Genomic DNA, 452,352 nt, shown 5'->3' on the forward strand with positions numbered 1-452,352 from the left:
TAGTGTTACCTAACTTAACAGCCAATACCGAAGGTCACATTAGCATTACCACTCACTAGATGGCGCCAGATCCCCTTTTCTCCAATGATTCTATTTTCCAATGACTCCTTCTTGTCACCAAGTTGATTTTCCAAAGCTAATAGTGTGGATGCTTATTTCTGGTGTGAAAAGTAAAGCAAACTGAGTTAACTTTTCATTTTGATAGAACGTTATGTGCCAGAAAGCTTTATTTCGCTGTAAAATCAAAACTGCAAAATAGTGCTATTTATTTTTTCATTTTGAAAAATTTTTATTAGCCTTCTATAAATACATGTTACTTATATGAGTAAATTAATTTTGTGTGCTAAAAGAAATAAAAAGGCGTGTATTGAGGTTTTAAAGATGCACAACCAAACTGTAGCACTGACTGATGTCCCTGATCTCAGTGTGTTCAGAGCGTCGGCCCTGTGCCCTGGCTTAGTTAGCAGTCATTCATCACAGTCCCCCAACTTCAGTGTGAGTCCCCCTTGTTCAAACTCGGCTAGAGTCCATGGGCATCTCTTTCCTTTTTAGGAACACCTGGATTGTTTAGTTCTTGTGCTCTGTAATTCTCTTAGAAGAAAAAAGTTCAATCCCTACTTGTTGACTAGAACCAACTTAGTAAATTATGCCTCTGCGCATTTCACGTAGGAAGATGTTTAATTTATCACGACAGCCTCCATATGTGTTCTAAGTACCAATGTGGAATACCATAGTCCAGTGTTTTGGATTAGATATGAATATCACGGAAGCATGAGATTTTAAACAGCTTTTTGAAAAACGTGACTTAAGTATAAGCATAGACTATAGCTTTGATATCTTTTAAGTGTTCCAGGTTCCCAGGAGCTCTTGGTCAAAGCCCTTCATTCTTTATATGATGGTATCTCCAAATACTGATTTTTATTTTAGCAGTAGTTTCCCTGCTGGGAATATGTTCATTGGATTGCCAATAGTTCATAGTCAGGGGTTTGTTTCTTAATATAAGACTATCTCCTTCACTGTACATCTTAGGAGAAAGCACTTACCTGAAAGGTAAGCAGTTTTTGTTGCCCGTGCTTCAGAAATGCTCGTGTTCCGTGCAGCTCAGCTGTGTAAGTGCTCGATATTGGACTGTGCGGGGATGCCCAGCTATCTTGAGCCACACGCAGTGCCCTTGGGGACTCCCTGGTCCCGGGCCTCTGTGGCCCTGTGCTTCTGGCTGCACTCCGGGGGTCCAACCTTCAGTGCATCCTCTCCCTTTATTCTTGTTTGAGTTCAACAACTGAAGGTACGACTGAGGTTTCTGGGAACCTTGATTCTTAGGAGAGTTCTCTGGGCAGTGGACATTCTAGTCACTCACGGAAGGCTGCATCTTACCGTTGCACACCAGTAAGTTGGCGTTCTATACGTCGGTATTTTGCAGGTTTGGTTCTGTGATTCAGAAGCAGGAACCCATTACCCAGGGGACTGCTAGGCTGAGGCTGCGCAGTTCAAACTCCTTTGCAGATCTTCCTGGCTGAACGCTCAGCTCACCTGCAGCTCCAGCATTCCTGCCATGCCTCTGACTTCAAAATGCTCTTCGGGAGCAAGAAGATCTCTGAAGCCATCAGCACTGTTTAGAAGCCATGTCACCTCAGCTGGTGGGAATCGTGCCAGGACTGGGATGGGTCACGACTGGAATACAGTAGCTCGTAGTGACGAGTGTGAGCCTCAGAGGGCTACTGCCTGGCTCCAGTGTGCCCTCTGTACTGCCTCGGCTTCCTTTTTCTTTCCTCCTTTTTACAATAAGGGAATTCTTCATCAGATATTGTGAAGAATAACACATGCGAAGCCCTTATATAAGAACCATTCAGTAAACGCTGGCTTTCATTCCCAAACTCGGCCCTCATTAGAATATCCTGTGGTGGTTACTTCAGGGCTCGGCTGCTCTCATGCCTCTCCCAAATACTCATGTCTTCTTGAACCCCCACCTTGGCTTCCCCTTTATTTCTGTTAAGGGAATTTCAGTTTCTTTATTCAAAGAGGGCAGGTCCTTGCCCACAAGCAAAGCAGTAACAGGGCTTTAAGCAGAGTTGCTCATAACTTTAAATTCTTGTCTTGCAATTGGGACAAGCATCCACTCACTCGCTATTTTAAAACCTGTCCTCATGTGCAGTCGGGGTGAGGGAAATCAGCCTGTCCCAGTCTGTTCTCCTCTTTATACTCTTCCCTCCCGCCTGCTTATAAATCAGTCTAGCGTTTCTGCTGCTCAACTTCTGCTGTAGACAGTGTTTGAAAGTTGCCACCCCTGGACTGATGAATTACATTCATAGAATCTAGGATTATCCTTAGCATTTCTGACATTGCTGATTGACAGGTGACCTCGATCCAAAAAGCCCTTCCTGGATCAGCCACGGCACTGTTACTTCCAAACCCCTCCCAAGCACTCCCTTCCTCAGCCTCAGGCTTACCTAGGGGCAGCCTCTGCTTGCTCAGGATTGAGGAAAATGGGACCACCACAGAAAGTGGGGTGGCTCTGCCAGTCTGGCCTAATGAGGTCATGTAGCAGCCCTTCAGACATGACCCTGGTCGCTCAAGGAGGGAGACGGGTGGAGTCGGAGCTGGGCTTGGACGCCCGCTTTCGGGCAGACGCACCCTGAGATCTGCACAGCAGCGCCGTCCTGCCCGGATCAGTGAGTGGCCCCGTCATCACAAAGTGGCCCTGGAGGGACTGGTAGCTTTGAAATCAGGCCAAGTTCAAATACTGCCTTAGCCAGTTACCAGTTTTGTGCACTTGGGCAACTAAACTTGTCAGAGTCCCGTGGTTTAGAGGTGGTCCGCAGCCCTGTGTCCCTAGGGCACTGTCCTGTGCCTCAGCATCACACGTGGGTTAGCGGTTTGCGTCTGCCCTCCCCCGTGGCCACGCGCCCCTCGGCCTCCCAGGCTCCAGCATCATTCCTGGCTGTCAAACTGATAAGAACAAAATGGTGGTCACTGGAGGCTTGGCAGTAACAAACCTTATCAGGTGCCTTCTATGATTGATATATCTTCTTGTGAGTGTGCCATCTTTGAGAGCAAATTGAATAGATACACAAGAACAGTCGCCAAGGATTAGGTGTATTAAATACTTGAGTCCAAAAGAGCTAAAAAACAATACCTGTGATCCAGTGACTCTCCATGGAGTGACTTCTAACAGCTTCCCAGCCATTGCATAACCTGTTCTCACGGGAAAAGCCTAGTGAGAACCGTGCTCCACCACACTTACATCAGTGTGACATAAAAATGCATACGGTTTGATTTTCTGCCTAAAATCCACATCTAACGTTCGACACTATTGTCCAAAAACTGGATAAGACCTGTGGGTCCCTACAAAGTGTTGCTCTTAGATGGTTGTAGCTTTGCTGACCGTGGAAGAGCGCCACTTCCTCACTGCAGGTCATCCTTCCCTGTGGAGGCAGCTTCCACAGCAGCCCTGGCCTCGCTCCGCCTCGTCGTTACTCTCCCCGGGTGCGGAAGACAATTACAGGGCGCCTTCTCCTGGAGGTGAATGGCCTGCTCCGTCCTTCCGTGCCATCAGCTCCTGAGAACGGGCCCCACAGGAGAGGCTGACGTGTGTCCAGCTGAGCCAGTGGGTGGCAGTCTCTCTCTGGGGTGCAGTGTTAGAAACCAGTTCTTGCCACACACTTCAGTTCTCTCAATTCCGTTTTACCAGTAATAACGACGTCTTTATCTCCATCTGCCTGCGTGCCCGGGCCTGTTTCTAAGGCATTTAGAAACTTAGTGGGGAGCGGTGATGCCTACTGGGCTTCTGGGACGCCAGCGAGACGGCGCTTGCACGGGAAGACCTTAGTGCCGCAGCTTGCTGGAATTCCAGTCGAAAAGGAGGGCGTTCTGTGACCACTCTGAAAAGGCCCACAACCTCTCTTCTCTTTACACAGTCTGCTTTTCTGCTACGCAGCATAGACATTTTAAAACTTTTTTAAAGATTTGTTTTGCTTGTAAGTGCTTTCCTTGGGTGTCAGACCAGTGTTTTGTTTTTACCTGGCACCGTGCTGAGAAGAGAGGCAACACAGCATCGTAGTAGATTTCCCATACAAGCAACAACCAGGTATAAAATGCAATGCCTCACTTGTAATAGCATAGCTTTGCCCCAAAAAGGTACCTGTGAATAAACTAAATGGAAACTACCACCTATACTTTAAAGGAGTGGGAACCAGTGGGTTAATATAGAAGTTTCCCTGTCCCTCAGCAGCCGGTTCTTGCCAATTCCTCAGACTGGAATAGACCACGGCATTTATCTTCTCTTCAAGATCCCCTTTACTGACTTTTCTGCCTTATCTCATTTTCTCCACTCCCTCACTCCCTCTATCATCTCCCAAATAAACTACTTGCATCTAAATCCTTGCCTCGAGGTCTGTTTTCTTTGGAGGGGAGCGGGGACAAAACAAAGATAGATGGTATCAGAGATGGCCATAGAAAGTTAACTCTCAAGAATTTTCTCACTGCCCAGTCAGGGGCAATGTGAACATCATTGCTGGTCTAAGTGGGGGCAGTGATAACCATGGCGTTTACTAAGATTGTCACCTCTGAGAGTTTCGGTGAGGTGCAGGGACTGGGCTAGGGAATAGTCATAGCTCTCAGAAGACATGGGGTTATAGTAATGATAAGGATTGTAGAGGTGGCTGACTTTGGACTCTCCTGGAAGCCTTGAAGGAAGAGTATGGGACATAGGTCAGCCAACTCTCAACTCAAGGCTTATTACGAAAACCAGAAAGAGTTCATGGCCAACTTTATTTAGACTCTCTCCTCTTGCAGCAGGAGGGAAGACTATGCTGAATATTAGCCTCAGAATACAAAAACAGAAATGCCCGAGCTATGGAAACCAAATGCATAGGCAGAGCTGGTGTTCTGTGTTAATGTCAGGATTGTGAAACCTGAGCTGGTTACATCTGGGCAGATGCACTGCGCGATCGTAACCCCACGTATCTGGCTCTTCCAGGCAGGCACGCTTACTTCTGAAAAGGCCTTCCCTTTTCTTCTGGGTTTTCCAATAGTGTTGTTCTTCCTTTCCCTTAAGTTAAATTCAACTTTATTATGTGTTAAGGAGTGACTCGGGAATCCAACTTAATTTTTTTGAGAATGCTCTCTAGATCTTCCGCATCATTGGTTGTATAATTCATCTGTCTCCACTGCTTTAAAACGCCACCCTGATTTATAGGTTAAATTCCAGTATGAATTTGGGTCTCGTGGGAGAAAATCCTAGGTATTCACTAACCCGTTCCCTCTTCTTTCGGGGCTCACACACCAGGGTAGTTTCCCAGCTTCCGTTCCCGGGTGGAAGGGCGCTGCCTCCAGAGAGACTGGGAAGACTCACACTGCAGGCGGCGGAGCTGAAGCGGCAGGGAGCACGAGCCCCAGACTCCTTGTGTGGAGGGGCCCGACGAGCAGGGACTTGTTTTGTTGGACTTTACGAAAATGAGAAGTAATCGTTCATTTCATATGAGCCATTAGTTTTTTATGTTTTTCTCTTAAACCAGATGCCCTTACTCCAACAGATGTAGGTCTATTTCTGGACACGATTATGTTTCATTTATCGATCTGCCTGCTCACATGCCAGTAATGCACTGTTTTAATTGATGTAATTTTATCATGTATTTTGCTACCTAATAGGGATAATCCCTTAACTTGTATTTTACAGGGGTTTTTTTGTTTTCCCTCGTATAAACATTTTTCTATGTAAACTTTAGAACCAGTGTCACAAGTTAAAATAAAATTTCCTTGAAATGTTTGCTGAAATTGCATTATAAGTACTTTAATACCTTCATTTACATTTCTTCAATAACTGTAATATTCCCACTCCTTTTTGGTCAAGAGTTGCATCTGAGAGCCTGATATCCTGTTACTTCCCAGCCCCCCGGGAAGCCCACCCTTGCCTGGGCAGAGCAAGTTCCATGACACCTCAGAACGACTCAGGAGGAGAAGCAGAACGAGCCGGACACCGGTTGGAGGTGGGCAGAATGTGCGGGCACTGGCCTCTGGGGCTGCCGGTAAGGTGAGTGGGTAGGACGCCAAAGGCATCTGTTAGAGCAGGAATTAAGATGTCAGTTCCATCGATACTCCTTTCAAGCAATTTTAAACAGCATATGTTGTGTTGCTGAAGGCGTGGAGAAGCAGCAGGCTGATGGACGTGTCAAGAATGTGCATTAGTACAGCCTCTGTGGAGGGCAATTTGGTGGTAGCTGTCAATAGTGGAGATGCATCTGCTTTTTGATGTTCACTAAGACAGTAGCCAGTAGCCACATGTGGCCATTTAAATTAATTTTAATTTAATTTTATTTCAACTTCAGTCTCTCAGTCTCACCAGGCACAGGTGCTCAGTAGCCACGCGTGGTCTACGGCTACCCTGCTGAACAGCACAGGTACAGAACAGTTCCCTTATTGCAGAAGGTTCTACTGAATGCTGTCTAGAGTTAGCATCTATAACCTTCTTTATCAAAGCGAGCTCTCTAAACCAGCAGATTAGCATCACCTGGGAGCTTTTTAGAGCTGCAGAATTTTGGGCTCCTTCCCAGAATTATGGAACCAAAATCTGCATTTCAGCAAGAGCCTTGAGTTATTTGTACACACAGAATTGAAAAGCCCTGCACTACTCTACAATAACATTAGCATCCTTATCGCCAGTGTGGATAAGCTCCTGTAGCTATTCTTCTCTATGTACCTGGTGAAGACTTCCCTCGAACAAAGCTCAGCCATGACTCACTGATTATTAAGCAGTAACAGCTTGGTTTGAATTTCCTTAATTACATGAGTTTGAACAATTTTGGGTGCTTAGAGGGTAGAATTGACTTTTAAAAAACATAAAGAAATTTATACAGGTTTACTAATTATTCCTAAATGCCTTTATGGTTGCAAGATATTATAAATAAGACATTCAAAACTGAATACAGTTAAGTAGTTATGTTGAGTAGATAACAAAGAGTGTATGGTACTTGGCTCAGAATAAAATTTCCAGTAACAGCATCGCATACAAAATCCAAACTGTGCTCTCTTGAAAACTGAGATAGAATTGAAAATGATGTCCTCTTCAAATGTGTTAGAAGACTCACAAAGCAATGATGAAACCACTGACTCAGGCATTTCTGCTACTAAACCTTATCTTTTGCAAACTTGCACAGTACAAACTACAGGGCTTGTGCGGGGAAAGGGTTGAAGCTGGCCACTCAAAGCCTGTGCAGTTCTGTGCCGACACAGGTTTCTAAAAGGCACAGTCCAGTAGGAAATACTGGCCTAGGAACACGTGAGAAATTAAACTCTTAGAAAAGAAATACTACAGTAGGATTACAATCTTACCCTTTACAAAATGCTGAAAGTAGCTTAATGGAAGGAAGTATAGGAACTGGTTGGGGCTTCTGGGGTACGGCAACACAACACAACGCACCGAGATGGGGAAACGTGAGCACTAAGTACATCAAGACACAGCGCGCAACCAAACTAAGCCAAGAGGAAGAAGGGAGTGTGGTGGGGAAAAGCAACGTACAAAAGATTATCTTTAGTGTGTTACCCTTCACTTAAACAAGGATATATGAGAAAATACTCGTTTATCTAATCTGTGCTAAAGATATACAGGGAAGATAAAACAGAAACTAAAGGGATTGGTTACCTACAGTGTGTGAGTAGCAAAGGGGTGAAGGAAGGGGAAAATTAGGAGGGAGGGATGGAGAGAAGGAAGGAGGGACACTTTTCTGAGTATCTCTCCTGTGTAGCTTCTTTTCCCCTTTATTTTTATTGTTGTCACTATTATAGATGTCCCCATTTTCCCCCACCTTTGCCCCCATCCTCTCAGCCCCCGCTCCCCCTTCCCTCTGGCCATCACCACTGTTGTCTGTATCAGTGAGTTATATATATATAAACAAAGAATATATATATTCTTTGGCTGATCCCTTCACCTTCTTTCATCCAGTACCCTCCAGCCGCCTCCCCTCTGACAACTGTCAGTCCGCTCCGTGTTTCCAGGCCTCTCTTTCTATTTCGTTCGTCAGTTTATTTTGTTCATTAGATCCCACATATAAGTGAGATCATGTGGTATTTGACTTTCTCTGATTGACTTATTTCAGTTAGCATGATAACCCCCAGGTCCATCCATGCTGTCGAAAAGGTAAGATTTCTTTCTCTTTTACAGCTGTGTAGTGCTCCGTTGTGTGAGTGCACCACGGCTTTTTTATCCACTCATCCACTGATGGACACTTGGGCTGTTTGCAGACCTTGGCGATTGTAAATAACACTGCTACGTACTCCTATGTTCTCCCATGCAGCTTTGACTCTGAGATTCGTAGAAATGTCTCACATATCCAGACAAATACATTATTAAAATCCGTCAGAGGGGAGGAGAACCCCGAATGGATACAAACAGTAACAGATCTATCATCCCAAACAGAAACCCCGTGCTCATTAAACAACTCCCTGTCACCCCCCACTTCTAGCCTCTGGTCACCTCTATCGTATTTTCTGTCTCTATGAATTTGCCTGTTCTAGGCCCTCATATAAGTAGAACCATGCAATATTGGTCCACTTGTGTCTGGCTTATTTCCCTTAGCATGATGTTTTCAAGGTGCATCCGTGTTGTAGCGTGTCAGAGTTTCACCCCTTCTTATGGTTGATCCCTATCCCATTGTGTCTATATACCCCATTTTGTTCATCCTTCATTTGTTGATGGACACCGGGTGGTGTGACTATTGTGGCTAATGCTGCTGTGAACATCGGTGGACCAGTATGTGTTCGAATCCCTGCTCTCATTCCTTTGGGTGTATACATAGGGATGGAATGGCTGGGTCATAGGGTAATTTCATGCTTAAGTTTTGAGGAACTGCCAAGCTGCTCTTTGCCACACTGGAGAAACTCGAGGTTTCTCCGAAGCCTTGCCAACATTTGTTATTTTCTATTTTGGGGGGGAGTGTTTTTTGTTTTTTAAATAATAGCCATGCTAATGGGCTTATAAGTGGGATGTCACTGTGGTTTTTATTTGCATTTTCCTACTCACAAAATGATGTCCAGCATCTTCATGTGCTTACTGGCTAGCTGTATGTTTTCTCTGGAGAAATGCCTTTTCATGGCCTTTCCCCATTTTTGAATTTTTTTTTTGTGTGTGTAAGGGTTTTTTTTGGTTTTTTGGTTTTTTTACTATTGTGTTGTAGGAATTATTTACATATTCTGAGTATTAACCCTTTATCGATATATGATTCATGGGCTATCTCCATTCCAGGGGCTGTCATTTCACTCTCTTGAAAATGTCCTTTAATGCACAAAAGATTTTCATTTTGAGGGTCCAATTTTTTAATTTTTTCTTTGTTGCCTATGCTTTTGGTGTTGTTTCCAAGAAATGATTGCCAAATCCAAAGCCATGAAGATTTTCCCCTCTGTTTTCATCTAAGAGTTTCATAATTTTAGCTCTTAAGCTTAGGCCTTTGATCGATACTGAGTTAATCTTTGTATAAGGTGTTCAAGGTGATGCTCCAACTTCATTCTTTTGCATGTGGACATCCAGTTTTCTCAGTACCGTTTGTTACACGACGGTCCTTTTCCCATTTAGTGGTCTTGGCGCTCTTGTTGGAAATCAACTGACCATGTGTGTTTGGGTTTATTTTCAGCTCTCCATTCTGTTCCTTTGGTCTTTATGTCTGCCCTTATACCCCTACACTGTTTTCATTAGCCTTGTAGTCAGTTTTGAAATCAGAAACTGTGAGTCTTCAAAATCTGTTGTTTTTCAAGATTGCTCTGGCAATTGCAGTCCTATATGGAAATTTAAATACTGACTTTTTCTCCTCTTATACTTCATGATTCCATTTTAATTAAACATTTCACATGCAAGTTCAATATCATCTATTCTGCTGTAATTCTTTAGGATGGGTTAGCTCATGTGAGGTTGGAAAGTAGGGAAATGAGGCCAGTATACCATGGAAACTATATTGGTTCATCTGCGAAACCTCCCAGCATGTAATATTTTGTGCCAAGTAGAATAGTGAGATGCAGGCACATTAGCAGGACTGAAGGCAACAAATACAAACTAGAGTGTTGAAAACGAGGCCCTTTTTCTCCATGATCTTTTTTTCTTTTTTGTTTGAAGGAGGCTGTGGTGGAGGCACTTTAATGTGTTGATGGAGCCTTTCTGAAAAGATTTGCATTACTATTACTCAGTCCTGCTAACAGCTGGTAAAAATGTTCTAACAAAAAAATAAATCTGCAATTATCTTTTTCCTCATGCTGCCGGCATTCTATGGATGTACCTGTCAAATGCCCAAACCTGTAGAGAATTTTTATGAGTTTATTTGAGTCAAACTGGTGACAATTGCCTGGAAGCAAAATCACAATGGATTGAGAAAATGCTCCGGGAAATGGCAGTTTTGCCACTTACTTTATACATCAGAATCAAAGGGGAGGATGTAAGGGGTTACATGAAATCCATTGGTGATAGAGGAGGGAGGCAGGAGGAAGCCAAGCGAGGAAATCTCTGGGATTGGATAGAAAGTGAAGCGGATTGACAGATGCTTCCTTTACGTGGGCAGGTACAGGGTAGTTAACAATGAACATTTACAGCGCGCAGAGATGGCCTGTGGGAGAACAGATCACAACGAGGGGTGCTGTGGTCTCCCGTCTGGTGGGAGACTGTGCCCTGAGGGGTCTGCAAAAGAGAATGACGTGGGCATGCCAAAGGTACATTATGGAAGATGCAAAAAAGACGACAGGTTCAGTTGCGGGAGAGACTGACCTCGGTCAGAGACGATACCGGCCTAGGACGGGACTATCCACCCTGGCGTGGTTTTCGTGAGGGAGTTTCCATTTCAGACCATCCCGGGTGGTCACTTTAGTCTCTGGGTTTGGAAGGCCCACTGTGCAGTCCTCCCCTGAGCTTGTCAGGCTCAGTACGTGGCCCCTTTTCATCCACACACCCCTCCCCCAGCACATGACACGGGATGTTCCAAAGAAGGCAGGGGAAGCCCTGTTGCAACCCAAGCACTTCTTATCTTGCAAATTTTTCTCTGACGCTTGCTTTGCATGTACCACCCACACTTAGAGGAAAGGGAAGGACACATTTACCTGAAAGCCACTCCAGGAACAGTCCATGAAATCCAGTGGACGCTGGACCTGGAGAGCAGATGACCAATCAAAAATGCTCATCTGCTCCTCAAACAGAGGAAGGCACCATTAAGAACCAAAAAAAAAAAAGGAACTACTATAAAGGACACATGGACAAAACCAAGGGGGTGGTTGGAGGCAGGGGAGGGAGGTGGGTTTGTCTGGGGTGGGATGGTGGGGAGGGGAGAAAATGCAGACAACTGTAATTGAACAGCAATAAAAAAAATGTTTAATAAAAAAAGAAAAAAAGACAACCTACTTGTGTATTTTGCCTATTATTAAGCAATATTTGGGCTTTATCAACTTGAAAAAATTTAAGATTAGTTTAACAATACTTGTATGTGTAGTCTGTGTTTTTCTAGCTAAGGTTAGTAAAGCATAAGTGAAAATTCACTGGGAGAATTTTGAAACATTTGGTGTTTTTTTACAGACACTTGGCAAAAGAGACTTTTTTTCTGTTCATCAATTCCAAGTTACATATGAGGTCAGAGGAACAGTTTAATGTCTTCACCACTTGATTGAAACATAGAAAGTATCAGATTTGCCCCAGTAACAGACCAATAGACCCTATGGCAAGCAGGATGCCCCTCCCAAAGATGCCTTCAACCTAATCTCCAAAACCTGTGACCGTGCTGTGGCACGGAGAGGGAGAATTCAGGGCACAGCTGGAATTAAGTTGGTTGACTTTGAGACAGGGACAGCATCCTGGATTATCCAGGTGGCCCCCATATGACCACATGGTCCTTATAAGTGAGAGAGGACAGATCGTGTCTGAGCCGCATCATGAGGAGACTCAGGGGCCATTGCTGGCTCTGGAGGTGGGAAGCGGCCGCCCGCTCAGGAATCCAGGCAGCCTCAAGCAGGTGTAAGAGGTAAGAAAACAGATTCTTCTGTAGGGCCTTGAAGGAACACAGCCCTGGCAACACCTTCATTTCAGCTCACTCAGATTCATAACTAACGTATAACCTCTGGGATTATAAAATAATAATTCTGGGTTGTTTTTAAGTCACTAAATGTGTAGTAATTTGTTGCAGCTGCAATGGGAAACTAGTACGGAATCTTTGCTGTTAAATCACGTAATTAAGTACTTTGGGCACAAGGGGGCATTAGACTGCCAGATTTATCAAAAATTAAAAAAGCTCTTTCAATTTTGACACTAAAGGCAATGATGCAATTTCTTCTGATAAATTTCTTACAATCATCTCATCACATTTGCATTTAAGTTTTCACCCTTATTGTCGGTAAGTCCCTTAAATTGGCCTTGATGAATTTTTAATTTGATTTCTGGCAATGATTTTTTAAAAAATCCAGAATGGTGGCCCTGGCTGGGTAGCTCAGTTGGTTGGAGCGACGTCCTGTGCACCAAAAGGTTGCGGGTTATATTCCTGGCCAGGGCACGCACCGAGGTTGTGAGTCCAATCCGTCCCTGGTAGGGACGCGTGCGGGGGACAACCCAATTGTTGTTTATCTCTCTCACGTCAGTGTTTCTCTCTCTCTCTCTCCCGCTTCCTCTCTTTCTAAAATCAATAAATATATGCTCAAGTGAGGGGTTTCTTAAAAATCCGGAATGACGAGCCATAAATAAAAAGAAGCCACAGAATGCATGTCATGAGCATGAGAACTCCTTTTGTTCCCAGGGTCCATCACAGGGACAGCAGCCCATGGCAGCACCTAAGAACGAATCCTTAAATAAATGAGCATCTCGTGTCCAATCTGCATATAAAAATTGTTTGTCCAGTCTTTTCTCACATTAACCTAAATAATTGGGAACTTGAAGAAAACCCTTTTGTCTAAGAGTTTTAAATTTAGCACTATTCACAGAGCACACATTTGTTTGAATGTGCTTACAATGCATTCTGCTTTGTGCTAGAGACGAAACAGCCATTCCTTGTTCTTTACGGCCCGCCCTGCCCTCCACCCAGATGTGCCCAGTTCTAATGCCACACCCCAGGCTTCCTATTCTCCTCCCAGTGAGTAGGGTGACTTTGGGAGAGTGGGCGTGTGCTCAGGTGACCAGGGACGAGAGGCGAACTGCCTCGGGAGGCAGGGTTTCTAGGTACTCCGTGTATCTCACTGTCGCTGCTGTTCCCCCTGCCCTGGGGCATTAGCCGCCCTCTCTCAGCTCGTCCAGCTCTCCAAGTCAAAGGAGAAAGTGGCCCCTTTAGAGAGGTTTTCCCAGTTTTCTCCGTCCACAGACGCCCCGTAAATTCTAATTCCTCTCTGTTCTTGTCAAGCTGCGTTCTCTCCCTTTTCTCGTCATTTTATAGTTAGTTGTGTAAAGAGACACGAGATTATAATTTCCCGGCAGCCAATACTGGGAGCAAAGTAAGTGCTTCTGGAGGCGGGAGGCGTGTGGATAAAATAACTGGTGCCTATTTCTTCATATTTACATACGGGTGTGTGCACAATTGTTCAAGCCAGAAGCAAGAAGGAATCAGGCTTAACTTTATCATTCGGGTATAATTTCCTTTTACAAACTCTTAGGATAGTAAATATAATGAGGCCTAAAATCAATGCTATTTTCCTTAAAAAAGATAAGGAAGGAATTTGAATGCAAATTGTAATGTTTTTCTTCAAAGAGGAATAATTGGCCAATTTTTAATTTGATAAAGGTCTTTTTGCTTCAAATATGGACTCAGGCTTTAAATATTAATAAACCTCAACCCTTCATGAATTAATTATCACAACTTTCAAACTTCAATTTTACAAAGCAAATCATAAAAAGCAAAATGGGTTTCCCAAATGATGTCTTCTTCTGGTATTAATTCATATGATTAAATAAAATATTAAGTATATTAAACTGAGTATTAATACTATAACTTAAAGCTCCATATTTCTTGTTACTGTGTCATTTCAACTACACATTTTTGCATTTAACATAATGGCTATAATGATTATTTTCTTAATATTTTATTTATTTATTTATAGAGAGGGAAGGGGGAGAGAAAGAGAAAGAGACAAACATTGATGTGTGAGAGATACATCCATTGGTTACCTCTTGCTGCCCCCAACTGGGGACCTGGCCTGCAACTCAGGCATGTGCTGACTGGGAATCGAACTGGCAACCTTTCGGTTCGCAGGCCAGCACTCAGTCCACTGAGCCACACCAGCCAGGGCTATAATGATTATTTTTAATCAACTTTCATTTTTATCAAACTGCTATATTTGAATAGCATAAATGATCAAATATTGCTAAAAGTAATTTTACAAAATGGCAGCACCTTCTATTCACCTTCTTACCCTCATTATCCATCAAGCAACCAATTTCAACTTTGTTAGGTATTTTCTCTGATTGTACTTTCTTTTGGTGGGGGGGGGTATAGTGAACTTTATTGATGGTGCATGACAAGGCAGGGCTCCCTAAGCCCCTCCCCTCTTCAGGGGGTCTAGGATGGAAACTGGAGGTTAGGAGATATATTTTACACCATAAAACATATTTTATACGCCATAAAATCCATGCATTTCAAGTGTCCAGTTCTCTGTGTTTAGTATATTTATTGAGTCATTCAACCACCACTGCAATCAGTTCTAGAGTATTCCCAGCCCCCAAAAAGACCTCTTGTGCCCATTTGCAGGTCAACTCCCCATTCCCAACGCTGGCCCCAATCTGGCCATAATCTGCTTTCTGTCTCTACACATTTGCCTTTCCTAGACATTTTATGTGAATAGAATCCTATAAGACATGTTCTCCTGTGTCTGGTCCCTTCCTCCTCCCGTGATGATTTCGAAGGTCATCCCGTTGCTCTACATGTCAGTAGCTCTTTCCTTTTCGTTGTTGAAGAGCATTCCATTGTGTCAATGTTGCTTTGTCACTTACCAGTTGACTAGACATGTGGGTTGTTTACACCTCAGAGAAATTATCAACATATTTCTGTTTTTTTAATATCTTATTTTGAATGAGGTGTCTCACATGAGACCTCTCAAATGTTTTCCCCAAATGTATGACGTTCTCTGGCAGTCTGCTCATGTTTAGAAAGGAAGGCCGAAAGATTTATCGGAAGATGTCCGTGTGGGGGGGTGGGGGAAGTAGTAAAGAGGGGGCTTTATTTTAATTCTCTTGGGACATCCTCATGTCAGGGTTTTTCATCCTTTTCTTTTGGGCTGGTGGAAATTTCCAGAGAACACTCTTCAGTGTTTTCAATAGAGGGTATAATCCTAGCTTCCAGTGTCCCACAGTCAAGAGGAAGGAGAAGGCTGAGATGTCACAGATTTTAGGACATAAACTTTTACTTCATCCTCGTTGTCAGTGGGAGACCCCCATCTCCTTCAACTGTGCCTGTGTCCTCAAGGCGAGAGACCCTATGTCTTATCCTCTGCTACTGGGGTGGCTGCAGAGAACAAAACAAGTGCTCTGGAGATGCTTCTTCAATAGAAATTCAAACACCCTCTCTAATTTTAGCCCTACCATTATCTGCTCCCTCTCCCCGATTTCCACAGCTACCTGGTGCCAGTTTCTGTGACGTTGGGGTTCCACAGTATAAAGAAGGTTACCTCTCTGCTTTGCCCACTGCCACTGTGGGATTAGCTTTCTTGGACCCACTACTCCATCTACCACTATTCCAACTACTTCACAGTGTCCAAAATCTTACTGCTATTGTCTTCTTCCCTGGTCTCACTGTGGACCTATGCTTCTGCAAAAATCCTTTACTCTCCTTTTCCTCAGGCACAGAGCATTTATTCAACCAGCCATTTCAATGACAATCTCGATTTAATTCTTAATGAGAAAGGAAGCTTTCAATTCCAAATAATTTACGTAAATACCTCGCCCTCACGGAAGCGCATCATGACTTCAGCATGGGCAGCACGCAGTGACTTTCTTACACGACGCAGAGTGGAAAGGTGCGGGCAAGAGGAGGAGCTTGGCAGTGAGAACCCGACAAACAGAATCTCAGCCAGGTGGTCAAGGTCAGCAGCAGCAGTGACAGCATGTACCTCTGTGACCTGTTCCCACACACCTATACCCTCAGTCCAGTCGTGAGAAAAATATCCCAGGGGGGTCCAACCTTCTGGCATGTCTGGGCCACACTGGACGAAGAGTTGTCTTGGGCCACACGTTAAATATACTGTGACACGTAATCACAAAAAAATCTCATCATGTTTTAAGTGAATTTACAATTTTGTGTTGGGACAAATTCACAAGCCATCCTGGGCCACGTGCAGCCCATGGGCCACAGGTTGGATGCCCCTGCTTAGACAAGTCCCAGCTGAGGAAGAACCTACTAAGTACCTGACTAGTACTTCTCAAAACTTCCAAGGTCATTTCTGAAGGAAAGTCTAGAGAACCGTCATAGCCAGAAGGAGCCTAGGGGAGATGATGAGTAAAAGAATGGGGTTACACAGATGAGACCCTGGAGCCAAAATAGAACATCAGGCAAACACTAAGAAAACCTGAACACTGTATAGACTGCCCTCAGTAGTCCTGTGTCAGTACGTTTCGTGAATTGTAACAAATGTATCACACTGGTGGGGAAACTGGGTATGGGAACTCTATCTTCACAACTTTTTGTAACTCCTTTAAAGTGTTTATTAAAAAATAAAAATAAATAAACCCCTCTCACTTATCCTTTGGCTATTTACTGACACCTTTATGTCAATAGAAATGTGTCAGAAATTATCATTTCACAAATTGGCTCATTTCTACCTCATGCCAAAACTATCAGCGATCTGTTCTAATTCGCATATTAGAATAGGCTATTCGTTCTCTTTTCCAAATGTTTATTGGGCAAGTGCCATGTCGCAGGACCATACCTGGGGCCGGGGCTCCAGAGATGGATAAAACATGACTCCTGGCTGTACAAGGGGCTTGCGTGCTGGGAGCACCGGCTGCCGCGAACCCTTCTCGTAGTCCACTCCTCTAGAAAAGCGTCAGCTTCAATGAGCATGTTTTGCTCTTCATATTTTGAATACAAAGAAAGAAACTAACAACGGAGATTCTTCTCTAACTTTTAAAAGCTTTTGTTCAGGTGAGACATAAACCCCCTAGAATTGCACTATCAGTTATGAAACGTGGAGGAACGGTTGAGATCCTGGTGGAAAAGGGCGTGTTGACCACAGAGAAACAGAACTTCCTGCTGTTTGACATGACGACGCACCCCCTCACCAACAACAACATTAAGCAGCGCCTCATCAAGAAGGTGCAGGAAGCTGTCCTTGACAAGTGGGTGAACGACCCCCACCGCATGGACAAGCGCCTGCTGGCCCTCCTTTACCTGGCGCATGCCTCGGATGTGCTGGAGAATGCTTTCGCTCCCCTTCTGGATGAGCAGTACGACTTGGCCACCAAGAGAGTGCGGCAGCTGCTGGACCTGGACCCCGAAGTGGAGTGTCTGAAGGCCAGCACCAGCGAGGTCCTGTGGGCGGTGGTGGCCGCGTTCACCAAGTAGCTCCGCTCAGCGATGCGTCCTCCTCTCTCTCTCAGCCGACCGCTTCTATGCCATGGACTTCTCGTTTTCTCCGTTTGTACTTCCCTACACTAACATCGGCTTTGGTTTTATAAAATAACAGGAGGTTATTATTGTTTTTAATGTATGCAGGATTCTGCTGGTACGAGAGGTTCAGAAAAAAGTTTTACTGCTTACGGGCATTTCATTCCTTCCTGAGTTCAAGAGATTGCCATTCTCACTGCAACAGGTTTCGGAATTCTACAATGTTCAGTTTCAAACTACGTTCAGTTCCAAATACACATCATGAGTATGTACTCAGTTTCGAATTTTCCTCAAGCACAAATTCTTCTATAGTCTTCAAAAATGGAGACAGAAATCAGACACACACATAAAGGTTTTAACTTCTAAAAGCAAAAAGCTGTATCTAAGGGCATTTTATGATAGCGCTCAACAGAGATGCATACTCTAACATTTTTTTCCTGGCAATATTCTAAGTGACTTAAGTCAGGCAGAGAAAGACAAATACTACAATACATGATATCCCTTATATGTGAAATCTAAAGGAGTCAAGGTCATAGAAACAGAAGCTAGAATGGTGCTTGCCGGGGACTGGGGAATGGGGGAAATGGGGAGATGGATGTTGGCTAAAGAGCACAAACTTCCAGGTATAAGGTGAATAAGTTTTGGGGACCTAATGTTAGTACAGCGTGGTGATTACAGTTAATAACACTGTACTATATACTTTAAAGTTACTGAGAGAGTAGATCTTACATGTTCTCACCACAAAAAAGAAATGGCAATTATGTGACAGAATGAATGTGTTAGCCAAAGCTACAGTGGTAATCCTTGCGCAATATACAAAGATATACAGGGTCCGGCCCAGATAATGCCCCTTTTTATTACAAAATCTTTCATAGACATGCAATTCTGTAACATAACAATATCACACTCAAGCACACCAGATGACATTCTAGGGGAAATGTTCAAATTAAAATTTAAATTATTGCACCCATGTTATCACCCTAGCAACCGCACTCAAGCAGGTGTTACTTCTGCTGGACCCCGTATCTTGACATATATGCTACGTATTATGTATGTCAATTATATCTCAATAAAGCTGGACAAATTGCTTTCCACATCTTAGATTTGTGTATTTTCACTTCATTAAATCATAAAGGTAAACGGCTCCATAAAGCCGCTTGGGTTGTGATACATCTCATTTCTGCGGTGTATAGTGTTGACTTCACGTGAATTGCCCCTCGAATTGCTGTTTCCATAGCCTTGTGATAAATCTCGATGACTGCGAGGACCGGTCCTTTCTTGGAAATTGCGCCGGTGAGTCTGAGCCCTTGCTCTGCCATGCGAGGTCTGAGAACACGTTACCAAGCTCCCCGGAACACCCGGTTAGGGCTTGAATTGGTGGGACACTGACTGCACAGACTTATTCGAAGGAGCTGACATCGTTATGACACTGAGTCTTTTCATCTAGGACCACAGCATAACTTTCTGTGGTACATTAAATATGGCCAGAGTCTTGCCCCTCTGTCAAGAGGTGGAGCCTGTTTTCAGACTTCTGGAATCTGAGTTAGCTTTGCTCTTTGCATTATCCAATAGAATGTGGCCACGGTAAGGTCTTGCAAGTCCCAGAGTTTGGGACACATAACGCGGTGTCATTTCTGCCTTCATTCTCTTGGAACGTTGCCTTGAGACCACCACAGCATAAAGAAGCCTGGGATGAAAGAGCACACGGGGAGGGGAGGGAAACACGGCTGTCCCAGCCCGGTTCAGCACCAGACAGCTGATGGCTGGCAGACGCACAGGAAAGCAGCAGAGAACTGCTCCGCCGACCCAGAATTTTGGGAAATGATGTATTCTTGTTGATGTAAGCCGTTAAACTTTGGGGCGTTTTATTCCACAACAAAGACTAGTTGAAAGAGAAAATGGTGCCTAAAAATGATGTGCTCTGTAATAAGAACCTAATACCGGTGACGTGGCCTTTGGACTGACTAGTAGATCGAGGATCCCAGGGCAGCGAGGAGGCTGCCAGCAGAAGTTGAAAAAGCAGTGTGGGAACTCATACTGAAGTCTGGGAGGATAGTCAATCGTGTTTTGTGCTGGCGAGAAAATTGTCAAAACTGTTCCAACACCACATGAACTAGAGGAACCACCTGGCCAACCCATAGAATCGTGAGAAATATTGGATTGTTTTTACATTAAGAGAATAAGTTTTGGGGTGGTTTTATACAATAGATAATGAACTTGTGAATCTGACCGTTAAGGACTGAATTGTGCCCCCCCAAAAGTGCATATATTGAAGTCCTGTCCCCTAATATGTCTTCATTTAGAGGTAAAGCTATTAGGGAGGTAATTAAGATTAAATGAGGTCATAAGAGAGGGGCCCTAATCTGATAGGACTGGTGTCCGTATAAAAGAAAGAGAGCAAAGAACCTGTCTGTCGATATTCTTGGGTTTTTATGTAGATGAAGTTGTCAGGAAAGGGTGGTGTGCATTCTGAGTTATTACACTCAACTTCTCCTGAGCTAAGTTGGCAGTGCTCATTTTTGATGCTTTTACTTAACTTTGGAATAGGCGTGACATCGGCTTGCTGCAGGGAACAACACGAGGGGCATGGCGACCTTTTCCCCTGTCATCCTTGCTTCGTCTTCTCACAACGGTGAACACAGTATCGACCCGCACAGATTTCACAGATGTCTCTGCTTTTTGGCTGCCTTTAATGAAAATGTATCTAAATGTTGTCATTAAAATTGTGATGTTTTAGCCCTGGCTGGTGTGGCTCAGTGGATTGAGTGCTGGCCTGCGAACCCAAGGGTCACCAGTTCGATTCCCAGGCAGGGCACATGCCTGGGTTGCGGGCTAGGTCCCCAGTTGGGGGCGCATGAGAGGCAACCACACATTGACGTTTCCTTCTTCACTTTCTCCCTCCCCTTCCCTCTATCTAAAAATAAATTTTAAAAAATTGTAATGTTTTATATAGGTTTTTGGGAGAGATACTTAATTCATCAGATTAAGGAAGTTATCTTCTATCTTTAAATTGCTGAGAGCTTATCATGATTGAGAATGGAATTTTATCTCTCTCTTTTCTTTTTTTTGCCTTTTAATTTGCAGGCATACCTTACATATTATGGAAAGTTCAGATCATAAGTGGTTACTTTAGTGAGCCTTGACACACATATGCCATGTCACCCACACCCCTCTCACACTCCAGAACATTCGCATAACCCTAGAAAATTCACTCATGTCCCTTCCAAGCAATACTCCTGAGCTGACCAAACTTTTGATTTTTCACATTAGATTAAGTAATCAATAGTTTGTTTCTTTCTTTTTCTGTTCTCTCTCTCTTTTTTCTGAGTAGTGTCCCATTATCTGAACATATTGCAATTTACTGAAGGCTTGTCTTGTGGGACCTTTGGGGTTGTTTCCAGTTTTGAGTCACCTAAAAGCTGCTGTAAACTTACTATGAAATTCCTGTGCAAGTCTTTTCTGCAGGGCCATTGCATTTCTCCAGGGGAGAGACCTCTGCTTTCTTGCCTGCACGGTAGATACCTTGCCACACATGTTCTCAGAGAGAGAATGTGAGCTGGGCTGGGGGCAGGAGGAAAAATAGCCATTTTCCTTCTTGATCATTCTGCATAAATTAGACAAAATTATAAACCCTGATAATAGACCCAGACTTCCCAATCATCTTTCCAGTGCGTCATTTTAAAATATAAACATCATACTCTGGTTTCTCTTCAGATTGTATAAATCTTTCACCTTTTTAAAGTATAAACATCATCAAGAATCACAGATACCCATTTTTTTCCATCAGCTCTGTTTCAGCCCTATTTCTCATTCTTGCCCCCCCAGTGTACATCCAATCTTTGGTTCCAAAGTTCTCTAGGGTTCTGTCTGTCAAATATCTTCCTTCCTGACCAAGTTTTCCTCTGGGAGCCCTTTAAGCTGTGCCTTTCTCTGCCTTTCTAATGAATTAGCATTCATCTTTCTGGTTTTCGTTAACTGAGGGCATCATTTGGGCTTACCTATTTTACATTCATTAACTATAAATATAGAGAAGTCTCAAGAGAAGCAAAAAAAAATTAACAAGTGCAGATCAACTGTTTTTAATGAAAACTATGTAGGCCTAATAAGCTCTTTTTGCAGAGGATCAAAATCATCTTAAGATTGTAGTCAAATCAAAGTAAAATACTTTGCAATACTGTAAGAAAGCAATATTCCATATGAAATCTTATACTAAATTATTGATTCTGGCTGTCCCACCTGCTAGCTATGATTTGGGGGGAATTATTCGATCTCTCAGAGCCTCAGTACTCTCTTGTCTGAAATGGAATTAATAAAACCTTAAGAATTAAGAGTTACAAACACACACAATAAATATAAAGTTCAATGAACGTAAGTTCTGTTTTTTATTTGAAATGAATAAATAAAAGACGGAAATTAGTGAAATGTTCATCAAAACTGGGCTTTGTTAAAAGCTAAGCTGAAAAGTAGGTTAGTGACATCTCGGTAGAGGATCCATTGCAAAGAGAAGAGCATTTCTGATGGATTTTAGTCTATTATCTGGCTAAATCTTGTCTTTGAAAACCATACTGGTTCTTTCTCTTCTCTAAGCATTTTCTCCTCTTTTCTTTCTGCCTTGTAAGCCCTACCTATTTGAAAAGAAGACAGGTGAAGTGTGTCAGCCACAGTCTCATCAGGAAGCTGGCTGATTTCACTCCAGGTAGTTCCAAAGATAAGACTCTAATAAGGGAATTCCTTCAGAGCTGTAGATAAGGGAATGAACAACCGATATCGAGGCCTGTAGAGGCAAGCAGTGGAAGGCAGCCATTACCACACCAAGGGCAGGAGGGACAAAGAAGAGGAATAGAATTCCTGGAGCTGAGAAAATTGTGATGGGGAGGAGTGGCCATCCAGCAAAATCTCTAATTGTGGTGGGGTGCCATGACTGCCTGAGACTCAGCAACACGGGAAGGAAGAGAGGAAGCAGTTTCCGGCTGTTCCTTTCTCCTCCCACCGTCAGGTCCCCTGAGCTGCTGGAAGCCAGTTGGCAAGGGCGTCTGGGAGAGGCAGTCCTCCCAGGGGCCCAGAGTAAGGTAGAGAGAGCGTATGCAGCAGCAAACGGAGACAGATCAGCACAGGAAGATTTTAAGGAATACCTGTTGCATGACTTGGAGGGAAATCAAGATGTGTGAAAAGTCCAAACATCCTCAATGACAGAAAGCAGCTGAAACAGGAAACTGCAAGTCACCTTGTGGGGAAACCAAACTTCTCCACTTGATCTTTCATACCTGTGATATGCAGAAATAAATGCCGGCATTTCCAGTCAGGAAGGAAGATCATTTCATGTTGTGTATTTCATGCCTTCAGGTGACTCCAATTTCATTACCTCAATAATGGCACCAACTGCCACTCGGGAAAACACAGGAGCAAAAGTGTGTGCCCCGAATTAGTGGAAAAGACCGGCGAGGGCACCAAGGACTCTGCAATGTGTGTGTGCGTGCAATTCTAGGAAGTGTCTCAGTTCTCCAAGGATTTGTTTAAAAATTCAAATTCCACAGATTTATTCATTTATTGTGTCCTGAGAAATCCACTAAGTTCTAGGTGGCACTTATTTTAACATGACCCTGGGAGTGAGACTGTGTATTCCTGGCCTTTCACTTACAGCCCAATGGTGTGCCTTTTGATAATGAAGCCTAACCATAGTATTTGATTCCAAACTGTGTCCCACTGCGGCTGACATTTTGGTGCTTTGTATCCAGTAATGTATTTATCAAGTAGTATGTCTTATTTCAAGTTGATGACTTCTTCTACTAGGAATCAGTGGATGGGATTCAGGGGCCCGTGAAATCCCTAAAATTGATTGCAAGATGTTTGGCATGCGTGTGTTTTTCTGGGAAGATCTATTGTTTCCACAAATATTCCAAAGTTCTTCTTTCCTCTGCCTTTCTAAATCAATTAGCGCTCCTCTGTCTGGTTTTCATCAGCTAACTGATAGTCTGTCTACATTGTATCTCATCATGTGGGCTGACATATTTTCATTCCTTACCTACACTATAGAGGGTTCTCAAAAGAAAGAAAGGTACACTCGTAAGATCAACTGTTTTTCACACTGGGAGCCATGGCTGAGTACAAATGTATTGGAAGGGAAACTGGGTAAAAGATGAGAGAGCTATAAAAAATTCTTTTAAAATAGAGCTGGAATTTATAACAGAGATACCCTCCCCGGCAGTCTTGTTCGCTGGCCTTATGGTGCTTTAAGTGAGAGAGTTCGGGGTACAAAAAATAAAAAGACAATCTTTCGCCTGAATTTAATGGTTTGTCCCTGAATGTAATGGTTTGTCCGTGGAGGACTGGTCTCATGGTCCCGGGTAGGGACCCATTCTCTTATTGAATCTCCCACCATATTTATTCAGGGGGGTTCCTTGATGGAAGCAGAATATTCCTGAGCCTGCCAAGATGATTGCAGAACGGCCCATGGATGAAATAGCTGGGGCTGCGTCCTGGGCACCATGCACTGATATAACGGAATCGCTGCCTGTTTGGGCAAGTATCACATAGATACGGGATACAGAAGGGGTCCCACACTCAGTGCCTATTGGGAGCTGGCCTGGTAGGAAGTGGGTAGGTAGTGTTGAACCACAGACATTATGCTTCGTATCCAAAGGGGGCAGCCTTTACTCCACGTTTTTAGATTAAAAATTCTAATTTGTAGAAGTCGGCAACAGATTCAAAACATTTTAAAATACTGTGTGGGATGAACATATGTTTTGAGGGTGTATTTGGCCCAAGGGCTGCCAGTTTGGGATCTCTGGTGTAAAGCCGTCGTTCCTGAGCCTGGCTGCAGCTCTGAATCATCTGTGGAGCTTAAGAAACACAGATGCCCAGTCTCCTCCAAACTTGCTGAATCTCATCTCTGGGGGTGATGCTGGTGCACAGCCAAGTTTAAGAACCATGAGAGCAAAGAATTGGCTGATGGAATAGCATTTACCATCCTTAAAACTACAAAATTCAAAAATGATCACGCCGAAGGAAGTCAGAAGAGAAATGAACAAGTGGTCCTCCCGGGAGAGCGAGCATGGCAAAGGCTTGTAGGAAGGCCTTTGCACGTGCTCTCCCGTGTCTCGAATGCTGTTTTTATGATCGTCTTACAGAGCTGCGCCTAGCCACATGTGGCTACTTAACTTTAAATTAATTAAAATCAAATGAAATTTAAAATTCAGTGGCTTGGTTGCACTAGCTGCATTTCAAGTGCTAAGCTGCCACATGTGGCTTGTGGCTCCCATCTTGGACAGAGCAGATACAGAGCATTCCCAGCATTGCAGAGAGTTCTGTTAGACAGCCCAGCGTATGTGAGAATCAAGAGGAATTTGTAGGCCTCTTAAGCCATTCATGTGGGATTCTGATATCTCAAAGGGGTGGTAATTATTAGTACAGAATAAAATATTTCTGATTGGGCCACATGGGCCTATACTCTTACAAAGAGTGATGTTCACCTGAATGCAAATTAGTTAGTAGATACAAAGTTTTTTAAAGTGCAAAAGTATTCATGCAATCATTGGACAAATATCTATCTGTTCTTTTCTATATGCCAAACCCTTTGCTTTGTTTTTAAATTATCCATGAAATTGAGTGGAGTTAAAAAATTGGCTCAGGCAGCTTTCAAGAGCTATCCTGCCTTAGCTTGCAGTCTACTTTCCCCTTTTAATTACAAGGAATTCCCCTTAATGCAATAGTTATCATTAGGTTGAAACATGTTCCTTGGCGTATGTAATGTATCTTCATGGTTAAAAGAAGAAGAATGCAGCAATGACTAAGAGCAGAGAAGTCTCCTCTTTGCTGAAAGGTATAGATGCCTGGTGACAAGTTCCGATCTCACAATGACTAATTGTAGACATGACACTCTGCCCAACAGCATGACACTATCTAACCGGAGCAGCATCTACACAGCCGTTCAGCCCAGTCAGTGACTGCTTCGTACTGTTATTCAAAGGATGCACAGGGGGATAAAAACCAGAGAGACAAACGAGACAGAAAGAGCCCCAAGGTTATGGGCTTTCGGCCTTGGAGTTGAGTGAACATTTAAAAATTTGCACAAACATCTGAATTCTTGGGAATCAAAACATTGTAAATTTAAAAAAACAGACTTTCAGGTACAAAAATCATAAAATACTTTGGGAGAAAGCAGTGTTGGATGATGTTAAGGATCGTTCACCATGCAGCAGCTTTATGGAGTCCCTGATTAAGGTGAGACCAAGCTGAGCGATAAATAATCTCTGGGGACAAGACGCAGGTAAAGGTAGCCCTGCAGAAGGAGTGGCTTCATGCCCAGAAGTCTCTTCCCTCGTCATGAATGGTTCATGGATTCCTTGGGGACACGTGGATTGGATTTTAAAATAGTCTAACAAGTTAACTTAATTTTTCTCTGCAGCATAAACCTGATTGGGTATTTTATGGTCCTCACGTGGCTCTCAGGATGATAAATAAAGGCTGGGGCTGCTTCTGGACCGCGGTAAATACCTGAGTCCTTACCTTTGCTGTGTTCCCACATCTCTCACAGTTTAAGAAGTCATCACTGAGGGACTTCATCCTGGGAGTTTTGCTGTTAGTTTCCTTTCAGGGTCAGAAACCCTGGTTATCTCATCTTATCTCCTAGCATGAGCTTCCTCCTTCCTGAAAATGGCAGCCAGGACCCTTGGCTCGCCACCAATTAATGACTTGTAGAAAGAGAGTATCTCAGTGACTCGAGTCTCTTGCTTTCTTACACACACACATACACACACCTGTATTTATGATTCACATAATATGCCAGGCCCTGTGTTAGGTGATGGGGGCACAAAATCAGTAAAATACAGGAACTCATTCTAGAAGCTGGACAAATAATGTGAGGTAATACTTGCCATAACAGAGACACCGAATTGAGAGAATGACATAAATACATATGAAAGGAGATCATTTAGGGGTCATGTATACATCCTTTTTTTACCTGATGTCCTCACAACAAAGATAAAGACCAATGGGGATAAAGAGCATTTTGTTGCTAGATCCAAAGCTTCAAGATGATTGTTTTCAGACTGAAACCAGCTGAAGGAAGAACCTGAAATGAAGCCAAAAAAAGAACAAAGTAGTGGATGGGAAATAGATTCTTAAAACTCAGAAATGTCCAGGATGTGAAACGCCAAAGAGTCTCTTATTTTGTCTGGGCAATAGATGGCGCTATGGTACCAAGTGAAGCGTCCCGAGGCAAAGGAGAGTCCCCAGCTCAAGGTGCGGAGGACAACAGCCTGTAGACTTTCTTTCAAAGGAGCAGGCGTGGGGCTGACTGGTTAATTGTGAGGAGCGGTGATCTGGAAGAGCACAAAATGCACCTAGATCCATTAAATGAAGTTTACACAGAAGTAATTACTTAGAGAAATAGAAGCAAAACCTTGGGTTTTAGCTAAATTGCTTAAGGACTTTATTTATGCTAGGTAGAGGTGGCCACGAGTGAGCAGCCATCTTTGCATTGACATTGTGAAAAGCAGGGCCATCTGCTACTGTGGCAAAATATTATTATGAGTGGGGTAAGAAATTCAAATAAATCTTTAATATCTGAAAAGCTCCTAAGCCATCGGATTGCTTTTTCGAGGGGTGGCAGGCAAGAACTCTTGCTGGAACTGTTTGTCCCCTGAATGATCTTGTTCCTCCCCCAGTGCCTCTGAGTGTGCCACTTAGTCTAAGATCAAGAGTTCTCGAAGGTAGAATGTGTCCTCCATCTATCGTACTAGGGTTTTAACGTCCCGGGCTTCTCAACCTATGGATCCGTTTTTTCTATTCCACTGCCCAAGAGTCAGCCAGCGTGCCCTGACGCCACATCCTGGCCAGGTATCTTCTGCTTGGTGAGGATACTAACTGTACCAGTTGTTGAATATTTAAAATATTAACCCTGCTATATTAACAAGATACACACATGATGTGTGAGAATAAAATAAGGCCACTGATTTTCATAGACACATTCAAATTTGTCCTTTCAGAATGACAAACTTAAGTCTTCTTGGATGAGTCCCCTTTTGAACATGCTAAAAACAACATTAACATTTTTCCCTTTGGATATTTCTGGAAGACAAATATTCATTTGGATGTATACTTATAAGTTATGGCCTGATTGTGAAGAAATTATTCATGGCATTCAAAGCCGTGCTTGTGTGTTAAGTCTCATATTAGATCGTGGCCGGGTCATAATGTTTAACAATGCAAATACCTTTCTTTTGAGCTGAGGCCCCCCACTAACCCACCCCATAGAGATAAAAATAGATTGCACACTATGACAATGCTAAGTTGCCCCTAAATACAAGCAGTAAAACAAAACAAAATAAAAACACCAGAATAGCTGAAAGCATGTAATTTTATATCTTTGTGCCCAGGGGCAGACATATTTGTGGCTGAGGAAAAAAATGTAAGAAGCTGCACTAATTCGCTCCCTAAGGTCTGGTCTCCACTCTCGTCAGAGAAAAATGTACCATGGGTATCCGCCTCCTCTTACTATCTGGGGAAGCAAGCAGGGGCCCCGTTTAGGCTAAGAGAGAGGCAAGAAGGGGGATATTCTAAACCCTGGTAATGAGTCTCCCTAACCTTCTGCCCTTGGTATTCACCTTTGTGGGAATGTTATGGAAAGTGCTTGTGCAGAGACCAGACGTGTGTAAAATGACAGGATGTATTCGAGTGATGGGTCCAGACGTGTGCAAGGCTGTATCGCCATGCGGTGCTGGCAGCTACTAAGGACACTCTTCCACACCCTACCCCAGGATATTTTTTACCCTCTTTTTATAGACGAAGAACTGATGACTCAAGCAGGTTGAGGGATTTTGCTCATGTGTAGCTGAGGATACACCCAGGTCTCTCAGCTCTCAGTAGTTCGACGTTGCTCTACAGCAGTGAGCACAGACTTTAAGGATGGAGAGGCCAGCCTCAGGACCCATTGGGTAGTGTGGCTGGTTCTATACTTGGTCTGGGGCCACCATGACAACCAGCTGTGCCAGCCCTGGGAAAGGAAGAGTCCCACTTGAGCATGAGCCCATTACCCACCCTGTTGTGCCCTCTGGGTGTGCACCCTCATTACTGGCTCAGTGCCTGGCACATTCAGGGCACCCTGCAGATGTTGGAATGAAGGCCATCAGGACATAACAAAGAGGGCTGGCCCAGCTACTCAGCTCACCCCCTGGTGTAGGCGACAGTACAGTCTCCAGCCGGAAACGCTCCAGCTGTAGACCTAATTTTTTCAACTGACGAGGTCTCACTTCTTGCGCACAGGGCCAGGAACAAGAGTTGTTTTCCTGTGTAACCATAGGAGAGTCATTCTGACTTGTCTAACCATGGTCCAAGTACCACTGGCCACATGGAAAATGAAGGACATCCATCAAGTAGGTTTTCATTCATTCAGAAATTGGGTTTTGTTTGGTCAGTCCCAAGGGTCTTATTGTAAATATGAGATGAGTCTGTGAGGCCTCGTCAGGAAGTCACTTGATTTTATGGGAGAACCTGCACGGGGTGGGGTGGGGTGTGCTGTGGGAGCCTCCACAGTGTCTGCTTCTGCCAACCTAACTCAGCAGGAAATGCCTCCTCCATAGAGAGAGCTCACAGCCTCCGGGAGAACCCTCCTCCTCTCCAACACCAGACTTCTCTCTTTACCTTGCTGCCATGCATAGCATCTTGTCCGATACCATTAACTGCCAAGCCTCTATCACCCACCCCGCTTCACCCTGTGTAAGCAGAAAACCACACAGGCCAAGCTCCAAGTTGCTGAGAATGCTTTGACGGTCTCTGTCCCCCTTCAAGATGGTACCCCTGCTCCACCTTTTATGTAGCGGAGATAATGCTTTTAAAATTTATTTTAGTTATTGATGCGTTATATTTGTATCTTCAAGTTGCGACATTCTTAGCAATTACTACACAATTACTTAGCACACAATTACTGATTTTCGTCTTCCCTCATAGGTTATTTGCTTCTCCTTTAAAAAAAAAAATTCAAGCAATGGGACGCCTATACAGATACAATGGGCATGAAAAACACTCGAAAGAATTGTTAGAAAATGGATAAGAGGAGGGGAAACTGTGCTTTAAAAAAAAAAATCCCACTGTGCTGGGCTTCATTTTTGGGTCAGTGGTTTTCCTTTAGGGAGCCTTGATTTTTTAATTACTAGAAAATGCACGAGCCTCAGCCGTGGCCCTCGGTGCATATGTGACCCACCGTGGGAATACTCCTGAACATCCGGGTCACTTGAACAGCGTACAGCACATTGCCACCAAGACAAAACACGACCCCCAGTGCATCGTAAAGCCAGGCACCCCCGCCCTCCGACGTGGGCAGAGTGGGCCGGGGCGCCGCGCGTGCCCCTGGGTCACACAGCCCACTGCGACTTCAGCTCCAGCAGACGTTCGTGTCTGTATTTATAACTGCATCAGAGGGCCGCAAGCCTAGGCAATGTCCTACATTTCCTTCTCTCTCTAGGAAGCTAACCCGAAGCTCAGGAGCAACGAAAGGCAAGAATTTTATCTTGAGAGGACCAAGAACCAACTACAGCTGAGTGGTGCTGCGCTCCTCGGTCCTGGTGGGGAGGGGTGGGGAGGGGTGAGGAGTGGGGGAGGGGTGGGGTGGGGAGACACCAGTGGCACAGCAGTGCCGTGTGTAGGCATGGGCTGCCAAGGGGCTGGGCTGGGCTGGGCTGGGCTTTTTATCTCTCACAGGAAAAGTACACAGGACCGCCTAGTCCCCCCAAGGAGTGTGCGATGGCCCTCCGTTTCCAGCAGCGAGAACTGAGCGTCAGGGCTGAGCACCACCGTGCCAGACTATTGATACTTCTCACAATCGGGGGCCATGAGAGGTTGACACCTTGGCTGAGGCTGTTTGTAACAAGCACCTTGTTTTGAGTTTGGAAGGTCTGTGAAGCTCTTTGTTTTCAGAGTACCTCTGAGGAATTGCCCACACCTGGCAGAATTCCTCAGAGGCTAAAAAAAAAAAAAAAAAAAAGGAAAGAAAAAAAAAAGAAAGAAAAGAAAAGAAACCCTGTTTTGTGCCCAGGGTTTGTGGCTTCGGTTTCCTGAACGATCCAACCTGGCCTACGTCTTATCTTTCTCCCCCTTTCTAGTCACTGTCCCCCTGGATCTTCCACCTACAGCTTCATGGCCGCCCTCACCTGCCCTCTCTGCTCAGCGTCAACCTAGCCTCTTTTGGTTTTTGAGCTCGGTTCTCCTCCCGGGAATGCAGTCTTTTTGACTCAAAGTTTTCACACCCTGGGAAGACCCTGGCGCACCCTCTCTCTGGCCCTGCTTGCTCTCTCTTCCTCCCAACACAGTCGATCCTCAGGGAGGCAGCACAGTTGCCCTTCAGCTCGTCTCTGCTGCCTCTCCAGGCAGCTGTTACCTGCAGGCAAGAACAAAGGACTCGTGGCTCTTGACTTGCTCACCTGACCTGCTGCCCAGGTGGATAAGAAAGCACCCTGGCCAAAGATAGGCTGTGGAAAGAGCCTATGACTGAACGTGACCTTTGGCTCAGGGATGATTCAAATTAGGACATCCCACCTCCTGGTAAGCTGGCATTTCTGGGATGGCTTGAGTCACTAGAAAGCTAAAGGCTTACACTAGCATTTTCCCTCCCAGAGCCCACCTGACTCCCACAGTCCTCTGGGAAGCTGCAGGTGGAGGTGGGATGGACATGTATGGAGACTGCAGGCTGAATTTGTGTTCCCTGTGGCAGAATGAGGTAAATATTTGTGCACAGAGGGGTGGGGACCTTTCCCTGGGCATTGGAGACCAAAGTGACTGAGGACCCAGGGTCAGTTAGGCTGGGGGGTCAGAGAGGCTGGGAAGTCAGTGTAGAGAAGAAATGCCAAGAGGGGCTGAAGGTCCATTGGCAAGAGCCATTGTAGCAGGCGGTGGAAGATAGTAAAGGGGAGGAGAGAGCCTGCCTGGGCCCTCCAGGAAGCGGACGCTGAGATGGAGGTAGGCTGTGGTGAGTCCATCGGGGAGTGTTGCTGGGGTCCCCACCTGCGGAAGGAAGCCAAGCTGGGCAGGTGGAGGAGGTGGTCCGTGCTGCAGCCTCAGCGGAGGCCTCAGCCAACCTGGAGGGGGTGGGGCCTGGAACTCAGAAGCCTGGACGACTCCAGATTTGTGTGAATTGGGGCAAGGGACCTGGATCTTTATTCTGACTCAAGAAGCAGGTGTGCCCTTCGGGGAGGTGCTTCTTTTTAGCTAATGCAATTCCCCAAGGGGGCTGGCAGCCCAGCACTCTCCCTGAAAGGTGGCGGTGGGGGAGAGGGGGGAACGTAGCAGGCACTGCAGCGTCGTGTCCACTGAACGTGCAATGTGAGGGATCACAGCCAGGACTCTCAGGAAGAGGCAGTCTTCAGAAGGTCTGTGAGGAACTGACAAAGGGCTACAAGAATGGGGGCGGGAGTAGACCAAGAAGGGTTCCCAGGTCTCCCTCGGCCCCACCTTGTCCCCACCCATTCCTTCTTCTCCTTGGTAACTCTGGCAGTAGCGCTGTGGTTGGAATGAGAGGGGCCCTGCTTGGAGTTTAGCCCACCTGGGGCCAACAGAAAAGGACCCAGCTCTTCTTGCAACTGTCAGGAAAAAGAACAGATGGAACCACAAAGAAGTTTTTGACTTGACCATATGCTGATACAGGAAGCCATTCCCCGGTGCCCAGTTTCCTGACACTGGCTTGGCTTAGAGATGAACTACTTTTCACTGGTTTTGAGGGTCTTTTCAGGATAAAGATGAACCCATGGGCCAGCCCGTGTGCTCAGAGTAGATAGTCATACGCTGCTTCATTCCCGTGACTGAGAGCTTCTCTCCAAAGCAAACCTCCCAACCTCGGGGCCAGGGAGAGACTGGTAACGTACCATAATGACCCACTGACAGCCCCTAAGTTTCCATCGTGAGGGTGTGTGTATCACTCCCAAGCAGTGCTTGCTCCTGGATCTTTAAGGCCCATTTGAGAATGTTCTCTCACCTGGCTTCTGTAAGCGTCTTCCACACATTCTGTACCTACCCTCTCACCCCTCACTGTACCTTACTAGTCTTCTGTGCGTGTATCATTTGCTACTGAGTTTCAAAGGCAGGAAAATCTCTTCTCATGCTATGTAGCTCCTTTCTTTAGTCTCCTAGCCTCTTCAAGTCTCATTTCTAATAGCACAGGCCATTATTTTGACACTATAGGCATTTTGAATGATTTCATTGGCTATAGGTTTTGATTCGGAGTTAGGATTCGGTGAGTTTATTTAAAAGTGAATGTCATCTGCAGGATCAATGGATCTCAGTGACAAAGGCCACACAAACGTGGCTGATGAAGTTCATGTGCTCACTCTCACCCACTCTCTTCCTTGCCTTCCATTGATTTATAGAGTTGCCCATCCTCAACAAGTTCCTAGAGTGTAATAAAAAAGAAAACATTCTAGAGAGATATTTTCCCCTTCACAAAGGACATGAAACTTGTTGGGGATGACTTTGATCCGATAATGGGGACAAAGAGGCGCCCCCCTTTGGAACATGAGCACAGTGCAGGGTGCAAGGCGCAGTGTCCCCTGCATGGGGCAGGGCCTGGAGCACAGAGAGGAGACAAAGGGTCAGATTACGTGGGTTTAGGTCCTGCGTCTCCTCCTAACTGATGGGAAGTGCACATGATTCAAGGAGAATTGAGGCTGGAATAATCAAGAGTCACACCATTTAAGATGATTAAAATTTTACTTAAAATTGTGAAAAGTCAAGCTACAAATTATAAAAATAAACTTTGATCTTCTCGGATCGAACATAAATTGTAATTGCAAGTGTATGTTCATTCTTAGAATGAGCACAAGTAGATCTCGCAGCTGAAATGATCCGCGGCATGCTGCAGCCGCCTTCACTCTGTGAATGGTTTTATAGCGGGACTTCTTTTTGGCAAGCACACTAGAAAGCTTCATTCATTTTCCCAAAGATCTCTCAAAATTCCTTGACATTTAAGTCATTGTTTTTCGAAACCCACATCCTGTTACCATCCTTGTTGATTTCTCTTCTCCAAATGCTGTTTTACCTAGTTTGTCCCTGGGTTTTGGTGCATTTTTAGCAATACTTCAATATTGTCATCGACTTCATAGACTCCTGCATCTTCTGAAATAATTGCAAAGATACTTTGTAAGCAATTTCATTTTTATTTTCATTGCACTGTGTTCTTTTATTTTTTACTTGGAGACAGTTTCAGACTTCCAGAAATACCGCACGACTAGTACAGAGTTCCCATACACCCTTTCCCCAGATCCCTCAACATCAACAACGTACAGAACTAGGGCAAATGACATTAACCAGGAAATCAATGTTGGCATGTGGGGGGTTTTTTTGTGTTTTTTGGGGGGTTTTTTTTGGTATTTGGGTTTTTAACTAAACTATAGACGTATTCAAATTGCACCAGTGTGGGGAAGCCATGGACTTTGGTGTAGATACAGCCAAGTCCAAGAACCACACCGTGCACAACCAGTCCCGAACGAGACACAGAAATGGCATCAAGAAACCCCAGTCACAAAGATATGAACCTCTTAAGGGGGTAGACCCCAAGTTCCTGAGGAACACGTGCTTTGCCAAGAAGCACAACAAGAAGGGCCTGAAGAAGATGCAGGCCGACGACGCCAAGACCTTGAGCACACATGTGGATGCTACCAAGGCCCTCGTAAAGCCCAAGGAGGTCAAGCCCAAGATCCCCAAGGGCAGTAGCTGCAAGCTCAGTTGACTTCCCTGCATTGCTCACCCAAGCTTGGGAAATGTGCTTGTGCAAGCATCGCCAAGGGTCTTGGTCTCTGCTGGCCAAAGGCCAAGTCCAAAGTTCAAAACAAACCCCAGGCTATAGCTGCAGCTCCTCCTCAGGCCCCAGCTCAGGCTCAGGCTCTGGCTCAGACTTCCAAAGGTGCCCAGGCCCCCACAAAGGCTCCAGAGTAGAGGCTTCTGCCAATAGGAAGACGGAAGGGCTGGCGAGACCCCTGGGATCCAGTCTGCACGGGGCTGGTGTCCTCCTGTGCTGTTTGTACAAATAAACCTGAGGCAGGGGAAAAAAACTGCACCAGTTTTTCCACTAACATCCTTTTTCTGCTTCAGGATCGAATCTAGGACCCCTCACTGTATTTAGGTGTTACAGCTCCTCAATCTCTCCCAACCACAAGGGTCCCTCATGAAGGAGTTCTGGCCAGTTACTTGTATACTGTCTCTCACTTTGGGGTCTTTCTGATGTTTTCTCATATTTAGACTGAGGTTACAGATTCTTGGGAAGATCTCAGAAGTGATGTAGCCTTCTCTATGCACCCTGTTTGGGTGTATATGATGTCAATCTGTCCCGTTACCAGTGATGTTAATTCTGCTCACTTTGTTAAGATGGTCCCTGCTGGTTTCTCCACTGTGAAGTTACTGTTTCTCCCTTTGATGTTAATAAATACCTTGAGAGATATTTTCAGAGTAGGAAAATAATCTGCTTTTCCTTAAATTCTCATTTCTGATGTTAGCATTCATAGAAGGATCTTGCATGCAACCATTATTACTGTAGCGTTTGACAAAGAGTAATTTTCTCCTTCCCTCATTCCTTCTACATTTATTGAATGGAATTAAGGTTTTGAAGATTTAGTACAAAAAATGTAATCAATCTCATTAATAACTTTTATATTGATTACATACTGAAATGTCAATTTAAGATATATTGGGTTAAACAAAACATGCTATTAAAATAATCTTTCCTTGTTTCTTTTGACTTTTTATAATGTGGCTACTAGGAAATTCAAATGGCATGTGTGATCACATTGGCGGCTGGAACTGCATTTCTGCAGGAGGCCTCCGCTCTGTGCACTCGGAGAAGGAACTCCGTCCTGTCTCACCAGATGCTTGTGAGGGTTCAATGAGAATGTTATATAACGTGTTGGCATCGTGCCTAGCATAGAGTGAGCACTCAATAAAAAACCAGCCATTATCGCTGAGTTAGACAAGGACAGTCACTGTCGTGAACTCTTGACTTCTCGGGGGAGCTGCGGTGTTTTTCTTCCGGGCATCATCAGTCCTGACTTCCCAAGAGGAGGGTGGGCTGCTGGAGGCTGTGTGGCTCCTCAGACCTGGGGCTTTGTGCGGGGGGTGGGGGAGGCGGTTTAAACAAAGTTTATTATTATTATTTTTTAATCATCACTGGATAATATGGTTTTTTAATTGGTTTTAGAGAGAGAGGAAGGAAGAGAAAGAGAGAGGGAGAAACATTGATATGAGAGAAATATTGATGTGAGAGAAAAACATTGACTAGTTGACTCCCACATGCACCCCAACCAGGGATTGAACCTGCAACCTTTTTGGTGTATGCTCCAGCCAACTGAACCACCCAGCCAGGGCTGGAGGACTTGTGTTTTAGTTGAAAGCCAGAGGAGGAAGCTGAAGCCAAAGCCAGGCAGGTCACTGATTTCCAACAGGAAACTGAAGAAGACGAGAGGGAAGGGAAGAACGCACACTCATCCAGCCTCTGAGAAGTACTAAGACACGTCTGCCTTGTGGGACAGGTGCCTAAATAGAACGACTTGTGTGAGTGATGGATGGGGGCTTGTGCCTACGCCTTCAGTTATCAGTGATGGATGGGCCACTTAAAAAGCGTCTCATCGTTCTGAATCAGTCCTACAGGTAAGGCACCTGGTGCTCCCCCTTCTTCTTGGGCATAACTGATGAGTTTGTCAGGCCGAATCCATGTGCTAGAATGTGCCTTTCCAAATATTAGCATTCCAGGCTCAGTCTCTTCCTGAGGACAGTCGGGGCCCAGCTGGATCCCCGTGACCTGAGGGTTGCCAGGGTTAGCCACGCTGCCCTGGGGTCTGCTATTTCACCCTGGAAGTGATTTGGGCTCCAGAGAAAAGAAATGATGAAAAATTATGGAATGACCAACATTCCATATGTGTCTATCTAAAGATAATAGACAATTAGTGAACTAATTTTACTCAACTACCTTCTACAGGTAGTCTTTATCACATACGAGGCATTGTTCCAAGTGCTTTCCTTATGATAACTTATTTCATTTCACCCCTATGAAGTACATACTATCATTATCCCTACTTCATAGGTAAGCAAACAGGGACACAGAGAGGCTACTAAGTTACTTTCCCAATATCACACAGTTAGTGGCAGAAAGGGGGTTCAAACCCAGGTAGTTTGGCTCCAGAGCCTATACTTTTCACTGTGACTCACACCACCTCATTATGGGAGCTGCCTGCCACCCAAACAGAAGGAGATACCCACACAAAAGGAGATAAATCAGTAATTGTTTTGTATTTGGGGATTTTTAAATTAAGACCTATAGACATTTTTGCTCACCTTAATGAATAATTGTTCCCCTTTATATCAATAGGCAAAACCCCACTTTCTAAAGGAGTAAATTAAAAAAATGGAATGAGGGCTTGTCTGTGATTCATTCAAATTCCCGTGTAGTTGTTTTGAAAAAGGACAATTGATTCATAAAGAGGATCGAGAATCTTCTACACTGGCCGTCCCTTGGCTCTAAAGACGGAATTATTTTAGCTGGGTGGATATGTATGCCTCCAGTCCCTGGCTTTCTGCGTTTGTGTGCTATCATTTGCTAAAGATATGACACTGTGCTCTTTGCTTGGGTTTGCAGCTAGGAGACCTACGTGTGTTTTCTCACCTCCCCCAGGAATACAGCCAGAAAAAGCCATGGCGTTCAGGAGCCATCTGGGAATGCTTCCCAGACCTGCTCCGAGTGGGGGCACAGGGCCAGCTGCAGATCCCCCAGCTTCAGTGTGCACCTGAGCAGACTCACCGCAGGCAGGTTTGGCACCACGAATGATTTATCTGGGATCCTAACTGTCCATATTCTGGCAGGAAGTCCTCCAGGAGGGACATGGCCAGTTTACGGCGCTGAGTGCAATGTGTAAGGTTCAGAGTTGAGGTGTGCAGCTTTGGCTCTGCCGAGCCCTGGAAGTGGGATGCAACCCTTCCTTCGATTGCTTTCACACTTGTGTTGTCTGCCCAAGAAATGGGGATAATGGCACCTGAGCTCCTATCATCCAGGCTTGCAGACTTCCTTAGAGGTAGCTGAGAGACCTGGACAAGCATGTGAGAACTCTTGACATGTTTTCATTAATTTACTTCGGTAGTGGAATGGAATGAGTCAGGATCCTGTCAGAACTCACAGCACACACAGATGGGAATAATTGAAGAGATTTTAATCGATGAAGGTGTGGACGAATTAAGGGAAACCAAGAGGGATGATGACACATGCTAAGGCTAGCAGCAGCAGGAGCTCTAACCATGGTAGGCCAGAAGGAGCAAGAGGAGGGAGCACCTACAGAGAGAGCCAGGTGAGAGTGGCAGGTCGGAGAAGTCCCCTAATAGGGGCCGCATATGACCTTGGGCAGAGAAACAGAGTCACTGCCACCCGGTAGCCCAAAGGAGGAGCCAGGGGAATACCTTTTTCTTGCTGTCCTGCCTTTAGTCTTTGGTCGGCGGTGCCCATTGGTCAGACCCATCCAGGAAGCAGGGTGGAGGGCGGTGGAAAGGAGACCCACGGGGCAACAGGGACCACAGAGCCTACGGTGCACACGTGACTGTGGTTCTGGGCTTCTCGGATTGGATACAGTGGCGTTTCAGAAGTCTCACACTACGAAAAGTCAGACTATGCTTGCTATAGGCAACCAAACAGAAGAAATCAATAAAAACGATTCATGCTGCCTGCTGCAAGAATGAAATGCCTTTTAGGTACCTTCTTTTTTGCTGAATCAAGAAGTCTAGAAGCATTTCAGAGTGAGAAGAAAGTAATACTAAAACATAAATATAATCTAACTTTGGCCAGTACCAGGCAATTAACTAAGTGGTGTGTGTATATTACCCCTAAGCATCATTAGCACAACCTTATTGTGTTTTCTATTCATCCACTTATTTTAAAAAATATTTTCGGAGTACCTACCTTGTGCCAGGCGCTGTGTTAAATCCTGAAGATAACATTTCTGAGCCAGGTAGACAAAGATTTTCTATCACCACGCTTCCAGCCTATCTAAAAAAGCAAACATTAAATGAACAGTTTCACAAAGGATTAAGAGCTGCTGCAATAAACTCTTCAAAAACAGAGTGCCTCGTTCTGTGAAATGGGGAGCCCAGCCTCACCTGGGAGAAAGGGAAGGCTTCCTGGACAAAGCGAGGCCTAAGCAGAGTCCTGAAGATTAAGCAGGAATTGGATGAGGGGCGAATCCAGGGAGAAAAAGAGCCTCCAAGGCAGAGAAAAGAAACTTTTCCAAATTCTGAGGCATGAAAGAGCGGGCGTGTTGGCGGAAGCGGGAGGCGGAGAGCGCTGCTGGCTGTGTGAGCAGGGTGGAGTGCTGCAAGGTGAGGGTGAGAGGGGATGCGGCTGACCACACAGACCCAGGCAGCCAGGCTGGGGACAGTGCGCTGTACCCCAAGCATGACGTTCACGGTGGGAAGGCTCCCGAGCATGGATTTTTAAAAGATGACCTGCTGTGCTAGGGGGCATGAGCCTGCGAACAGAGTACCAGGCTTGGTGCAGGGTGCATTTAGGAGGTTCTCGTGATGGTGGAGATCAAGGATGGGATTGGCCAACTTCCTCTATAAAGGACCAGAAAGGAAATCTTTCCTGCTTTGTGGGCCCTACGGTCTCTGCGGCAACAACTCAACCCTGCCCTTGTAGTGCACACAGCCACTGGCAATCAATAAATGAAGGAGTGTGCTGTGTTCCAATAGCACTTGTTTGCCAGCCCCTCACGTAGACAAAAGAGGAAGGTAGCTGGGCCCGCAGTGGTAGAGCCTACAGGTACTTGAGAAAGTGTTGAAGAGATGTGCTTTTTGGAGATGAAGAGGGAGGGGCATGGCCACTTTAACTGGAAGCAATGGAGCACTATTTACTGGGATGGAGCTCTGTTTACTGGGATGGTTAACAATAGAGAAGTTTGGGGGGCAAAGAACCGAAACTCAGTTTGTACTTACACAGGTTGTAAGTGGAGAGATGTAACCTCCAAGAAGGAAGAGGAAGGTGGGTGCTGATTTAGGAAAAATCTGTTACTCTGGAGGTAGAAAATGAAAGGAGCTCCTATCTCGTAACTTCACATTTTTATCTGAGGATTAGAAAGCAAGGTCAGCTTCAGATGGTAAGACAAAGATAGGACTGGAAGAGTCTGAAATCCGAACACAGAGGAGAGGGTGTGATACTTACTGTGTAAGTGGGAGAGTAGGTCGGCCAGAGAAACAGGGACTGGACATCATTTATAGCCGGTTGAGATGGGCAACCAGGAGTTCACCACCGACTGGCTTTGTATTTGGTTTTGTTTTTTCCATCAGTGCTTCAGCTGACAGGCATTGGCTCAGGGGAGGGCGAGTTTCAATTCACCTTGGGTCGGATTTTCCAGGCAGGTACAGCCAAGGCACAAGACAGTTTAGACAAGACAGTGATGAAAATCATGGGCCATAAGATAAAAGCACGGGGCCCTCACACCCTACCTGACCTTGAGTTGTAAGTTAATGTTTGTTGTGACCAAATAGACTCCACCAGGCAGGGCTGCCGGGAAGCTACCTCCTTGGTGGAGAGTGGTGGTCTGGGGGAAAGGATGTGTAGAGAAGAGGTTGAGGGGACCCCTGGCTGATGATAAAGTGGGAGTCGGTGGTTAGGGAGGGGGTGCGGAGGGGAAAACTGCATTGGAGCGGAGGCAGAATATCGTAGGTCTGAGTGCATAGCAGATGGCGAATAACCAAAGGGGGCTTCCGGTGGGGCGGGACTAGTGAAAAGTAAAGAAATCAGTATCCTTTTTGTCTCCAATGTCTCTGAGAGGTTGCTGAGGACTCGCCCACCAGAACTCAGGTGAGGTGTAGAAAATGGAAAGCAGGTGTATGAGTGCCAGATCTGCCCCCGCTAATTGCCTGTGAGGTGTTGACAGTTCCGTGCAGCAGCAGAGCCCGTGTGTGGTCATCCTGGAGGTGGGGCTGGGGGCAGGGAGCGCAGCATTGCGTCAGGGAGTGTGCTGTCTGGGCCCAGCTTGCCCTAGGTCACCCCTGTGGTCATGGGCAAAGCTAGACTGGTCTTCGACAGATGTGCTGTTAATCACCGTTGCTCCACTTCCCCCGCTGAATCAGCATCCAAAACTTTCAGGTGTCTTCTGCGTTTTGTCAGAGAACCGGGACCAGCACTAGGATGAGGCAAGAGAGGCACCTAGGACATAAAATTAAGGAGGCCGTCAGTCTGAGGGTCAGGCACAGGCCGGAGAGTGAGCGTGCAACCTTTACATTTCATACCTGAGGCACCTCCCATACTTCACCCTGGTCTGGGCCTAGCAGCAAACTCTACTATGCAATGGTATCTACGGGACCGTTCACTATGATTTTAGAGAAAGGATTGCCATTAGAAATGCCAGGAAAAAAATCAGCTTTGGAATCGATCGTGAGTCCTTGTTAGAAAAAAAATATGTGTGCCCCAGAGCTTGGAGAAACTCTGCTGGGGGACGCTCGCATTAGTACATTTTCTGTGAACTATGTTGATCTCCAAACGCGCTTTCTCGCGGATACAACATTGACAAGCCCCATGCCCTTCTGACAGATGACGCACATCGCAAAAGACTTTAATAAGAAAAATATCATTCTTTTAGGAGCGTTCGGGATTTATTATAAGGAATTAATTTATGAGTCTGCTGCCTTGGTTGGAAAATATTTCTTCTACTCTGGCATGAGACAGAGATGTGGGTGCACCCCTCAATGACAAGGGAACGTGAAGGCTGTCAATCTTGGAAGTCAGTCTTTCTATCCTGGAGCCCATAGTTCTGAGACGGTGCACCCTGACTGAAAACCAGGCATTCTGTATTATGCAGGAGACAGAGTTAGCTCTCCCAAATGAGGGGCAGAAGGAGAGGCCACCTGATCCTACGGGATCTTCCTCCACTGCTTTCCAAAGTGCCTCCCTTCCAGGAGGACTTCTCGGACAGTCACAGAACCGGGGGGACGTGATGACTCCTAAGGAGCCTCTAGAATTCTGAGACCTTGTCATTTGTTGTTGACCTTCATTCTTCTGTTTCTTCCCTCTTCATTTCCATAGGTGGACTGAGTGTCTAAGTTAAAAAGGCAAATTATTTAAAAACACCTTAGGTTATCTGCTTTGTTGATAAGTACACAGTAAAGCAGAAAAGATGATTCACTTCTCCCTGGATTCATGATAAAATTTAAGACGTGGAAAAAATGGGCATTTAAATGTTTTTAAATGGTGTCCTTTTAACCAGAAATGCGAAGGACCCTGTGACTTATGCAGAAGCTGTCCGAGGAAGAGCATGCGGCCCGGAATGTTTCTTTGCTTGTTTGTTTGTTTCCAAGAAGCAGCTCTATGAGGCGCCCACTCAGCTGGGCAATCAGAAGGTCACTACTAGCACTTGCTAAAACCAAACAAAAATAAGATGCTTTAACATATTTTCCAATAGACCATGACTGCTTTTACCAAATCTGGCGTTTTAAGTGCACCTTATTGTTTATTCAAAGGTTCTGCTTTCTGTGAACTTCGACCCATGCATTGCTCTTGAACACAGCAGAGACGCAAAGTGCACGTATGATGCCTGGCCCACAAATTCATACGTCATGCCAATAAGTCGTTCATGACAAGTTCATCGACTACCTTATCAACCACCATGGTGATTCTTGCTGTACATTGAGATGAAATGTAAGTCATCTTATTCATATACATTCTCTGACAACCTGAAATCACCATTTAAAGAGCTATCACTTGTCCTCACCTAGTGGCTCATTTGGTTAGAGCGTTGTCTCGATACGCCACAGTTGCAGGTTTGATCCCTGGTCAGGGTACTTACAACAATCACCCAGTGAATGCATAAATAAGTGGAACAACAAAAATCGATGTTTCTCTGTCTCCCTTCCTCTCTAAAATCAATCAATCCGAACTAAATGAAGAGCCATTGCTCTCACCCCTCTCACTGAAGTACTTGCACACCTTGATCTCACTGGGGACTCAGAATCCTAATGAGACCTTTAAAGGCAGGTGTTATTATCCCCATTTCAGAGAAGCTTGCCTGAGGTTACTCTGCACATTATTGGACTGCAGTGATTGGCTGGCTCTCTGTTACTCTCTGGGGCTGGGTATCATTGCCTGACTTTTATTTCCATGTCCATTTTAGCTGTGCTGGTAAAGAAGGTGCTAAGATTAGCAGGAGACAATGAGAAGTGAAGCTGTAAAATTAGAGAAAGAAAACAGAAGAGATAGACTATCGATGTTTATTTTTATAATTGCTTTTTTCAAGGTTATTAAATAAAGATATCTGGAAGTGGAAGTATCTGATGAAGGAGTAAAAATAGCATATGACTGGCTTAGCATGGTGCCTTTTTGTAAGTAAGTAGAGCAGAACAGAACCAGAATAACCAGCAGGGGAGCTAGGAGTCAGGGATGCGAATGTGTTGTGCACAGAATGAGGCGCTGGGAAATGTCTCACCTGCAGAGTCTGCAAATCCAGAACCCCGGTGATCGCACTGAACTGCAACAAGGCGGGAACAGGGAATTGGGGAGGACACGGGCTTCCCAACTTCTGGCGGGGGTGGGGGGGGTTCTTTTATGACTATGCCAGTCTGACAGAAGATCTAAACCCCAAGACGACTCCCAAGTCCTGTCTCTTGTGTAAATTCAAAACAAAGACGCTGGCCAACTATAAAACAAAACCTGTGTGTTTGTGGAACTAAAATAGTTTCTCTTTAGATGTGCTGATGGCAAAGTACTGGTTAGGTTAGTCAAAGTTGGATCTCTCTTTATCTCTTTCTTTTAGTAGCCTTGTTTTTTGGGTGCCCAAAGCATGTGGGGTAGTCAGCACTGGACAGAATTACTGAATCATCTATATAAATTGTGAAAGTAAGAAATATCTGGTCTTTACGTGCTGGCATGTAATTTATTTTCTGCCAAAAATTGTATTAAAAATTACCCTGGAAACCAATGCTCAGATAATATAAATGGAAGCTGAGTCAAAGATATAAAATAATGGATGTTTTGGCCACCTAGATGAATAGGAGAGATTGTATACTCTGGGCAGGGGACCTGCCTGGGAGAAAACTGTAAGTTCTGCATGTGTGGCAATATTACACAACACTGAAAACAGCAGAGCACAATTACGTAAGTTCCAATGTCATACTCATGAATACACCGAAAGGCATCATTTTCAATATACATCAGATGAAACGCACTGAAACCTCTCCGCTAAACAAGTATTTTAAGGCAGGATACATCAAGTGTAGGTTCTTTTCGTGTATTGGCTAATAAAAGATTTTGGTCTGAGACAGGATAAATATTATAAGATTTTCATCAAGGTTTAAAATAAAATCTATCATTTCTATGGCCAAATACCAGAATGCGATCTAACTCAGGCTCCCTCTCATTTTAAAGTCGTCCTGTCCTGGTGTTTCTGCAGGTGTGCTCTGGAGGCCACCCAAGTCACAATCATGGGCAGGGGCAGGGGGCGGTGTTGGTGGGAAACATAGTATCAGAGCCTGGAAAGACTCCGTGGGATGGCCTGTGGAGGGCGGGGTGTGGTGCTACAGGGTAGACACCAGGGAGTCTGAATGCTCCAATGTCCAGGGGATCCTTAAACACATTCGGGGTGAGGACCCACAGAATGAATGTTTTACTGTCCCTGTTCCTTATTTGTTCTTTTTAAGCCCTCCCTTGACCGGGGGACGGCTCATTCCAACATGAGTTCATGAATGGAAATTTTAGTGGCAGGGAATTCGCAGAAGAAAGAAAGGAGGGTAAGTAGCTGGGTAAACAGGAAGCTAGTGTCTATTTTGGAGAGAAAATAAAGCCACAAAGGCTGGGATAAGACAGGGAATTGACCCTGTTGTTGACTAAGCCTTCTCCCCCAGCCCCCTAAAACACTTGGAAGAGCAGCTGAGCAGAAAGATGGAAAGCAGTCTTTAAGATTTCATTTGAGTTGGTGATGAGACTTCCCATTTAGGTCCAGCTACCTGGTGGGTAGACTCTTCTTTGGAGAGGGGACATCTCATAGGTGAACCAAATGCCACCACAGTGCCTGACAATCGACCTGGATTCACTTAAAGTATGCTGCGTTCCTTTACTTATCACGGACGTAGTGTCTCCCAGGATAATACACTTTTTTCTTGGTTCATTATTTTCATCTTCTCTTGTCCCTAACTAAGCCCTAGATTTTCTGTATCTAATATCCTCCTCCACATCATGTATTTATGAGCAAACAAATTAATATGGCAACTTGGACAGAAATACTAATCTGTGACTAAATATTATATTTAACAATGAGGCAGAAAGAATTTACATTTTGAACTTCAAACAGTGAGAGACAAATGCCCTCAGTGATGATCTTTCCAAATTGGCAAGACTGCAAGAGCAAACAAAATGTTCACGTATTTGATTGACCCTCCGAGAGGTGAGCCAGTATCAGCAGGCCAGAACTCTGGAAAATATTGGATGAAAAGTGATGGAAGCTAGAGGTGCTTTAAGCTGGTAAGCAGAGCCAAGTCCAAAGGAGACAGAAGATAAAGTATTACATATGCATATATAATATTTATTTATATAACATACCAATTTATATATTTAACAATTCACTTTAATTCAGCAAATATTTATCACGTGTCTATCGGGTTAGACAGACACTACGTCATGCTAGGTTTTGGGAACACACATAATAGTATCTAGGTTCTCCTACCTCCAGGAACTCACAAGCTGGAAGTGTGTGAGAAGTAACACTATTGTTAGCAGCGAAATGGCACCAGGTGTTACCGGCGATTGGACCTTGGCTCAGCAACCTTGGTACTTGAGTTCAGCAGAGAAAATATTCAGAACCAATGAACTTAAATCGAAGGAGAAAGTTTATGTAGAAAGTCAGAGAGGCAGAAAGAAGTGAGTCAGCTGCGCTGTGTGGGCTCAGGAAACAAGTTACAGAGGAAAAAAAGAGGGGGGCTCTTGGAATTTAGGAGAAGGAAAGGCAAAGGTAACACACCTGGGGAAAGGAGAGGAGAGGTGGGAAAGGAGCAGGTGTGCTCCAGGGAGAGAAAGGGACCTCAGTATGGGTCTTCCATTTTGAGGGGTTTTATCTGCTTTCCAAAGGCAGGAATTTCAGGGAAGGTACCAGGGGACATCTCAACACAAAATTCATTAACTTCCCAGGTGTGGCCTTTCAGGGCAGCAGTCCCCTCTGATTGGTCAGTGCTAGGGCACAGGGTTATTATTCATCACAGCTGGTCCTGACCTTCAACCCTGGTATCACCCCTCCCACGAGCCCCCCACACACTGGCCTTACCGCTTTTCTGGGCCTGGAACTGAAACACAACTGAGGCCTAGCTGTTTTTTCTAGTGTGACCAAAACTCTGTCTCTGTGGTCAGCAGACCCAAGATTCTGCTCCCAAGATCATTTGATGCAGGTCAGAGCCTCATTGTTTTGAGGGTTTACTGCTTAAGGGAGCAGTCGTTCAAGGGCATCACATGAGGCTATTCTCAGGCCCCCTTACTCCTCCTCTAAGGGGATCTATCTCGTGACTGGTGACATGCCAGGGGAGGAAAGGTCAGGGGAGAGTGGGAACCACACAACCAGCAATACAAAAGGTGAAGGGGTCTAAACCACATGACCAGCGATATGCTAGTGGAGGAAAGGTTACCCTGAGGGTGAGGTCCTTGTTTTCCCAGTTTTGCCCATTGTTAGGCCCCCAGGGCTTTCCAGCCTGGGGACCTTCTGTACCTGGCCTATGGTTATGGTCCCACTCAGCTCATGTCTGTCTAACTGCCTAGTGTATCACTGTGATTCCTACAACCTAATACAACCTGACGAGGGTTATATTAGCGACCCGTAGAAAGTGCTACCGTTGCAAAGACTAATGGGAAAGTAGAAACTTGATGTTGGTGCCAGTGATCTGAGAAGCCTTCCCAGATGAGGTGACATTTAACTCCTTGGAATTCTGGTGGACATAGGAGGGTGAGCATGTCCTGGCTGAGGGAACAGAAGTTACAGGCTCGGAGCGCATGGCTGGAGTAAAGAGGTTGGGATGGGTTGGCTAGGAAATCACAAAGCTTTGTGGTTTCAGTGGTCAATTCATTTACATATTCACTTATTCAGCAGACTTTTAGTGGATGTTGAAGGAGGTAGGTGCTGGGTACAGAAGCTCAGGAGACATTCAGGGCTTCTTCATGTCTCCTGTGATTGGGCAAGACTAGTGGAAAGTGGGACTGGGACTCGAAAAAACAGAAACCACTGTTATTCTAGAAGGATTTTTTGTGGTGTCCCAATGACACCTTTCCAAAGAACGTGTGCCTTTTCACTGCGTACATTCTACATGCTGTGCTGAGTAGCTGTGCCAGCACAACCCTGCGTGGCAGGGGTCACCTCTACTTACAGATCAGAAGAGAAGGTCTGGGTGCCCGAGACTGCACAGCTTGTAGAACAGGAAGCTTGATCTGGGGCATTGATCTCGGTGGCCTGGTCATTATGAAAGCTGATGAACAGCTGAATTCAAGTGCTCTTCCACCCCAACCCCTGCCAAAAATGCCATCTTGAAATGCCTGGGGACCGCCCTGCCCTCTGATGATGTAGGCCAGCTCTGCAGAGCCTGTGCAGGTGATTTAGGCCTCTCTGCTCTTCCAAGAGACCAGAGCTTATTGCCTTGCTGGGCACAGCGGCAGCAGATCCCTGCCCCACCCTATTCCCCCCAAAGCAAAGATTTCCAATTACTGCTCTGCAGAAAATGTCAAAAGCATTATTCAACTATTCATTATCCCAGGTTTTGTAATTTTTCATATGTTTTTACTCTTATCTGCTAGCACTTGAAAAAGACCAGCTTTTTCCTCTTAAGAGAGCTTCAATTTGCAGAGCTGTGCAGTCTCCCTATTATGTTCTTATCATCTTCTCCGGGTGGTAGGCAGAATGACAAGGATGACAAAAAAAAAAAAAAAAGAAAGAAAGAACCAAAAATATTTGAAGGTCTTCCTGAAAATCCATGGGAATGAAGGATCCGAAAAGCCTGAGGCTTCTGTTCCTCGAGTGACCTGGAACAAGGCCAAGGGCGAAAGGCCTTAGCTCTCGAAAACCACTCAGCAGGAGCTCTTGGCTCCTTCTCACAAGGTCCCAACCCACCACCCAGGGCCGAGGAAACTTGGCCTTTGAGGATTTCCCTCAGGGTCTTAAACGGGGGACTAAGGAGCTCTGAGGTGCCGAGAGGTTCCCCCTGAATTCTCTTACTGTTTCATATGCTTTGGCACCCCAAGGGGCACTTGGAGCGAGCGGTTAGCGCTTCCCCCATCTTCTTTGGCCTCCGCCCCATTCTTTCACAAAGCAATTGACATTTTTCTCCATGCTATGTGAAGTGCTCTGCAAAGGCAACTTCAGGTTCCCTAGCTCCCTCTCTTCCACCTAGATGGCGCCCAGAGCCCCTCCATTTGGAAATTCTGAGCTGCCATCTCCCTGGATCCTTTCCTCCCAAGATACTCAGGTGTGTGGAACCAGCGCACCGGGACTCCGGGTTTACCCCGGGGACGCGCAGTCTGCGGTGTGCGGTGCTCGGGGGAATCCCCGCCCACCTGGTGGCTGGGGTGGGGGAATCCCCGCCCCCCGTCGCTGTCACTCCGGGAAGGGAGTTCCCGCCCCTCGACTCTACCAGTGGGAGGGAATCCCCGCCCATCCGGAGGCTCCGTGAATCCCCAGCGCCGTGCAGCCGGGAGAGCGGAGCACGAGCGGACTCGCAGCCCTGGCGTACCGGCCCCAGGCGGCCCCAGGCACGGAGGCGCGGTGGGGTGGCGGCTGCGGGGACCCGCCGAGCCGTGGGCGCCCGGGACTGCGCCTCCCGCGGCTGCGGGAGAAGCGCGGCGCTGCAGCTCCCGGCAGGCGCGGCGGCAGCACCCGCTGTGGCGGCGGCGGCCGCAGCGGCGCAGGGTCCCGCCGGGCGGCGCCTGGGTCTGAAGAAGCGAGAAGCAGCAGGAACCTCCGACGAGCCGCGCGCAGGTGAAATGACCGTGAGGCCACTGCCGGGACCTGGGGCTCCAGATTGTGGGGTACGGGGTCGGGTTGCCATCTCCAAGACTGCGTGCGCCCGGGAAAGTTTAGTGACAAATCCCGGCGTGAGAACCCCAGCCGCGGCAAGGCGGTGAGTGGGGAGCCAAAGCCGGGTCCCAAGCTGCCGGCGCAAACTCCCCTCGTACCCGCCTGGGGGCGGGGAGGACTCGGCCGCGGTTAGAGGGGCGGAGGGTGGGGGCCGAGGACAGCGTGACAGCCCGAGACGCACTGCTGGACACGCTTGGGCAAGGACCCGGAGCCCTTGCAGTTCTTGTCCCCGTCCTGGGGCCATACCTTGTCCTCTCGTCCAGGGCGGAGGCGCTCAGGTGCGCCGGCCTCAGGGATTGCATTGGGGTCCATCTCCCGCGCGTCCTCATACCTCGCCTGCCGTTGCCTGGGGAAGAGACGAGCGCCGCGAGGGAGTGGAAGGGGTTGGCAAAGAGCACCGGCATCTTTGGAGCGGTTATTGGCATCTGCCAGGAAGATAGGAAATGTACCGATGGGGAAACCCTGTTCTCCCCCTTAAGTATGGAGTTCCTCCTAAAATCTGGCCTTCTCCCTTTCTCTCTCTCTTTAGATTTGCATGGATATTTTAGGTCTTTGGGCTGCTTGCCTTCCCGCAATGCTGAATCAAGTAGGGGGAGGGTCCAGGGCTCCTCGCTGGGGTTTGCCAGAAGCCTGACCTCAGCAGCCCTGATGGGTTCAGAGACCTTGATAAGGGACGTTGGAGTGTGAAGAGGACACGGTCTGGCAGGAACTGGTCGCAGAAGACTGGAATAGCAGGCACGAGGGCATTCCAGAGCTGCAGACCTGCACTGGGACAGGAGGTGGAGTGTTGGGGGCAGGAAGGCTCCCTCTCTGGCACCTGGCTGCCCTCTTAGCTCCCACAGAGGTTGGGTGCCTTGGGTGGATGTGTTTCCCTTAAGGAATCATGATGAAGCTGTTGGAGGTGGTCGCTGAATGGCTGCAGAAAGTGTTAGTTGGATCTGCTTTTACCAAGAGTCCTCCTGGACCTTCAGTGCTGCTGGTCCTTCCCCAGTGGGGCTTCCCTCCCTCAGCCTGCCTTGCACTTGGACTCTAGGGCCCTGGTACTTCTACAGGGCCAGCTTTTCTGGTCTGACTTCCGAGTGGGTGTCAAGTCGGTACAGGTGTGGTTTGTGAGGGCAGAATAGAATGTCTCAGAACACACTCGTGGCTGTAGGTGGTTTGTTCTAGCTTCATTAATTCCCTCTTCCTTTAGAATGGGCCAAGAACTGCTGTGAGTGTGTGTATGTAGGGAGGGGGAGATGCAGGAGTAAGGGGAATGGCAGGTGCCGGGAGAGGAAGAATCAGAACCTTGTAAAGTGTATAAATGCACCTCCCTTGACATTGTTAATATGCTTCTGGAAAAATATTGAATTATACTTGAAATCTCTATCATTGAAATTGATTTTGCATACAGTTAAGGCAGCTTACTATTTAAGGAAATTTATGATGATTTCTCTATTCATTTCAACGAATTTTTTTTTTTTTTTTGAGAACCTGTGGTTTGCTGTGCACAGGGGCTTAAAGTCTCCTGGGGACACACATAGATGACAGAGGCTCCCTCCTTGCTCTCAGACTTTCAGTCTATCAGGAGAAAGTGAGGTAACGATACTGAGAGCTCAGATCCAAGCCTGTGCGTGTGTGGCATAAAATATGCATCTTATATTTATTGGGTGAAGGAATAAGGGACGATGCACCGACTAAAGCACCTGAAGGGTGGTCTACATGAAACATTTTTGGAGGAGGGAGGAGGTCTGAAAGGCCCTGTGGAGAGCCCAGAGCCTGTGTAGATCAGACACACGCTGAGAGGTTGACCCTCAGGTAGGATGTGGCCCTTAGGAGTATGGTGGGAGAAGAGGCTGAGCTAAGGACTCAGAGGCCCTTAGCTCTGCAGCTGGTGGAGAACTATTTGAGATCATTGAGCAAGGGCCTGTCATGATCAGCCAGGTGCTTTAGGGAAACTAATCTGATCTCCCACAGAAAAAAACTGGGATTGGGGAGAGATGGTAGGTGAGGAGCCTCGTGAGAAGGTCATTGTAGCAAGATGGAGGATGGAGGTTGAGCAGGGTGGGGATGGCAGCAGGCTCCGGAGAAAGGAAAGGCTTGTTGGACGTGGACTTGAAGTGTGGGTGCTGCTTGGATTTGGGGTGAAGAAGAAACAAAGATCACCCACAGGTGAGCAGTGTGAATAAACAGTTGACTGGAAGAGGGAGTTTGGGGTTTTAACACTCAGCATACCAGAAACTTGGAGAAATGCTGTCGGACTTTTTCTTCTCACTCCTCCCATGTCTGATGAGTTGCCAAGGTCTATTGATTACTTCTCCTTATAAAACCTATCAATGGGCCTGGGACCTTGTGTGGAATAAATTCCAAACCTATGTGCTTCCTCAAACTCCCTTCCTGTTATGTCTCCCAACACCCACTCCCCCAACCCCCCACTGTCCTGCCCCATCTTACCCTCTGCCACTACAATACTGCTTTTCTGGGATGAGGCCCTGGAGTATCCTTTCTCCCCTGGTTCTTTCCCAGCCAGCTCAAGGGTCTCCTGCTCCATGAGTTCTCTACCTTTCTCCCAAGGGACATTGAGCAGTTTTACCTCCAGACCATCGCTCTACGGAGCCCTATTTGCACCCTCATTGTGTTGCTCTGGGCCTCTTCCTTTAGGACCTTAACTTATTCATGCTCCGTAGCCCACCAACCTGATCAGGTTAGGCAGGAAGGGGGACAGAGACCACATTCCAGACCCCCAATGCCCAGCTGATTGTACTCTAGGGTGTAGTCCCAACCCTGACTTGGAGGTGCCAGGCCTGGTGGGCTAGACAGGATAGCACAGAGCTGTGGGTGCTCCCTTGTCCTAGATCATGTGGGCCTGAGGGACTCAGACCATGGTGGGAGGGAGGTGTCCCTGTTGAAAGGTGGCCTCAGATCCCTCTTACTACACCATCCACAGGAGGAAACAGCCAGACCTTTTTGTCAAACCCATAAAAGGTCAGGACCAAACCCAAAGAGAGGCTGATTCTCCTTAACAGGGCTGACTTGGAGCCTGAAGAGTTTTAACCTCTTCTTTTCTGACCTCAGGTGTCTCCACAGTACCAAGTAGGATGCGAGGGAGGCAGCCCCTGAGGGAGGCAGGTTGACAGGTGCAGGCAGGAACGTCTGAGAAGGGCCAGCACCCCAGGAGGAGGATGGGGAGAGGCCACAGACAGACACTGAGAGCAGTGTCTGTAAAGGATGGTCATGGAAGCTGGGTTACAAGAGACAAAGGAGAGAGTGAGGCCAAGACAGTGGGGGGGCGGGGGGGGGCAGTGTAGACACTGGATCCAGAAGTGTGCCAGTTAAAACGAATCAGAGAGTAGTTGGAGGAGGTGGTAGCGTTGTGGGGAGGTTTATTCAGGAGAGCCCCCTAGTTCCCCCTGCCAGGCATGTGTGATAAACAAAGGAGAGGTGGGAAAGTGGGAGAGAATGGAGACAAGGTAAGGGGCATTTGGGAGGGAAGAGGCCAGAGCAGGTGCAGGGGAAGAAAAGCTGGCATCTGCCGTCCCTGGAAAGCAGGAGGGAATCCAGAGTTGGGTGAGGTCTGGAGGGAACCTGCAATGCAGCAGATGGAGGAATTGGTCTTGGTGGAACAGGAGGAGCACCTGCCAGGAGCGGGGGGGGGGGGGGGGGGGTCATTGCATGAGCCTGGGGACCTGGGAGGACAGGTGGATGTGCAGCTGCCAGCTAGGGGAGGTGAACCGGGCACGTGGAACCGGCTGAGGCAGCCCGGAGGGAAAGGTAGGATTCTGGAATTGGGGCCAGATACTTGGGCTGGAATCTGGCAGCACAGAGACCTTCTCATTGGCCAGATCACTCGAAATTTTGGAGCCTCAGTTTCCTCACATGCAAAATCAGTACAACAGCTGCTAACTGGGGTTGTACTTAGGAGGAATAAAAAAATGTACTGAGGTGTGTATGCAGACCCCAGAATAACAGTGTCCGTTACGTAGTGCGTCCCTCTGACAGTGTGTTGAGAAATGAATTAGCCTCTCGCCCAAGTCTTTGACAGCCCAGTTGAATGTAGACTGCAGGACTCTGTAGTGGACCCGACCGGAGCTTTCTTTCAGCTTTAGATGAAGAACTCTGGACTGTTTGGAGAAGCCTGGCCTCCCTGTTCCCCTTTAAGGAATCTTTCAGGATGTGTGCCCTTTTATCTACTGGCTTGTTGCACTGGATGTATCTGCATTTCACTTCCCCCTCTTATGCAAAGGTCAGTTTGCCAGGGCTCAGAGCTGGGAGATCGTGCCTAGTCTTGCTCCTCTGTGGTTTGGAAGGGAGTGATGCTTTCCCACTTGCTAATTCCTGTACTTAGGAAGCTGGGGAGCAGAAAGCTGAGAACCTGCCTCATTCCAGTACAAGTGGAACTAAAGCACAATGTGCAGACGCTTGAGCTGGGAAGCTGTTGTTTTTTAGTGATGGTTTTTCAAGATGCAGATGGGTAGGGAAGGGTTAGAAATCTGTGCGCCCCATTGGTTTTATTAATGGGTCTGTGATGAAACCTCGAGAGATGAAATAAATACCCTTGCTTATTAGTGAAGAGGGAAAGGAAAGGAGCACTTAGCTAGATTCAGTAAACACTCAATAGATGTCACGTTAAATGATTTGGGGGAATATGTGCAGGATTTTTTTTTTAAGAAAAAGAATTTTTAGGTGGAAGAGGGTATGGGGGGATAAATGATGATGAAAAAATTTTTAAAATTTAAAAACAAAACCACCCCCCCCAAGCAATTAAAATAAACTTATGCTCCATGTAACACTAAAAAAGGAGGAGGAGGAGGAGGAGGAGGAGGAAAGATTTTCAAGGAAAAAGTGTGTTCTCAGATTACTTTCCACCTGGGTGGTCTACGTCTAGATTATGTTGGTGTTGGGTTTAGGCATAGGTTGCACATAAAATGATAGATCCTCTTACGGCACTTACAAATTTTAAATTCTTGATCTTGTAACAGCCATATCCCAGAACTGAAGAAACCAAGAAGGAATCAGGAAAGTGTGTATTTCCCAGGGGTTCTGCAGTTCTGGGCAGAGGCAGGACTTGAAGCCAGGCAGGTCGGCTGAGCCAGACTCGAATTGCCTGTGATCTAAACAGCTCTGCATTCTATTTACAAATGTGTTCAAGAAAACACTGGGAGCATTTACGTTTTAAAAATTCAATAGTTGAAGAGGTCCTTTGTGGTCTGATAAGGTGGCAGAGCTGAGAGATGGCTTGTTAAGGCACTAAGTGTGCAGAGAAGACACATTTGTCTGTTGTCTCAGCAGCTCCGGGAAGAGGCCTTGCCCCTGGCTGGGCCCCTTGCCCGTGCCAAGCACCTTCTCCCCCTACTTTCTCAACTCCGCCAGAAAGCAATCCCCGTCCTCTGAGCTCCTGGCTTCTGGATGCACGCCTTGCCTACAGAACACATGGAGCGAACAGAAAATCAGAAACTTTATCAAAGCTATCCAGATAGCACTGAACATCTGGCTGATTAAGTTATTCTCAGATTATTTGTTTTTAGGTTTTAAAGTGTTTCTGTGGCTCATAGAGCACTTTAGGACACATGAGGAGTTTGGGAGAAGTGGGGCTTGGGGGAACTGATTTTACGGCAAACAGGGCTAATTTTGCCCACACTATTGTTGTAAGCTTTAGATGAAATCATAGCAAGGAGGTAGGGGAAGTTTTGTTGTCTGAAGTAGCCTGAAATACCTAGCTATCCACCTGAGGACAAAAAATCTGCAAACTTATTAGGATTTGCAAGTCCCTGAAGGATCCAATTCCTTCTCTGCTTTGAGGTTGAAGTAAACTTAGTTCTTTCCAGATAGGATCTGCGGTGTTTGAACAGCCTCCTGAGGAGGGGCTTCCCTGGGATATGAGCCCTTAACAGAGTAATGCCCCAGACCCGGGAGGTTTTAGCAGGGGTGGAGTTGGATTTGACCTGAACACTCATGGCCTCCTTTTCATCAACCCCTGGACACCTCTAGTACTTGCCTTTTCATGTGCCAGACTTTAACTAATGCTGCTATCTCAGTGCAGTCATCTGAGTTAAGATACATATATGCCCGGTTGCCCTGGCCTCTGAAGAGTATCATCTTGCTTTGCAAAAAGTAAAAACGCAGTGATCCAATGCAGAATGGGATTCCTACCCCGAGCAGGGCCATACTTAGTGCAGGGCAACCCAGTCAGGGCCCTGGCTGAGACCTGCCTGCTGAGGGAACAGCAGCATGCTGCAAGCGGGGTGTGAGAGCAGTGATTTGGGGTCATGGTGGATGCAGTGGGGGGTCGGGGGACTGGGCTCCCTCATGGGGTGGCCTCTAGGCATCCAGAGGAAGGTGGCGGGAGAAGACACGTGCCTTGGACCGTCAGTCTTTTGGGATCCCTTGGGGACATGTCTAGCTATGGTCACTCCTAACGAGACAGTGCCATACCTAGAGGGAAACAGAATAAACACCACTCTCTTGTCCTTTTCTCCTAATGCCGGCGCTTTGCAGACACCCATCTAATGGGAATGTGTTTGTTCTGCTTCCTCGGCCTCAGATATACTGTAACTCCCACATTCCAGAATCTGTTTATGGAGAGTAGAGCGGAGCGTGTGTCTCAGGGTAGCAGTGGGTTGGTGTGTACAAGTGTGAGCACCTAGAAACACCCTCCATCCCTGAGGAACGTTAGCTGGTTCGCAACACTACTTCTGTCTGCAGGCAGGTGATCAAATACAATAATATCAACGTCTCTTCAAGTGTTTGAACAATTGTGGTTTTTTTTTTTCACACCTCCAAAGGCGAGAATGGAGCCAAGTTTAGTAAAGCAAGATGTCAATAAACTATACATTTTTGCATGGTAGCCAATAGACACTTGTAAAATGTCTGATTTCAGCTGTGTTTCAGTTGGATTCTACTCCATCCCCCACTGTTGGCAAAGTGTATTTTATAGAGATTTAGGTAAAGCTAGATTGTGCTATATGGGTCTCTCGGTGAAGAATATTAACGTCCAGGACTAAAGCAGCCATGCAAATACTATTACAAAGTCACCCACCGTGCAAAATCAGCGTTGCCCTTCTCCACAGTCTTCCGCCGCCCAGGCTCCGCCCCTACCCTGCCCTGCTCATCACTATTCCCAACATCATTAGGCTGAGAGTAGAGACAGCTGTCCCCGGAAAATGTGCTCCAGTGTCCGCAGCAGCATGGATTCTCATGAAGGCAGGCGGTGAGGCGGTGGGAGGAGGACAGGGTGCCAGGAAGCATTGCGCTAGCCCCTCTCTGGACCAACTGCTCGGCTTTAAAAACCCGAGCGGATGTAAGGCTTACGAGTTTCTTTACTGGTACTGTTGGGGAGCAGCAGTCAGCAATTTTCAGCACCTGAGCACCCCTTCCACCTGCTGGTCCCTCACCTGCTCTGTTGCCTGGACACCTTCTTTATCCTGAGGGTCGCTGAAGATGACCTGCCTTTTCCCCAAACTCTTCAGGGTCAGCACAATGTCCTGCACATGGGAAAAATTAACATTGTTTTCATGCTCCTTATTTGGCAGGAACTATTCTCAACACTTCGCATATATATATTAACTCATTTAATTCTCATAACCACTTGATGAGGAGCATACTATTATTACCCCCGTATTCATTGCCTATGACAAATTATCACAAACGTAGTGGCTTAAAGCAACAGAAATTTGTTCTGTCATAGTTCTGGAGGTCAGAAGTGCGAAACGGAGGTGTTGGCTGGGCCACGCTCCCCCTGGAGGTTCTTGGGGACAACCTTTCCTGGCCCCTTCTAGCTTCTGGTAACTGTGGACACTCCCGGGGCTGCTCCTCTCTGTCTCTGTCTTCTCTTTTGTGTATTTGTGCCCTCTATCACTTCCGTGTGTCACTATTTTGTGTGTATTTTATAAGGACACTTGTCATTGAATTTAGTGCCAAGCAAGTCATCTAGAATGATCTCACCTCAAGGTTTGGTGTTTTAATTTTTTAAAAAATTTTATTGATTGATTTTAGAGAGAGGAAGGAAGAAAGAGAGAAACATTGATTTGTTGTTTCAGTCATTTATGCATTCATCGGCTGATTCTCGTGTTTGCCTTAACCAGAGATTGAACCTGCAGTCTTGGCATATTGGGATGACCTCTAACCAACAGAGCTACCCAGCCAGGGCTCACCTCAAGATTCTTAACTTAATTACATACGCAAAGACCCCTTTGCCAAATAAGGGCGTATTCAGAGGCACCAGGATGTGAACCGTATCTTTCTGGGGGGCTGGGGGGCCACCATTCAACCTACTACATAGCCTTTTGCAGATGGAGAAATGGTGCGATGTAGCTGAGCAAATTCTCCAAGGTTACAGCAGTTGGTGGAGCCGGGATTTAAACAGAGCTTGCATTCTTGACCACTACTTTTTACTGCCTCTCAATAAATGTGCTCAATGATTGTTATGGTATTAGTGATGGCAGGATGGGTAGGTAGGTGGGTGGATTAAAAGGTACTGATAACAATAATCAACAAACATTGTCCTTCCCAGTGTGCTGGACACAGCAACAACAAGAACAATAATATTCATTGTTTTATGCTGGTACCCCAGGACTTGACCTTGGGTCTTCTTCTCTAGCTATTCTCCCTCCTATGGAAATCCCATCTGCTTCAAGGCTTTACCTACCATCTTTGTGCCGTTGCCTCCCAAATTTATGTCTCTAGCCTTGACCTCTCCACTGAGCTCCAGATTTATATGCACCACTGCCAACTTGGCATATTCACATGGTTGTATAATAGGCATTTCAGGCCACTCATAATCAAAATGGAATCCTTACTTTTTCTCCATCAGGCTTGTTCTTTCCTTGTCTCAGTGAAGAGAACTGCCATCTACCCAAAGGTTCATTTCAAAAACCTAGAAACCACACTTCATTCTTCCCTTTCCCCACTCCCAAAAACTAAATCTGTAAGTCATGTGGGCCTTTCTCCAGCATCCACCTCCTCCCCCTCACTTCTCTGGCAGCCACCCTGTAGAAGTCAGCACTCTTGTCTCTGGACCCCTAAGGTTGTAGTCTAACCAGGTCTCCAGAGAGCCCTCCTGATCACTAGTCCTTTCTCCTCAGAAAACCTAGAGGTGACTTTTAAAAACACAAATCAAGTCCTGTCCCTCCCAAGCTTAAAACTGGGGATTCGTCTTTGCCGTTTGAACGTGACCCAGGCCCTTTGCCCTAAACCATCCCTCCAGGGATTTCCTGTCGCCACTCATTGCACTCACGCTCTGTACCCAGGCACATGTCCCTCTCTCCGCCCTGGAACATACCAGGCTCTGCCCTACAGTAGGGCCATACCTCTGCCTAGAAGCTTCTTCCCCAAGACCTTCTCAGGGGAAGACCTTCTTCTCTACAGCAGCATAATCTGAAATGGCCACCCCAGGTACTCTATCACATTACTCCTATAATGTTAAAAATAAAGTTTTCATTTGTTTGTTGGAATATAAGCTCTGTCAAAGCAGGGCCCTTGCGTTCACTGTTTCTCCAGTGCCTAGAATACAGTAGGCACTCAATAAATAGCTGTGGAACAAATTGAGCACTTACTACATTCCAGGGACTGACCCAGTTATTCTTACTTTTCAGATGATGGAAAGTAGGCTCAAATGGTTTAAATTACTTGCCTGAGGTTACAGATCTATTAAGAGTTGGAGCAAGAATTTGAGCCCAATTTCTCTGACTCATAAGCCTGTGTTCTTAACCATTATTCCATACAGAATTTCTGAGAAGCAGGAACTGCCCAAGATCCTGAAAGTCCCTACAGAGTTTTGAGTTTTCTAATTCATTTTCCTGCTCATAAACCCAGGACACAGATTGTTAAAACACAGTGAAGGAGTGTACTTACTGAGATTCTAAATGCACTGCACTATTTCTCTGAGAAGTTGACCCTGGGGCTTAAGCTTGAGAAGCTAAGAAGTTCATTTCTTTTTTTTTTTTCCTCCACTTGTTCATATATGCTCAAGACTTTTTCTAATCCAGCTGGAGACCTAATGGTTTAAACTTCTTCCTTGAACCCTTAAAGGAAAGGAACCCTTTATACGCAAAGGTGGAATTTATTTGCATTCATAACAAGCCCTAAGGTCGTCTTCCTCCTTGTTTTCCTTACACACCAACATTTTTCTGTAGTTTGGTCTTTCCTGCCTCCACATCTCTAACCTAGTTGAAGGAAACCTTGGGTGAACACACGGATACCATTTTTAGATCAGTTGGTAGCAAGGTGCTCTCCATTGGGTCTTGCTCCAAGATTGGCCCATTTCTCTATCATCACTCATAGAAGACACCAGTCGTGGAAGACGCCAAAGTACAGGTTCTTGCCAGGTATGAGGTTCAGAGGTATGAGGTATGACGTTGGCCAAGATTGTGGGCTGGGGAGAACGAGACAGTGGCTATTTGTTTCCTTCCCTGTCGTGGGCCCCTTTATAAAAATTAAAGTTCCATCTTGAGAATTACATCAGCATCCTGAGAAATAAACATCAGACAAAAGACTACTATTTCAGGCAAATAGTAATTGTGAGAATGGCCAAGACCCACACATATAAGTTGGACTTTTATTCATAGAAAGGGCTATAGTGGCAGATTTGCGTATCTGGCAAACATTGCTGCTCTCCTGCAGGAAGACAGGACTCTGGCCATTTGACACATCATGTGCTTTGCCTCGGCTGTTGTGAGTGGGGTTTGCCATGGTAACCAGAACTTTACCTGGAGGGCTGTGCATGTAAAGTGTCATTCATTGGCAGTCTCCTTTATTTTTAGCATACACCGAAGAGGAGCTGCTCATTGTTCCTGCTAACAATCAGGTGGGTAGTCACAATGGAGCCCAGGTGGAATTGTATGTGCTGCTCCATGTGGAACGTCACCACCCACCACCAAGAAGTGTTTCTGGATTGCCATTGGTTAAAATCCATGCTGGAACCTGCACACTAGGATAGTTGGACTGATTATTTTTTATAACTCTTTCCCAAGTGTTCTTCCCCATCCTCATTTCAACATGGCATGTCGGCTTTGCCAAGGATAGTGGTCCTGCAAATAGGAGGTAGGCAGCTTCACATGAAACTGTTGAAAACTATGAAAGCTGAGCAAATGTTTGAAAGAGGTAGTCTTATCAGTTATGCTCAGCTCTCTTAGAGCTTTTATTTTGTCCTCATTGCCCCTTTTTTGGTCTTTTTTCATTCAAATAATATTTGTTTAGCATATGGCACATAGGGAAAATAAATATACATGTACAGCCCTGACTTGTGTGGCTCAGTGGATTGAGCACTGGCCTGCAAACCAAAGGGAAAATAAATATACACATACATATATGTATATATAGATTTCATATTTTGTGCATGGAGAATAAAAATAAAATTCTGATTTCTTGGATTATCAGTTGTATCAAATTGTTTACCTGTCTTTGGGGACGGGGAAGAAACAAAGGAAAAAACATTCCTTCCAGAACATTGTGAGCCCACTTTTGTCGGAAACGTGGAACTGGCCAAGCATCCCCTTGGCAGAGTGGCTGATGGATATACATCTAGGCCTGAGCGAATCTGGGCGATGCAGCGCTGTGCCGTGGATTTGGCTGGAGGTGTGAACTGTAGTCCAGGGTAACGCCAGAGCCGCTCCTTGAGTCGGTATCAGCTGTGGGTCAGAAACGCTAGACTGGAAGGTCCTTCTAGGCAACGACCATATCCTGTTTGACCCTGTCACTCAAGCTCCTATGGTGCCTGGACCGTGGTAGATCCTTTATGAAGATTTTTTTTTAATGAGTGAAACTAGTGTCAGACAGGCATATCTGGGGGGAGAGAACTTGAACTATAGTTCTGGTGATAATATCCTACTGAATATCTAATGGTCAGACTTGAATGTCTAAACCCAAGTCCCTGATTCCCACCCCTGCCCCTTCCAGATGCTTTGTCTCTGGTTCGTTCTTTAAAATATACCCCGAATCTGACCATTGCTCATCACCACTCTGCTCATCCAAGCTATCCTCGTCTCTCAATTGGACTATTTTAGGAATCACTCAATTTCTATTGCTTCCCTTCTCCCCTCATAGTCTGTTCTCAGCAGAGCAGCCAGAATGATTCTAGTAAAGTGGAAATTATATCATGTCACTTATCTGCTCAAACCTTCCCAGTAGCTTCCCATGTCACTCAGCATGAAGCCACAGTCAGGCCCTGGTGCTCTCTCCCTGCCCCATGCCCCTCCCTCTCTGACTTCATCTCTCTTCTTTCCCTCTCAGCTCAAGCCACACTGACATGATTCTGCCTCGGGGCCTTTGCACCTACTGTTCCCTCTGCCTGGCATGTTCTTGCATGTAGCTGAGGTGCTCCCTCACTTCCCTCAGGTCTTAATTCAAATGTCACCTTCAGTAATGTCTTCTATGTCACCCTACGCCAGCCTGAGACTTCATATCCCCCTTCTCAGCTTGATTTTTCTCCTTGACACATTGTCAGTTCTCTTAAAATATATTTTACTGAAGGAATTTGCTTTTCTGCCTGTTCTTTCCCACTATAATGTAAAATATGAAGGTATTTTTTTAAGGGGGGAGGTTCTTTTTGACTCACTCTTGTATCTTCAACACTTAGAACGATGGACAGCATATAGTAGGCACTCAGATAATATTTGATGAGAGAATGAATTAGAATCACTGGTATTTTTTAATTTAAATGCTGGTGCCTCAGGGATTGTGATGTAATTGGTCGAGGGCCAGCCCAAGCTTTGGTGTTTTTTGAGTGCTCCCAGGTGGTTCTCATGCAGAGCCACGGTCGCAAACCCCTACTTGTTTTTCCTTTGGATGTTACCTCTGTGCTGTATGTTGTTGCATTCTTAGAAAAATCCTTTGGTCTCAAGACTTAAATTGCAGAGGATGATCTTAATGAAATTTGTGCTGCAAATTTCATTAAGTAACAAATTTCATTAAATATGCAAATGGCAGCATCTTAGGGTTCTCACTGGAGCATCTTGTTAGAATGAATGTAGTGGGCATTCATTCCTGCGTGACCGTGGCTGAACTTCGCTGGGGAGGCACAGACCCGGTCCTGCAGAGTCAAGTGTTTTCTTTGTTAAATTCCTGGTTGAGCACAAGGCTTTTCTCTTTATATTTGAAAAGTAAAAGGGGCTTTGGATCCAGCTTAACTCCTCTCATCTACCTGGGTAGTATTTATTCCATACCCTTCACCCAGAATGTCCACCTACCCATTGCCTAAATTCTGTCTGTCCCTTAAGGCCCCGGAGAAGTCTTATTCCCTTTGAAAAGCGACCCCCTCCCTCTCCACCCCCTGATGGGCAGCCTCTTGGAACGTCTGGTGTGCTCACTTCCTGGCACGTTCACGTGGCATCCAGCACATGCCGCTGTGGTTGCTCAACCTCTTGCGGATGCGTCTTCTTTTTTTTTTTTGATGCCCACCCAGACTAGACTGTCAGCTCTCCCAGGGCTCTTGGCCACACTTGCACCTCTTCCTGCCCCCAGCAGCAGGCAGTGAGCAGGTGTGGATGAATTGCTTAAACTGTTCTTGTGGAATGCATTGGAAGCATCCAAGGAGCGGTGCCCACAGAGGGGGGTGTCACCCTCAGCATAATTAGGGATTATACGCGTCGTAAACACCCTGGCATTTTCCACTCCACCTCATGGTTGATCTGTATCTTTCTCATTTTAAGATTTTTTTAAAAAGTGACTGAATGCACAGCTTGTAAGACGTAAAATCCTAAGATTTCAGCATCCTGTTTGAAAATGACGTAGTCAAGAAAGCTGAGGTATAATCACATTTGGCTTTTTTTTTTCCTTCAGAATCAGATTCAGAGAAATAAAATCTAAACTGCCTTTTAGGGCTGCAGGGAAGAAGCTCTGAGGTAGGGCAAAGCAGGTCCACCTATAGGGCCCTTTTCCTCTCTATCTGAGGTAGGGGCTTGTCTATTTAGTCTCGTTATCAGGCTAGCATTCTCCATTTCAGCAGCCTGGGAGATCCAGTAACCTAATACACTGGAGTCAGAGGAAGGTTTAGAAACGAAGTTCTTAACACCTTTGTGGCCTTTTGAAGCCCTGGGCTTGGGGGAAAGTGATGTCATGGTGAGACAGGAAATGTTATAAAGCTGTAAAATGTCATAAACCGATTTCCATCTGGCCGTAGGTGTACAAGACACAAGCAAAGAAAAGCTCATTGTGTTTTTATCCAATGGGGATAAGGTTACAGACCAGTACATCATGGGAAAGCTGTTGACACAGCGTATCTGGACTTTTCAGCAAGGTGTTTGGATGGTCCCTTGGGATATCTTTGTGGGCAAGATGGAGAAATGAGGACTGGACGGTAGCAGCACCCGGCAATTTGTAGCTGACTGGCCAAATGCCTGTGCAAAGGGGTTGATGGATTGGTGTCCAACCAGAGAGAAGGTTCTGGTAGTGAGAATCAAATACAGTGCTGCTGTTGGATTTGTTCTGCTCCTGTTCAATGTTTGTATCGACTTGAATAAAAAGGTGGATGACATGTTTATCCCATTCGCTCATGACCCAGATCTGGGAAGCACAGTGACCTCATTTCACACCAGACTCAGAATCAAAATAGGTTTATGGGATAGGCCAAGACTCGCAAGAGTCAGCCAAGGGGCTCAAGCGAAAGTCCTGCACTTCTGTCTGAATAAACCAATCTCACTCATTGCTGGATCTCCCGGGTCCCATTTATGCTTTAACCGCGATCTTTGTGTAAACTTTGTAGGAAGTCACTTGAGTCTAAGGCCAGTATGCATCAACGCTGTGATGTGATTGATTAATTTTTTACCATTCTGTGACTTTTTAAAAAATTTAATCTTTATTGTATTTTTCCCATTACCATTTAGTCCCCTTATACTCACCTCCCCCCAGCAATCCCAGGTAAATCCCAGAGGTCAGAGGCCCCAAAACAGGGTGCTGACCCTCTGCGCTAGTCCCACACATCTACGTATTGTGTGTTGCCTTGGGCAACATGTGGTCTACAGTAGCACACCCAAGACGAGGCTCCCGGATGGAGGAGGTCGCGGGAGAGATTGCTGGAAGGATCATAGCTTGCAAGGCCATCCCCTTCCAGCCCATCATTTTATCGGCTCCTTTGTCGACATTCTAAACTCCCTAATCTTTTTTCCTTTTGCTCTCCCCACCACGCAAAAATCCCTACACCACTAAGTTCGTCTACCTGCATTTTCCTCTCCTTTGTCCTGTCTGCCAAGCATTTCCGTGAACAGGGAAAACCATCCATCTATTTGGATCCATGCACTTGTCCAGCGATGGCCTCTAAACACATCGGTCCCAAGACTGGCAAACAGGTGCACAGCCTCTTCACAGGATCCCAGTCACCTTCCCCTGCCAGCCTCCAGTGTCTATTCTAACTCTTGTCTCTCCCTCCCTCTGAGCAAGAGACCTTAATGTTTTCTTCGCAGAGAGAATCAGTGGACAACCCTTAGTTCCACTTCCTCCCTTACCAACTCCACACCCAGCCTGCCCTCTTTCTTTCCCGCCTCTGAGAAAATGTGCCTCTTTTTATCAAACGTTTTCTTCCCAGGCTCAGTTGAACAATCATACTTGATCTGTACATTTTACCTTCCTTCTGGCTGTAAGTGGTGCACACCTCCCCATCTCTAAGACCCCTTGACCTTTGTGTCCTTAACAACCCAATTACCTGAAAACTTGGTCTGTATTGGCTGTTTTCACTAACCTCTCATTCATTTCTCAGTGGACTGCGGTCTGATTTCCACTTCCAATCCCTCATTAAAATACCCTTGCCGTGATCGTGAACAGGCCCCTAGATCCAAATCCAGTGGGGACTTTGCGGCATTTCATTCACTTGACACTGCTGCCCAGGTCCTCCTCAATGAGACACTGTTCTCTGGCTTCTCTGACGCCACCTCTCTTCTGGTTTTTTTCCTACACCTTTAACTAGTGCTTAGTCTTAATCTTCTCTCTGTGCTCCCTTCCATGGGGCCCTTTAATTCATTTATTTTTAAAGATTTTAGAGAGTGGGAAAGAGAGGGGGAACGAAAGGGAGAGAAACATTGATGTAAGAGAGAAACATCGATCAGTTGCCTCTCATATCTGCCCCAACTCTCAAACCCGCAACCCAGGTATGTGCCCTGATGGGGATCGAACCTGCAGGACGATGCCCAACCAACTGAGCCACACCGGTCAGAGTTCCTTTAACTTAATTTTGAGACAACTTTTGTCTCCCTCTATTCTTTTTGATTGGGTTTTATACTTTGCCTCTTACACATTGATGTACTCATTTCCCCCCTTGGCAATTGCAGCCACTTTCCAACTTCAGCCCCCTCCTACGTACCTATCACTCCAAAACCTGTACTTGTAGCCCCAGCCCCCGTCCTGAGTGCTGGACTCCCGTGTCTGGTGTCTACCTGCCATCTCCATCGGGGCAGCCCTCTGCTGCTCCAAAGCAACACATCCCAGGCTGAGGTCATCACCTCTCCCATACAAACCTGCCCCTTCTCCTCTGTTCTCTGTCTTGGCCAATGGCACCCCTTCTGAACCAGCCCCCCCACACAAGAAATCTGGACGCATCCCTCACCTCTCTGTGGTTCTGCATAGTGCACACGGGAGGTTTGCCACTAACATCCATTAGACGACCCAATAAAGTGTTCCAATGGCTTCCTTGTGCAGGACTGCTAAGAGTTATTTGCGTTTCTGGTCCGGAAGCCAGAACTAGAGCCAAAGCATTGAAATTAAGGGAAGAAGGTACGGCTCCTTGCTGGGAAACTTTTTCTAACCACCCTTGTCTTGCAGTGGTGTGGACGGCTTTGAGAAGCAGTCAATCTCCCTTCTCTGCAGGCGTCAAGCAGAGGCTTGCCGACGGATTTTGCATGTCTGGCTGGGTGACTCCGAATGCCTCTGCCAACTCTGAGATTTACTTCAACGGCTAATGAGTCCCCCTTGTATACTTTGTCCACATCATCTCATTTACGCTTCACAGTAGATTATTAGTCCAATTTTATGGATGAGGAACCAGAAGCTCAGAGAGGGTCAAGTAATTTTTCTGAGGCGATGCAGTTGGGTAGTGAATGTTAGGGCCAGGCTTCAAAAGCCGATCCAATGTCCCCAAAGCCCACTGTTTGTGTGAAGCTTCTCCCTTCTAGTTGGCGTTGGTAACAGACTTCAGTTCAGTAGAGTGTCGTCAGCTCTGTACCCTCATGGGCACAGGGGACCTTTAAGGATAATAGAAAGGAGCAATTCTTTGATTCAGAGCTTAACTAAATTTGGAGCTTCAGTTCTTAACTATGTCCCTATGTTTATTGGTCTATTACCCTTCCCCGTTATTATTATAACCAGCAATCCTAATTACCAAATACTGTTTTCTTTATAGGCCACCACTTCCATTTCCTAGAGGCTTGGAAAGGAACATGTGAGAAAGGGTTAACTCTTCCATTTCCTCAGAACCTCTTTTAATGAAATGCAGGTCCCAGCTCCAGAGGCCCTGGCTTGCTGCTCAAACAGAGTCCTGCTGTGTGACAGATGCTGAAGGGGGCGATCTCCAGTTTTCTTTCACAGGCTGGAAATAAAGGGGGAGGATTGGCTGAGGCATAGAAAGAATATGTGAGCAAATATTTACCTCATTTCCATTTTTGCCCTTAATACATCGTCCTGGAAGGAATCAGAGATCTCATTAAAACTGCAAACAGGCATCACAATGGAAAGCAATCAGTCCAGACCATATCTGGGCGGGAGAAAAGGGTCTAAGGGGACAGGTGAGTCAGAGACCTGAAATCTAACCTATAGAGATACTGGACTGGCAGATAACCTGTGAGGATTTTTTCCTAGCCCTCAGTGGCTGCCATTCCCAGAACTCTAAGGAGCACTTACCCTCTTACTCTGAGGGATGTGATTACTTTTCCATCTTTCACCTGATCCCCCCCTTATTGTTGGAATCCTCAGAAAGCATTCTTAGCCTGTGGGCAAGGCTTCAGGAATTAAAATCCAGCAATCATTCTCAAGCTTCAAGTTAGATAGCTCCTGTATGGGTCCTTTTTTCAGGGAGATGTTTTCTGAGTGGCACAAACGTGAATGTTGTCACTGTGCAAGGACCCAAGCAGGATTGGGAGGGAGGACGGTGGTAGAGAGAAAAGAGCAACAAGCCAGCGCCCAGCACCCCGTGCTACCACCGCTGTCCAGGTTTGTTAGCAGCATCTTTAGGTCCTCCTTTCTCCACCCTTAGAAGGAAGCCATTGTGCTTAATGATTCTTGATGTCTCTTTTATCTCTGAACAAAGACAATGCCCTGACACACAGTCTCAGCTCAATGGTCCACATCTCACCTGTTCCTTGAGAACAGAGCATCTTATTTCTGCCTCTCGCCACGGCAGACCCTGCAGACCCTTTAGGACTTCGTGTTCTGCCTAAATGAATAGATTCCTCTATATTAAGCTACCCCTGAAAAATATGCTGTTTCTGTTGGGACTAAGTTCTATGAATATTAAAACACTTACAAGGCATGAAAAATTCAGTTTCCCTTCCACAGACAATTATTTCTGTAGACTGCTAGAGATCATCGATTTTCATCTCATATTTTATAAGTGAACAGATCTAGGCCCAGAGAGTGAGGCAGCCTTCTGAATGTCACACAGCAAACACTTCTGTAGGACTTCTCCCTGCTTCCCGAAACAGCAAGGTGCAGGTACTGGGCAATCAGGTTTTTGTTGTTGTTTTTTTTTTTTAATTATAGTATAATTTCCAAGAAAGTTATTTTTAAACAGGAGGCTGCTTCACCTTGGGATTTTTTTTTTCCTGAAGGAAAAAGAAATACACACGTGCGCTAGATTTGTCCTTTTAAGTCAATGTAAAAAGTGGGCCTTCTCTGGGCTGTTGCAGTTGGCAGGCCCACATCTTGCAGACAGACTGTTCCAGTCTCCTTGGTTAGTTGTTATCCCAAACGCAAATCTGACTCACGGGTGAGATCATGAGAAATCTGGCCTATTTTTCTTGATGACTTTTTCTTTCCTATTCCAGTTTTCTGTTGCGGTATTTGGCTCTGGGAACAGACTCTTGCCAGGGCTGTTCCTAGGATGGTCTCCATTGTCATGTGAGTCACGAGGCAGCGCGAGCGGGTTGGGCCATGAACTGTGTGTGGCTTCGGTGCGGAGACAGGGTGTGTGTGCAGGTGTGTGTGAGTGCTGACTTTCTGAAAAGTAAGGAGACGTCTATTTTGGGGGACTTCAGGGATTCTGGGGAGGCCCTCCTTCTCATCAAATGGACTATTTTCATTCAACACATGTTTATTTAACATTCACCTTCTGCGAGGTGCTGGTAATATAATGGGGACTCCTACAATCTAGAGGAGGTTACCTATAATTAAATAAGTGAATATGACCTGGTATGTGTATTAGGATAATGTTAGCTGCTGTAACAATTAAACACCCAGGTTTTCATGGCTTAATATCCCACAGAATTACTTCTCTTTCACCTAAAAACCTAGTGCAAAAATCCTTGGTCAGCAGGTAGCTTTCCTCCACACGGTGATTCGGGGCTCTGGGCTTCTTCCGTCTTGCAACCCCACAATTTCCTAGGGCTGCCTATGTGCTCTGCGTCCAAAGGGGAAAAGGTACATTTGCTTCTGAAATGCTTTGGTTTGAAAGTGGTACATGTCACTTCTCACATTTCCTTGGCAAGAACTAACCACACAGCCCCACTCAGAAGCCAAGAGGACTGGGACGTGTAGCCCAGGGTGAGTCCACACTGTGGACAGGGAGTATGTGGAATTGTGGTGTTTATCTGGATATCTCTGCTCTTGTCTGATTAGTACTTTTTGGGGGGTGGGGGGTGGGGGGAGGGCTGTCAGGACACTACACAGGCCCAGGAGAGAGGTACCTAATCTAGATTTGGGGGTGGGGGAGTCATCACCTTGTATTCTTTCCTTCCCCTCTCTTCCTCCTGAGCTTGATTTCAGCTTGCCACCGTGTCTCTCTCTCTCTCTTTGTCTCTCACACCATCACACACGCTCTTTCCTCCCCACCCACCCCCAACTTTCCTCCCACCTCACCTTGCCCTTCCCCTGTCCAAGTCAATATTCCACCAGGTACAGACTTGCAAGGCACTTCTCCCAAGAAACCTTTTCTGGACCCAAAGATCCAGTTTGCACAGATGCGTAACGGCCTTATATGAAGGCAAAGCAAGAAGATTTTAATTTATTGGATTTGATTACCCACAGGGAGGCCCTCCTGCTAATGGAATGGTTGTTTTACATGGGAGACGAGGGTGGTAAGGAAGGCACAGGGTGATGGCAGAGTGAGGCAGGGACCTTTACAACCTTCCGACGGCTTATTGGGGAGAGATCCAGCCCTTTGGAAGTGGAGCGGCTGCGTGGGGCGTCCAAGCTCAGGAAACTGCGCTTCCGACGGTGCGTTTCAGTAGTTGTTTCTCAGGGTTCGTTTCTAGAGAACAAATGAAAAAATGTTCCAGGTGCTGGTTAAGGATGAGACACCTACACGAGAGCAGAGGCTGGCTCTGGGACGCATTGTCTCTGACCGGAGCAGAAGAAGAGGTTATCCAGCCAGCCTCCGTGTCCAGGTGGAGGCCGTAGGGAACGGAGAACCTTCCAGAGTGGAAGCCATCATGGAATGCATCTTCCTGTTCCAACAGGCCCAGTACCTTATAAAGGAACACAGGGTTTTGATTTTTATGGAAATAAGAAATGAGCATGTTTCTCCTGCAGCAGAACTCACCTCCTCATTCAAAAAAAAAAAAACATTTCCTTACTAATTATTTTTAATGATCTCAAGGAAAAGTGCCTTTTGTGATTATCCTAACAAGTTCATACATGCAAGGGGCCTGCTGATCCTGCATTTATGAGGCAACGGCTGCATTTACTGTTTAGGTTACTAATAGAGGGAACTAAAAATAGACCAGTGAGCTGGGTGCTCAGAAAAAAAAAAACTTGGCAGGATGGTTTAGGAAGGATTAACCCCACCAGCTCTCCACAGAACGCTGTCAATTTCCCTGTTCTTCCCCACACTGGCCTGGAGGCTTGGCTTTGGGAAGCTGGGGGCTGGACAAGGCATGGAATCCAGAGGATGGGGGAGTCTTTGAGGTGTACCTGATGAGCAGCCCTCCAGCAACCCTCAGACTCTGCCTTCCAGGTGGTCTACTCTGTTTCTTGAGGTTTGTCAGCCAAAGTGCAGACATTCACTCACGCATCAACTATTTTTTTTAAAGATTTTTATTTATTTATTTTTAGAGAAAGGGGAAGGCAGGGACAAGGGGAGAGAAACACACACCCCCACCTAGGGACTTGGCCCATGGCCCAGGCATACCCCTTGACTGGGATTCGAACCAGTGACCTTTCAGTTCGCACACCAGTGCTCAATCCACTAAGCCACTCCAGCCAGGGCAATGTACCAACTATTTATAGAGCACCTATCACACACCCTTCTAGGCTCCCAGGACACAGGGCTGAGGAAGGCATTTGAAGCCCTGGTGCCAACAGCACTCGCATTTTAGGAGCGGGGAGGACAGACATGAAACAAGTAAATGAATGGATGCACAACATAACTTCAGGACCCAAATGCTGCTAGAAGAGAAATAAAGCAGGTCCCGGGCTACCAAGGCTGGAGGTGCTTGGTTACTTTGGGCAGGGAAGGTTGCTCTGACAAAGGGACATTTGAGTGGAGGCCTGAGAAATGAGGAGTCAGCCAGGCACTGATCTGAGGGACAAGGGATCTGGGAAGAAGGAACAGCGCATGCGAGGACCCCGAGAGGGGAAACCCACAGGGCCAGTAACATGGAGTGGGGAGCGTACGTAGTGGAACTGGCTGCTGGCTCAGCCAGGGAAAGGCCATGACAAGTCACTGGAAGGCAGGAGACTATTTAGAGAAGCTTGGCCTGCTCAAAGAGGGGCAGGGAAGTTTGTGGACAGATCGGAGTTCTCTGCTGAATCAACTTCTGTTCATCTCTGTGGTCTAATACATGCACGTATATAGTCTGGTTTCTAGTCTTTAGAGGAATTTGCTTTTGGTGAAAAGGAAGGAGTTCCTGAATGCAGACAACTTCGTTGTTTGGAGACAGCCATTTGGAAGTTGGAGTGTTACACGCCATCTGTTGCTCAGAACCCTGGTACTGCCCACCGCTGGGCAAGCGCTCTGCCTTGAGAGAGGGTTCTGACTTTGAGCAGAGAACTTTGGGTCTAATTGGCCCATTATCGAGCAACTTTGACCATTGCCTGGAAAACTGCTCAGATCTGTCTAGTTAACAGCAGCTCTGTTGCTAATAAATCCTTTGAAATCTTCTGCCGTGGCTGGGTTTTTATGACACATTTGCATGTGACGATCATTTGGGTTTTGGAGTTTGGGTCTCCTGCTGTTCCTAATGTCATAAATGGATAGTAATAACCTGGAAGGGGATTATGCTCCCGGGTTGCAAGTAGATGAGCTTTAAAAACATCAATCTTATTTGCAGGCAAATAAGGCTAATGATAGACTAGGGAAAACAAAATAATTCAAAATCTGAAGTGAGTGCTTAGTTATTTCCAAAGGGCCGGCTTCTTAATGGAGCACAGTAGAAAATGAAGGATAAGAAGGAAACAGGTAGAAATAGCATTCTAGGAGTTTTTATTTTTCTTTTTTTAATAAAAGTTTTAAAAAACAGCTCTGGATGGTGTGGCTCAGTGGATCCAGCACCGGACTGCGAAGCAGAGGGCCGCCGGTTCGATTCCCAGTCTGGGCACCCATGCCTGGGTTGTGGGCCAGGTCCCCAGTAGGGGGCACGTGAGAGGCAACCACACATTGATGTTTCTCTCCCTCTCTTTCTATCTCCCTTCCCCTTTCTCTAAAAATAAATAAATAAAATCTTTTTTAAAAAAAGTTTTAAAAAACAGGCCAAGGCAAGAAAACAGTGTTGCCCCTTCTCCCAGAACCATGAAGCAGGTCTGTGGGTCACTGAAGGAAGCAAAGCTCCACCACCAGGGTCTCTATCAAGGGCAATTTTGTCCCAATGGATATTGGCAACGTCTGCAGACATTTTGGTTGGCGCTGGTGATGCTGGGGGCATCTAGTGAGTAGAGGCCAAGGAAGCTGCTAAACACGAGACAATGCATGGGACACCCCCACAGCCAAGGTTTGCCTGCCCTGAATGTCAGTTGTGCCCAGGCTGAGCACTTCTGCCTACCTGTGTCTCCCTGTTCTGTGGAGTGGCCCCTGCCCTCCTTTCCTAGGACTTAGTTCATTTCCAGCGAAGGCCCAGAAGGGGCCTTACAAAGGGTCTAATGCTGACCTAAGTTTCACAGGTAGTGCCTGGAGGACTTCAGACTGAGTGACTGAGTGACTGACAGTCCTACGTTCACAGAGTTTTTAGTGACAGAAGTAGGACTAATGAGCAGGAAAACATTGGGGAGCTATTGCAAAAGGAGTGGTTGCAGGCTTTTTACATTCCGCTCTGGATTATCACTTCATTCATTCACACAGTAACTGCTGAGTGTTATGTGCCTGGCACTCCGCTACCATCTCTCACCTGGGGAAACACGAAGACTGCCTAAAATGGCCAACGTAATTATATAATGATAGGAATATAATGTTCAGAACATGTATTGACACTTTAGGCTGGGCCAGGACTGTACTAAATCCTTTCATAAATTCTTCATCTCTTTAAATCCTCCCTACCACCCTGCAAGCAGGTACTACTATGATTTCCCTTTCACAGGTGACAAAGCTGAGGCTCAGGTCACTTAGCAGGTATCAGAGCTAGGCATTTGAGCCTCATCCTACCGGATTCCAAGCTAGAACCCCGGCCACAGAGCTTTTCTCTTTTTCTCTAATATATGGTGAGGACAAACTAAGTTGTTACCGTACTTAGGAGACTCTAGAATCTTGGCCAAAACTCAAGGAGAACTGTAGATACATTCTTGTGGATCATATCACCCATGTGATCAATGGGGTTTTTGCTAACTTTTTGGTTGCTGTTGTTATTGGATTTTTCAAGCATGTCAGAACTTTTTTTTTTTAACTTCCACAGATACTTATTTTTGTGGTCATTTACTGTGTTAGCGAGGTGGCTAAATACCAGGGATTCAGCAGTGAGCAGAGCACCGGTCTCGGTTTGGATTCCCACTGACGCAGACCTAGAGACAAGGATCTGGGTGCGGAAAGTCCACGTGGGTGCAGAGAGCCCGGTGAGGACTGGGAAGGTGAGGGGGAGGGAGGAAGCTGATAGAGGCTGTGCTGCTGAAGCTGCTGCCGTGATGAGGGTGCTCAGCCCCTCTGTGGGGCTCTAGGAGACTATATGAGGTTACACTTCAGGATTGCCCCCCCAAGACCACGGGCTGCTGGGTTATTCATCTACATCCCCCTGCTCTGCTCCTTCATGTGTGCAGGTTGCTTCTGGGGGCTTGAACTCCCAGGCATTTTCCTCAGGCACAAAGAGAAGAAGTCTAGAGCAAGCTTGGGAACTGTGTAGTGATCTCCAGGAGGATGGGCCAGTGACTGTGCCCACAACATCTGCTATAACAGGGAAATTAGCAGAATTCACAGTGCAGTGGGACAATGGGAGCATGAGCACAATGAATGCGCAAACAGCAGAAACAAGATGACTCCATCGGGAAATCAGGGAAGGCTCTCCAGAGGAGGTGACGCCCGAAGGGCTGAGAGCATATTTAATGTAGATCTCTATCACCAGCATCTCCTTATTTGCATCACTAGGACATAGTGCAGTAACACTGGGCTGAGTGTTGTCTGGCCTTTCATTCCGAGAGCTTTGAATCCCCTTTTGCTCACGAGCAGGCCTGCCAGCATCCCCTTGTGATCAGCACCAGAATCATGAGCCTGGCACACGTGCTTGCAGCGGGAGGACCCTTTCACCCATTGTCCTTGAGGTTGTGTCGTAGAGGGGCTGGCGCCAGCTGCACTGCCCTCCACATCCACTAGAGCCAGCCTGTCTTCCCATTCAGAGAGCTGTTGTTGCTGATGTGAAATCTTGGACGAATGGCCACCCCGAGGGCAGGGACCTGTGGTCTGCACTGATGCAAAGTTCAAGAAGCAAAAAGCATGCAGGCCATTCACGTGGAGAGCTCCTCCAAACACAGATTCCTGGGCCCTGCCCCCCCCCCCAGGCTGTGGCTCTGAAGTGGTGGGGTCTGGTCAGAGACCTCCTCCTTTGCTCATGCCGCTGGCCTGCAGTCCACACTTGGAGCAGTGAGGCCCTAGGACCTTCCATTCAACTCTCACCTAGTGTTTCCAGCTAGATCAGAGTTTCAGAGCCTTTGCACTATTGACATTTAGGGCCAGATAATTCTTTGTTGTGGGCATGCCCCTGTGCTTTGTAGGATGTTTAGCAGTATCCTGGGTCTCTACCCACTAGAAGCCAGTAGTACCTCCCGGTAGTGACAACCCAAATGTCTTCAAACGTTGCCAAACATTGTCTTCAAAAAATGACCCCTGGGAGGCGAATTATTCCAGCTTGAGATGGGCTGCCGTAGATGATCTAGAACACGGCTTCTCGGGCTTTACTACACGCACGAATCACCAGGGAGAGAGCTTGCTGTATTGCAAACTCTACTTTAGTAGGTCTGCACTGGCTCTTCCTTTCTTTCTGTCATTCTTTCTTTCTTGAGAGAGGGGAAGAGAGGGAGAGAAACATCCGTCTGTTGCCTCCTACTTGCCTTGACCAGGAACTGAACCCGCAACCGAGGCATGTGCCCTGACTGGTAATCGAACTGGCGACCTTCCACTTTGCACAACAACACCCAACCCACCGAGCCACACTGGTTAGAGCTGTGTTGGGTATTTCTGTTGAGCCCCTAGGCCATTCTAATACCGCTGGCTGGGCAGCCACACTTGGAGTAGCAGTTGTCCTGCTCTCTGGTGAGTGGAGAGCTTTGGCTGCACCCAAAGGTGTCCCCTGCGATCGCTGGTAACTTTGGATGATCCCTCTAGTTCCCCCTTATTCCCCCAGGTTGATGAAACTGTGGATGCTGCTTTCCCCTCCCCCACCAGCCCATCCACCAGCCCTGCGACCTCTGTCCTGCTTGTCCAGGGAGGAGTCAGCCTCCCTCGTTGAGTGACAGCAGATCTGAGTGTACCTTTGGTACCTACACGGATTTCACGAGGGCCTCCTCAGTCCCCGAAGAGCCCACTTTGCCCTTCTCAGACTCTTTTACTTTTTTTGATTTTGAGTTTTGAAAGGAGAAAAGAGGAGCAGGGAACCTGCTTTATGAAATGTGAGAAGCCCAGGCGTGCCAACCTGAAACTCTAGGAGGCCTGTGGGAGGCCGTCTCTGGCCGCCAGGGTTCAGGGGATGGTGCTCAGAGCCAAAGAAGCAGCTGCAGTTACGCAGCAGGAAGGCCTAAGGCAGATGTGGCCCCTTCACATAGCATGGAATCCAGGAGTTATTCTGGTAATGAACTCTTTGTGGGCTTCTAGAAATGCTGTCACCTTGCCCACGGTTATTTTTAGCCATTGTCTGTTTCCTATTGTACCAATAGTAGAAATTCCCAGACCTTCTCCCCATGCTTTTGTGAGAAGGTTTGAGATAGTGAGGGGAAGGAGGGCTGGGTGCTATACTGGGAAGTCACCCAAAGGAGCTGTTCCAGCGTAGGGAAGGGAGGCTGGGGTGCCTGGGACCCCCCAGGACATCTCAGATGGGAACGCCTGCTCTCATCCACGCAGCTCTCTTCTCTGTGGCCACGGGTTCTGTGGCTGTGAGGACAGCACTGTGCCCCTTACAGCACGGACAGTGGGGGCAGTGGCGGGGGGCTCCTGCAGGAGACCGCGTTCTGAGCTCTACTGTGCAAGCCGCTCAGTCGCTGTCTCCCTCCAGTTGGCTTTGGGGTGTTATGTTGGGTGAGCTCTACCTAGAACAGCAGGACTTGACCCTTGGGTGTCCAGCAGGAAGGTGCGTTGTAGGTGGATTTGTGTGGGAGGGAAAAGAGGGAGATCAGTCCTCATGTGTGAATGTTGGTGCCCCGCCCCCAGTCATCTGTTCAATCCCTGATCCTTAATGCCACAGTATCAGGAGGTGGCGCTTGGGGAGGTAATTGGGTCATGGGGGTGGAGCCCTCAGGATGGGAGTGGTGCCCTCATAAGAAGAGACTGGACAGAGAATGCCCCTCCTCTCTCTGCTATGGGAGGACATTACCGTGAAGAGACCCTTTACCAGGAGCTACATGTGCCGCCACTTTGATCTTGGATTTCCCAGCCTTCAGAACTGTGAAAAATAAAGCTCTTGTGGTTTTAGGCTCTCAGTCTGTGGTATCTTTGTTCTAGCAGCCTGGGCTAAGACAGTGGGGAAGATGCCCTAGACCCACGGCATTCCGAGTGCAGTCTGTGAAATGACAGGTGTGGTCTGCACTGGCATTTCTCCCATCCTGGTGATAAGTGAGGACGGTAGGCGAATACAAAGACCTGTACTTAAAGCTAGATGTGCTCATTTTAAAAACAGATCGATGCTATACCCACGGCCTTCCTCCTTTGCAGAGGTTAAACTGTGTTGTTGTTCATTAAACTATGGTGTTTCTCAATGATATTTATTTACTCAGTATCTTTATGGGCAAAAAAAGTTAGAAATACTTTAGTTCCAAAAATAATTTGTAAGATGTCTCTTGTCCCTTGATATCCACATGTCTAGAAACCACTGAATTGGACAATTATAAAAGTGAAGGCCAGCAATGACAGCAGTCTGGATTAGGGTAGCAGCTGCAGGTGGGGGAGGGAATGAAAGAAAGGAAGACGAGGCAGAACTTAGTGGCTCACCTGATGTCTTTGAATAGGGGGGACTTAGAGAGTGACGATGGGACCTTTTAGAGAAATGCAGAAGCTGGAGAGGGAAGGATTCTAGGGGCAGATGAAACATTTGGGAGCCATAATCATAAAACATTAACAGCTGTAATTTGTTGAGGGCACAGTGCTGGGAGCTTCATTTCCATTATTTCATTTAATCAATGCAACAGCCCTTTGAAGTTGATGCTATTGTTGCCTTAGTAGGACAGAGAGAGGTCAAGTGACACTGTCTTCTCTCAGAGAGGAAAGGCACGGAGGGTTCATGCTTGGGAGCCTACAGCCCAAGAAAGCACCAAATCGCTGTTCTGTGTTGTGCCGCCATCTATGGAAGACCCGCCTTCCGTGTGAGACCCGCCGTCTCTGTGAGAATCAGCTTAATTGTCATGATGGCTTCATGAATATATACATAATGGTAAAAGTTATCAAATTGTGTGCTTTAAATATGTGCAGTTTATTGTAAGTCGGGCATACCTTGTGTGCAGGTTGGATTCCAGGGACGCTCCTGGGGCACATCACATGATCCCACCCCCTGGGGGAAGGGGTGGGGCCGCAGGGACCTAGCAACCCCTTCCATGGGGGCTTCAGCCTTGCGCCACAGCACCCCCTATAGCCTGGGTGTTTTAAATGGTCTTTCTTGCATTTGCTCTTCAATTATGTCAAAGGGAAGGCTAACTAGGGTCGTGCTTCATTAGGTAACTCTTCTTTTTTTTTTAAGACACTGGGTTATGTCAAAAAAATTGTCCCCTGCCAGACTGTTGGAGGAGAAGAGGGGTGGGCAGGATGGTGGTCTCTGGTTACAAAGCTCCTGTCACTGAACTAACCAAGGAGAAGGGCTCTCTGTCTTGTGTGGGAGACATACTTATCAGAGCCAATCTTCCTATTGAAGTGACTTTACAGGTGCTTCTTGTTTTCATTGCACTAAACCAAAAGATCTGTGTCAGTCTGGCACAGATTCCAAGGTTTCTTCTGGAAAGCAAAATGTTTTTGCACTTTTGCAGAGCAGCTTATGCTTAAAGACCATTCTGGTAGCTTATGCCTTCAAAAGGTTCCCTCTGGAAAACTGAGGGTTTTAAAAAGCAGGTTGAAGCAGCTGCTCTTTCATCTCAAGAGATGTTGTGTCTGAGGAGGACACTGCGATTCACCACATATATCTCAAAGGGTGTGGTGGCCTGGTGAGACACCTGTCATTGTACCGTGTGGTAGTATATTGTGTTGCACTGAACTGTAGATTTTGTAACAAGCACTTAGGCGGTGCTTACTCCGTGCCAGGCATTGTTCCCATGCTTTATAAATACAGCATTAGCTCATTTAATTTACTCTCTCTAACATGCCTATGAAACAGTATCTTTTTACATATGAGGAAACAGGTATTTTGGACCTCCAGCTCGTGGGGCTGTAAACTGGGAGACTCAAGTACTTATGTCTACTTGGTCGTTATTAATCTATTTCCTCTCAGAAATGAATATCAAACATTCAAAGTTGCATCTTTTTATTAAGTCTCTTAGATCCCATAGTACTGAGACACTATCAACCAAAGATTGTTAAAACTCACCTTCAAGGACTCTGTGGAATGCCTAAACTTGTGTAAGCACACAAGGTCTGCAAAACTTTATCAAATCCTCAAATGTCATCTTGTCTCCAAATGTTCAGCTCTAAGGGTTTTAAATATAGTTTGCACAGCATCTTTCTTAGATAACTGACATAGAATTATTGTATGCTTTGGATGTGCTTTGCATTCATGAAATGATTGAGAAGACTTGCCAAGTCCCCATTCATTCATTCATTCATTCAGAGTTGGAGTAGGTATCGTGGAAAAGCTGCGTGGAGGGTGGGCCTGGAGAGGAAAAGACCCTCCACTGGCCGCCCATCAGCAGACTTTGCCTGGATCCTAGGGCACAAGTCTGACGGTGACTCCAGCTCCCCTTCACAGCCAAGGTTTTGTCAGCTGGAAGGGCTAGAACAGATATTGGGAATCTGCTTTATTATATATATCATATGTATAATTATATATTGCAAACCTTTGCTTTGCAGACGATACAAGAGAAAGGCTTCCACCCATTCATGCTGTCAGAGAGCAAATCAGAATAGTGCTGTGTCCAGGTAAAACATCCCAGGCCAACTGATGGCAGGAGGCAGAGAGCTGGCTGTGGATTCAGCCCCCTGAGGATTGGGAGGAACTTTGTACTTTGAAAACCTATTTTTAAAAATATTTCTCATGCATGTCAGCCTCGGGAAGACAGGTCGCCCTGTGCTGCATGGACTTGACCTGCAGGTCGTCCATTTCTGTGGCCAGACCTGGTGGCACGCACACACAGACAGACAGGGGCAAGCCTGTGGCTCGGCAGCCTGGGCCTGCCGGCTTCTCATCTGGACGTGCGAGCTTAATTACTCTGCTGCTCTCTGGAAACACACGCTGCCGGCTTGTCCTTGAAATCCCTGACCAGGCGCCAGGCCCTGCTGGGTTTGTAAATACCTGCTGTTGTGGGCGCAGGCAGCCTGTGCCCAGGCTGGCAGTTTCTCTCCTGCAGTTTGGAGAGTGCATGGTAGCGACCAGTCCAGCTCGTGCTTCGCCAGCCAGTCTTGGCTTCTTCGGCCGTAGTTGATGTCAGATTGAGGGATTGGCCAACTCTGAACTCTTTCCCAGGATTTCCCCAGTGTTCTTGCCCTCAAGGTTGAAACCCGCAAAATAATTACCACCATGCGTGTAAATGATTTTGCCTTTTCCGTAAATGGATACCATTGCCGATTGTCACTAACTGCTTCTGAATATGGAGACACCAGTTGGTGGAAAATGACTGGTTTCCTTTCTCTGACATGTGATAAACGTTGAAGGTTTAAGACTGATGTTTTATCGTTACTTAACAACATCTATTTAATGAACTTCTAATTCGGGAATAGTTTTAGGCCAACAGAAAACCGCCGAGGTGGTGAGAGTTCCCGTATACCCTTCACCGTTTTCCTTGTTGTTAACACCTTACGTAATCGTACCATGGTGCACACTCCTATTAACTGAACTCCACGCTCATTCAGAGTTCACTAATGTCCTTTGTCTGTGGCAGGATCCGATCCAGGATGCCACAGTGCATTTAGTTACATCTCCGTTTAATTCCAGAGTATCTTCGCTCAGGGCATTAAAAAAGCAAGACAGACTGAATTGCGTTGCTTGTGGGCTTCTCTTACAGAGAGTGCATTTTTCCTCTCTAATAACAGCTAAAACTTGACTGTCATCCGTCATCTTGGGTTGCGAACAGCAGATGGTGTTGACTCATGTGATACATGGAATTTTCACAGGACTCGTTGTCCAGCTTGCGTGGGAGCCCAGGGACTTCCGTTTCTAGGCACGCCTGGGCGATGTCTCGGTCCCATTCCAGACCATTGCCGTAGAGAGGGTCATAATCTTTTCTCCGTGGTGGGTCCTGCTTTCAGTCTGTACGGATTGTAAAAACACAACATCTGTGACGTTCAGGAAGGTGGGTGCAATAACACAAGGTATGCCTGGGTTCATTTTATGTCTGTGGGAAAAAAATTGCGGGGCCGGGTGAAAAAGGTGAAGGAATTAAAGGAAAACAAACACACAAATGCATAGACACAGACAACAGCATGGTGGTGACCAGAGGGCAAGGGGGTGGGGGGAGGTAGGAGATGGGAAGGGGGGCAGAAGTGGTGATGGAAGGAGACTTGACTTGGGGTGATGAACACACAGTACAATATACAGATGATGTTATTACAGAAATGTACACCTGAAACCTATGTAATTTTATTAACCAATGTCACCCCAATAAATTCAGTAAAAAAGTAAAAAAAAAAGGAACTAAAACTCTCTGAGCTTCATGTTCCTCATGTAGTGTATATAGATTCTCTCTATACATCTGGATAAAGTGTATGTATAGCATATCCAATATGTGTATATAACATATGTGTGTGTCTCTATCTGTCCGCTAACACTTGCCTTTCCTACCTTGTTGGACCACAAAGTGCTATGTGAAAAATGTTCAAAACTATAAAACTGTTTTCCAAAGTTGGTCCTTATAATAAAAACTTTAAATTAAAATATGTCTGATTAGACATTTTAAAAAGATATTGATAAGCTGATTTTAGCAACTGTTTGAATCAAGGAGTATGTATTTGGGTTTTGGTTTTTTTGTTGGTTTTTTTTTAGCTTTTGTTTTGTTTTGTTCTCCTTCCCTGATCATTTTGACTTCCCTAAACCTTGACTCCTTGTTTTCTGGCCCTGGGACAATGCGGACGAGCTTGAGTTATTTGGCATTTGGACAACCCTGTCTCCCTGTGACCTCAGCCTGGGGTGCCTTATCTCATGCCCATTTGATAACTGGTCACATCGCAGCCCAGTGCCCTTCTTGTGACTCTCTGCTGCTCTCAAAGCATCTAGTGCTCTGGGTGAATATAGAAACTCTATTTAAAAAACTCATCCCCCCTGAGCTACAGTTTCTCCCAAGAAGGCAGCAGTAAATTTAAAAGAAAGACTGCGGGAGAGGCGCTTACTGCACGTAAATATGCTGTAGTAGCATAGTTTGGACTCCTTTACCGGGGCAGAAAATACCGAGTAGAGGACCAAAGGAAGGGTGTAATTTTTTTCTGGAACACCACATTCTTTCTTCTCCCTAAGACCCACAGGGGTAATTGTACGATTGGAGCACTAGACCCCAGGGGACAGTTTAAAGGAACTGGGACAGGTGAAAGCAGAGGAGGTGAGAGAGAGGGGTAGAACCGATGGGTGGCAGCAGCCATGGCATGCGGGCATTTCCTGTAGGATGGGAGAGGGGGGGAGCGCCTCTCAAGCTCCATCGGACGCCTGGCGTTACAATTGGCAGTGAGATGGGTGAGCATTTGAACGGGTGCTCCCATGTACATTGTCACTTTTAAGTTAGAGTATGTGAGGCCACTGCTGGTAAGTGTATTTCTGTCACGGTGCTCTGTCCACAGTCAGGGCTGACTGCCCCTTGGGAGGGACTCCGTGCCTCAGTGACCTGCAGTCTGCCTTCCCATAAAGGTATTTAATGGGGAGAGGTGGAATTCCTATTAAAAATAAGGCGGTATTGTAACAAATAAGACTTAGCATTAACTGATACTCTTAACTTTGTATTTAAATAAGGTGTGTGATTTTAAAGGTTGAGAAATGTAAAAACAAGGGCTCATTGGGTACTTTCCTTCTCCATGTAAAATTGTTAACAACCATTTCATTGAATTCTGGTTTTTTTCCCTCCTCCGTGATTGCATAGAACCAGCACATTGTCGGTCTTTAGGCATGTGAGTGTGTGTGGAACACATTTATGTGGTTTGGACATTTGGGGATTTCAGGGCAGCTAAGCCTCAAAAGCCCCAAAGGTGAATTTCATACCGGCCAAGACATTCCATTTCCACCACAAGCTGCCGTGTTCCTTGGAGTCCTCGCTCCTGCCTTTCCACGGGCTTCCCACCCGTGAGCCGGAGGAGAAAGCCCCCTTGTCCTGCTCTTGTGTGGGTGTGCACACACCAGCTGGGGGGGTCCCCTGAGACTCTCCCTCCAGACTAGATGGGGGTCCTTTCTCTTTCTCCAGACTTGATCAGGGCCCACACTTTGTCTCTGGGACGTGGTCTCCTGCCTGAGCCCAGCCCTCTGGTGTTTGTGAGCACTTTGCCTGGCTCTTCAGCTTGCTCACCATACACCCTCTTCGGCAGCTCGCGCTCCTGCAACTTCTACAGCTTTGCTTTGAGTGCAGGCTGCTTCCCACAGAGCCTGAAGATGCAGAATCTGAGAACAGAACATCGAGGGGGGAAAATAATTAGAAAATAGGGTCATATGATCTTCATGCTGATGTAAAGTGATTCGTCTACAGTCGTAAGAGGGTAGGATGTGGGACCATATTCTTTGAAGTTTTTTTTTCCCCCCTAATAACACTTATTAGGTTACTTTAAAAATATATACACAGAAGTATAAAGAAAATAACTTCACTGTTCAGATAATCTTTTTGGTGTTTTCTTAATGGAAAATGTGCGCATGCTTATAAAATTCAAACTGAAAATGAACCTTAAAACAATGAACCTGAAAACTTTTATACACTGCTTCCCCAGAAGGATAAAAAAACACAAGAGGTTCTATGCTTTGCTGTTTTTCACTCCGTGCGTCTTGTAGATAGTTTGATATCAGCTCATAAAGGTTTCCTTCACCTTTTGTATCCTCTGCGTAGTAGCCCATCAAATGGACATCAATCAGTTAGTTAGCCAGTCCTCTGTTGAGATACACTGCTTGTTTTTAATCTGTTACTGCTGTGAGTCTGCGGTGGACATCCTTGTACATACAGTTTCTTCCATGTGTATCTATTGGGTAAATTAAAACAGATAGTAGGATTATTGGAACAAAGTAAACGCGCATTGTAAATATGATAAACATATTGTCCCGAAGAAAGGCTGCGCAAATACACAGTCAGTCACAGCAAGAGTGCGGAAGGGCCGTTTTCTTATTTTTTTCTTTCTTTTTTTTTAAATCCTTACCTGTGGACATTTTTTCATTGTTTTTATTTATTTTTATTAAAGATTTTATTTATATATTTTTAGAGAAAGGGGAACAGAGAGAGAAAGAAATGGAGAGAAATGTCAATGTGTGGTTGCCTCTCGCACGCCCCTTACTGGGGACCTGGCCCGCTACCCAGGCATGTGCCCTAACTGGGAATCGAACCAGTGACCCTTCATTTTGCAGTCCAGTGCTCAACCCACTGAGCCACACCAGCCAGGGCTTCATTGCATTTAAAGAGAGAGGAAGGGAAAGAGAGAGAGAGAAACATCAATGTGAAAGTGAAGCATCAATTGGTTACCTCCCGTTCATGCCTGGACTGGGATTGAACTCACAACCAAGGTATATACCCTGCCCAGGAATTGAACCCTCAACCTTTCAGTTATGTATGATGCTCCAACCAGCTAAGCCACACTGGCCAGGGCCAGAATAGCCATCTTCTATGTTCATGTACCAGTACTGAAGAAAAATTTTTATTACCCTTTTGGAAATTATTTTGCTCTGAGCTGGAATTTGAAATTCAGTTAGTTTTTTATTTCCCTTTAAATGCAAAGTTAATTGTCCCAGCAGCGGTTATCAAACACACATTTCCCCGATCGAAATCCATCCTCATGTGGCAGCCACCTGCCTACTGCCAGCTCTTCTTGATGTCTGATAGGTATCTGCATGATAGGTAGATATGCTAATAGAGTCCTTGGTTTCTTGCAATCACTGCCAAAGCTGCTCCTGCTCATTCTCTTTCTCAGCTAATGGCACCACGGTCTGCCCGGTGACTCAGACCAAAACACTAGGCGTAATCCTTGATTCCTTCCTGTTTCCTTCTTCACTTCTAACCCACCAGCAGCATGGCTCTGTGTCAAAACTGTGTCCAAGTCAGACCACTGAGGAACATTGCCACCGCTTCCACCTATTTTTCACCAACATTACCTCTGAGGTAGACCATTGCTGGGGAAAACCGGAATTGTATTTCCATTCTTTTATCTGTGGAGTAGGCAGAGTAAATGGTTTAAAATGCTAATCAGATCGTATCTGCAGACAAAACCCCTCTAATGGCTTTCCATGTCAATGAGATCAAGATGCAGGTCCCTCACCAGCTCCTGTGAGGTTTACGTAATCTGGCCCGTGCTTCGCTCTGGCCTCCTTTGCTGTCACCCACGATCTTCGTCCTGTCTCTTGTGCAGCTGGAGCTCATTCCGACCTCAGGGTTTTTGCTTTTCCTTGTCATGGCCAGTTCCTCAGGACCCAGATCAGATGCTAACCCCACGACTCTTGATCTCCCTGTCTGGCTTGATTTTCTCTGCAATACTTCTCACTTTATCAGCTTTCCTATGCATTTACTTATTTCAAGTGTACAGTTTGTGTTCTGTTGGGTGCTGAGTTTTTAGCATCTTGAGTAGTACCTGGTGCATAATAGGCACTTGAGCCTGTTCCTGGAATTTTATTTTGTACCATTGCCCCGTCTTGTGTTCTTATTTATTACTAAATTGTTTTAATTACTGTAGCTTCATAAGTTTTATTGTTTGTCAGACCAGGCTTTTTCTGCCCTAACTCCTCTCATCCTCTTCTTTTTCCATAATTTTCCCTGCCATTATATGTTTATTTTTTCAGAAGAACCTTCTAAAACTGCTCCTTGTTGGTATTATAATTGGGTTCATGTTGAATTTATAGATCAATTTGGAAGAAAAAAAATCATTGAACCTTTTTGTCTAAAAGCAATTGAGGCCTTTCCCTTAACTTAAACTATTCTTCTAGTCCTTCATTAGTTTTTTTTTAAACTTTCATATGTAGAATTTAGAACATACACAAAAGTAAAGATACTCTTTTTAAAAATATAGACATAATACCATTATTATATCAAAAAAGCTAACAATATTTCTTTATCAATACTTCTAAAGTTATCCTCTAATAGGTCAGGTATGTTTCTTATTGACCAAGATATGTTTTATATATTTCTTATTGAATATCAATATATCAAAGTTGAGAATTTGTTTTAGTTTCTATTGAAAATGGATACATTATTTCCACTGTATTTTTCAAACAGTTATTTTTATATATTGATGTCTGTCCAGTAAAAGTTCAGCCATTGTTAATATTTCGAGAACGCTTTGTGCGACACGGATGTAACCTGACAGCCAAGGCGACTGGACTGGAATGTGCATGAACGAACAGTGACAACTTCACTGTACCAGTCAGTGGGGGGAGGTAAAAGCCATCGAGTGAGCATGTGCACTGTGTGGCCATTGCATTCAAAATGACTGAGCAAGTAGAGCATTTAATTTGTATCAAATTTTGCATTAACTTAGAATATTCCTCCGTGGAAACTATTTGGATGATTCAGAAGACCACAGCCATGGGCAAATGGTGATTGGCAGCTTCGTCAGGACAATATGCCCACTCATGCATCACGTCTCATGCAGAGATTTTTGGCAAAACATTAAGTCACCCGGGTGACTCAGCCCCCCTATAGCCCAGATTTGGTGCCCTGTGACTTCTGGATTTTCCCAAAACTACAATCACCCTTGAAAGGGAAGAGATTTTAGGCCATAGATGAGATTCAAGAAAATAAAATAGGGCAGCTGATGGTGACTGGGAGAACTGCATGAGCTCCCAAGTTGCCTACTTTAAAGGGGACTGAGACATCAGTGTCCTATGTACAATGTTTCTTGTATCTTACGTATTCTTCAATAAATGTCTCTATTTTTTATATTACATGGCTGGATACCTTCTGGATAGACCTCATATATTAAAACTAACAATTTTCTTATGTTAATTTTGTAATTTGCCACCTTGTTGAATTTCCCACCTGTTTCTAAACTTTCCCAGTCTTCTGAGGCCTGCAGTTGGAGGGTTCTGAGTGCAGTGAGGGCGTAAGCACCCAGTCCTTGCACACCAGCTATATGCAGGCCTGTGGGCTTGGCGCACTGAGGCTAAAGGGACCCACCAGGTTATTAGATCCCAGAGGGTCATCTGCGAATTCACTTGAGACATATAAATAGACAAACTCATATATTCACACTCACAGTGCATGAGTTCATCGGCAAGTCACCACTAAGTCACCAAGTTTCAAGAGATCACAGGAGATCACAGCAGGATCAGATGAATCAGTAAAGGCTCCCAGTAGGTGAGGGGTCAAGTCTGGCAGAGAAACACTGAACGCACTCAGCCTGGAGCTGCACATCCAGATTCCTTACTGGAATCCTCAGGGCCAGAGGGGTTTCAGAACTCAGCCTCGTTTTGGATCTGTAGAAAGGCCACATGATGCATACCCTCTGTTGTATGCCCTTTCCATCAGGGTTAGGCGTAGCCCCTCCAAATCGAATTGCAATTTTGGCAGAAACACATAGGAATATTACAAGAGTAGGATGAAGAAAAACTCCAAAAGGCCTCAGGACAGTTCAGATCAGGCGAAGTTGTGCTGCCTTACAAAACAGATCCGTGTCAAAGCTGTTTGGAATCGGTAGTTGCGAATGGGAACTGTGGACCCCTGTAAACAAAGGCACTGCTGAGACTAAACAAGTTCCCTTGGGAGGCAGTAGAGAGATTGGCAGGACTGGCCCCCTCTCGTGGGGTTGGCTGCCACTGAATTAGCTGACTTCCAACTACTTCTGAGAGTCTCCAGTTTTACACAGAACATGCCCAAACCTTCCTTAGGCTTGCTAACAACCTGTGTTTCTTAATGCCCCTTATTCTCCTTGCTCCTCCCCTCCCCCAGCCTGGTGGCAAAACCCAAGTGATTGGGGTGCTGAGCCTCTGGCCCACTTTTCCCAACTAGGTGATGAGGGTGGATGGGTGCTGGAGGGTGGATGGTTGCTGGATGAACTGAGCAGGCCACACGCTAAGTGCTAGGAAACCTGGGTATTGACTACCAGGCTGTCTTCTCACTCCTGGAACACGATGGGAACCACTCCGAGGAAGGAGGTAGTGATTACCTCTCAGGGCTCCTCCCTTTCTTTTCTGCTCAATGAAGATTGAATGAATATACTGCAAAGGTGGCTTAGCATTTGCTCTACTTGAGGGAATGAGGTTTCCTCTGAGCAGAGCAGGGCATCGTTAGCCTGGTCACAGCCATGCAAAGCTACTGTCTCAGCAGTTTCTTTTGAGTTTACAGGCCTCCCTGGGGCAATTAGCAATTCTGGCTACCCAGGCTGCTGCTCTGTATTCATGGACTGGCCAGGGCCTGGGAGCTGCATGGCCCAGCGTCTGTGGGATTCAGGATGGACTTGTCTAGACCCATTTCTAGATGCCACCACATCCTGCATTAGGTGTATTGCTGTACAAGCGAAAACTGTGGGTCAGGCCAGCCAGCCCTTCCCATTTGTGTGGCGCGTCTAATGAAACAAGTTAAAGGCAATGGTGTGACATATAGTCCCACAGCCCCACCCCGCTGACAGGATTCTGCTGAGCCCTGCACGGCCAACTATATTCCTGAGCGGAGCGCCTCCGAAATGTTCCTCCCTGTACCTAGGAAAGGTTCAGGAATCTTCTCTGGCACACTGCTCTCGGGGCCAGGCTGGAAGGTTATGATCTTCTCTCTTTATTTGTCCAGTTTATCTTCATCTCTTCCAGAAGAGGACAAAAGTTCCCTTCTGTGTTTCTGCTCCCATAGTCAATGCTGAGGCCTCTCTTGGTGGGGCCGTGGCTTCACAGTCCATCCTTACGGAAGAGAACAGGAAATCCCCGCAGGCCCACCCGAGCTCCTTAGGTGCTGGCAAACTCATCAGAGCTCCACTCGGGTCATTTGAAACATTGCCCCGCAGCCCCACACTTAGTCAGCCCCTGACTCCTGGAAAGAGCCTGGCGCTAGAGATAACTCTGGTAAAAATATTGTTTGGGCTCAAAAATTAGTTAGACCCCTCGAGTGCAGTGGCAGTGCAGTAAGGCGCTGTAGGAGCCTCAGTGTCCCGGCGGGAAAGAGCAGGCCGGGCAGGGTTGGGTTTTGGTGGGGTCCCAGACGGCCCTGGCAAGTTCTTCACTGTCAGGACGCTTCAGTTCACTCCTCTGTTGAGTTGGAATGACTCATGGCCTGTTGACCACCCAGCACACTGCCCAGGGGGCCTGGACGGTAGTGGTACGTGCTCCACGGGCTCAGTACGGTGCCACCTGGGACGGGCAGTGGTATGGCATGTTCCTGACCTGGGGCTGCCTTAACAAAGTACCATAAACTAGATGCCTTAAAACAACAGTATTTCTTTTCTCCCAGCTCTGGAGAACGCATATGCACACTCCAAGTGTTGGCAGGGCTGGGCTGCCTCAGCAGGCCCTGGGGGAGAATCTTCCTTTGCATTTGCTTCTTGTAGCCCTGGCCGCTTTACGGGTTCTTGACTGGGCGTCATCCCTCCAGTCTCCGCCTCCACAGTCACACTGCTTCCTGCTTTCCTCCCTGTGCCCAGGTCTGCCCTCCCTCTGGCTCTCCATCCCTGAAAGAATACATGGGATCGCATTTTAGGGCCCGCCTGGATATCCCAGGCTAGTGCCTTTTCTCAAGATCCTTAATCACATCTGCAAAGGCCTAGTGTTGTTACCAAATAAGGTAACACTCACAGGTTTCTGGGGCTAGGATGTGGATATGTCAGTGAATGCTACCTGTGGGGTGGTGATGATGATGGTGATGATGGTGATGACAATGACAATACAAATCAGTGAAGAAGTGCAGGCTAGTCTAGGGCTTTGGGGGAAGTGGTTGGGATGGCACCAAAGAGGGGCTGGGCTCTGGCCTGACTTGGTTTCTGACCCTTCACTACATTCTGGACAGCCCCCTGGGTCCATAGCTCTGACACCTTTGAGGCCTTCTGCCCAGCTTCATCGGGTTCCTGGGCCAGCTCACATCAGCCTGGACACCAAGGCCTGGGGCCCTTCCTCAGCTCAGTTTTGCCTCCCTGGTGAGGGGTGTGCACCGGCTGTGAGGGCTCAGCAGGATGGCGTTCCCAGTGGGCCGTCTTCTACACCCAGGCCCGGCTGGAGGAGCTGCGATACCATGCACGATGCCGTGATTGCATCCAAAGGGTTGCCGGCCGCCCCCAGGCCTCGGGGGATATGCCGCCCATGCCCAGGCTGAGGGGAGGCAGCGTTGCCCCCAGGCCTTTACCCCAGCCACCGCCGGGAGGGCACCCCTTCTGGTGGGGAATGCTGCTGTCCTTCAGACCCTGCTTGGCTTAAATTTGACAGCACGTTTGTTTCTTAATGTCAGAATAGAAAGAGGCAGCTTTTGGATCCAGCAGGGACCTTGGTGTGCAAGTGGAATCCCTGGTTGGGAGGATGCACACAACAGGGGCCCGCTGTGGAGTTAACAGCTGGGTGTGAGGTTTCTAGGCCCCTGGCTGCTCCAGCTGGGGATTGATTCTGGAGGTCACAGTAGGCATGGAGAAGAGTGCAGAGGAGCATTTTCTCTCTCTTTTTTTTTTCTGTCTCCTTCATGGATGAAGCTTGGGGCCTGGCCATTCTTCTCACCCCCAACACCTCTCACCCCCAACACCCCTCACCCCCACCAGCAGAGCGCTCAGAAGCCAGGAGTTGCTTTCTTAGCCAAGTTCTTATGGAACTGGAGAGAAATTGCTCTCCAAGTTGCTTGCTCATTCCCCCTGCACAAATCAATGAAGGGCAGGAGTGTAGGGGGCCTGGATGCTAGACCCACTTTTGCCCTATGGTCAGGAAACTTTCAGGGGGTTGCTTAAATGCTCTGTCTCAGATTCTTCTTGGACAATGAGAGATGAGAAAGCTCACTCCCACCTGCTGCCCAGGTTCATTAGAGGAGCAAGCAGGATCTCGCCTGTGAGGGCCCTTTTTGAAATGGAATCGAAACTATCGGACTGAATGCTGTTTCTAAGGAGTATGTGGGCAACTCCTAAATAATGCCTTTGTAATGAGGGTAACATTTAGAATGTCAGAAACAAAAGCAATGCTTGTAGGTGAAAAGCCGGAAGTGACCCAGGTGTCTCGGCGGACATGAGCTCCTAAAGGGCAGGGGTTGTACCTTCTGCATTTTCTCATCTTTTTCAGTCTACAGTATTCAGCATGTCGTATCTGCTCCCTAAATGCCAAATGCCTCAGTGGTCACCTGGTTCAACCTGATGTTTTACCTGTAAGATAAAATGAGACCAGCACTCCAGTTACCTGCTGCTGGTGGCCTTTCTCCTCAAGCACCCCTCGCTCTTCCATGTTCCTGCACAGGCTGCGTCCTCAAGCTAGAGTGCCTGTGTTTTGTTTTGTTTTGTTTTATTTTATTTAGTTTAGTTTTAGCATATGTTAGATTTCATTCAGAATCCGCCTTGAGTGCTGGGCTCTCAGAGAGGCGTGTCCGGCCTTTCAGGCCACGTGGGTCCCTCCTTCCCAGGTGCTTCCTCGGGGCGAAGGTGAGGAGAGTGAGGCGCACCTTAGGCTCAGAGTGACAGAGTGCCAAAATATGCAGCAAGCAAGAGATGCAACATTTCAGTGCAGTATTTTAAAATTAACGTAATGCCAAAAGTTCTACCCTGAACTAAAAATCAACATTGGGAAATAAAGATGAAGTCCAACCACTTCTTCGTGTTCTTTTCCAGACTTTCTTCTGTTTCTCTTTGCAGAAAATGGTGATTTTCCAAGTGGGGAAGATGGGGAAGAGCCCACTGTCTGTCCTGTTTCCTGAACTATACTTTGGGCACCAACCCTGTTGGGCAGGGTGGGGAGGTCGTTGGCATGAAACCCCTGTGAGCTGCCTCTGGGGTGATGGGAGGCCTCGGAGGTTTCTGTGTTCCACAGAAGTCAAGAAGCCTGAAGACCTTTGAACCCTGCTGTGGTGCTCAGGGCCATGCCTTGCACCTCCAGGTTCACAGTCCAGAAGCAAGGCTCTGTCTTCTTCCTCGTTTCCTTAGATTGTGTTTCACCAGCAGGAGCCGTCTGTGTGTGTCGGGAACACAAGATTTTACTCGGTTCAGACTCTGTTTGGGTAGCACTGAAAGGAAGGGACCAGGTCAGCACTCTTGCATCTGCCAAGTGCTAACCATTTTACATATGCAATTTCATTGACTCCTCACAGCACCACGAGCCAGGTGGGTTATTTATATCCCTGGATAATCAAGGAGGGACCCAAGGCTCAGGAGGCTAAGCAGGTGGCCCAGGGTCACACAAAGACCACCTGCAGAGACAGCAGCCCTGGGTCCTCTGCCTCCAATGCCCAAGCTGCTTGCTGTCCCATTCTTCCTCCCCACCCTGCTTTGTGGCAGGGCTGGGGTGATGGATAGATGATTTATCTGAGCTTGGAGAATTTTCTATTTCCTCAGTGGAAGAGACCTGCTCCCAAACATCCACCGGCTTTGAGCTTTGGTATCGTGTTGTATGCACAAGGCTGCTGTTTTCATTATTAATTCACTGATATTTATAACTGCCTAGTGTGCTCCAAGCACTGACCCGCCATTAGGGGTGGGAAGTAAAATCATATGAGGTCCCTGCCTTTCGTGGGGTCATATTCCGGTAGGGGAGACAGACAAGTCAATACCCCGCACTGTGGTAGGAGCAATGGTAGAGAGGGCGGGGGCAGAGAGAGAAGAGTCTAAATGCAAAGCAGCCTAGGAGGTGAGGTGGTGGTCAGGGATGCTTCCCAGAGGGCACCATTTTTGAGCTGCATTTTGAAGGCATCGAGGCATAACACAGCAGGAAGTGTCCAGGAAACCTCGTGTGGTTCATTATGGGTGAAGAGTGAGGGGCAAAGGACATAATCTGGAGGCCTAAGAACTGCCAGATTAGAAAAGTTCATGACACATGAAGTCTGGATGTAATCCCTGAAACTTAGGTACCATGGAAAGACTTTGAGAATCTGCTTTGTGCTTTGGCAAGACCACACTGTGGCTTCTGAGTAGAGGCCAGTCAGAGGGGAACAGCCTGGAGAGAGGCGTCTGTTGCAGCAGGGAGGTATCTGGCCCAAAGGACGGTGGGGCAGAGGTAGTGGGTTGCATTGGAGGTGATGAGATGTGAGGCAGACACGGAGAAAGACTCCACACAAAGAGGTGGTGAACTAGCTCCTCTCAGGTGAGGAGAGGGAGAAAGCCAAGATCTGCCTGATTTCAGCCTTGGGCCAGGGAGGTGGCGGGGCCTTTCAGGAGACAGGAGGAAACAGAAAGAGGCGGAGGCCAGGTTTGGAAAGCAAAGGGCTGGTAGACAGTCAGAGGAGGATGAGTTTGTGAGGCCCATGAGTTAAACAGATGGTTTCCAATGGTAGAAAGTCTCGGGTTTCAGGACCTTGCTTTGATCCCCCTCCCCTTGTTCCCTTCCTATGTTCCCACTCCTTTTTACCTCCACCCCCACCTCCAGCTGTCAGTTGTTTTATTTAGATGGCCCCTGGCCTCTTTCCTCTGTGCACTTCATTTAAGTCAGGGTAGCTGCATTCCCTGACAATATACCAGCTCCCAGTGAGGTAAGGGTGAACCAATCGTCCAACCAAGGAGAGAAGAAGGGGAAGAGGAGGGTACATGAGCACAGTGATCAGCTTGTCCTAGCTTGCCAGCCTTGGAGGTCCCGCACCCCAGCATTGGAGGTCTCGCACCTCAGGAAACACTTTAGACCTTAGTAAACCTGGAAGGTTGGTCAGCTTGGGTTGGGTGGGGAAAAGGGAAGGAATCTTCCCATGGTGTTAGGAGCAAGACATGTTCTCAAGTTGGGCTCCCTCCTCCCAGGGTAGTCACAGGCCCACAGGCTCCCTATCCCTCTGGACCTGGGACACGGTAACCAGGCCACACACAGGCTGCCTCTGAGATTGGTATGCTTCTTATGCCAGAGTGACCTGCCATCTGAGCCCGGAGTCCCTGACCCCAGGGGTGCGTGGTACAGACCTAATGCTGAGCACACAGTAGGTCCTCTGTAAATATTTGTCCGGTAACGGAAGCCCAAAGCCTCAGAGGTGAAAGCCTTCTTCCTGTCTACTTACAAAAACCAGTACCTGTGCTAATCCCCCATGCTGGACCAGCAGTGCCTGGCATAGCTTTGATGTCCCACATTGGCACCGGGGAATGCAAGGCCAGGCCCTCTCTCACATTTGGAATAACGAGCAGATGTTTTTCTCATCACAAGAACATGTGCAGGCGCTGACACATGAGAATGGTTTCCAGTCCTAAGTTAATTAGCAAGCTGGGGAGCCCAGATAAATAAAACTTTCTGTTTCCTTTCCTGGAGTCTAAAATCTCTGACAGGGAGGTGCCCTCCCTTTTCTCCCCTCTTCCCTAGCATCAGGGTTTGGGGAAGCGATTAAGTGCCTGGTAATCCGTGCGCGTGGAACTGCACAGAAACTTCTTCCTCCTACAGAAACTCCAGCTCCCACATGCAGTCGATGCTCAGCGACTTGCTGGCTGATTATCCATCTCTCCCGCCCCCCCCCCCACCTTGGCTCGTGTTTTTCACATCGACTTTCTCGTGGGCTTTATCACAGCAGTGCTGGAAGTGGCAGGCGGGGAGGAGGTGTGGAGTACTACATGCTAAGCCCTGCCTTCGAGGCCTTTTTGTGTCTCATTAATTTTCAAGCAATCCCATGAAGGAGGTGTCCTCCTTACCCGTACTGGACAGTTGGGAAAAGTGAGTCTTAGATAAGGTAAGCTGTCAAGTGGGGAAACGGGTTTGAAGCCAAGTTCATCTAACAGCGAGGTCGAAGGCCTTCACCGATGAATGAACCTTAGAGTGCAGCAAATCCAAATCTCCCCTTGTTGTAAAGGTGTCTGTCTTAGCTCAGGCTGCCGTAACAAAATGCCATAAACTGGGCAGATTAAACAGCGTTCATTTCTCGTCGTTCTGGAGGCTGGGAAGTCTGGGTTCAAAGTGCCTAGTGAGGGCCCCCCTCCTGGTCTGCAGATGGCCGTCTTCTCCTGATGTCCTCACATGGCCTTTCCCTGGTGTGTGAGGGGAGAAAGAGACAGATCCCTGGTCTCTTCCTCCTTTTATAAGGACATTAATTCTGTCCTGAGTGTCCTTCCTCATGACCTCATCTAACCCTCATTACCTCTCACAGGCCCCACCTCCAAATACTAGCACAGTGGGGGTTAGGGCTTCAACATGTGAACGGGCCGGGGACACGAACATTCAGTCCATGCAGTGTCTAAGCAAAACCCTTCCTCCAATGGGAACTGTCCGTTGACACATGTTGCCTGGCAATAAAGCTGGGAGCTGACCTAGCCTCCCAACTCTCAGATTCCACCTTTCCACCCCAGTTCCTTGGCCCTCTTTTCTCCCCGTCCCCCACTCTTCAAAATTCTGCCCTACTGATCTTCTGTCTTCTCTTTGAGAAATGTTGTTTTCAAGCAGACTGGACAGTCTTCTGAGGGAGGCCCAAAAGATTATCTGAAAATTTATTCCAACCAGAAGAGCCCGTGTTCCTTTGTAAAAATATAATGCTCAGAATTGAGACTTGCAGGCCAATGAGCATGTTCCGCTGGTTGATGGAGTGTTTACGGAATGTCAGTGGCTGTCCCTAACCATGCTTTGAAACAAGACACATGTGTTTTTAATAGAATCGCAAGTTTTATGCCTTGTTAAAAATACCAACACGGATGCTGGCTGGGGGAACGAGGCAGGATGTCAAAGCGCAGCTAGGAATTCTCTTCTCAGCCTACTGGGGCAGGGACAGGCGCGAGGAAAGACGGCCCTCGCCCTCGCCTTTGCTTTATTTCAGATGGGTGGCCCTCCCCGTCCTCCTTTGGACATGACCACTGCCACCAGCTGGCCTCCTCAGCCCCACCCGTCCATGGGGGAGCAATGGGCCTCATCCTTTCTGAGAGGAAGTGTTTATTTCCAGAGAAGCTTTTCCCTTCATGGTGAAGAGCATCGATTGGACTTTTTGGAAAGCCTAAATTACAGGGTGCTTTAAAAGAAATGCAGCCCTAATTACTTAAAGAAATGCTCTCTGAATGCTAGGACCAGGGGCAATGGCCTGACCCCACACACACAGGCAGCTGGCAAGCCTCATGCTCCCTTGAAGGGAGGATGCCTTAAAGTCCTTCTTTAACTTCAGGCTTCAACACAATATGCGTTCTCTTTATTCTGATTGTAAAAGAGGTGTCATATAAAAATGAAGTGCATTTTCATCAATAATTTCACCACCCATGGATACTGTTATTTCTGAGACATTTCTTTTCCATTTTCCCCTGTGTGTGTTTGTAGATACATATGTAGAATATTTACGAAATTGAGCACACACTCTCGAGTTGGAACACTGCCCCTCCCCCACCCAATCGCACGCTGTGTGCTTCCTCCCGTTTCATTGAAGAGCCTTCAAATATGTTTTTTTTTTTTTAAGTGAATGCGTAATACTCCTTCCACTGGGCACACTACGATTGATTTAACCAGTGCTCTTTTTCTCAAATGTTTTCACTGCAGATTTTTCCTATTATAGACAACACTGTGACATTCTTGTCCTTGACTCTTAATTACATGAAATGTTTCTTTGTTTGAAGTGTCATTGCTTCCCCCCCCCCCCCCCCCCCCCGTTAAATGATGGATGTGTTTTACCAGTGTGAATCAAATTACCTCTTAAATGCAGAAGAACCCCCTCACCCCAATTAAGGAAGCATGTACTATTTTGTAAAGAGGGCCAGATTTTAAAAATAAAGTAGTGAGTGAGAATGCAAGAGAGAATGTTCGAGAGAAATATTCATATGTTACTTCGTTTCTTATGTAAACCCAGATTGTATTGGGTGGGTTAAAAATATACTTTAATGAGTTTACAACTTACTCCCAAGGAAGCCTGTTTTGTACACAGCAAAGAACTAGAAAATAACATATGAAAGAATATAACAAAGTATCAAACTATGCAGTGGATGAATATGTACTAAAGGGAGATAGTAAAAGAAGAGAAAACCCTGACATTTTTTGGTACCCTTAAAGACTTTTGGAGAGAGGAAAATTGAGGTTGATCTTAAAAGAGCATCTGGGATTTAAAAGAACAGAAAGCTACCTTGTATTGAGTCTTTACAATGTGCTTGGGACTTTATACGTATCATCTACTTTTTTCCAAAAAATGGGCCTCCCAATTTTTTGTTAAAAGCAATTGAGCCCTTGCAAAAAAAATATACAGTATAGTAAGATTATAGATTTATACAGTATAAGATTGGAAATATTTGCAGGTACAATATGATTGAAATAGGCACAAGGTGATAAATGCTTTAAAAACAGACAAAATCAGGGCAAAGGGAAAATGCGAACAGGAGGAATGTAAGCTCCATGAAGGAAGGCTCCTCACCGGTTTTCTTCACTGATGGATCCCACACAACGGGGTGAATGACTGCATGTAGTAGATGTTCAATAACTATCTGTTGAATGAATGAAAAGGTGGGGAAGATGTTTGCCACATGGTCCTGCAATACATTACTTGTGACTCTGAGCTTCCCTGTAGACAGAGCCTGCAGGTAGCGGGGCCGGATTTGCCCAGGTGCGTCTGGCAAAGTGGGCGTCTATTCCAAGGAGCAGGACTGGCACAGGCAGCCATTAGAAGGGCTGGCCTGTGAGGGGAGTGGCAGAGAAGCATATCTGTCAGGTAGATGTGGGGGGTCGGGGGAGAAGGAGCCTCCTGACTTGGGCAGAGGGCACAGGAGAGAGCCTGTAAGAGAACCAGGGTGGAAGGCAGATTTACTTAAAACCAAAATAATCCCATCATTTGCTTCCCAGATGTAGACCCTCTATAATGGACTGAATCACATCCCCTCAAATTCATACGTTGGAGCCCTCACCCCTGATGCGACTCCTCGGAGACAGTCTTGAGAAAGGTGAGTAAGATGCAATGAGGTAATAAGGGTGGGAACCTAATCTGACAGGACCAGTGTCCCTGTAAGCAGAGGAAGCCGGCACCAGAGGTCCTCTCTCTTCCTGGGAGTCCACAGAGAAATGGCCATGTCGAGGACACAGTGCGAAGGCGGCTTCTACAAGCCAGGTGTCTTCCTTATCTCAGACTTCCAGCCTCCACAGCTGCAGGAAAATACATCTCTGTTGTTCAGGTCACCAGTCTGGTGTTCTGTCACGATAGCCTGAGCTGGCTAATACACCCTCCGAACATCACAGCAGCATTTGTTTTTAGAAGAGTATTGAAACATCATCAGTTTGCCCTAGCTGCTGTGGCTCAGTTGGTCAGAGTGTCTTCTCATAAACCAAAGGTCGCAGGTTCGATTCCTGGTCAGGGCACATGCCTGGGTGGTGGACTTCCTCCCCAGTCGGGATGGATGCCAGAGGCAACCAATCAATGTTTCTCTCTCACACTGATGTTCCTCTCCCTCTCTCTCCTTCCCTTCCCCTCTTTCTAAATCAATAGGCACGTCCTTGAGTAAGACTGAAACATCAGTTTCACGTATCTGGGAGTGATGGCGGCTCGCAGTGGCCCTTGTTCTCAGAGGGATATAATGATAGCAAGGAAGGGCACACTCAGACAGTTTGAACAGACTGAGCTCAGTCTCTTCAATTTTGGTCTGGCATTTTTCACTGTATCTTTTGCAACCTATTTATCTAAGTTCCTGACCCCCCGTGGCCCCTCCCTGCCCTACTCTGAGCACAGATATAACTCACCCACAATTATAAATTAAAATTGCCCATCATGGGGTAGATAGTAGGGGGACAGCGGTAGTGACTGTCTACCCCTCATTTACAGCATCTGGCCCAAACCATAAACGGCCCATGGGAAACTGGTGTCCTAGGGGAGGGGCCACGTGGCAGGACCACGGGCTTCTATTTTTCTTTGGCTGTTCTGGGCTTGGATTATGTTTATTGTTTCTCAACTAACTGCTGCAGCCCCCAAACCTATTTTTAAGACAAAATTGTTGCTTCTGTGTTGTCGTAAGAGGAAATACTATCTCCGAACATCACTGTTTGTAGAGCTGGGCTGCCGTGTACAGGATGTACGCTGATCAGTCAGGACAGCGAGAGTCGCTCCTCAGGAACTGCGCACCAGGGTGTGTGCCCGAGACTGGGCTCACTCCCCGACAGCAGGTCAAGGTCATTTGGGGGTCACCTACAGGTCAAGCCTTAACCTCTTGTCTCTTTGATGAGACATTCAGGAGAGACTTCAGCCTGGATCTTCTTCCAGCCTTCATTTGCTAAACTCCGGACTGGATGGCCTTAGTAATTTTTACTCGAAATTAATTATTTCTAAATGATTATGGTAAAATGGTAACAGGCATTCCATGATGTTTTCTAAGCTATAGGGATGACTGTACTAATTCCATTCCATCATCTAAAATCATGAGCATTGAGGCAGTAAGAAGACCTGGGGAAATTTAACTCTTTTGCTCTCCCCCTTTTACTGAGATACAATTCACATACAGCACTGTGTACATTTGAGGTGTACCACGTAATGATTTGACATAGACATGTCGATTGTGAAGTGATGACCACAGTAAGTTCAGTTTACATCTATCATCTCACATAGATACAAAAAAGAAAACAAAAATGTGTTTTTCTTGTGATAAGAACTCTTAGGGTTTACTCTCTTAACAACTTTTATATAAACCAACTCTTGCTTTTAAAGAAAGTATTTAATGATTGGAAGAAATAAGTCTTGCAATGGAAAACCACTTCTTAGCTTGCAGGGCTATTGAATGGACACCAGTTTTTCCCCAGATGTTTTTGTCTTCCCTTTTAAAGAAGCCAGTGCACAAAACTTTACGCCAAGCTACTGTGGGTTTAAACACTCCCGAACTCTCCACAGAGTTCTCACTGTAGCCTCTGCATTTGAAAAAACCAGCCAGTCAATCAGTCCGTTAGCTAAACAAACCCAGGACATAAACATGGCAGAACAGAAATCACTAATAGTTACGTCCCTGTGTCCCCAGCCTTTGTCCCATTTGCCCTCCGTCCCTACCTACGAGCGTTTCAGCTCAGTTTCTTCTCCTGCCGCCAACTGTGAGGAGGACCCTGCCCTTCCTGAATGGTCCCTTTCGGTCTTTGGAAGGGTCAGGGCCAGGTTGGTGGTGAACAGGCTTTCTCTTCAGAGCATGCGAGCCTGGGGCAGGGCAGCACACCTGGAATGGGTGAGAAACGGGCATTTAGGAAGAGCACCCCCTCCACGCCTCCACCCCGTCAAGCTTCCTCCAGTACCTTTCCCAGAGCCATCCAGAAAGTCACATCAAAACATTCCCTTAAAAACTGGTTGACAGCGAGCCCCTCTGGGAGAGCGTGCACAAGGAAACAGCTGCTCTCCTAGAGTTCTGCCTCTATCTGTGGAAGGAGATTTGGGGCAGATCTTGAACACAGAGGTGCAGTAGCAACACGTGAAGGAGACAGTTAGAGGTGAATGGGAGACTTGGGGAAACCTAGCTATGGTCTATAAACTTCCTCTGTCATGTTTGGAAAATGCATATAAGGAACATGAACTTTATTTCACAATGTATACAAATATTGAATCATTACGTTGTACCCCTGAAACTAATACAATGTTATATAGCAATTACATCTCAATTTTTTAAAAATGGGAACGATTTGACTTCCCCTTTGGTTGCTGGACTGTATTTCTATGATCCCAGTACCACCCTGAGACCATCATATGGGCGATGGTTTTATATGTTTGACATAAATTACACTAATGAACGATATGGAGATAATTTTATATAAATCAATATAGTATAGTGTTCGGAACATGGATTTGGAATTGGCTGGACTTATGCCCAAATTCCAGCTCTGCCCCTTACTTGCCAGTCACCTTGAGCTTCTTTCTAAACGTTGGGCCTCATTTGCTTTACACATAAAGAACGGAGATATCAGCACCTACCTCACCAGCTTGTTGTGGGGATTAAAGGAAGTAACCCATCTGCAAAGCCCCTGGGAGCCTCTCTGGCAGGTAGGACACCATTGCTGGAAATCAAAGTACACAGTGCAATGATTTCCATCCTTGCCTTGTGAAAATAACTACTGTGTGAGGAGATCTCCCATGGGCTGAGTCTCCCTGGGATGCTTCCAAGCCTTGGTATTCAAGCTGAGGGCAGGCAGCAAAGGGCATTTGCAGGTGCCAGGGTCCATGCAGGGTGTTCATCAGGAGGTGAATATGGGTAGAGGGATCTGGATTTGCACTTTTTGCTAAAACAGGAATCAGAATATGGCTTTGTGGCTTTGCACCAGAATATGCAATCCAACTTAATTAAAGGGCAGAGGGTGTACGTGCATACTACAAAACCAGAAAATGCACTGTACCCAGAGGTGCTGTGTGACCATGTGTGAGTGTGTGTGTTGGGGGCTGGGAAGGGGAGTCAGAAGTAGAGAGGGTCTTTTTGCTCTTGCCTGGGGTGCAGTTTTCCTTGAGACCTTGGGGAGAGACCCAAAAGCAGAAGCACGCTGTGCTCGACTGTTCTGACGTACACCTTACACCGAGAGCAGTGCAAAGGGTGGTGCAGAAGCCGCACACAAACCAGAGGGTGTGCCAGGAAAGCTTTCCCCGGGGGCTATCAGCCTCTTCCCTGACACCGTAGGTGCAGGAAAGGAGAGGGCCACTCCTGGACTGGGACCTGGGGGCCCAGTGTCTGGCTACTGTCTGTGCTGAAACATTCTTTGACCCCACACATCTCACCTTCAAACCTCCGCATCGTCCTCTGCCAAACGAGCTGGCTGGACACTGGGAGCCTTCGGGCCCCACCGAGCTCCAGCAGGCCAGGTGCTTCCCCAATCTGTGATCACCCGTGGCTGGAGCAGGTGAGAGTTATCTACAGCTGACTCACAGGCTTTCCTTAGTGGGTCTGAACCGACTCTCCAGTCCGCAGCCCGAGCAGCTCTCCAAGGCACCAGGCTCCAAAGGAGGAGAGGGTTGCCCTTTGTATCCTTTAGAAATAGAATAACAAGTAGACAACACTTGGAACCTTTGAGTCTTGAAGTCAGTGATTAACTTGGGCTCTTCAGAAATTGTGCGTGGTGACTTGGAGGAGACAAGTGGACGGTGAACAGAGGCCAAGGCTGTGAGTGATCAGGAGTGTGGCATCTTGCTCCAGACTGCAGGTCCCTGACTCGTCTTAGACATGGTAAGGCCCAGGGGCTGCAGGGATCAGCATGGAACCAGGAGAGGTGAGAAGCGCTTGCAGTTGCCTGTGAAGTGGGTGGGACCTATGTGCAAATAATCCTGGTTATCTAAGGCTGTACTCCCATCCGTTCCACAATCAGTCTATGATTCTTTAGGCCAGGAATTGGGTAGACTTTAGCCAGGCAGTGTTCTGCTCCACAGAGCCTGGATCGCTTGAGTGAGGTTCAGTGGCTGGGCTGGTCCAGAGGGCCCGGGAAGGCTTTACTCTCGAGTCAGAAACCTTGGCAGTGCAGAGCTGGAAGGCTAAGTTCAGCTGGAGCACTGGGCTGGATGGCTGGGCCTCTGATTCTCTTTCTCCGCTAGAGTCCCTGGGCTTCTTCCTCTCCATCTGCTCTCTCCATGTGTCTCTTTTGCCAGGTTGCCAGATTTCTTACCTGACGGTTCCAGCTCCCGGCCCCCCAAGAGAGAGGAAGCAGAAAGTGCTAATCCTCTTAAAGGCTGGGACCAGACCTGGCAGCACCCTGTTCCGCCTGTCTCACTGATTGAGTGGTCACAGCATCACTTATATTCAAAGGGATGGAGGAGGGGACTTCACTCTCCTAGGGGAGTGTGTGTGTGCCAGGAAGAGTAGGCCCGGAAGTGCTGATCTTTGGGAATAAGCTACTTCAAATGCCCTCTGGCAGAATTTGGAAGGAGTTGGAGTCTGGGGGCACAGCAGCAGTGATGGTGCCCAGCGGGCCTTTGTGGTTGCAGGGGAGCCAGCCTAACTGTCCGTCAAGATGGAATCCGCTTTGGGTCCCAGGAGGGAGATGTAACCAGCATGGTGAACTGATGCTTGTTGCTTCTTACATCCAGGAAACCACCCTGACTGGGGTCTGGACACGCCCAGCCCCAGGATTCCTTGCCCAGCCTGTTCCCCTCAGGCTCTCTCAGGGAGAGAGGATGGTTTCATCACAAGTGCTGACTCCCATCAACTCTTAGCGGCTCCCTGGAGTGGCAATTTTCAACCTTTTTCATCTCATGGCGCACATATACTAATTATTAAAATTCTGCGACACACCAAAAAATGTATTATATTTTTTCCGATCTGACAAAAAAAAGTTATAATTTTGATTGATATACAAAAGAAATAATACTAGTAATTACCTGCCCCTTTTGCTCCAAAATGAGTTTAAAAAAATCAAGTGCCTATACTTGTATATAAGGATTTCTGGTACCAAGAATTAACCAATCGGATGCAACCTTATCATGCAGTGTGACCAATAAGATGCAACTCTGTTACATGGCCTATGTATTTATGGTTCAGGACAGAGCATTCACACTGCACAGCTATTGTTGTGTTGTCTGCTGTCAGTTTTTTATTTGTCAGTCTAAGGGAAAAGAAGTCAGTGCCCCGGATGAACAGTCAGGCATTGCATGTTTTAAACATTCCTGTGGTACACTAGGTGAAAATCACTGTCCTACAGCACAGGGTCGAGGAGGACTCTGAAGCCATGTCGAGGCTCAGGGCTATGGTGTGTTGGTTGCGTCTGTCTTGGACAGAGGTGTGGCATCACTTGTGCCACTTAGATTTATTCTAAATAAAATAGATTTATTCTAAACGTGGGTCTGACCATGCCATGCTCCTTCCAGAAGGGAGACAGGCTTATTAATTAGTCTCTAAATTTGCCATGTGTTTTCCCACCTGCCCCCATTTGCAGGGCTCATTGCATTCTCAGTGGTTGCCTGCAACTTGCCGGCCTTCAAGGCCTGCCTCCTCCTCCAAGCTTTGCTGGACCACCCTAGTTTCTGGATTTCTATAAACCTAGGGTGGGGGAGCTTCCACCATTAGAGAGATACTGCTATGCTTTGTTCCACCATTAGATACTCCAATGCATTGTTAATTATCTTTACGTCTACAGACTAGTTATTTCTAATTTGGCTATTAGATATCTGAAGTCAAGGTCCGGTTCTTATACACCTTGGTATCCTTCCTTCCAGTTGGTGTTTCTCCTGATGGTAGTGACTTAAGACGAGCATCAGAAGAGGATTTGAATATCTTATCGCATCTATGTTGCCCAGTAAACAGGCATTGGTGGCAGAAATGGGTCAATGCCCCCAGGTTTGGCTAAGTGGGCTTTGCCAGGGGAGTCTGCCCGAGTCAAGGGAGGCCAGCCTGGACCACAGCAGAGCTGCTGGCCAGGTAGCCTCAGGTGCCAGTTCTGGCTGAGGTTGTCGGGAGGGCTGTGCTGCAGCCCAGATAATTCCTGATGACATGTCCCTGGGTTCCACCTGTGTCGCGGCTCCCACAGTCCTCGTTGTTGCCTGTTGCTTGAATTATCAGTCTGGATACGCTGAAGTTAATATTCCAGTAGAGGGAGGAGAGCTGTCTAAAGATCTCGGAGAGGGAAGCAGTGTGAGAGCAGAGGATGGAGAAGCTCTCGGAGGTCTTCTGGGAGTGGAAATGGGTGATTGAGCATCCCTTTTTCCCAACCTCACCCCTCCCAAGGAAAGAGTTTGCTCCTCCCGGCCTCTGGGAGGCTCATGTTTACTGGCACTTCGCTCCAAGATCTGGAGCCCAAAACTGAGAAAGTGGATTTGGCAGAATTCCTTTGCTTTGCTGTGTCTGGATTCGCCTATCTAGGCTTATAAAATCCCTGGAGATCAACGTGAGGAAGCGGACGCCATAATTTATGTTACTTTATTTCTAATACACACACCTGCCATACCTGGGAAGGCTATAGCTTTGCAGACATGCCCCATAGGTGAGTCACCCTTCGCCCTGGTCTAGTGAGTGTGATCCCCAGCACCCCTGCTGAATTACCTCATGTACATCCAACTACAGTCAGGATATGTTTTATGATCATTAAGGTACAGAGGCAATTAATGTTATTCATAATATATTAGAAGCTGGATGAGATCTTAAAGTGTACTCAGCGTCCTGAAGGCATCGAAGGAGGAGGAAATAATGTGCAGCCCACACACAATGTTGAATTTCATTTTCTTGTCTTTGTGATCATTGCTCATCTAAATATTGTTGACTAGAAAAGCCATTTAGAGGATTCGTTTTCGCAATGGCTAAGAATAACTGCAGTAACAACTAATTTTTCGAGGTCTCACCTGATACCAGGTGTGGTACGGTATGCTTTATGTATGCATGACCTCACGTCCTCTTTCTGGATTAATGGGAGTTTCTGATGCCACCATTAAGACATAAGCATCATAAAAGGGGTGCCTGCTACACCTCTGTGCTTTGTGGGTTCGCACGGCTTTGATAAAGTCGTCCCTGGACGGGAAGAGTCTTGCCTATGATGCCGCTGGTGTTAATGGAGCGTCTGGGTGCTGTTGTCCCGGCCTGTGCGAGGCTCCACAGGGCAAGCGGTGGAGGCCATTCTTCCCATCTTTCTTCGCTCTTCACCCTTGCCCGGCACCCATGACCCCCATTCGATGGGGGTCAGCCTGTACATGAATGTGGTCCATCTCCCCAAACTAGCAGCCTCTCTCACTTCCGTTCATTTTGGACATAATGATCGAGAGAACAAACACCTCTCTTCCGTCTTTTGAAGAAAATGTACTTTGCACTGCTTGGAAAGGATCGGTTGTTAATTTATAGTTACTGAATGCTGATTCACATTCAACCATCTGTTTAAAAATGTACCAGGGATTTGTTTTAATTATGTGTGATAAGAGATGCAGACATAGAAATGACTGTCATGACGGAAGTTTATGTGCACAGACACCAGGGGACAGGAGGCACCACACCGCACAGAGCCACACGGGGTGCACAGTGGGGTGCACCACTCAAGGAAGGAGAGCAAAGGGAAAGTGTGGGCAAAAGCCTTTATGTGACTTTTCGCATGAAGGAATGGGTAAGGCACAGGGTAACAAGTCTTAGCGCTGAATAATTTGAATAATTTCAAGGGCTCCAAGGTGGAAGGAGCATCCCAAGTTGTCTGGTACACCTGCAGTGACTAGGTCGTGGGGTGACTGGGGCAGGGGCCACATGTGAGAGCTGCTCAAGGAGATAGCTGGGGTGTGGACTCTGGATTGGTTGGTTGGTGGATGAAAGAGGTGGTGTGCAAGCCGGTGGTTTAGTTCTCTCCAATCTGTAGCTCTGGGAGGGGTAGTCTCTCTCAGGTCACCAAGTCCCAGACGCCAGAGCACCAAGAAGAGAACATTCGGAAATATAGTTAATGCGCCATCCTTTAAAGCATTTACCCAACAGATAAGAAGAGCATGTACTGAGCGCTAGCTCTGGATCTGGCCTTCGTGGTTCTAGAGCTAGTGCTACACTTGAGACAGTCCCGGGCACGTGGTGGCCCTCCGATGATGTTTGTTACACGAGTGCTCCAGACTTGTGCCTGGAGTCTGTATTAGAAGTTCCTAAAAGGCCAACTGTGCTCTCAAGGAGTATGCAGTCTAGCTGGAGAAAGAAACACATAAATATATTTGTTATAACATGATAATTGCCATCCTGAAAGCTACAATCATCTCTAAACCTACTCCTCCCACAGTCCCTGTTGCCGAGAATGACCTCATGGTGTGCCCGGCCATTGAAGCCGGAACGTGAGTGATCCCTGCTCTCCCTGTCCCCACCTTCTTACTCCTTAACCCTCAGCATTCTCATCCTGCTCACTCTACCTTGCAAACCTATCATCAGGTTTGTCCCTTCTTTTCTACTCACTGCAAGGAGAGACGCCATGTGGTTCCACTGAAGGAAAACCACTGCCTCCCAGCTTTCCCACATGCCCCTCCTTGAGGCCTGGTTAGAGTTGGAGCCAGCGGCCCATCTCCCTGCTCCCCCCATTCCCGTCTGTCCTGTTATACAGCAGAGCTCTGAGCTCTAATTCAGAGCAGCTGTGCACCAGCCGCTGGTGGGCATCTGGGAGGGGCGCCTGTCAGGGTAAGGCGGAGCCCCTCCACACATGGGGGGCTTAACCCCCAGAGTCCCTTTTAAAATGCTGTCATATCCCTAGAAACTGTTGTCTCTGGCAGGGGCCTGGAGCCAGCACAAGAGGTAATGTCGAGGTCGACAGTTTGTCCCAGGCCATTCCCATCTCCTTCTTGCGGGTCTCTTCCCCTCCTGATTCGCCTCTGGGCCTCCCCGAGGGGCCAGTGCTGTCTGACTGAGCTGTCAGCCCCTCTGTAAAACTCAGTCACATTAGTGGAATTTAAAGGTCACTCCTTCTGATGGTATTTGTGCTATGAAAGAGCATGGGAAGGAGGATGCATTGCGGAGTATAAAGAGTGACTTCTGATGGGGACCACAAGTTGGGGTCTATTGATTCGTAGAGAACATCTGTGTGTGTCCCAGAGCACAGTTGTGATTTGTCCCTCTACCTTCCCAGCCTGGGATGCAGAGAACAAATTGAGGTAGGAGAAGGGCCTCAGGGAAGAAGGGTTGGCAGCCGGAAGCTCCAGTACAGGTTGCAATAGGGGGCAGCAAGCACTGATTTGAGGCTAGGAAGGTGTATTAGTTCACCAGGCCTTCCCTAATAAGATACCTACCACAGACTGGGTGGCCTAAGCAACAGAAATTTATTTTCTTGCCATTGTGGAGGCTAAGGGTTCAAGATCAATGCCAGTGGGTTCTGTTTCTCCTGACGCCTCTCTTCTTGGCAGCAGATGACTGTCTTCTGTCTGAGTCCTGTTCACGTGGTCTTTTCTCTGGGTGTGCATGCCCTTGGCGTGTGTTGGTGTGTCCAGACTCCTTCTTATAAGGATGCCAGGCATATTGGAGGAGGGCCCACTCTAATGGCCTTGTGTTAACTATAATCAATCCCCTCTTTAAAGGGCATATCTCCGAATACAGTCACATTCTGAGTACTGGGGCGGGGGAGGGCAGGAGGATGTCAGCACTGAATTAGGGGAGGACACAGCTCAGCCGTAGCAGGATTGCATGGTGGTGGGAACCACAATTCTCAAAAGCGCTCAGGCGGCCACGATTTTGTAAGTCAGTGGTGTCCAGGCAATAAAGCGTTCAATTTCTGGATTCCATCACACGAACTAAGAACCACTTCAGTAGTGGGAAACAGGATGCTGTTTAAGAGTGGAGTCTAAAATCCCAGTGAATAAAATGGGCGTGGTGAGGGGGACATCGCTGAACTAAGCAGATGAGCACTTTCAAGTTTTTGCTATATTTGCTTACTTGCTCAATTATTTTTTTCATCTGTACTTGCTGATTAAACAGCAGCAGGTGCCAGAGCTTTAAAAGCTTTGAGAAAAATCTTGAAACTAACAAAATTCCATATACTAAACAAATCTTCTTTGTGGATTGGGGAAAAAACTCACTGTTATTTGGTTTTCACAAAGGAAACATCACCCATATTCCAAAGGAACCTTGAGAGGCACTGTGGGAAGCAGCATCCCTGTGTGCCTTGTCTCATTAGAAGACTTAGAGGGCAGCTAACACCTTTTAATGATTGCTGAAAGAAAGGTGATTCAAGAGGCTCATTGTTTGCAGTATTCATACCTTCAGTAATGCCTGAGTCAGTATTCTTGATTAAATTCAACATGGCAGGTGAATGGGGGATGCGCATAACACTTTGCTAGACAATGGTAAAGAAACGGATGAGATTCTATCCCTACTTTGAGGACCTCAGTGATCAGTGAAGAATTTTGGTTGCAACCCACAGGATACACTCCAGCTGGCATAAGCAGAGAGGCAATTCATTAAATCAGCTCTAGCACAGGCAGAACTGGCTCGGAAGCACAGCCCAGTCTGGGCGATGCACTGCTCCAGGGGAGGCCCACAGGCACCAATGCACAGGACACTGCTTTCAGGTTTTCTGCTTCTGATGTCATTGACAGTTGGGTTTCTGCAGCCACCAAGGCAACCACTGCTTCATGCCCCTTATGCCTTATTGGCAGAGCCCAAGTCACATGCCTGGCTGAGAAGGGAAGCTGGGAAAGCAAGTTTCTGCCTTCTGCCTTAAAGGTGTGGGATCATGTGATGGGAAGTTCTGCAAACATAGGAAAGGTGTCAAAAGGTATTGCATAGACAAAAAGTATGGCAGGTGTCCACTCTAAGCTCCCAGTCTAATGGAGGAAACAAAAGTATATTTAAAAATTAGTAGGACAAGTGCTGTAATCAAGACGTGCTTATGGCATGATAGAGATCAGAGAACGTATTGTTGACAGCCTAGGGTGGTCAGGGAAGGCTTCCTGGTGGAGATGATCAATGACTGAGCTCATCTTGATAGATGAGGTAAAAGAGGAGCAGCCTGATCAGAGATAAATAAGGACAGGAACCCTCTCTCTCTGAATTTAAACATGCCTCCACAGTGGGTGTGCCAGATTTAATAGACGGAAGCTATGAAACAAAAAAGGTAGATTGGAGGCTGAATGCATTGTTGGTGGACACACGTGGGAGCAGCTGCAAAGTGCTCGGGGCATCGTGCATGGGGCCGTCTGCAGAACTGACTCAGCTTTGTCCTTCCCTACCCCTCCTCTGCTCCCCTCAGTTGTCCTGAGAGCTCTGGCTCCCGGCAGGAGGCGTGCCGTGCAATTTCAGAGGTCTTTGGGAACTACAAAGCCTGGCTCCAAAGGGGTGACTCTTTCTTTTCCTTAACAAAAGTTATAATGAAATTAATAAGGAAAGTATGAAGTGAAAAGTCCAAGACCCTTGATAACTATCACTTATATTTATATATATTTTTTAAATCTCAAATGCAATACAATTACACTTGCTTTGCAAATTTGTTCCCATTTTTCATGCCTTAGATTTCTTAGAAAGTGAATTTTAGTAGCAATTCCTAATGTTACATTTGATCAATTAATATTTATTAATAATAATGAGGCTAAGAATGAGGATGCTTTTAAGACACATTGGTCTAGAGAGTTGGAATACGGAGCCCTACTTACCCCTGAATTTGTTTCTCTTCTGCATTTCCCCATCTCGGTAAACTAGATATCACTTGGTCACTGCCTGATGCAGAAACCTGGCCATCAGCCTTTGCTCCGCCTTCTCTCACCCCGCAGCCTGCATTCAGTGTTACCTCGCATTTGTCTCCTCCCCTCCGGGTGCACCGTGCCATTCCCAAGCAAGGCACCTTCATATCACGCCTGGACCAAGACTTGCTGACCAGCACTCTGCTTCCAGGATTGGTCTCCTCTAGGCCCTCTTCGCCCTGTGGCCAACTGATATTTCAGAACAGGAGTATCTCTCTGTTGCATAGAACTCTCCAGTGCCGACTTCCCACTGCTCTTAGATCAACTCAAGGCCCTAACTGCACTGCCTGCTGTTTCCCTCCCTCCAGTCACGGGCCAGCCGCAGTGGTCAGTCCCCCTTACTTAGGGTCCTGACTCGGGGCCCTTGCCCGATGCCTGGACAGAGAGGATGTCCCCTGCCCACATGTCCTCCCACTCTCTCCTCTCTAGGGAGCTGGTTTCTTCTTAAAGGTCTTAGACTTAAATGGCACTTTCTCCATGTGCATTTCCATGATCTTTGGTCTAACTATTGCTCTCCCCAAATAGTATTTTCCTATTACAGCTTCCTGTTTACTTCCCTTCCGGCACTGAATATGTTTGGTTCGCTAATCATCTATCTCTCCTGGAGTCTAAATTCTGAGGAGGCAGAGATCTTACCTGCCTAGTTCACCCTGTATCCACAGCACCTGGCCCAGAAGTGTTCAGTAAATGTTTCATGAAGGAATAAAGCAGTCTGGAACCTCTGAGCCCTCCGCCAGACCTCTTCCTGCTCCACCTTTGAGGAGCAAGCTCTCTTCTCCTGGGAGATTACCACCTGTCTCAGACCTGGTACAGGCTGTTCCCCCACCTCCCACCCCCCACCCACCTGCAGCCCACACTGAGGCTGTGATTTCCAGGCTCTGTGCCTGTCCTGTGATTCCCTGAATACAGATGACCACATTTCCTCCTCCCTCCAGTGCTGTCTCCCACTGCAAATTGCAACCCTCACTCCATGGAGCTGAACTCTTGCTATAGCGTCAACCAGGAAAAGTCACCAGCTACCCATGGGCAGGTGCAGAAGTCAGAAGGAAATCTGAGATTCTCTCTCTGCCCCTGAGTCAGGATTTCTCAACCCCAGTGCTACTGAGGTTTGGGGCCAGATAAGTCTTTGTGGGGGTGGGGGCAGTCCTGGGTGTTGTGGGGTGCCTAGCAGCCAGTAGCGTAACAACCCCTCCACCCCACACACACACTTAGGACAACCAAACATGTCTCCAGATATTGCCAAATGACCCCCAAAGGCAAAATCCCACCCCCTCTTTGAGATCCACCACCCTGAGGGAAGTGATCAACCAGTACCTGGGAGGCAGGCACGTGAAGAATTCTGAGGAGTGCGCTTTAAGCTCAGTGTACGTGTACAGAACACAAATGCGTAGGTCCCCTTGCAGCCCGGTGTGCTGCAAGGGCTCTCCGGGAGTTTGGACACTCCTTGGAAAGTGCTGGTGGTCAGGAGGTGGATATGATGGTTGACCACACCTGACATGATGCTTCTTTGTAGTGTCTGTCAAGCCTAGAAAAACTCGGAGAGTTACATACTTCTTGGTTGAAAGATTAGTTTGCCTTAACAAATGCCATGTCCATGAAGTTACACTTCGTTTATAAAGTGGAGTTTACGGATAGCAGGATTGTTGGGAAGAGTGAGTGAAATGTTCATGTAGCATACTCAGCTTCCGGTCCGTAGCTATTTTTAGGAATTATTATCGACGAATTTCCCTGCCGTGTGGTACTTAAAATACAGCTATTATACAATGCACAGCTTTTGTGGTCTGTTAACTTCATACCTCGTCTGATGCTCACAACCACCTTGCACAGCAGGTGGCGTGATGCCCATTTTATAGATGGAAAACGTGAGGTTTGGGAAGGTTTAGTATCTTGTTAGGGTCGTGAGGCCTGTCGAGGGTGAGGACTGCATTCATATACAGGTCGTTCTGCCCTGGCCAGGTGGCTCAGGTGGGTGGGGCGTCTTCCTGTACACCAAAAGGTTGTGGGTTTGATCCTCAGTCAGAGGGCATATGGAAGGCAACTAATCGATCTCTCTCTCTCTCTCTCTCTCTCTAGCAAATCAATGAACATACGGGTAAAGATTGAACAAATGTTTACAGACATACTTAGAGTGTGGAGAAACTGGTATCTGTAAATAGATTGTCTCCTCAACACAGTCCCTAAATGATCTCTCTTAAAAACACAAAAACAAAAACAATTCAGATTGTTTTCAGAGACAGCCTTTTCATGTGAAATTAGGAGTTCGAGGTCTGTCCCTAGTTTTTTCATCCACCCATCAACTTAGAAAGAACCTTTTCTTTCTAAGGTGATGAATACAATCACCTCAGGTTGTTTTTACACAATGTGTATGTCTGTTCTCAATATATGTGGCTTCTCCACCCAAAGCGATTCTACATTCTGAGAGGACCAAGAGTGTGTCTTGTAACTCTTCCCACTTCAAGTATCATACACAAGAGCTGGGGCTTAATCCATACTTGCTCTTTGATTTTTCTTAACTCCTAGGTACTTCCAGCAGGATGGGATTGAGGGCAAGAAAAAACTCTTCATGTCTCTTAAGGAGTGGAAATTTCTATGTTACAAGGTAGCTCTGGAGATGCCTTATTTCCCATTGCCCCTGGTTTTAGGCACCATGAAGAGCAGCTTTGACAAGAGTACTTGAGTAGTGTTTGCACACCCATCACTCCCTTTTCCTGTAGGACCTAATTACCTGTGAGTGGTGCACCTGATTCTAACACGAAGTCATCTCTGTTCAGCTGGGTCTCAGGAGAGGGTCCCAACCTCCTCTCTGTCATCAGGAGGACAGTTTAGCCAAGGAAGATGTAACTATTCCAGGAAGCCAAGCCGTTATTAGGGTGTGTGTGTGAAAATGGGTTGGGGTGGGATAGAATTCTCTATCTCACAGGTGGTAAGCACACGGCTCACAGGCCGAATCCGGCCCTCTACCTTGTTTTACCCGGCCTGGCACCTTGTTTCTTGCCAAGTTCTTTGCCCCTAGTGAAGGAATAGTTACATTTATACAGTCCTAAAATTACATTCGTCCCTTTGGAGGCAACCACGAGGCTGATGTGGCCCCAGGTGAAAATGAGTTTGATACCCCTGGTCTAGCTAGTAAATGGCTGAGGGGCACTCCCATACAACAGACCTCAAGGATCTGTGTTTTCAGGGGTACCCTGGAATGAGTCCCAAATGGGAAGGTTGCCAGCTTTGTAGTGGAATAGACCATGAAATTATTTACACTTTATAGAACATTGTGAAGTCTGAGAATGGCTTGGCTCTCTGGGTTCCATTGATGCATCCTAGCTCTCAAGGGGAAAAGAAGCTTAAAGAACCAAGGGGGCAGGTATTCGGGCAACGATTCTCATGGCCAGGCCAGTTGCTGGATCTGCCTAGAGGAAATGCAGTAGATGATTTTGAGGCCTTCAAACACTGTTGTGTTTTCTCAAGGCTGTGTGTATCAGAACAGGTCTAGAGGGAATTCCTTCGCTCTGTTTTAAGTTTAGGGGGAAAACACTACTCCAGCCTCTGTTTGAGTTCCCAAGGTATTTTCAAGCTGAAAACCCTTGGCCTTTTGACTAGCAGGTAGGTTATTTACATCTACCTCTCTAGTTTCCAGCCTGAAGGTTGGGTATTCAGAGACTAAAAAACCTTTTCAGAGTATCTAGGGTTTTTGTTGATGTTGTTGTCGTTATTTAGCTTTGTTCTAAATTTCAAGATCCAGGAAATGACTATGGGTTGGGCATGCCTGATTAAGAGACCCAGAATAAGGGACCCATATCTGCCTGGCAAACTGGGTGCTCACTCAACTTTGGTTTTATTTATTAATTTTTCATTTAGGTAAAATTCACAAAGCATAAAATTCAGTGGCATTTAGCACATTTGCAATATTGTGTAACCATCATCTCTGTCTAGTTTCCAAACATTTTCATCATCCCTCTGAAGGGTTCTGTATCCATTAAGGAGTCACTCCTCATTTGCCCCTCTCCCCAGCCCCTGGTAAATCTGTGTGTGGATTCATCTATTCTAGGTATTTCATATCAATGGAATCATCCAATATGTGGCCTCTTGTACCTGACGTCTTCCACTTAGCATAATGTTTTTGAGGTTCATTCCTATTACAGCATCTCTGAGAACTTCATTCCTTTTCAAAGCTGAGTAATATTCCCTGACATGGACATGCCACAGTTGTTTACCCATTCATCTACTGATGGACATTTGGATTGTTTCTATTTTTTGGCTGTTGTGAATAGTGCAGCCGTGAACATTCATGCACACGCATTTGGCTGGGTGCCTGTTTTGGTTATATGCTCAGGCGCGGAATTCCTCAGTTATGTGATGATACCGTGTTTATCTTTTTGAGGAATACCAGCATTAGTTTTGATGGTTTAGCTCCTGGTCTCCTGTTCAAGCGGCTTTGCTAGAATCATGAAATCAGCATTAAAAAGAGCCTTAGTGTTGCATTTTGTCAAGTGCTTTATCTGCATCTATTAATATGATTGTGATTTTTCTTGTTTAGTAATTGGTTACATCAAGCATTTACCGAATACCTATATTATGTGAAACAGTATTCAAAGACACCAGGAAGTGTGCCCAGTGGACTCAACAGAGAAAGAAATCTCAGATGGAAAGAGATCCTTGTGGTCTACTCATTTTATTAGGTTTGTGTCTGGGTTTTAATGCCTTTTCTAACTTAGATTTAAATCCCCAGGATGAATACTCTGTTCTTTGCTAGCGTACCCAGTGTATACTCAGTAATAAAAGTTAGTAAAACAAAAATAAATTCAAAAACAAAAAATAAAATAAAAAGAGCCTTGAAGATCATTTAATCCATCTTCCCACCTATCCCAGGAGTCTGCAGTAAATCTTGTAGGAGCTCCTCCCTCCCTCTCCTGCATGCCCAATTCTAGAGCGGAGGGCCGCCCTACCTCCCGGGGACAGCCAGTCCCTTTGTGACCAGCGCCACATGTTTGTCGGCCTGCCCTGCTTCTGCCCCGTAGAGAAGTTTTCCACCTGGAATCCACAGACTCTTGGAGTTTATCCACAGATGAGCTTCAGTGTGGAGGGGCAGAGGAAGAGTTTGTAACTGTCCTTCCGCTTTAAGGGGCTCCTGAACCACTGTTCAGAGTGGCCCAATAATGCCATCTCTCTCTCCTACCCAAGAGTCTTCAAAGGTTCGTGGGCAGATGTCTCATGACTGACAGCTGGACCTCTGCCATCCAGGTGCAGAGACCAGCAATGGCTGCTGTCTTTCTAAACACCCACCCGTGAGAGGACAGGACCCAGGCTGGAAGGCTGTGCCCTTGAGGTGGAGGCTAAAGAGCGAGGCAAGTCCCTCCCATGGGCCCCACTGTCTGTGACCTTAGCCAGCTGTGGTTTACTGCAGATACTGGAAGAATGCGCTATCTAAGAGATTGTTTTGTTTGGACAGAGGGCCATTTCTGAAAAGACTGAGAAAGTCCTTGAAAGTCACACTGATTATGATGTTAATAGGGTGGAGGAAATATCACAAGCAGCTTTTTCTTTAACTGAACTTTTTATTGAAGTATAATATACAATTAGAAAATTGGACAATCATAAAACAGTGCATTCTATACAGTTCTGTTTGCATGAAGTATAACAACAGGCAAACGTATGTCTGGTGTTAGAAGTCGGGATATTGGTTAAAGCCATGTGGTTAGGGCTGGGAAGGGAGCACAGGGGTGCCCCAAGGTGCAGATTCCATTCCCACTCTCAGTTAGGAACAACTCTTAGTAATTTAACAGAACCTCACATCGTATTTAGCGTGCACCACACTGGGAATAGAAAAACACCCTGGGGTTAGTAGGGTCCCGACGGCTAAGCCTCCTGGCTGTAGAAAGTTTTGCGGGATCTCCCTGTTTCTGTCCTTTCTCATTCTCAGCTCCTGTGCCGCAGGGGGTCTGCCCCACCCTCAGGCTCCAGGAGCCTGCATCACTCTGGGGCTTGGGAGGCGATGGGCGCTTGATATAAGTCAGACAATGAGAATCCTTTTGCCAGAGCCACTGAGAAAGCTGCTTGTGTTGTTAGCTGGTGTCTCTAAACCGGTGGGACAGGAGCTTCAACTACTGGTGGCTGGTTTTGCTACCATATGCAGAGTGCCGCCTGGAAACAAAGACAGCACCGAAGACAGAGAAGGCAAGATTCCTGGTGACAGGAGCTACGGGTCCAGCCATACGGAGAACTATCTCCATTCCCCGTGGATTTCTCATTGATATGTGTCGCTAAATTCCCCTTTCTGCTCTGTTCTTCAGGGTGAATTTTGATACCTTGCCTCCAAGGGTTGTACTGATGGGAACAGATTTATTTCTTAGTCAAGCAGAACAACGAGGTATACTTGTCCAGGTCTGACTCCTTCCAGTGGCACGTTCAGTCTCTCCGCCAGCCACTTGGGTACAGTGGCAGCTCCAGACTGTGGGGCGTGGAAGTGGAGAGACAGGGGACTTTAGAAGCAGCATTTGGGTTGGAGGAATGGGACTGATTCTGAAGTTGTATTGGCATAGCTCACCGTTTTCAGCCCGTGTGCTATGTGGGATGGTGTGGGGCGCTTCATGGAGTCACTGGCTCACTGCTTCCTGCCACCCCTTGGGACTTGGCTCTTGACGCCTTTTTCTATCTGTAAAACAGAGCCAGAAGAGGTGAGAGCACAGAGCTTGATGGGAGCTGACCAGCCTAATGGACATAACCAGGAAGGGTCCAGTGCTGACCTTCCATTACCAGTTTGTGAAGAGATCTGAAATAGCAGTTTCAGGAACACAGTTGTTAAAGTGGTTCTACCTGGGCTGCAGAGGAACTCGCTAAATCAGAATCATCTAAAGTGGAGGCGACTCCAACAGTGTCTAGAGCAGGGGTGTCCAACTCATTTTCACCGGGGGCCACATCAGCCTCGCGATTGCCTTCAAAGGGCTGAATGTAATTTTAGGACTGTACAAATGTAACTACTTCTTAACAGTTAAGTGAGAGCTTGGCTCTGCCACCGGGTAGAAACAAGGTGCCAGGCCGGATAAAACAAGGTGCCAGGCCGGATAAAACAAGGTAGAGGGCCGGATTCGGCCCGCGGGCCTTGTGTTTGCCACCTGTGGTCTAGTGTTTTGCTCTAGGGATGGATTTTCATCTAGTCACTGGATGGAAAATATTCTTCAATAAAGCATTTAATGATTTATGATAACTTTATAAGTAAACAAAAGAATATCATTAAAATAATCTATAGGCTTCCTTGCTTTTGGCTTCTCTTCCTATCACGGCTCATGCCTGTACCGAGCTAGTGGATACCTTGGTATCGAACGGGAGTTTGTTGCAGTGTGACTGTGAGTAGCTGTTCTGTAAATATTGACTTGACCTAATTCCATGCAGGTTTTCTGCACTGAGTCCCACAAGCCTACCAGCAGCTGTATAACCTTGTTTCAACTTGATCTTCAAACCCTTTTGGACTCATTTGCTCACACTGATGTGAACAACTCTGCTACAAAAAAGAGACTTTTGTAAAATCCACAGGAAAAGACAGTTTCAAGCTTAAAATTGCTTAGGGGAATAAAACCACATACTCTCATATCACTGAATAAGAGTTTAGAAATGACCCTTAGTTCAATCACCTTTTTTTTTTTTTTTTTTTTTGAGGGAGAGAGAGAGGCAGTGACTTGTTTAGTCCACGGCAGAATAGGGCTGGAACCCCGGGGCCTGGGGCTGTCTAACCCAAAGCTGTGCCCACTGACACCCAGGGGCTGGGAGACCCTCAGCCCTTTTCTGGGGTTTCAGGAAGCTGCTTATGGTTGGAAGAGGCGGGGTTGGAATCAGAGCAAAAGTCCTGGCGCTGTGCAGAGTTCACACAGTCGTACACCCTTCGTGTGTCTTCCTGTCCTCTGACAGATGCTAAGTGGGGACAGGAACAGCCACAGGTCGTTTAATCATGTCATTGTTAGCACTCCTTACACACTCCTCCTTCCGGTATGTGGCTGGGAGGGACAGCTACATACTGCAAATGTGACTCTAGGTTTCATTTCTTTTCGTTCCCTTCCCAGGGTGGGGAGGCTAGTGAATAGTGGTTTCTAGAAGTAAAATGTGCCGATAGTTTACAGCTGGATGAATCTGCTTTCGAACTAGTATTAAGATTAGTACTTATAGAAAGTGTGTTGCAGACCAGGTATTCTGCTGAATGTTTCATATGGGTTATTTTGCTTCATGCTCACATAAACCCCAGACATTTATACTGACCCACTATTCTGATGAGGAAACTGAGGCCCAGAGAGGTTAAGTGACTTGCTCAGAGCCACCCAGTTCTGCCCGAGCACAAGCTTCATTAGCAATGGAAGACCACGGACAAGAAGAACAGCAATTACAATGACAATTTGGGAATGTTAGTGAGATTGCAACATAGGACATCCAGGACATATTTGTAGATCACGGGACTTTCCCCGGGAATCATTTCATTTCAGAGATCTGGGAAATGGCAGTCTGCCTCACCACGGACGCGGCCCTCAGCTTCAACCTCCTAGTCCGCCGAGTCTGGTACCAGAAATTCCTCACCTGCAGCCACTGCAAATCTTGAGGATCTGCAGAGAGACCGCTGGGCAGCGCGCATCCTTGTCAGTGTGGCCCTCGCCGCTGTAAGGGGGGCGAGCGGTGCGTGTCAGCACTGGGGGCGCAGCGGGTGCCAGGCGGCTGGGAAGGCTGCGGGAGGGTTCCTGGGGCGCACAGTCTTGTTCTGCGCTTTCCAGAAATATTCCTGACAAACAGCTCCTAGGCATTTGGGCTGCTGCCCTTTCAAACCCAACGCTTCCTCTCCAGGCCTGTGCGTGGTGATTTACATGCTGGGGATGGGTTCAGCCCTTCTCAGAACTTCACTGCAGCCTGCTCACCAGAGGCCTTTAAAAAACAAAAAAGGGTATTTGGGCCTCTTTTAGCAAGTGTTGCGTGTTCATTTGCTAGTCAGAGACAAAAAGCGAGATGAAATGAGAGCTTCCTTGGGAGGAACCCACGGCAGCCTCCTATGGTTTAGGGGAGGGAGCGCCATCCTTCCAGAAGAGCTGTGGCTTCTGAAGTTAAGGAAGACCAAGAGGCAAAGATATTTTTAATTTTACAATTTTAATATAAATTGCTACAACCTTTTTGGAAAGCTTGTTGGCAATATGTATAAAGAGCCTCAAAGTGCGTGCCCTCTCACCCAGTAATTCCTTTTCTATAAATGCATCTGGAAGAACAGTTGGAAATAGAGACAATTTTGTATTCATCAGAGCATGATTTATGGTAGCAAAAAAAGGGGGGGCCATAACCTAAATTCCCAACACAGAATCAGTAAAATAACTCATGGTGATCTGTTTGTTACATATAATGCAGCTATTAAAATGTCAGTCTGAAGAATTATAATGACATGGTACAATGTGTAAGGTATAAGTGAACATATAAGCTTAAAAACTGCACGCAGGCATGACCTCAGTTAAGCACAAAACACTGCACACGCACACCCACACACTTTGGAAAAACACTGAAGAAATCATTTAAAATCGTGGTTGTGTCGATTGGTGAGACTGCGGGTAACTGTATTTTCTTTTTGCATTTCTCTGTTTTCTCCATTATTTTTTTTTTGACATGAAACTGACTCAGTTATGAGTCACTATTGAATTTACTTCTTAAAGAAAGCCTGTTTCTGAGAGATCTCTTACAGGTCTTGTACATGGGCATCATAGCTCCGCAGTGAATTCGAATGGAGACCCGCAAAGTTGGGATAGGTCTGGGGTTTAGTCCATTGTGGTGAAGGAGAGGCTGGTTGCAGGTGAGATAAAAAAGAAAGCTGAACTTGGAGTCAGAACATGGGAGCTCTCACCCAAACTCCCCTCTCTTACTAGCCAAGAGCCAAGTCCAAGTTCTTCTCTTTGTTGTCCCCTGGGAGCAGGGTGGATCCATCAGTGCCACTTCCAGGCCAGATGTGAAGCAGACCAAGGCGTGTGTGTCTGCATCCACGGTGTCTGCTCTCTCACAGGGCCCCTCACCCCAAGCCCAGGCGCATGCTGCCTGCAACTGTCCCCTAAGGAAAACTGCCCTTTGGAAAGGATCTAGTTCATTCCTTCAAATACATATTTATTAAATGGAAGGTGCCTTGACCAGTAAATGCTTAACTCCATGACCCTTCCTTAAGAAAATGGTTACATTTTCTTAAGGAAGAAAGGGAAGAAGCTATAAGTGAAAGGACAGCTTCCTCCTCGGCAAACCGCAGAGTGGGGGAGGAGGGGGCGCTCTGACCAGGGTGGGAGAGCTCAAGGGAGCCGCCTTTGCTCACCCAGGGCCAGGACGCGGAGTCCAGGGCCTCTGCTTGTCAGTAGGTGCACTTGCAAGGAAGTCATTCACTCTCCGGAAGCCTTCATGGATGCCTCATCCATGCACAGAAATAATAACAGTTCCTCCACAGGGTTTTGTGAAAAGTGAAAGCATGTGAGCGAAATGAACCTTAGCCACGTGCAAGGCCAGGGTTCCCACCGGAGGGAGGCACAAGGACTAAAGTTCATGGCAGATGGTTTTGTTGGCTCTGCCAAGTAGCCTTTTTAAAAAGTTTTAAATGTTGAACTTGTCAATATTGAAAAATCAAGAGATTTCACACTTTGAAGTGTGGGTTTTGTTAACTGCTCTGGGCCCTGGCGTTCTGGCACGGCGCCGGCCTGTTAGAACTCAGCTCTGGCTGTCCACCATCTCAGGAGTCGTGTCCTTGGCACCCAGCATGCCCCGCACTTACTCCTGTCCCTCGATGGCAGGAGAGGGGGCCTGATGACGGAGGGCAGAATTTCCTCCCTGATCCTCTGCTTGTGTGACTTTGGCCAACCCAGTAAATTTGCAAAGCCTTAATTTGCAGGACCTGTTTCTCTTCCTGTTAAGTGGGCTAGTATTTATATCTTCTGAGAAGATTGTGGCAAGGACTACGTGAAAAAAATGCAGGTGAAACACTCAGAACAGTGCCTGGTGCACATATAGGTGTTTAATCACTTACCTGCTTGGTCTCTGAAGTCATTTGACTTAACTTCTGGTGGAAGGTGTGAATCAAATTATATTGTTTCTATTGTCTATCTCTCTTACCAATAATTTCTCTGCTATATGCTAAGTGATGAAAAAGTGGGCTTCTAAACAAATTTAGAAACCCTTCCAAATATTCTTTGAGGTTAGCTAGTCCATCCTTCCCTTTGGAGAATGTTGTGTGGCTAACATTTGACTCTTCCCCTTGGTGAGTTTTGCCATGTCATCCATTGACCTTGACCTCCTGAGAGTCTACATAACATGCTTTCAGCTTGACTGTATTCCACTGCTAATTCTTGTCTGTCTTTGCTCTTTAACTAGTGTTCGTATATCCTATTTTTCTGTTCCTGTATCCTGCAGCGTCCTAGCATATTGCAGTTCATAAATTGCTCATAGGATGAGTAGCTGAAATTACTGCTAGAAAAAAAGTGAATGGCTCTTCTGAAGGCAAGCGCAGTCACATCCAGGTTTGGAAAGGACCGATCTTTCATAATAGTGACATTACCTGTCCCTTCATCCATCCGTCTGTCCACCTATTCATTCAGCCATCCATCACCAGCAACCACTTATAGAGTGCCAACTCTCTGTCAGGTTCTCAGCTAGGAGGTCAGTGCCTCAGATGCTGAAGGAATCACGGCCCATGGAAAAACATGAAAGACCAGGCATATAGGACATGTAGTTTGCTACTTTGCATCTGAGAAGCTGGTCAGTGAGAGAATGACATCAATATTCCTAGGCTCGGTTAACTAGCTCGGGTGACATCAAATATGTAGTTTTTCTGTCCTCGTCTTTCTGTTTTTTTCCTTTGTTGTGCCTAGTTTATGACCCTAAGCACAAGCCACTTCTTACTAATGTGGTCACAGTATTATACAGGACTGGACTCCACTAGTCCATGGAACTGGGTTTCTCTGGAACATTCTAGGGTACTTACTTTCTGAAGAGTTTACGGGTGGAATTTTGTCTGGCCAGTATTGAACCATAAAGCAATGTTGAACCTTTTGAGGACTCTGGCTTGGTTGTTGCTTAACCCTGCTCTGCAGTGGCTTCCACATCTGAGTCCCATTCGTGTTCTGAAAATTGTATCGGTTCCTTGAGACTTGGGTGGAATTGTTCTGTTTCTTTCAAAACCAGGGCAGGACTCGCCTCGCCCATGTTTACCAGCCACTAATGGGAGGACAGGATTGGGTCAGCCACATCCATCTTAGACCGAAAAGTCCTTTCTGTCACAGTGGGTGGCCTGGGGCTGGGGGGAGGGGGGGCGGTCTTACTTCACTTTAAAAATAAAAAGGAAAGAAAATGGCCTTCTTGTCGAGCGCCTTTTGATATGGATATCATTTGAATAATCATATGATATTTTTCTTTAGACATTTATTCTCTTCTCCAATATTATCTTGATGCTAAATGGGGGGTGGAATCCCCCCCCTTGTAGTTTGAACAAGGATCTTATGGTAAAAACACTTTCTTCTTCTCCTTCTCCACAAGTATAATTATTGAGGCTAAGGACACACACAGATTATTTCAGGGGGTTTAATGAACTTACTGAAAACTTTAATGCTGCTAAAAAATTCTCTGGCTGGTAGGCTAAGAAGCTCCATGCTAGTGAGGATCATTTCTGCGCCCCGCTCCGGCCCCAGCTGGATGCTCCCAAGTCTGCACGGCTAAGGCTGCACAAGGTCCCTGGGGAGACTAAGGAGAGGAAGGGAGCTCTCGGGGCGACCTTGGTGCCCCTGTCCTCACCTTGTCGTTCAAATGCACTGACAGATACTGAGTCGTCCCTGGGATGCGCACTGCCTCGTGTCTCCCTGGTGCTTGCTCTCAGCACCTCCTTTGTTGTGATGGTGGTTGGGGTCGGTTGTTTGTTTATTGTATTATATTTTGTCATTTTAATTGAATATTTTGGGGTGACTGGTTCATAAAACTGTACAGGTTCCAGGTGTATAATTCTATATCAACTGTATATTGATTGTATTGTCGATTTACCAACCCAAGTTCCTTCTTTTCAATGTTTAATTTTAAAGTCATTTTATATTAATAGAGAAATTCATGTTTATTGTAGAGAAATGAAAAAATATGGTTGGACCAGAAGGGGCATAAAGACCAATGACCCCACCATGCGGATAAAAACCCCAGTAATGCCCCCGAGTGTGTGTACGCGTGTGTGAGTGGCGAGAGAGAACTAGAGATGGCAACAGAGAGAGACTTTTATCTCTGCTTGTTTTGTCAGTGATTTTATTCCCAGCACCTAGAATAGTGCCTGATATATAGTAGGTGTTCCATAAATATTTGCTGACAAAGAAAAAATAGATTGAAGATCCTAGCGCCTTCCTCCTCCAGAAGCTCCCACTCACCACCTGAGGAGACGTCCTGTTTGTGGTCCCACAGAACGTGCGGCCAAAACCACCTCCACACACATTTTCACGCACACACCCAGCTCTCGCATTAGAGTCCTGTCCGTTCCGGAGAAGGGTGCCATCAGCCTTTAGCCTGTCTGTTTCAGCGTCTTCCCCTCTTTGGAGGAGAAGAGTTCTTGTAAGGTCAAATTTCTTCAGTTTCAAGTTACACTTATGTCTCCGTATCCTAAAAATGAAAATATTCAGTGTACATCATATACTTCTGCAGTAAGGTGTCCCCTAATTCATGTAAATGAATGGTTTTAATTTCCTAATACAAGAACTGAAGGGTCTGTTCTAGGAAGCAGCATGTTACATTTCAGCAAAATATGTCTGAGTTGTGCCTTCTACCATTGCCAAAACCTGGGAGGGAAAAACTAGCGAAACTTGATCCAAAAAGCCAAGTGGAAGGCCCAGGCTACAGCAAGCCACTGACAGGCCGCCCTTCAGAGCAACAGAAACAACCAAATATAGGGCTCTAACCAGAACGGGGGCCTCGCTGGCTCGGTCAGCTTGGAAGTCAGGGGCTGTTGGTTGGATTCCAGGCATCCTAGGCAGGAGTCACTGCCAGTCCCCAAAGAAATAAGAGAATAGCCTTGGCTTTGACAAAGACAAATGCCCAGGTGCAGCCAGGTCAAGGCTTCTGTGGCTTTGTCCTCATGGTCACAGGAAGTTGAAGCTCTCTCAGGTGGCTTCCCGGATAGATGAGCTGTAGACCAGCAAGGGCAAGTCAGGGTCAACTCAGGAGTCAACTCATTTTCTGGACAATTGTTCTGAGAAGATTCTGTGGCTTTGTCTAGGATCAGTGGGAATGAGATCTGCGATCTAGTGACAATGATTGTCATGGGTATGGGAGTGGGAAGGGGACAGGGATGCCCGTGGTTTGTCATCCTTAGTATAGACAAGAAGTTATGCTCAAAAGTGGTATTTTAAACCATCACCCTTGGATAAGTGTGTTATAAAGGGCCCTGCGACTACGGTGACCATATGATTTTTTTTTAAATCAAATTAGGGTACTTTTGAGAGTGGAAAATTTGCCGTTACCCCAGGACAACAGGAGTAAACAAAGACCCACGACACTTTGCTCATTGGAAACCACCTTATATGGAAATGTCCTTACCCTGAGTTTCAGGGGCCCCTCGGGCAAATTCTCCCCTTCCACTGTGCTCTGCACTCTTTCCAAGGAGCCCTTTGATTGGGGCATGTTTTTCTCAACTCCCCATCATGACGATGAGTGACCCAAGCATCCACCACCCCCTTTCGCCATCCGCACACTGCGCGGGATGGCTCCCAGTGAGAGCTCCATGGCGTGGAGACTTTCCTGCCAAGGCTGCTAGGCTTGCAGGGCGTGTGTGATGCCTGCCTCTGCTCCCCTTGATGGCAGGGTTGCCTTCCCCACTGCCTGGGGTACGAATGGCTGTGCAGCCTAACAGCTAGCTTTCCAAAATCCCGCCCCATAAACCTGCCCCTGAAACCTGCCGGCCATCATTCACTACCACGGGCTCCCTGCACAGCCCATCCGCCATGAGCAAATGACTGCAGACGTCCGTTAACTGAGCATGGGAGAGTTAGGGTTCCCTCAGGCAGCCACCTGGGAGCGCTAGCCCCATCTACCAGACTAAGCGTCAAGATATTTGCTGTGACAAATCATGTCCTCAGCCTGCGGCAACGTGACCCTTTCTTGTTTTGCTTCGTCGTCAGTGTTTAGCTCCCAATATGAGAGGAGAGTGTTGGAGTCAGAAGACTGGGATTCTAGTCCCGTCTTTCTCACAAATGATGAGTGACCGTAGACATGTCACTTGCCCTCCCTACACCCCACTCTTCCTCCGTGAAGTGGGTGGGAGGACCAGGTCAGCAGCCATCAAACTGTTTTTAAAACAATGCCCTTTCTTCAAAATATAACATCATCTCGACACAGAGCGCTGAAGCTGCTCTGATTGAAGCCAAAATAAGCCCAGACTGGGTCAGAAGCTTTTGCTCCCTCCCAACCTGACCCATAGGCTCCCCCTAGTGCCTTCCTGACCCACCCCCACCTCCGCCCCCGCCCCAGCAGGGGACTCTGTGATGCTTCTGTCCAGCTGCCTGCTGTCTGGCCCTCTTTCTAGGTAGGCTGTTCCCTGCAAGCAGGCATTCCTGGCAGGGGGTGGGTGGGAAAATTAAAAGGAGATGAAATTTAAATCTCTCCAGTTTGCTGCCGTCAGCAGCCCTGATCACACACTCAGTTGGGGTGGAGGTTGAAACCAAAGACACAGAGAAGGTTTTAGGTTCTCCATGCACTGCAGTTCCAGCGGGGCGGGGCTCACGGAGGGCGAGGGAGTGTCTTGTGTGGGTTGACAGTCCTCGTCCTCCTCTGAATCTCCTCTAGGACAGTGGTCGCCAGGCTTGGAACAGCACTTAGAATAACCCTGATCTTGGGGCACACTGATCCCTTGTCAGCACTTATTAAATTGAGGAGCAGCCCTAAGCCAGCAAGCAAGCAAGGTGGCAGTGACTTCCTTGACTTTATTTGTATTCCCTTTTTAGATATTTGCAACAACTCTGGCATAGAGTTTACTATGTTGATGTTGTTTCCTTGCTTATCTGTGTCCTGGCGAAACTGAACATGCTTTGAGTGGCAGGAATGATGTTTTTTGTTTGTTTGTTGAATCTGTACATCTCAGCCCAGATGAGTGACGCATAGTAGGCCTACTGATTTTTGTTTGTTTGTTTTCTGTGAGTAGGATAGGTGAGTGAAGGGAAGCTCTCAGGGATAACTAATTAGGTGGGCAGCAGGTCTGGGGTGGACACCTGTCTCCGTCATTCCCGGGCAATTTGGGAGTTCAGAAGGTGTGCAGTGAGATTCCCATGCCTCCATCTCCACCGTGCTCACCTGCAGTCCCCTGTGCCCGCCCCGCAGCATCCCTGGGCTGCCCTGCAGGCTTCCCCCCCGCACCCCCCCTCCACCCACTGCTCCTTCCCCCTGCTTGGCTCTCTTCCACTCCCCCTCTCAGGAGAGGCTCTCAGTGGGGATAAAGAGATGAGTGTCCAATAGGAAGTTGGCAGCCTGCTCTGATGCCGTTTATCTGTGGGACTGCAGGCTTCTCCAAACAGTGGTTCCCAAACTTGTTGGAGGTAGATTTGCTGGTTCGCACCCCAGGCCTCCTGAATCTGGATTTCTGGATGTGGAGCCCAGCCTATGCAGCTGATTTTTCTTTTCCTTTTTAGTAAATCTATTGGGGGGGGGGCACTGGTTAACGAAATTATACAGGGTTTCATGTGCACAGTTCTACAACACATCCTCTGTACCTGTACTGTGTGCTCACCACTCCGAGTCACAGCTGTGTCTGTCACCATGTACCAGCTCCTCCACCTCCCTCTACCCCCCCCCCCCCCCAGCAATCACCACACTGGGCAGGTGACTTTTAAAGCCACTGATCCTGCCCTTCCTATCCAAGTTCACCTTCAGCTGCGATGCCCCAGGACCTGACCCTTGGGGTCACGTGAGCCAGTGTGCCCGCTCCAGCCCCTGCCTTGCCAATTCCACTTCCACCCTTTGGGTGCTGTGTTTCTCCCCCTGGAAGAAGGCTTTGCTCCTGTCTGCCTTTATCTGCACTGCAGGTGGCCTTTGGAGCCCCACGTCTCCCCTTAGCCTGGGGCAGCTCACTCTTGCTTCCTCCTTCTCAGGACTGCTGGCCCCAGGGACAGGCCGCACAGATTAGCCCTCACTTCATCCTCTAGCAAGCGGTTAGTGAGCATCGGCGTTGTGCCAAACACTCATCCAGATGGGGGGGCACCGCAGCAGCCAAAACAGCAGAGGCCCTGTCCCTGCGAAACTCACATTCTCGTGGAGGAGACAGGCAGAAAACACCACACACAAATATACTTATAACGTAAGGTAAAGTGTGCTAGGGGCAACCAAAGGGGGTGAGGAGCAAGATAACAAGGGGGGGCCGTTCTAGGTCGGGGATTTGGGAGGGCCTGAGTGAGTGGCAGGGTGGGATGCATGCGGATCCGAGGCAGAGACTGCTTCAGGCAGAGGGGGCAGCCAGTGCAAAGGCCAAGCGGCAGGAGCATTCTCTCTGCATGCAAGAAAGAGCCAGGGGGCCACTGTTCCTAGTACCTAGAGGGCTGCTGGGCACTTGGGAGGCACTCAGCGCATGTCCCAATGACTGGGGCTGGAGTGAGGAGAGGGAGTGGCAGACGAGGGTACAGAGTAGTTGGGAGGAAGGTTAGAGAGCAATCTGAAAGCCACTGAGAGGACTTCAGATTTTACTCCCAGTATGAGGGATGTATTGGGTAGAAGAGTGCCATGCTAAAATGGACTTTTCTCCAGTGTGGAGAAGGGACTCTGAGGGGTTTGGGCAGAGGCAGGGGGAGCAGTGTGGAAAGTCTTGCAGAGGTCAAAGGGCTAGGGGACTGGGCCTAAGATGACATCATTGCAGGTAATGAGCAGAGACTGGCCTCAGGATCTGTTTTGAGGATAGAGACTATGGGTTTTGGGGGTGGGCAGTTAAGTCTGAATTCCAAGATTTACTATATCAGCAACTGAGCTGAAACCCAGTCTTTGCTGATTTCCTACCTGTCAGTTTCCCTTCCGGGAGGGCAGAGACCATGCCTACCCTGGGGCACATCCCTAGCAGGGGCCTGGCTCCCAGCCGGTGCTGCAGTACATAACGGAGTCCACGAGCAGCCGGCACTGCCCACGGGTAACACAGAGGCTTAACCCCGTGCCGTGGCGTCAGCACCAGGGAGGTGGTTTGTGTGCTCTGGGTACGGGGGTTTTTGTGAGGGTGGTCCCTCTGCATCACTCAGTTGTCATCAGGGACTTAAGATGCCGCCTCTGCCTCTGCAGAGGTTGGGCTGGGGGAGGAGGTGGGAACAAACCCAGAAGTTCAGCAGCCCAACCCCTCTCTTTCCTAGTTTAGACATCTTTGGGGGAGGGCTCCTTCCTGCTTCCTGCCCCCCTGGAGCTTCCCTGCCTTTGTTCTCTTAGGAGCAGATCTCTCACTTTCCTTCTTGACTTAGCAAAACCCTGCCCCACCCTCAAAGCCCATTCCAAAGGCTGTTTCTTCCACGGAGCTTTTCCTGATGTGCCAGCCAGAGGCGGTTTCTGCCTCCTCTCTTCCCCAGAGTGGTTTGTGCCTTCTGTATGACATCACCTTCCCTGGGGCTTTACCCAGCCCTCTGAGCCCATGCCCACAGTGAAGCGGTGGGCCCTAATTATCTTCAAGTCCCTCCAAGGCCCAGTACAGTCTCCTGAACCCGGTAGGCACTTGATAAATATTATTCAAGTTGAAATTGACTTCCTTTATGACATAGTTTCAGCAGCTGCAGGACACTCGTCTTTTAAAGGAGATTTGGGTTAGGAATCAAACAATCAAATGTCTGAGATATGTCGCATGGAGAATAAAAATAAATGAAGTAGGACAAGTGTAAGAAAAATTTCGATAGAGACACCATTCTAAGACAGATTTCACTTTCTTTGTAACCCTTTGTAAGATAAGAGGCGATAGGGAGTGGTGGGGACTGGGGTAAAGGGAACATGTGCCCATCCATTTGTCTGAAGTTGACGACCAGCCTTGGCTCTAGACAGTCATGGCCAGAGTATTTCTGGATAGTCTGATTTGTCAAGAGAAGCTGCAAATTCAGACTTTTTGCATGGAAAATTCTGACTTCTAGATGTTAGCAAGTGATTCTTTTTCTCCCCACCCCCCACTCCCTCAGCCAGCACTGCTGGGAGGGCCTGGCTACCAGTTTAGGACCTCTGATTTACATATTAGTTTTTCTCCCCCTGAGGGAAGTAAATTTATTTTGTGAAATCTCCAGGAGATCTAGCTGCTTTTGAGTATAAGGAGAATGTTTGCATCTTGTTTTTCTTCTCTAGCATTTGCCTACCATTGTCCTGCTTCCATCAGAGTGGGAGCCCCAGGGTTACTGTTATTAATTTGTGCTTGCATCCCAGCTTCATGCGGCATGAGCGCTTCTGGAGCTTGCCTTGAACTCTGAACAACAAGCTTTTTATTTTCCTCCAGGAGTGGTTGAAATGGAGGCTGCAGTCTTCTGCAAAGCATAATTGGTTTTAAATTGCAGGTTTAATAATAATGATGTTGGGCTTAATGTAGTGCCTTCCAGCCCCTGCTGGCAGCCCTTGGCAACCAGTCGCTCACTCATCTGCATGCTCTCCTCAGGAGGGGCCAGCTGTTAGGGACCTTAGTCCCGCCACCCCATCCTGACAGACCACAGGAATGAGAAGGTCAAATGCCCCATGTCACCATGGACCACTGGAGGACAGAAGGCTGATGGGCACCTCTTTGTGCCCAGGCATAGAGGTCCAAGGTTGGACCTTTAAGACTCCTGGTTGACTTTTCCCTCTTCTTTGGGTCACCCCGCAGCTCATTAGGAATTACTTTGGAAGACAGCAGAGGAACTCAAATTCCACAATTTGGCCTCCATGTGGAAGGTTTAATTGGGAGGATGTATTTACGTAATTGGCTATCATCGGACTTCTGGCTCCTTTCTATATTTTAAGTACCTTTTTCTCATTCTTCATTTTTTTTCTCTTACCATGGCCAACAGAGCATGTCTTTAAAAGGTTCGACCTTGTATGTCGGTTTCTCCAAGTAGAAAGAGCTCTGGTTCCGAAGTCAGAGGGCCTGGATTCTGACTGTGACCCTTTCTAAAATGCCCTGTGTAAACTTAAATGAGAGACGCCCCTCTCCTGGCTTGCTTCCGTCCTGGACAGAGGAGTCCATTCAATTACACAACCACGAACGTCCCTTCCAGCGCTTGCAAAGGATGATTCACAGGTTTCTCTGAAATGACACCAAGCTCTTCCTTGCACAAAATTTGGTGTGCTTCAGAAGTCCATAAAAATACCACTCTACATATGTTATACAACAGACTAACTGAGGCTTGGACAAGCGAGGGCTTGTTCAGCGAAAACTCAGCACTTATGTTATAAAAAGCGCAGAGGAGGATGTTGGTGTTGTGTGATGTGGGGCATCCTGCTTGAAAATTACAGGCAGCGCACTCAATGAGAGGGTAGCAGCAGACCCCGCCGGCTGGTGGCCGCCCCAGGGAGGTTTCCCAGGGTCCGCCCTGTGGACAGGCCACAGACGCTCAGCTCTTGTGGTCTAGTTCACTATGGATGACAAGCAGCTCCTCGTTTCTGTTGGGTTCTGAACTCCCTTGGCTTCGACCACCGTTTCTGGAGAGTTTTGTTTCTGTTGTAGATGGGAGCAAATTACAATGTGGGAAGAGTAGATGGGGGTGAAAAGGGAGACGTGAAGCCTCAAGAAGTTTCTTTTGGCTTGGAGGTCTGCGATGGCCATGTTGACAGGGTTTTGGAGGAAATAGTGTTTGCAGAGCTTGAAGGGGGCACCCAGAGGACACCCTATTTTGTGCAAATGTCACCTGCAGAAAGCTGACTGGACAGCTGCGTTCTTGCTTCCCTCTCCTCCTCGGAGAGTACTTTGCCCCCAGAGGCCCCAAGTCAGCGTATTGGTGGACGTTAGCTCTCTATATCACGTTCCCTTTTTTTTTCATCTTTAGGTGGTATGCCATATTTTTGCAAGGCAAGGTGGACAACAGAAGGTTGCAGGCTTTGTTCTCTCCAAGTGAGCATTCTTAAAAAGGACTGAGCCCCATGGGAATGATTGATAGATTCAGCGAGAAGGGAAAGCGTGCCCCCTTTCCAGAAACAATTTGCCAGCCTCTCTCTGCATTAGAAGAACAGCGTCGAAGTGGCCGATGTTAGCAGCTGATGAAGACAGCCTGGCCTGGCTTGTGCAGTGAGGGGGGAACAAGGGAGGATGGGCAAAGGAGGCTGCAGCAGAAAGACTGTGTTTTTACTGCGCTAGAAGAGTTAGAAGCATCTGGAAACAACTGCCCACGTTGACTCCAGGCCTGAGAATGAGGGTCAAAATTTGGGGTCTAGGTTTGACTATCAAAGACTTTTGTCTCCAATTTTCTTTAAAAGCCTGACTACATGTTGCTGGCTGCTCATGTGTTAAAGGCTATGCTTTAGGTCACAGGCGAGCCCGGGGCTCTACAGGCTCAGGACAGAGGCAGCGGGGCAGAGACCAGGTCCATTCCGGTGGGGAGAGGCAAGGCCAGCAGTAAAAGAAGGCGGACTCGGGGCAGGCAGTGTAGGAGAGATGCCGGTGCCTCCAAGGGGGCTTGTGCCCTGCAGAGCTGCAGGCCCCGTGCTTCCCACTGACCCAGCCCTGACGCGGCCTGGAGTGAGTTTTTCTAAAGGCCAGTGTGCACTCCGAGAAAGTGCCAAAGGCTGCCAGCTCTCCGAGGGCAAGGACCATTTCCAGTTCTGGCAGCAACACATCCCAGTACCACCCAGGCAATGTTGTTGTTATTTACCATTTGGTGGATTATTAAATAAAAGGAAGGGGGAGAGGCACTCAGGAAGACCTCACCCAGTGCAGACCAGCATTCCCTTGGGGCCCTGGTGAGTCCTGTGGCTACTGCCAGGCTGTGGCCGGTCAGCCGTGGGTACACGCCGCTACTTGGTGGAGTAACACACCCCCTCTGCATACTTGAAACAGAAAACTAATTTCTTGGAAGGATATCAGGCACTCCAGAGCCAACGGGGAACTGAGGAAGCAAAGAGTCAAGGTGGACTACAGGACGACTGCCAGGGTCACTGGCAGGGAAGGTCCTGGGGACACTCCGGGGCTCCCCTGGGTATCCCTGGCTTTCCTCCTGCTGCTCTGGCCTCTCAGTGCTGCCCCCCTGTGGAGGGCTCCTAAACTTCTCTATCTGCACATCCTCCCCCAAGATCCCAAGTCCAGGGTGAGAGCACCATGCCTCCACCCACTCACAAACTTGGGTCCTTGCGGTCTTACTGGGGTGAGTAAGCTTGGTGGGATGCAGAGTACTGCCTTACACATGCAGGAGCCCCTCCTTCCCAGGATAGAGCGGGGCAGCCGTGCTGGGTGGCCAAGCCAAAGACACAATGTCCCCTGGGAGCAGGAGTTGGAAGAACTCTCAATGTGATGAATAATCCAGCTAATTAAGCAAATACAAAGAAAGAAACAAAAACACTACTATGTATATTTTAGAATTTTATCTTGTGTCAAATCAGAGTCAACAGGGGCCAGCGGGTTATAGGCTATTAAGAATATGTTAATGGCGGTTCCCAGGGGCTATGACCGTTTATTGGCTGATTGTGACACTCTGCTCAGTCTCCAGGAAAAGTCTCAAAGGGAAAGAGAATGGTCAAGGTGTTTTAGTTACTGGTTGAACCCAAGCCAGAATTCTGCACCGAGTGGCCGCAACCAGGCGGCAATTCCCCCCTGTAGCATGGGCTCTGACTCTGTCCCCTTCTTTCCCTCTGAGGCACCAGCTGTGCTGGGCTGTTGTTCTCGGGGCCCCACATAGGGAGGGGCGGTCGGCAGGGCCTGTCAGCCCAGCCTCGTGCCCTATAAAGTGCTCTGGCTTCTGAGGGTGAATTAACTCTTGTTTTTATTGCACTGTTAATTCCAGCTCCTGTCTGTCTCCCTAATTCATTCCACATGTCTGGTCCCTTCTGCCCACAGCAGTGACCGCCCAGGATGGGGGTACATCTGTTTTGTGTGGCTTGTCTGCCAGTCTGCTGGCAGCTCTGTCCAGGGGCCCTCTGGGTCCTCGGGCGCCTCTCCCAGGGGGCGCCTCTTCCTGCTCTCTACCACACTGTATTCTAAACTTTCCAAGGGCCTGGCCTTAACTCCTTTCTATTTTATATCTTCTCTGCACATGCCACTTAGCTGCGCTCAGCAAATTTTGTTTATTCAATGACTGATTTGAGCACCTCGGAGGGCTACCTGCTGTAAACCACACCTGGCCACCACTGGGAAAAGCAACACCTTAAAGTCTTTTCAGTGGAGTTGGGGTTAGGCAGCTCTTCAGCACAGGAGGGTTTTAGGGAGGGGACGCCCCAGAGCTGGGCAGACACCCAGAGCCTGGAAAGGGACCATGGAGGAGAGGGCCCGGGCTCTGGCCTGGAGACGCAGCATCCACATGCTTGTACCTCTCCTGGGCTGGGGAGGGCGTACAGGGAGGAGAGACATGATGGGAGGCAATAGGATGGGCAATGGAGGATTTACCTTCTTTACGAGTGGGCTCAGGACGGTCTGCCTGATACAATCCCATAATCACATGTCACCTTCAACTTGAGTTTCCTAAAATGTGTGTTCCTTGGAAGAGTCTTCCTTCCTTCCTTCTTTCCTTCCTTCCTCCCTCCTTCCCTCATCTTGACTACCTCCTCTGTCTTCTCTGCAGAGGTAGAAGGGTGGAGAAGGCATCCCCAGGTGGGTAAATGTGACCATTTCTGAATCTACCCATTTCTTCCTACAGTATGGAAGTTGTGTGGTCCCTGCCTTAAAAGCCAAATGGTAGAGTCATAAAAGATCAGAGAAAGAATTGTGCTCCTCCCCAGCAGCCGCCCACCTCTCCCTCCCTCGTGTTCCCTGGTTACAGTACGTTCCTGGTCCTGCCTGACTGTACACCCTGCTCCTTCCTCCTCCTCCTCCTCCTCAGTTTTCAGCAGCTCCTCAGCTTCTCTGCCATTAGCTGTGCCCCACTTCTCACCCCATTAGTAAAACTCTTGAAACCCAAGATCGGCCAGCCCCCATGCCAACTCTTCTAATCGTGAGCCTTCACCTCCCTTTATGGGTGCCCACTCACTCCCCCAGCTTCTTATGCTATCATCCCATTGTCGTTATTTCTGGGTGCCTGGGAGGGAGAGCCTGAGCTAGCTGCTGCACAGTCAACGTGTATGGGGCCCACCCTACTCAAGTGTTTTTAAAAGGATGCATTTGAACAGCTGTTAGTGCACACACCCTAAGCTCTATGAGGAGGTTTTGGGGGGGGAGTTCTTTATTCTTTCACCCAACACTTTGGTTTAGCCTGACTTGCTGGCCGTCTCCTCTGAAGCCCAGTGAGTGGTCCATGGAAACTCGTTAGGTGCCTCTAAAAAAGGGCGGGGGAGGGAAAGTATAGTTTGTGAAAATACAGTGAAACAAACCTAAAATCCCTTTACAGAGGGACTTGCTCAAAGCATTAATAGATTGTTTGCCAAGGGCAGGGTCAGTGTCTCTGTTGTTTATTCTCATGTCTAAAGCTAAAAGATGACCAAAAGTGAGTATGCACAGCATGAATTTCCAGGAAGGGATATGGGTTTTGGCATCTTCCAACCTTAGGACTCCCATTTGCAGAGCACCGCCTAGGAGAGGCCTGAGGGAGGCCTGCTTCAGGTGAGGCAGGCGGGAGCAGGGATGGGGAGAGTGTTTCTTGGCCGTTATTTCACCTTGTTAAGGAAGCACACCAGAAATGGAGGAGGGCTGCCCTTAGTGGCTTAAATGGCCATTGGGCTGGTGGCTCTTAACGTTGAACTCAGGTACAATCGCATTAGGAGATATATTTACTGAGCATCTAGAGTGAACTCACTGTAATTCTTAAGACGTGTTTAGACAACATGCCAGGTGCTTGAGCAACAGTGATCAGCTCCTGGTATGAAATAACCTCAGGAGTTCCCATGAAATGTGCCTGGAGGAACACTCAGGAACAGCATGAGGAACAGTATGTGAGTGTGAGGGTGAGGCCAGCAGTGAGCACTACGAACAGTTAAACTAAGAGAGAAACTGGACAGGCCTGGGGTTGTCGTGAAGACATTTGAGAGAAAGTGGGACTCGAGGTGAATATCAGAGAATAAGATAGATATGAACTGTAGAGCAATAGAAAGCCCAATGGAAAAAAGTAGGAGACAGGCCCAAAAAGTCCAGAGCTTGGTGTGGTCCTAGACACGTTAGGTTGGAAGGTACGGCAGAGCCTCCCAGTAGAAATGTCCTGAAGGTAGTGAGAACGGCTGTGTTGAAGTTTGCACGAGCTGTCTCAGAGAAGGAAAAGCAGAAAGCTAAGGGCCCCAAATTTCCCAAGTACCTTCTTCCATTCGATCTCAACCTAGTGGTGGGTTGGGGCCGTAGAGAATGTTGGAGTCTGTAGCTCTGGGAAAGCAGGAAGGCTGTTTGTGCACAAGTTGGAGAGTAGGAAGCAGACGTTAAAGGATCAGGTGTAGGAGCCAAAGAGACCTTCTAGAAACCTCCTGATTCAGAATGTCTGGGAGTCTGGGCATCTGGGTTGCAAACAGGCATCTGATGGGATTCCATGTACCATTTCTCTTCACTGACCAAATTTCAGGCCAATCAGTTAAGTGTTACAGGAGAAATCCCACCTAATATGAATATTTATAGTCTGTCAATTCATGCATTCTGGCTTAATATGCACTTTCTTGCTCTCTGGAGGTGGTTGAAATTAGTTAACCCATTCATAATTTTTCATGTCACCAACGGTTAACTGAGAGGTTCTGAGAGGCTCTGCTGAGGTGCCCTGGCCAATTAATATTCAGACAAAGCTGCTGGATATCTGTCAAATGAGTTGATGATTTTTAATTGTTAAAGTCATGAACAAAATAATAGAATAAACTCATACAGACATTTGAAAGACCAGGTTGATTTAGCAGCAGTGACGTTATACGGAAGTGCTGACAACATTCGCTTGGTTGTATGTCGAGGAAGGTATTTGCTGAAGGCCCTAATGTCAGTGCGCTGGGGCCAGGGCCAGACTGGGGACTGACACTTGAAAACCACTGGCACGATATCCACACTGGGCATACAGCGTCTAAGAAGCACAGGCCAACCAGCCGTGGGCCAAAGTCAGAAGTCAACACCAGCAGGCACAGGGACGAAGCAGGTGCTGGGGCTAAGGCAGGCACATAGTCGAGCAAGATAGGTCCGTGTGTGTGTGTGTGTATGTGTGTGATATAATACATGAAGCATAATATTTATCATTTAGGAGTATAATTCGATGGTATTAAGTACACTCACAGTGCTGTGTGACCCCGCCACTGTCGAACTCCAGAACCTTTTCATCAGCCCAAAAGGATACATGTACCTGTTAAGTAGTTCCTCCCTGTTCCCTTTCCTTCCAGCCCCTGGCAACCACTGATTTGCTCTCTGTCTATGGATTTGCCTATTCTGGATATGTCATACCAGTGGAATCATGTAACATATGGCTGTTTTATAAGTGACTTATTTTACTTGACATTTTGACTTTACGGTTCATCCATGGTGTAGCATGTATCAGTATCTAATTCCTTTCTGTGGTTGAATGACACTCCACTGTATGGATACACCACACCTGTTTGTTCATTCATCGGTTGATGGGCATTTAGATTGTTTCCAGCTGTTGGCTATTGTGAACGGTGCTGCTATGAACATGTCTGTGCAAGTTCTCTTTACACACCTGTTTCCAGTTCTTTGGGATCGCTACCTACGAGTAGAATTGCTGGGTCATATGGCAGTTCTACATTTAACTTCTTTTGGAATTGCCAGACTTTTTCACAGAGCTGCTGCACCGTTTTACATGATCTCCCACAACACAAGAGGGTTCCGGTTTCTCCACATTCTCACCTACATTTGTTTGACCGAGACCATTTCTTGTTGTAAGAGTTGCACAGCCATGTGCTTCTTCGAGGGCCAGAGGTGGCCCCCAGTGGCTAAATCTTCAACAGTCTTCAAGACCCAGCTCCCCATGCTGGTGGTCTGACAACCACCACGCAGGTGACTGAGGGAGAGGACCAGCCTCAGCCAAGTGCTTCACGGTCAGTTGCTCAAGCTTAACCCATGACCTCAGCACTTCCCTGGGATGTGCCTACCTGCACAGTCACCCCCTCTGATGCCAGAGGAGGCCTTTCCCCCACTTTAGTGCCACTGTTCAGCACTTGAACTAGTTCATAGTTGTGTATCAACCTCACCGGAAGCCACGTGGCCTGTTGGTTGGCGAGTGCAGCCGGCTATGTGCAATCATTGGCTGCAAATCAAAGCTCATTAAATGGAAGCAGTAAATAATATCAGGACTGGAGAGGGAGGAGACTTCAAATCGAGTGCTGGACTTGGGAGATAATGCAGTCTGCTCTCTTTATCCTTCCCGCTTGGAGTGTACTCCTCAGCTGTTTAAACTGGGCCTGATATTCAAGGGCCAGGTTATTTTTCAGCTCCCCTCTCTGGCCCCCACCCCTCTACCACACACTTCCCCTCAGCAATGAGCAAACTGGGAATAATTTGACTTGAAATCAAGGTGGAGCTCAGTAGAGCGGGTAATTAAGAATGGGTTTTTTTAAAGCACTTAGGGAGTTATGAGAAATCAGAAATGTCTTTTTCATTTGAATAAGAGTTAGTGGTTTGTGAGGGCAGCAGCTGAGACATCATTCTATGTGTCCTTGGAAGCTGGGGGGCTCTGAGACTAGCCCTCAATAACTCTTAGAGTCAGGGTGAACCTTGCCAGCATCAGCACGGCCCTGGCCCCTCCCCACAGGGCACCTCCATGCCAGACGCTGCAGCCCCTGGTCCTCTGCTATCACCAGTCAGGCTGACCTGCTTCCCAAGGAAAGCAGTCCCTGGCCTCCCTGCCAGGCCCCAACATGCTGCACACCGTCCACTTCAGCCACAGAGCTCTGCCCTCAACGGTTGTGCAGTTCCTTTCTCGAGCAGACCAAAAAGAAAGAAACTCACCCAGCACAGCAGCCACCACCGCCTTACCACAAAGAGAGAATGATGATCGTGAGCCGTGCTGGAAGGAAGGAGCTAAGAGGGAACAAACCACTTTGGCAGATTCTTCCTATGAACTTAAATGACGTGTGTGCTCTTAAGTAGAATTGGAAATTAGGAACCTGGAAACTTTGAGGAGACTCAGAGGGAGGGGTGTCAGCAAGACAGTGGAACAGGAAGCCTCAGACCTTCCTTTTCCCTGCAGAGACGTTGGCTCAGCAACTGCACGTGGACCAAGTCCCTCCACGAGAAGTGCAGTTCAGAGGTTCCTGCAACCCAGGTGAGCACGAGAGTAGCTGCATTGAAACTGTCCTCTGACTACACGTTGGAAATGGCCAAATGCAGGGAGTCAGCCATCAACAATTTGAAAGTAAAGGAGAGGAGTCATCCCACTGGAAATAAAATACAGATCCACATGTAGTGGGGTCCAGCAGAGACCCGTGTGAAAGGAGGACAGTCTGGCCAGGGAATACTGAAGAGAGGAGCAGTAGGGAGGCAAGCCACAGAAGTCAGCAGGGTACCAGCTGTCTGCTCCTTCACCACTTCTGCCAACGGTGACCAGAGTATCTCAGCCCCAGAGAGGAAGCCACTCCCTGCTCCCTCATGAAGCCACCCTTCCTGTCTCCCAAAACACCAGGGGCTGCACTCCCCTCAGGTCTGCAGTTTCTACCCTCAACCTGACACCCAAAACCTAAAATCAGGAAAGGGCTTTTTATTGTTTCAAGTGAAGGACTTTGAAGACGGTCATTTAAGTTATAATGAAGATAAAAAACAATTTCCTGCCCAACACAGCTGTCTCTCTTTTCCCTCTCCCTCCCGTCCTATCCTCTAGAAAATACAGCTCAGAGAAGATGGCCCTGGGGAGTAGTGGATGTGAGAAAGCTGTGAAGCCTGAGCTGAGAAGCTATGAGCTGTCCCCAGCTATCTCCAGGCAGGCAGAGGCGAGTCCCTGAGGCAGGAAGCCATCACCATGATTTAGTCCTGTGCCGGGTGGTTTGCTGACAGCATGCTATGTCCTGAGACCCCACAAGAAGCGGCTGGCCAAGACCAAGGTCACCACTTTGCCCAGTGGGACCGTATCTTTGCAGTGACCCGAGGGTCAGTGAGTAAGAACAAGAAGGCCTGATGGGCTCTAACTTTGAATACGGAGCCAGCCATGAGCTGTTGAGCAGGTTTTGAATTGGTAAAAAGATGGCGCCTGCTTGGTTTTTGCTGGACGCTTCTTTATATTTAAAAAAAAAAAAGTCCAAAGTTCACTTTATAGAACTATATCCCATAATGTGAAATTCAGCTGTCCACATCTGGAAGATGCTAATAAATAATATAAAAAACGGTTCCATGGTCAATAAGTTTTAAACACTCTGGTTTGAGCTTTAAATGGGTTTCAACCGTCCAGGACTTGTCAGAGCCTTCAGTAGGAATGCTGGCTTTAAGAAGAGTGTGTCGTAGGCTGCAGTTCTGTCTGCGTGTGTGGTCACAGCACCCTGGTCAGCAGAGTGGTTCTTGGGAGTGTCATTTGGTGGAACAGCCTCAGCTGCTCGATGCCTGTTCCTCAGGGCAAAGGCCTTCATTGTCGCAGTTGACTTTTCACGCTAGGTGACTCAATGCTCTGTATTCATTTTGACCGTGATTTATTAAAAATTCCATCTGCTAGTCTGAAGTAAAAGGAATACTGTTTAAGGGTTCCCAATGGCCTTATATCGTGTTTCAACAATGAGGAAACGGAGGCCCAGGTTGATGAAACAGTTGCCCGTGAGCTCACTCCGGGCTGGTCAGTTGGGGCCCTGGGGTGTGGCAGCCTCACTAGTGCCTGACTGCAGGCTCAGGGCCCGTCCCCAGGCCCCTCACCCTCCACGCGTGCTCTCCTTGGAGCCTGAGGTCATGACTCCTGGCATATTCCCCCAGTTTGTTCTTGATTCACACTTCTTGAGAGGATTTATCCAGGTCCCTTAGAGCACCTGTTGTTTAGCCAATTTCACTTTGTCCAATTTTGAGTCGAGAGATTCCTTGCCAAACATTTTTTGGTTGTTTACGTTGGGAACAACTAGATCCACTCTTTGGAACATCTTCCTCCTAACTAGCCTAGCCTCCCTTTTTCACCTGTGAGGTCAGCTCTTCCTTCCAGAGTTGTTGTTGCATCGAGAGGCCCAGCCCAGCCGATGGCAGGAGGATAGATAGGTGGTGCCAACCTCGTGGAACCAGGACCTGGAGTCAGGTCTCTGGCCACCCGCTGAGGCAGGCAAGGTCTCATATCAAGGGGGGACTGGCAGCAGTGTGCTGTGGCTCAGACGAACAGCTGGCACCAGTTTCCAAAGGCAGGTGGAACTCAGTGAGGGGCAGGCTGCCGGGCAGCTTGCAACACTCCCAGCCACCCGTGCAAGACACAGAGCGGTATTCCAGGTGCTAGAACACATTGTAACATTACCTCGAGATAAATGCGGCCTCGGTGGTTAGAACTGGGGCGTGATCGGGACGTAAGCAGTAAGGAGCATAAATTGACGCCAGGTCTAAGGGTATGCCAGTAAGCAGTCCTCCGATCTTCCCGCCAAGTGCCACAACTGCACTGAGAATTACAGGTGGTGCTGAGCAGGGGCAAGGATGGGGGGCTACAGGGGACCACATGGGCTCACGAGTAAGGAAAAGGGAGGGGCAGAGGCTGAGAGCCAGCAGCACCCTCTGCCTTCTCCATTGTGACACTTGTAATACTTGTCCTTATCTTCACTCTCACAAGTTCCCGAAAGGTGGGACAATATCTGCTTTGTTCCCCTTGGTGGTGCTTGAGCACAGTGCTGCCCAGAGGTGCTCCGTAACTACTTTCTGAACGAATGAATGAAGGAAGGAAGGAATCTTTCATGAATGGGAACTATTTAACAGGGATGGAGGTGGAAGAAGTCTGGGCCATGCAGCTGGTGAGCCCCACTTGGGTGCAGTGACTTTGCAGACCTTACAACCGTGTGTGGCTTGTGCTCGAGCCCAAGCCGACCAGACAGTCTGCGTGTGACGTGAGGCTGAACTAACCTGGACAGAAGCAAACACAGTTGGATCCAAGGCTACAGTTCTGTTTCTATTTTGGACAATTTGTTGGGTAAACATTTAGCAGACTCTGTCTCACCTCACTGAGCACAAAAGGGAAGCTTTGGGTCAGAATCCCCGGGCCCAGAATTTGGGCCAGCGGTGACGTTTCTAAAGTCACCAAGCAAATGTTTTCCAACTACCAGTTGTAACTTGGAGTTTCACTGTTAGAAATGGACAGCAGATCAGACACGAAAAAGGGCAGAGCCTCCAAGGTAAAAATGGGGGGGGGGGGGCACAGGGGAAGAATCAATGTCAACTTAATATTGAGTAATGGAGCCAGGTTTCCGCCCAAGCTGGGTGCTTGGGTTTTATTTTTAAATCGTTCCTCCTGATACTTTAAAACCCTGTTGTGTTCTGATTCACTGAAGAGTTGGAAGAAGGCAATTAATTTTTAATGCAAAATGCAGAGTTTGGATGTGCCTGAGTGGGCTCGGAGCGTGGCGGGATTCCAGGCCGAGCCCAGCGTCGGGACGCTGGCAGTCCCGGGACGTGGGCTGTGGTGAGGAGTTTTGGAGGCACTTAGCCCATTAATAACGTTGTGACTCCTGTGGATGAAAACTTTCAGACAACATGCTAATGCCTTTCCAGGGACCAGACCTGGACTTTGTGGGGGTTTTCTTGTGCTCAGTGGAAGTCCCTCGCGAGTCCCCCAGAGGAGTCTTGGTACCTCAGGCGTCCTTGTCGGTCACTCACCCAGACTTATGTGCTCTGGCAGGCTGCAGAGGGCTCTTCTTTTCTGAAAGATGAAAAGCGTGTCACTGAAAATATTGGTCAGGCTCGAGGAAAAGCTTTGTGAGTTCTGCATATTCACAAAGAGAGAGAAAGTAGGTCACATTTGGAGCCTGTTCCGTCTGTGAAAGAAACAGAAAAGAGGATGGAGAAGAAAATGTCAGATGATTTAGTTTTATCACAGCTTCTTAAGCCAACATGTGTCTGAGGCTCAGGGTCTGACACCAGCCCTGTACCCTGGGGTCTCCCACAGGTTTGGAGAAAGCCTCCCCAGGCGGGCTCAGTGAGCCGCTTGCGCCAGTGGGGAGCTGAGACCCGACAGATGGGTCCCTTGTGTGTGCTTCAGAGTCTGCTTTGCGGCTGAACAGCAGGCACTTGGATTTGAAGAGAGTGTTTGGGGGGCTTCTCTGGGACTGGGGGGTGCATTCTGAGTCGTTGCAGTCTCAGGTACCCCTAGCACTCTCCCAGGTCCCAGCTCGCTGGCTGCCATTGGGTTAGGAATTGTGAACAAGACTGGAATACTCGGAAGGTCCAGAGGAGTCACTGACCCCGCCCCCCCCCATGTAGGCTTGTGGGAGGTCATGGCCCAGGCCACATTCCTTGAGAGAGGCTCTAATAGCAGTGGCCACCCAGAATAGCCAGGCGTGAACTGAGCCTAGTGGCCCGGAGAGCCCCGCACGCTTGCCTTCAGAGGGCTGCTGCACGTGCAGAGTACCGGCCGGGCTGTGTCTCTGGGCAGCTCCAGCTTCCTTAGACTCCCAGTGTTAGGAAAAAGTCAAGTAGCCAGGAGCGGCCTCCGGTTTGGGTCTTGTCTTCCGTTTTGTCTTGTTTTTCTTTCACTTTCTTTTACCTATATATAGTTTTCATTTTTTGAAGTGCACCGCATGTTTTTGCAGGAGTTGTAAAATCTGCAATTTTTGTGTGTGAAGAAGAGCGTACGGTTATTAGAGAAGCTTGCCGGCAAAGGAAACCCTGCAGCGATGCAGTTTGTAAGGGAAGAATTCTTGGGTTGTGCAAATAAGCACAATTTACTAGAACCGCTCGGGGATGAGCTATGAGTCTAATGTGTTTGCTGTTCATATTTTGGAAATCTCCATGACAATGGGTGAAGTTGTGCCACTCTGTATTTGACAAAAGAAGAAAGAGAGAGTGATAGAGGCATTGTCTGTTCACGGAACTATTCAGACCTCTTGGGTGGCCCCAGTCTATGCACCGATAATGCAGTCTGCCTGGGTGCTCCTCTCCTGTACCGCCAGCTGTCTTGTCTCCCTGAGTTTCTCCTCAGCATCTTAAGTCAGAGCAGGATGTGCATGGGGCATTAAGTAGGACAGCTATTACAGCCCAGGGTGATGGGGGTGTTTCTGCCGTTTCTCGGACCACCAGAGTCGATGCAGATTCGAGTTGTGTGCAGAGGCAGAGGATGTGGAGGTAAGACAGGGTCTGGCAGGGCTGTTGTTGGATTGGCCAGGGTCCATGGACAGGAAATCTGAGTCAATAAGGAGGCAAATACAGGTAGTGGAGCCAGGTTCAAAATTGAAAATGATTAGATCATTTCCTCACCAGCAAAAGCAAGGGCTGCGGTAGACCAGAAAGACTGGAGTATTTCATGAGGCCAAGGTCGACTGCCTGCCAAGTCCAAGGACATTTGAAGCAAAAGGTGATGTGGGTGTAGTGGAAACACCCAGCTTCTCTACTCACTGCTACCTGAACTTTGCCTCCATAGGACTCAGTTCCTTCAACCTCTTAAATAACATGGTTAGATTGGATGAGTGACATTCAAGCTTATACTTTTTTTAGGCAATGAACCCTTTCTTGAAACAGGATTTTGATAAGAAAGCCCGATGTGCGAATCAAATAAAATGGGGTATGCTCCAGTCAGCACGGGTGGGAGGAGCCGGCATGGGCACCTGAGCCCCAGCTACTTGGCCCACCTTATGTATCCAGGTGGTTTTCTGGCCTCCTAAGAACAACATTAAATGATACTGGATTGGCCCTGACCAGTGTGGCTCAGTTGGTTGGGCATCAGCCTGCAAAGGAAAAGGTCGCTGGTTCGATTCTGCGGGTCCAGTCCCCAGTCGGGGCACATACAGAAAGGCAACCGATCAATGTTCCCTTCCCACATTGATGTTTCTCTCCTTTCTTTCTCCCGTCCTTCCCCTGTCTCTAAAAATAAATAATTTTTTTTAAAAAGATACTGGATTGGATAAAATTTTAAAATGCCTTCTAGCTCAGAAGTTGGTCAATAAGACTTTGGAATCAGTGCAGCTCTTTTTCTAGAGCAGCTCATGGTTTCCCAGGCACTTTTTGCCTGGAGGGCAGCTCCTCCTGTTCAGAGAAGGGTCCCGTCTGCACAGGGTCAGGCCTCTCTGTCAATCACAGGCCAGCCCAAGGTTTCTGCAGGCCAGCCAAGTGACCACAGCCAGGAGGCCCTTGACCAGAGCTGGACTGCACGGGGCACGTACGCTATCCACTGTTGGTCTAAGGAGATACCGTGGACCCTTAGCCAGCCCTTCCTGACCCAGGCCTCTCATCTTCCTGCGAGGCAGGGGAATTTGGAGGCAATAGGTGCACCTTGAGATTCACAACCTGTGGGACTAAGTAGTGAAAGTGGTCGAGAAGCAACACCAGCAATAATGCCAGCGTTCGCCCACACTCAAGAGTACCCTGGACAGGCAGTATGTGGGAAGTAGGAAAAACCATGGTGCCATCTTACCTTCCTGTAGAGACCACAGCCTGGCTCCACACCAAGTCAAATTAGGGTTAGTAGCTCCCTTTCGTTTACGCAGAAAGGCTGTCTGAGACTTCTTTACTCATGAGAAAATGGGAGTTCGAGCTTCATTCACATGATGCTGTTAGAAATGCAGGGCCTCACGAAGCATTCAATACAATTGGGGGGAAAACCCCTATCGTTCAATATTAATACCTCAATTGTTGTCCCAGCGCTGCTCCTGGCCATGTGACTTGGGGCAAATCACTCGGGCTTTCTGTGCCAGGGTGCGATGTCTGTTAAATTGAGGGAACACCCAACTATGGCAAGGACACCGTGAGATGTCACAAAGACGTGACCATGTTGAGAGTGGGACAAACAGTAGGAAGGGCCAGTATGCAGCTGGTGAAAGCCGCCACGAATCCCTGGAGCGATGGTGGTGTCACTTCCACCAAACCTAGAGTCTCCCGGGCTGAGATTCTTACCTGCTCATTGTTCCTTTGTTAAATCGCCAGTAATAGCTTTGTGCCCAGGGCAGAGGACCCAAAGCCAACTCAGCCCCACTGCTGAGCCCTGTGTGGGCGGGCTGAGTGTGGGCTCTGTCCACCAGAAGCCTGGTGTCTGCTCACCTGTTTTCATTACCTGGAGTTCTGCCTGCCTGGGCGTAGGTGAGTAGTTTGGGATTTTAGCACCACACTACGCAGACAATAAAAACCTGGGAGACCAGGGCAGCAAGAGATTAAAGAAGAGGAAGGAGAGGACGGGGCGAATCAGACAACTCAGAGGAGAGAAGGCATGTTTTATACAAAGAATTCATGTTCACTGTAAAATACATATGCATATAACAAAAGAAGATTTAAAAGTACTTGTTTGCCTCACCACCTAGAATCAAAAGGGTTAATGTTCTAGCTACTTCCTGACTTTTTACACACACACACACACACCCCCCAATGTGTATATAAAAAGAGCTTTAAATGAAAAGATCATACTCAGTGGTGTGCCAGTACTGTTTAGCAAACAGCTCGGAGAGACGCCATCCTGTTTCGCAGTATTTGCCAATTTCCATGGTGTAAATATTCCCACCACGGCTGATTTCAAACTACCAAAGCATTGTCAACAACTTGCAAGCTTCCTGAAAATTTAATAATCAGCCACTGGGAACCAGCAAGAGCCAGCTCCAGCACACCACTGACCAAGTTTTGTTCTCTAATTAGCCTTTCTCCCTCCCGAAATAATGCAGAAGTCTGGATGTCTAAACTTTTGAAAAGTAGCCTTTATCGAGTTAATTTAAAAATTTTTCAATTACAGTTTATATTCAATATTATTTTGTATTACTTTCAGGTTACACCACAGTGGTCAGAGGGAACACTTTGTGAAGTAAACGAGTGTCAAATTACTTTGTGAATCAAAATTGTTTCCCTTTTATAATCAAGGGCTGGATCTTAGCCTGTTCGGCTGAGTGTAAACATTGCCCTCTAGTTTGAATTTGTCTGTTTCTCACGTTCCATAGATCCTTATGTGGGCAGGGCGTGGCCCTACACTTTATCAGGTGGCATGAATAGAAATGTAATTGGGAAAAAAAAGGAGATTAATGTGATCAAGCCAAAGAGAGTGTGGTGGCCAGGAACTGATTCTACAGTCCATTATCCCAGGACGGATTTGACTTAATAGAGGCAATTTTCTCCTTTGCAGCTCCTTTTCCTTGGCCCAGCAACTCACTTCTATAGTTGTCACTCATTTCCCCTGGCGTTTCTGATGGAAATTGGCCCCCCTCTTGTCTGTCTGATGAGAATCAGGCTGCAACTGTTTGGCCCACGAATAACTTCCTAATCATATCCATGTTTTCCTTGTTGAATGGGAGCTTTGGGAAATTGAAGGGGGTGGGGTGGAGAGGGAGCAGAGGGGGTGAAGGGGGGGGTTAGAGAGGGAGGAGGGAGGGGGAGGGGTGGGGGGTGGAGAGGGAGAGGGGAGGGGGGTTGGAGAGGGAGTGGAGGGCTGCGCTCACAAAGCAGCAGTGTGTGTGGAGTCTTCTCCTGCTTGGCTCCGGGGTAATGCATTGGCCTTGCTAAGCTGGTGGACTCTTGCATCTGTGGTAAGAGTCGGTGGAAAAAGTAATGGGTGCCAAAGGTCTCCCACACTGGAGTTTTAATTGCCTTAAAGAGGCTGAGCTTTGTGAGTTGATAACAACCCTGGCTGTCCCAGGCCCAGTGAATATAGAGAAGGAGTTTCCAATGAAGACTTCATAGGTGTGGGGAGCAGGTTGCTGTTGGTGGGCACAGGGCAGGGGGGAGTCTATTGTCACAGCAGGAAAGAGATGTGGCCTTTCCCTCTACTTGTGTAGCCAGTGTGAACAGAGAATGACAAGAAATCTGGTTTGGATCCCTGACAAGAGGGTCAAGTTCAGATGCCTGGTGTATAAGAGGCAAAGGAAAGAGGCAGCATGAATAAGGGGCCTCTCTGTTGGGCAAGCCCCCAAGTCCCTCTAGTCCGCTGGATCAGCTTCGACTCCTCTATCCTCTTCCCCAGCAACCTGCTTTCAACGGGTCACCCAGACCGGTTAACTCTGCCTCAGAAATGGCCCAAGAAGCTACCCTCTGTCCTTCGTCCCCACTGCCACGGTCCAGGCACTCATTCTGTCACACCTGAGCTAGGAGAACAGTCTTCAGACTGGCCTCCCTGCTGTCTACTCTCACTCAATCTGTGCCCCTGCAATGCACTATGTTTTTTTAAATCAGCAAAGTAGCCCTGGCTGGTGTGGCTCAATGCGCTGAGCACCGGTCTGCGAACTGAAAGGTCGCCAGTTTGATTCCCAGTCAGGTCACACGCCTGTGTTGTGAGCCACTTCCCTAGTTGGGGGCCCATGAGAGGCAGCCAATCAGTGTGTTCCTCCCTCTCTGCCTCCCTTTCTTCTCCTATCTCTAAAAATAATAAATAAAATGTTTTAAAAAGTAAAATAAATAAATCAGCAGTCATATGTTTCAATAAGCATTTAGAAAATTCAGATATTTAAAGGTAAAAAACCACTCACAGCTTTACTTCCCTGAGATGAAATCAGTTACTTGAGTGAATATCCCACAGAGGCTGTTTTCATTCTTAAACGCAATTGATAATCAAAACTACTTTGTAGCCTGCTTCCTTGTCTATTATGGTGAACATTTGCCAATACCGATACTTTTCTAAAATGAAATCACAAATCTGGTTGCATCACTCCCTTGCTTAAGTAATTGAGTAAATAAAACTACCACCAACTAGAACCCATCACCTACATGGCCAGGGTCAAACTCCTTGGAACAGAAGGGAAGGCCAAACGTCAGCTGTCCCCACCCCACCCTGCACACCCTCCCTGCCACTCTCGTTCCCTTTGCAGGAACGCACCGCCCACAGGTTTGCTCTGAGATCCGTACGAACTGGCTCCCCTCTCCCGCCATTCCCACTTTGTGAATTCTTTCATTCTTTAAGATTTATCTTAAGTTATGTATGTGTCTGTCCCTAGGAAAATTAAGAATCTCTTGAGAGCAGAAACAGAACTTACTCAGTTTGTATTTTTAGCAACCTGTGGTTATGCCTGGCACAGGGCAGTCGGCACTCAGTACATATTTGCAGAATGAATTGGCCTCGGTTTGGTGTGTGTGTTTTCATCCTCTTGCCAGTTTCGTGTGTTTGTTTTTGTTGGTGTCCGTGGTTAATCCATATTATATTTTCTTTTCCTCCCTTATATGTTTCAGTCTTGCTGTACTGAAATAAGAGCTCCTGGCTTAGCGCCATCCACTGCTTTAGTTCTGCCTTCGCTGGCGGATTGAAGATGCTCTTGGTTTCTGGTGGCTTTACGGTGCTGTTTGGAATCCCTGAGAAGCAAGCTCAGTTTTTCAGAGTCAACAGCCCAGAGTCAGGCCTCCAGCCTTCTCCTCAACAGTTGATGTATAGGTTTGCGGAAATGTTTGAAACAGGAGACGGCAACCTGAGCAGAAAGTGGGAGCCACCTTTGACACCAGGGGGCTAGCTCAGCACTCACTAGAGAGGAAGGCGGTAGGAAAAGTCAAGTGCATGAGGGCCGAGTGGGGTGTAGTTGGCCCACGGGCTCTGTCCTGGGCTGTGGGATTCTGCACCTTAAAAAAGCCCGAGGGACTCTGGCCTTGGCCTCTTCCTGTGCTCCAAAGACAATGCATGAGGCAGTTCAAACACAATGTGGCACTGCTTGTGGACCTGAGGATGCTTAAATATGAAGGTTTGCTAGGGGGAGGAGCAAATTTATTTTCATTTTGACACTTTATCAACAAACATTAAACTAGAGTTATTTTTATTCCAATTCAGAGTGAGGGGATGCTAGTTGATTGCATTCCTTTTATGGGTACTAGCTATACAGAAATGAGAGTGAGCAGATTTCTGCCCCCCAGAATAGAAATAGAGGCAGCCACCCATCTCAGAATTTTAAATTTGCCTGTCTCTTTTTATTACCTTTTAAGAAACACTCCAAGCGCAAAACCGCATCCATAACAGGTTGTTTTCTGGGTACGACCCAAAGTGGCTTCAACAGAAAGGATGCTCCGGGGTTCCACGGGGTCCACATGCCGTCAAGGCCCCGACTTCACGATCCTCTCTCATTGTGCCATGCTCCGCATTGTGCTTCAGCTCAGGCTGGGATCGAGGTGGCAGCTGCAGTTCTAGATATCTGACCCTGGATGGCATCCAGAGGAAGGAGAAGGACCATCACTTCTTGGCAGACCCCTGGGAGGCAAGCTCATGACTCATTGACTGGTGTTGGGTCACCTGTCCATTCTGGAAACCATCGCTGCAAGGGAAGCCCATGGATAGGTCAGGCCCATCTTTAGAGCTGAGGCCCCTGCTTTCCCAAAGAGGACAGATGGATCCCCTAACAAAATTTAGAACTCTGTTACAAAGTTGGGAAGAGGAACCGGATGCTGGGCAGACAGTCAACAGTGTCCCCTAGACCCCAAAATAAGCCGTACAATCACTTGTCAACTGTCTAGTGATTTTCAATCAATTTTAGCTACTTACCTTCATTCAAATAAAATCTTCCCTAGAAAAATAAACAAATAAAGCTGGTAAAATCAGCCCTGGCTGGTGTGGCTCCATGGATTAAGTGCCAGCCCATGAACCAAAGGGGTTGCCAGTTTGACTCCCAGTCAGGAGGACGAGCCTGGGTTGCGGGCCAGGTCCCTGGTGGGGGGTGTGCAAGAGGCAACCACACATAGATGTTTCTCTCCCTGTCTTTCTCCCTTCTGTCCCTTCTCTCTAAAAAATAAATAAATAAAATTTAAAAAAATCTCTTCTTTAAAAACTGAAAATCAGATTTTTTAAATAAACCTACAGGTGATTTCAGTCCTAGGCTCATGGTCTGACAGTCCCTGGTAGAGTACCTCTTGTGTTTAGGTCAAGTGTTTTCTGTTCCTTGTCTCCCTTCACCCTAAGGATGCAGTTGTGTTATGTGGGACAAGAGGCCAACTGGCCAGAGAGGACTGGTATTGCAGAGCCCAGGCAAGCCGGGCCATTCAAGGAAGCAGCTGGGCTGGGAGGAGCAGGTTTGGGCACATGAGACCAGAGGCTGAGATGACCGGGAGCCGGAAGAAGAAGTGGCTCTGAGTGGGCTGGTGAGCTGTTGTCCCAGAGCTGACTCATTGACTCTCTGCCGGCACGGTGTGGGTGCCCCTGGCCCACGGGTGATATCTGCAACCAGGAGGAAGTGGAAGGCCCCTTGGGACAGGGACAGAGGTGCTGGGTAGGATTACTCTGCAAAGGGCAGATGAGGCACGCAGGTCAAAGGCTCTAAGCGCTTCGACTTCAGGTGGGAGAGGTGTAGGGTTGCCACACAAAACATAGGACACGTGGTGAAACTTAAATATCAGAAAACAATAAAATTTTAGTCTAAGTATATCTCAAATACTGCATGGAACATACACAGACTAAGGCATACTACAATATTTGGGACATACTTACACAAAAACATAACTTGTCTATCTGAAATTCATATTTAACTGTATATTCTTATTTGTTAAATCTAACAACCCTACGTGGGTGGAAAATGAGGGGTCTCCTGAAACAGTAGGATGTTAGAGCTGACTTCCTTCTCCTGATCTCCGTTCTGAGTCATGGAGTAACCAGCAGCTCTCATTCTACCCCACCAATAGTGTCTGAGGCCCTGTGATATCAGAGTTCCACAAGAGGTTTGTTGAAAATGCCGATGATCTGAATGGCCTCCAGGATTCTGAGGCTCAGCTCAGCTTGGGAAGACCGGTTCAGATTTTAAGTTCCTCAGGGGGAAGGCGTCATTTTGTTTATTGCACTCAATAAATATTTGTTGAATGAATGAGTGAATGAATGAGTTATTTCTCCCCGAAGAATCCATATTGGCTTAACCAGTGTTTATCTTGTAGAATCCCAGGCGCCCAGAAGCACAGACGTCTCTCTTTCCATTTCTTTTCTGGTCTTGAGACTCGTTGGAAAGGACCTGGGTGGAAGGTGTATGGAGAGACTTGGAGAGCAGGGAAATGACAAGACTAGAGAGAGAGAACGGGGCCGGAAACTGGGGCCCGCCACGGAGGGCCAGGAGCAACACATGGGGAGGAAGGCCACGTTTTTAATCACCTCCTCAGGTGAAGAGACTTGCAATTTCACATCGAGAACAGGTCTTCAGTTCCTTTCCCAGGATTCCTTTAGTGTCTGGCTCGGCACAGTCTAGTGATACGCTTTGCAGAGGGGATGACGTGGAGCCTGGTCCAGGGTGCTTAAAGCCTGTAGAAATGCTACTTGGTGGGTGGCAGATAATAGCCATTTTTGCTCATCTTGGTAATTCCCCAGATCAGCAGGGTGCCTGGGGGCACCTGTTTCCAGTAGCACCTACCTCTGTAGGCTTAGCCATGTGAAGACTAGATTTCTGTCCTAAAACTTTAAACCCATAATGGACCCAACAGGCTACATTTCCCCCCACACACACACACACCGGTATAGACGCGCCCCGGTGCCTACATTATCTCCAATACAGAGAGAACTCTAAAGGTTTGGTTTTTATTTTAAATTCTAATTTCCTACTTTCCTTGATGAGAGGCTTTGCCTAATGGATAAGAACGGGCCTCCCGTCTGATGCAAGTCTTTGCCGAGTGATGCTGTGGTCACCTAGCACTCTGTTGACCGGATCGCTGGTCCCCTCTCAATCTGTTCCCCCGTCTGTGTCACGGTGAGGGGCGCTGCCACAGGACCGCAGGGCCCCGGGAAGTGCTACAGCCATCTGGAACTGCAGCGGCATAAGGTTCCCCAGCAGTGTTCTGGGCCAAGAAGGGTAAAGAGAACAGGGGCTCCCCTGGCTTTTCCTTTGTGACTCTGGTTCTATGCCCCCGTCCTGCCTCACTCCCGCTCTCTGGAAGATCAGAGCTGTGCTGTAGAGTGCCCGCTCTGTGGTCCCCGGGAGTTTTGTTAAATCTGGAAGGTGTCCTCGGTCCTTGGGGGCAACAGTGAGACCCCTCCCTACAACCCCGAATTTAGAAACACAAAAGACGAGTTTCTGTGTTGAGAATGAGACTAGGAAATCCATCATATATGGTTGAATAGCCAGCCCCAGGAACACGCAAGTTAAGAAATTGTCCGTCGAAACGAATAGAATCTAAAACTCAAATTAGAGTCACCTTTGGGGATGAGGGACTAAAGTGTGATTGTGCCTGTAAATCAGTGAATAGGAATGAACACTTGCTGGCGTTACAGTATGTCTGTCGTTTGGAGAAAGGGGGATGCGAGTTAGTGCAGAGAACAGGAAGGAAAAGCTGCAGCAGCCAGATGTCGGTGATGCATTTTTCGGTGCTGTCTAGTGGAGGGCACTTAACTTGGTTAAGTGGGCCATTTCCTTTGCAAAGCCCCGGCTGGAACAGCAGAGAGAGTGCCTTAGCTGGGGGCCCATGTTGTTCTGAAGTTTGCCTTCCTCTGCCTCCTGCAGGCAGGAAAAGCAGGCATGGACCAGGTCGATGCAAACTACCTGCCCACTTAATAAGTGTATTATTTCCAACTGAAAATTAAGGAACAAGCTTTCTTGCTGGTGACAGTGAACCTACACGTGAGAGGCAGATGCTCTGTCAATGTGCAGACAGCACTCGCGTTTCTGAGCCTGGGAGCCCGAAGACATGGATGGTGGGAAGTCAAGCAAGATCAGGTCGCCTAGCGGCATCTCCGCGGCCTACCAGTGGCCTCCATCAGCCACATCTCTCACCTGTGCACAGGCCCCCCACCTTGACACTGACACAGCAACAGCAGGGTCTCAAATGATAACGGATCCAGCCTCCCCCTACCTCCAGACCTCTCCCCAAGGTTACCACGGCAATACCCACACTTGAACCTCAATTTGATGATTTCCGGCCTAGCTCCTTTCTGTTCGTGCCATCTTGTCTTATTTTGCCCTCTACTTCATTTCTCTCCCACCCCTTTTAAAACCAAGATAGAGTACGAGTAGCAGTGGGGGCTGTTGAGGGTGTGAGGGGCCAGGGTCTCACACTCCTTCACCATCTTTCCTTCTCCTTGATTCTGATTTCCTGCCTGGGAGGTCAAACGAGGATTCTGTTTTCTCTCTCTCCCATGGACTTGGACTTTGACTTGTCTGAGGCCTTTCCCACAGCAAGGCCTGGGAAAAGGGGATGCTTCTCTGAGCAGCTCAGGGGCTGAACCTTTGTGCTCTGTGATCTCTCAGTTTCCTCTGAGGATACTCTGCACCAGGCGCTGCAGCCCCACGTCCTGCAAGTGGCCTGGGCGGGGGAGGGAGCGCAGGCTGGTCTCGGCACAGTTCAGGCCCTTGCCAAATTGGAGCATCTGTGGGGCCTCAATGGAAACGCCGGATTTCCCACTGAACCCCACCTCCCAGGCAAGCTCATTCTCCCTTCTTGGCTCTTTCTGCTGCTCCAAAGAGCTGTTATTCAGCAGGATATATTTCTTCTTGTCTTCTGGAAGAGCTGAACTCTGGTTATAAGCACAGTGAGTGTAAAGCCGCCCCAAGGGCCCCCTTCCTCCCTTGCCTTGGCAGATACTCAAAATCTGATAAAGCAGGTTGGCCCGTCTCTTCTGCAGTTTGAAACTTCCATGTGCTGTGTATATGCTGCTTAATGAGCCTAGCGACTCCATTGCTAACGTGCTAACTCAGCTCCAAAGTCCAGGAAAATGCTGGAACTGGAAGGAAACTTAGTAAAACCACCTCGCTTGATAGAGAAGGAAACTGAGGCTCAAAGATGCTAAATGAGCCCTGGCCGGGTGGCTCAGGTAGTTGGAGTGTCATCCTGTGCACCACATGGTTGCAGGTTCAATACCCAGTCAGGACACCTACCTAGTTTGTGGGTTTGATTACCAGTCAGGACACCTACCTAGTTTGTGGGTTCAGTCCCTGGTTGGGGCACATATGGGAGGGAGCTGATCAATGTTTCTCACATTGATGTTTCTCTCTCTGTCCCTTCCTCTGTCTCTAAAATCAATGACCATATTCTCGGGTGAGAATTAAAAAAAAAAAAAAGATGCTAAATGACTTGCCTGGGGACCTGCAGTTAACTGACAGCAGAGTATATTACTGACTGTTATCAATATTTGAGTCATTGTTAATTAATGATGAGGTCAGAGCTTCTGCGGTTACATGCTGAGAATTCAAATATAGTAAGTAGATTATTTACCCAAACGCCTGAACACCTGAGTCATCTAAACAGCACAATTGATCTGAAAGGAATAACTGTAAAATACTGTGAAGTAACTATTTTTTAAAAATAACCCCATTGTAATTGAAGGAGAACTTATTGGGATGCGTGCTGCATGTTGACGGCATGATCCGTGGGGTTGTGGATGACAGGTCGGTGGCATCCTGGCTGCCACATCCATACAAAGTCACAGGAGGGTCACAATAAAATGTGCAACCACAGTGACCTCACGACTGTCCTGCTGCTGACCCAGAAGCTGTGATTGTCTCAGCCAATTTCCCACTTGGTAAAGAGCAACTATTTCAAAGTATCGAATTGCCAGCTGACAAGTAAAATGCCCTCTTTCCCCAATCATTACACTCTTTTAGAACTGAGGCCCCCAAACTCCAGAAGTCGCATTCGTCCAGCACTGGCCAATCCTGCGTAAAGGATCTCAAACTGTGGATGTGCAAACTTGGTTCAGTGTCTGAAGCCACAGCAAGTATGTTTCACAATTAGGAGGGGAACAGAAATAATTCCTAATATCCATTTTGGTGTTCTGGTCTCCATCTGTTTTTCTTGCTCTCATCTTTAGGAAAAAAAAATTTATAATGTTTCATGAAATTTCTACTCATTTTCATTTGTTGTTTTGATAAACAGTCCATGTTTTAGGATATACAATATCTTCAAGTGTTGGATTTCCAGAGTAGCCGCCAGGTCATTCCTTTTCATTTCGTTCAGTTTTTTATTCTCTCCTGTGTCTTCAAGGCTCATGAGACCCAGGGAGTGAAGGGTCATGGTCCTGTCTCGATGTGATTTCTCTCATCTGTAATGTTGAAGGCTGGATGCGGCAATCTCTGAGGTTCCTTCCAGGTCCTCGCCTTCTAGACTTTGTATGGGAACCCCTCTCTCATCCCTGAAAGTCCCAGTAGAGACCTTGGAAAGTCTCACTGTCCACAATCTGACATGTGCCCCCAAATGTCCCACTTCGTTGCCCTCCGCACACTTTACTTCACGCTCTCTTTCTCCACAGCCCCACAGGGCCCCTCCTCGTTTCTTCCCTAGCCCAGTGCGGTGCCTGGCACAATCAGCCGTCGCTGCATGAAATAAAGACTGGATTGAATTCTTCTTCTGACGCATGTGCACAGCCATCCAGTTAGTCTAGAGTCAGCCACGGAGAGAGTTAAAAATTAGCCATAGCTCCTCCATTTCTGGCTTCCCGTTCTAACAGGACACCACACCAGCCTTGGGCTATTTGAACAGTTTAACCCAAAAGACGGCTGTCACACCAAACCATGCAACACCAACAACACAAATGACGAGATTAAAGAAGACGGGTCGAAGAGGTCCCTGTATGCCGTTTCCTCAGTTTGGCTCTGTGGTAGATACTGTGGCTTTAATGACCAGGAAGATGAAGGGGCAAGACTTTGTTCTATTTAAAAAACTGGGCTCACCCACAGTTACAAAGGTTTCCATTTTATGGTAAACCAGTGTGAATCCAGTAAGCAAAAACAGATAGTGATATAACATCTGGAATGTGTGGCACCTTTGCTGACAAAGGAAAGATAGAAGGAAAGGAAAAGGCCAACCCTGGGGGGGCAGACAGCAATGACCTCTCCTAGAAAAGCCTGCTCAGGGCGCGCCAAAGTCCGCTGATACCCAAGGAAATGCAACGCCAAACCCCCAGGCCCCTGACTGCCCTCCAAACTTCATTTTATTCCTTAGTAATGTACCAAAGAAGACGAATGAGAGGATGCGATCCGTGCTGTTTGGTCTGTTCCCCAGTATCAAGGAAGTATGTTTGGTGCCTGGGAGGAATGACATTGTGTTTGTCGAATTTGAAAATAGTGGACAGGCCAGGGATGCTTGACGAGGATTGAAGGTCACACCGTCCCCCAATGAAGGTCACCTATGCCAAGAAATAACATTTGGGGTACTTGTCTTTAAAGGACTTGGTGTTATTTACACTGTTTGTTTTGATAACATGTGGTCCATCCATTGTATTAGCTGGGAGTGGGAAGTGAAAGTGGAATTTTTGTGTAGGTTTTTAAAAATGACCTAGTCTTTCTTTAGCCTTAGTGAGCTATGAGATGTGAAGTCCTTCATTTTGTACAAGAAACTTTTATTTGTATTCTTAAAAACACTCCCCAAATTAGCCAGTACCTTGCTCTTCCAAAACATAAGCCAACCTGAAGGAGTCCCTCACAGCCGTTCATATTTGCAGTTTCTCAGTCCGTCGTGGGTTTGTCTGGAACACCTGGGGCTGCACAGTGATGTTAGTAAAGCATTGTATGAATTCCTGTGTGCGTTTAGCTCCTTAGGGGCAGAAACATGCTCTGTTTTTTTTTTTTTTAAGATTTTATTTACTCATTTTTATAGAGAGGGGAAACGAGAGAGAAAGAAAGGGAGAGAAATATCAATGTGTGGTTGCCTCTCAAGCGCCCCCCACTGGGGACCTGGCCCACAACCCAGACATGTGCCCTGACTAGGAATGGAACAACCGACCCTTTGGTTTGCAGGCCGGCACTCGGTCCACTGAGCCACACCAGCCAGGGCTGTTTATTTTTTAATTGTTTTTGTGCCCCCAAATCAAAGTGGGAACTCAATAACCGCTGCTAATTGACAGCCCACAGCCCTGCCAATGTCGTGAAATGGGACCAGATACCCTTGTTTTCTAAGGTGGTTGTGAGGGTTGGCAGAGAGAATAAGACAGCAGGGAAGCACCCAGCTCAGCAGGGGCATTTCCACACCCGCCATCTCTCTTCCTCAGGCAGCCACACGGGCTCTCGCCTTGGAGTCTGCACTTGCTGTCCCCTGTCCAGAAACGGCCTCCCCACAGGTACACTCTCCCCTCAGTCTCTCACTTTATTCAAGTCCCTTTTCTGAGGGGCCTCTCCTAGTCCCTCCACCCCCGCACCCCTCACTAGCCTCTGGCAGACCACAGTTCTCGGCATGGGACTAATTAGCCTCTGACGTTATAGTATTTTAAGTTAACTAATTCACCATTATTTCCTGTCTGTTTTGTTCAGGACCCAACACATGATAGGCCCTCAATGAACATCTGCTGAATGAATGACTAGTAGATATTTATTCAGCACTGTTCTCTTTTAAAATGTGAGCATTTTCTAAAAGTCAGAAGAGGAATCCGGTCCAGAAGGTAGGAAGATGAGAGGAGAGTTTAGGAACTTGGAACGTAGCAGAGGCCAGAATAGGACAGTAAGGATCCAGGACAGTTTGCAAGAGGGGGTTTGCACAAGACAGCCTGCTATGAACCTGACTTTGAGGCAAGGTCTGGAGAACCCCCATCAGGTTCAGGATTGGCCTCCGGATTTCCGGTGACTCTGGCCTTTGTGCAGACGATTGGTTCCACTTAGCTCAGTGTTTCCCAGTCTTTTCCATTCTTGTCCCCTTCTCCTCATCCTGGAGGGGAAAAGTTAATTTATTTAAACTTTATTAATTTTAAAATTAAGTTTAATTTAATTGTCTCTAACACAGAAGTTGAATACTAAGGAATAAATTTGTTTTTTCAGATATGATTTAGCTTCATGGCAGGGGGTGGGGGGATGCCAACCATTATAATATCTAAGACTTTTATGGCCCCCCCACCCTCGAACTAGTGTAACGGGGAATAGGCTGGGAGGCCCAAGAGCCCCCCAAAGGGGGGATTGGTAACAGGGTCCAGAATTTGGGGTGTCTGGGAATATAGGATATCCCCCACACACAAGTCTGGCTGAGGGATGGGAGACATGGAGCAGGGCCATTGAGAGTTATTTTGCGTATCACAGCAGGCTAGCTAGGGAGAACGGCATGACTTTGACCTGTGGTGTGACTGGGAGGCAGCTCCCCTTACTGCACCTGCTGGGGAGCTTGGAGATGGTTTGTTCCACACCACAGGGCCACACCTGCCCCGACTAACTATGGCAGCCAAAAAAGGCAGAGAATACAAGAGTGCCAGCAGGTGTAGCTGATTGTGGGAGGAGTTGGAAATGGGGCTACAGGGGGAGATCCAGGCTGGGATTTAAACTAAAGGTTGGCCTCCATGTGGGATGAGGGACAATGAGAGACAATGGGAAACCGTGATGGAGGACAATGTGCTACCAAGCAGGAAGAAAAGGGGTGAAAGGACTCTCGCTGGTAGGCCATGAGGGGGTGCCATGTGGTTTGGGGTTAAGAACTGGGTATCACTTGACACAGCTGATGGTGCTGGGGACTTTGGGGAAACCTGCCCAGCTGAGCATGGATGACAGGGGGGAACTGGGAGTCTAGCCAAGCTACAGACTTCTGTTTCTTTTCCTGAGATGCGGTACCCCTGACTGGCCTGACTGGGCAAAGGCAGGAAGGTAGGACTGTGTGTGTGTGTGTGTTTGTGGGTGTTTTAAAGGGACTTTGGGATTTTAACGGTGACATTCCTCCATTACTCTAAACCTGTATAACTTTTGAATAAATAGTTCCTTTCCTTTTTACCAAACTCTGGCATTGAGAGCCACAATTCCTGGTGGCAGGCAACGAACCCACAGTGACAGAAAGACCCCAGGGGAGGGGGCTTGTTTCAGTAACAGTATCTGGGCTCTCTTGGCTCCCACGAGTTTGTTCTGTAACACTAGTTTTCACCCCCTTGTGAGGGACATTACCCTGTTGTGAATGATGAGTTCCCTGAGAGGGGATCCAAGAAAGTTTGTAGATGGTAACCACAGCGTCAGTAAATTATCTCAGTAACAGACTCATTTATTTTGAATGCTAAGGCTGTCAGCTTCAGGCTACTCAAAATTAAATTAAATGATCATGGCTGTTTGCTTGAGATGAGACTCTAATGGAAGAATTATATACGATAGACAGAAGTGAACTGGACTGTGCAGTGGGCCTCCACGTCCACAAATTCTGTTCTCAGCTGATATGGATTGATCTTCGGGGTGAGAAGCTCTTAGACTTTGTGGGATCAGCCAAACAGGAATGTTGGTATTTGTAACCATTTGCAGATTTCTGTTCTTCTGTATCTTCTCTGGGCCAATATTTTGTTCACTGGAATGTTTCAGTGGATGTCATGGAAGAACCATGTTTTCCATAGTATTGCAAAATTGTGCACCTTTCTTCCATCCTGAGTCATCTCAAATTATTGAGATGGATGGGAATACTTCTGTTAGGTAGAGATATACAGGCAGGAGGAGCTGGATGATCTGATCCAAGTGCCTTTATTTGATGCTGTGCTTACAGGTGGGCTAAGTCTGGACCGACTGCAGCCCCAACTTCAGGGGGAGGCAAGAATGGGATTTTTAAAAGAAATGTGGTTGGGGTGGGGGGTGGAAGAGGGGTTACTCTTGTTCTTCGGGCGGCTGCCTCAAGGTTTCAGGATGTGGGCCAGGACAATGGGTTTAAGTAAAGGCCGGGCTGTTCCCAGGTGCAGGAGGGTCAGTCTGACCACAGGCCAGTATGTCTGGCACCAGATGTCTATTGAGTGAGGTGGGAGAGAGTTCCGGTGGAGCCTCGGGCTATCAGGTGACTCAGGATAACTGAGTCACAGGCAGTCCAGCGGGTCGGAAAACTGTTCTGACAGGGTCAGGAGCAGTCTGGCGGGCTGGGAACCTGGCCTGACCCTTTCAACCTCTACTACCCTTGTTTACAGAAAGTCCCAGGAAAAGGAGTTGGTAGAACAGGGGGCTGGAAGCATCACTGGAAAATTCATAATTGTAGGTATGAAACTAAAAAGTTGTGTAGCCCATGAACATCAAAGTAAGACGGTCTCACAGGGTGTTTGTGCACTTGAGACAATTTTTCATTTCCTGAAAACTCCTTTCCTGCCCTCCCCACGTTTGGGGCCAGAGGGTGGGCCCCTGGCAGCCATGTGGGCATCTCATGACTCTACCCCCTTGGCCGTGACCGTCTGGTCCACAGATGGACACCACTCCAGGCCGAGCCAGTTGGCTTTGCTCACCTCCAATGTATCATTTACCAACTTTTAAGCTGCAAAGTATAGAAAACAACTCAAAGTAAACTTTATTTTTAGTTAAAGGGTTTTTTTTTTTTTAGCTTAGGTTTTCTTTATCATTTTTCTTTTTTGAAGTAGGTAAGTTTTTACAATGTAGTTGATTGTAAGGATGGCTGTGGTCTTTCGGACCAAGGGGGAGGTCAGCAGGGCCCCCCACCCGGGATGGCTGACTCTAAGGCCAGGGCTGCTGTGGGCGGCCAGAGCCCACCCTTTCCCCAGTCTTGTGCCTCTTCCTTCTACTGATCGATTTTAATTCTTGGCAGGATGTCTTTTTTTGCCACTCAGTCAACACACCCAGTAGACTATTGCCATTTGCAATCCCTAGATCCCATGGTACGGTTCTCACCACACACTTGAGACCAGAGCCATTCTCTCTAGGCCTCAGCACTCAGTTCTCAGGGCAGAACTCAGTGCCAGCTCGTACCTGGTGCCCAGCTCTGGGCCCCTCGCCAGGGGCAGGGGGCTTAGACTGCGTGGACCTGGCTGCCAGGAGGGCACCTTTGTCGATTCTGTCAAGAGGGCTGTTGTAGACTTATTACACACTGGTTTCCATTTATTTATGCATCTCCCACTAGACCACGAATTCCTTCAGAGCCGGCAGTTGGCTTCATTGACAGTATATTCCCAGGGCCAAGGTCTGGTTCTTAATTGAGATTCAATAAATATGTGTTGCATGAATACAAGTTGACATCAGGAAAACAAATTCTCTATTGCTCCAAAGTTTTCTTCTTTTGGTTTTCTTCAGTCGGACTTATTTAGAGAGTATCTTGTCCAAGGTGTGGACTCTGTTTTCATATGCATGGAACCATCGGAACTGAGACTGATACCTTGCATCACAGACCCTTAAAATTTGAACTGAGAGCCTCTTTTAAAAAACTGTTTGAAGTCATCGAGAGTACACAAGGTGACCGGCACAGCGCTGGGGTAGGGAGTATATTGTTGAATGCAACTTGGTCACTGTGTTTAAGGATCTCTCTACGGAGTTTGAGGAGCCTTAGAGATCACTTAGCCTAACTTTCTCATCTTACAGATGAGGGAAAGGAGACTCAGAAAGGTTGCTAGGCCCGATGGAAAATGTCTCATTTATTCATAAGATTTTAATATGCCTGTGTGGCATTACTTTTCGGTGCGAGGTGTTACAAAGGGAACGTTCTATTTTTGTACATGTATGGATTATCTTTTCTTTGATTTTACATTTCTTTTTAATTGGCATGTGATTATATAGATGACATTTGCTAAGATTCTGATTTATTTGGAACCCATTAATAGTTGGCACTCGAGTTCTTTGGAAAAGCAAAACTTACGATACTAGACATTTCTTTATGGTTACTGAGTAATAAGGTTATTTATTATTGACATGCTGCTGACACCTCTCCCATTTATTATTATTTCTTGTTAAATCACTTCCTGAGAAGGCAAAGAATGTTTTGCATCTTTGATGGCCCAGTTTATATTGACTTTGGGCGAAAGTGAAGTTCAGAGGAAAGAGTGAAAGGGGTCATTTTTTTGCACTTACAGGGAATGGAAGTGAAAATTTTCTTTGGTGGAGAAGATGAACTGGTAATGAAATTCAATTAACCTTTCACTGGGGGACCAGTGCTGTGCAGAAATCAGTGGGGTCGAGACTGCGCCAGCCTCCTGCTGCAGCTGGCCCTGCAGCCAGCCAGCACTTCGCCGCTCCAAGTCGTGCGTTGAAGCCCAAGCCCGGGAGCAGCCAACCTTCTCACCCAGAAGCTTGGAGAAACATTTCTCCGGAGGAGAAGGCTTTTGGATGGGCCTAGGAGTAGCTTGGCTTTAACAGTTTACCAGAGGAAAAGAAGAGAGGAGCCTAAGAGCTGTAGGATGCCAAGGGACAGGACTGGTGGTGTCCTGGGGCCGAGCCCGAGTCTCTGAGTGGTTGACTGGGTCCTTCCCCTCTTAGCAGCAGTGTAGAAACTCAGTTCTGGAATGGAGAGCCCTCCTGTGTGTACAGTTGGACACATCAAGGCAAAGGGAGGTAGATTTCTACTTCCTAGGAACGTAAGGCCTTAAATAAGTCCAGACCCCTCTATGATCTTCTAAGGAGTCTTGCCACCTAGTCTCTGGTTCATGTGAGCTTGATGGGGGTTGACCTGGCAAAAGTCATCTCGTTTCCCTGGTGATCGGGGAAACTTCCTGGGGACGATCAGTGTTCCAGAGGTTTCTGTGTGAGGGAAGTGGGTGTGTGTGTGTCCATCTGTCTGTCTGTGTCTGTGTATGTCTGTGTATACTAGGTGTAGGAGCCAAGCTGGTGAATGGGTAGATGCATTCGGCCCCTGGCTCAGAAAGCAAAGGTTGCCTTTCTGAAATACCAGAGACCACATGTTCTGTGTCAGAAGGCTCGCTGTACTGATCAGAGGGGCTTTTTTGTCTTTTCCTCTTCCAGGTGTGAATGAATCCTGGCAACTCATGCTATGACCGATGAAGGGGTGTGCCGTGTCCAGGCCGTTTGCGTGGGCCCTGCGGTGATGTGAGCTGAGCAGCAGCTGGTCGGACACTTGTTCCCTCCCCTCGCTGAGCACTCCAGGTGCAACGACTGTCCCACTGTGGGTCTGTGTCCTGCCCTCCTCCTGCCAAGGCCAACAGCCCCATCTCCAGCCAGCATCCCTCGTCCACGAGCCTGGACATGAATGCAGGCAAAGCCGATGACAGCCAGGATTCCCGAGGGATGTGGGGCCCCGTGGGGTCCAGCCCCCAGAAGCAGGTCTTCTCATGATGCTGGAGTCCAGGAGTGAGCACCATGCCCATCACCCAGGACAATGCCGGACTGCACCTGCCCCTGCTCTGCCGGTGGCTGGAGAACAGCGTGCGGGAGGGCGGGGACGGGCCGGAGCAGCGGCTGTGCCAGGCGGCCATCCAGAAGCTGCAGGAGTACATCCAGCTGAACTTTGCCGTGGAGGAGAGTGTGGTGCCCCCTGACCACAGCCCCCCGGGGATGGAGATCTGTACTGTGTACCTCTCCAAGGAGCTGGGGGACACGGACACAGTGGGCCTCAGTTTTGGGAACATTCCAGTTTTCGGGGACTATGGAGAAAAGCGCAGAGGGGGCAAGAAGAGGAAAACCCACCAGGGCCCGGTGCTGGACGTGGGCTGCATCTGGGTGACGGAACTGAGGAAGAACAGCCCGGCCGGGAAGAGCGGGAAGGTTCGGTTGCGCGACGAGGTCCTCTCCCTGAACGGGCAGCTGATGGTCGGGGTGGACGTCAGCGGGGCCAGGTAAGTGGGAAGTCTGCTGCGACACTAACCTTTGGCACACGCCCAGGTGGGTTTTGTCCTAAAAAGTGGTGAGGAGCACTTCGGGTTCTGTAGAGAGCCCAGTGTGCCCCTCTGCTCCACAGCCAACGGGCTCCTCGACTCACCCTGCAAGCAAAGATTTCAGGGGTCAACATACCAACTCCCCCTGCACCTCCACCAACACAATAAATCACCCACACTATTACTTGCAATTATACTATGAGGCAGTCTTTTGGGAAGTTCATTCTGTTCCTTCTCTTGAGGTTGATTTGGAATTCAAAACTACCTCAGATGATGCTATGGGTTGAACTGTGTTGCCCCAAAATTTATATGCAGAGGGCCTAACCCCTGGTGCCTCCGATATGGCCTTATTTGGAGTGAACGCCATTGTACATGTTATTACTTAAGATGAGGTCACCTGGGAGTAGGACAAGTCCCTAATCCAGTATGACTCGTGTTCTTATAAAAACGGCAAAGACATGCACACAAGGAGAAGGCCATGGTACTTTGCCGCAAGCCAAGGAGCTACTGGCCCCTGGGATCAGGGCCTGGAGTTCATCTTTCCCTCAGAGGGAAAGTAACCTCAGAGGGAGCGGAGCTCTACCAACTTCTGGATGCTGGGCTTCTAGCCTCCAGAACCCTGTCACCTGTGGCTGGTCAGTTTGTCTCTGGGGCTCCTCCTTGACGAGAGTTACCCTGGAAACTTGAGAGCTCCGTGGATGTGTTTGGGAGAGGACGCGGAGAGTCTCCTGTGTATTCACCATGGGAGGAGCAGGTGCAGAATGTGGAAAATGAAGTCATGGTTTGCTTATTTAAAAAATTCATTTAGGGTCACTTTGAAAAGTTCCTCCCTGGGGAGACAAGGTTCATCTCCGTGGGTATGACATCTGTCCACATCCCGGGACCAGTTCCAAAGCTAAATCCGTGACTGTCCCTCCATTACAGACCCCATTCCTGGCTGCTGGCTGAGACCCCTGAGGTCCACAGCTCGCTTCTAGGCTCCCCCATTGGCTCCGAGAGCCCCTCACTCTCCTGAGTGGTAACAGCATTGTCCTGGAGTGAACTTCTAGAGAATTTGGGGGGCACGAGGGATCTTAGTTATGTCTGATGTCCCATGATCCGTTTTGCAGGCCTAGCTGAGCTTGTGTTTATGAGCTGTATCACACCTACTCTGGGAAGATGGGGCTTTCTGCAGTGTTCTATTTACTTCTGTTTGGTGCAGGGGGAACTGGGAAAGCTTTTTCTGATTAGTCTCTCCAAATACTTTGTAACCGCAGTCTCTCCCTCCCTCAGCTAGATTTCTATAAGTAAACCAGATCTGTTCCCTGAGGACAGATTGTTCCAAATTGGTAACACAATGTGGAATTAATTAAAACACAACCCACACACCAACAACAAGTAGCCTTTTCTGAAAAGTAAAAGGGCCGTGTTTCACTTAAAATATATTTTCCAGGATGTGACCCTTGACTGGACTTTCTTATACATTAATAAACTTGAGCAGAGCATCGTGCAAAGAGCACGCCTCTGAGAGGGGGTCTGGTTCCCAGACGCGCCTACTGGACGCGTGACGGGCGAGTTCCGCAGCCACAGGAGGTCGGTGCTGTTGCCCCAACAGGGTCCGTTTGTGGATGAGCTAAGATGATTTATATAACGTACCGAATACGCACCTGGCACGTGCTCGGTATTCAGTCAAAAGTAGCCATTAACACCCCAGCTGGCTGGCTCAGGTGACCCGAACCCAGGGCTCAGCGTGCAACAGAGGAAATGCCTTTGCGTATGAGGGTCAGAGAAGAGCCTCAGACTCTGGCAACTCGCTCAGCAGAAAAGAGAATCATCTTCAACCCAGGAACCAGTGCGATATTCCAATATTGTGCAACCAGTATGGCGTGGGTGCCAGCCAACCGGGAAGGTTGCCAGCGTGTGCAAGAACAGGGTGCGGGGCTGGCCGGAGGGCCCGGGGCTCAGGGCGATTGGCCAGCTGGTACAGAAGCATTGCACCTTGGGTGGACTAGCCGAAGATCGGCCCAGGCCAGGAGTAGCCTTTAGCACAGTACCCACTGCTTTTAAACTGTGTGTAAAATTAAATTTAGGGTTGTTACAAGCTCAGACTCTGGTTACCCATGGCAACCTTGAGTTCTGTCTAGATTATGGCAGATTTTATACAGTGTCAAGAGGCTGCTAGAAGGTGTTACTTGGAGAAATGATGGCAGGTAGTGATGTAGGAGATCGAAGAAAGAAACAATTGCCAAGTATAAGCTTCAGACCACAGTCTCTGGGGCCACACGGTCTCTGGGGCCACTTGGCAGAGTTGCTCTGCCTACCTGGCTGTGCCCAAGGACACCAGCGCTCTGCCCAGGACTGTGTCTGCGGTGAGAAGTGGGTACCGCGATGACCTGGAGACATTCGGGCAAGGTTAAATTAGGTTCCACTTGCTGTCTAAGGAGCCCGAGAAGCATGTCGTAACTTTAGAAAGAGTTCCATTACAGAAGGCTGAAAGGAAAACGAGTTTCAGCATTTAAGATCCAGTTGTGTGGAAAGCCCGCCGTGTGGAGCAGCCTGCTGCCCGAGGGCGCCCTGTGAATGGGACGTCAGCCCTTGCATCTCCGGTGCGCGCTTCCCCCTCCTCAGCCGGCCGCCCCCCACCCACCGTTCCACTGCACGGCTTGGTTTCTGGATGTTGCCCAGCTCATCCCAGACTCCTGTTTCCTCCTCGTTCCTCAGGAGGAAGCTGTGGCTCCCGCAGGTGGTTTCCCGGGGTCAAGTATCTTATTAAGAGAAGAGTGAGGACTACAATTCAGGGCCTCCGACTCAGAGTTTAAAACATTTTCTTCCACACCACAAAGAGTAACCAACGAAATTAGGATAGTTTTTTTTTTTTTTTTAACAATTTACTGTTGACAGAAAAAACAAATAGAAAATCAAGATTTTCTACATATTCCCTACATATTTTTCTGTCCCCACCTCTAAGTGGATGGTAGTGACATCGAGAACCTTTCTCCTCAATACAAGTGTAACTTGGCGCATTAAAAGGATCACTGAGGGTCGTTGGCCTGGGCGCCGGGAGCCTGCTCTCAGCTCAGCTCTCCAGAGGCTTCTGGGCTGGCCGTGGGCGATCTCCCACTGACTTCTGCCACCTTGTGGCTGAAGTCAGTGGAGCGCCGTGCGGGAACATGCTGGGAGTTTCAGGCAAGTTCGTGGTTCTTTAGGCTGTGGGTTCTCAGCTGCACTGTTAGGATGGTGGTTTCTGCCTTCACAGCTGTCCCAGAATGGCAGCACCGCAGCCCTCTGAGCAGAAAGTGACTCAGGCTCTAGGAGCCTGTGTCCTTGTGCTGCCCCCAGGAAGCACCCCATCCCCACTCCCTGCAGTGGCACCCCTCCTGACACGCACAGCCTTCAGATGCCCTGCAGGTAGGTGAGTCACTGGTCTGATAAACCCACAGTGCTGAGGTCGATGGATGGTGGAGGGAAGTCCCACTTCCCCAGCCCAGCTAAGCCTCTGGAATCAGAAAGCCGTAAGAAGGTGTGAGTAGCCCGGCAGTACCAAACACTGCGCCGGCCAAGGCGGTGCACTCTTTCAGAAGGCTGGCCACTTTAACTCACCCTCCGTGGCAGCCAGGTCATGTCCAGAGCCACTTCTGGAGTGGCTTTGCAGAGTCAGCTTGTGCTTGTGAGGGAAGAGATTCCTTAACAGGAGCCACTCTCCAGGACTTACCCGGGGTTGAGGGTGCAGAGGTCCATCGGCAGACGCCCTTTAACTGCATCCCAGTGGCCTGCCTCTCCTGTGGCCACCGTCAGAGCCACGCCGCTGGCGTGCGAGATGGAAAACCCAAATGTCCCACTGAAGACACTCGCTTTGAAACTTTTCGCATTGCTTTTGGGAGCTGTTGTAATTGTAACTATACACCATAGAAAGAAAAAAGATAAAACCATCTTAGTGTGGGTCTAGTGTTACGGGCCTGACTTCACTCCCTTCACTCCCCGGCCATTTCCAGAAATCTTGACATCCACTTCAGTTTTTTACCTCAGTGCGGGGTTAAATCAGGTGCTGTGCATTTTTATTCTCTCGTTTTGAGCACCAGATGCCCTCAAACGACTCTTGAGCTTTTCTTTTCCAAAAGGTCACGGAGCTCCAAGCCCCCGCCCTGCCCCCTCTGCGCCCCCTCGCAGAGGCAGATAGCCACACGGCCTGGCCGAGCTGTCCCCGAGCAACCTGCTGGCCGAGCACAGAGGTTCAAAGACTTGAGTTCCTGTCTTTTGGTATTTGACCAAAGGGTTGCTGCCTGCTCCTGCATGGGAATAAAATCTGTTATTTTCAGGGCACGAGTATGTCTATGTGCCCTGACATTTATGATAAAACGTGGGCTTTAAACACATACAGAGTTCTTCATGGGACTCTTCTTCGAAATGTGATCTTTCTCCAAAGATTTTTGAGGGTGTGAGTTTCAGTTCTACTCTGTGTAAAAGGGCAGTGGAGACGTGACTCCTGGGGCTTTTTGGAGGACAGGGCTTACCAATGTCGAAATACAGGGGCCGGCACAAATAACACCCCTTTTTATTACAAAATCTTTTCTTACAAAATCATAAGCATATAATTCTGTAACGTAACAATATCACACTCAAGCACACAGTATGACATTTTAGGTGAAATGTTCAAGTTAAAACTATAAATTATTACACCCATATTATTATTACCCTACCAACCACACTCAAGCAGGCGTTAGTTCTGTGGAACCCTGTATACAGAGCAGTATGTGAATATCGGGGTTCTCGGTCTCTCCCAGCCACAGAAACCTGGGTGCAGGGCCATCGGCGATGGCCTAATAGCTGACCCATCCCACAGTTACCTTGTCCAGGGCTCTTTCTTCACCAGAGAGAGGATGATTCTATCATGTATGATGTGTTTGGACTTAAATTTAGACGTCGCCTTTCGGGGCTGGAAGGGACATGGAGGGCTGGGCTATTTTCATAGCTGAAGTGTAGCTTTGCTCCGCCCTTTAGGCTGGACATGAAGGTTTTTCCACTTAAATGAGGCTGGGATTTATTAAGAAACTTTTGGACTTTGGGACCACAGATCTGTTTTCCACAAATGTCCATGAAGCAGGCCAGAGCTATTACAGGGGGAGGGGAAGTGGTGTCCTTTCTAAAAATTCAAGCTCCGGGACCTGCAGGCCTCTGTCAAACTGTATGGCGGGTCTTCCCCTGACTCAAGGGTTTTCCGGAGCGCCACTGCCTGTCCCCATGAAGTGCTGTCTGGGCCGCAGAGCGTCGGAGAGGACTTGCGTGGCAGTCGACAGAAATAGTTCACGCTCTAGAAAGCTTGTCGTCCGCGCAGGAAGCCCAGGAAGATCCGTGGGGTGAGGGGGAAATGAAGAAATTGAGCTTGACTAACGTTTTAGTTGTGGATCGACACTGGTATCCTCGCTCCATCTGCAAGAACGTCCCGTGTCCTGTGTGGCACGTGACGTGTCCTGGCAGAGGAAGGGGCGGTCCACCAGGGCCCCCTCCCTGGTTAACTCAGTTTTGACTTATTCATGTAGCCTCACTGGGTGAGGCAGGTTTACGGATGAAATTCTTTCATTTTAACTAAATTAACCTTTACCAAACAGACAGATAAACTAAAATTCTTGAGGGGAAAAAAAGAGGATCAACATATTATTGTATTAATTATATTAGTCACACATTATTTATATATTATTATGTAATATGTTAAATATTTTGTATGTGAATTGTTAATATTAATTATATATTGTAGCATATATTTGTAATTATATACAGTATGTAATTAATATGTTATTAATATAATACTGTGTCAATTCTTTTTATCCCTCAAGAACTTTACTTTTTTATTTGGTAAACGTTAATTATATCTGATATAATTAACTTACTGCATATTAATTATATTAATAATGTAATCAGGGCAGGTGTAAGTAAACCATAAGAAAAATGGCTGTGTTGACCCTTTTCTTACCACTGGTATGTGCTCAGCCACATTATGAGGTAAGATGACAGTTTATTCAGGTTGACAAGAAGACAAAAAAATAAAATTTGAAGTTATGAAAAGACAATGTGAAATATAAATTACTAGCCTCCATCATTAAAGAAAAACCTCACCTATAACCCCAGACTGTGCCTTGAGATCATACTTGTTGATGGCATAAGGCCATCATAATTAGCAAGATATTGAAAATCTAACCTCTCACACCACGAACACAAATAGTTTTAAATGTTTGGGTAATGTTTAAAATTATGCAATACTAAATTTAGCTCAGAATTGTACTAAACTGAATATTTCAGAACCTACTTGGAAATTTTTTTTACTTAATTGCTTAAAGCAAAATAAAAAGTCAGACACCATTAGGAAGTCACTCATTCTTGCTGATGTGGAAAGAATAGCTAACATGATGCATGGAAAACAATATAGCTACAAAACGAAGTGCTTGATTTTGTCAGCAAATCCTGGGGGAAGATGCGCAGAAACACTGCCGAGGTTTTAAAGCAGCAGCATGCAGTGTGGGAGGTTGGCTCTGAAATTGGGGGAAAGTACTGCTGTTTCTCACAGGTCCCAAGTAAGGGCGCGGCAGGTCCTTGAATAACACTGTTTCCTTCAAAGTCCCTTCATTGTCACGTTGAGGGGATGCCTTAACCTAACTCTTGTTATGTTAATTAATCTATGGTAAGAATTGGTTTCATTGTACAACGTTTCGCTTACATTCCCAGAACCTATGGATGGCGTTAATGGAAGACTTACTGATTATTTATTATTTGTAGGAGAGATTTATTTGAAGAAATATTACTACATAAAGTCTTAATTTCCAGTCATATAGTGGTAGATTTGACGTAATGCATAATTTTAAAAAACTTTTAAAATCCTTCACAATTTGGTCACTAAGTCACTAGTGGATAAGCAAACCATACAGCACAACTTCATGTCAGCCAACGCCACTGCTTAATTCTGTTGCAGTAATGAAATAGGACCCCTATGTATTTATGAGTCAGTAAAGGGAAGAGATGCCAGAAAAGGCATATTTTCAAAAGTCAATAACTTTGTTAGTTAAAATAATGCTTTATGAGAGAATTATATAAGGTAACAGCTGCTTTGACTAGAATAAAAAAAAGGATTCAGAGTAAGTTTACAAAAATAGGCCAGAACTTGAAACTGATTCCCCACGATTGTCCTAGGAAAGATAATGCAGCAAAGATGCTAGAGACAGAGGGGCCCAAAATGCTAAAGAATATCATCAGTATGGTTCATCTTATAAAAATAAGACTTTTAACACTAGAAGAATGTTTACTCTGTAATAAGATGGGAAATGATCGTGAAAACGTTTTACTCTTTGGAGGTCTGACGTCCACCTTGAGGCGCAGCACCTAACAGAGGAATTGAACTTAAAGCTAACTATGTTTTTCTCCTTCCACAAAAAAGGCAAGCCTTCCATTCGCCCACCTTGTGTCTGAAAACACATGGTTTTCAGCTGCCCACTTTCTGGAGGCCACAAACCAAAGCATAATGCACACAGCCTGTCTCCCCAAGATAAAGATGACAGGGTAACAACAGTGAGAGAGTAACTACCTGCTGTCTGAAGGAGCTCCTGTTACAGGAAGGGCATTTCCAAAACGGATTTTTGGAAAGTGGAAATGTTCCCATACATACATGATTTTTTCAACAAAAAGGGCTGTTTGCAACAAAAAGTTTCACAGGCATATTTGAAACCTCAAGATGAAAATTTTCTATTTTTTAAATCTTCCGAAGAATTTTAGAAAAGTTATATGTTAACAATTATTTTAAAAATTGTAGTCCCTTTCAATGACTTTTCAACAAAAATGCAACCAAGTTGAAAATTAACACCAAGCAGTGCATGGGGCTGGAAAGTAAACACGGGGGCGGGCAAACGTAGGTTTACAGTTGCATTGTGATATTCTTTTGAGTTAATAACGTGGTTGTAATTGTCATAACTTGCCTGTCCTTTTTTCATACAATCATCTATAAACCTCATTTTGCCCGCCCCTGTATGATGGCTGATTAAATGCTGCCACTGGCCTGCTTCTTGCACTTGGATCTCCCTACCCTTGGGAGCTGTCTTTAGCTACGGCAGCCGGGGAAACCAGCATGCATTTATTTTGAACTCTAAACCATACTTACGTAGCAGTATCATATGCCAAAGTGTTAGACCAAGTTTTTAAAAACCTTGAAGTATATTTACATAGCTTTTCCTAAAAATAATACTTTATATTATTTTTTTAGTAAAGCACTTCAGGTTAAGTGTATCTATTTTAAATACTTAAATGCTTTTTTTATGTGTTTTATAATGCATATACTATATTAGTACAATGGTACATGCAAATATATATATATATAATATATATAATGGAGGTGCATGTTCGGTTTTTTCTTTTTCTTTTTTGAGAGGAATGAGAAATTAACATTTTTAGAGTAGTCACCAACAGGTATAAAGGTCAGCCTTGTCTCCCCAGTGAAATGTCTCATTTGAGATTTTGGGTGTCTAGACATTTCTCATCAACCCTGTGCCCACGACTGGCTTTCCAGAGGGCTGTGTCCTCGGGCTCTGCAGGCTGGGTCTTCTTCCTAAGTCCTTCCAGTTCCTCCTCGCTTGTTTCCTAGGTGACCCCAGGGTTCCCACTGGGGAGTGTCCTGGCCAGGCGTCCCACCGGGCAGACACACTGTCTCCCTCCTCTCAGCCCTGTTGCTAACTGCCTGCTCCCAGGGCCTCTTTTGTGAGCTCCCCTTGGCTCATTATTCTTCTGCGTATTTATTCCAGAGCAACATAGTTATGGAGCTATTAGTTCATTCCTCAGGCACCCAGTCCCAGTCCTCACACTAATCGTTATTTATTTCATTGGCAACATTAAAACAACATTGCAAATAGCATTTTAAAGGAAAGAATGACTTGCAGTTCCACTACACTAATTCTCAATTGAATTTTTCTGCATTAAGATACAACCTGTGACTATGCAAACCACCATACTAATGCAATAGATTTATTTTAATCTCATCTGTGTTCATATTCAATATGTGTGTGTGTGTATAAGACTCCTTTCTTAACAGTTCTTTTCACTGGAAAGTAATTTATGCACAGGGCAAAGCATTCGAATAAGACTCAAAGGACAGTAAGTGATAAGTCTTCTCAATTCAGACCCCATTGCCTAGTCCCTGCCACCAGCTGCACTCCAGGGCCCCACTCTGCTCCCACTGCGGGGGTATCTTTGCAAGAACCCTCTAAGCATATACAAGTTCTCTGTATTACTTCTCTTTCACACAGGTAGGGACATGCTATTCATGCTATTCCTCATCTTAACTTTTTTTTTTAACTTAAAAATCTATCTTAGATACTATTTCAAATCAGAAGAACATGTCACTTCTCTCATTCTTTTTAACAGCCTTATAATATTCCACTGAACGGTTCTAAGATGATTTATTTAATTGGTCACCAGTTGACGGGCATTTTGTGGTCATCTTTTTTGCTATGTCAGAAATTCTACCATAAATTTTACATTTATGTGAAGGATACATCCCTACAAGTGGAATCCTCAAACAAATCAGGTTTTAAATTTTTTACGCATACTGCAAAAAGTTTCACCCAGGAAGTTCCGTTACTTTGTATCCCCACTGACAGTACATAAAAGTGCTGTTTTCTCACAGTTTCACCAATGCCATAGGAATACTTTAAAAATATAGAATAAACAATATATGTAAAATTCTGTGTTATTCTTTTGCACTTAACACATTCAAATATGTCCCACCTTGTTAAATAGTCGTGATAGTCAGAGTCATCACTAGTAACGTAGGTAAGATGCTCATTCCACTGTCCCCAGTTTTTCAGTACTATGCATTAAATACTGCATTTACAGTGCTTGTGACCATAACTCCATTTTCCCTTTTGAATCGTGCCCTGAGGACAGATTTCCTGGAATGAAAGCACTGTGTCAAAGGACATTTCACCGAGTTGCTTTTCGCCAATGGTTCTACCAAAGTACACTCTCACCAAACATGTGCCGGTGCCAGGACCCTTCCAGGGCGGGATATTACCGGGTGGGGCAAGAGCAGGTTCACAGTTGTTCCTGTGGAACAGAATACAATAAGTAATACATACTAATACAAGAATAAACTGGGCTTCGCATATTCACAACTATGAACCTACTTTTGCCCCACCCTGTATAATTTAAAGTTGTATTTAATGAATAGACATGTGGCTCACCTTCATGGTTTACTTTGCGTTTGTTTTATCAGGATGTTTGACCGTGTCCCCCTAGTTCTCCTCCGCTCTTTTCTTTTACCTGTTGTCTGAATCGTCTGCTCTTGTCTTTCACCCGCTGTCTGGCGGGTCCCGATCTTTCTCTAGCACTGGAGTGTACACTTAGACGTATGGATCTCGGTCCGTTTGCCCTACGTGGTTAATCTTTTAAAGGTTGTGGTTATCACTGTAAAGAAGTTTCGGCTGTTCCCATAGGAGACTTTGTGGTTTTTTTCTTTTGTAATTTTTCGTTGCTTCCAGTCTCAGGACACTACCATCTTCTCAGGCCTGAAACTCTTCTACCAATTTTCTTGATTGTATTTTAAATTTATCTACACAATTTAAAATTTTGATTTAGCTGGGATCTCCCCTGGTGTAGTATGGTGGAAAATTTATATCTAATTTTTAATAAGTTGCTATGTAATTATCCAAAGACCACTTATTAATAACTAAATTTCCTTAATTTGTGGAGCTTGATTTATTGTGATACACACACATACACACTTGTATGCATACATTTCTATTTGTGACTGTCCTGTTTTTGTTCTATGTCTATGTTTATACTCATCAACCGTATTTTGATCATGTTATAACGTCTAGTAGTGCTAGCTCCCTCCTTCATGCCAGTGCTGAAATTTTTTCTAGTATTGCTTGAAATCCTTACCTATTAACTGTTCCAGATTATCCTGAGTCATGGCATCAAGCTTCTAAGGCCATCCCGAGGGAAGACTCTTTTTTGGCGTGGACCGTCCTTCCAGGCCCAGTTCAAATCCCCTGCCAGAAATCTCTCCTTCCTGCCTCGTGAGAACGGCCCTGACCTGCACGCACAAACCATCTGTTTCCGTGGGTGTGGTGGGCAGGGGTCCCACCTTGTGCATGTCCCCGTCGCCCCCCGACTGGGAACTTGGGGAATTTCTCCCCTGACGAGGTTTTATGTCATAGTCTGACATGGTGGTAGGCCTGGCCTGATCAGAGGAGCCCTTTAAAGGCAGAGCTGTTCCCTGAGGCTGGGAGCAGAAGGGGCATCAGGGGCTCTAGACCCAGCTCACCTGGAGGAAAGCAAATACCCACCATTGTGAGCTGGCGATGGGAAGGTGCAACCTCTAGGCTTTGAGACAGGTCAGTCTCTGGTTGACATCTAGCAGGAAAATGGGAAGCTCGGTCCTAAAGCTGCAAAGAACCGAGCTCTACCAACGACCAGTGAGCTTGGAAGAGGCCCCCACCCCCAGCCAACACCGTGATGGCAGCCTTAAGAAACGCTGAGCCGAGAGCCGCCACGTGGCGCTGCGCATCTGACCTGCAGGACTGTGGGCTCATAAAAGCTCCACGGCCTCCATGCATTTGGTCATTTGTTACCCGGCAGGGGAAACTAATACAGGTCGACACACAGTTTGGCGCTTCAGTCAGTCTCCTGTGGTTTGCTAATCCTTCCACTCGTGTAAATCTTGTCTCCCGCCAGCAGACTGTAAACTCCCTGAGAGCGAGCCCAAGTCTGTTCTTTCTGCTGCCTCAGCCACAGGGGCTGCCTCGCCCAGGGACAGCGCTGGGTCGGGGAGGGCTTGTGGGTAAAGGGCAGGTTTAGAATTAGACTGCCTTGGCTTCCGTCTCGGCTGGACCTCCCTAACCTTGGTTCCTTCATCTTTAAAATGGGCATAAAATGCATCAGATGCACAGCCATTGTTCTCAGCACTTACTTCTGAAGGTGGGACATGATAATCGCGTTATGACAATTAAATGAGATAATTTTTTTTAACTATACTGATTATGCTATTACAGTTGTCCCATTTTTTCCACCCCTTTTTCCCCTCCACCTTGCAACCCCCTCTCCCACCAGCATTCCCCCACCTTAGCTCATGTCAATGGGTCGTACATATAAATTCTTTGGCTTCTCCATTTCCCATACCTTCCCCTGTCTATTTTGTACCTACCATTTATGCTTCTTATTCCCTGTACCTTTCCCCCCATCCTCCCCCTCCCCACTGATAACCCTCCATGTGATCTCCATTTCTGTGATTCTGTTCCTGTTCTACTTGTTTGCTTAGTTTGTTTTTGTTTTTTTGTTCAGTTGTTGATAGTTGTGAGTTTGTTGTCATTTTACTGTTTTGATCATCTTCTAAATGAGATAATGTTTATAAAACTCTTAGTAGTTCCTGGTCCATGGTAAACTATAAATACTAGCTTATTGCTATTAAAAAAAAAAGATCCTTTGAAGTGCTTCTCACAGTTCTGTGTGTTCTCTATGAGCTGAATTTGTTTATGCCACGTGACCCTGTCTCCCTCCCTACACACACACACACACACACACACACACCCTCTACCTCCACTCACTGGCTATCCACCAGGGTGGATAAACTGGATCCAACTATTGGACTTGATTGGTAATCAGTTTTGTCTCCTCGGAGTTTGGAATCAGGCCCATGAGAGACCAAGCTGCTTCGCTGCTTGAGGTGAGGTGAAAGGTTGGGAATCAGGTCCACAGAGCCCGAGCCACATGCCTTAAGTGACAGAAGGATGGACATCAAGAGGAAGCCAGTCCCTTTAGAGGAGCACGGAGTGGACATGCAGGGAGGGGCAGGGGTGAGAGACAACGTCCCCAGAGACAGAGGGACTGGAGAGCAGCTTTCCGGGGCTCAGGGCCTGCGGTTTCCGGCACCAGTTCCCACGGCGCCCAGCTGGACTTGTTTCCACGAGATTTCCGCGTCCTCGCAAACAAATAAGTTCTGGCCAAAGGCTGCTGGTGGGTGACAAATCAGTCGGGTTCTAATGAGTCCTAGGACACCAAATTTGAGTTCCGACTCGCAGAATGTAAAAGAAAATAAACTTGTGTCTCTTGGGCCTTTTTCCCCTTTCAACTGTCAGCGCCGTTGAATTCCCAATGACCTCTGGAGGGCACCATTCGGTTAAGTTTAGTCCCCGCTAGTGCGAGCGCAGTTGAGAAATAGGCGTCTGAAATAAACTGCGGGCCACTATGCTGGTGGCACTAACAGAAATCGTGTCTTACTAGCAGAGTTTTCTAGCACTGGCAGATTATTCTCTAGCGTTGCAACCTGTGTCCACTATAGGCGTCGAACAAAATGAAAGCTCTCTTTTCTTTTCACTGGGACGGGAACCAGTTCGAGTTCAGTCAGCCCTTCTCTACTTTATGTACTCGGACACAACTAACTTTTTTATGGGCATGTACTCCTTTTTAATTGGAAAAACAAAGGATTAAATGTGGCAACGCTGTAGAACAGGGAACACGTTTGGTTGACATGGGCATAAATTACTTGTTTTCCTCTTCGCTCCTAGTGGTGAGGTATTTCCTGTCTCTTACCTGTTGCCACCATACCCCCTGGGTAATTATGTCAGTTTCAAGCCAGGCTGGTGGCTGCCAGGGAGCAGGGGCTGAATTAGGGGGAAGCGTTACTGCTCTTCTCTAGCTGGCTCGGGGCCAGCAAGTTGGGGAGGTAGGAGTGAGGTTTCAGACCTTTTCAGGGCCTTCTGAGAAATCTGAGAACAGCCACTGGCCCATCTACATTTATTTTTTTCTTTACAAGATATCTGAAAAACCCTATTTATTAGATGCTATCAATGACAATAAAATTATTTTTCAAACATCCATATGAGCCATGTGTATTACATATTCCCTTCTCATTTAATTCTTACAACAACTTTATGATGTAAAAGGTTAGTATTATCTCCATTTAGAGATGAGGAAATTTAGGCTGAGAAAGATTAGGTAAACACACCTGCTAAGGAACAGAGGCTGGAACTGAGCCTAGGTTCACCTGTCTCCATGACCTGTGTTGTTGGGTTTTTGTTTTCTTGGGTTTTTGTTTTTCTAGGATGCTCTGTCCATTCGTACCCATACCACAGATCGAATGTCTGTCCCCATAGAGAGCACCGGCACCCTAACTGGACAGCGTATCTATTCCTCGATAAGAGGTGTACAGTAGTAATAATCCTGGCCAGGGCACCTCAAGCTCCTTATTCATGACATTGCTGTCCCCACCCCTCTCCACTGTGGGAGGGAAGAACCAAAGATCAAGAAATCCAGTTCTAGACAGTTTCTTAACCTTTCTACATTTTTATTTGCGTAAGGGTATCTGTTGACCATCTACTGTGTTTTAGCCCTGGTTCTACGTAGGAGGCAAGTACTGGTGTACAAGACACACAGCATCCCTGATTTGATAGGACTGCATCAGTGCCTTGGAAAACTGCCTCACCCTTGGGGTAATGTGATATGATTAATAATGATATGAAGTAATTTTAAAATAAATTTTCTTGGCTTTTTAAAATATTTTATTTATTTATTTTTAGAGAGAGGGGAAGGGAGGGAGAAAGAGAGGGAAAGAAACATAGACATGATAGAGAAACATTGATTGGTTGCCTCTTGTACAAGCCCTGACCAGGGACCAAACTGCAACCCAGGCATGTGCCCTGACTGGGAATCAAACCGGTGACCCTTCACTTTGTGGAATGATGCCCAGCCAAGTGAGCCACTCTAGCCAGGGCAAACTTTCCTGTCTTATAATAGCTTTATTGAGATACAATTCACACATTATAAAATCCACCCTTTTAAAGTGTACAATTGAGAGTTAAATAAATATCACTAATATCTACTTTTAGAACATTGTCATCCTTCCCAAAAGAAGCCCCATACCCATCACCAGTGATTCCCTGTTTGCCCCGTCTCCTAGCCCCTGGCAACCACCAAGCTGCTTTCTGCCTATGGAGATTTGCCTATTCTGGACATTCCAGTGTGTACTTTTTGGTGACTGGCTTCTTTTACTTAGCACAATTCAGTGTTCAGCTAGTTTCAGAAATTGCTAAATAGTATTCCATAGTATGGATACATCACATTGTGTAACCATCCATCAGTTGATGGACATTTGGGTTACTTCCACTTTTTGACTTTTACAAGTAATGCTGTGGACACTGGTGTACAAGTTTCTGTGTAGACAGATGTTTTCAGTTCTCCTGGCTGTATGCCTACGCATAGAACTGATGGGCATATGGTAACTCTGTGTGACTTTCCGAGGAACTGCCAAACTGTGCTCCAAAAGGGTTGTATTGTTTTACTCCCCCACACCAGTGTATGAGGGTTCTAATTACTCCACATTCTCACCAACAGTTACTATCTTTATTTATTGTTACAGCCATCCCAGTGGGTGTGAAGTGGTGTTTCATTGTGGTTTTGATTTGCATCCCTGATGACTAATGATGTTGAACACCTTTTCATGTGCTTTCGGCCATTCGGGTATCTTTGCAACAATGTCTGTTTAGATTCATTGCATCAATACAGTGCCCGTATTTGTTGATGTTGAGTGGTAGAGTTCTTTATATATTCCACATGCAAGTCCCTTATCGACTATATGATTTGCAGATATTTTCTCAGGTACCTAGAGATACTAAACAATTGTCACTGATTGTTTTCAACAAATGACCTAGGGATTGGGCTGTTCTTGCAGAGTCAGCTCTGAATCAAATCAAATTAAGATAAGTCCTGAAAATGGAGCTTTGCAGACAGCTGCCAGGCAGGACAAATACTGAGCGTTCTCTGGAAATGGGGCTCTGGAGAACCTCCCAACTTGTTCTGACCCAGTGGCAGCAGAGCTGCTCATTTCCACGGCTGCCCTAGTTGTGAGGCTGTTGGTTTTCAAAGCTGTGTGGAACTGTGGAGAAAGGGATGGGAATGGTGTAAGTTAAAATGCCACAAAGCTCACTAGGCTTACTGAGATCCAGCCATTTTTCTTGAAACAGTGCTTTTTAGATGACTTCAAGCCTTTAGTTAATTTCCAGAGTTCTGAAAAAGTTGCTCTTGATATTTTTTCCAGTGTTCTTGTTGCTTGTATGAAGAAATGGATTTTTGAAGGCCCTCATTCTATCATTCTAGAGGTGCTTCTTCTAACAAACTTTTTAAAAAGTATAACGTACATATAGAAAAATGAACAAATCATGGGTTCAGTTAGTGAATTTTTATGTTACCCATCAACCAAACGAAGCAACAGAATTTTACTAATACCAAAGGCCCCCACACTCTTTACCAGTTGCGAACGTCCTCCAGATCAAAGGAAAGCGGTGTTACTCATTTCACGGTAACTGGCCTGTCTGTCCCGTACTATCGTGGTTTTACCATCGTGGTTTTACCATCATGGTTTTTTCCCAACTGTCTGTTTGCCTACAGTTATTCAAATATCACCCCAAACCACTCCCTTAACATTTAATCTAACACCATCTTTATTTTACTTGTGAAATGTATTGCTTTCGATTTTTAACTTTTTAAAGTAATTAAGCTACCTGGGGCACCCACTTATTTCTTTCCAGCTCCCCCTGCCTCCCCAAAATTCTCCTATCATCCCAACCATCCTCCCATTACTAAACCAGGCCCTGGAGGGTTGGCTATAACTCTCCCCCACCCCTTTTTCCAGGACTTGCACCCTCAACTTGACCACCAATGTGAACATAGAAAGCTGAAGTCCCTTCAGGATAAAATGTGGTGGGTTTTCATGGGGCTTCTGCACGACATCCAAACATTCTGATCTGCACAGGTAGAAGGATAGTTTCTCAGAGGCCTTTAAGAGAAGCATCATCTTTTCATGCAGATTTCTTTGCTTCCCCTGACCAAGGCTTCTCCAGACAATTCGGAGCCATTGTGGCTCGGCTCAGACTCATGTTTACACCCTGAAGTTGCTCCTCTTGAGGTTCCCCCAGTGGGAAAGCAAGGGAGGTGTTGACCTCCCTGGGGACAATTAATGAGGGGTGGAGACCCAGCTCCCTCCCAGTGTTTCCCACCGTCCTGGGTCACTAGCCAGTAGAAAAGGAGGCGTCCTGATGGAGGGTGAAACAAGATGTGTTGGCCACAGTGACAAGGGCATTGAAGAGTGATTGCTTGGGAAGAGAAAAGAGGTCAAAGTGGCTGAACTTAATGGTACAAAGAATAACCAAGGGGTGAGAAAGCCTGTAAACTGAGCGAAAAGGTTGGGCAAAGATAAAGGAGTTGAGATAACTCATAAAAAATGATGAAAAACCAATTCTGTCTTTATAAGGAAATGTTCTTCATAGTAGAAGACAAGAGTGCTTTAAAAGAGAACAGAGGTCGAATTTCCAGAATCTAGACCAATATATGTACATACTTATTGCTTCACATCTCCTCTTTCTACTATGAGTGGTGAGTAAAATAAAAAGTGCAAAAAGTATGGCGGTTCCTTAAAAAATTAAGCGAAAATTAAATTTAAAAATCAGAATTACCATAGGACCCAGCAACTGCACTTCTAATGTGCATGTCCAAAGAATCCAAAGCAGAAACTCAAACATGTATTTGCACACCGATGTTTGCAGCAGCGTTATTTTTAACAGCCAAAAGGTACAAACAACCCAAATCTCCACTGATGGATGAATGAATAAACAGTGTGGCATGTACATGCAATGCAATAATAATCAGCTTTAAAAAGTGTGTTGGTTTGCTAGGACTTCCCAGCACCTCAGCCTGGATGGCTTAAAGAAAGAAGCTTATATTCTCACAGTTCTAGAGGCACAAATTTGTTGTCAAGAGGAGGAAACACCTGAAAAAGTCTTCTTCTACCCCTTAACACCTTTCCTAGGGGTGTCCAGGTCTGGAGAAGAATATACTCAGTTGGAGCAGCAGACCACCCCCCACCCCTGTTTCTAGCTAACCAACAATTCCCAGGTTTTAAGTTATGGAATAGGACATGCTTATGTTCTCCATTTTAAAGGAATAGGCCTTCTTTGTCAAAGAGAACAATAGAGAGCTTCTGCTTAGAAAGGGTTTCCAGAGTTTAACGTGGCCGATTTTATGATGATTAAGATATCAGCTTAAAGATGAAATGGTAGAAAGTTTCTTGAATTTTTGGCCACCCTCCGAAAAATTTTTTGAGCTCTTCAACAGAAATGGAAGGCAGAGAAATGGCTCTGAGCTGTGGCTTAATGACAACACCTCTGTGCACTTCTTTCTGGTCCCCGGAATGTTTGTGGTACCCATCCCTGGAGATTTGTTTCCATTTTGCTATTTCAAATGTGAAAGGTGGTGGGTGGCCTCAGCTTGTAGCAAAACAAACAAACAAACAAACAAAAAACTAAAAAAAAACAAAAAACGTTTTGTGATTGGGAAATACATCTTTAAGAGACTTTTCTTCATTCTGTTATTAGTTGTTGTAATTAAGGAGTCAAAAGGAAAGAAATCAGAACTCTTCAGGAATATTGCTTTTCAGAAATGTCGGCTGGTTATTTCATAGCTTTAATAGCCCAGGCAGGTGGACCCGACTCTCTTTGAGACAAAGAAAGACACTGTGTTATGGGTCAGAGCAAGACAGTTCCGATTCTCCCTATGCTTGACTCCTCCCAACGTACACAATCCAGGACAGTGCAGGAGGGTGGTGGTCACCGATGTGTGGGCATCAACTTGACTGTTACAGTGTGAGACCATCATGAGTTATCCCTCAAATATCTTCTACACCGGGAATTGAACCCACAGTCCTATGGAGCATGGGGCAATGCTCCATCCAACTGAGCCATCCAGCCAGGGCTTCTGCACCTTTCTTTTCTGTGATGAGCTTCCCTCTACCGAATGTCTCTAGTTTATCTTTTAGCCTCACAGAACCTGCCTTGCCAACTGAGAATGTTGGAGTTCATCTAGCGAAAGTTACAAAAAGGAGCTCCCCTTACTCTCCAGTGATTTCTAAAGCTGGTGTTTAACATTTTTATCAATGACTCAGGGGAAAAAACAGAGCTTCATGGTCTTGGGTTGGGTTGGCATCTCTAACTAGAACAGCACGTAACATGTAATGAAAGCTCAATAAATGTCTGCTGAATAAAAGAAATATTCCTCCTTCAAATGAGAGTCTCGGGTTTCCGAGTTTTCTGTGACTGGCCCTGCACCAGCCCCATTATATCTGGCAGAAGAGTCAGCCATTGAGAATGGAGGCTTCCACTCCAGCAGGTCCAGATATGGAGTTTCCATAATTGTCCACCTAAAAATAAATACAAGTATTATATGTTATGTGCTTTTTCATCTGCTGTGTTTGCAAAAAGACAGTCTGTGTTGGTATTCCCAATTTACCCATCTGATTTATGTTTTGAAATAGATTGAAATCGATCCTTACAAAAAAAAATAGCATGCCGCTGGTATTTGTGTAAGCATTTCAGTCTTTTCTATATAAACAAGTAGTAAGTTTATTGTTTTTGCAAAAACAAACATGGTTTTTGCAAACTTTCACAACTCAATCTAAATCCTTTCTCTTAAAACTCCTCCCATGATGGTGGTACTCTATGACGAAGGTGGAGGTGTAGACAAAGGCTTTTAGATCACCTCCAGAAATTATGTTTGAAAAAGGGTCTCATCTAGCCAGGATTATTAAAATAAAGCATGTCTATTAATTCACTTTTGAAAGCAGAGGAAAGGTATATGTAACTTAATTCCCATTAAGAATATATTGTAATAATAATCTGCATTGTAATCTATATCGCAACAAGAATCTATATTGCAGCTGCAAACAGAACTCACCTGTGGGACCCCGCCCTCAACACCCAGACTCACTGTCTCTGGTGTGCACTCCTGCTGGGGAACTATTCACAGACACTCATCTTGCAGATGAGAAGGTCCAGGCCCCCTTAGAGGGTGAAGGGACTCCCTCCAGGTCCCCCAGAAGAGCCTCTTGACTCTGGGGCTGGGGCCTTCTTCCCAGGGAACAGCAAACTCCTGCCTGCCAGCTGAGAATGGATTTTCCTTTCGTAAAGGTTGTAAAGAGAATAAGACAGAGACCATATGTGGCCTGCAAACCCTGAAACACTTATGCTCTGGTCCCTTAATGGAAAAGGTTTGAGGATCCCTGCCCTAAACCGTGTAGGAGAGAAAATGTTCACGGCCTTGCTCTGGGCCCGGTGTCCTGAGGGGAGATGATGGTGGGTTTGTTTGGGGTTGGCTGAACTAAGCTTGAGCTGCATTTCCCACGCCTTCACTGCACAGTGCTGGGTGGGTGTGGGCCGTGGGAGGCCCTGTCCACAGCTTGGAGTGTGTGAGTGAAGCAGCAGCTGAATTTGCATGTGCGTGTGTGCATGCATCTTCAGAAGGTTCTTGTAGGGCACTGGGCATCATTGTCGGATAGTGCGCCTTGTGCAGTGGCGTCCCAGGTCCTCCCGGGTGTCGTGACATGGCTGCCCTGATGCCCAGGCCAGCATGTTGAGTTCCACGTTGAAGGACGCCAGCAAAACCATCCCAGCTGGACGCCTAGGCGAGAGATGGTCCCTGTCCCCTCAGCTCATTCTTGCACATTTCCTCGGGCCTTGGCTGTCCCTCACTTGTGTGTTTCCTTCCTGGTCGCCTGCCCTCCTGACATTCGGGCCCCACCAGTGAAGCGACAGCCTTTTACGTTCACCAGCTCACGCTTTAACCAGCTCCCAGTTGTGTGAGGTCAAATGCATCATCACGTATTAGTCCTGTGGGTCTGCTTCCCTGATCAGCCCCTGACTGAAACTGTGGCTCCAAATAAAATGAAGTAGGACTAAGGTTGTAGGAAGAAGAGCTAAAAGAGAAAATGAGAGAGTGAGAGAGAATGCATGGTGTCTGTTAATTCTGGAAACATAGGTAAAATATACAAAGTTCTGTCAAGGTCTTCAATCTGTACAAAATAAAATAATGTTAAAAATAATACTCTATGTTTCCAGACATCATGGATGCCAGGTGTATTTTAAGCTGGAAACCTGTGAAGTCAGGAATACTACCCAGAGGTTGGTGTGCGCCTCTCTCTCCAAAGTCTCAAGTCTGGAATCACAGTCTGGAAGACTTTGATGGTCAGTCCTGCTTTTTACTTTGATAGAGAAAATAACCAAAATTCAAACAGGTAGACAGCCATGCAAATGTGCAGGCGAGCTTCCTAAAACTTATCTGGAGGCATTAATGTTAAAGTAAATTAAATAGTACAAAGGCAAACAAGTCGTCCCTGTTCTCTTTCGCGTCCGTGGATTTTCATTGACTTAGTAGTCCCGTGTCAATGTAAATGGAGCTGTAAGACCTCCCCGCCACCTTCAAGTTGCAGCCGGGGCATCTAGCCCAGCCCAGCCAGGTAATTCCAGGTGGGGGCATTCACAGGTGGTCAGGTCTGTGACCACAACCTGGACTCCTTGCTTAGTTGAACTCCAAGCCATTTGCTCCCAAGTGACCCTCCCAAGAGAACCTCTTAACCTTCTCTTCCAAGCAATCTCTAGTGGTAAGTGGGGATGGGGCACATCTCTGCCTTCCACAGCCTCCCTGGGGGCTTCTCAGCACACCTCCCTCCTGCCCTCCAGGCCGTCTGACCTGGGGGACCCCCAGGAGCTCTCACCAGGAAGAGCCTGGGCCCAAGCTCTAGAGGACAGGCAGCTCTCTCCTGCTCCTCCTACATTGTGACCAACATCAGAAAAACAGGGAAAGGGCATCATTTTTTGAGTTCCTTCTATTTGTTTTCAATTCCTTCATCCCCCGACCAAGGTCATCTTTGAAGACTAGCTCTGTTTACAGCGGGTACCGAATCTTAATTTATCATTGCTCTTCTCCTTGAAGAAGACTTCAGAGTTCAGAGCAAACAGTAAGACAAATGTTTGCTTTAGTAATCTTTCATCATTTTTGTCTTTAGTGACGGCCATGGAAGAGAAGGGTGTTTGCTTGTAAGTAAAGAGTCGTGCAAAGGGAAAGTGCAGTGAAACGAAACATTTTAAGAACTCATCGGTGGTGTTATAGAGAGATCATTGGAAAAATCTTGGGGTTAATGTTGACGCTCAAATTATGAGCAGATTTAAAATTAGAACTTGAGTCTCCTGCCCCCAAAATAAGGCTAATGGAACCTGAGCTTTTAGGTGGCAGGAAAGAATGTAATTTTTATTTTTAGGATGCTCACTTCATTCTGAAGGTTTCTTTGATGGAAATAAAAACTTGAAAGTTTAATTACAGTGGACCTTGAAAATGCCATGGCTATTTGCTCCTCCCCACCCCTGATGCATCCAAGGAGTGGTCATTCTCATTATATTTTTGAAGCCTCGTTTTGGTTTATTTTTGTAAAGCCTGTATTTGTTATCACGATGAAAGATATTTTAGATGGTAAAAGCAGTGCATAAGCAAGTGAGGCATAAAGAAGAAAGGGCAGATCACCTTAATCCCCCTGTGATCGCTGCTCGTCTTTGGTGTCTTTTCTTCTGTACTCACGGGCACACTCACACACACACACGCCCCTGCAAGAATGGTTTGGCTGGGCTACCTGTCTGAGAGTGTGAACCTAACAAGTCCTGAGCCTACCACTTATGAAATGTGTAGCATCAGGCAATTTCCTGATCCCACTCAGCCAAGGTTTCCTGACTGTAAAGTGGAGAAAAGAAGAACAATCCCTAACTCATAACGCGACAGGAGATTACATGCACGTCAAGGCTTATCACCGTGCCTGGCACGCCACAAGCAGTCAACAGGTGTGAGCCATTATTAGTCCGTCACTCTCTCTGGTCACTTCAAAAAAAAAAACATATTAACTCGACAAGCCTTTTGGTAGCTTTGAAAAACTACCAGTTCTCATCCATTTCATCCCTGTCTTAGTGGGGATTTGCATATATTTGAGCTCTTCTTCACGAGTTAGTTTCCTGAACCTGCAATTAGAGTCACTGTTAATAATAACATTCGTGCATATTGCAGTCTTGTGCCAACACGCTACACGCGCCACCTCATTTATAGCTCGCGACACCTCTGCGAGGTAACTGTCACTCTCCCAGTCACAGACAAGAGCATGCAGGTGGGCAAAGAAGACCCGAGATCCAAACCCAGGCCTCCTTCTTCGCACTGGGCTGCTCACGCTGACACAGCCCAATCCCAAATCCCAGCGCATACTTCTGGACCTTGCTTCAGACCGGGATGAGTCTGAAAGCAGCTTCCTGGCCAGGGTCCCATCGGTTCCACTACAGCAACAACTGTCTGCTAGGCAAGGAAGGCACTCTGGACCAGAAGTCAGGAAACCTGGGTCCTTAGAACTTCCTATTTCCTTCTCATCAGATGTTTTCCTCTATGGAGTGAGTATAATAATTATATATCTTCCCTTCCTTGTGGGGAGTGAAGTGATAGTTCATTGAAAGTGATGGTGATACAATATGATGGAAGTTTTAAATAGCAATGACATTACTTGCCTCTCTCTAACACCATGGCTGTTCTCAGTGATGTTCTATGGGACTGAGGCCATTCAAAGTGCTTCTCCCCCTTGATGCATTAACAACTCTTTCTTGATCTCATTGATGCCCTTCCTTTTCCCCTAACCAGCCCACCCAGGGAGCATCCGTGCCTTGTCAGACCTTGTTGGCTACCCTGGTCCCCTCTCTGAGCTTTACCCACCATCTCTCACTTGCAACCCCAGTTACTCTCCGTGCAAACTGAGAGTAATCGCAGGGCTAGTTTCCCTTCACAGCCTCCCCCGAACCGGGCATGCGTTTATAAGTGGGTTACTTTCTCCACTTCTCGGGGTGGTGGTGGTGTGCCCTCTCTGTGGCACTGTTTGTAAAGAGCATGGTTGAGGTGGCCCAGGCTGCAGAGAAAAATTCAGTCTTTCCCTTTGTGAGAAAATTGTTTGGAGCTTTATCTGGTCCTTTGCTTTGGGACCTTCCCCTACTGATGGGGAGCAGCGGTGGACCAGATCCAAACTGGGGTTGGGGTCCCGGTGTTGCTTTTCTGGAAGGATTTCTTAGACTTGGAGAGCCTGGGCAATCATGGGGAGAAATCTGATCTTTGAGGTCAATTTGGAAGAATTGGGAACTGACTCACTCGCCATTCGATGTTTCCTTAATGTGTTCACTGAGTGGTAAAGAGGAGATGTTTTGATATGTCATCGTAAGACAGAGCAAGCCAAGGTGAAGCATTCGGTTGAATGGTAATTGCTTGGGAAGAGAGAAGGGATCAAAGTGGTTGAACTTAATGATGCAAAGACTGATCACAGGAAGAGAATTATCAACTGAGCGAGAAAGGTTGGGCAGAGGTGAGGGACCCCCAGGGAGCTAGAGAGATGATTAAAGACCCGTCCTTGAAGAAGACATCCATCAGAGTGAGGGACAGAGTGCCAAGGGTGTTCTTAAGGGTTCCACCTTTTAACAGTGTCTCTATGTTTTGGTTTCTGTATAATTATTTACCTGAATATAGATGTGATTTTTATGAAAACTGACTAGCAAGTACAAACTAGGGTTGTCAGATTTAGAAAAAAAAAGTTGTCATGCATTATTTGAGATATACTTATGCTAAACAAATATTCTTTTTCCACCTAAAACTCTGATTTAACCGGGTGTCCTATATTTTATCTGGCGACGTTGGTGCAAGCCTATGGAGGGAAGGGCGCCAGCCCCTGGGAGATGAAGTCCCCTGGGGAAAGGAAGAGTTCCTGTGGTCCCTGCTTCAGCCCCACTCAGAGTCCGTGAATGCTCTTCCAGGGAACGCAGTGCTCACTCTCACAAAGCCAGCTGGCAGGGCCAAGTTGTGGGCCAGGCCCAGAGGCAGGAAGGGGCTGCAGTGGCCAAGTCCCAGTTCTCAGGGGTAGATCAGCGCGAAGACCTCGTGGGCTGGGAGAGGTTCCTTTAGTCCAGAGAACAGGGCAGGGGGAGGATGGAACAGGAGCGTCAGGACAAGGTGCAGGCCAGAGAGCCAGAGACGGGGATCTATTACACTACCGCACTAGGTTCTTGAAGAGAGAACACCAGTCACTGAGTGGCAGTTGGCAGGAACACACGTGAATGGGATTAAGGCTGCCGATTACCATGGTGGTAGGTCACCCTGAAAGCAAGTCCCGACGCCTGCCGTACAGAGAGTGGGTCTCAGCGTGCAGGCACAGCAACTGTCCTGCAGCCTGCTTCTGTCAATTCGGTGACATCCCAGCCACTTTTTCCTTGTTCTCAGCCTGCTGTAGGAACCCTCCCAGCACTCTGAAGGGCACACAACAGTATTCTGTGGGAAGAATCACCTGACTTTATGGTCAGGCCCAGGGGCAGGATCCTCCAGTAACTGGGGGGACCCGGGCCCTATGGATTTTGCAGCTGAAGCATCACTCAGAGGTGTTAGGGAGCTGGCCTCTCTGGATTCTTACAGCTCAGCTGGCAGGGACAGAGGTGCGCACTGTCTCACCAGCCTAAATGTCTCTATTCCACAGATGAACAAATATTCCTCACCCGCACTCTGCTAACTGCGGGACCCGTGGTGCGGGTCAAGACAGTGGCACTTCCGGTGTCCGCGGCAGCTGCCTCTGTCCCTGCAGAGGGCGGACTCTCAGGACCCCCCAACATCAGGGCACGGCCCCTCCTGTGTGAATTACGGTTGGCATCACTTGATAGCCAATATCAAAATACTTTAAAATAAATTTCAGATAATTTGAAGATTAGGATAGGGACTTTCCGTGCAAGAAGACAGACATCACAAAGCTTATGTGTGAATTAACAGTTTCTTAACTGGTGTGAGTTAATCCCATGTAAGGAGACCTCAGGGAACCTCAATGTCAGAAATTCTCTCACATTAAGGTCCATAGGAGTGGCTTGTTTCTTCATTGGTACAATGAAAATAATAATAGTGTCTGCCACCTGGCTTTGGGGGAGGGGAAGATTAAAAGAGAATGCATACAAGAGCTTGGCCCGATACCTGGTACATAGTAAATATCCAGTAAACATTAGCTGTGATTGCTTTTCCTGTTATTGTTTTTTTAATACCAAGGTAGTAATAGTTGTTTTCCCAGTGCCTAAACTAATATCCCGTTCGTAGTTGGCCCTCAGGAGGTATAATTGTGGGAATGAATGCATTTGGAAGTCCCCTGATTTATACTCATTCATTCGACAAATATTCACGGGGCACCCACATGTGCCAGGCACAATGCTAGGCCCCGGGAATAAAATAGTAAACAAGGCCACATAACCTTCCCCCCACAGAGTTTACAGTCTAGAAGCGTAAGCAGACAAGGGAATGAACAGGGGGATGCTTTGGTAGCACCACGGAGGGCCCCAGATATATTCCAGGGCAGGCTCAGGGTGAGAACCCTGGAGAAGGTGATGTCTAAGCTGAGTCCAGCGAGAGGGGTGGGGATTAGCCAGGTGAAGGTGGTTAGAGTGAAGGGGATAATCCCAGGTTGGATGTACTCACGCGCCCAAAGCAGGAAAGAGTCTATCTGACTCTCCCAGTTCTGTGCAGGTAATTTAGTTCAGGATATCTCCCAGAGGAGCTTAAAGATGACTGGAAACTACAGTTTAGTTTTAAAGTTTCTCATATACAACTACACAAAAATCTCTCAAGTATTCTGACTGCAAAAGATGGAAAGGGAAGCAGGTGTTGCCACCAAGTCTGGAGAATGGGAGATGGAAGGAATTCTCTCTCTCCCCCCCTCCCTCCCCCTCTTCCTCCTCATTTGTGTTAAAGTCATTAATGCTATCTCCAAGAATGTGGGCTTTTATTCCTGGCTTTCCGATTCTTACCACTGATCTTACTAAACCTGTCAAAACCTCAAGTATTAACTGCATGTTCTTTCTGGTTCCACTGTGTTTCTTAATTTGCATTCTTCATGACAGTTCATTTGACTGGGCTCCAAGGTGTGTGGGGTTGTTGCAGAGATGAACGGTGGACGTGGGATGAGAGACTGAACAAATTCTTCCATGGCCTTCTGGTTCTTCCACTGTATCATTCTTTGGAGTGGGCATTAGATTCAGATAAAGGAACATTTGCAGAGAAATAAATAGCATATCATTTGGGAGGAGTGACCAATGAGGAGAAGCTGGCCTTTCAGTTCTCCTAGGACCAACTTTGACGTCACTTTCCTTGGGCTTGGGCCCCCAGTAGTAGACTGGTTCTTTGTCAGAATTCCTTTCACTGCACATGGATGTTGGAAAGTTCCGGTTCCAGGTTAATCAACTCCCGCCCAAACCCCTGCCATGAGGAGACCACAGCCTTAGGTCAGCTGTTGACTAGCAAAATATCTTAGGATTCATACATTCATGTGCCCATTTATGCATAGGTTCACTCAACAAAGATTTACTAGGTACCTACCATAAGCACAGTACTGTAAAAAAATAAAGGGAGGAAAACAGGAACTTTTATTTTTCATAAAAAATAACAGCAGGTTTCTCAGCCCCGGTGCTATTGCTATTGATGTTTTGGGTGGGATAATCCTTTGCTGGGGGGCCTGTCCTGTGCTTTCTAGGATGTTTAGCCTCACAGCAGGCCCTCTACCTGCTAATAGATGCTGGTAGCCCTCCTCCCCACAGCTGTGACTACCAAAAATATACGCAGACATTGTCAAATGTCCCTTGGGGGTCATAATAGCTGGTGGTTGAGGATCACTGGCCTACAGTGTCAGGCATCATCCTAGACACTTCATTTACATTTTCTCATTCAATTTTCCCTCCCCAATTAGTCCTTAAGGAATATGGTTTGGATATGAGAACAGGAAATGTTAAATGACTTACCCAGAGTCCCACGGGTAATAATGATGGGGTTTAGACTTTAAATCTAGGTCTTTCTTATTCCACTACATCCCCAGACTGCCATTCAACACTCAGTCCTAACCCCCAAGGAACTTAAGATCTGGTTGGAGAGATGTGATGTGTTACAGTTGTGTGCACTGGAGAAGAGGTGAATGAGCACTCAAGAGAGAGAGGTGACAGTGGGCTGGGGAGCTCAGCAACACGGCCTGCAGGGACCAGAATGTTCTTTGAATATCTGTGCGTAATCCTTGGGCTGGGGCAGAACTTTTATATTAAGGAGTGGCAGGAGGTAAGATTTGTACTGGTACCATCAGAGAGCAGTTAAGATCAAGTGTTCCGGATGGAATCTGTTTAAGTTCCAGCTTCTCTATTTACTAGTTATGTGACCGTGAGCTAACTAGGTAATCTTTCAGCCCAGTTTTGTTGCCTGTAAAATGGATTGATAGTAAACATTCTTAAGATTGTAATCAGGACATGAATTAATCCATAAAGGGCTTAGAACAAGACTCGGCATCCAGTGAGTGCTCAACAGATGCTTGCTACTTAGCACTTGATTCTGTCAGACTTCGAATACAGGTGAGAATCTGTAGTGTAAATAATGGAAGCTTTCGAATCCAGGCCTGCAAAGATGGACCACAGGTACTGCAGTCCCCCTTCCTGTGTCCACGGCAAGATCACAAGCTGGTATTTTTGGATCAAACACCAGGCTCTGGTTCCACCAGCTGTTTCCAGACTACGAGCATCAAATGGTCCAGCCCCGGGCTGGGAGCTTTGGGTTTGAAGCACCAAAGAGCCTCTTTCCAACAGAGATTCAGAGGGGGAAACAGGCAGCCTGGGCATCTGTTCAGACACTCATTCACTCATTCATTCATTCGATCATCGTTTACCAAATACCTTTTTTATTCTGGGCCTCATGTTTCTATTAACTACATCCGGAACACCAGTAAGTCACCACCCTGCTCATGTGTTGGCTGAAAGTTTATTGGTAGAATTGTCATTGTTTAGTTTTAAGACAATTCAAAGTTATTTCTGTGGCTCGGGTTAAAATCCTGAGGTTTCTTCCCGTGCTTTGCTTGGTATCACTGCTGGCCTTTGTATGTATTTATAGAGATCTGTTAGGCCCTGGATGTGGTTGGGGATCTCCTGGGAATTTCCTCTTTCTTCCTCTCTCCAGCTTTTATAGCTACATACGGTTTAAATCTGTTAGCAAACACTTGGATAATTATGCCCCTCTCTGTTTATAGACTCGGGATAAATTGTCCTAATGGGAAAATATCTGTCCTTTGGAGTAATTTGCATCAAGGCTTTTAATTTTTTGTTTGTGTGTGGTTCGTTTGCCTTTCTAAAAATCATTTTGATGTCTGTTTCTCTCATGAATCATCTATTGTTGATATACAACAGCACTCAATAAACCCCATTACAGATCTTTCCTTGATCTGAAAGTAGTTGACTTTGGAAAAATATGTGACCCATCCATATGCTTTCTCATGGATGCTGAGTTAAAGGGAACAGTTGGCTTTCGAGACTCTTAGGGAATATCTGATAAGAGGCCTTTAGAAATATCCCACCAGAGCCTTGACCACCAGCACGCTGGAAAACTCAACTTAGTCCAGTCTTAAAGCATCACAGTCATGACACATTTGTAGTCATTCAATACTCATAGAAGACCTACTATATGCAAGGTTAGAGATGAACAGCCCAGTGTTCCTAATTAATAAAATACACATGAACCTTGATTGGATCCTTCAGCTTTGTGGGAGATACCAACACATGCTTTTGGGCAGAAGGCAAGTCAGTCCTTCCTTCCTCTGTTATGCTGGAAGAACTACTGCATTCCTCAGGCAGTGGAAACCTGTGGAAGGCTTGGCTTTTGATCATTTGGGGTCACCGAGCACAAATACTTCTTTTTGCAGTGTTTCTTCCCTCCTAAGAGCTAAAAATACTTAACAATGGGAGGCAGTGGTGTGAGGCTGAGCACACCCTTTGAGGCAGACTAAGTGGGTTTGAATTAGGATTGCACCACTGACTGACTGGCTGGGTTACTTAACCTCGTTGTGACTCAGTTTCCTTGGGTTAGAATAAGGGTAATAATTATTACCACTTTGCAGGGCTACTGCAAAAAAATAAATAAGAAATAATCTACATAAAGTAGTTAGCACAGTGCCCAATGTAATTATAGTAAGAGCTTAATAGTTCATAGCTATTATTATTGTTATCATTATCATCAACTAATATTTGTGTGCCAACTAAACCAAAAAGCAATGCTGCCTATACACAGAAACTGTAGAAGAGTGAATCCATAAAATATATTTATCATCTATTCAGTGCCTGACGTTGGACTTACTCTTAGAGATACCCATCCCAATAAACAAAGATCCAATGAGATGTGGGAGCGTGTTTGTGCGTAGCCTTGTAAGCTCATGGCGCCTTGTTTGTGAATTAGAGAACATGGACACTCAGGGTCTTTATTCCCACGTTCAGTGGAGAAATGAGGGACACTGGAGCTCTAGAAGGGGTGACAGACATTCTCCAGCCGGGCTTCTGCCTAACCATGCCAGACTACCACTCACGGTGGAGTCAGATGGGTGAAGATCTCACTCACAGTGATGTCAATGTCAAGTTAGTTACCATTACACCAAGCAAGTATTCTTTATGTCTGACCCAAATTTTAATCTTGCTTTCGGGTTTCTTACCTCTTCTGTCTTCTGCAGAGATGAGGAACAGCTGGTCGGCATCCTCTTTATAATAACCCTTCAAATGGGAGACGGTTACATTTGCCTCTAAGCACTTTTTTACTGTAGACTAAACAACTCCAAATCCTTTAACCTTCCCTCATAGGTTCTATTTTCTGTCTCTTTAATCATTTAGGTTCTCCTTTGGAACCTTTCCAATGTCTCCACAGCTCCCTTAAAATAAGGGGCCTCAGGCTGGACATACCCCCCTCAGAAGAGTCTGCTGCCAAATTCTTTTTTGTGGGAAAGGCACCTCCCTTTTACGTCAAACTCCCACTCACGCGAATTCACCCCAGTATCGTGTAGCCTCTTTCTTATCAGTATACCCACAGATTCCTAGTATAGTAGCTGCATGGTCTGCTGTGGTCCTCAGGCTTTGTCAGCTTTTCTTGACTCTAGATATTAAACCCATTTGTGCCTGTCATATTGACCATCAACCACCCCCCCCACCAGGATGCTGCTTCTGACATCAGCCATCAGTGCTGAACTCGAAACTTTTTAATGAACCATTTCCTTCATGTGTTGAATCCACTTTGGATTCTCCTGACATATCAACAATTCCCACACAAATTAATTTTATCTTTAGACTCTGGGTGTGTGTACAGCAATTTGAAGTATTATTTAAACCAGACCCAGTATAAAATTAGAGGCCACGTTTTAAGCACGCCTTTGTTTGCTGAGCCATTGATCTCTTTTCCAGGCAGCGGGGAGACCGGTGAGGGAAAAGACAGACCAGATCACATCTTTCTGGCCTGCTGATGAGAATGTCATATGCATTCAAGGCTTTCCTGAAATTAAGATCTTCTACAGATGTGGTTACATTTTACTTCCCAGCATATACGCACCCGAAACTGAACTTAGGCAACAAGTTGGTGGGGGGAGGAGGAATATTTATTTGCATATGCTTAACATCATGGATTTACTTAAAACAGCATTGGTTTGCACATCAGCAATTGCACACAAGGTTGAAGGAGGAGGGAGAGTTAGAGTAAAGCATGAAGAAACTGTCAGTGGAGAAAGCAGTGAGGAAGAAAAGGAGCACTTCTGAAATTATTAGAAAATCATTCCATTTGAACTTAACCCCCATAAAACTTCGATGCCCAGATGCTTCATAAGAAATATGTTAATGACCTCATGAGAACTGCCAGCTCAGGCCAGAAAAGAGGGAAAAGGGAATGGGGAGGACCTAACATTCACGGAGACCCTCGTACTCTCTGGAAGGCAGACACTTTCTATTCGAGATCTCCAATGCACTTGGCCTTTCCGCCGTCGTCACCGAACTTGCTTTGCCCCAGGAGCTGAGGAATTTTGAGGACTGACTTGCAGAGCGTGTTCTCCCTGGGCACATGTAGTGTCCGCCTAAGTCCACGTGTCAGTGTTGGCTGCAACACCCCACCTCTCTGAGATACACTTTATCCGGGGGTTTTCTCCTCCCAGGACTTCCCAAGGAGGACGGTCACGGCCTGATTCCTGCCTGTTTCCCGGTTTGCTCTTGTGCCAACCTGAATGAAGCAACTGGGGGTAATTCCAGGACTGATGATTACGCTGATTACTTACCAGGCGCTCTGCGGGCTGCTTCTGAGAGAGGGCAGGTGGCCAGGCGGGTCTTGACATGGGTTGGCCCCTCCCAGGCTCTAATTACCCACTCTGATGGCAGTAATGGGACTGGGAACTGAAGGCTTCTTTTGCCTTTATAATTAATTGCTTCAAATTCCACCAGATCTGTCCGTTGCAAAGCTAATTTACTTCCAGGGGCTGCTGGATGTCTGGGAGGAGAACCTTGGCTTAAAGGCATAGAGTTGAGGAATGGGACAAGGCAAGGTTCTTGTATGAACCCCAAGGAATGGGGTGAATGTGTGCACCTGTCTGCCGGTCCCTGGGGGCTCAGGGCTTCAGTTTGGGCCATTCAGCCAGGGGAGATCGCTTCACCTCTAGCTGCCCCTCCCCCCCAGCCCCCCCAGAGCTCCAACCTGGATCCCTCTCGGAGCCAGGTGAAAATGCGTTGTGAGCACAAGTCCCTTAATGGTTTGAGGTTTGGCACAGCAGTGCTTTTACTTTTCAACAAGTGTTAAAGTAGAAAAATGGAACGAAATACAGTTCAAGTTTTGAAACGCAACCTCCTCGTGCAATGAAATGTGGGGCAATTCCTCATCTCTCTGCCTGTCCCCCACCCACCGCAGCTCTAAGAAAAGCAAACACTCTTTTCCTGTCTTATTTGTCTTCCCATTAATATAAGACAGGAAGCCCTCAGTGGGTGTGATGTAAACAATCGAGCCCGAGGGTCGGGCTTCCTCATCAGTTTGCAGCTGGAGAGATGGCTGCGCGGCCCAGGCCCATTCATGCCTCTCGGGGGGGATGACTTGTTGACTGAACCCCAAGAAGACGGGAGGGGCGCGGAGCCGGAGAAGGTATAAAGGAAATGCTTAAGTTGTGCAGTCACCGGCGATTGTAATTCAGCAGTGGTGAATTTGGTTACTCCAGCAGAAAGAATCTAACTGGAGATTTCTGGAAAGTTTCCCGACATCCTGCCCGGTGTGATGGTTGTGATTTGAGGTTGGGGCTCCCCCCACCCAGGGAGAACCCATGCTGCTGCTGATTATGAAACGGAGCAGTTATGAAATGAATTGATGGGGGGTGGGGGGTGGAGCTTCTTGCGGCGGCTGAAAGGAAACCTTGGGACCCCGCGAGGGTGTCTGGGTGGGGCGTTTTCTCCTTCCAACCTGCTCCCAGTTACCAGGGGAAGCTCCTGAGCACTGGATGTAGACTAAGCGTCTGCATCTACAGCCCCAAACCGCCCGAGACCCTCTCCGGGGCCGTTTCCTGTTCCCAGCGAGGCGAGGGGAGTGACCGGGGAAGGGGTTCTGGAATGCTGTGGAGTTTTGACAAGTGAGCAGGGGCGTGACGAGCCGAGCTGGGATTCCATTTCAGCCTCTGCACAACCTCCCCGACCGGGGCTGCGGGAGGGAGGAGGGCTGCTCCCAGCGACCGGAGCGGGCCGGGAGGAGCCTTCGGGAACCCAGGCGGGAACCGGGTTCCGGGAGGGCAGCCCCGAAGCGCGCGCTGGGGCCGCGTCCCTAGCGGGGAGCCCGCCCCGAGCAGGTGATTAGGGTCAGGCTCGCCCGGGCGCGCGGAGCCCCGCCCAGCCGCGGAGGATTTACTCCAGCCGGCCGCTCCCGGCCGGGGCTCCGCGGGACGCGTCGTGGAGGAGACCCCCGATGGTGACTTCGAAACTGGAGGTAGGGATCTGCTTCAACACTCGGGAGCCTCGGGCTTCTGCATCCCGTCGCGCTGGGGCGCAGAGTGAAGCCGGATTCACAAAGGTGGGAAGGGAGCTACAGCCTCAGAGAAGCGCTGCAGCCTCCCGAGGGCCTCCGCTTTAGTCATCTCGCAGATCTCTTGGGTGTCTTGTTTTTGACTCGGATTTGCGTGTTTGGAGATGGTTTGTGTTCCCTGGGAGGAGTAGCCGAGCTGGAACTGGCTTGTCAATGACGAGACGGAAGGAGGCGCGCTGAGTGTGTGTGATGCCGGGGAGGGGAACCTTGGAGTGGGGGACACAAGGGACAAGACGGGAGGGGCTCCAGAGCCACGGTTCTTTAAGACCCCGGATAAAAGGTGCTGTTGAAGCCCAAGAAGAGAACGTGGGGTGGGGGGACTGCCGCAAGCCGTGCCTCCTCGCTTGGCGAGAGGGGAAAGATCTGGGGCGGAGCAACGCTGCGTCTTCCACCAGCTGGAACAGTTTATGACCCCCTCACGAGGTCACGATCTCCTTTGGGGACGGACCTTTGCCCCCAAGCTACTAAACAATCTGCTTGGGAAACTCCCCCACCACTGATTCATAAAATGTTTTGTTTGTAGTATCCGCAAATCAAAGATTTTAAAGATGAAGCGTGTTTGGAAAGAGAACGGCATTTTCTATGATGGTGCTACTCTCCAGTAGGCAGTTCGTAAATACTAGGAGGGAAATTAAGTCGATGATGTCTCAGGATATGGAGTAAGGAGGAGATAACTACGGCTGTCATCCTGGGAAACATTTCTGGGAGCAAAGATTCTGCAAATGTAAACAGCGAATGGTTTTTATTAAAATGGGTCAGGCTGAGTTTGATTTTGATAAGAGTGATGGTATGAACTCCATTAATAATAATATTGAAGTATTTTTAAATACACAAAATGCAGACTTTGCACTTTGAGATTCGCTTTGCCTATGAATTGAAAAGTAAGGTATAAGGAGATGGTCCTGTCCCACTGTGTTACTCTGGCTATAAAATACTCCTTAACCTATAGATGTACTGTGGCTCTTTTTTTTTCCCCCCCTGAAATTTTAATGAAGTTGAACAGGTAAGGACCTGCCCAGTGGACTGACTTCAGGATCTCTAGTCAAAGCCGTTGTCCCTAGTAGGTTGCAGCCCTGAGGACCCGTGGGGAGGGTGTGCTTTGGGAGCAGAGGTCAGCGTCAGGTTCTAAAAGAAAGAAAGTTCTCAGAGTGGGCCACATGTGGAAGAGACAAATGGACGTTCCAGGGAAAGCGACTGGGGAGCCCAGGTGGACTAGATTTCAGGCTTGCGTGGGCTCTTTCTGCCCTGACCTGTGTGAGCCTGCACTGCGGGGCGTAACTGGGGGGACAGAGGCAACTGCTCCCTAATGTGGAGTGCAAGGAAGGAGCGGCAAGGTTTCCCAACGCTGCCTTTCTGCTCACCTTCTCACACCGTAAATTGCCCACGACTGGCACGGAGCGTCCTTTAATCCTATTGTAACTCCAGGCAGGTCAAGCTTAGGAACACTGTCCTTGAAGGGAAATCGTGACCAAATAGTGACCCACTGCGGCCTGTTCCCTGGGACACCGAGTTCTCTTCTCCCCTGCGCTGCCACGTGCTCAGCCCCGCCTTCTTTTTTAAAAATTAGTTTTAATTATAGTTGACATACAGTATTAGTTTCAGGTGTGCAACATGGTGGTTAGACATTTATATTCCTTGTGAAGCTATCACCCCCCAGGTAAGTCTAGTACACTCCCCTGGCACCACACACAGTACAGTGTGAATGACCGCATTCCCTGTGATGGACTGTACATTCCCGTGACTGTTTTTACAGTTGGCAGTTTGTACTTCTACATCCCCTCCACATTTTCCCCTCAAGCCCCTCCCATCCAGTAACCATCAGTTATCTATGAGTTTGATTCTGTTTTGTTTTTCTTTTGTTTGTTTTAGATTCCACAGATAAGTGAAATCCTTTGGTGTTTGTCTTTCTTTGTCTGGCTTATTTCACTTAGCATAGTGCTCTCTAGGTCCGTGCGTGTCCCTGCAAATCAGTCCTTCCTCCCTCAGCTCTTCTGTTTCCCAGAAGTTCCACCAGGAACCTTGGCTGCCTTGAGAAGTGGGCTCTCCAGGGTGCTCCTCAGGGGAACCTCTTCCTGATCCTTGTTCGGGTTCTCATTCTGGAATCTGATTTGTAGCCGAGCTTCCCTCATTCTTTATCAAAACTGTACCTACACAGTATGTAATGTAAACATCAAATATTTCCACAAGGTTTATAACTAGAAACATCAGTCACTCGCCTCACTAACCTCAGCTGCTATATATTCCAGAGACCCAAATATATGTATTTCTTAACAGCAAGTGCTTACTGGCCTACCGGTTCTCTGCTGCTCGGCCATCATCCTGGACTCTTCCTCATCCTCACCCTGGGGATTCAGACTGTCTCTTTCTCATGTGCCACCTCCTGTTTTCTAAGATCCCATACCCTCCTCTTTCCCTGTTCTTTCACGCTCTCTCTCTCTCTCTCTCTCTCAAAACACATATTCTAGAAGTTCCTGAGAAAGAGCACATGGGAGATAAGTTCTGTGAGATCTTTTGACTTTGACTGATAGTTTGAAGGGGTGTTGACTCCACATTGGAAGTCCTTTCCTCTCAGAATTTGGAAGACACTGCGCTTCCAGGTTCAATATTCCTATTGAGATGTCTGATTTCATTCTCATTCCTGATGCTTTGAAGTATAATATAGTTATTCCCCCCTCTCTGAACCCTCGTCCTTTGTACTGTCCTTTCTCCCTGTAATGAAATTTCATTAAAGTATGCCTTGCTCTGAATCTTTTTTTCATCCATTTCAGTCGGCTTTCAATGGCCCTTTTCGATCTGGAAACTCATTCCAGTTTTCTGGAATTTTTTAAAAAAAAAAAAGCCTTCCCTTCTGGAACACCTATTAAGTTAGAAGGGTGCCCTCATGGACTGAATCTCTAATTTTCTTTTTCTCTTGTATTTTCTAGCTCATTTAAAAAAATTCTACTTCCTGGGAAATTTCCTCATTTTATCTTTTAACACACATATTGAATTTTCATGTCTACTAGCAAATTTCTAATTTCCAAGAGCTCTTTAAAAATCTCTGAAATTTTCTTTGTCTAGTATCCTGTTCTTGTTTTACAGAAGAAAAGCTTTGCGGCTCTCCACGCAGGTCAACGACAGCTTCTTTGAAGCATTCCTCCACTCCCTGCGTGGTTTCTTTTCCTCTGGTTTCTTTTTCCTCTGGTGAAGCATTCAGTGTTTTTCCTTTGTTTTGTTTTTAAATCTTGCATGTTGAAGTCCTTCCTCAAACATCTGCTGGTCCTGGACCAATCACTGGGCCGCTAACAGGAAGGTCTGTGGGTGTGGATGGGGCTCGTCCCCAGGAGTAGTCCCTCCTTACCAAGAATACCACGCAGAGCAGTGTTTCAGAATCCGCAGCAATGCCTGGCACCCAGGGAACTTATCATGCGTGTTTGCCCGGTAACTGAATGATGCATGGTCTTTTTAGGGCCTAGGTGATTGGGACGTGCAGCTGGCCCTGAGCACTTCTGCTGCAGGATTCTCCTGCTGAGAGGTGTTACTGGAGGACGCCCACCTGTTGGTGGAAGGGCTTTCCTCACAGAGGAAACTGACCAGGGGAAGAGAAATCCTCCCACACTGGGGGAATCTGCGGCCTGTGGCTTTCTGCGAGCCATATGCTGGAAGGAAACCAGGAATCTACGTCTGGTGTGGAGACTTTCTCTTATTCCCCTCTGTAAAGCGGCACCTGGTCCCTCAGCTACACATGGTATCTCTGATTCAGTAGAGCAGACAGGTTGCAGAATGCAGTCATTTTAGCGCTAGGATTGAGAGGAGGAGATCCCGGGGCCTGACAGCTTCAAGCACTCTCAGCCAGTCCTCCTGCTTCCAGGGGGCCTGTGCCCCCGATTCTGGAGGCTCTCTGGAGCTCTGTGGTATGAATCCCAGCCTGCTTCCAGGTTCGCACACTGCTGTACTAGGTTTCAGCTTTCTCTCATCTGCTAAGTCAGTTACCACTGGTTTGACCACTTGCCAGCTTCCAAAATGTTGCAATCATTGTTTCTTCTGTTCTCTTTGAGAGTTGGGTGAACCCTTCCCCCTACACTTTAGAAAATTCCTTTACTCTCATTTCAGTCCATCACGGTTATTGGCAATTGAGTCTTCTTGGAACCCCCTCTCCATCCTTGCCTCCGTGTGTATACCCCTGCAAGTGCCCACCTGGGACAGAAATGCAAGTGGGCCAGGTTGTATGTTATCTCATTAGTAATCATTACAAATGCCCAGGCGAGGAATAGAGTGGCTGTTGGACATTCACGCTAGGTATGTTAGTGTCTTCTCCACTGGTCCTTAATTGTGCTTCTTTGTGCATGGGGAGTATCGGGCAGAGGCATTTCTGAATGTGTTTGATGCTAACGCTTATCAGAATTCTGTGAGAGGGAGGGGGAGGGGGATAACAGGGGAAAGAAGGGGAAGGGTCCTCAAGGAACATGTATACAGGACCCAGGGACAAAGCCAAAGGGGGTTAGGATTGAAAGTGGTGGCAGGAAAATGGAGACAACTGTACTTGAACAACAATTAAATAAATAAATAAATAAATAAATAAATAAATAAATAAATAAATAAGAATTCTATGTAAAAGGAATTCTAGTAAAAAGAATAACTGTGTAGCACGTTAACCTCATAGAAATAGGTTCACGTTCCTTTCTTTCTTTGGTCCTCGCTGGAAACCCATTAGGTGCTTCATTGGTCATTTGGTCTCAGAAGCATCTGTTCTGAAATGCTGAGCCCACTCCCGCCATGGTACTTCCATTCCACATCCCAGAGACAAGTGTAGAAAAGAGTGTGAGAGCCAAGTCTGGGCAATGAGGTGTCAAGGAAAGTCTCTTGTGGAGCAGCTAAGGAAGGTTTGCTCATTACTGAGAAAAAGACACAAAAAAAATCAATGACCCCACTGCTTTCTCAGCCTGTTGCTCTCTAGAACTGCTAGGGGAATCTTGCCTCCAGCCTTAGGTTGAAGCTGGCTTGCAGGAGACAGCCAATCCCAGCCAGTCACTGACAAGCCGGGCTGGATGGAACCTCACCCTTCCTCTGCACTTCCCATCACGTGAGATGATTAATTTCCTCCCTGTTCAAGCCATTTTGAATCTGGGTTTGGTATCATTTGCTACCAAACTGATACAGGTAGATATTTATTAATGCATTGTCTCATTCCCAAAAAGAGTAAAGGCAGACCTGGGCTCAGCTTACTGAAGATCTGAGCTGCCTATTTTCTGGGCAGATGAAAGTAATTTTATCCTCTCTTCCAACTTCAATGGAAGGAATAACTATGGAGACATTTAGCGGGACAAAAAGGATTCCTTGCTTTGGAGATTGCTAACCAGTCCCAGTGAGAGGACATCCCGGGGCTGTCACGAAAGTGAAGCCTGTTCTGAAAATGACAACTAATGTGCATTCTAGCTGGTGAAAGGCCAAGGGCTAGTTTTCACTCCCTCCTGTGATCGTGGAGGCTGGCCAGTTGGCCTGCACACTTGGCCTTGCTTCCTCCATTGTCCATCCTTTGTGTGCATCCCAGCCTTTGGGAAGCTTTGAAGATGAAATAAACTCCGGAAGTGCTCAGTGGTGTCAGGAAGACTGGAATGCAGGAGAAAGTGCTCTGTCCATTCCTGTTTTCCCCAGTCTAATTCACAGAGCCATGACACACTCTCTCTACTTTTATGAATGGGATGCCCTCCTGGTCTCTTCCATTCCCAATGAAGTGTTAGCCAAAAGGGAAGCCCTTAATTGCACTTAGCATTATACCGTTGCTTTCCTGGTTGCATCTGTATCTCTTACTAAACCAAGACAGTAAGCGCGGGTACTTCAAATTGTTACATAGCTACAGTTTATTGAGCACTTACTACTTGCCAGGTTTCCACGGATAAGCTTATCTCATGCTCACAATGGTCCGATGAAGAAGGTGCTATTCTTTTCCCTATTTGATGATGGAGGTCACTTGAGGCACACAGCATTTGGGAAATTGCTCAAGGCTGCCCATCTCTTCAGTGGTGGAGTGAAGACTCAAATGCAGGCAGTCTGGTTCTGAGCCCATTCTGTGCTACGTGATATGTATGCTATAGAATTCGTCATTGTAGCTTGGATACCCTGCGCCATCTGTAGTATCCATTAGGGATTCCAACATTATTGTGACTGAATAAACACAAGTTTTTCATGTCTTTACCGACTCATTCATTTTAATGGCAGTATATTTGCCCAGAGTCAGAGGACCATAATTTGGTAACTGTGTCCCCAGGATGGGACAGTTAAGTAGTGCGGAGTAGACTCGCTGAGACTGAGCCTGTCCTGAGAAACCTCAGCTGTGTGGTCGCTAACTGGGAGATGACCACGCGATATTTTCACAGCCCTCCTCCATCCCCTTCCCCGCCATCTGTCGGAGCCATCCTAACCCCCATCAAGTCTCAGGTTCCCATGCCACCAGAAGAACTCTGTATAAATCTAGATCCGATCCAGCGGCTTTACTGCTTTAGGAAACTTTGTCCAAGGGTCCCTGTTAAAGGTGAAGCGTTAGTTGGCAAGCAATTGCTGTTGGGAATGCGGATTCCTGAAACATCGCCTGCCCGAGCTCCGTTTTCCAGGTGGTTTCTCATAACCTGTCACTTTGCACTTTTGAATCCAAGGACAATGCACCTGACTCTTCTCATTTGTTAAGATTTTGGCCGACCTCTGGGATTCTTGTTTTAATTGCCAATTGATAGAAAATATAAATGGAAGACTGTGTTAGTGTGCAAAGCTTGCAGTTTGTTTTACCTTTGGAGATTGTGGGACTGGTGGGGAGAGGGGAGTAAGGAAGCTGTTAGGAGACAGTTGTGCCTGGCCAGTGGGTTGTCTCGGCGGTCTCACTCGTTACACCCGATGCAAACAAACATGCCATGTTTCAGGCAATACAGTCCTTCTGTAGAAGTCATTTACAGTTATTTACAGTTCCGCTTTTATAAAGTGAATTACCTGGGATATACTACAAGGCCTTGATATTTAAATTTTAATTAATTCTATGGTAAAACCCTTTTGTAGAACAAATAATCTTTTTTGAAAAGTCAAAGACATACTGTTCCAAATACATCGCAAATGTACGTGCATGTATGTGTAATGTATAAGTGTGTGTGTGTGTTCTTCCTCCTCCTCCTTCCCAATTTGTCCTCCTCCTCTGTACCAAGAAACAGACTTCTGTGCACTACAACATCCGGCCTCCCTTCGTCCTGGTTGGGTTCAGCCAGTGGGAGGCACAGGCGGTTCTCAAGGCAGGAGAGAGTGTCGAAGTATTTATCCTCCTCACCACTGCCCCCCCATCCTTTGCTAAGGTTCCAACAATGGCTGATTTCTTCTCAGCCCTTGGTGGGCAGTACCCTTCATGCTTCCTCCCCTGGCCTTTCTGATCCAGAGGAAGTACGAGTTTCCCAGCTGCAGCTAGCCTGCGGGTGCTTCACCCTGCCTGCGCCTCTGGAAGTAGTCCCTGCATAAACCTCTTGAGTCCACTGCTTTTGAGTGCCTTCTGTTTGCTGCTGGGACCCAGGCTGGCACAATGTAGGTCCTTCTCTACCGCACGGAAAACCTCGATCGTCAGGTCTGGCTCTAAAGGCCCAGTTTCGGATGTTTCAGTATGTCTGAATCTGAACTGTATCTCCTCCTGCCGGAGAGTTGTCTTCTTCTTGTGGTATCTTTTGTCTTTTCTGTTAGGTTACTAGTCGTGGGGTGGGGTGGGCAGGGGTGTGGGTTATTCTGCCCTCTGCCTACAATGCCCAGTACAGATCAACCTCGGAGATGTTGCAGGTTCGGTTCCAGACCAGTAATATGTTCGCGGTAAAGCAAGTATCACAATAAAGTGAGTCACGTGACATTTTTGGCTTCCCAGTGTACTATGCACTGACAATGTTTACACTAGGCTGTTGTCTATTGAGTGTGCAATCAATAGCATGATGTCTAAAGAAAACAATGTAAATACCTTCATCAAAAAATACTTTATTGCTAAAAAGTGCTAACCATCATCTGAGCCTTCAAGTCATAATCTTTTTTGCTGGTGGAGGGTCTTACCTTCAATTTGTCAGAAACACGGTATGTGAGAAGCACAGTAAAACGAGGTGTGCCTGTGCACTGACATACAGACGTGACAACAAGTGGCAACTCTTGAGGTAGAATGATAACAAAAATAGAAGTGCATGTGTGCATGTGGTATGTATGTGGGTATAACATATCTGTGACTTGATTTTTTTAAATGAACTTTATCTGTGTCCTTATCAGCATTGGCCCATTCATTTAAGCAGTAAACAATTACCAAGTGCCAGTTCTTATGCAATGCCTTATGCTCGGTATTCACATTAATGTTTTTATCAGAGTTCATAAAGGAGGTTTATTGGGAACTGAGCTAATAGAATTATCAAGTCAGAAGGAATCTCAGAGTGCATCTAATTGAGGTTCATCATTTTAGGTGGTGCTCAAGTGGAAGGGTTCAGTGCTTTGTTCTGGGGCACAGCTGGTGGATGGGATGGGTGGAGCCAGCGCATGGTGCCCGAACTGTGCATGGGGGTCCTCGCCCATCTCCCTGTGCTCACACCGCCTGGTCATCTCATAGGTGCTTTCTGGTGAAACTAACCTCCGTAAGGTACCCTTTAGAAAGCCTTCCTGCCGCCCCTTGTTGCTTCCCTCTGAGTTGCAAATGCAAACCAGGCAGTAATGCCCTGAGCTCACAAAAGAGCCTAATAGGATGCAGAAGGTGGCTCCTGACCCAGACTCCCACGTTACCCCACGTGTGGGCCGCTGTGGTTGTGAGAGCAAGAGTCTCGGCCTCTTCTGCAGAAGTGTGGTCTCCAAGGCAGGCCAGGGCTGCTTGCAGACTTCCCCGGGGGGTGTTTGCTGATGTCCGCTGCTCCTGTGACCGTGGCCCTGTGTGAGCTCGTTTAGCACAAGGGCCGGAGGACAAGGTGTTCCCTACAAAACCAGAACATTTGCTCCGCTAAATCACAGCTTCAGGTTGGTTTAAAATAGCAAGGAAAAGCCTCTCCTGAATGAGCAGAAGCAAAGCAGATTGGCCCAGGTCTGTGTGTGACACTGTGAATGTCAGTAATTAGTGTTCCTCAGATTCTTTCACATACGCAAGTCGGCCTTGGAGGGTGATAAATTGGTACCCCTTACCTGTAAGCCTTAGGTTCAGAAGAAAAGGGAAAGAGAAGGTAGATAGTATCTTTATGGAGAGGTTGCTATTGGTCAGGCTTTGTGCCTGGACCTTTAACTAAAGGATCTCACACCCAGGCAGCTGCGTGTTGCGCCCATTGAGCAGAACTGGAAACTGAGGCTCAGAAGGGCGGAGACATACCCAGAATCACAGAGCTAGTGGGCGGGGATATATCACATCCTCAGTCAGTTCTGTCTGACTCCACAAATAAACCTTGTCAGGGAGGTAATGACATTCCAACCCAGCTGGTCCGCATTCTTGCTATAAAGGACTCAGGGAAAGTTAGCTTTTCTGCCTTGGTTTTCTCAACTGTGAAGCGGGGATAAGGTGCGTCACTCCCTCTTGGCCTAGTGCTGAGGGATTGCCCATAAGGTCCACATTATGGTGCTGGGCACATAAGCCCTCAGTGCTATTTAGCTTCTGGGCGGTTAGAGCTGGGTTTGCTGCTTCTCCTTTCTGGATGTGCTTGTCCACTGTCAACTTCCCTGAGTTGTGTCCACAGGCATCAGATGAGGCTTGGGTTAAAGGTCAGTGTTCGTAAGGGAGAAAAACCCAAGGACAATGAGGCAAACTCCCAACTTTCCTGTTTGAACTGTTGTACTTCCACAAGTGTTGGGTCTGTGTGTTACTTTAGGGCATAACCCACTCGAGTGTACTAGCGAGAATCGAGGCGTGGTCTGCGGCCCTGGAGGTAGCTTTTCTGAATGAGCCAGATTCCAGCGGTGTTCCCTCAGTTCCTGACGTGTGGTTTTCCTCTTTTGTGACTCACGGTCCCTGTTGTAAAGAAACACTCTGTTGTTTTCCGTTACGTTATACACGACACTCTGGGAACACTGCTTCACCTCTGGCACTTCCGGTCACTGTGTGTGTGTGTGTGTGTGTGTGTGTGTGTGTGTGTGTGTGTGTGTGTTGGGGAGGGTTCCCCCACCCCACACAATTCTGGGACACCAGCTGGGTGTCCCCCAGTTCAGTGCAGTTCAGACACTGCCCACCTGGGGAGAGGGTCAGGTCCCACAGGACTGCTCCCCACCCCCACACGCACTTCAGATGCCAATCAAAAGTCCAAGTTGTCACCTCTGCTTCTGAGCAACAGGCTAAGTACAGTATTTTGCTGTGTATGATGCACACCACGTTTTTGTGCACATTATACACGGGATTATTATACCCATGGTGTGTAATCATTATACCCACGTATCATACACATCCGTATTTTTCCCTCAAAAATTTGGTCAAAGGTGTGCACATTATATACAGCAAAATACAGGGTAGGTTCCCATGACCCCCCCTATTAATTGATAGGATTAATTAATTGGGTTCAATGAATTTGCTAGAGCAGCTCACAGAACTCAGGAACACAGTTTGCTTAGTACATTAATGATTTATTATGAAAGGATACAAGTCAGGAACAGCTGGATGGCAGATGCATGGGGTCAGGTGTGGGGACACGGCATCTCCACATGCTCACCAGCCTGGGAGCTCTGGAACCCTGTCCTTCTAGGGTTTTATGGAGGCTTCATCACAATGGCATGGTTGATTAAACCACTGGCCCTTGGTGATTGGACTCACTCTCTAGCCCCTCTCCCCATCCTGGAGGTCGAGGGGTAGGATTGAAGGTTTCAGCCTCTGATCTGCCTGGGTCTCCTGGCAACCAGCCCACATCCTTAATTACGGGCTTTCCAAAAAGCCACCATGTTATCATACTCCGATGTGATTGAAAGGGGCCTGTTATGAGCAAGAAAAAATGTCCATTTCACCTTTATTGCTCTGTAGCTATTTCTGGAACTAAATACTATTGGGTTGGCCAAAAAGTCCATTTATATTTTTTTCCATAAAATAAAAGACACATTTTTCTTTTTCACCAGTAACTTTATTGAGTTGGATATTTTGAGTATGTTGGCTATCTCCTGCTATTGGCTTCTAGTGGGTAGAGGCCAGAGGTGCTGCTGAACATCTTCCAATGCCTAAGACAGCCCCACGGCAAAGAATCATTCGGCCAAAATGTCAATAGTACCAAGAAACTTCCCAAACCACTTTTGACATGTTTGATCAGTCATAGCAGCTTGTCCACATACTGCACAAATTTTTTGCATTTCAGTTACGTTTTTGCCTTTCTTGAGATCATAGAGCATCATATGCCAAAAATGTTGTGTATATTCCTTCATCTTCAATATTAAAATGGCAGCACAAAAATTCACCAATTTTGATGAGTTTTTTAAAAAACACACTGGTATGAGAGCTGTCACAATACAGTTGGACAAAATTGTTTCGAATGAGGTTAAAGACAACTGAGCGCTACTACAGCCATCACACAGAAAAAACATAACACACTCTTTGGCCAGCCCAGTGCAAGGAAAGATGCCCTATGGCCCTTCTGCGGGGAATGACAAGAGTTTTAGGAGCTCTGTGCCAGAAGCGGTGGACCAAGACCAATTATATATGACTCAATCGGAGTCACACGGTTGATGGTATTCATCGTCACCATCATTGTCCCTCACTGCTTCGGCTTCAGGGAGCACCTTTCACAGCTCCCTCTGTTCTTCTCTCCTCCCTTCTTCAGAATGGCTCTGAAAACTCGGCATCTCTCCTGCAGCCCTGGGGTGCTTTCAAGGCTGGCAGTGCCTTCAGCAGTGCTGGAGCTGAGCTCAAGTCTGGCTGCCAGGGCATCTGTGGGCAGAGGGTGGGTGAGTCTCAGCCCCTCCTGAAGGTGGGCTGGGATGGTGGGGGCGGCTCTCCCTGTCGCAGGCGCTCTCCTGCCGCCCTGCACAGGCATCGCAGCACAGCAGCATAAATGTTGTGTTTAATCCTCACCTGAGGATATGTCTTTATTGATTTTTAGAAAGGAAAGGGGGTAGAGAGATATCAATCTGTTGCATCTCATATGCGCCCTGACCGGGGTAGTGGGGGACAGCTGTGGAATTGAACCCACAATCCAGGTATGTGCCCTGATGGGGGACTGAACCTGCAACCTTTTGGTGTACAGAACAATGCTCCAACCAACTGAGCTACCCAGCCAGGGCGGCATAAATTATTTTTAAAAGAAGAAGGAAGGAAGACAAGACAGAAAGCCAGCAGCCCCCTAGCCTGGCTTACATGGCAGCAGCCATCTGTCCTGTGGCAGAGACACCTGTTTCTGGGTCCTCTGGACCCAACATTTGGGATTCCCCAGGCTCCCCAAATCTACCCTGAGAAAGTCCACTTAGGAGTCTGTGTCCTGTTGCCATGGTGGCCTGCTGGGGGTGGGGAGGCAGATGGGAGGAACTGCGGGGAATGAAGTTACACAGTTCACCTCCCAGGCCCAAATATAAGACACAGTCCTCCCCCCACCCCAGAAAGGTTATCAGAAATGAGCAAGTCGTCTTATATTTAGTTCCTTACCTCTCCTGCTGAGAGAGGATCTTACAATTGTTTTATTTTGAGCAGCCAAGTATTATTTAGGGAACACACATTAGCCTGAAAGGACCTTAGTCAGTTCTGGCTTTGAATGTGTGTAGAGGTCAACTGAGGAAATCATATTAAAAAAAAATCGAGTAATATTCCTGGGCATCTGACCTCACAGTAACAAGTGTTGGGTTTCTTTATAAACAAGACTTTTAAAGATTATTTAAAAATGGAACAAGTTAAGAATGTTATCCAAATAACTTAAGTAGAAGTGAAGAGGATATGTTCTGGAAAACTCAAAAAGTGGCTGTAATCACAGGACGGTGTAAAGTGAAGGCTTTGAATAAATGTTTCCCTAAATCAGGGGTGGGAGGAAGCAAGAAACATCTCTAAATTAGCATCCAATTATATAATGCTTATATAATATATATGTATATAATGTTTGTGCACATATAGGTATGTATGTTGCTATATTAATATCCTAAATAGCTTAAGGTAAATATTTTAAATGTTATATATTTTTAGAAGATTTTATTTATTTATTTTTAGAGGGGGGGGAAGGGAGGGAGAAAGAGAGGGGAAGAAACATCAATGTGTGGTTGCCTCTCACACCGGGGACCTGGCCCACAACCCAGGCGTGTGCCCTGACTGGGACTCAAACCGGCAGCCTTTCGGTTGGCAGGTCGGCACTCAGTCCACTGAGCCACACCAGCCAGGGCTAAATATGATGTTTTTAATATCTTAGAATGTTTGCATCTCAGGATATAGATTCTTTCATTTCCATCATTTATATTTATATAAGCAAATTCCCCCTCCCCCCCCCCAATTTTTTTAGCTCTTCCGATTAGGGCAGTAGGGGTCACTTATATATAAGGTCATCTTATGATCCAGCTAAGATGTCCCTTGTCCATCTGTAACTCTATAGAAAACGCAAACTGATGTCAAGAAGTATTTCTACAGTATATGTGGCTGTCAAATTGAATCATTGCTTTAGTAACTCCAATCTTGTTTCTTACTTGAACTTTCTGCTTAGCAAATGTCAAATCAAAAATAAAATGAACAGAAATGCAAAGTATTAAAGTGACTCCAATATATTTTCCCTACAACCATAAGGGATCTAAATTGAGAAGGGGGGGCACCAACTTATACACAGGGGTCCTCACACCCAGACAGACAGGGCGCTTGGAAATGTCATGTGCAGACAGAGCAGCGTGGGCTCTTTTACAAAGTGGCGCCCTTGACCGTGTGATAACAGCGTGAGCAGCGCACAGGTCCGTCTGGGCGGTGGGAGTCTGGAGCGCAATCAGTCTTGGGCAGCCTGTCAACTCGTGGCTTTGGTGAAGCAAACAAGGAGAGTTTCCCTCAGGAAACACCGCAGGCACAGGAAGGCCAGCCCTCACTCCTCCGGCCCTTCTTCATCCTCCACAAGGGAGTGTGGACATGCGTCCTTCCCACAGAGCATCTGGCCAGCAAGTAAGCACAGGCCAACAGGGAAATTTCCACTCCGAAATACTCATCTCCAACAAGAAGCCACCGACTGAAGAACTTTTATCTTCTCAGGAGATACATTTCCTAGAAAATAAACACAAGATGGGTTTAATCTCAGCACATGTCAACCACCCCCAAAAGCAGGCTTTTCTGTCCTTTCAAATGTTGCAGAATTTATGGACCATTTTAGTTGCTGAGAAACCATGGCTGCCCCAAAACTTGCAACATTGGTATTAGTCAGGGTTCTCCAGAGAAGAAGCACAGTGGTGAGGGGACAAATAAGTAGGTGGGGTGGGGGATTTATTTTAGGAAATCGGCTCACACCCTCACGGGGTAGCAAGTCTGAAATCCAAGGGCAAGCCAGAGGGCTGGAAGCCAGACAGGGTGTCTTGGTTGCCGTCCTGAGGACAATTCCTGCTTTAGGAAACTCAGTCTGTTTTCTCTTGCAGCCTTCAACTGATTGGATGAGGCCCACCCACATTAGAGAGGGTTAATCTTCACAAAAAGTCTCCTGATTTGAATGTTAATCACATCTAAAAAATATTATACCTTCACAGCAACATCGAGACTGGTGTTAACACATCATCTGGGCACCAGAGACTAGCGACCAGAGACAAGTTGGCTCATAAAATTAACTGTCACAGTTGGGATCCACAGCTGTATTTATTTGACTTTCCTGCTTATATTCTTTGTTTCAAAGTAAATAAGATGATAAATAATAAGCAAGTACTCCGTGGGTTGAGAGGAAAATTTAATGAAGAAATTCTAGATTTAATATTTGAATTTTGAGAATTCTTTGTTTAAAAACTGAAAAGATGTAGAAAATATAAAAGTAATCTAACAAACATCTATATTCCTGCCACTCAAAATTAACAACCACTAGTATTTTGCCATATTTGCCTTTAAGGTTTGGTTTAAACAAAACACTTGTTGTAACTGAAGTTCCCTTTAGCCCCTCCCCCACCTTGCTCCAGCTTAGTGCCTATCCACCCAGACGAATTGTTAGCTGTTGAAATACTATCATTTATTTATAGACAAACACATGCATCTGTGTGTTTTAATCAACATAGATGGTATCACATTACATCTTGCTTTGTATACATTTTTTGTTCTTGAGAAAAAATTGTGGAGTATAAAAAAATGTTAATGGAGTCATTCATTTTAACTGCCTTTTTTGGCTTAAGAAAATTCTCTATCCTATATTTTTTTCCAGTAATGTTCATATTTAGGTGGGGTGGTTTTTTTTGCATTTATGCGGAAACTATAGAATTTGATCCTCACTCTAAAGAGAAAACCAAGTTAAAGTGGATTAAAAATAAATTCCGAATGGATCACAAACCTGGCACAGTGAGTAGCATGCCTTTGCCCACATGCATCACACACAGCCCCTAAACACACGGAGATCGGCTTCGGGCTCCTTATTCCGTCCTGATCGTTGTCCTCGTCCCACATCAGTTTCGCATTGTCTCAATTACCACAGTTTTCCGATGCCTTTTGTTACCTGAAAAGGTGTGTCCATCCTCTGCCCTCTCGTTATTCAAAGTTGTCTTGGTTATGCTTAGCCCTACATTTTCCCAGTGACTACTGAAACATTGTTCACATTTCCCAAAATTCTTGCAGAGATCTCTTTGAAATTTCACTCAATTTATTGATGCATTGGGGGATGCTGACATCTTTAAAATGTTGTCTTTCCCTTTCCATAAATAAGGCACATCCCTCCATTATTCCAAATCTTCTTTTGTGTCCTTCGATGTAGCTGTATAATATCTTACTAATGTTGGTGTTAGACTTTTGCCTACGTACTTTATAGCTTGGGTTCCTAAGGGAGCCATTTTTTTCTTTTTACAATGCTGTGCTCTATTTGGTGACTACTGTTGGAAAGGAACACTATTGATCTTTGAATCTGGATTTTGATTCCCAGCAATCTTGCAACATCCTCCTACTAATTCTGATTGTTTGGAGGTTTGTCTAGATACTTAAATGTGAAAAACCGACTGCAGGTTTCACTACCGTTTTGGGTTATAAACTGTTGAGGTACCTCATCACTCACAATTACTCAAAGTGCCCTGAGGGTAATGGAATGCAGGAAGCGTGGACTCTGGAGCTGGGCTGTGTGCCAGGGGACAGAAAAATACAGACAGACAGTGGGACACCAGTTCCGGGTGGTGGCCAGGTATGGCCTCAAATCAATTCTTACAAAATTTCAATTTACGTGCAGATGATTGGATTCTGATGCCAGGCTGCCCAGGTGCCTACATTATTGCATCTGCGTGGCCTTAGAATCTACCCGTGCCTCAGGTTTTGAAAAAATGGAGGTAATGGTAATATCTATTCATGGGAAGTTGTGAGGCTTCATTGCATTGCTGTGTGCACCTGCTAATTTGAGCTTTCAGTGAGTGTTATCATTATTATGAGATATCACTACTGCCTGTTTTAATGTTGGGTATTTTGACATCGTTCGGATGGGAAGCATAGGATTATTAATAGCTTAGACTTATTAGTATTTTGCCAGAAAGTCGACCTTTTCTCTTTCACGATTTGTTTTAAAATGCTGTGCTGTGTTCTCTGTGATCATATCACTTCCGATAAGATCATGTCTAGCAGCATAGGTCAAAAAGAAAGTTGTTTTGCAGAAGTTGCTTTACGGACTTTGCTGAAAGTCCTGTTTCTGTTCATGAGGATGTTAACTAGGGCTCTGGCCTTCTGTCCTAACTGACGGATGCACTAGCGTCCAGAGATTTGAAGTGGGCTGCACTTTGTGTTATGAGCTAGGGGAGGAAATACTACGACTGGGACCTAGGAGCCCAGCAAGTGCCCCAGAACCACACGTGCAGATTGCTCAGCACTGGTGGGCACGGAACCGTGGGACAGACAGACAGCCCAGCTGCCGAGGAAGCGTCTGTGGCCCATGCCGCCTCCCACAGTGGCTTTCCTGAACAGCTAGCTCCATCCCTTCTCAGTGTCCTCATCAACCTTCCTAGCTTCCCAGAATTTTTCCACAAAGCACTGTTTTTCTCTTTGTCTGACCCTCAGAAGAACACAGACAGTCTCGAGACCCCTGAATGACGTAGCTTGCAGCAAGGTTTCGGGGCCTCTAGTGGATGAGCAGCCTCGGCTTATTTTGGAATTTGGTAGAAATGGTGAACCCTGTGTTTAAATATCTGCGACCGTACACCCCACCGTTGGCTGCCCATGACGGTGTAGACGTGGCTCTATGCAGTGATGAAGGCAGTCCGGAGCTGGACTGTGACTTCGATACGATCGTCCATGGGGGCTGGCCACCCGCGGGTGGGTCCTAAGTCCTGTTGGTGCTGGTGTGCTCAGGTAGGCGTAAAGAATTGAAACTTCTCCTCGAGTATGACCCAACAAGTGGTCCTGCACTGTATTTTCTGTAGTGAACAAAGGCTGGATTGAGAGCAACTCTAGTCATTTCCGAAAGCTTTCTTCTAGGTCCCTCCTTAGCAGGAGGTGAAGAGCACCCAATGTTCTCAAGAATGGTCGCATCACTTCTGGCAGGAGGCACACCTGGCTTGTTGACCTGTTGATCCTTCATACCCACTTTTCGGTTGACCTCTCCTTCCCTTTTCTTCTCCCCTCTGCAGCATTCAGAGAAGGGTAAGGACTGGTGATGTTTTTTTTCTTTCCAAAGCAGATTTTAAAGTGTTTTTCTGCTTAGCACTTCCCTTTCTCTTCAGTATCTTTGTCAAATAAAGAAAATCTTCCCGCCTTCCACCCCAGGTGAAAAGAAGGGCACCTTCAGGGACTGGACTGACCCATGTGTGATAGAGAAACCCCTCGGTCTGATTTCACTCTGCCAGAGGTCAGCTCCGAGGAGGCTATTCCCACGGTCTCCCGCGACACCCGACTTTCAAAGACCAGAGTAATGATGGGCATTTTGGTTTATGCTTTATCTTCAAATCCAGAAAGTTTTTCCTGCTTTGGCCAATTTGAAGACACAGATTTTTCTGTTTGTATTTACATCCTTCAGGATGTGTCACAATCCAGGACACACGGATCGCCTGTTTACCCACGTGCCAGGGCCTCTCATCACAGCTGCAGCTGCCATCTCCGAGCACAGAGAGGAAGCAAGCATGTTCAAAATCCTACGAACAGAATGTTTGCTCCTTGTTGCTTTTCCAGAGTGGCTTTAGGCAGTATCCTCCTGTAGAGAGATCAGAATCCGATCTGTAGGAATCCTATTTTGATTGGCTGTTGGGTGTTTGTAGGCCTGTAACTAAATACCAGTGTGTGAAATGGTTATTGTTCCCTGGCGGGCCAGCCTGGGCCAGAAGACATTCTTTGTGATTTGCCTGGGGAGCAGATGGAAGCTATAAATGTCCCTGCAGCCAAGTGGAGTAAACATGAGCTCCTGTAACCCCAGGCACAGAGATGGAGAGGTGGCCTTCCGGCAGTGGTTGGGGACTGGGATCTCTCATCAGCAGGTTGGAGGTTATCTGAACTGAAGGTTCTCCATAAGTCTTCCTTCCGTGGTCCAGGAGTTCTGAGACCTACCTCTGCACGCAGCGGACTTGCTGTCAGTCAGAGCTATTCACTCAGGAATGTATGTTTGATAGTGCTGGCTCGTCTCCCCCCATTGCCTCATTGAACAGTGTCTAGTTTGACTCCGTCCCCGTGTTCCGGGCATGCGAAACCCACCGTAAACTCCGACAGCTCTGCACACCACGTGAACTGACACAGCAGACGCCAGGGACTCCATGTGTGTAGCGTCATGTAAGCAACATGCCCGCATTGCCACCAAGCCTCTCGAAAACCTAGGAGGTGCAGGGCCTCCTGCTGTGCCCACTTGAAGGAGCAGGAACCTGAGACATGGGTCCCACAGTAGTTAACCCCCTGAAGTGCCCATGGGGTAATCAGTACTACGGCAGATGAGAGAAAAGACCTCAGACAGGAACACGGCTGCCTCAAGCGGCCTCCTTCTCAGGTGAGGTTTTTGCAAAGGGGCCTTCAAGTGGAAACACAGACATGACAGCCGGAAGCCCAGAGAATTCCATAAAGGGGAGGGAGGAGGGCGGCCCTGGGTGTTCAGTGGTATTGCTGTCGGTGGTCCATTTGGATTGTCCAGACGTGCCTCCCTGCACCCTCTTCAGGGCGCCCACCAACGGATAGTTATTATAGCAGAATTGATGAGCGCAGGTGAATTTGTTAAGAGTGCCATTTGGGTCACTCTCGGACCGTTTTTAGACACAGCGAATGGTTCGGGAGGCAAGTGTTTCCTGAGGCCCAGAGTTGGACGGGGCCGTTCTGGGTCTTGGGGAACAAGGGGAGGACAAGGGTCCCCTGCTCTCATTTAGCTTACATTTGAGGGGGAAGAGGCAGGAAGTTACCATGTTTTTCGGACCATAAGATGCACCTAGGCTTTAGAGGAAAATAGGGAAAAAATTTTTGAAGCAAAAAATGTGGTAAAATATTAATAACATAAAATATTTCACCAATGTACATGTAAGCTACATTCAGACTATAAGACGCACCCCCCATTTTCCTCCCAAATGTGGGGGGGAAAAGTGTGTCTTATAGTCCAAAAAATATGGTAACACAGTAATAAATAACTAGATGGCAATGATCACGGGGTTTTTTGTTTTTAAGGAGTTTGTGAGTGAAGTTGTCTTTTAGGTGATTTTGTTAGCATATTACTGTTTCTTTGGTGGGAGAAAAGTCCATGAATCCGGGGCCAGACAGCTGAGATTTGTTGTCAGATCCAAATGGAATTAATCTCCCTTCTGTAATTTAAAATACTGTGCTGGGTTCACAGAAGCCGAGTGGAGACCCTCGTGCTGGTCTTGTTTCTGTCGGGAGGCCTGGAGCTCATCCCTCTGGTGGCTGTTATCCTGCGTTTCTTCATTCGTTACGTGAGGAGGTTGGACTGAATCTGTGCTTTCAAACTCTGCTCTCAGATGCTCCGAAGAACCCCTCAGACTCGGGATGGGGAGCAGGAGGCCCTTAGGAGGCCAGGTCAACCTCAGAGCGGTTTCTGTCTGTTACTGGTGTTCCCCTGGGTCCGAGAAAGGATGCTGTGGCTGAAAAGAACAATTTGGAAGCCACGTATAGTTCCTGGGGAGCTACTTTGTTTGTGGGGGAAATGCCACAAGCAACATTTTAAAAGAATGAGGGAAATGAATAAGACCAATAGAACAATGGATTAGTAGAACATATCAAAACCTATAAATTAATGGGGGGGGGGAGCGAATGACCCAAAAGACAGATGAGCAGAGTATACTCACAGAAGACAAAATGCGAATGGCCAACAATGTTAAGACAAAGTGTTTGATCTCTCGGTTAATCAGGGAAGTACAAATTAAAGCACTGGGATTTTTTTTTTTTTTTATGCTACTGTCCACCATACTGCCTGGATAATGTCAGGGTTAAGGTTAGACTTAGTCAAAAATTAAAAGGGTGATAGAATCAGGTGTGGGTAGACTTAGGGAAATGAGTACAGGAGCACCCTGCCATCTGTGGGGGGATACTTTCCAAGACCCCCGGTGGATGCCTGAATCTGTGGATAGGACCAAACCCTATGTATGTTTTTTTTCCTTATACATTCATACCTTGTCACTTAAAGGAAGCACTTCAAGGATTCTCTCTGGTATATCTGAATTACTTAGCATAGCTACTCTTGCATTTTGGTGCCATTATTAAGTAAAATAAGGGTTACTTGAACACAAACACCACAGGACCACGACAGTCAGTCCAATAATTCAGTGGCTACCAAGTGGCCAATGGGCAGGTGGCAGATGCGGCATGGAGGAGCCGATCAAAGGGGCGATTCACGTGCTGGGTGGGACAGGGTGGGAGGGAGCGGGACAGTGCGAGACTTCACCATGCTACTCATGACCGTGTGGAATTTAAAACCTATGGATTGGCTCTGGCTGGGTGGCTCACTTGGTTGGAGCATTGTGCCCTGCCCCAAAAGGTTGAGGGTTCGATCCTCAGTCAGGGCGTGTATGGGAGGCAACTGATGTTTCTTTCTCACATCGATGTTTCTCCCTCTCTCTTTCTCTTTCCCATCCTCTCTCTCTGAAATCAATAAACATATCCTCAAGTAAGCACTAAAAATAAAAAATTAAAAAATAAAACTTATGAATTGTTTATTTCTGGAATTTTCCACTTGATATTTTCTGATGGTGGTTGACCACCGGTAGCTGAAACCTTGGAAAGGTCTACTCTCTTTACATACTGTCAGTGGGAGTCAAACTTGTCACAGGTATTTTGTCCGTGTCTATTAAAACTGTACATGTTTTTGACCCAGTTTTACTTCTAGAATTGAATTCTAGTGAAATGCTTGCATCTGAACATGTGTTTGTTCCAAAACTGTTTGAAAGGGAGGGAAAAGAAAAATTAAGCATCAGTAAAAGAATGAATAAATAAAATACGGTAAATCCACATTGTAGAATACTATGTAACAGTTTCAAAGAAGGAAGTGGATCTCTCTGTGAGGACAGAACAGTCTTGGTTAATGTAGAGAAAAACACAGTGTAGAATGGGAAGTACACTATGTGGCCATTTAAGTAAAGTGATACATATTTGCTCCCTAGGGGAATGTAACAGTATATAAATGCTGCATCCAGAAAAGGTCTAGATGAAAACCAGATAACAGTAGTTGTCTGAGGGGAGGAGAGTGGGATTAGGGAGGAGATTAAAGTTTGTATAGTTTGAAGGGCGTGTACAAAGAATATATCCAAGTACATCTTAAGCAATTAACAACACATTGGTGTAAAGGGTACTACTTGAAGAGTGGTAGTGCCTCCAAGATTTGCTCTGGTTTGACCTGCCTTTGCCAGCTTGTCTACGGGCCTCCAGTGGGCCTCTTCCTGCCTGGCCTCCCCATCTTTCCCCGGGCTTGCCCGGACTCCCTCCCTCTTGTGTTGAGGGTCTGCCAGCAGGAGAATTCCTCCCTTTGCCCTTCCAGCCTTCTGAGAACTGTGGGTTGGCAGGGAACCAGCAGCCTCCCTGCAGGAAGCTGCTTCTGTGAAGGATGCTGTGAGGCATGGGCTCCCTGCCATGTCCCGGGACCTTTGCCACGTCCCTGGCCCTCATGCCTGGGGTGGAATTCAATTCTTGTGTTAGGACCAAGTGACTCCCACATGAGCCCTGAGGTACTAATGCATCAATTAGATTCTGTCAAAGTCTGGTGGATACCTACTGGGTGCAAGATTTCACGGTAGGCTATCGCCTGGGGAGTGCTTGGATGGGCATATTGCTTCTGTGCCTGAGTCTTTAAAGTTCTGACATAGCTGCACTTGTTCTTTCTTTGCATTTCCGTATACAGACCACTCTGCTACGTTCTGGAAATTCCACAAGCCCATGGAAGGGTGGGTGTTTTAAATATGTACTTGGTAGATTCTGAATAGTCTGAGGCAGATCACACACACACACACACACACGGGGAGATCAGGGAGGCAGTGACAGAGGGGGATTGTATTAGGAAAATGACTCTTGCTTCAAAAATGCTTGCAGCCAACTTGGTGCCCCAGAGACACGCTCTTTGGCCAGGGGACGGAGGGTGTTGGTGGAGGGACCGTGTTAGGAGTCTGTGAGCAGTTTTCACTAATCCACACACTCGCTTTTCTTTCATTTTGCTTTTTGAGATGGAGGAGCAGCAGACTTGAGGATGGCGGAGGGCTGCCAAGATGGCAGCTTTTCCAGTGCAGACAAGAACCATTCCTGAGAGCTGTAGTCTTCTTCCTGTGTCTCACTGTGCTTATTATCAGTGGCACATTGTTCTCTTGGAACAATGGGGCTGATTTTTCCATGAGACTCTGACACAGTGAGTAGAGCCATACAGGAGTGCCGGTTGGGAGGACAGAGGCGAGGTGGCCACCGGTACCAGTGCAGAGGCTCGCTGTGCGCTGTGCTTCGGAGCTTTCTCTTTGGTTTCAACCGTCAGTTTTATTTGTGGGTTTTTTAAAAAAGGTTTTTCTAAAGGAAAAATAAAATGCATTGACCTACTGGGGACCACACATAGCTTTGAAAGGCTGCTTAGCTGAAGGCCAGTGAGAGTGGGATTGACCTCAGACACTGGTGTTTGGGGGCACATCAGCCAGAAACAAGCCTGTTTCCCAAGCCTGGGTTGGGGGGTGCAACGGCTTCGGTCCATTTAGAGCAGTGGGATTTGGATGGAGCAGGAGATGCTCATGGGAAACATTCCTGAACCAGAACATGGGGTTGGGTTGGTCAAGACCAAACGCTAGGATTTGTAAGGTTGTGGTCTCCTGTGGGCTTAACTGTTAATTTGCTGGTTTACACTCTGCCAGGCATGTTGCATTATTTGGGGGAGTGAAAGGGAGGCGTTTTTCCAAGCATTACTGTAATTGCTTGCCCAAGAGGATAATCAATAACCAGCTTTGATGATACAGCTTTTCTGGACACAAAATCAGTGCCCGAGCTTGACTGATTTCAGTTGTCTGCTTCTGGGAAATCTTTATGGTATTGTGAAGGACAGAAAGAGGAACAAAGGCACTGTTAGTCTGAGACTTTCTCTCCATCTCTCTCTCTCTCTCTCTCTCTCTCTCTCTCTCTCTCTCTCATACATACACACACACTCACACACCGGCACCGTTTGAAACGTGGATGATGGATAAGCAAATATTGAGCAGAATGGAACTGTCCAGAGTCAAGATACCCAAAAGCCAGGAAAAACTCGAGACCAACCAGTCCCAGCTGCTCAGTTTCTCCTTCCTCACTTTACTTGCCCCTCCTCCCCAATCCCCCTATCATACACATTTTGTGAATTGTTCTATTGTTTGTCTTTGAAAAGATCGATTTATACATTTGCACAGAAAATCCCAGAGCCTTGTCCTCTTAATGCTATAAAGTTGCCATTTAATGAGGCGTTTGGAGGGCCACCCAGCCACTCGAAATCCGAAGTGTCACACTGAAGGATTGTTACCAACAAGTATTTACATTGAGGCCCTGGTTTTACTTTCTCTTGGCAATTGATTTATAGCTACAGCCAATAAATCCTTGGCCGATGAGGAACAGACTGGAGGGGAGGAGCTTCTGTTTGGGGCCATTTTCTTTTGGAATGCTTTTAACACTTGGCCCCCGGGGAAGATTGTGTCCTTTTGCTTTGTTAAATGGTTCGAGTTGGGCATTTTTTGGTGCTGTATGGGAAGACCTGTCGGGCAGGCGGGAGGAAGTGACTGGGTCTCCCCGGTCCCTGGATTTGCACAGACCTAACATCTTGTTGAGAGGATATTTCAAAATGCATTTTCTTAAAAGTGGGACTGGGTATATAATAGATCAGATCAGAAAGGTGACCTGAGTCTAACAGGTGGGGGCTGTGGGAGAGAAGCCCCTCCCGTGCCAGCGCCTGTCTCGCGTGTCGGGAAGAAAAACTGTCCCTTTCCCTGAAGAAGTTGGAAGAGAGCCTAGTTGTGGCCCTACTGTGTCTGTATGAAGAACTTTGGGCATTAAAATACACATGGTCCAATGCCTTCCCGAGCATCCGACAGGGTTGGTATGCTCCTTCCAGTTTTTTTTATGGAGAGAAACCCAAGAGAGGTGCCCTGGCTGGTGTGGCTCAGTGGGGTGGGTATCGTCCTCCAAACCCAAAGGTCTCGGTTCGATTCCCAGTCAGGGCACATGCCTTCCCTCCCCTAGAGGGTTGCAGGCCAGGTCCCCGGTTGGGGGCACACGGGACGTAACCACACATTGATGTTTCTCTCCTCCTCTTCCTCCCTCCCTCCCCCTCTGAAAATAAATAAATAAAATCTTGAAAGAAAGAACCAAAGAGAGGCTCGAGAGCAGCACTGTCCAGTAGGACTTTCCGGGTGATGGGAGTGTTCTCTGGTTGGAGGTGGCGGGGGCAGGAGCCAGCCACCAGCCACGTGCGGCTGCTGAGTCCTTGGACTGTGGCTAGTGTGACCAAAGAACTGAATTGAAAGTTCCATTAGCTCAGGCATAAATAGCTGCACGCGGTGAGTGGGTTCACACTGGACAGCGCAGCTCTGGAGGCTTTTCCCGTCCTCTGATAGAATAACTGATCCCCTCCAACTCTGACCGCCTGCTCTGGAGGGGTGGAGGTCTGCTGCATGGTCTCCTCCAGGGAGGGAAGAATGAAGATGCCCAGACCCAGAAAAGCTGAGTGAGGGGTTCAGATCTGATGCACACAGCAGAGCTGGCCTGGGGCCAGGGCCCCTTCAGCCTGGACTCCCACCTCGGACAGCCCCTCCGAGCCCAGCTTTAGATGTTAATTAGAAGTGCTGCTTAGCAGGGGACCCCAACCACAAAGGAAGGCTTGCTTAACATCTGGAATCTTGGCTGTGGGCTGTGTATTTAATCTTCTCCTTTAAAATCAAACAGGCCTAACGAGGAGCGAGAGTCGGGAAATCCCTCTGGGTCCTTAAATCTGAGGAGGAGTCTCTGTTACCAGAGGAAATGGGCCAGACAGGTGGAGTACTCCCCTCTTCTCTGGCCTTCTTCTTGTGGCTCTGTCTGTGGCAGTTACAAGTGGGGAAGGTCCCATGGAGACGAGTGGTTCTGTCCTTACTGGGCTGTAGAAAGGCCAGACCCTAGGGCTGGTGTGGCGTACACTGGGATAACCCTGATTTTACCGGGGCTTCTGATAACTGTATTAACATGCTCCTTGCTGCTGTGTAAACCAGCACCCTAAATGCCAAGCCCATTCACTGGTTCCAGCTCCACCCTTGCCTTCTCTGCTAGTCCGTTTCTGAGGACTGTAAGAAAAGCTCAGGGTTTTTTCCATTTCTAAGGTGCACCTGTTAAGAGGGGTGGCTTCATAGGCAGGATGCTGGGCCATGGAGCAGTGACATCTAGGTCGGAGCAGTGACCATGTGCCAACCCCATCGCTCCTCAGTAATCCTGGTGTGGACTTGAAGCTGGCGTGGCTTTCCCCAGCACCTCCAGCACACCGCGGCCATTGCTAACCTCACCCAGTGCCCTGACCACGCCCGTGTGCTCAGAAAAAGCACCGTCCCTTTACTGTTACCAAAGGATCGACTAGGCCATTAGAAGGGAAATCTACTGTGACAAATCAAAGTACCATGTGCTTTCAGATTCTTCACAAAACTAATTTGTGGGTTACCTGCTTCACGGTCAGACTGTCACTTCATCTCCTACCCATCTATCCACCCCACTATTACCTCCCTCTCTACCACCTATAGTAATTGCAGCAAATAATGGAGAGGTGACTTTAAAAATGAGCAGGCAAATTTCATGAAACCAATAGCCAGCATTCATCTACTGTTGATTGACAGGCTGGCCCTAGGATTTATCGTATACACCAGGGCACTTTGGGCAGTGAGAGGGGACATTCATAATTACACGGGGACAATCCTTTAAACCAGGACGCCCCAAGGAAAACAGGGCAAATGGAGCATCTCCCGTTTGCCAGGCTCTGTGCTTGAGTTGGGTGCACACAGGTAGAGAAGATGTAGTTTCTTCTCTCAGGAAGCTCACAGTCTGGCAGGCAGACAGGTGTATAAGCAAATGCAATGCTATTGCATTGATTGTTGAAACGGGTATGAAGAAGGCATTGGGGTGAGAGGAGGCAATGGAGTGGAGCAAGAAAGGGCTTTTTAGAAGAAAGCAGAGGCAAATTAACCTTGGGACCGTTGAACTTGCATCCATTGACCAGGTTGGGCCTTGCAACGTGCCCCTGGGGTTATCCGTTGTTGGCCTGGGTTGAATCACATATTGGTGAAGACCATATATTCCAAGAGTCATCCTTGAGATCATCCTAACCCCCAGTTATTGTCTAGTCCAATATTGACTGTGGTTTGTGGAACAAAAACCTTAAATATGTGGCGTGGGTGCCCATGCCTTTCCCATGGAGTAAGTGGAAAGTGATTGGATATGTGTGAAGTCTGTCTTAAGGGAAAAGCCAGGCTGTGTAGGTTCTCATCCTAGTCCCCTCCCTATACAGGAGCCTGTTTAGTTCCTCATCAGGGGAGAGGGTACGTCTGTGTGTCTGTGTGCTGCGGAGCTACTAAACATCTCAGACTAGTTAGAGGAAACATTGATTTAGGTATTTGTTAGCATGAAGGTGTATAGACCGAAAATTCTCGGGTCTGGAGTGAGGTCAGCATAGTGCATTATAAGGGTGCTGTGTGGGGGTGAAATTTGCATTCATTTTTTTTAACCAAAAGACATAAAGTCTTGAGCCTCTCAGTCCCGGAAGCTCTGGACCTGATGGGGCGCAGCTGTGTCTGGTCTGGCCGGCTGTGAATGGGTTGGAAGCCAGGCGTGAAGGAGCATGTGATTTCAACAGTGGCGGCGGTCTGAATTCTCCTGTCGTGGGCTAAGTGGCATGGACGAGGTTGGGCTGTTCCTGACTTGATCTTTTTTCCCTTCCCAGCTTTTCTGTCTTGCACTAACAACATCAGAGTGATTTTTAAAAGAATTTTGGGAGGGAAAATTTTCAATTTTACCACCTAATACATATTGACTGTATTTTGCTTTTCCAAGCTTTTCTAGACCCCTGTCTGCATGCATACTTCTAATAACATAGTTATAATTGGAGCACATGCTGATTTCATTTTATTCTGGTTTTACCATAGCCTGAAATTAACTTTGGGGTGAGCTGGACTGACCTGAAGGGTTGAGTGACAGTGTCCTGCATCTGGCTCTACCCTCAGTTCAGTGAATCCCTAGTGATGGATGAGGGAATTATTCCAGAAGTCTAACCAAAGGGTAATGCTGGAGTCTTTCGGAAACTACCTCATCGCCCCAATCTTGGCCCACGTTGCTGGTAGCAGAAATGCTGCGTGCCTACCATTCCCCTCTTTTCTTAGGCCAGGTCCTTTTTAGCTCACCGACATGTCTTCTGTTGGGATGTTGGGATTTGTCGGAAACAGGATCTTCTAATTTTTCTGAGCCAATGGAATGACTTTAAGTTCTGCCTGGAACTTCTACGAACAGGTGGTACACCCTCTTCCACTGTCTTTCACTCAGCCATGAAATCAACACGCCTCCTCCATCTAGAAGGCAGCTCTACCTTGTCCTTGCCTCACGTCCAGTCTGCTCCCAAGCCCACCCCAAGGACTGCCCTGTTTACTTCTGGCCGGAGGCCTTTTTCATGTCCTGGAGTTTTCCTCCTGCTCCTATTAGGGAGTGAGCTCTCTCAACCTCCGATGATGTGCCAGGAGCTTTTCCAGGCCTTCTCAACCTGCACTCCTTCCAGCAACACTGCCAGAGAGCTATTTGTTCCAATTCACTAATGAGGAGGCTGAAAGCTGGAATTTAAGAAATGTGTCCAAGGACACAGACGTAGCAAAGGTTAGGATCCAGAACTAGCTAACTTCAGCTCCTGTCTCGTCTCCACGGGGCCAGGCTTGTGTCTGATCCTCGTCTTTGAGACCGCCCAGGTACTGTGATAGAAATGCAAAAGAATGATTATACTAGACTAGGCACAGAGTGGTGTTTGCTGGGTGACGAAGGGATTTGTCAGGCTTCATCAGCTAGTTTCCTGGTGGCAACCAGGGGCAGGGTTAGTGACATAATTGTGTGATCAAATTCTTATTTGATGTTTTCTTGTGGTTCTTTCTTAAACCCAACTGACGGGAGTCCCAGCTCGGTGCTTGCCTGGGCTCACTCCCCCCAGCAGTGTTTTAACTTACAGTTTGGACTTTACCCAGCTCCTGACTCTATATGATGAATCACATAGAATTCATTTGCTCAAAAAAGGTTTATTGAACATCTGTGTGCCAAGCAAGCCCTCTGCTGGGTTGTCTATTAGTTGGGTAGAGGTTGTTTAATAAATTAAAGCTATGATCCTCAAACAAGGGTTTCTAAATCTTTAGATGGATACACTTTTTAAACTTTATTACAGTAATCTTTTCGAAAGTATTTTGCCAGTTATTAAGGAAAAGCTCCCCTTTGGCAGCAATAATTTACAACTGAAAGACATAGCAATAAAATAAGATTTTATTGTCTTAAGTCACTGTTACTCCAAATGAGGTCTAAGGAGGTATAGCTCTGATAAGATTTTTTTCCCCTTTAAAATGGGTCTATACATTTCTCCTATGTGAAAAAATGCAGGTTAAGATACTTTCCCTCCCACAGAACCATATTAATATGTTACAACACTTTTTTGCCTAAACCAATGGGATGATGTGCACCCCGATGTGGAAGCTCTTTCTGGGAAATGGAGTCCTGTGTGTTCACAGCATGGAAAGGGGGGGAGCTGCCCCGGTCTTTGGGAGATGTCCCAGCACCAGCTCAGGGTGCTCACTCGCTGTGCTCTCTCGGCCCCTGAGAGAGCCATGTGCACCTTGGTGGTTACTCCTCTGCGTTATCGGATGTTCAAATGTAAGTCCAGAGTAAGGTGTTCAGAAGAAACAGTAGCTGAACTTGCCCTTGATGCCTGTAGGGGAGGAACAACCATTCCTCAGGCTGCTGTGATAATCAAATAGATATGAGGCAGATTAGCAAGAGAAAGTGACCGCATTTAACGAATACATGTGTATGGGAAGCGTCAGAGAGCCCGCATGCAGGAGGGTCAGAGACAGGAAGGCGGCTTGGGCTTGTGTGGTGTCCTGAGCTAGGGGTGAGGTGAGGTGCCTTGGGGGCTTCAAAGGGTCCTTGCAGGATATTAAGAGCAGATGGTTAGTAAATAGAAGTTTCTTTGTTCTGCCCTATAAAAGAGATTATCTCTTATTATAGGCAAGGCCCCTAATTCAAGTTCTTACAGGTAGTTAAGGGAGGGGCAGAGTTTCTCTTGAGCCCGAGGCTAAAGTTGCCTTTAGCGCAAAACAATCAGCATACCAGAGGCACATCTTGGGGTGACTCATGTGGAACCCCCGTAGTTCCAATTATGACTGACCCTAAGACTCCTTATCTTCCTCCAGCATTATCAAGTGCCTCTGACAGAGTGAAACTTTTCTTTCTGGGATTAGGCAGATAAAGAAGCAGTGTGCGTCAATGGGCATCAAGTCCCCAACTACCAACAACCTAGTACAGAAGAGACGTGTAAGAAATATTCGGATGAGATGAGGTCTCCTTCTGCGTGACCGTTGTTTCGCGTGTGTGTCATTTGTCCTCACCCTCAGAGGGCGGAGACTCTCTTGTCCAGGAGCTGCTCTGTCCTGGGTTCCTGTGAAGCTGAGCGCGCACCATCCACCCTCGTTGTCTCTAAGCCCCGGGCTTGGCCGTCCTCGGAGTCGCGGCTCTGCTGGTGCGTTGTCTGGTCTGAGCTGTGTGCCCTCTCACACGGAAAAGAGGTGTCCGCACGCACAGTGTGGACACTGAGACTTGCTGAGCCAATTCTCTCCCAGCCACGCCTTTCCCAGCGCCTTGGGAGCTAACTTCCTCTCCCAGGACAGCTTTTGGGGTCATTCCTAGGGATAGATGGAGCTTCCATTCTAGTGGGAAAGCGGCAGGCTTCCAGCATTTTCCTAGTCGATCAGCTTCCCACTGCCCGTCAGGATCAGCAGCTCCTCTTCTGGGGTTAACGGTGCTGGCATCCAGGCCCTGAATCTCATCACAGCCCACCCATGTCCTGGCTGCGTAGCCTGGGGTGACTTATTTAGCTTCGCTGCATGCGTTTATATATAAATTGAGAATACTAACTATGCTTCCCACTCAGAGCTGTTAGTGGACTTAAATGAAAGAATGTACATAAAGCCGATGGCACGCAGACAGGTCGCACACAGCAGGTGATGTAAAATAAACGGTGGCTGCTGTAGTCGCAAAGGGCAGTGGGTAAGCAGCTGGTGGGTGGGGTGTGTCCTCTGGTGGCTCCTCTCAGCTCCAGATCCCGGGCAGGTGACCTGGGCCTGCGTGAGGTGGTCAGGAAATACTCGTGAGCACACACGATCTTGGCCAAACTGATTCAGGAATGTGCTGACTCCTCCCCTTCCTAGATAGAAAGCCGTCTACATGGAGACAGATTGTAAAGAGCTCACTGTTTACTGCTGCTGGAACTCAGACTTCCTCCTGTCCCTCAAGGCGACAGGCAAGGAGCTCAGGGCCTGGAAGGAGGGTGGATGCCAGGTTGCCAGGGGTAACATCTGATCTCTGGAGAAAGGTGAGGCCGAGTGGGAGGTGGGAGGATGGACACAGCCTCCCACAGGGCCTGGCCAGCCTTCCACGCTCTGCATTTTGTTCCTGGTGTTGAGCCTCTGTCTGCCTTGGCTTGAGGAAGCAAGGCCCTACCAAGAGGAAGGGAGACCAGAGACCATACTGAGGCAACCTCAAACGTACAGTGCTGTTTAGTTCTTTGTTGGGGGACAGCAGGCAGATGGATATGTGAGCTCCAGGAGTAGGAAGCTGTCTGTCTTAATTATGACCTGGGGGAATAGCTAGTTTTTTCCCTGAGTTTTTCTGTCTTTATCTGTATAATGGACTTGCTTGTATTGACCCCCACTCCTTGGAATAAGGAAACCAAGTGTCAGTTTTTGCTGCACCCAGACGTTTGCGAGGCACGTGGGGGGAGGAGATGGAAAAAACCCAGCAGGAATGCTTAGATTTTTTTGCTTATTAATTTTCCACTAAAAATGTGTCTTCATAATATGAATCTTCCTGGACAGGTGCTTACTACTGTTATTTTTAAATAGTTTGATAATTTTCTCTCATTTTGCCCAAGCACTAGCCAGTTTAGAAAAGGGGACGGGCAGTTGGAGGCACGAGCCAACCTTTCTAAGAACTTTCTACTCGCCAAGCCTTTAAAATATGCCTTTAGGTTAACTGCTACAACACAGGTGACTTTGTTACCTGGATGGTTTCAGGCAGCCTTGATTTTGCCTGTTTAAAATTTGAGAGGTTAATACTGCACCTCGGTCAATCTTCAGTGCCTCCGTGAGGAACAGATACAGTGGTAAGGAATCCACTTGTCTGCATCTGTCTTCCTAGGGCTGGCTGGTCGATTTTTAACATACATACAAGTCACCCGTTTAAAGTGTACAATTCAATGGTTTTTAGTACATTCATCACCATCTAATTTTACAGTATTCTTACTACCCGAAAAAGAAACCCTGTATCCATTAGCAGTCGCTCCCCGTATTCCCCCAATCTCCCTAGCCCCTGGCAACCCCTGTTGCACTTTTGGTCTCTATAAATTTCCTATTCTGGGCATTTTATATAAACAGAATCATACAGTGCATGGTCTTTTGTGACCGGCTTCACTCACTCAGCATGTTTTCAAGATTCATCCATTTTGTAGCCTGTATCAGTACTTTAACTTTCTACAAATTACAGACTGGTGAGGGTGAATTAATAAGATCAGCCACAGATGTCAAAAATCAAGGACAGGTTTATTTAGGCAACAGTCATTCAGTTAACATTTACCAAGTACTTACCATGGGCAAGGCTGGTCATGGGTGACATAGGAAATGCAATAGTTCTGTCTTCCTAGGGCCTTTTACCTGAGCCAGAATTTGGAAACATGCCGATAATATTGCCTGAAGAACACAATAAACTGTTCTCATCACCTGAGAGCGGAGATGTGGGCCTTGATCCTGAAGAGTTTCACTCAAGGACGTAGATGAAGAATGTGCTTGGGAAAAGTACAGATAAAGAATTCTGGGCACAGTTACCCTACGTTACACTGAACAGAGCTGAGGTTAGAATTAAGTATCACAAAAGAAGCAGCACACACTAAATGTCGCTGCTTGTCTTTTTGATTAGCCTGTAAAACTACACGAGTGAGTCTGTTTTTAAAGGGGTGGAGTCTGATGAGTGTCCTTTCTCCTTTTCTAAATGATGAAAGGACGCAATCTTTCCTTGCAGGTGTTCGAAGCTTAAACTTAAGTGGTTCAATAATCTCTTTCCTTCTCTACCTAAAACCCGAGGGTGCTGGGGTTGCTTTTCTTCTCACTAAGCCAGCTGATGGAAGGAATATCTGCAATGATTTTTGGCTGTGTTTCCTGTCTTTCTGAGCTGAGTTCAGTCTACCGCTGAAAGATGCCTGCATTTTCCAACCCAGCAGACCCCTAGTTAAACACCATTAAATATGACCTCATGCTGGTTCTCGCATGTTCTCCTTAGTCGGAAACGTATCTTCTTAAGACAGTTATACCTCCCTGCTGAGAGCTTCCCAGAGAGCAGCTCCATTCAAATACTGGGCGCCTTCTGACCAGGCTGACTGTTGGCAGCAGATTCATTGCATTTCAGGGACTTGAAAGGCTTTGGAACAACCCCTTCAGAGCCTGGAGCACACCGCTCATCTGCCAGAAGGGGCGTCTCCACCCCCAGCTCAGTGTTGGGCCAATTTCAGTGACTCTTCTTGGTTTTGTGTGTGTGTGTGTGCGTGTGGTTAAGTGTGAAACTGAGGTAATTTCCATTGACATTCCACAGAAGTGAAATGTGCCCTGTGTTACTGATGTCTGCTCAGTTCGGTTTTATCAGTGATTTGAGAAGTCCATTAATTAAGAAGCTGCCTCTAATGTCTTGAGCTCAATGTTCCCACATTTGGACAATCTGATATCCAAAAGGAATTATATTTAATGTTATGTGTAAACTTTGAGACCCGTACAAACTACCTAATCCTGGATAGAATGCTTGGTTAACACGAGTTTGTAATCCTACACAAACAGAACTGAGACCAAGGTCCGCATGGAGGGGTTTATTTTGTTAGAACGGACAACTGTCTTTGTTGACAGCATAGCTATGACCTCCTCTGAGTGTTCCCCGCGGCGTCGCTCCTCACCCTTCATACCTCCTAAACGTCGAGCGTGCCCCGGCCGCACACCTGCCAGTGTTCCTGTGCATTGCCTTCTAGCGAACCACAGAAACTACCCGGTGTGCAAAACCCAGCTGGATTCACCGAGAGGGGAGAAGACCCTGTGAAGCAGAACCCTTCCTGTGGTTCATGCTTTATGAATGTAGAAAACCTTCTTTTAGTGGGATTCTGTTGTCCCCACCCATAATGAGGGTGCCAGGCAAATACAGTTGGGTGACATCCTTATCCATTTTGGAGACTGTATATATTTGAGACACATGAAGATATTCTACATTTCCTTCCATTGTGTTTTATGTTGGTTTGCTGCTGCCTATTTCTGTTTGAAATCTAAGCACAACTCAGGGATGGGGGGATAAGACTTCGAATTTAAAGGAGCAGGGACATATGGTTTTAGATGCTTCTTGATATGTTTGTATTTCTGTGCTGGTTAGAAAGGGGGTGAGAACATTTTCTTTTACCACACCTGGTGGAATACAAGAGCCATACATAAGGAAGGTCTTCTACAGACAGGTTTTGGCCAACATAAATATACATATGAAAACATGCATTTTGTACGCCAATAGTATACTCTTCATTGTACAAATACTCTAGCACTAAGCATGAACTAGCCGTGTCTCTCTGTAATATCTGCCGTATTAAGGTAGTTCACACACATTTGAAATCCCATTTAAAATTTAAATGCAATGTTAATTTCCCACGTATATAGTTCATAAAGCAAATTTTTTCAAAGTCAGAGCCACATTTTACATCTAAGTCTGTCTTTCGGGGTTTCTCACCTTCATTTCCATCCTGAGAGACAGCAGTTTTTATAGCCATGTAATGGTGCTGTCCCTGGGCCTTTGTCCAAGGCCACAAGGATCCCCCGCACAGTTCTCCGACTCCTGCACCCTGGCATTGAGAATGTCTCGTGGTTACATATGCATTTACTATGTGTCAGACACTGTCGTGGGAGTGTCTGGCATGGATTAATTCCTTTGCTCCTCAGAGCAACCTTGTGAGAAAGATACCTCCTCTCTGATTTTCTGGGGGAGCTAAGGTCCAGAGCATTCACGTATCTTGCTCTAAGTCACACAGCCCATGCAAGGCAGAGCCAGGATTCCAACTCAGCTGTAACCTGCCCGAGTCCCTGCTTTCCGTCCCCACACTGCTCTGCTGCTGGGAAACCCAGCACTTAAATCGTGAGGTCATTTCCCCCAAGAGTAGTTAAGAAATTCACCATGAAGTTCGTTTTCCCTCTTTCTTTTAAACTAACTCTGACCTCTGTGAGCATCTAAAATTCTAAAATTGGCATGGAGTCCGAGATAGTTGTGTCTTCTCCAAAGACACTTTGTCACCCAAATTAAAGAAATTGAAAGAGGGGTTCACGATATAATTATATAGACTCAAATCTAAGACAGCATCCTCTTTTAGGAGGATAATTTTAGAGGAAAAAAAGTATTGGGACATATGTGGTATTTTTCTGTGTGTTAACGTGTAAGCCAAGTCAACTGGTGAAGGTTGGGGGGATCACCGTATTATTTCTGGGACAACTGCTGGTTACTAGGCCCTGTCCTCGGCTGCTTACATACGTGTCCTAGCTGTAGTTTCTCTGCGATCCCGTAAGATAGAGAACATGATTCCCATTTTGTAGATGAGTAAGCTCAGGCCCAGAGAGGATGAGAAACTTGCCCAGCGCCATGCAGAGATTGGGCAGTGGGGTTGAGATTTCAACCCCGTCCAGCCAACTCAAGCCTGCGCTGTGGGTCAAGCCCAGCCATATGGCCTGGCTGGGCACAGGGCACTGGGCATACAAGCCCTGACTAGCACATCTGGGCACCACACTGCCCAAGCCAGCTTCCTCTCGTTTCTCTGCTTTCTCCCTCACTGAGCCCAGCAGGGCTTTTGGCTGCAAACAACAGAGATTCCTGTAGCTACTTTAAGCAGACAGGGATGTGTTAAAGGATGTTAGGTGGTTCACAGAATTTCTGGGAAGGATCAGGCATCAGACTCGCATGTTGTGGAGCCAGGAAAAGAGCCAAACCACATGGTGGAACTGTTCTAGCAGAAAACCACGCTGCCACGGCTCGCTGCGCTGGCCCAGGACTTGAGGGAGAAACCACCGGAACCGTACCCCTTTTCCACAGCAATCCCCACAGGGTGGGTCTCAGCGGTGAGCCCCGCCCACTTCTGTGTCCGGATCTGCTCTCCGTTGTTCTGATTTTCCGCTACAGGGTTGTTGGTGAACCAATATACAGTGCCCACCACACTTAACCCAGCCTGGTTCTGGCCCCAACCTCGATGGCACCACGCAAAGACTAGATGAATGACATTTCTAAGCACCTCTTAGCGCTGGGACCTGTTCACCTTGCTCAGCTGCTCTGGCTATAGTTGGTAGGACCCACAGTGGGGCTACCTGGAGGGCCCTCCCAGAAAAGCTACTCACCTCCCGGAAGGAGACACGCTCTATGGACGGGTCCAACTAGCATGACGGCGTTTTCCCACGTTGTGTTGTAGAGCGGAAGCCCTTCCTCGGGAGTCGGGCGTGCTTGCTGGAGAGCACCTCCACGTGGGTGCTCCAGCGAGGGGCAGGCGTTTCCACAGCCGCACCCATGCCCCCGAGCCTCCCCCAGCTCAGGCTTTTGGGGGCTGGGTGCCAGCCCTGAACACGATGACAAAACAACACGAGAGAAAAGGACGGCCTCTTTCGTCTTTATAAGAAATATGCTCTTCTGCAAAGACGTGCCTGAGAGTGCGATGTATGAGACTTGCCATATATTTTATATTTCATTACAGTGAACTTAACGAGAGTGGATTCCTTCCTGGTCAAACAGCCATAATCAAAATATAAGAGTTTCTTGACAATGGGTCAATAAAAATAATTTTAAATTAAAAAAAAAAACATTGGGTACTTACTTGAGGCTTCAGGTTTTCCAGTTGCTTTCAAGAAAAGCATCACGGGGAGGCCCAATTCTGAAAATAATAGACTTGATTGGAGAAATAGTCTAGAAGCAAAAGGAAAAGAGGCCCAAGAATTGGCTGGTGGTCTGCTTATCAACTGGGCGACTTCAGGCACATGTCATCCGTGTCTCTGACTACTTACCTAGCCTGTAATATTGGAAAAGATACAAACACCGAGACCCTAAGAGTTGTTGTAAGAATAAGGTGTCCAAATGCGGGGGATACAGTGTCTGGCACACAATTGTTAAGTTTTAACGTCTTTTTTTTTTTAGGAAACCATAATCCCACTGTGTGGGGCCAGTCGTTTGGCCCATGGCCCTTGCTGCCCACATGGGTTTCTGTCTGTCTTAGTTCGATAATTAAGGAGTGGTTTGCATTGTCAGGTGAATAAGCAGACCAGCGTTTAACCCAAGATGGCTGGGGAAAGGAAACCAAATCGGGTTCACGGTGACTAAGGGTCAGAGCTTCCACAGCATTAGAGATGAAGTCATCACGAAGGGTCTTCGTTTGCATTTTTCTGGTCATCTTGAAGTCTCAATTTGGCCAGGGACTTGCCCTGGATATATTAATTTTCCTTCAAAGTTCATTTAGCAGCAACAAGAAGAGGAGTCATTTGCATTTTAATTGGGCCATTCTCCCCAGCCACAGCAACCTGGCTCTGCTGCCAAAGCTGCCACCAGGTGTCACTGCCTGTGTCGTGGCGACGCACACCGATGTCCACAACCCATCAGTGGCGCCAACCCAGCCACAGAGGGCCCTGACGACTGTCTCCAAGGCCATGTGATCCCAGGACCGGAAAGCTAGGAAAATTCTCTGTTCAGGGGGCACAGGCCCGGGCAGCTCCAAAGCATTAAAAACTTGGAGTTCTGTAAATTCAAACAGAAGGATCTCATTTTGAAAAGGAAGCTGTTCTGAGTGGATGGGGCGTGTCTCGGGGGACAGTCTTGAAATTTTCGGAGGACAGATGTGTGAGCGTGACCCAGTGCAATCGGGCACCATGGCTGATCCCATTTTCTTCAGTGAAGAAACTGAGGCAGTAGCTCAGTGACAAGGGCTGATGTTGTTCCAGCTGGAAGTTCAGCTGAAATCGAGATGACACTGCATGCGCCCAGCGTGGAATTGACATAGAAAGCAGGTGAAGCAAACCTGAACTCAGCCTGGCAGCCTCAGTAATTCTGACACGTGCTTGTGAGGGAAGTGGCAGCAGCATGAAATATTTACCGTCAGCCTGGTGGGGATTAGCATACGCAGAGGTTGAGATCAGCAAAATGTAGGACGCCGAGAAATACTTAAAGTGGCAAAAACGTGCCTAGCTCTCCTTGGGAAAGAGGCAAAGTTTTGGATATAAATTCCTGTTTCTTTTGAAAGACCTAGAAAGGGCTTCCCTGGATACTTTTACTTCCTCAAGTAAGGCATGTTGGATGTTTCCAGAACGTCATGCCAGAGAATGTTGGGAAGACAGCTCCCTCCTGTTGCCTACACTCCAGCTGGGGAAAGATCTCACTTCACATGGACAGGTGGCCTTAGATGGCAGCCGTCAAGTCCTCACGTAGAAAAGGTCGCCCCTGTGCACAGCCCTTTCTGGATGAGTTGCAACCTGTGGACTCCCATAGACTTTGTTCGAGCTCCCCAGTTCACCAGCCACAGACCTTCCGTGCTGGGTGGTTCCCCCACGAGGCAGCGACCCCTGAGAGCGGGGGTCTCCTTTATTCCTGCTGCTGCCCTCCCAGGTGCTTAGCCAGAGGACCATCTTCGTCTGGGTCTTATCTCCAGAGGTTTGGGCCTGGAGGCAGGCGACCCCTCCAGACAAGGCCTTCCCTGTCTGCAGGAGAACGCATCTCTGGGCTTGACTGAACACCCTCTGCAGGCTTGCGAGCACCCCCCTTGGTCTGTGTACAGGGCAGAGAGTTTCCAAGGCTGGCTGAGGGTGTCAGGGGAGGGGCTCTGATCTGTGTGTGTTCATTGATTTTTGATATTTTGTTTGTTTGTTTCAACGCTTACCTGGGTAGAAACAAACATTATTCTCAGACGTGTTTTTGAAAAAGAGATGAAAGGGCCAGCAGTATGCAGACAGGTTAATGAGCACTCAGCCTCTCCCGACCGCTGTCCTCTTCCACTGTTAGCAGGGGACTTTCCTCTTTACAGGCCCCTTCAGACCAGCGCTTTGTTCAGAAACCCTGTGTATTCAGAGCCTGTTTTTCAGGAGAACTTAGTGGAGGCGGGTCCGGCGGGCGCTGCGGGCATCTCAGTGTGATGTGTCGGGAGAGCCTTTGGAGAGAAGGCACGGGGCCGCACAGACGCTGCTGTTGCTTGCAAGTGCCCGTGAAATCTAAGACTGTTTTAGACTAAATCTAATTGTTTTCCTCGGGAGAAAAACTATTGGTTTTTTTAACGTTGGAATTTCTCTCTCCCAGACATTTCTAGATGCGGAGCACTGGGTTTATAAAAGAAAAAAGCTTTCATAACGGGTCCATTCTAGAACAGGGCCCTGGGGTCTCTGTTGCAGCTGTGGCTGCCCTGCCTGGAGCAGACACGTGTCTCTGGTGTCTTTCAGAGACTCTTGGCTGTATCCACGGTTGGCGTCTCCGCCTCAGGTGCAGTTGTGTGGAACAGGTGAGTGCCTCTACGTGCCCGCAGTCAGGCAGAGGCCTGATTTCTGCTCCCACTGGGTCCCCAATTGCCTTTGAGCAAGAGGTGAACAGGTACTCCTGTGTCATCTCTGTGTTGCCTCAAACCCGGGGCACCGGCTGTCCCAGCCCAGCAAGCAAACCGTGTGAGCTAGGCGTGGCATTCTCATGCCTTCTAACTGCTGATGGCCTGATTCAGGTGCACCTGTTTTGAGCCTGGGCTGGCCCTGATTCCAGTGTCACTTTTGCAAGGCTGTGACCTGCACGTGTTCGCTTGTTGTCTTCCAGGTTCCCTGGGTGTTCACCACTTCCTCCTCCGCAGAGGCTTTGTGCCTAGCCATTCCTCGGTGGGAGCGTTTCATTTGGCTGGAGATAAAACTTAACTCCGGAGGCTGAGGGAAGGGAGGGAGGCCCAGGATTGCTGGGGCAGTGTGCCTGAGGTGTGTGCTTCCTGGCAATATCATTTGGCGTCTCCCGAGGGTCCTCGTGCTGATTGTCAGGACGGGCGGTACAGTTGGCGGGTCACTGTTTATACACTCAGTAGCACTGCTGGCAAACGTGGGAAAGACGTGGCTGGCATGGGAGGAGAAGGTTGATGAAGGCAGGCACTACCCCTTGAGCAAAAGTGGGGCCCAGTAACCTGAGGTAGAGGTTAGATGCAACCAGCAGGGGGTGGTGGCGAGGAAGATGAGGTCAGCCAGTTGAAGGACTCAGTGGCCACAGTCAGGAGTTTACGTTTGATGCAGAGAAACTCTGGGAGTCACAGGATTGGAACGTTTGTGGCATTCGAAGCCTACTAAGCAGAGAATATTGTTAACCTATGTCAAGGAGAGCTAGGAAGAAAATCAAAACAGGGTCTCTTTCCGCTGGAGGACATATAGAAAGAAAAGAGAAATTCTGAGGCTGAGGGGAGTGCCTGGGGGAGAGGAGGGCTGTTGGAGGGCTGGGTAAACGGTCAATGGCATATCTAGCTGCAAAAGTTACCTTCTTCCTTCATGGAACATGGAACCAAATGGGGGGGCACACAGGGATCCTGGGATTGAGAAGTTAAATCAGAGAAAGAAGCACCTGAAAATCACCTGTGGACGTCACTCTGAGTATCTCTGAATTCTCCCCTGCGGTATATACATGATAGCGAGCTGCTCCTGACGTTCCAGGTCTCCCAGGAGAACCTTTCACTGTAAACAGTGTATCCTGATAATGCTAGTGTGGGCTTCGCCTTTGATGTTTAGGGTAGCCTTTGTCTTTATACTCTTTTTTTCTTCCATTTCTCCATTGAAAGAAGGAAGGAAGAAAAGAAAGAAAAGAAAACAAGACCTGGCTTGTCCCTTACCTGACGGGAAGTAATTCAGAAAACAACCTGGATGGAGCCCTTGGTTCTGCCGAGGAGGAGAGCGCAGCTCCCTTCCCCGCGACAGCCCTGGTTGTGGGGACAACCCGGGTCACCCAGAAAGAGGCCGAGATGTTCTGTGCGCACGGCCTGTGGTTCCCTTTCCTCCACTTGTCCGCTGACCAGTGTCCTGGCCGGAGCTAGCAGCCCCTTTGGGGACACAGAGCGCTGACTCCGGGGTTTGAGCACTGCGCTTCCCTGGGCACTCTGCCTTCTGTCCCCACTCTCCCCTTTGTGACTTTAAATTAAGCCAGGGACTTTGGGAATAAAGACAAGCCATGTATGGTTTGGGTAGCGATCTAAGTAAGGCGAAAGAGCAGAGAGGAAACATCAGCGAGAAGAAATAGGAGAGGGCCGAGTCGGTGTCATACAACAGTCCCCATGACCGCACTGTGCCGAGGGCCCGGTGTGAGGCCAGCACAGGGGCGATCCAAACCATAGTCATCTCTCTCTTTTAGCAAAAGCTCTGTCAATGTACACCGCTTTTTAGATGAGGAAGCTGAGGCATCCAGACGTTTGTGTGTTATTCACCTAGCTAGAAAGCAGGGAACCGTGAGTTTAGTCCTTAGTCGTCTGAGGCTCACTCTCGTCTCACAAATATGCTGCCCCCCTGAAAAGGTTTCACAGGGGACTCACTTAGACCCCCTGTGACCAACAGAACACATTAGGAGTCTGGTGCTGAGAGGGACGAACATAGAATTTGGGGACAGGCGGGCCTGAATGCCAGCGCTCCCCCTTCTGGGACTTGAGGGCATTACCTACACTAAGATGCCACAGGTCCGGGAAGCCTCTTGCCCTCTGTAGGCACCGTGCACGTACAGCTGTGGCTAAAGTAATTTTTGATTTTTTTTTTCCACTTAAAATTTTTTTTTTCAATTATACTTTACATTCAATATTATTTTGTATTAGTTTCAGATGTACGGTGTATAGTAATATATGTACTTAGACAGTCATATACTTTACCATCTGTTCCCCTGATAGTCCAAGTACCCACCTAGCCCCTTACATAGTTATTACAGTATTACCGACTGTATTCCCTATGCTGGACTGTACATCCCCAGGACTATTTTGAACTACCAACCTGTACTTCTCAGTCCCTTCACCTTTTCCATCCAGTCTCCTAAGCCCCTCCCCTCTGGCAGCCATCCCCTCGTGAACACGCCCAATCCACTGATCTCCCAAGTTTCTGAAGCTTTTGAACCCAGCTTATTTTCTTATGGAGTCTGATATTATTTTGCTACTTATATGATGAAAGCCCCGCCCCACCTTTTTTTAATAGGTCTTAGAATTAAACTTTAATTGGCCGATGCTAGAAGGACCCCACATTCTTAGTTGGTTGAGTAAAAACGAAAGAGATTTTACCCTTTTGCCCAGCCTCCTCCAGGACTGGAAGTTTCACGCTTTGGCTGCTGTTTTTACGGCCAGAATTTGCATTGTTACCCGCCAGCCAGGCACATTCTTGTGTCTTTTGTTTTTAAACTGATTTAGATAAGTTTAAAATCTGGAAGTCACCATTGCCTGATTCCCATGGGAAATCTCCTCCAATTATTTAGAGAAATTCTTGTGGGAAAAAAAGGGGGAAAACAAATAACTGATTGTGTGGAGGCTATAGAAGGAAATTTCCATACATGACCCGGCTTCCTCACCAATGCTCCTGAAAGCCAAGGTTTTGTAAGTCAAGTTCCTACCCCCACAGACCCATACATGATCCCAAGAGAAGATTTCTTCCTGGTGGAGATGAGAAATGCCTCAAAAGTTCGGCGAGCCATGTGTCATTGAGCATGTTGTGGGTTTCGATAGCTTTCTTCGTCCAAGGGCACGCTCCACCCTTCCCCACTTGAGAAAGAAAGGCTCGTACTTTTTATTCATACCGTAGACTTGGGGGACTGCGTTTTTTCTAAGAGGAACTATTTTGAGATACAGAAATTTCAGATTGGATGCAGAAAACTGTTAAAACAGCACTGCAGGGAATTGTGTTACCACTGTTAAAACTTACAAGACGGCAGAAGGAGACAGGAGGGAAGGAGTCGGTTCATCACAGACACTGCTTTGGAAAACCCACATTCCCAGTCCAGACAAGCCTCACCTGCCCTTCCGGAACATACTCGCAGCCCAGCGCCCCTGTGCAGTGCGCACTGAGCACGCACTGTGCTCAGGTGTCCCCGGCTCCCCTTGACCCCCAGCACCTTGGCGAGAGCTGAAATTTAAGCTTTTTCTCCTGCTGCTCGGGAGCCACGCCCAGAACTCTGCCTCCTGCTCCCACACTGTCTGGTGTCTGGTTTGTGTCCTACAATCTACACACACTTGGGGCGCACGGCACCTGGAGGAGTAGTGATGGGTTCGTTAAACCTCCACGTCGCCTTAAGGTTCTGAAAACCAAGTGAATGGCAACACTTTCATTATTGGACATATCAATGTAGCAAAAATAAAATATAAAGGTTGGAGACTCCAACCTCGGCCCACTGGTTTTGACATCTTAGTGGAACTATGACAGTGGCCTGTGTCACACTTGTCCAGTTCATGTCCTTTCCAGAATGCATGTTAACAAGCCTGCCATTCGGCATGTCCTGCTTCCTTGGGTGGTGCCTAGTCGGGTGTGTTGGCCCAACCGTGAGGAGGAGGAGCCCATTTTCTTGTATCTACACGAGGAGGGGAGGTGTGGAATTGTGGGACATGTCAAAACCGAGAAGCAGCCTTTAAAGCTCTGCCTGAGAGCCACTTCCTCTGGAAAGTCACTTCTGATTCCCGGCCCGTGGTTATCCCTTCCCTGCAGAAGTCTCGGAGCCCTGCCTATTTTTATGCATTGCCTCCCATTTAGCACGTGCCCCTGTGAAGGTGGGGCCTTCATATGGACAAGGGGTCATCTGTGCCCTGAATGTGCATACAGCACGTGTACTTGGAGGACACACTCAGTTACTCGTCTGCTTCTGGTCTTAAGGGGGGCTAATCTCCTGACACCAACAAGACCATATCCTGGGGCTTTGGGGGCCTGTCTGTGGGGCCGCTCACAAAAATTGATTCGTAGAGAGCCCAGGGCCTTGAGAGGCATTAGAGAGAAGTCCCCAGCTGCAGGTGGCCGGGGACATTGGCTCAGGAAACTGCTCGTTCCCTCTGCCCAGATGCGAATGAGTTACCACTGATGCTTGGCCCAATCCGTGCGGGTGCTCCGGCCCACGGCAGGATTCCTGGGAGGGAGTTCAGCTTGCAATGGAGTTGGACTTAGTTTCCAAAGCCAAAAATGTCTTATTTCTATGAAGAAACAAACTACTTCTAATTCAAAGGATTGACAGGACTGATGAGCCAGGCTAAAAAGTAGGGGCTGAGCTCTCATTCCACGACTAAGACCACGCTGGCTGGCAGGTCTGAGGGGTTTGTTCTAGGCAAGGAGGGGCCAAGGAGCTGCCATGCCTTGGGCAGGGTTGGCTCAGCTTCCTGGGGGGAGCTGTCGAGTTGTGCACTTGGTAGTGGAACTCATAAAGACCTCCTGGTCCTCTGCAGGTAGATGTTCCTTGCCCCAAAGTGTATGGTCTTGATCTCCATCCGTGTCCAGGAGAAACATGCTTATCTCGTTGAATAGCCTGATGTAATCCTCGCTAATGGGCCTTGATTCTGAAATGCTGGCCCATGGTGCAGTGGCCCTTGGAGGCATGTGTCCTTGTCCAGGACCCAGGCCCTAGGACACGCCAGTGTGCACTTCCTATTCAGTCACCCCCCTGACCTGGTGTAACTCATTGCCTCCCTCCACCTGCACCCGAGGTGGCGCCTTCCTGAAGAAAACCGGCCCAGTTCACTGTGCCCACCTTCACTTACATGGGGAGACAAGCTGTGCGGCTACGAACAGTGAGGAGGGGTGGAGGAGGGCTCCAGCCTGAGGCAAGGGGACTGAGTTAGGAGGAGTTGGCACTTTCCTGCACAAATGGAAACTTAAACCAAAAGAATGCCCTGTACGGATTCAGGTGGCCAAGGAGAATGCCTGGGAGTGTTTCAAAAAGTCCTCCCCACAGCACTTGGTTCCTGTTAATATGCTACATTATGAAAAGGCAGGGGTGGGAACTGTTTGATGAGTAAGATTTGGACGTACCCGTCACACTTGTCAGACGTGTTTGGCCTTGCAGTCCTTCTTCCATGTTGTAGAGTGCATGTTTGGAAAAGCCAGAGTGAGGTCATTAGGAAGATTACAGAGAAAGAACCTTTGGGGAATGAAAATTCAAAAGGACAGTGAAACTGTATTAAGGGTCTGGACAAGAGAGTTTTGTTCTGTCTTTCCATTTATGTACTAGAACTTGGGAGTATGCCCAGCTCTGAAGGGAAATACAAGAGGAAACTTTGCAGTAAATATTGGTCCAGCCCTTCCACCCCTGCTCAGGAGCCTCATGGAAGCTGCAGACCCACCACCCCTTTGCTACATGAGTCAGTTTAGGGTTTGGGGGATTTTGGACTCTGGGTGCTTCTGGAAGGGCAGGCCTGGTCCAGTCCTCAATACCCCTGTTGCTTTTGCCTAACCTACTTCTCACATCCTTCTCATTTTCTGCATCCTGACAGCATTTATGGTTGCGTCCCTAGCGTGGGAAACCTTCACGGTAATAATAAATACAGTGGGACCAAGTGCTCTAAGACCCTGTGTGACCTGTTCTCTGTTGCAGGGGACTGGCTTGTGCATTGTTTGGTGTTTAGCAGCATCTCTGGCCTCCACCCACTAGAGGCCAGCAACAACCCCTCTCTCCCCACAGTGGAAGCATAGGTACTACGTGAAAAGGAGCAATGGCCAGTGCGTTTCATGATGTGGGCGTTGGGGCTGGATCAGGAGTGGTCTTCGGTATCAGACAAAGAGCTTTATCCTTTGGGCGATGAGAAATTGTCAGGGTGTCTCAGGAAGTCATTGTATCTTTGCTACCGGATATCTCCGTGTGCAGGATAGATTGGAGTGGTAAACAACTGAGGAAGGGAGATTCATTTGGAATCAGGGCCCTTAAAGGTGACAGAATACAGGAGAGGGGACAGGTGAAAGGTTTACGAAGTAGAGTTGATGGGACCTAACCACCAGAGGTGAAGGGAAGAGAGGAGTCGAGGGGGACTTACTTGGGCTTGGGGATTGACATTAATTAAAGGGGGCACTACAGGAGGAGGCAGCGGTTTGAGGAAGAGCCTAATGGGGTTTATTTGAATGCATGCTGCGTTTCAGGTGCCTGTAGGACAGCCACCTGGTGCGGGGCACTAGGGGCGGAGTCTGGTGCCGAAGCTCCAGAGATGGAGGTGGAGGAGGTGGCGACTCTTTCTTGGTGGTTGTCCCTGTGGATGTAGAAGGGGAAACCCAGAGAGGAGGAGGAGAGAGAGAGAGAGGTTGGCGCCCCTCCAGGTCTCACCCTGGCCTGCCAGGAGGAAGGAGGGAAGTTGAGGATAGAGACTGAGAAGGTCTGGTGAGAGCGCTGAGGCATGCGGGCTAATTCAGCAGTGAAGAGAAAGTTCTGTGGACATATAAAGACAAACACGCATGATGGCACCAGCCGGTGCTGCCCGACTTGAGTGAGGTGAGGGATGGGCGAGCTCTAAGAGAGGGGCACACTGGCCTGCAGCTGTGTGGGGCTGTCTTTGGGGTGTTTGTGAACCCTGTGTGTGGCTGCAGAAGCCGGAAGGGAGCTGCTTGTCTGAGTCTGCTGCGGCCAGGGCTCCCCCTGCTCGGCTGGGCTGCACGGTGTCCCCCATCATTGCCATTGTCCTTGCCATCATCATCTCCCATCGCAGCATGCGGAAACATGCACCTTGTTCATTTGCATAACTTCCTGGGAGTTATTTTTGACCAGGAGATGGGGAACAAGAGAGAAGTGCCTCCTGATGTTCTCAAATCACTTACGAATTTTATCTTACGGCAAGTGGTCATCAGCGCTGAGTAGCTTTAATGATATGAAGCATGACCGCTGTAGAACTGGCCAAAGGGAAACAAAGAAAATTCAGATTCCATTGGCTTTAAAAAATATATATATATATACACACACACACACACACAATATAAAATTTACCATTTTAACCATTTTTTCTAAATATTTATTTTTAGAGAGAGGGGAAGAGAGGGAGAAAGAGGAGAGAAACACTGATGTGAAAAACATCAATCCGTCACACCCTGACCAGGGACCAAACCTACAACCCAGGCATGTGCCCTGACCAGGAATCGAACTGCCAACCTTCCGCTTTGTGGGATGATGCCCAACCCACTGAGCCACACCGGTCAGGGCCCATTTTAACCATTTTTAAGTACAGTCCTGAGGCATGAAGCCTGCTAACACTGTTGTGCAACCATCACCCCCATCCACCTTTAGAGCCTTTTTCATCCTGTAAAACGAACTCTGTCCCCGTTAAACAATAACCGCTGTTCCCCTCTCCCCAGCCCATGGCCACCACCATTGCATTGTCTCCGAGTCTGACAACTCTGGGCTGGTCCTCACATCCGTGGAGTCAGGCAGTGTTTGTCTTTTTGTGGCTGGTTTATTTCACTTAGTATAATGTCTTCAAGGTTTATCTCTGTTATACTACGTGTAGAATTTCCTTCCCTTTTATGGCCAAGTAATATTCCATTGTATATATAGACCATATTTTTTATATCTACTCATCAGTTCCATGGACAAATTGGGTTGCTATGAACACCGTTGTACAATCAGCCATCCGTGTCCCTGCCTCCCATTCTTTGGTGTGTATGCAGAGGTGTCCGTTGACTTTTGTGGTATTGTTGATCCCTCTCTCTGTGAGGGGACTGCTGGAAGCACTCACCTGCTCCCTGTCCTGCTGATGCCGCCTTTGTTTGTCCCCCTCTGCTTTTGCTCCTGGGAGAGACTTAGGCGTGTCCCTTGGCCAGGCCTGGTGAACAGCCGGAGAGCCAGGACTGAGCCCCTGCCTGTAGTTCTGGTAACAGGAAGATCTGCATCACGTCCACCTGGTGCTGCCGCGAGTTTGAATTGGAAGGTCTAGTCTCGGTTCCGCTCTCAGCACCTCCTCTCATGCGCTGACCTTGGCACGCTTTCGCATTCCTCTCTGGGCCTCTGTTTCCACCTCCCCGCAATGAGAAGGTTGGACTAAGCCATCCTCATGGTCCCTCCCAGGTTACAGAGGGGGAGGAAATTGTCATCTCCTGACCCCAGGAACCAAGGCGAGGAGAAGAAAGCAGAGCTGCAGACTCCTACCACGGTGGCTTGACCAAAAACACATCTGCCCGAAACCTGAGATGGCCAGGTGTTTCTAATGGCTTGTGTACTTACTGCATTCTGGTATGTGCTGCATGGCTAGTTCTGTGAGCAAATGGAGCAGCGATTTCCCTTAAAGCAGAATTATGTGGTGTATATTACCCACCCTTTGTTGAGAGAATGGGACAAAGAGGTGGAATAACAGGTTTCACCACCATAGATTTTTGGCAGATGCCACAAACTATCACTGGGGAGAAGACTCTATGGGCAAATTTTACTTCTGATTAAGACTAGTTTAGTCATGGGCCAAGCAAGTTTTAATCCCCTTTTTGCCCCACTTCTTTCAAAAATTTTGAAGAGCAGACTTCCTTCTCCTTAGCTTACACTCAGAACAAGTCCACACCCAAAACCTAGGCCAGTCAGTCCCAGGAGAACACTCAGGTGCTCCCGTTTCAGACCCCGGATGGCACGTGACAATTCGGACTGGTCCGTGGTTTCTGGATTGGGCTTGGAGGCCAGGCCCTGATCCTCCAGCGGGTCTTTCTCCACCCCGCGAGGGAAACGTCGTGTATCTACCAGGGACTGCGTGTCTTGCTTTACTTTTTCTCATTTGTTAAACTGGCCAATGGGAAACTGTTTAAAAAAAAAAAAACAAAAACAAAACTTTTCTTCCCGACCCTCCCAAGGACATGGCGGTAGAAGTTGGGATGACTAGAAGCCATTGAGAGCACGTGTGGAAACGTATAGCATCTCCTTTTAGGAGACATTTGAACCATCTAATTATAAAATAAGAACTTTTTAAAAATCTGGGTACTACTGGGTCATTTTTTTTTAATACATGAAGAATTAAAAAACAATTTTGAACGCCAGAGAACTTCCCATGGCGATTGGGACCCTCTTCTGACAACACAGATCCGTTAGTGGGGAAAATCCATATGGGGTGAAACGCTAAAAGAAAGGAGTAGATTAAAAAAGACAAATGTGAGTCCTGAAACCTAACAGTCCTTCCAGGTTTTCAGAAGCTTGACCTTGGAATGCCTGTTCCTCTTTCCCCCCTGACGACTGTAACTGCTCAAGGACTGTCCGTATTTCGATAATATGATGCTGTTCTCATTTAAATCGTTTGTGTAAATTTTCATATCTATCGCGAAGGCCTTGGGGCTTGGGGGACTGCGTCTCTGGTTTTTGGATCATGAAAGACCCCTTTTGCTCCAGCTGCAAAATGAGATGACTTTGACACAGAGTAGAAGTCACAATGTATATGTGTGTTAGTTTGGGGAAGTCTGTTTCTAAAAATCCTATTTCCTGGTAAAATCTGAAGACAGTAAAACTCGAATCATCTCTGCAGTGCTGACAGGCTAGCAGCAGTCGGTGTCCCCGAGGGCTGGCCAACAGTCTGCTTTGCTGGTGGTGGTCTGGGATGGAAGATGGCAAAGCTGTCAGACAGGGAGGTGGTGGGTTTGGTTGGAGTCATCGTGACAAGTAGCCCTCATGGACCAGTGGGCTTCTTTTTAAAATTAAAGTCTCGATTGTTATTTCCATTTGAATTCATTACGAAACTTGGCCCTTTAATAAGTGTGAAATAAAATATTTAATTCATTGTGAAGTGTTAGGTGGCTGGATGGAAAGTTTCTTGACCATCACTTTGGCAATATGTTTTTCTAAAGATTTTATGTATTTATTTCTAGAGAGAGGGGAAGGGAGGGAGAAAGAGAGGGAGAAAAACGGCAATGTGTGGTTACCCCTTACGCGCCCCCAACTGGGGACATGGCCCACAACCCTGGCATGTGCCCTGACTGGGAATCAAACTGGTGACCCTTTGGGTCCCAGGTCAGCACTCAATCCACTGAGCCACACCAGCCAGGGCTTGGCAGTACATTTTTGATGTTTGTGACATGCTGTGGAGACGTCTGTATACTGAAGCTCCCGTGACTCCATTACCAAGGTGTGCATCTTTTGCTGTTGGAGGAGGTGGTCTGCAGGTACTTGCAGGAGGAAGCCATGAATGACTTCTGCCAGGATCTGACACCACCCCCACCCCCCACCCCACTGCTCTGCACTGCCCCCTCCCCCGACTGGTCCACCCTATACTCCAGAAAGTTGAAGTCGTTTTTAGCAGCATGGTTTCAATACGCTCACAGGGCAAGGATTGGCTTGCTCTCTTACAAACACAGTTTAGCTGGATGCACTCACATGAAAAACGATCTGAGTGCTGTGGGTGGGGCCCTCGAGCTCAGGAGGTGAAGCCAGGAAGGAGGGGAGAGAGAGAGGGAGTCAGTCAGTCAGCTCCTGAGCTGAATAGCTTGGGAAGCTGGCAGGATGTCAGAGCACATACTGGTATGGCTCACATTTTCGTGGATCGTCAATAACCCAGGACTTTAAGGAACAGAGCGAAGAGGGGAAATGAACCACAGCAAACTTTGGAGTCTGTCCTAGGCAAGTGGCTGCGAAGCACAGGGGAGAACGCTCACCTGATCGGCTCACGACACAGGTAGGAGGGGAGACCCAAGCAGCGAAGAGAGACATGCCGTCTCCCTGAACACTACTTCCTTGTCTTCCAAAGGCTTACTTAAAAAAGAAATGTGAGAAACGAGTAGATGATACTGACATAAGAAACAGACTCAGCCTGAATCGTGCTATCTGCCCAGGCAAGAGATTTTTTTTCCTGTTACTAGTTTGACGGCCAAATGACAGTCGTATCCCAGGGGTTGCTTTTTTTAAAAAAATCACCCCAAATCATGCAGTATTTACGTTAAAACTGACTTTAAATTTGGGAGATGATAAATGAACTGCAGACATTGTTTTAGAACAAATACTTTGAAGATAGTTGACCAGAAATTGACTTCAGGCTTGACTGTTGCTACATGTTCCTATTTCAGAGCCAGCAAGGTGCTTGCTAATTTTTGCTAGCTTTGTAAGAAAGGAGGTGGGTGCGTAACAGCTGTGAAACGTCCAGAATTGACTGGGATCCCGGGTGAAGCGGGAGTGCACTGATGTTTTCTCCATTAAAGGCAGGCTGCCTCTGCTCAGCTTCTAGGTCAGGGAAGTGGAAAGTACTGTGAAAATAAAAGTGTGGATCCTGAATATTTGTCACGGGAGTGGGGGTGGAGGGAATGAGGAGGGGCAGAGAGTTAGAAATGGTCGCAGTGACGTTTTCTTTTAATTTTTTTATTGATTGATTTTGAGAGAGACAGAGAAATGCTGATTGCATTGTTCTACTTATCTATGCATTCATCGGTTGTTTCTTGTATGTTTCCTAACCAGGGATCAAACCTACAACATTGGTATATTGGGATGCTGCTCTAACCCACTGAGCTACCAGTAGTGAGCTAATGCCACTGAGCTATGTGACATTTTCATACTCAGAAGTAGGGATGGGGGGGAAACAAGGAGAGCCATGGATTGCAGCCACGTGCAAGGAAAATTTAAGGACTGATCTGTGGATCCTATGGTGGTTGCTGAGTCTCAGAGCATTCTCTCCATCCTGGGGGCTTGTGATAAGGGAAGCAGAACAGAATGAAGACCACCTCAGGCCTGGGTTTCTGAGCCACTTCCAGGCCTTGCTGCTGATCGGCACCTGAATACTTTGGTATGGATTTGCCCCCTAATGACCTGGTCAGAGTGTTAAATGGTGCTAAGGTGGGGTAGGTCAGAAATGGCATGTGTGGTCAGAGTGGCAGGAGCATCAGAATTAGGTAGGAAACTTGATTTCAGTGACCTAGGCCAGCCTGAGACCTGGCACTCTTGGGTTTGAGCTTTGGAGAATGCCATATTACCCACAGGGGTGTGTCTGAGAAGGCAGAGGTGAGAGCTGCGTTGCTTGCTGCTCATTGGCTGGCTATTGTCCTCCGGCCTTGGTGGCCCAATCTTGTGGCTTTGCATTTTAAGCCTGAAGGGCTGGGAGATGCCTGTACTCAGTTGAGGCAGGCCTGTACCTTATCGCTAATCTCCCTCGGTCTCCTCAGCCTTCCACGTTGCCTGGGAAGGGAAACAGCACCCCCTGTGGTCTTCAAGGAAACTCTAGTTCTCTCCCGCCTGCTGTCTCCCGTTGGGTGGGTTCGCTTTGTCTCCCACCCTCCACACTTGTCTGTCCCAGGAGCTGTTTGCAGTGGATTAAACTGAGCTGGGGGACAGGCTCCTCTCCAAGGTCCATTCTGGAAGCACTCAGAGGTCAGCAACTGTGGGCCAAGTCCAGGCTGCCCCAGCTTGTTTCTGTATGTCTCGCGAGCTAATGCAGTTTACATTTAAAACATTAAACAAACAAAGGAGAATTACAGGACAGAGCCAGATGTGGCCTGCCAAGCCTAAAATATTTACTACCTGACCCCTTAGAGAAAACGGTTGCTGGCCCCTCATTAGCATCATCATGAGCAGTATGACCAGTGGGTTGATGCCGCTCATTAGTTCAATGGGCCGTTGTTTTCGAAACTGATTTTAGCTTCTCAGTCTGTTAAATGGCATTATTACCTCCAAAAGGGTAGCTTCGGGAGCAAGGAAGTTGAAGATTTTCTGCAAGGTCCAAACAATGGGCAAGGAACTCTGGGTCTGAGGTTAGATTGCCACCATCTCCCCTCGTCAGTGAGGCTGCTGATGCAGATCCTGTGACCCCAGCTATGTTGACTGCGTCCCCCGCTGAAAGAACCTGATGGGGACCCAAACTCTGCTAACTTACCCAAAAATGACTCACTTCCTTCTTTCTCTTGAGGACTGACTGCTGGCTAGACTTCTACAACCCCAGTTGTTTGGTGTTGCCACTTTGGGGGTGGGGGGGAGGTGCTTTCTGTAATAAAGAAAAGTAAGATAGACAGTTAAGCGGATATGGATATCTTGTTTTCTCCTATTTAGAACCGTGTCTTTATTGCTCTCTAAGAAAGCTTACTGTAGGCCCTCCAGCCTTAACCCTGAGCGTGTCGTTCTTGACCAGCACAGTATTCCATTGTTATTGTAATTTCTAATAAGGCAAGAGGAAAATCTGATGATCTTGCTCTTGTGTCGAAACTGCCAGCCTGGTCATGGAACTAACTTCTGTAAGTAGCTTATAGTCCACCGCAGAGGCCCAAGAAAGTCTTCGCAAAAGGATTGTAGTTTCAGAAGAAAAATAAAATGGCTGGCATAATTGTTTTTTCTCTACAGGACATTTCAGTCATCTCTCCTCCTGTATTTGGAAATCATGTGCTGTCAGTAGAGAAGAAGGGGGGGTGGGGCCCCGTCTGACAGGTGAAAACAAGTGTGGCAGGATGAAAACATGTGCTGTGCGGTGCCCCCGAGCCGAGCCCGGAGAACGAGATGGTGGCGGTGCACTTGCGAAGTCCGGCTGCCAGAGTGACAGGGGTGGGGCCTTCAATCCACGATGTGGGCCAGGCAGCACCTTCCTCTCTATTTAGCAAAGGGGTTGGCTCTGAATTTAGAGATTAAGCAACCTGCTATTCCTGTATGCACTGGAATTTCAGACAGCATTGGAAACCTGTTTTCCGAAATTGCTGAAATTCAACTGGAAGCCAAGCTGTCGGAGGCCTGGACTCTGCAAATGAGGGGCAGTTAGGAATCACAGCATGCGAGGGAATTTATTAAGGTGCCCAAGAGGGTGCGGCGCTGCTGTGTGGCCAGATTCAGTGGGGCAGGCTCTGGGTTCCCAGAAGGCCACGATCAGAGGGTGAGTAACTTCTCTGTGTGAGCCGGCAGCGCACACCGCAGAGCTCTAGAACTCACGCCTCTCTCAAGGTGGCAAAAGGGACCCTTCCACTTCAGAGGCATGCGACCAAGCTGGCTCATAAAGAGGCAGGACAACCAGGCAGGCAGTCTGACCAGGAGCTGAAGTGGAGTACAAGCCATGAGCAGCCCTTAGTTATTAGCCCACTTATTTATGGGGTGTTGGGAAGGCTAAGCGTCTGCTCAGAGTTGGAGCATCTGCCCCCTCCCTTTGGCTATCCAAACAGGCTGGAATCTGACCCCTTTTCTCACCTCTTTCCTGATGGTGCATGGGATAAAAGACTGAGCTAGTGTGTGCATACATACGTATGTAAAGGTGTGTAAACCTACAGGGGAGGAACAGCTGAGCAAAAAGAAGTTATGATTCTGAATTATAAACAGAAAACTTGCAACCGTGTCCATGAAAGAGGATCCATAATTTCTGTCCCTTTTAAGAATGTCTATGGGCAATGCCCCCTCTCACTTCCAGACATGATTTCCATGCATTTCCTGCAGTGGGGTCCAGGGGGTGTTGCACAAAATCCCTCTCACACGGAACGTCCCTGCTGGAGCTCCGTCTTCCTTGGTGGCCAGGGAGCGTGAATAGAGCATTCTTCCTCTGTTAACCCGCAGCTGTTCGGCTTAGCAGGAGGACACGGAGTGTGCCCCACTTGGAGATCTTCTGATGACTTTGCTGCCCCTGTGGGCACATGTGCCCCATGTTGCCTTGGTTTGTTAAATCCAGGTGTGCATGAGTGTGGACACACGCTACGCCTCTGTGATTCCACAGATGGCCTCTGTAGGGCACAACCCGGGTGCATGGCCTTGGCTCAGATACAAGGGCTTCTACAGTGAGTCAGACCATGACAGCAGTGGATCTGGGACTCTGGGTCTGCCTCCCACTTTATCATCTGCTCCTGAAGAAGCAACCCAACCACGTTTCACATGCACCAGAGGAAACCAGCCGTAGAGAGACCAAAAGTGACTCTTTTGGTGAAAGAGAAGGATCACCCCATAGTTTGCATTTTTTATAATTTCAAGATTTAGAGGCTGTCGGGTTGGCTTAAAGCAAGATACACATGGACCATCTTTTTTGCCTTTCTAATTTCTACACTAATTTTCTTCCTGAATTGGAAGGTGGAAACCAAGTTGGAAATTGGCAGAGCAGGGCAAGTCTGAGGAAGGACCAGAGTGGCCCTTGAGAATCAGTTCGGCTTAAAGGCCTCTATTTCAGTGAGACTCCTCAGACTGTGGGGCGAAACAGCAGTTACAGGTTGCCCCCCTAAAGAGTAGGTAGATGGCCTTCCGTTTATACATCACATTTCCCCAAGCCTTGCCCTTTTCATAAAAATTGAAACTATTTTACAAGCTCCCCTCCCTACCCCTCCAAAAAAGTGGTCCTACAGTGAACAATTTAGAATTCCCACCCAAAGAATACAACTGGAAGTGCCCCAGGTGGGGGGAGTGGGAGGAAATTCAAAGGCACCTTACTTGACCTTCATTTGAAAGGCATTCATCTTGATGGGACAGCAACCCTTTAATTTTGGCTTTTGCCGCTGTTTCTGACCCTTTGTCAAAAGTGTTTTTTCTTTTCTCCTGCTGCCTGGCTCTACCAGCAAGAGGAGGGTCTGTCTTTCAAGGAACCCCCCTTTGACTTCACCTTGCAACACTTTGACTTAAGTTTCCAGACGGTTGCCTGTCGGCTAGAGGGTTGACTGTTGGCAGTAAGCTGCTGGCTTTGGAAAACATCACAGGTATTTTATTGTAACAGATGCAAGACGGTTTTGGCAGGGGAGCAATAAAGTCCTGGATGGGAAACAGAAAACTACCTCTAAGCACTGCAGGGAAGAAGGTGGCAGAAATGAAGGATGCAGTTTGGGTTTGTAAAGCTCAGTCCTTTGCACAATCCTTACAGGCTAGAACTTGCTTGACTTCAGTTTCTCCCTCAAGTGAGTCAAGGAGTATTAAAAGAGAAGGAAGCACTGGAGCTGAGCAATGTACCTGGAGACATCTTGGTACATGGAGACTTTATTGGGGTCCCACCCAGTGGCCCAACCAAACTTTGTGTGGTGGACACCCTGCTGTTTTGCTGAGGCATCAGACATTCTTAATGTCTATAACTAAAGAGACATTCTTAATGAGTTTCTTATAGCAACAAAAATTTAACAGCTCATCTTAAAAGTGAGTGGAGTCGGTTATTTCCAGCTTTCACTAGGAAAAACATTAGTCATCCCTATGGTCTTCTGTTGGCTTAATTAATTACATTGTTCTCACGGGGATTTCAGAATGGGGAGAGACCTTGCCATCGGTTTTAGTTTTTACTGTGGGTTCTTTGTCTCCAGCAACAAGGCCTGGGTTACTACCTAAGCAGTCTTGAAGCCAAGCTCTCAACCCATACACATAGTCAGCCACCTTTTTAAAGTTTTTTTTAATCTTCACCCAGAGATATGTTTATTGATTTTAGAGAGAGAGAGAGAGAGAGAAACACCAATCAGTTGCCTCCCGTATGCTCCCCAACCAGGGAGTGAACCCCAAACCTAGGTATGTTTGACCAGCAATCGAAATCAAACCCACAACCTTTTGGTGTGAGGAATGACTCTCCAACCAACTGAGCCACCGACCACGGCCGCTCAGCCACCTTTTTACGTCCAGTGATAGTGAATAATACAGTGCCGATTTTTAAAATCAGTTTTACTCTGCTATGATTTGCTATGACAGACTCGTGTTATCCACAGGTTGACCCTCAAATCTGTGAGGATTCCTGTGCTTCCAGCCTATTTTCTTTCTTAGGATCATGTCTTAGATGACAGCCCTGAACCAGGACAGGTGGAGAACCAGACAGAGATAACGCCACTAACTCCTCACAGCCTCTTCAGAAGGCAAGGTTCAGAAATCCTTTTTTTAGGTGAGCAGACCCAGGTGAGGAAAAGCTGAGTGTGAGTGACTCGTGTGCTAGGGGAACAGGTCGCAAGCTGAACTTAATTCACAGTGCTCACATGGACCTGGGACATGGCTATTTTTGAGCAAAAATCTTTATTGAACACTCTGTCTCAAACTTGTAGGTCTCTCTTCTCTTGTAAACACATGGCCCAAACGTGTTCCCTCCATGTGTTTTTGCCAGAGGAATGCCACATTGTAGAGTAGCGGCTTTGCTCTGAGAGTTCAAACCAAGTGTCGGATGAACCCCCCAAGGCTGCTGTCTTCGGCTCCGTTTTGCTTTCACGGCGCTTTGGGGAGTATGAGGAGGAGACAGTCTTCAGAGCAGTGTGGGTGCCTCGAAGGTACAATTTTGAAATTCAGGGACAAATCAATGTTGGCATTTTCTGAAAATGGATCTTATGTTGGGAACCACAGTTGACATGGCTGTGGGAAGTGTTGTTTACTCTTGGCAAGAAAACTACCCTGAAAAGATGCTTATGATCCAAGAGACGGGGAGCCTGCCCCAGGCTCTGGCGGAGCCGGGGGAGGTTTCAAGGCTCAGTGTCAGTGATTTATATTAAATCGACATTTGTCTGAAGTGCCTCTGCAGATGGAGAAGTCAGCTCCCTCCAGAGTGGGACTATTTTAGTTACTCACTGTGATGGGATTCAGAATGTAGCCTGGAATGACTCTTTCAGAAATATTTAGACCCCAACCTACAGCATCTGATCAGAAGTACTTATTAAACATCTAAGTGCTTAGCTCTGTGGCGGGAACTTATGTAGGAGCCAGCTGACACAAGCCAAAAAGGCAAATGCAGTAGCTATCAGAAAGGGAAATGATTTGACCCACCAAAAGGAAAGAAAGAAAACCCGTCTTAAAGGCTACCCACTTGATATTTATTAAAATCTTTATTTACCCAGAGAAAAATATTAAGTACAGCGTTTATTCTAACCTGGGAATCTTGATAAAATGCAGATTCATTCTTATGCAGTAGGTCTGGGGTAGGGCCTGAGATTTCTGTATTTCTGACAAATTCAGAGTAGCCAGGCTCTGGCCCTGACAGAGGCCTGTGCTTTCCAAACTCACTTCCAGTAACTGTAATCCATCTTTAGCTGTAAGTAATAGCTTGATTAGTGTAACGCTTGTGGCAAGACATGTCCTAGGAGAGGGGAAGTGGGAGAATCTCAAAAGACAAAGTTCACCTGCTTCACAGTGTCCTATGCTCCATCTTTTTGAGCCCAGAGGCACTGCTGGGCTGGAGCAAATGTGGGGGAGGCTCAGGCCTGCGGGAGGCTGCCAAGGTAAAGGGCACGGTAGCAGATGTGTGTCTCCCAGGTGGCTCTGCCATGGAAATGCCTGGCCCGGGAAGCCGCTAGAGCTGCAGCCCTGGGAGGGTCCAGGTGCGCTGGGAGCCGCACAGTGCACACGGCAGCTGCCTGCCTGCAGCCAATTGGATTTACCAACTGATCCCTGCGTGCCAGGGACCATATGCTCCTTCTGAGGAGCACTGGGAATGGCTTTCTCCTTTCCCCAAGGGTGATTTATTAGGTGTGTCATCATAAGATTTTCATAAACATTTGCAAGTTAGAGAAAGGTCCTTTGGCAGAGAGTATGAGGAGAAAAAGTCACGATACCTCCAAGGCCCAAGCAGCTTTCTTTAATAACCCCAGTGTCCCCAGTTCTGACCCGCTGTCCCCTAAAGGTGCGCTGCTGGCCTGGATCAAACCACTTCTGCCACACAGCCGGCGGGTGGCTTCACAGGGTGGCCACAGAGGTCCAGAAATGCAGTTCTGCCCAAATACCAGGGGTTATCAGCTGCCAGGGGACCGATGCTAATCAAACTGCCGGGAGACGGGCAGCCAAACCCGGTTTATGAGTTCCTGGTGCAGGAAGGCTCCTGCCAGTGACTAAATGTGGCCCCGCTATCTGTGGTTTGACTCTGCCATCTCAGCCCCGTTTCTCAGGAGAGAGGTGGTTGAGTAGAAGGTCTTAACGTGGAATAGGCCTTAAGGGATGTTCGAGGGACCCAGCCCTAGGGTTTTCTCTCGCCTATGGCCAAATAATCATACCAGAGTTTCCTGGAAGCCTTGGGGTTGCCTGGACTGGATTCCCCCAAGACCACCGCCACCCCCACCCTGTTTTCTCCTCCCCGATTCTCTCCTCCACCGTGGTGACCCACCTGGTGTGCTGCTTCAACTCCAGTGTCTCCAGGCTCTTCCTGCCTGAAACCTCAGCTGTTGCCCGGAAGGGGATCCAAGTGCGTCCTGGGTCTCCTTGCCCACCTGTGCGTCCATGCGTCCTCTCTGAGGAGCTGTGCATGTGTGATTGGGGCAGCTGAGACTTCTGCAGGTGCACAGCTATTACAGGGTGACTCTTACTATTTCTACTTTCTCTTACTTTTTTTTCTTTTAACTCTTTCTTACTCTTTCAACTTTTGGGGCCAATTCTCTGTAGCCCCAAGAGTGGCAATCCCAGCTTTGAGGAAACACAGGTGGCACCTGGTGACTGGGAGAGCTCTCTCTGAAACACGTGCCATTTTATGCCAGTCTCCTCAAGAAGACTTCCCCATGGATGACTGACACCCCTGGTTCCCAGGAGGCACTTTGCGAAACACAGGCCACAGGGTGCCCAGCCGGGTTCTGGGGGAGGGTCTAGAGTCTTCCTTGCAAGATTCGCCCGGGACTTGAGAAACCCCTCTGATGGTGGCCACCCGTGTCAGTGTTTTTGTGCTCTCCCGTCACCAATGGCAGTGGTGATGGGGACTTCTTTTATTTCTTACTTATACTTTTCTTCGTTACTTAAATCCTGTGTGTGGTGAATGTATGTCATCTTACAAAGTAGTCTCTCTTTTCTTCTTCTCCAAATAACAGGCTCCCCAGCTTAGTCCTATAATCAGCCAGGTCTGAAAACCACCCCGATAGTCCCATTCTCTCCAACCCAGAGCCCTCATCTTATGGAAGCTGAGGCTTCGTGGCTGAACCGGCATCGGGGTGCCATCTCGGCTCCCGTGTGGAGACCACACCCAGGACAGACTCGCTGTACCTCCAGGGCCTTGTTTCTGGGGTGTCGCATTCGAGCAGTAGTGATCAAATGCCCATAAATGTGGGACGTGGACCACATTTAACCCAAACATTGTGCCCAGTTCTAGCCCTGAAAGGCAAGTGACATTAGCCATCCTGATGCTTCCACAGCTGACAGTCGAGGCCCCCAGAATGCACAGGGGGGCCCGCCTGTTCATGAGACCTCTTCATCCTTCAATGCCTCAACTTCCCCATCTGTGAAATGAGGATAATTCTCTCGGTGCCACCTCTCTTAGAAAGCTGTCGTGAAAAACAAACAAAACGACATGCATGAAGGGCTTTGGGGGAAAAGTACAAAGAATTATGTCATTTTAAGGTAGTCTTCTCATCACCGATGTTACTGTATTGCCCCCAGAGATTTTACATGTCTTGCTGAGTGGTGCCAAAGAGAATCACTACAGATCAAAGAAATGCTTGTTCTGCTGTCGCCCAATGAAAGGCTTTCCTTGGGGGAGAGGGGAGGACGAACTAGGGTTCCCATGGAAATATATCATCTTTGAGTTTCCTGATTAAAGTAGCTCTAATGGCCCATTAGTGAATTATTTCACACTCTCTGCCCTTTATGGCCCCTTTCCAGCTGGGCTCCAGAGCCAGGGACCTTTTGGGTGAGCGAGTTAGTATGTGTCAGTCACATGATGTTTTTCCGTCAGAGGCAAGGACTGTCTTTCACGGGTTTCCTGCTGCTCTGAGTAGTGAAAATGCTTCAAGATTTGTCATTTTGAGAATGGCAGGGTTTTCAACCTTGTGTTCCACACCAGATGAAGAACGAAACAGATTTCAATTTCTGTGGGAAGTTTCTGCAGCTGTTCCAACAGAGAGACATCCCTAGAATGGGTAGAGCTTTATTTTTCCCCCCAAATTGGCACTGCTTGTGAATGAGGGGACTCAGTCCATGACAGTTAACCTTAATGTATCAAGCATCAGTATGTTTCTGCAGACTTGCTTAAAGAAAACTTATGGACTTGGAGAGACAGGGTATAAATATTGACAATGCAATTTGAAATAAAATAGAAGAAATTCTAATGAGAGAAATACGTGATTTAGTGAGATGACATAGATGGTGTGTGTTTACTAGAGACCCTCCCGGCTTTGCGATCACATGGTGCTATGGAAAACCCTAGGCTGGGATGGATGGAAAGAGTTCGTGGGAGGCGCCGTTCTTAAATCAGATGTTGATGCCTGAGTAGGATCTGCGTAGGCAGAGAGGATGAGAAGCAAGTTCCCTGAGGGCGAGAGTGCAGAGTAGAGGCATGGGGGTGGCACTGGGCGTGTGGGTTTTGTGGGAGAAGCTATGTGCTAGCAGGGAGAAGGGCTGGAGCTAAGATTCACCCTGCAGACCCCAGCACCCTGGTCCGATTTGGTCTGACACAGAGGAGATCGAAAAGACTTAAGTAATACAAATTTTGTTAAGTGGTTCAAGTCATTTTCATTTGCTTAGAAACCCAAATGTCAGACTCAGAGTCTGCATTAGAATTACCTAGAAAATGTGAGGGTCCAAAAAAAAAAAAAATGCCGGCTTCCACCACCGCCACCGCCACTGCCACTGCCGCTCCCGACCCTCATTTAGCGTTTCAGAATCTTGGAGGCAATTAGGGCTGGGGTAAAGGTGGAGTAGAGAACCTAATATTCTTTTTTTTTTTTTCTTTAAAGTTCTCCGTATACAACCACTGTGAGGAACTGTGTAACTTGTAAAGAGTTTCAGTGAGGGCAATATAAAATAGCTCTTAAACCCTCCCTTCCCCATGTGTGTGATCCCACCAGTTAGGACTTCGAAGTGGCAAGGAGCAGCAATCAATTCTGGCTCACTTGAGTGGAAAAGACATTTTGTAACAGAATATTGGGTAGCTCACAGGAGCCAAAGGAAGTGAGGTCTGAGATCCAGAGAACGGACAAGAGCGGGTGCAGGAGGGAATGGGCAAGAGGTGGCGCCACTCCTCAGCACGCCGCCACTGCCACCACGACCACGACCAGACTCCTGTGATGAGTCTGTGTCTGTGCCCGTGTCCTCACACCACTCCCTCACGATCCACGGAGCCAGGCAAGAGCCTCCAGTGGGCCGGATCTAAGTCAAATGCCGATGGACTGGCGGGACCTGGGAGTGGGAACAGAGAATGAAGGTCCCTTCTTCACCACCTCCCACAGAGTGGGAGTGACTCCCACACCCACAGGATGATCGGACACTGGGCAGCCACACAAACTGCCCTCTGTGCAGGCAAAAGAAGTTGAAGTTTGTCTCCTCTTTCTCCACCATCGAATGAGATGTATGTCCACATCCTTCTCCTTCCCTTCTTTTCCTCTCCTCCACTGCCTTTCCCAGACACCCCATCCTGTCTTGGGTGTGGCTGGTAGACCACTCCGTCAGTGGGATCAGCTTACTGTTGGTCGTTTCTGTTCACGTAAGTCTTTCTACCCAGCCTCCCGTGAAATCTGAACCCCTGCAGGTGGCAGCCCCAGTGGTCTTCCCGCCTCAGAAGGCAGCCGTTTCACCACGGGATAACACTAGGTGTTCAGAAGTTATTGGCTTGACTCATCCAGCCAAGTATCTTAATATTTTCCTCACTGGTACTAATCCTGTAACCTGGGCCACCACGAAGTGGTCTACCCCTTTGTCCACGTAATCATTCGGGTATCTGTGAGTAAAATCATTATGTCCTTCCTACCCTCTCCCTTCCTTATTATCTTCTCTGGGGCAGCCCCCTTAGTCTTGTCAGCCGCTCATTGTAAAACAGAATCGCCAGTTTTGAATTTTGGTGCCTGCACCGAATTGGACTCTCTATGTGCAATCTTATCTGAAACAGGATCATCACGTCCTTCGATGTGGATGTACATGCACATTAGCGCGGTCAAACACCGCAGCGCCTTTCGGTGGTTCCCTTGTGGAATTAAGTTGACTGTGAACACCCAGAGGTTTGGACAGAGGTTTGGACGGAGGTTGTGTGGATTTGCTTAAAATATCCCATGGGATCAGATTCTGATCCAGGAGCCCAGGACCAGCATCCGGGCAGCCGCATTCAGTACCGTTAACTGGCTTCGCCTCGGGGACCGTCCACACGGCTCTGTGGAAGGCCTGAGAAGGTGGGTTCCGGGTGGCTGGGAAAATGAAGAGCTCAGACCCGCAAGGTAGACTGTTTTGTACACTTTACTTCCATTAAATGGTTCCTTCCTCCGTAAGCAAATAAACAGCCGGCTTGCTATTGATGGATGGAGGAAGGCCTGGGAAGGCAGGGTGAGGGTGCAGTTTGCAACAACCTTTTTTTATTAGATGATGATGATGATGATAAGTTTATGGATGTGTAATTGGCTGACACTCTTTAGCATAATAAATTTTCCTTGATTTCAGCAGAAAGGATTAAAGGGAGTATATCGAAAGTACAAAATTGAAACGTTATGCTAACGTAAGGCAGAAACTGAAGAAAGGCTTTCTGGTTGTATCAGTCTATAAATTCTGACAAACACAAGTCATATGAATTACCACCATACTCAGGATGAAGAACCATTCATTCACCCTAAAAAGTACTCTGTTGTAGTCAGGCCCTCCCTGCACCCCCCGCCTCTTCCAGAAGGTCATGTAAACGGAATCACACTGCATGTAGCCACTCCAGTCTAACACCGGAATGCACTTGATGCTCTTCCATGCTATACATGCATCAGTAGTCCTTTCCTTTTCCCTGGTGAGCAGGACTCCATTGCGCACATGTGCCACCGTTGCTTGTTCCACTCACACCTTGAATGGGCTGTTATGTCAGGCAGAGGTCTGTGTAACGCCGTGGGAAAGAGAGCATGGAGAAGTTGGTGCTCTTGCGTGTGACCTCTGCCCTTCACTCATGCTAAGTTGCTATCTTTCTATCTCCTGAAGTATGGAAAATATATGAAAAGGAGAGTCTTTGTACCGAATATGCATGCTTTCTTTTTCTTTGCCTGCAGGCATCAGCACCGGATCTTTGTCTATTTTGAATATGGGTCTCGTGTCTATCTCTTACTACACTTTGAAACAAGTTTAAACCTTCCTTGTTTTTTTTTTTGGTTTTTTCTTTTTAAGGAAAAATTTGGTCAAGCATCTCTAAAGGAACTCTGTCACTGTCTTAATATTATGATTTCTTTACTGAATTGTAATGATTATATGAACTAGGATGCCAGAATTTTAAACTCTTTTAAAGAACTGTTTTTAGTTTAAAATTGGACATGTTCCACTAACTGTCTACAGTAATATTTTTTTGATAGCTATGCCAAGAGATCTCTAGTTATATCATAAACACTGCACTCTGAAATTCAGGTTAGAATGGAGGAGAGGGTGATTTGAAATAATTATGTGATAGGAATGTCTGAATTTATAACCTCTGTACACCATTGATTTATGATTTGGTAAGAAAGAACTTTTAAAGAAAATCTTCTTGGGTTTCATAACCTCAGTTGAAAATTTGTGGGGTGCTGATTACAGCATTGAGATTTTCTCTGAAGATTCCAAGCTGACCCCTAGTGCTGGCTAGGTGAGTCAGTTGTTTGCTTTTTAATAGGGGCAATCTTAACTTGTCATACCCCAACCAGAGTTCTTGTACCTCGCAAATGGGCTCTGCAGACTTAAGGGTACTAGATTCTGCCATCTTCCTTTCCTATCTATAAGTAAATGCAATTTCCATCAAAATCTGGAAGAAAGTTATTTTGGAACTTTGAACAGATAAACTAAACTTCATCTAAAAGGGGGGAAAGTGAGTAAATATAGCTAAGAAATTTTTGAACAAATAAGAACAACGAGGGGCATTGCTTACCATCTAGCAAACTATACTTCAAAGGTATAGTAATTCAAATGGTATGGCACAGGAATTGCCAAATACAGCAGTGGAACAGAATAGGAAATCCCAAAGAGGCCCAGTTTGGTGTGTGAAAAGGAGACATTCAAAACTGAAGGATAAATGACAGTCTTTTAGTGAATTTTATTGAAATAGTTAGCTAAAACTATTTAAAGTATAAAGTTAGGTTCTGCCTTTGAATACACAAATAAATTCCAGATGGGATAAAGAGCTAAACATAAAACTGAAATCTGTGCAAATATTGAAAGAAAACAGAACATTATCTGGGGTGGGGAAGCCACCGAGACTATAAATTGAGGAAGTCAGAAAGGAGAAGAAGATACAGTAAACTTATGGGTGATGGTACACGGACAACAAAAACTTAACTCGAAAGTCCAGTCGTGGCGTGGGAGTGTGCCTTTGAGGGTTATATGAAGGAGTGATTGTCACGTTTTACTCAATATACTTTACCACATGAGTTCTCTAGAAAAGCGTATTCACACATCAGGTGGTGAACACAGACGATTTGTTACAGAATTGTACGCTGAAACCTATATAATTTTTAACCAATGTCACCCCAATACACTCAGTAAAAAAGGAAAAAAGAAGGTGTTTATGAACTGCGTGGCTTTACCCACACGCTTACCATAGGATGAGGACCGTGGCAGACACGCGCATAGGGTACAGTAGGTTTTATCGTTTTTAAGCCCCTTTCCTCACTTACAGTGGTTCACATTTAGAAAAGCTGGCTTCACGTCTAAATGTGTGGTTTTCTGTGAGATCCTCTTATGTTTGAAAATCAAATTCAGTTCAGTTGTGAAATGCGCAGTGACTGCTGACGTACAGTGTGCCCGGGGATACGCTGTACTCTGGAGGAGGGCCCGGGGGAGGCAGGGAGAAGACGCAGCGAAAGGGCCAGGAATGGACTCTAAGGTGTGCGGGGTGTTGTTGACCAACGTGGCATCCTGTGAAAACCCCTAGGGACCAGTCTGTAGAAGTGCTAGCAGCCAGTGCTAAGTTGAGTGTGGTCAGCCCATGGCCAGGTCCTGGAGGGTGTCCGGGATCTGTGCTCCGTGGAACTTCCAGAGGGGACCTGCCTCTTCAGAAGTCGGGAAGAGGTGGGCCGCGGAGCCCTGCCCTGGTAGACAGATGTTTCTGGAGACTTTCCCTGTCCTCTTGCTCCTTTGAAACAGGCCTCTTCCTGGCTGAGCTCGTGCTCTGCGGCCAGGTGACTCACACACACTGTCGTAGGGTGCCAGGTTAGAAGGTTGACTTGCTCAGAGGTGAACGGTCTCTCCTGGGGCCACAGTGGAATCCACTTTCCCTGAGCACATGGGCCAGGGCCGCGGGGCCGGCATCCAGTCGCCCAGCAGTGTCATCTTCAGCAGGTGGGTTTTAATGCCTTCCCTTCACCGGGGGGTGATTTTTGTACATAGTAAGTTGACTCTATAGGTAATCCAGGAGGCTTGGGCATAGTCATTGTGAACATTTGTACACTTCATACTTTACATCTAAAGATCATTTAATTCTCATAGTAACCCATTTCAGATGAGGAAACCAAAGCAGAAAAAGAAAAAATGCACCATTTACTTTAAGGTCAAACAACTGGTTAAGTGATAGAACCTGGATTCAAACCCTGGGCTGCTGGACTCCAAAACCCACGTTTTATCCAATAAGCTGCTAGATCTGCCATAATCCAGCCCACTCCCCAGTGAACATCACACCCTTCCTGCAGCACAGGGAGAATTCTGGAAGATCTTCCTGGCCAGAGTTCAGCTAGCTCCTAAAACGGCAGCTTTTATGCGGGGGAAGGAGGAGCTCTAGACCAGGCGGCCAGAAGGGGTCTGTGAAGCTCCTTCATCTCCATTCCTAAATTTTATCACTCAGACACTGGAGATGATCACATCTTCCTTAGCCAGCTCCCAAGTTTGTGGTGGTCAGATTGTAACTGTACTACTCATAGTGAGTCTCGTAAGATGCAAAGACTTATACCAAAGCAAAGTAGTATTGATAATAGTAAACAAGGGTACTAAACCATCCCGGCTAATGTGTAACAACCCCGGCAGTTACAAGGTCTTGTATCCCGTCACCGAAACACTTGGCTGAACGCGATTCTCTTGACCTTTCCCCCCTTCCCCCTACAGATAAGGCTGAAAATCCTTATACGGTGATGTTTAGAAGAGCAAATAGGGAAAACCGCCCTGTTAAATGAAGGCGCCCATCGGAAATGTCAGCATGTCTTAAAGGAGATATGAATCGGGACTCCTCTGTTCACGAATGTATCTAGATGAGGCCTGAGCAATGCAAATGACCTGTCTTTTTTTTATTTACTTATTTTTAGTTATAATTGACACCCAGTATTATATTAATTTTAGGTGCACAACATAGTGATTCAACATTTGTATACCTAACTTATACGGTAAATGGAGTAACCATCTGTCACCGTCCATGGTTATTAGGATTTATTTCCTGTGCTGTACATTACATCGCCATGACATATTTTATAACTGGAAGGTTGTACTTCTTAACCTCCTTCCCCTGTTCACCCCCTTCTCTACTCCCCTCCCTTCCAGCAACCATCAGTTTGTTGTCTGGATCTCTGAGTTTGTTTCTGCTTCATTTTGCTCGTTCACCTCTTTAGAAGTCTTGCATTCTGGTATGTAACGTGTCCGTCCGCGTGGGCTGACAATGTGGCGGTCCACCCCTAGCGCTGTGGGAAAAGGAGGGAGCTACTGCCAAGTTAGAACATGAGCTCTGGTAACCTGTCAGGTGGGAGGAGGAAGTACAAAGAGGAAAACTGAGTTTGTTCCAATGCTTCGGGCCCTTTAGAAACCTGTCTGAAACATGGATAATGCATGTTGACGTCTTTATTGGGTTTGTTTGCTTTTTAAAAAAATCCTCTGAAGTGTGTTTAGTGAGAAGAGAGGCTGAAATGACAGCACAGTTAACGCCTGTTGGCTCTGACCCAGGGGGAAATCACCACCCAGTGGTTCCAGCTGTGTGAAGCTCAAGGTCCCCAAGCTGCCACCTGCAGGCAGGAGGTCACACCTCACAGACCTGTGACTTACCAACAGCTGGCAAAGGGGTTCCTGGTTCACAGAACACCTTCGTTATTGAAGGTGGTCATGGAGTCAACTTCCAATGTATCGCTGGAAATCAGAAAACAAAACAATTGCTTGGACATTCTCCCTCCCGGATGGTTTGAGAATGTCAAAGCGGGCACCGAACAAGGGGAAAAGAGCAGGTGTTATGACTCGGTGATCGGGGCTGTCCGCCACAGTGGCTTTGCCCATTGTGTGGTCCTAAAATCACTTTCCCTGCCTGGTAATAGCCCTGTTCGCTAATGCCTTTAATGAGTCACGAAAGACAAGAGGCGTAGGGACACTGGTGATTGCCATGAATGAGGAACGTGACAGTGACCGTTCTCCTCAAGATGGTCTTCACCAGACCTTTAAGTTCCATCCTCTAATCCAGGTCACACACTGCAGCTGTGTCTCATTCCAGCCAAGGCAGCAGAGACAACGCATTCACCCCTGCAATGCACTGTTCGAGGGGAAGCGATCACAAGTTGCAGCTAGAAATCTCTCATCTTGTCATCTAGATTCCAAACATCACACTTCTAAAAAACACAGCAGGATATTTTCCATGATTCACATGCAAAAATTCTTAACATCCACGAATAAAAACAGCAGGGTTTTTTTTTTTCCCCCTCTCTGTTCTTAATTCCATAGATATCACAAGATAATTTATCTCTCTGTTTTAAAATATATTTTTTAAATATTTTTAAATGGTGTGTATTATTAAATATTTTTAAGTGATGTATGAGTCAGTAAACCATCTTTGTTCTTACAGATTAATAGTAAATGAAACAGCGTGTATCACTTGTGAAACTGGGAAATTCATCTTGATAGTTTTAAAGATTGTATTAAAAGGAGTTTTAAAGTGTTTTGACAGCCTATCAATATGATATATTTATTTAAAAATCACTTGGCTATATAACCATGCAAAACATCATTAAATTATGTTAAGCAGGTCTTGGAGGTTTTACAAGATTGCATCTCATTGTGAAAGAAGTTCCAGAGTCAAAAAATCTTTGAAGAGCCAAAGGGAGGGAAGGAGGCTGTCTTCATTTCCTGGGGCTGCCATCCGTGCGGAGTAGCACAAGCGTGATGGCCTGAAATGACAGGAGTGTATTTGCTCAGGGTTCTGGAGGCTAGCAGTCCGAAATCAAGTCGCAGGCAGAGCTGGTTCCTTCCTGCAGGGAGGCGGGGAGTGCCTGTCTCAGCTAGTCGTGGGTAACCCCGGCATTTCTTGTCTTGTGGGTGCGTCACTCTGATCTCTACCTTCCTAGTCACATCACCTTCTGTGTTCTTTCCTGTCTCTTAGAAGGCCACTCGCATTGGATTAGGGTGCCCCCTAATCCAGCAGGCCTCATCTCAATCCCTAACCTGTTACATCAGCAAAGACCCTATTTCCGAGTATAAGGTAGCATTCTCACCTTCTAGGCGGACGGCAGTTCTGGGGGCCACTCACTGTTTAGCCCGGAGACTTTCCATTTCAAACACCTGACCCAGGCCTTAAACGCAGCCTTAACTTCTGCCTACACCTCGAATCCGAGCCCCACACCCCCACCTCCCCCCAGCCCAGCTGCCTTCTGCCAGACCTCCGGCCCCTGGTACTTCCTGGGAAAACCTTGCCTGTGTCTGTCCACCGCCGCAGCAGGCCAGTGCCTCTTTTTATTTTCATTTTTTCATTGTTAAACATTTTCTCAATTGCAGTTTACATTCAATATTATTTTGTATTAGTTTCAGGTGTACGGCATAGTGGCTAGGGAACCATATACTTTACCAAGTGTCCCCTCTGATATTTCCAGTCCCCACCAGGCACCGTGCACGGTAATTACAATATTTTTGACTATTCCCTGTGCTCTGCTTCACGTACTCGTGACTGGTTTGTAACCGCCAGTCTGCATTTCTCAATCCTTTTCCACTCAGCACCGCGCCTCCTCCCCTCTGGCCAGCACCAGTCTCTTCTCTGCGTCTCTGAATCTATTTCGATTTCTGTTCGTTTATACTGTTCTTTAGATTCCACAGATGGGGAAATCATGTGGTATTTGTCCTTCTCTGTCTGACTTATTTCACTGAGCATAATACCCTCCAGGTCCATCCATGATGCTGCAAATAAGATTTTGTTCGTTTTTTATGGCTGAGTAATATTCCATTGTGTAAATGTACCGCAGCTTTAAATAACGCTGCAATGAACAAAGGGGCGCATATATTCTTTCGAATTAGCGTTTCAGGTTTCTTTGGCTCTATTCCCAGGAGTGGGATCGCTGGCTCATAAGGCAGTTCCATTTTTAACTTTTTGAAGAACATCTGTACCTCTTTCCGCAGTGGCTGCACCAGTCTGCATTCCCGCCAACAGCGCATGAGTGTTAGAACAGTCCCTCTTTTAGAAGCTTCTGGAGTAGCCTGTGCTTCTTCGAACATTCTTCATATAATTAATATCATTAAAAAACAAATTTATATTGTGTTTTTTCATTTTATATATTAATATTTCTATTCCATTATTAAATATTTTCTAATCACTAATAAATTTTAATATACTTTTACGTGGTACTATGTTTGTTGTATAAAATTTTATTTCAATACTATAATTTCTGTAATTAATTATATAAATGACCCCTAAATCTTTTACATTACTACAGGTTGACTGTGCAACCTGCGAGGGCAGGCACCCCCTGACCTCTTCGTGGCTTAGTCAGCACCGAGCCCAATGCCTGCGCTCGATTTTTGAACCTGTTGTCTTTATGTCATCTGCTTAATTTTCAGGGAAAATTGTTCCTTGGCAGTCTCTTTGGCAAGTTGTTCTTTGGCGAGATCAGAATTCTTCTTGATCTGCTGTGGAACGTCTTGCGGGACCCCACCTCCCGTTCATGGTGGGGCCGGGGGCTGGGGCTGTTAAGCACTGTCTTCAGCCTCCTGCGCTGTCCCTGGAAGCGGGATCGGGTCTGTGGTTGGGTTCCGTGCGTTCTGAGCAACCGCTGTGCATTGTCTTGAAATCTGAGGTGGAGCATTTAAAATACAGCTTCAATAATTGATCCTATTGGGAGTTGAGAAAAAAATCAAATCCGACTACTCACTTTTCTTGTTTGTTCTTCCTCCCAGTTGCTTTTTCCCTTCGATCCCTCACCTCTGCCCCAGAGGGGGAGAGAATGGGGTCACGTGAACTTTGACAAACACTTTTTCTTTAGGTGAGGTCTGGAGACTCTTCAAGCTGCAATGTCAGCCGCTTGAAACTGTCCAAAGTGAGAAGCCCCTTTGGACCTAGTCACATACTTATTTATATTCTTTGAAGATGTTTTCAATGAAATTGGACCTGATAAGCTTTGTGCCTGATCATTTCAATCCAGGTCTTTAAGAAACAGCAACATTGGCATTTTCCACAGATTGCTTCGTCAAACTTCTTCTCCTGAAGCCGTATCTGGGATCCTCTCCTTTTGCTGCAGGTACTGGGAGGTTGCCCTCCTGAGAACAGCTGGTGACGGTAATATGTGAATCCCGAGGGTAAGTGAGACAGGGAGGGAGGCCGTAAGGACTCAGTCTGAGAGATTTACTACAATAAGCCTGGTTAGGAGGAAATCACTGAAGAGAACTCAGGATGCAAAGTGTTAGTTAACAAGAACAACAACAAAAAAAAACCCAAAACCACCCCAGGAATTGAGTGTTGCTCTGTCCTTACCCACACACAGTCTGGGGCCCACATCCAGCTCCCTCAGTATCTGGCGGACTGGGTGCCCGCCCCCTGACCCAGGACTGCTGCCGTCCTCGAAGAGCGCCAGCCTGGGTGAAATGGGGGTGCGGTTTGCCCTCCAGTTGGGGGAGCTGGACCAAGTTCAGATGTCCCTTTATCTGAGAGGAATATTCGTGAGTTTAACACAGTGCCACAGTGGAACAGGGCCACAGTGGGAAGCTCTCGCGTGCTTTTTCCCCAGAGATTTGAGGACACCCTCTGGTCAGTGCTTTGGTTTCTCCCCCCTTCCTAATTCTTCCAGATCACACTCTTCCTGGTGTGCATTTCAAGAAATAACTTTTTGGGGTATTTGTTTTTCCAGGCAGCTCATGGCTCTGATTTTGTTTTTGGATGTTTTCCGTTTGCTCTGAGTAGGAGAGTTCCAAGTCTAGTGTGTGCCGCCTGCCAGCTATTTCCTGTGGAGAACTCTTGGTAAGGAAGTGAGTTCCTGATATTAAAACATGCCCGTGACTCCAGTGCCCACACCTGCTTGTACCTCGTACAACAGCCGAGGAGCCGGCTGCTCATGCTGGAGTGTTCTCCCCTGGAGTCGAAACCATGTACCTGCAGAGACCCACTCTGGACATTTAAAACCCTCGTAATCATGTTGACTATCTCATGGCATTGTAATATGCTGAAACATCTCATGTAAAAACAGCCAGGCTTTGGAAACGCCTGCCTCAGAAAAGTGAAAGAGGCCCTTGTAAAGGAGGCGGCTGAACCGAAAGGGAGGGTTGTCATCCAGGTGTTTGGATACACGGAGGAAAGATAGGTCAGGGGAAAGTGGATGCTGGGAGAGGTGGTCTCTCTCCTTGTACACATGTGCATCTGATTTATTCACGGTAGTTTCTTATTCACTGTGAGCAGCTCACATATTTTACAAAATATTCAGGGGTCAGCCCATGCCGCAGCTTGGTGGGATGGGCAGCCTCCCAGGCTCCACCCTGAGTTCTGGGGCAATCCAGGACCTCAGGGACCCTCCCTAGAGTTCAGGTCAGGCCAGAAAGCATGTAATTGCTCTGGGAGCTGGGAGCCTGACCCTGGCCAGATGGACATGGAAGTGAAACAGGAGGCCACCATCAGTTTGTGTTTTGAAAGACATCTGTGTCATCTCTCTCTGGCAGACAGCGTGCCTGCTGCAGTTGGCCAGACTCCATGCTCATCGTCTGCACTAGCCTGAGCCCCCAGCGCACACACAGCCACTTCTCAGCTCAGTGACTTAGATCTGTGTGACCCTCAAAGTGCTTCTCTGCCTCACGGGGGCCACACAGGCTCCACATCTGCCCCACCTTTTCAGATCTTTAGTTTGCAAATCCGTTTCCGACTCCCTGCCTGTCCCTGTGCACTGGCTTTTTCCAGAGACTCCTTTTCCCTGGCTTCACTATGGTGCTCTTGCCCCATTCTGGCCGCGGAATCGGCTTTGACCACTCTGTTCTGTGAGTTCGCCTTCCCAGGATTTCATCCAGGACATTAGCTGCAGACAAGTTTAACGGGCTGGCCTAGGATTACCCAGCACATTTCCAAAAGGAAAGGAATGTCATGTATTGGCATTTATGACATGCCAGGCAGGAAACCAGCCAGCAAACCGGCCTTCTTAGTTCATCATCCGATTTACTCCTCCCCAAAACCCCATCGGTACACGAGACTAAGGGATTAGTCTGTGGTGTTGTGTCCTGCTCCAAGGGCCCAAGTGGCGATGCTGACACCCGAACCAAGTGTTCAGGTAATCTTCCTCCAGTATCAACTAGGTCCATACACACTTGGAGAATTTTGGCAAAGCTGTTCAGGCATTGAGTAAAGAGAGCCCCAGTCTGAGCCCTTTGCTGTTGGTTTTTCTTGCTACCAGTCAACAGACTTACAGGAAATCTTTGTGAATGCCATTCGTCCAACTTGACTTCTCAAGAATGCTCTGCTGGCTGCTGCTATAACCAGATTAGCTGAGTCCTGTTCATTTCTGACAGGCGTTTTTTGGCAGCTGTTATCTCCCATCATCTTTTGGGGAAATGTTTTACATTATATTGTCCGCTCTCACCTGGGGTCCTTCAGGAAGCAGACACTGAGTTAGAGCTAAGAGCGCAGAGTGTCTGTCGGGATAACACCTTTGAAAGGACAGGGAGGAAGCAGGACTGGGCAGGGGGACCTGGCACACTGTGCTTGACCTGATAAAGTGGGTCACCCAACAGGGGTTTCTGAAGCAGTGCTCGCCCGTATGAGGCGTCCTACACCGGGTGGAAACCTCCAGCCTAGCCTCCCAGCTGGATCGTCATTGGCTAGGAATCGCTCCAGAAGAGCACAGCTTTGACTAGAAAGTTCTGATGAAGCTCACAGCTGGAGGTCATGAGCTCACTAACACACGCCTCACCAACTGGACCACAAGTCCTTACCTGAAGGGGCATCTCAGTGATACCAGCCCAGGGATTTGCCTGCTGCTCCCTTATTCTGATCTCCTTGGCCCATCACTGCCTGGGAGCTCATTATCTTCTAAAAGAATCCACAGGAACAATGGGTGTCATAGCAAGACACTCTCACAGCCGAATCTGCAGACTACCTACAGTCAGGAGGGGCAGCTCCTTGTGTAGAGGGAGAGGTATCCAATGCACAGCTCTACTTGAGAAGCTGGGGCACCATGTGGGGTGCAATGAGGGAGGAGATGTCTCAGCTCCAGCGCGCACCTGAGGGGAGAGGCCAAGCTTGGAGGGGCATGTCTTCTGTTAGCCATTTCGTTTGGCTTTTGTTTGGCTTTGGCTGGGCTGAAAGCCAGGTCGGTTTCTTAGTCTTCGGATTCTAGGTAATCTGAGCACGTATTGCCTCTACTTCTCCAGAATTCTCGAGCACTGCCTCCAGCTCCTAGCTGAGATGGAATGGGGCAGTTGGCCACTTCGACTCACACCCTGAGAAAACATCTCTCCCCTCCCAAATACTCACCTATGTTCTGGGCCTGCCTGAAAGTGTCTCTTGTTTTCCCTAAGGCCCTTGTTTTATGGGTGTGGGGCATATTTTGGGTGTTCACTTACTGCTAAAGTGGTGTTAATGTGGGGAGAGGCCTCTTGGCTGTGAGAAGTTGCAGCCCTTCTTGTGGATCCAGACCTGGTCAGAATAAGCAGTAGGTGGAGCTTTGACCACAGTGAGTCCCCAAGTCATTGCCTGGGTTGTTTCCAATCAGATGGAAATTTGAATCCCAGCTCCACCCATAGCAGCTCTGTGACCTTGGGCAGGTTAACTTCTCTAAGCCTTAGTTTTCTCATTTCTAAAATATAGATCATAATCTTGATATTTAATGGGGTTGCTTTACATTGAAATGAGGTGATGTGTGTGTGCCATTAATACAGTAACAACATGTAGTTACAACTCACTCAATATTGGTACCTGTCCCCTTTGTCTATTATAATTCTTGTTACTTTTTGGAGCTTCCAATATAAACATATCATTAAAAGCAAGCTTTGCATTTTTGTATCAACATTTATGCTTGTGCATTCAATAAGTTACAGTGTGTTCGATGCTTCACTTGCAGTTATCTTTAAAATCCCAGGAGATAAAAACAAATGGCTCTGCATTTTTCCTGTCTGAACATGACTAAGAACCAGGGGTCATGGAGCTACTCGATGATATCACAGTCACAACTGATCAGCAGACACTCGAAGAGTGCACTGATTGGAAGCCAAGATACAAAATTGTTCTATCCACATCTGTAAGCTCTTGGCTCATCTGTTTTCCTAGGCCAGAGTTCTGTTGGTTTGGCTTTCTTGTAATTGAAGTTCTCCGAACCAGCAAGAGTCCTGGAGGACCAGGCAGATGGTTGAACCACAGGGTAAATAGCCAACAAATCCAGCTTCTTGGGAGCACCCTTTGCTTGGAGAAGAAGGTTGCAAAACTTAGACATGAACCTTTTCAGATTATGAGACCTGTTCAGCCCAACCATGCCTGCCAGAGAGCCTTCAAGAAGGCAGAAAGAGGAAAATCAGGTTTTAAAAGGTCCTCAGGACACAGTATAGAAGAGACTCAGGAGAAGAGCAGGGCTTGACGTGAGCCAGAACACACTGATGGAGGTAGCCATCTTGCAATTCCTCAAGTATCTTTTCTCTGCAGACTTCAGAACAGGGAAAGAAATTCAGAATACAAGTCCACTGTTTTGATGGAAGCTGTTTTGACATAAGCGAAACCAGGCTTGGCACACGGCAGGGGCGTGCTATGGCCAAGTCAGTGGAACAGAGCATGGAGGGATTGAGATGGGCTGGGGAAGTTGTTTTGGGATGGGGATGGAGCTGGAGCCGCTGGAAAGGGGAGGACACCAGAGGGTGCAGACGCTTCATCAGTGTTTGAATTAGGGGGTGAGTAGCATTGTGTGCCTTCTGAGAGACACTCGGGGGTCCCCCTTCCTTTACAGTCACCTCTAGGGAAGGGGAAGGGGGTGGCCGCCATCTGATTGGTGCCGTGCCAGGGCTTGAGGATGGCTGGCTGGTTGTGAACTCTCCAAGTTGGCTGCTTTGGTGGAAGTGGGAGCAGATGGGGATTGAGTGTGTGCCTCTCCTGGCTTCCAGCAGCTTTCGCTGTGGAGGAGCCAGGGACATGTGGTGGGAGCAATGTGGGACTCAGGCCTGGGTCATTTCTGACACACTTTTCAGGGCTGGGTGGCCCTGGGGTTAGAAAAGAAATGGCGCACAATCCTTGGGACTTGGTCTGCCTTTCGTTATCCTTGTGCGTTGATAGTGGCCTCTTCCAAGGGGAGGCCAAGGGCAACACTGTAAGTGGGACAGCACAGGCATCGCCATGGGAAATGGCCCTGGCAGGGCTGCACATGGCGTATCAGGCAGGGGAGCGGGCCAACATGCAGGCCTGCCCTGCCTTCAGCTTCACAGGCAAACCGCAGCAAACGCCTCTGGGGTATGGATTACCGTATTTTTCAGACTATAAGATGCACTTTCCCTCCAAAATTTGGGAGGAAAATGGGGGTGCGTCTTATAGTCCGAATGTAGCTTACCTGGCTCGCTGGGGTGGGGGTGGGGGTGGGGGACGGTGGTGGAGCGGGGTTATTTTTCCTGTTTTCCTCTTCTGAAACCTAGGTGTATCTTATGGTCCAGTGCATCTTGTATTCTGGTGCGTCTTATAGTCCAAAATATACGGTCAGTGTATTTGGCTGGCCAGGGAGCAGAACACAGGGGAGGAACAGAAGCTTCATTGGCACCAACCCAGGCAAGAACAGAGGAGGCTGTGGGTCCAGTAGACACCAATATTCTGTCCTGGACAAAAATAACATGGAGAACATGAAACGTGAAAATGGAGCTCATAGGAGTGCACAGTGACATGAATATTTTGGCATGTATACATATTATAGACTGTTGCATTAACGTGGTGTTTGGAACCGTTGCCTGGTTAATGCTAAAGAGGAAAGATTTCCTTTTGAAGCAGAGTTGGTTTAAGATGATGTTGGGACCGTGGGAAGAATCCAGGAGAGCAACTAGAAAAGAATGCCTGGTGTGGTCTCCAGGGGAACCTTGGAGGTAAAGGGGCTCCCTGGCTACCTGTAGCCTGGACCAGAGGCATGGTAAGCATCTGCCAGTATGATGGAAGGGGAAGGGTTGGGTGAGAGGTGAGCAGGGTTATCATGAGGGCTGTCTCCTCAGTATAATGGGGTATGATGGAGGAAAATGAGAAAGATAGCAAAAGAGCATCTTTGGCCCTGACTGCTGTGGCTCAGTGGGTTGAGAGACATCCCACAAAATGAAAGGTTGCCAGTTCGAGTCCCAGTCAGGGCACATGCCTGGGCTGCATGTTCAGTTTCTGGTCGGGGTACATGCGAGAGGCAACCAGTTGGTGTTCCCCTCTCTCATCAATGTTGCTTTTCCTCTCTTTCTTTCTTCCTTCCCCTCACTCTAAAAATAAATAAATAAAATCTGTTTTTTAAAGCATGTTTGCATGAATCAGGATTTTGTAGGGGGTAAATGACAAGCAGGTGCAGAAGGAGTTAAAGTCTAGTGAGTAAGACCAACCAAAAAGAAGTTGCTTTTAAGAGTCAAGACAGTGTATTATAGAATTTTATATCATATATAAACCTAGAACCCATATAATTTTATTAACCAATGTCACTCCAATAAATTCAATAAAAAATGTTTTTAAAAAGCAGGACAGGAAAGACCACATGTCGTACAGTTCCATTTATATGAAATGTCCAGAAGAGGCAGAGGCAGATCTACAGGGACAGGAAGTAGTGGCCGGGATGGGAAGGGCACAGACTGCAATGGGCATGATGAGTCCTATCGGGAAGATGAAAGTACTTTAAGGCCGATTGACGGTGTCGGTTGCACCACTTGGTAAATTTCCTAAAAAGCATTGAATTACACATTGGAAATGGATACGTGAAATACGCCTCAACAAAGCTGTTTTTAAAAAAGCCTCTTTAAATAGAAGGGACTTCCCACTGCCCATTTTTTGTGATGCCTAATACGTGCCAGCCCCTGTGCCAGTGGGTGAGAACGCAGCACCGTCCTGACAAAGGCACCTTCCAAATACGGCAAATGGCTCCTGAGAACTTGACCTCACTTGTCATCACTGACTTGCAAACGATGGCATGAGGAATGAGTGCTTTTGTAAGACGCAACTGGCGGGATTCAAAGTTGTCGGCCCTGTTCTAGAAGAGAGATTAGAAGGGCCTGTGCAACACTTGAACGCTTTTGACTCCACAAGAACTTTGGGCCCAGAAAGTTCACCTGCAGAAATTTGTCCCCAGGGGGTTTAGATACATACCATCAGTGTCCTGACACCTCTCAGATTTCTGTCCCCAGACCAGTCCCCTGCTCCAAAATCCAGATTCGGGTCTCTAGCTGCCCACACAACAACCACACACAAAGCACCTCCAATTTAGCACGTCCAGAACTTAACTCCAAACACATCTGCATTCAGAATCAAAGAGCGCCACCCACAAAGTCACGCTACTAGCTTCAGGTGATGGGAGCCCCATCCTTCCAGGTGCTGAAGCCAAACACCTGGACACCATGCTTGACGTCTCTCTGTCTCACACCCTGTGTCTGATGCAAAAGCAAAAGCTGTTGACTCTGCCTTCGAAACTCATCACAGTTTGGGCCATCTCTTACCATTTCCATTGCTGCTCCACACTGAGCTGTCTCTCCCTGGAATTTCCAAAGATGATGGTCCCTCTGGTCTCCCTCCATCAACCCTTGCCCGATTCTCACCGCAGGAAACAAAGGGATCATTTTAAAACATACTGCATGTCACAACACTCTGCTCAAAACTCAGCAGCTCAAAACTTGACAATGGCCGACCAGGCCTTGCATAAATTTGGTCTCTGTTAGCTCTTCCTACCTCACCACCCACCCACCCCCGACTCCTCTCCTCCTTACTTTACTCTTCTCCAGCCCCTCCTTGCTATTCCTCAAACACACCAGACACGCTTCCAATTTACCACTTTTGCCCTGGCTTTCCTTGTGACTGGAATGTTCCTCCAGGCAGCTGCATGGCCAACACTTTCATCTCCAAGCATCTGCTCCATGTGTTCTTCCCAGCGCTGCCGCCTCAGCCACAGCATTTCGGATTCCAGCCCGACTCTTCCAACGCCTGGCACACTCCGGCCTCCCCCTGATCAGGGTTTCCTATTTTCCATAGCATGTCTTACCTTCTAACTTACTGCACTGTTGGGTGCTTATTTTAATAGGGCTGTTATTTATTGTCTGTCTCTCCTGCTACATTGTAAGCTCCACAAAGACAGGGATCATTTTGTTCACTGCTATACCCCAATACCTGAAACAGAGTTTGGCATACGGTGGGTACTCAGTAATTTTTTTGTTGGCCCCAGTCAACTGGCCCAGTTGGTTGGAGCATCAGCCTGTACACCAAAAGGTTGTGGGTTCGACTCCCAGTCAGACACATACGTAAGTTGAGGGTTTGATTCCCTAGTCAGGGCATGTACAGAAAGCAGCTGATCGATGTTTCTCTCTCTCTTCCCCTTTCCATTCTCTCTTTCTAAGAATCAATAAATGTATCCTCAGATGAGGACTTAAAAAAAGTACTATTTGTTGAATGAATGAATGAACACATGAGTTGGTAATGAGCAAGCAATGATTTTGGAAACGAAAAAGTAGCATTATGTCATGAGAAAAAAAGCGAAGCGAATTCCCAGGTGCCCTGTGCAATGCTCCTCAGGTCCCTGCTGAGCTGAGGTTGACTCATGCACGTCTGGAGAAGTCCGACTCGACCAGCTCCCCCTTGGCTCCCCCGGGAAAATGCGACTGGCATCATCGGATGAGTCAGCAGATCCATGTGGCTGGAGTTCTGATTTGATTCCATATACACTGCAGGTTGATTTCATATCGTTATTTAAAAAACCCTGCTTCACCCGCAGTAATTTAATACAGAAATGAAATCATTTGCAAATAGAAGTCTAGAGGTTCTCTTTCAAGGGCCAGTATCTCCACAGTGTGTTCTTATAAGGTCAGTTTTCATCATTTATCAGACATGTTTACTTAATTTTGCTTCTGAATTCTCATTTCCAAAAGGCATGTGGATGCTTTAAAAAAGCTTTTATTGATTTTTGCAGAAATGAGGTGCGTGAAAACCTTTGATAAAAAGTGAAACTTCATGTAAACGTATTGCTGTAGGATGAGAGGCCACACTTCTCTTTCCTTCCTGTTAAACCCTGCTGGGGTCGGTGGCGCAGAGTGCGTATCCTAGTGTGCAGATGCTTTGCTGCGACAGTTGTGAATTTAAGTCAATCTTGTTAGTCTGCGATGCGAACTTTGAAGATAAATGTGAAAACCAGTGATAACCTCGTTGCATGGAAATCAAAATAATTTTTCCATTGGTCATTTGATGGAGCTGCCTTTTATCCATTGTTTTTCTGCCGTGTCCCTCTGACACCACCCCCCACCTCCACCGCTTTACGTCCAGGAGCCCTCAGCAGAAGTCAGAGAGAGGCGGCGCCTCCTGGCGCGGGCACTGCGGCCTGTGCTTGCGGGAGAGGGGTCTGAGCAGGGACCGGCAGAGGGGTGCACGGCTGAGGCTAATGGACACAGTGTAGATGCTTCCTTCGAGGCGACGCGCCGAATGTAGTCACCATTTGTGGAATCGAAGGGCAGGGCACCCACCCTCTGTCTTGCTCTCTTCCTACAATGCCACCTCTGTTTGATTCTGCCGTAAAGACTTACTTTAAGTATTGGCTTGATTTAGGGTGCATATTGGTATTTATTTCTAAGTGACTAGTGTACAGAGTAATATATCATCGAATTCCTTGCATGTTTGATGTAGTGGAACGGTGCCAATTATAGACTGACTTATTCTGTGTATTGTCCTGCTGTCTGTGTTGAGAACGACGAGTTTGCCCCACTCGTGAGCCAACAGCTTAGCCTGCCACAGTGTCATGGCTGCTGGCAGAAGACACGAGACTCTTGGATCAGAGATGAAAAGACGGTTTATTATTTGTGGAAATAGCAGGAGCCAGAGTGTTAGCATTATTTGTACTGACCACTTCCCCAAGCCCCAACTCCCTGAGGGCAGTGTGGGCCTCTGTGCTGGTGTACAGGTGGGCACGATTTAGATTTCACCATTGTGTAGGTATGCTAACAAGTGTTGGTGGCCGATCATTTGGGGTGGGTTTGAATCGCTAAGTTGATTATAGGTCAGGGGGTGGAAATCCTCAAATAAATATTTACCCTGATTCTTCACTCTCAACTTGTGTTTCCCCCACCCCAATTTTATGATAAAAAATCATAAATACACATCTGATAATAAGGAAAACATATAAAGTTATTTGTATTCTCTACCCTGGACTCCAGATAAGGGAGAGGAGGAGAGAGTTGCTGAACCTCAGCTGTTTGTACTGAACAGAGGAGGCGAGAAGTAAAAACTGGCTGCATTGGTAGCCCTCCTGCAAGCAGCAGGTGAAATACCACGTTCTAGTTTATTTCTACTTCATTTCTCTTCTAAGCCTTGACTCTGACCCAGTTTCAACACCTTGCTGGTGCCTGAGCCCCTTCCTCCTCCACCTAGTAAGGGCTGGCTCTCTCCCTTGCTGTACTAGCGAAAGAGCAGGTTGGCTTGCTTTCAGAAAAGGCCTTATGAGAGCAACAAGAATGCCACTCACTCTTATCAGCACCACATTCAGCCAAAAACATCCACCTTCAGAGATTCCAGAGAAAGATTCTATGGAATCTGGGAGAAGTGTGTCCAAAATTCAATGTAACTGGGAGGCAACACTTAAGACAAACTGCCCTTTTGGAAGCAGGTTACTAAGTGACTCCAAGAAATAACGACTTTCATCTTCCCGTCCCCTCATACAGAGCTGTCCACACTTGCCTCCCTCTGTTTCCCAGCCAAGACTTCAGTGGGAAATTAAGCTGTGTATATTTAACACTTCCTCTCAACGCATTGTTCTCGGGAACCAACAGATCACACACAGCCTCAGGCAGACCTCTGGCTTCATTCGGCTTAGCAGGTTTCCAAATGACCAAACAGCTTTCCAACCTCCCTGCACTTCTGAGGCAGGAGGAGATCACAGGCAAGAAAGACGGACCTCCATTTGTCCCGTGTGTCAGAGCAGGTGGCTCTTAGCAGCTGGCTCCACTCCACAAAGTCCAGGCTCTGTCAGAGTAAGTGCCTATAAACATCTTCTTGCAGTCAGTGTTTATTCTCCTCTTGTCTCCTGGGAGCCTGATATCCTCAGCTGAATGTCGGCCCTGGTAAAATGTCTGAGTTCCAGACTTCTCTTACGTGCCCTCTAAGCTCCAGCATTTTCTCATGGGATTGCAGACAGGCCAGTGCCCGGTGGTGGTGAGCCAGGTTCCTCTCAGTTACACACAGATGTACACTCGTGGGTCAGCTTGGTGTGATCCCCCACCCCCATGGGTGCGCACTGTGTGCCAGGCATCAGTAACCGATGGCTGAATGCCCAAGACGACTTTCAAAGGCACCTGGAGATTGCTCCTTCCAAGGGCTTTGGCAAAACAGTCCAGGATATCAAACTTTTATAGCTGCCTCAAGCCCTCTTCCGATGGAATCTGGGCATGGATAAATAATGTGTGCCTTTGGCCTTCCAATACCTGTCTTTGCGCCTCTCATATCTCCTACCTCCCCATTTTCTTGTTCTTCAAACTCCAGACTTCAGATTGTCCAAGACCCAACCTCCCCTGCCAACCTTTAGAGAGCCGAGACTCCAGGATTAGAACAGAGGAGGTACTCAAAACTTTCTCTGCATAAAGCACTCTGTTTGAGAGATAGGAAGGAGGAAGGGATTGGTTCTGAAAAGATGCCCACAAAAGCCAAGTGGAATGAAGAACCACACACATTTCAGAAGGGGGGTTTCTAAGTTAGAATTCGGAACTTCATTCCTGGAGATGCTAGTCTTTCGTCATTTATCTTAAGGGCATCCCAGGATGGTCAAAGTCCAATACATGTTAATTGAATTCATCTTACATGCCAGAGGACAGGTTGCCATTTCTGGAAGAAACCAAAGAATAATCATAGGGTAGAAAAGCTTCTAATTTGACCCACGGTCATGAATAGGAGACCTTTTCTTTCTTTTTTTGAAGTCATGTGATTGTATTCCATTGCTTCTTTCTTAAATGTTGATTTGAAATTAATAGATTCTAATGATGGATGAGAATTCTTCTGAACAGAAAAAAAAGGGATTTGGAAGTATGAATTAGCCAGGAAGGTGCTGGAAAAGATAGGAAAGTTACTTCAACGCAGGTGGGTAGGGAATGTGGCGGCATGACATTTAAGGTGATTCAAAGAATCATAAGAAAATTACCCTCTGCCTAAAAGTCCGTTTCTCACCAACTTGCTAATGTGTCCATAATTCATTCATTACTCTTTGTCTTTGGGATGACCTTAGAAAACTCTGTGTCCAGGAAGGAATAAAATAACCCGTCAGACAGTTCCGTGAAGGTGTCAGGGTTTTATTTATTGCTAGGAAGCCAAGGGAGAGATGATAGGAAGGGAGATGGTGCCGAACTAAAGATGAACTCCTCTTGCTTTGTAATCTTGCTGAGTGTGGACTCTGCAGAGGGAATAAAATACTCTCAGTCATGGAACCTTTCAAGGTTCTTGGAGCTTCTCTGAGAGCGGCGATGGGAAAGACATTCAGGAGCCTCCGTTCTGAATCAATGGGCTGGCCTTTGGCTGCTGAAAAGAAGGTCCCTGCCATACAACCCATCGAGTTGTTCAGTTTCAGTGCAACAGGTAGTGTCCAAAAACTATTTTTAAAGGAATTTCCCCTCCAGGTGAAATCTTTTTCAGGTTGTTGGGAAATGTCCAAGAGGCCCCTAGGATAACTTGGACATAAAAGGAGTGTTCCTTTTTCTTTCAGGGTGATGTTTTGTCCTTGACATTGGGTCAGGGTTGTTGGAATGGCTTGTCCTCTAACCTACAGAAGTGGTCCTGGGACAGCAGCCTCCACAATTGCTATGTGAAAGCAACTTAGGGGGCCCACTGCAAATCCTCATTGTCCAGATGAGGAAACTGTAGCGCTGGGAAGATAACAGCTGCAGAAGCAGAAATGCCCAGAGAACAGAGCATGGGCTTGGGAATCAGACAGACCTGGGTCTTGCACTTAGCAGTTATGTGAACCTGGGCAAGTGAATCAGTATTTCTGAGCCTCAGTTTCTTCTTCTGTAAACTGTTCTTAGGGAGTATCTACTCAAAAACTAAACTCAAAACTTGGCCAGTATTATTTTATTTGCTATTGTTCTCTTTAATTGAGGCATAATTTACCTAACATAAAACTCACCGTTTAGAGTGGTACAGTCACTGTGTTGTATTGTCGTCCCCACTGTCTAATTCCAGGCCATTTCCATTACCCCCCAAAACCCTGCCCCTATTGGCAATCAGTCTTGATTTTCCCCTCCCCACTCCCCTTGGTTCCTGGCAACCACCAATTTACTTCCCATCCCTAGGGATTCTGGACATGGCCAAGAAGTGGAATCATATAGGTGGCCTGGCATCTTTCACTTCGCATAATGTTTCCAAGCTTCGCCTAAGTCGTAGCAGATACTTCTTCCTTTTTATCACCAAATAATATTCCATCATCTGGATATACCACATTCGGTCTATATATTCGTCAGGTGATGGAAACTTGGGGAAATGCCCGTTGTTTTCCAGGGTCGAGCCAAAGGCAGAACTTCGGGAGTCTAACTCTCAGCCTGGCCCTGTTTCTGCTACTGCACACCTGCTTTCGTAGCATCTGAGTAAGTGCATTGCATTCACAGTAGTGGTTTTCCCAAATAAACCCTGTAAGCTGGCTAACCACTGTTAGGGTTTCGTACCTTTATAAGGATTTATCCAGTATGAAAAAAGAAACCACAGCAATCCAAGGAAATAAAAAAATCTAAACATTGTAGAAAACTTATGCTGAAAACCAGTTTTAATTTTTGTTTTCTGTATTTCAGTGGACTGGGCTTTATATCTCTTCCTCCCACTGTGTTTCACAGAACAACCTGAGTCTTGCATGGTATCTTTCATCTACCTGGGGTTTATGTGCACGTTCGTTACCATGGCTTATAGCCCAGGACTGTAGCGTTTTTATTAGCTTTGGTTGATGTTTAAAGACCCTTCTGTTTTGTTCACTTTCCTCCATGGCAAATTCAGGATTATTCTCTTTTTCAGTGAGATGGTCCCTGTCATTGCATTAGGTATGAGCAATATATGCATTTTGGCCCAGAACTTAGTATTAAACACAGCTGGTCACCTCTCCTTACGACCTGGCCCCCTTCCCACATGCTGCTTGCTCCGGCTCTCAGGTCTGGTTTTCAGGCCTGGAGGGAGCATAGCTAGCTTGGCATGCTTGGAAAAGTTGTTCTCACTTATAGAAGATGAAGACTTTCTCTTGGTGGACGCATGAAGACCAGAAGCAGATCTGACTCATTGAAGAGTTGGTTGTTGAGGTTGTTTTCTTGGGAACTGGTGGTGTGTAGAAAGTGGCAAGGGTCCAGTGGCGAACCCCTGGGTTCATCTGGGGGTCGCGCTTCCTTATCTTGAGGGGCAGGGGTGGAGGGTCCAGCCCAGCCTGGTTTCCTGGCTTTGAGCAAGTGTTTTCTTTGCAGAAGCTTTAATGATCTGGTCAGATCACCACTAATTACCCATCTTATTTCATGTTCTATTTTCTTGTTATTCTTCAAGATCTGGAGAAGTATTGTATGTCAGGCTTCACGTGCATTATCTCATTGATATTATTTCCTGCTTCTGAGTGTTTGGCAGCCATGAAATGCATGAAAAACAACTGAGCCTGGCCCTTGTTTTTCTCAGACTAAGGGCCCCTCTTCCCTCTCACTACTGGTTCACCCGGTTTCCATAGCCTTTTTTTGTCCTGGTCACCCTATGCATGTGCGTGCTTCGCACTTTGTCAGCGTGCCTCTTAACGTGATGCCCAGACTGGAAAGGGCACTCCACGTGTGCTGTGGACGAGGCAGACTAGAACCATCTCCCAGAAATGAGCTGACACGCGTTTAATACAGGACACGCGTGCCAGCGCTCATTACCGATCGCATCTCCACACCAGCCGACACCACTCCACCCCCGGTTGTTTTTTCGCTTTAACTGCCACGCAGCAGAGGTTCCTGTTGTGCAGTTGATTTTTCTGATCCTAAGAGCAGAACCATACATTTCCCCAAAGCTGTTTTACCCGTTCTTCACCCCGGGGACTCCAGTGTTATTGTAGCAGAACTGTTTGAATGGGAGGCTAGAATAAATCTGATGTAAGAAGTTGCTGAGTGGAGGATTTTTTTTTTTAATGGTATGTTAGGATTGGCTCTGTTAATAGGAAAATCCTTCTCTGATTACCTATCCTAGGGCACTTTCATTAGTAGTTGCTAGTTCATTCGGTTTTTCTGGTTGGGTTTGGAGTCAGTTTTAGCATCAACAATTATATAGATTAAAAGAATGAAATGAGTGGTAAGTCTCTTTAGGGAGCTCGGCACCTCGATCTGTTGGCTAGGTTTGTAATCGCATGGGGCCTCTGTGGGCCTTGGAGTGTGCCAGCCCGCTGCGTTGTTCGCGAGGGGCGTTGTGCGGGTTTTAACTGCAGTTCTCTGTTTGCCGCAGTTACCTGGCTGAGCAGTGCTGGAATGGCGGCTTTATCTACCTGATCATGCTGCGTCGCTTCAGGCACAAAGTCCATTCTCCCTACAATGGCAACAGTAGCAACAGCTCTGAACCAGGAGAGACACCTACTTTGGAGCTGGGTGACCGGACGGTGAAAAAGGGAAAAAGAACAAGGAAGTTTGGAGTCATTTCCAGGCCTTCTACCCACAAGGCCACTGAAGAATCCAAGAGCAGCACTGGCTGTGAGTTGGACAATGACCCCATCTCTGAGCCAGACAATGGCCCAGACCCTGAACTTGGCAATGGTCATGCCTCTGAGCTAGAAAATGGCCCAGATTCTCTCAAGGAGGTGGCTGGATCCCATCTAGACAAATCAGAAGTGGACAGAGGGACAGAGCATAGAGATCCAAGGACAGACGCTTCTCTGCCCACAAGTAATGACAAACGCCACTTCTCAAAATCGGGGAAGACGGACTTCCAATCAAGTGACTGCCTGGCACGGGTAAGGTTCGGCTTGATTATAGAACCTGAGTTTTTAAAGTAATATTGTTTGAAGTTGCTTTTAAAGTTTAGAAAACATGTCTAAGGTGACCTTGCATTTAGAAGCCAAAAGTGTATTAAGATAAATGATCAGAGGACTAACAATAACAACCAAAATTTCCAAGTCATTTTATCCTCCTTAAATAAAGAGGGAGTCGAGTGATCCTAAGTGGAAAACTCAAGCCTTCTGTGGTATGATTTGAGTCATCTGAGGCCCAGATGAAGCACTTGAGCTGCGTCATTATTTATCACTGCTATCACCAGGGGACTTGCCACTGCAAGGCCAAGAATTCCTGGTGGCAGTTGATAGCATAAACATCCAGGCCTCGGCGTTCCACAGGAAGGATGTCCAACACACAGGGAAGCATCTGCTTTTATTTTTAACACTTCAAAACCAGAGACGTTTTCATGGGATCGTGTTATTACATTGCTGAATTCCCGTGAAGTTTAGAAACTTCACAAAAACCTCTGATGCTATGATATCCAGCTGTGATGGTCAGGGCTGCTCTTACGCCGAAAAGCAAAGCAGATGTGGTCTATTCCGAATGGTGGTGGGTGCGCATCCCACCACGAACTCCCCCCTGCCCCTCCCCATGATAACCAGCACTCTCTCATTAAGTTACATTTCTTTAGGATCAGCATGTTCTTTCCAAGAATCCTCTTGGCAGATACTGCTATGGATTCTTCATGAAGCAGTAACTTCCTAAGTGGTTCCTGATTGGTGTCTTCTCTGACTCAGGAGATGCTCCTAGGGATGAAAGAGAAAGTTGGAAAGGTGGAAAAGGGGCCCGGGGGAAGTGCACCGTTCACTTTGCTAGGAAGTGGAGCCCTGTGAGTAATTTCTAAAGGCTGTTCTATGCACAGGTCTGCAGTGGTGGCCAGTCCGTATAGTGGGTTGAGAACAATCAAAGTAATGCTCTCTTAGAGGACCCTGTGTTTTCATTTGCGGAGATAGAGGATCATCTTAAAGCCTTACACAGGGGAGGCCTGTTTGCAGGTGGATGTGGAAACAGATAGGAAGAGAAACTAATGTCTCTATCAGTGATTTTCCTAACCAGTTATGCTCCCCTGCAAAAAGGATTAAGGGCAAAAGAAGATTTTAATGCCCCCTACCCGCCAAATTAAGGCCAGTAAGAATACAGCCCTGCTCTGGCCGGGTAGATCAGTTGGTCAGAGTGTTGTTCTGTACGCCAAAAGTTTGCGGGTTCAGTCAGTAGTCAGGGTGCATATGGGAAGCAAGTGGTCAATGTTTCTCTCTCTCTGTCTCCCCCTCCCTCACTCTCCCATCTTCGCTCTCTAGAATAGAATTCTAGAATCTAGAATTCTCTGGTGAGGATTAAAATATTATTCATATGGAAAAAAATTTTAGTGCTCCTAGACCCCCAAAATAACCTAGTAAATCATACCAAATAACACATAAAATCTAAACTAACACTGGCATATGGTAAAAGCAGTGCCACCCTTGCTGTTCGGGGGGGCGCGCTGCCTCTGTAATGCCCCCTACAAAACAACTGCTGGACACTCTTTTCGCTTTTTGCCTTTTCTCATAAAAGCAAAAACCTTCTTTGGATTTCTTTCAGTTCCTGAAAACAGGTCTATTGTAAGTCTCCTGTAAAAACAAAGTGGTGTAACACGAACTTTCGAGAAGCGGGTAATACCTTAATGTATCCCTATCGATGGATACTATACCTTGATGTGACTTTTCCCCCTAATGATTACATTGTAAATACACAGAAAGCCTGGGGTGGAGAAAATTAAGTCAGGGAGTATCGACATCCTAAATGTTTAAAGTTGACTCTCACATACCACTTAAAGAACAGGCTTTCATTTGTTGTAGGATAAGTGGAAATAATTTGGAATGGTTTTAAAAGAAACAAAAACACATCAGACTTTTAAAGTACCATCCTCTGCTTATCTTAATAAAAAGCAATAACATAAAATTGAATTTCTGGATTAGACTCTCTGAAAACTGCACCTATCAGAGCACCTGAATTCTGTGTTCAAGGTCAATGTACAAAAAGTATAAATGAAATGGTGAAATAAAAACCAGCTGCCCGTGGGGCATTTTTTAAAGCCACCTGCCTGTAGAAAGAAGAGACTTGCCATCTGGAACTTGCTTTCTGCATCACTGTCTGTAATCTGTACACTGATTATGGGCTTTTGGTCCTGCACAGTCAGAATGCGCCACACACCTTCTTACACATGAATATTTTAGCACCCTTCTCAACCCCAGAAGTACCGTGTTTTTCGGACTATTAAGACACACACACCCCAATTTGGGAGGAAATGGGGGTGTGTCTCATAGTCCGAATGTAGCTTACCTGGCTTGCTGGGGAGCAGGGGGGCCAGCAGTGGAAAGGGGTTTTTTTTTTTCCTATTTCCCTCCTCTAAAACCCCTAGGTACATCTTATGGTCCGGTGTGTCTTATAGTCCAAAAAATACGGTATTATCATTAGATGCATTTATCCAAAATTGATACAGTTGGCAAGAAGTAGCATCCGCCACACCCAAATTGGACCGAATTGGTACTCGAATTGGAACCAGTAGATCTGTACAGAAAGATATCCAGTCCTTGAGCTAATGGATTCTTATTTTTACCCCAGGATGAGCCCAGAGTCATGCCAAAATGGAATCTCTAGGGGAAAAAATTAGCTATTTACCTTTTAAGCCTTTGGAGGAAAAAATTCCATTCCGTTTAAGTAATGGGAGATTAAACCTATCAGCATTGTCTGTTTCTGCTTTATTAATGATTTAACATATCTACAAAGCTTTAATAAATGACAGAACATGTTTATCATGATCGTTGAGACCAATTTTGTCAGGTGCTTCTTTTTCGTAGACTTTTATTTGTTACATGTTTTTATATTCTGTTCTTCCTTAACAGAGCTGTAGGAAAATATTTCCTCTAACAAATATCTCATTTTTTAAAAAATCCAGTATGATTCTATAAAATATTAACCCATAATGATAGGTTTGCAACCAGATTAAAAAGTTGGGCTTATCATCTAAAACATAATCTTCTAGGACTTAGATAAGCAGTTTTAGAAATGCATTCACTATTACTTACTCACTGTCATCCCACAGGACAGTTTTTGCAAGGCCGTTTAGACATATGTGTATTTTTGTAGTGCTGCAGGGTACAGATGTAGTCAACCAAAGGTAGTCAATACCACACAGAAAACCAGTCCTACCGTCGGCCAGGCGGGTGAGTTTATTCACTACTGGCGCATAGGCCTGTGGGTCCTTTTGTGGTCTTACGCTAGTACTAGTGATCTGCCCTGGGCCGCGCCAGACCTCTTCCCGAGGCCTTTAGCAGAGACCCCATGAAGGTCTGAGTCTGCAGGAAAGGATGGGAAGCTCCGGAGATTGACACTCAGGACATCATCTCCCAGGTGGTCCCTGAGGTTTGCAATGAGCAAATGCAACATCAGGATGTCCCTCGTCTAGGAAGCCCCCAACGTCGCCGAGTGAACTTGTGTCCTCCTGCACGGTAATGTCCACTACGTCCATGCCTGCACCTTCACCTCTCTCCTGAGCCCCGAGTTTCCACCACCTGCCTGTAGGATGTCTCCATCCTGGCTATTGCACGTCGTGCCTAAAACTCGATGCCTCACTTGCCGCACCACCCACTCTGTGCCAGTGCTCCAGGGCTCACCGCCCCTGAGCTGTCCAAACCACAAACCTGGAAGTCAGCGGGCAACCCCTCGTCCCGGTTTGCCCAGAACTTTCCTGGTTTTGCACCGACAGTCCCGTGTCCTGAGAAATGCCTTTATCCTAAGTTGGGGACAGCTGATATCCTCTAGCCAGGGGAAATGCTGCCCTCTCTTACACCATGTCCACCCAATCACCAAGGCCCGTCAACTCCTGCTCCCTTTCGCATGTCCCTGCTCACCCCACTTCTCTTTCCCCGACTCCCACAACTGCAGGTCGGGGCCAGGCTGTCTTCGTGCCTCATCTGGGTGGTCACAGTAGTCCCCTACCCCCTATCTCACTGCCCCCACGCTAGCCCCATCATCCACGGTCCCACTGCAACCAGCAAGACCCTTGTGAAGGGCAGATGTCGTCACACATGCACCCCGCACCTGCATACACTGCCACTCAAACTCTTTTTGACGATTCCGCTTCGCCTTCTGGGTAATAGTCAAACACATTGGCTTGCGAAACCCATGAGGCCCAGTGTTATCTGATCCTTCTTAACCTTCTGCCTCCTTGATTCGGGCTGAAGTAGTTTCTTTTTTTTTTTTTTTCAAAAGGCCATGCTCACTCCTGCCTCTGATTTTTGGCAGACGCTGCTCTCAGTATCATGTCTTCTCCCCTCCTCAGTGCAGCTTAGCTTCTGCTTTTCCCAGGGGACTGAGCACCATGGCACCCTCTCAGGGAGGCTCCCATAACACCCCCGTCACCTGCCCCATCTTCAGGCACCTCCCCTCTGGGCTCCCGCAGGGCCGCCTGCTTATCTCCATCCGTGCCTCAGTCCCACATGTTCCAGACAGCACTAGGCTGTGTGGCCAAAGTAGACTCTAAGGGCAAGAACCTTATTTGTCTTCCTGTCCTAACTCGGTGCCGTGCACCTGTAGGTACTCGGTAGCTATTCACGGATAAAGGCACCTAGGAGTACCAGGCCTGAGGGGTGGACATCGAGTTCCCGCCCTGGCCCTCTCATCCCAGCTCTGGGGGCTTTGGGCTGCCGTGTCCTTTCTCTGAGCTTCCGTCTTCTCACCTATAAACTGAGCATTTTGGTCTGGTGACTAAGGGACTGCAACTCTGACATTACGATCACACATCGCTTCATCACTTACAGACTATTCTAAATAAGAAGGGATAAGCATACAGTCTCAGAATAGGTTTATGATGAGAGCATTTACTGCAGTGAAATTCTAGCTGGGTGATGTGCCTTCTCATATTTGGGGCAAAGATGCTGTTGTGAGATTTTATTCTGGGTTCCAGAAGAAGAGGAGGTGGAGACAGCTCCCTTCAGTGTACCACCCCTGTCTAGTAAATAAGTCCCCTTGTTTGCTTCCGTACAGAGATGCACATGTGCACTTGCAGTCCTCGGCACCTTGTAGGAAAGGCAGCACCCGGACAGCGTGGTACGGAGGTCCCTAGTGCCCAGATCTGTGTGGTTTGGCTTTTTCTCAGCAGGCTGAAAAAGGCTCGTTGCCCTTTAAGCCCACGTAAAGGGAACCAAAGCCCGAGCCATCTGTCTAGACGGTGTCTGTGTCAGAATGCAGTTGTGTCTACAGCCAGCTCAGTGTTCACTCGCTGAATGTTGTGAGCACACAGGTCTCCCATCTGAATGAGCTATTAGTGCCAGTCTCAGTAACTTCTGAAGAACCATGAGATTAGTGGATAAATGTCTTAAAACTGTTAATTTCATGACGTGTATGCATATTATTATGTGCCAGGCACAGTTCCAGTTGCAAGAGAGCCCACTGGGCCGGGCTAGATCACAACGGGTTGTGCGTGCTATCGCCGAGAGCCAGCCTTGTTCTAAGGCCAGTGGGGAGCTGTTGAAAGGCTTAAGCTGAGTGCATGGTGACATACACTTTTTTTACAGTTCACCTAGATGTGTAATGGAGAGGAGTGAATTGTAGGGGATGGAGAATTAAAAAGGAAAAGGAAGACCAGATTGGAGGCTATCGTGATAACCCAAGCTAAAGATGCTTGTAGCTTTGACAAGGGTGGTGGCAGAGATGAGGAGCAGAAGGAGATGGATGTGATTCTGTTTTGCAAAGGAGAGCTAACAGTACATCTCGCTCTTGGTTTGGGTCTGACTTTGGGGTTGTATACCCTCTTTATCTTGAGTAGATAATGGTATTTCTCCCATGGAGATGAGGAACCCTGGTGTGGGAGGGGAGAGTCCTGTTTTGTCCATACTGAGGTGTGTATCAAATACCCCAGTGGAATTATAAGGAGGCAGTTGGAAATATACTTAATATTATCACATTTCAGTTGGCCAGTTGGTTTTTAGCCAGTACCACCTTTAGCCAAAAAAACTTCAAACACTGACTTTATTTTTAACTGAGCGCTGCTTTCAGCTATGGGCTGATAAATTTAATACCACAGTGACAGTTGTACAATCGAGACCGATAACATCTGCCCCTTCCTGTTCGGGCCTTCCTTTGTGTACCTCTGAGCTCCTGCTTAGATGACCAAGAAATTCCAAGGCACGGAAACTTGCACTGATTTCTGTGAACTCTCTCCTGACAGTTCCTACTTCCAATTGTGAAAAAAATCACGTTATCAGATAAATGAAAAATGATCTGTTTCTCGACTAGTCTACTTGGGAGCTATATTACAGATGAGTCCTTTCTGCCCTCTGAAGCCATTTTTATTAGATATGTGTTTTGTTTTAATTTGTCATGTGCATTTGGGGCAGGAGCAGGATTGTGGGGTGGGTGGGTGGGTGGGTGGGTGCTTTTGACAAAAATTGTCTTTAACTCTTTCTCTCAGAGTGTACATGAGGGCATTCCTCTTTCCCGGTGATCACGGCTTTGCAAGTTTCTTGTCATAAGTCCTGTTTCGAAGAGCATTTAAAAATCAGAACTCTCTCCTTATAGTTCCTACTTCTGGTATCCAGTACTGGGAACCACACCATCCAGGAACCATACTTAACCTGCTCTGTCTAACAAGAAGGGTAGGACCAGTGGGGAGGGATGGGGAGGAATGGTGGTGTAACTGGTGATGGGATGGATAGTCCTTTACTAATTTGGGCTGAAACTGAATGGGTTTTCTTATTTCTGGACTCTAATAATGCTCTGTTGCTCTTAGGAAAGGGTTCCACAGCTTTTCCTGCTGGGAGAGGGGAGAGCCCTGTCCCACACCTCCAAGACTCCGGGAGCCATCGGCACATCTTCAAAGGAAAAAGCAAGTCAGGCCACCACTTGCTCTAGTTTGCCCACTGCGTCATGAGCTCCAGGGAGGCAGCCACAGGCTGCCCCGTGGGCTGGGTGAGATGCCCAGCAAGCCGGGACAACAGAGAATCGGCCGTCCCTGAGCTGGTTCCCCGTGGGGCCGGCTGTCCACTAGGCTAGGGGCTCCTATGGAAGTGGTAAGAGTTGCCATTTGCTGGTAGCGCTGACTTTCGAGGATGGCTTCTTGCATTAGTGGAGCTCAGTGAGACGTTGAAGGCCAGGGAGGCTGCTTCTGAATGGGGAAGAAAGAAAGGTGTTCCAGGGGTCAGAGGCAACTAACCAAAAACCATGGAATCCAAAGGGAGACGAGTGGATGAATTAGAGATCGTTGACAAGTTCATGAACTACTGTGGTAAGCCAGTGACTTCTGAAGTTACACTTGGCCAGACAGGCTTCGTGTGTCTGTGGTGAGCGGACGAAGGAGACAGTTGGCACCTCCTGCGTGTTGCTGGGGTGATGGGGCCCCACTGAGCAGTGCTGTACCAGATAAACTCAGGGTCCACCAGGTCTCCGTCTGGTAATAATTTCCCCAGACATTCCTGTTGCTGCACATCGGTGACTGTTCAACATCTGGTTTTTTTACTATTGCATAAAGCTTCATTTTAGTTTCCGACAGTGTGTTTCAGATTTTCTAAATGCTTCACATTCCTTCTCTATTACAAGCAGTTTGAATGGGCAGGTTGCCTATTTCTAGGAGGATGATGGCTTTGTTCATATGGGTCCTTAATGGTTCCAATGGACCTTCATGATGGATGAAGAAAGCAGATGGCTCTTGTTTTAAACATTGGAGAGTACATTGTCACCCATACCCATGTACCTAGACCTGAAGAGAGCCATAGGGGTGAGCCTAAGTAAGACTCAGAATAAACCACTTCGGGAGGTTTTGCTTTCACTTCTCTGAAGTAGCTGAGGGAACACCGACGTTGTGCGGTGGGCCTGCGTTTGTGTCCTTGGAGTGAAGTGGGGGTCAGTGGAGAATGAACTCAACCAGAAAAGCTACCAGCAATGCAGACGACTTATAGACATTTATCAGTTCTAAAAAGGATACATCTTGTTGAAGCATTTTTTAATGTATCAAAAGAATGTACAGCCAATGTCTGTGAAAGTCAATAAATAACAAATTCATCAACTAATTGACAGTTTTGGCTTCTCCTACCAAAGATCTCATTTATATGGTGTAAGGAAGTTTGAGATTCAATTCAATATGATGTTTTTAACATATACACATATTCTACATATTATAAGTAATACATGGTTACCTGTCAACATTTGTTATGTGCATAGAATAGGGATTTAGATGTTGGGAACATTGCCACCTGCGGCAGTTTTCAGAAGTATCTCATTTAACCATAACAACAAACCAGAAGTAGTCATAATTATTCCCACTTGAGAGGCAAAAAAACAGGTTTCTAGGCATCGGGGGGCTTTCAGGAGAACTGAGCGGCAGAGCAGGGCTCCAACTAGCTGAAGTCTGGTGCCGAGACCAGGTCTTGTCTCCCTTTCGCCTTCCCTTGTGAACTAGCAGCTGTGCACACAGGGGTGTCTGGGTTTCAGGCAGAAGCAGCTTTACCAAGCAGGACCCTGCTCACGGGATTCAATAATTACTCTTGCCTTGCTGTCTGGTGTCATAGCCACTAGCCATAAGTGGCTCTTCAGTTAAAATTAAATAATGTGTCAGTTGCCAGTCACATTTCAGGCACGGGACAGCCACCTGTGGCTGTGACTCCATATGGGATGGTATAAATATGGAACATTCCCACCATCAGAGGACATTCTGCTGGACAGTACCGCCAGCTAGGCTCGGGTTCAGTCCACAGAACTTTCTTCTGTGGTCACCTGTGCTACCTGTTGACAAGTGATGAGTGTCTGGCCTGACCCAACTGCCCCACTCTCCTCTGCCGTGGCTGTGTGTCTGTGTTCTTCACGGTGTACTCACTTTTTCTTCCAAGGAGGAAGTCGGCCGGATATGGAAGCTGGAGCTGCTTAAAGAATCGGATGGGCTGGGAATTCAGGTTAGTGGAGGCCGAGGATCAAAGCGCTCACCTCACGCTATCGTTGTCACTCAAGTGAAGGAAGGAGGTGCCGCTCACAGGTGACTAGTTAACTCTCTCCCTTTCTCTTCCTCCTCACCCTCTCCCCTCCCTGCCCCTGGGTGCTTGGACTCCCCCACTTGGTCAAAGCCCTGGTAATTCTACTTCACGAGGCTGTGCTGGAGCACGGAAGGAGGTGGGCCTGAGCAGTTCTAATTAAACCTGCCTCTGAGCACAGGGAGTAGCTCATGGCTGGCAATACTGCAGGCTCCGCCAAGCCGAGTAGGAGACACGGGGCTTCTTCCTAGTCCACTTTGAGTTTCAGGCAAACGTTACTTACCGTAACGTTTGGAACGCTGGTAGCGTGCAGTTACTCATCGAGACTATGCCGTGCCAGAGAATACGGCATTCCTGATGTCCGGACCCCAGAACTTGGGAGAGTGATTGGCTTCAATACAACCACAGCTCACACGGGTGTCAGGCTTCTAACACACACACACACACACACACACGTGTGGCTCCGTCCTGCCGATGTGGAGGGGGAAAGAGTAAGTGAGGGTTTCTCCTTGTGACTTGAAAACAATTCATACCTCAAAACTTACATATTTTGCCGTGTATAATGGGCACCCATGTTTTTGGCCCCAACGTTCAGGGAAAAAACCTTTTGTTTTAATTTTTTAATTCAATTACTTACTTATTTATATTTAGATACTTGGTTTTTGTATTATAAGGGATTATTTTCCAGTGTGAACAATCATCTGAAGTAGGAAGAGACCATGTGTAGGCAGAGCTCGTACAAAGAAGTCCATTTGGAGTCATGGGGACGTAGCGGTCCCCAAATACAAAGCATGCCCTTGCCACGCCGGCTAATTGCTTCTGGGTACAGTAAGTCCTCACTTACCATCGGTAGGTGCTGCAGCTTTAAGAAAAACAATGTATGACACAGTTTTACCATAGCTAATTGATACGGACAAGAGTTAAGTTCCTGCAGCATCTCGTAAACAAGGTGATGAAACTATATTGAATGAAGTGTTATCCAAGGACCTGCAGTACAGAGGGCATCTACTGCCTGCGAGGCACGGTGGGGTGTGTGCACGTGTTGCGTGCCCACACATGTACAGTAGGCACGTAAACGTAGAGTTCCACTGATGAGGAAGGTGAACATAGCCTGGAATTTACAGTGTTCGAGCCAGGTACCCTGCTAAGGCAGAGGTGGCAAACCAGAGCAGCGCTGGCCTGCCCAAGATCGAGTGGGCCCTCAAAGGTGTATCTCATGAGGTGGAGCGGAAGGAACTGGAGGTTATTTAGTTCTGAAGAATGGACAAGTAAGGCGAGCACTGGGGCACAAACTACCCAGGTGTTTCATGCTTGTCGGTCCTCGAACTAGAAAGCAGGAGGCTAACATTTCTTTGCACGCTTAGCCAGGACTTGTGTGCATGTGTCTCTATCTCTGGGGTGTGTGGCTCACATGTGGGGCGTTCTAGTCAATCAAGGGAAAGAGCAAGATGGAATGAAAGAGGGAAACAAGTAAAGAGATGGGGTCAGGGATGATCTTGATGGTGCCGTGGAGAAGTATACCCAGGGACACTGGCCAACCGTTGCATGCGTCCTTAGTCCCTCTCCCCCAGGGGGCCCACCACACAGCTCCTGGAGGTTACAGGCATTTGTTCTCTGTGGTTTGTGCTGTGCTTGTTCTGTTCCCCTCTCTTTCCATTCCAGTGGGGTCCTTAGCATTTCTCTGCCTTAAGGGCTTTTGAAGGAAGATAGAGGCACTCAGAAGTCTCTGGTGCCTGTTGTCTTCTGTTAAGGCCTGAATTCATAGAACCCAGTCTGATGCATGCCGTAGAGGAAGGAGGCGACGGGGGTGGGAGGAGGAACTGAGGACGGAGGGAAAAATGGAAAGAAGTTAGTTGATCCGTTGAAAGGAAATGGGGGAAACATCCACAGGTGGGAGAGAAACAGGGTTGGGTGAGTCTGGGACTATTGGGGACAGGGCTATATCCCAGGGCTACACCCAGGGTACCAATTCAAAACCTGCAGAGAGGACGATGGAACCCTAGGTGTACGGTTTCCCAGACTCACCAGATTTCCTGTCCCATGCTTAGCAATGAAGGTGAAAAGCTTTTGTCTCCTTTGGGTTCATGGGAGACCAGACCCTCGGGCACTCAGCTGGAACCCACGAGACTGTGGATGTACCATGAATGAAGGGTCCTGCCCCGCGCCCTGACAGAGTATGCCTCCCCGGGCCCTGGACCCACCCTAGGGGAGCTAGCCCCAGGAAGGAAGCTCTGAGTCAGCTGTAATTAATTGAAAGGAAATCTAAACAACAGTGTGTTTGTGCACCTGTTTGTAGACCAGGTGTGATACCTGCAACAGCCATATATTAGCTTCTTTGTGCCTCTTTGTGTTCATCCTTCTGCTGAGGAAGCTTGGCTGTAGGGATACAGGGATGAAAAGGGGCTGAGAGACTTGTTCCTCAAGGTCCTATTACTCTGTGGGGCGAGGAATTGGACAGACACATGCCATGTGATGTCCCAGGTGCCATAGAGGAAATCTGGCCAGGGCCGGGTCACCTGGAAGAAAAGGGGCATGGGCTAGAGAAGGCTCCCTGGAGAGCCTAGGATGCCTTCGCTCTCTCCGGGCTCAGCTCAGTGAGTCAGCTGAGGACGAGGCTTGAGGGAAGGGCGGCAGGTCGGATGGAGGAAAGAATGCCTTGACTCTCCCGAAACCTTGAGGTCCGGGTGCCTCTATTGTTGTCTCCACCAGGAAGGGACATTTCAGTGCCATGAATGCCAGGTCACAGGATGGTCACTTAAGAACGTGTCTGTTCCAAGGTGACCCCTTAAAATGATGGAGCATTCCTTTCCTTTGAGCCACAGCAAAGAAGGAAACCCTCCCATCCCAACAATGTCTGGCCATCCCGACTTCCTCTTTGGCATCATTATAACTGTTCCCTGTCCCACCCTCCCAGCTCCAGGAAAACGTCCTCTCTCAAGCCCTGCATGTCTTGACGAGGGAATCTTTCCCATCTCCGTTTCCTCAGGGACGGCAGGCTGTCCTTAGGAGACGAGCTGCTGGTAATCAATGGTCACTTGCTGATCGGGCTGTCCCACGAGGAAGCTGTGGCCATTCTTCGCTCAGCCACGGGAATGGTTCAGCTGGTTGTGGCCAGCAAGGTAGGTAGTTTGTTTGTTTGTAATATTTCTAATGGTGGTGGTAAACTTGGCACCCTCCCCACACGTGTTTACCTTGGGCCATTTAAACAGCCACAATTCCACAGTGCAAGACCCACAAGGGGGCCCTTAGCTGAAGTGCAGCGTGTTTTGCTTCCTTTTAAGGTTATTTAGAAGGTCTGTTGAGGAGACAGAAAAACAGTAAGACTAAGGAAAAGGTAAGAATGATACGGTGGGAGGAAGGACAAGGTAGCGAGAGCAGCAGCTCACCCAGGGAGAAACCGAGGAAGAGACTCGGAGTCCACGGGGGCTGTGGGGACGAAAGTGGTGGAGGTGCCCATCCTCCAGGTCCTGGGGGGAGGGAGGTTCTGATTTACACATCAAAGTGTCGGTGCTGCCGGTGAGCATGTGAGTGTCACCCTTCCCTGTCTTCCTCCTCGGTTTTACAAATGAGACTGTGAGGCAGAGCTTCATGGTGTCCTGGATGCTCTTCGGGTTCCTGGCGCACAGGCAGAGTCCGTCCCTCCTCTGTGGCTGCCGCTTCGTCCCCAGGCCTCCAGCTGGGGCCCTGGTGTGTGTGAAGATAGTGCTGACGGCTGGCCCAGCATCTGCTTCCTTCCTGGGTCTCGCCAGCCTTAGCGCCCTGGATGAAGGCTGCAGGACTCCATGGCTGCATGAGGAGGAGGAAGAGGAGGAACTGGGCTGTCCTGGTTCTGCTCCGTGGTCTCATCGTGCTGGAGATGAGATGAGGAAAGAGCCCGTGACTGAGGAGCTAGTGAAGCGTCACTTTGATAAGGATTTATCCCAGTTCATTATGGTTGGTCCCAGTTGCAGTTCAGGGAAGAGTTGGTGTGAGATTTGTGCTCTCACCATTATGGCTACTTCCCCCGTTACCCCTGTTACTATTTTTGAACCTAGCATCCGCAGGTTTTTATATACAGGGTGGGGAAAAAGTAGGTTTACAGTTGTTTGTATGGGAAATAATACAAATTAATCGGTAATAACACAAGAAAGGCCTGGCCAGGTTGCTCATTGGGTGGAACATTGTCCCGTATACCAAAAAGGTCGTGGGTTTGATCCCCAGTGGGGGCACATATGGAAGGCAACCAATCAACTAATCAGTGTTTCTCTCTCACATCGATGTTCTCTCTGCCTCTCTCTCAACAACAAAAACATACCTTTGGGTGAAAATTAAAAAATAATAATAAAAGAATAACCTCTGTTTCATGTGCTCACAACTGTAAACCTACATTTGCCCCGCCCTGTATTTCTGCCTCTTAGGATGCAAGGTCTATTGCCTATTCTTGGAGTATTTAACAAATAGACTGGAGGATTTTAAAAATATTTTTAGCTACCAGAAAAATCTGCTTCCCTCCCTTCTATACCATTTACCCCAGACCCTTGACCTAGACTCTTGGGCTTCCAACGAGATACAGAGCCTTGGGCCCTGGCTGGTGTGGCTCAGAGGATTGAGCACAGGCCTGTGAACCAAAGGGTTGCTGGTTCGAGTCCCAGTCAGGGCACATGCCTGGGTTACGGGCCAGGTCCCCAGTAGGGGATGCAAGAGAGGCAACCACACATTGATGTTTCTCTCCCTCTCTTTCTCCTTCCTTTCCCCTCTCCCTAAAAATAAATAAATAAAATCTTTTTTTAAAAAAAGAAAAAAAGAATGCAGAGCCTTGGAAAGACTTGGCAGGAGGAGTTGGATTGAGGCCCTGGAGACAGAAGTGGAGGCATTCTCCACTCATAGCCCCCTCCTCCCTTTCCAGAGATACTGTGGGCACCTCACTAGGCACGGGGAGGGGAAGCAGAGCCAGGGATGTTCTCGGTCAGCCTGGTGAACTCCACGAGGAGGGAGACAAATTCTTCATTCGACCAGAAGGGCTAGGAGTTTGAAAAGCATCATCGGATCTTGCACACACACACACACACACACACACACACACACACAGAGTCATGCGTTTACACGGCCCACCTCCCCAGGGTCTGTGGCTCAAGAACAGTTTTCTGCACAGGCGCTATACCCTGGCCACCAGACCTGAAGTTCTCTGACCATGTGTTTCTCCTGCTAGTTTGGAAAGTGGGAAAGAGGAAGTCTATGTCAAATCATTACCCACAAACACATGGACTCACAGAAAACATAAACTAGAAACAAAAACAGGCCACTCGGGGGTGAAACTACTAATTAGGGGCATACATGGGACTGTGACGGCAGGTTCTGGTGCCCGACCAACAATTTTGCGCACTGACTTCAGGGGAGAAGGACACCGATAGGTATCGGGCGCCCCTGGAGTGCCAGGTACTTCTCACCTATCATTGCATTTAATTCTTAAAATAATTCCCATGAGTCAGATATTAGTTCTTTTTATTCAAAGGATGAAATTAAAATCTAAGTGATTGACCATTTTGCCCAGAGCCACACAAGTAGTGGGCGGCAGAAGCAGGTTTCATCCTGGGTCCCTCGGATTCCCAAGTTCAAGTCCTAACCCAAGCTGCCCCTCAGTCAAACAAGATATAAAGGACACTAGGGCTAATGACATTAGAAAAGACCATGAGTCCCTGCCACAGGCTTTGACTTGTGGGACACCTGCTGCCACCTTTGTGGGGCTCAGCTGCAGCCTGGAGCCAGGGAATGGGTGTCTATTTTAGTTCTCGGTCCATGGGCCTCTGGCCACCAGTACTGCGCTGTGGCCCTAAAGCTGACCCAAAGGAGTGACGCCTTTCACTTCTTCCCATGCACTCTGTCTGCAGCTAGGCAAGCCGCTGCTGCACTGCTGCCTGCTCCTCAACCTCATCTGCACCGTCGAGGTGCTCATCCACGGAGGGAAAAAAGAAGTCAGTCTCCGGGCACCTCATGGCATTTGTTCCTCTTCTTTATCCAACAAGAGCAAGCAGTCCACAGGCTTTGTTTTCCTAGTTTTGAAGAGAGGGAGAGGGAGAAAGAGCTTTGACTTGCTGAATATAAGGAATAATAAAAATGTAAATTATTATTATAGATAACAGTCACCACATCACAAATTTTTAAGGCGTTGTTTTAGAAATACACAGTCACTTTCTTCTGGAGAGGGTGTCATGTTTCCACCCAAGTAGGTTTTTTGCCTATAGGGGCTGAGTAGGTTTTTGTCAAATGAATGAAATCAGAATACCCAAGTTTGCTTTGATATTTCTAGAAAGTACATATGTAGCCATGCAGATTTCTCATGTGCTCTTTTTTTTCACTCTAGTTTTTATTAACAAGTAATGTGTGCTTACTGTATCTCATGTAGAAACCCCAGAAAAAAACAGAAAAAGAAGAGAAAATTTTTTGTAACACCACCATTATCACTGTCTGTTAACTGGCGTGTCCTTCCAGACAGGAACACGCATACGTGGTGTGTAGCATGTACACACACATTTCATTCATTGGAATCAAACACAAGGACACAGAGTGCACCTGGAGGCAGTCCCACCTGGGCTTAAGTGCCAGCATAGCCCGAGACAAGCTGTCGATGTTCAGCAACTTACTACGTCTTCCTAAAGCTCAGTGCTCTCGCCTGTACGTGGAAATTCATGGGCTGTCAGCGGGACTAAGTGAGACAGGTGTAAATGGGTGTGAACAGTGCAGGTGTTCACCACAGTGTCCGCCCTTACATTGTCGTGTATTATTACATTTATTATTCATACAGTCACTGCATTTTATTTCTTACCTACTTTTTTACTAAATGGCATATATATTATATGTAAGAATCCACATCAGGAAGTGCAGTGCTACAGCACCGTTTACTTTATTTTTCAATTACAGTTCACTTTCAGCATTATTTTATATCAGTTTCAGGTGTATGACATAGTGGTTCCACAGCCATACTTTACAAAGTGTCCCCCCCCAGTACTTCCAGCGCCCACCTGGCTCCATGCACAGTGGCTACAATGTCACTGACTGTTCCCCGTGCTGCACTTGACGTCCGGGACTGTTTGCTGCAGAGCCATTTTCAATGACCATGAAGCGTTCTGTCTGGCTGTTGTGCAATTTGCTCACCAGTCGGGCCCTTCACCATGTTGTGTTTTTTTTTTTTAACTCTTTTCTGTTAATGGTCTAGCAGAGCTGCCATCACAAAGGAAAACTGAACTCACTTTTTGTTTAACAACTCTTTTTCCTTTCCTTAGGTAAGGGCTCACAGGATAGTATTTACAATTACTCATCTAAAATGAATGAGCTTGCGGTACCCCGAAGGTGGAACCTGCACCCCATGTCACTGTCACTGGGCGGTACTAGTTTGCTCGTGGTTAATGATGGGTGTTTTTGTTGTTGTTGTTCTCTTTTCTGCCCATCTCTGAGGAATTCGGTCATCAAAGCTTTCCACGTGGCCTGCCTTGTAGAAATGGCTGGTGTGGGCGAATGTGGAGAGGACACATTGCCCTTTGTCCTGACCTGGGGTCAGCCCTGCAGCCCGTGTCCCCAGCCTCGTGGGCTGTGGCATTTCCCAGGAGCGCTCTCGGCTCCTGTGTGGGCCTCTTTTGCGGTTGGGGTTGTCACGTGGCCCTACGGTCTCGCCTACGTTTCACAACCCACTCTGACCTTATTGATGCTTAGGAAGGGCTGTGTTGATGGAGCCCCCTTTATTTTTTAAATTTTTAAAATATTCACATTCCTCTTTAACACACAAACATGTAACACACTCAAAAGGAAAAAAACACTCATGTAAAAGGCCCCGTGAACAAAGAATAGACAGGAAACATCTACATAAATCAAATAAGGCTCCTGCTTTAAAACTTGGCTTTAGTAGCTACAGCTGGAATACAAGCAAGGCTGATGCAAAAGGAAAGGAAAAAGAAAATTCCCTGCACTGAAGGAATATATGCATGGGGTAAACCTACTAAATCACAGATCCATAGTTAGGGAATGTTTAAGCCCTCTTGCATATTCAGAATTCATCAGGGCTTTATGAAATGTGTGATTGGGGGAGGGGTTAAAAAATTTACCTGTTCTCCTTAGAAAATAGTGACAAGAGCTCTCTAAAAACTAGAGACCGGCAAACCCCCGAAAGTTTGGGAAGTGTTACCCTTCAACTTCAAAGGGTGTATAGAACTGAGAATGCAAAAGCAAGGTAACAGTGGGAGAGGAAGCTCCCTTTCGAGTCTAATCTTATGGAGTCTGGTTCCATGGGTTTTTGTTCACCCTGAAAAGTTGTATCCTGAAAGCAAGGCAGGAGGGCACCAAAGGAACATAAGTTCAGGGAGCTTGGATTGTTTATGGAAACACCCATCTAAGAAACAGGTTCTTCAGGGGGAAAAACTGGTTTGGGTTTAAATTGGGTTCACACCCCTAACATTCGAGGTAACCTTGCAAACCTGAAAATGCAGAACATCCGCTGCATATCGTCTTTGGGTTGGGAACACGTGACCACCCACAGCTGACTCTGCTAGGTTTTCTTTGACCTTGACCTAGAACTGCTGGTGCCATGCAGTAAGTTGTGGGCCTTTAATTGTGTTCCCACAGGAAACCTCTGCAGAGGACCTCCTGAGGTTAACGTCTAAGAGTTTGCCTGATCTGACCAGCTCGGTAGAGGACGTGTCCTCTTGGACTGACAACGAAGACCAGGAGCCAGACGGGGAAGAGGACGAAGGAATTGGCTCGTCTTCCATCCAGGGAGCAGTAAGTGTGCCTGTGGTTCCCAGCTGCTCTGCTGGAATGGTGTCCCCCCGAAGATGGGGGTACTGGGGTCTGGGATAAAAGCTCGAGGTAGTATGACAGAGACCAGAATGGGAAAGGACCACAGCGCATTCTTTGTATTTATTTACTTTTTGTCAGAATCTTTCAGAGAGATCTATGAGGGTAATGCTTTTCATGTAAGAAAAAACACTGAAACTGGAAACAGGATAAGAGAGGAACTGATTATGAGGTTCAGTGAGTACATCAGTTTCTAGGATGCTTAATAACATACGCAAGGATTTTATTGCTGTTTTTGATAGAGTGTTTGAAAACTATTGTTTGTGAACTTAAACTTAGATTGAAAGATTTCTGGTTGAAAGCGTAATGTTACAATAACACAAAACTCTTTTGTGCAAAATGGTATAGATAGGTGTTAAATTATTAATCAGAGGAGGACTCCCAGGGCTTGGAGCTCTTCCTCTCAGAAGCCTGGGACGCCCCATGCCCTCAGTCCGCTGTCACACACAGGCAGGGCGCTTTTGGTGGACTGTGGTCTCCGCCTTGTATCCCAGACCTGAGAGGCGTGTCATTTCTCGTGTAAACTTTTTTTTATATATTTTATTCATTATGCTATTATAGTTGTCCCAGTTTTCCCCCTTTGCCCGCCTCTGCCCGATAACCCCATTCCCTCCAGCAGTATTCTCCTTAGTTCATGTCTATGGGTCATGCATATAAGTTCTTTGGCTTCTCCGTTACCTCTGCTGTTCTTAACATCCCCCTGTCTATGTTGTACCTACCAATCTGTACTTCTGATTCCCTGTACCTTGTTTCCTATTTTCCCCTTTCCCCCACCCAAGTGATAAGCCTCCAAATGATCTCCATATCTATGGTTCTGTTCTTGTTCTACTTATTTGCTTAAGTTTTGTTATTTGGATTCATTTACTGATAGTTGTGAATGTATTGCCATTTTAATGTTCATTGTTTTGATATTCTTCTTTTTCTTATATAATTCCTTTTAGCATTTCATATAATAATGGCTTGGTAATGATGAACTCCTTTAGTTTTACCTTGTCTGGGAAACACTTTATCTGCCCTTCAATTCTAAATAACAGCTTTGCTGGATAGAGTAATCTAGGTTGCAGGTCCTTGCTTCTCATCACTTTGAATATTTCTTGCCAGTCCCTTCTTGCCTGCCAAATTTCTTTTGAGAAATTAGCTGACAGTCTTATGGGAATTCCTTTGTAGGTAAATCTCTGCTTTTCTCTCACTGCTTTTAACTCTCTCTTTATCCTTAACCTTTGGCGTTTTAATTATGATATGTCTTGATGTGTTTCTCTTTGGGTTCATCTTATTAGGGACTCTTTGTTCTTCCTGGACTTGTATGTCTATTTCCTTCACCAAATCAGTGAAGTTTTCTTTCACTATTTTTTCAAATAAGTTTTCAATTTCTTTGCTCTTCCTCTTCTCCTTCAGGCACCCCTATGATTTGGATGTTGGTATGTTTAAAGATGTCCCATAGGTTCCTAAGCCTGTCCACATTTTTTTTAGTTCTTTTTTTTTCTTGCTATTGTGATTGAATGCTTTTTCCTTCCTTGTGTTCCAAATTGTTGATTTGATTCTCAGCTTCATCCACTCCAATATTGGTTTTCTGTAGATTTTTCTTTATTTCACTTAATGTAGCCTTCATTTCTGCCTGGGTCTTTTTTATGCTGTTGAAGTACCCAATGAGTTCCTAGAGCATCCTGATAACCAATGTTTGAACTGTGCATCTGATAGGTTGCTTATCTCCATTTCATTTAGTTCTTTTTCTAGAGTTTTGTTCTTTCATTTGAGCCATATTTCTTTGTCTCCTCAATTTGGCGGCCTCCCTGTGTTTGTTTCTGTGTATTAAATAGAGCTACTTTGAATCCTTGTCTTAGTAGCATGGCCTATTGTGGAGAAGTACACCTGTTATGTTGTATGGGGCAGAGCCTCAGGTAATCACCAGGGTGGAGCAACCTGTCACTGCTTTGTCGCTCTGTGGGGGGGGGCAGACTCTGAGAGTGGAAAATGCCACTGCCTGGCCTCTGGAGTTTTGCTCAGGAGGAAGCTATCTCCCAGCACTTGCCCTATTGCCAGTCACTTCGCTTTCTGCCCATATGCCACCTGTGCCCTTCCAGCTGTAGCCCTGGTGCTGAATCCAGAGCGGGTGGGCCTACATGAGTCCTAAGTCCATTGCAGGCCCTTTAAAAGAAGTCTCTTGAGAATCCCACGGTTTCTTCTGCTTCCCCAACCCCCACTGGTATTTATAGCCAGAAGTCATGGGGACTTACCTTCCTGGCAGTGGAACCCTCGGCTGGGTGGTCAGGTCTGGAGCTAGGGTCACTTGCTCCCAAGGTATCCCTCCTGATTTTTATCCACCACACATGGATGTGGGACCACCCGCTCCTGTCTCCATGCGTCTCTGTGCCTCTCCATGCAGTGCTCGGCATCTCCACACCTCTCTGCACCTCTCTCTGCTTCTCCACCCCTTCTACCCATCTGGATGAGTATGGCTTCTTTACATCCTCAGTTTGTCAGACTTCCACACAGCTTGATTTTCTGAAAATTCAGGGTGATATTTGTTTTGTAGTCTTGTATTTTTTGTATAGTTGTGTGAGTGGGTGTGGCGTGTTTACCTACGCCTTCATCTTGACAGGAAGTCTAGTGTAAACTCTTGTTAGCCTTTGTTCCCACCCAACCAGCCTCGGGAAGAGTGCTGGCTTTCTGCCGTTTGGAGCCCTTGGAATTGCTTGGTCAAAGGTTTTCTCCAGAGGTTTTACTGGTTTAAACTTCTAGCAGTGCCCAGTCCCCATCATCACCAATGGCATTACCTTTAAAAAAAAATTACCAGTTAATCACATATTGTAGTTTTCCCAAAGGAATTTCAATGTATTCTATTCCAATACATAATGTGTTGGGAAACGTCATGTGGCCTTCAAGGAGACACAAATGACTCCAGCACTAATTGTCACGAGTGCACATGTTCCCGTGCTGGGTTTCTGGGCTTCTCCACCTTGTCACCCCGGCTGCCACACACAAACCTCAAACCCATTATTGCGGGTGGAAAAGCAGAACCAATCCTGCCCTGACAGTTCCCCGTTCTCTGTGCCTCACAGCCCCCCTCACCCCACTTCTCCTTCCCCCTCACACAGCACTCAGAGGAGGGGACACCCGGGATTCTTCCTGGGCTCACCACCCGCATTGAACACCTGTCCTTTGTTGGTCATTCTCTTGAGGTCTAGTTGCAACCAGGAGAACCAGGCCTGAGACAGAGCCCTGCAGGACCAGGAGAGGGGCAGCTGGCATAAGGCATCTTCCGGACATCACAGTCTATCCAGGATCTGCCCTCTGTACCTTATAAAGGTGCTGAACTACTGAGAAAAAAAATACATATATATGTATATATTTATATATATATGTTTAGTTCTAGGTTCACAATCCAAGACTCTTTGTTTTGTCATTTTTAAACACTAATGCACCTCGTTAAATGAAAGCAGCCTGGTACTGTTAAGTCAGCTAAGTTACCAAGCCTTCTGTTTCACAGGTGAGTCTGATCACACCTGCTGCCGAGCCCACTCCGACATTGACCGGTTTCGCACCTGCAAGTGGCAGGAGTGCGCCCAGCGCTTAGGCTGAGCAAATGCAATACAAATGCCGAGGACCTGCCAGGAGCACCCTCGTGATTTTTTTCTCATGGCTACAATAAACAGCAATGAGGTTTTCCTTTCAAAAAGCTCCAGTCATGCTTAGGATAAAACCATATGGTGAATGTCAATTTTGAGGAATGAAGGCAGGAGAAGAGGGGGCAGGGGTGGGACGATGAGATTCCCGTCATCTGCGTGATTGTCGTCCATCTCGGTGGGGTCTGGCTTCGGTGACAGGGCTGTCCCCCCACCGTGCCCCCCACACCCAGTATTGAAGGCTGCCTGTTCGGTGTCGGGTGTATCTGAAGGCCAGCTCTCCCCCCCATACCCACTGCGGTCCTGGGCCCCGACTGGCCGTTCCTCCTCAGGTCTGTCTGCTCCACTTTGTCCTCTGCTCTACAGGGACAACTTTTAAATGAGAGTCTGGCCATCGTTAACAGTTTAGAATCATTCAGAGGCTCTTAATCACACCGAGGTTAAAATCTCAGCTCCTTAACTTGGACTGCCATCCATTCAGCCCACCTCTGCTGCCTTTTCTTCCCGGGAGCCCTGCACATGCACACGTGCCCACATGTACACACACACACACACATGTGCACACAGTCCCCTCGTGGCACTGTGAGCCCCGCGTTCCCCAGCCGACTTGTGCCTTTGCACCTGCTATTCTTTCTACCTAGAAGACCTTCTCTGCCTGGCAAGGTCACTGTCAACCCAGCCCAGGGTCACTCTTCCCCATTAGCAAGCCTTCCCGGACACCAGAGTTCTCTGGTCTGTGCTCTGCGCTTGCACAGTGCTATGTGGCAATTTCTACTGTAGCATTTACCACCTTGTCTTCCTGAATGATCTGTTTTCTGTTCTGTCTTCCTCATTAGATAGAAACATTTCAAGGGCAAAGACCATGGTGCCTAAGCCCCACCCTTTCCTTAGGACAGGACAACAGTACAATGCCTGGAAAATAATAGAGGGGTGGGAGGAAGGGGAGGGATCCTCCTGTGATCTCCTGTCATTCCTTGACCACCTCTGGTCCTTCCCTGGAGGACTATAAACTCAGCTGGTCCTTACATCCTTGAGGTACAAGCCCGGGTCCCCAGCCTCTGAACCTTCTGCTTCCCTCCCCTTGCCCCCCACACTTGCCCTGCCTGGATCCCTCTTTATCTGCCCCTGGCTCTTCCACTGGTGAGTGGCCTCACTGTGGGACACAGCAGCACTTCGAGCTCTGACCTCGAGGCTGGTGAGAGAATAAAGGACAGTGATTCCCTTCTGGTCCTTGTAGCCAGTTGAGGGGGCAGGCTCGGCTCAGCTGCAGGGTGTGCACACGTGGAGCCCTGCTGGAGTGGTGCCACTGAGCATGTGAGCCCAGGGGGCTGTGAGCTGTCGTTCTGTTGCTACGTGCCAAGATCCCCATGTGAACCATGGAGGTGACGTTGAAAGGAATGGAGGTGGTTTCACTTCAAAGTGTTACACGTGTGCCCTTCTCTCTGGTTACCTAAGCACTACCTTGCTCTCAAAGACTAGATCAAGTTAGAAGTTACCCTTGATGCTCCCCTCCCTTGAAGCATCTGTGATCATCTCTTTCCCAGATCTGCTAATCACAGCTCCCCTGGCATTTAGCATCTGCTGTTTTCTATTTATTTGTTGCCACTCATCTCTCTGGGGAAAGAAAGAACATACTTCAGGCTTGCAAACTTTTGAAGTCGGGGTACCCCTTTGGGCCCCCAGTATCCAGTGAAGCACCTTGTAATGAGCACATACTCAGTATGTGTCTTGATCATTAGGCTCTCTGTAGAGCAGTGGGTCTCAAAGTGGGGTCCCCGGATCTTCAGCATGAGCGTTACCTAGAAACTTGTTAAAAATACAAATCTTCGCCTTACAGGGGGATGAGGCTGGGGCAGTGACATTCAGCTGGCTGTTGGAGGCCACAGACCTACCATGCTAATCATGGCCAAATTCGTTTGCAGCCTTGTAGACCAGGCCCTGCCCTGGTAAACGCTGCTGTGACTTACCGGCCACATTTTGGCACTATGCCAAGGTTGACCTGACTCCTGAAACCCCTGCTGAGATCCCTGCAGCTCTTCAGTGCTTGAAAAAAGTAGTCGACAGTGCTCAAGCCAGTAGTGCCGAACAGCTCCCAGCTAACGAAGCTCCGCCCAGTGGTTTGCTGGCCACTGAGGTGTGGGTGTGCTTTACATCACAGCAAGGGTGGCGGCGGCATTTGCTACAGTGTTTGAAGACCAATCTTTCACAACTGTTTCTTTTTTTGGTTTATTATTTGAATGTTATTGGACCATGAGTGATCAGAATGGTATTTGAATTTTTTAAAAAAGATATGTCAAAAAAAACCAAACAAACAACAGCAGCAAATCCTCGGGTCCCACCCCAGACCTGCTGAATCAGAAACTCGGAGGATGGTGCCCAAGATTGTTTTTATTGCCTTCCAGGTGGTGTGGATGCAGGCTAGTGTTTGAGAGTTTTAGGGCCTTCCAGTAAAATGAGGGGCACGTGTGTTCTTATAGGCTATTCAAAAGAGTGTATATCCTTTCTCAAGTGTAAATAATTATAGTTCTTTTTTTAATGAGATTTTTCAGGGAAAAAATATCCATGCTCTGGCCTTTTAAGAGAGTGACTCTTTTTCAAATGAAGAGAGAAAGAAGAGTTTCAATATAACAGGGTGTGAAATGGGTGATAACCTCTTAAGTAATTAGGAGCCTGTCTCCCTTTTTATATTTTTTAACCCCCCCCCACAAAAAATGGAAGTACTGACGTCTGTTGCCAACTCTGCCATTGTCACGGCTCCGCTAGGAAGAGTTGCTCAGCACATCCATCAGCGGACCTGTCTCCGCTTCCTTTGACATCAGGGAAGCAGCTCTGACACTTTTGGAATCACCAGTTTGGGAAAATCTTGGAGAACTTTGGCATGGTTAGGGTCTAAGCAGAATAAAGGACCTCATCTCTCAAAAGGAAAGAAGGGCTGAGCTGGACCCTAGGATTCTGTAAGTCTGGCGTTGGTGGTTGAGTCTGTGTTTGCTGGTAGAACAGTGCGGAGGTATGAGGACCTGAGCAACAGTTTTCTGGAAGTCAGCATCTTCGGGGGTAGACACCTATCCAGATACAGAAAGCAAGGAGAAGCACTCTGCTGTTTCAATTTGGATTGAATAAGTGATCATGTGTTCACTCTAAATGTTTCCCAAAATGTCTGGATGTTGAGAACTTGTATCGCAGCATCTGAAAGTGTCTTTTCTGGTTGAGTCAAGCTGCCCTGGATGGGAAGCCGGGACCTGAGTTAGATTTTTCAGGTGACTTGATCTTAGTGCTCAATGCAATGAAGAGAGAGCACCAGAAGTATAAGCTTGTGATTAGTGTTAAAGCGGGAAGATTCCAGTGTCTGACTGACAGATCTTCCCAGCAAGAAGCTGTTAATTCAGGGAGACACTGGCGCGGGGCTCCCCACGCTTTCTGTAAGTGGAGTGAATGTTCTTTCCTGCAGGCCTCGAGGGGAGGGTGTTCAGACAGGCTGCTCACAGGCAGCAGTGGGCTCTGAGGGTCCCTTTAAGCACTGGGCAGTGGCAGCCACTGCTTAGGGATGTCCTCATTCTCCTGGGTCAGGAACAGTCTTCCCTTCTCCCTGGGCTTACACTTTCTCCTTGTCTAATCTTAGGTGTCACCTCTTCTAGGAAGTCTTCCCAGATAGACACATCCTTCGTGCCTGGGCTCCAGCATGCATTACACCTTGTATTTTCATCCATGGCTCTTAGCACAGATTATAATGTATATTCATGTGACAGTTTGGTTAACGTATCTTCCCTATTAGTAGAGGACCCATGGGCGCAGGGCCCACATCAGGTTTGCTCACGCAGGTATCCCAAGTGTTCAATAGGGATTATAGGATGGTTGGTTGGTTGGTTGGACAGGTGGGCAGACAGGTAGATGGTTGCTGTAACTTCTCACCTTCCTAATGCACCCATAGACGCCTCATTAAAAGATTTGGTTATCTTCCACTGACTTTCCTGTCTTCCCCAGCACATCAGGACTTTATAATGGGCATGGCACCTAGTAGGTGCATATCATTTGTGTCTGAAAACTAGGAAGTCTGTCTGCCTCTCCCTTCCGGGAGTTGCCCTCTGAGATTCAAAGATCAGTGATGTAGAGATCATTTTTCCAAGTACAGGACCTGGGAGGACCCAGTATCTCTTCCTTTAAAACAGGACATTTGTGGCAGCAGCTCATTAACAAATGAGTAGATTTCATAGTTTTATTTGGTTAAGATTTGAAAGCTGCAAATAGCCACACAGGGAATTTAGGCCTTGATTTTTAACAGATCAACAATACAACAAGTGACTGATCACCCCAATGGAGGCGATGAAGTGGGATGCAAATGAAAAAACCAGGCAAAAAGCCGCCAGGGCAAGGACCACCAGACTACCAGCCTCAGAGATGTGGGTTCTGGCTAATCGAACCGAAGTGTCAGAGCTACGAGGAAACATGGGGATTAGCTGGTCTACACTTTGCATTTTGTAAGCTAGAAATCTGGGCTGGGAGAGAATTCCGCTGAGTGCCACTGATAGCAAGCTTGTTCCTGGACGAGTCACGTTATGGCTCAAGTCAGCTAGGAGGGAAAAGCAAAGAAGAGAAAGGAAAGAAAAGGTGAACACGCCAAGAAAAGCATTTGCGTGGTTTCGCTGGTCATCACATCTGCAGGCGTCCCGCTGGAGGGAACCATTCGGCAGGTCTGAGTGTGTTTGGGGTGTGGGGTGCTCAGGAGTGTGTTTTCAAAAGCATGCCAGGTGGGCACCAGCCTGAAGCAGGCAGCAGTACATACTGACCTGCAGTTCCCTGAGTTGTACCTTTTTCTCTCCACTGCCCCCAACTGTGAGCCGCCCTTTCCTTCCCCTCACCGTCCTGGACTTCCCCAAGGAGGTCTCATTCACTTAGACATTCCTTAAGCCACGCTTGCGCTGGCACAGCCACATAGGAGGCCTGGTTTGACACTCGGTGCAATATGCAGAATTGCCGGAGTGAGATAAAAAAAACCAGGCCGCAATTATTGCTGGCCTAAGAAAACAAGATTTCCATGTGGGGGTGGTTTTTGTTTGGTTTGATTTGATTCCATACTTAAAGGAGATGAAGTGATTATTTAAATGAGGGGGGCGGGGCATAGAAGATAAGAATAATTATTTGGCCTGGATGAATTACCCAGAAAACTGCTGAAGTTTGAGTTAGGCTTACTCCCATGGCACATTTTCTGGGGCCTGTTCCAACTTGCTACCTGGCTCTGTGCTGCATTTTCATCCAAGCAGTTTGCGGTTCACAGGGAAGCAAACAACTCGTGCTCTGTGTAGACAAGCAAATATTCTTCAGCCTCATACCACAGTGGTCTCCGAAGTGGGGCCAGCACCCTGGGTGGGGGGAGGGGAGCCAGCTGGTCCCCTGGAGTGTGGGAGGAAAGTATTAGCACTTAGATAGATGTCTAGCTCATTTTAGGTATTTTTGTGCTTCCCAGGGCATGTATGCATTAATCTGGGAATATTGGATTATAATTTATGAATCCGTGTGGGCATGCCCGCTGGCTGCACCAGCCACTAAGGTTGCAACCCAGCACGGAGCAATAGGAAATGCAGGTAAAGAAGTCCCTTCCATGAGCAATCAACTTCATGATCATCATTTGGATTTGAGAAATTCCTTCAAGTTTCAGTGAGAATCAAGTACGGGCTACTAGAGCGTGTAATAACGTGTCTTTGACCTCACATCCATTTCCTTTATGAAAATACTACTGTTAGAAGTCACAAAGGGAACTTCTCCCTCCAGGTGAGTTATTTCCTGCCCGTCAGCATGCCAGGGTGCCTCTCAGCCCTGCCCCCTACTACAGTGGTTCCTCTGATAAATATCACCCCTAGGAACTTAGTTCTTTGTGGTTTGGGGCTTTCAAATCTCTGGTTCTCCCATTGAAATGTTAAGTAGCATATATTGACTCGAGGAGAAGTGGCAGTTCAGAAATGAAAGTGAAATAAGTTTCTTCTGCCGCAGACCGGGGATGGCAGTTGCACAGGGAAAGCAAACAGGACGATGCGTCGCATCTGTGCACCGTCTGTCCGTCTGGGGTGATGCGTCGTGTTTGTTCATGGGCTCCACTTGGTCTGTGAGGTAACAGGAATCCCTGAGATGTATGTGTCTTTGGAGACTTTAAATAGAAATGGGGCTGATACACACAGTCAGATTCTTACTCTCTCTTAAGAGAAACAGGATATCCCCACTTGGTTTCCATTCCAGTTGTTGCGTTGGTGTTTGAAGGCGAATGATGGAGTCACCCTTTGGCAGGGCCTAGGTCACTCAGACAGACGGGCAGTGCCGGTCAGAACGAGACAAAGCAAGTGCCTCGTTGAAGACTTCATGAGCAGTGGAGGATTCGCGGTTCTGGGGTGTCTTTTCTCCTTGCCCCACACCTTATACACCACGGTAAGACACAGCCGAGAAATAAAAACAGCAAAATGGAAGAGCAGAAAGTGCCCCGTGGAATATAGGGCAGAAATTTCCCGTAGAAATAGAGCTGTTTACAATGAGTAGAATTCTCCCCACCCAAGTGTTCCTTTGCCTAGGTTTTTGTTTGCTGCTTGTTTGGTTTTTGCTTGCCCAGCTTTGGTTACGTAAGTTACCGACTTAGTAAATGACATTTGCAGAAAAGGTGAGCCATGCCTCTCCCTCTGGTCCTTGCTCTTGGTTCTTCACCTGGAAGAACCTTCCTTCCACTCCTGACTGTGGAGATCTGAGGACCCTCATTCCTCAGAGACTGCTAATGACTCCTGCCTTCTATGGGCTCTGCTTTCTCCAATTGCCAGTCTCGTTTGTCTGCTTGTCCCATTTTAGCTCTTAAAAATCAAAAAGACACCTCCTGATTTATATAAGTGAGTCAGATAGATGTTTTCAAAATGTGCTAGTAAAGCCGGTTCCAGTTTATTTCCCCTGGAAACAAATATGTTAATAAATACTTGAGGAATTATCTTGTAAGCTAGTGGTGGCAAATATAGGTGGCCTTTACACAGCTCTCTCTCTTCTCTCTCTCTCTCTCTCACACACATACACACACACACACGTGCGTGCGCACACACCACCTCTTTACCTCCCAGAGCAAACATTCCTACTTCTTCCTAACACTTTTCCCACAGATACCAGATAAACCTCAGAAGCTGATAACATGGCATTCGGGTGCCCACATCCGAGACCTAGTGTGAATCAGCACTGGACTCAGCCAGCTTGACTTTGCCGTCCATCTGAGCTGGGTGCTCTGGGGGATACAAAGACGTACCACAGTCTTCCTCTCTTACAGTAGTTATTACATTCCATCATGAACTATAGGTTTGTCTGTATTTTCATATTCCCCTCTTCTGTATAATAAATCTCTAGCAGCCTGTGCTGTAGATGGCCTAAAGGATGGATGTCTGATCTTCCAGGGATCAGGGAGGGTTCAGTGGATGGGTGGTATTTGACGATTCCATAGGATTTCCACAAAAACACCCTCAAAAATAGGTGACATTCTAGAGCAGAAAAACAACGTGTACAATGGCCCACCAACAAAATTTTAAAGCTTCTTTAAGGATCAACAAATAGTCTATTAAACGCAAAGGTTTAGCCCATGCTTTTAGTTCCAGACTAAGGAATTATGACCTAGTTTACAAGTGCTGTGACTCATTGATGGTTTTCACACTGAGTGATGAGGTCAGATTAATTCCCACAGCCGGGATGGTGAAGTTGTTTTTAGAGGAGATACCAGGGTGGGCCATTAAGCCTTGCCTCCGGTGGCAGCTTCCTTAAGGAGTCTGGACTTGTCAGTGCCTTCCCTTCAGCGTCCTGTGTTCCCTAAAAATTCTCAAGTTTGTTCACAATGACTTTGCATAGGGACGGGTAGGCTAGGGTATGAGCTATTCCTATAAGTGAGAGGTTGGCAATGGCGAAGTTCAGGTCGTAAACATTTCAGGTTCTGCCGGCCAAACAGTGTCTGTGGCGGCAGCCCTAGGTGGCTTTGTAGAGTAAAAGCAGCCCCAGGCCATAAGGGAGCTAATGGCCACGACTGTGTTCTAATAAAACTTTACAAAAACAGGTGTGGGGCCAGGTTTGGCCCCAGGCAGCGCTTTGGCAACCCCTGCTGTAGATGGTCACGTGTGAGCCGGGACAACTCCTGAGTGCTGCTTGCCAGGTGGCCTCCGCAGAGCACGTCTCAGCTGTCCAGGCCGGTTCTTCAGGGAGTGCGTGCCCTTAGGAATATCTATCAGCAAGTCAGCATGCACTCAGCACCACTCCCGGAAAACACAGAATGCAGGGGCAGCTCCCATCGGTCTGGGAAAGGCGGCAGAAGGCCATAGGGCCCTGCCTGGAACGTGACTGACCAAAATTTCACCACAATATCTTCAACAGGACCTGTTCCTCAGCATCTAAAACCTGCCTGCGTGGAATGCCCCGTTAAAACAGTCCCTTTCTGTTACAGTCAGCCGCATAAAACTTCCTCTAAACCGTTTGCATAGGGGGGAAGGGGCACTGGAAGGATCTGGCTCATATTTACTATTGCTGCTAAATTGGATTTGACTCAGCTGCTGTGTTGGACCACCTGTGGCGATCCATCCCGTATTTTCTTTCCTACCATTCCTTCTGTTTACTTCTTTGGTCTCTATCGCATGCCTTTTTGATAGCCCAACTCCCCCACCCCCACCCCCGCCCAGCTTTTTGTATATGTTGAGATTTTCCCACACAAACAAACACACACCCCAATTTTATCCCTCTGGCATGGAGAGTGAAGCACATCATGGTCCTGCTCCCAGAAATATGTCCAGTGAGAGCAGGCAGCCAGCTCCTGCTGACCCGTGACCCGGCGGTAGGCCCTTAGTAACCAGCCCACGGACCCAGGAAAAACAGATCCAGGCCCCGCACCGTTCTCACCCAGCAGGTCATGGGAACGTGGCAAGAGCAAGAGATTGCTGCTTTGTAGAGATGCCTGTCTTTGCTTCGTTTGAAATCAATACCAAGGAGGGACAGGTTCTCCCTCTCGCCATCTGCATCTGCTGTTATTTTTGAAGAACTGAGCTGAGAGTGACTTGAGGACGCTGACCTCTCCTTGGGAAGGTGACAAACACAAATCTGCCCCAGGAGGGACAAACATGTGCCCATGGGTGACCACATGCCTGTGTCCTTAAAGGAGGACTTATTTGCCTCAGCTTTCTGAGGGACCAGGAGAGCTATTTGATTTGCATGCATAAAAATCATCCAGATCGCCAACAAAGTGGGCTCAGATTGCTTGGGGATGTTAAATGGGAGGAAACCGGAAATGGGCTCAGTTAGAACAAGGACAATATTATTTCATCGGCTGAGCCGCAGCCCAGCGCCTCTGTCCACATCAGCTGCTGCTTCCCCCAGCTGCCTCCGAGCTCTGCGTCTCCCACAGCATGCTGGCACTTGGCGAGCTTCACTCCTCAGTTTTACTGTTTTCCTCTTCAGTCCTGAGTTACTCTCTTTGTTGGAAAGCAATGAGTCTAGTGTTGTAGTAGATTTGTGTTTGAATTTCTGCAGTCAGCTCTCAGGCTTCTTGCTACTTTGGGGCTGATTTATGGTTCTTCTCATTCCCTTTTTCTGAATGGTTATTTATTCCCAGCCCTGGCCTCTGCTTCTCCTTCAGTCACTCAAACATCTGCCCCAGAGATTTGGAAAGCCAGCGTCCTTCGGCAGCCTAAAAAACGATCTCAGTGTGACAGAAGCATATGAAAGGGAAGTCTCCAGGCTCCACTGTCCTGCAGAAACTGACCGGGGGAAAGAGCCAACACAGCTTCCTAGGGACTTGGAGCCTGGATATCTTCTGTCACATCTGCAGATTTTTTTGTTTTTTTTTTTGGTCAAGTGCTGGGAGCCATAAAAACATGGCAGGAACTGGGTGCCGCCAGTCCTCCTGCTGTTTTCCTTGGGATCAGATGTGCTTGCGCAATGGAAATGGTGGGAGATAAAAGCCACACTTCGCCCGGGTTGTTTGTAAGACTTCCAGAGTTAGCTGAGAAAGACAGATGATGCTCAGGAGCTCGACACTCTGTTAGTCAGAGTGCGTTCACGGAGATCTCATAAATGCTTCGGACAGCCGTTACAGCACACTTCTGAGTGCTAGACTTTCGGCTTGAACCAAAGAGGCCTGTCTCATGGTAAATGATGATATTTGCTCCCCACCCCGAGAAGGCTCAAATGTGCCAGAAGCGAAAATTCAATTTCTATGCTGTTTCTCATCCAAAATTATTTCTAGCCACCTTGTCCAGTGCGGCTTTTCAGAGGTTTTGCAATGAGATGAAAATGTCAACATAATGATATTCAGATAATTAAAATGCCAACCATTCAAATCCCCTTACACGTTGTAATCCAAAGACATTAAAACCTGAAGTAATTAACATCCAAACTTAAATTTCCTTGATCTTTTGAGTTAGAAAGCAGAGCACGTCCTCCTTCGTTCTCTCCTATTTCTTATTTTGCTCCATCTTAACTAAGGAAATTCTTTGTTTAATTTTATTCTGTACTGGTTTTGGGTGTACAGCTTAGTGGTTGAACAATCATATACTTTAGTGTTCCCCTCAATATGTCCAGTACCCCATCTGGCACCATACATAGTTACCAGTGTTATTGCCTATATTTCCCATGCTTTCCTTACTTCCCTGTGACTATTCTGTGACTACCAACTTGTGCTCCTCAACCCCTTCACCTTTCACCCAGTCCCCCAACCTCCTCCCCTCTGGCAACCCCCCAGTTCTCTATGAGTCTGTTTCAATTTGGGGGTTTTTTTTTCATTTATTTTGTTCTTTAGATTCCACATATAAGTGAAATCCTGTGGTACTTGTCTTTCCCAGACTGACGTATTAGCTAGGAGATTCTTGATGTTGGCTGCCGGGGGAGGTGGTGCTCTTCAGCATCTGGATACAGCCTGAGCTGTTTTCCACTGAAACGAATATGGCCCTTTCAGCCCCAAGAAAGTTGAATATTTTAACAGCAGGTCTCTTGTTAGTGAAATGTAAGTGAAGAAAGAGTAAATGGACCCACACTGGTATCAAAACATTGCCCATGTCGGCAAATGAGCCCATCCCCAGCCCATGGACAGTGGTCCCAGGCAAAGTTTTGTTCCCAGGACTTTATTGAGTTTTGCCAAAAACCATGTTAAGAATTGTAAAAAGTCTGAAACTGTACACTACAGATGAATGGACGCTGGCGGAAGACATGGGATTCCTAGGTCAGAGACAAATGGCTTGGTTACTCATGGCACAGCAGTTTTTGGCTTTCTCCATCCCACTTTAAGATTCAGTCCCGCCTGGCTGGTGTGTCTCAGTGGATTGAGCACCAGCCTGTGAAGCAAAGGGTTGCCGGTTTGATTCCCAGTCAGGGCACGTGCCTGGATTGTGAACTAGGTCCCCAGTAGGGGGCGTGCGAGAGGCAACCACACATGGATGTTTTTTGCTCTTTCTCCATTTCCCTAAAAATAAATGAATAGAATCTTTTTAAAAAAATAATAAAAATCTTCAAAAGACTCAATCCCAGTTTAGAGCTTCATGTTTGCATGATTTCCCCTTGCCCCTGCCTCCCCACCCACATACACACAAGTCCTTTGGAAATGATGCAGAGAGGTTCGGGTAAATGCACACGCAGTGGATTTGTGTCCCAGCTAAGGAACCCTGAGTATAGCTGACCTGAATCTTTTATGATGAGCTGGAAGCAAACCTGATTGCTCTTTGCTCCAGAGAGAGACATTATCTTTTTTCTACTGGACAGTATACAAATCTGCTGCTTTCTCTTGAGGCACTGTCTCTACCTGTCAAGGCTGTTCACTCTACAGACATCCTTGAAAGGAGAGATAATCCACAGGAAAAGCAGCCTATGCCTCTGGTCACAAGACACAGAAATGGGAGAGACCCATGGAGAATGTCTCCCAAAAGGCCGTAGCAGAGACTCAATACTGTCAAGTGAAGGGGGGTTGATGATGAAAATATTCTTGGCTTCTCTTAAAGATGCCAGTCAGTCTACAGCAGTTGTTTGGAGTCCATGACTGTGAACTTAAACTCAACTCGCAGGAATCTTCCCAGTCTGGGTGGGAGAATCCATCTGGTCCTACTTTACAGTGTTTTCTGTTTACAGTCAAGAGCTTCTTTTAAAAATTTTTTTTTAAATTGACTTTTAGAGAGAGAAAGAGTAACATCAAATTTGACTTCCCCTTATTTATGCATTCATTGGTTGATTCTTGTATGTGCCCTGACTGGGGATCAAACCCATAACCTTGGTATATTGGGACAGCACTCTAACCAACTGAGCTACCCAGACAAGGCCAAGAGCTTCTTGATTTGCATTCACACTGAGATAAAAATAGAGGGCACCCCGGTATGCCACTTTGGGTGTGAATTGTATCTCTGACAGAGCTCCCTCATTCTCAGAAGCAGACTTTTGGGCCCTGGGCCACATTTTCCATTTCCACTGCCTTTCGACATAAAAGAGCTTAGACTGGAGGCAGCTGCATCTCTCACCCCCATTCATTCAGCTTGAAACACACCCTCTGCAGATCCATGAACTGGACCTGTTGTTGATGATGCTGAAGTTTATGCCCCTATTGAGCTGGTAAGGCTAATTCCCCTGTCCCCTGCTCCTTGGCAAGTCCTTCATCATGTTTTGAATGTTCCAGGGGTTGAGTAGCATTGCTTTCTGCTACCTATTTTTGGGCAGTAATTGGACATGCCTCTAGTGTTTCATATCTGTCTTCTTTTGGGAAGACTCACTTTGAGTTTCTGTTTAACCTGCTACTTAAATGGACCCCTTTCTTCTTTCATAGCCCTGCTTGCTGAGTCTGTGTGCCTTTTTTACTTCCGCTGTTCCTTTGCTTTCTGACTCACACATTTTTTTCCAAAATACTATTCTAGACTCTGTCACATGGGGCCCATCATTGTGAAAGAGATGGAATCAATGAGTCCTCTGTTTACTAGAGTATCTGTTGTTCAAATGTATCTTGACCACCACCACCTCTGACTTGGCTAATTCCACCGAGGAAATAGTCTCCCATCAGACCCACGTCAACTGCTATTATTGTCCCACCTGGCTCCCATTTCTCAGGCCACTTCCATCAGAGCAATAAAAATAACTATATCCCTTTAAAATTTACCCAGGAATATTTTTTTTTAATTCTTCCTGGTCTTCCTCGATCCTCTGCTTTAAATCCAATCCCTCCGAGTATAGCTGTCCCAAATCCTCTTACTCGGGCTCTTCAAGTGCAGCTTGTAAGTCACACCTCTCACGTTTCCAGGCCTGGGATCCCTGCAGGACCTTCTTGCACTCCGTTCTCTGTGGTCTTGCCTCTCTTCCTCAGTTGGGTTTCTTCAGGTCCCAGTCACGCTCCCTGATCTAGGAATAGCTATGTGCCTCCCTACTTTTATAATGCTCACTTTAAGAACACATAGTCACATCTCTTTCTCCTTAGACATCGCTGTACCCTGGGCTTCACAATCCCACCTCCCCTTCATCTATGTCCAGTCTGTCATCAGGGTCTCATCTTCCTAAGGAAATATCTCTGTTCCTGCAGCAAATCTCCAAGTCTCCTGCACTCTCTCTAGAACTGCTTCTATTCGATGGTCAGATCAGAGCATCTTCTCAGATCCCCCTTCAGGTCCTGTGCAGACTTGATTTCTAAAAATGTAGTGTCCCAAATAAAACTGTCTTCGTAGCTGCCAGGTTTACAGTACTGTCATGTAAACCTGTTCTCCTCATCTTCACTCAGAGAAATGGCATATTCTCTTTGGGTCCCCATTTCTTTTGCTTTCCCCATTAATTAAATCTGTTGCCTCCTGTAGGTATGGAGTTGGAGTGTGCTGCAGTCCAGAACTATAATCATAGTCCACACAATCAGTAAATCCAGAGGCGCCCTGGCACCTGGTAGGGAGAGAGATTCAGGTTTTTGGTTTTTGGGGGGTTTGTTTTTGTTTTCATTTTTTTAACTAAACCTTCCCTGTACCCCCGAGATACACATTAGGAACTCTTCTGGTATTCTCCCATGCGTTCTTATTTAATCCTCATAATAAGTCTATAAGATAAATTACAAGGTAAGTTTAACTCTCAAGAAATAATGTACTTTTGTTCCTGTCTTATGTAATTAAAGAACTGCTTCTGATGTCAGTGTGCTATTAATATATTACAGGCACAATACATGTCGCAACCCATGGTACGTGTGACTTGCATTATATGCACTTCGTGTGTCTGTAGTCCATACAGCGAGTGGGTCAGGGTTGCTGCTTAAATACCTGCATTCTGAGTAGAGAACAGCCTGAGGGGAACAACCTTTTCTCATTTGTAGGCTGAGGGCTGCCTGGGTGCAGCCAGAGCCCCATTCTCCCACTCTCCATCTCTGGAGTAAGCTCAGGGGAGGGCAGGGAGGACGGGGAATTCCAGCTCAGGCCGAATCTGCTTTGGAGTCTGGTCCTGTTTGGACCAGGGCACTGGTGAATTACAGAGGCCCAGGTCCTGTCCCAGGCCCATAAGCCAGGGCTTACCTTAACTCTCTAGGTGGTTCTGATGCACACCAAGCTTGTCTGGGTCATCCCTGACCCTGGGGATCTCCCTCAAAATCAGATCTACTCCAGGTACCGGCATCAATCAATTTCAATCTCTTCAGCCATTTCTTTTACCACCGCCTCAGCCAAGATCCTCTGTCGGCAACTGAGTCGTGTGTGTAAACCAAGTTGCTCTGGGAAGGATTCGGTTGATCCTTCTGCGATGCCAGGTTAGGATTCAGCTTCCTCAGCTTGGACCCCTGGCCACACATTGGTCTACCTACTGGCTTTTGGAACTTTCTTGCTGTCGTCTTCTCTTCCCTTTGTCCTGGTGGGATTATGTCTTTGATTTTTAAAATGCCTTCCCTCTCATTTTAGTGTGGTTTCAAGAGGAAAATCTGTCCATCTTTTATCAGAAGCCTGTATCACTTAATTCTTAAATTGAGCCTCATTTTTCAGATGAGAGCACATTGAAGCTCAGAAAGGTTGGCAAATGTAACTACACTGCTAATAAATGATGCAGCCGAGACTTGTGCCCAGGCAGCTGGGTTCTTAGCCACTCTGCCCGACCACCTCACTCTGAAACCAGAGGTAAGAGATTTGTCTTCCCTGAGAGAGTCTCCTAGGCTACAGGTGTGGAAAAGTATGCAAACAGAGAGGCTCTCACCGGGAAATTGGCAAGTTGTATCAGATTCCATTAATATAATGGCATTGTTGTATGACACATGAATCAGAAATTGCTGATGAATAATAGATCGTATCAACTGCTTCTCTGAACCAAAGGCCTTCCAGAACTTTTTGCACATTTCATTTTAGGGCAACTAAAATGACATCATTTCCAGAACAGTTTGATTTGTTCTGTGAATCAGAAAAAAAAATACAACAAAGGGACTTTCTTAGAATGTGAACATTTTCAGACAATAGTCATCAAACTAAAGAGAGGCTCATTGTAATCAAAATTGCACTTCCAGGGTTGCTACTTCCTGAAATAATCTGGAACTAACATATCTAAGCAACCTACTTCCTGTTCACTGAGTTACAAGCCACCTGAAATCAGGACAGACCGGTTTCTGCTGCAAGAGGAAATGGTTTCATTTAGACTCAGGGCCCTATGCCCTAGCGCACAGTACAGTGTGCCTTCTCTGGGTCCGCTCTTACTGGGTGTTAGCCATAGGCTTTCAGTAGTGATGTGACAGACACCATCTTTACCGTAGATCTCTTTGGTATCAGGCATCTTACTGTTATTACATAGATCATAGGAACCAAATCTCATTTCATTCTTTGTTGTATCTGAGGACCACAAAAAAGGTGGTTCTTTAAGGCTGTGATTCTTACTCCTAAGCCACCTCCCGCAGACTCTGAAAATCAGGAAGACTTTACAGCACTTGTATTTGCCTCACAAGGACTTCAGATTGACACAGCTTCTGTGCCCTCGTGAAACTCTCCGCCATTCGTTGTGACTGACCTTCTTCACACATGGTCAGTACGAGATCCTGGATATGTGTTATGAACACAAGGGTCTCGGTGATAAACTTATGGGTCTCACTTTTATTTCCTCATCTGTCGATTGGAGATGTTACTTACCTTGGGACACATGTTTGCTGTGAAAATCAAGTGGGAAAAAATTGAGGTGAATGGGATGGGGTGTCCAACCTTTTGCTATCTCTGGGCCACCCTGGACGAAGAAGAGATGTCTTGGGTCACACATTAAATACACAATCACTAACGAAAACTAATGAGCACAAAAAAGCTTTAAGTGTACGATTTGGTGTTGGGCTACATCCTGGGCTGCCTGCAGCCCATGGGCTGCGGGGTTCAGTATTGATCATCCAAAGTTATTATTTTAAAAGCAGCCCTAGCTGGGGTGGCTCAGTGGATTAAGCACCGGCCTGTGAACCAAAGAGCTGCTGGTTCAATTCCCAGTCAAGGCACACGCCTGGATTGCGGGCCAGGTCCCAGGTAGGGGACACTCAAGGGGCAACCACACATTGATGTTTCTCTCCCTCTCTTTCTCCCTCCCTTCCCTTCTCTCTAAAAATAAATAAATAAAATCTTTAAAAGCAACTTAGGATGGAGGGGCGGGAAATATCCTAGCAGTACACAAAGCTGGAAGTCGGGGACTAAATTGGAAGTCACGGCCTTTTGCCTGGAATGAGTTGAGAAACCGTGTTTGGCTACTTTTTCTTCTTGGTTACTCCTGTGTGTGCTCATGTCATCTCCAGAATTTCTGAAGTATGAAAATCTGGGGCTATGCTGAAAAAAAAAAAATAGCAGGGAGACTGGACGGAGGAAACTTCCTACATCCAGAAACAGTAGTCTGGGATGGTTTTTCCCCCTTGACATGAGCTTCTCACAGGCTTTCTGGTGGTTTGGGCCTTGGCCACTGTGTGATAAGCTGCCCCCTAAATGTGCACCAGAGGAGGTAATGACTTGCAAACCGAGGGCCCACCTTTCTCTGTGGGGGGGCGGGGGGGGGGGGGTGATGGTGTAACCAGCAAGCACCAGAACCTAACTCAGTCTCCCGGAGTTGCTGTTCACAGTCTGGAGACAGGTTCTTTCCATAAAGTTTTTAAACCAAGCAAAGAAGAGGCTTGTCTCTGGATTATTTCTATTTGCATGTCTCTCTCCGTGCCCCGGATCTCTGGCATGTCTCCAAGAGGGTTCTTTTGCACTGTGTATGAATTAATGTCACAATTTGGGGCTGGGGAAGACATCTCTCCAGGGAATCTCTAAAATCACCTTCAGATGCCATTCCTGCCCTTACTTCATAATTTAAACCGGGAGACCGGCCAGGCCCTGACACTGTGATAGGAATTCACCAAATTTATCTTAGTGTTATATGTCAGAATTAATTTGTTTTCCCAAAGCCCCTTCCTCAATTTGCCAACATCTCCTCATTTCTCAGACCATTTTTGCCGTTTCTTATCCAGAAATATGCTTGAACTTGAGGGTGAGAACTCGAGGGCAAAGGGCAAATCTTCCAAGCCTTATGTATTACATACAATTTATATGTAAACAGTTACCTCTTAAAAGGGGATTTACCTGGGACATTACCCTTACTGCTTACTGTATACATTTCTATACTGAATTTTAGATACCATGTATAATTTTTATTATCCATTAAAATTCAGAGGTTTTTTTTTACCTTATATGTGTCCAATGACGGCTCAGAGTTAAAGGGTATTTTCTGTCATTTTAAAGTATATGTTCCTCCACATGAATCTTATCTCTTTTAATTAATAATGACTTTATTTCTCCATGAACCTCAAAGGAAAAATGAAATTCCAAATGGGAAGGCTCACTGTTGGATGTATCTTTCACGTTTTGTACAAGTAAATTTACCCCATCCCCCCAAATATTTTATAAACACTCCCAGTGCATCCGTCTCCTCTCTAAGACACATAGTTTGGTGGAGTTTTTTAGGGCATGATTGGCTTTTCTCGGAAGGAGAACCCAGTGGACCTTGGCGTCACCCTTCTGCCTCACCTGTTGCAGTCTGGCAGGGAGACGTACAAGCTACAGATGTGTAGCGGGACCCTGTGTGGACGCCTCCACACGGCCTGGGCAGGACTTGACTCGGGGAGGCGTTCAGTCAGTGCTCGGGAGCAGAGCACAGGGACTGTCTGGTTGGCCCGAGGGCTGTGGTTATTTGTCTGCCACAAAATCAAAGTTTTACTATATTTTAAGAACCTTAGGATTGAGTTTAAATTTCTGGTTTACTATTTGTTGCAACTTGCTCTATAGGAAAAAGCACTAATGCACACATCAAAAGTCCTGGGCTCTAGTTGTGGCTTTGTGGCCACTGACCACATGGGTGATCTTGTCCAGTAAGTTTTCTCAAGAAATGAAAAGGCCCCCTCGAGCTTTATAAACTTAGGAACGTGCCCTGGTTGAGTGGCTTGGTTGGTTGGAGCATCGTCCCGAACATCAAAAGGATGAGGGTTCGATTCCCGGTCAGGGCGCATGCTGGGTTAAGGGGCCGATCCCTGCTCAGGGCATGTACAGGAGGCAACCAACTGATGTTTCTCTCTCACATCGATGTTTTTCTCCCTCTGTCTCTCCCTTCCTCTCTCTCTAAAATCAATAAACATGTCCTTGGGTAAGGATTTAAAAAAATAATAAACATATCCTTGGGTAAGGATTAAAAAGAAAAACAACTTGGAAACCTCCCCAGTTCTGCGCTGTGCGGTGAGATGTGTGCGGTGAGGTGCGTGCCAGGGAAGGACTTGCCCGCACAGTTCCAGGTTATCGGCAGGGCTGTGCTTTGGTCCTTATTTCTCACGTGGTACCTGGATTGCTGCTCCTTGAGCCTGGAGATGGCTTCTCAGAAGGGATTGCACCAGCCTCCCCATAAGCTCTGTGCTGTCTGCATTTCAGATCCCTGGGGCAGATGAGCCCCAAGAGTCGTGTGGCTCTGAGGATTCCAAGGGAAACCTGGAAAGCCCCAAACAGGGCAGCGGTAAGATGAAGCTCAAGAGCCGTCTGTCAGGTAAGCGGGGCTCTTCGCCGGATGCAATCTTTCCAAAAATAAGGTTCCAGCCTCAGGAGTGGGAGTAGCAAATCATTAGTAAAATGGGCTCTTTTTTCCCCTTAAAACCTCAAAATTGTTTTTCCTTTAGATAGTGCGTGTCTCAGGCATAAAACTACATTCAGCCTGGCTTCCCAGGTGGATATCTTTGAGTCGTAATGAAATGACTGTGAACATCTCTGTCCCTACTTACACTTAAACTTCCTGTGTGTCTGGTTTATTTACTTCAGTAGGGCCTTTCAGTATGGGATATTTCTGATGGCCTGTTTTCTCAGCAAACGTACCTCTCCCCCAAGCCCTTGGTCCACCAGAACAAGGGGCAAAGAGCTGTTTATGTAATCACAAATCTGCATTTCAACTAGCGTGGGGTGGGGAGGAGGAATGGGGAGGAGTGGCAGCTTTTGGAACAGACACGGATTTGACATTTCCTGGGCACAGCCTTACAGCGACTGGCCTGTGCCCTGGGAGAGGGAGTTAGTGTTGAAAGCAGAGGCTGTGAGCTGGGACCCAGTGGCTTCTGCAGATCCCAGGCACTTTTACCTTGCCAGGTTCTTTCCTCTACTAAAAATATACTCGCCCTGGCCTAGTGGGTCAGCTGGCTGGAGTGTTATCCCATGCACCAAAATGTTGTGCGTTCAATTCCCAGTCAGGACACATATCCTGGCTGCAGGTTCGATCCCCACTTGGGGCGTGTACAGGAGGCGACTGATCAATGTTTCTCTGTCTTCCTTCCTCTTCTTCTAAGGTCAATAAACATATCCTCGGGTGAGGATACAAAAAAATACCAAAATTATATTTCACGATTGCATTAGTATGAAGTTACAAGCTGGACTCGTTATTGGCTATTCACTGTTAATAGGTTCTTTTTTTCTGAATTTGAGAAATTAAAAAATGTTTATGACCCTAAAAGTGGTGTGGGCCCTCAGCATTGTGTCTGTGGCCCGATGGAGAAGTCGGTCCTGGCTACCCATCCCTGGGAGACATCAGGTGGAGCACAATTTGGAAGCTTGGCAGAACCAAGTTTATCCCTCAGCTCTTGTCTCACCTTTTCACCTTGGGCTGACTATTTAATGTCCCTGAACTCCCATTCCCTCAGGTGGAAAAAGGAGGTGATAATACTGACTTCAAAAGGTTGAGCAGATTCTTAAAAATAATAATAATAAACTTACATGAAAACAGCTAGCACAAAGCTTGTATGTTAACATCCAAAAAAGTGAGTTTCCTCTTCCTGCTACTCAAATCAGTGGTGAGACGCGGTATCTATGCCTGGCAACCAAGAACATCCCCCACCCCGCCCCCCACCACACCACCTGGCCCTGGACTGTTATTCTCAGGTGAGGTGGCAGGTATAGGGCCATAAAATGTATCAGTTTCATTTCTTTAGTAACAAAATGGATTGCTTTGTATTTGTAACTTAGAATAATTAATTAGGCAGTACATGTCTGAGCAAATGCTGGAATGCAGGTTTGTGACAAGACAGTGTGATGAGCAGAGGGTGGTGAAGGAGAGTCGGCCTGAGGAACAGGCGAGAGAAGTACGAGGTCTGTCCAGAAGGTACCCAGCCATGTAATATGAAAAATAGAGACATTTATTGAAGAAGATACAAGATACAAGAAACACTGTGCACAGGACAATGATACCTCAGTCCCCTTCAAAGTAGGCACCTTGGGACCTCACAGTTCTCCCAATCACCATCAGCTGCCCCATTGTATTTTCCTGAATCTTATTGATGATCTGAATCTTTTCCCTTTCAAAGGCGACTTTAATTTTGGGAAAAGCCAAAAGTCACAGGGCACCAAATCTGGGCTGTAGGGGCACTGAGTCACCTGGGTGATTTGATGTTTCACCAAAAATTCTTCATGAGACCTGATGCATGAGCAGGCGTGTTGTAGTGATGAAGCTGCCAATCACCAGTTGCCCATAGCTGCGGCCTTCTGAATCATCCAAACAGTTTCCACGGAGGAGTGTTCAAGCTTCATGCAAAAGTTGATGCAGATTCAATGCTTTACTCACTCAGTTGTTTTGAATGCGGCAGCCACACAGTACACATGCTCATCCACAGCATCTACCACGCCCACTGACTAGTGCAGTGAAGTCGTCATTGTTCACACACGTGCATTCCAGTCCACTCTCCTTGGCTGCCAGGCGACATCGATGTTGTGCAAACTGTTCTTGTTATAGTTACAGTGGCTGGACTTTTTCTGGACAGGCCTTGTATATTTAAATCCCGCATGTGTTTGGGTACAGAGGAGCACAGAGGAGACCTTTAGGTCGGCTGTCTTGGCAGAGTTGATCGACACCTTATAAACGGTTCCCAGAGGAGGGCCACAGCACTCTGGGGAACATGAAGGGACTTTGAAACCAGAGCAGTCACATTCCCTGTTTTACGGATGAGACTGGTGAGGTTAAGGGAATCCCAAAGGTCACTCATTCAGTGCCACCAAAAAAGATCTGCCTCCCACACAGAGTTCTTCTCACCCACCCCTTTACTTCCTGAGGATCTTGAAAGGAGCCCTGTCCCCCAGCCTGGGGCTTCACAGATGTAACTGTGGGGAGGGGTCATCTAGCTGACGACCTTCCAGACCCACGACTCTCTAACTCTGTTTATTCTATTAAATTAGAATGAGCAGCACATCCAGCTGAGTAATAAATCCAGGGCTGGCTGCTGTTTGCCGTGTATGGATGCCCCCTCCCTTCCTGTGTGTCCTTCCCAGACACCCAGGGCCATACCAAGGAAATGTGGCGGAAGCACTGCCCAGCTCTGCGTGACCTGGGGCAAGTGACTCCACCTCTCTGGCTCTCTGTTTCTTCATTTACCCTGCCAATCAGCGTGCGTGCCGTCTAAGGGCCAGGCCTTGTTGAAAGATGAAGTTGAACACCCTGGCCAGTGTGGCTCCGTTGGGTGGAGCATCACTGTGTAACCGAAAGGTTGCAGGCCCGATCCTGGTCGGGACACATGCCTGCGTTGCAGGTGTGCCTCCCGGTCTGGGTGCGTTAGTCCCTCGTCCAGGTGTGTGTGGGAGGCAGCCGTTGGTGCTTCTGTCACATTGCTGTTTCTCTCTCTCCCTTTCCCTCTCTCTGAAATCAGTGACAAAATGTCCTAGGGTGGGAATTTTTAAAAAAAACATGAAGGTGAGGGAACGTACCGGGTAGTGCCACTCCGAACTGTGGTGGCACTGGGCCCTCACCATGCGGCAGCTGCCACTGTAATTACCGTTGTTGTCATTAATATCACATCATCACTGTCATTGTCCTTGTTCTCCTCTTTCCCTCTCAGGAGGGGAAGGTGCTGCCCTGGGTACAGGGACAAGTGTCAAGGATGTGTAGGCCATGAAAAGGCAGCTCAGAGCTCCAGGACCGGAAGTGTCTGTGGGTTGTGGTGCCCGGGGGAGGCATTGGGCAGGGGGAGAGGAGGGCCAGGACCTTGGCAGGATTTGGTAGCACAGAAGGAGAGGACAACAATGGTCTAGATGTGTGGGGACAAGCACAATAGATGCTTAGGGATGAGGGGAAAAAACTGGTGAGAGAAGTTTGGGGTGACCGTTTTTCCTCCTCATCTGTCTGCAAGACCTAGCAATTCTGCAGTCAGTCACAGCGATTGGATCCAGCAGAGCCCGTCAGAGCGATTAGGAGAAAGGACACGCTCGGGGTGGGAGGTGACGGTGCCGGCAGAGTTAGGGGAACTGTCAAGTGATATTTATGTGCTCCCCAGTTTTGGAAAGGATGCAAGTTTTGGACAAATCCTTTCCTTTGAGAATCAGCAGGCTAGAGCAATGGATTCGAGTAGTCGGGTAGTGGGAGATAAGACTGGAAAAGCAATTTGGAGGCCCTTTTAAAGAGGCTTAAGGAATTGGGTCTGCAGTCAGCGCTGTGAAATATGTTCAATCTGCAGACATTTGAATACAGAAGATTTTAATGTGATGAGCTCCTAATTTGTCTGTCCTGCAAACTTGGATATTTATTTCGTATTTTCTTAAAGTGAGTCACCCTGCTATTCGCATGTCGGTGTATGATCTACCGACGCTACCGTATGTGGTTTCTCTTCTGTTGATGGCAAGTGCTTCCCTGTCAGCTCCAAAGGAATTTGCTTCTAATCTGTCTTTTTCAGATGAGTAAGCATGCCAAGATAGATTAATCTCGTCATGAATTATTAAGGAGGTTCTATAAAGAGGTTCCAGCCATTTCCACTATGATTTTTGCCCAGTCTGACTCCAAAAAAATGACTAAAGCGATTTCATGGAACATTTTTTCTCAAATTTTAACCTGAAGTTTCATCCTTCATGCCTTCTTTTTTGCCGGCAGGGTTCCCTTTTAATTTTGGCATTTTTGATTTATCCATGTTAATGCCTTAGGCTTTTGATCTTTTTAAATGGAAGATTTTCTTTGACTGCAAAGGAATTTCAAGTGTTTGAAAACCTGTGTAACAAAGTTAATATTCAGCTTTTGAAAAAACCAAGCCTTTAGTGATGGCCATTTTAAAATATCAGCCCTACTCTAACTTTTCATGAGTATTGGAAATTCATCATTACTTGTAAAAAGAGTACAGACTTACCTTGTTTTATCCCATGAAAAACTTTTAGGTAAATTGAAGCTTAAAGTCATCAAATAAAACATTACACAGTCCAGGAGAGCTTGATATTCCAACGAATCTATATGTGTGCATAGCTATATTCACACACACATATATACATTATATATACAGTGCAGCAATTTTCAACCGGTGTACACAAGAATTTTTAAAACATTAGTCGGGGCGCTGCCCTCTTTTCCCTTGTCACATTAAAGATAACAGCGAACACAACAATAGCTAACTGGTGTGAAGGAATCAAAAATTATACATATTTTTGTCAGATCAGGAAAAAATGTATTTTTGGGTGGGCTGCAGAATTTTAGTGATTGGTTTGTGTGTGCCATGAGATGAAAAAGATTGAGAGTGGCTGATATAGTGTATGGCGTAAACAATGCGGTGTGATTGCAGCTACTATATTCAGTGTAATTAAGATACCACTTAAGATTAAGGTCCTTTAAATTACCTTATTTTTAATAGCATATAATATAAAGGATGTATGGATGAGGGCATCTTTAAAAATCATTACTATAAAATTTCTTAAACAGGACCAAAAAGTACTAACCAAAAAGGGGGGGAATCTATATATTTTACTATGTTAAAATTATAAACTTTTGCTTATCAAAAAAAAAAAACATTAAGAGAATGAAGTGGCTCGATTGGAACGCCATCCCACGCCGACGTGGAGAGGACACTTACAATACATAGATCCCACAATCTGTGCAAATATCCAAAGTATATTAACAATTCTGTAAACCAACAATAAAAGACAGAATAAACCCAGTAAAAGAATGAGCAAGACTTGAACAGGCACTTTACAAAAGAAAAACAGGATGGGGGGTGCAGTGAGGAGAAAATGGAGACAATTGTACTTGAACAATAAAAAAATGTGAAAAAAATTACAAGATTTAAAAAATAGCACTCCCCCCCAAAAAGAAAAACAGCCAATGAATATTTTAGAAGAAGAGCAGTCACAATGAGTCATCAATGAAATGTAAATGAAAACCATGATCAAATGCCGTTCTATAGCCAGCAGAATGGCTAAAATTAAAAAACAGACACCCCTAAGTGTGACACAGACATGGAGGAACTAGAACTCACGCACACTGGTGGTACGACATTGGTAAAGGTGCACGTATACCTGTAACCCAGCAGCTGCGCTCCTCGATCTAATCCAGCAGACATGACGTGTACAAGAATGTTGAGTGACAGCACGTTCTAGATCAGGCTCAGCAAACTGCCGCCAATGGCTGTATTTGTATGACCCACGGGCTAGAAATGCTTTCTACATTTTTAGTGGGTTGTAAAAAATTTTTGTAAAGAATATGCAACTAAGACCATTTGTGGCCCATAAAGATTAAAACACTGACTATCTTGCCTTTACAAAAAAAAAACAAAAAAAAAGCTTGCTGACGCTTGTTCTAGACCTAAAACTGGAAATAAACCAGATGTCCATCAGCAAAAGAATGGATGTTTATACCATGAAGTAGTACACAGAAATGGTGTGTTTATACAATAAAATAGTACAAAGAAATGGGATGAACAGTCTGTTGGCATGCACCAACCTGGTGGAATTTCACAAACAAATGCTAAGAATGAGGAGCCAGCCCTGGCCCATGTGGCTCGATTGGAACGTCATCTCGTACATGAAAAGGTTGAGGGTTCAATTCCCAGTCAAGGCACATAACTAGATTGTGGGTTTGATTCCCGGTCAGGTGTGTATGGGAGGCACCAATCGATGTTTCTCTCTTTCTCTCTCTCCCTTCCTCTCTCTCTAAAATCAATAAACATATTTTATTTTTTTAAAAAGAATGAGGAGCCAGACACACAAAAAAGTACATATTGTATGTGTTCATTTATATAAAGGCTGAAAAGAAGCGGAAGTAATCTGTGATGTTAGAAACTGGGGTAATGGGTACCCTTGGGTGAGAAGTGGTTAGTAGCACAAAATGGGCTTTCAGGTTCTGGCAAGATTCTGTTTCTTGGTTTGGGTATCAGTTACTGGTACCTCCACTTTGTGAAATGTCATGGCACTGTAGACTTATTATTTGTGCACATTTCTGTGCATTTTAAGTTTATTTTAAAAGTCATTACACAAGAAACAAAGCCCATCTGCCCCAGCAATGGAACTATACTGACCACAGAGTGGTGTCCCTGCATCACTAGAAAACAGCCTCCTGAGAGCATCCTCACTATTGTTTATTGCCCAATCAACCACGGCCGCACCTTATTGGATGAAATACGTGGGGGGGACCAAGCAAACTTGGAATTTATTTATAAAAAATTGTGTATTTATTTTACATGTTTAACCTTTAGTCACTTCAGAGTACTCTCTGTTTCATGCAATACACCTATCGAGACTTTTTTCCACTGCTCAAAACCGTTTCAAACCTGTCAACTTGGATGCCTTTCAGTGCTTCTGCCATTTTTTGTTTCACCTCATCCACATCGGCAAACCGTTTCCCTTTATGGACTTTTTCTTCCGGGGAAACAAAAGAGTCGCTTGGGGTGAGATCAGATGAACAGGGAGGGTGGGGCATGAGGGTCATGCTGGTTTTGGTCAAAAACTGCTGAACACTCAATGCGGTGTGGGCAGGTGCACTCATAAATCACCCATCATGAAATGGGCAAACGCATTGAAAGAGTCCTTCAAAAAAATTCACTGAAACCAAATGTAGCCTCTCACTACACCAGCTGGCGCATTAATACAGCTGGGTTCCTAGAACACTCACATGGTGGAGGGAAGCCTGTACTACAAGGGGCCCGCCCTCCAGAAGATATTCCGGGGGTTTTGGGCCCCTTCTTGTATATACATTGCCCTTATCTGGTCCCTTCAAAAAACTGACACTTTCTTCATAATCTGGCATTACTGCTTCAACACGTGCTGATCTTATGCAGAGCTTGATGGTAGAATGTGGTGAGCTCAGTGCTTTAATAGAATCGGACACCAGACCTGAAAATCGTGAATGTGGGTATAAATACAACAGGTTTACGCCTATGTGTGCTCTGAAGCTTCTTTTTGTCCCATATGAAGCCATGTCTTTTCCCCTGTATTTTCAAGGGGGCGTACACCGTCTAGAATCCGTTGAAGAATATAATGAGCTGATGGTGCAAAATGGGGACCCCCGGGCCAGGATTTTGGAGGTGTCCCGAGATGGCCGGAAGCACTCTCTCCCCCAGCTACTGGAGTCTTCGAGCACAGCACAGGTAGGCAGTGCCGTGGAGCTGCTTGCTTTCTCGTGCAGTCATCGTTGACCAGTAGGGCTTGAAAGACCATGCTTCCGCCCCAGAGTCTCTAGGCTTCCCTTAGTTCTTCCAAAGACCAACAAGAGCTTCTATCTCCTGAACAGCTGCCCGTCTCTGTGTGCCAGGAGTATTTGAGACTAGAGATAGAATACCAAGAGTGAGGCCTATCCAGGGAGGCAAGATGGAAGTCAGCCCAGTATTTGAAAACAATAGAGAAGAATAAGCCCTGTTGGATCTTGATGCCTTGATCCCACTCCTACTGCAAGCTTTGGCACCGAGAGCTGCCCTCAGCTGCCGGGAGACAGTGGCGCCCCGCGGTCTGTGGTGAATCACCATTACTCGTTCAGTAGGCACGTCAGGTGTCAGCCTAACAACCGGCTGGGTGGATGTTGGGTTGTGCGAGAGGAGGAAGGGAGTGTGTGTGGTGTGTTGCCTGTGCTGCGCCTGGGATCCTACATCTTATGCAGGAACGACTCAAACAGCCAGGGTTGGAGGGGGCTGCCCAGAGGGGTGAAGTGGGTGGTGATGTTGGTATTCCAGGGCCTGTCCCCATAGGGTTCGGAGCTCCATAACCCTGAATGGGGATTCCTCTTCAATTACATCATCCTCAACCCAGTTGAAATGGAGTGAATGTCTCATAACCACACTGGAGGCAGGCTCAGTCTCTGGGGAACTTGAGGAGGATTCTCGGAGTCCAGGCCCATCTGCCAGAGGGCTAGAGGAACCACTGGCATCCTGCCCCAGGCCTGTGATGAACAGAGGCAGAGGAGAAGAGGGCGAGGCTGTAATGACAACCGAAAATGCTTGGAGATGCATGGATCATAGAGCTCAAAAAGACCAGGTTAGGACACCTGGGTCAGACCCTTACTTTAAATGTGGGGTCACCATTTTACAGATAGGACAACGGAATCTCAACGAGGTGAAGTGCTTTGCTCAAAGTGCCATGCCAGAATCACTGTGCGGGAAGCTTCATATGAGAAGTGTCCGCAGTTCCGAGGCCGTTAATGATCAGGCTGTTTGGTGTCCAGCCCACCCAAAAGCAACTTGAGGGTGGGTGGGGCATGAAGAGAAAACAGACCAAAAACACGTGCTTGGGACCCGGTGAAAACTCCTCCAGACGGGAGACAAGTCTGTGACCTGACAAGAATGATGCAGGTGGACGAACCGTGCGAGGAGGTCAGAAAGCATAGGAGAGCCACACTGTCAGGCTGCTGCAGTTAGTGCGGGTGAGAGAGGGTCGACTCACTTACCTGCCATTGTGGCCAAGGATGTCCAGCAGTGAGGGGGGAACCCACCATATTTGTAGCCTGTAAATACCTATTTCTAACCAGGATTCCGGGAACTAGGAAGCACAGGCTAGTAAGATTTTTTTTCCCTCTAATGTGTCCTTTTTTTTGTCTTCTCTTCTTATTTTCTGCCCTTTTCTTTTTCTCCCAGGATTCTCCTTTCTTTGTTCTTGTTCTTTCTTCCTCCACTAAAAAGTATTATCTAGAATAGAGCTGACCAGTGTGACTTAGCTGGTTGGGCGTCGCCTTGTACACTGAGAGGTCACAGGTTTGATTCCTGGTCGGTCGGGGCACCTGCCTGGGTGGCAGGTGCAATCCCTGGGCGGGGCATGTGCAGGAGGCAGCCAATCAATGTTTCTCTCTCACATCAATGTTTTTGTCCCTCTGTCTCTCCCTCCCTTCCCCTCTCTCTAAAATCAGTAAGCATGTCCTCGGATGAGGATAAAAGTATAAATAAAGGAGAATAGAATAGAGCTGTCCATTAAACCTTTCTGCAGTGACGAATTGTCTTGTATCTATACTGCCCAAGTAGCAGCTGCATGTGTCATTGAAAAGGGCCTAGTGAGACTGAGGGCTGTGCCTTTAATTGTAACTCTTCTTAATTGAAGTATAGCCGGCCACAGGTGGCTAGTGGCTGCCAGCTAGGACAGCACAGATCTAGAAAGTTCAGTGGGACCCCTGAAACTGTTAGAACCGTGAAACAGACAGGCCTGTGGGTCCCCGAGAGGAGATGGGATGAGGTGCTGCTGAGGAGATTGTTGGTCAGAGAAAGTTCCCTTTCGAGTCCACTCGTGGGCCTCCCTGTTCCAGGACCGTAAACCCTTGGGCGCTGTCTGGACATTTCCATGGGGGCTTCAGTAAATGGGCAGTAACCAAGCCAACATCTGTTTAGTTTTTTTTATTGAATCAGGGCCTGGGAGGCCCCCATAGCTGGCAGGTGTTTTGTGAAACTGAAAAATACAATTTTTCTAAGCTGTCAGGAAAACAAAAATATCATTAGCAGACATCTCGTTTCTACCTTTGAAAGTAGAATACACCCATTAAGGATAAAAACTATTTCTGATGTCTCTTTTCTCATATTAAATATGAATTGTTTTGGGGGGGTGGTTTTGCTAATGCTGGAAGACCTGGCATTTAGGAAATTTATTCTAAGAAGAATAGCAAGGAGCTAGACCGTAGGAATGCTATAGCAATAGATTCATATAATCTCTCGCGTTAGTAATGGTGTGCCCTGCTCACAAGTGTACATATTGGGGTGATGAACAGAAAAAAGAGATCGAGGTTTGCACTGCTGTGTGCCAGGAAGGGAAAGTGTGGCTGAAGGGAAAGTATTTTATTATCCAAGAGTGAGGGATTAGAACGGGAGCTGCTGCAGTTTCTCAGCGGGATGTTTTATACAGAATAACAATTATATCTGCATTTGCAGTTTGGGTTTTATAAAAAACAAGGGCTTAAGTTATTGAGCGAGTGAATTAAGCTTAGAACAGCAAATGCTTTCCAACCACAATCGTGAACTTGGGATGGGGGCAGAGGGTGACTTCCAAGGGAGAACCTGACCCCAGGGTGGTCACCCGACATCTCTGAGACATCTTGGTTTCTGGTTCCTGACTCTATTCCAGAAAGCAGGAAGCGGGACCATGGAGTACAGGTGAGGAAAGAAATACCAGACGTCTGCGGCCTCCAAGCCACTCTTTCTGTGGAGGAAGAAGGCATGGCAATTTATTACAGAAAGCACTATTCCTCACATGTTATTTATAATAAATGTTCTTTAAGCTGATGGACCAGGGAGAAATGGCGGTCTAACCCAAAAGACCATTGAGGCTTTCAAAATCTGAATCTGTTTTAATGCCAGAGGCCCCGGAAGCATAAGCGAGACTCTCTGACCTTGCTGTCTGCTGACTTGCAGGACTACCACATCGTGAAGAAGTCCACCCGCTCCCTGAGCACCACGCAGGTGGAGTCCCCCTGGAGACTCATCCGGCCGTCAGTCATCTCCATCATCGGGCTGTACAAAGAGAAAGGCAAGGTGAGCTCCCTTCTGCCCACTATTTTGCCCTCCCCATGAAGGTTAGCATATATTTTTTTTCAGTGGTTGCTTTTTATTGTTGTTTTTATATAAAATAAAAAGTAAAACTTTTTTTAAAAAGTTTAAAGAGGAATTGATGATGTGGCCTTTATGTGTATTTGAGTGGATCCAGGGCATCCTTTCCTGGGGGTCTCTGAGTGAGGCAGTCACACCCTCCTGTCCTTATGATTTAAGGGGTCACCAGCACCTGGCCGCTAGGTGAGCTGAATGCCCCAACTTTTACCACAGCGGAGAAAAAAGTAGACCCTGCAGCTTCGGGGCATGCTCCCAGTTAACCTTTTGGATGAGTTTCATGATCCCTATATTATCATAAAGAGAATAATACATGTAACTAGATCCTTATACAAGTCTCAAAATACTCATTAGATGTTACATGAAATGGAAAGAATGAAACAAAAGAATAAAACAAATATGGCACCCGAAGAGTATGAAATGACTCTTATGAGCTGTTAGTCAATCCATGTGAAATTGCCATTTTTGGAGAGCAAAGGTTGTCAAATATTGACAATTTTATATGTTTTGACCTAAAACGTTCTCCCTTTAATGTGATGCATAGCCAGCACAATGCGAGTAGTTATTGCAGGGTGGGGCGGGGGGAGAGGAAGGAAACACGAGCTTGAATTTACAGCCAGGTAGCTTAACTGAGAGCATGACTGGGGAGGACACCTCAGTTCAGTGCTGGGCCAGGAGGAATGCCCTCAGCGAAACGCCGAAATGGGTAAAGGTGCCCCCGGGGAAATACCGCAGTGACAGCCTGGACCTCCATCTGCTTTGGGAGCAGGGCCTTGGCTTCAGCATTGCCGGTGGTCGAGACTGCATTCGAGGACAGATGGGGATTTTCGTCAAGACCATTTTCCCAAACGGATCAGCTGCAGAGGATGGAAGACTTAAAGAAGGTAGGTCCTCAGTAAGGGGGAGCCGTGATTCCACGGGAATCCGCCCTGTGCAAGATGTGGAGCAAAGGACAGCAGTCGAGGCCGTGGGCCCAGGAGGCGAGTAGACCTGACCACGTCATGAGCTTGGACAGTTGTAACCTGAGCTTCACTTTCCTCAGCTGTAAACTTGGGTATTAATACCAGCCTTGAAGAGTTGTGAGGGTTCAATGGGATAACCTGTGAAAAATGGCTTGCTACCTTTCACTTGGGCCTTTAAGTGCCTGCCTCATTCCCTTGCTTTTTAACCGGGTTCCTTGCCTTGAAAATTCCTGCGAATTTGTGGTCCGTCCTTGCCTCAGGGCTGGATTCGTAAACATCTTTTACACTCTCCGCAGCACCTACCGTTTTGCCACACATCAGCACACTAAACAAGTGCTCCCACGCCCACCCCGGCTCTATGGCGATGTGATCGGTAGATAGCATTGTGTCAGTTTAAGGTGTGCAATAGGATGATTTGGCACACTTATATATTGTGAAATGATTACTACAGTTAGGTTAGTCAACACCTCCCTCACCTCACGTCACCTGTTTTGTATGTGTGTGGTGAGAACATCGAAGATCTACTCTATTAACAATTTTCAAGAATTTAAGTGGTATGGTTAACTGTAGTCAGCACGCTGTACGGTAGATCCCCAGAACTTACCCGTGAATTCAGATGTTTTCCTTTTCATAATATGCTTCCTTCATGAAATGACTCAGTCGCAGTATTTCCAGTTGCCTTCAGAGATGCTGTGGGTCTTTGTTGTAATTGGCCCAAAGTAGAGGTGCTGCTCAGTTAAACTGGGTTGGTTTGGTTTGGTTTTTCACTGATGCAGTGAATTGGAGTCCCCTTTTTCAGGCAAAATGGCCCAGGAAGCCTGTCTGCTAACGCTGATGCGTGAGCAGGCTTAGTATTTTGATGACAGACTATTTATTTCTCCGTTAGAGGAAGGGGTGGCTCCCCGGTGGTGTCTGTGTCTACAGACAGAACAATGTAAACTTCTCGCAGCAGAGCATTTTCCTAATGGATGTGCCGTGCGCTCGCTTGATTGAGATTCACCCTGCCCTGCTGGTGGAGTGGAGCAAAATGGAGGGGAATCAATAGTTAGGGAAGGTTAACAACACTCGATGCTTCCTAATACTTTTTTCTCATCTATATTCATTTACAATAAAGAGAAGTCATTGAAATGGATTGTCAACCTGTCGAATGGTCTGTCTTTTTAGAATCTTGTATAAAGACTTTTTTTAGAGCATGAACAATCATTTTAATATTTCCATCCTTTTCCCATGTGGAAAGAAACCCAAAACCTCACCTAGCTGAGTAATCAGCTATACCAGGTGATTTTTAAACAGAGTCTTTCACCACTTTTACAACTTCTGTAATTGCATTAAAGAAAGGGCACAGAAGAAATGCAGGGGGAGCTGCTACGTCTTTAAAGTCCAGTAGAGAATTCCGTTCATCAAATGCACGGTGTGCTCCTGGGGTGGGCTCTGCACTGGAGGGGGAGTGGGAGTTCTCTTCTGCTTTGCACTCTGTGATAGGGAAGCGGAGCCCCTCTTCTGTCCCGCACTGCTGTGCAGGGCCCATCTGTTCTTCTCTCCGGGGCCCCTTGGTAGTGTTTTTGATGAACTGTTATTTTAAAAAACAGACCATGTTATAAGAGTACAAACTAGAAACAAACTTCGGTAAGTCAACAGGATGTCCAAGTTCTTTCCTATTCCCAGCAGACACTATCAACAACTTGAAAAACAACCCAACTATACCTTCTTGGGGTTGAAGATGAGCCCAGATAGGGTGGGGAGCGGGGAAGAGAGAGGGTGTGTGTGCACCCTGACATTAGCCTACAATGATTTCTTACATAGAAGCATATAACAACTTGCCAGCTCAGTGACCGAGAACCTGGAACAGCACCAGTAAGACCAGGCATCTCGATGGTTTCTGGAGGTGGGGCTTCCATTCCTGAATGATACCTCACAAGTGTTCTTGTCTCTATCATGGGAACCAGTTTCCCTGCTCTGTGATGCTTCTCTGGGCTCACGGAGCTCATCTCTCTGCGAAGACAGGAGTGGCTTCTCGCGTGTCATGTGTGTTCATGCTTCATTGCCGGTGGGGTGAATTTTTAAACAAAGACCATAAGGAAAGACTTGGGACTCGGTTTTTTGCAGTTTGATCTCTAAACTTAGGACATCTGTTATTAAACTTAGCGATGGCTAAAGAATAAGACCATGATGCTTCCCATTGTTTTAATTAAAGATGGAAATACAGAGTGACTGCCAAAGAGTATGCATTGTCATTAGTTGTCCCTTTTTGTGACATTCCTGGGAGCTCCACTAAGGAAAGTGGATTGGAACAATAAAATTCACTTTACAGAGCTGTATATCAGGGACCATGTGGTATCCTATTCTCGCACTGACTGAGCAGTTAGATTCCCGTAAATTGAAGCTTGACGTTACTGTAATTCTCCTGTTTGCCCACTAGGGGATGAAATCCTAGATGTAAATGGAATACCAATAAAGGGCTTGACGTTTCAAGAAGCCATTCATACCTTTAAGGTAATGACATTGTCATTGATCTTTATTTTATGTTTTTCTTCATTTCCTTCTGGTTTGGGCTTGTTCTTTTGTTTTTGTTTTTTCCCCCCTTTGACCTGGGGACAGTGTGAATGTTTTACACTACTGTCTTTGTGCTTTCTCAGCAAATCCGGAGTGGATTATTTGTGTTAACGGTACGCACAAAATTACTGAGTCCGAGCCTCACGCCCTGCTCAACACCCACGCACATGAGCAGATCCAGCTCCCCAAACTTCAATGCCAGTGGGGGAACCTCAGCAGTAGGCTCCGACGAAAGCAGCTCCTCATCCCTGGGTCGGAAGGCCCCCGGGCCCAAGGACAGAATTGTCATGGAAGTAACGCTCAACAAAGGTGATGCTGGCTCTTCCTCACTTGCGCTGCATATGCAAATAATGCGTTCTTTGTTCTTAGGTTAACTTTCTGTATTTTTTTCTACGACTTGTTCCTTTGGAATACCTTGCTGCCAACAACATAGGGTATTCTCTAAATGGACAGTGGATCAAAATTGGAGATTTTAGTCATTTTACTGAAGGGAACGGAAGTTCCCAGTAGCCCACAGGCTCCCCTGATGATTCACTGTGTGTTAGAGACTCGTGTTTAAAAAAACCACTAACCAGCTTAACCGGCTTAATATAAAATTTTAACGAACAAAAGATTACAGTTAAAAATACACTTACACCAGTAACTAAGTCATGAGTGATCACCAAACCTTACTGCTTTTCATCTTTGTTTTCTTTCCCCGCCCTCCTACTGTGCAAATATGAGGCACAATTTAAAAATCAAGAGATTGGGCACTAAAACGAGAAGTAAAAGAAAACTTAAAGTTGTGTATTCAGAATAAAATATATTACTTCAACTCTGCCTATTTGCAAAAAATAGACTTGAGGGGCTCTTTAGACTAAGCAGAGTAAGACCCTTGCATAAGTCACAGTCCAGAGTTAGCTGTTGTTCTGCCGTGGACTCGTTTCATTAACAGAATATGGCAACGTGCACGAAGAACAGGACTGACATTCGGAGTCGGGTCAGAAAATCAGTGGTTGTTGGCCTGAGTATATGTTGGTGCCGTTTCAAATCACTCACACTTCTTTCTTGGTGGTGTTTGTTTTCTTTGAATGCTGCCCTCGCAGAGCCCAGAGTTGGATTAGGCATCGGTGCCTGCTGCCTGGCTCTGGAAAACAGCCCCCCGGGCATCTACATCCATAGCCTCGCCCCAGGATCCGTGGCCAAGATGGAGAGCAACCTGAGGTTTGTTGCAAACCTGACCGTGCAGGGTTCTGGCATGTTCGGGAATATCTGAATACATACACGTGTAAGGTACCTGCCCTATTACATTCCTTTGTGGGATTCGCAGTCTTTCTATTATTTGCAGAAATAGAGCCAGGATTATAATTAATAGCATCTCCAAAGATGACACGCGAATCGAAATGAAATTTGGTTGACTCTGAGTACTCTGGATCCTGGCTTTTCCTATTTTATTCTATTTGGACACAGAAGTTCAGTTTCAGAAATGACAAAATACAGCTCTGTACAGATAACTATGATTACCTGAAATTTTTCTTTATGTCCAGTTATGTAAAATTCATTTGAGATGCTGGGAATGGCTCACAATGGCTCAGGATCACTGGTACAAGAGAGTCCTCAAATCAGGCCCTTGAACGGGGGGCATTTTTTATTAAGCATAATCTCTTGAATCTTTTCTGTGGTTTCATTCCTTTCTGGGTGGGGATGGCGAGGTCCAGATGCCTGCTCTCTGAAGTCACTGCGTGTCCGATTTCTCAGTGCAGCTCGCTGGGCTGAAGGGCAGGTATTCTGTTTACCCAAGTCGTGCCCAGGTGTTCTGTCGTACAGTGGTTGCGATGGGTCTGTGCCCACCCAACTTCCCAGGAATGTACACGTATGGCACAAAGCACTCTGTGCGAACAGTTTCACCTTTCTCCCCCATAAGCTTCTACGTCCTTGAGCGGTTGAGAAATTGTCAAAATGACATTCCTTGAGGTTGCCATTTGGGGGCCCCATTAATAGATTATATTATGTTTTTAGTTAATCATCAGGGTGAATTTCCATACAAAAAAAATTAGCAAATCATCCAAAGTACATTAAAGAAAATATACTTCGAGAACCCAAGGAAAAAAAAACCTTTAATGACATCCCAAGATGATGTTTGTCTCTTGAATGGTTCCATATGTCTGGAGCCTGCCAAGTGAACATTCTTCAAACCCCATATAAAGAGGCTTTGTTCTCTCGTTCTGAGCTCTCTCCCTATAATTTCAAGTCAAAAATGGGCATCTTGTCCTCAATTTCTCATTTGTTAAAATTTGAAACGTTTTTACAAATTCTTGGGTAACCTTTGAGCTTCAGATATTTCCTCCTTAAATTACGTTACAATGATCATTTCAAGATGGTAGGAAAAAAGAAACTGATGGTGGTCTGGTGGGGAAGGGCTATCACGTGATGACCAAGAGGTAGACAGACCTGAGTTCAACAGAGTGTGACATCTGGATGACATCTGGGAGCCTGTGGTCTTCTCTCCATGGAGGGAATAACAATACCTCTTCAGGCATCAGTATGTGAATCGCTCCGTATAGTGCCTGGCATACACTACGTGCTCAGGAAATGGGAGCCTGCGTTGTTGTCCTTATTGTCCATTTCATTGAATTTGATTACTTCTGAAAGTGTGGGTAGATACACCCAACGGCCTTTGCCAACCTCACATCTAATGTGTTTATATGAATGTGTTGCTCTTTTACATGCATGCCAAGATAAAAAGGATGTCATTTGCTTCTTTAAAGTATGCGGAAAAGATTCCTTGTTACGAACTTCTCTCTGAAGGAAACCTTGTAAAAAGCTAACTTGTTAGCACAGCGTTGATTATGTTGCCTCCCTAGCCGCGGAGATCAAATCCTCGAAGTGAACTCCGTCAACGTCCGCCATGCTGCTTTAAGCAAAGTCCACGCCATCTTGAGCAAATGCCCCCCAGGACCTGTTCGCCTCGTCATCGGCCGGCACCCTAATCCAAAGGTGACGCGTTTCGTACTGTTTCTGGGCATTGGGCACAGCTTGGCCGTCTGTCCAGTAGCAGTGACTCGTATGTCACAGGGTCCACACACACACTCTGGGGAGACACTTCACTCAGTTGGAGATGGGAGTCAGCCTGAGGCCACACAATGGCCGTGGTGACAGAAACACAAGGGATAGGAATTACCTACCTGGACTTCTTCGTCCTCGCGATCTTAGAAAATTTTATTAGACAGTTTTGACAGTGTTATTGGTGAATTTGAAATTTGGTAGAAGGGAGGAGAGCTGGGTTCTGATTACCCCCAGCTGGCCGTGTGATCGCTGGTTCTGCAGCAGAGAGAGATCGGCAGGTGTTTCTGCAGCAGGGCTGTCTGAGAGCATGAGACTAGATGGTTCGCCAGGCCATTCCTGACCTGAGCAGAATGCTTCTGCTATTAGGCTTAAGAGCCCGCTCACTTTTTATTTTTTGAGCATTGATATCACACATGGAACTTGCAGATTATCACAGCCCCTGCCTCCTTGGCCCCTGCTGTTATCTGTTTATCTCTTCTACACGTGTGCAGTTGCTTTTAATTTTTTAAACTAATCACAAGATACCTCAGCAAATTCAACTCAACTGTTTGCTTTTTATAAACTCTCTTTGAACACTTTTTTTTTTTTAATCTGGACCCCTTCACAGATTTGCACGTCACCCTTGTGCAGGAGCCATGTAGCCTTCTCTGTATCGTTCCAGTTTTAGTGTGCGCGCTGCTGAAGGGCCTGCTGTGCGGTGCTGAGCACTCAGTGCAGACGTCTTCTGACGTTAGCTGGTCTCCACCATTGTAATCGGGTTGGACTTTACACAGTTTAATCTTTTCCTTTTAACAACTCAGAGTACTCACTAAGAACGTTAGTGCTCTCCGTGCCTGTCAAATGGCCACTCCTGTATCATCTGCAGTTTTGTTTGATTATACCCTAAACGGTCCCAGGCTGCCGGCCCTGGTTCCACCTTTTCCCAGTGTTTCTGCTTGTCACACCCCCTTTTTCTCCATCCTGTTCTGCAGTCCCGACACTTCCCCTTAGAATCTGCTGCTCTTTGTTTCCTGCTTTCCCCAGGACTCTCTTTGGGTCGCTTTTAACACCATCGTGCCTCGTTGTGACAGAACAGCCTGGGCTCCTTCCTCCAGGGCCCTCTCTTGGATTCCACCAACCACACAGCCACGCCTCCTGTCACCTTAGGAAACACCCCACTAAGTTGTGGCTGACCGGGCACATCCCTCAACAGCATTATAGAAAGTCAGGTTCTCAGTGGTTTGCAGTCTAACAGCTTTAAGGCATGTCTGACTTCACAATCACAACCCATTCCACCATAACACAGGCCATGACTTGTTCAGAGTTCACTTCATCTCAGCCCAGAAGCATCTGCCTAACTTGCTAATATAGTCAAAACACTAGGCATTTCTGTGCACAGCATAACCCTGATGGGCTATGGTCTGTGGTCCGCTGAACGTTCAGGTCGATTCATGTTTGTAGCCACAGTGAAATGGTCTCTGAGATGGCTTTGGGGATAATGTCCAGCAAAACCAAATTCCCGTAATTGTTTGGCTGGACTTCACATTTCTTCCTAGGTAAACATGGCGTTCTTAGTTGTAACATCATACTGTATTTTTCTTTGGGTTAAGATTTCATTTTATGTTTAATGTATTTTTGTACCACTTATCCCAGCATTTCATTGCCAATAGTACATTTTGATACTGAATGTACGTGCTTCCTCGTTTTCATGTTGTTCCAAGAGAAATACCACAAGGATTTTCTTTTCTCCTGTTTCTCATAACGATGGGAGCAGCGGCTGCCCGCTTGGGATATTCAAACCCTCCAGGTCTAGACAAGCTACGGTGTGGGCCTGCTCGGGTAGCAGCGTCTCATTTACGTTAAGTAGAGAAAGTAATAGAGATCCATTTTAATTGGTACTGGGGCTTTCAGCACAATTAGAATTATCCAGAAATTGTTCACTTGTTTCAAACCCCAACTCCAAAAAGCAATTGCAAATATGGGAAGTCTGATACCAACAAAAAGTTGCAACCACTGTTTTAGCTAATATTCTCCCTGGGTCATTTATACAAAATTACCCTGGGCTTTATGAAGCGGGGGAGGGGGTATAAGTGTATAGGCCTGTGTGCATGTATGTGCACACTTTATTTCCTGTAAAACCTGCTAGAAAGTATCACATAAAGGCCATGGTGTGATCATGGTTAAATGTAATGCCGAATTCTGTAGAGAAATATTTATTTACTTCAGACAAATTACTATGCTTATCCAAATGTTATTTATATTAAACATTATGTTAGTATAAAAAAATATCATTCTAAGTTTTAAATATCCTCTTTAAAAAAGAAACTGTAGATGTTACATAATTATCTTTTAAAACATCTCGTAGTTTAGCATGTTTCAGGCCTTTAAAAACTCTTCCCCTGAATCATGATGGTTTCCGCCGACGGGGACAAGAATCTTCGGACCTGCTGTGGCGCCAGTAAATAGGGAAGGAAAAGGAGAGCCATAAAACCACTGCTTGGAGAACGTCATCATAATAACTGATTCACACAAAAATGGGGACATCTGTATTAGTGTCAACAACAAAGATAAAGGGGGGAAAGGAATTATCAATGATGCTAAAACCACTGAGTGAAAAATACAGGGTCCAGCACAAGTAACGCACCCGCCCCCCCTTTCTTTTTTTACAAAATCTTTTATTACAAAATCATAAGCATCCAGTTCTGTAACGTAACAATGTCACACTCAAGCACACCATATGATATTTTAGGTGAAATGTTCAAAATAAACTTATAAATTACTACACCCATATTATTACCCTACCACCCACACTCACGCAGGTGTTACTTCTGCCGGACCCTGTATATTGGAGAGCAGGATATTGACATAGCCTCCAACTATCTCCTCATAAATTACCCATTAATGACAAAAAAAAAAACTAGTGGAGAAATCAGGTGTACTCCACCCTAACCAAGGGATCTGAGTTATCACTAATTACAAAACACACTGACCCTGAGTGCCTCTGGGATGCATTGAGAAGGAAATTATGTTTGTAGTTTTTCTGCCAAAAACTGCAAAATCTACATCTAAGCATAAAGATACTATTAGAGAAATCTGTTGAGGTTTGCATTGGCCTCCTTTTTTCCAAAATAACAGTTTCGTGAAAGACAAAGGCTTGGAATTGCCTCAGCTTAAAGGAGACCAAAAAGACAGGACCACTGGATCATGAATTGAATTCTGGGTTAGCAAGAAAAAAAAGAGAGAGAGAGAAAGATCCTATAAAGTTATTACTCTGCAAAAATGTGGGCGGGTCGGTGACAGTCCACCAAAGGTCCGCGAGATCAGGGGCTTGCACAGAATGTAAATGTTGGGTCACTGTGCACACGTTTAGTGCATGTGACATTTTTTTCCCCTGGCAAGATAGAGTTGGTGAAAGAATCTGAATGTCAATTTGCATTCTCGAGGAAAATCTTATCTTACCGCAGGCTGGCACCAATCTTTCTGGGAACTACTTCCGAGGCACTCTTAGAGCAGTGTTTCTGAAGGAGGGGGTATTGGGACAATTGGCTAAAAGGGAACATGGAATGTATGTACATTAGTCATTATATCAACATTGAATTTCTGAATATGAGCATTTTGAGTACCAGGGTTATTTAAGAGAATGCCCTTGATTTTAGGAGCTACGTGAAAAAATGCACGGGGGAAGGGTCACGGTGTCTGCGACTAACGTACAGGTGGTTTAGTAAAAAGTCACAGGGCTGTGTGTGTCCGGCTAGCATGACTAAACGCAGCAGAAAGCCAGCAAATCGTGAATTGAGGTCCGGAGTCCACTATTTTTGTGCTAGTCTTGCAAGTATGTAAGTTTAAAATTGTTTAAATAAAATTTAGGGAAAAAGAGTGTTCCAGAGAGAGCCAGGTATCAGCCATCCCACTTGACTTCTTTTCTTAATGGACTTGGGGGCCAGCTGAAGCTGTTGATTTCGGTACCTGGTTAAAGCAGTCAGCTAGCCCAGCTGTACTTCCCATGCGCTCTGAGTGGCTACATCAGAGGATGCTCAGAGTCCTCGGCCCTCTGGTTTTCCTCTGAGTCTGTGTTCAGCTCCTGCCTCTGCTTCTAGTTACTTTTTATTGGGGGGAAATGAATAAATAAAAACCATCTAATTTGTGCTTTCTGCTGCAACTCAGGTTTCCGAGCAGGAAATGGATGAAGTGATAGCACGCAGCACTTACCAGGAGAGCAAAGAGGCCAGTTCCTCTCCTGGCTTAGGTACTGTAATTGCACATTTTCATTCGACATTCAGAAGCGTCTCGTGAAGTTTCCCCATGGGGGCTCCCCTATGCAGTATTATTGGATTCTCTGTAATTATCATGTTGAGCAGAAGTAGCTGTCAAAGAAATGCTCTGCTTTCTCTTAGCTGCTGCTTGTGATGTCTGCAGTTATTTAATCTGCCTTATTGAAGTTCTAATTATACATGCTTCTTGTACCATAATTTGCAGAAGTGAGTTAAGAGCATTTCATGTGTTTAGGTACAATTCATCTGAAATGTTTAGGTGAACATGAAGCCATACCGAAATATCAGCTGTTTGGTGTATCTGTTGTTAGGTGCAGAGTATATTATCCACCCAGAGACCTGGGGTTTCTTTACATGAATTAAAAGTTTCAACTTAAGGAAGGTAATGGAGGCTGCAAAAATCACACTTTCCCCCTCTTACTTGGAACAGTTCAGGCAGAGGAGGACTGAAATAGTAAGGATTTCATATGAATTTAAAATGGGAAGCATTGAATCGAGTTGTAAAGTCACGTTTCCTATAGGATGGAAACCTAAAGGGACTTGGCAGCATGTCTGAACTTGAGATAGGCCCAATGTTGAGAGTGATGCCGGGAGGACAAGGAGCTCAGACATGAGTGACTGGCTGTCAGAGGAAAAGGAAGGCATAGGAATTCTTGGAAACCATGAAATGCCCTGATTATTTGCATCCATGATGAATACATGTAAAATTATGGCACAGCCATAATGGGCTCTTTATTCTACCAGCTCATTCTCCTGACCTGCCTGAAAGCTGCCTTCTCATAATCCCAGCATTGCCGCTCGATCGTTTATAAAAGATCCTATTAAGCCATGATCCTCACACCCAAGATCTTTCTGCTCATAGCATAGAATTCAAAGTCTCAATGCTGAGTCTCTTCATCCTTCCCCCAAAATCTAAAATACATATTCTACACTCTCCCCAGTTCTGTCATGGGTCTCTCGGGCAGTGTCCCTTTCTCCATTCATCCTTTAATCAAGGTGCCAGGCCGGGCCCTGCGGGGTCAGATCAGCGAGGGTCTCAGCCCTGTTCGTAGTTAAAGCATTGAAGGGGGATGAGATGCATCCACTTACAACTCAATTACACTATGTGTACGGGCATTGGTGTGTGACTAGTGCAAAATACTTTCGAAATTCAGAAGAAGGTCCTTCTAACCGGGATCATCGTGGAGGTGGTAGCGCCCAAGTTAGACCTTAAAACATGAGCAGAATCTTGGGAGGTGGGGCAGGACTGGACGGGGACTGGGGGCCCGGGTAGGGGGCGTGCACGTCGATACCTGTGCTCGTGGCCCATCAGGGCTTGCTGGGCAGTGAGGGTTCTGTTTAATGTGTGTGGCTCCTCCTCTTCTAGTTAAGGGTGTGAGCCTGTTTGTAAGGGTTGAGCTTTGTTGTTCTGACAGTATGGTGGCTTTTCCCCCAACAGGTACCCCCTTGAAGAGCCCCTCTTTTGCAAAGAAGGTGAGTCAAGGTGCACTGCAGCCTTGCCCAGCTGCCTCAGGAACAAAGTCCTGGAGCCCATAAGGCGAATGTGAGGGCCCTGCCAACGTTTCTGCCCAGGAGTCACTTGACCACTTTACACAGGAACAGCAACAATGCTGATTTGAGAACAAATACACAAACATGTGTTTCTTTTCTTAACTATTTACCCAGGAAAAGAATAGAAAAACAAAAGAACTGAGTTGCAGTTTAAAAACAGCTATCAAAATGCCCTGTAATCAGAGGGCCCCGGCAGTTCTGGGGGCCCTGCAGCCGTAAGGAGCTGGTGGATGACTCCTCAGCCAGCTGCTCCCAAGTGCCAGCGGGTCAGACTGCAGGATTCAGGCTGCCCTGTGTCTGTTTCATCCATAGGCTGAACCAGGGCTTGGGATTTCATTCTGTTTTCCTATCTCTTCCCCACTGGTTTCCTGGGAGGGTTGCTCCATGGCTGCCCTGGCCTTCCTCATCATTGCCAAACATTTAGCAAAAAAAAAAAAAAAAAAAAAAACCCTTACAAAACGTCATCTGGCAGCAACTGCTGGCTTTTGATTCATTGAATGTTTAATGAGGCATCCTAAAGTAAATGGAAGTGGGTGTTTACCGTCACAGCTGTTTGGAATGACCGTGGATTAGAACAAAGTGTTCTCAGGAACATGGGAAGTAATTAGTGTTTAAAATAATCCGCTTCTGATGCCCCTTCTGAGCCACCTGACATTGTCTTCGTCAACAGGACTCCTTGGTCCCTGACTCTGAACTCTCCCAGTACTTTGCCCACGATGTCCCAGGCCCCTTGTCAGACTTCGTGGTGGCCGGGTCGGAGGACGAGGATCACACGGGCAGCGGCTGCAGCACCTCCGAGGACGGCAGCCTGCCATCCAGCTCCTCCGGTAAGTGACGACTGTTTTCCAAGCCGGGCCGCACTGGTTCACGCATCGCGGTGCTGCCGTAGGAAAAGAGAAGCGGAAACCAGGCCTCTGCTTGAGTGGAAGCCGCCTTTTTACCCCAACTACATTCAGAGTGTATCCTGGGAAACGCAGCACACTGTTAATGGCCGGCCACTCGAGCCTGCGGCAACGGGCTGGGTGCCCGGTCTGTGCGGACTGGTGAGGGAAGCCGAACCCGCCGCCCCAGGTGCTGTGTACACACCTGAGCCCTGAAATCAGTGGCGCCAAATCAGGATCGGCAACCTGATGGCCTGGGTTTCAGGGGAATCCCAGCCAGATGTCAGGTCCTTGCCTCCCTACACCCTCACTGAGTTCTCTTGACACAGCATAGGTGGAAATTAGACGTTCGATCTGGTTTCTCCTCTTCTCCGTGCCCTGGGAGAAAGCGGTCTCAAGTGGCCTGTGCTGACTTCCCAGACTTCTGCTGGCAAGGTTTCCCTTCTCATTGTATTCCAAACATGCAAACAAGAAAATGCCCTGTCTGAGGAGAGGCCCGCGACAGTCGCCCCGCCTCTTACTCGGAGCGCCACACAAGCTTCCTCTGGTCTGGGGGAGACACTTCCAGGCAGAAGCTTGTGTAATTTCCCACTACACTTAGCAAGATGTGTAGAGTTCGCAGAGCAGCCCGGGCCGTTTTTCCCTTCGCTGCTGGGATTTATTCATAGATTATAATCACAGGCTTCCCTGGACCACAGGGTCTCGGAGCTCCCGTGCCCTCTGGGGAGGCCCACCTTGATGCCGATGCAGGGAGGACCTCAGGTGACCGGAAGGCCCAGGCGAGGGGTACTTGCTTGGTCCCCGGACAGCCTCCTGAAGAGGGATTCTCAGCAGCAACATCTGGGTCGGACCCCAGAAATGCAATAGACGTCCTGGATGGTGACAAATGATACATTTCTATTTCTACACAGTGCCCATGTTTAAGTTAAACACTCGAGAGGTTCGGGTACAAAAATAAACACACAAAAAGGGAGGCCAGCAGGAAAACGGGAGAGGGAAGCCGGTGCCCGCTGTGTGCAGACCTCACACAGCCTTGTTGTGGGAGCCTGGCACCCCGTGGCCACAGGCTGCCAAAGGGCAGGGGTGCATGTGGACACGCTCAGGGGGCACATTCGAACATCAGGCCAGACAGCTTTTTCATTTGACTTTCCTTTCCCGCCAGCTCACAAGGAACCCGGAAAAGCCAGGGCCAACAGCCTTGTGTGTCTAGGGAGCCAGCGGGGCTCCGGGCTCTTCCACAAGCAGGTGACGGTAGCCAGACAAGCCAGTCTCCCTGGAAGCCCACAGGGGCTCCGGAACCCTCTCCTCCGCCAGAGGAAGGTGGGCTGCTACGAGGCCGACGACGCCAGTGATGAGGGCGAGTTCGACAGCGAAGGTGACTGCATTTCCCTCCCAGGGACCCTCCCAGGTTCCAGCAGGTCTCGGACGGAAGACAACTCTAGGCCTGTCTCCGTGACCTCTTCCAAGGTCACAGGTGCCAATGATCAGAAGGAACATCCCCCGAAAACACTGGTCAGCAAGGCCTCCTCAGTGCCTCTCCTGGGCAGTGCATCAAACTTAGAGGAGACTGTCCCAAGGGACTTGAGGGACACTCTTCTGCATGCAGCCAGCCTGCTGTCCTCTGCAGAGGCCCCCAAGGGTGGCTCTGGCGGCTCGGGGCGGAAGGAACTGTCTGGATCCAGGAGTTCACCCAAACTGGAATATAGAGCTGGGCCGCAGAGTCCAGTGAGCATGGACGGCCCCACTTCCCCCCAGAAGGATGGGAGCCTCGTGTCTAGGCACAAAGTCGTGGCCAGGGTCAGCCCACACTGCAAGCAGCCAGAGGCCAACGCCAGGCCCAGCGGCTCGGAGACAGTGAGCCTGACGGAGGGAGCTGATGACCCATGTGGTCTGGATTCTAAAGTCCAAGGCACTTCAGGGCAAGTGACCATGACTGGTTTTCAACCAGGTGGAACTGTGGAAAAGGTAACTGATTTTCTTAGTTACTTGGGATCTAAGTGGATATTGTGTGAATGAATATGGAGTGTGTTATAAAGCATAGGGGCATCTGCCTGCAAGAAAAGGTAATGACGGGAGAATTCTCCTTTAACAAGGCATTCATTTCAGTCCAGGATGGCTCGGGAGCCTGTGAATACATCAGCGGGACGCAGGGGAAAGTGCTCAGGTGTTGAGTCATGGATCATTCGGCCGAAAGATACCATCGCTCTCTTACCTGTACACGGGGCCCGTGGTTGATGATGGAAAGGCAGTGCAAGGCAGGCAGATGGGAGCCCTGGGCCTGGGCCCGGTTTCTCCCCTGACTGGCTGGGTGATCTTTGAGGCAGTTACTGAGCCTTTCTGAGCCACCATTGCCTGGGCCGTGGAGGAGGGACGCCCTGTGCCCTGACCAACTCCCAGAGTCGGGTGCCCATCAAATACAGGGTAACAGTGATACCCACTACTGATAAAGTTCTGAATGACCCTTAGTTTTTTAAACTTCTTCCAGTGATTATGTGTGAAGTTACACGGACCCTTGTTGTGAGGTCCCATGAGAGAGACTGACAATGCCACCGTATTAAATGCAAATTAGTATTTGTTCTGTTCCTCCTTGGTTACGCCTGTGTCAGAATGACCCAGAATTATCAAACTGCTCATTTTTTAAATGTCAGAATACCTCCACTTTAGCAAGGAGTAAGAGACACAAATGTTATTTATGATCTCCTCAACACAAATGATTTCTGTGTGAGCAAAGAATCTGAGGTGACTTGTGAGGCCGTATTTATAAAGATGTGTATCCAGGTGGTTTATGTAAACATACATGTAAATAGACCCGGAAAATACCAAGTCACAAAAACTATACTAAACAGAAGGGGTTTTCTTAACCTCGTACAAAAAGCAGAAATGTACATCTTTTTTCCTCCTCCTAAAAAATTATTACCTCCAAACAGCGCATGTGATTTAAAATGTAACATTCACCTAATGGGTAAACCTTTTCTCTTAAAAAGTATCACTGACAAGTTTTGGATAACTATATAAAGCCAAACTGGCATTTTTATTCATCATAATTTATATCTATTAAAATAAGGCCTTTTGCAATTGTGAACTAGTATTGCCAATATGAACTTCAAACAGAAACAGCATTTAAAACTTTTGTTCCAAAGAAGTTTAATTTTTCTCTTAAAAATTTTCATTCCAAAATTTGATCTTATTTATACATAAGAAAGAAAATAGAATGCATGCCATAAAGTATTTACCCACAAATAGTGGAAGCTAAAAAAAAATCTTTTGGTACGTGGGTTGTCTCCTGTTTTTATTTAATACTTTTTCAAATTGAGAGGAAATTCCCAGAACCTAAAATTAACCATTTTAAAGCCTACGATTCCCTCACAGTGCCAGACAACCCCCACCCCGTCCAGCGCCCACTCTCTCCTTCTGTCTCTGTGTCACGTTGGTGCCTGACTGGCGTACAGAAAATTAACCGCGTTAAACCCTGTGCAGATTTCCCTCAGCAGACAATTGACATTTTACTGAATGAATTGGTGGGGGGGGGGGGGGGGGCGGGACCAGAGTAGCTGAAAGACCCTCTATCCCTTTCACTTCTTCCCTCTGCTGCCACCTTTGGGCCAATCTCTGACTCGAACCCAGAGGAGAAAAGTTCAATTAACGCTCTTACCTTTTTAGCAAATTTGTTTTACAAAGATTTTCTTCACAGTAGCTATTAGAAGAAAGGAAGATAGTCCTTGGCACATGGCTAAAGTGAAATTCTGAAATAGTAACTGTCAATTTCACTTGCCCAGATTAGTCCCCGCCCTAACTAGCAGAGCGAGGAGCTGCTTTCTACACTCTCGGATATCCGCTCTGCGGTGCAACGACACCACCTTCCGTCTGTGCAGCCTTTTGTGTGCTGCGTGCTCTTCCTATAACTCACCTAGTCGTCTTGCACTTAAACCCCTATGGTTAGGCAGGGCAAGTCTCCTCATCCCCGTTTTCTTCCTTTCTCGAGCGTGTGGCGAAACACCTAACAGTTGGCCCTCTTGCCCACCTTCAAGTGCACGGCTCAGTGACAGTAACAGCCTCAGTGCTGTGCGGCCGTTGTCACCACCCATTGCCACAGCTCGTCATCTTGTAACTCTGGCCCTTGACCACTAACTCCCCCACACCCGCCCAGCCCCTGGGCACCACCGTTCTGCCCTCTGTCTCTCTCATTCTGACTGTGCCGGGCACCTCGGGTAAGTAGAACTGTATGGTATTTGCCTCTGTGACTGGTTTGCTTCACTTAGCATGATGTCCTCAGAGCTCATCCATGTGGTGGCCTGTGTCAGAATTCCCTTCCTTTCTAAGGCTGATTCCCTCCCACCTTCTGTAGAGACCACATTCTGCTTATCTGCTCATCTGTCGATGGACTCGAGTTGCTTCCATATTGTAGCTCTTGTGAATAATGCCTCTATAAGCGTGGGCACATTAATGTCTCTTCAAGACCCTGCTTTCACATTTTAGGTATATACCTGGAAATGGGATTGCTGGATCATAGATAGTTCTATTTTTATTTTTTTCTTTTGAGGAAACTCCATACTCCACAGTGGCCTCACCGCACCAATTTACATTCCCACCAACAGTGCACAAGGTCCCCATTTCTCCATGTCCTCACCAACCCTGGTTATTCTGTTCTCCGATGATAGCCATCCTGCTGGCTTTGAGGTGCTGTCTCATTTCCCTAATCACCCGCATTTTGAAGTCGAGAAGACGGAGCCTTAGGAAGAGTGACAAGAGCGTGCGATTTCTAGTTAACGTAAACCCAGAGTCTGGTCTCGTGGCTCCTAGTCCAGAGCTCTCTGCATTTTTCCCAAACCAGCTCTGCTCTGTGTACGATGTCTTGGGATGCAGACAACCCGAAAGCTATAGACAGTGACTTGCTGTTGTCATTGTGCCAGGAACCTCTGCAGAAGCTGACTGCCGGGCACGGGCCCCACCCAGGTGCTGGCCGCCTTGCCGAGAACCTGCCTGAAGCCACGCCAGACCAGGGGCAACAACCTGGGACAGGTAAGATTATTCATTCGTTCGATGGGAGGGTGGAAGTGCCCCTAGAAACCACTACATGTGGAGAATTTTAAGAGGGAAGAAAAACTCTTACACAGATTAATGGTACTTAAAAGCGGCCTGCATCTAACATTGTGCCTTTAGCTCCAATGCCACAGACAGGGCTTGCATTTTCATTCAGCTGGCCCGCCTCACCCGTTTTGTGACATGTACCTTAGATTTGAATCTGGGCAGGCCCCTGGCTTTCCCGGGGCCTAGGGAAGTGATGTAGGGCCTCCACAAGTGTCTTGAGCCAGCCTGTTATTGCCAGGTGCTCTCTACTCAAAGGCCAAGGGGTATAGGTCATGGTGTGGGCTGTGGAGCCAGCTTCCTGGGGTGACCCTGGGTACATTGCTTAGCCACTCCAGGCCTCAGTTCTCTGCTCAGTGCCCTAGAGCCCTGGACTCGGGGCCATGAGACCAGACTCTGGGTTTAAGTCATGCTTATGGTCACAGCGCTGACCTCACAGGGCTAGGAGGAAAATTAAGTGCAAGAAAAGCTCTTAGCACAGTGCTACGTTATGCTAATTGGTTCTTAATTAGTGACATAGGAACTTGAGGAGGGACAAGGCATTCGGAGTAGACACATTTCTCAAAGCCAGAGCTCTCGCTGTGACTTCTTCCCTCAAGCCTCAGGCCTGCAGTTCCTGGGAAAATAGCAAATCTTATGTTTTGTTTATGCCAGTTCCCGCCCCACCCCCCACTGTACGGTGTCATGTGCCAGATGTCATAGGCAGATTAGCCCCAGAGTGCTAGGGCCTGGGGAGAGGGCCGCTCTAGGACCAGGTAGCTGCTCTCCACTGTCCCTGGCATGTAGCACCTTTCCCTGCACCACTGAGATTCCGTGCCACTGCTTTTCGATTTTAGAGAAAGAAGGAGAGAGAGAGAAAGAAACATTGATGTGTTGTTCCGCTTATTTATGCAGTCATTGGTTGATTCTTCGATGTGCCCTGACGGGATTGGACCCTCAGCCTTGGCCTAGCGGGATGGGCTCTAACCGAATGAACTACCCAGCCAGCCAGGGCCTCATGCTGCTTCCTTTTTCCCTGCATTCATTCCCTTCACTTCCTCGCCCTGCTCATCACTCTGGTCACACTATCCCTCCAGAACCCCACTCGAGTCCCCAGCCCTCTGGGACAGCCCCCTCACCCCCCTGAGCTTGGTGAAGACCCGGCTAACGCTCAGCGTGGACTGGCGGCCTGTCTGCGGCGTTCTGTGTGTTTTCCCAGGTCAGCCTCATCTCTGTGCGAGGCAATGAGTCCCTAAAGTTCGGCGCTTGGACTGCTTTATACTTCCCCGTGTGGCTCACAGCCCACAGTTGGAAGCCAGATGGCAGGTGCCCGGCCAGGTGCTGGAGCCGAGAGAGACAGGCAGCCTCTCAGAACCTGCGTGAGGCTCAGGAAGGAACCAGAACCGCAGCCTGAACTCTGTGGCATCTGCCATCACGGGGCGCGGTGCAGGGAACACGAGGGACGTGCTCCCACTGTGCCTGGTCCTTAAACAGGACCAGGAGAGGGGAAGGGGCAGCAGCAGCGCTGCCGGCAGCCCCAGGGGAGCGTCCAAAGCCGCGTGCTGCTTGTCACGCCTGCTCTCTCTAGTTGGAGAGACAAGAAGTCCTACACTCAGACTGTGGAATGTCCTTCTGAAGAAGACAGAAAAGACAGTTTCCCAGTTTTTTTACTTGAGTTTTTCTGTTTTCTCACATTTTCCCCTTTACCTCCCATACCGTCACCCCATCTTTTGTTTACTTTCTCAACACAGGACTGGATGGCTCCCCTGACGTTGTCCCTTCCCCAGGGCTGAAGGGGTCCGCTCACCCTGACCCCAGCAAGACCTCAGGGGACACAGAACGAGTGAGGCAGCCTGAGGACCCCCGAGGGCCATTGTCACCCAGTGTCCCCAAGTCTGAGGACGGATGTCACGTCAGCCTTGCCCAGGACCACAGCACCTCTCCAGGGGAGACCACAGCAGCTCATCCCGACTCCAGCGCCACTCAGGCAGTCCCCGAGACCTGCCGGGCAGACACCCCCGGGAAGGCAGGTGCGCACGGGGGAGCCAGGCCCGAGGCAGAGGGGGCGGCTCCAGCAGGCCCCGTCCTGTCACCAGGCCAGCTCGTGCGCCAGGAGAGAAGAGGAGCTCCAGGTGACCAAAGCCAAGCTCTGCACACGTCTGGGGCCCTCACACCCGAGCACTCCCGGGAGTCCACGCTGCTCCAGAGAGCGGACGCCAGGCCCGAGGGGGTGCCGCAGGCCGGCGCCCCCTGCCCGTCACCCTCCGACAGGGCCCCCGACGGCCTCGTCACGGAGCAGGCGGCCTCGGAAGGCAGGCCGCGGTGTCCGGACAAAGGGGAACAGGCGAGTCAGGAGGGAAGCTCGCAGGGCCCGCGGCCCGCAGCGGCCGGAGCCGGAGCGGGGCGTGCGGGCCGCGCTGAGCCGGGCACCGGTAGCCGGACCCCCACCTCGGGGAGGGCCTGGGCCGCAAGCGTGCCCCCGCCACCGCAGTGGGTCTCCCAGCCCTCCGTGCTGGATTCCATCAGCCCTGATACACACTTTGCTGTGAGCAAAAGCTTTCTGAGCAACTACTCGAGAAATTTTAGCCCTTTTCACGAGGACAGCACGTCCCTGTCGGGCCTGGGTGACAGCACAGAGCCGTCCCTCTCATCCATGTACGGCGACGCCGAGGACTCGTCTTCCGACCCCGAGTCGCTCCCCGAAGCCTCACGCGCTGCCACCCGGGTCAGCTGGTCCCCTCCTCGTTCTCAGGGGTCTTCGCCTAAGGAAGAGGCCACAGAGTCTGAGGAGGAGCAAATTGAAATCTGTTCCACCCACGGTCCCCCCAACTCGACGGCGGCACGCCCACCAGCCCGGGCTGCGCCCTGCCCTACTCCAGCCGGGGCTGAGCCCTCTGCCAGCGGTGCACCAAGCAAGGCCGCAGCCAGTCCCCGCGACGGGGTGTCCCCTGCAACCCCGGGCGCTGCCCAGCCGTCGGCTCTCCTGGGTGGAAACGCTCAGGGGCGCAAACTCCACGCAGACCTAAGGATGGCACAGAAGCGCAGGTCCTCGTGTGAAGGAGCCGCAGTGGAAGCCACCGGCACCGGCTCAGCCGCGGACAACAGCCAGGCTTCTGAAGCCGCTAGGCGTTTGCACAACCACGTGGTCCCTCTCAGCCCTCCTAGCTCAGTAAATGGTTTGGGACATGACTTGCTGGATGGTGAAAGCCCGGACAAAAAACCAGACACAAAAGCTAACGCAACTGAAAATCGGTCCCCCTTTCGTGTGGGTGCCCCTGAGAGTGGGGAATCTGTTTTGACAAACCTGCGCATCTCTGAGAGTCAAGACCCAGACGACCTGCTGCAGAAGCCAAAAATGGTCTCCAGGAGGCCCATCATGGCCTGGTTTAAAGAGATCAATAAAGGTAACCAAGGTACACATTTGCAGAACCAAACTGAAAAGGAACAGTCAGTGGTGCCAGCCAGAAGTCCCAACTCCAAAAGCCAGGTGCTGAGCACAAGCCACAAAAAGGGGGTTACTGTGCCTAATAGTCCCCCTCAGCTGAAACTGAATCTTGAAAATAAAGATGCACCTAAAAAAAGTTCAGTGGAAACCCTTTTAAGTAACTGTCAGAAATCCAAATCTGGTCCTAAGCTGAGGAGACTGAGCATCAAGAGCAAAAGCAAAGGCGGTTCCGAGGCCCCGGCTGCTAATCCACCAAAGGCCAGTGGGGCGGACCACAAGAAATCCCTCGTTTCCCCCCAGGCCTCCCACAAAGCGCTTTCTAAGGCAGCATCACACCGGCTCCAGGGAGCCGGCCATGAGGACTCCGGCAGAAACACTACAGCCACTGTCAAGGCTCCCCCGTGTGTGCTGGAGAGCAAGCCACCTCCTGCAGCTCTGGGGTCATTGAGACCGTCGGCATCGGACACAAGCATCAGACCATTTATTTCATCCCCGACCTCCCCCAAGGCTCTTCCTGAGCAAGGTGCAGGTAGTAGGTTCCACACAGCTGTCCACTCGGAACCCGACAGAGGCTGCCCGGCCACCCCCAGATCGCCTAAGTATGGACCAGAGAGCAGGGTGGCCGCGGGGACAGGTCCCACAGCATCAAGGAGCAGTGCATCCACAGTAGTGGACGTGTGGGAGCTCCCGCCTCCCAGGCAGGGCCAGCAGCTCTCAGCCAGCCAAACAAGTTTGGTACCAGAAGTAGCCCAACCTGGGGTAACCGGCGACAAAGGAAGCCAAACAATTGCTAGCAATCCCCCAGAAAGAACAAACCAGCTGAAAATAGTTGAAATTTCTTCTGAGAGAATGCCAAAGAAAGCATGGAGCGACATGCCAGCCGAAAGTGACAGGCAGGGAGGGTTCTTGGCCCAGAGCAACTGTCAGGAGAAGAGTGAGATCAGAATCTGTCACCAGTCAGTGGAATCATCCCCAAACCATCCACCCTCGCTCACATTGTCACATGCCTCCCAGGTGGAGCAGGAAATGCGGCGCTCCTTCAGCACGGCCAAACTGGCCACCTCCTGCTCCCCGCAGCTGCCTGCTAAAAAGGCAGGTTCCTCTCCGGGAAAGTTGCGCCAGATGTCAGAGTCCCCAGGGACACCCAGGAATGGCACACCAGGGGGCCCAGCCCTGGACGAGCATCCCTATTTCACGCCAAGGCCAGCCACCAGGACCTACTCCATGCCAGCCCAGTTCACGAGCCATTTTGGACGGGAAGGGCCTTCCCTGCCCAGCCCAGGTCGCTCTCATCGGGACAGCCAGATCCCTGCTACAAGCAGTGGCCTCCTTGAGGCCAAGGTGTCCCAAGGCGGTGCTTTTGGCCTGGTTAATGGACAGGGTGTACATAGTGTGAAGCCCCTGCTGGAGACGTCAAGGAACCTTCCGACACCTGACAAAGGGGATGGCCTTTCAGTGCAGGAGACGAGCTGCCTAGTCACAGACAAAATCAAGGTCACCAGGAGACATTACTACTCTGAGCAGAACAGGCCCCATGAATCTACCTCATTTTTCTCTGTGAAGCAGAGGATCAAGTCCTTTGAGAACCTGGCCAATTCTGACCGGCCCATGGCCAAGTCTGGGGCTTCCTCTTTTCTGTCTGTGAGCTCCAAGCCTCCCATTGGGAGGCGGTCTTCTGGCAGCGTGGCTTCGGGGAGCTTCGGCCTCCCCAGTGACCCAACCTCGAGGTCACTGAGACGCAGCCTGAGCTCCTGCAGCGAGAGCCAGAGTGAAGCCAGCAGCCTCATCCCCCAGATGACCAAGTCCCCATCCAGCATGATGTTGATGGTCTCCCGGCAAAACCTGGTGGAGGCCAGTGACAAAGGTCCTGACTCTGACCCGAAGAAACCACCCGGACCTGCGGGGACTCCCACCCCAACAGTGACACCTGCCACGCCCAACAGGAGGGACAAGTGCTCTGTGCGCCACACCCAGCCCTCTCCCCTGTCACGCTCTAAGCTCCAGGAACTGAGGGCCTTGAGCATGCCCGACCTCGACAAGCTCTGCAATGAGGACTTCTCTGCAGGGCCCACGGCTGTGCTCTTTAAAACCGAGCTGGAAGTCGTCCCCAGGAGGTCGCCTGGCTCCCCGGCCGGGGGCCTCAATGGGTCCACTGCCCTTCTGTGCCCTGTGAAGGGCGGGGACAGGGCCTGTCCAGGAGGAAGAAGGCCTAAAGCCGGTGAATCTGGGGCACCCAGCTCCACCAAGGAGGAGGGTGAAACCACCCAGTCTCCGCCTTCCGGAAAGAGCTGGTCAGTTTAGTAAGTATTTGCCCTTCCCCCTTTTATTTAAATAAACTTTTTTATTATTATTATTACAGACTAGTTTTAGATTTATAGAAAAGTCGCAAAGAACTTGCAGAGCGTTCCCATGCACCCCTCACCCAGTTCTTCCTAACGTTAGCGTCTTATATAACCACCATCCACTGATCACAAGAAGTTAACATTGGAACAGCAGCGTTAACTACAGACTTGATTTAGCTATTACTGAATTCCACAAAAGTCCTTTTTCTGCTCCAGCATCCAGCCCAGGATTCTCCCATTGTTTTTAGTATCATTACTGGAACAGTGAAATGCCTGCTGGGAAAAGTGTTTGCCAAAACAGTGTGCTAAGGAGGGGCTTCTACAGGACAGGGCACTTAAGCAAAAGCTCCCAGCCATGGTGGATGGGAAGTCTGCACCTCAGGAAAGAATCTGGGCCTTAGAAGGTGACTGCAGCTAAACAGGGAATTTCTAACATTTTAAAACACTTCACTTCAGCCTATACATTGCTTATTTTTTAATGCATCAAATTTTGTTAAGTTACCACATTGGTTCCCTAACATCCAGGAATCCCTGAATCCATAGTAATTCCCCCTGGAAATACCTAAAATATAGTTGAAAGGAGCTCGTGTTAAATGTGTCCTTAAAAATGGAGAAATTGCTTTTTTCCTCTAACATTCTCCTAATGCATTTGTATTATTTAGTTTGGATCAGCTTCTAGTGTCAGCGGGGGACCAGCAAAGGTTACAGGCTGTTTTGTCCTCGGTGAGGTCAAAAGCTACCGTCCTGACTCTCATGCAGGAGGCGAAAGCACAATCAGAGGTAAGTGAAACACAGAAAACACAGGGAGACGAGGCTGTGGCCAGGTCCATGCCCGGGAATGTCCATGAGCTCAGAGATCCAGAGAGCCCTTCTCCAGGTCTCGAGTTGTGAGTCTACAGCTCACTCTTCTGTCTTACTTGCAGATTGCTTTAGAAGCTACACCTTGTCTTGCATTTTTAGGTGCCAGACTGGTATAGCTGCTATTTTAATTCTCCAGTGGCAACTCGTTACTGACCTCCCATCCCACCCCACCCCACATTTCAAGTTTGTCTGCACAGAGTCCTCAAAACAGAACCAGGCAGCTTGGAATTGCTAGGGAAGGTGGACTTAAACTACCTGTCAAGGGCGCCACCTGCTGGGGATATGAGTTAACGTCTGTGTGGCCCTGCCCTGGGGTTCCCAACAAAGGAGCTCATTAGTCATTACCAATAGTCTTTAAATAAATTGGATGTGGCAGTAACAACAACAAAAGAAACCATTGGGCTGGTGGAGGGGGGGGGGTGTCCTACCTAGAATACTTTTCTGAAGTGCAACATTAATGTCTCAGGACAGGACTACCCACAGAGATTTGCTAAGCCATGAAAATGTTCTATTTAGAGAAAAAAGCAAATCTGAGCTGTTTTCCATGAGTGGTAATGTACCAGGGTCACTGGTAGCCCCCGAGAACCCTGTTCCAGGAATTCTCACGTTAGAAGGGCTGTGACGCAGGCCCCTGAGGAGGGATTCAGGGGAGACGTGGGTCCCGATGGAAGGGACTGCTCCACCATCTCCTTCCGTCCCTCAACTCGCTACAATAAGGAAACATTTTGCACGGTGATTTCCCATCAGGGTGGTGTGGTGGGACCACACCTTGCCCAGGGCCACCTTTACTCCAGACAAATGTTAAAGGAGAAAACCAAATATAAAAGTTCTCAAACCACCTCACTAGAGATGGGACATTTCAGGGACCATACATACAGGTAGACTTTGTGTGTGGACAGGGGTGCTGAGCGCCCCCTGGAGGCATGTTCTGGGGCCTCGCTCACCCCGGCCCTGGTTCCATATTCACCACCCGCCAGGCAGGTACTGTGGCTTGGTGCTGAAGGTCGTGCGTACTTTCATCAGAATGCAGCTTTCTCCCCTGATTTTCTTACTGTCTTCCGTTGGTTTCAGAGGAGCAGTGAGCAGGGAGGTCCTTACTCTGCCATCTTTAGACCAGAAGTTTCCCGCCTTGCTGTTTTCCGATGAGTATTGTTTGTCAGTGCTGAAAATGGAACTGCCCCAAACAATTGCCTGTTGGCTTCTGGGGCGCTGTGAGGGTCTGCAGTCAGAAAGCCAGCCCTGGTCTCCTGACTGCGCTATGCCCACACCTCGGGGAGCCCTGGAAGTGGGTCGAGCTTTCCTGATGCTGGGCTGAGCTTCTCAGAGGCAAAATCTGGTCAGCACGCTTGTTATCCCAAACACAACTGGAAAAAAGGTTTTTTAATAAATTAAAATTTTGGTGATAATGTTCTGGGATGCAGAAGAGTCTCATTTTCGAATACTTCCTCTCTTTGCTCCAATAATGCATTTAAACAGAAGTGTTCCTATTTTAGCATCAAATGTTGCCTCTGAGAAGCTGCAGGTAGACCACCTGCCAGGCCACATGGTCCTGTTTTTGCTGAGAAAACCTAGTCATCATTCTTCTCTCCACTGAACCATGTCTGAGCACACACATGGTTAAACTTGCCTATCAAGGCAAAAGCCCAACCCCTAAAAGTTCTGTGGGACTGTGTATTGTCAGCATACGGAGCCTTCGCTTCGAATGAACTTCTTCAGAGAAATGTAAAATGCGTTAAGATTAGCCCTTAGGACTTACGAATGGAACCACACACTTTGGAATATTGGGTTCCTTCCCCAGCACAGTACCAAGGGGGTTTTCTCTTTCAATGTTTTCACCGTTTCTCATCAAAGCAATCCTTGAAGGGTATTATTACGTTCTTTTCCAACTGCTGTGTTTGAGAACACCTTGAGTTGATAGATTATAAACCACTTCCTGCGGAACCTAGCAATGCAGATCTTTCAAATGGTGATGAATCATCTCTAGTGTGTGGGTGGAGGAAGTCAAAATTCGGTATAATTAATTAGCCCAGCTCATTTTATTTAAAACTTTTTATCAAGGTATCTTTTGATCGACGATTGAAACATTAGGCAGTCTTTTGTTACTTAACCTCTGAATCCTACTAAGAATGTAGTAGACTAGCTCACTACGAGAGCTGACAGTTTTAATGTACTTTAAATAGTGGAAGGTACTTTACAGTTTCAAACATACTTGGTATTTTATGAGTACTGCTTCACTGACCACACCTGGAACCCGATGAACGGAACACGGGAGGAGGAGGGCACAGAACTCACGGCCTCAACGTGCTCTTACCCTGCTCTTGGCGCTTCTGCGTCTCCCTCGGCTGCCTCGCTGTTTGCGAAACTGTAGACTTAACTGTAGAATAGCGAACTCCCTTCATGATCAACTTTGGAAAGACACAGTTTGGTGCCTACAATGGCTCCACTAGCGTCTAAATGGCTCCGTCCTGGCTCACGCCCACCTTCCTGTGGTAATACAGCTACAGCACGGACCCTCGAAAACCCATAAAGAGACCTCCCAGGAGGAACGCAGTGTGGTTGAGTCGTGGTTCGTCCAATCCAAATACTCTGTGAAAGCTCCTGGAAAACCCCTGGGCTTCATGGTGACGGATCTCAGTGCTATGCTACGGGAGGGTTTTTATCAGCACTCACTACTCTTGGCGCAAGGAATGTACTTTCATGTTTCTGCTTCTTTTCACTAGAATAAAGAAGATGTTTGCTTCATAGTCTTGACTAAAAAAGAAGGCTCGGGTCTGGGATTCAGTGTGGCAGGAGGGTCGGATGTGGAGCCGAAATCGACTGTGGTGAGTGATGATGCTGAGATGCTCCCAGGGAGCCGCTGCTGAAGCAGCTGGGAGTTTGATCAGGACAGAACTCACGTCCGTGAGTCCAGAGGCTGCTGGTCTTCGTTCACAGGGACCCGAACAGGAGTGGGAAAGTGGGGAGCTGAGTGCCCAGTACTTCCCTTGACAAAGACAGGCCTTTCACCCGGAGCTGACTGGTGCACAGGCTGGGCGGCCAAGGAAGTGCCAGCATACATGACCACAGCTGCCCATAGTTCAAATTCAGCTGTTTATGTAGAAAACATCAGAATTAACTGACCAAGCCTGCCTCTGCTTATGAAATTACTTCTTTCTCAAGAACCACAACCTGAAGGTCTGTGTCACTCAGGGCCTTTGAGATCATTAGGGAGGCGGCCTTCACTGGACAAGGTCAGGGCCCCTTCCTCTTTGTATCTTACTGCCCCACGGAGGGTCAGGCACACGTTAGAGACTAGCAAGGAGTTGAGTAAAAATGCGTTCAGACGCTGGCACTGACGTTCAGAATTGCATCCCTCACAGTGAGTATGTTTTTGATAAACCAACTGTCTGGGTGATTTGGAAAACTTGCCGTTAGAAGGTCCCTCTACTGCAGACTTGCAGTTACCCTTTTGCTTTTACTCATAAGGTCGTAAATGAATTCGGCTGTGTCCTGTCCTTGCCCCAGGTCCACAGGGTATTTTCTCAGGGGGCAGCTTCTCAGGAAGGGACCATGAACCGAGGGGATGTCCTCCTGTCAGTCAACGGCGCCTCGCTGGCCGGCTTAGCCCACGGGGACGCCCTGAGGGCCCTGCACCAGGCACAGCCGCACAGAGATGCCCTCGTGGTCGTCAAGAAAGCGAACGGCCAGCCCAGGCCCCCCACCTGGCAGGAGCCGCCCACAGCCAACAGGAAGGGCTCGCCGTCCAGAAAGACCGTCCCCCTGGAGCCGGGAGTAGGTAAGGCTCCCGTTCACCAGCCCACAAGGGGGGAGTGGCTGGCAGTGCAGACTCTGGTTGAACACGAAGGAAAGTGATGACTGGCATCATATCCTGGGTCAGAGAAATTAAAAGTAGTGAAGTCTGGTGTTTGTGGATGATTCTTGCAAAAGCAATGTGACAAAGAAGTTATTTTTTTAAAAACGAGCCAGTAGTTGAAGCCAGACTGCTGAAGATTAAAATTGCTACTTGACAGCTTCTCTAAATGTCCTAAGAAGGAAGCCCTTGCACATTTCCATCCCCCTGTTAGGGCTTAACTGGCCGGTAAGCAGAACAAGAAACTGTTGTGATGGTGGAGTCAAAGCTGAAAGCAGCTCCAGGCCGAGATGTGCCCTTGGGAAACACCAGGGTTTGTGCTGTTGCCTGTTGTGGAAGAACGTAAGGAAAAGAAGTTTAAAGACATGTTTAAAGACAGACTTTCATCAACCAAGAAGAGCTTCAAAGAGAGGTTCCGAAACAGTGTGCCTCGCACTGTCACACCAAGGCTCCTCAGGAGGCCACCCCAAGTACTGACTTGGAACCAGGCGCTGCTCTGGTTCCTGAAGTGCACGTTCATTCCCCACGTGCGAGCCCCAGTCTGCACCTACACGTGTACCGACAGTGTGGGGGCTTGACCAGAGCGGTAGGGCGTTCGGAGAGCCTGCGTGGGCATAAAGGCATTCCCCTCTTGTAGACAGTGCCGAGGAGGGCAGAGGGTGCAGGAATGGCAGGAACACAGCCAGGAGGGGAGCTCCAAACTGGGAGACCAACCCTAACGCTGGTCTCAGCTGTTGCCAGCACGTCAAGGTAGAAGGGGCTCGAGTGCGCCAGGGTAGCACATTTGGGGGGACTGGACGGGAGGTAGTGAACGCCCCTGTTGTTTTCATCTTTACTGCAGGGAGAAGCGTAACTGCACACGATGCTCTGTGTGTCGAAGTGCTGAAGACCTCGGCTGGGCTGGGCCTGAGCCTGGATGGAGGAAAGCCGTCGGTGTCTGGGGACGGGCCTCTGTTCATTAAGAGAGTATACAAAGGTAACGCCCTAGAAACCCGATGCAGGCCCACTGCCTGTTTTCTTTCTGTGTACGTCGGTGCCTTCCATCTGGAAATCAGATTTGTGTTTAACAATCTAAAATGTTTTTAGTGCTTTATCGACAGCCAGGGTTAACGCATGTCAGCCCTGGTGTGTTTCCTACGTATTAACTCACGTCACCCACGTGACAATCCAGTCACATAGGTAACTACTGCTACCATCATTTTATGAAAGGAGACACTAGCCATAAGGGACTTATGCAGGGACCTAAGGTCACAGGTGTAAGCGGCAGAACCAGGCTGTCTAGCTTCAGGGCTGTGCCCCTAACTTCTACATACTGTGCAACTCCACGTTCCTGTCTCTGTGTTCTTCATTAACATTAGTGTTAATTAATGTGCCAAGCGAAGTAATGCCATCGGAATGGCCAGTCAGGGATGCTGACAATCGGCCAAGATCACGTTCACTAAAATTGCAAATACCAGACTCCAGGAGAGTAAAATGGTTGGTAGGTATGAGGTCTCTTCATGAACCTGAATCATTCATTTTATGATCTTGCACAGTTCTCAAAAGTCTCTTCAGGTTCCTGAGCTGAACAATATATTAACAATATAGTTATACTAACAATATCAGTATACATGTATGTGTAATATATCATTATATTTAATAATGCTGATAGGTTTAATATATTAAATACTGGTATTTTGTAACAATTTAATACTAATTATTAGCATTGCTTTATTAAAAACTAATGTTAGGGTCGGCTTATGCTAAGGACAGTGTCTGCCTTTCTCATCAACATAAAATGTTTCTGTCCTTGAGTGGGTTGGATTTGAACTTACTTTCTTCCAGCTATATTTTTATTATTTTGTTAATCTTTACAATCAACTATAGTCATACGTGCATATATATATATATATATATTTAATATTTAAATACTTAACAATGATTCTCAGAAGTTTAGGATGGGATAGCTACATCTGGATGCATTCACATTTCTGGGAAAATTATTTTCATATTTGGGAGTTTTTCTTTCAATGCCCTTTTTTCCATACGTGCTTCCACAGCCAGTGTGCATTTCTTTTTCACACAACTGTTTCCGATGTGTATGTGCAGGAAAGTAGATAGAAGAGGGGCTTAAACGTGTTTTTCAAAGCCCATAAACTTGCTGTAGTGTAGAAATGTGTTAAAGCTGTTGAAGTGGAGATATTAAGTGTATCTCCACAGTCAAACGTGGACACGTGAACCACTGTTAACAATTAGAAGTTGAACCTGGTTTTTTTCTGCGTTTATTGGCCATTCGGATTTTTAGCTATTGATTTCCTTTGTTCAACTTTCTCTTTATTTTGTACTCTTTTGAAATAGCTTCCCCTGGGTTACTTATGTTTTGTGGGGGGAGGGGAAAGGGTTACAAATTTTTTTATGCAGATTTCTTTTTATGGATACATGTTCTGTGTGTCTATCCTAAGGTGATAAATACATCACAGAGATTTTTCTCAGTGAAGTGTTCAGTGTACCTTGTGGAGGATGGGAAGTAACTACATGCTGTTTGCTCCCCCACAGGCGGCGCAGCTGAACAAGCCGGAACTATAGAAGCTGGGGATGAAGTCCTCGCCATTAACGGGAAACCCCTGGTCGGGCTCCTGCACTTCGATGCCTGGAATATTATGAAGTCTGTCCCAGAGGGGCCTGTGCAGCTAGTAATCAGGAAGCACAGAAGTTCTTCATGAGACGAGCGCGAGTAGTGACGCTCACGGTTGTGAACAAGAGTCGCCTTTCCTCTGTTCCCTGCGTACCCGGCGAATCAGACTGACTTCCCTGCACCGCAGCCTCCTGCAACGGCGGAGGGACCGGTGTGCACAAGGCCCACGAACACCTCCACACCTTCACTGACACATGAAGCTCGACTCTGGAAGCCTCCCACCTGGACCTGGAGGGTTCATGGTGTCCCAGGCTGGTCCCCCAGCTTCCACTTCTCCTGATGGGGGTACAGATGAGGCACGATGCCCTCTCTCAAACACCCAGCTGGACCCTCGCATCCCTCCTGCCACCTCTCCCAACATACCCAATCCACGCAACTGGGGAGCCTTCAGAGTCTGAGGGGCCACACAGATGTCACGACTGAACAGACTCTAGATTTACATAATTTTATAAGTAACCAAGCTTTAGGCATATTCAGCAGAGAGAGCTGTGGTCTGTATGTTACCCTGAAAAGGAGACTTAAACATATATATATATGAATCAATTATGACCTAATGGTTAGGCTGAGCTCAGGAATTATCCAAAAATGAAAAAGCAAAGTACAGGAAGTGGTATTTTTTAGTGAGTGGAATGTGCAATGTATGGATGCAGAGTCCCACTGGGTGGGTTACTGAGCACCATGAAGGGTGGGTCGTAACCTGGCAGAAGTGTAGGTCGTAAGGCTCTTTTACAGAAATGCAGTTCTTGAAGACTGTACTAAATAGCCATGAACTCTGCTGCTTACAATGAGCAGGGAGTTCCAGCTCTGAAAGCACCTTGTATCCAGTTTGGAACTGGTCTTGAATAAGAGCTTGAGTTCAAGACCGGCCAACACAAGAGCAGGCGGAACCATTGCAGTCCCTGGGTTTCTATGCCTGTGTTTTATGTGCTCCAACCAGGAATTTAAATTTTTAGAAATCAAGTATCTTTTTAGTGTCCTTGGATTTATAAACATAGGCATTATATTTACAATCCAAATAGAGGAGCGTAAACTAATTCTTTCAAGGGACTTTTTTTGTCATTCTTTTCCCCATCCCGGCAAGCTTTAAAAAATGGGCTGTTTCTGAGCATTGGATCACTTTTGCTGACTTGGGTGTAGTGACATACCTCTGCAGTGACTGAAGTTTTTGCTATTTTTGTCTCTGTTTTGCAAAGTCTTCCTTTTGCCCAACTGCTACCCTACAGAAGACCATTGTGACTCATGCTGCTTGTGAAACTTGTCCCTGCCACTCTCCTTGCAAAGCAGGAACTTTGTCGGTGCTGTTCCTTGTCTCAAAATTGGCTTTTCTCCTCTCGTACTTCTTTCTCATCAGCTTCATTCACCAAAGTGTAGTGAGGAGGAGAATGGAGGACAAGAGCAAGTCCCCCTTTCAAGGTAAAGGAACAGGACTATGTAGTCACAACCCAAATCCTCAGGGGAGGCACAGGCTAGCTGACTGAGTCCGGGGAGCACAGGTGAGACTGCACACCTGTGCACATCACGACACTAAGGTTTTATGTTGGAGCGTCTTCAGATAACCTGCAGCTTGGGCCCATGGCTTAGGAGAGGAACTCGGGTCATTACACCCCCAGTCACAGAGGCACTTGGGCCGTCACCCCTGTACACCATTTTTCTGCGCAACTGATCCCAGTAACCCTCTGTGCAGCTGGCCCAGAGGGGTCTCTCAGACGGGAGTGAAATATCTGCTTGGTGTGAGCCTACATTTCTCATTTTTTAACAGGCTATACAAACGGAAATGTAGTACAAGAATTAGCTAGAAAGACCTGATTAATTTAGCTTCTACTTTTCACTACAATTCCAGGTAGGATACTATAGAAATTCAGTGCAAGGTGCATGCTAGGTTGTTTTTAAGTCTTTGGGGGTCAGTTTTGTGGTTTGTTTTCTTGACATGAGACTATTTGAAGTCAACACTGAAAACAGATTTTTGCCTCTACGCTCCCAGCTGTGCCTGCTGAGCAGTGCAGTCCTCTGTGACCAGGCAGGGCTCTCCGGAGCAACACCGAGCGGGGTGGGGTGGGGGGGCCTCCCTCGAGTGCCTGACCCTCACTCATACCCAAGGGCTGCACAGGCGGACCTCTGGCTCACCAAACTCTGTTCAAGTCATCAGCCATTTCTCGTAGATCTTGCCAGAAGGATTCCCCGGTGGACAGTTGGAACATAAGGGAGGAAGCAGAAGCTAACCTGTTTCTGACCCTAAGATAGAGAGCTGTTTATTTGTCTTCAGTGTTCAAGGCATGACTAGTATTCCTAATTAGTCTAATAAATTCCCACACTTCCTGAAGTGAACACTAATGGTATTGTCCTACTAAAACTCTCATTGTTCTGGTTTTTAGCTGGTCGGTCATTCACAATAAGCTATGAGGGTAAGTATGTGTTATAATATGTAAATCACAGTTGCCAGGATAGACCATGAAGGTTGAAGTAGGTTTAGTTCATTTCCGTTCTACCAGACACATCTCGTTTAACTTTGTTTGACCTAATTGGCACCACACCTGTTGTATGATATACATAATTCTTTATTTATGTACAATAAAAATGCCTTATATTATTAAAGAGTAAGTGCAATAATATGAAATAGCCTGTACATTTTAAAATGTTGTCACTGTTATGTAAACCCACATCTCTGTAAACAACCTTTTGTAAGTAATTTTAAAAAAATAAACACTCTACTTACTAGTGTTTTTCTCATTCTGCATCTACAGAATAACCTTTTAAACTGTCAAGATGATAAATGTCACCTAAATTATTATCTAAGTGGGTGAGAGGTACAAAGGCAACAGAACATCAAGCCAACCACTCCTTCCTGCAGCCACACGCAGATTCTCACACAATGTGCTACCTCTGAAACCTGAAAAGCAAACACCACGACCCCCTGACCCTCTGGACCTCACGCCCCTTCCTCCTACTTACCGCCCCTCATCTCCCATTTCAACAAGCCCTCTGACAACTGTCACTTCTCCCCATCAGAACAGCCCCCATCACCCGCAACTCTCCTCAGACTAGATGCCATGGCGGGTGCAGCCGGCCCCTGCCCACAGGCTCAGCCCCCACCCCAGCTAAACCCTGCAGCCGTCCAGCCAGCCAGCTGCTTGGTTTCTACATGCGGAGTCCCAGAGAAAACCCCACAACCACACGGAACGACGCTGCTGTAAATTCATGGTTTCCAGCCTCACGTGGACGCTCAGCGCGACCTGGCAGACGTTTCCTTGTCATTTTTTTCTCTCAGTTTCTTCACAGTGACCATGCTTTTCATTTTTCTCAAAGCCCCAACCCACTCACCTTCTCCTAGAATACTCAGACGATCTGGGATCCTACTGCCCAGAGTGAAACAAAAAGCACCTACTTTATTTGGGTTCTTTGGTTTTAAGATGCAGACACCAACCTGAAGCAGCCCAGTTAAGAAGACAGGATGAAATCTCAACAAAATGCAAGAATGGGACCCAGCCTGTGACCATGCCACAGAGACCAGAGGAACTCAGGGGCCCATGGGTCCTCACGATGGGCCCTGGAGCAACAGGACGCCACCACCGTTCGTAGGCCCGCTTCAGCAGGCCCCACACCTCGCCACCAACGGGCCGCCTCACCCCAGCTATTCACACCATTTCTCTACTTAGAGATTTGTGAATGCTCTCGTCAAACTTTGGCCCCACTCACTCCCAGGCTGTCTGCCTGATTTTCCCTATATCCCCCAAAAGTCAGATTGCGATTGGCTCTACTAGAAGAGAGCTTTTGGCTGGGGAGCCTCTCTAAAACCCACTGAAATAAACAAAGACAAAGAGGGAAATTAGGATTTTAATACAATCCAGAAATAGCCACAAACCAATTCTATGACTACAGAGGACTACAACCCATGTACAATAAGCCCCAAGACCAAACTGAAGGAGAGCAGTGAAATGGGACCTGACGCCCGCTGCCTGGGAGAGAGCAAAGGCGGTGTGAAGGACTTCTGAGGAACGCCACGAAAACCCTTAACTGGGAGAAAGGGGTCTGAGGAGAGGGCGGGCCCCAGAAAAAGCAGGGAGCACTAGAATTGGAGCCGTTTCCCCTCCTCAGAACAGCCCCTGGGAGGTGAGGTTGAAGAAGGGGGTTGTTTTAATTGCCCCAGGCACCTGGTCGGCCAAGGCAGGTCAGAGCAGTGACAGGTGAGGGCTGAGGGAGGGTCTGATCTGAGGGGAGCCCCTGCCGGATAAGATCCTGTGACGAAAAAGCTAATTTGATTCCATGAGAGATCAGCCGCCACAGCTCCCTGGCTGGAAGGACACAGCAAGCACCAGTCCACACTCCTTCTGAAGTCCGATGCAGCTGAAGCAGCTGAGGGTCTGAGTAACGGGGAGAATCAGCTGGCGTCCAACTTGCCTCTCTCATCCTCAGGGATGAACTGAACAACGCTTACACCCAGGGCTCTAACAGGTCCACCACTGACCAGTACTGGGCCAGGGGCAGGCTTGATAAAACCCTCCCCACCCCCCCACCCCCGCACCTCCCACTAAACAATCAGGTTTAGCAAATTCCAAGCCTAAACGATGTTAATTTCAGGAAGGTATGAAATGGCCTGAAGTTAAGAAATCCAAAATGCAGTTCATTACATTAGTAGGACGAAAGAGAAAAAATATTGTGAAAGACATCAGTGGACAGTTTTTAAAAGCCTGGAAAAGGCCCAGAATCTCTCCCATTGAAGTCAGGAATACACATGAAAAAGACGTTCACTGTTGTTGCTGTTGAATAACACACGTTCCGAAGGTACGAGCCAATGATGCAGTTGGGCAAAATTTCTACAGACAGGTATAACTAGTGAAAGAAACAAAAGTACCATAATTTCCATATGATATAGTTAGGGAGATGGGAACATACGCACATCAATTTAAAAATTATTAAACTATTACAATTCAGTAAGGTAGCTATCAAATTATTCACCAAAGCAAGAGCTTTCCTATATGTAAATAACAACCAACAGAACATATGGCAAAAAACACTGAATCACAACAGCAATGGGAAAATATATTTAACCTTAGCAAGGGCTGGCAAACCTACAAAAAGAACGTGTTCTATAAATATTAAGAGACATAGCAAAGGTAACTCGAACAAATGGGGAGATACAGCTTATTCGTGAATAAGATAATACTATAAAGATTCCAATGTCCCCAGACCAGTTTATAAGTATAATGTAAGTGTTGAGAGCTAGGAAAGAGGGCTAGGCAATTATAAGCATTGCTAAGCAGAAAACCTCTTGAAGGTCACCAGAATAGATAGGGGAGAGAAACAACATTGTAGGCCAAAGTAAGGGTAAACAATACGTGATTTGCAGAGGGCTTATTCTGAGTTACAGCCAATTAGTTAGAGGGCCATAAAACTTTAGGTGCCAGACTCACCTCAGGTCTGGACCCTTATCTTTAAACTGAGGGTACAAATTAAGTGGGACAGACAGATGGTTCTTATCAACAGGAGACAGACAGATAGTTCCTCCTGACCCCAGAGCTATGCAGAGATAACCGCAACTCCCACTTTTGTAGCTTGCTTGCTTGCTTGCTTCGAGCGCGTATAAAAGAGCTAGCCTGTGAGCGTTCGGCGCGACTCCCCTTTGCAGCCTTAACGGGCACCCTGGGAGTTCGCCCCTGCGCAGGTAAAAATAAAGTACCATCTAAGTGCACTCCACACATCTCCATTTGATTTTCTGCTCGCGTTCGGGATACAGCATAAGGCCAACTGAAACAGGGTGCAACCAAGAGGGGGGCCCCAAATAGGGATTTGTAATGGGGTCCAGAACTCAAGGTGTCCAGGAAATATTAGAAAAATATATATAGGATGTCCTCACCCCCACAAGCCTGAACCAGGGGAAGGGGCACATGGAACAGGGCCATTCAGAGCTGTTTTGTATAGCAACAGCTTTGCAGCTAACCCCTGGCACAGTCATTTAACATATCTATAACCTTTAACTGGTTTCATGGATATGTTAAATAGCTGTGCCCATGCTTTGAGCCAGGGGGATGGGAGTGACTTCCACCCAAGATGTAACTGGGAGGCAACTCCCCCTGGTTACAGGGCCTGCGTGAGAGCTTGGAGATGATTGGCTCCATGCCATGGGGCCACACCTGCCCAGACTTACTATGGCAGCCCAGTAAAGCTGGAAGAATACGGGAATGCTGGCAGGTGTAACTGATTGTGGGAGCAGTCGGAAATGGGGCTACAGAGGAAGACGGGCACTGGGATTTAAACCCAGGCATGGCAGCCATAGAGGAGAGGACCGTGAGGTTTTGGGGGAGAAGGGAGAGGATCGGGCAGCTTTGGCGAAGTGAAGAGAGGACCATGTGGTTTTGGAGAAGAAGGAGGACCATGTGGTTTTGGAGTGCTTCTTTTTGCCACGCAGCTTAGGCAGCAGGAGAGACTTTGCTGGGAAGAAAAGGGGAGAAAGGACTCTTGCTGGTGGGCCATGAGAAGGTGCCACACGGCTTTGGATTAACTGGAGATTGCGGCAGCCACACAGCTGATGGTGCCAGGAGGCTGAATTACAGACTTCTACTCCTTTTCCTGAGATACGGTACCCCGGACTGGGCACAGGGAGAGGGAAGGACTGTGTGTGTCTGTGGGTGTTCTAGAGGACTTTAGTATTTTAATGAAGACATTGTCATTACTCTGAGTCTGTGTAACTTTCAAGTAATTTCTTTCCTTTTCACCAGTCTCTGGCATTGAGAGACGTGTTTCCTCTGGCAGCGGGCATTGCGAACCTAGTAGGTGTGGGGGGGGACCCCCCAGGGAGAGAAAGGGGGGGATCCTTCCTGTAGTAATATATTGTGAACCACCCCCACCTGTTCTGTAACCGTTTTTGGCGCCCAACGTGGGGCTAATAATTGCCTGTGGCAGACCGATGCCCTCTGGTGTGGGAGAGTGAGACTATGGAATTCTTCCTGTCTCTGAGAATGTCTCTGCACCCTCCTGAGGGCATCGGCCACCCAATCACGCCGGGAAAGGTGAAAAGGAAACGGAACGGGGAGCAGAGCAGAGACAAGAAGTGGTTTGGTTGAAAACTTGTTTCTGAACACAGCTTTGGAATAATGGAGTTGTGGATGATGGTTTGGTTGGTGTGCTGCTCCCAGGTTGCCCCCGTCTGCTCACAGGTTTGGGGAGGAAGCAAGCCCCTAGGCTCTGTAAGCCGAGCCGGCATGAATGTCGGGGACTGGACAGCTAGCCACGTGGGTGCTCTGCCATTTCAGGTAAGAAGGAGGAGGAGCCACGTGAGTGCCCCACCGTGGAGGACTGATCACGCATGCGCATCACCATCTTGGACGGCCCAGCGTGCGTGGGCAATGCCATCTTGGAACTGGGCAAGGTGGTGAGATGAGGGTTGTCTTCAGATTATGGGCAGTGTGTTGCTGCGGTGTGAGCACTGCACCAATCAGGTTCTCTGTGCAACTGGCTCTGATAGGGAAAGCTCTGGTTCTGAAGGTCATGGACTGGGGTCCAAGGGTGACCATCTGATTTATAGGGTGTTTGCAAGGTCTAAGCTTCAGAAAGCTGCAGGATGTCCCTGCAAATCTAGGGACTTTTAGTGGAAGGTGCCTGTAGTGCTAGGGACTTCTGGCTGCCGGATCTTCAGTTTAAGTGCAGTCCTTCCCAGTGTGGGAAAGAAACAGGGATTAAAAGTGAATTGTGGTTAATTCTGGATGTGTAAAAATATGTAGAAAGGTTGTGAAAGTTTTAAACCTGGAGGGAAGGGAACCTCAACTACTTGTTTTTTGGTTTCATGGGTTGAAGGGCATGTCTGTGCCATTGGTTCTGTTTCTGATCAGAAATCCTCTGTACCTGAAGACCTATTTAGGGTCACCTGAAGACCTAGGGAAGGTCACCTGTAACTGGTTGGGGAGAATGTCTTTGCCACTCGGGACCCAGGAAGGGTCATTCGGGCCTGAAGAGTGTTTCAGCCTGAGGCAAAGGAGCATGTCTCTGCCAAGAGACCAGACCTGAAGGGCATGTCTCTGTGGAGGCCCCAGTGGATGCACTGGTGCAAGAGAATGCCTCCACCTGTGTACTGTTCTTATGGAACTCTGTCTGTGTTTTGGATTTTGCTCTGTATCTGCTCTGAAAAGAAAATCAAGGATTCCAGGAAGGTTAAAACTTCACACTCTGTAGGAAAGTGAACAAGGGAAAGTGCAAGATATGTAAATGAAGGTGTATGAAAGGATATAGGTTAGTGGATGTTGCAGAAGGTCTGTGGGAAGCTGTAAAGATAGAAGAGGGTTTGAAAGAAGGTGTGTAAAAGGTTATAGAAGTTTGTGAAAGTTTTGGGAAGAAATTATGTGGGGTTAGTAATGGAAGGTATAAGGCATGGAGATGCAATCTTGGTGGTATCAGAAGGAAAAGGATTTTCCTTCACACTTGGTATTTTTCTCCCTACTGACCCCTCCAGAACTTGGCATTCTGATGGAGTGAGTGATGACATAAGGTTTCTCTGCATAAATCCATTAAAACCAGTCATTAATGGTGGTTTGTTAACCGATACTTTGACTGGAATGTCACGCGTGAAGGAGGCACGTCTGGGGTATTGGGATTGACTTGGGAAGCCAGCAAAAGCCCACAAGAAGAAGCCTGGTACCTTGGTCGATTGTGCGGTTCGTGACAGTCTTTCCAGGGAAGGAACGAAGGTTGCTTTCCTGAAAGATGGCTAAAAAGGAACCTGCAGGCACAATGGAAGCCTCAGGGATTTGAGGGAAACGACTTGTACAGGCAAATGCAGGTGGCGGATGTGTGGCTCTGCTTCTGTGCCCCGAGGGGCAGACTAAAAAGTCAGTCTAAAAGTTCCCCGTTTGAGTTCCAGCGGAGAGAACTTAAAGATCATAAGTGATCCAGGCTGCTCCTGGTGTATTTATGCAAACAAACAGGCAGAATTAAAAGTTGGACTCAATGTAGTCCCTTTAATAATGATGAGGGTGATCTTATGGAGAAAAATCATGGTCTAAGGAAAATCACAATGCTCAGTATTGGATATTGGAATTGTGCAGCTAACTGTCTTGGAAGTTTGTTTTCATTTGAAAGTTGAGACTGGGTTTGTAACATCACCGAAGATGTTCAATTTACAGGCACAAGGGACCTGTCAAATTGCCATTGTTAGATGTCATCGCAGCAAGGGCCTTGCAACTGAATGTCTTCCCAAAAGACAGTCTCGCAGGCACAGAGACTGGTTTGGGGATTGTTGCATGAATTAACCTGTGTGTTCCTCCTTCTGTTTTCATAGGGCGTATGCCTATGACCTCATTACCTGAGAGAATGGTTGCAATATAGGCCTCACTTAAGGAGCCCACCTTCATCATTGCCCCCTGAGACTCAACGGTTTGGTTAAACTAAGAGGTTGGGTTGTTGAAGGATTCGGGCGGTCTGTGGGCTTCACTTCAGAGCTTATCTTCCCTTTTCTGTCCTAATGGCCTGGACAGAAAGGGCCCAGAAATCTGAAAGGAAGGAAATCCTGATATGTTCACCTCAGCCCCGAGTGAAGTGTAGTGAGCCACAGGGTTTTGGATAGGTGTAGCATGCTTGTACACCTTCCTCCAGATAAGCCATTCTTTACCTAAGTGCCTGCCTTCGTAATTCAGTGATTATGATTTAATTGTGCCTTCCAACTCTCTTGCCAAATCTGTCACCTCCAGAATACGACGAGGATGCCAACTGCCCAGTAATGCCAGCCTTTGGACACTGAGCCTGCAACTTCCCAGTGACAGCCAACTGACTTGGATTCTGTGAGGTCCTTCCCCTTACAGGGAGGACTCCCTCCGTGCTGCACCCCGCTTTCAGGGCACCACTGACCCAAGGTTAGGTAGGACGACATCCATGTCCAGCCAGAAGCAGTTACAAGAAGACGAGACCTTCATCCATTGTACTTTATATGATTATAAAGTGGTTGTAAATCTGAAAGGAGGGATTGAAGCAGGGTGCAGCCAAGCGGAGGGCCCCAAGAAGGGATTTGTAATGGGGTCCAGGACTCGGGGTGTCCAGGAAATATTAGAAAAATGTATGTAGGATGTCCTCACCCCCACAAGCCTGAGCCAGGGGGGATGGGACACATGCAACAGGGTCATTCAGAGCTGTTTTAGGTAGCAAGAGCTTTGCAGCTAACCCCTGGCACAGTCATTTAACATATCTATAACCTTTAACTGTTTTCATGGATGTGTTAAGTAGCTGTGGCCATGCTTTGAGCCAGGGGGATGGGACCAAATTCCACCCAAGATGGGACTGGGAAGCAACTCCCCCTGGTTACAGGGCCTGCGTGAGAGCTTGGAGATGATTGGCTCCATGCCATGGGGCCACACCTGCCCAGACTTACTATGGCAGCCCAGTAAAGCTGGAAGAATATGGGGATGCTGGCAGGTGTAACTGACTGTAGGAGGAGTCAGAAATGGGGCTGCAAAGGAAGATGGGCACTGGGATTTAAACCGAGGCGTGGCAGCCATAGAGAGAGGGAACCACGAGGTTCTGAGGGGAAAGGAAGAGGGCCATGTGGTTCGGAAGTAAATAGGAGACCATGCAGCTCTGAAGTAAATAGGGGGCCACACGGTTCTGGAGTGAATAGGAGAAGACCACGAGGTTCTGAAATGGGAAAAAAGACCACACGGTTCTGAAGGAGAGTAGAGAGGACCATGTGGTTTTGGGGTGCTTCTTTTTGCCACGTGGCTTAGGCAGCAGGAGAGACTTTGCTGGGAAGAAGAGGGGAGAAGGACTCTTGCTGGTGGGTCATGAGAAGGTGCCACATGGCTTTGGATTAACTGGAGATTGCGGCAGCCACACAGCTGATGGTGCCGGGAGCCTGAATCACGGACTTCTACTTCTTTTCCTGAGACACGGTACCCTGGACTGGGCACAGGGAGAGGGAAGGACTGTGCATCTGTGGGTGTTCTAGAGGACTTTAGTATCTTATTGAAGACATTAAGCCATTACTCCAAGTCTGTGTAACTTTTAAATAAACAATTCCTTTCCTTTTCACCAGTCTCTGGCATTGAGAGACGTCTTTCCTCTGGCGGCGGGCATTTCGAACCTAGCAGGTGGGCGTGGGGGAAGGAACCTCCAGAGACAGAAAGGGGGATCCTTTCTGTAATAATTTATCGTGAACCACCCCTGCCCTGCTCTGTAACAGCATAGCACCGACTTTACAGAGTTGAAGAGGTCCGGCCCAAGTATGCGGCCTCGGGGCAGGGTCGGGGAGGTTCCGCCAAAACCAGACACTTAGACGCCAGGGGGAGCAAGGGCCTGACACCCCAGGGGAGAACCGGTCCATGGGCGTGGGTCTCGCCCGCCCGGGACCCCTCCAGCTGGCAGGGTAGTGTGGCCGGCGCCCCCGGGAAGGCCCCGGGTCCATAGTTCTTCCCTGGGCACTCTGCCTTGGCGGGGGAGGGAGACATGCCTGCAAGTGCGGTTCAGGGGAAAACGCACGGTCCTCCTGGTGGCGGGGAGAGGGTTCAGTTCCACGGACACGACCTCAGGGACCCTGTGAACCTGGCCTGATATCTCAAGGCTGGTGTACGTTGCCCCGAGGGAAGCCTGTGGTCGGGGCCTGCCCTGCGCCTGCCTGGCCCAGCATCCTGGCCCGAAACCAGCCAGCTGCGGCTCAGACAAAAGCCATCTCCTGGGGGCCTCCCCCCTGTTCTTCCATCCATAAGGGACCCCCCTTATGGATGGAAGAACAGGGGAATCTTCGGAGTAGAGGACGGGACGGAGGAGTGTTCAGGTTTCCCGCAACTTAGGCCAGTGACTGGCACACCGACCCAGGGTTCTGAGCACCATGGAGACCGAGAGCCGCTTATCTCGGGATGCAGGTGTCCTGCGGGGTCAAGGGACGAGGTGGGCACTCTCCAGGAGAGACAGGGCACCTGGGCCCCAAGAGAGTCCCAGGGAAAACCTGGGGCCTGAACGCAGGGGCTGCTGTAGCCTCCCCAGGCTCCTGCCATGGGGCTGATCCTGCTCACCCGGGCCCAGGTTCACCGCAGGTGAATGCCTTTGGCGGACACCAAGGACAGGAGGTCTCCGATTCCTTCACAGAGAACGGGGTTCGAGCTCTGGGGGACTGAGGTTGAAGCGGTCACACTCCCTTATTGGGTGGTTTTGAAGCAGGGTGCAGCCAAGTGGAGGGCCCCATGAAGGGATTTGTAATGTGGTACAGGACTCGGGGTGTCCAGGAAATATTAGAAAAATGTATGTAGGATGTCCTCACCCCCACAATCCTGAGCCAGGGGGGATGGGACACATGGAACAGGGTCATTCAGAGCTGTTTTGGGTAGCAAGAGCTTTGCAGCTAACCCCTGGAACAGTCATTTAACATATCTATAACCTTTAACTGTTTTCATGGATGTGTTAAGTAGCTGTGGCCATGCTTTGAGCCAGGGGGATGGGACCAAATTCCACCCAAGATGGGACTGGGAAGCAACTCCCCCTGGTTACAGGGCCTGCGTGAGAGCGTGGAGATGATTGGCTCCATGCCATGGGGCCACACCTGCCCAGACTTACTATGGCAGCCCAGTAAAGCTGGAAGAATACGGGGATGCTGGCAGGTGTAACTGACTGTAGGAGGAGTCGGAAATGGGCTGCAAAGGAAGATGGGCGCTGGGATTTAAACCGAGGCGCGGCAGTCATAGAGAGAGGGAACCACGAGGTTCTGAGGGGAAAGGAAGAGGGCCATGTGGTTCGGAAGTAAAAGAGAGGGAAGACCACGCGGCTCTGAAGTAAATAGGGGGCCACACGGTTCTGGAGTGAATAGGAGAAGACCACGAGGTTCTGAGGGGAAAGGGAGAGGGCCACGCAGTTCTGAAATGGGAAAAAAGACCACGCGGTTCTGAAGGAGAGTAGAGAGGATCATGTGGTTTTGGGGTGCTTCTTTTTGCCACATGGCTTAGGCAGCAGGAGAGACTTTGCTGGGAAGAAAGGGGAGGAAGGACTCTTGCTGGTGGGCCATGAGAAGGTGCCACATGGCTTTGGATTAACTGGAGATTGCGGCAGCCACACCGCTGATGGTGCCGGGAGCCTGAATCACGGACTTCTACTTCTTTTCCTGAGACACGGTACCCCGGACTGGGCACAGGGAGAGGGAAGGACTGTGCATCTGTGGGTGTTCTAGAGGACTTTAGTATCTTATTGAAGACATTAGGTCATTATTCTAAGTTTGTGTAACTTTTAAATAAACAATTCCTTTCCTTTTCACCAGTCTCTGGCACTGAGAGACGTCTTTCCTCTGGCGGCGGGCATTTCGAACCTAGCAGGTGGGCGTGGGGGAAGGAACCTCCAGAGACAGAAAGGGGGATCCTTTCTGTAATAATTTATCGTGAACCACCACCCCCCCTTGCTCTGTAACAGTTTTTGGCAACCACGAAGGGATTGTAATTGCCCCTGGCAGACGGACCCCCTCAGGTGTGGGAGAGTGAGACTGGGGAGTATTCCCTGTCTCTGAGAGTTTCTCTGCACCCCTCCTGAGGGCATCGGCCGCCTTATCACGCCCGGAAAGGTGAAAAGGAAACAAAACAGAGCAGGGAAGTGACTTGTTTCTGAACACTGCTTTGGAATAATGGAGTTGTGAGTGATGGTTTGGTTGGTGTGCTGCTCCCAGTTAGTGTGCTGCTTCCAGGCTGCCCCTGGCTGCTCACTTACAGGTTCGGTGAGCCCAGGTGGCACTAAGGGAACTTGTACTCAGGTGTGGGGAGGAAGCAAGCCCCTATGCTCTGTAAGCCGAGCCTGCATGAGTGCTGGGGATTGGGTACCAAGTCATGTGGGTGCGTCACCATTTTGGGTAAAATGGAGGATGAGCCACGTGAGTGCCCCACCATGGAGGACGGGTCAACCTTGTGCATCTCCATCTTGGATGATGAGTCACCTGAGAGTTCTGCCACCTTGGAACTGGACAAGGTGGTGGGCTAAGGGTTGTCTTCAGATTATGGGCTGTGTGTTGCTGCTGTGTGGGCACTGCACCAATCAGGTTCTCTGTGCAACTGGCTCTGATAGGGAAAGCTCTGGTTCTGAAGGTCATGGACTGGGGTCCAAGGGTGACCATCTGATTTATAGGGCGTTTGCAAGGTCTAATCTTCAGAAAGCTGCAGGATGTCCCTGCGAATTTAGGGACTTTTAGTGGAAGGTGCCTGCAGTGCTAGGGACTTCTGGCTGCCGGATACTGAGTTTAACTACTGAGTTTAAGGACAGTCCTTCCCAGTGTGGGAAAGGAGCAGGGATTAAAGGGAATTGTGGTTAAATCTGGATGGGCAAAAATATGTAGAAAGGTTGTGAAAGTTTTAAACCTGCAGGAAAGGAAACCTCAACTACTTGGTTTTTTTTGGTTTTATGGGAATGTGGTTTCATTTTGTTTCCATTTCTGATCAGAAACCCCCCTGTACCTGAAGACCTGGTTAAGGTCACTTGAAGGGCATGTCTGTTCCATTGGTTATATTTCTGATCAGAAATCCTCTGCACCTGAAGACCTAGTTAAGGTACCTGAAGACCTAGTTAGGGTCACCTGAAGACCTGTTTAGGGTCACCTGTAACCGGTTGGGGAGAATGCCTTTGCCACTTGGGACCCAGGAAGGGTCATTCGGGCCTGATGTGTGTTTCGGCCTGAGGCAAAGGAGCATGTCTCTGCCAAGAGACTGGAACTGAAGGGCATGAAAGTTTTGGAAAGAAATTATGTGGGGTTAGTAATGGAAGGTATAAGGCATGGAGATGCAATCTTGGTGGATATCAGAAGGGAAAGGATTTTCCATCGTACTTGGTATTTTTCTCCCTACCTGATCCCTCCAGAACTTGGCATTCTGAAGGGATAATGACATAAGGTTTCTTTGCATAAATCCATTAAGACCAGTCATTAATGGTGGTTTGTTAACCGATACTTTGACTGGAATGTCACGCCTGAAGGAGGCGTGTCTGAGTTCTGGTTGTCACCAGGAAGCCCTGAGGAACTGGGATTGACTTGTGAAGCTAGCAAAAGCCCACGAGAAGAAGCCTGGTACCTTGGTTGGTTGTGCGGTTCATGGTAGTCTTTCCAGGGAAGGAACGAAGGTTGCTTTCCTGAAAGATGGCTAGAAAGGAACCTGTAGGCACAATGGAAGCCTCAAGGATTTGAGGGAAGCGACTGGTACAGGCGAAGCCAGGTGGCGGATGTGTGGCTCTGCTTCTGTGCCCCGAGGGGCGGACTGAAAAGTCAGTCTAAAGGTTCCCGTGTGAGTTACAGCAAAGCGAACTTAAAGATCATAGGTGATCCAGGCTGCTCTTGGTGTGTTTATGCAAACAGGCAAAATGAAAAGTTGGACTCAAAGTAGTCGCTTTAATAACAATGAGGGTGATCTTAAGGAGAAAAATCATGGTCTAAGGAAAATCACAATGCTCAGTATTGGATATCGGAATCATGCGGCTGTCTTGAAAGTTTGTTTTCATTTGAAAGTTGAGACTGGGTTTGTAACATCACCAAAGATGTTCAATTTACAGGCGCAAGGGACCTGTCAAATTGCCATTGTTAGATGTCATCGCAGGAAGGGCCTTGCAACTGAATGTCTTCCCAAAAGACAGTCTCGCAGGCACAGAGACTGGTTTGGGGATTGTTGAGTGAACTAACCTGTGTGTTCTTCCTTCTGTTTTCATAGGGTGTATGCCTATGACCTCATTACCTGAGAGAATGGTTGTAATATAGGCCTCACTTAAGGAGCCCACCTTCATCATCGCCCCCTGAAACTCAACGGTTTGGTTAAACTAAGAGGTTGGGTTGTTGAAGGATTCAGGCAGTCTGTAGGCTTCACTTCAGAGCTGATTTTCCCTTTTTGTCCTAATGGCCTGGACAGAAAGGGCCCAGAAATCTGAAAGGAGGGAAATCCTGATATATTCCCCTCAGCTGAGTGAAGTGTAGTGAGCCACAGGGTTTTGGATAGGTGTAGCATGCTTGTACACCTTCCTCCAGATAAGCCATTCTTTACCTAAGTGCCTGCCTTCGTAATTCAGTGATTATGATTTAATTGTGCCTTCCAACTCTCTTGCCAAATCTGTCACCTCCAGAATACGACGAGGATGCCAACTGCCCAGTAATGCCAGCCTTTGGACACTGAGCCTGCAACTTCCCAGTGACAGCCAACTGACTTGGATTCTGTGAGGTCCTTCCCCTTACAGGGAGGACTCCCTCCATGCTGCACCCCCCTTTCAGGGCACCCCTGACCCAAGGTTAGGTAGGACAATGTCCACGTCCAGCCGGAAGTAGTTACAAGAAGAGGAGACCTTCATCCATTGTCCTTTATATGATTATAAAGGGGTGGTATATCTGAAAGGAGGGTTTGAAATATGGTGCAGCCAAGAGGGGGGCCCCAAATAGGGATTTGTAATGGGGTCCAGAACTCAAGGTGTCCAGGAAATATTAGAAAAATATATATAGGATGTCCTCACCCCCACAAGCCTGAACCAGGGGAAGGGACACATGGAACAGGGCCATTCAGAGCTATTTTGGGTAGCAACAGCTTTGCAGCTAACCCCTGGCACAGTCATTTAACATATCTATAACCTTTAGCTGGTTTCATAAATATGTTAAATAGCTGTGCCAATGCTTTGAGCCAGGGAGATGGGAGTGACTTCCACCCAAGATATTAACTGGGAAGCAACTCCCCCTGGTTACAGCACCTGTGTGAGAGCTTGAGACGACTGGCTCCATGCCTTGGGGCCACACCTGCCAGGACTTACTGTGGCAGCCCAGTAAAGCTGGAAGAATACGGGGATGCTGGCAGGTGTAACTGATTGTGGGAGCAGTCGGAAATGGGGCTACAGAGGAAGATGGGCGCTGGTATTTAAACCCAGGCGTGGCAGCCATAGAGGAGAGGACCACGAGGTTTTGGGGGAGAAGGGAGAGGATCGGGCAGCTTTGGTAAAGTGAAGAGAGGACCATGTTGTTTTGGGGTGCTTCTTTTTGCCACGCGGCTTAGGCAGCAGGAGAGACTTTGCTGGGAAGAAAAGGGGAGAAAGGACTCTTGCTGGTGGGCCATGAGAAGGTGCCACACGGCTTTGGATTAATTGGAGATTGCGGCAGCCACACAGCTGATGGTGCCGGGAGGCTGAATTACAGACTTACTCCTTTTCCTGAGATATGGTACCCCAGACTGGCTAGAGGGATAGGGAAGGACTGTGTGTGTCTGTGGGTATTCTAGAGGACTTTAGTATTTTAATGAAGACATTGTCATTACTCTGAGTCTGTGTAACTTTCAAGTAATTTCTTTCCTTTTCACCAGTTTCTGGCATTGAGAGATGTGTTTCCTCTGGCGGCGGGCATTTCGTATCTAGTAGGTGTGGGTGGGGACCCCCAGGGAGAGAAAGGGGGGGGAATCCTTCCTGTAATAATATATTGTGAACCACCCCCAACCTGTTCTGTAACACAACCATCATCTCAAAATAATTTTTTAACCTGACAAAATTATTCTGAAGTCCACTTGGTCCCCACGTAAAAATAGCCGGAAGACTTTTGAAAAATCACAGCAGGAGTGGGACTAGCCCTGCTGTCACATCATCGGAAACGCCCAGAATTAAAATAGGGGCTCCTCTTGCACAGAACTGCATGGGCAAACCACTGGAAAAGAGCCAAGTATATGTATATACAGTATTTCTGAATTCAAAGAAAACTCAAAGGGAACATTCTAAATCGGTGGCAAAAAGACATGGTTATTCAGTAACTGGTTTTGGAAAAATTGATTAGGTGTTGGGGGGCGGGGCATGGGGGAAAGCTGAATCCCTTGCAACCAAATAAATTCCTGACAACAAAATAAAATTCCAGAGTGGTCACAGATTTCAAAGCAAGAAAGGGGGGGGGGGGAACCATCCCAAAAGCCAAACATATTGTTTTAAACATGAATGAATATGATGGTAAATTCCAAAGCTTTGTTATAAAGCCATAGACTCACAATGTAACCAAACTACATACGAACTACTAGGGGCTATCACAGCAGATTCAAGCCAGATGGCAGAGCAGTGACAAAGTTTTCAAATCTCATCTCCCAGCATTCCTTACTCCCTACACCGCCAAAACCACACACACACGGAGAGCAACTAGTATAGAAAAACCTTGGTAAGCATCTCTATCAAAACTTAGTGTGAAAGTACTCCCAATATCCCCAAGATACACAAATGGGAGGGGACAAAGCACCAAAAAGAGCAATTTGGTATCAGGATCTTGTGCGAGGCCAAGGAGAAGGAAGTGACTGAGTGTCTTATAGCCCTGAGGCCCCCCCACCCCACTCCCAGCTCCATAACCAGCAGGACTTCAGAGGAGCAACTGGGTAACAGCTGCAGAGACTACACCAGTTTTTTCACCCCCTCACAGTGGGCAAGTATGTGGGTTCCCACAGGAAGGTGGAAAGGGCTGATGCAGGTCACATACTCTCAAAACAAACCTGCCAATTCCCCACACTGAGGAGACATTTCAAGAACAGAATTCCAATTGAGCGGGACAAGAATATCAGAGATCAAGAAAAACAGGGCCCGGGCAGAGGGGAGCAGAACCAGATCTGAGAGTAAGCTGCCGCTTTTCTTTACACTCCACCAGAACAGAAGAGAGAGGTCTAGACGGTCAACACAGTTAGGAAAGCTACCCGGACCCACCGGACCCACCGGACCCACCAGAACAGGAAAGGTAATTTCATGTAAAAATGGGCAACAGAAGATGATCCAGTTCAAATCCCACACTAAGAAAAAGGAGCGTAAGAAGCAAATACACTCCCTCTGGACAACAAAAGCACACCAGAAAGACATGCCCAAGAAACCAATGAAAACTATCATACCTCAAAATTAAAGTACATCAAGAAAATGTGAGTAATACAGACTGAAATTAGAAAAAAATTAAAAATTGGGCATTAAAACTGAGAGAAAAACAATTTCAAAAAAGACTAAACTAAAAAGATCATTCACAGTGAATTAACACAATAATGAAGATAAAAAGGGTAAAATGTTTAAAGATCAGTAATAAAGAGAAAAAAGAACCCAAGCAGAACTGACAAATACAGAAGACATACAGGGTTCGGCACAAATAACGCCCCTTTTTTATTACAAAATCTTTTGCTACAAAATCATAAGCATGTAATTCTGTAACATAACAATACCACACTCAAGCACACCCCATGACATTTTAGGTGAAATGTTCAAGTTAAAACTGTAAGTTGTTACACCCACATCATTACCCTACCAACCACACTGCCGCAGGCGCTCCTTCTGCCGGACCCTGTGTAACAGCAGTCCCCACAGGAGAAAACCTAAATGAAGGAACAGAACAAGTACTAAAACTTCAATTTTCCTGAAAATGAAAATAAAAAGATTTGACACTATATACTGAAAGAACGCACCACGTTCTATCCCAGAACAACCAAAACCAAAACGTACCGCAGCAGCCCTGGGGAAAAACTGGGGGGAAACCCTGTGGGCTTTAAGCAAAAAGAATAAGGCATTCACGTGGGAAAGAAAATAGTATTTTAATCAGACTTTGACAGTAATGCTTTATGACAGAAAAAACATAAGATACTTTGAGGAAAAAATGTGACCCAAGAATTTTATCCAAACTGACTTCCAGAGAAAAGGCTGAAGATAAACTGTCATCTGCACACCAGCTCACGCATGCTGTGCTCACGAGCCCTTTCCGAAGACGCTAACAAATGAGCAAGTGTGTATTTGTTCGAAGAGCTAAGACGATTAAAAGGGAGAGAATCCAGGGTAGGATGATGCAGCACAGCTACGAAAAGCGGCAGCCCTGAAATGCACACTAAAAAATGGCTGCAGTGGTGAGTTTCATATTACATGTATTGCACAGTAAGAAAGGGAAAAAAATGAAATGCCCCCTAAATTTACACTGATACTTCCTACTCAAATATAGAACTACAAGGTTTTTCCACCTTCTGTCTTAAAGCTGTATCTTCACTTTTCCATATAGAGAATCCTGGTAGTACTCATGAAGAAAACTAATGATGATAAAACAATTTTTATTTTCATAAATTTATAATATTTTAAAAAAACTAATCAGTCACTTTTGGTGAATGCTAGCATTATTATGTATTTAATAATAATTCAGGGTTAGAATGTATCCCACCTTTCCTCTACAAATTGTACTGAAAGGTAATAAAGGTAAGCAAAATTCTTTATTTTAAATTTATAGCAAAATTCTAGCTAATAAAGGAAAAAATGACAAGAATTAAAACATCACCCCTCTGCACCCCCAATAAATCACAGGGTCTAAGCACAGGGCAGCAAGGCTGCTCATATCTCACAAGCCGAGAGAAGCACACGCCACGACCCAGGAAACAGCTGATGACACAGACGGACCAGCATCTTCTGAGGTCTTGAGACCCCACGACCAGCTCCTGGGAGGGAGGGAAGTCAGAAAAACACACTAAACTACATGCAGATGCAATCAGCAAAATCCAAACTTTGGGAAACTCTCAGGACAAGTGACCCAATTTCATCAACAAATATTTAGCAAGGGAATCAACAAGAGATGAGGGTTGAGGGGAGAACCTGTAACTTAGGAGACACTTACAATCACATGACAAATGAAAAAAGAAGTAAGAGAGAACAAAATTATGAGAGATGTACATTGGGTTGGGACTAGGAGACGGGAACTGGAAGGAAGCCTTGCAGAGCTTCTGGACAGTTGACAAGTTCCACCTCTTGACCTGGGTGACGGCTGCAAACATATTTGCCTTAAAATAATTCATTAGCCCATGCGTTTGTTTATGTGATCTTCTATTTGTATTTTAATTATAAAAATTACATGGAATGCTTATATATACATGTACTCATGAGATGTACGTTTATGTGATTTTTGTACTTGTAATTAATCATACCCCCCCAAATTTTTATGAAATATATATACATACCCCGAATCTGAATGCCATGCAGATGACTTTAGTAGGACAATTAAGGTCTCCACAGAGTCCATGCTCAACACAGAACCTTACATTCTACTGAATGTTAAAAAAAAACTTACCATATATCAACTTGGAAGGCTGGGGAAAGTCAAGTGCATCATAGAACAGGGTTAATATCCGTAATACATGAAAAGTCCTGATGAACCAATTCATAGAAAGATGTCCATTAAAACAATGAATAAAGAACACAAATAGGTAATTCAGAGTAAAAAAGTACAAATTACCAATAAAGACAAATAAATGATAACCAACTTCCTCCAATAATTAAAACAAATTGGTAATTCTCTCCTATACGCTTGGCAAAGACCAGCCGATGAGACCCTCTACAGTACTGGCCAGGGTGTAGGGAAACCAGCATCCACATTACTAATGGACGTGCAAGTCAACACGAATCCGACAAATCAATCTGGCTTTACCTTTTACATTTTCAAGACATGTGGTTTGAACAAATTCATTTCTGTTCATTCCTCCTACAGAAGTCAAATATAAAGATATATGCACATTAAAATACCATTTGCAATAATTAAAAACACGAGACTAATCCCAATGTCCATTAACAGGAGACTTAACGAAGTTACCTAATGAAGCCAAGTGATTAAAAAGAATGAGGTGTGCTTATGCCGCAAGCGCTCCACCATGTAAGTACAAAAAGTAAACTGCACACTGACATACAACGATGCTGATGGGAATCACTGTACCCCGCTGGCCATCAGAGGCCAACGCCCATGTCATTCCACCACGGGGCCGAGAACCCGTGCACGTCCACATGAACAATGTCACCATCCACACCCTTTCAGGGACAGCCTGCGAGGTCGTGCATATGAGCACCACCTTGCTGGCACTACTGAAGACTACGGGACAGCTGTGCAGAACTTACAAGAGCCAGGCACAGCACTCTGGGACCTGACGGGCTGCAATGAACTGGACACTACCTCAGGCTGTCGGTCACCTTGATCTGAGTGACAGTGAAACGGAACATTATGGCGATACACAGTAAGTGATCACAAGATGGAAAGGCCACAAAGTCAGAATTGAACTTAACAAAAAACAAATACCTCACTGACTGGTGACTGATGGTTTCCATGCTGCTGGGGCAAAAGTGGCCATGCCCGCTGGGCACAGGGCTGGATGTCATTACCTATTGGCCCAATATTGCCACTGAACCAGCCAGACACCAGCCTCTTTCCCTTTCTCTTGGGTGATAAGCAATTCGAAGGTGTGTTATGCGTGGAAGAGCATGGGACCCATCTGTGCACACACAACGGAAGAACCCAGTGACGAAACGTGTTGAGACACCACTGGGCAGTCCCGCTGCAGCAGGCCGGGGGGCGTTTATGGCCACTGGACACCTGGCAGTGCTTTTTTCTTCTGAGAACATATAGAAGTAGTCAACTTTTTGATCCCTAAAAACTTATGTGAGTTATATACCAAGACAGTGTAATAAAACAGGGATGTCCTTTCTATCAGTTATTTTGCATAGGCATAATTTTTTGCATGCCTACCTGCTATTCTGTTTTGTCTGTTAGAAAAAAGGCGGCCCCGCCTAGCACCTAAAGAAGAAAGGATAAATTGTAGTTTAATGCCATCACTGTTACTCAATCACTTCAGAAGTTAAAGCTCAAATGCTTACCAGATAATGAGCAATTGGGCAAATCATCCTCTCCAAGCCTGTTTTTCATTATATGAAGATAGTAATTGGGGTTTGGGGAGGTCAAAACAAGGCATAAAATACTTAACTATGCACAGAACGTGCGTTCAGTAAGTTCCTTTCTCCCTTCTTTTAGAACACTGTTACAGATCATGTTATTTTAAGGAATACATCTCAATTAAAAAAGTCAAAAAGCCATAGCAACTAATTCTTTGCACAACAGATCTTTATCTAAGTTTTATATTAAAATCCGCTGCCTGGTTCTTGGATCTGAAGGCTTTTGACCCAAGTGGCATGAACCTGTGAGAACACCGCTGCTACCACACACAGGAAATCTGCACGGAGTCACACCGTATGTGCTGGGAGGAGGACGGTAAGCAGCAGTGTCTCACAGGAGGAGTAGTTCCGGATAAACCTTCCCCTCCAGCCCGCACGCGCTTCGTCTCCACCCACAGAAACGGTGCCAGAGCCTGGGCCCCACGCCACACTGACGCAGCTCGGGCCAGGCCTCTCCCCTTGCCTGAGAACCCCTACACTGCTCCTGAAATGAGGGCTCCCTCAGAAATAGCAATTACTGCTAGAATCTTGTCCAGGGTGACAATAAATCTTTACCTGAAAAAAATTCCAATACTGGTATCAGTTTCCAGCATCCACTTTATGGGAAGAAATTATACACTAGTATTTTCTATACTTACCACCCGCAGTGTCATTTCTGGTGGTAAAGGAGGTTATTTTAACGGACAGAAAACCTGTCTTCTTTCGGGCGTCAGAACAAGGCCTGGCAAGCTCCTGCCCGGGAACAGCTGCCTGTTTCTGTTACTAAGGTTTGTTAGCACACAGCCCCGCCCGTTGATCTGCACTGTCTACAACAACTTGCATTCAGCAGAGCTGAGCAGTTGCAACAGATACCATAAACGGCCTAAAGCCTAAAATATTTACTATCTGGCCCTATAAGGAGAGCTTGCATTGAATTACTACCACGCTATACAAGGCTAAGTGAAACCTCATTACAAAGAAAACTCAGAATACAAAAATACAAATGACATGCTTGCTCTAATTCAGGCACTTTCAAGATCATAGTTTATTTATTACTTCAGATAAAAACATAGTATACATATTAGGGAATACCTTAAAATTCAAATCTGAAGTTATACACAATCTAGTACTTTTGCGATGAATGTTAACCACCCCCCCCAAAAAAAATCTCTACATACCTGAAAGCCCCACTATTAACATGAACTATGGTAATAAAAAATTTGACATTTAATTTGTTCACTATATAGTATTTACATTATGAAACGAATTGTGGTATAATAAAGTGATAAAGAAATAGTAAAAATAAACTTTAAAAATCAAAGGTTTATATTCTTACAATGTGCTAATTGTCATAATTGTATATAAAAATTAAAACATAGCAGAGCTTTCTATTATAAAATTCTTAATCATCTGACCGTAGTCATTTATTTGCTAACGATTTACATGCAACATCTGCTATAAGTGATATTTGATTTTTCTTTCAAGAAAGTGTAAGTAGATGAATGAGATTTAAGAGAAGACATTAATTTACTTGTGATCAACAAACAAAAATACTGTACTCAAGATTAGTACTGGTCACAAGCCTCTTCCCTATAGAAATGATAAAACAGCAAGAGCAAAAGAACTGCAAAAACAGTGTCATGAATGGCATAGCTCGAAGAATCTCAGGACCAATCAGACACACCTCTTTCTCCTTCAATGATGAGAGGTCTGTTTTGCCCTCAAATAATAACAACTGAAGTGAGGGGCACCAGGCGTAAAACATTAAATCTTGCAAAGTGCTACGATGGAGGCCAGAAGAAGGGGTAATTTATATATAATTCAAACTATATACAGCATACCTGGAATGTAGCTCATCCCAAACTGGCTTTGTGAAACAATTGGACCTGTATGATTTCATAATTAAAATTGTAACAAATAGTACAACAGATTTCATGGGAAGCAAAATTCAAGGGGCATTGTGTATTATTTACTATGTTGTTTAAATTTTAAAAATAATTTTACTAAGTATACATCTCAACTGAGGTCTATGTATAAAATGTCCTAATACATACAGTTTTTTACCTTTGGTAAATTAAAGGCCTTTTTGTGATTTCCGTGTGAGTTGCAGGCAGACTGTGAGATGTACACATGCATACGGGAAGAACTCAACCTGAGGTGTATGTGTGACTAGACGGGAGGCACTTTGAAAGTCAAAGCACACCAGAAACTCAAAATAGGTAATAGTGAGGATGGAATGCCAATATGGCAGTAAAACTTCTTTTAAAACAGAAAGAGGAAGGCCTCTCGTACCAGCAGAATCCTGCATACATTAAGAAAAATAATAACGTCCTGTTTATTTTATAAAACCAAAGCCGATGTTAGTGTAGGGAAGTACAAACGGAGAAAACGAGAAGTCCATGGCATAGAAGCGGTCGGCTGAGAGAGAAAGGAGGACGCGTCGCTGAGCGGAGCTACTTGGTGAACGCGGCCACCACCGCCCACAGGACCTCGCTGGTGCTGGCCTTCAGACACTCCACTTCGGGGTCCAGGTCCAGCAGCTGCCGCACTCTCTTGGTGGCCAAGTCGTACTGCTCATCCAGAAGGGGAGCGAAAGCATTCTCCAGCACATCCGAGGCGTGCGCCAGGTAAAGGAGGGCCAGCAGGCGCTTGTCCATGCGGTGGGGGTCGTTCACCCACTTGTCAAGGACAGCTTCCTGCACCTTCTTGATGAGGCGCTGCTTAATGTTGTTGTTGGTGAGGGGGTGCGTCGTCATGTCAAACAGCAGGAAGTTCTGTTTCTCTGTTGTCAACACGCCCTTTTCCACCAGGTTTTTAGCTAATCGTTCCCGCACGTTTCTTAACTGATAATGAAGTTTTAATGGATTCCATGTTTCACCTAAATAAAAGATTTCAGTAGTTAGAAATGATAGATACTGACTTCCAGTCAAGATGGCAGAGCAGGTAAACACTGTGCTCGCCTCCTCCTGTGACTACAGCAAAAATACAACTAAATTATAAAACCACCATGAGTGAGAACCACCTGAACACTAGATGAACTTAAATGCTATAACTAAGGACATAAAAAAGAAGCCACTACAGGACTGGTAGGAGAGGCAGAGACATGAACTGGGTGATGTGACCTCGACTGTGGAGGTGTCAAGGAGCAAGGGACCTCAGCCCCACTCTGGGCTCCCGAGCCCAGGGCACCAGTGGTTGGAAGAGTAGTCCCCATAACATCTGGCTGTGAAAACCAGCAGGGACTGCACTGAACTGAGAACAAGAGCTGCAGGAGTCCCAGGCATTCCTGTTGAGAGAGGCTGGCACACAGGCTCACTAAAACAAAGTCACTCCACTGGACTCCAGTGCAGGGGCCACAGCTCCAAAAGCAACCACGGACAGATGAAGAACTAAATTCACTAGCTTCAGGGAAAAGCGCCAGAGGAGCAGGGTGGGAGCTGTTCTCTCCCAGGCTGCTAATGTTCCTTTGTTGAGCCCTCCCCGCACCCAGCTAGTCCAGCAGAGGAGGGCCCAAATCTTAGCTCTCCATTAACCTGGCTAATACCAGTGGTCCCACCTAGGTGATTCCCTGAGACCCCACACACCCCACCAACACATGTGCCCTGCAGAACTTCTTCTGGCAGTTCCTCCCAGCAGGAAACCTGCTTCAGCTCATGCTGTGGACTTTCCTAAAATCTCTCAAAGATCCACAAACCCCAAAAAAGCAGTGGCTGTCCTCAGTGAGCTAGCTAAGCTACCTCAAGTATGAAACAAAGAGCAACAGGCGTCAACTTGCATTGTAACTACCATCAAGTAGCCCCAAGCCTGGCACAGGCAGCAAGCAGTCTTGCCTTGGAACACAGCCTCAACTAAGCGGCCACAAACCCTGCAAAAGTGGCAGCTGGCCTCAGGTCACATCATGGTGCCCACCAAAGGGCCCCAAGCCCAACAAAATGGCAACAAGACTTGGTATGCAGAACAGCCACTCCCAAGCAGCTCTAAGCCCAGCATAAGCAGCAACCAACTGCAGATCACTTTATAGCTCCTACCAAAGAGCCCAAGCTGGCACAAACAGTGAAACTAGACCACTTTCTTATATCAGATACAAAAATAAACTCAAAGTATATGAACGGTTTAAATGGAAAACCTGAAACCATAAAATTCCTAGAAGAAAATATAGGCAGTGAACTCTGATATCACTCTTACTAACATTTTTTTGGATATGTCTCCCCAGGATCAGGAAACAAAAAAATAAACAAATGGGACTACATTAAACTGAAAAGTTTTGGCGTAGCAAAGGAAACCGTCAACAAAACAAAAAACAACCTACAGACTAGAAGAACACATTAGCCAACAATACATTCGATAAAGGGTTAATACCCAAAATATGTAAAGAACTTAACACCAACTTAACACACACACACACAAAACATATAATCCAATTAAAAAATGGGCAGAGGATCTAAACAGACCCTTCTCCAAAAAGAACACACAGATGGTCAATACACATACGAAAAGATGCTCAACATCACTAATCATCAGGAAAATGCAAATCAAAACCATAATGAGGTAACACCTCACACATCAGAATGGCTGTCAATAAATCAACAAACAGCAAGAAGTGGCAAGGATGTGGAGATATGGGAACGTTGTGAACTGTTGGTGAAAATGTACACTGGTGTAACCACTAGAGAAAACAGTATGGAGGTTCCTCAAAAAAAATTAAAAACAGAACTACCAATGACCCAGCAATTCCACTTCTCGGTACATATCTGAGGAAATCTAAAACACTAATTCAAAAGACTGTATGTAGCCCTGTTCACTGCAAGATTATTTATAACAGTCAAGATATGGAGGCAACCTACATGTCTAAAGATGTGGTACATACATAAAATGGATTATTACCCAGCCATAAAAAATGAAATCTTGCCATTTGTGACAACATGGATGGACCTACAGGGTATTATGCTAAGTGGAGTCAGTCAGTCAGGGAAAGACTAATACCATATGATTTCATTTACATGTGGAATCTAAAAAACAAAGTAAACATACAAACAAAACAAACTCATAGATACAGAGTACATATGTATTTATGAGATGCCAGGTTGTACTGGGGGCTTTGGTGATAAGGGTGAAGGGATGAAGATGTACTAATTGCCAATTATAAAATAAGCTTTGGGGTTGTCAAGTACAGCATAGGGAATAGAGTCATTAATATTGTAATAATTAGACTTCCGGCCAAGATGGAGGCGTAGGTAGATATACTTTGTCTACTCACACAACCAAAAGTAGTGTAACAAATTTAAAAACAGAAAATAACCAGAACTCTGCCAGAAAATTGAACTGTATGGAAATCAGACAACCAAGGAATTAAAGAAGAAAAACATTCATCCAGATGGGTAGAAGGGGCAGAGATGGGCAGCCAGGTGGAGAGTACTCACAGCAAGGCACTGGCTAGAGGACCAGGGTGGGCGAGGCAGCAGCTGGTGGAGCGGGTGGTCCCAAATTTTCGATGAATAAACCAGGAGGAACAACCGGGGAGCAAGACAGACCTCCCAACCCAGCATTCCAATGATGGGAAATAAAGCCTCAAAATCTTTGACTGTAAAAACCTGTGGGGGCTGCAGTGGTGGGAGAAATTCCCAGCCTCACAGGGGAGTTTGTTGGAGAGATCCGCAGGGTCCTAGAATGCATACAAAACCACCCACCTGGGATCAGCACCAGAAGGGCCAAATTTGCTTGTGGGTAGTAGGGGAAGTGACTGAAAGCCAGCCAAGAAATAAGCAAGTGGCACTGTTCCCTCTCGGACCCTTCCTCCACATATAGTGCCACATGCAGCAACGTGGGTTGCCCCGCCCTGGCGAATACCTAAGGCTCCACCTATTACCACATAACTGGCTGACGGACACAAGAAAATACAGCCCAAATGAAAGAACAGATCGAAGCTCCAAAAATAGAACTAAGCAATGAAGAGATAGCCAACCTATCAGATGCACAGTTCAAAACAATGGTAATCAGGATGCTCACAGAAATTGTTGAGTATGGTTGCAAATTAGAGGAAAAAACGAAGGCTATGAAAAGTGAAATAAAGGAAAATGTACAGGGAACCAACAGTGACAGGAAGGAAACCAGGACTCAAATCAACAGCTTGGAGCAGAAGGAAGAAATAAACAGTCAACCAGAACAGAATGAAGAAACAAGAATTCAAAAAAATGAGGAGAGGCTTAGGAGCCTCTAAGACACCTTTAAATGGTCCAACATCCGAATTATAGGGGTACCAGAAGGAGAAGAGGAAGAGCAAGAAATTGAAAACTTATTTGAAAAATAATGAAGGAGAACTTCCGCAATCTGGCAAAGGAAATAGACTTCCAGGAAGTCCAGGAAGCTCAGAGAGTCCCAAAGAAGCTGGACCCAAGGAAGCACACACCAAGGCACATCATAATTATACTACCCAAGATTAAAAGTAAGGAGAGAATCTTAAAAACAGCAAGAGAAAAGGACACAGTTACCTACAAAGGAGTGCCCATAAGACTGTCAGCTGATTTATCAAAAGAAACCTTGCAGGCAAGAAGGGGTTGGAAAGAAGTATTCCATCCAAGTCATGAAAGGCAAGGACCTACAATCTAGATTACTCTATCCAGCAATGCTATCCTTTAGAATGGAAGGGCAGATAAAGTGCTTTCCAGATAAGGTCAAGTTCAAGGAGTTCTTCATCACCAAGCCATTATTATATGAAATGTTAAAGGGACTTATCTCAGAAAAAGACCAAAAACTATGAACAGTAAAATGACAACACACTCACAACTATCAACAACTGAACCTAAAAAACAAAAACAAACTAAGCAAACAACTAGAAGAGGAACAGAATCACAGAAATGGAGATTACGGGGGAGGGGGGTTTATCAGTGAGGAGTGGGAGGGGAGAGAATGGGGGTAAAAGTACAGGGAATAAGAAACATAAATGTGGGTACAAAATAGACAGGGGGAGGTTAAGAACAGTGTGGGAAATGAAGAAGCCAAAGAACTTACATGTGTGACCCATGGACATGAACTATTGGGGGAGGAATTCTGGTGGAAGGGTGGTTCAGGGCAAAGGGGAATAAAGGGGAGGAAAAAATGGGACAACTATAATAGCATAATCAATAAAATATATTTAAAGAAATAAAAAGGTAAAAAAAAAAATAAATAATAATATTGTAATAATTACGTATGGTGTCAGATGGGTATTAGACTTATTGGGGTAATTCATAAAGTATATAAATGTCTATTCACTGTACTGTACACTGAAAACTAATATAATATTCTGTATTAACTGGAGTTGAAAATTTAATTTTAAAAAATGATAATCTAATTTTATAAAATTATGTACTATTAAAATAAACAGTAAAATTTATTTTTTCCCCCTCCAGAGAAATAGAAGAAAAATGCAACTATTTTTACTTGTCAAATAAACCATGAACCCCTTGAAGACCAGGCCTTTGGATTCTAAGCACCTGGAACATTTTCAAGCATAGCAGTTACTCAAACGATGGAACTAAAAGCAGTGTCAAATCAGTTACCCTAATGTGGAGATGAGCTAAACATTAAATTATGTTTGGCCTTTCTCTGGCTGTTGTGAGAAAGCAGCCAACTGCAAAACAAGATGTTTATTGTCTGTTAAACCCCAATATCCAACAAACAGATAAAGAAAAAAAAGTTTCCTAATTAATATGTTACTCCTAAAACTGCTACTACATATACCCAACCTATAAAGCCAGGAAAGCCTGTTTAGGCTATGCTATTCTGTGGTGACACATAATATAAAGCTAATTCTTCAAGGACAAACATCTTTACCATTTTAATCTTGTTATAAATACACATTTTCTTTTGAGACAGAAATATTTTAAATAAATCAAATGATTTTTTCACTACAAGAGTTTTTCTCTATAGAAGACTAGAAGGAAATATATCAAAATATTTAATCTTGCCCTAGCCAGTGTGGCTCAGTTGGTTGGAGCCTTGAACCAAAGGCTGCAGGTTCGATTCCCAGTCAGGACACATACCTAGGTTGTGGTTCAATCCCTGGTTCGGGCGTTGGTTATCTCTAAGAGTTGTGTGTGACGAATTTTCTTTATTGTATGTTCTGTATTTTCCAAATGACCGCCAATGAACATGTAACTTCTTTTATACTAGAGTAATTTTCTAAATTGGGGCATGTTAAAGATCAACCACAGAAACTCTTATTATATGCAAAAGCTATAAGGTTGAAATTTTATAATACTGAGAGAAAAACCTTTAATTGTACTGTCCACTATATTAAATTTAAATTAGTAAAAATTTCAGTTCCTCAGTTGCACTAGCCACATTTCATATGCTCAACAGCCATGTGCAGCTAAGGGCTACTGTTTGGACATCACAGAAATGGAACACTTCCACTGTCACAGAAAATTCTGATGCACAGTGTTGTCTCAAAATCTACTACCATTCAGTGGGACACAGACAAAATTATTTTAGCATGTGAGTTAACACTAAAAAATATAGGACTATGGTAGAGTAATCAGTCCTGGACTTGCCCTCTCACCTTAAACAACGAGAAATCTGGATAAAATATACAAAATAACACTTTTCACCTGCTAATCAAAAGGCAGCCCAGAGCTGTGATCCTTGAGAGAAACCTAAGTGAGCCCTACTACTGCCCAAATTTTCTACCCAAAGGCACCTTAAAGGAAACAGAGTAGGACAGAAGACCCAAAGCAGAGCACAGAAGTCACGCTGGGTTAAGGAGACAGAGGTCAGGGGCAAAACCAACTGGAATATGCACAGCAGAGTACAGGAGAAAAGAGAACAGTGCAGGTTAAGAGCTCTAGAAATCTGCATGGTGTTCCCTTGAATCTGGCTGAAAACAAAGCCAAGCATGTTAGGGTGAGAAACTCTACAACGTTAGGCAAAGAAAAATTACCAGAAAGTTGTAAACTGAATAGGATTAAAATAATTTGACTGCCAACCAGCCTCAGTGGAAAGGCTCAATGAATGCACAGGACATTCAGACAGGACTCCAGAAGGCTCACAGCTTTGTAGCAGGGCTAAACTAGCCGTTGACTGAAAGGCTACTCTAGACCTGTCCTAACAAAGTTCAAAAACAAGCCAATCCACAAACAATTTAACTATCAAAACAAAATTCAACACTCTATATAAAGGAAGACAATAAAATTCAGCACTCAACAACATGGCACTCAACATCCAGCATCCAATAAAAACTGCTAAACTTGTGAAAATGGAAAACATGACCTAAAACTAAGAGGGATAAAAAACCAATAGAAACTGTCAACCAAATCAGACATAACATAGACCACAGAGACGATGGACTTAGCAAAGACTTTAAAATGGCTACATAAATATATAAAAAATTTAAAGAAACACATGAACACAATGAAGAAAAAAGAGCTATTCCTCTTTAATCTTCACCAGAGGATATGTTTATTGATTTGATAGAGAGGAGAAGGGACAGAGAGAGAAACATCAATGTGAGAAACATCAGTTGGTTGCCTCCCGTACATGCTCCGACTGGGCATCAAATTCACGACCTATGTAGGTGCCGTGACCGGGAATTGAACCCACAACTCTTTGGTGTACAGTACAACATCCAATTAACTGAGCTACCCAGCCAGGGCAAGAGCTATTTTTATAAACGAGTAAATGATCTGGAACTGCTATGTTTCATTTTGTGATTCACTCTGTATAACTACAAACTTAAAAAAATATATCAAATAATAAAGTGTTGGTACCATGAATTATTAATAAATTGAAGTCACCACCTACATTCAGAGACAATATGACTTTTTCCAATTAAAAAAACCCTAGCAAATTAGCTTCCACAAAAGACAATCACTGCATTCGACTTCCTTGGTAACTTCAAAAAGGAAAACAGCTGCCCAGGCCAGTGTGGCTCAGTTGGCTGGAGCATCATCCCATAACAGAAAGGTTGTGCGTTCCATTCCCAGTCAAGGGCATATGGCTAGATTACATGTTTGATCCCTGGTCTGGGGTCTGGGTGCGTGTGGTCCTCAATCTGGGTTCATACAGTCTGGGTACATACAAGAGACAACTGATTGATGTTTCTCTCTGTCCCATCCTCTCTAAAAGCCATGGAAATAAAAATGCCCTAAGGTAAGAAATTGAAAAAAAAGAAAAAAAAAAAAAGGACAAGAGTTCAAGTATATTTGGGGGTCCTATTAGACTTTAAAGACTAATCATGTAAAAAAAGACATAATTTAATAATAAATAAAAACTTATTTCAGTGTCTGGTGTTAAACAAGCTCATACCTACATTTAACGTTAAGAAATCACTAACAGTTACTTGATGAAGCATTATAGCCTAATGTTGTAACAGCAAGCCAGAATTTCAACTTGGTCATCTTCTAGCACTGAGACTTCGGGCAAGGTTCCCTAACCTCTCTTTTCTCATCTGTAAAGTGAAGACAGGTATACTCAGCGCACAGGGTTATTATGAGGATTAAATGAGCAAAGATATACCAAGTTCTTAGAACAGAACCTGGTACACGGTAAGTTCTCAAGAAACATTAGTTATCGTTATTTATCCATGTAAAGAATCAACACTTTGGCAGAAAGAATTTACCACATTTCAAATGGTCTAAAAACAATCATGTTAGGTTCTGAAAATATGAATGTAGTAAGACATATTTCTAACTGTAGGAATTTAAAATCAAGTGAAGAAAAAAAGATGCATAACGTAACTATACTGGCTAGAATAAGATGCACATGGGGCCATAAAAACAGCATGAACAAAGTGCCCAGAGAAAGAAGAAATTACTCAGGCTTGATGTTAAGGAGTGTTTCTGGGAAAGTTACAGTAGAAAGAACTTTACAGCTAAATCTTGAAATCCCACAGGATTCAACATCCTATAAAAGGAAGAGGAGCCTGCATTCCAAGCAGGAGAAATAAAGTAGACAGGCAATGATTACATGTAGAATTTTCACTGCTGTACCAACCCTACTGTCTCCTCAATAAATGCCCGCCTGCTGCACCATTCACCAGAGAGTCTGGGTTTTGTATTGGTTTCCTAATGCCACTGGCAAGTGGTAGACAGCCTAAGTCACTAGGCTGGAAGTGGCTAGGTTGTGTTTTCTGTCATTCTCAATTAACTTTTGGAAATTCAAACTAGTAAACATAAATTATTCCCAAATGTCCATCAGTAGATGAGAGGATAAACAACTATGGGACATTTACGCAACGGAATTCTATTCAGCCATAAAAAAGAAGAAACTTTTGCCCATTGCGACAGTATGAATGGACATGAACATTATGCTAAGTGAAATAAGCCAGTCAGAGAAAGACAAATACCATATGATTTCACTCATATGTGGAATCTAATGAACAAACTGAACAAACAAGGAAAATAGAGAAAGTCTCATAGAAAGAGGGCAGGATGACAGGTGGGGTGGGGGGTGGCAGCAGAGAGTAGGGGATGGAGGGATTGAGGAAAAAGGACTCATGGACATGAACAACAGTGTAGTGATTGCCAGGGGGAAGGGGGTAAAGGGGACTAAATGGTAATGGAAAAAATAGAATTAAAAATAAATTTTAATATAAACTACTCAATAACCAAATTTACATAAAAGCCTATAAAAACTATAGTTCAATTCTACAATAAATTATTAACTATGCTTATAATAATTTGTCAATTATCAAAGAAATATCATTCCCTAGCAATTCACTAGTTGAATAGAAAGACATTCTATGCCTCAGAATATATTAGCCATCTACTCCCAAACACTGGGCGGGGGGGGGGGGGGGGGGGGGGGGGGGGAGTGGGGCGTGAAGGTAAAGAGGGAAGAGTGGGAGGCAATTAAGATTATTCTGAGAAACCTATAGTTGAATTTCTCTTTGCAGACCTGAAAAACAAAACAAAATCCTCCTAATCCTGCTATACAATAATTTTTTCTTTTTCATGGGAAATAAATGGGATCGGCAGTTTATGACTTACTGTTTATTGTATTTAAGTCATACTACTAACATTTATCTACAATTTATCCACAATTAAATCATATATATTGTAACCAACGGAACAAGTAATGCTTACAAAGTTGCTGTAAGAAATTTCTCAATTTCAAAATATGCTAACTTGCAGTTTAGTGTTGCTAATGAGAAGAGACTGAACACAGACAGACCCACCTTCAAATAAGGTGTTCCATTTAAGGTTACATGTTATGGGCAATGCTTCCTGCCTCAGAGGAAGTAATAAAAAGGGAATTAGACATCATCTTCTTTTGTAGCAATTCCCTGAAAAAGGGCAAACTCTGTGTGTTCACTTCAACAAAAATGTTATTCAGATCTCCTCAGGTATTTGAAAGAATGACGAAATCTCTTAAGTAGAAGGCTACAACAGTGTAACATGCAAATGTTGTTTAATACTATTTCTGGCAACCCACAAAAATAACTGAGTGGTCCAAGGTCTGGGTATCCTGACATTTCTGCTTTTTATTTTAAAAGAAGCAAATTAGGCAAAATCCAAAGAATAAACTCACCCCTGAGATTAGCATACTTTAAGAAACCAGTATAAATTGGGGTGGAAGAAGGGTAGCTAAATGAGTAAAGAAAAGATACGATAAAGGTTTAACCTATGCTAACTACTAAAAATATAGCTGTTTCAATTTAAGCAGAATATTAAATACCTTTTGAATACTTGTAATAAATGTCTAAAAAATGAATAGTACTAAAAATTCCAGACTAAAAGATGTTACTGTAATCCATATTATTATTCATCAGTCCCTAAATTTATTCACTGTTGATATGAAAAGACTTTATGTTAAAAAGCAAATTTAAAATGTACAGAATTTACTTATTCACTTTTTTATAAAGGAAATTGAGAGAAGTACCATATTTTGCCATGTATAATGCATACTTTTTGCCCAAATTTTTGAGGGAAAAATAAGGAGGCACATTATATGTGGGTAGTATTAATTCCATATCTATATGCCATAATACAAAAGACTTTTTTCCCTGAAAGTTTGGGCCAAAAACGTGGGTGCACATTATACATGGCAAACAATGGTATATATAGAGAGAAAAAGTTCCTCAAAGGTTATGTCCTCTGCCCAGAAATTACTTCAGTAGAACATCTACCTACATAAGTTAACTACAAAAATCTTGTCTTGACATTAAATTGCACAACTAAAAGCAGCTGTTCAGAAATCTGGCAGTCTGGTGACACCTTGTGACCAAGCTGATCAACTGCATGCCTTAAGATTTTAGGAAGCCATCTCACCTTTAACTGGAACATAATCCACAAAAGAAAAAAGCAAACAAAATTAACCGGAGACACTGAAATTAAGAACAATGTAACAATAGCCAGAGGGGAGTGGGGAGGGGATCCTGGGGAGAGGGGATGACAGGAGCTACTATAAAGGACACATGGACAAAATCAAGGGAGAGGGTGGAGGTGGGGGAAGGAGGTGGGATTGGCTGGGGTGGGGTGGAGGGATGGGGAGAAAATGCAGACAACTGTAACTGAATAACAATAAAAATTTAAAATAAATAAATAAGGTTTTAGGAAGCCAGAAACTCTTTATTCTCTCTCTCTCTCTCTTTTTTAGAACTTATTTATTTAGAGAGAGGGGAAGGGAAGGAGAAAGAGCAGGAGAGAAACATCAATGTGTGGTTGCATCTCATGCACCCCCCACTGGGGACCTCGCCTGCAACCCAGGCATGTTCCCTGACTGGGAATCGAACTGGCAATCCTTTGGTTCACAGGCCCACACTCAGTTCACTGAGCTACATCAGCCAGCACCAGAAGCTTTTTATTCTTAAAAACACTGTTAAACATTAAATCTTTGCCTTGAATATGTGCATATTAATTTTTTAATTAATGAGATATATACATATATAACTAATGTTCACAATATATCAGTAGGTTTAACATGTATGATGCACAGTGTAAGCAATAATAAAATTAACCCCTGGGTATCTCCCTATCCAGGTAAACTTTGAGAAACTATCCTTCTGGCCAGCTGAGAACCGAATTACAAATTATAATTTGCAGTAACAGAGGTGGTCAACAGTGGCAGCACAAAATGAGTTCGACCCAAAGACTGCTTAGGTCAGTGATCTTCAAAGGGTATACAAAAATGATCCATTAGGGTATATTTACGAGTTATTAGCACTTCCACTTTTTTCTAAAATAACCATTTGTTAATATTTAACATATACAATTGATGTTAATCTCTGAGTCTGTCAGATGGCCACATGTCACCAACAGGCATAAGCAGAAGGTGGTTAACCAGAGAGGGTTGACAATGACTTGGGTACAGTGACATGCTCTATTGGTATGTGTTGAATAAGTGCACTTGTGGACTATATTATCTAGTTTTAACCAAACAAATCCTCATAAAATGGGCAAAGTAATTTTAAAAGATTCTGCATAAGAAACTATCAGTGAAGACATCAGCAATCTCATAAGCACAAAGAAGGGAAAGAGCAGCCCTGGCTAGTGTGACTCAGTGGATTAAGCGCCGGCCTGAGAACCGAAAGGTTCAATTCCAAGTCAGGGCACATGTCTGGGCTGCAGGGCAGGTCCTCAGTTGGGGGCACAGGAGAGGCAACCAATGGATGTTGTCCCTCACTTTCTCCTTCCCTTCCCCCCTCTCTAAAAATAAATAAATAAGATACTTAACAAAAAAAGAAAGAAGGTAAAGAATAAAGTTCCTCTCACTCAATAAGGTAAAAAACTTTACCAGCAGATCTACAAAAGGGTGGCCAAAACCAAAATTTCAAAATCAAAACGACCTGTTCTCTATCAAAAAGAAGAATGAATCCTGCCCTAAGGTGTAAAGTACCCATTATTGCCCTAGTAGCTAATAATGTAGTATGTATATTTAATTTTTAAATAAACAAACATGCAAAGCCCAAAATTTTATTACTAAAAGAGCATCCTAATAGGCACTATTATTTTAGAAACTCTGTAAGTGAAAAAATGGCACCACGTTAATTACCAATCTCTGACAAAGTCCACATGTGTTTAAAACAGTTATGCTAAGCAACAATATGTCTAAACACGAGATGAAAAAACAATACATGTACAGCTGAGCCTTAAACACATGGGGTAGCGGCGCTGACCCCTGAGCAGTCAAAAATCCACATATAACTTTTGACTCCCCAAAAACTTAACTACTAATAGCCTCCTGTTGACCAGAAGTCTTAGCAATAACACAGACGATTAACATATATTTTATTTTGTTATATTATACACTGTATTCTTGCAATAAAGTAACCCAGAAAAAGGAAATGTTATTAATAAAGTCCTAAGGGAAAACAAATACATTTGCAGTGTCCATTGAAAAACGTCACATAAGTGGACCCGTGGAGTTCGTGCTATTCAAGGGTCAACTGTGTGCAGAGGTATGTTTTATGTTAATAGTAGAGAGGAAGAACAAGATGACTTAGGTCTTGTTGTACCAAAGGCACTCTCCATCTAGATTAGACAAATACACAAATAACTTAATATACAATGAAACCTGAAACCTGTCATTTCTGAGCAGCAACTGAAGAGCCTGAGAGACCCGCCATGCTCTTCCATGCTCTTCCTCCTTTTACACGAGTAACAGACAGTGCTCTGGGCGGGGGCAGCTCCACCTGCCTGCCTGTCAGAGCGAGAATGAAGTGGCCTGACAGACTGACAGCATGATGGAGAAACAAACTGTCGCTTTAAGCCTTTGAGGTTTGGGGTTGTTTGTTACCAAAGTGTAACCTAGCCTACCCAGAATAAGAGAGCATGAGGCAGTTCTGCTGAAGAAAGATGGGAGCTCTAAAGGAGGATATTAACATCTCACTCAACACCTGCTCAGTCTTGTTAAAGGGCATGAAATTTAAAAAACCACTACTTTCCCTGTTCAGTGACTGATATCTTACAACTTATGCCTAAATTACAAAACAAGTTCTTGGCTATTTTGTCTAAGTTCCTTTTAAAAGGATTTTAAACTTGTACAAAAAAATTTTTAAACAGAATTCACTTTTTAGTTTACCCACAGAAACTTACCACTAAGTAATTCAATCCAGTTCTGGACTGTTTCTGGAGGCTGAGTCTCCTTAACATGCTTTAGAGCTTCATCAAGAAGGACATCCCCTGTTGGGGCATCGGACTTACAGATCACCTAAAATGTAAGCATTAAGAAAAATATGACCCACAGATTCCTAAAGAGACTTGTTCTCTTTAAATGAAAAAATTAATTATGCAAATAATTCATTGTAGCTAAAGCCCCAAGTGTACATTCAGTATCAAAGTTCACATTTTAAATTATTTCTATATTAAGAAAATCCAACATTTAACCTAAGCAGATAAGCTACAATCATGAATAAAAATAAGCTTAATTAGTAAAGCAAAGTGCTAGAACAGTTTATACTAACCATAATTACTTTCACTACTCAACCTTGGGCTATTTACACATAAATTCATTTTTTAAACATTTATTAGCTCCAGAAACAGTTTCAGTTATATGTAAAAACTCAGTATATGATACAAGGTAGCATTTAATCAGTAGAAAAATAAATTTGTCAATAAATCTTATTAAAACTGTCTAACAAATTAGCAGTAAAAATTAAGTAAGACGACGACTCAGAGTTTACCACAATAAAATAAAGATTTACATAATGAAATATAACTTGGAAGGTCAGAAAGTTTTTCTTTCAAAGTTCTGACAACTTAAAGAAAATACCAATAGGCTTGGTGACATAAAATCTTTAAATACTACAAATTGTTGTCTAAACTATATTAGGATACAGAATCCACCTTAACAGTGGAAAAATCCAGAGTTGGGAGATAAGACAGAAAAATGCTGTACTGCTTCAGCCAAGTAATAGATCCCTATAGCCTTCATTAATGTTCTTGCTGCCTCAGCAACAAATTTCTAGTTTAAGTTGTATAATATCACATTTAAATCTGTTATATATTACTCTATTTAAGCTATTAAAATATTATGAAATTTAAGAGCATTATTTTTTAATGCAACAGTCCTCTCTTAAATTTGTCAGCAATGTGCCCTTTATATTTTTGTTCAAAAAATGTAATCATCTTCTGAAAGGTTGAAATATATATACAATGTCTATTTGAGACAGTGTGACCCAATAAAAATATATTAAGAACCACAAATGCATACCACAATCTATTTTTTAAAATTTTAGTAGTTATATTAAAAAAGAAAAAAAATGGTGGAATTAATTTTAATATATTTGACTTAACCAATTATAGCCAAAATACTAATGCAATTATTTTATTTTATTTTTTAATCATCACCCAAGAATATGTTTATTGATTTTACAGTGGTCGGGGAAGAGAGATCATCGATGTGACAGAGAAACATCAGTCAGTTGCCTCCCATACGCACCCCAACCAGGGATCGAACCCACAACCTTTTGGTGTATGAGGGGACGCTCCAACCAAGTGAGCACCTGGCCAGGGCTGCAATAAATACTTTTAAATTGAGATAGTTTACATCCTTCTTATTCCATAGTAAGTATTCAAAATACAGAGTGTGTTTTCATTCACAGCATGTCCCAATTTGCGCTAGTCACACTTCAAGTGTCTGGCTCACAGACAAAGGCAGCTAGTGGCTATCGTACTGGACAGTGCACATGCAGAACATTTTCGTCATGGCAGAAAGTTCTTTGGACAGCGCTTTTGGAGACCATGCTTCCAGTAAGGGGGTCAGAGAGGACAGGAAGAAAGGAGAGCCTAGGAAGAAAAAGTTGTATGTCCATATACTGGGGTCATGCCACACCACTTCTTACTTCCCACTCACACTCCTTAAATCTATGCAATCTAGTCTCAGCGCCCACCTTATGCCCATCCCGCCCACTTTGAGAGAGGTCTTACATCAGGGTCACAATAACCTGGGTACGAGTAGACCTTTTTTCTTATGAAATTCTGCCCCCTAGTCTGTCTCAGAAGGACCACTTTTCTCTATCAACTCTGCAACTATTCTAGTCTACCTAACCTGGTTATCTTTCACGCGGATTAATTTAAGTTCCCTCACTACTTTTAACCCTTTCAATCCATTCTCTTCAGGGATCTTTATATAAGACAAATCTTATCATGGCATTCCACTGTTTCTGCTTAAAACTCTTCTGACTCCCAGTAAGCTCTAAACTCCTTAATAAAATTCAGTAACATGCAGCCCACTGGCAAATATTCTGTGCCCACACCTGTAATTTCTACTTTTTTTTTTCCCCTTTGGAGAAGGAAGTCTCTCTCCTTCTTTAATCTCAACAGATAACCTAGGGCAACAAGATATTTGAGGGAAAGCCTTCATCAGCAAAGAAACCAAAAAAGAAAGGAAATAAGAACTTTGATGAAACATAGATAACACAAAGGAAACTGGGAAAAGCCATAATATCATCAGAGACTTTAGAGATATTACATCAATAAAACAAGAATGAAAAGCCCCAATAAAAAAACAAGAAAGTGTTCCTGGAAATAAAAAACCTGAGAGCCACAATTAAAAAAAACTCAACAGAGGGTTAAAGATAGGAGAAGTCAGAGAATGTCAATTAAATCTCAATAAAACTGGGAAACACAAAAAGCAGAAAGAAAAAAGAAAGAAGAGTAGCCAAAAGATCCACATTCAACTGATAAAAGAGTCCAAGAATGTGGAGGGAAGAAGATACAAGAAATATAAGAAAACTATCCAAAACCAAAAGACACATTTTCGAACTGTCTCAGAAGTGCACGCATAATGAATTTTTAAAGACTCACATCAAGGCAAATCATACAATTTCAGAATACCAGGAATAAACAGAAGATCCCAAATGCTTCCAGAAAGAAAAAAGCAGATCTTATACAAAGAATGAAAACCAGAAGGGCACCAAACTTTAACCGCAACTCTGTAAACTACAAGACAATGGGGAAATTCTCTAAAAAAAAAAATACTTCAAATCTAACATTCTATTGCCAGTCAAATAAAACTAAGCTTTCAAACTGAAGTAGCATCTATAGGAACACAGTCTCCAAACAGTTTCCTCCCGCAAGGATGGGAGAAAATATTAGATCCAGAAAACAGAGGGTTAAAAGCAGTGAAAACGTCACAGGAAATCCCAGTAGAACTCAAGCATAACTCATTCTGACTGGAAGGAAGACAAGGTGAATTTTAAGAGTTAATGGAGTTATATGGTGTAGTTTAACATCTGAAGATTAATACTGCTAAGTTCTCTCTGATGGAGCACGTAAGAAAACAGGACAGCTACAAAGAAAACTGGTTTAAGTGTGTAAATTAAATCACACTCAAGTATTTTTCCAAAAGATGTATCAACTACCTACTTAATTAAGATCCCCAAAACAAATACACTGAAACAATAAGCCCACACAGGCAGGGAACATGTGTCTTGGTCATCACTTATCTCCAGGGTCAAGCACGAGGCATGGCAGACTTAGCACTAAAAAAATGTTGATAACCAACACAAAACTGTTCTTGTTCCCACACAAAAAAGTATCAGTATCAGTACAAAGAACCAGTATCAATATATTTTCTCTTCAGGTCTGGCATCCATAACATTAATGCAAAATTACTTATAACTACTATAATTACTAGCAACCTATGTATATATTTCAACAATAACTGAAACAGCAGATTCCTAAGGTCTTTTCCTCCATAATTCTGTGGTTGTACAGTAAAATGAAATAAAATTACACTCTGCTTTATAATATAGGTATCTAAAACAGTAATTTTAAAACTAATCCTATGTCAGCTCATTTGACTTTATTTTAAATGGCGAGACAAGACTTCATTTTAAAGTCCCATGAAAAATATTTTCTGCTATACCATATTTACTTTGTATATACCTTTAAAGAATCATTAATGGCTTTCTTTCCTATAGGATTATTACTCTGTACCATATCAATAAAAAAAAACCATTCCATTCTGACCTAAAACTGTTTGGATTGCATTAGGACACTGTATTAAGGAAAAAAACAATTTTAAAACACCATGCCCCCCAAAAACACAATGAAAGTTATGTCAAGTCTTTCCAAATTATCATATTTTCCCATGTATAATGCACATTTTTCTGCCCAAATTTTTGAGGGAAAAGTAAGGTTGCATGTTATACATGGGTAGTACTAATTTCGTACCTGTATAAATGTTTTTAATTCTTTTATTTATGCTTATGTGTTAAAAGTGTAACTCTAGAAGGCAATGATGATATCCATATGCAAAATAATACCCTGGAATATGATAATTGGTTTTGTTTCTAAATATAAATAAATAAATAATTGACTTTTAAAATTAAAACAAAAGCTTTTTTCCTCTGAAAGTTTAGGCCAAAAATGTGGGTGTACAGTATACATGGAAGTGGATTATACGTGGCAAAATACAGTATGGTTTTCAGAAGCAATAAATGAAATTTGGAGTCTTTCTGAATCTGTTGAGATGCAACGGCCAGTGACTGTAACAGTGAATTACATTCCTCCTTATGCACAAGGTACCAGGAAACCAAGAATGAAAAATACATACAGAAACATGATTTAATAAAAACTTAACTTTAAAATCAACTTCCTCTTTAATGTTTGAAATCCATCGGCAGAAACACTCTTCATTTTTAGGAAGCAGAAGCCCTTTAACAAGAATATGTTATTCAGACTTCTCTTACCTTTCTCGTTAACAGACTTTTACGTCTCATTCCACAAGCCTCTAGTTGTAACCTTCCTCTTAATGCTAATTCAATTAACATACAGCCACGTAATCCAGATGATATACAGTCATTCCAAAATGATGTATAACCCTATTTTAAAAAAGAAAAGAAAATAACTAATTTACTTTGAAGTCAGAGTCAAAAACAGAAATATTTTTGCCATTTGGTCCCGTTTACCTCTCATGTCTTTCCATAATTATAATCTGAAATACAATATTGAAAAAATACAATTACTATATATTATTAATCTAGAATATTCAGGATTTTCAGGGCTTACTGGTTTTTTACCACTTATCCTTACATGCAGAGAAACAACAAATGACTATGGCAATCAGAGGCATAAAAGTACAATGTCTTTCATTCTTTGGTAAGGTATGTGTTCATTAAGCTCTCTCAGACTACAAGCCCCAGGGCTCATGCACACAGTAACCCCAGAGTACAGTGGCTTATTATCAGTATACTTGAGCAAATTAAGTAGTTCAGGAAAACACTTATTCTCATTTATTTTCTCTAAAGAAATACAAATGGCCAATTAGTACATGAAAAGATGTTCAAGTCACTAATCATTGGAAATGCAAATCAAAACTATAATGAAATACTACTTCATACCTGTTAGAATGGCTACTATCAAAACAAAACAGAAAACAAAGTTATACATATGGGCCAGGATGTAAAGAAATTGCAATCAGAGACTTCCCACCAAGATGCAGGCATAGGTAGACACACTTTGCCTCCTCGCACAACCAAAATTATAACAAATTTAAAAACAGAAAATACCCAGAACTGCCAGAAAATCGAACTGTATGGAAATCCGACAACCAAGGAGTTAAAGAAACATTCATCCAGATGAGTAGGAGGGGGGTGGAGACAAGCAGCCAGGGTGCAGAGAACACACAGCAACGCCGGGGCAGGCCAGGCAGCAGCTGGCCGAGCAGGCGGTCCACATTCACGAGCAGGTAAACAGCAAGGAGCAACTGGGGAGCAAGACAGACTGAACAACCCAGGGTTCTAGCGCAGGGAAATAAAGCCTCAAAACCTCTGACTGACAAAACCTGTGGGGATTGCAGTGGCAGAAGCCCCCAGCCTTGAAGAGTTAGTTGGAGAGACCCACAGGGTCCTGGAAAGTACACAAACCCACCCACCCAGGAATCAGCACCAGAAGGGCCCAATTTGTTTATGGGTAGTGGGGTAAGTGACTGAGAGCTGAGCAAGCCCATTGTTCCCTCTTGGACCCCTCCCTCACAAACAGCACCACAAGGCAGGCGTGTGGGTTGCCCTGCCCTGGTGAATACCTAAGGCTCCACCCCTTACTACATAACTGGCTGACGGACACAAGAAAATACAGCCCAAATGAAAGAACAGATCGAAGCTCCAAAAATAGAACTAAGCAATGAAGAGATAGCCAACCTATCAGATGCACAGTTCAAAACAATGGTAATCAGGATGCTCACAGAAATTGTTGAGTATGGTTGTAAATTAGAGGAAAAAACGAAGGCTATGAAAAGTGAAATAAAGGAAAATGTACAGGGAACCAACAGTGACAGGAAGGAAACCAGGACTCAAATCAACAGCTTGGAGCAGAAGGAAGAAATAAACAGTCAACCAGAACAGAATGAAGAAACAAGAATTCAAAAAAATGAGGAGAGGCTTAGGAGCCTCTAAGACACCTTTAAATGGTCCAACATCCGAATTATAGGGGTACCAGAAGGAGAAGAGGAAGAGCAAGAAATTGAAAACTTATTTGAAAAATAATGAAGGAGAACTTCCGCAATCTGGCAAAGGAAATAGACTTCCAGGAAGTCCAGGAAGCTCAGAGAGTCCCAAAGAAGCTGGACCCAAGGAAGCACACACCAAGGCACATCATAATTATATTACCCAAGATTAAAAGTAAGGAGAGAATCTTAAAAACAGCAAGAGAAAAGGACACAGTTACCTACAAAGGAGTGCCCATAAGACTGTCAGCTGATTTATCAAAAGAAACCTTGCAGGCAAGAAGGGGTTGGAAAGAAGTATTCCATCCAAGTCATGAAAGGCAAGGACCTACAATCTAGATTACTCTATCCAGCAATGCTATCCTTTAGAATGGAAGGGCAGATAAAGTGCTTTCCAGATAAGGTCAAGTTCAAGGAGTTCTTCATCACCAAGCCATTATTATATGAAATGTTAAAGGGACTTATCTCAGAAAAAGACCAAAAACTATGAACAGTAAAATGACAACACACTCAACTATCAACAACTGAACCTAAAAAACAAAAACAAACTAAGCAAACAACTAGAAGAGGAACAGAATCACAGAAATGGAGATTACGGCGGGGGGGGGGGGTTATCAGTGAGGAGTGGGAGGGGAGAGAATGGGGGTAAAAGTACAGGGAATAAGAAACATAAATGTGGGTACAAAATAGACAGGGGGAGGTTAAGAACAGTGTGGGAAATGGAGAAGCCAAAGAACTTACATGTGTGACCCATGGACATAAACTAAGGGGGAAGAATGCTGGTGGGAGGGGTGGTTCAGGGCAAAGAGGAATAACAGGGAGGAAAAAATGGGGCAACTCTAATAGCATAATCAATAAAATGTATTTAAAAAAAGAAACTGCAATCACTGAACACTGCTGCTGGGAATGTAAAATGGTTCTGCCACTGTAGAAAACAGTATGGTAGTTTCCTCAAAAAATCAAACATAGAGACAAATTTTTGAACTCTACCCAAGATGACCTTGCACAAGAAAGAAATTAAGATTACTAAATTCAGTTCTTTGCCTTCAGAAAAACAGAGGATGGATGGTAAACTTGATATAAGTATAGAGAGTCAATGACTATAAACACATCAGGATTAATTGGTCCAGAACAAGCAAGGCAATACCTTACTTTCTAGTCTGGTCTGATCAGATTATACCTAGAGTAATATGCTCAGTTTTGGTAATCCAGAGAGAGGAGGAAAAAGGTCAAACAGGAGAAAGTCCATTAGAAAATGACCAAGGTGGATGATGTATGTAAAGTCATGCCAATGAAAAATTAATTTAAAAAATTAAAAAAGAAAAACATAACAGCATCTTACCTTGGTTGAAAGTGGTTGCTATGTGCTGGGCATAGTTTTAAGCATAAATTCACTTCACTCTCCCCTTCCAAATTTGGGAGGAAAATGGGGGTGAGTGTTATAGCCCGAAAATTGCTTACCTGGCTTGCGAGAGGGGGGAGGGCAGCAATAGAGTGGGGTATTTTTTCCTATTTTCCTCCTCTAAAATCTGGGTGCATCTTATGGTCTGGTGTGTCTTATAGTCTGAAAAATATGGTACTCCCTTAATTTTCACAGAAATTATATGAAGTAGCTACAATTATTATTCCTGTTTTTTAAAATGAAGAAACTAAACTACAGAGAGGTTAAGCAATTTGTCCCAGGATATGTTTTAGTACGAAGCAAAGCCAGGATTCTAGCTCGAGTCTGCATTTTTAAGTGGACATAAACTCTGGAATCCCTTATGTTGTCAAGGGACACCCTACCCTAGGGTAGCTGCAGAGAAGTATTTAACCTGCTTGGGAGACAAATGGTTCCGTTGCCTCACCTCTCTTCCACTGAGACAGCCAGGCAGGTTGACCATCTTTGTGATCTAGAAATTAGCAGGCGTTTCATTCCAGGTCATCCCCAAAGGATGTTGCTTCTGCAACTTGAGTTTTTAATGTGCTTTCATTCTAATATTTTACAGATTAGAACTCATGTGAGCTGTATCTGTCTTATGATAATTTGACTTCATTAGACCTGAACTCAGATCCTAACTCTGCCTCTTACTGGGTGTGTGTGGACTGCAGCTAACAACTATACCACGTGACAGCTTCCTCCTTGTGAAATGGATGTTCTAATGCCTACTTTGCAGTTCTTGTGGAGAATAAATGAGGTATTATATATAAACTCCTCTGTAAAGACCTGACACACAAAATAAGTATTCCAGAAAAAAAATTAAACACAGAATCACCCTATGATCTAGCAGTCACCTCTAGGTATACAATCAAAAGAAATGAAGCAGGGACTCAAACAGGTGTTTGTGCAACAATGTTCAGAGCAGCCTTATTCACAATGGCTAAAAAAAGTTGAAACCACCAATATGTCCATCAACAGATGAACAGATAAACAAAATGTGGTATATACATATACCATATGTATATGTGGTATATACATATAGCACAATATCATTCAGCCTTAAAAAGGAATGAAATTCTGACGGGTACAGAGTTTCAAATGATGAAAATATTCTGGGGTGAACAGTGATAATGGCCGCAACACAGACCAGAATGTGAAATGTCCTTCATGCCACTGAATTGTATACTTTAAAATGGCTGAAATGGCAAATCTTATGTTACCTGTGTTTTACCACAATAGAAAATTAAAAATACAAAACTTACAGCTTTCCTTCTACTCTTTTAGATCTCTCAGTCCCAATGAAGACTGTGGAGACTGAAGAAGGGAACTGTCTTAACAATGTTTCTGGCTCAGCACTCGGGACACTGCCTAGATCATAGAAGATCCCAAACTATATTTGAGGACAAGTGACAGATGGACAGATGGACAGATGAATGGATGGATGGATACACAGGGTATTCTAAGTTCAAAACTTATAAACAATAATTTCTAAATAGACCAAGGATTTTGTAAAAGTCACTAAAAATGCATTTTAAAACAATTTTATATTTTTAATTTAAAATTTCATAGGCACCCTCTTAAAAGACTGACAATCAAATGGAAGTTTATCCTAAAATCAATTTCCAGTCAACTTCAAACTACTTTGTGAACAGAATTCCCTGGGGAGTCTGCTCCAAGCCCTGGCTATCCCTACTCTCCTAGAACAGAACGCCCAACCTTCTGTACATAGTGTGACACCCAGCTCCACTCCTCCCTGCTCCTGACACCCTCCAGGACAGCCTCGGCCTAATTCTGTACTTCCTCTGAACTGAAAACGTACTGTCTCCACTGCCAAAGTGGCACTAGGAATGCTACTTTACACTGCTACTTTCATTCTCATGAGTCTTGTCTCCCCACCACGAACTACAAACTCAGACTACAAACGTGTGAAGACTAGGACTATACTTATTACTTTATTTTATTCCCAGACCCATTTAACCACAACAAAAAAAACCCTGCACGAAATACAATTTTATAATTTGGTGCAATTTTTAAAGTTATTATTCCCACATCTTTCTCCACTTTCAACCTCCTTACAATGAAGAGAAAATGCAAGGTAAATTAAAAGAGATGAACCTCCAACATAATAAAGGCCACAGGTGACAAACCCAGAGCTAACATTACAGTCAGTGGTAAACAGCTGAAAGCTTTTTCTTTACGATCAGGAACAAGACAAGGATATCCACCCTCACCATGTTTATTCGACATTGTGTTCAAAGTCCTAGCCACAGCAATCAGACAAGAAATAAGAGGCCTCCAAATTAGAAAAGAAGAACTAAAACTATCATTATTTGCAGATGACATGCTACTATATATACAGAACCCTAAAGATTCCATCAAAAAACTATTAGACCCATTGAAGGAATTCAGTAAAGTAGCAGGATACAAATTAATATTCAGAAACAAATTGCATGTTTATACACCAATAACAAACTATCAAAAAGAGAAATTAAAGAAACAATCCTACTTACAATTGCATCGAAAAGAATAAAATGCCTAGGAATAAATTTAACCAAGGAGGTAAAAGACCTATACTTGGAAAACTGTAAGACACTGAAGAAAGAAATAGAAGAAAATACATATAAATGAAAGCATACATTGTGCTCCTGGATTGGAAGAAAACATCATTAAAATGTCCATACTACCCTAAGTAACCCACAGATTCGATGCAATCCCTACCAAAATACCAATGGCATTTCTTACAGAAATAGAATAATCCTAAAGTTTATATGAAACCACAAAATACCAGAATAGCCAAAGCAATCCTGAAAAAGAACAAAGTTAGAGGTATAAGGCTACCTGACATCAAACTGTACTACGAGGCTGTAGTAATCAAAACAGCATGGCACTGGCATAAAAACAGACACAGATCAATGGAACAGAATAGAGAAACGTGAAATAAAGCCATGCCTATTGAGTCAATTAATCTATGACAAAGGAAGCAATAACTTATAATGAGGTAGTCTCCTTAATAAATGATGCTGGGAAAACTGGACAGATACATGCAAAAGAACTAAACTGAACAACTTTCTTACGCCATACACAAGAATAAACTCAGAATGGATTAAAAACTTAAATGGAAGACCAGAAACCATAAAACTCCTAGAAGAAAATATAGGCAGTAAACTCTCTGACATCCCTCTTAGCAATGCTTTTTTTATATGTCTCCCCCAAGCAAGGGAAACAAAAGAAAAAATAAACAAATGGGAGTACATCAAACTTAAAGGTTTTTGCAGACTAAAGGAAACCACCAATAAAATGAAAAGACAATCTACTGAACGGAGAAAGGTATTTACCAATGACATCCAGTAAGAGGTTAATATCCAAAATATATAAGGAACTCATACAACATCAAAAATACAACCTTACTAAGAAATGGGCAAATTTCTCCAAAGAGGACATAATGAGGGCCAATAGACCTATGAAAAGATGTTCCACATCACTAATCAGGGAAAATGCAAATTAAAAGCACAATGAGGTAATACCACACACCTGTCAGAATGACTTTCATCAATAAATCAACGAACAACAAGAGTTGGAGAGGATGTGGAGAAAAAGGAACCCTACTGCACTGTTGGTGGAACTGTAAACTGGTGCAGCCACTGTGGGAAAAGTATGGAGGTTTCTCAAAAAATTTAAAACAGAACTATCATATGACCCAGCAAATCCACTTCTGGGTAGACATCCAAAGAAATCCAAAACAATAATTCAAAAAGATATTTGCACCCCTATGTTCACTGCAGCATGATTTACGATAGCCAAGATATGGAAGCAACCCAAGGGTCCACTCATGGAGGAATAAATAAAAATAGATGTGGTACATACACACAATGGAGTATCTATCAGTCAGCCATAAGATAGAATTTTGCCACTTGTGACGAAATGGATGGACCCACAGGGTATTATGCTAAGTGAAGTCAAACAGAGAAAAGACAAATACCACGATTTCACTTACATGTGTAATAAAAAAAAAATAAACACAAAAAACAGAAACAAACTCACAGATACAGAGAACAAACTGATAGTTGCCAGACAGGAGGGGAACCGGGGGTTGGGTGAAAAAGGTGAAGAAGTACAAATGGGCAGTTACAAAGTAGTCACAAGGGTGTAAAATACAACATAGGGAGAACATTCAACAGTACTGTCATAACTATGTATGGTGCCAGGTGGATACTAGATTTATTGGGTGGATCACTTTCTAAGTAATATAAAAGGACTAACCACTATGCTGTACACTTGAAACTAATACAATATTGAATATCAACTGTAATTGAAAAAGAATTTATTAAAGAAAATAGTCATGAAGATGTAAAGTACAACATAGGTAATATAGTTGATAATATTGAAATAACCACGTGCAGTGTCAGATGGGTAATAGACTTATTGAGGTAAGCATGTGGTAAAGTACACAAATGTCTAATCACTATGTTGTACACCTGAAACTACTATAATATTGTATGTCAGCTGTAACTGAAAAATAAATTTTAAGAAAATAAAAAAATAGTTTAAAAAAATTATGAGGAGCCCTGGCTGGTGTGGCTCAGTGGATTGAGCACTGGCCTGTGAACTGAAGGTCACTGGTTCAATTCCCAGTCAGGGCATATGCCTGGGTTGCAAGCTAGGTCCCCAGTTGGGGATGTGTAGGAGGCAACCAATGTTTCTCTCGAACATCGATGTTTCTCTCTTTCCTTCTCTCTCCCTTCCCCTCTCTCTAAAAATAAAAATAAAAATCTTTAAAAAGATAGGGAGGAGATAGATTTTTTTCCCAGTAAGATAAAAAAGAAAGGGTTATGGAGGTCAATGCCATTTCCAGGGGACCCAGTTCTATCACCCTCAGAAAAGATCCTGGCTGGGTAGCTCAGCTGGTTAGTGCCTCGTCCCGATATGCCAAGGTTGCAGGTTCAACCCCTGGTCAGGGCACATACAAGAAGCAACCAATGAATGCATAAATACATGGAACAACAACAAATTGATGTCTCACTCTCTCCCCACCAAAATCAATAAACAAATAAAAAAATTTTATAAAGAGATCCTGGCCTTGAACTTAGGCCAGAAGGATAGATACCCTCCCCCTAAGTCAAAATAGGAGATGGGAAGGTAGAAACAAATGGTGATCACAGGTATTGAAAGAGGTCCGGGACCTTTTGAAGCTTCCTGATTTACAGCCTCAAGACATCTGGAAGCCTGGCACTTGTGGTGCACCAACTACAGTATGTACTTTTACGTGGGTTTTTAATTGTCCTTAGGGTCACTTATTTGGAGGTTTGGAAGCTTCTGATAACTCTGCAGAGTTAGCAGTATCTATAAGGACTGTTTGAAGAAGACCCTGGAATTGACCTAAAAATAAGAAGTCAAGTGCCAATTCAGGTTTCCAGATTTCCCAGCCAGGTGAAATCTGGGCCAGGGACTACCTATAGGAGACTGTTCTGCATGGTGTGAGCCCAGCTCCCACTCAGAAAGGCCAGTGGAAAGCGAGGTCCGGCACATGGGACCCATACCCATGGATGGGTTCTCCTGTGGGGAATCAGGCCTGCATAGAACCTAGGCCACTTTGCAGCTTGCTTTTTGCTAAAATTCCCTCACCATGAATTGAGGCAGCAAACGTTTACTGCATATCTTTAAAGTAACTTCCTAAAATCTATGCTAAACCTTCCAAGGAAGACTGTAACCAGTTAAACCACTTTTCCCTTTACATTTGCAAATATCCTTCTTTTTTGATATAATTAGCAACATCCTCTCCTTTGTTTTCTGTAAAAGGTAACCACCTAAAGCGGACTTGTGCATACTAAATGAGGACCATCCTCAATGTAATGTGCCCAGAAAAGAAAGAAAAGAAAGAAAAGCCCGTCAAGGCAAGGGTTGGGCACTCTCCCCTTGAGAGAGTGGCCGTGCTGTCCCCCTTTTCCTCCACAGGACTCAGTAGTTGCTGTGAATCTGTCTCATCTGAGCCACAATGCCGCGGACACTGCAGGCCTGTGACCACATCAGCTGGTGCCCAGAACAGGGACCCAGGGCTACAAGCCGTCATTGTGGACAACACACCAACTTGGCTGGAGCATATGCATCAGCCCAGGTAAGGGCCCACGACACCGAGTGCTTTTCGGAAAGGTCGTAGGGTGTGTTGGATTTCAGAGGAAAAGGGTATTCTTCCTAGGTCACCCTCTCGCGACCACTTTGCAACTGTACCTTCTTTAGTAAGTAGGAGCCTTGCTCCCTCTCCCAAGTATTTGCCGCAATCTCTCGGGCACGGGTCAAGCAGTTAAGAGACACAAACGCCCTCACCACAATAAAGACTCCCGTGAGAGGATAAGCTGGGCGTGGACTGGGACTGAAAACTAGGTTTCCCGCCAGCCGCAAGCCGCAAGCAAAAGTCCACGCAACGAGAGGCACACTGTAAAAACACTCACAAGCCCATCCCCACGGCACAACCCCCAAATAGGTCTAGGCTTGGGAGAAAGAGCAAAGATTTTCCCTTTAATCAGCTTTAAAAACATCAACTAGTTACAGGACAATTTACAAGCATCTCAGCAAATTCTTTCTTTTAAGCCACCTCTTGCAGTCCCTTCAATTTTGCCTTTTCCTTCCGTCTGCCTGCATAATGATTTAAAGGTGCAGGTGGAGAAAAAGCAAAATTGAGACTGGTTTTGTAATTGCCATGCTTGCGGTGGGAGAAATTTCAGGAAAAGGTTCTTTTATTTGGTAAAAAAATTTCTTTAAAGGTTTCTGCAAATCCTCAACCACGGGGAATGGGCTCTCTAAGGAACAAGAGCAATGTTTTAAGCTAATTCAGGAACTTTTTAAGGCTGCTGAATGTCTCCCTAATAAGGGAACTTTAGACTTATTTAGGAAAAAGTTGGGCAGAAGTTGAAATAACACCAGGTGGTGTGAGATAAGATTCTAAGGCTAGTGTCTCACTTCCTTTAGAGGATTTAATTTGAAAATACTGGTTTACTTGAATTTTGTTTTTGTTTCTGAACTCCTCAGTCTCAAAATATTTTGCTAAACCTCTGATAAACAGAATGAGATCTCTAATGTTGTTGATCTCTAATGAGATCTCTGAGTAGAATCATAAGGATTCTACTCAGAAAGAATTTAAATTGATTGTTTAAAAAAAAAAAAGTAAATGTATTTGCCAGTGGAACTGTTTCTGAAAGTTATGAACGTGTTCATAAATTTGTCGCTCTAAAGCATGCTATAAGTGGCATGGGGGTGTGACGTGTTAAAAGAAATATTAAGAATCCTCCCTATTTACGCTGGAGCCGTGACCTTTTATTGTAAAAATGAAATATAGGTGTGCTGTCTCCCAGGGAGAACTAGCCCTTCTCCATGGAAGACTTAGCACCATTTTTTAACTCAGTACCTGTAAACATTGATCCTTTCTTTGGGGAAGAACTGGCTATTCTCCTGGAGGGAACAGTTACTCAATCGAATCACAAAGGCCCTTGGTGCGTAACTACTTTTGTCTAAAACATATTTAACCAAAGCACCTTCCCCCCCATCTTCCCCACTTTCCTTGCAAACTGTGAACCTAAGAACTACCAGGTCCTGAGAACAACAGAGTACCATATTTTTCAGACTATAAGACACACTTTTCCCCCCAAATTTGGAAGGAAAATGGGGGTGCGTCCTATAGTTCAAATGTAGCTTACCTGGCTCACTAGGGGAAGGGGGCGGTGGTGGAATGGGGCTTTTCCCCCCTATTTTCTTCCTCTAAAACCTAGGTACGTCTTATGGTCCGGTGCATCTTATAGTCCGAAAAATATGATAATTAACTCACTGCTCGAACCCAGCTAGCAGAAACAGCAGGGGGCCTGTCTTTCCAAGCACTTACTTACTCAGGTGTTCCACAGGCCTCTCCCCTCACTGGGGAATCAGCAAAGAATGTTAGAACTGGCGGCCTTCAGACACTTAGGCCATCTACAAGAAGTCAAGACTAATAATGGCGTGGGATATATTACACAAACCACTCAGGCTTTCTTAGAAAAATGGGGAATTCGGCATAACATGCATAAAATTCAGCAAAAAATCCTACAGGTCAAGCAATTGTTAAAAGACCTCACCAGACTTTTAAAATATTATTAAACAAACAAAAAAGGGGGAGTTAGGAAACATCCCCCAGGAATTTAACTGTGCTAGCAATATATTCATACAATTTTTAAAATTGTGATGATAATTTAAAGTCACCCATGGGCAAACACCTTGTGCAAAACAGGCCTGCACCCCACACCCCTTGGTCTTATACAAAGAGCCATTAGGGGAAGGAAGATGGGAAGGCCCCATTGAACTATTAACTTGGGAAAGAGGGTATGCCTGTGTTTACTCTCCAGAATGACCTTTGGAGCTGCCGGTGAACAGGGTGAAGCCATATCACAAAAAAGGCTTCCCAGGCAGTGACAAACCACCTCCACCCCATTGGACTCTCCCAATCCAGTCCTCTCTAAGCTGTGTGTCACCCCCTGAAATGGAATTCCAGTCAACATTCCTGGGCAGATATTCGCTATCGCCTGCAGGGCCTGTTCTCTACCATTCTCAGAGGACAAATCGATCAGCTCCAGCTTGAGCTCCACCAGCAGCTCAGTGACATCACACACCATACTGAACAAAAAGTGTTCCAGACCCTTCACGATAATCTACAATGGCTGAACCCTAAGAACTGGTTCAATGGACTGAATTTACGAGTTTGGGTCTTGGCAGCCCTTGGATGCCTCCTTGTCTTAATCCTTATTTGTGCTTTACAGTGTATATGCAGGTTGTTTGCTCAAGATTGCATTTGGGAACAGCAAATAGTAGGTTTCACAGGCTTAACAACTACAATTGCATTCACCAACAAAAAAGGGAAGATGTTGGGAACCGCCCTGCCTGGTTTCAGAAGCTGTAACCCCCCATGGCTAAGGCTGAGTGAGAGACCTGGGGACCCTAAGCCACTGAGGAGATGAAGCTTATCTCCCTGGCAGGAATACCACCTCTGCCCACTTTACTTCACCCTGCCTGGCCCCCAGTGCATGATCGGTTAGCCAATGATGGGTAAGCTTCCTCATGGGAGGGACAACCTAAGACAGGCATGATCACGAGGGGGCCCTCAGGGAAGGACTTGGGGAGCTACAGAAAAAGGGGGTGATGGACCCTCGCCCCTCAGCTTTGACATAGCCTGAGTCCTCGTTCTGTCTGCAAGAAGTCCCCTAATCTCTTGGCTGCCTTACTTTCCCTGCTTGACCTAAACCTAAAACAATGCTGGAGGTGGGTGCGGCCCTGTGCTGGAAAGGGCGGGTTCCCCAGGAGATCAGGCCTAAGAAGGAATGCATAAAATCCTGTGAAACCTGCTTTGCTAATAGCCTCAATTTAAATGATATGGGTCCACGCCTGAAATGAGCTTGTTTCCCCAAAGTTTTATGGCCCTCTAGCCATCTGACCCTGACTCTAAATAAGCCCTCATAGTTCTTTGAATGTTATCTATTGTTTGATCCGTTACTGCTTGACAATGATTGATGGGCTTAATCTGAAAATGTGGGTCTTTGGAGCCGCTGGTTGCTTACTGATTATAATGCTCTGTGTACTTTGACACATTTGCAAATTATTTTCCCAGGGTCATGTGAGAGACCAGCAAGTAGCAAGCTTTGTGGGATCTATAGTGGTCCTAACTAAAAAAAAAGGGGGGGAATATAGGAGACTGTTCTGCATGGTGTGAGCCCAGCTCCCACTCAGAAAGGCCAGTGGAAAGCGAGGTCCGGCACATGGGACCCATACCCATGGATGGGTTCTCCTGTGGGGAATCAGGCCTGCATAGAACCTAGGCCACTTTGCAGCTTGCTTTTTGCTAAAATTCCCTCACCATGAATTGAGGCAGCAAACGTTTACTGCATATCTTTAAAGTAACTTCCTAAAATCTATGCTAAACCTTCCAAGGAAGACTGTAACCAGTTAAACCACTTTTCCCTTTACATTTGCAAATATCCTTCTTTTTTGATATAATTAGCAACATCCTCTCCTTTGTTTTCTGTAAAAGGTAACCACCTAAAGCGAACTTGTGCATACTAAATGAGGACCATCCTCAATGTAATGTGCCCAGAAAAGAAAGAAAAGAAAGAAAAGCCCGTCAAGGCAAGGGTTGGGCACTCTCCCCTTGAGAGAGTGGCCATGCTGTCCCCCTTTTCCTCCACAGGACTCAGTAGTTGCTGTGAATCTGTCTCATCTGAGCCACAATGCCACGGACACTGCAGGCCAGTGACCGCATCAACTACCCCCTTCACAGCAGCCCCCTCAAAAAAAGGTTGGAGGGTTTAGGACAAATGCATTGCATTTAACAGAAAATTCAATAAGCCCAGCAGATAAGGTACAAGAGGGTCAAGAAATACTAAAACAGTGAAAATACCAAGTATTTGTCAAGGCCACTATAAATTTTAATTCCCTTTTCTAAGGTGGGTAAATACCCATTTGCATTTGTTTAAGCATCATGGAGCTTTCAAAGTACTTACACGTAATTCACTGGATCCCTACAATTTAGGAGTTATGGGCCAGCCCACAAATGTAGGCCCATTTTGCCCAGGGGAAAACTGAAGGTCTAAAAATTCACATCATTTGGTTTATCCTAGTTCTTCTACCTAGTCAAGGGCAAGGCTGGGAGTCAAGAGCAGGTATCTTTTTGCTGCAGATCCAAGGTACTCCCCTATGCCCCTACTGCACTTAATGCATACTTCCATTAAAGTAATTCTTTTACTGAAATTATTTGCACATCTATCTTCCATACAGACTGGATGCTGCTCCCTGAGAATAAAAATGTTTTGTCACCCCACCACCTAGCAAAGAGACTGTCAAATAGGTGTTCAATAGTTGACCTGAACTAAATGTATGGACCCGAAACCTGTTTCCAATTTTTATAAACAGCATATACATACAAAAATTAAATGGCAAACTCAATTCAGACACTGCACTGAAATTTAAGTTCAATTCTTAAATGTTATTTCTGAGCTTATTTCATTTACATGTTTAACAATAGCATTTAAGAAACTGGGACTAGGAAATGAAACTGCACTAAAAATAACCATTAGCACTTTATATATAGTCCTTAAATTCCCAGTCATCCCAGAGGATAGTGGGTGTGGGAACACAAAAGTCTACCTACAAATTATCAACCAACACAAGTCATTTTGACCAAAAAATTTAACTCACAACTTCCCACAGTTCAATATGCTACGACTGTTCCTCCAACTACTGAACTACATTCTATTACATAAAAGTTCTTATCAGAGAAAGATTTCTAAATCTCAGCTACACACAAACTTTATTTTCAAGATTAATTTATTTCAGTGGTTCTCAACCTTTTTTCATTATCACTCCCTAAAGGAGCTTTTTCAGACTCGTTTCCTAATTACCCTCTCCCCCATGAAACTTTAGTAAGATGGATACACTATAAATCTGTTTACATATTGTATGTGTATCTATGCTTTATACATAAAAAGTGCAAGAACTTTTCACCACCACCACCACCCCCCAAACCAATTTTCACTCCCTCAAGGGGTGAAATTGCCCTCACTGGAAATACAAGATTTACCTAATAAATAGTGAGTGGTAGCTATGTGCCAGGCTAAGATACTATTAAACAGCAACCCAACTTAGTTTTGTACTTTAGTGTAAGAGTTTGACCAAAGGAACTAAAACGAAAACAGAGATCTTCCTAGTGTTTGTACCGAGTCAAGGGCTCGGCTCAATAAATATTTGATGAATGCATGGAAATTGTTAGAATTATAGATGTGGTAGTCACAGACCTTGCGAATGTCATTTAGCAAGATGGCCAGGGTACAGAAATGTTGGCTTCATATCAAAAGAACTCAATCCAGTTCACTGCTACCCTGAAACCTGGAATTTTCTAGTCAATTTCCAGGAGAAGAAAAGAAAACAAAACAAAGCAAAAACTTACACCACAACAAAGAAACAGTTCCTATTCAATAATCTTTAACCTTCTGGTTCACAACATGCTTTGAGTATCTGATGAGAGCTATGTCTTCTTTCTCCGGGAAAATACACACACAAAAACACACAATTGCAAAGTGTTCACAGTTTCAAAACTCCATCTGTTAACTCCAATTTAAGAACTTCTCCATTAAAGGAATATCTAAACCAAATGTTTATTAGGTTCAAAAATAAGTTCATTTAAATATAAGTTCTTAAGCTTAAGTGTGTACTTAACCAGAAGTTTTCTTTTTGGTAATGTAATGTACCTTAATATAAATTGTATGCATAAAGATCAGAGGTTTACCAAACAACTAACAAGAGAAACAGGCTATATAATATCTAAATTAATGTAAGTTAACACAATTCCATATCATATCTAAATTAAAATTTCAGTATTTACTAGAGCCACAAACATCAATTTCCAACGTGTCACTACACTTGTTAAATAGAATAAACACAGGGACAAGCAGTCTCTTGGTGCCACTTCAAAAGGAGGCTCTCAACAAAATAAAATCCCCTAAACAAAGACCACAGCAACTCTGAATGACACCATTTGCTCTGATTAATAACACAAGTTAACGCAGGTAGGAAGTAGGGAGTCTGCTTGGACAGGACAGGGTGCTGGGCCAAAAGGTTGACATAACAGGACTCCCACGATGCTGCCTCCCGGGGACTCCCACCTTTGGGCATCCCTGGGCCACACATAAAATACACTGTGACACATAATCACACACAAAAAAATCTCATGTCTTAAATAAATTTACAAGTTTGTGTTGGACCACACTCAGAGCCTTCCTGGGATGCATGTGGCCAGCGGGCCACAGGTTGGACACCTCTGCAGAGTATTTTTGAGACATATAAGCTGATATATAAAGTATACACACTTTACTATAAAGTGTATTTCTTAAATATCAGAAAAAAAACCCAAATATTCAAAATTGCATCATAATTTCAAAGTAAGATTCTAAAAGATAATCTCAAATGATCCATACAGGGAGGCTCAGAAGGTTTAAAGTTAATAAACATCAAATATTAGTATTTTGGCCATATAGTAAAGAACACCCAAGCCTAAAAAGTTGTTTCAACAGTATAAAATCTTGTTTAAAAGGTACAACCAAATGATTAAACTAGCATCAAAAACTAATTTTTTTTTTAGTTTCTGTATCTCTCATACTTGGGAACCTACTTTTAAATATACCTTAAAAAGAAAAAAAAGGAAGTTCAAATCTTTAAAAATATGAAGGGAATATTATTTACATTATCAAGGAATCATAAAATTCCAAAACTCAGAAGCCTTTATGATACTTTGTTGTTAAAATCTTAGCACATTTCAAAATACTGAGTATTTGTTGAATGTTACTCATCAAATTTGACATGCTTAGATGGTGTATATCAGTGCATATATAGAAGAATTTTTTTAAAAAATTGTCCATCTTGATAAGTATTGTATTTTAAAGTAGTGAACTTGGGAAACTTATTCCAAAAGTGGAACCCATCTATGGGATCAATCTTGGGAGCCAGTTTAACAGCCAGTTCCATCATTTTAAACTTGAGTATAACCCAAGTATACACTTAGGGTAGAATATAAAGAGTGAAAATACTGCATTAGGGTTCTTGTCTCCAAGCATTAGAAACATTAGTAACTGACTGTGGCTATCTTTAAGAACAAACTTTACTAGACTGTTCTTGAAGCTTAGAAAATTGAAAGGTGCCTTACAAAACTGAGCGGGTGGAAAAGACGAGCACCAGCAGATGCAAAAGGGAAGCGCAGAGATCCACGTCAGAGAACACTGTTCTCCGGGAACCAAGTCAGAGAACAGTCTGAGGCACACACACTGCCACGACTCCGACAGGTCTCCAAAACACCCCACAGCCCGCTCTGCAGAGCTGAGACCTGGGGGGCGGGTGGTGCCTGACTAGACAGGGCTAGGTCTGACTGCACCACAAAAGGGAAGGTAAGTGCTTCAACGGGGCATCCTGGGTACACACAATGGGGAATGTCCTAGCAAGACAAAACGGGGAAATCTTGGCAGACAGTAAAACAAATACATGTCTGCAACAGTCCAATCGAAACCACCACGGGGGAGAACCATTTCTATTTAGAGAACGTTGAGGCTCAGAGAGCTTAAATACATAAAATAGAGGATACACCTCAGGCTAGAACTATAGTTCCCCTTTCCACTTCTGGTGTTCCACAGACTCACTCTAATTACACCTGGTCCTTTAAAATAATCAAATCCAACCTTAAATCACAGCTTTGCCACCAAGGAAGATATTTAGAAGCACAGGACACCACCCTGACAGGGTAGCTCAGGTGGTTGGAGTTGTCTCGCCAAGGCTGTGGGTTCAATACCCAGTCAGGGCACAGAAGAGTCAACCAATGAATGCATAACTAAATAGAACAAATTGATGTTTCTCTTTCTTCCTCCTTTCCTCTCTCTCTATAATCAGTAAATAAAAATTTTTAAAAATAAATGCACATGACACCAGTTATTTGAGGTAATTCTCAATGAGGCATTCTGAAAACACTTCGACTACTGGAGGCATCCACGGAAAAATCAAATACTAGTGGGGAAAAGAAAAACACCTGATTATTTGCTCACTCCCTCCCCCTCACTGAAACACAAGAAAGATTACAGAAAGATTCCAACTATGTGGAAGTTAAATTCAAGTTTAAACCTATCTGCCATCCTTGTGTGGCCTCTGAAGGTTTACTTCAATACCTGTGTCACTGATGCTTCTCCAGACTGAGCACAGGAATCCCCATAATGATGCAGACATCTGTGTTTTCATAAAAGCCAAAAAAGGAAAATCACTGGTTTAAAATTTTTAAAAAACCTGAAATGTGTACTTAAATTTAAAAAAGCCTTTCACAATGACTTTAGAGTCACCTGTAATAGGTAATCGGATGCCAGACTATCTGCTTATTGGAAAGCTGAGCCTTCTGTTCCATAAAGAGGGGAGGGGGGAAACACTAGTCAGGATGTAAGCCAAAGTAACTTTTTAAATACCGTAGATTGTAAATGTGTTAAAAGTTGGTAACTCAATAAAAATGAACAAATGACAACCTTGCACAATATGAGTGAGTCTCACAAACAATGAACAAAAGCAAGACACAAATCAAAGCACAAAAATCAGCAAAATTACTCTATGCTGAATTCTAAAGCCAAGCTAATGGTGCCCTTTCAGGACTAGGCAGTGACTGAGGGAAATCCAGTGGGGCTTTTGGAGAGCTGGTCATGCTCTGTTTCCTGACCCAGATGCTAGTTTATTAGGTGTGTTCAGTTTGTGAAAATTCACCATATTTATGATATTTGCACTTTTCTGTAGGTTTATTATTCAACAACAAAAAAGTATTTTCAAAAAGACTAACTCTAAGCTCTTTAAAAAGTAAAAGTAGCCCTGCCAGGTGGCTCAGTTGACTGGAGTGTCGTCCCACACACCAGAAGATCAGGGTTCGATTCCTGGTCAGGACACATACCTAGGTTGCCGGTTTGATCCCCAGTAGGGGCACATATGGAAGGCAACCAATGGATGTTTCTCTCTCACATCAATGTTTCTCTTTCTCTCACTCTTCCCACCCTCCTTCCTCTTTCTAAAATCCATAAACATATCAAGTGAGAATTAAAAAGAAAAAAGCTATGAAAGTAAAACTAATTTCACCATTTCAAAATTTAATTTCTTATTCTGATTTCAAATAAGGTTAGCTCACATATATAAAGTGTGTCCACCACTAATGACCTGCCTCACCTTAAAGTTTAAGTATCTTCAGAGTACCCAGTTATTACAAAGATGGATACTGAGTTTGCTGAGTTAAAATAATAAAAAAGCTAAAGCAGTAAGTTTACTGAACTATATAATGGGTGGGGCAAAAGCAAGTTTACAGTTGTTCCTATGGAAATACAATATTTAATAAATCATAATACAAGAATAAACTCTGTTTTGCATACTCACAACTGTAAATCTCCTTTTGCCCCACCTTGTATTATGGCTCAAGTCTGGGGCTTGTTTGTATCAAATTTGCTAAGTTAAAATCTATTAACAAGCATAAATGCCTAGGCTCTAGGTAAGAGAGTAACTCACTCCTGCCCCCTAAAAAGAGTGACACAAGTGGAAGACATGGGGGACAACCTCAGAAGGAGAATTACATGAATCAATGAGTTGACAGGGCTGGTTATGAGCATGAGGAGACGTGAGGACAGGAAAAAGTATGTAGGTTAATACCGAAATCTAAAGCAATGCCAAATTCCAATCCCACCCACTTCCACTTCAACTCCCTGGACCTGCCTGCAGCAGGAGAAAAATTCCCTATGGTGGTGGCTGGAATCAGCAAGAAACGCTCAGAATTAACTATTGTCTGGACCTTGGCCATGACATGGCAAAGTATAGCGACTCCTGACACAAATGGAACAGATGGTTTCAATTATTTGCCAGCAAAAAACTTTAAAATGTCTACATTTACAAAGTACCATTAAGCTTCAACAAATTATTTAGGTTACCTTCATGAAAACCCATCACAGGGAAGTAGTATGTTGACATGCTTTAGCTTAAACATTGGAGTAACACATACTTAAAAAAACAAAAAGGTACTTATTTCCCCCCCCATAATTTCTCACTCAGAGTGACTCAGAAGTCCAAAAGCTAGTTTGGGTTTTAGTATTTCTAAGTGTAGTTTTACACACAGGACGTACCCTCATAGAAGTCTCAAAAACTATAAAACCAAAATATCCACTCAGGAATAAGGATAACTTGTTTTCTTCACTTGGCTTTTTCTTTTTCTAAAATGTTACTTTTCTCCCAAAGGAAAAAGATGTTTATTATAAACTTAAAGAAAAACATTTATTACCAAGATTCTAAATTGTACAGCCAAAAAAGGCAAGTTGAATACTTCCTAAAATCGTAATTCTAGGACACTAGACATCTAGTTTATATTCCCAAAGAACAAAAAGAAATAACATATACAGCCTAGGCCCACTTTGCAGCCAGAGGAACATAACCTTTTTTTCATGTGATCTGAGTAAAAACCTGAGCAAAAAGAAAACCTAGATATTGTGAATGCTCTAGACAGTTCTATCAGGGCAAACTTTAGTTCATTTGATTACTAAATATCCGGAGTCCACCAATAATCCATATATATATATATATATATATATATATATATATATATATATATATATATAACCTCACCTATATCTGAGAAGTACTGATGAAGTAAGACTAAGTTGTTTCGTAAGAATTAAAATTTTTTGCCCACCTTCATGGAACTAACAAACATTCTTACAATCAAAACAAAACTTAGGAATACCTGAAATAAATATAATTTTGTATGTCAACTATAATTTTTAAATAAATTTAAAGAAGGAAAAATAACTTAGATATTTTTGTATCTGACTCACAAAATGTCTCGTTTCCATGCTGAGAGAAAACAAGCTTCTGCAACCATCTCACCAAACACCATTTAGACTAACTATCTCTCCACAGTCCGGGAGTCTCTAAAAATAATCATTTTTGTAGGTAGAAAGGGGATAAAGCAATTACAGCAAAATGTTAATGACAGAACACAGGAGGGGTACGCTGTAGCACTTTTCTCAACTTCTCTAACGTGTGAAAATTCTTATAAGATATTTGGGTGGCAATCATCTTTCCAAGTCAGAACACAAAGAAATACCTAGGGCAACTTCAACCTGCCTAAGGCTTTGAAGCCTTTCATGAAATCACAAACCTACCATTTCAAGCGCCCCACGAAAAAGCCCTTGCTTAAGACGGCAATACTCTCTGGAGAACAGTTAACTGATAAAATGTAAAAGCGACACTAAAAATTCTCTCTCACCCAAAGCAAGTTTACCTAGAAAGTCAATTCCCAGTGTCATCAGGATTTTGTTAGACTTTTATCAGTGAAACAACTTTGCCTCCATTTCCATCTCACCGACATTTTAAAAAACTCCCAGCAGTTCACCTTAAGCTTTCTAAAAATCTCCCAGAGAGCAGCTCCGTGGAGCCCTCCCCGGTCCTGAAACCTGCAAAACCCAGAGTCCCGGGCGCCGGTGGTGCCGGGTGCTTCACTCTACCCGGCAGTCTCCAGGTGAGGACGGTCACCTGGGGTCTGCACGGGCTCCCAGCCACACGCAGAGCGGCGAGGAGGAAATGCAGACGCCCAGGGAGTTGAAAAGAACGGAGTGATGTGGCAGGAGGGAGGGAAAATCCGAGCCGTCTGTGCGGGCAGGACCTGGGAGCCCCGGGCCAGCCGGGCGCTCCCGGGAGCAGGGCTCGGGAGCTCGAAGGGCAGACGCCCGGCCCCGCGCCGGCCGCCCCCGCCCTGCCCGCACCTCTCGGTCCTTGAGGCCCAGCAGGAGCACCTCCTCCATCAGTGTCAGCCGCGTTTCCTTGGAGTCGCCCTTGTCGTCGTCGTCCTGTTCGTCGCGGCGGCTCTGCGCGTCGTCCTCGCCGCTGCCGCCGCCGCCGCCCGCCGCCCGCTCCTTGTCGGCAGCGTTGCGGGAGGCCTCGGTGCGCCGCTGCACCAGGCCCGAGCTGCGCTGGGTCAGCGAGGTCATGGCTCCGGCCGAGGCCGCCGCGCGGGGCCGACAGGGACGCGGGCCCTACCGGCTTTTCTGCCTCCTCCTCCCCCCGCGGCCCGCGCCCCGGGCTTCCGTGTTAAATCCGGATGCTGGGGCGACGTCCGTGGGCAGCCGCAGTGGGGGCACTCATGGGGAGACGGGTCCGGGCGAAGCGGGCTGGCCGGGCGTCGGCGCCGCGCGACAGCGGTTCCTTCCTTCCTTCCTTCCTCCCTCCCCGCGGCCGCACCCCGCAGGCAGCCCGAGCTCCGAGGCGGCGGCGGCGGCGCCTTCCCAATATGGCGGCGCCGGCTGACGTCACCAGAGGATGTGGCACCGCGGGCGCGCGCGGGGCCGGCCCACAGGGCGCCGGAAGCGGCGGGCGAGGACCTGCCCACGGCGACCCGCTGCCAGCCCTGGGGTCACCGCCGGCCCTCGCCCCTTCCTCGGCGTCCCTTCGCCGCCCGGCCCACGGCCTCCCTTCCGTGTCGTGCCCTCCCTCCGTCCGCCTCTCCAGAAACCTGGGCCGGAGCCTCGAGTCGGGGACGTGGCCTCGCGAGGGTGTACTCCTCTCAGCCTCCAGCTGTGCCCTTACCTCCCCGGACACCAGCACCCTCGGAGTTGGCCTCGGCCGGGCTTGCGGGAGGCGGCTTGGGGTGCGGGGTCCCCACGAGACACAGAAAGGACCTGGGTCGCCGCAGACGAGGGCGAGCAAAGGGCGTGCTCTCTGGCCGCCCGCCCTGACCCTGCTGAAGCAGCAACCGCCTCGAAACGGCTCGGGAGTGGACTTGCAGTGTTTTCTAGGTGTATTACTGTATTAAAGGGGTTAACACACATTGGGTAGTTCTGTTTGTACAACTTTTCGCCTTACCTCCCGACTTGTAGAGTGACCACCGGGGCGCAGTTCGGACAGTTAGTGCTGCCCGGTGCACACGCCCATAAGGAACTTTATGAAGAGACAATAAACTTGTTCGAATTCCATGCCACGTCTTTGTGGACGTTAAATTTCCCTCAATTTAATTACCAGGTTACAGTCTCTTGACTTGCTTGACAGGTTTATGCAAGTTGTGTTAAAGAACAAATGTCAAACCAGAGAGGGGTTGTGGAAGGCCAGAAGGGTGGAGCGAGTAAGTAAAACAAGACCTATTAAGAAGGGCATTAAAAAAGCAAACGAAATATAACTAGAGACATTGAAGTTAAGAACAATCTAACAATAGCCAGAGGGGAGAGGGGAGGGGACAGTGGGGAGAGGGGATTACAGGAACTACTTACTATAAAGGACACATGGACAAAACCAAGGGAGGGGAGGGGGGTGGGGTTGGCTGGGGGGGAGGGAGGAGGGATGGGGAGAAAATGCAGACAACTATAATTGAACAACAATTTTTTAAAAAATGGCATTGTACGCCATCTAGTATTTAAAGTCAACAATGACCACAGGCTGTGGCAACAGAAAGGCTTAGGTAGAAACATTCTGTAACAGGACTTAGGCTGTAATAAATGATAAACGCCTGTCCCATATAACATGCTGGCTGCAGAGCTGTTCCCCCTCCGCAGAGCCACTACCTGGAACTGGCCGTAGGCTGTCCCAGGCCAAGTCCTGGCATGGGCGAGAGGAGGGGGCGGGATGAGCACAAAGTAGACCTTTTTATTTCCCTACTATTCTGGGCAAAGGTCAACTTCACCTCAAACAAGTTTTCCTACTCACATCCTGTTTAGCTTTTTTTTTTTTTTCCATCTCCCAGTTCTTTCCCAAAGAGCTTAAATGTATTTCCTTTTTAAAGAAATGTAATTAACTTATTATTGAATTAATATAGTCAAATACATAGTCGAAGAAGCAAAAACAGACATAGGGAAAACCTTCCTTCCAGACCTGCCTCTCTTCTGTTTCCCCTCCCCCCTGCCTTGGTGGTTTCAAAATGTGTCAACAAACTCTCTGATACTCCTCCTCTCAAAAGGTGAAGCCTAATTCCCCTCTCCAGATGAATACAATGTGGCAGGTGTGACTGTGTGACAGGTCATAAAAGTCTTCTCCGCTCTCCGCTCTCCATCTCTGTGTCTCTGAGATCAGTCACTCTGAGGAAGGCCAGCAGCCGAGTCGTGAAGATGTGCAAGCAGCCTCTGGAGAGGCCCAGCCGGGAAGGAGCAGAGGCCTCCTGCACACAGCCATGTGAGTGAGTCATCTTGGAAGTGGATCCCCCAGGCCCAGTCAAGCCTTTAGCTGACATCTTGATTTCAGCCTCATGAAAGAGCCTGAGCTGGTCCCACCCCGCTAAGCCATTCCTCCATTTCTGAACTACAGAAACTGCGAGATAATACATATTTGTTGTCTTAGGCTGATAAATTTGGGGTCATGTTTTATGCAGTAAGGGTACCAAAATACATGGGCACAAATATGAAGCCTGTCCAGAAAGTATCCGGCCACATACTGTGAAAAATAGGGACATTTATTGAAGAAGATACAAGAAACATGGTACATAGGACAATGAGGCCTCAGGCCTCAGTCCCCTTCAAAGTAGGAACCTTGGGACCTCGCACAGTTCTCCCAATCACCATCAGCTGCCCTACCGTATTTTCCTGAATCTCATCCAGTTTGAAATCTCTTCCCTTTCAAAGATGATTTTAGTCTGGGAAGGCTGAGTCCCTAGCTGATTTGATGTTTCTGCCAAAAAACTCTGCACGAGACATGATGCAGGAGCGGGTGCATTGTCGTGATGAAGCTGCCAATCACCAGTTGCCCATAGCTGCGGCCTTCTGAATCATCCCAATAGTTTCCATGGAGGAACATTCAAACTCAATGCAAAATTTGATGCAGATTGGTTGCTGTACTCTCTCAGTCATTTTGAATGCAATGACCACACAGTATACATGCTCATTCAACAGCATCTACCACCCCCACTGACATATTTGTTGAAGGCATCATAGTTCACGCATGCACATTACAGTCCACTCTCCTTGGCTACCAGGTTACATCAATGTCATGCAAACCGTTCTCATTATATTAACAATGGTCCAACATTTTCCAGACAGACCTTGCACACACAAATGGTTAACAACTAATATTACTTTCTTAGACATCCTTCCAGTTTTTGAAATGTATATTCAAACAAATATGAAAATAAACTTTTTCCCTTTTTATGCAAATAATAGCACATTTCCACATTGTTTTTATCTTGATTTTTTTTCACTTAATTGATGTTGGACAGCTGTCTATAGCAATACTTAAGAGCTTCCTTGTGCTTTGTTCAGCTGCATCATATCCTATTGTATAAACATACCATAATTTTTTTAGTCAATCCCCTATTGATAGACATTAAGTTGTTTCTAATCCTTTGCTACCACAAACAATGCTATAATGAATGTAATGACTGTGGGTGGGGTGGGGGGTGGAGGGATAGAGCAAAAAAGAAAAAGAATTCATGGACACGGACTTCCGGCCAAGATGGAGCCATAGGTAGACACACTGCGCCCCCTCGCACAACCAAAAGAAGGACAACAACAAATTTAAAAACAAAAACCAACCAGAACTGACAGAAAATCGAACTGTATTGAAGTCCAACAACCAAGGAGATAAAGAAGAAACATTCATCCAGACTGGTAGGAGGGGCAGAGACGGGCAGCCGGGCAGAGAGCACTGGCGAAAAGGTGGCGGCTGGAGAACTGGGTGGATAGGCAGCAGCTGGCAGACCAGGCGGCCCCACATTCGTGTGCAGATAAACCAGGAGGAGCAACTGGGGATGAGACAGACCGCACAACCCAGGGCTCCAGCGCGGGGAAATGAAGCCTCAAACTGAAGCAGGGTGCAGCCAAGAGGAGGGCCCCAAGAAGGGATTTGTAATGGGGTCCAGGACTCGGGGTGTCCGGGAAACATTAGAAAAATGTATATAGGATGTCCTCACCCCTACAGGCCTGAGCCAGGGGGGATGGGACACATGGAACAGGGCCATTCAGAGCTGTTTTGGGTAGCAAGAGCTTTGTAGCTAACCCCTGGCAGTCATTTAACATATCTATAACCTTTAACTGGTTTCATGGATATGTTAAATAGCTGTGGCCCTGCTTTGAGCCAGGGAGATGGGAGTGACTTCCACCCAAGATGGGACTGGGAAGCAACTCCCCCTGGTTACAGGGCCTGCGTGAGAGCTTGGAGATGATTGGCTCCATGCTATGGGGCCACACCTGCCCAGACTTACTATGGCAGCCCAGTAAAGCTGGAAGAATACAGGGATGCTGGCAGGTGTAGCTGACTGTAGGAGGAGTCAGAAATGGGCTGCAAAGGAAGATGGGAACTGGGATTAAAACCTAGGCCCGGCAGCCATAGGTAAGAAGAGAGACCATGTGGCTCTGAAGGGAAGAAGAGACCATGCGGCTCTGAAGGGAAGGAGAGAGACCACGCGGCTTCAAAGAGTAGGGAGGACCACAAGGTTATGGGGGAGAAAGAAGAGACCATGCAGCTCTGAAGGAAGGAGTGAACCACGAGGCTCTGAAGCAAGTAGATAGATAGAGGTCCATGTGGTTCTGAAGTGGGGAAAAGGACCACGCGGTTCTGAAGGAGAGTAAAGAGGACCACGAGGTTTTGGAGTGCTTCTTCTTGCCACGCGGCTTAGGCAGCAGGAGAGACTTTGCAGCCATAGAGAAAGGGGAGAAAGGACTCTTGCTGCTGGGCCATGAGAAGGTGCCACATGACTTTGGATTAACTGGAGATCGCAGCAGCCACACAGCTGATGGTGCTGGGAGCCTGAATCACGGACTTCTACTTCTTTTCCTGAGACACGGTACCCCGGACTGGGCACAGGGAGAGGGAAGGACTGTGCATCTGTGGGTATTCTAGAGGACTTTAGTATCTTACTGAAGACATTAGGTCATTATTCTAAGTTTGTGTAACTTTTGAATAAACAATTCCTTTCCTTTTCACCAGTCTCTGGCATTGAGAGACGTCTTTCCTCTGGCGGCGGGCATTGCGAACCTAGCAGGTGGGCGTGGGGGGAAGGAACCTCCAGAGACAGAAAGGCGGAATCCTTTCTGTAATAATTTATCGTGAACCACCCCCTGCCTCTGCTCTGTAACAAAACCTCTGATTGAAAACGCCCGTGGGGGTTGAGGTGGCAGCAGGACAAACTCCCAGCCTCGCAGAAGAAGTTGTTGGAGAGACCCACAGGGGCCTAGAGTGTGCACGAACCCACCCACCAGGGAATCAGCACCAGAGGGACCCACTTTGCTTGTGGGTAGTGGGGGAAGTGACTGAGAGCTGGCTGAAAGCGGAGAGAGCGGAGCAAGCGGCACTGTTCCCTCTCAGACCCCTGTGCCACATACAGAGTCACAAAGCAGCCACACGGGTTGCCCCAACCTAGTGAACACCTAAGGCTCCACCCCTTACTACCTAACGGGCGCGCCAAAACAACAAAAAAAATGGCCCAAATGAAAGAACAAATCAAAGTTTCAGAAAAATACAACTAAGTGACGAAGAGATAGCCAACCTATCAGATGCACAGTTCAAAACACTAGTAATTAGGATGCTCACAGAATTGGTTGAATTTGGTCGCAAATTAGAGGAAAAAATGAAGGCTATGAAAAGTTAAATAAAGGAAAATATATAGGGAACCAACAGTGACAGGAAGGAAACCAGGACTCAAATCACGGTTTGGGCCAGAAGGAAGAAACAAACAATCAACCAGAACAGAATGAAGAAACAAGAATTGAAAAAAAAAAAATGAGGGGAGGCTTAGGAACCTCCAGGACATCTTTAAACGTTCCAACATCCAAATCATAGGGGTGCCAGGAGAAGAGGAAGAGCAAGAAATTGAAAACATATTTGAAAACATAATGAAGGAGAACTTTCCCCAATCTAGCAAAGGAAATACACTTCCAGGAAGTCCAGGAAACTCAGAGAGTCCCAAAGAAGTTGGACCTAAGGAGGAACACACGAAGGCGTATCATAATTACATTAGCCAAGATTAAAGATAAGGAGAGAATCTTAAAAGCAGCAAGAGAAAAGGAGACAGTTACCTACAATACAACTGTCACCTGATTTCCCAAAAGAAACCTTGCAGGCAAGAAGGGGCTGGATAGGAGTATTCCAAGTCATGAAAGGCATCCAAGATTACATCCAAGATTACTCTATCCAGCAAAGCTTTCATTTAGAATGGAAGGGCAGATAAAGTGCTTCCCAGATAAGGTCAAGTTAAAGGAGTTCATCATCATCCAGCCCTTATTATATGAAATGTTAAAGGGACTAATCTAAGAAAAAGAAGATCAAAAACACGATCAGTAAATGACAACAAACTCACAGTTATTAACAACTGAACCTAGAAAAAAAAACAAAAACAAACTAAGAAAACAACTAGAACAGGAACAGAATCACAGAAATAGAGATCACATGGTGGGTTATCAGCAGGGGAGTGGGAGGGGGAGAGAGGGGAAAGGTACAGACAATAAGCATAAATGGTAGGTACAAAATAGACAGGGGGAGGGTAAGAATAGTACGGGAAATGTAGACGCCGAAGAACTTATATGTACAACCTGTGGATATGAACTAAAGGGGGGGGGATGAGGGTTGGAGGGAGTGTGCAGGGCAGAGGGGAATAAAGGAGGGGGGAATGGGACAACTGTAATAGCATAATCAATAAAATATATTTTTAAAAAATTCATGGAGACGAACAACAGTTGTGGTGATTGTGGTAGGGAGAGGGGTGGGTGGAGGTGGAAGAAGGTATGGGGAGATAAATGGTAATTCAAAAAATACAATAAAAAATGAACTGTTGAAAAAATAAATGTAATGAATAGCCACATACTTTGTCTACCAAAATATGCACCACACTCTTCAAATTATTGAGACTGTACATAACTTTCTCTTTTTCTTTCCTCAGTTTTCCTAGCATTTTTTCCTTGCTTATTTTCCACAAGGTGGACTTTCAAAACCACCTTGTCTAGAAAAAGGGGGTGGGAGAGGAAGAAAGGAAAAGAATATGATATTTAGAGAACCAAAATATAGGTTCCTAATAACAATGAGCATTTATTTGTTGACTGCTGAGCATGTGCCAGGCCTGTTCCCCAGAAACCCCCACTAGGCAACCCCGAGGAGGTGCCTGTGCTGTGCTGCAGTTCCGCGTGGACTTGTGAAGTAACGTAGCCTGTCACCACCACACCCCCACCCACTCGGACAACCTGGCGGTGTGCAGGAGTTAGCACTTCAAGCTGGTAGATGAACATTCCCCTCTCTCTCCCAAATGGATTGTGGAGATCCTTTCTACAACTTCTCAGTGGCACTTAGCTACATACAGCCAGCTCAGCCCCCCATTCTTGATATGGCTTTCCCTCCATCAGTCTTCACTCCCCCTCCCTCGGTCCTGTTTCCAGGAGTTGCACTCCCTAACAAAATAGTAGCTCGAAAGGTACTATTGGTCTCAGGTCCTGCTTTCTGGGAATCCCAGACCATGACACCATTTAACCTGTAAAGAGACTGAGTTTCAGAGAGTTAAGTAATCTCCCAACATAACACACCTGGCAGTGCGACGCCTGCCCTAGGACCCAGGTCCTTGACTCAATGCACAAACAAACACAGGGGTGGGCAAAATTAGGTTTATTGACGACAATACAGAACTCTCTGCCAAAGGGTGCTTGAGTGGAGCAAGTAGAGTACCAGGGTGTGTAAATAAGGAAGATCAGCATTTGGGCACTGACAAGGTTGTATTGTACCTACGTGCACTGTGCCATGGAGACATTTTTTCAGTTAATAAAGCTATTGTGATAATCATAACCCAAATGTATTTTTCCATACAAACAACTGTAGACCTACACTTGCCCACCCTTGTATTTGTATATATGCCTATTTGCTGCATGCCAGGGACTGTGCTAAGCTATGAGGCTCTCATATAGTAAGCCAAAAGAGACACAGGCATAGCTATCATGAGCGGTATAATGAAGGGCACAGATATTAAGCAAATCATCACACTAATTAATGTATAAACAGAGATGTTTTTAATACATTTGAGTACATAAAGAATACAGTATTATGAGAGCATGTATTCTCAAATATATGAGAGACTTCTATTTTCTGGAACTCAAGGAAAACAACTCTAAGGAAGTAGTAAGCTCCAAAATGAACATGAGTTAACTAAATCAAATGGGGGTTGGTCACTCCTAGGAGGAAGGCACAAAGGCCCTGAGGTGAGGACAGATCATAGGATGATGGAGAAACAAGTAGAAGATCATTTTGGCTAGGCTGAGGGGGAGCATTTGTCAAAGGCAATAGTGACAAGCATCAAATCATGCAGAGCTATGAGGCCATTTTAAGATCTTGGTCTTTTTCCAACTAAACACAATGAGAAGTCATTGAAGATATTTCAAATACCCACGTGGGGAAAAATGGAGTGGGTGGGTGTGTGATATTCTCAGACTTGCACTTTGGAAAGCTCACCAAGTACATGAGGAGGTCACAATGGATACGGGAGCCAGTTAGTTTATGCCGTCGTCCCTCAGAATCTTATGGCAACTTAACTTTGATCGGGGAAGAAGTGAAAATGAGAAATGCGTGTTTTCAAGAGATACTTAGGAAGTAAAACTGACAGGACTTGGTGGCAGATTGACTATGGAGTGGGTGGGGTGTAAAGAAAACGGGTTTTCAAGGATGACTCCCCACCTCTGGCTCGTCTAAAAGTAGACAGGAGATCACTCATGTGCTGATTTATAAGTAAGAGTCTCTACTGTAATTGGAATTTTAGACCAAAGCCACCTTCTTGCAATTACTTCAGGTAAATTTTTTTGCACTTCCACCCCTTCACACTCATTACACTCACCCAAAATAACCCATTACACTCGTATACAAATTTAATTTGTTCCCTGATCCACCTTCTTTGAGTAATGATCCTCGGTATTTTGAGTCAGCCATGAAAATATATACCCTCCTGGCCCAGGATTTTAAAATAAATCAGGGTGTGATGAGCATCGACCTTCTACAGCGGGGGTGTCCAACCTGTGGCCCGCGGGCCACATGCAGCCCAGGATGGCTGTGAATGCGGCCCAGCACAAAATCATAAATTTATTTAAAACATTATGAGGGTTTTTTTTGTGTGTGAGTCCATGTGACAATGTATTTCACGTGTGGCCCAGGACAACTCTTCTTCTTCCAGTGTGGCCAGAGATGCCAAAAGTTTGGACACCAAGCTACAGAATGTCCTCCTCTTTCACAAACCATATTTTTTCTTCCAGGAGCAAGGGCTGCCTTCCTGTCAAAGGACTGACTGACTGCTCAGGCTACCTCAGTGGCTGTGTTCGTTTTCTGTGTTGTGGGACAAACGGCATGCATTTCTTATTTCACAGTAGCCGTGGAGTGGGCATCGGGCACCTCCGCTGGACCCTCTGCTCTGGGACTCATGAGGAGGCAGTCAATGTGTCAGCTGAGCTGCATTCTCATCTGGAGACTCAGTTGGCAGAGAACTGGCTTCCAAGCGTGCTCAAGTTATTGGCAGAATTTAGTTCCCTGTGTTGTAGAAGGGAGGGTTTCTGTTTCTTGCTGACTGTTGGCTGAAGGCCGCCCTCAGTTCCTAGAGGTTGCACGAGCTTCTTCAACTTGGCCGCTTTGGCCACTTACTTCATCAAGCCAACAAGGAGAACGCCAGAGTGAATCTGTAGCATAATGCTGTACCATATCATGAAAAATAATCAGGGGAACGACATCCCATCACCTTTGCCATATTGGTTAGAAATTGTCATTAGTTTCAACTCACACTCAAGAGGAGGGGATTAGCCCTGGCTGGTATGGCTCAGTGGATTGAGTGCCAGCCTGCAAACCAAAAGGTTACCGGTTTGATTTCCAGTCAGGACACATGCCTGGGTTGCAGGCTGGGTCCCCAATTAGGGCCGTGTGAGAGGAAAACACATTGATGTTTCTCTCACACTCTTTCTCCCTTCCTTCCCCTCTCTCTAAAAATAAGTAAAATATTTTAAAAAGTAAAAGCAAAAGAGGAGGGTATTATACAAATGCATGAACACCAGACGGCAGGGATAATTGGGGGTCACCTTAGGGCGTTGAATCCTTTCTGCATGGAGACAAAGAGTATGGGAATGAACAAAATCGAGCCTAGCTTTCAGTATTTGCAAAACGCCCTGTAAAACCATGTGTGCGTTATTTTCCGTGTAACAAAACACATCCCCAAAATAGGGACTTAAAACAACTATAGGCTCATTATTCTCTGGTTCAGAGATTTGGGCTGGACTCAGCTGAGCAAGGCTGGGCTGTTCTTCGGCTGGTCTCCCAGGGGGTCATCCACGGGGCTCTGGTCCTGCTGCAGCTGACCTTGAGTCGGTTGATTTAACATGGCTTCACTCGCATATGTGGGGCTTGGTGCCGGCTGTAGGCTCGTCTTCTTCACATGGCATCTGATCTCCAAGAGAACCTACCAGGCTCAGAAATTGTACAATATTACCTTTGCCACGTTCTATTGGTCAGAATAAGTCTCAAGGTGAGCTGAGATAAAATAGGTGAGGAAATAGATCCCACCTCTTTTCCTTTTTACATCTGTGCAAAGTTCAAAGCTGAGAATCCTTCAGTATTTACCTGATAACTATTACAAGGTATCCATCTGCATATACAAAAGCATTTCTTAACTAGTTAAACATATAATGGCATTTAATGTTAAAGTAGTTCATTGTTCTTTGCTTGTTTACAATAAGCTATCACTTGAATCTTAAATATTGGTAGCTGCTTTCCATTTTCTTTGAACTTTTTATTTTGATAAACATTTGAAAGTACTTAGTAAATAAACCCTGAAAGTACCAAGGAGGACGCCATGGGTGGACTGCTTTAGAATTTTGGAGAGGAGAGGCTTTCTTACTATCACCCAAAATCCAGAACCAGGAAAGAAACATTGATAAATTTAATTCCATAAATATCAAAAACTTCTGCATGGGAAAAAAATACGACAAAATCAAAACACATGCCAAAGGGGGAAAACAATGGTCACAGAACATTGACAGCTCACAGAAAAACAAATACAGTTGGCTCTTAAATGTGTTAAAAACCTTGACTTTATTAGTAATATGAACAGCATATTTAGCCCCACCTGGTGTGGCTCAGTGGATTGTGTGCCTGCCTGCAAACCAAAAAGTCTCGGGTTCCATTCCCAGTCAGGGCACATGCCTGGGTTGCAGGCCAGGTCCCCAGTAGGGGGCGCATGAGAGGCAACCACGCATTGATGCTTCCTTCTCTTTCTCCCTCCCTTCCCTTCTCTCTAAAAATAAATAAATAAAATCCGGTTGTTTTTCTTTTAAAAAAACATATTTAAACTATATGGATAATTTTGTTTCACCAGCTAGAAATTTTGCCAACACAACACGTGAGCAAAAGTATGGGGAAATCCAGAATGAGCACACGTGGCTGGTGGGAGTACAAAATATGGACTGATTTGGTGAATTATGACTTTATCAAAATTAGGAGTATATTTCACCTTTTCATCTACCAATCCCACTGTGTCTCCCAGATTTATCTTCTAAGGAATGACACGACATGTGTGCGTGGCTGTTCACTGTAACACTGCGGAAGCGAAAGACTGGAAATAGCCTGAAGTCCACAGATAGAAGATTGGATGAAATAAACACCGGAACGGCGGCACAACGGAAGGCTGCGCACTGTGAAAACAAATGAGGGAGCTCTCTGTGTGTTAACGTGGAAAGATCTCTGACGTGCACTGTCTAGAGAAAATACAAACAGCGGAACAGTTTATACAACAGTTATTACAATGCTGTTAGCTATGTTCCCAATGCTTTGCCTGTTTTGTAACTAACAATCAGTACTTCTCAATCCCATCACCTCTTTCCACCCGCTGCCCAACCCCCCCTCCTCTCAGGCTTCCATCACTGTTCTCTGTATCTGTAAGTCTGTTTCTATTTTGTTTGTTCATTTATATCATGTAAGAAAGGGAAGAACCAAAGACTATATATTCATATTTGCTCATATCTGCATTTTTCAAGCCCTGGAAACATACAGAAGAAATTAACAAAAGGGGTTACATGATTTGGGAGAGAGACAGGGACACAGTGATGAACAAGTCAATGGTTGTGTGTTCGTTTTTCCATGCAGCATAAGTTTTTGTTAATCTACACATATATTTTTACCTATACTCAATATTAGGTTCACTTTCTCAAAATATCAGCTGTATTAAGATTTAACTCATATACCATATGATTCGCCTATTGAAGTTGTCAGTTCAGTGCTCTTTTAGGGTACCCCCAGAGTTGTGTAGCTATCACCCAATCGATTTCAGAACAGCGAGCGCCCTCGCTCCCTCTGCCCAAGACAACCACTAGCAGTCCCTTTGCTCTCCAATCTCGCTCCCCCAGCGTAAGGCAAATTCGCCAATTTGCCTATTCTGTAGGGGTGTCGGTTCCTCCTTTTTTCTTCTCTGGTGCACAGATCTACAGTCACCTCTGCTTATTTTACCTCAGTGCCAGTACCAACATGTTCCTCTCCAACTGCCACCGTACTTCATTTAGCTTCATTTCTATAAATGCTCTGTGGCAGCAACAAGTGACTTTCTGCCAACTGCCCGTGGCCACTGTGCCTGGCTGACGTGGAATTTCCTAAGGAGCTTTCTGCTTTGACCCCACTTGAGGTGGAGAACCCTCTCTCCCACTTCTTTATCTGCCAAAGGGCAAGGGAGCTTTTCCAAGGTGCAGGTGTATATCCGTCATAGTCTTTTCCCATCTCCTACTTATCTTTAAAAGATAAAATTGTTGTGCCCTGGCTGGTGCAGCTTAGTGAATTGAGTGCCTGCCTGCAAATCAAAAGGTCACTGGTTCAATTCTCAGTCAGGGCACATGCCTGGGTTGTGGGCCAGGTCCCTAGTAGGGGACATGGGACAGGCAGCTGACTGATGTATCTCTCACACAGGTTTATCTCCCTGTCTTTCTCCCTTCCTTCTTTTCTCTCTAAGAGTAAATCAATAAAATCTTTTAAAAAAGAAGAATTCTATGCCAAATAGGCCAATCCTTTCTCACTTGCATACTTTAAAAAGAGGATAAAATTGTTGTATTTTGCATTTATATAGCCCCTTTTCTAGAAGCTTGCGATACTCTTTAGCAGCCTATGGCAATTTTTACAAGTTTAGCTCGTGAAGGTTACCACAACAGTCTTCCTTCTGTATTTGTTCCTACTCCACTACCTCTCACCACCAAAAGCCCTCCCATCAACTCACTAACAAAGTTCAGAAAATATTCCAAATGAATTTTTCACTGCATAGGGGACGCTCTTCTGAATAGAGTATGTTCAAACTATATGAGAATGCAACAGGGTTTATATATAAAACGCTCAGTTTAATCAAAATTTAACCAAGTAAAATAGAAATCATTATTTCAAATGTATTATTTCTTTCCACCAAGGTAAAATGAGAATGCAAGAAAGTTATCTTAATAGGTGACATAGTAATGTTCACAATAATCTTAATAATGACTAAATCTTCTTTCATTCAAAATCCCACTAAACTTTTATTACCTTGTATCATTTAATTAATAAATAAGATGGTGTGATATAATTACCTATTTCTCTCTTATGACAGAGAGGGTTAGATAAGTCAAATTAAGTAAGAAATAACCCTAAATTCGACATTGGCATTGGGTTGTTTTATTTTTCATTTTCTAATTTTTATTCATTGATTTTAGAGAGAGAGAGAGGGAGATAAACATCTACTTGTTGTTCCACTTGTTTATGCATTCAGTGGTTGATTCTTGTGTGTATCCTGACCAGGGATTTGCAAACGTGGCGTATTGGGAAGATGTTCTAACCAACTGAGCTGCCCAACCAGAGAGGTTGGTTCACCTTTCCCTGAAGAGTTGCTTGATAGGTTAGGCTAATTTTTTTTAAGCTGTCGTTATTTTGCATTTTGCATTTGATAGTAAATGTTACTGGGTTTTGGAAAATTCATTATCAACCAAGCTACGGAAGATCTGGTTGAGGAAGATCTGGAACTATCAGGGTCTCAGTGTTTACCTTTGCTTAACTGCTATTATTTTTTACTTCAGATCCAGTAATCAGTTCTCTCTGTGCTATTTCTCAAAACCAAGATGTGGCCAATAGATGGCCTGCATCTGCCCCGATCCAGAGATGGGGTCTATATCCCCTCCTCTTGAACCTGAGCAGGCCATGAGTCTGCCTCAACCAAGAGCGCACAGTGGAATTGACCTTATGTAACTTCCTGGGGTAGGTCATTAAAACGTAATGCAAATGCAACGCACACCTGCTTTGGGTTGTTGGGATGATTCCTTCTGGAACCCAGACACCATACTGTGGGGAAACCCAGCCATCCTGTGTGGAGGCCCACCCAGAAAGGACCTGAGGACCCGGGCCCACGAGCCTCGCTGAGCTCCCAGTCAGCCGTCCGCACCGATTCGCCAGCCATGTGAGTGAGGCGTCTGAAAAGTGAACCCTCCAGCCCCGCATTGAGCTGTCCCAGCTGACGCCATGTGCAGAGACAAGCCACGGCTGTGCGAGAAACAGGAAACTGAAACAGTTATCAGAAATAGGTAAGTGAAACACAGGGTGAGAAGAGCTTCCTTGGCTCGTTCTTCGGTAGAGCAGAGTCTGGTATGTATTATATTTAGATCCCTCTTCTCGTGGTAAGAAAACCAAGTCAGTCATCAAGAGGAGTTGTTCTAACTGCCAATGGAACTCAGAACCTTTCATCAGCTTCCCTCATCAAAACAAGTAATTTAGTGAAAGTTGATCCTCCATTCATTCTACGGGCCTGAGACTTTAAATTAGGAAGAGTGAAGTCACCTGGGCACATGGGGGGGGGTGCGGGCCTGGCTTAGAAAGAGGAGCAAGTCACAGCGGTCGGTCAGTCGTGAAGAGAGGGAGATACAGTGCTTTTCGGACTATAAGATGCACCAGACCACAAGAAGCACCTAGGTTTTAGAGGAGGAAAATCGGAAAAAAAAAAAAACCCTGTTCCACCACCGCCCCCCCCCCCAGCTAGCCAGGTAATCTACATTCGGACTATAAGACGCACCCCCATTTTCCTCCCAAATTGGAGAGGTGTGTCTTATAGTGCGAAAAATACAGTATGCTCTCAGAGAGAGAGGAAGAAACCCCTCCAACTCTGAGGGTAGAGCAAACATGTTAAACCAGTTACATCACCTGGGCATGAATAAGGGGGGTTGTCCCAGAAATCGTCACTCTTGGATTTTAACTCTTGAAGTGGGGTGGGTGGGATGAAGTCAGATGCCAAAGAGCTACCCACACAAGGGGTTCAACATATCATTACGAAGTTAGTACTCCTTGTTTTCAGGAGAAACTGAATGCATCAGATGACCTTTTGAAAATTGCACAAGCATCCCTGGCTGGTGTGTGAGGCTCACTGGGTTGAGCACCAGCCTGAAAACCGAAAGGTGGCCATTTCGATTCCTGGTCAGGGCACATACCTGGGTTGTGAGCCAGGACCCCAGCTGGGGACGTGCAAGAGGCAACCCATCAGTGTTTCTCTTGCAAATTGATGTTTCTCTCTCTCTTTCTCCCTCCCTTCCCTTTTCTCTAAAATATAAACAAAATCTTATTTAAAAATTGCACAAGAAACACAAACACATTCTTATGATTAAGATGCCAACACAAATCAATTCTAGAGAGCAAAATATAAAAGTCACCTTTTCTCCTCTCTCCCCCAGATTAGCCAGGACGGTGGTTTCACAGCCATCTTTCCCATCCCTGTTCTAGTTACATACCTGCAACACTGTGTACATACAAGTATATTATACAGCTGTTTAATTTAAAAGAATCATTGTTCTTTTATGTTGTATACATTGTATACATTGTTCTGCAAGTTTCTTTTTCCAAATAACCACACACCCGGAGAATCTCCCTGTATCAGGGCATTTACCCTTACTGCATTCTTTCAAACGGCTGCAAAGTATTTCACACTACGGGGAAACGACTGAATCGGTTCTGTCACTACGGACACGGAACATTCCCAAATGCCCACAATTCCAACAGTGCTGCTATGCAAACATCTGCACTGCCCTGTACAAACATGTGCATGCTGAGCGTTTCTGGGAGAGTCCACGTCTTAGGCTGAATGTGAACTGGCAAATAAAGCATCTCATATCCTGATTTCTGCATTGAGGTAACCCTCGCACACTCTCTGCCACCCTTTGGTGCCGTGCCTTTAAGGCCTGCTTCTTTAGTGACTTCTCCCAAGGAATTCTAGAATGGCTACTCACTAAGGAAAGAGAAGACTCCAGCGGCAGGAAAATTCAGCAGCAGAAGCTGAAGTTAACTAGGACCTAGAATTTGAGGTGAGCAATTGGAAAGCAATTTTGCCTGCCCAAGGAGTTTCTTAGTAAAGATGGCCTTGAAATGTGTTTACCTTTCTTGGTCCCCCTCTCATTTTTAGTTCCTTGGGCAGAGTTAATCCTTGGTTATGAATTCATGCTTTCAAAATAAAGAAAGCTTTATAATATAAATGTAGGAAGTTTCAACTAAAATTAGCCATCTTCTCCAGATGCCCACCCTGGGGAAAACAGCACGTACCCTTGAAATATTGGTTAACTCCTCCATCCCATTGGCCTCTTCTTAGATCCATTTACCTCACTGAACCAATTGGTGCCTCATGAGCTTAAAACTCAAATGACTCTCCAAAAGTCATTTAGCCAAGTCTAAACCATAGCCACATCCAGCCTGCTGGGCTCGCCTACCAGTCTTCTTTTATTTATTTGTCTCAATAAAGGTGGAGGGAGGGAGGAGGAAAATGAATAGGTTAGGTTTGCCTCTTACAAAAGCCAGACCAGTGGGATGTTTCAAAGGCAAAGCTAAATATAAATAAATCCTTGTTGGATGGGCCTTACACAATTGAATTATAAACTACCTAATATGTTAGTAAAGGCATAACATCTCTTGCAGCTGTGTCAAAGATATACCAGCCATTCTAAGATGTTTCTATCCTTAACCACAACTCCCGAGGGGTGTGACCACAGATATCTCCCCCTGGCTCCGTATCAGAAAAGTCCCCCTTCATTGGTGGTCTTGTTGGCTTGCTCGTTTAGTGGCAGACATGTTTCAAATGGTGTGGCTTCAAAAGTATGGGGGGGGGGGTTGTTTTGTTTGTTTACAATAGAAAAATAAGCCTATAAAGTCCACTGCAATTTGAACTAAAATTCCAGTCTCCAAACAGGAGCTTGGTTTGGAGTGAAGACTTAGAAAGATGAGCCGAAGGAAATCGGTTCTGTGGCCCATGGGATTTCATGGCTGCAGCAAAGCTGATGAAGTACCAGCGTGAGGACTGGCCACTGCAATCCTACCACTGTGCTCAGCATTTCAGGGGTGGAGGAGGGGAGGAACAAGCGTAACAAGGTGGTGTTCCACAAGCAGAGAGGTCTCGCCACCTTCCATTTCTTTTTTTTATAGTGAAGAAATCTTATTTTTATAACAGAGTTAAGAAGCCACCAAGCTACTTCCAGGTATTATCTTGAGCAATGCTCCTTATCTTTTTCTCAGGTTAATGATCAGCCCCTACAGCTACCACAAATACAGCAAATCCCCGTTTGAAGTCTTTTAGTGATGCACCAGCAAAGGAAACATTGTTTGCAAAGCCACCCATGTATCTCCAAGCTGCACCCTGGCCTCATGGTCCCCTAGTACCCATGCAGCCAACTTCTCCGGGACAATTTCTAATGGTGTCCCCTCTGTCTTCTATTGTTCATGATCTGGAAGTTCCATTTTACCACGGCCATGTTCATGTCCATGTTTGCGGAGCATGACTGACCTCTCAGGATGCTCCGTGGTCAACTCCTCGGCAAGAGCCACCATCTTCCATTCTGAGACCCATCACCAGGGTCTATTCCCCTTCCTGTCTGTCCTCCATCAAGCACAAGCTGAGGGACATGCTCATTACACAACAAAATGACCCCTTTCATTCTCCCCCACCCCCCAGGCCACAGATCAATTATCTCCACGTGCATATCTCAGTTACGTGTGTGTGTGTGTGTGTGTGTGTGTGTGTGTGTATCTGCAGGACAATCATTCGGATCAAGCCATGACTGTGACTGTGTATTTTTAAACTCTTTATTGTGAGTAATTTCACACACAACGTTGCCAAAATTACTGATGATTCCCACATAGCCTTTATCCAAAATAATCACCTGTTTTTACATTTCACGACATTTGTTTGATTATTGTGATTACTTTTTTCAGAACCCTTTGAGATTATAGAGTTCATGCCGTTATTATACTTTAAATGCTTCATTGTATAGTTCCTAAGAACAACTATATTTTCTTACGTAATCACAAAACAGTTTTCAGATGGGGAAATCTAACCTTCATCCATCCTCTCTTCTACTCTGCGATCCACATTTCGATTGTGTCAATGACACCAGCGCATTCCTGGTGCTGTCCTCCCCCAGGAGATGCTTCAAGCATGGACTGCACATGCACGGCTTGCTGTGTTTCTTCAATCTTCTGCCCCTGGGACGGTGCTCCAGCACTTCTTTGTCTCTCACGACATGGGCACGTTTATTTTATTTTATTATTTTTCAAGATTTTATTTATTTATTTTTAGACAGAAGGGAAGGAAGATGAGAGGGAGGGAAACATCAATGGGTGGTTGCCTGTCATGCGCCCCCTACTGGGGACCTGGCCTGCAACCCAGGCATGTGCCCTGACTGGGAATCGAACCATTCGGTTCGCAGGCTGGCACTCAGTCCCCTGAGCCACACCAGCCAGGGCTACGACATGAACATGTTTAAAGAATGCAAGCCAGTTCTGCAGAATGTTCTGGAGTTGCACTTGCCTGGTGTTTGCTTCCGCCTGATTTGACCCAGGTTATGGGTCCTCGGCCAGAATAGCACAGAACTGATGTCTCGCTCTTCTCAGAATTTCGTATGTGAGAGCACACCACATCAACCTGACCCTGCTGGTTAATTTTGATCAATACGGACCCAGGTGTTGTCCAGTTTCTTCGTTGTGTAGTGAGTATTTTTTCTTTGAAACTGATAAGCAATTTGGAGAGAGACACTTCAGGGTTGAGTAAATATCCTGTTCCTCATCAAACGATTCCCCCTAGATTTAGCAATCTTTGCTATTTCTTGCCCAAGCTAGTCTTTACAATGATGGTTGCAAAATGGCAATCTTTCCAGTCCATTCCTCCCTCCACGCTTCTCAATCTGCACTTCACTATAAGGAAGAGCTTCCCCTCTCTCAGCCCCACTTACTTTGCTATTTATTATCAGCATGAATTGAGAGATTCCTATTTTATTCACTGAGCTAAAATCCTTTATTCTCCTGATTTATTTTTTGTTCAAAAATGATCCCAGACTTGGTCAGTGGGCTCTCCTTCAAATTAGCTCCCATGACCTTTTCACATGTTCCCACCTCACTTTTTGTTTTTTCATTTCCTTACTTGCTGGTGCATCGAGGAGTTCCTGTGTTCCTGATTCATCTTGTGTTTTTCCTGCCTCAGCCCCAGACTCAGTCATCCCTCCAAGGAGCCCTGATTGTTTTTAAAGATAAAAATGTATTTAGAAAGATATGGGCATGGGTATATTTTTGCATTAAAATTTTTTTTTTAGAATTTACTTATTTATTAGAGAGATGGAAAGAGGGACAAAGAGAGAGAAACATTGATGTGTCAGAGAAACATCCATTGGTTGCCTCTCACATGCCTCCAGTTGGGAACCTGGCCTGCAACCCAGGTATGTGCCCTGACTGGGAATCGAATCAGCAACCTTTCAGTTCACAGGCCAGCGCTCGATCCACTGAGCCACACCAGCCAGGGCAAAGCTGAACAATCTTTGAGGCTATGTCTTTGGTGTCATATTAAAAAAGTCTTTCCCATCTCAGGATGATAAAAATATCCACCGACATTTTCTTCTTGTTCTTTCATGGTTTTCTTTCTTACATTTAATCCTTAACCTCTCTTGAATATAACCATGAGCTACAAATCTCAGTTTTATTTTATTGTTTGCAAGTGGTTAGCCAGTTGCTCCAACTGCACTTTTTGAACCATCACTTCTGACTGAAAATCAATTCAATGTTTGGAAAGGCAAAGTAATAATATTCTAAACTCTTTTATCTACTTGGATCAATTTTTAAACTTTACCCTTTTTCATTTACTTGCTTCTTCTGTTTTGTTAACTGACTTTTTTTAAATTTTCTGGTCTGAGATGATAACAGTATCATACACCTTATTATCTACAGGGGAAACCCTCCTCCTTACTCTTGTTTCTCCAAAATTTTCTTAAAGGTTCACATTTTTCTTTTCTAGTTGAACTCTAGAGCCGTTTTGTAGAGGTCAGTTCTGGCTTGGGATTTAGTTTGAGATTGAGTTGAACTTGAAGATAAACTTGGGGAAAACCAACACTGTCACAGTACTGAGTCTGCCCGTCAGTGTGTGTCTCACTTCATTTACTCAAGTCCTGTTCCATCTGATGGAACCCGAGACTGACTTGACTGTAGATTTCTTGAGGGCAGAGCCCATGGCTTAGTCGTTCTGGACGCAGTAGGGCACAGGGCCTGCCTAGCAGGTGCATTCACTGTTCATTATTTAGATTAATAAAAGCTACTTTGAGCTCTCAAATGACCCCCTCTTGAAAATAATCCCCCCTCTGTGTCTCCAATGGAGCGCCTCTGCTGTCTTTGAAGATCTTTGGGGATGTGGGAAGGCAAGTCAAAGATAAAAATTTTCCTCGATTCAAGTATGTAAAATAATTCTGTTCTGGGAGTAAAAATGAAATAAGCGATGTCCTAACAAATTTGAAGAATTAGTTTTCTGAGTACACAACTACTTGACTTTGCCTTCCAAGTAGCAGCCACACGTATGACTAATACTTTTGGTTTTGCTTCATGAATGCCAATGTCACTTCAAGAAAGATCGCTGCAGTAGATGAGATCAGTAATTGGGTGGAAATGTGAGTTTAGAAAGGTCAATGATATTTCAGGAAAACACCCACTGACCTCAACCAAATCTACGCTTGATGTGAACAGAAGTGGCCTCGTGAAGAAATGTTCATCTGCATTCATCAACCTCTTGGGTAATGAAAAATTTATGGTATAATTATGTTTTTTCAAACCACATGTCAACTTGCACAACTCTTTCAGGTGGGCCAGTTTACTACAGAGGCTACAGACCCAGGTGTGCAAAAACAAGCACACCCGTCTACAATTTCTATCTAAAGCCTCATTCTGCTTTTGTCTGAACAATGCATCGTAGTTAATTTGGGCTGAACTGTGGATTCAGAGTGTTCTCAGTTGATTTGGGGGTTTCCCCGTTTTTCCCAGCATTGTATCTGGGCTCCAGGGGAAGATCATCTGAAACCCTATCACGGTGTGGCCATGGGACAGGAGGTGGCTCTCTCCTGGCCTTTGCAGCTGTGTCCCCGTCCCACACAAGACCCCTCAGACCCCTTGACCTTCTCTTAGCTCTCCAGACTGCTCACGAGGACATGGCCTTAGGCCATGTGGGCTGCTGTAACAGAGAAATTTATAAACACACACTCATTTCTCACAGCTCTGGAGGCTGAGAAGTCCAAGATCAAGGCAGCCGCAGATTTGGTGTCTGGTGAGCACCGGCTCCCCGGTCCCGGTTTCATGGCGGTGTTCTTGCAGTGTGCGCACGTGGAGAACGGGGTGAGGACCTTCCCTCAGTCTCCTCTGTAAGGGCACTCAGCTCACCAGTGAGGGGGCTCCACCCTCATGACCTAATCACTCCTAAAGGCCCCACCTCCTAACACCATCGCCCTGGGCAGTAGGATTTCAACAGAGGAATTCCGTCAAACCTCAGTCCAGAGCAGCGTGGAGATGTCTTGCTCTTCTCCTCTGCCACCTGGACGGCCTCAG

At 46.3% G+C, this 452,352-nt stretch overlaps 3 protein-coding genes, 1 long non-coding RNA gene, 1 other non-coding gene and 2 pseudogenes across 11 annotated transcripts; 4 read left to right on the top strand and 3 right to left on the bottom strand.

Moving 5' to 3' along the window:
* Window positions 1–17,137: 17,137 nt before the first annotated feature.
* Window positions 17,138–17,601, top strand: LOC112320967 (Golgi phosphoprotein 3-like). The gene has a single exon (XM_071220030.1). The coding sequence runs from the start codon at window positions 17,187–17,189 to the stop codon at window positions 17,487–17,489; it is 303 nt and encodes a 100-aa protein (XP_071076131.1). The 5' UTR covers window positions 17,138–17,186; the 3' UTR covers window positions 17,490–17,601.
* Window positions 17,602–33,912: 16,311 nt separating this feature from the next.
* LOC112320968 (large ribosomal subunit protein eL29 pseudogene) lies at window positions 33,913–34,477 on the top strand (annotated as a pseudogene).
* Window positions 34,478–48,218: 13,741 nt separating this feature from the next.
* Window positions 48,219–368,332, top strand: PDZD2 (PDZ domain containing 2). Of its 6 annotated transcripts, XM_053914075.2 has the most exons (26): window positions 48,219–48,478; window positions 96,394–96,491; window positions 161,186–162,015; window positions 281,931–282,432; window positions 291,334–291,476; window positions 294,458–294,590; window positions 300,064–300,219; window positions 322,787–322,898; window positions 330,566–330,711; window positions 333,943–334,062; window positions 334,904–335,018; window positions 337,516–337,589; window positions 337,733–337,958; window positions 338,735–338,852; window positions 340,493–340,625; window positions 344,838–344,919; window positions 346,383–346,417; window positions 347,166–347,322; window positions 348,539–349,341; window positions 352,287–352,395; window positions 354,192–358,185; window positions 358,890–359,007; window positions 361,809–361,910; window positions 362,593–362,863; window positions 363,780–363,914; window positions 365,474–368,332. In XM_053914075.2, the coding sequence occupies exons 3-26, from the start codon at window positions 161,540–161,542 to the stop codon at window positions 365,638–365,640; spliced, it is 8,427 nt and encodes a 2,808-aa protein (XP_053770050.1). In that variant the 5' UTR covers window positions 48,219–48,478; window positions 96,394–96,491; window positions 161,186–161,539; the 3' UTR covers window positions 365,641–368,332. The 6 variants fall into 6 exon arrangements, with proteins under 6 accessions (XP_053770050.1, XP_053770059.1, XP_053770064.1 ...); XM_053914084.2 differs by lacking the exon at window positions 96,394–96,491; XM_053914089.2 differs by lacking the exons at window positions 48,219–48,478; window positions 96,394–96,491; window positions 161,186–162,015 and adding an exon at window positions 194,766–194,868.
* On the bottom strand, window positions 81,698–100,474 carry LOC123478482 (uncharacterized). Its single transcript, XR_006653687.2, has 4 exons — window positions 100,271–100,474; window positions 98,573–98,732; window positions 82,434–82,583; window positions 81,698–82,017 (listed from the first exon to the last, which is right to left on the bottom strand). It is a non-coding gene; the product is annotated as an uncharacterized lncRNA (long non-coding RNA).
* LOC112320969 (U2 small nuclear ribonucleoprotein B'' pseudogene) lies at window positions 152,946–154,723 on the top strand (annotated as a pseudogene).
* LOC112321233 (U6 spliceosomal RNA) lies at window positions 341,280–341,381 on the bottom strand. The gene has a single exon (XR_002976511.2). It is a non-coding gene; the product is annotated as a U6 spliceosomal RNA (small nuclear RNA).
* Window positions 368,333–389,239: 20,907 nt separating the features above from the next.
* On the bottom strand, window positions 389,240–430,879 carry GOLPH3 (golgi phosphoprotein 3). Of its 2 annotated transcripts, XM_053914094.2 has the most exons (4): window positions 430,323–430,872; window positions 408,835–408,966; window positions 404,234–404,348; window positions 389,240–391,101 (listed from the first exon to the last, which is right to left on the bottom strand). In XM_053914094.2, the coding sequence occupies exons 1-4, from the start codon at window positions 430,545–430,547 to the stop codon at window positions 390,677–390,679; spliced, it is 897 nt and encodes a 298-aa protein (XP_053770069.1). In that variant the 5' UTR covers window positions 430,548–430,872; the 3' UTR covers window positions 389,240–390,676. The 2 variants fall into 2 exon arrangements, with proteins under 2 accessions (XP_053770069.1, XP_053770071.1); XM_053914096.2 differs by lacking the exon at window positions 408,835–408,966 and having other exon boundaries at window positions 430,323–430,879.
* Between the last annotated feature and the right edge of the window lie 21,473 nt (window positions 430,880–452,352).

The sequence above is a fragment of the Desmodus rotundus genome, chromosome 1, assembly GCF_022682495.2.
Source record: "Desmodus rotundus isolate HL8 chromosome 1, HLdesRot8A.1, whole genome shotgun sequence".
NCBI lineage: Eukaryota > Metazoa > Chordata > Mammalia > Chiroptera > Phyllostomidae > Desmodus > Desmodus rotundus.

What these genes read in the sequence shown, in the direction of transcription:
- LOC112320967 (XM_071220030.1), top strand. Translation starts at nt 17,187, where the DNA reads ATGACGACGCACCCCCTCACCAACAACAACATTAAGCAGCGCCTCATC.
- PDZD2 (XM_053914075.2), top strand. Translation starts at nt 161,540, where the DNA reads ATGCCCATCACCCAGGACAATGCCGGACTGCACCTGCCCCTGCTCTGC. An exon ending in AGTCTTCGAGCACAGCACAG is followed by an intron (nt 330,712 to 333,942) that starts GTAGGCAGTGCC and finishes GCTGACTTGCAG; the next exon opens with GACTACCACATCGTGAAGAA. An exon ending in GGATGGAAGACTTAAAGAAG is followed by an intron (nt 335,019 to 337,515) that starts GTAGGTCCTCAG and finishes TTTGCCCACTAG; the next exon opens with GGGATGAAATCCTAGATGTA.
- GOLPH3 (XM_053914094.2), bottom strand. Translation starts at nt 430,547, where the DNA reads ATGACCTCGCTGACCCAGCGCAGCTCGGGCCTGGTGCAGCGGCGCACC. An exon ending in AAAGTCTGTTAACGAGAAAG is followed by an intron (nt 404,349 to 408,834) that starts GTAAGAGAAGTC and finishes CTTACATTTTAG; the next exon opens with GTGATCTGTAAGTCCGATGC. An exon ending in CTGGATTGAATTACTTAGTG is followed by an intron (nt 391,102 to 404,233) that starts GTAAGTTTCTGT and finishes TCTTTTATTTAG; the next exon opens with GTGAAACATGGAATCCATTA.